This window comes from Prionailurus bengalensis, chromosome E3, assembly GCF_016509475.1.
Source record: "Prionailurus bengalensis isolate Pbe53 chromosome E3, Fcat_Pben_1.1_paternal_pri, whole genome shotgun sequence".
Classification (NCBI taxonomy): Eukaryota; Metazoa; Chordata; class Mammalia; order Carnivora; family Felidae; genus Prionailurus; species Prionailurus bengalensis.
The window spans coordinates 19,640,959-20,198,165 of record NC_057357.1 but is presented as its reverse complement, the minus strand read 5'-3'; the positions used below and the strand labels follow the sequence as shown (position 1 = coordinate 20,198,165).

Genomic DNA, 557,207 nt, shown 5'->3' with positions numbered 1-557,207 from the left:
AAGTTTCAGGTGAGATCTGCAGGAAGGAAGGCAGAAGAAAAGAGAAAGAGAAAATGTCGGCTCAAAAAAGATAATTGTAGAAAGGGAGTTTTGTGGCAAGGCAAATGAATGGACCCTGCTGTTTTAGACATCCATTGTCCTGGTGTGGAGGGGAGAGGCAACGATCCGGAAAGATGAGGGGAAGAACAGGGATTGGCTGCACCAAATGTTTGCCCCAAGAGCCGCAGAGGGGTGAGGGTCTGGCAGATCCGGGGAGCCCAGAACTAGAAGCCGGCGGCAGGGGTGTGGGCGGAGCGAGATGCTGAAGGTTGGAGTTTCCCAGCGCCCCCCCGCGGGACAGGACTAGAGGTGCAGAGAGTGAAGGGGCTGGGCGATCCCAGGGTTCCCCCCCTCACACTCCGGCCCTGCACACCCCCAGCCTCGATTTTACCAAGATTTCCCCTCGGTGGGGGGGGGGGGGGGGGGGGGGGGCTATACTTTATTTTATCTTATTTTATTTTAAAATTATTTTGTTTTGTTTTACTTTATTTTTATTCTTTTTTTTTTTTTTACACAAAAAACCCCTGCTTATTTGTTTGTTTCTGATTACTAAATTGGCACATGCCAGGATTCTCTGATTCAGAGAAAACATAAAGGTATAAAGAGGAAAGTGAAAACCACCGGAAATCCCATCCCCCGCCCCTGCTCCTGGAACCACGTGGGAGGTCACAAAAATGAATGTTTGTTTTTGAAGGTGTATCTCCGTGCATATCCTGTTGAATAACCTTTCTGACATTATTTTCCCACGAAGGTTATTAATCAGAAAAAGAAAAACACAGCAAGAAGTTTTTGAGCCCCCACTGCAAGAGAGAGGCATGATCTCAGCGGATCCCCACAGCTAGGATCCCCAGGCTATGACGTGGGCAGGACTTGCCCGCGAGGAGCCCTGATTCCTGGTCGCTCGTGGCCACCATTTGCCCGTCCTCGCATATCCCTTTTCCAGGGGAGAACACAGGCTCCGGGAAACAAGGGCTCTGCACTCATCTTGCCTCGTTTAAACCTGCCTTTGCCAATTTGGGGCTGTGTGGCTGCGGGCAAAGTACTTGACCTCTCTGGGCCTCGATTTCCACCCGGTCAAAGACGGAAAGAAGTAGCCGACAGCCCACGGCCCACAGTGGTAGGGTGAGCAGCAGAGGGGGTGATGGATGCCCAGCTGCCCTTGTGATGCATTTGCCTAAGTTACCTGGTGGCAGCGCCAGCTCTCCCTTAGAATCCCACCCGTTCCCACGTGTCTTTTGACGAGCCCGGTGGGGGGAACCGGCAGCATCAGATGGGCTGCAGGCTCGCTCCTTGGTCCCTGCTGCCCCCTAGTGACCGGCTCTGGCCCCAGCGCCTGCCTCTGCCTCGGCGGCTCCGAGGCGATGCCACGCCCAGAAAAGTAGGCGTGGGCGATCTCCGCGCACCTGCCTTTGTCCCCTGTCCCCTTCTGCACCCGCCAAAGGGCCTGACACACAGGACCTCAGAGTGCTCCAAGGACCGGTTGTGTGGCTCGGGGCCAGTCACATAACTTCTCTGTGTTTGCTTCCTCATCTGTAAAATGGGAACGATAATAGCACCGCCCTCATGGACCAGTTGTTAAAAATTAACCCGATATTGGCGTGTATGTCGATAGGTGGAAGGCTCAGGATGGCGCCTGCACACGGGCAACGCTGTCCACGGGCTTGCTAGCGCTCTTCTCGTCAGACCGAACGGGTCCGTGGGTATTGTGGAAATGAAGGCACGAAACAGGATTCAAAGAAACAACGGCATTCTAAATTTAATGCTAATTTATTGCCAAAAGGTCAGGCTAGAACACCAGAAGGACAGAAATGGTCCCGATGGCATCACCTCACCAATTCGTGTTTGTAGCTGTCCGCACATCACTTCTGGATGCTGTTCATATGCGGGATGGGTAGGTCTTTGTTTGGCTCACGTATCTCTCCCCATCTATCCATCCACATTGTATGTATTTTCTCCCTCCCGCCATCGATGTTTTACTGCAGTCTTTTCCTCCTCCATACCCCCACCCCCCACCGCCTGTCTTTAAGGGTCTTGCCCAGACTCTGCTTCTCTCTTCCCCACAGACCCAAGTCACCAAGCCTTCAGCAGATCTCATCAGAGAAGGAGAAGGAGACGAGAGAGGCTGGGAAGATGGCAGAGTAGGGCCCTAAGCTCACCTCGTCTCCTGGATCCGACTAAATACACTCACATCAGTGTAAATAATCCAGAGAACGAGACGGGAGAGATGCAGGGAGAGAGAGCGCAATGCTAAACCAAACTTCTCTCTCTCTTTTTTTTTTAAGTTTATTTACTTATTTTTGAGAGAACGAGAGAACGCGTGAGCGCACAAGCAGGGGAGGGGCAGAGAGAGGGGGAGACACGGGATCGGAAGCAGGCTCCAGGCTCCGAGCCGTCAGCACAGAGCCCGACGCGGGGCTCGAACCCACAGACCGTGAGTCGGACGCCCAACCGACTGAGCCACCCAGGCGCACCCCCAAACTTCTGATCCTAGCTCCAGTTTGAAACCTGACTCCCACCACAGAATGACTTCTGACTCAAGCCATAGAATGATTCCTGACCCACGCTATGGACCTATTCATCATGATCCTGGTTGCACACTGACCCCAGCCACACGCTGACCCCTTTCCCTGGCCACAAACTAATCTTTGACCCCAGCTGTAGACTGTGATTCTGGCCATCTGGACTCCTCACTCCTATACACTGACACCCCCACCCCAACCAGGAACTGGCATTTCCTGATTTCCAGCTGGTAAATTCAGCTCGAGTTGGTCAACATATCTGGTCCTTCCTTTTTGCCACAGAACCGCAGGGCAAGCTGGCAGTTCTCCTTTTTTAACCAGAGAGTGGCAGTAAGAGAAGGTCCCTTTGCCATCATCCATGCTGCTTTGGACGTGATGTCTGGTGGTTTGGCAACCATCTCGTGATCATGAGGGAACAAGACCAGAAATGAAAGCCAGTGTCTTGAATATGGCCACGTGGGAGAAGAAAAGACCATGAGTCCTTGATTACATCATCAAGTGATCAAATCAACCTCTGGATTCTTTTTTTTTTTTTAATTTTTTTTAACGTTTATTTATTTTTGAGACAGAGAGAGACAGAGCATGAACGGGGGAGGGGCAGAGAGAGAGGGAGACACAGAATCCGAAACGGGCTCCAGGCTCCGAGCCGTCAGCACAGAGCCCGATGCGGGGCTCGAACTCACAAACCGTGAGATCGTGACCTGAGCCGAAGTCGGATGCTTAACCGACTGAGCCACCCAGGCGCCCCAACCTCTGGATTCTTAAATAAACCATAAACCTGCTTTTGTTTAAGTCACTGTGGAGTTTCTTTTGCAGCCATAAAGCAGCCTTAAAGATTGTAGCAGGTAGAATAATGAACCTCCAAAGATATTGACATCCTAGTCCCTGGAAACCGTGAATCTGTTATGTTACAGCGCAAGGCGGGGTCAAGGTTGAAGGTGGAATCTGGTCAGCTGATCAACTGACTTTGCAATGGAAAGATTATCCTAGATTATTTGGAGGGGCCCAAGGCTCTTAGAATCACAAGGGTCCCTATAATCGTGAAAAGGGGATGTAGGAGAGTTAGTGTCCCAGAGAAAGGTGAAGAGTCCATGCAGCCGGCGTCCGTGAGCCAGGAATGCAGGTGACCGCTAAAAGCTGGAAGAGACAAGGACAGATTCTTCCCTAGATTCCTCCAGCAGGAATGCAGGACGGCTGACGTCTTGATTTTCAGCTCAGCGAGACCGATCTTGGTCTCCTGACCTCCAGGACTTGTAAGATAACGGATGTTCGTCTCAAGCCACTAGATGTGCAGCAACTTGTTACAGCAACAATAGGGAACGAATACACGGATATTTCCCGGCCTTTTCCTCAAGCCCTATCCCCACATCCCCATTCTCTCTCTCATGATCGGCACCCAGTCTGCACATCCAGTGGATTCTGTCAACTCAGCCAAGCCACGAAGATCAAGCCTCTTCTCCACTACCCATCTGGGTACCAAGAGTCACCATTTGGAATTCTTAGTCCTTTTTGAAGAAGAAGACCTTCACTTGCATTTTGCCCTGAGCCCCTCGAGTTACGTAAACGTTCCTGAAATAGGGCCGGCCCTTGGCTCCAGGGTTGAGCCCACCACTCTCTCTGGACCCCAGACACCACCGTCCCCCGTGTTCTCAGCTCAGACGCCTTCTGCCCGTCCCTGCGGGTCTCTGGTCAAGTCCCCTCATTCTGCAAGCCGTCAGTTTCCCTCCACCCCTCCTACTTCTCCTTCTTTCTCTCTGTCTCCTTCCCTCCCCAGCCACGCTCTTGAAAGCCGTCTCCTCTCTGTTTCCACTTCCTCCCTGCACACCCACTCCCCAGCCCTCTCTGTGCAGAAGCTGCAAAACTGCCTTCACAGAGACCAGCCACCAAGTTCAGGTCTGCTTCAGTCCATACCTTTCTGCCCTTGTTGGTTCTTCTGCTAACGGCCGCTTGCTCCTGCTCAGGCTCCTTTCCTTGGGCCTTCCCTTCTGCCCCACCTTAAACATTGGGGGTCCCCAGCACCCCCCACCACACCCACCTACCCACACGCTCCATGGGCAATCTCCTCTGTTTCCATTGTTGAGGAGGAAAACTTTTCTTGTCTTCTTCAAGGGTTCTTCGGGCTGGTCTAAGAATTAAATTGATATGAGACAGACTAATGGCAGGAAAAAAAACACACACCCAAGTGTAATGAGGTGCACAGGGAGATCCAATGATAAAACTGAGACCCAAGAAACGACGACAAAGCACGCAGCTTTGATATGCTGTAGACAAACGCAAATCCGTGAGGAACGGACAGGACAAAGGACAATTGTGCTTGGGAGCTTCAACTAGTAAGGAGTTGTAAGCAAAATTTGGGTTGAGGCGAAAAAGTAGTAAAGTAACAAGGTTTGTTTCTACAGCCTTTTCGGCCCTGACCGTCCCCTCTCTGGTGAGAGGGGCATCTCTTTACCACCCGGTACACGGAGGGGACCTTTCCCCCAGGAGATTTATTCCCTGCTTTCAGGGGGACAGACGAGGGTCCCAGTGTCCTTTCTGCACACGCTGTCTTAAGTAACTGTAATTCAAAATAATCAATATTTTGATTATTTGGGGCATTTGGGGGCGACCTCCCCTGCACCCCATCACCATCGAGTTAACTATAACTGGACTGGAGTTTCGAAGGCTGTGTGTACCAGCACAGTGGCTGATACATAGATTGCGCTCTACAAACATTTGTTGAATGAATGAATGAATGAATGAATGATGTCTTCTAAATAGGTCTCCCCAGCCCAGGTCTCTTGCCTGAACTCCAGACCCATACATCTATCTCAGTTCTCACCTCTCCCACCCAGACACACGTGTTTTACCCAGTACACATCACTATCTAACGTGACATATATTATGACATATTTAAAAACAATTTTTTTAAGTTTATTTTGAGAGAGAGAGAGAGAGAGAGAGAGAGAGAGAACGAACAAGCTGCAGAGGGGCAGAGAGAAGGGAAGACAGAATCCCAAGCAGGCTCCGCACCATCAGCACAGAGCCCGATGTGGGGCTCGAACTCACAAACCCTGAGATCATGGCCTGAGCCAAAATCAAGAGTCAGGCTCAACGGACTGAGCCACCCAGGTGCCCCTATTATGAGGTATTATTAGCTCCCTTATTTCTTATCAAGGCTCCCACATCTCCCCCACACGAACGTAGACCCCACGGGGACAGAGATTTTTGTTTGGTTGGTTCACCGCTTTATCCCCAGGGCCTTAGAACACAGTAGGTGCTCAGTAAATACTTTCCGAACAAAGGAATGGATCCCCACATGGACGTCCCCACATCTCAGAATCAGCATATCCCACGTGGGCTCTCCATCACCCTCCCCAAACCTCCTCCTTCTGGGTCCCAGTTGCTAAGGCCAGAGCAGGCTTTGCCCCAGGCGGCCCATTTACTCCCTCTTTCCCAAGACTCGGGCTAGTCACCTCCCTTCCCTGCTCCCAGTACCTCCTGGCTCCCAGTAGGGCAGGAGTATGGGTCACTCACCCCAGGGTAACCCAGGTGGGGGACACAAAGCCCTGAGATGCTTTTAGGCGGCACATGGGTGTGGCATAAAAGGGCTGTCAGCCGAGGAAACGAATCCTTTTTCAATTCTGTCCTCATCTGACTAGCCTTCCACGGTCGCAGCGTGTCGCTAGAATTTAATAACTCAGTTTTGGTTTCACTGTTTTTGTTTTTACAGTTCCCTTCTATTTGTGATACAGGATTCTTGTTTTCCATGTGTGAGGACAACGTTTCTTTTTAAAATAAAATGACTTAAAGAAAACAAGCAAGGCCCAATGAGAGCAAGTTTAAGGACACAATGGTGGAGGAGAAAAGGGAAGCATGGAAAAAAATGGCCTGTGGCGGTGTTCATGTAGACACTGGTCTACAGCTCAGAGTCCAAACCCCTTTGCCACCTGGGTCGTGGCTCGTTCTCTTCTTGTCCCTTCAGCCTACTTTACACCCTAGGCATCGTGACCTGTCGCCCCGAAGTAGCAGGACCTGTTGGCCCTGGGTACACTGTGACCTGTCACCCCTGGACGACATGACCTGGTCACCCCGAGACACCTTGACCTATCGCCTCGAGACATGACCTGGGCACCCTAGAATCTGCAAGCTGGTGTGATATTGTGATTTACGGTAAGAAATGTATCTTTGGTTTTGTCCCCTTTCGGGCTCAGAGCTCCTAAAACCCTTGGAATTTCCTAAGTGATTAGAGCAATAATGTGTCTTTTGTTATGTTAATGAGGTGACCTTTGGGAAGTCCCTAGGCCACCTTAGGATGGGGCTGGTTGCCAGGGGAACCAACTGTGTCCTACGGTTGAAAGCCTTGGTCCTACCTCCTTGACCTCTGGGGAAGGGAGGGGGGCTGCAGATCGAGTTCAGTCACCAATGGCCAATCACGACTAGGTAACGAAGCCTTCATAAAACCCAAAAAGGATTAAGTTCAGGGGGACGGACGTCTGGGTTGGTGAACACGGAGAGGCTGGGAGAATGGCGAGCTCCAGCAAAGCCTGGAAGTTCTGGGCTCTCCCCGTATCTTGCCCGAGAACCCTAAATCTGGCTGTTCCTGAGTTCTATCCCTTCGTAATAGACCGGAAACCTAGTAAGTGACATTGAGCAGCTCTAGCAAACGAGAGGAGCCCGGGGAGCAGAAGTGGAACCTCTGATCGGTTGCTGGTCTGCCAGAAGCGCAGCTGACAGCCGGACTTGACATGGGTGTCTGAAGCGTGGGGGGCAGGGCCGTCTGGTAGGACTGAGCCCTCAACCTGTGGGATCTGGTGCATCTCCAGGCAGGTAGTGTTAGAATGGAGTTAACGGCTTGGTGGTGTAGAGACCCACACACGTGGAAATTAGTGTCGAAATCATACCCGGGGCCCCCGAGACACTGGGATCTGGGCACCACTACTCAATGTGACCCGGCCACCCACAAACACCATGGCCTGGGCACCCCTAGGCCCATGACCTGTCACTCCCAGACCAATGATCTGTCACCCGTAGATACCATGACCTGTCACCCCTACACCCATGACCTGGCCATCCCTAGATACCGTGACTCAGCCAGCCACAGACACCATGGCCTGGGCACCCCTAGACCCATGGCCTGTCACCCCTAGACCCCGCGACCTGGCCATCCCTAGATATCATCACTCCCAACTTGCCCCCCCACCCCCAACCACCCAGTAATTGATGAAATATCACCTTCTAGTGCCCCGTTTCAGTGGACATTTCCCTCTGAGCCCGTTCCTAAACACAGGGCAGAATTGATCTCTCTTCAGCACATACCCCGTTACGATCACTTATTGTAACTGTCAATTTTATTTTCTGTATTTGATGACGGAATATTTCAAACATACAGGAAGTCACTGCTGGGGCGTCTCTCCTACCAGACACGTGGAGAACAGGGACTAGAATCTATTTCCTCTTGTGACTCCCAGCCCCCAGCCCCAGGCCCGGCCCAGACGAAACGCTCAGTGGAAAAACAAGACAAGACCGAGAGTGAGCAAGGGCTCACTCTAAACGTCTCGGCCCCAGGCCAGGCCAAGACGTGCCCATGCTGACCAGCTTGTGCTGACTGGCTGACTGACGTCTACGGGAAACACGTCGACCGTGGACCGCACTCTTGCCTTGTTTGTGTGTAAAGGGGGGCGAGGACTACGCTTGAGCTGAACAGATCACTTCCCACACGCTGACATTTAATTAAACCCAAAACTGAACTTACAGGTGGTTGCCGTGTCTGGGTACCCCCGAAAATTTCCCCAAGCTGCACCCACTTCAGATGCTCAGAGGAGGTGTGTGCAGAGGCAGAGGGAACCAGTGATCGCGGATCTGTTGGCTCACCTCCTCTTGGTCTCCGTTGTCCCATAGGTACAAGGGGGTTAAACATAGTAAGTACCTCGCAGGGTCATCTGAGGACGACAGGAGCGAGGACCCGTATGGCACTTATGCTGGCTCATTTAAGAAGTCTGTTCAACAGGATGCTTTGGCTGGGTTACCCAAGAAGTGCGTGACATGGCTAAACCCCTCATTCAGGCTATTTCCTCTGCTCAGAAAGAGCCCTTTCTTACCCCTCGCTCACGATCTCACTGCGTTATGTTTCAGCTTAGATGCTGCCTCCTCCGAGAAGTCTTCTGGGCTCCTCAGCACCTGTGCTTCCCCATCAGCACAGGTAGGATGGGCTGAGGCAACCCCCGGGGGTGGGGGGCCGGCATCCAGCGCAGGGTGGGTGCCGAGTTAATGAAAGGGCAAACCAGGACATGCACTGAGGAACGAACGAGCAGTGGTTTTGTTTCCGACCTTGGCCTTTGTAACCGGAAATTCTGGCTCCATCCTCCACCTGTCGCTGGAAAGAGAAGGCCGTGGATCCGCGGGGTGCCAGGCAGGATCGCACCGGCTCCCTCCCGCGGGTCCGTTGTGCGCATCCCTGTCAACCCTGCGTTTGGCGGCTCGGGTTGAAACTGGCCGGGGCGGGGGTGTTGTTCACACCACAGACAGCAGCAAATGCCACATGTAAAGTTTTTGTTTTTTGTTTCTTGATGGTTGGCTTAGCGGTCCACTGCCAGCTGTGATTTGGGGGGGCCAAAGGAACACCTGTTTTGGTCTGCCCAGAACATGCTTCCCCTCCCTAAACCGCCCCCCCACCTCCCCCATCCACCACCACCTGGCTTTATGCATGGAGCTCCCTCTCTTCTGGACCAACCACAGCTCCCGCATGGTCCTTGACCTTTTGGTAGGACAAACCATACTTCTTACTCCTCTCCCTCTCCCCCCCCCCCCCCCCCCCCCCCCCCCCCCCCCCCGGCGCTGCACGCGGCCCAGGGTGCAAACGGCAGCTGTCAGTACATGCTTGCTGATCGACTGATGGACAGTTTTTTGGTAAACATTTTTGTGAGTTTGACCTTTCCTCCATGTCAGTGCGGGGGAAACCACAGCAGCCTGAACTTTCAGTAAAGAGGAGCCTCTTTGAGGAAGGGAGTCTTTGCAGAAACTCACCACAGCTGCCTGGAAGTGGAGTCATCGGTGCCCTTCTTCCCTGTGCGTGCAGCCTCTTGGAGGACCCAAGTGGCTCTGGGCTGTGGCTCCCTTAGGTGTAAGATGGAGGGGGGGGGGGCGGTTGGGAACTTTGGGGAGGAGGCTCTTGATGGGGCGGGGGGCCCTGAGAGGGCTGGGGGGCTGGCACACACATGTGCCCATATACCAGCGTAGGGGGGCGTGTGCCCGTGTCTGCAAATGCACATGGCATTTGTCACTCGGATCACGGTCTGGCTTCAGAAGGGTTGAAGGAGGCTCCGGGACCCTCAGACCACAGAGGCTGCTGAAACTAACACTGATTTCTGTCCCCTGCACCGCATTCGCCTCTTGCCAAGACCCAGGTTGTGCCCTGCGGCTCCTGCCAAAAAGGGGCTTAGACTCACGCGTGTGCACACGGGAGGACGGTGCTCCCGCGGCGTCCCAACGCTCAGCTCTGCATCTGACACGCGGTAAATACGTGAGAGCCAGGGTCGATCGACCGGCTGGGACCATCGCAGGCGCGGACCTACGCAGGTATGTGCCCCCGCTGAAGGACACGCCCTGGGAAGGCGGCCACTGTGGTCCTCACCGCCGTCTCCCCGGCACAGCGTCTGGCGCCTAGCAGGTGCTCCGCGAATACTTACTCATGAGCAAGTGCGCCCACGTGCACGTAAATACGTCTGCGCCGACAGGACAACGAGCGTGTGCTTGCACGCGGGGGACGGCGGTGTTGCACGCTTTCTACGCAGGCGTGTGCGGACGTGTTCAAAGAGCATGCGCGAGCGGCTGTGTTCAAAGAGCATGCGCGAGCAAGCAGGGCGGGGCCTCCCAGGCCTGCGTGACCGCGCGCGCGGTGGACCTCTCGCCGGTGGGAACTTCCGCCTCTGAGCGTGAGCCGCACGTGAGTGCGCCAGCGAGGGTGTGGTTTCATGTGCGCCTGTGCGTCTGTGAGCTGTGTTCCTACAGGGTCCCGCGCGGGCCTTCGTGATCGGGATCGCGGGGCGGTGGGTGACAGCCCAGGCTCTGGTGCCACACTGCCCGGGGTTGGAATTCCGGTTTCATTCCTTCCTATCTGCACAGCCCTGGACGGGCAGCTTACGTTCTCCGTGCCTCCGTTTCTTTGTGCGGTGGCGGTAAGAACAGCACCTGCCTCCTAGAGCTGTTCTGGGGACTAAATCAGATACCAGCACCTGGCACACAGCAGCCTCCCAGCAGGCCACCTGCTGCTGTTTTTATTTCTGCGTTGCACACACCTGGATATGCACGTTTGTCACCCCCGACAAGCCCCCCGCCCCGGCCCTGGAGAAACGAGGACCCTGTCTCTGCGGGGCACCGAGATTCACATGTGGGTTACGGGGAACTGGGAGGCTCCTGCTCGAAGGTGATTGGAGCGGGAGTGGGCAGGGCTTTGCTGTCCCTTCCCCTCAGCCGTCTCTCCCACCCATTCACCAGAGAACCTGGTCTCTCCTTGGTCACCTGACTCCACCCTCCCGGGCTGGATGGGCCAGTCTTTGCCTGCCCAGCTCGCAGGGGTCTGGGGAGGCAGAAATGAGATGATGGGTGACAGTCCTGTCACAGTGAGGACTCCCGTGTCTTCGAGAATGGCAGGGAGACTTTTGGAGGTTTTGCTTTCAAATGATCACTGCAGGGGCCCCTGGGTGGCTCAGTCTGGTGAGCGTGCGACTTCGGCTGGGATCACGATCTCAGGGTTCGTGGGTTCAGGCCCCGCATGGGGCTCTGCGCTGACAGCTCGGAGCCCGGAACCTGCTTTGGATTCTGTCTCCCTCTCTCTTTTCCCCTCCCCCACTTGCACGCTCTCAAAAATAAAATAAAACATTTGAAAAAAGCTTGAAAACCATCGCTGCAGTGAGGAGAACAGTGGCTTTTGGAGGCCCAGAAATGGAGGTGGGGAATTAGCGGCCTGCTGTCGCTGAGGGACGCCGGTGGCCGTCGCTGTGGATTCCGGGCATCTTTCAACTGGAGGCTTCCTGAGGCCGGGTGTAGGGTGCTGAGAGACAGCGGCAGGCACGGCTGAGCCAGCTCGGTGGCTGTGCTGGGGACACGGCCGCACTCGCGGTCCAGCCCCTCCGGCCCCACCGCAGAGGCAGGCGAAATAGTTGTCACCCAGGCGCGTAATCGTGAGCCCTGCTGTGTGTTGAGCCCCTCCTCTGCCAGGCTCGGTGACCCCACCGCATCCCCGTTATTATCTTGTGCAGCCGGTCTCCTCAGCCCCGTTTGGCAGGTGGGGGGAAAATGTTACTGGCAGGGGGTCTAGCCCGCCCCTCCACCACAACAGCAAATCAGTGGCCCCTCCAGGGGATGCTTGGCAACGTCTGGAGACACCGTCGGCTGTCACAACTGGGAAGACGTGCTGTTGGCCCTCAGTGCCTAGGGCCCAGGATACACCATGCGCAGGACAGCCCCCGACGCAAAGAATTGTCCAGCCCGGATGTCAGAGGTGCTGAGGTTGAGAAAACCAGACTCTCCCTACCTTCCAGGGCCTTCTCAGAGACCACCCTCGGGGCTTGGCAGTCCCTGCCTGAAAGGGAAGTGAGCCTGTGCCACGTGCACGGTGGCCGTGGGAGCAGACAGTGGTGGTGACGGTTCCCCGTGACGGAGGCTGGTTCCTGGAAACCTGAACATGGCATCCTTGTGGCTTTTCTTCTCCTTTTCAATCAGCCCCAGCATCTGAGACACCGCTCTCATCTGCAGAGGGTCCCCAAGGGCCAGATACGTCCCCAGCCCAGTAACCTGCTGAGAACCTTCCATGGCTTCCACGGCCCACGGGGCGGGGTCCTGGTCCTGCTCCTCTGGGCTCTGGGCACCACTGACCTCTCCAGTCTCCAGCCTCACCATTTCCCTCCTGCTGGCGGCCTCCTCTGCCCAGTCCACCCATTCTGGCACCGGGGGGGGGGGGGTATGTTTCCCCAAATAGGCCATGCAGTCACGCCCCTGAGTCTCTGGCTCACCAGCGGCAGACTTGGGGCTTTGTTGATCCTCCCCAGGCTCTGCTTCCTTCCTCTTTCGGTCTGTTTTCTATCACGAGGATTTCCCTTCTTTTACTTTCTTCTGTTTATCTTGCTGCTACCTTCTTGAGAGGGATGCTCAGAACATTCATTCTTAGTGTGTCTTCTTTTCTCATTTGCAAATTCTAAGGCTACAAATTTCCCTCTAAGTATTACTTTAGCTGCACCCATTAAGTTTTGATAGGCATTTTCTATGTCGTTCAGTTCAAAATGTTTTCTGACTTTCCCACTGTGGTTTTTCTCATTATCCCTTAGATTATTTATAAGTGTATTTCTTGGTCTCCCCGCCCATGTTTTTGAAAAGCTTTGGAACGGTCACTTCTGTCGTTCTGACAAGATGAACTGCTCGCTCTTCTTCCTCCCAAATCCAGTTTAAGTGACCCCTCCTCTGCAAAGCCTTCCCTGGACACTCCCTCCACACCACTCCAGGCATATAATTAGTTGCCTCCCCTCTTGTCCCGTGGCACTTTGTACAGATCATCGTGTAACACTGGTAGGCACACAGTGATATATCTGTCAAGAACTTTTCAGTTTCAAGTGAAAGAAAACTGACCCAAGCTGGCTGAAACCAAAAGGGAACTTACTGTCTCATTTCACTAAAAAGTCTGGCTTTCAGGCACAGCTGGATCAAGGGGTCCTAATGCCCGATGATTCAATTCCTGCCATGAGTCACTTCTTGTATGTTGACTCCATTCTATTCTGAGGCAAGTTCTCCCACTGTGGCCACAAGATATCTAAAGTCGCTTCAGATAGCATATCCTGTCTGCTCCGAGCCCAGTCTTTGCCCCAATCATTCCAATCAAAAGTTTCATGGGGTCTCATTGGTTCTGACTGGGTCACCTACTCTAATGAGGTCAATGAACATGGCCTGAAGAATAGAATGAATCGACTTAGGGCAGGGTCACGTGCCCTCCTGGGGAGAGAAACTAAGCAAGGAGGAGGGGTGGCTTCTCAGAAAAAAAATCAGGATACAATTACCAGGATACAATGCTAGCATTTCCAATGCTGAAAAGCCAAAAACAAGGCAATGCTGCCCATTACTAACCACAGCAACTCCTAAAGGGCCCGCTTACACTTGCCACATGCCATTATCCCAAGTGCCTTGTTTTCAGTCCTGTGTGTCCCTTCCCCACTGGACTGGAGACTCTCAACAGTAAAGAGAAGATCTGTTCTACCTGCTGAAAAAAAAATCAAACGTCAAGTTGGGTGTGTGTGTGGGGGGTGGGGGGGCGGGGGGAGATGGGCAACTCCTCCTCTCCCCTGATCAGCCCACCCCCCCGGACCTTGGAGGCTGGCACCCTGAGGCTGGGGCATCTGATGTGTGCACCCGCTGCGGTAACTCTCTGTCTTAGTCAGCTCGGGCTGCTGTAACAAAACACCACGGACAGGGCGGCTTTAACGACAGACACGTCTTTCTCGCGGTGCCGCAGGCAGGAAGGGCCAAGAGAGAGTGCTGGCTGATTCAGTTCCTGGTGAGAACCCGCTCCCTCGTGTGCAGACAGCCACTTGCTTGCTGTGTCTTCGCGTGGTGTTTCCTCCGTGCATGTGGAGAGAGGGCAGAAGCTCACTGGTGGCTCTTCTGACGAGGACGCTAATCCGATTCTTCGCGACTTCCTGGGTGGCCCCATCTCCAAAGACAGTGACAGCTGGGTTAGAGTTGCAACGCGGGAATTTTGCGGGGAGACACGAACACAATTTGGTGCATAGCACTTGCCTTCCAGGGTGAACCCTCCCACATCTTTCCAGAAATCAGAGTCACGTAGACACTAAACGTGAAAGGAGCCTTTATGGCCCTGTGGTCCAACCACACACTCAATCAATCCAACCATACACCCACATCAACAGGTGGCCAAGCCTTGGTTTGCATACCACCGGAGACAGGAAGCTCACTGTCCCTCAATGAGGCAACTCTGACTGCACCGGTCTGAGCCTGAAGGTCAGCTCTCATGTCTCCCACCCTGGATCGTCTCTTCTTCAAGCTCCATACCTCTGCTCGCTCATGGTTTTCAGACCCTCTCCACACCCCTTCCCCCACCCCCCACCCCCTGGCTTCTTGGTTCCTTCTCCTAAATATACTCCAGTTTACCAATGTTCTTAAAATGAGGGCTCAGAACTGGACATAGGCTGCTGGTCTGGCCATTGTGGTGAGGATAACCTCCCTTACTCTGTGCTCCATACCTCTATTAATGCAATCCCAGGGGGCTTCAGGTTTCTCTGCGCCATGAAACACTCTTGAGTTGGGGAAAAGCCCCCAAGCACATGTTGCTTCAGTGATTCTAATCCTCATAGCTGTGAAATTGACCGCTGGACCTAAAGTAAAGGGCATGGCCCTCATCCTTGGTCAGTGGTTTTGGAAGGACCCCTGACTCACATCTCCATAGATTTTTTTAATGCCTTCCCTTCTTGCTGTGCCCTTTGCCCAGCACGCAGGTACACTGTCACCTTCCTTCCTTTAATTTCCAAAATTGAATAGCTTTATTATCGTTCTAGAAGCAATACATCACTTTAAAAAATCAGTACAGAAAAGTACAAGAAAATTAGCCATAAAACCCCCCATGACCTACAAATAGCCTTGTTACCACTTGGAGATAGACTGTCCACGTTCCAATCCTGACTCCACTCCCTATGATCTGTGGTCACGGGCAAGTTGCTCAATCTCTGGTACCTCTGTTTCCCCCTGTCTAAAATGTGGATATTAATACGTGGTTAGGATAGCTTTACGCAGGGCCTGCTCCACGGTAAGCCCCTTAAAACTGTAAACAAGTTTGTTAGCTATGTTACTAATAATTGTAGAAACCAGGGCTGGCTCTGTCTCCCTGGAGAGCCCTGACTAATACAGATTAAGCCTGTCTCAGTCGGCTCAGGCCGCCAGAACAAAGTACGAAACGACAGAAACCGACGTCCTCCCGGTTCTGGAGGCTGGAAGTCTAAGATCACAGTGTCACCATGGTCATTTTCTGGGGAGGGCCCTCTTCCTTCCTGGTGCGTCCTCACACGGTGGAGAGAGAGAACCCTGGTGTCTCTTCTTCTTCAAAGACCGCAGGCCTGTTGGCTCAGAGCTCTACGTTTACGATCTTTAACTCTGACCTCCGGAAGGCCCTGTGTCCAGAGAGCATCACAGTGGGAGTTAGGACTTCAACATATGCGTTTGGGGGTGGGGTGGGGTGGGGGGGAGGGAGACACGGTTCTGTCCGTCACGACAATATCAGTATATGTAGTGGCTATTGTCTTTGCACGGAATGTTGCGCAGAATGACCCCGCACTGCCTCGCCGCCTTCTTTTTGTGACAGCCGCAGAGATGGGCTGGCATTTACCCAGAGTCCCCCTCCCTCTGGCCACGGGCCCTGGTCCAGGGATTACCAGGTTACTCACGCTGAGCCACCATTGACCCCAGACTGGCGCGCAGATTGGCTTGTGAGGCAATCCAAGCCAATCAAAGAATTCCCTGGGACTTTTCTGGCGGGAGGCCATGGGAACCATTGTGTCCCCCCCCCCCCCCCCCCCCCCCCCGCTCTGACTGCCGGTGAGTTGGCAGCTCTGTTGAGCCCCGGCGGTATCCTGGGGCACCTCCTCCTCCTCTGCAGCACAGTCCCATTTTCGCTAAGCGTACTCGCTTTGGTTTTCTAGGACTGCCGCTGAAATAATTGTTGTCACTCACGGGCACCGAGGGATCGCATGTGATTTACTTTCTTTTCCGGGATGTGACAGCGATTTTTAGTTGCCTACCCAGCATCAGCCTTGTCCTTCTTCTTCTTCAGTCTGTACAGACCCCGACAGCCGTCCGGCCATCGGTCGGGGTTATAGCTATGGCTCCACCCACCTCTGTGCCCACGTCCACGTGCGTGTCTAAATCTGTATCCGTGAGCACGAGCTCAGAGGTAGGCTCAGTTGCATATACAGAGCCCCAAACTGACAGTGGCCCAAGTAAGAGAGGTTCCTCCCCCTTGTCACAGTGTGGAGGTAGCGTCCAAGGTTGAGTGGTGCTCCTCAAGGTCACCCAGGGACCCATGCCGGCTGCTCTGCCCTCCCTAGGATTTTTGCCTTCGTCTACACTGTCCAAGATGCCCACCACCACACCCACGCTCCAGGTAGCAAGAAAATGTGCTTTACTTACTTTATTTTATTTTATTTTATTTTATCTTATTTTATTTTATTCTTTTAAAAAAATTTTTCTTTGATGCGGTTATTTATTTTTGAGGCAGAGAGAAAGCACGAGCTGGGGAGGGGCAGAGAGCGAGGGAGATAGGAACCAAAGCCAGCTCCGCACTGACAGCACAGAGCCCGATGCGGGGCTCGGACTCACAAGCGATGGGATCATGACCTGAGCTGAAGTCAGACGCTTAGCTGGCTGAACCACCCAGGCACCCCTATTCTATTCTATTCTATTCTATTCTTAAAATTTTTTTTTAATGTTTATTTATTTTTGAGAGAGACAGAAACAGAGTGTGAGTGGGGAGGGGCAGAGAGAGAGGGAGACCCAGAATCCAAAGCAGGCTCCAGCCTCCGAGCTGTCAGCACAGAGCCCAATGCAGGGCTCGAACTTGTAAGCCGTGAGATCATGACCTGAGCTGAAGTCAGACGCTTAACCGACTGCGCCACCCAGGTGCCCCTGGGATATCCATTTCTATTATCATCAATGTTTATAGACAAATCATCCATTTTTAATATCTGCAGAGTATTCCGTTTTGTAGATGCTTTATAAATTATGAATTCAACCCTCTTTTCCTGGTTCATTTAGACTTTGTCGGTAGTTTTAATCGTACCTGGAATGACTTGCTTCACCAGTTTGGGTATACAAATAAGCTCCTTTGTCTTTCTGAGAGTCATTCAAGCTCCTCGTGTGGTTGGAAGTTGCCTTCAGAGGCTGTCACAAGGCCAACTCTGGTGGCTGAAACCCTTAAGGGTTTATTCTCCTGTGGCTGTGGAATGTGAAGCCTGGAGGCAAGTAGCTACTGACATTGGTGCACGGCCTGTGATATTAGGGCCAAGTTCTCTGTGATTCTCTTGGTCTTTTCCTTTGGTTCCAAAATGGCTGCTTGAGCACCAGCCATCACATCTACCCTTTAAGCAGGAGAAAGGAGGAAGGGAAAGAGAGAAGGGGTCAAGGGTGCTCTCAGAAGCTCCATCTGAACACTCCCATCGCTAGCTGCAACAGAGACTGGGGAGTAGTCTGTTAGCTGGGCACGTCGCTGTCCAGAATTACACCTTGGTTCTCATAGGAGAAAGAAGGGCATCGTGGGAGACTGGAGCCAACTGGTTGCTGCCATTGGCATCGTAATAGGTGTCGGAGCCTCACCCTTACCCTCTCAGCTCTACACACTGAGGCATTCTTACTGCAAAAACCATCAACTCTCTGCCTCAGGGTTTATTTTTGGCTGCAGGTACACGTGGATAGCCATCTGGAAATGCCAGAACTCTGCCTCAGGGAGCAACCCTCTACTCCTGGCAGAGGGGGTCTTGGGTCTTTGTGAAGAAATAACCCGGCTTCCTTGTTCCACATCTGGGTCCTTCTTCCCTGCCCTGCCTCACTTCCCGACTCCCCTACAAGTGGTTCCGGGGACCGCCTCCCAAATCCACTACCTGCACCGAAAGCCTTAAATTAGAAACTGTTTCTGGGGAACCCGACCAACACAGCCCTCATCCTCAACTAGCAGTCAATGTCATCAATGGCTGGGGGGGTCTGATCAGCCCACCAGAGAGCTTAATTTGAGGCATGGATTCACAAAATCCGAAAACATTCTTATCATCTTCTTGAATGACACAGCTATGGGTCCAGAGCCTGATACAAACAAGGTGAGTCTCTGAAGGAGGATAATCCTATCCCTTCTGCATCGCTGATAACCGAGGGTACTATGTATTCATTTTGCCTTCATATTCAGCCACTGCTCTTGCAATGAACCCACTGTGTCAAGATAACTGGGTGAAAAGGGGGTTTCCAGTCTCAGCCACATGTGTGTACAGCCCAGCCCTCCCGTAATGACCCTCTTGGATGTTGCCTTCTTGTGAGCTGAGCTCCCAGTGAAACGCCTCCTGCCCTTCGTTGGGTCTACTGTGACCCTCAGTAGACCATCTGAACCATCAGAGGAGCCCCACAATGCTGGGCCACAAAAGGGAATGGATGAGGAAGGAGGGATCTGAGAGAAAAAATTTTTTTTTTAATTTTTTAACGTTTATTTATTTTGAGACAGAAAGAGACAGAGCATGAACAGAGGAGGGGCAGAGAGAGAGGGAGACACAGAATCGGAAGCAGGCTCCAGGCTCTGAGCCATCAGCCCAGAGTCCGACGTGGGGCTCAAACTCACGGAACGTGAGATCGTGACCTGAGCTGAAGTCGGACGCTTAACCGACTGAGCCACCCAGGCGCCCCTGAGAGAAAAATTTTAAAGACCTAAATAAATGGAGAGCTAGTCCACCTGCCTGAACTGGAAGACACAATATCTCCCCAAGTTGACCTACCGTCATCACGTTCCTTGTCAAATTCTCAGCAGGGAATTTTGCAGGAATTAACAAGCCGATCCTAATAACTTTTATGGAAATGCAAAGGACCTAGAGTAGCCGAAGCCATTCTGGAAAAGCAGGACAAAGATGGACCATTTTCACTTCCCAATTTCCAAACTTAACTACGAGGCTCTCATCAAGACAATGCAGTAGTGGCATATGGGTAGGCATAAAGAAATGAGACAGAGCAGAGAGTCCAGAAATAAACCCATACATGTAAGAGTGAATTAATCTTCAAAATAGGCACCAAGGTAATTCAGTGGGGAGAGGATAATCTTTTCAACATATCGTGCCGGGACTCTTGGGTAGCCACAGGCAAAAAAGATACATTTAGATCATTATCTCACACCACACACAAAAAGTAACTCAAAATGAATCATAGTTCTGAACATGAGAACTTAAACAGTAAAACTTATAGAAGACAACATGAAGGAGGTCTTTGTTGGGGTGTCTGGCTGGCTCAGCTGGTGGGGCACACAACTCTTGATCTCAGGGTTGTGAGTTCAAGCCTCATGTCGGGTAGGGGTCCTACTTAAAATAAAAAAAAAAGAATAATAATTTTAAAAAAGAAGATATCTGTTACCTTTGTTACCTTAGACATGGCACCAAAAATGCAATTCACACACTCACACAAATTGGTAAACTGAACTTCAGGAAAATTTATAGAATGTAGGGAGCTCCAAGGATTAGTCTTTCCACTGAAGCAACCATTAAGCTGGCAGAAACAGTCAGAATTAACTTTTTTGACACTCTGGAATCTGACCAAAACCATACAGCAACCAGGGGAGTGCTCATCTTTGGTCAAAAAATAAAGAAGGGGGCACCTGGGCGTCTCAGTCAAGTGTCCGACTTTGGCTCACGGCATGATCTCACGGCTGGTTCGTGACTTCGTGCCCCACATCCAGCTCTCTGCTGTCAGGGCAGAACCTGCTTTGGATCCTCTGCCCCCCTCTCTCTGCCCCTCCCCTGCTTGCACTCTCTCAAAAATAAATAAACATTAAAAAAAAAAAAAAAGAAAAGAGAAGACATGCAGAACCTCACCACAACCCCCGCCCACGAACACACACACAGAATCTGCATTTAAAAAAAAAAAAAATCCAAGATAAGCAAGAGTTGAGGGAGTTTATCACCAGGAGATCTACCCTATGAGAAATGCTCAAGGGAGTATTTCAGACCGAAATAAAAGGATGCTAGCTAGAAAGTAACTCGAAGCCATATGAATGAGTAAAGAATACCAGTAAAGGTAAATACACAGGTAATGTAAAAGCCAGTATTACTATATTTTTTGGTTTGTAACTCCTCTTTTTGTCTCTGAGAGAACAGAGAACACACTGAGACAACAGATGGAAACCACGGTCCAGCTTTATGTTGTCTACAGGAGACTCACTTCATATCCAAAGACACAAAGAGGACGAATGCAGAAGGATAGAAGAGTATATTCCGTGCAAATGGTAACCAGAAGAGAGCCGGAGAGGCTCTAATAATATCAGAAAAATGAGCTGTAAGTCAAATTTTTACAGGAGACCCAGAAGGACATTATATGTTGCTAAAAGTGTCAATGTATCAAAAAGGTATAACAACTGCGAGTAGGTATGCACCAACTAACACAGTCCCAAAATAATAAAGCAAATGCTCACAGAACCAAAGAAGAAAATAGACAGTTTAGAGTAACAGCTGAAGACCTCAGGGCCCACTTTCTTTTTTTTTTTCCTAATATATATATTTTTTAACGTTTATTTATTTTTGAGACAGAGAGAATCAGAGCATGAACGGGGGAGGGTCAGAGAGAGAGAGAGAGAGAGAGAGAGGAAGACACAGAATCCGAAACAGGCTCCAGGCTCCGAGCTGTCAGCACAGAGCCCGACGCGGGGCTCGAACTCACGAACCGCGAGATCGCGACCTGAGCCGAAGTCGGAGGCTTAACCGACTGAGCCACCCAGGCGCCCCCTCAGGGCCCACTTTCAATACTAGATAGAACACCTAGACAGAAGGCTCCTAAGGAAATAGAGGGTTAGAACAATACTATAAGCCAAAGAGACCAAACAGACACGTGTAGAACACAGCATCCAAGCCCAGCAGTGATCTCCCAGTGCACACGAAACATTCTCTATACAGATTATACGTTAGGCCACAAACCAAATCTCAATACATTGAAAAAGATTACAATCATACACATATCTTCTCTGACCACAGTGGAATGGAGCTTGATACCAGTAACCGAAGGAAAACCGGTGAACTCACAAATAAGTGGACATTAAACAACACGCTCTTAAACAGCTAAGGAACACCATAAGAAATAACAAGAGAAATTAGAAAATGCTTAAGGACGCGTGAAAATGAGAACGCAGCATACCAAAATGTATGGGATGCAGTGAAAACAGAGCTAAGAGGGAAATTTGGAGCTACACATGCCTTCATTAAAAAATAAGAAAGATTCCAAATTGGTAACGTTAACTGCGCACCTTAAGGCACTAGAAAAAGGAGAGCAAATTAAACCCAGTACTAGCAGAAGGAAGGAGATAATAAAGATGAGACAAACGGAATAAAAAATAGAAAGACAATAGAGAGGACCAACACAACTAAGAATTATTTATTGAAAAAAAAAAAAAGTTGGCACTCCCTGCACTGAATTAAGCAAAACCAAGAGAGAGAGAGAGAGAGAGCAAGGCCGAGAGCAAGAGAGAGAGAAGAAGAAATGAAAAATGCAACTAAAATTGAAAATGGAAATAATGGGGACATTACTCACCAAACTTACAGAAAAAAAAAAAAAAAGGATTATAATACTACGAAGAATCGTAGGCAGCAAATTAGATAACCTAGATGAAATGGACAAATACCTAGAAAGACACGAATTACCAAAAATGACTCACGAAGAAATAGAAAATCTAAACAGGCACATAAGAAGTAGAGAATTGAATCAGTGATCAAAAACCTCCTAAGAACAACAAAAACCTAGAGTTGCATGCCTTCACTGGTAAGTTCTCCCCAACATTTACAGAGGAATAGGGGCACCTGGGTGGCTCGTCGGTGAAGCCTCTGATTGTGGCTTGGGTCGTGATCTCACGGTCTGTGGGCTTGAGCCCCGCATCAGGCTCTCTGCTGTCAGCAAGGAGCCAGCTTGGGATCCTCTGTCCCCCTCTTTCTCTGCCCCTCTCCCACTCGTGTGCTCTGTCTGTGTCTCTCAAAATAGATAAATAAACTTAAAAAAAATGAAAAAAAAATAATAAAGAAGAATGAACTCCGATCGTTCTCAAACTCTTCCCCAAAATAGAAGAGAAAGGAACATTTCCTCAATCATCCTGTAATACCAGAGCCAGACATCAGAAGAAAAGAACACTATGGACCATACCCAAAAGTGAAATAAATAGAATTAATTTAAATAGGAAAGGAAGGAAGGGAGGGAGGGAGGGAGGGAGGGAGGAAGGACGCTATGGACAAATATCTTTTATGAATAACGGTGCAAAATTCTCAACAAGACATTAGCAAACCGAATCCTAGCGCGTGTTCAAAGGATTATATACCATGACCAAACAGGAGTTATCCCAGGTGTGCAAGTGAGATTCAACACGAGAAAATGAATCAACGTAGCACACCACACTCATAAAATTAAGGGGGGAGAAAAGAAACCCGCGCGACCATCTCAATGGGTGCAGAAAAAGCATTTGGCAAAATCGAACATTTTGTTTTGTGCTAAAAAGGCTCCTCCAACTAGGAACAGAAGAGACATCCCTCAACATGATCGTGGTGATATTGTTATATATATATAAAAACCCACGGGGCGCCTGGGTGGCACAGTCGGTTAAGCGTCCGACTTCAGCCAGGTCACGATCTCGCGGTCCGGGAGTTCGAGCCCCGCGTCGGGCTCTGGGCTGATGGCTCGGAGCCTGGAGCCTGTTTCCGATTCTGTGTCTCCCTCTCTCTCTGCCCCTCCCCCGTTCATGCTCTGTCTCTCTCTGTCCCAAAAATAAATAAACGTTGAAAAAAAAATTAAAAAAAAAAAAACAAAACCCACAGCTAGCATCACACTCGATGGATGCGAAGCTGAAGGCTTTCCTTCCAACACCAGGAGCAAGGATGCCCGCTTGTACCACCGCTGTTCAACATCGTACTGAAAGTTTTAGAGCAAGTCAGCAAGAAAAGGAAATTGGAAAGGAAGAGGTAAAACTACCTCTATTTACGGATGACATAATACCATATCTAGAAAATACTTAAGGGGGTGCCTGGGTGAAGCAGTGGGTCAAGCGTCCAACTCTTGATCTCAGCTCGGGTCACGATCTCACGGCTTGTGAGTTTGAGCCTTACATTAGGCTCTGCGCTGACAGTGCGGATCCTGCTTGGAATTCTCCCTCTCTCTCTCTCTCTCTCTCTCTCTCTCTCTCTGCCACTCCCCCGCTTGTGTGCTCTCTCTCTCTCTCTCAAAATAAGTAATAAAAGTAAACTTAAAATAGAAAATACTGAAGAATTCACAAAGAAATTATCAAGGCTAACAAACTCAGCAAAAGGGCAGGGTGCGAGATCCACATACAAAAATTAGCTTCTCTACACTAGAACCAACAAGATGAAAAGCAAATTAAGAAAATAATTCCAGATGCAATAACGTTAAAAAGAATAGGCTCCTTGGGAATAGATTTAACCAAGGAGGTAAAAGGTGTGCATGGTGGAAACTACGAAGCATTACTAAAAGAGATTAAAGATCTAAATAAATGAAAGAATATCCTGTGTTCAGGTTAACGGAGGAATTAGTGTTGTTAAGGTGGCAGGTATTCCTCGAAGCGACCTATGGATTCAACGCGACCCCTATCAAGATCCCAATAGCCTTTTGCTTGCTCAGAAATGGAAAAGTTGATCCTAAAATTCCTGTGGAATTGCGAGGGGCCCAGAACACCCAAACCAGTCTTTAAAAAGAACAAGAAAGTTGGAGGATTCGAACTCCCAATTTCAAAACTTACTACAAGTCTACAGGAATCAAGGCAGAGCGATACTGGCTCAGGGTAGAAATAGAGACCAATGGAATTGACTTGAGAGTCCAGAAATAAATCTATGCATCGATGGCCAATGATTTTCGGCAAAGATGCCAAGACGACTCAGTGGGAAGGAACAGTGTCTTCAGCAAATGACCCTGGGACAGCAGGATATCTACGCACAAAATAATTAAGTCGGACCCTTATCACACATCATATACAAAAAATAATATAAAATGGATCAGAGACCTACATATAAGAACTATCACAATAAAACTCTTAGAGGAAGACATAGGGGTAAATCTTCATGATCTTAGATTTGGTGATGGATCCTAGACAATGACACCAAAGCAGGAGCAGCAAAGGAAAAAAGAGAAAAATTGTACTTCATAAAAATTAAAAACCTTTGTGCATCAAGGGACGTTATCAAGAAAGTGAAAAGGGGAACTACAGAATGAGAGAAAATAGTTGCAAATTATATATCTGATAGTATCTACAATATATAAAGAGCTCTTACAACTCAACAACAAAATGACAACCTGTCTTGGTCCATTCAGAGTGCTACGACAAAATATAGTTGACTAAGTGGCTTATAAACAACAAAAATTTATTTCACCCAGTTCTGGAGACTGGGAAGTCCAAGATCAAGTTTCCAGCAGACTCGATGTCCAGTGAGACCCGCTTCCTGGGTCAGAGACCACTGTGTTCTCGCATGGGAGGAAAAGTGAGTTATCTCTCTGGGGTCTCTTTTATAAGGATACTCATAAAGGCACCCTTTATGAGGGCTCTGGTCTAATGACCTAATCATCTCTCAGAGGCCCCATGTCCTGTTACCATCACACTGGGGGTTAGAATTTCAACATATGATTGGAGGGCCGGTTGTGTGACACAGCGTTCTGTCCATAGCACAACCCAATGTAAAAAAAAAAATAATAATAATAAGGAAAATAAGAGTGTTGCCAAGCATGTGGACAAACCGAAATTCTCGTACATTGCTGGTGACAATATAAAATGGTGCAGCTGCTTTGGAAAACAGACCGTTAGCTCTTCAGGGAATGACACATAGAGTGACCCTAAGACCCAGCCATCCAGTCCTGGCAGACGTGCATCCAAAAGGTTTGAAAATGCATGTCTGTGCCAAGATTTGCACGGAGATGTTCACAGCAGTATTATTTAGGATAAAGACAAAGTGAACATGTTCCAAATGCCCACCAGCTGATGAATGGATGTGCCAAGGGGGGCAGGTCCATTGGGTACATCATTGCATTATTATTACATTATATTACGTTACAATAATATCATTGCAGTGGAATATTACTCAGCAACACAAATGAATGAACACACGCGCGATTCAGTTTATATATGAAACACCCAGCAAGGGAAAAGGGAATCAGCAAAGAGAGAAAGGAGATGGGTTGGGCCGGGAGGGCGAATGGAATTGCTTGCCAGCGGGTACGAGGGATCTTTTTCGGGAACGTTCTAAACTTGGGTCGTGGGGATGGTTGCACCACTTGCCTAAAAATCACTGAATGAGGCACGTTCCATGGCTGGAATTGATGCTAGGTAAGTTGTATCTTAATAAAGCTGTTGAAATAAAAATAAAAAAGAGGAAATGAGTCGAAGGGGGTTGTCTCAATTATTTTTCCCCAGTAGGCCTCTGGCTGAAATGTAAATTTAACCACTTCCTCTCCATTGACCAGCTCTGAATACTAGGGGGGGGGGGCGGGGTTGGGTGATGTTGAGACATCCGATTACACTCTCCTTCCGGACCTTGGGGGCCACGCTTGTGAGACAGGCCCTAAGCCCTCCCTCCGCCCAGGGAACCTTCCTTCAACACACATCTGTTTCCGAGGGGACTCATGGTCACCCCAGTGGACGTGGTAGCTGTTCAATTTCCACCTCTAATAAAAAGTATCTGCTTTTGAAACATGAGGGGTTAAATGGCCCCTGCTACACCCCACCCCCTCCCTACGTCATGGCCAGAGCAATCTTTTGAAAAGGTTCATCGAATGAAGCCACTCCCCTGATGAAAATCTCGGATGTCTTCCAGTTTCCCCTGGAACCCGATCTACCTTCCTTGCTGTCCTGCACGGTCCTAGGCGGCGTGCAGGGTGTGTGACTTCTGGGACCCGCCTCCTTGTATGCCTTTGCTTCCTTGCTCTGTTCCACCCCACTGACCTCAGTGTTCCTGGAGCAGGCCACATTCCTTCCTGTCTCAGGGCCTTTGCACGTCCAGTGTCTTCGGCCGAAAATATTTCCCCTACGGCTGAGTTGATGCCTTGACCTCTCATCAGTTTTCTGTGACGCTTAGTACGGTTTGCATTTCATTTGCCCATCACTTCGTTTTGTCTGTCTCTCCCCGTTAGAACACAGGCCGCGTGAGGATTGTCGCTTGTGAATATTTCTGCGGGGCACCCCCAGTTCAAAGCCAAGGGCTTGCTCAGTATCGGTGGCCAGAAGGCAGGGATGGGAGAATGGGTGGCTGGGGGGGCAGGTGGATAGAAGGATGGATGAGTAGGTAGGTGGGTGAATGGGTGGGTGGAGAGGTTAGGGAGGCAGACAGGCAGGCAGGCAGAAGGGAGGCAGGCCGGAGAGATCAAATATCCTTGGGTTAACGTACGTGCAGAAACAGTGCTGTGAATGATCTAGAACATAGGAGCCTGAAGTCTGCCACTCGCTCATCCCAACTCTGCCACTCACCAGCTGTGTGACCTTGGACAAGTCATTTACCCTCTCCGAGTCTCATCTTCCTTCCCTGTAAAATAGGGACCATGACGCTAAGTTTTAAGTGAGATGATACATCTTTAAAGTCCTTAAAAACCCTGGCACAGGGGTGCCCGCCTGGCTCAGTCAGTGGAACGTGTGGCTCTTGATCTTGGGGTGGAGGGTTCAAGTCCCACGCTAGGTGTAGAGATTACTTTAAAAACAAACAACAACAGGGGCGCCTGGGTGGCGCAGTCGGTTAAGCGTCCGACTTCAGCCAGGTCACGATCTCGCGGTCCGGGAGTTCGAGCCCCGCGTCGGGCTCTGGGCTGATGGCTCAGAGCCTGGAGCCTGTTTCTGATTCTGTGTCTCCCTCTCTCTCTGCCCCTCCCCTGTTCATGCTCTGTCTCTCTCTGTCCCAAAAATAAATAAACGTTGAAAAAAAAATTAAAAAAAAAATAAAAACAAACAACAACAACAAAAAAAACGAAAAAACAACCTTACTTTAAAAAAAAAAAAACCCAAAACAACCTGGCACAGAGTCAACTCTCAGCAAATATTAGGTCCAGTGCACTATTCCTTTTCTTGATCTTTCAACCACTCAGATTACTGATGCATGGCATCGTAAAACTCACCCTGAAGATCAGGAGAGAGAAAAAGAAAATCTGGCTTCCTCCTAACGTGGGTTCTCCAGAGAACACAAGATATTTCAGCAGTGAGGAAGAGAATTTCTATAGGGCAAACATCCTTCAGATCAACCACAGGGGAATTTGTACCAAGTTCCTCAAAAACAGCTAGAAAAAGAAAAAAAAAATAGAAGAAATAAATAGTAAGATGCTTTCTCTTTTCCTTTGGAGCGGTCATGTGGGTTAGCTGCAAATCGTTTCCCAAAAATGAGTCAGCTGGGGGGGCAGATGGCATGTGTTTCCAAGCCAACCTGTGTCATCAACACAGCACAAAGGAGCCCCCATCCACCCTGATAGCATCTGGTGCCGGTTCAGACTCGTCGTCACCGCCTGGTGCGGGCTTAGGAATCAGATACCCCGCAGGTCCAAACGCCAGCTATGACACTTCGTAGCTTGTGTGACATTTCACTTCTCCGAGCCTTGTTTGCTCCATCTCTAAAAGGGAAGCAATCTGCTTTGCCTGACAGGGTCTGGGGCATAAAATGAGATCGTGTAGGTGCCTAAAAAATGCAAGAGAGTAATGGTAGGGGTTGTGGTAAGTTCTCTGGCTCTCCCTGTGAGGCTGCTGGGCAGGAGCCTGCTGGATTTTGTCTCTGATTTCTTAAACTTCTGCCAGAGAGAGACGTCTGACCCTTTCATGGGCCCCCGGCTCGTCCGCAAGATGAAAGAAAACTCTCTTGAGAATTGCTTTTCTCTATTTTTTGCCTGAGTTCTCGTGTGTTCCTCATGGCTGCCGTCTCCCCTCGGCTAGGCATCCCCGCTTGACATTCAGAGGCATTCAGAGAGGTGATGTGACTGTCTTCTGAAGGGCTTGGGGACAGGGTCCTGCTCCCTGCAACCCTGCAGTGGAAAGCTGGGTTCAAAGGAAGGGAAGTCAGAGGGGTCTGCCTGGGGTGGGGGTGGGGGGTCCAAACGCAGCCCCCTCCTGGGCCAGGCAGGTGGTGTGCGTGAGTGAAGCATGGGACCTCCGGGCGGGGGGGGGGGGGTAGGTCTCTGGCCCTGGGCCCTCAACTTTCTCTCTGAACTCAGAGTTGGGCTCTCAGGACCACCGGGGCCCCCTGGGTCCACTAACCTACCTCCACACCCCTCTGAGCCTCGGTCGCCACATCTGTGAGAAGCAGTGGCTCTCGGGCCCTGCCTGCCTCATAGGTCATGACCGTGAGACCTGGGGGGGGCGGGTAACACCACCCATCCGCAAGAGGCACCATCACCCTGGTGGCCCCAAATGTCTTCCTAGCAGGTGACCTTTGGTGAGCGAGGGCTCTGCCAGGGGCCCGGCCCCCTCCCACCTCTTTCTCACTCCCTCAGGGAGGGGCCAGCTGCTCTGTGGGCAGGGCCTGCGGGGAGAGCTGCTGCTCGCCACATCCTCCCCTGCCTCCCCACCCTGTGCACGCGGCAGGGCAGCAGCCGCGCTCTGACAGACCCATGGGGCTCTGCCGAGTGACCCATGGGCTCCGGGGCCGACTGTTTGCTCCTCCCTGAGTGTGACTGACAGCCACACGGCTGCCTGCCTGCCTGCCTGCCTGTCTCTCTTTGCGTCTGCCCCGCTGGCCACCTGCCTGTCTGCTCGACTTCCCTTCCCCTGTCTGTCCGTCTGCCTGTCTGACCAGCCCTGGTCTGCTGTGGGTCTCTCCCTGGTGCAGTCGATCTCTGTCCTCTGTCTGTGTGTGACCTCCCTGGGATGTGACCGACCACTGCCTGTGACCCCGGCTGGCTCTCTCTGTGTGGCCTGCCTGCCTAGGGCCCGGGGCCATCCGTCCCGGTGACAGGTCGTAGGCTTGTCTGGCTGGTGACTCAGGACAGGCTGTGGATCCCCACCCCCTACACCTGCCTGCTCCCTCTGACTCCTGTCCCGCGCCCCCACCCCTGGAAGGCCACTGGATTCCCCCCCCACCCCGGGGCACACAGAATGGATTCCTGAGGGAGAAGCTGGGACAGCAGGTAACTCAGCTCCAGCCACTGTTCTCCGCGGGGGGTCTGGCGCCTTCTCTGCCCGAGGTGGGAGGACACAGAGGGGTTTCGCACCCTCCTCACAGCTGGGGACAGTGAGGCCGGCAGAGCTGGGACTGGAGTCTCCTGTTCAGCCCAGCCCAGGATGCCCAAAGTGCCTTTTTGTGCGTCTGCAGGAGGCCTGGCGGTCTGGAGGCTGGGACACGGCTGAGATGACCCCATGAGCTGTCTGTGGAAACCAGCTCCAAAAGGCCGGGGCTGCTGGAGGAAAGCCGGTCCCAGACCAAAGGGGATGCCACAGTCACCGCGGTTCCCGGGAGCCGAGGAGGGCAGGGGTGGGCACGGGGGTGCCGGCGTGATGGTGTGGCATTTCTAGGGGGCCCACTCTGGGGAGGGGCATCGATTTGGGGGGCAGAGTCTGGGTTTTAGCGTCTTTGTGTCCTGTAACCCCTCCACACGGATTTCTGTGCCCATTTCACAGAGAACAGGGGCTCCAGGGGTAGAGCGATTTTCCCGAGGAGACTCCACAGCGCGGAGCAGGGCGGGCAGGTGACTCGGAGGCTGGCCCCGTCCTCCACGCTGTCTCCTTCTCACCAAAGCACAGGGGATGGGCGGGTGGTGAGAAGCCAAGGGCCCTGTGTGCGTGGAAGAGAGGGAAGCCGGGAGGCGCGGGGAGGCTGAGTCTGGAGGCATGGGTTGAAGTTTGACATGTGGACAGGAGAGGAAAGAAGGGGGAGGCGGACAGCTTCCCGGCAGAGCAGCTGGGTGGGGAGAGGCCTCTGGTGGGAACCCTGGACTTCGAGAAGGAACGGCCAGCCTGCGCAGTGGGAGCAGCGGCCCCGGGGGCCGGGGGCATTCAAAAGTCACAGGCTGCTCCCCTGAGGACATTTGTATTCCCCCGGGGGGGGGGGGGAAACATGGGTTTAGAAGCACATGGCCGAATGGGGAAAACCTGGCGGGTTCAAAAGCCGACCATGCGACTCCCCAGCTGGGTGAACTTGAGCAAGTCTCTGTGCTTCTTCCAACCTCATGGAGCCTCAGTTTTCTCATCTCTAAAATGGGGATGAAGGCAGCTCCATCCCGTGGGGCTAGTTGTGAAGATTGGGGGGCATAAAAATATGAAAGTTGCCGTTTGGAGATCCGCCCAGGAAGACAGCTTGTTCTACCAGGAAGGGGGGGCCCGTGGCAGAGGAGGGCCAGGGTCCAAGAGCGGTGGAAGGTGCGGGGGGCACATCCGAGAACCCGCGATCGGCTTCCCTCAGCCCCCGCGGTTCCGGTCCTCCGAGCGCCGGGGCTCAGCCCGCTGCTGGCACTTGAGGGGCTCCCGCTATCCTTACAACATCAGGTGAGGCCGGGAGCCCATTCAGCCCATTTCACAGATGAGGAGATCGAGGACCCCAGGACCACGTGGCCGTGAGACGCAGAGCTGGGTTTGGGCCGCCGGTCCGCTTGACCGCAGGGCCACACCTGCCAGACAGGATAGCATAAAAACAAGACTCATAGTCTCGAGAACCCTTCTGAGAAGGGGAGGGGCAGGCCTGACGACCTGCTCCCCATGGTGGACTCGAGGGAGCCCTGGCCCTGCCCACCTCACACCTGGGAGGGTGTCTGGATCCTTACCACCCCGCAGTGGAGGAAGCCAAGCGCCCAAGTGTTAGGAGAACAAAATCGAGGGCCCGGAGGCGTGGGGTGAACGAGACAAAGCCTGAGCCCTAGGCTCCCACCTGTCCAGTGAAGGGTGGGGGTGGGGGCTGGGGACCGCAAGAAGCTTGAGAGCAGTGGGGGCGGGCAGGTAGAGGAGGCCCGTTGAAGAGGAGATGGAAAGAGGGAAGGCACCAGAAGCTTGGGGAGGCACCATTTCCCTCCCTGGTGCCTGATAAATAATGAATGAAGGGAAGAAGCCATCCTCCACGCAGGGAGGAGAGCCAGTGCCTTCAGAATCCCCGCAGGCAGGAGTGATGGCTGGGAGGTCCCCCCTGCGGTCAGGTGGGGGGCTGTGGGACCCGTGACCCGCGTGCCAACACACCTCCACGGGCGATCCGGGGCCTTGGAGGCGGCCAGGACTGGGTGGAGACCCAGCTCCGCCCCCTAGTTCTGGGGTGACCTTGAGTAAACCACTTCACCTCCCTTGAACCTCCGTTTCCCCGTCTCTAACATCCATTTCCGGTTTGTCGTGAGGTTTTGTTCTATGTGTAGTTTTTGAGCACCCACTGGGGCGTCAGGCACTGTCCTAGGTCCTGGGATTCAGTGGCGGAGACAGGGCCGGCGCCATGAGCAGTGGTTCACAAGAAATAGTAGCAATTACGCTTTACTTTAGGGATGGCTGGTAAATAATTGCCTTGTTATTCGCTAGAACGCACGGCGTCCCTTCCGGCATACACTAAGCCCTCAATAAACGATAGCTCGCATGGTAATTTTATGCTGCCTTGCACAGCTGGGGAAACTGAGGCTCAGAGAGGGGTAGGGTTTTCAGGGTCACCCAGGGAGTCATTCGCAAGCAGAGGGAAGGAAACTGGGGAGGGGGGGGAACAGACACTTCAAGGAGAGGCCCCTTCCTCGCCCCCTTCTCCCTTGCCCTCTAGGGCACCCCGAAATGCGGAGGCGGGGCTGGGGGGGGAGCGGAGAGGAGCCCCACCCCCACCCCTGGCTCACAGGTGCCACCGCCCCCACTCCTTGCCTGGGCGCCTGGCCAAAGGGACTTTTGATGACAGCTCATATGCAGGATCTGAGTAAACTTGGAACTTCTGAAACAACCTGAGAATATTCCCCAGGGTGCAGGCAGGGGCCCTGCTGATGCCCCCCGATGGCCAGGACACCTGCAGCAAGGGGCCTCGCCTGCTGGTCCCCACAGCCCCCAGGAAGGGTCCGGCCACCCCAAGTGTCCCCAGAGAGGTGGGGCAAATACCCCAACCTGGCTCCCTGCTCAGGCCCCAGTCCTTCCTCGCTGTGTGACCATAGGCAAGGCACTGGGCCTCTCTGGGCCTCTATTTCCTCATCTGCAAGGGGGCTTGATGGTGTACGTTGGGACTAGGGCCTGCCAAACTTCTCCTGTACGAATCCGTGACACTCAGCCTAGTTTGGCCAGGGCAGCCTGGTGGGGGGTGGGGAGGGGCCTGCCAAGCAGGGGGCCGGACAGAAGGCAGGCTGCCAGCCCTGCCCCACCCCTCACCCCGCAGCTGCAAACCTCTCTTCTTTCTCCTGGTCTGGGGGAAGGCGGCTGGAGTGAACGGTTGCCCAGGCTGTGCAGTAGGCACAGCTCGTTCAGGCTAAAAGAGGCTTCGTGGACCGGGATCCCGGCCCGGCTGGGAGACAGAGGAAGACTGACAGGTTGGGATGGGACCTTCCCCTCATGTTCGGCTCCTACTGCCTAAGCTACTACCCCCTGGGGGTCTTGGGACATCTGTCCTCAGACACCCACAACCCACCCCTTGCCACTGGCACAAAAGAAAAAAAAATTGTGAAAAAACAACTGACGTTACCCACTCGCCTACAGTGTGCCCGCCCCACACCACCTCGGCCAGGCCAGGGCGCTGCCCCATTCTATGGATGAGGAAAACTGAGTCCCAGAGAAAGGAATGGATATGCCTCAGGGTCCCCCAGGGCCACCAGGCTGATTCTCCCCCAGCCTGAGCGCTCTGCTTGGCTAAGAACTTTCTGTATGACCCTGGGCGCCCCGCCATCCCTCTCTGAAGGTTCCTTGTTACTAATCCGATGACAGCAGTCGTGACTGCTCAGACCCCGGGAGCTGAGGGTGTTGCTCAGGGTGGAGGCAAGTTCCTGGGGACCGTGATGAAGCTGATGGGGAAACAGATGTCTCGGGGGCTGCCTGCGGCCCCACGCCTCGCTCCTCGTGTAACTGGACACGGCGACTCGTACCCTCTTTCGTTCGTTTGCCAACTCCTCAGCCACTCGCCGAGCACCCCCCGAGCTCCCGGCCCCGTTCTGCGCACTAAGGATACTTTCTTTGGTGAACAAAACAGATGATTTCCCAGCCTCCGGGGGTGGGGGTGGGGGCGGGGCTTATGCTCCGGGACAGAGACAGGTCATAAACACAAAAACAGAAGCGTTTACTGACCTGACCCTAATATTACAACCGTGGAGAAGGAAACAGAAGGATGTGGGGCCCAGAGCACTGCAGGGGAGACCCAGACCAGCCAGCGGCGATCGCCTCCTGGAGGAGGCGACACTGAAGTTGAAACCGGAGGATGAGGAAGCAGAGAAGCACGAGGAAAAGTATTCTGGACAGAGGCATGTGCCAAGGCCCTGGGGTGGAGGAGGAGAGCGGGAGCACTGGAGATTTGACCCTTATCGACTCCGTAAAGATGTTCCAGGCACCACATTTAAGAGAGTGGAGTCGAAAAGAATAGCGGTTCATTTCGGAGTGCATGGTCTATGTAGGTTTTAGCTCTGAAGGTGGGCCTCCAAACCCATCACCGTTTCACGTGGCCGCCCATGTCACAAGTGTTTTGAGCCTCCACTGCGTGTCGGGCACCGGTTCACCCCCGGCGTGGTTCAGCAGTAGCCAAGAGGCACACAGTCCTTGCCTGCCTGTTGCTGCGAACGTCCGTGAAAGCACCCCGAGCAGGGTGCCCTGGTGGAGGGAGGGACCCCAAAGGAAGGAGTGACTCATACTCTTTGGAGGGGTGGGAGACTGCCAGAGGAGGTGACAAGCGAACTGGATTTTGAAGACTGAGTAGGAGGCTGTCAGTCCGCCCCGGAGGGTAGAACGTTCCGGTGGCTGAAAGAACTCGTGCAGGGGTGTGGAAGCCAGATGCAGGGGGACTGTTGGTGAAGCTGTCGGGAGCCTGGGGTACCTGCAGCTCAGGATGGGTGCCGGGGGCCAGAGGGAACGAATGTTGGGGGGGCAGATCCCGAAATGTGTTGAATGCTGCGCTAAGAAATTTGGGGTCTTCCCTGAAGGGCAATGGGGAGCCACCGAATGATCCAGTTGCGACGGGGACGTAGTTGGGAGGGCCACAGCTGGGTGCTGGAGAGATCAGGGAGGAGGCCGGCCGGAGGGCAGGTGGGCAGAAGTCCTTGAAGACCAGGGGTAAGCTGGGAGCCCTTTCGCCTATGTTCCCTTTCGGGAAGTCCCTCAGTCTTGACACTTCCCCATCTGGCGACCCGTTGGCTCTTGTTTCTGGCACGGCTGGGGAGTCCCTTTTCACCCACCTCGTTTCTCCTCGGTCCCTCTGGGAAACGGGCCACTTTGCTTTTACCACCCTCCTCACCTACCTTTCACTTTCCAGCCCCCATCCCCGCCCGAGCCCCGCTGGAGATGACGGCTGACCTGTGACCCTCCACTATCCTGTTCCTGAAGCGTCAGTGAGGGAAAGACACGGGGTAACCAGAGCTTGGGTTCTTTCCAGTTTGGGGAGGCTGTGAATGCCGCTGCGGGGACCCTCCGGCCCACGTCTGCGCGTGTACACGTTTCTCTTCGATGCCCGGTCTAGAAGTGGGGTTCTGTTCAGCAGAAGCGTCCCAGGGTGGCCCTGCCGAATGGCACGCACCCCGGAAGACTGAGGGGAGGTTGAGAAGTTTGGGTTACCCTGCGTCCTTCGTAGACGCGGCATGGTGTCTGCCTTTCTCATTTTAGCCTTTCCGGGTTGACGCGGTGGTGTCACAGAGATGTAAATTTGCATGATGAGTCATGATTTCAAGCAACTTTTACTATGCTTCTTGGCCATTTGGAAGGGCTTCTTTGGTGAAGTGTCTCTTGAAGCTCTTTCCCTTTCTTGCCAAACGGAGTTTTGTGCTGTTTATCGTTGTGTTTAAATAATTTTTTTTTTTAAATGTGTATTCATTTATTTTGAGGGAGAGAGAGCAAGCCGGGGAGAGGCAGAGAGAGGGGGAAGAGAGAGTCCCTAGCAGGTTCTTGCACTGTCAGGGCAGAGACGGACGCGGGGCTCGATCTCACAAATCATGAGATCGTGACCTGAGCCGAAATCAAGGATCGGACGCTTAACCAACTGACCCACCCAGGTGCCCTTGTTTATTGTTTTGTGGGAGTTCTTTACATACTCCGGATACAGATCTATACGTGTGTGTATACACACACACACACAAGCTATATATATATCACAGATACATAAAAATGATATATAACATATTTTATAATTTATATATATTACATATTATATGTAACTATATAAAATATGAATTATATATATAATTATATCAAAGAAACCTATATTGTATAGATACAGTATAATCTCTTCCCATTTCCCTTTTCCATCCTCTTAATGAAATCTTTTGGGGGACAAAAATTTTTTTTTTCAACGTTTATTTATTTTTGGGACAGAGAGAGACAGAGCATGAACGGGGGAGGGGCAGAGAGAGAGGGAGACACAGAATCGGAAACAGGCTCCAGGCTCCGAGCCATCAGCCCAGAGCCCGACGCGAGGCTGGAACTCACTGACCGCGAGATCGTGACCTGGCTGAAGTCGGACGCTTAACCGACTGCGTCACCCAGGCGCCCCCAAAAATTCTTAATTTTAATGAGGTTCAATTTATCAGTCTTTTTCTTTATGGCTCGAGCTTTCTATGTGCTGTTTAGGAAGCGTCATCGACCCTAAGGTCATGAAAATATTATCCTCTGTCTCCTTGTGGAAGTTTATTGTTTGCAGACAGTAGGTCTGCAAAATATCTGGATGTGTTTTTGTGTATGATATAAAGTGGAAGGTCAAGGTTCATTTTTCCTCATGTGAATATCCAATTGATCCAGCATCTTTTTTGTTTGTTTGTTTTAATCATGCTTTTCCCGTGACTTTTCGGTAGTGCCTTTCTTGAAAACGAAATGACTATAAACACCAGTCTATTTCTGGACTCTATTCCCTTTCCATTGGCAAGGTTTTTTTCCTTTGCAACAATACCACGTTATTTTTGATTCTCTAAACTCTTCTCAGGTCTTTGGATTTCTGTATAAATTTGAGCACTGGCTTGTCAATTTCCACCAAAGGAAATCTTGCTGGGGATTTTCTTGAAACTTGAGATTTCATTTGAAACTTTAGTCCAACGAGGGGAGAATGGACATCTTTAAACTGTTTAATTATCTAATTCGTGACCATGTATCTCCCTCCATTTATTGATATCTTTAAAAATGTATGTAACTAATATCTTGTAGGTGTCTGTGTAGAGGTCCTGTACGTCTTTCACTGGGGCTCATTAGAGTATTTGATTTCTTATGCTGATGCAAATAGTATCATTTTAATCATGCTTGCTCTTGGTATATAGAAATACACCAGATCTTCGTCACACTTTCTTAACTTTGTTAACACGCTTTTTCAATCTGGAGCTTCAGATATGGAAAGAAATAGCTACCAAACCCAGTCCCCAGCTGGGGACTTCTTACCTTTGTTTTGTAGCTTTGTGTTGTTTCTTACCTTGTAAGGTTTGCAGGGGGGTTTGCAGACCCCCCCCCCCCATCTGCTGAGGTCATAAGTGCAAGACAGAACATCCCAGCTGTGGACTTCATAAACTAGTAACATGTTTTGTATCCTCTGAACAAGTTTTGCAGGGACCATACAGAACAGGACAGTATTGTTAAGCGTATGTGTGTTGTTGTATGACCGATCTCTGAAACTGTTTCACCTTGTACAACTGAAACTTCATACCCATTGAACCACTCCCCGTTACCCACCACCACCCCCCCATTCCCCTGAAAAACCACCATTCTGCTTTCTGTTTCTACAAGTCTGATGACTTCAGATCTGTCGTATAAGTGGAATCATACAGTGTTCGTCTTTTAGTGGTTGGCTTATTTCTTTTAGCGTAATGTCCTCAACATTCGTCCACGTTGCAGCCTTCTTTCTTTTTTAAGGCTAAATGATATTCCATCGTATGTGTGTAGCACATTTTCTTTATTCATTCATCAGTTGGTAAACTTAGGTGCCTTTCAGGACCTGACTGTTGTGACTAATGCTGCAGTGAACATTGGCGTGCAGGTACTTTTGAGACTCTGTTTTCAATTCTTTCGGGTACCTACCCAGAAGTGGGGTGCTGGATTGATCACATGGGAGTTCTCTGTTCGATTTTTTGAGGAGCCTCCACACTGTCTTCGGTCACGCCCGCACCATTTACTAATCCCACAAAGAGGGCATAAGGCTTACGGTTTTTCCACATTCTCACCAACATTGTATCCAACTTAATAGGCGCGCAGTAATAACTCATTGTGGTTTTGATTTGCATTTCCCTGATGATGAATGATATTGACCATCTTTTCATACACCTGTTGGCCATGTTTTTCAATCTTCTTTGGAGAAATATCTATGCAAGACCTTTAGTCATTTTTCAGTCAGGCCATTTGTTCTGTTCTGTTTTGTTTTGCTACTGAATGGTGGGAGTTCATAATTCTGAATGCATTCAGTATATGGTTTGCAAAATATTTGGTATCATTCTCTAGGTTGTCCTTTCACCTTATTGATTATTTCCTGTGCTTCGCAGAGGCTTTTAACGCGGTCCTGTTTGCCTATGTTTGCTTTGCTGTCTGCGTCTTTCTCGTCAGTGTCATAGCCAAGAAATCATTGCCAAGCCCAATGTTCTGAAGTTTTCCCTTATGTTTTCTTCTAGAAGTTTTATAGTTTCAAGGCTTACCTATAGGTCTTTAATCCATTTTAAGTTAATTTCTGTGTATGAGGGAAGAGTCCACGCTTCATATTCAGGTTTCCCAGCACCATTTGTTGAAGAGTCCTTCTTCACCGAAGGAGTTCTTCAAAGAAAGAGTCCTTTCTTCATTGGCCGTGTATGCAAAGGTTTATTTCCGGGTTCTCTATTTTGCTTCATTGATCTGTATGCCTGCTTTTATGCCAATACCTACTTTGTCTGTCTATACAGCAGTATGTGCCTGTCTGCCTTTATGTCTATACCTACAGTGATTACCGTAGCTTGGTAATACGTTTTGAAATCAGGAAGTGTGAGGTCTGTAGCTTTGTTCTTCATTGTCAAAGATTGCTTTGACTATTTAGAGTCCTTCGAGATCCCATGTGAATTTTAGGATGGCTTTTTACCTATTTCTGCAAAACATGCCATTGGGATCTTGACAGAAACTGCCTTGAATCTGTAGATTGCTGTGGACATTTTTAGTATTAAGTCTTCCAATCCATGAACATGGGATGTCTTTCCATTTATCTGTGCTTTCTTTTCATTTCTTTTAGCAATGTTTTGTGGTTTTTAGAGCACAAGTCTTTCACCTCCTTGGTTAAATTTCTTCCCAAATATTTGATCGTTTTTGATGCTACTATTGATATTATTTTAATTTCCTTTTGAATTGTTCATTGTTAACCGATAGAAATGCGACTGGTTTTTGAGTGTTGATTTTACATCATTTGTTCATTCATTTGTGACTTTGTGAATTTGTTAATGTATTTGTTAATTAATGTGTGTGTGTGTGTGTGTGTGTGTGATCTTTAGAGTTTTCTCTATATAAGGTCATGTCAGCTATGAACAGAGATCATTTTACTTCTTTCTTTCCAATTTGACTGCCTTTTTTTTTTTCCTAATTGCTTTGACGAGGACTTATAGTTCCACATTAAATAGAAGTGGTGAGAGTGGGCATTCTTGCTTTGTTCCTGACCTTAGAGGAAAATCTATCAATTTTCTACCACTGAGTAAGAGGTTAGCTGTGGCCTTTCATATGTGACCGTTTTTGGGTTGAGATAATTTCCTTCTGTTTCTGGTTTGTTAAATGTCTCTATCATGAAAAGATGTTGAATTTTGTCAAATGCCTTTTCTGCATCGGTTGAAAGGATCATGTGATTTGTCTTTTGCTCTATTGATGTGGTGTATTTTTGTATACTGAATCATCTTTGCACCCCAGGGACAAATTCCACGTGATTGTGGCATATAATCATTTTAATATGTTGTTGGATTCCATTTATTAGTATGTTATCAAGGAGTTTTGCATCAGTATTCATCAGGGATATTGGTTTGGAGTTTTCTTTGTCTGGCTTTGATATCGGTATAATGCTGCCCTCATGAAATGAGTTTGGAATTGTTCTCTTAGCTTCGATTTTTCAAAAGAGTTTGAGAAGGAGTGACATTAATTCTTCTTAAAATGTTTGGTAGAATTTACCAGTGAAGTCATCTGGTTCCGGGCTTTTCTTTGCTGTGACAGTTTTGGTCACTGAATCAACCTCCTCACTATTTATAGGTCTGTTCGGATTTTCTATTTCTTCATAATTCAGTGTTGGTAGGTTGTATGTTTCTAAGAATTTATCCACTTCTACATTATTGAGTTTGTTGGTGTACAATTTTTTTTAAATTTTTTTTTCAACATTTTTTATTTATTTTTGGGACAGAGAGAGACAGAGCATGAGTGGGGGAGGGGCAGAGAGAGAGGGAGACACAGAATCGGAAACAGGCTCCAGGCTCCGAGCCATCAGCCCAGAGCCCGACGCGGGGCTCGAACTCACAGACCGCGAGATCATGACCTGGCTGAAGTCGGACGCTTAACCGACTGCACCACCCAGGCGCTCCCCCCAAAAAAAATTTTTTTTTAATGTTTGTTTATTTTTGACAGAGAGGGAGACAGAGCATGAGCGGGGGAGGGGCAGAGAGAGAGGGAGGCACAGAATCGGAAGCAGGCTCCAGGCTCCGAGCCATCAGCCCAGAGCCCAACGCGGGGCTCGAACTCACGGACCGCGAGATCGTGGCTGAAGTCGGACGCTCAACCGACTGCGCCACCCAGGCGCCCCCGTGTACAATTATTTGTAGTATTCTCTTACAATCCTTTTTATTTTTGTGGCATCAGTCGTAACGTCTTCTGTTTCTTTTCTGATTTTAGTTACTTGAGACTTCTCTTACTTTTGTTAGTCTAGCTAAAAGTTTGTCAATTTTGTTGATCTTTAGAAATACAGTAGATTTTTTTTTCTATTGTTCTCATATCCAGTATCCTTGTTCAATGGTTATTATTCTAATAGTTTGTTAAGTATCTGGACTTTTCTAGGTGCTCAGTCCTTATATCATTTTACTCTTTATAGTTTTCTGATCTTTATACATTTATTTATTTTTCTTGCCTTACTGCGTTGACTGGGGCCTCCAGGATAAGACACTCGTCTTTTTCCTGCCCTCAAGTATATCATGTTCAGTATTTGACCATTACACATGATGTTGGTTGTGTATATTATGCACACATGCATGTCTGTGCGCTCCTTATCAGATCAAAGAAGATTCCTTCTATTCCTGGTTTTTTGAGAGTGTTTTAAAAAATCACGAATGGGGGGCGCCTGGGTGGCTCAGTCGGTTAAGCATCCGACTTCAGCTCAGGTCATGATCTCGCGGTCTGTGAGTTCAAGCCCCGCGTCGGGCTCTGGGCCGGTGGCTCAGAGCCTGGAGCCTGCTTCCGATTCTGTGTCTCCCTCTCTATCTGCCCCTCCCCCATTCCTGCTCTGTCTCTGTCTCAAAAATAAATAAACATTAAAAAAAATTAAAAAAAAAATCACGAATGGGTGTTACAATTTTTTAAATCTGTTTTCTGGACCTATTAAATTATGATACACATTTTCTTTTTTATTTTCCTAATGTGATGACATAGATTACTGACTTTCAAATGTCAACCTAACCTTGTATTCCTGAAATAAACCTCACGTGATAATGATGTGTATCACATATACACATATACACATTTTGTGTATATCGTTACCTTTGATTTGTTAATATTTTGTCTGTATATTTATGAGAACGATTGACCTATAATTTTGCTTTCTTTTTTTTTTATTAAAATTTTTTTTTTTAACATTTATTTATTTTTGAGAGACAGAGAGAGACAGCATGAGCAGGGGAGGGGCAGAGAGAGAGAGGGAGACACAGAATCCAACGCAGGCTCCAGGCTCCGAGCTGTCAGGACAGAGTCCGACGCGGGGCTCGAACTCACAAACTGCGAGATCATGACCTGAGCCGAAGTCGGTCGCCTACCTGGCTGAGCCACCCAGCCGCCCCAAATTTTACTTTCTTTTAATGTCAAGGTGTTAAATTTTATTTTTATTATTTCTTTTTTATTTTAGAGAGAGAGAGCGAGAAGGAGCACAGGCAGGGGAGAGGGGCAGAAGGAGAGAGAGGGAATCTTAAGCAGGCTCCAAGCTCACTGGGGAGCCCAACATGGGGCTCGATCCCATGACCCTGGGATCATGACCTGAGCTAAAATCAAGAGTCAGATGCTCAACTGACTGAGCCACCAAGGTGCCCCTTAATGTCAAGTTTGGATACAAAGTTATGTCTTTCATTCTAGGGTTAGTTCACTTACATTTGATGAAAGTACTGACGTGTTTGGGATTAAATCTATTCGTTTTCCTTTTGTCTATTCTTTATTCCTTTTTTCTTCTTTGTTTCCTTTTTTGGAACAATAAAATTTAAAACATTAGTATTATATGTTTCTTATCTATTTTCTTTCATAATTTTTTAGGGCTTATCTTAGAGATTACAATATGCATATTTGATTTTTTTTTTTTTGAGTCCACTTTGTGTTGGTCCTTTTATCATTTCCCAGAACCTTTACTTTATTTACAGTAACCTTTAGCTTTATTCACTCCTTACCTTTGGGGCATCATGGTAATGTGTTTTAATTCTGCATAAGTTTAACCTTCCTAAGACCTTATCAGCCTATCAGTGACAAGTTAGGGTCTATTAGTGACAAATTCTCTCAGGTGTTTTGCTTTGGTTTGCTTTGAAAAATATCTTTATTTTTAAAGATTCACGTTTTTTAAAAATCGCAATTAAGATCTAATTCACGGATTTATTTATTCACTTTTTAACAGTGTACGATTAAGCGGCTGTCAGTACATTCACAAAGTTGTACGACCATCAGCCCTGCTAACTGCACAATATTTTCATCACCCAAAGAAAAAAAAAAAAGCCACACCCATTAGCCATCATCCCCCATTCTCTCTCCTTCCAAAGCTCCAGCCCCCGGCAACCACTAATCTCTTTCCTGGCTCTATGAACCTGCCTGTTCTAGAAATGTCATGTAAATGGAGTCATACGATATTTGGCTTTTTGTGCCCGGTTTCTTTACCTCAGGATCAATTTTCAAGATGCATCTGTGTTGAGGCATGTATTACTACTTTATGCATCTTTATGGCTGAATAATATTCTGTTCTATGGATATTCTATGCTTTGTCCATTCAACTGATGGACATTGGGGCTGCTTCAAGTTTGGGACTGTTATGAATACTGCTGTTGTGAATATTCAGGTAACAGAGGTTTTTTTTAATGGGCGTATGTTTTCAATTCTTTTTACTCTGTACCTAGAAGTCAGTTTGCTTTGCCATGTGGTAACCCCATATGAATTTTTGAGAAACTTTTAAACTGCTTTCTATGGCAAATGTACCATGTTTTAAAAAATCTTTTTAACGTTTATTTATTTTTTGAGAGAGAGAGAGAGAGAGACAGAGACAAAGAGCAAGCAGGGGAGGGGCAGAGAGAGAGGGAGACACAGAATCGGAAGCAGGCTCCGGGCTCTGAGCTGTCAGCACAGAGCCCGACGTGGGGCTCGAACTCACGACCTGTGAGATCAGGACCTGAACTGAAGTCGGACACCCAGCTGACTGAGCTACCTAGGCATCCCAGCAAATGTATCATTTTACAATCCCAGGAGCAATGTATCAGGGTTCCAAAACGCTACATCTTTTTCCCCCACTTTTAATTTTTCTGTTTTTAAAATCGCCATCTAGTGGGTGTTATTTGAGTTTCCCTAATGACTAATGATGATGAGCATCTTCTCATATGTTCATTGCTCATGAGTATAACTTCTTTGGAGAAATGTCCGTTCAAATATTTTGCACAATTTAAAATTGCGTTATCTTTTAGATCTTGAGTTGTAAGAACCCTTTAAATATCCTGATACTAGAGCCCTAACAAATATATAATTTAAAAATATTTTTTTCTCAGGGGCGCCTGGGTGGCTCAGTCAGTTAAACGTCCAACCCTTGGTTTTGGCTCAGGTCGTGATCTCATGGTTTGTGAGTTCAAGCCCCACGTCGGGCTCTGTGCTGACAGTGGGGAGCCTGCCTGGGATTCTTGCTCTCCCCGCTCTCTCTGCCCTTCCCCCACTCCCTCTCTCTGTCTTTCTCTCTCAAAAATAAAGAAACTGTAAAAAAAAAAAAACATAAACAAAATCCAATTTTTTTTCTCATTTTGTATATTGCCTTTTCACTTTCTTGCTGGTGTCTTTTGATGCATAAAAGTTTTAACTTTTGAAGTAGTCCAATGTATCTATTTTTTCTTTGATGCTTGTGCTTTCGGGGTCATAGCTAAGAAACTACTATATGATCAAGGTCACCAAGAGTTCCACCTGTGTTCTATTTTTAAAGTTTAATAGTTCTCCCTCTTACAGCGCGGTCTTCAATCCATTTTGAGTTAGCTTTCGTATATGGTATGAGATGGGAGTCCAATTTCACGCTATTGCATGTGGATGTCCCATTGTCCCAGCACTGTTGGTTTCAAAGGCTATTTCCCCCCCCCCCCCCCCAGCAAATTGTCTTGGTACCCTTGTCAAATATCACTTGAACACAAACGTGTAAGTTTCTCCCTGGACTTTGAATTCGATTCCATTGATCTATATACAGGTTAATATCATACTCTGTTGATTGGTGTAGTCTTGTAGTAGGCTTTGAAATGGAGAAGTCTGAGTCCTTCAATTTTGTTCTTCTGTTTCAAGATTATTGTGTCTATGCTGGCCCTCCGTGTCTCCATATGAATTTTAAGATCAGCTTTTTAACTTCTGCAAAAGAGCCAGCTGGGCTTTTTATAGGGATAACTTTGAATCCGTCGGTCGTTTGGAGAAGTCATCTTAACAATACTGAGTCTTCCAATGCATGAACGTGGGATAGCCTTCCATTTATTTGGGTCTTCTATCATTCTTTCAACAATGTTTAGTAGTTTTCGGTGTGCAAGTCTTGCACTTTTGTTAAATTTCTATTTCATTCTTTTTGATATTATTGTAAGTGAAATAAATTACTTTCTTTTTTTTTAAATGCATATTTAGTGTTGAAAGAGAGAGAGACAGAACAGGGGAGGGGCAGAGAGAGAGGGAGACACAGAATCCAAAGCAGGCTCCAGGCTCCGACGTGTCAGTACTGAGCCCGACCCAGGGCTCGAACTCGCGAACCACGAGATCGTGACCTGAGCCAAAGTCCAGCGCTTAACCAACTGAGCCACCCAGGAGCCCTGAAGTTACTTTCTTCATCACACATTCAGATTGTTCATTCCTGTTGTACAAAGATACAATTGGTTTTTCATGTTGTATCCTGTTTTTCATCTTGTATCCTGCAACCCTGCTAAACTTATTAGCCCTAATAGTTTTTGTTTGTTTGTTTTGTTTCACTTTGGCTTTTTGGTGTGGATTCTTCAGAATGTATATACAAGATCATGTCATCTGCAAACAGAAATGCTTTACTTCTTCTTTTCCAATCAGGATGACTTTTATTTCTTTCTCTTGGCTGGTTGTCTTGGCTAGAACTTCCCATACGATGTTTAATAGAAATCATGAGAGTGGACATCTTGGTCTCGTTTCTGATCTTACAGGAAAAGCTTTCAGTTTTTCACCATTAAGTATAATGTTAACTGTGGGATTTTAGTAGATCTTTTTTTTTTTTTTTTCATATTGAGCTTGTCTTATTTTTGCGAAGGATTTTCTTTTATATAAAATTCTAGGTTGGCTTTTAGTATGTATTTTTCTTTAAAATTTTAAATAGTTTTCCTATAATGTGTGTAGAGTGTGGGTTTTGTTTGTTTGTTTGATCGTGTTTGTATTTGTCCGTCTTGAGGTTTGTAAGACTTTTCAAATCTTGGATTAATGTCTTTTTCTACTTTTGAAAAATTCTTAACCAATGTCTCTATTGTTGCTTCCGACTTGTTCTGTCTCCTCTATGTTCTAAATCCATGTACGTGGGACCTTTTCGCAATGGATATGTCTCTTTTGCTCTTTTCCGTATTCTTAAACATTCTTTTTCTTTGCAGGCTTCAGTCTGAGTGCTTTCCATTCCAGCTCACCAATCCTCTCTTCTAATGTTACTAATCTGTTGCTAAATTCATTCAATTCTTATAAATTTCGATTAATTGAATTTTCTTAGTGCTGGGGCTTCTACTTTTAAATAGGTGCTGGGGGCGCCTGGGTGGCGCAGTCGGTTAAGCGTCCGACTTCAGCCAGGTCACGATCTCGCGGTCCGGGAGTTCGAGCCCCGCGTCAGGCTCTGGGCTGATGGCTCAGAGCCTGGAGCCTGTTTCCGATTCTGTGTCTCCCTCTCTCTCTGCCCCTCCCCCATTCATGCTCTGTCTCTCTCTGTCCCAAAAATAAATAAACGTTAAAAAAAAAAAATTTTTTTAAATAGGTGCTGTATTTCTGGTGGAATTCCTGAATATCCTCATCTGGGTTCTTTTATTTATTTATTATTATTTTTTTCAACATTTATTTATTTTTGGGACAGAGAGAGACAGAGCATGAACGGGGGAGGGGCAGAGAGAGAGGGAGACACAGAATCGGAAACAGGCTCCAGGCTCTGAGCCATCAGCCCAGAGCCTGACGCGGGGCTCGAACTCCCGGACCGCGAGATCGTGACCCGGCTGAAGTCGGACGCTCAACCGACTGCGCCACCCAGGCACCCCTTCTGGGTTCTTTTAAATCGTGTTAGATAATGCCACTTTCTGAATCGGCCATGTGTCTGTTTCTATTTTCCTCTTGGTTTTTGGTCATTTGGTACTGTTTCCTGGTCTGCCTTGTCAATTTAATTGAATGCTGGACATTGTGCATGAAAAATATAGAGGCTTTGAGTGAAGCTAACTTTTTCCACATAGGTCCTAACTTTCTCCTAGCAGACAGGCAGGTCATTTGGATGCAGTCACAGCTCAACAGGTCCTGACTTTTCCTTATTCCCAAGGTATACCCTTTCCCGAATAACTGGGTATTTACCAGGTCCCATCTTCCTTGTCAGGCCCTGAACTCCAAGACTTCCCTCAGCCTTGTGAAATTGTCAAAATCCCTTCTTCGGTTTTCGGCCTCTTGCCAGATTCTCTCTGCTGCTGGCTCATTTGCAATGACTTGGCAAATAATTTGAGGGGAAATTGCGTGCAGGATCCCAATGCATTTTTTTTGCTCTCTCTCTGGAACCCCGGCCTCTCAACTACTCTCTAACTTGGTCGCTGTCTCTCGTGTCTTCTCACGTTTTTTTCTTGCTTAGTAGCTGTTCTCGACTGTAGGGCTTCCATCTGATAACAGCTACTCCACCGTAGCCAGAAATGGAAGTCCCCCTTCACGTTTTATTTTTGCAAATACGAGATTAACTGACATGTGACCTTTTATGAAACAGTTCGGTCCTACAAAAGGGTGTATCAGATAATAGAGTCAACACCCATGGGAGCTTTGCTCGGTTTCACCAAACTGTTGACACATTTGGATACCACCGCCCCCCCATCCAACCCCTCCTTTTCTACACTATTCAGAGTTTGATGTTTTTTTTTATCGTCCCCTTGAATTTCCTTAAACGGCCAGGACACAGGTATGTTCACCTAAACGATAGAGAGAGCGCTGTTTTACACAGTGTTTTTGTGACAGAGATGGTCTTACATGCATTTCTGCTTATTTTATTTTATCTTCATCATGCATTTTGCTTGCGGGGGTCACTTGCTTTGTTGGTGCCGAGCTACGATTCATGTCCACACGGAGCGATCACACCGCAACTCAGCCTTCCGTTCTCTCGCGGCAGGGTATCCACACTATTGCCCAGACGCGAATGGCCGTCAATAGGTGTTTCCATGACACCGTGTCCTCAGCGCCACGCGATGTTGTCAGACTTTGAATTGCCACCAACCTAGTAAAATTAAACGGCACGTCATTGTGGTTTTCATTTGCATGTCTTTCTTGACTGTGAGGTTAAGCACTTTCTGATCCCATGGCCCCTCCTCCTCCTGCTTCTGATTTCCGACCTCCAAGCTTCTCTACTTCCCTAGAATCTCCTGGAATTCGGCTTTTAGTCTGAACTACTACAACCCCTGAACTCCGAGCCTGGTGGATAAACACCCCTCCAGGGCTCCGGTCCATTCGCATTTTATAGATGAGAACACAGAGAATCAGAGGCGCCAGGAACTTGCCCAAGGACGCACAGCTGGGATCCGGGCGCCCTTCACTCCTCTGTAGGAGACCCCAGCGGTAGGCCCTTCCACAGGGGGTCCCACCGCAGGAGGGCACCTAGGGGACCCTCTGCCCTTCGCTCAGAAAGCACACGGGAGGTTTGGTGTGCACCTGGGGAGAAAGTGCTGTTGTCCCTACGACTCAGCCTGAGCATGAAGACCCACCGAGGGGCAGATTCTGGCGCAGGGAGAGGGCGATGGGACCGGGGAGGAGGCCTTTACCATTCTGGGCTGTTGTTTCCCAAATGGAGGGGCTGATTTTAGGCGTCAAATATCCCTGCACCCCCGAATGAAAGGGTTAGGCCTTTTTCAGTCTTCTTTCGGTCCTCTGATCCGGGAAGTGGTGCGGATCTCAGTGTGGCGCTATGTGGCCCTCGACACCCCTCTGATGCTCTTGAATCCTCCTTTTTGATGGACGCGGGCAGGATGGCCCCACTTGCACGTGTCAGGCGGGAGATGGCATCTCGCTCAAATTCAGTTGCTCTCTTCTGTTTCCCTTGGGTTTAGTTGTACAGCCGAGCAACCATTTTGTTTCAGAAACACCAACAGAACATCTACAAATATGTTGGGCACTGTTCCCGAGGCTTTACAAACACTGAGTAACGTACTTCTCCCAGGGCCCCTCCGAGGTGGGTACGGTTAGGATTGTCTCCATTTCACTGATGAGGGCTCTGAGGCCCGGGAAGTCTCCCTGAGGTCACACCGCCTATAAACGGCAGTGCTGGGGTCTGAGCTGAGGCAGGCTGGCCCTGAGCCTGTGTTTTAACCACCGCGGTGACACGGTCTCTCCATTTCATACGAGTTACCTGTTGATTGCAGGGATTCATTTCCTTTCGGGACGTGTTTATTGGAGCCAGAAATGGAAGGCAAGGTAAAGATCATTAGCAAGTAGATAATAGCGCCCGTGAAAACCTTGAAGGCAGTTAAGTGGCAGGCGTTCTGGAACATTCCAAGGAGGCTTCACGGATACAAAGGTAGAGGAAGGGGGCCACGAAGACTGAGTTTAGAGGGTCGGGAGGAGGAAAGGTGTTCAAGGAGAAGACTCAGCACACGAATTCGCCTCATGCAAAGGCAGAGAGGCATGATGGGGCCTCAGGGCTAAGGGGGTGCTGAATAATTCACAGAAGCTGGCCAGTAATTGTAAGAACCCAACACCTTTGTATAGCATTTTACACTCCACGGAGCACTGTCACATCTGTTTTCCACTGACCCGAACTGCCAGGTGCAGTGGGCATGATTGTCCCCCTTTTAGAGATGATAACCGAGGTCAGAGAGAAGAAACACCAGCGATAAGCTGTTATTTGCTCCGAGAGACGCTGGCTTCAGATTCTGGGCCCTTTGCTCTATTCCACTGTATCCAGGTATCTTTGGGGGCAAGCAAGAGAAATATAATTCAACGTGGTTGAGCCAAATAGGGTGTGTTTTTTCTCCAGCTTGTATAAATGAAAAGGCCAGAGGTGGACATCAGATACGGCTGGATCCAGGTCCTCAAATAATGCCATGGGGACTCTGGATTTGTATTTCTCAGGTTTTGAGAAAGTTTCAGGCAGGCTGTCCTTAAGAGGTGATAAAGATTACCAGCTTCCAGGGGCCCCCCGGGTGGCTCAGTCGCTTGAGCGTCCGGCTTCGGCTCGGGTCATGAGCTCGCGGTCCATGGGTTCGAGCCCCGCGTCAGGCTCTGTGCTGACAGCCTGGAGCCTGGAGTCCGCTTCATGTTATGCGTCCCCCGCTCTCTCTGCCCCACCCCTGCTTGTGCTCTGTCTCTCTCTGTCTTTCAAAAAAAAAAAATTAAAAAAAAAAAAAAAGATTACCAGCTTCCAGCAGGCTGGTAAAAACTGAAAAGTTTTTGTCTTCAACACTATTTTATCCGGTTCTATCTTCACGTACGTACAACAGCCAGTGCTCAGCAGCCAACATTATTTTATTTTCACAGCTATGCTATTTATTTTAAGGTGTGTGAGGAAAAAACACAAGAGCTCTGGATATTATTGCTTAGGATGAGTCTGGAGCTAGATTTTTAAAAAAAATTTTATGTATTATTGAGTTTCAAGAGACAAAGAGAGCAAGAGAAGGGCAGAGAGAGAGAGGGAGAGAATCCCAAGCTGGCCCTGTGCTGCCAGGGCAGAGCCCGATGCAGGGCTCGAACCCACGAACCGTGAGATCACCACCTGAGCTGAAACCAAGAGTCAGTTGCTTAACCGACTGAGCCACCCAGGCGCCCCGCTGGAGTTAGATTTTTTTTAAGGGAGCTCATTTATAGAAAACATTAAATAAATGAAGTACGCACGACGTGCAAATATGGCCCACATTTTGAAAGTGAGAAATTTAGGGACCTCTTGGCTAGAGCGTTCCGGGGTCCCTCTACTTTGAATGCTCTAAAGTCTGCATGAGTCACAGCTGTGTGTTGGGTGTTTATGTGTCAGGGGCCACGTCCAGGGCGGTCTGCAAAATGCTGTTTTGAACTCTCACCAGAATCTGGGAAGCAGGCTTTACCGTCTCTCTAGGGCTCAGAGAGGGGAAGTGACCAGCCCAGAGCAACGCAGCTGGTGATCCCAACCTCTCAGTGCGCTTAGCCACTGCCTGCTTGGTGACTCGTTAGGGAGCTCAGAGGGAGCTCTTAGTGGGGCCAGAGTAGGGTGGGGGGAAACCCAGGATGGCGGGGGGAGGGGGTGTCTTCCCAATGTGGGCTCAGGGATCGTGTCTGGAAGAAGCCGCATGTATAGCTCAGCCCCTGCATGGGTCATCCCCCTAGGCTCCCGTTCCAGCTACAGTCCTGACCCCAGGGGCCAGTGTGGATGGGGCTCCCGGGCCTGGGCAGGTGAACCCCGGGGCCTCTGGCTGGCACCTGCTTAAGCAGACACAGAGCTGGGATGCAGCAGGCAAAGTGCCCACAAGAGGCCTGCAGTGCCAGCCTGGTGGGTCGCTCCTCCCGGGCAGGTCCGTGCAGTTCTCCAAAGAGGCCTCTCCGCCGTCTCGTCCGGGTCCCGGAGTCAGGGTGTGGGTCCTCCGGGGGATCCGGCCTGGGTTCCCTGCAAGCTTCCTAGCATACTCACTAACCTGGGCTCTGTGACTGACACAGAGGTCTCGTTCCGGGCTCACCTTATCTTTGGAATCCAGGAGGGCTCTCCTTCGTGGGCTAACCCTTGGATCTGTTATTCAGTAGGGAGCCCGTCTGTGCGGCCAACTAGCATCCACACGGGTGCTTCGTGGAGAACAGGACTCAAGATCTCTGCTTGTCAAATACCAGTGTCCCCTCCCCTGGGAGCGTCCACGGGCTCCTCAATCTCTGGCTTCTCCAAGAATCCGAGGCAAGGCTTCCAAGGGAGGGAAAGGACCAGAGACAGGGAGGCTGTTCGGGGTCCCTGGGTCCCCAGCCCTGGGCCCGCCCTCTCACTGTGCGTCTCTTCCAGGATCCCGAGAGCCAGCATGCTGTGTGGCTGGGCGGCCCCTCTGTTCCTGCTGATGCTCCAGGGTGGTGAGTAGGGGCGCCCCCAGGTCTGCGGGTGGGGAGGACCGGGCCAGCCTGTGGGATCCGGGGAATGGCTGGAAGCTCCGGGGCAGGGGCTGTGGTGTCTGCCCGCTTGGGCTGGACCAGCCCGTTCTGTCAAGCTGAACCCATGCAACCGCAGGGCTCCGTTAGCCGGGAGGGGTTGGTGTTGAGTCCCTCGGGCGGCCCGGCTTCTGCAGCAAACAGCTGGGGTCTTCGGGTCCCCCTGAGGGGGTAAGAGACACCTTCGTCTCTGCAGCTGCCACTCCTCGGAGTGAAGAAGTCCTGCCTTTGGGCTAATCTCCTTTTGTCTTGATGGACTGGCTCTCCTGAGAGATGTTTTTCAACAGCCACAGAATCCTCAGCAGGCACGGATGGTCCCCAGTTGGGGGGGAGGAGGGGAGGTGGAGACCAAAGTAGCCAAACCCTGGAAGGCACCCCAGGGGACTAGAGGACGCTGCAGTTCGGAGGGAGAGAAGTCAGAGACCTGCGCTGGGAAAGGCCAGAGGTTAGACTTGGAGGCACAGCCGGGGCTGAGAGATCCAGGAAGCCTTCCCGGAGGAGGCGGGACGCGACATCCAGGCTCAACAGCGGGGCTGGACTGGAAGCAGGGTCCCTCGGCCGCTGCTCTGCTGACTCTGAATTTCTCTCTGGTTTTTACCGAAAGACCCAGAGCTTCAAATAGTTTCTTCAGGAAACAGATGTCTGCCTCTTTTATTTTCCTCTTCTGAGTGACCAGCACCCGTGCTAGGTCACCCGCCAGGGGGCCAACGCCCCGTGGGTGCAAATAATAATCCCTCACTGCATACTGGGTGCCGGGAATCACCTCACCGCCCCGTGCAGTCCATGCTGCCCGGACACCCGGTTCTCACTTGAGGACACCAAGGCTCAGAGAGGTTGAGGGATAGGCCCAGAGCCACACAGCCAGGCTGCTGGAACCCTAAGTCTGTCTCATCCCCGTGGGCTTAGCCTCTTTGCTTTGTTGCTTTAACTGAGTGCCCCGGGCAGGCAGCGTGGTCTGTGCTGGTGTGATGCCACCCGCATACTCCCACACCCTCCACGGGGCCAGTGTCCCCAGCTTACAATCAGGGACTCGGAGCAGTCATGAGTCACACGTCCACTTTTCCGGCCTCTCGCGGCCTCCTGCGCGCTTTGCTGACCCGGGGCAGGGGGTGGCCCGGGGGTTGGGCTACCGACCAGGCGACTGGGACCCTGAAAGCACATCCACGCTGGCTTCGTGGCTGCTGTCCCCTCCCCAGTGTCTCATGTTAAGTTTGGGACAAACTTTGTCCCCTGGTGACCTCGAGCCTGGCTGGGAATGGCAGCTCCTCTCCAAGTTCTGGAACCCTGAGGGAGAATAACCAGAGCATAAACAAGGAGTGCATGAACCTGGCCAGCACGGTGGCTTCTGCGGCCCCGGGGTCTAGGCCCTGCCAAGATCAAGACAAAAGAGGTTTTCACCCCCAAGTGTCGGCGCGGGGCCCCTGGGTTCCTCCCCGGGGGTGGGGGGATGCCTCCTCCTAGAGCTGGACTCCCAGCCACAACTCCGCGCCCTTGGTGATGGCCACACGGAGAATTGTGTTGAGGAGGATTCTGAGGCTCGCCCAGGGGAGAGAGTGCCGTGATCGATTAGTAATGTCTGCTGTGCCTGCGGATGTCAGTCGGTAGCTCAGATGAGAATTTCCTTTCCTGGGTGAGCGTCCCCGCGACCCAGACCCAGACCCGGACCCGGACCCAGAGTGGCTGGAGGTGTGGTCCGGTCTCAGAGCCTCCAGGTCTTCATCTGTAAGATGGCAGGGGCAGCCGAAGAAGGGTTTTCTGGCAACAGCCTCCTTGGCTGCAGATCTGGCTTCTGGCCTGAAGTGAGGCCCAGGAAGGGAATGTACCCACCACCCCCTTGGGCCTTCATTAGTGAAGGACAAATAGGAAAATAGCCAAGAATGAATCCGCTTAAAAAGGGGAACAAATTTCTGGTAAATAGCTGGGGGGTTGGGGGCGGGGGAAACAGGACTCTTGGCCCTTGATCTTACGAAACCAAACGAAGCTAAAGGTTATTAGATGTGTTGTCAAACATGTAGGTGCATTTAGGCTACGATTGCACCTACGCCTTTAGAATAAAGGGGAGCGATTCATGTCGGGGGTGGGAGAGCACGAGATCTCCCAACAAAACGGCCCACGTCACTCGGCGGAGGCAGCGGTGTGGCCAGAAGGATGACACGTGTTGGCCAAAGTTTTTGAAGGCTTCTTGGTTTGGGGGGATGTTTTCTTACTCCTTCGACGCCCTTCCGGCCCCACGGAGGTCCGCGCCCTGTCCCGCACCAGCTGCTGTGAAACAGAGGGCTCCTCCTTGTTGGGGGCTTGGGGGCATTTTCCAGCTGTGTTCCCGGTGACCTCACAAATCCCTCTCGCAGGACCTGCGGATTCACCCCTGCGTCTGGGGAGTTCAGGATTTGCCACCGAGAAGGGGACTGGCCAGGAGGGACACAGCGCTGGTGGCTGGACACGGGGCTCAGGGGAGAGAGGGCTGAGGGGGGTGGGGGCCGCTTCGTTTGTTACGTTTCACATTCAGAGCGTCCTGTCTCCATAGCTCGCCTTGAAACTCGGGGGTCACACAAGGGACTCCTAGGTGGCAGGGACCCCCTTCCCCAAGCCCGCATCTCAGTGGCTCCTGGGTTGCCACATTCGTCCTGACCCCGGGATCCCCGCCTCCACTCGCCCTCCAGCCCTCGAGGGGGTGAAGGAGTGAGGCTCCCCTCGACCTCCAGCCCGCCCCCCACCGCGGCCTCTCTCTTCCTAACCTTCCAGCCTGGGGTTGCCTAGACCTCGTCTGCTACACCGATTACTTCAAGACCGTCACCTGCACCCTAGAGACATGGACCGTCCACCCCGGCACGCTCACCCTTACCTGGTAAGTGGCCGGGCCTCGCCGGGCCTCACCGGCCCTGGGACTGCCTGGGTGGAGCGGGACCGCGGGAGACCACAGGCCGAGCTGGACCCACTGTGTGCTGGGCACGTGGCTTAGCAATTAAGATAACAGCCGCCACCTCCGGACGGTCCTGTCAGCAATGTCACCAGCAGCATGTGGTGTAGCCCCAAGAAAGACTGTGAGCCCGGAATCACCGTGCTGGTCTTAGGGACGGCCACACGGGGCCCACCGACGTGTCCGGAGCATGCCCTTGAGAGATGAACGGGGCAGTTCGGTCCAGCTCCAAAGGCCGCACTCTCTCGCCCACGGAAGCCCGATTGTAATTTTGAGACCCGCGGATGACCAGACTCCCACGCGATTTTTTTTTTTTTTTTTTTGAGCCCTCCGTGCCTCCCTGCTCCGTGCTTCCCGTGAATGATCCCTTCCAGTCCTCACGATTATTGCTCCTGTTTTACAAACGAGGACTCCGGGGTTCAGAGAGGTTATGCAACCTGCCCAAGGTCGCACAGCCGGTGACTGGTGGAGCTGGGGTTGAGACGCAGGCCGCTTGATTCCAAAATCCGCGGGGCCCCCGTCCGTCCGTATGATGAAAGAGAAGCTCATTGACGACCTCGTTTAAGAAGGGTGGGACAGAAAAAGCAGGGATTTAGAGCCAAGGAGCAAGGGTGGGGTCAGTGGATAGAAAATTACCAATAGGACGAGGCCAGGGTAAGGGGGTTTCTGGCTAAATGACCTAATAGGGTTCTTGCTGACGGCAGCTCGCGCTGGTCGGGTGTCGCCCAGGGGGATGGTGGGAAGTGAGGAGCCTCGTCAGACATCCAGGGCGGGGGGATTCTGGCTCACCTGACTTAGCAGGAGTCTTGCCATAATTAATGCTACACCCCTGCAGGCCCTGGGGGGCTCAGCAGAGCGCAAGACCAATGGGGTCCCAGAAGCTCTGCAGTGTGGGAAGTATCTGGGGAGACAGACGATAATCACACAAACAACTGTCAGGCTGCTGTCTGATAACAATGAAAGGGAACGGGAACCTGGGCCACGGGGGTACAGAGCAAGTGACATGGGGGCAGGTGGTCAGGACAGGCCGCTCTGGATGAGGAAGCAGCCGGAGAGCTGGCGAAAGAGCATTCCAGGCAGAGGGCACTGCCCGTGCAAAGGCCCAGAGGGAGGGAGAGCGGCCGAGTTTGAGGAATAGTGAGGAAGTCAGTGTGGCCCGAGCAGAGTGAGTCAGTGTGAGCGAGAATAACAAGCAAAGAAGGTAAGAGGTGGGCAGAGGCCAGAGCAGATGTTTCTATTCTAAGAAATATTTAGCAAAGAACAGAGTCCACACGTCCCTATTGGCCCCGAAGGGTGGTCATGTTCAGAGCCTGAAGGTGTAGGCAGGGAAACAAGTATCTGCCGAACTCCTATGCACACTTCAAGACCCATTGTTTATTGCCCAGTGGGAGTTAAAAAGCCAGAGCATTCCCGCCCCCCCCCAGCCCCATTCTCCACAGCCTCCCTGGAAATTCACCCAGAGCAGGGGGTGAGGTTCATTTGGCCCTTAGCCTCCTTCCCGTAGGACAGTGATCCAGTTGATGGAATCGACAGGGACAGATTTAGGCTCAGTCTAGGCAAGCTGAGAGTTGCTGCCCTATGTGAGATGGTGAGTTCCCGGTTCCTTGGAGGCATGCAAGCCAAGCCTGGAGACAGCCCATCGGGGATGCTGCAGGGGAAGGAATACCTTCCCTGGGAAAGTGTTGGTAGACCAGGTGACCCCCAGCCTTGCCTCAAATCCCGCCCAGCCCCAAGATTCGGGGCCTCTGCCCTGGCCCTGTGCACTGAGCCCCGCTGGCTTCCAGCCATGATTGGCTGCTCTGTCCTTGAAGGCAAGACCTATACGGAGAACTAGTGGACGAGGTCACCTCCTGCAGCCTCCGCCGGTCCACCCACAATGCCACACACACAGAGTACACGTGCCACATGGATGTGTTCCACTTCATGGCCGACGACATTTTCAGTGTCAACATGACAGATCAGTCCGGCAATCGCTCCCAGGAGTGTGGCAGCTTTGTCCTGGCTAAGAGCAGTGAGTATCCCTCGGGACCCGGAGCACAGGTCCCCCTGCCCCCCGGGCCGGCCCTCCCCCATCATCGAAACCAACCTGTCCTGTGTCCTTATTGCTCTTAGAGTTTGTTCTGCATATGTGAAGTCGTGTTGGGTTGATAACCAGGTTTGGGCCTTAACCAGAGAGAGGCAGCAGAGGCACGAAATGGGCCTGGCCCGGGGCCCAGGACCTGCCTGTAGGTGACCTTGGACTTGTTCACTCTTTATAGAATGAGGGCCCTTTAAATCCCAACTCTCTGGGATTCTGCCCCCATCATGAGGCAAGCGGGGGAGACTGTCACAAGGGAAAAACTTCCCTGAGATTTCTCCCATTTATGGGGCCCAGAATTTCCCTCCACCCTGCAGGAAGGGAGGGACCCTGGTGGAAACCGTTGTTTCTATGGGTCCAGAACCGGGTGGGGCGGGGAAGGGCATAGGAAGCAGCTGTGTGCGTGTGCGTGTGTGTGTGCGTGCGCGTGTACCCAAAGTGGAGGGTCCAGGGAGTGAGCGAGAGCCCTGTGCCCAGAGGCGTGCAGACAGACCGCCAAGAGGGACCTGCCCTTGGGAAGGCTCAGCCCCTGAGGTCTGGGAGTTACTGTCCCCAGATTCCCGGCGGTGGGACAAGAAGATAAGAGGCCATCATCATTCACACTCTGGGGGTCCATGTTTGCACCACTTGGCACACAGCGGGTGAGCAAAGCTTCGCACGTATCCAGACGCACCCACACTTGTACACGTGCACACACACACAGTCATAAGTACACCCTCAAATGCACAGATGTCCCCCCAACCCTGGCCTGGACAGCATGGACAGAGACACTGTCTCAGACACGTGCACATGCATGCACACGCGTGTATGTGCATGTCCACACACGCCCATACGGGCACGCACACGCTCATTGGGCCCTCTGGATCTCAGTGTGGCAAGCTCACGGAGCACGGCCACCCTCCGGCCTCTGAGCGAGAGGCAGCAACCCACCTTTCTGGTCCCTTCCTGCGGACCCTGCAAGTTTCATTTGTTGATCTACAAAGATTTCTCAAAGGCACATCCTGCTCCTGCCCTGTCCTGGGAGCCGTGGGCGCGACACTGACCCCGGAGAGGACAACCTAAGCCCGACGCAGCTAAGATCCTGGAGAAGGGGCGGGTGGTGCCTCTGCTCCTGTACGGAAGTGATCGCTTTTGTCATTAGCATTAATTCATATTAACGATCGCACGTTAGCATCAATTAATATTAACGATGGCTCATTAGCATCGATGCTAATGGAGAATCTTTGGGCTCCTCAGGGAAGCTGGAGCTAAGAGCAAATGATGTCATCGTTTAGAACGGAACTGATGTCATCGTCTAGGCACGGGTGCCTCTGGCTCACATGTTGCTTGGCAAGGTTTTGGATTAGTGGCTCCTTCAGGGCTTGAGAGAGCTTTTCCCCGTCTGGGATTCCAGGTTGTCCTTCTCTGGCCACCCGGGTCTGCAGTCCTGCCCAGCCCGAGTGATGGCATCTCCCTTTACACTGGGAGGGCCCTTTACATGGCCTCAGTCCCCAGATAGGCTTTGCCCACTCCTGTCACCCTCCTGCCCCTGCGGCTGCAGCCCCCGGCTAGTCTAAACCTCCCATTTCCCAGAGGAACAAATTGAGGCCCGGAGACAGGGGCTGTTTCCCCCAGAGTCACTTGGGGTGGGGGGGACACGGATCCCGACCTCACCATCGCCCAGCCGGGGTCGGGGAACTTCTTCCCGCCACCACACCCTCCTCGGCGGCTGCCCAGTCTCACCCCTTCTTATCTTTCTGGCTTTATCCTTTAAGTCAAGCCGTCCCCCCCTTTCAATGTGACCGTGACCTTCTCGGAACATTATAACGTCTCCTGGGACTCCAATCACGATTCCTATCCGCTGAAGGGCAAGCTACAACATGAGCTGCGGTACAGGAGGCAGGGAGACCCCTGGGCGCTGGTGAGGCTCTCGGGGGACAGAGGGGAGGGGAGGCACAGGGCTGAGCAGCCTGGGTGCTGGCGGTGGGGAGGGGGCTCCTAGAGATGGCGTGCCAGAGAGGAAGGGGTTGGCATTTCCCCGGGCTCCACCTTGAGCCCGGTTACAGTAGAGGAAGTTTCAGAGATGGGCGCCATCCGCAACCTTCCCGCTGGGCTTAGAACGGCCACAGTTGAAGAACTCTGGAAGTTTCAATAACCGAGAACGTCCAGTGTGAGAGGGACCATTGTTTCCCAGCTGAAGGTTTCTGGAGGTGTCCTTGTTTAGAATGTTGGAGACATCCCAAATGGCCCTCTCTTCAGAACCATCGCGGCCAAAGACCTCTAGAATCATCCACCCTTCAGAGGGGTCCCAGTTGAAGAATTCCGTACGTGCGGTCATTTGGACGGTCCCCAGGGGAAGACGTCCAGAGGCATCCGTTGCTGGGATGCCTGTGGTTGAAGGCTTCCAGAAATGCCTGCTATTGAGAAGGCCCTCTGTGGGAGAATCCCAAAAGTGCCCACTGGGTAGAGATTCCCGGGAGGGGGCCACCGCTGCTCCTGGGGCGTCCCCAGCCCCTGCGGCGAGGGTCCCCTGCCAGGACAGCTGGGGTCACAGAGAAACAGAACAAGGCGTTGTATGACATGCAAGGTTTAGGCAGTGCCCGTGGCTCCGTGTTGCCCCCACCCTGCAGTGGCCGGGACTCAGGCTGAGCCTGGTCCTTGTAGGGGGGCAGGGACTCTGCAGGAGAGACGTGGACCCTTTCGTGGCAGCTGGTGAAGGGTGCTTCTGCTGCCGGTGGGGGCTGGCCTGGGCTGACCCGGTGCATCCTGTCTCTGTGCCGGCAGAGTCCGGGGAGAAAGCTGGTCTCCGTGGACGCGAGGAGCGTCTCTCTCCTTCCCTTGGAGTTCCGCTTTGACTCGGACTATGAGGTCCAGGTGCGCTCGGGGCCGCAGCCCGGCTCTTCCTTCCAGGGGACGTGGAGCGAATGGAGTGACCCAGTCACCTTTCACACCCTGCCGGAAGGTGGGTAGGACTCCTGTGAGGCATCCGGTTGCTCCTAGTCACTCCATGCTAAGGGCATCTGCCCATTTTGCAGCTGAGAACACGGAGGCTCAGAGAGATGAAGTCGCTTGTCTGGGGCGGGGGTGGGAGCAGGCCGCCAGCCCATCTCACTTCGAGGCACCGGCAGCCTCCAATGCCCCCCCACACCAGCCCCGACCCGTCGACCACCCCCTCCCCCCCCGAGCCCCCTGTGGCCTCCGCTGGAGGTTGGCTCCATTTTACCCAGGGTCTGCTTCCTTCCTAGAGCTAAAGGGAGACGGCCACATCTACCTGCTGTATATCTTCCTGGTCATTGTAGTCATAGTCTTCTTGGGCCTGAAGATCGACCTGCCTTGGAGGTGAGGCCAGGGATTCGGGGAGGCAGGGAGGGGTTCGGCCTCTCTGTGCCCACCCATGGTTGGGGGACACAACCTGTCATCGCGACAGCGATAATGACAGTGACGGAGATAGGAAACGGCTCCTGTTGACTGGGCACGGTGCAGCTGGGGTGCCCACTCACCCCTTCACAGCAGCCCTATGAGCTGGATATTCGGTGACAACCTTCACTGCGCAAATGGGGAAACCGAGGACGCACAGAGCTGTGAAAGAACTTGCCCAAAGCCGCACAGCTCTGAAATAGAGGGGCTGAGCCTGTGCTCCTGACGGTGACGTAGGCTATGATCTCGTCTGGTGAAGTTTAAGCTTTGAGTCCGGGGTTTGGGGGCGGGGGGGTCACGTGGGGCCGCCAGGTGGGGGTGAAAGGTTTCTGCTGAAGGTCGCCACCGATTAACGTTAAAACCTAAACGCCCTTGGCCTTCATGAGTGCTGCTGGCAGAGGCAGGAAATGCAGGTGCCGCGTGCCGAGCCCTGGGCAGGGGATCCGCGCCCCCACAGCCCCCAACCCGCCCCGGGCGCAGTTCAATTCGTTCGTCTTCATCCAGAGGCAGGGAAGCTGGAGGGGGAGAGAGAGCGACACGAATAACAGCGGAGAGCACGGAGCACTGTCTGGCTGCCGGGGAGCCGGGGCGCCGTGCGGGCACCCACCGACCGCTCCTCACTCCCCTGTGGCGTCCCTGGTGGCAGAGGAGGGAGTCGAGGCTCAGAAGGGGCAGCACCAGCCCTGCAGAGAATAAGCAGTCAGGCACTTAAACTCTGGGCACTTTCACGAGACTCCCTGCTCCCATCTTACAGATGTGGCAACTGAGGCCCGGGAGTAGAGGACTGGAAGGGAGGTGCCGGGGTGTGTTTTGGGAGGGGCTGAGTCTCCTGCGGGACAAAGTGGGGGGGGGCACCTGAGCGGGAGGCCGGGCTGCCTTCTGGGGGGCTGGGGAGCTGGGTTCTCACCTTGTCTCTGCCCTCCCAGGCTGTGTAAAGAGTGGGTACAGGTGCCCAGCCCAGAGCAGTTCTTCCAGCCCCTCTACGTGAGCCACAGCGGAGACTTCAGGGTGAGTGCCCTGTCCCCGGGGACAGGCCCCTCGAAACCTCTCGCCCCCTGGGGGCGTACGTGCACCCGCACGCCAGGTGTGTGGGCCCAGAGCCCCCAGGCCCCAGCCAGGCCTCGGTCGCCGCACCTGCAAAGTGCAGGAAATCATTCCGGTGGGGCAGACCTGTTGTAAGAATAACACGACACCGGGCGGCATTTCCCGACCGGGGAGCCCAGCTGGGCCAGGGGGTGGTTGAGCCACAAGCTGGCCTCCTGGGTCTTTTGTCGGGAGCCCTTGACAGTGGGTTCTGGGGAGCCTCTGGCCCTACCTGCAAAACACGCGGATCTCCCGCTGAGCCCCACCCACCCGGCACCCGCTGGCGCCCACGGGGCTCTGTGCCCATTTACCGCTCGACACCCACCCAGCGTGGGAGGGCCCGCCGCACAGAGGATGTGGTGACTGGCGGGGCGGGGGGTGGGGGGGGTGGGGAGGGGAGCAGCCCGCCTCCTCCGTCTGAACCTGGATGTCAGGAAACGCGGACCAGAGCAGTAGCTGAGCCCCTGCTGGCTGGCTGGCACCGCACTGAGCGCTCTCTGCCCCCTGCCCCTTCTGTCTGAGGCTCGGGGTGGGGAAACGGCCTTAGGGAGGCAGGGGAGCGGCCCGGGCTCCCCCCCCTCTCCCCCACGGGAGAGAGACTTTCGTCTCCCCTCTGCACCTGCCCTGAAGCTCGAGCACCTGTTTGGTGCTCCCTCGACCGACCCTCAGGAGCTTCAGAGATAGGAATCCGTTCACTCTTTGCAACAACCCCGTGGGGTCGGTGCCACTGGTAGGTCCGTTTTGCAGAGGAGAAAACTGAGGCACAGAAAGGCCAAAGTAATTTCAAATCAGTCGCGGGGGCCTCAGCCGGGTCCTGAGATGGGTTTTCTGAGGCAGAAGGTGCCCGAACTGGGAGCCCCGGGTCCTCAGGGATTTTCACTCCCCATTGGGTGGGGGCCCTGTGTCATGAGTGGGACCCCCGGCCAGCGAGGGCAGGGGGATTCTCAAAGCTTGGGGGCTGCCGCCTCGGTTTATCATCGCCCCACATCCTTCACCCACTAAGCACACAGAGGCCTTTCCAAGCGGCTTGTCGCTGATTCACTCTGTGCGTTCGTTTAGTTAATAAGCATTGATTAAGCACCTACTGTGTGCGAGGCGCTGTGTGAGCCTCTAGGGACGCAGCTACAACCAGAAGAATCGAGGCTGGTGCCCGAAGCGTCCACACTAGTGGGGACACCAACAGAAAAATGGTCATTATCGAGAAGCGTCCCGGAGGAAGTGAACCGGGGGACCAGGCCACGGCTCTGGCACCCTGGACTCAGGCCCCCCCGCCCCCATGTCCCCGCCACTCAGGAATCTTGGCCCCCGCTACCCAGGCCCTACGTAGGCCCCGGGCCTCTGAACACCAGTGGTCTGGCAGGCCACTGCAGGTGGGGAGACCGAGGCCCGCGGAGGAGGGGACGGTGGTGAGGAGCGTGTCTGGATGGGGCACACCAGGGTTCTGGCCGCCGTCACTCTCTTTATCTACTGGTGTCCCCGTCACTTGCTGTCTCTGTCTGGTCTCTGTGTCTGTTCACACCGTCCTCGCCCGTGTCCCGTCATGACCGGCCCCTTTTCTCTTGTACAGAAATGGGTGGGCACGCCCTTCACTGCCTCCAGCTTGGAGCTGGTGCCCTGGAACCCAGAGGCGCTTTCGTCCCTGGAGACGCACACCGGCTGCCCGCCGCAGGGTGCCAGCAAGGGGCCGGAGCCCACGGAGCTGCCGGAGCCCGCGGACCTGGTGGAGGCGGACGGGGTGCCCGAGCTGGGCTTCTGGGGCCCAGCCCACTCCGTCTTCAGCAGCCTCGGTGGCTCAGCTTACAGCCAGGAGAGGGACCGGCCATACGGCCTCGTGTCCATTGACACGGTGACCGTGGCGGGCAGCGAGGGGCCCTGTGCCTGGTCCTGCACCTGCGGAGATGATGGCTACCCAGCCCTGAACTTGGACGCCAGTCTGGAGCCTGGCTCGAGCACTGGGGACCCGCTCTTGGACACAGAGACCACAGTCCTGTCCTGTGGCTGTGTCTCGACTGGTGGCCTTGGCGGGCCGGACAGCCCTCTGGGCAGCCTCCTCGACAGGCTGAAGCTGCCCCTCAAAGATGAGGCGGGTTGGACCCCGGGGCCTCCCTGGAGCGGCGGGCCACCCCGAGGGGTGCCTGGAAGCGAGGCAGGCTCGCCCCCGGCCGGCCTAGACATGGACACTTTTGACAGCGGCTTCGCGGGCTCTGACTGCGGGAGCCCTGTGGAGTGTGACTTCGCCAGCCCCGGGGACGCAGGGCCCCCCAGGAGCTACCTCCGCCAGTGGGTGGTCATGACCCCTCCACCTGAGGGATCTGGGCCGCAGGCCAGCTAGCGAGGCCGACTGGCCGTCCGGAGCAGGCCGAGCCATTCGGCCCTGAGCCAGAGCTGGGGGCCCCTGGGCCGGAGGGTGAAGCGGCCTGCAACCTCCCGTCCCCCCGACGGGGCCCCCGGGCCCGGTGTTTATGGCGACCCAGGTGCGCACTGCTGTGTCCGTGTGTGACCAGCACAGCTGCCAGAGGGCACGGAGCGTGCCGCGGTGAAGCCACGTGCCCGAGACCACACATGTCTGTGCCCACACGAGGTCCCCGTGTGTACGGATGTGAGAAGCACATGTGTCTGTGACTGTGTGCACGGATGCCAGCCTCGCTCCTCGCCAGACACGTGGGGTGGCCCCAGGTCATGTGCCGAGGGGCTGGTCCAGGGTTACTCACGGCCCTGCCGGGACCAGGCCACTGCCTGCGGCGTCCGAATTCCAGCCCTCCGGATCCGGCCTCCAGGAGCTGCAGGACGTCCATACTGTTCCTCTTCACTTCTCGGGGCGGGGAAGAGGATGGAGGGGGCCCACCGTGATCCTGGGTGTGGGGAGGTTTGGGGGGAGCCTGGTGGGTCAAGATCTGCTTCCTAACTGTGATGCCTCTGGGCTGTGCCGCCTTGGGCCAGCCGCTTCCCCTCTCTGGGCTGGAGTTTCCCGTTTGGACTAGGGTGTGGGGATGCGTGACCCCTCTTGGGGAGAAATGGGTGAGGTCACCCAGGGTACAGGGTGCGACAGAGCAGACCCTCAATAAACTCAGTTTCCTTCCTTCTGCTGCCCAGACCAAGCCTGGTGCTGGAGGTGGGCGGGGTTGAGAAATCAGCCACAGCCCGGGCGCCTGTGGGCTGTCCCATCAGGCTGAGGGGCACACGGGGGGTTTCCAGGCTTAACATCAGCCTGTCTCTTAGAAACAGCCCCCACCAACCAAGATTTCTGTTTCTGGTTCCTGCTGCCCACTTAGTTATTCCTTTAACGCACCCAAGAAACATTCATGGGGCACAAGTACTTGCCGGGTTCTGGGGTACCCGGCGGCGGGGTGGGGGGAGCGCTGGGGGTGGAAACCTCCCTTGGGGGAGGGGCGGGCAGGAATCGGCAGTGATGGTGTAGCCCTCCGTTCCCCTCGGGGGACTCAGGGGGGAGTCAAGTTCTTGTTGATGATTTATCAGAGAGCCTGTTCAAATGTGAATTAAGAAGCTAAGAAAACACTTCTTAGCCACGTTTGAAGGCACCTTCCTGAACATGAGCTTTGCACGGGAGCTGGGTATCAGTCAACTCCTACTTTTAAATCAACAACAAAAAACCCCACAAGAACACAGATCGTTTTTCCAACAAGCGTGCTCACCTTTAGAGATGGCTTTTTCCTTTAAAAAAAAATTTTTTTTAATGTTTATTTATATTTGAGAGAGAGAGAGAGAGAGAGACTGAACAGGGGAGGGGCAGAGGGAGACACAGAACTCGAAGTGGGTTCCAGGCTCCGAGCTGTCGGCACAGAGCCTGATGCGGGGCTTGAACCCACAGACCGAGATCATGACCTGAGCCAAAGTCGGGTGCTTAACAGACGTAGCCCCTTAGGTGCCCCTAGAGATGGTTTTTTCAAGACCACCAAGCAGGGTTAAGGAGGCAGAGAGTGGGGTTCAGCTGGCCTGCTCTCAGAGCCCTGGGGGCATCCCCACTCCTGCCTGGAACTGTCTGAGCCCGTCCTCCTGCCATTGTCCCCAGAGGCCAGGCCGCAGGGTGACATTTTCTAAGGGAGAAAGCTCTGGTTTGTCTCTCCTCTTGGATGAATCTGACCTACAAGTTGGTAGATGTCAGTCGGTCCTGCTGAAAGCCTCGCTGTGACTCATCTGTAAGATGGGGTGACTGGGGAAGTCCCCGAGAGAGTCACACATGAGACTCCTTGGTGCTGAAAGTTCTAGAACATTGATGGCTTCAACCGTGGGGCTGCGGACCCGGGATCAAAGTGAGCGAGGCTCACACAGGAGCTGGAGTCTGAAACCGGAGGCCCTGCTCGTGCGAGCAGCCCTCCCCATCCCCCACCACCCCCCACCATCCCCCACCATCCCCCCCGAGACACTTGGGCCAAGTTGTGCTGTGGTTTTCACATCCTCTCGGGGGCAATGGGGTCCAGGGGCCACCTGAGCCACCAGCTCCCTGGGGAGGCAGCCCAGCTCTCCAGCCGACAGAGCTCTGGGCCGGGGTGCAGGGGAGGGGCACCAGGGTCACCGAGGCCAGGCCTGGGGCTTGGTGGGGGGCTCGGGCCTGGCCCTGCCACGGCTCCTCACTGCCTCTGTCTCTGAAGGGGACTCCGCTCCTAAACTCGGGTGCAAAACAGAGGAAGAGCTGGCCCTCCTGGGAGGACAGATGAGCAGAGGTGGGTGGATGGACAACAGAGGGGCCGGTGGGTGCACGGATGGGTGGAGACAGGGACAGCGAAAGCCTCGAAGGAAGAACTCTGGAAACAGGAGCTGGAGACAAAGACGCCAAGTCGACTCTAAGCTCCACGAGGGCGACTTGCTCGATTTTGTTCACTGTTCCATCTGCAGCCCGGCACATCCGAGCCCCTCAAAACAGCCCGATTTGTATAGTGTGTGGCATGTGCTAATTTCCATGGTGTAGACAGCTGATTCCCAGCTACTCACCCGACAACTCTAAATGGGATCGGGAAAGGGGGGCGTGTCATCGACTCTCCCGGCTGGGCCGGGCCAGCCCCGGCAGCACGCCCCACTGATGGGAGCCCAGAGGGGCATCAGGAGGGGCTGGGGGGCTTCAGGGAGGAGGTGGTGTTTATTGCACTCTGAAACACGAATAGGAGCTGTTCGATTCACCAGCCCTTCAGGCAGAAGGAAGAGGTTGAGGAAGGACCTGGAGGTATGTTGGAGCCCTGAGCATCTGCAGGTGGGGAAGGTGAGGCCAGAATTGCCAATGAGTCTCTCTCTCTCTCTCTCTCTCTCTCTTTTAAGTTTATTTATTTTGAGAGAGAGAGCACGAACAAGCGAGGGGCAGAGAGGAGGAGAGACAGAATGTCAAGCAGGCTCCTTCCCGTTAGCACGGAGCCCGACACTGGGCTCGAACCCACAAACCACGAGATCATGACCCAAGCTGAGATTGAGAGTCAGATGCTCAACCCTGCTAAGACTCTTTTAAGAGTCAGGAGGATCGGGGTGCCTGGGTGGCTCAGTGGGTTAAGCATCCGACTTCGGCTCAGGTCACGATCTCAGGGTTCTTGTGTTCGAGCCCCACTCTGGGCTCTAGTCTCCTGGTCCCAAGCATAGCTCTGCTCTGCTGGAAGGGACCGAGGTCAAGAGGTAACAAACTCTCAGCAAACACCCGAGGCTGCCTGTTGTTCCTGCCTGTGCGGCGTCCGTGTGGGGCTGCTGACCCCAGCTCTGGGAGTGGCCACTGCATGACCCGGGCCTGGCTGACAGAGCATTCTGTGCCCCTCCCAGCCACGCTGCTGGTTCAGGGACATGCACATGACCCGAGCAGCTCAGTGTGCTCTTTCTGCTGGAACCACTGAACGATAGGACGGACTAAACAAAGCCTGGGGCCGCGGGGCAGGGTGGGGGGCACCAGGAAGGAACAGTTCACCTGGGATGAGGCCAACCCCCAAGAAAGCAGAGCCGGGAGTGGAGAGAGATTCCTGGTAATACCTCTTGAGCTCCTGGATCCAGCCATGCCTGAAACCATGGGTTCGGAAGTCATTATGCTGTTGACCAAGTATTTCCAGCTCTTCCCTCTCTGGTTCCTCTTGTGTGGTACCACGTGACTGGGACTGGCCAGTGAGTCGTAAGGAGAAGTGGTGACGTCTCACTTCTGGACCAGAGCATTTCCCTGACCATCGTGATGTCCTCCAGAGTGCTCTTCCTCTCTGCCACCGTGACGGGTGAGCTGGGGGCTGCTCCATCAGGAGACACGGAGAGCGGAGTCTCCAGGTCCCCCAAGAGGGACACGAGTCGTGAGTGAGAAATAAATCCCTGTTGTAACCTACCAAGATTAGGGGGCTACTTGTTAGCTCAGCACAACCCAGCCTGGCCCGACTGGGCTGAGGGGCCGTGAGTTTCCCTTTTTGGCCTCCGTGCATTTGAGATGGTTTTGTGTCACTTGCAGTGGGGAGTGTCCTAGCCTCGTGTGGACTCCCCTCCCATCCTGAGACCAGAGGACCAGGTTCCGTCCCTTCTCACGAACAGCCTTGGGCTGTCGCTCTCTGTCTCTGAGCCTCAATTTCCCCGTCGTCGTTGGGCAGGGGGTGGGGGACAGCCATCAGTCCCTCAGCTTGCTGGGAGGGACCGCTCACCTGGGGTGAGGCCAACGCACAAGAAAGCAAAGCAGGGGCAGAGCCTCCCTGTTGCAGGGGAAGCCTCTGCCCCCTTCCCACCTGGGACTGGCCACCGGAACCGTGTAGGGCACATCCAACCGTGGCTGCTCCGGACATTTCTCGGAAAACCCGGGGACAGGAAAGATGGGAGAGTCAGCACATGCATTTCCCGTCCCGGGAGCCCATCACACCCAGAAGGCAGGAGGAAGCAAGCTGCGTTCTCAGCAGGAAGGAAACGGGAGAGGGATCTTTGGCAGTCAAGAAACATCCACCCTGGAATGGGAAACAAGAGGAACTACGTCTCCGCTCAGATGTCACCTTCTCAGCAGGACCTGCCCAGGGCCCCTCACTCAAAGCCAAAGCACCCCCCGCTGACATAGTTTTCTTTCTTTCCATAACCTTTTATTAAGCTCTAAATTATGTCTTTGATTTATTTTATTTACTGTCTATCCCACTAGCACAGGGGTTTTGTCTTTTTTTGTTTGTTTTTTTGGGATTTTTGTTGTCGTTTTTAAAGATAATTTTGCTCTTTGCTTTCTTTTACATTTTTTTAAATGTTTATTTATTTTCAGAGGGTGGGGGAGGAGCAGAGAGAGAGGGAGAGAGAGAATCCCAAGCAGGCTCCATGCTCAGCAGGGAGGCCGACGCAGGACTCGATCCCATGACCCTGGGATCACGACCTGAGCCAAAATGAAGAGTCAGATGCTTAACTGACTGAGCCACCCGGGTGCCCCGGGTCTTGCCTGTTTCATTCACTTCTATGTCTCAGAGTCTAGAATAGCACCTGGCATAGAGGAGGTGCTCAGCAAATACTGCATAAATGAATGAGTGAGTGAGTGAATCAATCAAAGGCAGAATATCCGCTGACAAGGCAGTGGGCAGAGAGGAAGGAGGGGACCGAGACCAGGAGAGGGCCACCTGGCCCCGACCCTGGAAGTGCCACAGAATGGGATACAGAGATGAAGACAGGGGCCTGCTTGGAAGTCTGTAAATGGAGCAGGAGACCCTCCCCTGTTGCTCACACCATGGGGTCTTTCCCCCATCTTTAGTGGCAAGAGATTTGAGGCTGAGATTTGATCTCAACCGCAGCCCAGGCTGGACAGACCTCTGGAGAGCCCGCTGAACGAGCAGCGAACAGTGCTGCCACCTGCTGGTGACCACTGGAACTAGGCTGACGTCTCCCTGGAGGGCAGCGGCCTCAGGCTGGGGTCAGGTGGCTTACATGGCCCTGTACGATGGTCACAGCAACCCTCCGCAGTGGGAATATGGTGGTGAGGACACAAAGTGAGCTGATGGGGTTCTTTCGTTAATTCAACACGGGCTGACTGCTACCCGTTGGGCGGCTGGACACGCACAGGGCCCTGGAGGGTGGGGGTGGTGAAATCTCACCAAGCAGGGAGATCGCACGTGTGCACGCACACCCATGCACATGCACGTCCACACACCTACACGTCTGCACACAGATCCACGCATACAAGCACAACTGGAAAATCTCTGGCAGAAGTGGGTCAAGGGTCAGAAGGCAGAGATCACTCTCAGCCCAGGTGAGAAACGAGGCAGGAAGGGGAGGAAGAAGGACTCAGGTGGAGGCACCCAGGAGGGCTGGACAAGATCTGAGGACTCAAGACAGAAGGGAGGCGGAGTCCGGGAGGCAGCTGCCAGGGTGCTCAGTGGGGGAAACCAGGAACGATGGTGCTCACCCCCAGGGAAAGGAGGGGACATTCAGGACATGGGGGCCTGTGCCGAGGACTCCTGCCGGTTAGCGGGAGATGTGATGATGTGGATGTGCCAGGGACCCCACGGGGGGAGCAGAGTGAGCTTTATCCCTGGGACATTTTATGTAAAAATGGCATCACAGGCCCGTTTTCCAGGGGCGCATAAAAGGGAAGCACAAAGAAAAAGGTCTTCAGGCGAAAGGAACTTGGAAGCTTAAGTCTTACTGTACTGTTTTAAGTGTTTTAAAGAGACTGGATTACCATGTTGCAGGTTGGGGACACCAAGAAGACAGAGGCACGGGTGTCCGGGCCCTGTGGTGCCAGCCTCCAGTGAGGGGCAAGCCAGGGTGAACAGGATGTCTGCCCTCTGGGCTCAGCGTCCCTCCTCACCCCCCGCCTTTGCTGCTCAGTCCAAATGTGAACTCTTCCCACCCTTCACACACACACTTTAGTCTTCCACAGCCTCTACCACTCCCTAGCGCTCATATTTAACACAGGGCTCCTCTTCCTGTCATTTATGTTACCTGCTTGACCCCTGAAGGCATCTGTGCTCAGACCTTCTGGTCTCTGCTGTGGTTCCTAGAACACTTTGTAGAACTTGGAAGGATGGATGGATGAATTTGAGTGGATGGATGGATGTGGCTGGATGACTGGGTGGGTGAGTGAGTGGATGGATGGATGGATGGATGAATGGATGGGTGGATGGGTGGGTGGGTAGATGGGTGGATGGATGGGTGGATGGATGGATGGATGGGAGGATGGGCAAGTGGATGGGTGGATGGGTGGATGGGTGGATGGGTGGATGGGTGGATGGGTAGATGGGTGGATGGGTAGGTGGATGGGTAGATGGGTGGATGGGTAGGTGGATGGATGGATGGATGGGAGGATGGGCAAGTGGATGGGTGGATGTGGCTGGATGGGTGGACAGGTGGACAGATGGATGGATGGGCAAGTGGATGGGTGGATGGATGGATGGGTAGCTGGATGGATGGATGGATGGATGGGAGGATGGGCAAGTGGATGGGTGGATGGGTGGATGGATGGATGGGTGGATGGGTGGATGGGTAGATGGGTGGATGGGTAGGTGGATGGATGGATGGATGGATGGGAGGATGGGCAAGTGGATGGGTGGATGGATGGGTGGACAGGTGGACAGATGGATGGATGGGCAAGTGGATGGGTGGGTGGATGGGTGGATGGATGGATGGGTAGGTGGATGGATGGATGGATGGATGGGAGGATGGGCAAGTGGATGGGTGGATGGATGGATGGGTGGACAGGTGGATGGATGGATGGGTGGATGGGTAGATGGGTGGATGGGTAGGTGGATGGATGGATGGATGGGAGGATGGGCAAGTGGATGGGTGGATGGATGGATGGGTGGACGGGTGGACAGATGGATGGATGGGCAAGTGGATGGGTGGGTGGATGGATGGGTGGACGGGTGGATGGATGGATGGGTAGGTGGGTGGATGGGTGGATGGGTAGGTGGGTGGATGGGTGGATGGGTAGGTGGGTGGATGGATGGGTGGGTGGGCAAGTGGATGGATGGGTGGATGGACAGATGGACAGATGCACAGGTAGGTAGTGGGAGGAACAGATCATCCTTGCACAGAATGGCTGGCTGTGGAATGTGGAATAGTGGTCACAGAAGCCCATCCCTCCACCAGAGGGCTGCACCCCTCATCCCTATGTGCTAACCCCCAAACACAGGCCCAAACCATCATTCATCTGGGCAGGGGGCAGGAGAGAAAGAAAAGAGAAGATAAACTTTGCTGAACCCTACCATGTGCTCACGGTTGGGAGTCCTTCAGTGTATCTGGTCCTCCCATGAGAGAGGTAGTCTACCCCATTTTTCAAGTGAGAAAACTGAGGCTCTGAGATGTGAATGTCAACACTGGGTTCCCATGACCCCACCTTCTTTCTACCACATGGTGTGTTCCCAAAGGAAGCACCTGGCATTTGTAAAGTATTTTCTGTTTGTAGAGCAGGTAACACTTCTTATTCTATTTGATCTCAAAAAATCCCCCTAAATGCTATTTTTTACATTTGAGTAAAAATGAGAAAAGAAAAAAAAAAATGATGGTAAGACATGGCCCGCTCTTGGCTGTGCGGGGGTTCACCCTGACTCCCCACCCTGTGCCCCATCCTGCCCTTTGTCACCCTGGAGTGACCAGGGTCCAGGGTCCAGGTCCCAGGATAGAGACACTGGGCCATGAGCTGGGCCAGGTCAGGTGCTGCAGGTCAGACATGGCCCAGATGGGCTGCTTTTTAAGTTGGAGAAGCTGGTGGGCATGTGGCCGGGCCCGGGCCAGGACCCTGGGGACCAGGGGGGCACGTGCCACACTTCTGGCTGTGGATACAGTTGTTGCTGGATCTCTCCATTTTTTTTTTAAGAAAGTAAAACTCTGGATTTTTAAAAAATGTGAAATGCCCAATTTTTAAAAAATGTTGGCAATTAACACATGTGCACACACACACACACACGGTTCCCTAAACCCACACTACAGGCCTGTGACCTCTGCGGCCCGCTGGCCTGGCACACCTCCAGTCACTTCTGTCAAGGACAGGCCCGGGCCCAGCTGAGGAGGAGGAAGGCTCTCAGGGCAGAGGCAGGCGGGCGAGGCGGTGCCCAGGGCTGGCCACCCCCTCTTCCTCTGGTTCTACTGGGAACATTTATTCCTGGCTGTTCTGCAAGTGGAAGCAGGGGATCCCCCAGGGGATCAGAGAGTCTCTAGGAAACACATCAAACTAAATGCATTTGACTTCACTTTAATTAAAAAAAAAAACACCAAAATAAATACATGCCAAGAGATTTTTTTTTTTTTTTTTTTTTTTTTTTAAAGAGAAAAGAGGTGAAAAGAACAAATCCAAGGCCTCCATGGCTGCTGGGTTGCAGCCAGCAGGAAGGAGCACCCATCCCGCTGCAGGCTTGCCAGGCGGCTCGCCAGGCTAATAAAAAGGGAAGCGCAGGGTCCTCTCTGGGTGGCTGGGTCAGATGTCCTGCCTGGAGCGGAGGAAGTCCCCGCTGGGGCCCTGCCACTCAGGGGCACTCGGGCTTTCTGCCACGGTGGCTGTAATCTGCATCGGAGGCATGAGCGGCATGGGCTCCCAATCACTCACTGGCCAAAGGACAATGAGGCTGAGGTCCACACCGAAGATCCAGGGGCCCGGGCAGGCGGCTCTGTTCCCCAACGGCGGCCACAACTTGGAAGCCCTCGGAGTCCAGGCCCACGAGGGCCGCTCCAACTCGCCACAACCGGCCTCCCCAGAGGAGGCAGGCTGCAGCGTCGAGGGCAGTGTCTGTGCGGGCAGCAAGGGCTGAGATGCCCTGGGAACAAGAGGGGGAGAGTGGGGGCCGGAGTCTCCTGGCTGTTGCTCCCCGACAGCTCCCGCTGGGACCTAGCGGGGTGTCAGGCCAGCCGGAGGGAGCCCCGGAGCGGGCAGGCGAGTGGCCCTCTTCTGAGTTTCGGGCCAGAGGGGAGGCTTGGCGCTGACCTGCCCCTGTGCGCTGGACAGGGTGGGGTGCGCGCGGGGGCGAAGTGGAGCCCTCCCCCCCACCGGTCACCCCCTCCTCAGGAGCCAGTGGTGCGAAGGGGGGTCGTGGTGACCGCACGCACCTCATAAGTGGATCCACTTGTTCCAGTTGACCTCGTGGGGGAACACGCGGCCCAGTCGCAGGGTGCAGTCCACCGTGGGTTCGTAGAACACCGTGGGGCTGTCGCTCAGGCTGGAGGGCACCTGGGCCTCCTGGACCCGGGGCTTGGAGAAGAGAGAGACGGCCGCGGGCTTTCTCAGCAAGCACTTCTTAATGCAGCCGAGCGACTCCAGGCCCTGGAGACAGCGGGACACCCAGGTTGGCGGGCTTACCTGTGGATCGCATCCTCTGCCCCATCCTGGGAGCTACAGGACCCCAGGGCCGGGGCAGGACACAGGGCCCCAGGGCCGGGGCAGGACACAGGGCCCCAGGGCCGGGGCAGGACACAGGACCCCAGGGCTGGGACAGGACACAGGCGTGGGGCTCATGGGACGGTGGGGAGTACATGTCTCTCGGCAGGGCCGGGGGGTAGGACTCTCTGGGGTGGGGTGGGGGGAGTCTCGGCACCCTCAGGCCCATCCTAGAAACCCCCCCGACGGCCCGGCCGCACCTGGAGCAGCTCGAGCACGGCGACAGGCTGCAGGACGCCCTGGTAGTGCTGCAGCAGGCAGGTCTCGGGAATGCCGGGCCTGGTCATGATGTGGTAGAGGACGGCCTCCATCATGCCCTTGCACACTGGCACGTTCAGGTGGCCGTCCACGATGCGCCATGGGCGGGCGACGAACGAGATGCCCTCGCAGTCCCTGCGGGGACGGCAGTCCGCTGTTGGGCTTGGCGGGCGAGGGGACAGGCTCGCTGACGCACGGACCCCCCGCTCCACAGATGGGACGCCGAGGCCCTTCCCACTGGACGGAGGAGTCCCGGCCCCGGGGCCCAGGATCACCGGCTGAGGGGACCCGTTCCCCCTCAGCCTCAACCGAGGCCTCGATGAGCCCCCCGCCGGACCCCCACTGGCTGGGGATGGAAAAGAGCTTCAATTTCTGGATTCACCAGCTCCATCCCGGACCCTGAGGCAATGGCTGCCTGCACACTGGGCCAAGCTGGGGTCCTTATGCGGAAGCTCTACTTCTGTGTCATATCTGGCAGCCCCCCCGCCCCCTATCCCCAGGACCGGTCTGCCGCGCAGGGTCCAAGCACAGGACAGGCCCGGCATCGGCTGGACACTTGGCTCTGCCCGCCCTGCCTGGGCCCTGGAAAGGCTGCATCTGAGCCGGGGGCGCTCGGCCCCACCAAGCTGAGGGCCGCGTACGCACTTGTGGGGGTGCCCCCCCACCAGAAAGGCCACGGTTCCAGATGGACCCACACTGCAGAAGCCCACACCTCGGGCCCTCGCCCACCGCACGCGAGAAGCTCCTGCCTTGTGCCCCCAGCAAGCGGGACAATGTGCCACAAGTCTGCAGGTCCCCCCGCCGAGAACCACTGTGCCCGACTGTGAACCACCTCCACGTGATGATTGCTACGGGGACCCTGAGGCATACTCCCCACCGTCGCATTCACGCCCTGCCCAGGCCCCCCGAATCTGGGCACACACTCACTTTTCCCATGCTGCCTGGGACAGGCTGCCGGCCACAGAACTCTCTGCCGAACCTGACAGGAGAGGGAAAGGACAAGGGAGACTAAGGGGCGGAGTCCGCCTCTTCCTCCTCCCTCCATGCGACACGCACGTGCGGGCTCTGGGGCTGAGGGAACAAAGCCGGCACACCCAGAACGAAGCCGGGTTGGGCCACGGCGTGTGAGTGTGCGGGGTGTTCCCAGGGCCCCGAGGAGCCCCCACAAGGGGAGCCAAGCGAGCCCCTCCTGCCCAGAAGCCCTGACCGCAGAGCTCCGTGCATAAACCCCAGGCAAAGACCTTCTGAAGCCCCGTGAAGAGGCCCGCGTTGAGCCCAGACAGGAGCGCTTTCGCCACAGGGGAGGTTTCAGTCCCCGTGCGTCAGCCGGTCCCAACGCAAAGCGAGATGCCTCCTATTTCAGGCACCGCTCCCTTGCACGGGACACCTTGGCACACACAGCCCTCCAGAAGCACCCCAGTGACCACGCTTAGAACCCCCACCCCCACTCAGGAGTCTGAAGCCCTCTAGTGGAAGCAGTAAGCGGACGCAGGCGAGACCTTTCTACGCGGAGACAGGAAAGGCTGGAGGCAACGGCCTTCTGTGGCCAGGGGCAGGTTCCCAGCGGCATGTGGGTACTGCTCGGACCCGAGGGCAGAGAATGGGCAGGTGGGGGAGGGTGGGCCGGCGACAAGGCTCGGTACCTCTGGGGTCTTCAGATCCCTCTGGAAGCTGGGCCTGACAGCTCAGCGGCTCCTGGCCTAGAGGGCTGGCCGCCCTCAGATTCTCTTGGAACTCTCGCCCGGCCTCCAGCGCCCCCGGGGCAGGCTCCTTCATGCCCGCGTCTCCGGGAGCTGCTGGCGGAGCAGGCGCCGGGACTTCCGGCTCCTCTTCTGCTCTGGGCCTGGGGCTCAGGGCCAAGCGCACATCCTGGAGCGCGGGCCTCTTAGCGGGGGGCTTCTGGGGACTCTCCAGGTCGGTTTCCCCACCCTGATGGGCCACATCGCTGCTCGTCCAGCTGGCACGCCTCTTGGTGCTCCGGGGGCTCCGGGGGTCTTCTCTTGGAGCGTCCACATCCTCCTTTTTGCCTTTTAGCCGCACCGAGTGCAGGAGCCAGGGCTGGGCAGAGGCCATGGCCACCAGGCGAACAGTGTTGCCGCCGACCTCCACCACCTGGTGGTACTCCAAGAGGTCCTAGGAGAAGCGGGGGACACACTGGGTCTGTGGGGGGGGACCCCACGATCCTCACGCCCGCTTCCCTTGCCCGATGTGTCTGAATGCCCTGAGCAAACGGCAAGCCCAGTCCCTCCAGGACGGACAACTCGGGGCCCAGGTCTGCCTTCCAGCCCCAGGTGGGTGCCAGCTGGCCGTGTGGCCCTCTCTAGGCTTGGTGTGAACTTCGGGGAACCGAAGCTGTGCCCCTGACGCGGCCATCAAAGCATCCTCCCAGGGGACTCAACACCCCGAGCTCTGTAAAGGCCATGACCGTTCCCACATGAATGATGGGAACTCCTCTCATACTTATGCCAAGCCCTGCTTCCGAGGTTCTTGTTCTGATCTAGGCACTGCACCAACGCTGGGTGGTCCTTCTTTTCATTTCCAGATTCGAAAACCCATAGGTCAGGGTTCAAGAAACTTGCCCCAGTTCATGTCCCGAAACCAGGTCAGGCAGGACTGGTGGGGAGGGTCATGTGGGCACTCGCCACCTGGGGCCCGGGGCTGGGCAGCAGGGAACACAGGGAGCCGCCTGACCCGTGTCGGTTTACCTCTTAGAGCTCCAGAGGCAGGAGTTATGTGAACAGTGAAACACCACGTGAATGGTCGTCACGACCCCTCTCTCCTGTCCTGTGCTCCTAAAAACTGGTTTGATAACCAGGAACACTGGTCTCTACTCTCCTCCCCCACCATGAACGCTGCAAGGCAGGCATCTCTGACATCACCAATAGCTGACGTGCATCCCACTGCTTCCAACTACGGACGACACACAGGAGGGCGAGCCAGGCCCCATGGCACTTGATTTAAGAGGTCCATCTGTTTTGACATTCTCTGGGTTCAAGGGTGCCTGATGAAACTGGGCCCAGGCAGGTAGAGGGGTGAGTACGCGGGGCCAGGGGCAGGATCCCCAGGAGTCACGGCCGCAGACATGGCCCTACTCGGCTCTGTCCAACCGTGCTGTGTGGCTGAAGCAACGGGGCCCAGGCTGCCAGACCTTCTAACATCCCAAAGCTGGGTTTTAGGCAAAATCTCCTATTTTTAATCCTGGCAAGTAATTCCACCACGCATCCCAAGCCACGCCCACCCACTGTGTGCATCCGGCCCCCGAGCTGCAGCCGCCCCAGGTGACCCGAGAGCACGGCTCACCTGGATGTAGTCTGCGAAGGTCCTGGTGCGCTCGCCGTCTGTCCCCTCGAAGGCGGAGAACCACCTGCTCAGCTCCACTCGGTCTACCCCGAAGCACCCCGTGGCTGCAATGGCCCCCTGGACCTCCAGGGCCGCGCACACGTCTCCAGGTTCATACCCGGACAGCTCCACCTGGTGGACAAACTCATCCAAGCTGCAGGGGCCCTCCTGGCTGTTGATCAGCCTGGTGAACGTGTCGGGGAGGCAGGATATTCCCACGGGGAGCTCTTCCAGAGATGTGACTGTGAAGACAGAGAGACCCGAATCAGCCCACACTGGAGCATGGGCTCCAACGCCAGCTCACTGCCCCCCGGACAGCAAGGGGTCACCCTCTGGCTGCACAGGGCACGGCCCCTGGCAGTCGGGCTCCCGACACGTGTCCCTTGATGTCCCTTGGGGCCAGGGTCCGAGAAGTGCAGCCTCGGAGCCCCGGAGGGGGCCCTGCCTTGTCGGTGCTCCCGTGTTCCCTGCTCCTCAGACCCCGGGAGACATCGCGGGCCCCCGCCCCCAACTCCCACGTGTGCTCTCGCAAGCGGGGCCGGTGTGCGTTCTTCCCGTAAAAGCTGTCTCTGCCACGACCACGGTCACACGGACCACGTTTTCGCCCAAGCCAAACTCCAGACAGAGCACAGAACACTAACTGGGGTTCTGACACTGAAAGTAAACACCGTGCAGCCCGACGGGGGAAGGCGAAGGAAAGGCGGAGGCAGGAAAGGGGTGGGAAGGGGCCCGAATGTGTTCACTTTCTGTGGGGGGAGAGGAAGAGACTGCCTCACGTTCAGGGTATGTGGGAACGGAAGGTTTAAGCAGGCTACTTAGAGCTTCAGACGTAATTAACAGAAGAGACAGAAAGAGTATAAAAAGTGTAAATGAGGGAGGTGACAGACAATGAGTATCAGCCGAACACCCGACTGTCCTAGCAAGAGGTCAGAAGTGACACGTAAGCAGTTTGTGAAAGTATGTGATTTCAAGCGATGGAGGGAACCGGCAGTATGACAAGGCTGCGTGGGAGTGGGCCAGGACACGGGGCCCAGGGGGCCACCTGAGGGTGTAGGCCTGCACGTGGGACTGAGGGAAAGGAACAGAAGACGGGGTCCGCTCTAACGCGGCCTCTGGCCCCTGGGGGGGTGGCCCAGGAGGGGAAGGGCTGGCCAGCGGAGGCTCCCCCGCGAGGCCCGGGGGTGGGCGAGGGGGGTCGGAGCGTGGGGCGGCCGGTGCCACTCACCGATGGGCCAGAGCCGGGTGGGTGCAGGGGTGCGGCGGAGCCGGAACTTCACCAGACAGGAGTTCACCACGATGCTGTCGTTGGGGTTCAGGTTGCGGGTGCTGACGATGCCGGGCGCGCAGTAGCCCCGCATCAGCAGGTAGTTGGTGTGGGAGGCCTGGCGGGCTTTCACCTCGATGGCCCGGTGCTTGCCCCCAGAGCCCTCGTCCAGGTCTTCCTCTTCGTCGTCATCCTCGTCCAAGCCCCCGTCCTTCCCCAGGCTGGGAGAGGAAAACGGACCTAGGGGACCGCGCACGAGCCAGGGCGTGGCCACTCCCCCAGGGCGTGGCCGCTGTGACGCCGTGGCCTTGAGAGGAAGCCCCCGGTGGGGAGCCCCGGCAGCGCTCAGAGCAGCGTGTGTGCCCCACCTGCTTACACCCCAGCCCTTACCTCTTAATGACCTCGTTCTCCACCATGGAGCTGTCCACCACCACGATCTGCTCCGGGATCCGGACGTCCACGGAAATGAGGCCCAGAGAGAAGAGGGTCAGGGCGGCCACACAGTGTCCTCCGGGGCCGTCCAGAGAAAATGCCACCATGTCGCGTGCAGGCTCATTATTATCCTGGTCTTTGAAGGAAAAATTATCAGGCTGGTCCAACTTGCCGGCGGCCAGGATTTTCTTGAAGAACTGGAACGATTCTGTGCAGACGGTGCTTGGAAATCGCCAAGTAAAAATCCTGTGCGGACGAAACGGAGGTAAGGTCCAAACTGAGGACGGGATGTTGGAGGGCTTCGCGTGGATGGGCTATGGGCGCTTCGGACCCTCGCGTTCAAAACTGGCCACGCCAGCCTCCCCGCAAAGCCCTCTTTTCCGCCTCTGTGAGGGCGCCGTGTTCCAATCCCCTCTGCGTGTGCCTTCCCTGCTCACCGGACACCTGCACAGAGGGGCCGTGGCCTTTCATCTAACCCGCTACTCCACGCCTCGCGGCCTTTCGCTATGAACAGGCGCCAAATTGGGGAAGGCGGATGCACGTTTTGTTAACGGTAACCTTTACGCGAGGCAAGCCCTGAACCACGGGGAGATGAGAGGACACGAGTGTGTCCGTCTCACTGTCTCCATGAGGCGGCTGCACAGTCAAGGCCTGGTCTCTGTCCACAAGCCTGCCTTCCCATATCGCTGTAATGCGGGCCCAGGTCCCAGGGAGGGACCCAGAGGTCTTCCTGATGTGAACACCACCCCTTGGCTCACAGACTAGAATGCTGCAGGGGAAAAACGGTCGAGAAGTGGCCTTCCTGGACCTGGACCCATGTCTCTTGCCTCCCAAGCCACGGCTCTTTTTACTGCAGCAGGCAGCATCCCAGGAAGGCAAAGGACGCAGAAGGTCACTCGGGAGGGGCCTTCAAGAAAGGGGTGAGCGTCTGGAGTTACGGGCAAAGGGATGCCTAAGAAAACCCAACCCCCTCATTTTGCTGCTCTTCTGTTTCTGACGACCTCAGTGCAGATCTGAGGACGGACAAGGAGAACAGCCTGGAGAAGAGGAGGCCAGCCAAGGCCGAGGGCTGCCAAGGAGAGGAGACTCCTGGGACTATTCCACAGATTTCCTCTCCGTGTGTGTGGTTAAGGAGGCCAGTGGCACAAAATGCGGAGCGGGTGACCAAGACCAGCCACGCCGGCTGCGGACCACGCTGTGAGGAGTGCTCCCGTCAGGAGGCGCTCCGGAAGGTGACTCACAGCATCCCAAACCACCACTCAGGTGGCTGGTGTGCTGCAAACGGTCTGGAAAATATGGGATGGCTTCAAGATGAAGCCCGGAGCAGCTCTGAGCTGTGAGAAAGACCGATTAGGCCCGACCACGAGGCTGTGCCGTTAGTCGAATTGTTACGTTAGAAACTCATTTTGGTAAATGTCCCAGAACAAACCATTGCGAGCGCTGCCCTTATCCTCACAGCAGGTGGCACAGCCGCAGAGAAGGAAACTCATTCCAGAAGCTGCACCCTGCACTTGCGGCCACGGGAGGGCCCCACGCCCCCGGAGGTGGCGCCCCCTGGAGGTGACGCCCTCCGCCTTCCCCAGCCCCCGGGGCTCACCTGTAGTAGGTCTGGGACAACTGGTAGGACATGGGCACGAAGGGCAGAGCCCGGTTTTTCTTCGGGCCGAGCATGTGGTTGACGCGGCGCCGGTTGACCAAGCTCCTTTTCTGGCACTCCATGAAGGCCTTCACCAGAATATGGTCCTTGTATTCCCGGTATAGGCGGAAAGTCTGCGACACAGCAAGGCAGCGGGTGAGCAAGGTGGTCCCGCAGCTGGGGGGCGGGGGGAGCAGACGCTACAGCTGGTCTGTAGAGGAGAGGCCCACAGGGGGACAAGGACACCTGGGGGTGTGGTGCGAGAGTGCCCAGAGGAAGCCAGCAGTTCCGACCCTCAACTTCTCCCTCCCATCACGTCTCACCCCAGAGACTACAGAGAGGGACAGGCAAGCTGGGAGAAAGGACTGCTCTGCACCCCACAGCTAAGTCTTGGATAAAAAGACAGTGGGAGTTGGGGCGCCTGGGTGACTCAGTCGGTTAAGCGGCCGACTTCGGCTCAGGTCATGACCTCACGGTCCGTGAATTCAAGCCCCGCGTCGGGCTCTGTGCTGACAGCTCAGAGCCTGGAGCCTGTTTCAGATTCTGTGTCTCCCTCTCTCTGACCCTCCCCCATTCATGCTCTGTCTCTTTCTGTCTCAAAAATAAATAAACGTTAAAAAAATTTTTTTTAAATAAAAAAAAAGACAGTGGGAGTCAACGCAGAATCATCTCTGATATCACTCTTTTCCCCTATCCTCACTCAGCCCATTAGTACGTCTGGTTGGCTCCGCCCACACAGTATGTTCCCAAACACGTCCGCTTTACTCCGTCCACACCATCCGGCCAACTGGCCCAACGGCAAGTGTCCAGCATCCACTAGACCCCAGGACAGTTCCTGCTAGGCCTGTCTCCTCAAAAGTGCTGGCCAGGAAAAAGTATGGTCACAGTCTGAGCATTTTAGGCTCGGAAGGTTCTCTGCCGCATCGCCCCCAGAACCACGAGTGCCAGAGAAGACAGAGGCTCGTGGACTTCGAGGGAGCTTCCGAGGCCACATTGCTGGGCAGGGGTGGGACCAAGAAGAGGCGGGAATGAGGCCTCGCCCTCAAGTCCAGTGACCTCACCACTGTGCCATGGCAGAGGGACTTAGGAGATCAGCAGAGCCAAGGCAGGAGTCAGTCAGGGTGCTGGCCGGAGGGGGATCTGGGCACACACTGGGTCTTGTCAGTCTGAGGCCCACACACCACCCTCGATGTCTCTAGACAGAGCTTCGACGTCAGGCATGGTGCACAGACCATCAGGCCTGAAGGGAAAGCACTGCATGGGGCAGAGGGAAAGAGGCGGGGGAGGGGCCCGTTTGCCATCATTCCTCTCCTCTGGGGAGGGAGGAGCTGGCCTCCACTTCCTGTGAAAAGCCCTGTAACCTACCCCCAAAACCACACTGTACACACTGTATGTTAGTCAACTCGACGATATTTGTATTTAAAAAAAGAGAGGAAAAAAAGAAAAGCCTTGTGTGATGGGCATGCTCCCCAGATGACTGCTGGTGCAGGAGCACTCACACCAAGCCTGGGGAGTGAGCGAGTGTGGCCCAGCCTGCCAGATATGCGAGAGGCAGACAGTCGACCACGGCCCCCCGGGAGTGGCTGCTTCCCTGCAAAGCACCTCCGGAAGTTTGCGGCTGCAGGGAGCCTTGTGGGGTCCCATATAAGGCCTCTGACCTCATCCCCGATGGCCCTCCAGCGTTCAGTGCCAGCGGGGCAGTCGCGGACGAAGCACCCGCCTCTTGCTGTGGCCCAGGCACTGCCTCACGCAACTTCCCACGCCCCCGGGGGGCAAGGAGAGTGATGAGGCCTTCGGCACCACCCACCAGAACCCAGATGCCGCCTGCAAACGGAACCGGAGGAGGGACAGCAGCAGGATGACGCGGGGGACGAGGCCCTGGCTGGGACGCGGGGACCTGGCTTTGGCCATTAACTCTGGGGCTGGGCTTGCTTGTGTGATGAGTGGTTGGACTGACCCCCGAGGTCCCATCCAGCTCGAATCCCCGCTGGGCAGAAGAGACAAAAGGTCCCTCCGTGGCCACAGGTATAAAGTCGGAAATTGGGATCTTTATGGGCAATGCTGGCAGTAAATTAAAAACATTTTTTTTTTTCTTTTTAAACAAGCTTGGGTCTGACAAGACAGAGCCAGGGCCAGACTGGGGGCTGTCTGCTTGGGACTTCTGCCCACCCCCCTACCCCGTTCCATTCTTGTTCTCTGTGTGTTGAGGCTCCCACAAGGCTTTGCCCTCTTTATCTGTAAAGTGCTGGGATGCAGGAGGGGCGAGGCACCACCACCAGCCTCCAAGACATACACACGTCGCGTGAATAAATGTGGCTCAAGTGCTGCGTGGCATCGACGGGGGCAAGAACAGGATGACTGGGGACCCCTCCACCACAGCTGCATCTCGCGGTGACGAATTGAGAGAGGCATGGAAAGAGCGTTCAGTCTTGAGTCTGCAGAGGCCTGGCCGTTGCTGTAAAAGGACTCGGGCCGGGGTGGTGCTCTGAAGCGCCACCAGGTCACACGGGGTCACGTATTTTCCCTAAATCGCTCCGTTTCCCCCCAGTGCTCCTCATCTCCTCTGTGGCCAAAGTAACAAGCACCATCTGGAAGATACGTGCAGTGTCCAAGCTGGGTCTACACTGTGTCTTCCCCCAGGGTGCTCCGAGGACCCTGGTCAGAATCCTGGGGCCGGCAGCATGCTTGTGAGGATCCCACCCCCTCTGCGGTCTCTGGGCGTGGGGCCTGGGGGCCACATGCTGCAAGAGCTCCCTGGTGGATGAGGAGGTACCCAAAGTTTGGGACACTACCTGTCTGAACTCATCAGTGGGATTAGAAACAGGGGCACCTGGGTGGCTCAGTCGGTTGAGCGTCCGACTTTGGCTCAGGTCATGATCTTGTGGTCTGTGGGTTCGAGTCCCGCTTTAGGCTCTGTGCTGACAGCTCGGAGCCTGGAGCCTGCTTCAGATTCTGTGTCTCCCTCTCTCTCTGCCCCTCCCCTGCTTGTGCTCTGTCTCTCTCTCTCTCTCTCTCAAAAATGAAGAAACATTAAAATAAAATAGGGGCGTGTGGGTGGCTCAGTCGGTTAAGTGTCCGACTTCAGCTCAGGTCATGATCTCGCGGTCCGTGAGTTCGAGCCCCGCATCGGACTCTGTGCTGACAGCTCAGAGCCTGGAGCCTGTTTCAGATTCTGTGTCTCCCTGTCTCCTGACCCTCCCCCGTTCATGCTCAGTCTCTCTCTGTCTCAAAAATAAACGTTAAAAAAAAAATTAAAAAAAAAAATAGAAGAAAATAAAAAAAAAAGAAAGAAATAATACCATCCCTTTTTTTCATATTTGTCCCCCTCGTGTTCCAAACTGGGCTGATTTGGTAACGTAAACCAGTGCTGAGTTTCAGATTTGGAGGTCAAATACAAAAGTAAATAGGCTCCACTTGGAATACACCTGTGCGACCATCAAAAACAAGGGAGGCACTGGCTTCGGGCGGGGGGCAGGTCCTTCTGAGCACCTCTCTGCTGGGGCCCTGGAGCCACATGGACTCTGGGTCGACGGAGAGTCGTGTGATCGTGGGCATTTGCTTTTTCGCGCCCTGGGAAACGCAAGTTTCCTGTTTGTAGCGAGTGCTAATTAATACCAGCACCTCCCCAGGCTCGGGATGGGGTTCAAGGAGAAGCGCCTGCCTGCCCTCCACCCTCACTCAGCCAAGATAAAGCAGCATTACGTTCTAAGACGTTCTCAGGAGAGATCTAAGCTCGTGGCCCGGAGAAAGGCAGGCTTCCCGCACGGTGATCTCCAGGGATCAAAGTACCTCGACATTTAGAAGTTCTGATTTGAGAAGATAAGCTGTACAGCTCAATTGCTGCCTCAGTCCTTTGTCATGGCTCACCTCCTCTTCTGCCTAAGTTTCTGCCTTAAACATCAGACCGAAAACCTCAGCACAGGAAGGATTTGGGGGGACGGTCACTGGATCCTGCCGCCACACTTCCAAGATCAAAGAAGTGAGGGCGCGAGTCTCAGGGGAAATCGGACCCCCCGAGACCGCACAGCTGAGAAGAGAATGAGCGAGGAGGGCCTCCCTCGGCTCCCGCCTCTGACAGGGCGAGCCCCACAGCGCTCCCGCAAAGCTGCCGCCGGGTGCCCACTACCCACCTGAAACGACCGGCAGGACTCCATCTGGCTGTCTGAGAGGGCCAGCGTGCTCTGGACCAGGTTCTGGAGCACCAGGAAGTGGATGTCATCCACGCTGAAAGACAGTGGGGTGGGCGGCAGAGCACGTGAGGCCGCGGGCCACGGGCACTGCTCACTTTGGGTGGATTCAGTTCTTGTTTCCAAAAAGTGCTGCATCCCATGAAAGTGCTATGAATGCCTAGACTATTCATAAACCAAAACAAAACACATGGTGGTTTTTAAGCCTTACTAACTGCTCCATGTTTGCAGGAAAAACCGTTTGAGTCTAGTGGGTAAGTGGTGCCGTACCCTGGAAACAGGTGTACGTGACAACTGACAAATGTAGTTAGGGCTGAGATTTTTTCAGTGCACCTACCTACCTACCTACCTACCTACCTATGAGATCAAGAGTAGCAAGCTCCACTGACTGGCCCAGCCACGTGCCCCATTTTCATCCAACCTCCAACAAGTTCTTCTCCAAAAAGGAGAGGCTTCTCATTGAAATGTAGAACTAAAATCAAACTGAATCTTGGTTATCCAACATGAGAAAAACCAGCTGAGCTTTCTAACCAGAGCTTTGCGTGGAAAGCTCACGGGCTGAGAATTGAAACTGTCTCCTCAACTCACTTTAAGGCTAAGCCACTGCTATGTGAGGGTCGGGTGGGCAAGCTTTTCCCGGAAAGGGCCAGATAATAAATATTTCGGTCTTCGAGGGCTGTGTGGTCTCTGCCATAGTCACTTGACCTGATGTTGCAGGATGAAACCAGCACAGACGACCCACAGAACAGGCCGGGTTCGCACACAACTTCACCTTCAAAGACGGCTGGCAGGCTAGGTCGGGCCCAGGGTGTCTCCTGTGCTAGGCCGCAGGCAGCCGGGATCATGGGCTGAGGGAAAGGCACTCGGTAAATCAGTACCTACCTATTAAGTTCATCCTCTTTCCTGGTCAGATCCTTTTCGTCTCCAATCGCCAAAACTCGGTATCTGCATAAGGGACGAAAGGAGAGCATGTCAGTGGAACACAGGAGACCTTCGCTGCGCGGATGCTTGCTTAACGTGGCCATTTGCTGGCGACCGTGCTGGAGAAAATGTGAAACTCGTTAACATTCAAACACGTACGTGTCAATTACAATGAGAAAATACCACACTCCGCTCATCAAACGAGCGCGCTGGTAAAGAGAGGGTTGAGAAAATGAGGAGTGTTCATTTATGGACAATTATGAAACAACACGGAAAAGTGCCTATTGGCAGAGAGCCACCGCTAATTGTCAAGGGAAGGGGATCTAAAATCGTGGGCCCATCAGGATTAAAAACAAGCATAAGAAAGATGTCTGGAAGAAGATATCTCAAAAGAGGGAGTAGCTGTATTAGATAGCAGGCTATGTCCCCATCTGTGTTTCTGAGCTTCAAGTAATGTTGTTTGTGTTCCTACCAAGCAAACAAATACAAGAAGAGAAGTCCAATGGGCCAGCCGTTGCATTACAGAGCCAGGCAATTCAATGTACGACAAAATCGCAGAACTCACTTAAAAAAAATAATGGCTGTTCATTTGCAAGACATTTCTTTGGCTTCTATAATTCTAAAGTCAAAATTTGTCTTGGCAACAGTGAATTCTTCCTAAAATTTAGTTAACAGGAAATGTGAACTGGTTTTAGTCAAAGTATTTGGATCCATTTTCTTTTTTGCCTGTCCTGCCAGAATGCTCCAGATCAAATTTAGTGTTAAACTGTTACAACTGGGCGGGACTTCTTCCTTCCTCCAGATGGTTCATGAACTCTCCTTTAAAAAGTAAAAAGGCTTTATTTTAACCGTATTTTTTTTATAACTAAAAGTTGCCTCGTAAATTTACTGAAAATATGCGGGCTATTTGAAACACCTTTAAGACTGTACATAAACCATGCCCTTTGAGAGTTCTGGGGAACTCTGCAAAAACGAGCCCCAAACACAAAAGAAGGCACTGATGTCAAGTCTGAAAACAACTACAAATCGCTCGCTGGTATACGCGGGCACCACGTAAATTGTCTGTTGGACGGATGGAAGATCGAGATCTCCGGATGAAGCTGTTGGGGCTAAATGCAACCATGTCCTAGGGTTCCCAAACAGGAACCAACAGATGAACGTCCTCTCTACAGGAAGAAATTCAGACATCTAGTGGCCAGAGGGACCGCCTCGATGGGGCTGGTAAGAAGGGATTCACAGGTGAATTAGGCAGTGGCCACAGGCCTGGATCACAGAACTCAAGACTTAAAACACTTCACGGGTTCTGTGCTCGGACCCAAGTATGTTCTCCAGGCGCCCAGTGGCCGAGCTGGAAAGAGCTGGGGCTCTGGAACCAGGCCCACCGTGGAAGTTCAAACCCTGGCCCTGTGGGTCACAAGCGCTGCCGCCTCGGAAGGGCTACTTCTATCCTGGAGTGTCCTCCTAGGTCAAGTGAGCAATCTTAGTAAAAGCACACCCGGCGCGTGGGGAAGCCCGGATTAAGTCAGTAGCAGGGCCTCTGTGGGAGAAGGAACGGGGGCGCCCGGTGGGGTGCTGGGGATGGCACTGGCCTCTCCTTTTTCAAGTTGCCCACGAGAGGAGGCGAGCTGCTTCAGAGTCAGGGGACACAGCCAGGTCAGCTGCAAGGCCGTGGAACTGCTGACCAGGGGAGACGCCCGTGGCCAGTGACTCTTCCTCTTGCCCCATAAGAGTCACACAGAAACTTCCCAGAAGAACCTTACCTGGCAAACAGCTCCTGGAGTGTGTCTGGGGTTTCAAGATTAGGATTCTTCAGGGCTGAACTGAACTTCTCCTTGAGCTTCTCCACAAACTCTTTGTACTCATTGGCACAAACCTTTCAAGGTGACAGAATGAGATTAAGCCGTTTCTCTCCCTGAAGGGAGGTTTTGCTGATACGTCAAGGGAAATCTTGTCACAAATTCCCAGCAGCGACCCCCCGGAAATGTGGACTGAGAACCGTAACCTCCTCTGCCTTCCTGCCTCCTGAGCCTGCTGAATCCACCTGGGAAGGTGACAGACACCACCGGGCCCAGGGATTTCGGGCAAGGAACACGCTGCCAGCCCTCACTCCTGCACTGCCAGCTCTGCCCCAGGCCCCAGGAAGGCCCAAGTGTGTCCCACACTATCCCTGCAGCCTCCCACGGCTGCGCGCCACCTATCAGCAGGCCCGGCCCGTGCTCCCCTGCCGCCTCCCCCTTCCCAGCTCTGTCCCTCTCTGGCTCACCCTGAGCACAGCGGCCTCGGCCTCCTCCTCCTCCCGTCCCACCCTCAGCCGTGGACCCCAAATGGCTCCCTCCCTCCCTGCGCTGCACCCAGCCCAGTCCAGGCTAGGGCACAGATCACTCTCCCCGCTGCCTCACCTCTAATCCATCCCCCAGGGGGGCAAGCTGTCCCACGCTGCAGGAGGAGGGCATGCTCCTGCCCCACTGTGGCCCCCTCCCCAGCGCCCTGTTCCCCCTTCCTTTGCTGCCTCTGTCTCAGTGGGTCCCTCATCTTTGGAGTCCAGGCTAAGTGCTAACACCTTCGGAAGCCCTCTGCAGTAGATGCTGCTGGCAGCCCATTTCCGGGGCCCCATTCGTTCTCAGCCTGGAGCCAGCCCCGATCTGATTGGCCCAGCCTCCCAGGAGGAGTCAAGATGAATCTAGACCAATGACAGAGACCTCAGGGGCCTCTGGGCAAGGCTGGCCCCTCCCTGATCCCAGGGTCCAGTGCCACCCTCTCCCCATCCTTTCTGCCCTGGGATTCTGGGGTGAGGATGGAGCTCCACCTGTCAGGGGGCAACCACGAGGTGCCCAGTATGAGGATGAACACTGACCATTAGGGACCAGAAGCGAGTGACAGACTGAACGTGGGGCCTTGATGACATCTCTGTTTTGCTGTGCCCGCACAGGGCTGCCCTCTTCTGAGGTGCTGGGCACATGGGAGAAACAGCTAGAAGCCCCGTGGGGTTGTTGTGTTTCGTCATCTGCACCAAAAGTACTCAGTACTCCCTGTGCGACCTCAGCTGGCCTGGGCTTTCCCCTCGGGTGACTGCACTGCTCTGAAGAGTCACTTCTCTGCCTGTCCACTGCCCTGGGCTCCCCGAGAAGGGCTGTGTCTCTGCTGTGACCGGCCTTGCCTGGCGCCAGGCCTGACACACGTGTACAGAGCCCGGGGCTGGCTCGGCGAGCGGGGGATGAGGAGACTCTGAGCCACAGGGCAGGGAATCTGGGTCTGGAAAGATGGCTTCACTCCTGTCAGCCGCCGGCCCAGCCTGCCCACAAAGTATCCAGAAAACTCAGGCCCCGTCCTGTCTGCTAACTTTCCAGGGAGTCCAGCGGTTTGGACTTTTCGAAGAGCGGCCGTTTTCTTAACGAAACAGGCCCAACTGCAAAGTGGCGTGTCAGATTCTAACCACCTCTGAGAACCGGTGCTAGAGCCACATCAAACGGGGGCCAAAGCCACAGAACTAAGGAGCCGATCTCCCAGACGCGCGGGAGAAACATCCACGTTGTAAGGCCAGTGGAGGTGCTGCGGGACCCACAGGACGAGACGAGAACTCAGAGACCCCTGCCCTCAGGGCAGGCTGAGCCTGATGACCCAGGGGGGCCTACCTTTGGGTCTTCGTAGTCGCCCTTTCGATTCATGAAGTCCCCGACAAGTGCTTTATCCTGGTACACCTCGGCCAGGCAAACCCTGCAGGGAGGGAGGACGGCCGTGAGGTCTGGCTTGTAACGAGGTCTGTGTTCAGAGTCGCCGGAAGGCTCCTGTTCTAACACATCTGGCCTTGGCTAAACACAGAGTACGATTTCCTTATACCTGCTGGGTGATGACGGCTCTTAACAGTGCAGGATTTGGGGTCAGCCAACCCTGAGTCAAGTCAGGTCTGTGGCCGCCCACACGTCACACGCTCGGCCTCTCCAAGCTTCCGTCCTCCACTTATAAACTGAGAACAGGGACTCCCGCCTGCCTGCCCTCACAGGCATCTGGCCAGGACCAAATGAGATGTCCTATGTGAAGATGTGCTCTAAATGTTAAACTATCACACAGGCCCTGGTGTCACTACGGGAAAGAGCTCTCATCTCCAAAAGCGCTCTGTCCGCTACACATCTTTGTCTCTCCACGACGTAAGGAGAGCCTGACCTGCCCACTAAGAAGCATGGGCAAAGGCAATCCGTGTTTGCAGGGCTGCTATGAGCCGGGCACTTGCACCTCCACAAAGAGCTTGCAAGGTGGAGGCTGTCATTCCATCCTAGAGCTCGGTGAGGTGTCGGGGCCCCACGGTCACCTGCCTGCCGAGGGCCGGGGCGGGTGGGCCAGGGGTGGCTAACATTGGCTGTATCGTTCTGTTCGCGGGTGAGGGCACAGCCCGCAAGTGGATACACGTCTCGTGCCGGGTCCTGCGGCTCTGGGCCGCAGCCCTTCGTGTCCCCCTCGCCCAGCAGCCACTGCGGGACAAGCGGAGGAGCGTCAGGCAGGGGCCAGGAAGCCCAAGTTCCAGAACTCACTCCACTGCCAACGTACTATCACCCTGGCCGACTTGCATCCTCTCTCTGGGCCTGTTCCCACTCTGAAAAAAGAGGGGTTTGGAGCAGGTGACCACAGCCCTAGAAAAGTCTAAGATTCTCCACATAGGGCCAAGTGGCTCCCCAAAGGAAGGGCCCTCGTGCACTGGCCCCTGCAGACATCTGGAGGCATGTGTGGTTGTCACGGCTGGGGGTGGGGTGCCGCTGGCATCTAGTGGGTGGAGGCGGGGCTTCTACTAAACATGCTACAGTGCACAGGATGGCCCCACAACAAACAGTGACCTGGCCCCAAATGTCAGTCGTGCTGAGGGTGAGAAACTGGTCGCAGTGGTTTACTCCACAGTCCACGGCTGGGCTGTCTCCCTCTACAACCCAGCGGGCGGCAGGCAGCCCACGGCTCAGAGTCAACCCGAGCCACGCTCTCCTGCCGACCCAGGGCACGAACAACCAGTCGGTGGGAGCAGTCCTTCCCAACCCCGCCACGTGCCCCCTCCTGGCCCCGCTCTCGTGCTGGCGGCAACGCTCGGGCCCCCCCGCGCACAGCCCGGACGCCCGCTGGTCCTCCCCACTCGAGCCCATGCCTGTGGCGGGGGCTGACAGGGCGGGCGACAGCGCCCGTGCCCTGGCCGTGGGAGGGAGGCCTGGGTGGGCAGCCTCACTGGCAACCGACAAGCCACAACGAGGATGCTTTGCGGCCCCCAGCCAGCCGCCACCACCACGCGGACCCGGCCCTCTAGGGGAACGCCAAGGACGTGCTGAGGACGTAACGGGGACAGTGCTCTTGGGTCCGATGACTCCGGTCCTGCCCCGCTTCTTCCTGGAGGGAGCTATGTGACGGGCCCTGACATCTAGAACCGCCCTGAGCGCTGAAGACAGTGGTGAAACTCAGCAGACGCCTCTGCCTGACCACACGCCGCTGGCGGGATGGATTCAGTAAGCCGCCCAGCCTGACTGGCCTCCGCGTCCTCATGGGTAGTGAAGGACAACAGCACGTACGTCACAAGGCTGTCCTGAAGCGTGTAAGACACCGGATACGGAAAACGGCCCAGAGGCAGGCCGAGCCCTTGAAAACTCACGAGCAGTTTCACCCACAGGCCCCAACACTCGGGCAGGCTACGGGCGAGCTATTGCACACTCACCACTCTCTCTGGATTTTGGAGCGGACTCTTGGGCAAACGAGATGCAAGGAGAGTAAAGAACGAACTAGAAGCACGGGAGTAACTGTGGCCCCAACTTATGCAAGTTCAAACACGGCTTACTTATAGTTCAGATAGGCTTGGGGGTTTCTGACTATGTAGCGAGCTCTTCGTCCGACCGAATGGGAGGTTTTATCCAGAGACTCTTCAAAGGTGGAGTGCAAAATGTCCCGCACAACTTGCCAGGGGACAAATGGGCCCTTCACCTGGAACACACACAAGCCAAGAAGGAAAATCAGTATCCCCAGAGCCTGCGTTATGGGTCACGATCGTAAAGGACGGGGGAAGGCATGTTCTGCGGCGCCTCCTTCCTCAGCGGACACTCAAAGCCGGCCCCTCCCGGGTTTACTTGGATCACATTTATGGAGCACTGACGGTGTGCCTGGCACGAGTGAGGTGCTGGGCAGGGAAGAATAAGCCAAATCCTCAACAACCGGTGGGAAGAGTGTTCCGGCAAGTAACAGGTACTCAGAGGGCACAGGGTAATGCTGTCTGGAAGGGCAGCATGTTAGGGAAGGTTATGACAAACATGTGTCAGCTGGGCGGTTCTCGAGGTTTAAGAGCACATTGCGTATGCTCAGAAACATTCTGTGCATTAGTAGAAACAGAAGCACTGAATTAGCTTCACCATCAGAGACTCAGGAGAACATCTCCGCCAAAAACATGCAGGAAAGGAGCACCAAGACAGGGAAGGGGCTTGATCACGAGGTTATTCTCCGAAAGCCCCCAGAATGAGGTGGCCCAAGAATGTGGTGTGTATTTAAGCAGATGAGGGGAGGGTCTGCTGCCCCAGAACCAAGCAGGGCTCTCCTGGTCCCACCGGCTGCAAGGAGGGTGGGTGGAGGCAGGCACATCTCTCCGCTATCACAGAGGCAAGGAACAGAGATCAGGGATGGCAGCCTGTCACCTCCAGGTTGTTCCCTGGAGGAAGAACTGGGCTGGAATTTAGGAGGGAATGGGGGGTGAGAGCATCTAGAGAAGTGGTCAAGAAAAGGGATCCAGCAGGCCTGATGCAGAGGGCATTCTGGGCACGGGACCTCCGCCGGGGCTTCTCTTGGCTGATGCGCCCGAGGACAGGGCACGCAACCTGGGGGGCACCAGGGAAGCCGGTGGTGTTACTACCTGGAGGAGGCCCTGGACTACACAGTGGCAGAGCCCATCCTCTCGCGGCTTCTGTGAACCAGCCTGCCTGGACGTTCACCTACCTGGATGGCTCTCCCCACGCCCTGCTGCAAACTCAGAAGATCAGAGCAGGGCAAAGAGGCAGGAATAGTCAGACTAGGAGTCAGTGAGGCTACTCTGGGGAACATGGTGAGAAGGGGAGCTCTGGCTCGGGGTGGGGAACCTTCTTAGAGGCAGTGACATCAGAGGAAAGGGGAAGAATTTGCTCGATGGGAAGCCCCTCCCCAGCTGCCGGGGTTCAAGGACACAGACTGGGAAGAAGACGTGAGTGTGGGGGACTGTGGCACAGAAGGCGGGGACTGAGCCGTGACGAAGCCGGGGAGCCGGGCTGAGGCCACCATCACCATCCCACACGGATTCGCGGAACGACGACCCAGTGGTTACCGTGTGGTGAGCACTGTGCTAGGGGCTGTGGCTACGAAACAAACGGGCGGTCTCCCTGCCTTGAGCGGCAGCCACTCCCACAAGCCAAGAGGGGCCAGAAGCAACAGAAGCAGCGTGAAAAGTCCACGTGCGAAGGACACGGTAAGAACGCGGTAATTACTTCCAATTGGCAGGATCGATGAAGCCTCTCCAGAGATGATAAGCAGTTATGAAAGAAAAATAGGAGTTTTCCAGGCAGGTGAGGGCGGGAGAAGGGGAGCAGAAAGTGTTAGGTTCCCGGTGAAGAGAGTAAGAACAGCACAGAGCTGTTTAGCCTGCAGGTAGGCAAAGATCTATGCGTGTTAGCCGAAGGCTGGAAAGAAATGAGCAAGGCCGGGAATATTCATCTGTGGGATTCTGGGAAACGTTTTTCCTGGTGGCCAAGCAAAACAGTTGAGCGTCCCAGGGGCCTTGAGTGTCTGTGTGCGGCCACATAGGGAACAGAGCTCCCCACGAGAGGGAAAGCGAGGCGGCAGGCCAGGGAGGGGCAGGGGCCTGGGGGCCAAACACCTTGGCATTGAGGACGTTGCTGGCGATGGAGAGGGAAAGCGAGGCGGCAGGCCAGGGAGGGGCAGGGGCCCGGGGGCCCGGGGGCCAAATACCTTGGCATTGAGGACGTTGCTGGCGATCCGGCAGAGCATGAGCAGCCCGTCCTCCTGCATGGACCACGTGACGCGCAGCCGGGTCATCCTCTGCAGCGCGCTCTGGTCAGCCTCATCGTGGTAACGCAGCCTCCTGTTTTTCTCTTTGGGGGACTCTTCTAAGAATATCAGGGGGAGAAGAGAGGGAGCTTCTAACAGCCGGATTGGAGCTGGCACTCTGGAGGGGAAGGGTCCCTACTCGGCTAGTGAGATCTGACCAAGGCTATCAGCTACCAGAATCCCATTGTGTCAGAAACCATAGAAACTAACCGCAAAAGACTCGGGCCTTGACAGATAGATACTTTAGCCGCTTCTGTCATTTTCTCTCTGGTCAAATTTCATTGTGAGAAGCTGGGCAGCCTGAACGCAGCCCACGGCCCATCCCTCCCACCGCAGTGGTAGGCACTTTGAGGGCTGGAGCATGCGCAGGGCCCCCACCATTCTCCCGCTTGGCGACCTCTGAGATGGTGGGCACACTCCGGGGCACCATGGGGACAACAAGGTGCAGCCTTCAGGGCTCCGTGAGGACTGAACCAGACTGGGTATAAAATACCCCATGCGGTGCCAGTCACCAACATTATGGAGTATTTACTGTATGCCAAGCACTGGTTTAAGCTGTTTACATATTAATAACCCATAATCAAAATGCTACTTTGCATCAACTCTATAAGGAGGCAGTTATAATCCCCATTTTGTAGCCGAGGACTCTGAAACACGGTGAGACACGGCAATTTGCCCAAAGTCGCACAGCCCAGTCAGTAGCAGACAGAGGGTCTGAACCGTGAGCTCCTACCCGCCAGGTTCTCTCAACATCTCCTCCCCTCGGGATAGACTCATGGCAGTTTGACAAGGTAAACACCATATGCTACTGCTAATTCCAAGAGACTGCTTGTTTAGGACATTTCTTCCAAATTAAGGCAGAAGAAAAGTAGGGTGAGAACATTTGGGATTCCACGGGACACCACCACCGGATTTTGCCTTGTGATGAATTCAGGTCTTTGTGAGAGAACTGACCCCAAGGCTATCTGGATAGGCTGAGCTGAAGTTGGGGGGGCGGGGGCGGAGCTTTCCAATGGACACAAGCCTATTTGTTATAAACAGCAGCCAAGTAAACCACTGAAAACAGGTTCCCATTTAAACATTCTGTTCTCATCGGAAAACGGTATAGCTATCAGATCGTTGTTACGACACACAGACCACTTAGATGATGTAAAAATGAACGAAAACACAGGCACCCATCTCCTCACTGTCCTCCTGCTGTCCTTCGCTAGAATACTTGCCCAGGGGAAGGATCCAAAACAGCAGTCTAAGACACACCCAGGGGGCTCACGAGACTGGAAGAGATTCCGCAGGACTGGCCTGACCGACTCCCACCTTTCCTCTGAGTTAAAAACACAACGTGACTTTTGAACTTTGCCCCGATTGATATAATGCAAGTATCAAAAGCCAAACCAAAAGAATAATAGGATTTTGGCTGGTTGAGATGAGGATTTCTGCTAATGATTTTTGCTAAGGTTTTTTCAGTTGAGATGAAGTTAGAAAATTGAACTGAGGGGCGTCACAAAGCTGAAAGACCCTATAAGACACAAAGAGGAAGCATGTAAGAAGCTTGAGGATCTCTCAGTCTGCCAGCTCGATGTGGAGGACGAGATGGCGACCGTGCACGGTCAGCCCTACAAACAGAGGGAGAAGAGAAGCCCAGGTCTGGGGGCAGAGCTCAGCCCCGGCCGCAGTGAGACTGCAGTCCGTCTCTGAGCCGGAATGTACAAAGACAAGGCCTAGTCGACGTGAGCGACCATCACGGGACCTTTTTTCTTTTTCTTGATCTTCTTTCCGGGGTCTTTCTTCAGCCGTTTCCGCTTCTGGCTTTTCCCACCCCTCACTCTCCAGTTCCGGTCCAGTGTGGGCTCTCGGTCCATCTCGAACTGTTCTTCCCTGTCAGTGCAGAGCTCAGATCCTGCTCTGGCTTCCCCCCAGATATTCAACCTGCCACTGCCTGGAAATAAGCACAGGAGGTGAGCATTTCAGGATGAGCCCCGCGAAGGCCGGAAGCCGAATGGAACGTGTGGTAGGTAGTCACGTGGCCTGGGCCGGTCCCGTGTCTGTTTCCAAGGTGAACCCCCAGCTCACGTACCTCCAGCACTGAGTGGCAACGGGCGCCTGGACAGAAACGTCTGGAGTCTCACCATGAGCCCATTTTCAGATGCAGTGTTCTCCTAAAAGACAAGCGCATCACTGGAAAGAAGCAGGGGCTTCCCTGAATCCCCAGGGACCCAGAGCGTCAAATGCACTGAGGTGTACTGGTCTCTGCCAGAGAGGGGAGGGCGGCTGTGCAGCTACGTTCCAGAAGCCGTCGGGCTGCCCCTGGGGCTGGGCTTCCCCTGGGCAGCCACTTGCTTCTTGCACACGTGCTCCCTCATGTATGACCTGTGTCTCATGGACTTTCTGTTCCTTCTTTAAAAAGGAATACCTGTCCGTGTGACAGAATCAGTTAGAATCCATTGAAAAAAACAAAAAACAAAACAAACAACAACACTGGCCAGGCAGGTATTTAAAGGGCCTGATGTGCCTTCAATACATACGGATGTAAGTACTTGTGCCTCTGGTCAACTTTGGTTTTACCAAATCAGAAACAGCGAGCCGGGAAAGGGCAGGCGGGGTGGGCAGCTGCGGCAGCGGCTGGGGAGTGGCCCGGGGATGCGTGTTCCCCGTACCTCCCCGAAGCCCACCTTCTTGGCCTTGTTGATGATGTAGCTGGTCCAGATCCAGTTACGCTTTAGGTGCCCATAGAAACTAGAATCGAGCCCGGCGGCTCCCAGGCCGTCCCCGGGGATCGAGCCTTCGTCCACGACCTCACGGCTCCCCCTGAGAGGTGGGAAGTAAACGGAAAGAGACACCTTCTTGGGAACTGAAAAGAGAGCCCGCGACATGGTGGAGGTATGTTTCCTAACTACCTTTTACCTTCTTGGTAACACGTGACAGAAGGAAAACGCTTGTCCGACCCCAGAATTTTATGTAAATTTCCCAACTTCTGAATTGTGGCAACCAAGTCTGTTCTGTTTTAACAGTATGTGGGCCAAGGGCTGGCCGGGGCCAGAGGGGCCCGTGGCCGCCAATTTGCGGCCTCTGCACCAGAGACGTGGGCGCTCCCAGCCTGACCTGTGTGGCCGGACACCCAGGAGCTGGAGCCTGTGGGACTGCACTTGGGGGCGGAGGGGGGGGGGGGGGGACACGCACGTGGTGTATTCCATCAGGGCACACTTGCGCTCCAGATTGTGTTTGTCGATGGCGCTCTCCTGCTCCTTCTGCAGACTGCCCTCCTCATCAGTGCCCTCATCCTGGGTGCCGTTCTTCCTGATGCGCGGGTAGCGCACCACACCTGAGAGAGCAAACGCAAGCTTCCCTGGTGACTGTGTCCTGCTGTGGCTCCGGCAGGCCGCCTCGCAGCCGCGGGCAAGAGAAAGATTCCCTTCCGGCGACTCCACTCACCACCGCGGGACAGGCTCTGAAACTGGTAGACCCTCTTCGTACAAATGCGTTATCACAGATGTCAGGGGGTCAAACACTGGGGTGTGAACCCGAGTAAAGGATTTGTACTCTGGCTGAACTCCACGAGGGAGGGAAGGCAAGCTGGCAACAGGAGAGGCCAACGGCCGTGGGGGGATCGCGAGCAGAGGAGCCCTGGGGCCTCCTTCCTCAGGGAAAGCCTACGGAGCTCCTGTGTGCCAGCCCGGAGGAGACAGTAAGCAAAAATGATGCACTTGGCAGGGGCCGTGGAGTCAGGGTCAGCAGGGATCTGGGCAGATAGCTCAGTGCAGTGTCCCCGGGCCAGGTGGGGTCTGGAGGACAGCCAGATGTTCTCTGAGTGTCCAAGAGCTGCATTAACACAGTTGAGCAATAGCGTTCTATAAAGGCACAATAAAGAAAACTGTGTTTCTTGCAAGAAAACATAAACCACTATGAACTGTTGCTTGAGTAAGGCAAAGGAAGATTCTGGTGATTCGCACACTACCCAAGACGGTCTTCTAACATGCTCGACTGGAGACATTGGTCTGGGTGGGGGCGGGGGGTTGCGGGGGAGCCCATGCCCCACACTGCTCGCTGGTGTTTACATAAGACACGGGGTTCAAGCTCTGCTTCAGCCCATAATTTGGTGGTGGTGGTGTTCCTGGCTTAGAAATGAAGAGGTCAACCTCAGAGAGGTCTTCAGGGGAGCTCAAGGTCACACATGTGAATGGCTGGTTAAGCCTAGGAGGACTTAAGGCAATGCTTCTCCTGTGCACCACCTCGCTGTGAGTTCGAAATGCAGATTTAGGCCACCCCCACACCTGCTGAATCCAAAGCTCTGGACAGGGCCCGGTAATCTTCATTTTAACAGTCTCTCCCAGTGAATCTGTTTGGTGATACCCATACCCATGCTTGGTGAGCCCTTGCTCTGAAGGATGCTCATGTCTTATTATATGGTACTTTCCCCTTAGTCCTTGGGGCAGAACCTCCTTGAGTGGTTTTTTTTTTTTTTAATTTTTTTTTTTTAACATTTATTTATTTTTCAGACAGAGACAGAGCATGAAGCAGAGGAGGGGCAGAGAGAGAGGGAGACACAGAATCCGAAGCAGGCTCAAGGCTCCGAGCTGTCAGCACAGAGCCCGACGCGGGGTTTGAACTCACCAGCCGCGAGATCATGACCTGAGCTGAAGTCGGACGCTTAACCGACTGAGCCACCCAGGCGCCCCTCCTCGAGTGTTTGTTAAATGAAGGGACAATCGGTGCCTGCTTAATGGACTCTAAGCCTCCCCTATTTCTGCTCATGAACACTAAAAGGGATGGAAATTCACCAGTTGTCAAGCCTCAACAACTCTGGTGCAAATAACATACCGGTTCACAAATTTTTATCTGGGTATAAAATGCAGAGGAATTAGGGCACTCTAAAAATCCGAAATGGTAAAAGCCTAGCTTACTGAATGTCAGAGGATTCTATGAAACACACAAGTTCTAAAACCTGTCTGGACCCATTACATTAAAGGTTCTCACTGCAAGGGTTCATCACCCCCCGACAGCAAACAAATCTACCAAACACAAGCGAGCAGTGTGGGTCATGGGCTCCCCCGCAGCCCCTCGCCCCCATCCAGACCTGGGCCTCTGGCTTTCCAAGAAGTGAGGTGCAAGGGTGACCTTTCGGCTCTGTGACAGGAGCAAGGGAAGAGGGCTCCCCTCCCAGGTTCAGACCGGACATGGCAGCCCTTCCTCCTAGTAGAAGTGGCACGAAGAGACCAGGTGGAAACTGGCTTGGAGGAAAGAGCACTGGTCTGTGGCCTTGCACAAAGCCTCCATCTAGTCAACCAACATTCACGGGACGTCGACCGTGCACCAGGCACTTTGAGACACCGTGGGGATGGAAGCCAAATCTCCTGTGCGCAAGGAATCCTCAGAAAGAGCAGCTGACAGCATAAAGGTGCTGAAAAGCTTCCTCAAAGAGACTATGCTTGATGCACGAGTGGTCACTGCCAGGTGAACACAAGTCAAGGGACATGGCAGGGATAGGAAGAAGACACCAGCAAAGGCCTGACCCCCAAACCTGACTCATCCGACCTGCTGGCCAAATCTGTTCAGTTCTTCCTCCAAAACACCTGCCAAGCTGCCCCCCTCCTTCGCTGTCACCAGTGGACATCTCTCTGGGACAGGAGTCACAGCCCTGTTTCTACTCTTGGGGTCCTCCATTCGTTCCCCACCCAGCAGCCAGGGTGAGCTTTGAAAAATGGAAGGGGCGCCTGGGTGGCTCAGTCGGTAAAGCGTCCGACGTCAGCTCAGGTCACGATCTCGCGGTCCGGGAGTTCGAGCCCCGCGTCGGGCTCTGGGGTGATAGCTCAGAGCCTGGAGCCTGCTTCCGATTCTGTGTCTCCCTCTCTCTCTGCCCCTCCCCCATTCATGCTCTGTCTCTCTCTGTCTCAAAAATAAATAAACGTTAAAAAAAAAAATTAAAAAAAAAAAAAAAAAGAAAGAAAAATGGCAGAGATCTTGTCACTTCTTGCCTACAACTATCCAGCGGCTTCTTCCTGCTCTTAGAATAAACCCGAACCCCGTACCAAGTCCTACAGGGCCCCCAGAGTCCTGACTCCTTCTTGTTTCTCCAATGGCAGCTGCCACTCTCCTCCCCGCCCTCACCAGCCTCTTGCTTCTCCCAGTGATGCACGTGACGTTCCCACGCCTGTACTGCTCTTCCCCGGCTCTGGACTCGGCCTCAGCCTTCAGAGCTCGGCTCAAATGCCACCCCATTAAAACAGCCTCCACTCACGCCCCTGTATACTTCCTCCGCAGCATCTGTCTCAGCAAGGGACGTGGATCTGTGTGTCTTCTCTGTTGAGAACTAAGACTCAGGAAGGCAGGGGTGCGTGTGTCTGGGTCAGGCCCAGGAATGACAGACACCAGGTGTGCAACAAATACCTACTGAATGCACGAGTGAATGAAGACAAAGCAGAGTGGCCTGGGGGCCCCCTTACTCGAAGCCCATCGCCCTCCTTCCTCAGGGAGCCTCAAGGACACTCTAGGTCTCTGGAGAACAGTTTGCAAACCGGCGGCGACTTCTAGTTTCTTCTTGCTCTAAACCACACTGATGGCACAGACAGCGGGGAGAACAGGGAGCCCCGCAACGACAGACGGTACCTAGAGGGGTGTTGAGGCAGACGCACTGCAGGTCAAACCAGTAGTTCTCCACATCCTGCATGGACTTCAGGACATAAAGACGCCTTTCGAAGGGCCGGCTGCTGCGGGCCAGGTTGTAATGTGGGTCACAGATGGTGGTGTCGACGATGACCGCGTTCTTCTTCAAGAAAATGAACACCTAGGGAGACGCAGACGGGGCGAGGGGGGAAGCTCAGAACCACGGCCGGCCAGCTGTCTGGAAACTGCTTGGCCATCAGGACCCCCTTCGTTTGGGCACAGGACACGTTACCTGATCCTTGTCCTGAAACTTTTCTGTGGGGCCGAACTGCAGCAGCCCCATGTGGCACAGCCTCTGAAGGTTCTCCACCACAGAGAAAATGTAGCGTCTGGAAAACAGAGGGGAGTGGCGGGTTCCGGTGCCAGCGCACTCGGCCGTGGCCAGGGGGTCCGCGTTGGGCGAAGGCGTGGGACTCGCTCGTGGCGCCCTCTTCTACCTCATGGGGCCTGACCTGTGCAGAGACCCGGAAGCCCCTTCCCAGCACCCGACCAGGGCAATGGAGCGTGGATCCGACATGGGGTTTTGATTGAGAAAGAAAAATTAGCCAAAGGAAAAAAAAAAAACCGACTCCGAACCTCGCAGTCTTTATCGACAGATTTTACTTGAACCTTGAAATTAAGTGACAAAATTCTCCAGCCCCCACTTCGTCTGTCTCTGTGCTTTATCCAGAAGGCTCACAGGGTCACTGAATGAATGAAAACCCCGAGTCCTCACAAGCTGGGGGGCAGATCCTTTTTCTGTTCCTGGTGAACAATTATTCAGAACCCTAACTTCAAGGGGCCCACTGGGACTGTCACCCAGCCTGCATCATTTTCAGGGACCTTACCTCTTGTACAGAAGCTGCTGTCGGATGGGCCTGGGGAGAAAGCGGATCAGTGTGTGCTTCTTCAGAGGGTCGTTCAGAAACTCCTCAAGGTTGTCTACCTAAGAGGTCATTTTCAAGATCAGCTTACCCTCAAGGCCAGGGTCAATTGCAAGAACCGTGAAAAAACACACACCACTCCTTTCTGGGCAGCAGTCTCTCTGAACCTATTGTCTCCTTTTTTGGTATTTACCAAATTTCTAGAAGCATATTGCTACAACATAATTATTTGTCTCTTTCGATATATCTAATTGATCTAACTTTAAGTCTTTCAAGTATTTCCTTTGACACACCAAGCAACCATCCATCTATCCAGCCAATAATTTATTTATGTCTATCCAGCCATCCTGTTTATCCTATCTGTCTATCTACCCACCCACCCATCCATCCATCCAAGCTGTCCATCCATCCATTCTCCATCACCTACCTATCTGTCTGCCTATCTACCCACCCATTCACCTAATCTCTCCATCCATCCATCCCATCTCTCCATCCATCCATCTCATCTCATCTCCATCTATCCCCCTTCCCTCCATGCCTCCCTCCCTTCCTACCTTCCTTCCACCCATTCATCCATCCACCCAACCATCCACCCATCCAATCAATCCTTCCTTCCTTCCTTCCTTCCTTCCTTCCTTCCTTCCTTCCTTCCTCTAACCCTTCCTTCCTTCCTTCCTTCCTTCCTTCCTTCCTTCCATCCATCCATCCATCCATCTATCCAGACAACCACAAGTCTGGAAGTACTTTTTCCCTTGACCAGGTGAGTGTAGGTCCTCTGGTCTAGGCTGAGGGACCAGCCCTCACAATAGCCCTGGGAGTCATCAGTACCTTATAACTGACTTGCACAATCTGAATGAAGATGGAAAGGGGCAGGCAGAGGAGAATGTCACTGACGAGAGCCCAGCCGAAGCCAAAGTCCTTATGGACAGGGATGGGAGGGACATAGCGCATCCATGAGGCTTCATCCACGTACACTAGGAGAGAATCAGAGTCAGTGCTGCAGGCAGGGTGCCAGACATGATGGTGACATCATCCCGGTAGGTCCGGATTCCCTCTCACCACAAACTCGGGCAAAACCCTACTTGTCAGGCAGGAGGCCCATGGGTTCATAGAGTCTAGATTATGACTCTACTTTGATGGAGTGCTGTGGGGATTCAGCCAGTTCAGATGAGAAGGATGAGGAACCATTAGGACTCCCCTCCAGAGGGCAACAGCTCACCTTTCTCCGTGGGGGGCTCCACTTCAGTCTCCAGGAAGGTTCCCCCTAGGCTGTCCTTGGGCAGGGCATCAGAGGAGGTCTCCATGTAATTTCTGGAGAAGGGCCGGACTCCCATCCTGCCTGACTCCTGCTTTCCCATTCTTCTTTCACTGCCAAGGCCCAGCTTTGTCCGCACATGGCTGGCAGGGTGCCCGTAGATTAGGTACCACAGAAACATGTGTACCACCCGCAGGCGAGGCATTTTGGGCAGAAATCCTAGAGAACGGCCAAGTCCTGGAACTGAGGCAAGAGGGGGTGGGGGGAGGGAATGCTTGAAAACTCCCAGATTCACTTCAGTTCAGTCCACTCAAACTCACAGTGAGCGCTGTTCAGACTCTCACAGAACTTACTTTCTAATACTTTTTAGGTATTAACAAGATACCTAAGGTCACACGACAGATGGAAACGGCCGGTGCAGAGAACCAGTGGGGACGTGGGAGGAGGGCCAGAATTCTACCTAGAGGGCAAGTAAGGTGGTGGTGGTGGGGTGGGGGGACACGCAGGGACTTGGGGATGTGCACCCTGGGACAAACGCAAGGTGCTGGAGGTAAGCGTGTGCCCGGCACATACCGTGGAGGGCCAGAGGCCGGGGGGATGGTGGGGGGGAGCAAGGAAGAAGGAGAGTGCAGTGAGCGAGCCGGAGTGTGACAGAGGAGGATACTGCCACACAGAGCCTGACAGGCCTCCGCACGGGGACCCGGGCTTGACAGGGCTGTGCAAAACACCCCCACATCGGGGTTCTTTGAAAGCATCCTGTTTCTTTGTTGACACAAATAAAGTACTCCTTGGCTTTTCCCAAGGAGAGAGGACAGGAGAGAAAGTAAGGAGCCACAGGATCAGGGAGCGAGGGTGAGCAGGCAGAGGCCCTCCTCCACCGCCATGCCCACTCGAGCAGCATGCTCACTGCCTTCTGTGTGGCCAGCGCGTGGGCCCATCTGCTGCCCTGGCACTGGCCCCGGCCCTGGGCTCCCACAGACTGCGCTTGCTAACCACGGAACACCCCGGGACCCGGAGAGCAAAGGCAGGCCTCCTGCGGTGATGTGGCGCACCGAGGGAGGTCACACACACACACACACACACACACACACACACACACACGCTGTCTTCTGCCCCGGGATCTCAGGTCTGCTGCGCTGCGCCCACACCGGGCCACGGCCCGTGCCCCATGAGCCAGGAGAAGAGTGACGCGTACCTGGCCGCCTGCACTGGGCCCGCACACTTTCACACTAGGGCGGCTCGACGGGGGCCGAGGGAGGAGGCAACCCTGTCAGAGAACGGACTCTGGAAAATGACACGGTGTTCAGACTCATCAGTGACTAGATCTACCAGAAGGTCTATGGGGTCGGGAGGTTTTCTGTGGTTTATGTGGTTCATATTCCAGCCCAAGGATGCGGAGCAGAATGAATCTTTGTGCCTAACTCCTCTCGCTAGGATCTAGCACAGTTTCATCTGAGTCTCATACTCAGATGTGAGGCCCATTTTGCAGATGGGGGTATTGACGGCAGCAGAAGGCACGTGGCCAGCCCCACATGACCCAGCTAGCCATGCAAACCTGATTCCTCGGACTCTAGCCGAGTGCTAGACTGCAGAACACCAAGTGACTCGAACGCCATCATGCAGCCAACCACCAACCAATGACACACCATCAGACGTCGACGAGAAGCTGCTTTTTACCTACAACAGGGTGATAATTTTTCAGCTGGGTGATGCCCATTTTCTCATCCGTTTTTTTCACCCGTCCAGTTTCTGATTTGGAGGAAGTATTCAGCTGAGAGTCTCCTGATCCGCTCGGACCCTCTTTTTCTGGACTTTCTTCTTCAGCTTCTGCTTGAGGTGCTGGAGGCTGGACCACTTTAACCCTGCAGTTCAAATAGAAGATCAATACCCTGCTGGGAGGACCAAGAGCTGGGAGAAAGGACAGGGTCTGTCCTGGCAGATCAGATGAAGCCACTTGGCCCTGGAGTTTCAACCTTGGCTGCCCGCAGGAGCCAAGCAGATGCTGTGCATGAATAAAATGTGTCAGGTCACGAGATGTTTGGGGACGACAAGGGCTGTGGAGACCTGCAGAGTGTGCCCCCACCTCCAGGACAGCCTTCTGAGAAAGGCGGCCCAACGTGCCGGGTCCTCTGACGCTTTCAGAAATGCCAGAGGTAACGGATTTGATGGGAAATCAGTCAGCAGCCAGTTCAAAGTACGTGAGCCGAGGTCCGCAATCCACGCGGAGCCCTTTGCCTGCCCATCGGCCATCTCCAGGTTAAAGCCGGCTAAGAATTTTCTCCCACCCCCGAGTTTTCTCAGTCCGCGAGACACTTCACAAGATTAGAGAAGGCCTCAGAAAGGCCACTGGACTCATTTGGAGCCATTAGGGGACTGAGCGAGCCTCGCACACACAGGGCCTATGGTTCGGAGTGCTCTGTCGATGCCGCGAGGCAGAGTCGAACGAACGAAATGAGGACTTTGTTTTTTCTGAAAACTCAAGAAATTGCTCCTAAGCCCGTGAGTGTGTTGATCTCACACGAGTGTGAATAAAGGATGCTTGTGAAAGCTGCTCCAGGAAGGCCATAGAGACCCAGGCGGCTTCCCTGTGAATTCCCGAGGGGCGCTGCGACTTGCCTGTTTGCCATGCTGGAGTTGGAGATCCGGAAGCGCACCTGCTCGATGGCACTCCTCACGAGCGGGTCATTCTGGTCCATGGATGGGTGCACGACCAGGTCCACCTGCAGAGAGGGTGGAGCGTCCCACAGGGCAGGGGGGGAGCCGGGGGACACGGAGCTCTACGGCTCGGTTCCTTGCCGGAACACTGGCTGTGCCTGCTTTCACTAACACTTCCAAGAGACACGTGTAAGCCCGGAGCAAAAGGTGTTGCTGAACGGTCTGCCATGACAATTTCTGGCATCAAAATCCCTCCTCCAGCGACCGAGCGAGAAAGCTCTGTCATCGGTGACATGCCGCTCTGCTCAGGTGAGGCCTTTCTGGCTTGGAGCCGGAGCGACCCGCCCTGCAGTCCCCTGGCGGGGCTGTCCCGGCCCGGGGGCCTCCGCAGCTACCTGGTGGCCCGCTCCTGACGCCCCCCTCCAGCTATCTGAGAATTTCCCACAGTTGTTTGTGAATCCTGAGGCCTCCCATCTGGAAAAGGTAAGCAGCTTTCGTTAATCTCCCCTCACCGAGAGTGCCACCGTGGGACTCCTGCCAGGCGCACTTGGAAACCGACTGGCAGAGGGTGTAGAGCTGCTTTTGCTATTTTACCTCTGCCAAGGTACTGGAGCTGAACGGCTAGGGCGGTTACCATTTCGTGAGTGCTGTCTAGGAGGGCAAATGGGAACGGCCTGGGGGAGCAGAGGGGTGTGAGTGTGTTGGCCGGGCAGGATGGCAGGCCCTGGGGCCAGGGGCCCCGGAGAGCCAGGCTTCTCTTCCGTCTCTGCCACTGGCAGGAGAGAGCAAGGTAAGGTCTTCTAAACGTGGGACTCTGGCCATCAGGCTTCACGCCGAGAAGGCCAAGAATGCCCCGAGAGAGGCTGATCACAGGGACTGGGCGGCTCGTTTGTGAAATGGGGGCCCCTCCCCCACGCCCTGTCAACTTTTCTGGGATTTTGTGGGGCGCAAAAGAGGTGGTTAGGTAATACCTCGGTGTCCTTAAAAGCCTGGTGCAAATACAAGGCATTCCTATTTCCTCACTGTCCACAGCCGGATGGCCCAGCCACCTCCCCGAAGGCCCAGCGGGCAGTACAGGACGCAGGAGCAAAGGCTGAAGCGGACGCTGCCACACGGGGCAGAGGGGTGTGAGTGCGTTGGGGGATCAACGTGCCTTCGGGGGATCGGAAGGCAGCCTGCCGCTGGCGTGCGCTCGGTGAACCAGAGAAGGAGCTGCTGAGCTACTTAAGCTTATTCTGGAGGCAGCTCGTCCCAGCGGGAAACGGCCACCAGCACGGTAGCACCGGCAGTGCCCTGCGGCAGAGGCCCCCGTGCCGGCGCCTTCGCTTTCGAGGTGGTGCTTTCCCGCCCTCACCCCTCACCCCTGCCTCCACACCGCCTGGTGGATGCCACACTAGGCCGAATGGGAGCCGGAGACACAGTGGGCACCTGTGGGAGCCGCCCCTCTCCACTCTCAGACTGGGGGTGGTGGGGGATGTTCTTGTCCTTGATCACTGTCCCAAGCAGGACGCCCGCATCTGAAGCAACTGCTCTGTGACAATGCACAGAAATCGCAGGTGCTGCTGCTGAGGGGTGGGGGCTTTTGTGCTCCGATGACAGAGATCAGCACACGGACCTCCTGCCCGCTCCAGGAAAGGGGTGGCAGGCCGGCGGGGGGCAGGAGGAGGCAAGGCCAAGGGGCCCCGATGGCAGGTATAAAAACTGATGAAAGCTGCCACCCTGGAATGGCAGAAACGCTTTAAGTCACTTTGTATATCGCTCTGTGTTTTTCAAACCTCGACCGTCTCAAAAAAGTAAGATAAAGTAAAAAAAGCCAGAAATGACCTTGCCAGCTTATTAAGGAAACAAAACATTAAGGCACAGCTTTCTTAAGGCAGAGGTTTAAAACGTAGCCAGAAGACAAGGTCAGGCAAGTGCAAGTAACTGTCCCCGCAGCAGCTTTCCTATGGTCCCGTGCCCAGCAGGGCGATCTCAAATTACTCTGCCCCTGAAAAATGGAGGTCTTAGAGTATGAGAAGGGCTGCTGAGCTACGGTTGCTATGGGAATGGCCCCAAACTTTAAATCTTACAGAAACAGATAAACTGAGACAGAAGATCTATGGCTCCCCTGCCAAACCGCCCCGGCACTCGCTTCCTCGGGAACGTCTCCTCGGATCTCGGTGGAAACTGTTCTTGCTGCCTCGTCTAAACCTTCCACCTGCTAAATGTGGCTCGATGTCGGCCAGCACTGCCCTGCCGAGCTCCAGGGAGTCCTACTTGCCTTCCTGTCGTTCAAGGCTGGGCTGCGGGCCGGACACCTGCTCTAAGGCCTGAGCGTGCTGCTCTGAGATCCAAGCAAGTTATTCCCCTTTTCAGCGGCCAACCTCCACAGAAAATCGGCACGGCCCCTGTGACCCAGATGGGGAGGCACAGGGGGAAATTCTGAGTTACTGGCAGCAAAGGAACAAGTGAAATCTGACGGGCACAAGAGAAGCCGGTCAAGGAAACTTCCAACGGCACGGGGCTGGCGCGGTGGGCGTCAGGAGAGCCAGGCGTACCTTCTTCTTGATTCCATCCTGAATAACCGTAGTCCGGTACAGTCTCAAGAGACCTTCCTCGGACAGGTTCCGCACCAAGCGGACGATGGACTTCTTACAGCACTTGGTAGACACGCCTTCTTGCTTCTCCTGATCCATGATCATTTTCTGAATCCTGGGGTGTCACAAAATAAGAAGTTAATATTCCCAATCTCAGCAAGGAAGATCTGTTTCAACCCCCTTTCAACCCAGGCAGCTGAGAGCCTGCCTAGTGGTAAGCAGCAGAAACTCGGGGAGAGTCAGAGGGGGGTTTCGCCATTGAAGGGCTGACTTCTGGACACGTTACAGTCAACGCTTTTGGCGATAAATGAGTTAGCTAAAGACGAGCCGCCAAGCAGAGCAGCGTCACATTCTGAGCCTTTCACCAGAACCTGACGATGACGGCAAGGACACTAAGCGCCACGACGGAGATGTCTTCATCCGTCTTTGGGTTAATTTAAGGCCTGAAGGATTGTCTAATGTACTGTCGCCGACACTCTCAGGTCCGCAGCTCTTTCTGATTCCTCTCCTCAGACATCTTACTGAGTCACTACAGGGATGTTTCTAGCTCACCTACCGATCATCGAATGGCAGGGCCGGAAGGACATTCGGACGCCCAGCCAAACCCCTCACTGCACAGACGAGGCCACAGTGTCTGCACACGGTCTCCCCATTCCCTAGAGAACGAGTGGCTTTGACGCCGAGTGCCTCAGAAGCCTGAAGATGCCGCCCAGGAGGCAGCGGTGATGGTGGGTTAAAGGACCCCACCAGAGTGCACAGCCTCTCCGTGAACAGAGCCACCGCAAACACACAGGTTCCACCCGCGTCTCTTTGTTTTTGCTTCCATGTAAGATTGCGTTTGAACAAAAGGCCCCATGCTGACCTAAGAAAAGTTCGTAAGCTGATGCTGTTATCTCAGTCCCTCCTCCAAGGAGAGAGGAACTCTCCCCAACTTCCACTTCTAGCTCAGTCACTCTCTCCCCATCTAGCGTCTCGATGTTCTGCAATGCCTACGCTTTCCGAACCACTAGAACAGATGCTGAATCCTTTCTACCAGACAGGGATGCCACGAGAGTCTATAGAGCAGAAGACGCCAATGCCTCTCGGTCATTTCTGTGGCTTGTGACAACGAGCTGGCCTGAGATTTACTGTCAGTGCAAGACAGACAGACAGACAGACAGACAGACAGATAGCTCCTTACGTGAACAAGCTCTCGATTAAGCGTAGGTTGGTGACGGCTTCTATGATCAGGTTCCTGCGTTTGAGCAGCCGGTAGGTTTCGTGGGGTTTGTCTTGGCCCGGGCCGTGCTTCCCCGTCTTTTGGGAACTGCCACTCTCCTAGAGCGAGGACCGAGAGGACAAACATACAACAGGTTTGGCAAGGTTAGGGGGCCAGACGCCATTCCTGTGGGTGTGCTTTGCCCCACGAGGGAATTTCTATGCCCACGTTTCAAGAAGGAAAGTCAAGAGGGCTTGTTTCTCTGGGAATGTGGGACGGAAGCAGAGGCAGGCTTCCGGGACCAGGCTGTCCCTAGGTAAGTCAGGATGTGTGCCCAACGACAGATGAAGGGAGAAGACAGATCCGTGTTCTGTCTCCCATTCCCGCCAAAGCTTCCATGGACTTGTGCCATCTGCCCTAGGATCAAATCTGTGAAGCCCCGGTGTCCCTGAAGGGAAAGGAAATCCTGACTCTAACATACGCCTTGCAGATCACTCAGTGCAAACGAACCCCCGCGGTGGCCCGGGGCCTGTTTTGCCGGATGCGCTCCTCACTTGCAGAGACGCTTCAGGGGAACGAGAATGTCCCGCTGTCAGGACCGCCGGCTCCAGATCACTTCCCGGCTGAGTGCCGGGGCTTCGGGAGAGGAACGGTTCTTTCCTGAAGGGGGACCGGCTCAAAAGGGCTCAAGATTCAAGAAGGGGCCCGGGAGAAAGACCTTTGTGCTCCCCTGCACTGCAGAGCAAACATTTTGGGGGTGGGGGGAGGGGACCTATGAGTAAACTGGCCACGTGCTGTGGGGCCGCTGGAGAGCATGGTGAAGAACATGCTTTGCCAATGGCCCTCCAGATACGTCGCTCGTGCCCTCTTCTCAGCACGGATGTAGAAAGGACAGCGTTCTGCCGTTACTCTGGGAACAGATTTCTGGGAGGAAGAGAAAGAGCTGAGGTGGGCAGCAAGCGAAAGAATTCTGGGACCCGGCAGGAGCACGCTACCGGAGACGTGAGCCGGATCAGAAGGCGCAGCAGGGGCGAGGGTGTGAGCAATGCAGACAGACCCTCCAGAACCTGCTGGGATCCACCTGCTGGCAGGCCCAGCTTCTTCAGTTCGACACAGACCCAACCAGGACTTGAGAAGTTATGGCGCCCAGAGCCTCGGAAAGGGCTGAAAGGTTCTAGAACAACCCACGGAAAACGTTCGCACCCTACGCCCCGTCGCTTCTGCCGCGGGGGTGGTCCCAAAGCACAGGTGTCCACACCAGGAAGGGAGCAGCACGGGGGGAGCCCCGCGCACATGGTTTCCAGTCCTCACTGTGTCATTCGCTGAGCAGGTGCAAGTCACTTGATCCCGGGGGGCCTGCACTGTCTCGTCCCAGCCCAGAGACAACGCTTCTCTCTCAGGGGTGTCCGGAGGCCTCAGAGAGAGCAGCAACAGCCCCTACGGCCGCCCGGTCACAGCTGTGCACTGTGCTGGGGGCCCCGTCCTGTGCTGGGGGCCCCGTCCTCCGCTGGGGCGCTTCTGAAGCCCAGAGCCCAGGCGGTGCCGCTGGCAGCATCTGAGGCACATTCGAGTGACAAAGGACGGCACAAGGTGCCCCGAATCGCATCATGAGAACGGCGGGCCCGTGTCAACTGCCTTTCTAATCCCTCTAATTACGCGAATGAAAAGCATTGGGTTCTATCGCATCTCTGACGCTGGCACACAACAGTGTTTGGCCAGCACGCGCCAAGCAGTTTTGGCTTTCTTTTTATCTATTTTAGAATTAGCTTCCTTTTATGGCAAAGGACGTTGGCCTTTCACGGAAGGCAGGGCTTCTCAACACTGGCACTGCTGACATTTGGGGCTGGACAATTCTCTCTCGTGGGCTCTCCTGCAGGTTCTAGGATACGTCTCCGCCAGCCACGGCCAGACGTCCCCCGGGGGCCCAAATCGCCGAGAGTGGGAACCACTAATCTAAACGAACGTTCCCTCCAAAATAAGTTTTACGTGAAGAAAGCAAGTCGTTGGAGATTCAAACACCGTGTCAACAGCGGTGTGGTGCTTTCTGGTTGGGCAAAAAGGCGGTGTATAAACGAGCACCGTGTTACTTCCTGGGCAGGACTAGCCCACCGCCTGGCACAAAGCGAGCACTCGGCGTGCAGCGCTTCTCCTGTTACTGATTTTGTTGTTGCCGTGACTCTTTTTTTTAATGTCTATTTATTTATTTTTGAGAGAGAAACAGAGAGAGAGTGAGCGAGAGAGCGTGAGGAAGGGGCAGAGAGAGACAGAGAGAGACGGAGAATCCCAAGCAGGCTCTGCACTGCCGGCACAGAGGCTGATGTGGGGCTCAATCCCACGAACCATGACATCATGACCTGAGCTGAAACCAAGAGCTGGATGCTTAATGGACTGAGTCACGCAGGTGTCCCTGCTGTGATTCTCAAACACGGGACCACGAAGGCCAAGGTCCACCCGCCACAGGCCCCTGCTGGACAAAAGGCATCCCCACTGTGAGCCCTCACCTTCGGGTTTTCAAGCCTGACCTCTTCGATCACGGTCATGTCGCCACTGTTACTCTCCATGCAGTGGGAGCCAAAGGGTGCGCCGGGGTACAAGGAGGCGCTGGTGTCCAGGAGGCTGTCCCCGCCCGCAGAGCTCTGGCAGGCCTTCTCCTCGGCCACCGCTAGGGAGGAGGGCAGCTGCTTCTTCAGTGGGTGGAGGTTTACTTTCCAGCCACCTGCAGTGGAGGGGGCGGGAGAGGCATGAACGAACGGTGGCCATACGGAGGGACGGAGAAAGGGGCACTTACGCTCGCCCAGACAAGGCCCACGCAGGCCAACGATTCCTTCTGGTTGGTTTGAGGATGGGGGGAGGACCCAGCGAGCAGCGGCGCCGCCCCTCCCCACCCCCAGCCACCACCCCGCGCTTAGCTGGATACCAGACTCGCAAGCTTGTCTTCGTCTCCACCCTCCGCATGTTTAAAAAAGTCTGTAACTAAACTAAAAACTCGAGGGCCCTCAGATCGCTGGAGAGAAGGGGACAGAGGAAGTTTACTGGATTCCATCCCTTGAATGGTAAAGACACCGCAAGACAAACCGAGTATCTGCCAAGGGGAACTGCCTTGCCAGCAGCCAGGGGACAGACCACGTGACCATCTCCTCTAGACACAGGGTCATGTGACCGTGTCCCCAGTCAGGACAGCACCAAGGGTGCCCTCAGGTGCTAAGTGAATGGGCTGTTCTCTGAAGACCCCCGGAGCAAGGGAGGATTGGCAGCAGCTCAGACCGAGGCCCCTCCCTGCGGCCCGAGAACACCCCGTACCCTTCGCTGGGGTGGAGTGATGAGGCTGGGTCCCGAGACCGGCGCCGAAGCAGGCTCTCCCGTCGCCCTGGGACACTCTGCCTTTCCTCTTGCTGCTGCTGCCGCGCTCCTCTTCGCTGTCTGAGTCGGAGAGGAAGCTGTCCTCCACCTCGGGCAGGAGGGACTCCTCCTGCACCGAGGCCAAGCTCACTGTGGTCAGCAGCTTGCTTCGGGCCTTCTCTCTCTTGTACTGCCGGCTGAGATCGCTCTCTTCTGCAAATACGCACGAGATGTACTTGGTGGTCCGCTGCCGGCCCTCGTCCTCCATGAAACCCTGGTGGGGAGGAGACGGGTTGAATCGCATCTGGGGGGCGCTGCCATACTCGGGCACACGGGAGAGCGGGGGGCTGCGGTATCTATCTCCTGATCCTTCCTGCACCTCCCCTGTCACCACCCAGGCCCCGTGTCCGCCCAGCTGATGCTCCGTCACCGTCCACCTGTCTGGCCGTCCCTCAGGTGCCGTTTCCACAGGCCTGTCGGAGATGGGTTTCCAAACCGCAGCCCTGAATGTGTGTCTGCTCTACGGGACCGTGAACTCCTTGAGGGTGGGGCCCTCCCTTGGCCCTCACCATCTCCCTGGTGCCTGGCACCAGACTGGGCCCACAGGAAATGGTTAGCGAGCAGTGAGCGTTGGCTACGCAGAATTTGAGGGCTCAGAACCGCTGTCACAGACTGGAGGTCGCCAGCCCCATGCAGTCCCTGCCTCTGGGACGGAGGATGAGGTCATCACCAACCCACACTCACCCGTATCTTCAGGATGGGGGAAAGGGGCTCTCCTGGGCCCTTTAACGGCAGGAAAAGCAACATCTTCTACATGCCAACCACATGCCAAGGGCCATACTAAATGCTCTGCAATCATGAGCTCGACTGCCTTCCGACAAAATGGTCACATTGTTGGCAAGAAGAGAGTGAAGGATAAGGCCTGGAGGGCAGGTGTGAATTCCAAAAGGGGACCAGCAGACACGTATGTCCCCAGGAGCCAGGAGAGTAACAAGGGAGAGGGAGGCCTGAGTGGGGGCTGGGGCCCCTGGACAGCACCCGCCCTGTCTGAAAGGGCAGTGGGGGGCTAGCCAGCTTCCTGGGAGTCCCTGCGCGGCTGTGCTCCCCACGGGGTCACGTCTTCTACTGACTTATCAGTGCTGAAGGTTCATCCGGTTTTTCACAAGTGAAAGCCAACAGAAACCAAGTCAGGGGGTTGGGAGACACGCCACGCCCCCGGGCAGCCCCTGGTGGCAGAGACGCAGGCCATGCGTCCTCGTCCTCGGCCCGGCTGAGTCGGCCCTTCACTGTCACACCGTGCGCACGCCCGAAGACAATGAAGCGTGCGGGTGGCTCACGATGTTACCTTGACAACCTTAAATCTCTGAAGAAGACGACACAGCATTCTCGCCTCCAGCTTTCCCACGTTCATAGCCGCTCGGATTTCAGCTTGGGAAATTCCTTTCGTGCCTCTGCGCTCAACTGCAGGGAAGGACAGGACGCGTGAACCGCAGCCTCGCGCCCGAGGCCAGTCCGCTCCCACTGCCCCAGTTCAGCACAGAGCGGTCAGCGCAGCAGAGCCCACGGGCAGAATAAACCCTGTGTCTCCTCTCGACCTCGCCTCCCCGGCACCTCTGAGCGCCAGCCACTTCCAACAGCTAACGTTTCAGTGCCACCGGGCTCCCCCGCGTTAGGACAGCACGTGGCCAGTGGCCCGCCGCTGACGTCCTCAGCTCCGGCAGTTCCCGCTTGTGCCCGGCAGCGGGGAGCTTTTCCAGACAAATGAAAAAGATCCTTTTTCAAAAAATGGTTTTTAATTAAGAACTCGTTTCATCTCCCTGGCTTTGTCGGCAGACGCAGACTCCGACTCAGAGGCACGAGGAATACCGATTACTGTGCCGTCTGTGACAGCCGCCCGCCAGCAGGCCAGGGAGGGGGTGACGCTGTTGGGCCCTGCAGCACGCGACAGCAGACAACCGGGCTGCACTATCTGCCCCCTCTAGTTTGTCAGCTCCTGCCCTGCTACATGCTGTCACTGCTCGGTGCTGTGACCGTCACTGCCTCTAAGAAGCCCTTTAAGGGTACTCAGTGGGGGCGCCTGTGTGGCTCAGGCGGTTGAGAGTCTCACTTTTGCTTTTGGCTCTGGTCGTGGGATTGAGCCCTGCATCGGGCTCTGGGCTGAGTGTGGAGTCTGCTTGGGTCCCTCTCTCTCCCTCTCTCTCTCTCTCTCTCTCTCTCTCTCCTCCTCCTGCCCCTCTCCCTTGCTCATGCTCTCATTCATACATACATACATACATACATAGGAAATACAAAAATAAAAAATAAATCTATTCAACGGCTCTGGACTGGGAATCCCAGGATGGAGCCTGGGAGGTGGGCGGGGGGGGGGGGGGGGCGTGTGGCGGCAGGGAACCCCCCTCCCCCAGTGAAGTGCACAAACCACAGGGCAGGCTTTGTAGGAAAACTCTGTTCAGAAACAGCGCCCCTCTATCTCCTGCTGCATCGCATAGCTCACGCTGCCAGGTACAAGCCGTCTGGATAACGGTGCTCTTGCTGTGTTGTGTGTGCATGAAAATAAACATCAGGAAAGAGGGGGCTGAGACGCGTTCCCATGTTGAACTACTAACATGCTCAAAGGAGCCACAGAAGGGTTAAGGGCAGCTTTTCCCAAACCGTGTTCTGAGGAACCCATTCAGAGTGATATTAAAGAGTTGATAAAAACAACCAAAAGGCCCCTCGAAAAGGCCGTGCCGATTCGCCAACGTGGCTTCGTATGAGCCGCTGGTCCCGTGGCCACCGCACCTCCTCCTCTATCCTCCCCACGGGACGCGTGGCCACACTGTCTACGGCTCTGGGTTACCGCTGTCTTCCGTGGATTTTCGGGGGTCCGGGGAAAGGGTGAGGAGTGGGGGGGAGGTGCCACCAGACTGCAGCAACTCAGACCAATTTGAGAAGATGGCAGGTAGCCCTCAAATCTTTGCTCATTTCCTGAGCGCTTCCCACATAGCAGGCCCGACGCCGGCGTTTTAGTTCTGCTCCTCATTCACGTGCTAGGGTGACCGTCACCCCCATTTTACAGATGTGGGAACTGAGGCTCAGAGACCTTGCTAATGTTCTACACAGCAACGATTCACGCTCCAATCGGACCCAAAGCCTGACCCTTCAAGGGAGCCCCAGGACTCCCTGCCGCTTCACACGCTCCACAGCACAGCCCTCTCTCAACACGTGGGCAGCACACCCCTCGACTCCTGGGGTTCGAGCCGCACGCAAGCAGGCATGGGAACGGGACTTACTGAGCTCGTAGGTCTGCGTGAGCATGTCCCGCTCGTACACGATGTCCACCGGGGGTACTCCCTTGGAGATGACCTCCTCGTCCTCATCATCGTCCTGGTCGTGGTCGTCCTCGACCTTCCGTTTAAATTCCTTCAGCAGCCTGAGGCAGCGCACCATGACGTCCGTCCCTGGGAACATAACGTGGCATGTTTTCCAGCAATGAGCACAACACTGCTGGGGACGGGGGCGGGGGCGGGGGTGGGGGGGCCCCCGCTGGGACAGAGACCCAAGAAAGGCTGTATGCAGCATCGAGTTGGGAACATTTAAAACTACACATCCTGGGGCACGAGACCTGAAAGTTTCCTCCATAAAACCGCGTTCTGTTTTCAGTATAATTAGGAAACAAAGACATGCAAATGAGGGGGATAATGAGGCACTGTGTCAGGCTGTTAAAGAAACAGTAGCAGCCCTCTCCTGGTCGCGTTTGCTCTGTGACAAGAGGAAGCGGGCCTGCCTGTCCAGCAACTGCACGGTGCCTGGCACACAAGCCGTATTGCTTCAAGAATGAAAGCTGTTTTTTTTCCTTCTAAAGCGGACACCCACAGCCAGTAAGGTGTGGCAGCCACGTAAACGGGTCCTAGCAGCCTCTGAGAACACTGCTGGAGGCCTTTCACCGAAGACTCCAAGAGTGGGAATTTATTCCAAGAAAATAACTCAAAAAGAGGCGAAAGCTGCCGGGACGAAGAGGTCCACACAGCACTCGTTATGAGCTAGCTTTTCCGAGTGACAGAAACGGTGATGAGGGGCTAAGTGGCAGCACACGGACAAGCCACCACTCTGTGCACCGGAGCCTGCCCTCACACCACCACAGTGCGCCTAGACGCCGCCCCCAGAAGCACGATGTAACAAGCGTTGCCTACGGCTGGACCGAGAGACAGGTACAGGGAAAAGCAGAAACATCTTAACACTTTGCTAGTGCAAACTCACTCATTCGATCCTGACAATCCTGGGAGGCATTTTACAGACGGAGAAACTGAGGTTCAGAGGATTACACGACTTGCCCAAGCTCCCCAGAGCTTGTAAACGACAGGTGCAAAGTTACTCAGGGGTCACAGGCCTCCAAAGCAGAAGAAACGATCCAGCACTAAGACGTCCTATGACACAGGAGTGTGGAGGCAGAATAAGGGCCCCTTGAGGATGTCCACGCCCTGACACCCGGAACCTGTGAATATGTTCCCTTCTGTGGCAAAAGGGACTTGCAGGTGTGACTGAGTTAAGGCTTTTCGCTGCAGGGGTCGCAGTTAGCTGCTTATACTGGAGAATCTGGGCGGGTCCCGTGTCAGAGTCCTTAAAGAGAGAGGCAGAAGGATCAGAGGGAGAGACTGGGGGATGCTAGGCTGCTGGCTTTGAAGACGGAGGAAGGGAGCGTGAGGCCAAGGAATGCACGGGGCCTCTAGAAACTGGAAATGGCCACGGGAAATGGATTCTCGCCTAGCGCCTCTGGAAGGAACAAAGCCCTGCCAACATCACAACTGTGGCCCAAGGACACCCATTTCAGACCTCCAGAATTATAAAATAATAATAATAGAAGTAAAAACTAAAATAATAAAGAAAATGCTGTCTTCAGTCACCAAATCTGCAGTAATTATCACATCAGGGATACAGATGGTTTCTCCACTGGGCCACCGAGGAGCACAATCCTGGGTACCGGGGCAAGGAGGGGCGACAATAAAACTGGCCTCTGCCACCCAGCGCCTCTTGTGCAGGAGCTGCGGCCCCTGAGGGCCTTCCTGTGGGGTGTGGCATGCCCACACCGAGCACTGCAGACTGACCTCGGAGCAAGGTCACCCTTGCAGGACCACCCCAGCTGGGGCAGGGGATTATCATGGGGGGACACAGCACGTGGCCTACAGGTGTCATTCACAAACAGTAGTGCGTCTCAGGGCCTTGAACTCAACAGATGTACCCTCAGAGGAGGGTCTGGCCATGGCGGACCTACCAGAACCCTTCAGGGGGGTGGGCAGGCCTGGGGCAAATGGACACAGAAGTGAGGGCAGCCTGGTAAGTCCTCAGGCATTAGCCTCGTGCTAACGGGCCTGTACTCCTCACAGTGACAGAAAATCCCCCGTTCATGACTTTTCAACAGAAGAAACATGACATCACGGCACTGGCTTCCTTAAGCCTCGGCTTCCTCCGCACCTGCCAGGCCCTCCAAGGTTCTCCTGTTGCCTACAGCTTTGCCCATGGCTCGGGGTGCCTGCCCTGCCCTCCCCCTCCACTTCTCCCTCCCAGGACGGGAGCCTAAAACAACCAGGAGGGGAACCATGGCGACGAGGGGGACCCCTTGCGCCCATGTGTATGGCTGAAAATTATTTCAAGGCTCAGGTGACCAGAACTGGGTGCTCCGTGCCGGTTTCCTTCTCGCGGCCGCAGACGGAGGCACCTGTGGCCAGCCCACCAACCACGGAGTCACTCCCCACTGGGTCCTCCCCCCGACCTCTCCCCAAGCCTCCTCCCAACCCCCTCAACCCCCACCTCGCCCCTCAGACGGTGCCCAGAGTGACCTACTGCTCCCGATAAAGCTGCTCCCGTCCCTCAGACGCCAACACAAGCTCTCCACGTGTCACACGAGCTGGCCCTCATCACGGCCGTGGGAGGTGGCTGCTACCATTCTGTTTCACACTTGAGAACAGCTGGAGCTAAGGCATTTGCCCAAACTCCCACCCCTTAGCAAGGGAGGAACCGGGATTTATCAGTCTGCCTTCCGAGCCCGGGGCCCAAACCTTGGGCAACATACGGCCCCTAATTCAAAGACACCCACGTGACCAAGAACGGCGGGTGACCCGGGGCCAGCGACGTTGGCTTCTGCGGGAGCGACGGTCCAATGTGGCACTCGGGCAGGCCAGCACGTCTCAGCAACAGCCTGGCGTTATTCCTTCCATCCGGTTCTAACTTCCTCATGAGGTTAATCGGCCAAGAAAAGACGCACAGAGCAGCGCTCGACATCGGCGCAAGTGGAGGAGGAGAAACACTACTACGCACTCGGGGAACCCAAAGGGTGAAGAAGGAGGGCGGCCAGGTGGCTCAGTCGCTGAAGCACCCAACTCCTTGATCTCAGCCCCGGTCTTGATCTCGGGGTGGCGAGTTCAAGCCCTGCATTGGGCTCCACGCTCAACATTTTTAAGGTTTTTTTTTTTTTAAAAAACAACAACACGAAGGACAGCTCTCCAAGGGTGAAGGGTGAAGAGGGAAAACCCCGCTCAGCCTTCCCAGCCTCCGCTCCTCACGGCATCAAGTCGCCACCTGTGCTCACCTCTGCTTCTACGCCACTTGATGTCCGTCCCATCATGGCCTGGTCCAAACGGCCCCGCTGACGTCTCCGCTGCCAGCCAGGGCGGCCGGACCTTCAGAGGAGCATCGGGGCGAACCTGGGCTCCCGGGTCGGGCAGCCGTGGGCCCGTCTCAGCCCTGCAACCTCCCGTGTCCGGGACTCGGGAGGAAGGACTTAGTGTAGCTCTTCGTGTGAAGCTCAGCAAAATGAGAGGCTGGCGTTCTGTACGTCATATGTTGGTGTAAGGATGACTGGGGAGGACGTCTGTGCAGAGGCTGGAACACAGCAGTCAACCCTACGGCCAGCCAGCCCGTGCTGAGGGCCAGTCCTGTGTCACGGCTGTTACGAATTCACGACAAGCTGAGGCTGACAGTCCCCGTGAGCCCCATGATACAGGGAGAGTCTCCGGCACACCCCGAGTGGTGGGGCGGCTCGGGCATCTCAGACGGGGCCCAGCGTGCTTCTGGAAGGCCAGGCGTGACACGTTCACATGGCTGCCGGTGAGGTTTCGGGCCACGGGGTCTGCAGCTCTACCTAACCCACAAAGCACAGCTCATTTCCCTGCCATGAAGCCCAACTGCACTGACTTTCTTCTGGAGACATCAGACAAGCAAACCCCAAGCTGTCTGTCTCTGGTCTTTCTCAAAACACTGATCGCAGAAACACATCCATTTCCCCATGCTGTGTCAAATGTACCCTTACTTTGGAAAATTTCGTGTTAGACAGGTAGCGTGCATGGTGGTTCAGGATCTGGACTCTTGGCGCGCCTGGGTGGCTCAGTTGTTTGAGCGTCCAACTTTGGCTCAGGTCCCGATCTTGCAGTTCACAAGTTCAAGCCCCGTGGCGGGCTCTGTGCCGACAGCTCAGGGCCTGGAGCCTGCTTCCGATTCCGTGTCTCCCTCTCTCCCTGCCCCTTCCCCACGTGCACTCTGTCTCTCTCTCTCAAAAATCAATAAACATTAAAAAGGAAAAAAAAGAAAAGAATCTGGACCCTTCTTCCAGAGCCGGTGTGCAAACCTGAGCAAACTGGGTGACTTCCCTCAGCTTCAACGGACTTGCCTGTAAACTAAGGCTAAGGAGAACGTCTAGCCTCAGGAGGCCGTGGGGAGAATTGCAAGAGGTAAGGCAGGTGAAGGATGCCACACGGTGTGGTCTGTGGCTCATGACTGCAGCAGCCTCATACACCTTTCCCATAGTTCTGGAATTTAAACAGCCTCAAAATGTCAATTTTTAGTATTGAAGTCCCTTCAGCTCACATTTGCCTGTTTTTAAGGCAAATTCTCAGGAGCCTGTTCCAGACCGTAAGTCAGCAGAAGCCACAGCAGAAGGGGCCAGAGTGAGACCCCGGTCAGCACACGCACACAGCGTGAGTAGCGCCCATCACGCCATCTGAGCGGCCGCCTCAGTGACTAAACACTCTAGCGGAGAAGTCACGGGTCTGTTAATGGCAACCGCCGATCCCTGGGTGCGGGGCTTACTTCCCGGGAACGGAAGGCAGGAGAGAGAGAGAGAGGCAGCCAGATCACTGCACACGCAGTCAAGCATGAGGAGTTTCGGGCATCTTAAAGACACAGTGTGCACCAATGTCAGCAGTTCAACACAAACCAATCACACCGTTCTTTTGTGTCAAAGACCCAGATGGGCTTGCCTTGGCATGAAGAAAGAATGGCTTCACTTAGACATTCTGAAGACCCAGAAAAGAAGGCGGGAGGGAGGAATCCTTACTGAGCAACCGGGATGCGCCAGGCACTGCGGGAGGTGGTTTCAGATGCTATCTGAATCGTCGTGTGGATTCTGCAAGTAACCACTACCATTCCATGAAAAAGGAAACTGAGGCTCAGAGGGGTCAAGGGACCCAATTGGACGTCTTGGACCTAGAAAGTGGCCTTTTTTCAACACTAGGCAACCCGGCTGGGCTAGAACTTCCAATTTCTATCAGAAAACACCGCTCACTGTAAAGGAAAACCCCAAGCTGCTACGAAGTGGAACCAACAGCCTGTGTTTCTCACACCCCCAGTGAAGATCTCACCTGGCCACGGGGCAGAGTGCTGCTCGCCAAGTGGTTAACCAGGGAGAAAGCAAGAGCAAGACGGGAACGAACAAGCACCAGGACAGACGTGCTCTGGAAGAGTCACCAGTGAAGGGACAGTAAGCCAGGGGGAGGTATGCAAATTCGGTGCTTTGCTCCTGTCTCACCTCCCACACACGCACGCACACGCATGCACCCCTGGACGGGCCTAGGCTGGTCAGTGCTCGGGAGTCATTCAGGTAGTCCAGACACTGAAATGAGAAGCACGCCCAGGGGACACAAAGTGTCCAGGACTGCACTCAGTGGCGGAGGGGGGTGCTGCTGCCCACACGCCAGGGTGATGGGATGGGTTAGAAACACGGGCTCTGGAGTCTCCCTCTGGTGAGAACCTGCCTCTGCCACTCACCAGCTGGATAACCATGGTGAAGGGAGAAGACCAGTCTGTGCCTCGGGCCGTTCACTAGTAAATGGGGACAGGAACAGGATCTTCCTCGCCAGGACCGCGCCGGGCACACAAGTAGGCGGCACTTGCTCCCGCTTTTATTACTATCATCGCTACAGCAACCTTAGGAAAACACAGCTTCTGAGGACCAAGGGTCATAGCCCATCACCCGGGCGGAAAATACCAGGAGATTGCCTGGGGGCTCGAATTCAATTTCAGGCACCTGCTGTGCGTTGGGCCCAGAACACAGGAGGACGAAGACGGCAGGGTTCCTGCCCTGCAGAGGGTGGCGTCTGAGACAGAGGCTGGACAGCGCAGGTGGGCCGTCTGCTGAGGGTTCAACACAAGCCCGGATTTCAGTTCTGACTGATTCTCCCTGGGCAATCTGCTAACCTCTCTGAGCCTCCGGCTCCTCATCTATAAAATGGGCACACTTCTAGACTAACTAATGGGCATGTCTAGACTAACCTGCTGAGAAGGACTACAGGAGTAAATGCAGGTAAGGTGTTCAGCTTCACCCCTAAACACGCTAAGTGCTCAGTGACTACAGAGAAAGCAGCTATGAGGCAGGGCTCTACCGCCCGCACGCACGATGCTGGGGAGCGGGGAGGCAAGTGGGGCCAGGCGGCGTGGGGGGAGGAGGTACCGAGGGTGGCCCCAAAGCGGGACGCTAGAGGATACGCAGTTGTCGAGGCGGGAGGAAGGCACGGGCAGAGGCACCGAGGCGGGCAGGGGTGGTGGGAGTGCGGGACTGAAGGGGAAGACCGACTGCAAAAGGCTTCCAGGCCAAGCGATGGATATCGTAGTTTTCACTTTCTATGCATATTTGCTTTTATTCCGTAGGCATGACTCGAAGTTATTTCCACGGTGGATGTGGAAGACGGACTGGAGAGAAGATGGTCCGCAGGGGTAGTCCACATCTCCCGACTCTCCTGCCCCTGGGACAGCTGTCCTCGGCTGGTCCCACCTTCAGCCCCGCCCCTGCCTGCCAGCTTCCACCGCCCATCCGGTCACCCCTGTCATCTGTCAGGGAGGCAGCAGAGGGCCCTGGTTACAGACTCGCACCTTCTGTGCTCAACCCCCCCACAGAACCTAGCTCTAGGACCTGAGGCAAGGGATCTGCGCTCTGGTTTTCTGATCAGTGAAGGGAAGAAAAAGAAGAGGGCACCCGCACGATGGGGTGGCCAAAAGGATCAGAACACAGCGCGAACACTTGGCATAGAGCCTGACATGTTATCTGGATGGCTTTCCCATCTCTCTCCTGGCTCTAAGACTAACAGGATGGGATTACAAAACGGCAGAATCTCCCCTGGGGCCTTCTTTTTCACGCCCTAAGATAAGCCCACAGGATCTAAGGTTTCCCTTGCTAACTGTACAAGGTAACAAGGGCACGGACAATCACATACATGCATACAGAGGGCTCACGAACTTCAGGACACTGTAGAAATGTCCTCAGTTGAGAGAGTTCCAGAGCCACCATTAAATACCCAGGGTAGGGACCACCTCCCCTTGGGCTGAGTTAGTGATGGACTCGGTTAGGCTCCCAAAGTTCTTAGAGACCCACAGATGGAAAGGGCTGGGGTAAACCGTGCACTTTTCTTGAGGGCTCTGAGCCAGGCGCTCAGCACAGACACATCTCAGTCACTTTACTGGCCCCCCGCCAACCTGTGGCCAGCTGGTCACCCGTGCGGCCAGTCACGAGCTCACAAGTCCTTGCACTGGCCTCTGGGCTCTTGCAAGCCCAAAGAACCCGGCCAGGCCCTCCCCACATCTCTGGCACATCGACTGCCATCTGCCCCAGTCCGATTCTCCCCCTGCCCCACTCCCCTTCCACTTGCCACCAGCCTCCCCCTCCCCTAGCACAGCCTGGACAGGCACGTTTTCCTGCTCAGGGAGGTTGACGGAACATTCCCTCATGGTCGGCAGGCTTCAGTACAAGTTCCCTCCTGGACAGCAGGAATGCGGCCTGGAATTATGCCACTGGGGTGTTTTACTTCTACTCTTCGAGGTTCTTGCCTTTAATCGCTTTTGCCATAACGTGTCTGTTTCTTTCATTTATCAGAAATATTACTGAGAGTAATTACCCTTCATTTTTTAGCTAGCATCCTTGGATCAACTTTGTCACTTTTAACTTAAAGAGATCTTGCCATTTTTAACCGATTTAACTGGTTTTCCCCCAGCACCACTAATTTGCTAGGCTTTAAGCTCGGCCCTGACAACCTTCTTCTATTCTTTTCATGTTTATGCTCACCTTTTATCCTTTCTGTGTTTCTGATCTTCGTTCTTTTTAATTCTACTCTCCTGGTTCCAAAACTCTTTTAAACCTTTATTTTATTGTGTGTTAATCCTTCTTGATATGGCTCATTTCTCTTTCTTCTGAGCTCGTATACTTGAATCCTACTAGAACTTTTTAAATGTCGCCTTGTGCCATTTGAATGATCTTAAGTTTGCTGTACCCTGTTACAAGTGTTTGCTGGTTTTACTTTAATTTTTAACAGCTTTATTGAGCTACAATTCCTATTCCACTCCATTCACCGTGCGAAGCGTACAAGTCGGTGGTGATGTAGTGTATTCCCAGGTACGTGCACCTGTCAACCCGTCACCAGGCCGTTTTAGAACGTCCTCACTGCCTCAAACCTTGTAGCCGCTGGCACCCCTGTGTGGCCACCCAGTAGCCCTAAGCATTTATTAATCTCCTTCCGGATTCCCTATCCTGAACTTTCATCAAAATGGATTCACGCTGTAATGGCCTCTTGTGAATGGCTTCTTTCTCCATCGAATGGTTTTGCAGCCCTTGTTGAACATCAGCCGACCATCGATGTGTAGGTGTACCTCCGGACTGTCGGCTCTACTCCGTGGTCTCTATCTTTGTGCCGGTACCGTGTTGGCTTGATTATTGCTGCTTTATAGTGGTTTCGAAATTGGGAAGTGTGAGTCTTCCCACAGTGTTTGATTCTTGTTTCCCAGGATTAACTTTCCGGGCACCTTGCAATTCCAGATGAACTTTGGATTAGCTTGGCAATGTTTACACATAGGTCAGCTGGGGTTCTGCTAATTCGGGGAGTGCAGCCATCTGAACTAGGCTACCTCTCCAGATCCGTGAACAAGGGAGGTTTTCCCTCTTGCTTAGATCTGAACTTTCGGTCAACAATGTTTTGTCATTCTCAGAGTATATGTTTTTATGCTTGTTTTGCTTGAGTGTATTCCCAAGTATTTTATTCTTTTTGATGCTGATGGGAGAACTGTTTTCTTGATTTCATTTTTGGGTTGCCTGTTATCAATGAATGGAAATACAACTGATTTTTTGTATATTGATCTCGTGTCCCGCGGTCTTGTTGAACTTGTTCCTTATTTTTTTTTTTTTTTAAATTTTTTTTTCAACGTTTATTTATTTTTGGGACAGAGAGAGACAGAGCATGAACGGGGGAGGGGCAGAGAGAGAGGGAGACACAGAATCGGAAACAGGCTCCAGGCTCCGAGCCATCAGCCCAGAGCCTGACGCGGGGCTCGAACTCACGCACCGCGAGATCGTGACCTGGCTGAAGTCGGACGCTTAACCGACTGCGCCACCCAGGTGCCCCTTGTTCCTTATTTTTTAAGGGCCCTGGGTTAATAGCTATGGGAAGAGTCTACATCACGAACAGGGTGATACAGATGCTAGGGCCCCTCCCCCATCCTCTTCAATGCCGGACCCGCCTCGTCACCCAACCTGGAAAACCCGCTGACTGACCGCCTCCATCATTAGCCCTGGGGGGGGGGGGGGGGCAAGCCTTCTGTCAACTGCTTCCAGTTGCCATTATTTTATGAAGGATCACGCCATTAACTTCTCTTTCTCTTCCCTTTTGTTCTCAGCCCAACTGAATAAATACAGTCTGACTCGTCCACTCTTGAAGACTATAATCCAAATTTGCAAAACAGATCAGTTCAGGGTGATTGTTTTCATTACCCAGACTCCCCCCCATCCCACCCCGCCTTTCTGCAAAGCAGATCACTGCAGCTTACTGTAATGTATTTGAAATATGTGAAATCCAAACTATTTACAGCTTTTAGAAACAACTCGTATATATCCAAGCACACCTGTAAATTTACACAAAGTAATCCCTCATCTTTACTTATTAAGTCTTGTCTGCTCCCTAATGCCTTAGAGGGAAGGTTTATATTAATTCTGCAAAGTGGGATGACGCACAAGGCAAAAAAGACTAAAACTGTGCCTTCATCCCTTGTCTCCTGCCCAAGGAAAGTAACTGAAGTCGTACCTAATTAAATTAAATTTGCTAAGCATTTGCTTAGCCCTACTCTGTTCCAAGCAGACCCTGCACGGGTCTCAAAGATAGAAGGGATGTGAGGAGTGTGGTGGCTGCTCTCAAGAAGCTACTTAGTTTGGGAAAGTCACACAAATAACCAAATCACAGTGTGACAGAGGAAGTCAGGGGAACCCAGTCGATAAGCCTGAGCAGCAGAAGGTGGGTGACAAGCCCACTGGGGAGAGATGAGCCCCCTGGACAGTCAGAATGGGCTCACCGTGCTTGTGGGTGACAAGCTAAAATTTCCAATCGTCATTGTCTTAGGTGCCTGCCCCCTTAACCCTGCAGAAGGAGCCAAAGCCATCATTACCATCAGTACCCAGTCTCAGAAGCTTCTAGTCCCAGCACCAGGCCTCAAGAAAACCCCGACCACAGACACACCATCCAGGGTCAGGTCGATGACATACCGGAGTGAAGCTGGCTATGGGCTACATAGCAGGAAGCGGGGTGTCCTTGGGGAAGGGGGCCTGACCCTTTACTATTAAAGAAATGCAGTTTCACGTTGCCTAATTTCATTTGTGCAGGCAAGTTGAAAGGCTGACTTCTTAGGTGCAATTTCTGATTTTTAAAAGACCGGTAACCTACCCAATGAAAACAGATGCCGTGAACCAAGCAAAATACATTGCTAAATGTGGCCGTTACCATTCTGTGGGCCCCGCTGTGTGTGCACGGTTTTCTGGCAGCCCCATGACACTCTGGAAAGTTGTATTATTTATCTCCAGAAAACCCTGCTGAGGAAACTGAGGTACAGAGAGGTCAAAATTTGCTGAGAGTCACCCCAACAGGAAGTGACAAAATAAGAATTCTGACCCAGGGCTTGTCTTACATCAAAGTTCACTCAGGTGTCTCAGTTGCAAGCGGCTGGCTTGAATTTCCAGGGACCTCAAGCCTGGGAGAAGCTTTGCTCCGTGGCTGCCCGCCCAGCAAGAAAGGTTATTTCAGGGCATTCCTTCTTAGTTTCTCTACTTTAAAAATATAATCAATCCAGTCTGTTTATTTTTAATGTCTTCTTTGCAAGAAATCAGGAAATAAAGATGATTAAGGGCGCTTAGATGGCTGAGTCATTGAGTGTCTGAGCCTTGATTTTGGCTCAGATCACATAATCCCAGGGTCATGGGATTCGGCCCTGAGTCGGGCTCCAGGCTGAGTATGGAGCCTGCTCAAGATTCTCTTTCTCTCGGGGCGCCTAGGTGGCTCAGCTGGTTGAGCATCTGACTCTTGATTTCAGCTCAGGTCATGATCTCACGGTTTGTGAGTTCGAGCCCCACATTGGGCTCAGTGCTGACGGCAATGAGCCTGCTCCAGATTCTCTCTGTCTCTCTGCCCCTCCCCTATTCGCGTTCTCTCTTTCTCAAAATTAAAATAAATTAATTAAAAAAAAAAAAAGATTCTCTCTCTTGGGGCGCCTGGGGGGCTTAGTCAGTTGAGCATCTGACTCTTGATTTAGGCTCAGGTCATGATCCCAGGGTCATGGGATTGAGCCCTGAGTCAGGCTCCATGCTGAGCCTGGAGCCTGCTTAATACGATCCTTTCTCCCTCTACTCCTTTCCCCCCGACTCGCATGCAGTTTCTCTCTCAAATTAAAAAGAGGGGGTGCACCTGAGTGGCTTAGTCGGTTAAGCATCAGGCTCCTGATTTTGGCTCAGGTCATGATCTTGTGGTTTGTGAGATCGAGCCCCATGTTGGGCTCTGTGCTGACAGCATGGAGCCTGCATGGGATTCTCTCTCTTCCTCTCTGCCCCTCCCCCACGTGTGTATATGTGTGTGTGCACGCTCCTTCTCTCAAAATCAATAAACATTAAAAAAAAAAAAAGATTCTCTTCCTCTGCCCCCTCCCCCACTTACACTCTAAAATTAAAAAAAAAAAAAAAAAAAAGATTAACAGACCCACAGGCAATGACTATTTTAAGCATTCAGATAATCCCACTTCGAGTCAAATGCCCTTAAGCCTGGGACTTTTGTCCCTGCCACAGGACCCAGAGTACTTCCCGGTGTTCTTCCTCCTCAAAAGGCTGATGCCGCCCGCCCGTTTCCGAGAAGAGGGATGCCAGGCATCCAACCAGTCACGTGTGCACTTGGCACTGAAGGGACTCAAAGGGGAGGTGCCCTCTAGGAGCTTCCCCTACGCCCCTGGGGGCTCCTTCCCTGGTTTATTCACCTGTTGGATAATATCGGTGTGTTCCCATCTCCTCTCCCCATCTGAGACTTTTCTCAGATACAGGGAGCCAGTTAGGGTGGGCAGTGACTGATAGGTTGCCCACAAAGTCAAGCTTACAGGCCCCAACCTTTTTTTCTCCTACACCTTTTGGTTTTCCTGGAATTAATAACTTCATTTTTTCCCACTGGCTTGGTTTTCTGTGTACCTGTCACTAATTCACACGCAGACTCTCTGCCGACATACAACCTTCTCTAAACACATTCACACCCACCGGGCAACTGATCCTTTGCGTGGACTTCCGTCCCTCCTGGAGCCCCCTTCTCCTGCTCCCCTGTGGACGGGCTGCCCTCGTGCCGGTCATGGTGACTTCCCTTCACCACCTTCCCATGTTTCTCCTGGTCTCCTCACTCCCTGGACCCCATTTTCCCCGCCTCTTGTTTCAGTCTGCTGTCTGACGGTGGGCATCCTCCTGCAGCTTCCTGAAAGGGAACATGGGAGACGAGCGGTTTCAGAGTCCTGATTTTCACAGCGCATCGATGCAAAAGCTGAATAAAGGAACTCCAGACTGGAAGTCCATTCCCTTCAGAAGGAAAGCACTGCTCCAGGGCCGCCCAGCTTCGGTGACTCCCGGGAAGTCTGACGTCTCCTCTCTGTGGAGGCTCTTTGGCTCTGGGTTTCTCAAGTTCCGGGATGGTGGGTGTTGGTGTGGGTTTCTGTTATGTTCTTCATGCTAGGCACCTGATAGGTCTCTTGCTCTAGAACCTCCGTGCTGCAGATCTAGGAGAATCCCTTGTGTCATTTCTCATCACCTCCTCCCCTCTCCTCCCCTGCCCACATTCCGTCTCCCCCACTGTGAGCCCGTCGTGCGGGCTGTCGGACCTTCGAGGCTTAGCATCTTGTTTTCAACTGAGCTCTACTTCCCGCCTCTTTTGAGTTTCTGAGATCCTTCTCAACTTTATCTTACCACCTTCCCTCCCGCTAACTCTTTCATTGCGATAAGCCGATTTCTTCTATTTCCAACAGCTCTTTTTTATCTTCCGTCCGTCCCCCCTTTACAGCTTCTCGCTGTGTTTTCACGGATGCGACGCCTCCTCTCTGCAAGTCCTTCCAGGCTTTCCTCTGCTCCTCACTTTGTTCCTAGTTCCCCCACTTGTCTCTCTTACATTCCTGTTAGAGTTCTCAGATGTTCAGGGAAGTATTCAGTTGCTGCCTGGAGCCTGTGTTCTGGATGTCGTGCAGGGTGAGGAGGAGCAGGGGAGAGGCTGTCATGGTGTGGGGTTCCAGGAACGGTGAGCGGGCAGGGGCCCGCTGTGTTGCTGGGATACCCCTAGATTTCAGCATCTGGAGGACGTTTCTCAGACCGGTCGGTCTCTTGCAGGAAAGCAGCCTCCAGCCTCCGGCCTAGGGGACGGTAAGTCTGGCCGCCAATGTTCAGGAGCCACATGGGGGGACCGCAGTGAGGGGACCCTCACCTTTTTGTGTCCCATTGCCAGCACGGCACCCTGTCCCCGGCTGGGTCTGCGAGCCCAGAGACGCTCTCATGCATCTTATCCTGAGATAAGCCCAGACTTGTGTGGGAAAGGACTTCTACCCCGGCCATGCAAAGTAAGAGAGGGGACCTGGGGAAGCGGCGGCTTCTTGCACACGCTGCCAACCAACCCCCTCGTCTCTGGCACCATCCAAACTTGTGCTCAAGGGTACCTGGGATCTCCACATTTTTAGTTAATTTCGGGTGTGGAGGCATCAATCCTTGGCTCTTGCCATACACAGGCATTCAGGTTCCCCAGGCCGCTCAGTCTGTTACCACGTGTTCATCTGCCTCGAGCACCAGAATACTGTTGACTCTGTGCTGTCATTCCTGCCCTAGCCTCTTTGTACCTGCTGGTTTATTCCTTTTCTATCCCTTGTTGTCACTAGGGAGGAGTTTGGGGAGAGTGCAGATAGATGCGTATACTCCATCTATCATCTTTCACTGAAAGCTCTGACCCTCGGCTCTTTAAATGACTTCGGTTGGTCAGGAACAGCATGGTGTAAAAATCAAGGATAGAGAAAAATAAAGCACTAAGGAAGGTTTTTAAAGTTTTATAGTCTCTTGTCCTTAGTTTAATTCTCTTGGAAGGCTCGAATCCCACATCTGTCACTTACGATTGCTCAACCTTTTGTAAGTTACTAGCACCTCTTAAGTTTTATTTTCTTACACCTAAAAGGTGAGCCTACCACCTACCTCGCAAGGGCTACAGAATGAGATCATGCAACACAGCTGAGGGACTTCCAAATGCTGGAATGAACAGTGGCTTAGTGTAAGAAGGAAAACACGAACTTGATTTTGGACGCCACGGAGCAGAGATGTTGGAGGGACACCGACTCGGAGATGGGTGTGGGCCCTTAGGGTTGCTTTCATCCAGCAAACATTTCCTGAGCACTTTTGCTACAGGAGATCCTAAGTCAGGCACTGAGGAATGAAGACTCGACCAAATACGTGAAGTCCTCCCACCGCAAGGCCAAACGTAGTGACACAGAAAGGCTGGAGCTTGGAGGGGAGAAGAGAAAGCCGTCTGCGCAGCCAAGGGAACAGAGGCGGAGACTCTTTACCTTTCTTTGTCTTACAAGGTCCACACTCAGGGTGAATCTCTTGTAAGGGGAGAGACACCACCTTCGCGAGGCCAGCATTCAGCATGTACTGGTACAGCCGCTTAAACGTCCTTTCGCACAGCCCCTGCCAACACACAATTTAAGAGCTGCCATCAGATACGAGCACGGCATTTGCGACCACTAAAGTCATGTGAACGAACACAGGCTCAGGACCTGAGTTAACCGATTATCTTGAGCGACGAAACGCTGGAGGGGCTAATGAGGAAAGACTCCAAGCTATGCTGTCAAGGGAACAGAAGAAGGTGTAGATGATTCTATAAATGGATACATAGGGGTGGGAGTGAGGCAGATGGGAGCAGAGCCAGGAGGCTTTTCGCTGTATACTTTTTCAGTGGTTTGGTTTTCTAACCAAGGAAGTGTATCATTAACACACACACACACACACACACACCTCTCACAGGCAATGCAACAAACAGAAAAAAAGATTCAGGAGAAAGAAAATTGTAGTCTATCAGTGAAGTTTCCACAACGTGAGGATGATCACGTGCGCCCCACCGCTCACAGCTCTGCAAGGCAACGTGCCCATAATGACCCTACGTGTCCCCAACTGCAGGGGTTACTGATGTGCAGCCTCCAGTGCAGGCCATGCTTTTCCATCTGCACGTTTTTGAAAATAACTGATTTACTTGCCAACGTTGGAAAGTGAGAGATTTCATACATATGCAGGTTTGTGTGTATATATATCATATAAACATATATAAACATATATATGTGTGTGTATATATATATATATGTATATATACGAAGCAGGTTCTAGCTTCTCCTAGAAAAAAAATCCAGCAACAAATCCTAGGACTGGGGTTCCTCAGAGCAGCAGTCAGAGGGGGCCACGACAGGCAGGCCCATGCACGGTGGCCCCATCAGCCTCTGGTACATTGGAGTTGAAGGTCACCAGTTATGTGCTGTCTTCTCCTACAGTAGTTACCAGGAGGGTTACATATTTCTTGAATCCATACCGAGAGCAAAAACATTTTTTACACTCGGCCTGTTTCATTTGTTCATAAATCCATCCTGGCTGCGACGAGCACTGACTTGGCCACCCCTGGAGTCATGAGGCCAGTTCCGGCTGCTGCAGGCCGTGGGCTGAATGACAGGAGGCACGTACCACTAAGAGCCTTTAGTGGAGTCTTACGGGTTTCCTCTTACTCTCTGGGGGAGAGAGAGGGAGCGAAATGTCTGCGGGCTGCCGCCACCACATATGTGATCAACTTTCAGAGCAGCCAGTGCCCCAGCCCTCGGGCAGGAGGACATACGGCTATCAAGGAATTACAGATGACTCACATATGGCTCATCCGAAGCCACCGGCTTGTAAATGGGATCTCTTGTTAATCTAGCTGTGCCCTCGGCATCATGGAAAGACCCTACGGAAGCTCATCCATCAAACCCCAGCCCCTAACATAGGGTCCTACGTCCTGGACGATCCCGAGCGCGGGAGAGGATGATGGAGTCCTGCCCTCCGGGGGGTCTGCCATCAGGGTCTCGCACAATCTGCCCAGCAACAAGGCAAAGAGGCAGTGTGAGCCTCTCCCACTCCCCCCAAAGGACAGCATGCCTATTCATGGCATCAACCTCACGTGTTGGCGAATTATTCACCAAATCCTGCTCCGCTTCCTCTGACCCTGTTTCCGGCTGCCGATGAGACATCACTAAGTCAAAGTCCCAGAAGACCGTCACACTCAGTAAATCCTAACATCAAATTTGTCATGCGCCTCGTCCTCGTGCAAACGTGTTCCTCCTTCTGAACTCCCTACTTTATTCAGACACTCATTCCACAAATACTTACTGAGCGCCTACCATGGGCCAGGCAGCGTCCGCCTGGTGGGGCTTCGGCAGTGAACAAACAGGCACGGTCGCTGGTCCCCGGTCCCTGCTCTCGGGAGCCTGCCCTCCAGCCCCATCGGCTTCAATGAGGAGCCATTACTCAAGCCGGACGGCAAGACTCCTTCCCTTTCACTCACCTCCACGTCCTGGCCTCAGGCGCTCACTCTGCCCTGCCAGCTCCTCTCCAAAACATCTCCCTTCTAGCGGTCATCACCCCCGGCCAGAGTCAACAGCATCCACCTTGCCACTCACACCTCCAATCTCTCTTCCTCTGCCAGGTTCATTTCCTATAAACACTCTTCCCTCCTCGTAACTTCTCCGTCTCTGAATTGCCACCGGCGGTTTACGAGGCCGAAGGCCACAAACCAGCCCCTCAGCCCGGTGCTCTAGACCTTTCTTAGCCCTCCAGCCACACTGTCGCTCCTCCTGCCTGAGCACACTGCCGCCCGGTGACGGCTCGGTTACTGCGCCTCTAACAACCTGCTGGAGCCACCCTCCCGTGCCCGAGTTGCCATTTCTTGTCTGTCTACTTTGGGAACACTTCTTCACAGCCCAGCTCAGCTGCAACTTGCTCTATAAAGCCTCTCCCAGCTCCCTGAAGCAAGCGCGTCCTTGCGAGGTGCCTTCGAGCCTGAGCATGTGTTTGCACGTCTGCCTCTCCAGTGAGACTGCTCCACGACAGTGGGAGACCTGTCATCCTCACTAATTTTTGTCATCGAAGTACAGGACACAGTCCTGACTCAAAGCAGACATTCACTAAAGTATCTGCTGGAGGAATAAGAGAACAGTGCCCTGTGACAGTCCACTCATATCACTTAGACAGTCCGCAGTGCTGACCTGGGACCCGACTAGCCCGGTCTCCGCACGCCCGAGTGACCCAGCAGGGCGGAGGGTTTCAATCACCGATGTCTGCTGGACAAGAAATATGAGGAACAATGTGGGCAGAGGTTTGTTTATTAAATAGGGATTTTCTTCATTTCTACTAGGATCTCTCAAGAGAAAGACGTATTTTTCTTTCATTTTCCACTCTTCATGGAGACTCAGATACCGAAAAATATTTCTTACCACAAACAGCAGTGCACATGTAATGACAAATGACAAGGGCCTGGTGTCTGAGAGGTGGCAGGAAGGAAGGGGCTGGCGGGGGGGGGGGGGGGGGGGGGGGGGGGGGGGGGGGGGGGGGGGGGGGGGGGGGAGGAGGGGCGGCTGGCCAGCACACAGCTGGCTCTAGCTGACTGCCATCAGGAGAGACTGCAGGCCCAAGCTTGACGGAGCCTCTGATATGTCAAAGGAAGCAGGGAACTTAGATTTGTCTGTGAAATCTCAGTTTAAAAAAAAAAAAAAATGCCACGTCAAATGTACTTTTAACAACATATAGGCCAAATCTGACCCCCAGGCCTCAGTTCCTAAGCTCTGCCTCAAAGAGACTTGGGCATGGGGGCCTGTGTGGCTCAGTCAGCTAAGCATCTGACTCCTGATTTCTGCTCAGGTCATGATCTCAGTCGGGAGTAGGAGATCGAGCTCTGTGTCGGGCATGGAACCTGCTTAAGATTCTCTCTCCCTCTGCCCTTCCTTGCTCGTGTGCTCTCTCTAGCTCTAAATAAATAAATGAACAAATGAGGGGCTCGGGCGTAGAGGAGATCTAGCATAGAGAAGAGGCCCATTTCCCTCTATGACGGAATCAGAGATGAGGGCTCCACTCACCAATGCAGGAGGTGAGGAGCAAGGATTATTGTTTTTTGTTTTTTTTAATGTTTATTTATTTTGAGGGACAGGGAGGGGCAGAGAGAGAGGGAGAGAGAATCCCAAGCAGGCTCCAAGCTCAGCATGAAGCCCAACACGGGGCTCGCTCCCACAAACCACGAGATTACGACCCGAGCTGAAATCCACAGTCGGATGTTTAACCTACTGAGCCACCCAGGCGCCCCAACCCTGATATTGATAATCGGATTCCAAATCACGGTCCTTTGTGGGCTAATCACTATGACCCAAACAGGCTGACTTTGAACTTCAGGTTGTAAGTTCTGCTGTCTAACCGGGAGGGCAATTTGTTTCTCTCCCCCGTCTAATGCTGGCTCCGCCGAACACTGTTCGAATCCGCCTGGGGGCCACATGCCCCCTCTGTGCTTTCCTCCTCCCCCCACCTCTACCGCGGGGCCCAGAGACTAGGCCGGTGGGTAAGCACTTCTCTCCCCGTGCCGTCACACTATCATTTCAGTATTAAACCAGTGTGATGGAATTAGAAGTGTGCTCACAGAAGCACCCCTAAGTGCCCAGGTCCACCATTCCACACGGACTTATACCGCAGGGCCTCGAGCACACCCTGGGGAAAATGGGAGCCAGCCTAGGGCAGGAAGGCCTTCGATGAAGGCCTGGGCACTTTTTCCTTCTGCGGAACAAAGGAAGATCCCACTCACTTCAAGGTTAAGGACGGTTAAGTCTGTGAACAGGGCTGATTACAAGCCACCATCAAGGCACACTAAACAAAGATGTCCAGGCTGTGGCACAGTTCAGTCCAGCCCAGAGCACAGGCGGCCCCGGGCACTTACCAGCTCTTCTCTCAGCCTGCCCAGCGTCTCCATCTGGTTACTCCGTGTGCTCAGCACACCCGAGAGCTTCTCCATGAGGATGTCATATTTGCTCCTCCTATGAGAAACACAAAACGGCTTGTCTGGTCAAACCTATTGCTAAAGAGTGCCTCGCAAGCCTTCAGTGACCACATCCCAAACTACAGAACCTTCGTCTTCGGTCTCGGCCACCACCCAGCCCACAACGCGCACTTGGTGGGGCAGAGACCGGCTCTGAGTGGCTCGGTCACATGGCCAAGGGCACCTAGGTAGTGGCCGTGTACAAACTAGACCTTTGGGCTGCAGCCGTAAGGATTCTTCAAAATGCCTTATGTTTTTATAATAGCATCAAGTTTAGGAAGGACCTTAGGTATTTCTATATAAATCGCTTGGTGAAGGGGGGATTATTTCATAAAGAAGTGAAACAGGTTTTCTAAACTTCAGACTCAAGACACAAACCTAGGTCCTTGCCCACATCCAGCGCTCTGTTCGCTATATCATGATGCCTTTGATTCTGAAGGCTGGCCTCTACTCTGACTTCACTGGCCTGATCAAGCCCAACCCCCAACTCATTTTTATTGTGTAGAATCATAAATGACTGCCTCCAGACTAATGGCCACCAAGGAAGCTATGAAAGAGAGTGGAGGGCTCCCAACCATGTGTGCCTGGGGAGGCTGGGGGCAGGGTGTAGCTGGGAAGGTGACCTTGACTTTAACTGGTCACAAGCTCAGGGTCACGGAGGGCTTATGCATGGGATACAGAGTCTGCACCCACTTCTCCACTTCGACTGCCTCTCAACACATGAAAGGATAAAGGAAGGCACAGATATTTACCGCATGTGAGTTAATACCAAGCACTGAGTCATGGCCATTTTCTAGGAGAAGAAACCGTGGTTCAGAGAGGACAAGCGCCTTTGCCCAAGTAAGGGGCAAAGATTTAAATACAGATCTTGACTTAGTCCACTGTTAATCTCTTCCACCCACAGCTGCCGCCTACACCAGGTAGGAGTCTAGTGATACCTTGTTTAACTAGTGGAAAGTAAGACTAAATAAATAAAATGCAAACTGTCGAAGCATGATTCTCTCTCCAGTAGGATTTCTAAAATATAGGTTTGATGACAAATTTGGAATTTTGACAGGAATGCAGTGATATCATTACTCCTGGAAATCCTTAGTCAACAGTCTGCCTACATGTATATCAAGCACTTTCTTTGGGCCCAGGCCTGTGCTAGGCAGCAGACACTGTCGACTTTAAAACTTATACTTAATCCTGAGTGTTCACTCACCTCCCATTTGGAGAGCATGCCTGGCCATTGGTAATGGGCAAGGTCTCTGTCGTTCGGCTAGGGGTGAGTCAAAGTCATTCCCCGTGGTCCAGGGAAAGGAAGGGCCTGCCTACTGCCTCTCAAGGATTCCGTGACATTGCCTGACTCCACTGTGGAGCACTGGTGGCCAGGCGCTCGGGGGCTCCCGCTTACTCAGCCGAGGGCCACCTCTTCCAAGGCCTACTCCAGCTCGATCCTTCCCTACCCTGGTCTCTGGATGTCTCACCAAGGAGGCCATGAGGTGCCGGAGGGCAGGCTGAGGCCTGTCTCAAGCGTGGTGGAACACTGCTTTCCCCCATTCCTATGCCAGGCAGTCACCCCAACAGGGAGCAGGAAGGAGTCAGAGACTCACTCCCAGAAACCCTCATCCTCAGAAGGGAATGTACACATCTCACCACCCTGCTATACTGGCTGGACCAGGACCCGAGGCTAAATAGCAACATCATCCACGGTGATCACTCAGCACAACCTCCACATCTCACCATCTAGGCTGATTATGAGAGTTGCGTGTTGGAAAAACATGCCAATTTTAAATTGGATACAATTCAATCTCAATTCTGTCACCAAAACAAATCTGATTTGACTGATTTGTTTTTATTTTTATACTCCTCCCCAAATTTCACCAAAATGTTAACAGTCCCTATTGCTGGGCAATGGGGTTACAGGAATTTTTTTTCCTTCTTTTCAATATAATCTCCAAATTTTCTAAATCAGCAAGACTTATTTTCACAATCAAAAATAGATAGTAAATCTCTTTTAAAAAGCTATAGTCTAGGGCACCTGGGTAGCTCAGTCAGTTAAGCGTCTGGCTCTTGACTTTGGTTCAGGTCATGATCTGATGGTTCATGAGTTCAGGCCCTGCGTCGGGCTCCTCACTGAGTGTGGAGTCTGCTTAAGATTCTCTCTCTCTCTCTCTCTCTCTCTCTCTCTCTCCCCACCCCCTGTCCCTCTCTCCCATTTGTGCTCATGTTCTCTCTCTCAAAATAAATAAAGTTAAAAAAAAAAAAAAAGAAAAAAAAACTAGTCATGGGTACCTGGGTGGCTCAGTTGGTTGAGCATCCAACCCTTGATTTTGCCTCAGATGATCGTCCCAGGGTTGTGGGATCAAACCCTACATTGGGCTCCATGCTCAGCGTGGAGCTTGCTTAAGGCTCTCTCCCTTGGGGCACCTGGGTGGCTCAGTCGGTCAAGCGTCCCGACTTTGGTTCAGGTCATGATCTGATGGTTCATAGTTCAAGCCCTGCTTCAGGCTCTGTGCTGACAGCTCAGAACCTGGAACCCGCTTCGGATTCCATGGCTCCCTCTCCCTCTGCCCCTCCGCCACTCGTGCTCTTTCTACATCTCTCAAAAAAAAATAAATAAATGTTTAAAAAAAAAACTTAAAAGATTCTCTCCCTCCCTCTGCCCCTCCCCTGCTTGCGCATGTACGTGTGTGCTTGTCCTGTCTAAAATAAAAGCAAAACATAAATCAATAAAAGTAAAAAGCTACGGTCATGCTGTGATTTAGCCTCCATGGTTTGTAAAGGCCTAACGCGCAGGGCAGAACGGAGTGCTTTGGCGTGCACACGCTATACCTGTCCACGTGAAACCGATTCAGGAGGAGAAGGATCGAGTGCTGCTGGGCTCCGGTGGGCAATCGGATCACATGTGACTGCATCGTAATGAGCCCGTTTTTGTTCAGAATTTTCCGGTGATAGTGGAGCTTCCCGGCATCAACCCTGGAGGAGAGGAGCGTGGCTCTGTCATTTTTGCTTTGCTGGCTGCTTTCCCCCAACAGCGCAGAGGGCCTCTCACCTGAACGTCAGTGCTAGACACACACTGTAGCACTGGCTAGTCCTACCCAGCCACTCTACGACGACAGTCACTGTGGGACAGCGGCCTTGAAAACAACAGCCATGCCTCAGCCTAAGAGCACAGCCGAGGTCCCCGGCAGAGGCGGACGGGGGGTGGGGGTGGAGGCCCAGGGAAATGGGCACGGGACGGACGGTGGGGTGGGCGACGATGAGGGTTAGTGATGACACCATCAAATACAGGTGCCCAATCCTGTAGTGGCCAATAACTAGGGGGACTATACATCCTGATTTGCCCGGCGGTCCCAATTTATGACCACTGCCTTGGCCTTGCCCTGGGGCCCCACTCTCCACTCTCAAAATGTCTGGTTTAGATACTAAATTATAGGGTCACTCCAGGGTCTCTTCATATACAAAGCCCTGCACTCCCAGTCAGCATAGGTTGCAGACTGCCCCAGTGGCAGGGCTGAGAGGAAAGGGGAAGGAGGTAGGTCAACAGGCTGGGGGGCAGGGCACAATCATCAGGGAGCCCTGTCAAGCGAATCATCCCCTCACTTGAAAGCAGTGCTGTGGAGGTCACGCTGGAGCTCGCCTTGCCACCGGGACCGGCCCAACCGCTCCAAAATGCAGTAGGAGAAGTCAGGGAGCTTCAGGTCGGGGTCACCCTCCAAGCCTATCAAGGCCCTGTACCGCATGTCCTGGGAGGCGACGATGATCAGTCTCTTTCCCCACCTGTGGATCAGAAACGACCACACAGAAGAAATAACTTTAAGTGATCTGAAGAAAATATGAAAAAACAGGGGGTGCCTGGGTGGCTCAGTCAGTTAAGCATCAGACTCTTGGTTTTGGCTCAGGCCGTGATCTCGCGGTTCATGGAATCGAGCCCCACGTCAGGCTCAGTGCAGAGCATGAAGCCTGCTTGGGATTCTTGCTCACCCTGCCCCTCCCCTGCACACTTATTTATAAATAAACTTAAAAAAACAAACAAAACCCTGAACCTTAGAGAATCATCATTTTGTGCTGCTTCTTATAGCTTTACAATGCCCCCCATTAAGGCAGTTTCGGTGTCCCAACTGCAGCATTTGGGGTGAACAGAGCCAACCTTGTGTTCTCCTTATGTGGTGCCCTCCGAGGTCTCGTCAGGACACTCAGACCAAAGCCCAGACTCCCCAGCAGGGCCTGGTACATCCGATGCACCCTCCATGGCCCTGATGGTCCTCAAATGAGCTGCTTCCTCTGCCCGGGCTCCTCCCCGAATCTGTAGGTGACGGATTCCTTCTGATCATTGGGGCTACTGCTTAGACATGACCTCCTCGGGCCTTCCTGAAAGTCTAGCCCCAGCTATCCCCTACCCGGCCATTGCCACATTCTTCACAGCACTTGGCACTCTTAAAAATGGTCGTATTTTGGGGATGCCTCGGGGGGCTCAGTCAGTTGAGCGTCTGACTTTGGCTCGGGTCATGATCTCATGGTTGGTGAGTTCGAGCTCATCAGGCTCTGTGCTGACAGCTCGGAGCCTGGATCCTGCTTCAGATTCTGTGTCACCCTCACTCTCTGCCCCTCCCCCAGTCGTGCTCTGTCTCTTTCTCTCAAAAGTAAATAAATGTAAAAAAAAATTTTTTTTTAAAGGTAATTTTTTTTTTTTTTTGGCAGACATTCTTGTCCATCTCCTCCCTTCAAATTTAAGTGCCATAAAGGTAGGCACATGGTACTGACTTGTTCACTAGGACACCTTCAGTGCCTAGTATGATTGTAGTGCATAGTAGGGGCTCTGTGAGTATTTGTTAAGTGAGCAAACTAGCCTACCGAACTGGACAGATAAGCTTCAGAGTCAAAAATACAGGCACGCCTCAGAGATGTTGTGGGTTCGACTCTAGACCATTGCAAGAAAGCATATATTGTGATAAAGCAAGTATCACAATAAAGGTAGTCAAACAAAGTTTCTGGTTTCCGGTGCATATAAAAGTATGTTTATACTATACTGTAGTGTAGTGTATGAAGTGTGCAATGACATTACGTCCAAAAAAACCAATGTGTGTACCTTAATTAAAAAATACTATTGCTAAGAAATGCTAACCATCATCTGAGCCTTCACCAAATTGTAATCACCGGTCCCAGATCACCGTAACAAATATAGTAACGAAAAAGTTCAAAATATTGAGAAAATTGGGGCGCCTGTGTGGCTCAGTTGGTTAAGCGTCCAACTTCAGCTCAGGTCATGGTCTTTACAATTTGTGAGTTCGAGCCCGGCGCCGGGCTCTGTCCTGACAGCTCAGAGCTTGGAGCCTGTTTCTGATTCTGTGTCTCCCTCTCTCTCTCTGCCCCTTTCTCGCTTGTATTCTGTCTCTCTTTCAAAGATAAACATTAAAAAGCAAATAAAGAAAAGGAAAGAAAATATATTGAGAAAATGACCGAAATGTGATAGAGAGACACGAAGCGAGCAAGTGCTGTTGGGAAAAATGGTGCCAACAGATTTGCTTGATGCAAGGTTGCCACGAACCTTCAATTTCTAAAAAACACAGTATCTGTGAAGTGCAGGACGACGAGGTAGGTCTGTACCGACCTGGCTAATCAGCGGATTTGTAGTCCGTTGAAGACCAGACCCTGGAAGAATCGTCAGCTCCTCCTAGTGACTTGAGGTGTGAAAATAATAAAGAGGCCAAGAATACGTCCTAGCAAGGCATTTCAGACTGAGTGACGTGATGGGAGACAGGCCTTGTGGTTAGATGTCTAAACAACAGAGCTAAGAAGAATTAGATGCTGGCCCAGATTTGAGGGGCTGGTAGTCCGTGAGTTCTTATACAGGGACCCTCAGTGATGCATTCATCTGGGAAAGGGAGCGCTTCCGAGTGGGGGTATCTTGGTGCCAAGAAGTGAGTGAGTGAGGGGTTCTCTGCCAGCACACCCTCGTGGGATCTCTGCTCCAGGGCTTGGACCCCAAGAGTATGTGAATGGAGTGGGCCAATCTGCCCAAGATGTCAGCTTAAATTAGCAGATGAGGCCCAGTGGGTGGAGTCTCAGACTTAAGTGATGGAGACTCGGCAGAGAAACGGATTTCTTCTATCACATCCCTCAGCCTGACGGTTCTCCTTCCTCCTACCCCACACTGGCTGGTTTCACTTCTACCACCAACTGGGCCAAAGATGAAAGAAGAGGTTGTCTTCCTTTTAACCATACACTGTTTGTGACCTAAAATAAGTCTTCTGTAGAGTCATGGAAGTCGGCAGAATCCATCCTCAGAGAGAATGGTTGCGAACACGCATGAAAGAGACAGTCCACTTCCTGTGTCTGCACATCACAGGCTTAGGACTTTGCTCTCTCGTCCAAAACAGGTTCATTAAGTTAAACTGGAAGAGGTCAGCTGGAAAAAGAAAGCTGGAAAACTGGGGAACAGGTTTGCTGCTTTTCACACAGGCTCAGATTTGTTTACTACGCTGTCCTATCATAATCCCGACAGTTCCAATTAGCTGACTAAGGGACTCCTGCTAGGCTTAAAATGCTGAGTGTGGTCACCAGACAGGATGTCAAATACTGATTAAGCACAATGTAAAGTACCAGAGATGCCAAGATAGATAAAAGCGGTATCCACCTTCAAGGAGCTCACAGTCCACTGGAGGAGGAAGTCCAGAAAGTGAGCGATTATGCTACGATCCAACAGCTGTCAGAGAGCACCTAGGAAATGGCATACGTCCAGAGCCCAATTCCATCTAAGCTGTGCGTGTGAACGGAGCACAGTAACTAGGGACTGCTCTCACAGGAGGGGATGTTGAGTGAGCACTAAGCTTGGGGGCGGGGGAGGGGGGGGCAGTGAAGGGCAAGGAACCAGAACCTGCAAGTTTCTGGAGGCACGAAGCAGTGCGCCTGTCCTGGGGGCAAATGGCCCGGCCGGGAAGCCTGGTGTGGGGTCATAGGCTGGAAAGCAGAAGGAAGGAGAGCCCGAGAGGTCAGTGCGAGTCCACATCCCAAAAGGCCTGGCAGTGCCGTCCAGGGAGTTTGGATGCCATGACACAGGTCAGGGGTTAGAACTTCCAGACCAACAGGAGAGTCAATCAGTCAACATGCACTCTCAGGAGCCGATGTGGTGCCAGGCAGAGTCTAGATCCTAGAGATACAGCCATGAACAAACAAGAGTTTCTGCCCTCAAGGTTACAGTCTGGTATGGAAAGAGTGACGTAAATAAACACTGAAGACCATTTTTGGTACTGACGTGAGTAATGCGATGATGTCTGGGCAACAGGGACATACTTTTTGAGGAACCAAGTCCAAGGCTGAATGAAGAGAAGGGGGTGGGAGATGTGAAGATCGGAAGCAGAATATTTTTAAGTTTATTTATTTGAGAGAGAGAGAGAGAGAGAGAGAGAGACAGAGAGAGGAGTGTGCGTGTGCGTGAGTCGGGGAGCGGCAGAGAAAGAATCCCAAGCAGGCTCCGCGCTGTCAGCTCAGAGTCCGACGAATAGGGGCTCGATCTCACAAACCGTGAGATCATGACCTGAGCCGAAATCAAGAGTCAGACGTTTAACCAACCAAGCCCCCCAGGAGTCCTGAAGGCAGAAGACTCTAAGCAAAAGGAACAACAAGTGTTGCAGCCCTGAGTAACAGATTAGCCCGGCGTGTTCGGGCCAAAGCACAGAGAGGGCTATGGGGGGAGAGCTGGGTGGGCAGAGGGTAGGCATATGGAGCCTGATGGGCCACTCAGCAGGGTGGGCAGCACTAGGTGGGACATGGCTCATGGTTCTGGCCTAAATACCAAGGGAAAATCACAGTCCCAGAGAGAGAGAGCACAAGTCGGGAGGGGCAGAGAGAGAGGGAGACAGAAGACCCAAAGCAGTCTCTGCTGACAGCACAGAGCCCAAGGTGGGGCTCGAACTTACAAACCAGGAGATCATGACCCGAGCTGCCGTCAGAGGCTTGACCAACCAAGCCACCCAGGGGCCCCATGGATCCTGTAATTTTTTTAAGAGGAGGTAGAAATCTAGATTTTAAATATTAGCAATGAAATGAAATTGAAAACAAACAAACCACCATGCTGGCTAAACAAAGCATGTCTGTGGGGGACATGCGGCCAGTCTTGAGATATCTGTCCTGAGTGACCAAGGCACTTTCCACCGCAAGTCCATCTTAGAGAAAAATGTTCCATGCAGTGTGGAAAGTTCCGAAGAGGAGAGACAGTAAGAAGGGAGATAAGAGACTATTGTACTATTTTGAGCCCAAAGGGCATTTGAGAAAACGTCAGAAGGCCAAGTCCACAGGACTCGGTGGCCAGCTGAACGTAGAAAGAGAGAAGGGGCCCAAGTTTGCGTTTATACAGTAGGTGCGTGGGAATCCTCTGGAGCAGAGGGAAGACACAAAAGGGGCAGGAAATGGAAGAGGAGGCAAGTTTGGGGTGAAGGAGAGTGATGCTCTGACTTCTGGGCGCACTGAGGAAGAGGTTACTGTAACTCCACACACGGCACTTGACAGACGCCTGGGGAGCACTCAGAGCCCTGGGGAGCAGCCCAACATTTAAGGGGTGGAAGGAAGTCGGGGAGTCCATGAGGGAGCTGGTAAGGATCGGCTAGAACAGGAAAATAAAGCAGGAAGCCATGGGACAAAAGCTTTACAAGTCCTTGATGGGGTGGAGGGGGCAAGGAGGTTACGGGCCCTACAGTGTCCACAGGCTCATTACTAGGAATCTTCGGGGATAAGATTTCGGTGAAGTAATAAAGTCAGACATCAGGACCGAGAGGGCAGAGGTGAAGGGGACAAAGAGTGAGAGTGGCTATTTCTTCTGGGAAGCTTGGTCCTACAAGCGGCAGAGAGAAAGAGAGATCTATGGTCACAGGGGATCTGAGGTCAAGAGAAGGTCCTGTTGTAAGCTGTGTGAGTCACGTTAGGGCTGAGGAGACAGCGCCAGCAGAAAGGCAGAAGTTGGAAATGACGGAGAAGGGGCACCTGGGTGGCTTAGTTGGTTAAGCATCCGACTTCAGCTCACGTCATGACCTCGAGGTTTGTGACTTTGAGCTCCGCATCGGGCTTACTGCTGTCAGCAGTAAGATCCTGTCTCCCTCTCTCTCTGCCCCTCCCTCTCAAAAATAAATAAACATTAAAAAAAAAAAAAGAAAGAAAGAAAATGATGGAGAAAGATGAGCTTCCTGAGAGAGGCAGGGAAGAGCAGGAGGTACAGGGAGCTGGGCTGGGGGGCGGGAAGGGGGATGGGCAGAGGAGGAGGAAGAGAAGCAGAGCGAGGCCCTAGACGGGGCCATGGTTTCTGGTCGCCTCTGAGCTGGGGGGTGGGGGTGGGGGGAGGAAGAGATGTGTAACAGCTGCAAGTTGAAGATGGAAGTCAGGAGAGTTCACACGGGCAGCTTCTCCCTGTTCTGTGAAGCGGGGAGGGAGGTGGGAGTGGGGCTAGGCTTAGAAGATGACAGGTGGAATGGACCACTCTGGGAAACCGGGGGTCCGGCCGGAGACTCAGGAAAGGACCGCTGGGCAGCAGGGGGCCCAGTCCCTACGAGAGAGTGATCCAGGGGACATCTGGGTGGCTCAGGTGGTTAAGTGGCTGACTTCAGCTCAGGTCCCGATCTCATGGCTTGTGAGTTCGAGCCCCACTCTAAAGCGCAGAGCCCACTTTAGAGCCTCTGTTCCCCCCTCCCCCTTTCCCTCCCCGAGACTGCCGCTTGTGCTCTCTCTCAAAAATAAATAACACATTAAAAAAAAAAAAAAAAAAGAGTGATCCAAATGATAGCCTCCTGCCCTGCCCAGCCGTGCCAGGACTGTGGATACAAGGGAAAGAGAAAGGCAGGTCCCTGAGCAAAATGAGCCGAGTGAAGAAGGCAGAGGCTTCGTAAAGGGCTGGCGAGACTCAGCGCTCTGACTGTGTACCCGACTTCAAAGCAGGAGGATTCCCATGAGTTTCTGATGGTGCAAATCAGTTACCTGCCAAAGGCCTCCACCATCATACAGCGGGGCTGTAAAGACTTGGTCCTGATGTCATTGGTTATGTTTTTCCTCTCCTTAAAGTACCGGCAAGAGCCCTGGATGCCATCTTTATTCTCTAAAATCATATGAATGGGGTAGACGTCCTCCAAAGCGACTGGATCCCTCCGGGACTCCAAAATTCCGGTTTCCAAGTCAATCTCTTCGTATCTACAAGAGGGAAGGCACAAATACCAAACCACAAATCAGCTCCGGAAACAGTACATACTGGGCCACATTCTTCTGACAACCTCCTGCTGAGACCAGAGAGAGAGAGAGAATGTGCTCACTCAAGTCTTCCCGCTTTGCAAATGCAGATTAGAGCAGCATTCCTGCCTTTTTAACGCAAAGAACACAGACCTTCCCAGGGTCCCCCAAATCCACCCTAAGAAGCTGAATGCTGGAACCAGAACCGTCCTACTGGCCCAAGTCGTGGTCTTTTGGTTTCCCTTCAAATCTGGTGCTTGTACGTTAACAATTTTTCACCCTGGGATCCTACGTCCTGTCTTTTCCCTCCAAACACTGACCCTGTATCTTCGCTTGTCTACCAAACACCTCAAATTCAAGGAGATCAAAGGCAAAGTTGTAACTGCCTCTCCCCAGCCCCAATAAAGTCCCTCCTTTCCACTCTCTCCCAGTTGTGTCGTATCAATGTCATGGAGACATCTTTGGCTTGGGTTTCTTCCTTTATCCAGTCAGCCAACTTTGTTAAGCTTTCCTTACAAACCTCGCTCACATCCTGCTCTAGTCCAGTTGAGGCTAAATCCCACTTCCGCTTATTGGCCCTTCCCTCCTTTGCCTTCTGTGTGATCTCTCCACTGCGTAACCCTCCAAACCCCAATCACATCTGCCAGGACACCGCTCTGAACTGCTACCCTCCATTTCTCCAGCCGCACCTTCCCAGGCTTCTTGGAAGGTTCCTAGTCCTTCATCCAGCCCTTCCACGTAGGTGTACCTCAGGGCCATGTCTTAGGCCTCCAGGGAGAATCCTGGCCTACAACTTAAACATCCAACCATACGGGATGACTCCACATGTCCAGGTCCATCCCTCTCTCTGGCCTGCTCCCCCCTCCCCCGCCCCGCATGAAGCCACATGTTTACTAAACAGAATCTCCACTAGGGTGACCCAAAGGAACTTCAAACTCCATGTGTCTCAAAGTACGTTCAACATCTTCCCCACCTCCCCCAAGACTCAACCACTGTGCTGCCCTTCTGTGTTCCCTACCAACAGGGCAGGGCATCAGTATTCACTCAGGTACCCAAATATCAGGAACCAGAGGAATCATCCCTGATTCCCACCTCTCCTTACACCCCACATCCAGTCACCCAATCCTCTTTATTCTGGTTTCATAGGTTTTCATCCCACCTGCTTCTCTTATTTTCACCTGCACCCTGGTAAGCAAAACCACGATTGGTTGTTTGTGGCTGGATTACTAAAATCTCTCAACTTCACACTTTGCCCCTAGTCTGACTCGCCTTTCAGTGGCTTCTAACTACCCTTTCGATAAAGGATAAGCTATTTAAGTGGATTAAAAGACCACCCAAGTCCCTCTCCAGTCCAACTGAGCGAAGGGCAGAGTGGCTTTTGTACCCCAGACTTCGTGGATTCAAATTGGGGGTTCTGGTCTTGCTAGCAGATGATCTTAAGTCACTTAAACGCTCTGTGCCTCAATTTTCTCTTCTAAGGCTTTTGTAAAAATTAAATAACTCACTCTATGTCAGGATCTGAGAACAGTCCCGGCTCATAACAAGCATACATCTAAGTGCCAAACATTATTCCTCATTCCCCACCTCCAATCCTACACTTCAACCAAACTTAACATATTTCTCCTCCTGCAGGCTTCACATGTGCTGTTTCCTGTCCAGAATACTCTGCCAAGTGCCCACCTAAATCCAATCTTTAAGTCCTGTTTTGGACAGTATTACCTCTGGGAACTTCTCACAATATGCCTTTAGAGCACAGACTCTACAGACGGATGGCCTGGGTTCAAATCAACACGTGGGTCACTTATAATCTTTGTAACCGTTGAACAGGTTACTTAAAGGCTCAGTTTCCTCCTCTGCAGAATGGGGAAGATAACAGTACCTACTGCTGAGGATCAAGTGAGTTCAGTCCCCTGAAGCTCCCAGAACAGGATCTTAGGGTATAGTACTAGGCCAAAAATAAGCACTCCATAAATGCTAGCCATTATTATTATTATTATTATTATTATTATTATTATTATTAAGGTTGCTGTTATGCAGATGTCTAATTGACTTAGGCTCTCCAGTCAAGCACTGAATGAATGCCCCAGAAACGGTGGTTGAACTCATCGGTCTCCAGCCTTGATCTGAACTCACCTCCTAACCACTACGGAAGAAGAGTACTCTTTGAAACTTGAAGAATATCCCGCCGGTCCTGCTCACCACCACCCAACACCCACACGGACATAATGGGACATCATGAGATAACCCTCAACTCCATCGAACGCCCGGGCTCTACCAGGCCCGAGGAACCCCCAGTCAGCCTTACACCCAGGCCTCCCCCCCGCCCCCCCCCCCCCAGCCCCACGACTCACGGTCCTCCCCGGGCTCCACTCCTATCTCCCACCCCCTCCCGTCAGAACCTGGGCCCCTCCCAGAGCCATCGGACCCCGGGCTCCGCGCCCGCCCTCTCGCCCGCCCGCCGCAGGACCAGGCCGCTGACCGGTCCTGGAGCTGGAGGTCGGGTCGCTCTCGAGGCTCTTCATAGAAGCTGATGCCTGGGTGCGTGGCAAGGGCCCGCCACAGGAACTCCTGCGTGTAGGGCTCCAAAGGCAGGGGGAAGGGCGGCACTCGCGTCTCCAGACGGCTCCACAGCGCAGGCAGACACAGGCCATCAAGCCCCTCGAGGGCCACCTCGTCCAACAACGACTCAAGCGCGTCCATTGCTACTTCGGTGGGCAGCTCCCCCGGCGCCTGCGCACCAGGACACTAAAGGCCCTCCAGCGCGCCTGCGCACAACCTTCGGCAGCCCTGAGAGGCGGGATGGACTTAGAGATCCGAGGAGGAGTTCCAGAGCGCCGATGCGACGTCACTCCCTTTGGGGGCGGGCTCAGTCCCTGGATCTCCACCGCCATTGGTCCGGAACCCCGCAGTAACCAGGGGAACTGCAAACAGTGTAGGGGCCGCTTCCGGTTCGAGCACCCGGAACCGCCGCCTCTAGGGATGGACGGTGAGTGTCCGTGGGCCCCTCCGGGCGGTCGGGCAGTTATTCTTTCACCTCTCCTGAGGCTTCCCCGGACAGAATCCTAGGCCGGAGAGCCCTGGACCACCACTTCCTGACCCATGGTGGCCTCCGGTCTGAGGGAAAGGGAGCCTTAGTGATCCGGGATGGCCAGAAGAGGCTGGGGGGAGTGGTCAGTGGTCTGGCCAAGGTGCAGAGCTGTGGTCGTGTAGGAACCCGGTACAGGCTGGGGGCTCAGAAGAGGTTTAGAGTGGAAAGGAGAAGTGGAAGTCCGAGGGCGAGGGGGTCCTGTGTGTCTTCCTCGGATGTGGAACTGTGCAATCTGGGAGCTGGTACGGGAGTAAGCGTCACCCTGGGGAGTGCGGTCGTCAGCTAGTGGGAGAAGGGAGTTGGTAAGGTGGGTGGGGGAATTCTAGGGCATACTCTCTTTATGAGCTCTGGTGAGAATAATTAGTACCGTCCAGTGCCAGGAACTCTGTAAGCTCTCTCAAGCAACACCTCGTTAAGCTTCAGAACAGCCCTTTGAGGTCAGTAGTGTTCTCCTGTTTTGCAAATGAAGCAACTGGGGCTCAAAGAAGTTAACTTGCCCCTAACCAAACAGCCCACAAGTGGCAGGGTGGGTAAGAAAGCCAGACACTCTGCCTCTGGAACCAAATTACGGAGTTTGAGATTTGAAGCGGGTTTCAGAGGCTCTTCATTCCAGAAGCTGCAAATGCAGATATCTGTAGGGACAAGTCTGGCGGGCTGGATTGGGCTGCGACTGAAAATCAATTCGCCTTTTGAAAGGAAAGCGTCTCACTCGGCTCCAACCTATTATTTTCCTGGGGCACTTCTCTAAATACCGGGACAGCCAATCAGTCTGAAGGCCAGATGGAGCCTGTGGGCCACTGTCTAGAGGTCCCTGATTAGAATCATAGAATCGACCATGGGAAGCAATCTAAAAATAGGCTACTCGGATCTCATTTTGAAGATAGGAGGACTAACGTTTAGACAGACTGTTAGGGTCTATGCTAGAATCCAGATCAGTTTTCTCATTTCACCACTAACAGGGATTTGTTCCTTTGTGATAGCCACTTAATGCAGTGTGGGATTTTTTTTTTTTTTAATTGAATAGTCTGATGTGTGCTTAAAAGACGCTTTGCCCTTTGTACTTCAGAGGTACTGTAAAATGTCATTTGCAGTTTGCCTCGTGGGAAGATCAATGCAATGTTTCTACAGAACAACAGTTCTCAAATTTTTTTGGTCTCAGGACTCCTTTATGCTCTTACCTCAGAAGAGCGTTGTTTATGTAGATCTGTGAAATTTACCATATCAGAAATTAAAGCTGAGAAAATCTTAAAACATTCATTTATCAACTTATTTAAAAATAACAATGAACCCATTACTTCTGAATATAAATAATAATTTTAATGAAACATAGCTTTGCGCCCCCGCCCCCAAAAGTAGTAGGAAGAGTAGTAGTGGCATTATTTTACATTTTCTTAAATCTCTTCAATGTCTGGCTTGATAGAAAATAGCTAGACTCTCATTTCGGCTTTGGCAACCCAACATGTGTTTTCTGGCTGATGTATATGAGCAAAGTCTGGCCTCACACAGACATATAGTTGGAGCAGGGACTATTTTAATTGCCTTTTCAAATACCATTCTTTTTTGATCCAAGACTTAGCAAGTGGTAATTCTTGAAGGTTATGTACAGTGTGGCATCTGAAACCATATTGGTGAACTTTTATACTCTATTGTATTAAAATCCATTGGTTTATCACGCCCTTTGGGTGGATATTTTACCCATGCATGATTTTGTTACATTAAATGTTTGTCATTTAGGAAATGTTGATTTACCGAGTTATACAAATCTTCCAAATGTTGACATTTTAAAAATTCCATTATTAATATCAAATAGAATGTCATTATGATATCCAAAAAAATCACATTTGTTAATATAACTACCATGTAAGCTGTTAAACTCAAGGTAGTAAGAAACAAGTTTTCATTTGGGCAACAAACACTGTCAGTTGGGTATTTGGGACAGACTCATTTTTTTTTATATATATATTTGAGAAAAGTTTGAATAATGATAGTTTGTTGTTCATTTAAGTGCAAATGGCATTCAGTATCATACGTGGCTAGTTCAGCTGGTAACTGAAACAAGCACATGAGTGTTTTCTGGGATCAACTGTTGTACTTTGGCACATAGCAGAAGTGCTCGATGTGTACTTCCCATTTTGTCACACACAGTATTAAAAAGTGTACTCAAGGAATGAAATTTAATAATACTAATTTCTACTATTTTATAAGGATATTCTTAGGTGAAAATGATTTTTGTTTTGTTTTGTTTTATCGTGAGTGTGTGGTAGTAAAGAATATAATGACTAATAACACAGTTTGGTGCTGCTGCCTTGTAGAGATTCAGGCCACAAGCAGTTTTACCTACCGCTGCTTTCACATCATCAGTGCAAATATTGACTGATGTAAATAAAAAAAGTTTTAGAATTATGATGAGAATAGTTTTGTCTTTGTGGATCTCTTTTCCTCCTCGGGTCTGTAGAAGATAGTTTGAGAACTATTGCTGTAGGCCATTTTCAAGAAGTCTACGTTGTTACCATGTCAGCACTCCTAGAACATTATCATGGCCTAATAGAGGAACCTGTTAATTTTCAGACTGGTCACAAACAAGAAAAGCTTGTTCTCTTTTAAGAAAGCATTTGCCCTAAGATTAGATTTAGCATTCAAAGGATCCCTTTTTCCATTACTATTTTTTTTTTTAATTTTTTTTTTCAATGTTTATTATTTTATTTTTGGGACAGAGAGAGACAGAGCATGAGCGGGGGAGGGGCAGAGAGAGAGGGAGACACAGAATCGGAAACAGGCTCCAGGCTCTGAGCCATCAGCCCAGAGCCCGACGCGGGGCTCGAACTCACGGACCGCGAGATCGTGACCTGGCTGAAGTCGGACGCTTAACCGACTGCGCCACCCAGGCGCCCCTCCATTACTATTTTTAACTTAGATTTACACAACAATTTTGTACGCACATACCTGTTGGGTAAAGTGAAGCATACCGTGATGAATTGTGATTCTAGCCAACTAGGTAGGCCTTATCAAAAGGATGTTTACTTCCTAAACTTACAAAAGCTTAAGTATCTACCAAGTATCCCCAAACTGGATTGTAGTTTGGTTAATTCTGCATGTCCAAATCACCATGGTTTTTCACAACATTTTTCCTGACCCATTGGTTTTGACTTTGGGCAGGTTTTATCTGGCTCTGCAATACATCATAATGTAATACTGATATATTTCGGGGGCCGTGTATCTGTGGATTCGTATCTTGATGGGTATTCTTACCCCCTCTGAGCTTCAGTTTTCCTGTCAATAAAGTCAAGCTGATGAGAAGGCTTACTTTGTTTTGTTTGCTAGCCCAATGGTGAATTGAACAAGACTACGCATGAATGCACTTAACACCAAGTCTGGCATATAAAAAGTGCTCCTCATGGTAGCTAATGCTGTCATTAGCTGCAAATGGGCAGACTTCAGCTGGCGGAAGAGGGAGGAAGGAATCTGATGAAGCTCTCTAGCAAATAATAATCTTTGTAATTAGCTCACTGTTTATTTAAAAGAAAAGCTGACGTGCTACATTTTGTATTTACCTGAAAGTAAACTGGCAATGTGTGAGTCTTCTGCCCCGGATATATATTAAATTTTTTGATGTTTATTTATTTTCAAGAGACAGAGAGAGACAGAGCGTGAGCGGGGGTCGGGGGGTGGGGGAGGGCGGGCAGAGAGAGAGGGAGACACAGAATCTGAAGCAGGCTCCAGGCTCTGAGCTGTCAGCACAGAGCCCAATGTGGGGCTGGAACTCACGAACTGTGAGATCATGATCTGAGCCGAAATCCGACACTCAACAGACAGAGCCACCCAGCCGCCCCCGGTCTTTTGCCCCTGAAGGGTTCATCTTTATGTTAAAGTCACATTTCCCCCAGCGCTTTTAAAATATGGCTTAGGAAAAAAAAATTTCTACTCAGTTTTCAAGGAACGTAATAATTAGACAAAAGTTCAGCACATCAACATAATTAGAAAGGATTTTAAAGCTGTTCATTTGCTTTTGCTCTCCCTAGAGCAAATATTCAACATTTCCCCTGCTTATACTGTTCATTTGCTTAGTACACTTTCTCATAGAATTAATAACGCCAAGATGAAATTTAGCCTAGCTTGTCTAAATAAGCCCCAACTGCCAAACGGGCGACGAGTGAACTAGTAAGGTTTTGTTGGAAGTATGCTATCCACGTGTCTGGTCTGTTTCATTCTGGTGTGGTATTCACCTGGGCTCCTGGTGATTTGTCTGTTTCCCTTGCTACGTAAAATAAGCCAAGCCAAAAATGATATGAAATAAAATAAAGCAAGCATTCAGCGGGCAAAATAAACACGTGGTCCATGTAATCTCTTTGTCTGTTCTGTCTTCGTTCCTTCTTTGCGCCCATCCTTGAGTCGGGTTCATTTCTCCCCTCTCCCTATTTCACAGTATTCATCCCCAGCTGTGATTTTAACCTACAGGAACTTGGCACAGCACGGTTTGCTTATTCTTCCTTAGGGCATTCATTTAGTAACTCCACATTCCAGTTCCTTCTGGGCACCAGAATCCAGAGATCTCAAGATGATTGAGACTGGATCCAGGTGAAGGGGAGTTCATTGTATTACTCTTAAAACTTCCACGGGGCGCCTGGGTGGCGCAGTCGGTTAGGCGTCCGACTTCAGCCAGGTCACAATCTCGCGGTCCGGGAGTTCGAGCCCCGCGTCGGGCTCTGGGCTGACGGCTCAGAGCCTGGAGCCTGTTTCCGATTCTGTGTCTCCCTCTCTCTCTGCCCCTCCCCCGTTCATGCTCTGTCTCTCTCTGTCCCAAAAATAAATAAACGTTGAAAAAAAAATGAAAAAAAACAAACTTCCTGTAAAGTTCTTTTTTTCAACATATTAGTTCCAACATTTTTCATCTTAAAAAAAAAAGAAAGATGTAGCAAATTTGAAAACGAATTCTTTATGTCAGAGGTTACACACTGGGGGCCTCCGAACGAATGAGCCCACAATCCTGTTTACTTGGCCCATAATGTTTTGTTTTTTCAATTTTTGAATGAGTTGTCAACATTGGAAGATTGGGAGATTTCTCATAAATATCTGATTGTGGGATTTTCTTTGAAAATCAATGAAGTCTCTCAGCACCGAATCAGAATTCTGTAGGCAACAACCTCCTCACAGCTAGAGCTAACGGAGACCACCCTTTTAGAAAGGAGGTGCCCTTTCCAATTTGTCACAGCACCTACCTGACTGGCCACCTACCTGAACTCCATTGCCTGCGTTCCCTGCCTGGGCCCCATAGGCATCTGAAGCAACAATTATACTCTCATATTAACTTGGGCAATGTTGGAATCCTTATGAATTATTCCTGTGGGGCATACTGTGCTGTATATGCTTGTTCACTTAGTTTCAATCTGAAAAAAAGGGGGGGGGGATATATTCCCTGCCCTTAAGAACTTCATGGTCTGGGGTGGCTCAGTCGGTTGAGCGTCCAACTCTTGGTTTCAGCTCAGGGCATGATCTCAACAGCTCGTGAGTTCGAGCCCCTCGTAGGGCTCTGGGCTGATGGTGCAGAGCCTGCTTGGGATCCTTTCTCCCTCTCTCTGCCCCTCCCCCACTCACTCTGTCTCTGTCTCTCTCAAAATAAATAAATAAACTAACAAAAAAAAAAAAAAAGAAAGAAAAGAACTTCATAGTTTGGTGAGAAAGCCAGTCATAAACAGATAACTAGAATCCAACCTGGGAGTTCCTGGAAGATGACATTCGTGAAGGTCTTCCCCTTTCTCAAAGGAATCTGCCTCACTGCCGGCTTTTGCAAATAAAGTTTTATTGGAACATAGCTAAGCCCCCTCTGCATATAAATGCACACAGTCTGTGGCTGTTTCCGTGCTCCGTTGGCAAAGCTGATTTGTTGTGACAGAGACCGTATGGCCCACAAAGCCGGAAGTATTTACTATCTGGTCCTTCACTGGAAAGGTTTGCTGACTCCTTCCATGGGGGATCCATTCGATTTGACGCTTGAGACAGCTCCATATGCTACGCACTGTAATTGGGCCCATTTGCACCCACGTGGCCAGCAGGTAGCAGAACCAGGACTCCGCCAAATAAAGCGCACACTCTAGAATTTATGTATGTCTAGAGTATGTCGTCAAAGACCTGTTTCAAACTTGTCCCTGCCAGGGTGTCGCCAGGTTGTCACATCTAGGGGATGAGTCTGTGGGCGAGGCTCCCTCTTAGGCTGGTGGAAGAACAAACAGTTTAAAAGGCACTGCCCTGGGGACGCCTGGGTGGCTCAGTCGGTTAAGTGGCCGACTTCCGCCCAGGTCACGATCTCATGGTTCATGGGTTCGGACCCTACATCGGGCTCTGTGTTGACAGTTCAGAGCCTGGAGCCTGCTTTAGAGTCTTTGTCTCCCTCTCTTTCTCTGTCCCTCCCCTGCCCATGCTCTCTCTCTCTCTCTCTCTCTCTCTCTCTCTCTCTCTCAAAAGCAAATTAAAAAAAAAAAAAGGCACTGCCCTTGACCCTTGCTCTTGGCTCCCTCAGGATCTGACTCTGTGGCTGCTCCTCTGTTTGCACATAAGAGAGGGCTTACAAGGAGCAGTGTGGTTGCTTGGAAGCTGGAGCTTGGTGCTGTTTACAGATCACTTTATATAAGAGTGAGGAAGTATCAGTTGCCCTCAATAGCACTGGACTGACTGCTGATGCCCCGTGGGATTTGAACGGCTTGACCCTTGTAGCTTTAAATCAGACACAGCACCTTAAATCAGAGAATTTCCCTGGGGAAACAGTGTCTTTCCCTCCCCCTGTCCCTTGGTTGGTCTGCTGGTCTCTAACCTCATATTTAGATACCCACCTACCCACCCACCCTCCTGCCCAGAGGTATTATACTGGGCTGAACTGGGTCCGTTGATGTGTTTTCCCATATTTAAAAATAGTGATTTCCCATAAAAACCAGGGCTATTTAGTCTCTTGATAGAAGGGTGCTTTGGCCCTGCTGGGCCTGCATTCCCACACAGCCCTGGTCCCCAGCACTGAACATTGGTCACCCCTTGGTCTTGGACATGTGATGGCAGTTTGACCTCTTCTGGCTGGTAGCACCTGTCATCAAGTGCTCTTTTCTTGCATTGAGAATATTCGCCTGAGCCTGTGGGCACCTGAAAATTAACCCCTGCCCAAGCCACCTCGGAAAGCTGGCTGTTTCTTGCATATGCTATATTCTTTTCCACCTCCCTGCCTTCCCCTTGCCGTGTTCCCTGCCAGCTGTCTCCTTCTTTCAAGTCACCTCCACGCTGTAGATGATGGTGACCGACATCACCTGCTGAATTAATCCTCCCACATGACGGGATCCCATAGCCCTCATGTCCCATGCTATATTACAGGTGTTGGGCTCCGAGCCTTTTCTCCTCTTTGGGGATAGAGACCCACTCCTGTTCCTTTATACGCCCAACACTTGGCCCAAGGAGTGGCACAGGGAGATGTACATGAGTGTTTGCTGGGCTGACGTCATAATCAGGGAAGAGATGAACTGATTTGTCCCTTAGCGAATTGGTAGCTGGTCTCCATAAAGCAGGCAGGGAAAAAGTCCTTGCAGCTCAATCTTCCTCTTTCCCCAGACGTTGCCCTTTGGAGTAGTTCAGCCCAGTCCTAATAATATGTCCTGACCTGGCTACCTTAACTGTACCCCTGGCCTCTGTTAGTCTGTACTCCCTCTATTTTTCAGCTAGCATTCTTCCCCCATTTTCTGCCCCAGTGAGTCACCATCACCCCTATCTCCTGCCTCATTTCTAACTCTGATGCTGCCTTGACCCCCCCCGTAGCTGATGGATTCTCTGGAGACTTAACATGTCATTGGAGGGTTATAGGCAAATGCAGCACCAGGCAGGAAGGTGGGGCATCACAGATGACTGGTCACCAACCACAAAAGCCCTGCAGGGACCACCACACTCTTATAAACTCTGAGTGACCTTGCAATGCGATGTGTGTGTGTGTGTGTGTGTGTGTGTGCACGCACGCACACACTCTCTCAAGAATCCCAAACTATTTATGTACCTTTTTATGAACCTACCTAAAATCACAGACAGTTAGATCCAGGAGGGACTTAACAGATCTAGTCCAGGGAATCTGATAGATTTCCAAACTCTGAGGATCCCGTGCAGGAATACACGTTTAGAAGCCTGCAGGGTCCAGGCAGGTAATGTAAATGACCACAGTGACTTGGGGTTTATTTCATTATGCTGCTTGATGTCAGATTCTTTCAACACCTACGTACACTTTGCATACCTGGGACTATTCCTCCATGTCATAAAGGACTCGATTGTCTACTAATTCCTTGAAGCATGTAGCCTCTTCCATACCTCCATCATCTGTAGAAAAGAGATAATAATTGTTCCATCTCCTGGTGTTATTGTGAAAATTAAATGCGTTCATGGATGCAAAGCCCTTAGATCAGGACCTGGCATACGATAAGTATAAATGTGCTAGCTGCAATTAGGGTGATGATGGTAATGATTCTCACTTTTGCTAGAGGTGTGGACACACAGACCTTCACTTTCATCTTTACTGTAGGGAGAAGCCTGTCAGACCAAAGTGGCAGCGAGACAGAGAGCTAGGGGGCCAGGAACCAGAGGATACCAGCCATCTGCCGGCTCCTGACAACTGTTGCCAGGCAGGAAGGCAAGCCTGGTGTTGCCAGATCTTCTAGTTTTTCAAAAACAATCCAGAACTCAGGATTTCTTTTTTTTTTTTTCCCCAGAACTCAGGATTTTAAAATGTGAAATCTCCCAAGCTGTTGGCTGCAAAAAAAAATTTTTTTTAAAACATTATGGAGACCAAACAAATGTCTGTGGCCTGGATTCAGCCAGTTGAGTAACTTCCGATCTGGTCTGATTGCTGTCATTTATCAGATGTGGAGGCCGAGGCCTGGGGAGTTAAGGTGGCCACTTGCGGGAGAACCAGCCTGGATCCGTTTCTGTACCCGCCCCACCGCCATTGCAAAGCCTCCCTCCTGATGAGCCTTTGTGGTGGGAAGTCATGCCTCTTGCATGATTTGAGGTGGAGATTTTATTTTAAGCCCGCAGAAGGCAACTCTGAAAAAACCAGGGCAGAGGATTGGACTCGCTCTCCTGCTCTCCCTGTTCAAGTTAGAGGTGCTCACTCTGTGAGCCTTCCTCATCTTGGAGAGGAGAGGAAGGAGCAGAGTGCGGAGACCGACCAAGGGGGTTCTGGTCCTGAGGCCACATGACCTTGGGAGATTAGGTACTTCATCTCTCAGTGCCTGGACTCTTAAATCATAAAATAGAGATTAATAGGAGGACTACGTCAAAAGGCTGCCGTGAGAATCATATGAATTCATCTATTTAAAGCCCTTAAGGGGCGCCTGGGTGGCTCAGTCAGTTGAGCATCTGACCGTTTTGATTTTGGCCCAGGTCATGATCCCACGGTCCTGGGATCGAGCCCCGCCTCGGGCTCTGCACTGAGTGTGAAGCCTGCTTAAGATTCTCTCTCTCTCCCTCTCTCTCCCTCTCTCTCTCTCTCTCTCCCCCCACTCTGTCCCTCTCCCCCACCCCTGCACTCTCTCTCTCTCTCTCTTTCTCTAAAATAAAATTAAAAAAGACTTTTAAAAGTTTACTTTAAAAAGTAAATTAAAAAATAAAGCCCTTAACAGAGCCCCTGGGTGGCTCAGTCAGTTAAGCATCCAACTTCAGCTCAGGTCATGATCTCGGTTGGTGAGTTCGAGCCCTGCATGCAGCTTTCTGCTGCACAGAGCCCATTTCAGATCCTCTGCCCCCCTCTCTCTGCCCCTTCCCCACTCTCTCTCTCTCTCTCTCTCAAAAATAAATAAACATAAATAAAACTCTTAAAATGGTACCCAGTACTTAATAGGTTCTCAGTAAAAATTAGCTGTCAGAGGCAGGAATGTATCTTTTTCTTTAGGATTCTGGGGGATCTCATGCATCATTTCTTACGGTTTCCGGGGCTGTTTTGCCGATCATTGGGGTGGGGGGTGTGGAACGCAAATACTGAGAAGACACTTTAATTTGTATGTGTACGCACGTGCTCACATAGATTCACAAACGCCGTGTCCCCACTTGTGTTCGGCCAGGAGCTGGGATGGAAGGATGGGGCTGGGCTGGCGGGTGTAGTTGGAATGCGTTTGGGAACTTGTGTGATGGATACAGAGGCCGACCAAAGTGCATTTTAGCCTGGGAAGCATGTTGTCACATAAGCCACTGATCAGATTCCAGAAGTGTGGCACTTTCTTATCTTTACCGTTTCAAATGAAAAAAAAAATCAATATTTTCCAATTATCTCCAGTGGTGTATTAAACCCACTTCGTCATATTTCATTTCACCATCTGAGAAAAAGGAGGGGGGGAAGGATCAGGAAAATACACTGTGAGAGAAGATGAAGTCTTTACAGCTTCTCGTACACTTACCTCTTGTCCTCCCAGCATTTATCCATTCAAAAAATTTGGTCGTTCATTCGTTCATTCATTCACAGACTCCAGGGATGTCTACTGATGTCTCTTCTGATGAGGGAGCATAAGGCAAGCCGAAGGCCAAGCACAAGCTAGCATACCTCCCATCCCCCACCCCAGGTGGGATCCGTATATTCCTCGTGGACTCCTGGCTGCCCAAGAACAAAGGAAAGGACGGAAAACAAACGGTTAACGGATAGAGATCGGGTTAACGGGTTAACGGATAGAGATCGCAGTCCTGCAGGCCACGAGTCTCCATCCATTTGCAAATACCTTAGTAAATGACAAGAAAAAGGCAATCTTATCAATAGCCTAATCTCCAGAAACCTGTAGGCTTGTTTCCTGGAGCCCCAACATCACCCTCCCCTCCATAGTGATGTGGGGAACAAAGGCAAGAGGGAAATGGCAGGTAAAATTAAATTTCCTTATAACCTGCAGCCAGGTGACAAACACTTGAGGCCGCCGAGTAAAACCTTCTCCAGGAACTCCCTATGGTCTTAATGTTAATGCTTTGCTAGAGGGAAAAACAACCTTAGCTTGACAAGAGCTAGGCCTCCGGTGACCTGTGAGGCTTTAGCATACGGGAAAATCCCTTTTAAGAAACTTCCTCTTGACTTTACCTCCTCCAACTCCATAGTGTATAATAGTACTCTTCACAACCCCAGTGCAGCTCTTTCTGCCCATGGGCCCTGTCCCCGTGCTTTAAGAAGTCTGCTTTTTGCCCCAAAGACATCTCAAGAATTCTTTCTTGGCCATCAGCTCCAGCTCCCCACCCCCACTCCCAACCCCATCACCTACTGTGTGCAGGGCACTGCTCTAATCGTTTCATTTGTACTGTCTTAACACTGACAATAGACCGAAATGGAATTACGGTATCGGGGTTTCCAAACAGGTAATGAGAAGCAGCTGAGCCAGACAGGCTGACCCAGAGCCTACCTTCTCTGCTACCGCACGGCATTGTCCCCAGGCTCTCATCTAATTATGAAGGCAGCCAAAGAATGCACGGCTAAGCATTTTTAGAAGTGCACAAGAAAATGTGCATAACAGTGTGCAGGTTATAAATAACCATTTCTAGCTGCCAGCTGCTGTTTGGGTTTGGAGAGGAAAAGAGGATCTTAGCATGACTTGTTTATCTCAGGTAATTTGGCAGTAAACTGGGTCCCGGGAATTTGAGTTACACGGAAAATGCAAAGGAAGAGTGACAGGGATATTGTTTCGGGCTTTCAGGAGACAGAATGTAACTTCAAGTCCCAGAACCAGCCTGGAGGCAGCACATGGGGAATTTGAAAGAATTTGAAAGTGTGTCGCAGAGCCCACGTTTACCTGTCTTCCAAACAGTCACGCTTTTTGTCTAACAGATTTCTGTTGCTATGATGAAATTTCCTTAAAGAGCTCTCCCCCTCGCCCCCCTCCCCCTTGCCATGGTTCCGCGGCATCGAGGTAAATAATGGAAAATTTTCTAGTCTTCTGCCTAGTTACCTATTAGGCTAGAAACTAGAAGCCTGTTTTGTTGCATCTGTACAGAGCTTTACATTTTTTTTTTTTTGTAATTGTCAATATTTAAAAATTAGAAGCCGTCTTCTAAGACTGGACTTCTGGAAAAATCTGATCCAACAAGACCGGGGCCCGCATTCCTGCATGGAAACAGGCGGCAGGAGCCAAACAGTGATTGCCCTTGAGGCTGGGCAGCCTTCTGGGTCCGCCTCCCTGCCTCCTTACTCTGCCACAGGTATCTTTGCAAACCAAGGCTGCAGGTGGAAGTCACGATCAAGGTCCAGGAAGCTGGCATGGGGCTGAAGGCACATGGGGGCGGGCTGCTCCCATTCCTGGGCTTGACAAGGGGGTGCCGGCAGGCACCAGGGTGTACTGAACACTGGATTAGCAGCCAGAATGACTGGTTGTTAACCAGGTTCTTTCCCTTCCTTGCTCTGTGACCTTGGGCAAGTTACTTTGCTTCTCTGAGCCACGTGGCTTTGTTGTGCATGGTAAGGGAATCTTAAGAGCTCTCACCTGGGGAAGAACATGGAGTTGGGGGGGGGGGCGCGTGTAGATGCTCTGTAAGCACTAGGAAACCACGATTCCCAGGCAACCCATCCGGACAGGTCTTGATTTTCCTTTCCTTGTTCTTGCTTTTTTCTTTTTCCTAAAATATCGCGTTGTCTTTCCGGCAAAGCTTCGGGGTGCTGAAGTTCACAGAGGCTACTCCCCTCTCCCCCCGTAGACCACCCTCTTAGGTTCTCTCATGGGAACGTTCTACAGCATTTCCCATTGTTTGGTTTTGTTTTGTTTTTCATTTGAATCTGGCTTTTGGACATTTAATATTTTCAGTTTCTTTTAATTTTCTCGATAGAAAATGGGTCCAAACCATTCAAACATCAAAACAATATAAAAAGTAACAGTGAGGCACCCTGGATTGTTCAGTCGGTTAAGCATCCGACTCTTGATTTAGGCTTGTACATCGTCTCACGGTTCGTGAGTTCCAGCCCGCATTGGGTGTTGCATTGACCATACGGAGCCTGCTTGGGATTCTCTCGCTCTCCCTCTCTCTCTGCCCCTTCCATGCTTTCTCTCCCTCAAAATAAATATATAAACGTCAGAAAAAGTGACAGTGAGCTGTTGCATTTGTGCATGTACCTCTGGGTGGTTCTCTCTACACAAACAGAACCCATGTAGTCTTCTTTTCCTCTTTCTTAGAGAAAAGCTCGCATCCTACATATACTTTTCTGCCGATTGATTTTTTTTTCACTTGACATATGACTGTCTTATATATAAGCAGCTTGCCCATTCTTTCTTCCAGCATTCCATTTCATTTGTGGATTCACCCTATTCAGCCAGTCCCTACTGACGGACTCACCCATCATTTCCAACAGTTGTTATTGCAAATTGTGATACAGTGAATACCCTTGTGCATTTGTTTCCCATTCGTGGAGGTGATTCTTTACAGTAGGTTCCTGGAAGCGATATTGCTAGCCCCAAAGGAAAAATGCATTCGTACTTTTGAGGATATTGTCAAAACACCTTTCCAAAGGGAGTCTGTCATTTTGTACTTCCCCCCGCAGTGCTCAAAGCTCCCACCAGCTTTCTAGCTCTCGCCAACGCTATCTTGTCAAGCCTCTGATTTTTGCCAGTCGGATTGGTGAGAGTAAGTGGTATTTCAGTGAGATGTTTGTCATTTAAATAAAGTTCCAGAGATATATAAAATGAGAGCAACATAAGCCCTCGTATTTGGACAACAGAAGAAATCAGCTCATTTGAGTAACCTCATGGCGGCACCACACCCCAGTGGAGAGAAACAAGCTCTTTGTTCGAAGCTCCTTTGAACTGGGGAGGTCCCTGCATGGCCCCTCTTTCCACTGAATCTGTTCTCCAAAGCCCAACTCTTTCTGCCGAGGCTGAGCATTTCACCTGAGTAGATGGGAGTGAGCGTCTAATGCCGAGCCTTACCATTTTGGCCACTTTATGGCATTTACCTGGCTGGCCGGCAACGCCATCTTCTTGGATAATTGGGGCATCATTTTTATCTAACCCCCTTATGAATTGCTCTAGGAGTGCAAAGTATACTCAAAAGCTGCGTCGCAGAAAGAATTCCTTAAATCAGACTCCCTCCCCGGCACATTCCGGTGTTCTTGTACTTGTCTTCAAAGCCCTGACTGAGGAGCAGTGTGGCCCAGTGGTTAGGAGCGTAGGCTCTGGAGCCAGACTGCTCAGATCCAGGTTGAGGCTTCTCTAGTCACTAGCTGCGTGATACTGGGCAAGCTTCCTAACCTCTTTGGATCTCAGTGACCGCATCTGACAAGTGGGATGATAATAGTGCCTGTTTCTTGGGTAGCCGAGAGGAGCACATGAGTTGGTTCACGTACTTAGCCTTGAGCTCAGTGCCGGGCACACAGTAAACCTGACTAAGGTGAGCTCACATGGTAATGGCAGCGATTAACATGCTTGTGATTGTGATAATGTTAGTGATGCTCATGATTAGGAGCACACTGAGCCCTGTCACTTACCAGATACATTTGTGTGGCCTTGAAAAAGCAGCTCAATCACTCACTCAAAGTTTGTGTCTCATTTCTTCCTTGGTTTGTGCCAAGGGCATAGTACTGTCCACCTGTTTTTTTTAATGTTTATTTATTGTTTTAGAGAGAGTGAGAGAGCATGAGTGGGGGAGGGGCAGAGAGAGAGAGAGAGAGAGATAGAGAGAGAGAGAGACACTGAAAGCAGCCTCCAGGCTCCGAGCTGTCAGCACAGAGCCCGATGCAGGGCTCGAACCCACAAACTGTGAGATCGTGACCTGAGCTGAAGTTGGATGCTTTACTGACTGAGCCACCCAAGCTCCCCATGGTGCTGTCCAGCTAAAGCAAGAGTCAGCAAACTGTGACCAACCGGGCTGACAACTGGCCTGCAGCCTGCATTTGTGAATAAAGTTTTATTGGAACACAGTTGTGCCCATTTGTTTACATATAGTCTGTAGCTGTTCTCTCGCCAAAATCTTTACCGTCTGGCCTTTTACGAGACAAGTTCACTGACCCCTGACCTGCAGGAGTGGTTCTGAGGATGCAGGGGATGAAGGCTGTGTGTTGACCCTGGCACGTAGTAGGTGTCCGGTTCAGTGGAGCATTCACATTCTTGAACTTGGTGCCTGGTCCTCAGCCTCCCCCGCTGCCACTCTTCTTCTACCCTAAAGGAAAAATAGAGGGACTAATTACAATATGAATAATTTAATTAGAAATACCCATCAAATGATATCAGGCATGTGTATTTTTATCATGCACCGTACATTTCACGTCCTAAGTAGTCCACAGCAGTGGACGTAAAAGGCTGTGTCCTGGGGACTGCACTTCACAGGAGGCTTAAGGCTTGTTTGAGGGTAATTTTGACGCTGGTTTTCCCTCGCCTGCTGGCTTCAGAAGCTGGCATCCAGGCAAGATGCACCTCCCTTCTAAATGGCAGCGATGAATGTTATTGTCTGCCTCCAGAGCAAAGTAAAACCAAAGTGTCAGAATCCTCGAACCATTGAAAACAAATCCAAAGTGCAGATAAAATCTCTCTGAAGTCATAAGTGGGAGCGTAGTATTATATGCATTCACACCTTTTTTTTTTTTTTTTCCTTTTCCCCAGGCACACATCGGTTTTGTAACGCGACGTACACGTGTATCATTTACATTTGGCCTTATTTATCGTCTCATGGCTGACGCTGACAGGTCACCTTGCAAAATGCAGGGGAACACCCCCTTAATTTTGCAAGCAGCATTTATTGATATTAATGTCACCTTCTTCCACCTCCCTCCCTGACTGTCATGAGAATAAAACGAGATATAAGTAGGAAGATACTCCGAGAAGCTAAGTGCAGTAGACAGGGGCAATGTAATCTCATTTCTTCCGTCCTTGGTGAGAAGGAGCAGCCTCCACATTGAGCTTCCTGGAACAGAGAGAGAGGGGCTCAGTGGCCTGAGGACACAGGCGTTAGGGAACAAGCGTGTATAATTAGAGTGAATTTTCTTCACTGGGAAGTAAGCAAATTGTTTCCCAATTTAATGAACGAGAAGCTCCTTTTGAAATTTTTTTTTTTTCAACGTTTATTTCTTTTTGGGACAGAGAGAGACAGAGCATGAACGGGGGAGGGGCAGAGAGAGAGGGAGACACAGAATCGGAAACAGGCTCCAGGCTCCGAGCCATCAGCCCAGAGCCCGACGCGGGGCTCGAACTCACGGACCGCGAGATCGTGACCTGGCTGAAGTCGGACGCTTAACCGACTGCGCCACCCAGGCGCCCTGAAGCTCCTTTTGAAGTTGATGTATTTATTTTGAGAGAAAGAGAGTGCATGAGCGTGAGTGGGGAAGAGGCAGAGAGACAAGGAGAGAGAGAATCCCAAGCAGGCTTCACGCTCACGGCGGATCCCAACGCGCAGCTTGATCCCACAACCGCAAGATCTTGACCTGAGCCGAAATCAAGAGTTGGTTGCTTAAGCAACTGAGCCACCCAGGCGCCCCGTGAATAAGAAGCTTCTAACGAACTCCAGGAGAGAGATTTGCTTTCAAAATTCAGTAGTCAAGCTCTGTGTTCTTTGTATTAATGTTTTGTTTTTATGGCCCACCTTAAGACTTTTCTTACTGTTCTCTGTTGGCGTAACAGAATTTTAGAGATGAAAAGCAACCCCAGAGGTGATTTAGCCTAACTCTCATTTAAAATTTAAAAACAAAATGGGGCACCTGGGTGACTCAGTCGGTTCAGCATCTGACTTCGGCTCAGGTCATGATCTCATGGTTCTCAGGTTTGAGCCCTGCTTCGGGCTCTGTGCTGACAGCTCGGAGCCCGGAGGAGCCTGCGTCGGATTCTGTGTCGCCCTCTCTCTCTGCCCCTCCCCCACTCATGCCCCGTCTCTCTCAGAAATAAACGTTAAAAAAAAATTCTTTTTAATTTAAAAAAAAAAAATAGGAAGAAAATATGGCCCAGAGAGATCCTGTGGGATCCTGCGACTTGTCCAAGCTCCCGTAAACTGGTCAGCTGTCCACTGGACCAGGTCCCTTGGCATGTGTCTGACTAGCATTGGAGGAGCTGTAGCCAGGCTCTGGGGACTGCCTTGTTTGCCCCTGGGCTAGCTCTGCTTTCCTTCTCCCCAGCTTCACTCTGGGCCCTTTTTGTTCCTACTGGCATCCTACTCGCCTCGGGACTGCTTCTGTAGAACACCCTGGTCTCCAGCCCTCTCTGTCCCCTTCGAGCTCCAGGCCAATCTTCAGGCTCCTGGTGCTGCCCCGCGTGCCCTACCACCCGACATGCCATCCCCTCTCGTTGGCCTTCAGGCCTACGACGAGTCCCTTGACTGACAGCTAGGGCAGGTGTGGACAAGGGTTTCTGGGTGCTGTCCACCCTAGTTCCTGCTCCAGAGCATCAGGGGGCAGGAGGTTGGGATAAAATTGGCCCAACGACCCAGATCACCTGATCCGTGATTCTGGGTCTTTTTTTCTTTTTTTAATTAATAAGCTTGTTTAGAGCAATTTTAGGTGGATAGCAAAATTGAGTAGAAAGTACAGAGAGGTGTCATATACCCGCTGTCCGCACACACATACGGCCTTCCCCCGCTGTTGGCATCCAGCATGTCAGTGGTACATTAAGTGGGTGTCTGTGGAACGCAAAGACAGGTATGCAGTCAATTTCAGATCTGTTCTTTCTGCCTTGGCGTTCTGTGTCAGTCTGTCCCCCAGGGCAGGAGGGTGCCGACCGCATCAAAGTTCACAGGTGGAAATAGCCCTGCTCTGGCCCTCTGTCTTCTCTGTCTTTCCAAACCAACGTCAAATTCCTGGGGCTGGCATTCTGATCGACTGCGGTTGGGTCAGGGGCCCATCCCCAGTGCGCCATACTGGGGTTGGGGTCCTGTACCACGTCATGGCTGCCAGGGAGCTCCCCGCTGAGGACAGGGAGGAGAGTGGGAGAGAAGGAAGCAGTTTAGGGTGTCCCTGTGAGCTGAGCAGACAACCCAGAAGACGTCTATCATACCACGAGGCTGTGTAATCCAGAGTGTCTATGCACTCTCCAGCGGCCTCTTTTCTAGATCCTTTTATAATATTGGTGCCAAAATTTGGCCATGGTCAGAGGGTCATCTGTGGACCTTTGCTTTTCCCCTTATTTTCACTTTCTTGGAAAGAGCATCGTCCCTTGACTTGTGCTTTATCACGGCTATGAGGTCCCCCACACCTGTGTAGACCTACCAGAAGCGACCACAACCAGAGACAAACATCTTTCCTCTGAGACTCGGTCCCCACTTCTTGCCTCTTGATGAGTCATCACTAAGCTTTCTTCCTCCTGCTTTGGCGTGCTCTTGGCTCACGGGACACGTGGTTGTGATTTCCTCATAAATCGCCCCCCAAGAGTGAGGCCGGATAGTTTGGAAGACACGCTGCCAAAGCACAGAGGTTCCCACTTTGTGTTTTAAAACCAAGGCCATCCGTTAATTTTCCATCAAGGAATCCTTTTACAATGGACACTTCCATAAAAGTTGTGAAAACTGCATTTGGAACAGCATATTTAAACATAACGATGTCGAGCTGTTGAATTTATGCTCACCCTCAAACGTTAGTCTTCCAATTTTCTAAGAAAAGCAACATTCTCTCTGAAATTACCTGTTATATGGGAGATGCGGGTGATTACTGCTAATTCACATCTGCACCACCACCTAGGTGTTGAGTTTGGGGGTTTGGTGAAGCACATTGGTGTGCACTCATCAAAGGTTATGTGTATGCGCACAGTGGAAGGCATTTTTGTGGAAGGCATTTTATATAATTCCAAACAATTTAATAAAAATGTAACTCGACTGGGAAATCTACAGTCGGCCCTTGCAGAGTGCAGATAATGTTCCAGATTAAAGAGCTGAGGCTTTGTTCATTACAGTCAAATAACGTGAGCGTGTGAATTACCATTTCCTTGCCGTTGGTCTATTTCAAGAGCATGCCATTTTCCCACTATAATAATAGGCTACATTTTCTTAAAATCATTTGATTATGATTGGTCCCGTCTATTCAGTTTGCAAATAAAAAGCTTTCACGGTGATAAACTAGCTGTTTTAAAAGAGCCTTAATCTCTGGTTCTGCTTTTGAACTGCCACAGGTCAGATTCCGCGGAAGGCTGACAGAAGCCGGTCCTGCTCGCGGGAGAAAAAAGAGGTAAATGTGTCACTGGTGAGGGTGGGTGGGAGGCGACTCTGTTTGAAGGTACCTGAGGGAGCATGCTGGTGAATAAGTTTTCCTGGATTTCCTTCTTGTTTCCCTCTGAGTCTCCAGCTCGAATCCAAGACCAAATGCTAGCTGGCAATTAGAGCTCTCAACCGAAGTGTCGCTGCATTGTAGTGACAATTTCTTAGGAAGTGTGTCAGTTAGCTTTGTCTGTGTAACTGAGCAATCCCAAACCCACGTTTCAGGGATGTGGAACAAGAACTGTGCATTCAGTTGGTGATTCTGTGGGTCGGCCATTGGAGCTGGGCAGGTCTGCTGATTTCCGCTGGACTCACTCGGGCTTTTGCAGTGAGCCGCCGTGTCGCCTTGGGGATGGCTGAGCATCGGTAGTGTGCTTCAGCTCTCTTTGAATGCTTTCTCGTCCGCCAGCAAGGCAGCCAGCTTTATTCATGTGGAGGTTCACAGGGCCACGCACATGAAGAGTGGAAGCTGCTGGACCCCCCGAGCTGGTGTCACTACTGCTACTTTGTTTCCTTAAAACAGGTCACAAGGCCAGCCCAGATTTGCCGGGTGGGGAAATAGGTCTCACCTCTGGGTGAGAAATCTACAGATACTGTGGCCCTTCTTGAAACCTGCCACACCGAGCCCACTTGCTCTGTGCCCGGCACCAGGGATGAGAGAGACACAGCCCTGGTCTCGGGGTGTGCAGCATGGTCAAAGTCAAAGTCAGAGAGACATGAATAGGGAAAGTTGCAAGAGTAGCTGAGCCTGGGAGTACACAGTGATAGCAAGGACCCATAGGTCACCGCAGGGCCCTTTGATGACATCTTCAAGCTCATGGGAGTTTGAATTGGAGTCTTTAGCCACAGACGAGTGTAGGGGTACATGGGTATGCAGGTGTGTGGCTCGTCGTAAGTATCGACCAATCCTGAAATTCATCAACACTTACGTGTTAACACTCTTGCTTGTAAAGTGACATAATTCCAACAATGAAAAGGAATTTTCCAGGCTGAGCTGGGTCCAGGGGCTCAGAAATGGCCACAACACTTGGTCTTTCTCTTTCCATGTCTGTGTCCTCTGTGTTGGCCTCCCAAACCAGCTCTGAGGAGGCAGGTTGCGGTTGGACTGCAAAGGGCCTTTGCGATGGCTGTCATCCCACCCCCTCTTGTCTCCTTTCTCAACTGTAGCCAGAACAGCCACCGTGGGTTTTCTCATTCAAGCAGCCTACCTGGGACGAGGGCTGAGAGATAACTTAGGGACTTTGGTGCTACTAAAAAGATTTAAGTGTCAGCCCCAGTGGACGTTCTAGAAACTGAGCCGGGGTGGATTCCATCACTCCTTTCTGGTAAGAACATTTTTCTGGAAGCAGGAACAGATGTGCACGTCTCCCGCAAAGTCTTTCCAGAGACTAGGGGGGGGCAGAGGAGCCCGGAACAGGAGTGAGCACAGGCCCGCAGGCTCCTGGTCCCCCCCCTTGGTGACGTGACCTGGGGGTGGGGTGACCAGCACCCCCCCGCCCCCCGCTCCCCGCTCCCAAGCCAGGCATGAATTGTTTTGACCTAACCGAGGCTTTTGATCACAGAGTAACAGCATCCCATTTATCTGCATTAAGAAATTTGCTGGGAATCAACAAAGCAGGGCAGCGGGTAACTAGTTGAGATACTGTTTTCCTCCTCAGTCTTTCTCCTTGGCAACAGGGCTTCCTAATTGCCGCTTTCTTGGCTACTCCCATCCTGCCAGTTGCCCCAGAGCATTTCAGATCACTCCGCCTGGCGAAGAGCTTGGAACGAGAAACAAACAAACAAAAAAACCCAAACAAACCAAGAGAGTGGAGATATTTATCACAATATCTGAGAGATTTAAAATGGTTTCGGGCCTTTCTGAAAAAGAGGGTGCTGGTTCTCCTCACAGGGCTTTTGTTTGGTTAGAAAAATAGGAGAAGGAAACTAATGGCAAAAGCTGGCAGATGCTCATCTTGATATAACGTGCATTTTTCCACCTTCCTCCCCTTTCCGCATCCCTCCCACGCCACCTGTGAAATCTGCTCTTCCTGACACTCTGTGCCTTACACAGGATGCCGGGTATAGATCAGACTCTGTCACCATGAACGGCAAGGAAAAGACAAGCTCGTGGGAACAAGCAGACAGGGAGGTTCTTCGTGTTCCTCCGGTGGTCAGGTGACACAGGCCGGCTCACGCCGTGGCAGGTGAACGTGCCGTTTCCTCCCCGGGTTGGGATTGGGAACTTCTCCGTGCCGTCATGGGCCAGCATGGTGAGGGGAGGAGGGGAGGCTGTTTGCAATGAACTTGCCAGCCAAATTCAGCCCAAAGATGTGTTTTATTTGGCCCGGACTCCATTACAATTTTTTATTTATTTTTTAAAAAATCTTTAATGTTTATTATTTTGAGAGAGAGAGAGAGAGAGAGAGAGAGAGAGAAAATGAGTGGGGGAGGGGCAGAGAGAGAGGGAGACACAGAATCCGAAGCAGGCTCCGGGCTCCGAGCTGTCAGCACAGAGCCCGACGAGGGGCTCGAACTCACAGACTGTGAGATCGTGACCTGAGCCGAAGTCGGGCGCTTAACTGACTGAACCACCCAGACACCCTCCCCCATTACACCTTTTTTAAAAATTAGGCATCCGCCTAATTTACAATTTTCACAGAACAATGCGCACTTCTGGCTTCTTTGCTAAAATGGAGAACGACCACAGAGGCCTTATTCCCTTAAGGCAACACCGGGCAATGGCTGGTGTTGAGGAGAGCTCCTTTCGGTGGGGCGCTCCATTCTGCCATGCCTGCCTCCACGCACACCTGCTCGGTGGCCAAGAGAGAGCGGCAACCACACCGTGGCAGTGGTCACCAACATTGCTGCACATTAGACTCCCCAGGAGCTTTTTAAATACCCCGAAGTTCAGGCCTCTTTTCAAACCAGTTAAATCGGAATCTCCAGGGGTGGGACCCAGGCTTCGGAATTTTGTGACCACCCCCCAAGGGGTTCCGGTGTGCAGCCACAGGTGAAAGCCAGTAACCCCTGGCTCTCAGCTCAGATCCTTCCCTGAGCTCTGCTTGGCTGCCTGGCCCCAGGACACCTCAGTCCTCGAGCCGTGGCACAGGCACAGATAAAACCCCAGGGGGTGGGGTGCTGGAGGAGGGAAAGAAAGCTGGAACCCAGGCTTTGGAAGGGCTGCGGTCATTTCTGAAACGCGTATGGGAGGCGTAGCTCGAAGCGGGTGCGTACTTCCGTTTAGCTGGCAAAGATATTCTCAGCCTTGTCGCTAACAAGTATTCGTGGTTTCTTGCCTGTGGAGATTATATAGTGTTTATGGCCCTCGGTCATGAATTATTAATGACTTTGAAATTGTGGTCATTGTAGTTTACTCAAAAATCATTAGGAAGTAAATTTATCACACAGTGTTTAAAAAAGTAAAAAAGAAAACCACCGAGGAGGGAACAGATCTTGATTCGTCGCCCCTCCAGCGTCCATACTGGTGGCCACGGCACCGTGGGGCTCACCGACGTGGCACTGGAGACTTGTCCTGCTGCACAGAGACACAGGGACTCCCGGAGACCGAATTAGTAGCCACATGTGCCTCTGCCTCAAATCCCAGCCATAGGACCTTGGACGATTCTCTTGACCCCTGTCCTCCCGAGATTGTGTCTACTAGGCAGTAACGTGTTAAATACCTTGCGCGGCGCCAGGACCCATCCTAAGCGTTCCATAAACGTTAGGCGTTGCATTATTTTAACCATTTCTTAGCATGTCTGGCAGTTAACGGAGAGGTATCCATGCCCTTGGACAGAGTGCACGATTGTGCTTCTTGCTGAAGGGGTCTCCCTTGCTCCGGCTGGACTTTGGACTGATTCCAGCCTTCCAGTCTCCTGGCTGTGCGCCCCCAGGCGGGTGGGCCCCAGGCAGGCTAGCTCATGCGCCACCCCCCCGCCCCGAGCCAGTCTGAGAGGCTCCCGTGACGACGGACTGCCTTCTTTTGCAGCCGATTGGAGATTCTGAAAAGTGCTCTTCCCAGCACACCCGTCTGCTAAGCTCACTCTGTGAAGGACTGCCAAAGTCATTTAACTCAACCACCTAGAAAACGTTAAGCTTCCCCTTTGTATGCACGTACAAGTGCACGCGCACGCGCACGCACACACGGCCCTTCCTGCTGCTGAGCAGAGCCCTTCGGTGCAAGGACTAGAGACTCCTTCCATCTTTGCCAAGCAGAGGAGGAACCGGATCTCAAGGGAACACAGGGAAGGAGGGAGTCCAGGATTCAGGCTGCCTCCGGGGATGGGGAAAGCTGGACAGGCCTCTCTGTGTACCACCAGGGACATGCCGCTGCTCCCCCTTGTCTGTGCACCTGTCATTGTCCTGATTCTCTTCCCTACCAGCTGTTCCTTCTCCCAGTTCAGAGGCAGAAAGAGAGACCGACTGACCTGATGGTCGATACCAAAGGCTGTTTAAGGGATAAGTGCTCCTGCTGTCAGTCCCCCGGATGCCCTCTCAAGAGGCAACCGCAGTAAGAAATGTCTTACGTGTCCTTCCAGAAGTATTCTGTAGCTATACAACTATGCAGAGCGTATCTGTCCTCTGTCCTCATGATAGCACAGCGACACATGCTGCTTTTTTTTTTCCTGGCATTATTTTTTTCACCTAATGACACGTCTTAGAGAGCATTCCATAGCAGGCCGTGTGCACAGACCTCATTCCTTCTTTTTTAATGGCTGTACAGTGCTCCATCATGAATGCTCAGAAACGCAGTTCTTCGTTTGACACCTTTGGGGCCAAATATGTTTCATCATTTTAGAATTTCGAAAGTAATACCATCCCAGTATGGTCTGGGGCAACACCCTATAATCAAACACATGAATATATCTGCAGGGAAATATGAATATTCATCCTAGGTGGGAAAAACACTGAGTTCCATATCAGTTCAGATCAGGTTTTGATACTAAACCAATGCATATAGGGGCACCTGGGTGGCTCAGTCGGCTGTGTGTCCAACTTTGGCTCAGGACATGATCTCACGGTTTGTGAGTTTGAGCCCCACATCACGCTCACTGCTGTCCGCACAAAGCCTGCTTCGGATCCTCTGTCCCCCTCTCTCTCTGCCCTTCCCCTTCTCACATGGTCTCAAAAATAAATAAAACATTAAAAAAACCCTATAAATAAATAATATAAATAAATACATGTAAAGAATTGTGGACTTGTCTGTAAATATATTACTAGATCCTGGTTGACGACTCTCTAGGCTATTAGGAGCCTTTTGCTACTGCGAGAGTACTGTTTTTTTTTTTAATGTTTATTTATTTTTGATAGACAGAGCATGAGTGTGGGAGGGGCAGAGAGAGATGGAGACACAGAATCAGAAGCAGGCTCCAACTTCTGAGCCGTCAGCACAGAACCCGACGTGGGGCATGAACTCGAGGACGGCGAGATCATGACCTGAGCCGAAGTCGGTCGCTCAACTGACTGAGCCACCCAGACGCCCCTATCGTGAGAGTACTTTAAAGAATATCCTAGGGGCGCCTGGGTGGCTCAGTCAGTTGGGTGTCCGACTCTCGATTTCGGCTCAGGTCATAGTCTCACAGTTTGTGGGTTCGAGTCCTGAGTTGGGCTCTGTGCTGACAGTGCAGAGCATGCTTGGGATTCTCTCTGTCTCTCCCTCTCTCTCTGCCCCTCCCCAACTCACGCTGTCTCCTTCTCTCTCTCTCAAAATAAATAAACTTAAAAAAAAAGAAGAATACTCTAGAGCAGACATCTTTGTGCACGCGTGTAGGAATAGCCGAAGTTTAAATTCTCAAAAGTGGAATTAATGGCTCAAAGGGTATGTGCTTTTTAAAAACTGACATTCCCAATTTGTCTCCCAACAACAGAAGAGAAACAGAGCTTTTCTTCTAGGCCCCCTTGTAGAATGCTGGCCAGGTTCAAGTGTGACTGCCCTTGGCTGAGGTAGGCACACCGGGGGCTGTTCAGTGGCTGCCCCGGTATGTTCTCCAGGCCATGCTTGGGGGGAGTAGGAGCAGGGCAGCTGTCCTAAGAAGGATGTGGAAGCACGTCTAGCACCTCAGTTTTTAAAAGCCATCTCTCCCAGGCCCTTGGCTCTGAGCACCTCTCTTGGCTGATTGCAGGAGGCCAGTGGGGCTGGTAACTTGTACTGTAAGTTTCAGGCCCCCCCCCGCTAGCAGGCAGTCAACAGACCCTTCCCCTCCCTCGTTTCAGAGCTCAGCACTCTTGCCACTTCAGCCTTCTGGAGAATGGGGAGCTGGCCCTTCCATCTGTACAGATCTCAACCCCTTTGTTTAAAAATTTAAAAAATAGGGGCACCTGGGTGGCTCAGTCGGTTGAGCGCCCCACTCTTGATCTTGGCTCAGCTCATGATCTCACGGTTCCAGAGATCGAGCCCTGTGTCAGGCTCTGTACTAAGAGCACGGGATTCTTTCTCTCCCCCTCTCTCTCTGTTCCTCCCCTGCTCCTGCATGGCTGTGTGCATGCACACTATCTCTCCCACAATAAATAAATATTAAAAAAATTATTAAATAACCAAAAAAAAAAAAAAAAAGGAAGAGAGAGAGAGAAGGGGAAAAAAAGACAATGAAAGCTAATAGCGCTTGATTACAAGAGCCTGTCTGATATGACAGCTGACATTCCAAATCCACACTTCTCCCGGAACGAAACCCTTTAGTTCACATTTCTAGGCAGAGAAGGACCCAATCTGTTTTCCATTCAACTGCCAAGTACATTCCCAGTTGTGAGGCTACCATTATCAGCCTTTCTGCTTCTTGAGGTCTTGGCCTCTGCAGCTCTGAGAGCTTGGAGGGTGGGGGTCCCTCAAGACACTGACAACTTCTGATTTCTCCAGGGCAAATGAGTCACATGGCAGGGTTAGAAGCCACTTAGCAAAGTAGTGGAGCCTGGGAACCCTGGAAACAAATTGCCTGGATTCCTAGGCGAGCCCCTTCATTCAGGCAAGTTGCCCATCCTGCCTGTGACTTGACTTCCTCTTCTAAAGAGTAGGGATAGTATAGAGCCCGCCATCAGAGGGTTGTGGTAAGAATTCAGTGATTTAATACCTGTAAAGTGCTTAGCGTGGTGCCTGGCACATACTAGGAGCTCAATAAACCTTGTGGGCTATAATTTAGGACTGGCAGGGGCAAGGTAGCCCGTTTAGAAAGCTCATCCCATCAGAGTCACAGATGGATGAGAGGTCTTGTCACAATCAAGCAGGCCCCGATTGGACCAGCGCTCCTCATCCCTTCGGTGCGTTGGAACCTCACGTAATCCCTCGCACCCGAATCGCCAGCCTACTCTGAGACCCCCACAGTCAGGCTGGGAGCTGCGGGAAACGTGGCTGCAGACACAGTGCCCGTAACCCAAGTTTAATGGCAAGGCCAAGACACGAGCCTCGGAAAGCAAAGAGAATCAATTTCTGATAAAATGCCAGGAAGGAGATTGACGTGTCAGAAACCTTCCTGGTATCAGCTTAGCTTCCAGCACAAGATTAAACTCTAGGAAAAACCCATCAGAGGGCTGCAATTTGTGACCAGAAAGAGATAATGTTGACAGCTTCCCCTTCCCGAGCCTGTTTTGGATAAACAGTGTGCCCTTCAACAGAGCATCATCAAAGTTTTCTATATTTCCAGATCTTAGGCATGAAATTGCCTTGAAACTATCTCCCTTTACCTCCCCACCCCCAAATTCACTTTGTAGAATACCGAATATGGTTAGAAAAGAGAATGCTACTGTCTAAGAGAAGGAGCTTCCCGCAAATTCCTCTGGAAAGGTTTGCCTCCTGGGGGAACCGGGCCTGCGAGAATTATCCCTCAGTCCGTGGACCGAGGGCCTCAGTTTCTTCTTGTGTAGAATGGGGATAATAAGGGCGCCTGGGGGGCTCAGTTGGTTAAGCGTCCGGCTCTTGACTTTGCCTCAGGTCACGATCTTGTGGTTCGTGAGTTCGAGCCCCGCATCGGGCTGTGACAGTGTGGAGCCTGCCTGGGATTCTCTCTCTCCCTCTCTCTCTGTCCATCCCCCACTCATGCGTGCGTGCACACACACACACACACACTCTCTCTCTCTCTCTCAAAAAATAAATAAACTTAAAAAAAAAAAAAGAATGGACATAATAGTGGCACCTACATCATCAGGTCATGAGGGGTGTTCTGAGCAGCGCCTGGCATGTAGGAAGCCCTTCCTGTCATTATTACAATTCTCTCAGCCGCTACGGCAAAGGAGAGCGGACTGAGACCCATAGCCAGCCCAGGGTTTTGCGTCACCCTGGTGACGGGGCCGGGGTGGGAGTTGACCCCATGTTAGGCACGTGGTAGGGAAGGGGTGTTTCCCAAAGGAACCCCGGGATCCCGTGACCAGAAGAAGGTGGGGGGGAAGGGTAGATAGCGAGCAGGCAGAAGACAATAGCTGTCCAGCGCACGGCCACCTTGTCGTGTAGGCGGTGAGGCTGACGAAACACTGCAGTTGTTAAACCCTCAGGATACCCTGCGAGGAATGCAACGTGATCCTCATGTTGCAAGCGAGGGCACCTGGGTTCCCAGGCAAACCCGCCCCAGTTAACGCCGCGAGTCCAGGGCTGAACGGACACTCCACGTCCTGTGCACCGTGGAAAGCGGAGAGTATGTGTGTCACCCTGGGGGACCTCAGGCATTCTGCGACCGTCCCAAGGCTCAATTTTCCTTTCTTTTCTTTTCTTTTTTTCTGTTTTTTTTTTTTTGAAAGGCATTAAGTCCACTTTATTTTTTCCTAGAGGGCAGTTTTTCTTTAGTCCTCTAGGACCTAGCTCCTTAGCTGGGCTTTGGTGAAGGTCACGGGGCAGCACCCGCAGGTCTAAGTTGGGGTGGGGGTGTTCGGTCCTCCTGGGCTGTGCCAGAGCGGTTCCGGACCGTCTTGCTCAGGCATGTATGGGGTTTCATGCGCAGCTCAGGCATGTATGGGGTTTCATGTGCAGCCTGGGAAGCACACAGGCACCCAAGACACTCACTTTGGAAACGTCCCTGACAAGTGTGGCCTCTGCCATGTTTCAAATCCCAGACTTCTTCTTCTTTTTTTTTTTTTCTTTTTTGAAGTTTATTTATTTTGAGAGAGAGTGAGAGAGCACGTGCATGAGCAGGGAGAGAGGGAAAGAGACAACCCCAAGCAGGCTCCACTCTGTCAGTGCAGAGCCCAACGCGGGGCTTGAAGTCACAAACCGTGAGATCGTGACCTGAGCTGAAATCAAGAGTTGGACCCTTCACGGACGGAGCCCCCCGGGCTTCTTGGTGGCCTTGTGCTAGGACACCGATGGGGCACGTTTGGCACAGCAAATAGGCTGCACATGGCTGTGGCCCTTTTGGGCATGGCCATTGTTCTTTCTTTTCTTGGTCATCTTGGAAGTGAGGACCCGAGAGCAAGGGTCGGTTTCTTTACCTATAAAATGGGCATCTTCACTCCCTCCTCCCTCGTCTGAGGACTCAGTGAGGTTGAGAGAGATGAATGCACGAAGCCCAGCCCCACTCGGGTCACCAAGTGGCTCTCACACGGGCTGCTTTCCCGCTTCTCCCCACGGCCCCTACTGCCGGTTCAGAGTGACCCTCGAGGACCCCCGTCCGTCCTCCTGGGACCACGGGACTGGGCAGGTGAACGGGAAAGCAGGGGCGGTAACTGCCAGCTCATGAAAGCCTCAGTTTCCTCACCGACCAAGCTGACATTGATACTCACTCCCTGCGCCCCCAAGTGCAGTTAACGACAGCTGGCTTCCAATCAGAGGCCAGTGAAGGGAGTGTGTGCCCCTCCCTGCCCCCACTGGATGACTCAAAACAAAACTGAAATAAATATAAGGAAGTTCATTGAAGTTCTCCATTTCTTTCCTTTTTCTTTTTTTTTTGGACACAGAAACCTACACTCTTTCAAAAAATATTCTCAGGGCTGCTCGTGCTTTGTTGACCCCCTGGACGGTGGTTGGCTCATGAATGGCAGAGGGGGTGGTCGGGGAGCCCTCAGGGGGCAGAGGTCCAGCTCAGACTGCTGGGGCTTGCCTCCCGGTTCTAGCTGTGTGGCCTTTGGCAATTATATGCTTCTGTTATATTTTTCCGTGCCTCAGTTTTCTCACCTGCAGAATGGAACTGAAAGTTGGGCTACCACCTCGTGGGGTTGTTAAAAGAGAATTAGGGAGTAGGGCATCCTTGGAACCATAGCAGCACGTTTAGGTGCTGTGGGTCCGGCTGGGGGTGGGGGAGGTCCTGTCCTCCTGTGCCGTCAGCAAGGGAAGTGAGGGAGGCGGGGCCCGTGTGGTCCTACCCCCTTGGTAGGGCCTGCATTAGATGTTCTTCATCTCTGTCTGATTCCAGAACTAAGGAACGCTGATTGCAGAGAAGTTAGAAAATACAGAAAGGTGGGGCGTCTGGGTGGCTCAGTCAGTTAAGCACCTGACTCTTGGTTTTGGCTCAGGTCATGGTCTCTCGGTTCATGGATTTTGGCCCTGCATCGGGCTCCATGCTCACAGTGAGGAGCCCGCTTGGAATTCTCTCTCCCTCTCTCTCTCCCCCTTCCCGTCCCGCATTCTTGCTCTCTCTCTCAAAGTAAATAGTAAATAAGCTTAAAAAAAAAGAAAAAAGGAAAATACGGAAAGGTACACCCATCTGTCATTATCCTACCATCTAGATAATCACTATTACTTGTTTTCATGTTTCCTTCTGGCTTTTTTGTGTGCACCCACATATATTTCGGAATTAGCGTCATGCTATGGGACAATTAGAAATGCCTACCTTCCATTCTTCTTTTTGGCTTTTTATTTATTGAGATATAACTTACATACAACAAAGTGCATACCCTTTTTTTTTTTTTAGCATTTTCTTAATTTTATTTCTTTAATTTATTTTTTTAATATGAAATTTATTGTCAAATTGGTTTCCATACAACAGCCAGTGCTCCTCCCAGCAGGTGCCCTCCTCGATGCCCATCACCCACTTTCCCCTCCCTCCCACTCCCCATCAACCCTCAGTTTATTCTCAGTTTTTAAGAGTCTCTTATGGTTTGCCTCCTTCACTCTATAATTTTTTCCCCCTTCCCCTCCCCCATGGTCTTCTGTTAAGCTTCTCAGGACCCACAGAAGAGTGAAAACATGGTATCTGTCTTTCTCCGTATGACTTATTTCACTTAGCATAACATTCTCCAGTTCCATCCACGTTGCTACAAAGGGCCATATTTCATTCTTTCTCATTGCCACGTAGTACTCCATTGTGTATTAAACCACAATTTCTTTATCCATTCATCAGTTGATGGACATTTAGGCTCTTTCCATCATTTGGCTATTGTTGAGAGTGCTGCTATAAACATTGGGGTACAAGTGCCCCTAGGCATCAGCACTCCTGTATCCCTTGGGTCAATTCCTAGCAGTGACAAAGTACAAAATCTTAAGTACATAGTTTTAAGAATTTCCATCAAAAGATAGAACATTCCTAGCAGCTTCATGCCAACTCCCTGTTCATGAACCTCTCCAAGGGTATTATCCACATCCACTGTCTTGACTCATAGATAAATTTTGCCTGTATTTAACTTCGTAAAAATGGAGTCACAGAGTAAATACTTATTTTATGTCTTTTTAGTTTTAAGAAGATTTGTGAGATTCATCTCTTTTTAAGTGCAGTATAATTCAATTGTTCTTTTTTTTTAAGTTTATTTGTTTTGAGAGAGAGAGAGAGAGAGAGAGAGAGAGAACATGAGTGGGGGAGGTGCAGAGAGAGAGGGAGAGACAGAGAATCCCAAGCAGGCTCCGTACTGTCGGCACAGAGCCCAGCTCGGGGCTCAAACTCACAAACTGCAAGATCATGACCTGAGCTGAAATCAAGAGTTGGAAGCTTAAAAAAAAAAAAAAGAGTCAGATAACCAACTGAGCCACCCAGGCACCCCTCAATCGTTCTTTTATTAGAAAAATTAAATTGCGGGGCACCTGGGTGGCTCAGTCGGTCGGGCATCCGACTTTGGCTCAGGTCGTGATCTCACAGTCTGTGAATTCGAGCCCCGCCGTCGGGCTCTGTGCTGACAGCTCAGAGCCTGGAGCCTGTTTCAGATTCTGTGTCTCCCTCTCTCTCTTCCCCTCCCCTGCTCATGCTCTGTCTCTCTCTGTCTCAAAAATAAATACAAACATTAAAAAAATTTTTTTCAATAAAGAAAAATTAAATTGCCAAGTAATTTGAGTGTCTTTGTAAAAATGCCAAGTTCAGGCACTGAATGAAAATTCCCCTTGAAATTTACCCCAATCTCACTCTTCTCCCTAGAAATAACCAGTTATCAGTGGAATGTTCATCTTTTTGGACTTTTTGGACTTCATTCTATTTGTACAATTCGACTCATTGTTGTAGTTGGGAGTGTATTCAGCTGCATGTAACAGAAAACCTAACTATTGCCTAAATCAGGGGTCAGCAAGCTTTTTCTATAAAAGGTAATATATATTTTAGGCTTTGAGGGCCACACTGTCTCTGTCACAACTATTCAGCTCTGTCATTCTAGCATGGAGACAGCCATATTCAGTACGTAAACGAATGGGTGTGACTGTGTTCCAATAAAACTTTATTGACAAAGATAGGTGGCAGGCCAGATTTGGCCTATAGGTTGGAATTGGCTGACCCTTGCCTTCACAACAGGGATTTCTTTGGCTCAAGTGGCAGGAAATCTAGAAATAGCCTCATAAGAAAAAACTAATTTACAGTCCTACCAAAAATATTGGAGAATGCCTCCAACCTTGCCAATAGTGGCTATTCACAACCTTTTAATTTTTGTCAGTATTCTTCGTCCTTACTCCTGTGTTTTGGGTAAATGCCTCTCCCCGATCTTCCGGCTCAGGAATGTTCTCTGTATCTGTATCTCGTCTGCTGTTCACTGTCTTTTGATCTTTTTATTTTGATGATTACATCTTTCACTCGTGATTCCTAATTAATTCTTCTCCGTACGAGGTTGTACTTATCTGATGGAGACAATGTCCCCCGTTATCCCTCTGAGAATATTAAATGCATCTTAAATGTCTCTGCATCGTCGTCTCTATTTCTTTGGTTGTTGGCCCTCCTGTTAGTTGAGTTGGCCCCCCTCTCTGATGGCGTGAGTTTTCCTGGAATGTTCAGTGATTTGTGAATGTGTGCTCTTCTGTGTTCTGTGAGCTCTTTTTCTTCTCTGTGGATGCATTTCTTTCTAGGCAGCCAGTGATTGCGTCAGAGGGGTGGGGCTTGCTGCAAGAAGGGTGGTGCCAATAGTTTGTTGTCTTGTGGGCATGGGATCTTCCTTTTCCTGCTGGATATGCCCTGCTTTTCTGTTCCAGAGACTCACCGTCACGGATCCCCCAAGCTAAGCGGAGCAAAGAGCCACCTCTTAGTGACCCCACAAGAATTTGCACTCCAGGGCTCCTGGGTGGCTCAGCCAGTTGAGCGTCCGACTCTTGATTTCGGCGAGAATCATGATCCCAGGGTCATGAGATCAAGCCCCTGTTGGGCTCTGCACTGAGCACGGAGCCTGAGTAAGATTCTCTCTCTTTCTCCTTCTGCCCCTCTCCTCTGCTTGCTGTCTAAAATAGAGAAAAATAAAAAAGTGCGTAGTCCGTGTCTTTGAACGTTGACCTCGGGCCCTCTTCTCTCCCTGGAGAATGTGTTGCCTCTTGGTTTGAAGGAGCCCAAGATTGCCTTCCCCTCTTGCAACAGTTCTTCTGATGTGGCCCGTGTGTCTTCTGCGTTAATCCAGTTCTGTCTGCCATCCATTTCTCAGGGGTATCTTGACCTTTTTCCTCTGCCAGGGGCACCCCTCCTTATCTTCCCAGGCTCTTACGGATTTCACGTGGTGTCATTTCTGTGCGCTTGGGCAGGAGAGGCTGACATGTGTGCTTGCTCTTGGTCTTGCCAACTCGATTCGATCCCAAGGTGACCTCTTGTTACAGGTTTCACCTTCCTGGCCACCCTCATCTGAGCAGGTTCATCTTTCTCTAAAAATACACTGTGTTGGAACCAAACAGTTGGTTCCAACTATGGGCTGATCCATGTAGAATGTAGGGATGGAATGCACTTCCTGATAAGAACTGGGTTCTGATGCCAACCCTGCCCTCTACTCCATTGTTCAAGTCCATTCGCTTCTCTAAACCTCAGCTTCCCTGCCTGTCGAACGGGAGTAATGATCATAATACCCACCTCTTAGGTTGGTGAGACTACCCACGGAAATAGTACATCAGGAGTTTCATGCGGGGCCTGGCACACAGTAGGTGCTAAAACATGCTGGTTCCCTTCCTCTTATTCTGACGAAACTTCTAACACGCTCATTGTGTGTGCTGTGGGGGCGGGGGGTTGTTTTTGGCAGTCACACCACACTGTTAGCTCATACTGAGCACATTAGCTAAAAGTCTGTCTTTGTCTCGTGAACTTTTCTCAAGCCAGGCTTCTCCCCCAGTGCCTCTCCTTGTGTAGGACCTTTACCTTGGCCGTGATGCATTCTGTCAAGCTGTTCTCGATCCATCTCTAGGCTGTAGAAATTGAGCTGAACCCAGATTCCGTCATCCAGTTGATTCCGTGTGCCTCCCAGCTGAATGTCATCTGCAGACTTAATAAACAGCCTTCAACAGCCAGACCCAGCCATTGATAAAATTACAGCTTGGGATAGGACCAAGGACAGAACGCCATGGCATGCCACCCTTCAGGGGAAGAGTAATTTAGAGGACTGTGCAAGTTGATTCATTTGTCCAGTTCCTGTAATCGTATGTCCTTGTGGCTCGATTTTAATAATCATATTAGCAACCACGTATGGGGTCTTATATGCCACAAGCCAGGCACTGAGGTAAGTGCCTTTCATATATTACTTTCATTTCTTATAACAAGTCTGCCAGGTGAGTATTTGTATTACTTAGGACTCAGTTAAAAAACAACAACAACGACAACAACAAAACTCAATCTAGCTTTAGCAGAGCACTGTGTTACTTCATTACGAGACTCTCCAGCGTGGGCGCTGAACTCACAGAAGCCAAGGGCAGGGATGTGCCTGGGTGTCGAGAATGGTGAACCAGTGCCTGCGACCTTCTAGGGTCCCAGAAAACCCTCTCTCGATGACTCTTATCTTTACGACTGTGGGCATCTGTGATTCTTGTCATTTGGTACAAAGCAGCTTTCTCTCGTACTCAGATCGCCTGGCAGAAAGCGGTCCCACAAAGCAACACCCAAGTTCACTTTCCTGCCTTCAAGAGAGCTGTCAGACCTTCCCTGAACCTGTCAGTCCCAATTCTCCAGGATTATCGGCCCTACTTGGGTCAGGCACCCGCTCCCGGTCCAGACGCCTGCAGTTCGCGGTGGGGTCGTACCGTCTGGACGTGGCCCGTGGGAGTCTCAGTGCTGTCACCTGTGATCACGGGGCAGGGTAACGTCCAGAGTCCCCCTGCGCGTTTTGCAAATGAAAGAGAGATCCAAAGTCACATGGCTAGTAAGTAGAGGGACCTGGACTTGATCCTGGTTTTGTCTGATGCACATGCTCATGTCAATGTAACGTGCTCCTCGCCCTGGGCCACATTGTCCCGGGACAGCTTCTATGGTGGTGTCGGTAAGGGCCGGCCAGTGTCAAGAGCCACCTTGTGCCATCACCGTGGTCCAGCCCCAGCCCAGGGCTCTGAGACCCTTGATTGGTTCGTTTGCCTGTTTCTTCAGTGACTCACTCAGCAGCCACGGTGGGGGACCTCATGCTGAAGAGTATAAACACGGACTTTGGAGTCCAGTAGAGCTAGGTTCAGATTCCAGGTGGGTCACTTTTGGGCTGGTGACTCTCTGTGCCTCAGTTTCCATAGCTGTAAAATGGAGATGATACCAAAACCTACTTTATCGGCTGTTAAAATGATTCAACGAGATAATACTTGTAAACTGCTTGTGGCCGGCACAGAGTCATTGATTCTATAAATGGTAGCAGTTGATGAACTCTGGAGCAACGAGAAACTACGGGAGTCCAGAGGAGAAAGCCTGTAACTGAGCCAATGGGATAGCATGGGGGAAGTGGGTTGGCCAGGGTTTCAAGGAGGAAATGACATTGAACCTGGAATAATGAATGGAGAGGAGGGTTGGGGTAACAGGCAGGTGAGAACTGGTGCAAACACGCGAGCGTATGCAGGAGTCTGAGGGACCAGCCAGTAGTTAATTGTGCTCGAAGCCAGGAATATGTACTGGGAGCCAAGGGGGTGGCGGGGGCCAATGGAGAAACCTTTGTTTGCTCATTCCTACATCGCCTTAGCAAATATTTGTCAAGTACCTGCTGTGTCCCAGGCACTGTCCTGGGTCCGGTCGATTCTGCAGTGAAGAAGCAGACACAAGTCCACACCCCTGTGGAGCTTAAGCCCTGGTGGCTGGAGGCAGACACTAAGCAAATGAGTAAGTCAAATAGGAAGGGTGTCAGAGAAAAAAAGAAAGCCGGGAAAGAGGGTGGGGAGTGCTGGGCGGGGGTCCTCAGGAAGGCCTCTCTGAGAAGGGGGCAGATCCTAAAGGCAGGGAGGGGACGAGAGCTAGGACAAAATTCCCAAGGGAGGAGGCTGCGTGGCTGAGTTAGGGGGGATGAGGGGCAGGGAGGTGGGAGGCACGGACAGAGGGGTAAAGCCCAGGTTGTGTAGGGCTTTGTGGCCTTTTATAAGGACCTGGGCTTTTGTCTGAATGAGGAGGAGCATTTTGAGCAGAATAGGGCCAGAACCAAACGGACTTGACCTCAGCAGGACGTGGTGGTGATGGTGGCTGGGATCGGGGGCAGCGGTGAAGGGGCTAGATCCTGAGCCCTCTGAAGGGAGAGCCACGTGGATTTGTTGCTGGATCGGCTATGGGTGGGAGAGAAAGAGAGGAATCAAGAAGGGCTTTTAAGTTTCTGTTTTGAGCAACCGGAAGGAAAAGATTGGTTAATTCCTGGGGCGCCTGGGTGGCTCCGTCGGTGGAGCGTCCGACTTCGGCTCAGGTCATGATCTCACAGCTCGTGGGTTCGAGCCCCACGTCGGACTCTGTGCTGACAGCTCAGAGCCCGGAACCTGCTTTGGATTCTGTGTCTCCCTCTCTCTCTGCCCCTCCCCTGCTCCTGCCCTGTCTCTCTCTACTCTCCTCTCTCTGTCCAAAATAAATATTAAAAAAAATTAAAAAAAAAAAAAAAAGATTGGTTAATTCCTGAAATGGGAAGGAGTGGCAGCAGCTTTTAGGGGGAAGACCAGGAATTCAGCTTAAAACCTGTTAAGACCTCGAGCAGGCAGCTGGATATGAGAATCTGGAATTCAAGGGGAAAGCCATGTCAAGCTTCCTCCGTCTGGAATATGGAACCATTGATTTGTTTTTGCTTTTTTTTTTCTTTTTTGAGAAGGGAAGTAGGGTGGGTGGAGGTCATTAGTTACACAAATAATGCTTGAAAACAAGTTCCTTAAGAAAATTATTTTCAGCCTTCTAGATAAGGCTCAAATCCCTTTTGCCAATTCCCACCCCTCCCTACTCCCGGCCTCCCCCTCGACTGTCACTGCTGTCAGGAGCTTGGCATGCGTGCATCCTTCCAGACCTTTCTTTGTGCCTCTGTATACCCGAGGATATCTGTAAAAACTACATGTCGTATTTTGGGAGTGTATGTATTTTAACGAAATGGTGCCATCATGAATGGGTTCTTCAGCGATGTGCTTTTGTATCTCGTAACCTGCCCATCCTTCCTGAACTGTGTCTGGGAGAGTTCCATTCTTGGTGTTACAAATAAACCTAGGTCTTTTGTTGTTGTTGTTGTTGTTACAGTATGCTATGGCCAGACTGTGGGTTATCCAGCCAGTTTTCCAGTGGGAGGGCTTTAGCGTTTTGTACATTCCTCCTCGGACACCTGTGTCTTTCCGGAGGCTTCCTAGGAGTGACATGGCCGGGTCTGAGTAGATGGAGGCCATGTGGGATTCTGTCCGGTCTTGTTTCGGTCATACTGCCCCCCCATAGGCCACCATCTGACTTGCCAGCCTCCGCGGGTTTTAATCTGTGTGGCGGGCCGTGGGTTGTCGGGAGCGGGGAGGAAGCCGAGAGACCGTGGAATCTGTGGGCTGCTCTTCCACTCTTAGAACCCGCCTTGGGGATGGGGACACGGGTTCCTTTAGGGGCTGCAACAGACACTCCCCGCCCCTTCCTTTCCTCCTGCACAGATGAATTCCCCTCTCTCCTGCAGCCTGCAAGCCTGGCGTCTTCCCTGCCAGCCAGTTTCTATTCCTAGACTTCCTCACCAGCTTGAAGCCATCCCCTTTTGACAAACACACCGGCCGAGACATTATAAAAACGCTATTTTTATTAGAGCAGACCAACTCCTCTATCAGCGGGCTTCTTACTCCGCCACCGGCCTGCCAGCATTCCTTGCCTGCCCTCCCCCCCCCCCCGCCCCGCGACAACGCGTCCAAGGGTTTGTGATTGTCACCAGCCCGGCGCCTGTTCTGAGGGTGCGATAGCAGCCCCTCTCTGGAGGCAGACCAGATCCTACACCCAGCTGCTCTCCCCAGAAAGAGTTTAGCTCCGCCACAGCCCACACGGGAAAGGGAAAGTTGCGTCCTTAAAAGAGTTACGTCATCTTTCCTTTGCGTGGATTTCAGGTGGGTGTTGACTGGGGTATAGGACGCCTTCGGGGTTAGCTCGGGGAGCTGGGGCTGGGGTCCACCGTGAATTCAGATGTTGTGCCGTCAGAGCTAGAAACTTCTGAAGATGTCTCATGAACGTCGTCTCAACTGCTAATGTGTATCGAGCACGTGTCATAAGCCAGGCCGAATCCTGAACAGTTTATGTTCGTAAGGTGGCTGCTTTTAATCGCCGTGCCCATTTCTGGTGTTTTTTTTTTTTTTTTTTTAATCGAGATCGAATTCCCATGCCACAGAATTTACCATTTTGAAGTGTATACTGCGGTGGTGGTGAGCCTATTCATAGTGCCGTGAGGGCCTCACCACTACCGAATTCCAAAGCACGTCTGTCACCCCAGATAGAAACCCTGTACCTGTTAGCCGTGACTCCCTCTGCCTGCTTCCCCCAGGCCCTGGTGACTATTGACCTACTTTCGGTCTCTATGGGTTGGCCTCTTCTGGACGTTTCATATACACGTCTGGCTCCTTTCACGAAGCATAATGTTTTCGGGGTCCGTCCATGCTGGGGTACGTCTCAGTACCTCGGATCCTTTCGGGGACCTGAGCACGTGAGGTGGTAGGGCTATCCCGCACCTGCTGTCTCTCCATTCATCCCTTGAAGGACGAGCCGGCTTGCTTCCACTTTTTGGCTGGCATGAACTATGCCACTAGCCCATCATCCCAGTTTGACGGCCGAGGAAACTCAGCCACGAATACCATTTCCCACTCGCACAAGCAGGATGGGATTCCTACCCAGGCATCCGGCTCCACAGCCGAGTCCCGACCATCCCTCTTGGCCGCTCAGCCGCGGAACGAAGACCCAGGACTGAGGGGCCTATGTCGCACACCCCCATGGCCACCATACTTGAGAATTAAAAATTGGGTCCTGTGGTGCGAGGAATCCACCATGCTTTTGGGGACTCGGCTCTGTCTGACTTTCATTCGGGACCGTGTGGGCAGGAGTCCTGGCTGAGTCATGATTGTCCATATCATCCAAAATGCATTTATCCACGTCCTCTGATGTAACAACCCTCAGCCCGGGGAGGGGGAGGAGAGATGCGCTGTCTTGGTCCCCCGGAGAGCGGACTCTGGGAGGGAAGACGTGTGGCAGGAGGCTGGCTGGGGAGAGTTCTCTGGAACAGCACCTGTGGATGACGAGGGACGTGGGGCTGAGCAGAGGGAGGGGTCGAATGGTGATGCAGGCCTAGGTAATCCCACAGGGAGCTCTGGGGATGGGTGGTGCTTCAGAGAGTCCCCAGTTCAAGCGAGGAGCCTGGGTCTGTGGACCCTTGGCATCAGCCCAGCATTCCCTGGCTTTTTTCCTGGGAAGGGACCCGCCGTGAGCTGCTAGCCATCACCGCTCCCCGTACCTGGGTGTGAACGAGTCATCTGGGCTGCGTCCACAGCGGCTTGGATAAGGGCCGCGACAGAGAGCAGTCCGTGAGGAGGCGTCAGGGACACCGCTGAGGGAGGGCGTAACCCTTCCCGGGATGGGGGTGGGGTGGGGAGCAGGGACGAAGGGGCATCTTCGCTGTGCCCTGAAGCCTTGAGCCCCAAACCCTTATACCCAGCTGCCAGCCCATGAATGGCTCCTCTTGGGTGCCTCAGCGTCTCCACACAGCTGCCCCAAGCCAAAGTCAGCCCTTCTCCCCGCCAGCTTTCACCTCCCCAAGAATGACGGCGCCGCCCTTCCCATCACACAGGCCGGAAACTGCAGAGCCTTCGATACCTTCCCCTCCCCGCCATCCTTTTTCCAGCCCATCGCCAAGTCCCGTACCTTTCCCCTTGAAAACATCTTCCCCTTACGTCCTCCATGTTGCTGACACCTCTTGTCTGAACCCCCACCGCAGCCTCCTACCTGCTCCCGGCACCTGCTCTCGGCCACCTCCCACCTCTCATTCCGACGTCGCCCCCTCTGCCCCAGTAACCCGATGTGGCTCCCCAGTGGTCCGGGGTCGAGGGCAAAACTCCTTGCTGTGGGCCCCGTGGCTTTGGTGGTCCGGCCCCTCGGCCCTGTGTCATCCTCTGCTCCCCTTCCCCTGGGTCCAGCCCCTCAGAGCTTCCTTGTCCCTCCTGCTCTTTGTGCCTTCTTGTCACATGGCCATCACGTGTGTGTCCACTTTGCTTGGAGCACACTCCCATCTCCCCCCCCCAAATTAACTCGTTTGTCCCTCATATTTGGGTTCTGTGTTGCCTCCCCCTTGAGGCCTCATCTGACCTCCCTGCCGTAGTCCCGTGTCCCCTGTAAAGCTCAAGGTGACTGAAATGGTAGACAGCGTACATTTGGTGGTGGGCTCATTTGTTGAGGATCGGCCCCCCTCACTACACTGTCAGGTCTGTAAGGCAAGGGGACTTGTCCTGGCAGGGGCTGGGAGGTGCTCAGTAAGCCTGAAAGATGCAAACCTGAGGAACGGAAGGAGGGGGGACATGGGGAGAGAGAGAAGGAAGAAACTGATCACGCTCCGGCGTGGTCGGGGGGGGGGGGGGGGAGGGATGGGGGGAGGGAGCTAACACGAACTGCTTCCTTTATATTCCAGGACTTAAAAAAAAAATGTTTAATGTTTATTTTTTGAGGCGGGGAGGGATGTGTCAGGGAGGGGCAGAGAGAGAGAGGGAGACACAGAATCGGAGGCAGGCTCCAGGCTCCGAGCTGTCAGCACAGAGCCCGACGCGGGGCTCGAACTCACGGACCGTGAGATCGTGACCTGAGCCGAAGTCGGACGCTTCACCGACTGAACCACCCAAGTGCCCCTATATTCCAAAACTTTTAACTGTAGCATGTGAGGGGACATGGAATTTGGGCCTCCCAGCCCACTGTGCTGCCCAGGCTTGAGCATGAGGTTTCCCTGCCCACTTCCCCCCCTCCCCACCCCCTGCCAGCACCTGTCACGGGCACTGTGGGCTTTGCCCTTCACCAGCCTAAAGCAGACCTGGAATGTCAGACCCCCTGGGATCAAACCAAGGTGCTCTGAGCGTTCTCCATCCCAACCCCAAGATAAGCTCCCTGTTTCCTGCCTGGATGCCCTTCCCGGCCCTCCCCTGCCCTCCCCCATCCACCTACCATTCAGTGCTGTATCCTCTCCTCTGTAGAGACTGCCCAGCCCCGAGTGATGCCAGGCATTCCTCACTCTACCCACCGGCCCCTGGCATCTGTGCCTCCCCTTTGTGGCACTTAGCCCACGGCATCCAAGCAGTTGTCTCTCAGTGGCCGCCCCGCTAAGTTCTTGGACAGGGATCTGGTCTTCCTGCTTCCCTTTCCTTCTTTTCTTTCTGTTCCTTCCTTCCCACAACACTCTGTGAGCTTCTTGTGGGTGCCAGGCACTGGTCCGGGGCTGAGAGGTACAACGGTGAGTGTGGGCACGGGCCCTACCCTCCCGGGAGGGGAGAAAAACTGAAGGCCTGGGCAGTCAGGAGAGGGCCCCGGGAAGGGCCACATGTGCCCACAAGCAAGGAGGAAAACTTCTAGCAGCAGCTTGGCTTCTGAGAAACTGCCAGAAGGACTTTTAGGTGGAGGTGGGGGGCAAGGGAGGTGGGAATGAGGTCAGGGAGGGTGGTGGAGCCAGACCCCATCCGTCTCCGTCTGTCTCTGGCGCGCAGTGTTCAACCCGTAGGAGAAGCTCAAGGAATATTTGTTGAATAAATAGGAAGGGGCCCCTGAGTGCTCCCCCCTCTTCAGGGGGTTGGGGGCTGCTTCTGCCTGAGCGGTGAGCGTCCTTTCTCGCAACCCAACCCGGGGATGGATGGACCCTGTGGGAGGTTCGTTCCCTTAGAAGGAAAAGTTCTCCGAAGCAAATCGAGTGGTGGCAGCAGAGATTGGAGAAGAGAAGATCCCGGCCAGGCTGCCTGTCTCCTCCCAGCAGGCCAAGGGGCCTGTCCTTCCTGACTGAGAGGCTCTCACGGCTAACAGCTGCCCGAGTCAGTTTAGCACAAGCCCAGGAGTGCGAAAGCAGGCAGGCCTCTTTTCTTCCCTTGATGCGTCCAGGGGTACCGCCAGCCTCAGCCCCCTCCAGAGCTCTCCTCAGGAAGGAGGGTGGGAGCAGCCTCAGCCCATCCTGGCTCCCTTCCAACCTAGGTGCCCTCAAACATGCCATCACGCTCCCGCCTCAGGGCCTTTGCACTTGCTGTTCCTGCCACCTGGAAAACCCCTTTGTCCAGATCCCCACACTTTCCCTTTCACTCCCTTCAGCCTTCTCTTGAAGGTTGCCTTGCCAGAGGCCTTCTCTGACCCCCTGGCTAAAATAGCACCTTCCCCCCTGGCCCCCTCCCCCATTCGCCTGCCCTTCTCTGCCTTTCACTCTCCCCAGCACTTAGCTTAGCACCATCCAACACACTACCTATTTCTTTCTTTCTTTCTTTCTTTCTTTCTTTCTTTCTTTCTTTCTTTCTTTTTTTTTTTATCGCTTGTCTCCTCTCATTAGAATGTAACAGCAGAGACTTTGATGTGCTCACTGCGCGTCTCCAGAATGGGCGTTCGACAAATATTGAGCGAGCAAATGAATTTGTAAAAGGAAGTCAGTGCCGTCCACCTTGCAGGGTTGTGGGGAGGTTCCCAGCGTGTGGCTTGTATGCTTCCACGGCTCTGTAGGTGGCTCGTAAACCATGTGCTATTTTAGTAGGTCCGTATTTATGTCTGCCTTCTATTTATGGCCAGTGATCCTGATTTTCCGTTTATGGCATTAATATAAAGTTTCCTTTTTAAAGTAAACCCACTGCAGATTACAAAGAGAAAACCTGGATTTGCCGGCCTGAAAGACAGTTCATGATACACGTTGCAGTCTGACGAGAACACTTCTCGGAGAGTTAAAAAGACATGTTCATTATTTTCTAGCAGATACGTACGGGGATATTTATTTAGATAGGCATGTAAGGAAAGCATTTTTACAAAGGTACAGCTTATTGGGTCCTGGAGTCCTGGAGGAAATCCTGGATTCTGGATCTGCCCTAACGTTCTACAAGCCCTGGAACCAAGGATAAAATCTCCGGGTGCGTATTGGTACCATATGATTGGTACCAATCAGGAATGGTACATAGCAGGTCAGTGACGTGATAAATGTAAGCCCAAGGTGTTTGAGAAATAACCCAAACTCTTCCTTTGATTATCCATCTGGTGTGTGTGTAGCTTGTGATTTTGTTACCCCGTCTGCCCAGGGCATGAGAAACTCAAATCTTTGTTGCGGTGCCTTGCCGTATTTCGTTCCACCCCTAGGGGGCAGTATCAGCCGTTGCTTTAGGCTTCTTTTGTAGCCTCCTGAATGCAGAGCATTTTGGGTTCCTGTTTTGAGGATAGGAGGTCACCTGTTATGTTAGCAAGAACAGTACAAAGGAAGCTCAGACCTACACTCTTCCATTCAAGTGATATGCATTAAGGGCTCACGACTATACAACATGGGGACATAAAGAACAGAATCACTAGGAGAACGGAGGAGTTGGTACTGGGCTGGGTTTTGAAGGGAGAATAGGAGTTTCGTACTCTGAGATACATTTGGATCATCTCTTACTGTGGGTCATCATCGGGCACATTCCTTAAGGTATCATTTGAATCCTCTAACTAAACACTTCTCTGAGCCCTAGGTGAGACTTGGGATTTAGACAGCCCTGAGTATTGGCTCTACCATTGTGCCACCCAGAATTCCCTCAGGGGTAAATCTTTCTCTCTCTCTCTCTCTCTCTCTCTAGCTCTCTCTCTCTCTCTCGCCTCCCCACCCCTCCACTTCAAAGTGGCTCCAGTTAAGAAAGAAATGTGACTAAAAAGTCCAATGTAGGGCTGGCTTCAGGCATGGCTGGATACGGGGGATTAAACACGGTTAAGAGGATCTAGTTTCTATGTGGTCTCTTTCTGTCCTCAATTCGGCTGCCCGTGTTGCTGTCACCCTTGGACAGATATCTCCATGGAACATATAAGGATGTTCACAAGGGTGAACCCAATCAGTTGACAACAATGACTCCTTCCCTGGTAGCTCTGTGCTCCTATCAGCTAATAATTCCAGGGCAAGAGGCCCAGGGACTTTTCCAGCCGATTCAGCCAATCCCTTAGTTGAGTCTGTCGGCCTGGCTTGGGACGCACGCCTAGCCCTGAGCCGATCACATGGCCAGGGAGATGGAATACCCTGATTGGCCCGGCCTAGGTCACGTGTCCACCAAGGGGGTGCTGTTTCCATCCACACCGCGTGGATGGGGAGTGGAGGAGAGGTGGTTTCCCAGAGGAAGATCGAGGTGTTGTAACCAGAAGGAAATGAATAGATGCTGAGCTGACACAAACAACAGATGTGTATTAGCCCCACTTAGATGCTTTGTGGCCGTTAGGCAATTTGCCCCAGCATTCAGAGCCTCAGTTTCCTCCTCTGTAAAATGGGCGTAGCATTATTGACCATAGCATTATTGCAGACAGCCACAATAAGCACCCGCAGAGAGCATAATAAATGGCAGCTAAGGCTGCCCGCAGAGCGAGGCCCCTGTAACCTGGAGCATGGGCTTGCCTCCTAAATTGTCCCTGGGGTGCGACAGGAGCCTTGGGGGGGGGGGCGGAGAGGAGGCAGGGGGGGGGAGGAGGAGGAACTCAGGTGTGTGAAAGTGCTCTAGGACCCCTGCCGTGCCCCCAGACACAGTGTTTTCACAACCTCATTATGAAACCCTCCAAAGTGATTGTTCTCTGCTGGGACCTGACACCAGCAAGGCTAGGTCCCCAACATTCGGGAGCCCTGGAAACCAACTCCACCACTCTCAGCCGCTTGTTAATGCAGCGGGTACTGGCGCTTGCTAAATCACCCCTGTTCAGAAAGAATTCCAATATCCCGGCCGCAGAGGAATCTGTGATCCCTGAAATACAGACGCGGTCGAGCACCTTTAAACATAACTGATTCTTGGCATTTCTTTCCAATTCCATTGTTTCCCCCCAAAGAGAATTAATAGTATGGCCACCGATAAGATTCTGCACTGTCTCCAGGGCCAGCATCAGGGATAAAGACGATGAGGCTCATAGTAGTGGCAGTGACACTTTGCTTCCGTGTCACGTCCAAACTCCTCAGACCCTGAGCCGTAGTTAACTCGCACATCCTGGGCACCTACCTCTTGTCAGACCCAACTTCTGGCCAGTCCGCAAACACGTCAAGCTTTTTCAGACTTTTGCCCAGTGCCGCTGCTGTTGCTTGGAATGCCTTTCCCTTTCCTTGTGACCCAGGAAATGTTTCAACTTTAAAATCCCAGCTCATGTGTCTCCTTATTTATTCACTCATTCAACCAGTATTTATTTATTTATTTAATGTTTATTTATTTTGAGAGAGAGGCAGAGGCAGAGACAGAGCATGAGCAGGGGAGGGTCAGAGAGAGAGGGAAACGCAGAATCCGAAGCAGGCTCCAGGCTCCGAGCTGTTGGCACAGAGCCCGACGCGGGGCTCGAACTCACGGACCAGGAGATCACGGCCTAAGCCGAAGTTGGACACCCAACCGACTGAGCCACCCAGGCGCCCCATAATGTTTATTTATTTTTGAGAGAGACAGAGACAGAGCACGAGCGGGGGAGGGTCAGAGAGAGAGGGAGACACAGAACCCAAAGCAGGCTCCCGGCTCCAAGCTGTCGGCACAGAGACCGATGCAGGGCTCGAACTTACAGACCGCGAGATCATGACCCGAGCCAAAGTTGGATGCTTAACCGACTGAGCCACCCAGGCGCCCCTCAACCAGTATTTAGTGAGGGCGAAGTGTGTGCCAAGCACTGTCCTGGTGGCTTGGAATACACAAGCGATCGAAACAGACCCAGTCCACCTTCATGGAATCAATACCTAAAAGGTGTAATAAACAAGATAAAATAGTGTGTTAGTGGGGCTTGGGAGTGGGGGTGTGAGGCACAGCTCACAATTATAAACAGGGTGGCCAGGGAGACAGGAGGAGGTAAGATGTGAGGCAAGCCTCGAAGGGCGTGAGCAGCCTGGGTACTTACCTGGGAGAAGAGTACCCCATGCCTGGGGAGGGGGCCAGGGCACTGGTGATCCGAAGGCCCTGAGGAGGGAGCGTGCTGAACGTCAAGGGTACTGGAATGGGGAGGAGGGGTAGAGCAGTAGGAGGTGGGTCAGACACGTGAGCGGAGGCCTGGTGGCCTCGGAGACCCATGCAGAATCTGGAGTAGAGGAGTGACATGATTGGACTCAGCTTTCAGCAGCACCCCTTGGCTGTGGCAGGGAGAGCAGACTGCAGGGGTGAGGGCAGGAGCGGGAGGCCAGGGAGGGCGAGCTGAACCAGGGTGGTGGCCGGGAGGTGGAGAGAAGTGGTCAGGTTTGGGGGTTCCTACTGTTTCTCTGTGGAGACTGGGGCCTGGCCATGCCCTTGGGAGCCTTCTCAGGTCCCTCCTTCAAAACCTTGGCATCCCATTTTATACATTTTGTTACGATCGTTTGTCTCTCTTTTGGGGGCTCAGATGCCTTTGGTAATCTGATGAACATTATGGACTTTCTTCCCAGAAGAATACCCTTGTGCACTCAACTGAATACATGTTCCTTGAACCCCCTGCACATCCCCGCTGTTAGGGGCCCCTGGCTAGTGCGTGTTCCCCGGACGCGGTGCACAGTAGGACCACACAGTGCGGGTCCCTGACTGGCCGTCGGGTGCAGCTGATAGGCGAGTACACACAGTGGGTCCAAGCTTTTGTCAAACCCTCATTGCATATGTAACAGCCACGCAGTGAGCGCTTATAAATGTTTGCTGAAAAACAGCGATGATAAACTTGGCGCTTTACAAGGTCCTCACTCCTCCGCGAGGCGCCTTGGATGCAAACGCCTCCATTTTATAGCCGGACGAATAAAGCCTCGGCAAAGCGAAGTGCGCGGCGCGGGGTGGGGGGGAGTCAGCATCTGGTGTCTGACCAGGGCTGCAGTGAGGGTGAGCCGTGGTGGCGCTCGGTAGCTGCATGCTGGGAGGCTGCGACTGTGCCCCAGACTTGATCGTCCGGCTGTGGAATCAATAAGAAGGATCCTGAAACACTCCTGCTTGTCTCCTAGTTGATCCTCAGAGCAGCCCTGGGAGGTAGACAGTATTGTCCCCCATTTACAGACGCGGCAACTGAGGCTCCCCAAAGGTAGGTAGCAGAGTTCAGGGCTCACCCCCCAAAGTCTCCAAATCCCCAGATAATTAGTGAGCAACATACATAGTTAAATGCTAACAACTTAGCCCTTAATTATGTACTGTTTCTCACTGTATTGTATGTAATTTAACGCTAATTGCAGGGTTTCAGCACGAGCTGCAGGAGCTGCAGGGAGCAGGGGCGAGGGTGGCGAGGGAAGGCTTCGGGGAGACTTTGGGAACTCAGCTGGGCTCTGGAGAGGACAGGGGTGGATTTCTGCATAAGGGAGTAGAATGGAAAAGGCGGCAGGGTAGGAATGAGCCTGGATGGGGAGTAGCCTGAGATAGCGCTCCTTAGATAATGGAGCTCTACGAATGAATGTAAACGTAACTAATAGTCACAGAGAAAGGTCTCTTTTTTGTTTGTTTTTTCAAAGTTTATTTATTTTGAGAGACAGAGCGCGAGTGGGGGAGGGGCAGAGAGAGGGGAGAGAAGGCGAGACAGGCTCCGCAGGGACGGGGGTGGGGGGGGGCTTGATCCCACGAACTGTGAGATCATGACCTGAGCCGAAATCAGGAGTTGGCTGCTCAACCGACTGAGCCACCCAGGTGCCCCAGTGTTTATTTTTGAGAGAGAGAGAGAGCGCACGCGCAAGCCAGGGAGGGGCAGAGAGAGAGAGAGGGGGACGGAGGATCCGAAATCAGCTCTGTGCTGACGACAGCAGAGAGCCCAATGTGGGGCTCGGACTCACGACCCGCGACCTCACGTCCTGAGCCAAAGTCGGCTGCTTAACGGACTGAGCCACCCAGGAGCCCCTCCCTGAGAACATTCTAAATGCTGGAACTGGACTAAGCCCTTTCCACTGCTACTGTTTCCCACCCATGTTTAACCCTATGCAAGAGACAAAAAGGCAACCACACAGGTATTGTTATTACTTCTATTTCAACAGGGGAGTAAACCGATGTCAGTGCGGGGACCCAGCGCCGGGCCTGGTCTCCAAGCTCCTGTTCTTCCCGGCTCAAGTTCAGAGACCTTCCGATTAGAGGTGGTCTGGGCTTGGGCCTTGCTTCTCCACGTGGGCCCCAGAGCATTGCCTGGGGGCTGGTTAGAAATGCAGCCTTGGGCCCTCCCCAGTCCTACCGAGTCAGAACCTGCGAGTCAGAGTTTCTCCGCAGTCCCCAGGTGATTGATAGGCACATCAGTTAGCATTTGAGAAACATGGGGCTGGTGAGAAGTTTGGCTGGACACGCGTCTGGGCCGTTCAAGTCTTTGTGAGGACCTCTCTCTCCTGGCAGAGGCGAATAAATGCATTCCCGGGGGGGGGTTTGAGGTGAAGGCCCCGGGCAGCCCATCCCACGCTGAGATCTCTTTGTCATCTCGTATTTCATCTTAAAATGTCATTGACTGTTCATTCCACACCATAGTACATCAGTGGTCATTTTGATATTTCAAAATGGTTATGTAAATTGCCACGGAGTAGGATGCGTGTTTCGGGAAGATGCATGAGATGGGTTTCTTTGTATCTTAAATGGGGTAATAATAACCGCTTCCAGGGCTCCTTCGAAGATCAAAGGAGAATCATGTGTATGGAAATGCTCATGAACTGTCTGCCTCAGACCCGTGTTATTCTGGAAAGGAGGGAGAAATCCTCCCCAGACCCGTTGTCCTGCAACCCGCTCTCTGAGGGCTGATGGTGTACGAGTGTTTCTCCCTTTCAGGACAAGGCAGGGCTGGGTCCCAGAGAGGACAAAGTACCCTGTCTGGGCATCTCAGGAAGCCAGGGTAATAAGAGAATGGGGTCAGCTATTGCTAGTTTGTTTATTTAAATTCCTTATTAGTCCCCACTTCCTGATTGTTTGGCCAGATGAGCAAGCAGGAAAACCCGGGTAAAACTCAAGAGGCTTCAGGGACATCAGAACAGGAAAGAAGATGGGAGATGAGGAGGACTTCATCCTGTCCCCGGGTGGACCTCGAGAGAGGGGGGTGTGGTGGGGGTGACAGAGAAGAGGTCCGACTTCAGCTCAGGTCACGATCTCACCGTTCGTGAGTTTGAGCCCCGCGTCGGGCTCTCTGCTGTCAGTGCAGAGCCGGCTTCTGATTATTTGTCCCCCTCTCTCTCTAACTGCCCCTCCCCTGCTTGTGCTCACGCTCTCTCTCTCGCTCGCTCTCTCTGTGTGTCTCAAAAATAAATAAACTTTTTTTTTTTTTAAAGAAAGGAAAAAGGACAAGAAAGGGGGATCGGACTGTCAGCCCTGGACCAGGAGTGACCTTGGGTGCCCTGAAAACGTCCTCTTTCCTCTGGAAAGAGAAAATGGAGGAGGGAGACACAGAAGGGTGACACGGACAGAAACAGTGACCATCCCCAACTGGGGCCAAGGGGGAAGGAAGTCAGACAAGGCATCGGAGGGGAGGGAGGCTCATTTACAGCTGCAGAAGCTGAAGGAGGAGAATCTGGGGACGATGGGAGGGGGATGGTCAGCAGTCCCCCCTGGCCCAGAGCAGCTAGAAAGGATGAATGTGGGAAGAGCTATTATATTTGGTTAAGGAGGTTATGGGTCACCTGTGGATGGGGTTGTGGTAGAATAATGGTGTTGAAGCCAGCTTTTGAGAAGAAGAGAATGATGGGGATTTTCTCTTCTCCCCATGGTCGTAGTTAGGATTTTCACACAAATTGCATTTCTATTACAAATGTCTTACTTGCCATTTAAAACTTAATCCATGTAACTTGTGACTAGAACCAAGCTGATATTGCCTCTCTAATCCATCCCTTGGCGAAAAAAGTTATTTAAGAAACGTAGAAAATGGCAAAGCGTTGTTTACAGGATGATCCTATTTTTGTTTGAAAGAATGTCTGTAGGGGCGCCTGGGTGGCTCAGTCGGTTGGGCATCCGACTTTGGCCCAGGTCAGGATCTCGTGGTCTGTGAGTTCGAGCCCCGCGTCGGGCTCTGTGCTGACAGCTCGGAGCCTGGAGCCTGCTTCGGATTCTGTGTCTCCCTCTCTCTCTCTGCACCTCCCCAGCTCACGCTCGCTCTGTCTCTGTCAAAAATAGATAAACTTAAAAAAAAAAAAAAAAGAATGTCTGTGTTTGCATGTGTATTTTATAAATATGTATATATACGTATATTCTAAAGACAAACATCTAAGGGTATATGTATCAAATTATAATGGGGGTTTTACTGGCATATACATATGTCACTTTAAATATGTGTAGTTTATTTTACCTGAATTATCCTTCCATAAAGCTGTAAAAAATTGTAATAGGGGTTATCTCTAATGGTCAGATTGTGGCATATATGACATAATTCTTTTGGCTGCACATGACAGAAACTCAGCAGAAACTTCTCAAGCAATAGCTGAATTGTCCAGATACTTGTTCATACATGAGTGGACCCAGGGTCTCAGGTTATGACATTAGGGATCTCCTTTCCATCTCTCACGCCTGCTGTCTCCCCCATTGACCTCGTTCTCAGACAGTTCCAGGCCTGTGTCTCAGCAGCCTGGCACCCCCGTGGAAAGAAAACAGCTTTTCCCCGAAGAGTATCTGCAACGTCCCAGAGCTGACTTTCGAGCACCCGACATGGGCCCTGGCTCAGCCGCAGACCAAAGGAACTTCCAAGGGCATCTCCGGAAGCCAGTGAACTGAAAAAAGGGGCCGAAGGGTTCTCTGAAGGAAACCCAGAGTTCTGTTGCCTGAAAAGGGGGCATAAAACCACAAGTGTCTGCTCCTCAAGGAGCCTTCACTGTCTGGGTCCTATGTTTTTGTAGCGACTGGGTTTTTTTTTTTAATAAGCGTGCGTTTCTCTTGCCGTGGCAAGAGAACAATCAGATCCTTCCTGAAACAACAGATCTGGGGTACATCTGATTATGATCATTCAGATAAATAAATAATGAGTGTGGAGAAAACGGTAAAGCTCAAACCTAGTCCGATTTTAGAGGGCATGGGAGGGAAGGACAGTGTTGAGGCTGGGGACTCAGCCTCCTGCTTTCTGTAGACTGTTAGCTGTGGACGCGGAAGGCCCACCGGGCCATCAGGCGATCTCTGGGGCTCTGGGTCGCCAGAGCGACGCGCCCAGAGAGCTGGGCCCTCGTCAAGCTCGCCTCTGCCTCTCGGCCTCTCCTGCCTCAGTAAACAATTCCCTGCATTCCGATATCACACTGCTCTGTTTCTTCCTTTCAGGGTTATACTAAGGACATGGTACCAGACTTTGATGAGAAGCATGATGAGTATTTAATATTGCTTCAGCAGAGGAACCGGTAAGATAAAGCTGCTCAACGGCAGCCCCATAAAAACCCTATTTAGATTGCTTAACAGCACTTGGGCTCTGTTGCACGTAGGAATGGTATGTAGTCACCCTCCACTCAGGGGCTTGGGATTTTAGCTGTAGTCCCAGCCCCCGGTTCTCCATCCGCTGATTTAATTGCATCTTTGAACTGTAGCCAACTGCTCTCCCCGTAACTACCACCTCTCGCCTCCCCGCTCCTGTTCTGGGAGGAGGTGGCTTTGTCTCGAGAAGCCGGAACCCGGCAGGGCCTGGGCCTCAGTCACCTGAAGAGCCCAGTCTGTGATCCTACAGGCTTTGCCGGGCCCCTTGAAACCTGAGCCTGTAATCCTGCCCCGTGAGATAAAGGTGGAGTCACCTTCCGTCTGTGTTTGAAGTTGGTCGATATGTCGTTGAAAGTTAAGTTCGTACTGATTTTGACTCTGGAGGGCTAGCTCCTGAAAAAAAAAAAACCCACAGCGGTGGAGGCAGTGTTTAGTGACTGAGGGCAGAGCGGTCTGGTCCGGTTGGAAAGAGGTGTCCCGTCTTCAGCGCCCTCGCAGGGCCTGTGCAAGTTCATCAGGCCCCGGGCCTCGCGTTAGGCCGGGTTCGCAAATTCAGATGCTCGGAGGGCGGGATGGCAGTGAGCAAAACCAGCTCGGTGGAGACCGTGGGCACCTGGAATTCTCACTCCCATGCTGCTCCGCTCAGGCCACCTGATGTGTGTGGGCACACGGGTCCAGGGGTCCGTATCCTCCGAGGTTGATGGAGAAGCTGGAAGTCTGGCTCTGTGTTGTGAAATCTCCTGAGTTTTAAAATGTTGGTAATGCACTCAGATTAAAACACAAAACGGGGGCGTCTGGGTAGCACAGTTGGTTGAGCGTTTCTGGCTCTTGTTTCTGGCTCAGCTTGTGATCCCAGGCTCATGGGATCGAGCCCCATGTCGGGCTCTGCACTGAGCGTGAAGCCTGCTTAAGATTTTCTCTTTCCCTCTGCCCCTGCTCTGTTTGTACTCTCTCTCTCTCTTTCTCGAAAACAAAACAAAAAAACCCCCACAAAACAACTACAAGAATGCTACGGGCCTCTAAAACAGATCAGGCGTGAGTGAGGAGGAGGGGGCCCTGATCTGGGCGTTTGTGTTCTGGGAATGAACTTGGGGTCTTGCAGGCAGGAGAGCCTGGGGGTTGTCACCCTGCATGTGCATCCCGCCCTCATCTGGCTGGTGGGGCTCCCGGTGCTCGTCAGGCAGGGCCCTGGTGGCATATTATATGCACAGGTTTAGTCCTTCGTGTTCTATAGCTCAGCGTTCCTGCCCGCCGGCCCCTTTACTAACTTCCACCGAGACCCCCAGTATCTCTAACAGCACCCACCCAAGTCGCCAGCTGCCCCCCAGTGAGGCAGTACGACCCTTAGTGGCAAACCCTTGAACGGATCAAGGCCCGAGGCACAGCCAGAAATGCCAGGCAGCGTCCCCTGTGCCCGGCTGCTCTCTGCTCGTCTGCCCAGCCCAGGGGCGACCTCAAACTACCATAGCGGGAGGCTCGCGCTCGTTAGCCCAACGTGGGTTTTTATCATCATCAGTGCCACGGAGCAGGATGTTTGTATTCCATGGCTGGCAGACCGGATGGTGCCACTGAACATTTGGGTGATCGTTGGGTCACACACGCGTGACTCGCCCTGGGGGACAGGGTCGTGGTTTCTCAGGAGCACGTTGCTTCTCATTAACCGGCAGATTGCAACCAAAGAGGTACGAGCCGACAGCATGGAGGAGAGTATCCAGAGACAAGGTTGCGGCACAAAGGCAATGAAGAAACGTGTCCGCGTGGAGTTGCCGTAAAACTGGGGGAACGTGTGGTCACCGGCAGGGAGCTGGCTTGACGACAGGGACTCAGAAAGTAGAGCTGGAAACACGTCCGAAGGGAGGCACGAGGAGGGGGCGTCCCCCTGAGCTATCACCGGGCGTTGCTCTCGAGGCGCCTTTTCTGGGCTGCCGCCTGCGCGCCAGGAACCTCGCCCCCATCGTTGCATTTTATCCTCGCCCTCCCCGATGAGGTGTGGGTGCAGCCATCGCACCCAGTTTACAGAAAAGAAAGCCGGAGGCAACACCCCCCGGAAGTGGTGGGGCCGGGCCGTACTTTCGGATTCGCGTTCTGTCGGACGTGGTCATAAGTACTCAGCAGGAGAGAAACCTGCCGGGGTTGCCAGTTTCACCGCGAGGGGTTTTGCAGAAATAAACTGCAGTTTACTTGGGAGTCCGGTTCTGTGACCCGGTGGAGAACCAGTGTCTGGGCTTTATCCTGTGCATAGAGGGAGATGCAAACCCAGCCTGCTTATGCGGTTGCCTGTGACCTGAGAAAGGGCTGTGCGATCATTGGAGCAAGTCCCTAGGAGAGGCGGGCCCAGAACACAGCCGGTAGGATTTCGCCGAGTACCTTCTCGGTGCCTAGCACTGCCACCAGTGTGAAGGAGAACCCTGTGCTGAGGAGGGCACACGCTTTATAGTTAATGCTCCTGAGGTCCGAGGGACAGAAACCCAAGGTAAATGGACCTTAAACAATAAGGAAACTTACTGGCTCATGAAATTAAAGAAGCCCAGGATAATACTTTGGCTTCAGGCATAGCTGTATCCAGGCACTCAGCTCATGTTGGAGGCATCCCAGGTCTGTACTTTCTTTACCAAGGCAGCCACTGGAGGCCCCACGCTGACATCCTGCCTCGAGAAGGAGAGAGCACTTCCTTCCTGATAGTTCCGGCCGAAGTGCAGAGGAGGGCTCCGGCCCCAGCCCCGAGCCAGGCCTCCCCTGTGCCTGTGAGGTGCCATGGTCTCACTGGCCACTCCTCGGCTACCTCCTTAAGCTGGGTGGTGGAGTGAGTGAGCATCACCCACACCACACGGAGTAAGGGAAGGAACGGGGCAGTTGCCAGAGGGGATCTGAGGGGCTGGGTTTGGAAGGTGGGGGAGCGTAGCTGGCGAGGAAAAACGAACAGGTGTTCACCCCACAGCCCTTGCCCTTGAGGAACTCCCTGGTGGGTGGCAGGGGAGCACAAGGCCACCTATTTATAACTGCACCAGAGGAAGCAGAAAATGGCCATGTGCTCCAAGAGGACCGGGGGAGGGGTAGGGAAGATGTGACTGCCCTGGGTCACCCCTGCACAACCCGTCCCGGAGGACACTTAGTGATTCTGGTCACTCAGCTTCATGAAAGATGTCATCATGCCTGACAGACTCACAACAGAGCAAGGGCTGGAGTGCTGGGGAGGGGCGCCTGGGGGGCTCAGTCGGTTAAGTGTCTGCCTTCGGCCCAGGTCAGCATCTCGCTGTTTGCGAGTTCGAGCCCCACGTCGGGGCTCTGTGCTGACATCTTAGAGCCTGGAGCCTGCTTCGGGTTCTGTTCTGTGTCTCCCTTTCTCTCTGCCCCTCCCCTGCTCACGCTCTGTCTCTCACTGTCTGTCTCTCAAAAATGAATGAACATTTAAAAAAAAAAAATTTAAAAAGAGAGAGAAGGAAGGGGAGAGCTGGCATCCGACGGGGCTTGGCATGGACCAGTCTCTGAGCTGGAGCCTCAGCCGGATACCCCACTCCATCCTCATGACATTCCTAAGAGGTGGAGGCATTCTGGGGCTCATTTTGCAGAAGGGGAACAGGCCCCGGGGGTGGCGGGATTTGCCCAACCAAGGTCACACAAGCCGAGGAACCGGCAGAGCCTCCCCCGGGCGAAGCATTGTCCCCCACAGTCTGCCACTTCCCCCCACGCGGATGGGGGATGCTGACAGCCTAAAGGGCGAACACCCAAGCCTGCGAGCACCCAGGCTCTGGGAGGAACAGCAGGCGGTCTGCACCACTGCCCTTCGCCTCTCCATCCTTCAAGGCTAGACTCAAACGCCACCACCTCCAGGAAGCCCCCAGGTGGGAGCCACCGCTCTGCTAGCTCAGAGCCCCTGTGGTATGCTAGCCTGGCGAGGAGACCAGAAGCAGTGGCTGGGAGATGGACTCGGGACCAGAATTTAAATCCTGGCTGCTTCCTGGGCTCTGTGACCTTGGGCAAATTCATCTATAAAACAGGCCAATGGTAGGACCTTAATCCCAGGACCGGTGAAGGATTAGGCACCCAGGTGTCATTTGAATGTTAAACACACCTTCTCCCGGAGCTGACCTCCGGGTAATCCTTGAGTGCCCCCTGGGGTGACTGAGATCCAAGGGCTGCTGTGGCCAGCCTGGTCACACAGCGGCCACAGCTCTCTGAGACCAAGGTGGTTCAGCCATTAACCCCGGCACAGTCACACCCAGGTGACTGCCCCTGGAGCCTGGCTGAACCCTCTCGCCAGCTGGCCCCCTGCATGTGCCCTGACCACCCCCTCATGTCCCCCGTCACACTCCCTCATGACACCCGGTGCTAGCTCAGGGTGCCCTGCTTCCTCAGGGTGGCCCCACAGGTCACTACTGGCTAAGACAGGAAGGGTTCCTGTGATGGGCACTGGGTCCACGGCGGCTGTCAGGATACACACACATCCATGTTTTGTCTCCCCTGCTAGACCTTGGGCGCCTTGAAGCCGCCGGTTCCAGAAATAAGTATGGAGAGAATTCCACTCCGCGTGGACCCCGTGCCCGGGGGTCAGAGTCTGGCGGTCAGAAGGGAGAATAAACAGACACACAGACAGAATCCTGTAGGGTGAGGCAGTGAGCCACAGGAGAATAGAGCGTGATGGGGCACAGGTGGCAGGGGCTCCGTCTTCGACAGGGCAGGGGCTGAATCTGATTATCCTCAGTCGTCTACACCGAGGGCAGCTTTTTATGCAAAGCAGGCTATCAATTAAAAAAAAAAACAAAACAAACCAAAACCACCACTTTTCTTTGGTGCCGCCTGAGTATCGCCGAAGGCTTGGCTGCAGTAGGGAGTTCCTTTAGCGATCCCTTTCACACTCTCGATAATTATCTCCCCATTTATCAGTTTCGTAAATCCACATTTTCATAAATCGTCCCGCTTAAATACAGAAGCGCGCACACGAGTGCCAGTCCCAGATCCTGGGTGACGGATGCCACCATAGCCACCAGGATAGCATCAGGAGACAGGGCGGTCTCCGGAGGGAGGTCGAGGCCGGCAGTCTGTGGCCGGGTGCTCAGACTTTCCACTCTCTGGGCCTCCCCGGGCTCAGGCTCCCCGTGCTCTCTCCCTGGGGGCTGCCGGGCACCCACTGAAACCTCCGACTGTTTGCTCCAGAGACTCCAACTATTGCTGTGTTTGGAAAGCGTCTCTTAGTTACTTGTGTTTTCCTTCTGTTTTATGCTGTTGCCCGCCCGACAATCATCTCCCAGGCTTCCAAGCCTGGCAGGAGATAAGAAGTCGGTAATAAATGTTCCTGCCCCGATTGTTGAAAAGATGGATGTGTCAACAGCTAGAGAAACATTTAAAAAGCAAACGAAGAAATCGCCCATAATGCCACCACCCTACCTCAACAGCTAATTGCATTCTCACATTTATCACCTCCCACTCTGGGTCCACAGACACACTTCTTTCCAACTTTGCACTTGACCACACACATACCGTTTTGATTCTGCCTTTTTCGCCCTCCACCGGTCAGAAGCAATTCCTCGTGTTTGGACACACTCTACGCAATGACGTCAGCTGCGTGAGATCTCAGGTTCTGCTTCCCCGGTTTTGGACATTTGGGTTTTGTTATGACCAAGCACCGAGCATTGTTCCTGGTCAAGAATGATTTGGGGCGCGTGGGTGGCTCCGTCAGTTAGGCGTCCGACTTCAGCTCAGGTCACGATCTCACAGTTTGTGGGTTTGAGCCCCACCTCGGGCTCAGAGCGTGCTTTAAATCCTCTGTCCCTCTATCTCTCTCTGCCCCTACCCTGCTCACGCACATATGCGCACTCTCTCTCTCAAAAAAAAAAAAAAAGAAAAGAAAAAAAAAAAAAAAAAAAGAATGTCTTGCCGAAATGGGCTTACTGGGGAAAGACCAAGCATATGGCATTTTCTCTATTTTCATATTACTTTCTGAGAAGGTTCTGTGAGTTACCAGCAATGTCTAAGTTTGCCCGTTTCAGCATCTGGCTAGCTTCAGAGGTTGTCTTTGCTGTGGTAGAGCCTTGAGTCCGATTGCTTACGTTTTCATCCTAGCCCTGCCACCATACCAGCTGTGTGGCCTTGGGCAAATGACTCAACTTCTCTGTGCCTCCCTTCTCTTATTTGTTACCTGGGGACAATAAAAGTAATTGCCCCATAGGGTTGTTGGGGGAAGATTAATGCCTTCATACAGTCAATCCTTATGATTCACGTGTTCCCTGAATACAAATTCACCCACTCCCTGAAATTTATTCGTAACCCCAAGGTCAGTATTTACAGAGCTTTTGTGGTCATTCAAAGGCACGTGCAGAGGGGTAAAACATTTTCATTGTGCGACACACACATTCCCAACTTCGGTAGAACGCGGGACCGCTCTACCTTCTTGTTCCAACCCTTTCCCCCCAAGACAAAGCATCTTTTTCGCAGTATACTCAGTATACCCCGTTTTCCACATTTTCATGCTTTTTGTTGGTGATTTTGCTGTTTTACACTGGCCCCCGGGCCTGTTGCTAAAGTGCCGTGTCGTGTGCCCAAGCGCGAGAAGGCTATGATGTCTCTTAAGGAGAAAATAACACGCGTTGGACGAGCTTCCGTCAGGCCTGAGTTAGAACACTGCTGCCGGCCGTGAGTTCGATGTCAGCGCATCAACTACGCGTTAAATAAGGTGCCTTTAAAGCGAAACTCACGTACAGCAAGGTTATGTACTGATCGGTCGATGAAAATGCTGTGACGGAGGCTTGCGGGAACCAAATCCCGTGTTTTGCCCTAGAGACAAAGTTTCTTTAGTCACCAACTCAGTGTTTGCGGTGACTTTACGCAGCAAAACTACCGCCAATGACGACCATCAGATCCCGTATACGCACTGCATTTAGAACAGAGTTTGGCACCTAGTACGCACCCTCCAGGTGATTGCTATTTCTATATTTTAAAAACATTTACATTTCGCTCGTTTGGTAGGAACTTATTTAATCACAAAGGGGATGCACACTTGTTGCCGTGTGGTTTGATCGCGTCGCTTCCTGTGCGGAAATAAATCCGGTTGACGCGGGAGGGCGCAGAGACGTTTGTGGAGGCCCTGGGGTTTGGAGCCGGGAGCGGCTCCCGGGGCAGGGGACGGGGACGGGGCGGGGGGGCGCTGACAAAGTTGCCGCACGCTCTTTATGACACTACAGTATAGTTGGGAAAGGCCCAAGGCTTTCAAGAAAACTTGAACTAGAGGCCAGCCATGTTCACGCCGAGACCCTTTCAGCCAGAGGGTGTGATAATCCTATCACTAATCTTGAATTAAAGCCTACATTGATATGTTCTTTCACTGCATCGGAATATAAGATGATGACACTGGGGATACCAGGGGGGTGAGCGTCTGAGAACACATTTGTTTCCTGAAGCAAAAGGAGTCAGTCTGCCTGGTCTGACGCGGGATGCTTCCTGCTTCGTAGATATTCTAGGAAATCTCTCGCAAAGGCTGACGACCTGAGACCCAGCATGTTTTGTTGCACGCTGGAGAAGTTGCCACTATCCACACAATGTGGAGATGCATGAGGTTGGGGTCTCCCAGGAAACCCAGGCTGTGTGGAGGCAATGCACACACACACCTGCTTTCTGTCTCAGCCACTGCGGGGCGAGGGCGACGTGTGCCTTCGTCGCCGCTAACCTGCGTTTGAGCCTCAGAACGAAAGCAGAAACACCCCTGCCGGGCCCGAAACAGTCTCCCCCTTGCTGCTTCTCCGTGTGCGTAATGGGCCTCTTCCAGGCTGTTTGTCGATGAACAGCTGGGCACCCGCCACCCGGCCTCCCGATTCAAGATGCTTTGCCCATTAGAGTGGTAGTTCTCTCCCCGCCGCGTCGGGGGTGGGCGGCCCAGGCGCCTAGAACGAGGCACGAATGATCGTTTCTCTTCCAGGATACTAAAGCACTTGAGATCCAAGGACCCCATGCAGCTGAGACTGGAGCATTTGGAACAAGGCTTCTCCGTCTACGTCAACGGGGCCAACTCTGAGCTGAAGACCTCACCCCGGAAAGCTGTCCACTCCGACTTCACCAGAAGCGCCTCACACGCCGAGGGGACGCACGGTGAGCACTGGCCCGTCCGGCCCCTGCAACGCGCTAGCTCGTTCGGCACCGCGGACCCACATCCGATGCACGTGAACTTCCCAGCAAATAACTGGTTAACCTACATACACACTAACTATGCCCGCTTGGCCAGAAAGAGAGCAGGAGAGTGAGAAAGAGAGAGAAACCCTTTTTTATTCCTTTTAAAGGGTCATCTTGGCCTCCATTACCCCAGGGCGAAGGTGGCCAGGGCGGTAAATTCCTGGCTTTTATGTTCCATAGTGCCAGTAATTGAAGGAAATGTCTAGGATAATTGAAATGATACCCGATTTTCACTGGATCTGTCTTCACCTCAGTACCTAACCCCTGTGTGATATTTGATTCCCACTGTTCATTTCTGAATTTAGTAAATCCATGCTCCATGTACTTTCAACAGATTTCATGTGTCCTGTCCTGAAAGCTGAGGGGGGCCATACGAGCACCCCACCGAGGGGCTGGCCCAAAACAGGCACCAATAAAAATGACCTGGCGGTACAATGGCATCCCCGGGGTGCCAGCGTGCCCTCCACGTCGGGCGGCTTTATCTGAGAAGCCGGTGTGCTACTGAGTTACAGGAGGAGCATTTGGAATGAGGCAGGGCTGGATTTGAACTCTGTTCTGCCACTCTCTGGCTTTGAAACCTCTGGCAGTTGGGTCCTCTCTGACCCTCAGTTTCCTCTTCTATAAAATGGGAACAATCACGTCCACCTTGCGGGCTTGCCAGGAAGACTAACTGACATAAGAAATGTAAAATGTCCATCACACAATAATCTTGATCTGTGTTGTTCTAATTCATTGCCTTACAGGTACGGTAGATTTCCCAAGCCATTAATAGACGGCGAAAGCCAAAACAACAGTAAAATAGACAGTGAAAGTCAAAACGAGGAGATAAAAGGCGAAAGTCATGTCCCCAAACCTTCCCCTAGGAGAGCCCCTGCAGTTCAGCTTAGAGTTTAGAATGAGCTTCCTGGCCCCCAGGGCAACAAGGGGAATGGAATGATTCTTCTAGGTTTCACGGTTTCACGGACGAGGATTCTGGCCAGCCTGCTGCTAGTTGGCAGGTGCAGGCCTCTCCTGGTCCGGGTTTCAGGGAGGTGCAGGTAACGTTGTCTTTCTACTTGGGCCACAGCAGTAGTATCTTTACTCATTCAACAGATATATCTCCCCCTCCTCTTTGACACAAACGCTGGCCGATTGTGCCCACTGTGTGTGCCCTGCTTCCGTATGTCGGAGATTTTTCCTTTGGTATATAGACCTGCCTGATTCAGCTGTGACTTACTACCCTTGCCCTTTTCGCTGAGCATTTGGCTTGTTTCCTAACGCCCTGCGGCTACCAATGGGACTACAGTGGCCCGCTCCACAGACGGGACTTTGGGCACCTGATGTGCGTTTTAGATGTAAGTCATGAATCTGCCTTGGGTGTGAGCTTGTCACGGGCGCCTCACCAAATCTCCTTCCCTCCTGTCTGGTGCAGATTACGGGCGAAGAACCCTGTTTCGAGAAGTGGAAGAAGCTTTAAGACGCAACTCGCGGACAGCCCCTTCCAAAGTTCAGCGCCGAGGATGGCACCAGGTCAGGAAACCCTGGGGGGAGAATCAAGACACATGGCCCCAGCTCTTGTTTTAGAAGAAGGAGCAGGGTTACTGTGACAGAACCTTTCAGAATCCCCACGGGCAGTGGTGGGGCTGGCCGGGCACCCTGCAGGTGGCCTCTTTGCATGCAGTCCTGGCCCCTGGGGAGTGGAGGAGACTGGGGACCTCCCAGCCCTCTCTCTGTGGCGTGATCCTCCCTTCCGGATGGGGTCACCCCAGCCCTATGCAGGAGGATCACGTGCACACTCTCAGCCCCCTTCGTGATGACTCGTTCATACAGCTGTCTTTTATTGAGCACCTACTATGTGCCGGGCATAGTCTTTGATGCCAGGGATGCAGTGGGTAACAAGGCAAAGCCCCTGCCCCACAGACCTGAGATGCCACTTAGGGCTGCTTGTTGATGGTGCTGACGCCAGCAGCTGGCGTTCTTGAGTGCCAACCAGGTACGAGCCGTGCTCCCGCGTGACTCCTCTCCTTTGTCCTTGCGGCAGACCTGCAGGGTAAAGTTCCAATGTTCTTCCTCTTCTAAGGGAGCCACAGACTTGAATGGTCAGAAAAGCTAAGTGAGCTTTCTTCTAAGGTCAACCAGAATCAAGACTCCAGCCCAGACCTTTGCTCCAAGCGTGGTGTTCTTGCCCACGTGGTCCTTATCTGGCTGCTTGCCTGAGATCAGTGCTTCTCAACCCCCGCTGCACGTTCACACCACCTGGGGAGCCCCCCCCCCCCCCCAGGGATTCTGACTCACCTGGTCTGAGGTGTGGCTTAAGCAATGGTATGTAATCCTTTTCAATCCTGTGTACTGCCCTTAGAACCTTCTGCACAGGGCTGTATGTGTGGGTCTATAGTAAATACTTCCATAAGCTTTGCTGGCCCATCTGTGCGATAACCCTGTAGGTCTGTAACTGTCCTCATCATGCCATTGGTGAAACTGAGGCCCAGAGAAGTGAGGTGACCTGCTCACGGTCACGCAGCCGCTAAGGGAGGAGGGTAGGCTGACGTTTGAACACTGGACCCGTGACCCCCAAACCCACTGGTCTCCCCTGCCTTTGTGGGTCTGTGATTAAATGTGGCCGGGTGTTCCTGCCGGGGCTTGCTGAGCAAGGCCTCCAGGGCACGCAGCCTGGAGGCCTCCTTTTGTCCCCAGCAATGAATGTTAATTTCTCATTAAGGAGGCCTGTCTCCACTTCCCACTTCAGACCCTCCTTCTGGTTGTTCTGAGTGTCTCCTATTATCAGGAGCCATATTTGCATCTTAGACTGTGACTTAATGGCCGGCCCCAGAGCCTGTGCAATTTAAAAGACTTGGCCCAAGATTAATTAGCATCCCTCCCCAGCCTCTCCCTGTGGTCCCACACTTCACAGGGCCTAATCATGGCTAATTTCCTAGCTTCCCGATGCCGATGCCGTGAAGGCTGTAATTGTCCTTCTGCACCGTATCAGTCAGGGGTCAGTCACTGCCTAACAGTAGAGACCATTCAGGCCGTTTTAATCAGCGATGGATGGAATACAGGGAGTCCGGTGCTCACAAGGTCTCTGTGTGCAAGAGGAAGGGTTCCGAGTGGGGCCTTCTCACACAGCCTGCCAGGAGAACTGCTCCCTAGGGCCCAGTGGGGAAGGTGGGGGATCCGCATCAGGGCTGGGTCACCTGAGCTGTCATCCGGGAACCAGGTGGCTCCCACCACAACCGATGGCCTCGAATGATGCCGCGCCTGCTAGAGCAACGATGCCCGTAGCCTGTCCGGCCAGGCTGGGACACTTGCAAAACCCCTCACCTCGGCACTGTGGTTAGCACAGCATCAGCCGGCCTGTGTCCCCTTGTTTCCACCTCATTTCCGCTTCCCCTGCCTTGTATGAAGTCATCGGATCGGCTGCACCCAGCTCGCATCCAGAACCCCCACGGAAAGGGTATCTGGGAAACACGGGCTGACTTTCCGGCCTCTCCTGAACGTAAAGCCACCCTAGGAGGGAAGTGGAATGCGTCCTGGGGGTCAGCCCACCCCCACCACTACCGTGCCTTGGGGACCACTCCTCCCAGATGGACAAACCAGAGAACGTGCGGAAGTCGTGAGAGGGGTAGAAGCCATGTCTCGAGACAAATCATCCTTTCATTTAAAAAGATGTATTACCACGGGCCGGGCACTGTGTGGGACTCCGGGGTTCGAAACAAAAAAAAAAAAAATCAGGTAAGGCTCTGGTCCTGCCCCAGGAGTCCCCCCCTCGGCTATAAAGGCCTAGGGACCGCCCAGCCTGCAAGACAGACGTGGTGACTGTTCCAGGCATATGGCCTGCTGGACTTGGGAGCGCGCAGCTTGAGGCCTGTGGGCTGAACTTGTCCCCCGGAGGGTGTTTTTTGGACTCACACAGTTTAAAAAAGACTTAGTCACTTGCTAACATTTAAATTCAGAAAGTTCTTCTTTATTTTTAAAAAGCTAGATTCCTACTTCCCTGGGAAAATGGAAAGATCTGGCCCTCACGCTGGCCTCCCCTCTCCACGAGGCAGCCTTTAGCAGAGAAGAGTAGCGGTTGCCCCCTACCCCCCCCCCCCCCCATAAGGCTGGGCAAAGTGCTTCTGTTTGCCGCAGTCCTCACCACTCCCCTTAGCGCCCCAGAGCTGAGGCCCAGTGGCAGCTGTGGTGGCCTTGTGCTGTGGCCACTGCTGCTCTCACACGGGGTGGGGGGGGTGGGGGTGGGGGCGCTTCCTGCCTTTCCATTTCCAGCCTGGCTCCCTTGGGCGTTTGAACCTGCGTCCCCTGGAGAGACGGGAATGGGCTTTGGGGTCAACCTACTTCCTAGCTGTGTGCCCGGAGCTGGCGGTGTGAGGTCTCTGAGCTTTGCGTGCAAGCCTCCCAGGCCGCCCGGAGGGAGTGCGGGCCGGGTGTGTGTCACAGGGGGTCCTTCAGCTTCGGGTAGGAGCACCAGGCGGCAGGGGACGGACAAATCCAAGGAGGTGTTTAAGCGTACCGACTCAGGAGCCCCGCGGCCGTACGTCAAAGCCCGGGCTCCACCTCCTCCTAGCTGTGTGGCCCTGGATAAGCTGCTCAACCTCTCTGTGCCCGTTTCCTCGTCTGCAACTGGGGCTAAGACTGGCACCTGCCTGGTAGGGTAGTTTCATGAGGACCGGGTGAGCCGGTGTCTGTGCAACGTGGCCAGCAGCGCCCGGCACAGAGGAAGCAGGCGGTAGACGGTCACAAACATCACTGTCGTCCGTGGGGGGCAGGTGCCGAGGGCGGCTCTGCCTGGAGACCTCAGGGCTTCGCTCCAGGGTGTTCCTTCGTTTATTCAGTCCGTTGTTCATTCGGTGACCTCTACCGAGCACCTGCTCCACTGTGGACACGGACAGGCGCTGGGGTCCGAGCCGTGACCGCATGCCGAAGGATGCCCGTGGGGCCAGGTGGCTGTAGGAGGACCAGGCAGGAGGCTTTGAAGCAGGCCTTCGTCTCTCCAGCTTTCGGCTCTTCATCCCCCAGCCTCCACCTCGCACCTTCCCTAGCTCCCAGAGTCCCCTGGTCACCTCAGCTTCCTCGACCCACCCCTTCGTGTCTTCTCCCGGCCAGTCTTTGTTGAAATTGTCCAGGACGATGCCTCAGTTGGTCAGCCTGGACCAGATGCCCACTCCCGCCTTGAGAGGGTGTGAGCGGAGGTGGGCCGGGTCGGATGACACAAAGCCTGCCCGCCCCAGAGCTGTTCCCTGAGCGGGGCCTGGGTCCCCTAGCTTCTTGTCCAGGACAGTAAGTAGCCCCAATGTACCGACTGCACCAGGAAGAGGCACTGGTCGGGTTTCCTTTGGCCCCAAGAAGTGGGGTTAAGTAGAAAGTTTCTCCATGGTAGGAAGTACATGGGGACGGATTTTCGGGTGCGAAGGATAGAGAGGAAGGCAGTCTTTCCCTCACCCCTTTGGGTGGGCCTCACCATCCTTGGAGGCAGCCAGAGGTGGGTGGCGGTGAGGGAAGCAGAATCCCCCGGTGGCCAGTGGTGGCCAGTCCTCAAAAGCCACCCCGTCAGGAGAGGCACTACAGCCCTGTCCCAGTCCTGGGGTTTTCTCCCATATGGCTGTGCCCAGCAGGAGGGATGGTGGGGGGCACACAGGCACTCGGTGTGTCATCTCAGACCACAGCCGGTCAGCAGGGGACACGGCGGCCACAGTCTCCCCCTGGCCAGCACTCTGCCTCCTCCCTGTGGCCCTCTGCACTCTCCAGCTTGCATCCAGCCACTTGTTCTGAGTGTTGCCTGAAATTCCTTTGGGTCACACGGCCCCTTCCCGGTGACCAGGTCTTTGTGTCTTCCTGTAGAATAACCTCCCTTCTTAGGGGCTTGCCCCCCGCAACTAGGAAGCACTTTGGGGTCGAGATGCCCCCGCTGGAAGGGGCTCCCCCAGGCGCACGGGCTCAAGGATCCCTGCGCCGGAAGGTCACCGGCTCATCCAAACGCTGGCCTGGAGCCTGACCGGCTGCACCTGTAAAACTCGTCCTGGGACTGAGCTGCCACCTGCCCCGTGGACCGGCCTGGAGGTGATCAATGGGCTCCTGTTGGCACCAGTCTTTATCCTCCACCACGTCTCAGCCTCAGATCTTTCTCCTGCTATCAGCGGATTAAGATTTATGGCTTCCTCAGCCTTGTAATACTTGGGTGGACAGCGGCCTAATCAACAGAGCTGTCGTTTACCAAAATGCTGTCAGATTTGATGAACGTCATGGGCTCTTAGCATTAAATTGGTAGTGAAGGGATTGGCCTTTCAGCAATTTACGGTGGGGGTGGGCTTTCCTTCAAGGCCCGGAAAGCAAGTTCATTGCACTTTAAAGCAAAGGCTTTGCTCTCACTCCACTGTCATATCCGGGTTCCTGTTGTGGGCTAGGCAGCTGCAGACACCTCCAGGAAAGCTCACGAGTCAAAACGTGAAGCCCTTTCCTTTGTTTTCTTGTGTCTGAGTTTTGAAAACCCCTGCAGAGAGGACAATAAATGAAACAGCCCATAAAGCATCGGCTTTTACGGCGACCTTGCACGACACACACTGTCAGAGTGTCGAGCGCTGTTATTTGTAAGAGATCAGGAAAATCCGGGAAGAACATATCAAATAGGGTATATTTCCTCCCCACCCCAAACCTGCCTGTCAGTATCTTCGGAGCTCTCCCACCTCTAGAGGGAGCCGTTTGCATACCACACAACCTGAACAACCATACAGGGCAACCCCTAGCCTCCGTCTATCTTTCGCATTGACAGCTGCTTGCACGCGCATCTCTTAGAATGCTTTGCTAAGGGGGCGGCAGATACACACAGATAACTCTGAGCATGGCCTTGGGTTGCGTGTGGCTGAGGGCAAGATCTGCCCTTGGGCGGGCAAACTGGAACATGGGTGTTCGGGTGTCAGGGCTTTAAAAACCTCGTCCCGATGCGTGGCTGATACCACCAGGGTCCACCCGGGTCTGGGCGCTGCCAGGAGGCAGGAGAAAGCAGCCACTTACAAACACCCACTCCAGGTAACGCAACGTGCCAGATGGGGAGCCAGCCAGGCGCTCGGGCATCATGCTCACCAGCACGTGAAGGTGGGCGGCGGGGAGCGGGCGCTGCCCGGGGGCTGGGTTGGAACCCTCCAGCCTCGGGCGCTTTTTTGGGAGGTGGGCGTCTTGATGTGGGTGAGGCAGCTCCCCTTCTCCTCCAGTGGTGGCGGAGGTACAGCCCCGGGGCTGTGGTGGGAGAGCAGGCCAGATGGGAGACTATTTATTCCCCTCCGGCACCCACTCGGCATTTAAAACTCTTCCGGGACCACATTAATTTTGTTACGCGTTGCTTCAGAAACACGTTCTTCTGTTGCATGTTCTGTGTGAACTCCTTGAGACCAGGGCATGGGTCGTTACATTTTTTTTTTTTTTTTTTTTACTATCTCGACATGCTTCCAGAACCTTGTATGCAGTCCGTGTTCAGTAAGGGCTTGCTGGTTAAGTGCCTTAATGCCTACTGCAAACCCATCTCCCGACCTCTCGGCCAGGCGAGCAGTTGTGACAAGCTCCTGGGAAGGGAGAGGGGCGCTTCTGGGAAAAGGGAGGATGGGAAGGCTGCAGAGGACAGAGGCATACCGGGGCTCTCCTCCTTGAATGCTGGAGCTCTTTCTCATATTTATACTTCAGATCAGAGCAGCAAAACTGCATTAATGCCAGCTCTCTTACTTGGCAGCGGGAAATCCCAGTTCAGGTATGGCTGGATCCAGGTGCTCAGACAGTGTTGCACGGCCCATTCTCCATCTCTCAACTCTGCTTTTCCCTATGCTGCTCTGTGTGGCACCAAGGTGACCACCGTCAGCCTCCACCATGCATTCTGTCACCTGGTCGCTCTGGGCCAGCAGGATCTAATGCTCAGATCGCCCGGGCCTGTCCTATGCTCCAGCCCCCCGTGGACTCAGTTCCACATGAACACTTGGATTGGGGGTGGGGAGGGGGAGGATCTCCCAAAAGAAAATCAGGGTGCCTTTGCCAGAAGACAGGGGCGCGCGTGCAGCACAGACGGAAGCACCCGCCGCAAGACTTCACAGACCTCACGCTGCTCAGACTGGCGTGTGCGTGCGAGCCACCTGGGCTCTTGTGAAAATGCAGATTCCGATTCGCAGCTCTGGGATGGGGCTTGAAATTCTGCATTTCTCACAAATCCCCAGGAGAAGCCAATACTGCTGGTGCCTGGACCTTCCACGAGTAAGGTCCTCGTCTGAGTCCTCCCTTTCTGGATAAAGGAACAGAAGCCTGTAGAGGGGCCAGGCTGTGTGCCCCATATGCCTAGTGCTCCTCCCTCCCAGCCCCTTCCCCTTCTCCCTCCTCTCTCTCTCTCTCTCTCTCTCTCTCTCTCCTCCTCCCCCCCCCCCCCCCCCCCCCCCCCCCGTCTCTGCCTCTCTCACTCTCCATCTCCATTTCAGCATTTGGGTGTTATTGAGTGTATCCTAAGGAGTGGGGAGGAGCCCGGCCTCCCCAGCGTCTGTGGTAGAAAATCCATCTTGGAGATGAACTTCAAACCCCTTTCGGGTTCATCCTGGCCCCAGGCAGGAACGCTCCCAGGTGTCTCCTGGCCTGGATCCTGCTTACCCTCCGTAGGTTTGCTGACGCTAAGAAATGCTCCGAGAGCAAGCTGACGCAGCCTGGGAGGCAGCGAGCTCACACTTGGTGTCGGAGCCTGGGGGGCATCGCTAAGTGACAGGATCGCCTATGGAAGGAAAAGTGTCCCAAAGCACCTTCCTTCGGCACCTCTGCGTCCTCCCTGTTCCCCAACAGGGGCCCCCTATCTGCCTTTTTCAGCCTCTTTCTCTCTCTCTTCTTTTTAAAACTTTCTTTCCAAGATCTTTTTCTCGCATGATCTATAGCCAAGCCCCTGCCTACTTTTCTGAGTGTTAGGTGTTCTCAGGAAGTTCCTTCATTTCCCTCCATCCTGTAGCCCAGGCCGGGCACATTTATCCTTCACGTGCCTTTTGGGGGGCATTATAGTGTGGTGGTTAGTACTGGGGTCCCTCAGCAAACTACAGCTCTCGGGCCAAATCTGGCCACGGCCTGTTCTTATAAATAAAGTCTTTTGGGGACGCAGGCATGCCCATTCGTTCAGGCTTTATCTGTGGCTGCTTTCCAGCTACAATGGGACAGCTGAATTCTGGTGACAGAGACCATATGATTGGCAGGACCTAAAATCCTTAGTCTGTACAGGAAACACGGACCCATCCCTGGTTTGGAGCAAGGCCTCTGGAGCTGTGCTGCTGGGGTTCAGATCGAGGCTCTGCGGCTTCCTCACTGGGCGACCTTGGGCAAGGGGCTTGTGGCCTTGTGCCTCGGTTTCCCCCTGGGGTTGCTGTGAGGACCGAACGAGCAAAGGCACGCGAAGGACTTGGAGGGGCGCTCAGTGTGCATTCAGTGTCGTGACGCATAATGTGAACGCGCTCACGGGAGTGGGCGGGGTGGGGCGGCGTGACCGTGGGTGAGAAAGGTGTTCGGTCCTACCCAGTGAGAGTCCCGCAGGGCAGTAAGGCTCCGGCATCATTTTCTTCATCATCAAGTTCACTAGGCTGGTGGAGAAGCCGAGTCTCACAGGGGTGGAGGCTTCTCACCCAGGGCATGAGGGGAAAGGCATGAATCACTGTCCCCAGGCGCCTGGGTGGCTCAGTCGGTTAAGCGTCAGACTCTTGGTTTCGGCCCAGGTCATGCTCTCACAGCTCATGAGTTCAAACCCCACACCGGGCTCTGTGCTGACAGTGGGTAGCCTGCTTGGGATTCTCTCTTTCTCCCTCTCTCTCTCTGCCCCTCCCCTGCTCACTCTCTATCTCTCTCAAAAAAAATAAATAAACTTAAGAAAAAATAAAACAAATCTCTGTCCCGCAGCGGGGTAACGAACCCAGTATGCATGGCTTGGCCGACCTGTCCCTCCTTTTAGTAGCCAGGCCTCACTCGAGTGAGGCCCGGAGCGGGAAGTTTAAGGAGGCCCTCACTCTTGGATTCGTGCACATGCAGGGCACCCAAGAGGGAACCCCTTCTTCTTCTTTTTTTTTTTAATTTTATTTTTTGTTTTTTAAAATTTACATCCAAATTAGTTAGCATGCAGTGCAACAATGATTTCAGGAGTAGATTCCTTAGTGCCCCTTACCCGTTCAGCCCGTCCCCCCCTCCCACAACCCCTCCAGCAACCCTCAGTTTGTTCTCCATATTTATGAGTCTCTTCTGTTTTGTCCCCCTCCCTGTTTTTATATTATTTTTGTTAAGAGGGAGCCCCTTCTTAAATGTTGCTCCCTGGGTGCCTCCCTTGTGCCACCCTGGCCCCAGCCCTGAGAAGTCCCGAGGAAAACCCAGGGTCTCCTAAACTTATTTGATCACAAAGCCAATTTGGGGGGGAGTGTAACAGCCACTGAAATTCTACCGAGAAGGTAGTTCAAGCTACAAAGTTGGTGAAAAATGGTACTGAACACCCTTCGTGCAATAGGAACCAGTAAAGACTTTTTTTTAATTTTATTTTATTTACTTTTGAGAGAGGGTGCACGTGTGCATAAGCAGGGGAGGGGCAGAGAGAGAGGGGAAGAGAGGATCTGAGGGGGGCTCTGTGCTGACCGGATAGATCCCGACGTGGGGCTCGAACTCACGAACCGCGAGATCATGACCTGAGCCGAAGTCCGATTCTTAACCGACCGGGCCACCCAGGCGGCCCTCCAGTCAGGGCTTCTGAGCAGAGGTGGCGTGACCCATGCAGACCTACCGCCTCGCCATCAGCCGCTAACGTGCTCACCCCTCGGAGGAATCCAGATGCTCCTCCCATCACGTCTGAAGCAATCTGACTTTTTCTGTATAGAAATCTGTGCAGATCAGGACGGAAGCTGGCCCGCGGCTGCACATCGAGCCGCCTCTGGACCCTTCTGAAGATTTTGAGCCGCGTGGGGATGTGACCGTCAAGGCCAAGGACGCTTCCGGGGACCGTCCACAGGTAGGACTGGCCTCAGCTTGTGCTGTAGCGGCTCTGGGGGCACTTTGTGACAGCTGTTTATTCCTTCCCTCCTTCTGTCCCTAAGTTCCTTCACTCTTGTCCTCCCTTTCCCACGCCGTGACGAGCACCCAGGCCAGGCCACATGCTGGATGTTCCGCCAGGCACACGGTGTCCAGGTGTCAGAAGGGCTGGCGTCCGACCCCAAAGAGGCAACAGGCTACAGTCCCTCCACCGCAAGAGCTTGCTGAGGGGTGGGGCAAGGCGTGGTGGGCCCAGGAGAGAGGGTATCCGGGAAGGCTTCCTGGAGGAAGTGACACTTGCCGGGGTCCGAGAGGCTGGGGCGGAGTGTGGGGCAAGGAGGGGAGGGGAGGCGGGCAGAGCTGATACTCAGCCTGGCCACAACTGTATGTATGCACCTGCTGTTAAGGATTTTGAGTATCACTCCACCCCCTGGGGCAGCAGAAGCCACACTCGGAAATGCCCAGAAGCCCCACAGAACTGTAGCTCAAGAGTCCACAGCCGCGCAGCCGCTGATGAGGTAGGCAGTGGGGCGTTTCAGTCCCCTCCTCAAACCGCCGTGTCACCTGTGAAATCCAGGGACCTCCGACAGTACGCGCTGGGCTTCTATTCAGCAAGCGTTGGTTGGGCACCCACTTCGGAGCATCAGGCTCTGTCCCTGGCACCAGAGACACAGAAACAAACAAAAGGCACGGGGGCCCTATTCTCAAGCAACTTATATTCCAGGGTGGGGGTGGAGGTGGGGATGGGGGGTAGACAATAAAGAAGAGACCGAGATGGGAACGCAAGCTGGCACAGCCACTCTGGAGAACAGTATGGAGGTTCCTCGAAAAACTAAAACTAGAACTACCCTACGACCCAGCCATGGCACTACGAGGCATTTCTCCACGGGATACAGGTGTGCTGTTTCCAAGGGACACAAGCACCCCCATGTTTATAGCAGCACGATCGACAGTAGCCAAAGGATAGAAAGAGCCCAAATGTCCATCGGTGGATGAATGGATAAAGAAGATGTGGTGTATATATACAATGGAGTATTACTCGGCAATCAAAAAGAATGAAATCTTGCCATTTGCAACTATGTGGATGGAACTGGAGGGTATTATGCTAAGTGAAATTAGAGAAAGACAAAAATCCTATGACTTCACTCATATGAGGACTTGAAGAGACAAAACAGATGAACATAAGGGAAGGGAAACAAAAGTAATATAAAAACAGGGAGGCGGACAGGACAGAAGAGACTCTTCAATATGGAGAACAAACAGAGGGTTACTGGAGGGGTTGCGGGAGGGGGGATGGGCTAAATCGGGAAGGGGCACTAAGGAGTCTACTCCTGAAATCATTGTCGCACTCTATGCTCGCTAACTTAGATGTAAATTTTAAGAAATAAAAAATAAAATTGAAAAAAAAAGAAAGAATAGACCAAGAGATAAATAAAGCAATAATTGCAGATATGGTCATGTTCTGCGAAGAAAACAGAGGAAGGTGGAACAGTGTGGGAGAGAGGGCAGCTTCAGACACGGCAGGGAGGGCGGGAAGGCCGCCTTCAGGTGTGACGCTTCAGCTGAAACCTGGTGGGAAAAACATCGCAGGCAGAGGGAACAGCAAGCACAGACGACACGAGGCTCAGGCACAGCATGAGCAAGGTGGGAGTGTGGGGCAGACCAGGCAGGGCACGATGAGCCCCGGGCAGGGGAGTGGAGGGGGCTGTGAGGGGCGAGTCCAGATAGCTGGATTTTATTCTGAGGGCATCGCTTTTATATATAGAATGAGTGCATAGATCATCGCCATGTCTATATAGAAGCAAAATTATCGGGACGCCACAGGACAGAGGCCCCCGGGCCATCCCCGGTCCCATCCACCGGGCCTTTATTCCGCTGTGAGTGCAGGCTGCAGATTCAATAGCCTCCCTAAAAGAACAAAATCTTGCTTTTTTAAAAAAAACAACATTGTTTTTAATGTTTATTTATTTGTGTGTGTGAGAGAGAGAGAGCATAAGCAGGAGAGGGGCAGAGAGACAGGGAGACACAGAATCCGAAGCAGGCTCCTGGCTCCGAGCTGTCAGCACAGAGCCGGACGCAGGGCTCGAACTCACGAAGCGCGAGATCACGACCTGAGCCGAAGTCGGAAGCTTAAGTGACTGAGCTACCCAGGTGCCCCCCCCAATCTTGCTTTTGAACGCCGCTCCTGTACCAAACCCTGCCTTTAAGAACTGCAAAGCAGTCATAAAAGTGGGAATATTGTCCAGGAAACATTCTTGTGTTGTGTTTGCCTGTTTGTAGATCCTTCTTTGCTCATAAAAGAAGGACCGATAAAGAGCAAAGGGTTGCTTTGTTTCACATCCCAGCTGCAAAAGTCTAAAAGTAAATTGGAAATTCTGTCTTCCTGGAGGGGGCCGGTGGGGGGGTGGGGTGGCGCTGTTTTTATGGACTTAACCCAGTGCCCTTGTTTCCTACCCAGTCCCTGTTAAAGGGATTTGACAGTAGGCAACACTGTAGCGTGGGCTTTGCTGCCTTTAACACCCACCTCCCATACCACAAACACAGCACACGCGCTCACACACGTACACACTTGCTTTTGGAACAACAGAACGGCGCCCGGCTCAGGGTCTGAGCACGTGCCTCTGCCAACAGCCATCAGTTTCTCTTAGCTTGGGAGGCTGGTCTGTAGCCAAGTTCAGCCCGGTCCAGTCCCGGCCACGCCCCCGCCCCGCACGGAGTGTGTGCATGCCTTCGGCGCAAAAAGTGGGGTAGTTCCCTCTTCTCCTCTGGTACCTCTGTTAAGTGAACACATATTCCTTCCTTTGCAAGCCCCCAGGCTGCCTGCAGCACAAGGCAGCCCGCCCCTCACGAGCTATAAGCTCCATTAGCATTCCTGGGTGCACACACGCTCTGAAGCAGCATGGCCCCGCCCTGCCCGCCCTGCCTTGTCTCCACTGTGAGCGCTTGACTGTATTTCCTTCTTTCCTTTTTCTCCCCATCTTGAGGGGGGCACTCTGTAAGGCTTCACAGTCAATTTCCCCTCGGAGTTATTTTCCTGCGAAGCGAAAGAGTGAAATGGTAACACGCGTTTTCGGCCGAGGCAGAAGCCTTAAGAGATGCAGTCTGAACTAGAGAGGAAAAAAAAAAAAAGAAGAAGAAAAGCGTGTGGCTAAATATGTTCAGCCACCTCCCACTGTTTGCAAGCGCAGCTCCGAGGCGGAGCAAAAGGAAATCCGCGTCCGCGTGTGTACTTTTCGTCTGACCTTCACTGCTGAAACATACCAGCCTGTTTGCCTTCAATCATACCCTTGGTGATCTTCAATTTCTTGCGGGCTCCGAGTTCACAGACCCGCATGCCGCAGACATGCTCCGTTGGCCTCAGCCCATTGACTTGCACGGTGTTTTCGAAAGAATTACTAGCTGACATTTAAGAATCAGGAGAGTCCATGTCAAAATGGGAATTTGGGGCTTCTCTTGAAAAATCCGAACGTTTGGGAGCCACATCCTTACGTGACAGCAGAGGTCAGAGCTGAGGAGCGGCTGTCCCCTTAGACAGGTGTGTGCACTGCAGGTGCCTGGTCCCCGCGACAGATCCCAGGTACCGTTGTACACATCGAAGATAAAACAGACAATAAACAATGTATTGGGGCGTCTGGGTGGCTGAGTCTGTTGAGCGGCTGACTCTTTCATTTCGGCTCAGGTCGCGATCCCATCGTTGTGGGATCGAGCCCTGCTTTGGGCTCCGCACTGAGCCTGGAGCCTGCTTGGGATTCTCTCTTTCTCTCCCTCTACCCCTCTTCCCCCCCCCCCCCCCCGCCCCGTCTAAAATAAAAAATAAAAGTTAAAAAAATAAAATTCAACCGATACAAAGAAAATAAAAGTCTTTTCATAATCCCACTGCCCCAGAGGTCATAGATGGGTGTATCACCATCCAGAATAAAAGTTTCTTACATTCATTACATATGTAACGTATTAATTACATCCAAGAGGAGATGGTTTATCTGGAATGTTCCAGTCCTGGCCCATCCCCAGTGAGTGGTGGTAATTCCTGAGTTTAGTTATTTGATTTTTCCTGCGAGCACGATGGGTGATGGGAAGACTTGGCCGCCCCATCATCTTCTAGAATGCCTCCATTGTGTGGACCCTGGTGTGGGATGAACTGGGTATTTGCCCACGATTACAATTCGATGTTTTAAAGTCATTGTTACTTGCTGACACATACAAACAACTGAAGACCTGTTCACAGCCTGTGTGCCCCCAGTAGGTCCACCACGTGTGGACTCTGCCGAGGCCCATGACGGCTCACCTGTGGGAATCGTGGAGATTAGAGGGTGCCGTCACTGGCCAGGCATCCCCCGTGGGAATCCCACCCGGTTCCCAGCAGGGAGGGCCCTGTAGCAAATCCCTCCAGTTTGCCATTGATTAATTTCAACGGTGAGGCTTAAAAAATGAAAGATTGTCTTTAAGCCCATCCCGTTGCTTGGGTACTTCTGTTTTGGATTACCATTTAAATAACTTTCAAGTGAGAACCATTTTTTCCTTTACTTTTTATAGCTGTTTTCACATACATGGGATTATCTACCATCCACACTATTTGATATCCCACTTTCTTTATTCAGCAAGATGTGGAGGCCGTATCTCGGTACTCACTGAGCCCAGTGTCTAGGTTGTTGGTGCCCTGAGTTTGGATCCTGGTCTCTTTACTAACTGTGTGTCTACAGCGGTGTGGGTAAGGCAGGGATGAGTTTGACCAGCTCAGCTTTGGGAGAGAGAGCCGAGAATGATGGACGGTGAGGAGGCAGATGGGAGGCATGGAGACCAACAGAGAGAACGAGGGACCCAGCGCATCTTCAGGGACATAAATTGCTTTTACCACGCCCATTCTCTCTGCTTGCCCCTAGGGTACCAAGTCTCCTACCGGCACCACGCCCTGTGACTTTAATTTCTCCCTTCTGAATGCACATGGATTACCAGACCCTGCCAGCAGTGCAGACAAAGAAAGGATCCTCTTAACTATTCAGGATGTAATGGTAAGATGGAGTTCAGCCTCATAACCCCATGAAGGGCCAGGGGTCTTTGCCATAGCCAAGCAGCTGGGCTGTAGGATAGGAAAATCACAACAGGATTTGGCTTTAACAGAAAACCTCTAGCCCCCCCGTTAGGTTTAAAACAATACATGTGAGATTTGACTTAATGATCTAGTTTTTCATGTGGGTAGAAGCTCCCATTAGATGAACATTTACTAAGTGCTAAGCACCGTGCTGAGTGTGGAACATCCATCACTGCATTAACCCTGTGAGTTAACTGCTAGGTACTTTCATCCTCATTTTGTAGTTTGGAGAAACTGAGGACGGGAGAAAGGATGTTGTTCACCCAGCCCTCAGAGAAACCCAGACTGGAAACCTCAACCCCGTGACTCCTTATTCCTTGCAATTAACAATCCTAGGCTGGGAATTGGCGCTGGCCTGCTTTTGCTCCCCAAAGTGCCCAGCTCTCTGTAGGGGCACAGTCTGTTGTAAATATCATTGATGTTCAGCCTGGAAGCAAGGTGCTGAGAGGTGGCCATCTGTCAGTTGTGCTTATGATCGAGAAGACCTCTCCTTTGCCGAATGTCTATCTCCTCAGTGAACCCGTAGCTGGGAACGTTGATGAACAATGCTTTTCAAAAATGAAACCCAATGAGGAAACACCCAAACAAAGCCAAATTGAGGGACTGTCTACAAAACAGCTCACGTGGAGGCTTCAAAACTACCAATGGCATAAGTGAGAAAGGTTATTCCAGATAAAAGAGGCTACCAGCAGGGGTGCCTGGGTGGCTCAGTCGGCTGAGTGGCCGACTTCGGCTCAGGTCACGATCTCACGGTTTGTGAGTTCGAGCCCCGCGTCGGGCTCTGTGCGGACACCTCAGAGCCTGGAGCCTGCTTCCGATTCTGTGTCTCCCTCTCTCTCTGCCCCTCCCCCACTCATGCTGTGTCTCTCTCTGTCTCAGAAGTAACTAAACATTAAAAAAAAAAAAAAAGAGGCTAACAGCATACCACAGTTACGCCACATGAGATCCTTGTTGGGGGGGGGTGGCAGGGGGCTGTTGGGGTGCTAATTGCCCTAAATTTAAGGATGGTTTTGGGAAATTAACGAATTTGAAAATGAACTACATTGTATTAGATAATATTGTATGGATGTTAAATTTCCTGAATTTGATAATTCTCTCTGTTCTGTTTATGTATGAGAAGGCTCCAGTTCTCAGGTCTGCCCAGAATTGGTGAAGAACCAATGAATGTAGGTGGAGGGTATGTGGGTATTCATTATACCCTTCCCATTATAGTATTCAGATATATTTTCTGTGGGTTTTACCTTTTTTTTTCAAAATAAAAAGTTGTTTGTTTGTTTGTTTTTTTAAAGCTAGCACATTAAGGAGGGGGATATGCCGCTTCAGTAGAGCTAAGCATCAGCAAAGAAAAAAAGAGAAAAGTTTCCTTTTAAGGAGACCTAGTTTTAAAAACTCTGTAGGATTATATTGCTGTCAATTTCCTGATTGTGCTTTTGTGCTTTAATTATGCAAGATGCTACCATGGGGGAAACTGACTGAAGGGTACATAGGATCTCTCTCTCTCTGTTATTTCTTACAAACAGCATAAGAAATCTACAATAAGCACAACATGAAAAGTAAAAAGCTAACAACTAAATAAAATAAACACAAATGCACAGGTTCTATCTTCCAGAGGTTCAGATTTTGATCCTGGGCTTGGGCTCAGGCATGTTTGTTTGTTTGTTTGTTTGAAGTAGCCCACATTTTGCAAACATTTTGCCATGTTTGAGAACCCCAGTTTTAGGGAAAAGACAGCTGTGGATCTCAATTTTTGATTCTGTAAGAATCGTGTAGAATATTTGAAATGCATATTTTAGAGCTAATTTTTAAGATACAGAAGTTGTATATAGGAGATAGCGTAGTTTTTAACAAAAGAATTCCCAGTGATTGTGAATCGGAAGGACTGAAGATTTCAGTTTACCTCGTACAGAAGGAAAGTTTTGGAGATAATTTGCACTTTGTGAGTTGGAACTGGGGACTATAAAAAAACGTTTAAAAGTCTTTAAGTTTATTTATTTTATTTTGAGAGAGAGAGAGACCCAGAGCATACGAGCAGCAGCGAAGGAGAGAGAGAATCTCAAGCAGGCTCTGTGGTGTTAGCGTGGAGCCCAGTGTGGGGCTTGAACTCATGAACCATGAAAATATGACCCGAGCTGAAACCAAGAGCCAGTTGCTTAACGGACTGAGCCACCCAGGCGTCCCCCGCCAACCCCCCAAAAAAGGAGCTTTAAAATTCAAAGTTAGAATCTCATCTCCATCATACAAAATTAGGATAACTATAAAGTAAAAAACAAAATAAAACAACAACAAAAATCCAGGAGGTTCACAAAAGCCAGAAAAGGATGAGAGGGGCTCTGCCCTTGTCTTCAAAACCATATCCTGTACTTCTGGTGACAGAGGATGTTACTTAAAATAACAAATGAAAGATACAAAACCGTAATAGCTCCTGACAGCATCTTCTCTATTATAGATCAATTTCTATCCAGAATTTTGACCATTAGTATCAAGAAAAGACCAAGTGATGTTCAACACACTCTTTTAAAGAAGACAGGAAAGTCTTAATGTATTTTAGAAATATTTTCATAGACAATTATTTTATTTAGGTTTTTGATGAAAGAGATGAATTTTAGATAGAAAATTAACTTTGTGTTACTGTGTCAATACATAATTGTATTAAGAAAATGAATATGAACCCTTCACATTTTGTTTTTCTCACTTTGGTCACGTTCAAAGTATGTTTCAAACTGGAAAAGAAAAAAAAAAAAAAGCAACCCGGAGAAAATAGGGGCATGTAAGAGAGGATTTACTAGTTATGACTTGAAAAAATTATGCTGGAATTCAAGATAAGGGTAGAAATACAGTGATGAATAGAAATAGGTGTGGCCAGGGGCACCTGGGTGGCTCAGCAGGTTAAGTGTCCCACTTCGGCTCAGGTCACGGTCTTGCAGTTCGTGGGTTCGAGCCCCATGTCGGGCTCTGTGCTGACAGTTCAGAACCTGGAGGCTGCTTCGGATTCTGTGTCTCCGTCTCTCTCTGTCCCTCTCCCGCTCACACTCTGTCTCTCTGTCTCAAAAATAAATAAACATTACAATTTTTTTTAAAGAAGTAGGTATGGCCAGCGGGGAGGTCCTGGATCCCTGACTGCGGGGGCCAGGTTTAGCTCATCGATGTGTCTTGTTGGGTGTTCTGTTTTCATTCCAGTGTAGTTAACAGGCAGCGTTATGTTAGTTTCAGGTGCATACATGTACCCTTCTATTTCACCCATCTCCCCTCTGGTGACCATCAGTTTGTTCTCTATAGTTACGAGTCCGTTTTCTGGTTTGTCTCTTTTTTCTTTGTTCATTGTTTTGTTTTGTTTTAATTCCACATATGAGTAAAATCACGTGGTATTGGACTTTCTCTACCTGACTGATTTCACTTAGCATTCTATCCTCTGAATCCACCCGTATTGTTGCAAATGGGAAGATTTCATTCTTTTTTTTTTTAATTTTTTTTTAATGTTTATTTTTGAGACAGAGAGAGACAGAACATGAGCGGGGGAGGGTCAGAGAGAGAGGGAGACACAGAATCCGATGCCAGCTCCAGGCTCCGAGCTGTCAGCACGGAGCCCGACGTGGGGCTCGAACCCACAGACCGCGAGATCATGACCTGAGCCGAAGCCGGTCGCTTAACCGACCGAGCCACCCAGGCGCCCCAAGATTTCATTCTTTTTTATGGATGAGTAATATTCCATTGTGTAGACGTGTACACACACACACACACACACACACACACACACACACTCACACACTCTTGTGTATCCATTCATCTATCAGTGGATACTTGGGCTGCTTCCATAATTTGGCCATTGTAAATAATGCTGCAATAAACATAGAGGTGCCTATATCCTTTCAAATTAGTAAATTAGCGTTTTCATATTCTTTGGGTAAATACCCAATAGTGGGATTACTGGATCATATGGTAATTCAATTTTTACTCTTTTGAGGAAACTCCATACTGTCTTCCACAGTGGCCGTACCAGTTTGCATGCGCACCAGCAGTGCAGCAGACTTCCCATTTCTCCACATCCTCAACAATATTTGTGGTTTCTTGTGTTTTTGATATCAGCCATTCTGCCAGGTATGAGGCAATCTCTCATTGTGGTTTTGATCTGCATTTCCCTGATGAGTGATGTTGAGCATCTTTTCATGTGTCTGTTGGCCATCTGGATGTCTTCTTTGGAGAAGTGTCTGTTCATGTCCTCTGCCCATTTTGTATTGGGTTTCTTTCTTCTTTCTTTCTTTCTTTCTTTCTTTCTTTCTTTCTTTCTTTCTTTCTGGTGTTGAGTTGTATCAGTTCTTTACATTTTTGGATACTGCCCCTTTATTGGATATGTCATTTGCAGACATATCTTTTCCAATTCAATACATTGTGTTTTAAGTTTTGTTGATGGTTTCCTCTGCTATGCAGAGGGTTTTTGTTTTGACGAAGTCCCAATAGTTTATTTTTGCTTTTGTTTCTCTTGCCTCGGGAGACATATTTAGAAAGAAGTGGTTATAGACATATAACAGAAAGACATTGCTGCCTGTACTCTCTTCTAGGATTTTTATGGTTTCAGGTCTCACATCCATTTTGAGTTTATTTTTGTGTGTGGTGTAAGAAAGAGGTCCAGTTCCATTCTTTTGCGTGTTGCTGTTATGTTTCCCCAACACCATTTGTTGAAGAGATTGTCTTTTTTCCATTAGATATTCTTGCCCACTTTGTCAAAGTTTAATTGACCATAACATTGTGGGTTTATTTCTAGGTTTTCTATTCTGATCCATCTATCTATGTGTCTGTTTTTGTGCCAGTACCATATTGTTTTAATTACTACTGCTTTGCAGTATATCTTGAAATCTGGGAATGTGATACCTCCAGTTTTGTTTTTTTTCAAGACTGCTTTGGCTATTTAGGGTCTTTTGTGGTTCTCTACAAATTTTCACATGATTTGTTCTAGTTCTGTGAAGAATGCTGTTGGTATTTTGATGGGTTTTGCATTAAGTCTGTAGATTGCTTTGAGTGGTGTGGACATTTTAACAATACTTGTTCTTCCAATCTGTGAGCATGGAATATCTTTCCATTTGTTTGTGTCATCTTCAAATTCTTTCATCAGCGTTTTATAGTTTTCAGAGTACAGGCCTTTCACTCCCTCGGTTAATTTTATTCCTAGGTATTTTTTAATTTTTTGTACAATTGTAATTGGGGTTATTAATTTCTCTTTTTGCTACTTCATTATTAGTGTATAGAAATGCAACATATTTGTGTGTATTGATTTTGTATCCTGTGACTTTACTGCATTCATGTATCAGTGCTAGTAAATTTTTAGCGCAATCTTTAGGGTTTTCTCTATATAGTATCATGTCATCTGCAAATAGTGAAAGTTTTATTTCTTCCTTACCCGTTTGGATGCCTTTTATTTCTTTTTCTTATCTGATTGCTTAGGCTAGGACTTCAAAGTACTATGTTGAATAAAAGTGGTGAGAATGGACATCCCTGTCTTGTTCCTGACCTTAGGGGAAAAGCTCTCAGGTTTTAGAGGATGATGTTAGCTGTGAATTTTTCATATATGGCCTTTATTATGTTGAGTTATGTTTCCTCTAAACCTACTTTGTTGACAGTTTTTATCTTGAATGAATATTGTACTTTGTCAAATGCTTTTCCTGCATCTATTGAAATGACCATATGGTTTTGATCCTTCCTTTTGTTGATGCAGTGTATCACGTTGATTGATTTGTGAGTATTGAACCACCCGTGCATCCCAGGAATAAATCCCATTTGATCGTGCTGAATGATTTCTTTAAGGTATTGTTGGATTCAGTTTGCTAATATTTTGTTGAGGATTTTGCATCTGTGTTCATCAGAGACATTGGCCTGTAATTTTCTTTTTTTTTGGTAGTGTCTTTATCTGGTTTTGGTGTCAGGATAATGCTGGCCTCATAGAATGAATTTGGAAGTTTTTCTTCCTCTTCTGTTTTTTCTGGCAGTTTTCCTTCTTCTATTCTTTGAGAAGAATAGCTATTAATTCTTTAAATATTTGGTGGAATTCACCTGTGAAGCCATCTGGTCCTGGACACTTGTTTGTTGGAAGTTTTTTTGATTACTGATTCAATTTCATTGCTAGTAATCAGTCTGTTCAAATTTCCTTTCTTTTTTTTTTTTTAATGTCTACTTGTTTTTGAGAGCAAGAGACAGCACAAACAGGGTAGAGGCAGAGAAGGAGAGGGAGACACAGAATCTGAAGCAGGCTCCAGGCTCTGAGTTATCAGCACAGAGCCCAACGTGGGGCTTGAACTCATGAACTGTGAAATCATGGCCTGAGCCAAAGTTGGACACTCAACTGACTGAGCCACCCAGGCACCCCAGTCTGTTCAAATTTCTGTTTCTCTCTGGTTCAGTTTTGGGAGGTTGATTATCTGTTTCTAGGAATTTATCCATTTCTTCTAGGTTGTCCAATTTGTTGATATAATTTTGCATAATATTCTCTTATAATCCTTTGTGTTTCAGTGGTATCTGTTGTTCTTTCTTTCTTTTTTAATGATTATTTACTTTTGAGAGAGAGAGACAGAGCACGAGCAGGGGAGGGGCAGAGAGAGAATGAGACACAGAATCCGAAGCAGGCTCCAGTCTCTGAGCTGTCAGCACAAACCCCAGTGTGGGGCTTGAACTCACGAACCGTGAGATCGTGACCTGAGCTGAAGTCAGACGCTCAACCAACTGAGCCACCCAGGTGCCCTTCTGTTGTTATTTCTCCTCTCTCATTTCTGATTTTGTTTGTCTGAGTCTTCTCTCTCTCTCGCTCGCTTGCTCTCTCTGATGAGGTTGGCTAGGTATATCAATTTTGTTGATCCTTTTCAAAGAACCAGCTCCTGGTTTCGTTGATCCGTTCTATTGTTTTCTAAGTTTCTATTTCATTTATTTGTGCTCCAATTTTCGTTATTTCCTTCCTTCTATGGTTTTGGGTTTTGTTTGTCCTTTCTTATAGTTCCTTTAGGTGTAAGATTAGGTTGTTTATTTCAGATTTTGCTTGTTTTCTGAGGTAGATCTGTATTGCCATAAACTTGCCTCTTGGAACAGCTTTGCTGCATCCCAAGAGTTTTGGGCCATTGTGTTTTCATTTTCACTTGTCTCCATGTATTTTTTTATTTCCTCTGAATTCTTGGTTAGCCCATTCACTGTTTAGCAGCATGTTATTTAACCTCCATATATTTGTGTTCTTTGTAGATTTTTTTCCTCATGGTTCATTTCTAGTTTTACAAAAGCATCGTGGTCAGAAAAGATGCATGGTAGGACTTCAATCTTTTTAAATTTGTTGAGACTTGTTTTGTGGCCTAATAGATGACTTATTCTGGAAAATGTTCTATATGTATTTGAAAAGATTGAGTATTCTGCTGCTTCAGGATGTAATATTCTGATTATATCTGTTAGATCCATCTGGTCCAATGTCATTCAAAGCCACTGTTTCCTTGTTGCTTTCTGTTTAGATGATCTATCCATTGATATAAGTATGGTGTTAAAGTCCCCTACTATTATTATATTACTATCAATTACTTCCTCTATGTTTGTTATTAGCTGCTTTATGTATTTGGTGCTCCTATGTTGGGTATGTAAATATTTATAATTGTTATAGCTTCTTGGTGAATCGTTCCCTTTATGATTATATAGTGTCCTTCTTTGTTTCTTGTTACAGTCTTTGTTTTAAAGTCTGTTTTGTCTGATGTAAGTATTGCTGCTACCCAAAGCTTTCTTTTCACTTCCTCTTGCATGATAAATGCTCTTCCTTCCCTTTCCTTTTAAGCTCCATGTGTCTTTAGGTCTGAAATGAGCCTCTTGTAGGCAGCATATGGATGGGTCTTCTTTGTTTATCCACTCTGATACCCTGTGTCTTTTCACTGGACCATTTGTTCCAAAGTAATTGTTGATAGGTATGTTCTTACTCTTCTCTTGCTCTTTTTTTTTCTCACTGCTAGCTGGCTTTCTTTAGTATACTTGGATTCCTTTCTCTTTATTTGTTGCTTAGCTATTACTGGTTTTTTTTTATTTGTGGTTACCAAGTCAAAGATTTGTATGTAACATCGTATGCATATGCACTCTATATCATAAAGTTGATGGTTGCTTATGTTTGAACCCATTCTTTAATCCTCTCACCCCTCCCCCCCCCCCCAGTTTTGGGTATATGGTATCATACTTCACATCCTTTTATTTTGTGAATCCCTTGACTGATTTTTACCGATGTACTTAATTTTACTGTTTTTGTGCTCCCTACTTTTCTGACTCTTACTTCCGGTCTTTCCTTTTCACTCAAAGAGTCCCCTTTTAACATTTCTTGTAGGGCTGGTTTAGTGGTCATGAACTTCTTTAACTTTTGTCTAGGAAACTCTTTATCTCTCCTTCTATTATGAATGATAGCCTTGCTGGATAGAGTGTCCTTGGTGGCAGGTTGTTTTGTTTTGAGCACTTTGAATGTATCATACCACTCTTTGTGGCCTAAGAGGTCTCTGCTAAGAAATCTGCTGAAAGCCTTCTGGGGTTTCCCTTGTACATGACTGTTTTCTTTTCCCTTGCTACTTTTTACATTTTAAAGTTTTTGTCTTTATTTATTTTTATTTTTCCAGGAATAGAATTTAGTGATCCATCACTTACATATAACACCCAGTGCTCATCCTAACAAGTGTCTTCCTTAATGTCCATCCTCCCACCCAGTACCCCTCCAGCAACCCTCACTTTGTTCTCTGTATTTAAGAGTCTCTTATGGTTTGTCTCCCTCTGTTTTTATCTTATTTTTGCTTCCCTTCCTCTGTGTTCATCTGTTTTGTTTCTTAAATTCCACATATTTGTGAAATCATATGATATTTGTCTTTTTCTGACTGACTTAGTTCGCTTAATATAATACACTCTAGCTCCATCCACATTGTTGCAAATGGCACAATTTCATTCTTTTTGATCACTGAGTAATGTTCCATATATATATATACTACATCTTCTTTATCCATTTGTCAGTCAATGAACATTTGGGCTCTTTCCATAATTTGGCTATTGTCAGTAGTGCTGCTGTGAACATTGGGGTGCATGTGCCCCTTCTAGTTAGCTTTTTTTTTTTATCCTTTGGGTAAATACTTAGTAGTGCAATTGCTGGGTTGTAGGGTAGTTCTATTTTTAATTTTTTGAGGAGCCACCATACTGCTTTCCAGAGTGCACCGGTTTGCATTCCGAAAAGCAGTGCAAATTCCCCTTTTTCCACATCCGCACCAACATGTGTAGTTCCCTGAGTTGTTAATTTTAGCTATTCTGACAAGTGTGAGGTGGTATCTCATTGTGGTTTTGATTTGTAGTTTCCTGATGAAGAGTGATGTTGGGCATTTTTTCATGTGTTGGTTGGCCATCTGGATGTCTTCTTTGGAAAAGTGTCTATGCATGTCTTTTGCCCATTTCTTCACTGGATTATTTGTTTTTTGGGTGTTGTTTGGTAAGTTCTTTATAGATTTTGGGTACCAACCCTTTATCTGATATGTCATTTGTAAATATCTTCTCCCATTCTGTTGGTTGCCTTTTAGTTTCACTGATCGTTTCCTTAGCTGTGTAGAAGCTTTTTATCTTGATGAGGTCCCAGTAGTTCATTTTTGCTTTTGTTTCCCTTGCCTCTGGAGACATGTCAGGTAAGAAGTTGGTGCAGCCGAGGTCAAAGAGGTTGTTGCCTGTTTTTTCCTCTAGGCTTTCGATGGCTTCCTGTCTTACATCTAGGTCTTTCATCCATTTTGAGTTTATTTTTGTGTCTGGTGTAAGAAAGTGGTCCAGGTTCATTTTTCTGTGTCACTGTTTTGCCAACACCATTTGCTGAAGAGATTATCTTTTTTTCCATTGAATATTCTTTCCTGCTTTGTCATAGATTAGGCCATACATTTGTGTATCCATTTCTGGGTTCTCTATTCTGTTCCACTGATCTGTGAGTCTGTTCTTGTGCCAGTACCATACTGTCTTGATGATTACAGCTTTGGGATGTAGCTTGAAGTCTGGAGTTATGATGCCTCCCGCTTTGTTTTTCTTTTTCAACATTACTTTGACTATTTGGGGTCTTTTCTGGTTCCATACAAATTTTAGGATTGTTGGTTCTAGCTCTGTGAAGAATGCTGGTGTTATTTTGACAGGGATTGCATTGAATATGTAGATTGCTTTGAATTAGTATTGACATTTTAACGATGTTCGTTCTTCCAATCCGTGAGCATGGAGTGTTTTTCTATTTCTCCCTTGCTGCTTTTAAAGTTATCTCATCATCACTACTTTTTGCTACTTTAGTTACTGTATGTCTTGAGGTGAACCTCATTGGGTTGATTTTGTTGGAGGCTCTCTGTGCCTCCCCAGTTTTCAGCAATTATGTCTTCAAATAAATTTTCTCTCTTCTCCTTCTGGGATCCCCATATTGTGACTGTTATTAGGCTTGATGGTGTTGCTGAGTTCCCTTAATCTACTGTCATTTTTTATTATTATTCTTTTCTCTCCTGTTCACCTCGATTGCTTTCCGTGACTCTGTCCTCTAGTTTGCTAATCCATTCTTCTCCTTCTTCTAGTCTCATGTTTATTCCCTCTAGTGTGTTTCTCATTTCAGTTATTGAGTTCTTCACCTCTGATTTGTTCGTTTGTGCTTCCTATTTCTTTGTTGAGTCTCAATGAATTCCCCCCACTCTTAAGTCCGGTGAGTATCTTTTGAACCGTTATTTGAAATTCTCTACCAGGCAGGCTACTTCTCTCTGTTTCATTTATGTCTCTTGCTGTGACTTTGTCCCATTCTTTCATTTGGGAATATTCCTCTGCTTCCTCATTTTGTCTCTCTGTGTCTGTTTCTGCGTGTTACAAAACTCAGCTATATCTCTTGCTCTTGAAAGTAGTGGCCTTTTGAAGAAGAGGTCCTACAGTGACCCCTCAGCTCAGTGTCCCCGGTTTTCTGGAACCTGGTGCTTCAGGGGTGTCTCCTATGTGTTGCATGTCCCCTGCTGTTGTGGCCGAGCCACTGTTCCCTTCAGTCCAGTTATCTTCAGTGGCTCTCTTTGCCTGTTTAGGGCAGGGTTTGTTCCCTGTGTTGTTAGTAGGCCAGCGTGGGGCTACCTGGGGCTTGGGTTGAGTCAGACCAGGCATTTGCCAGAGATGCAGTAGCACTGAACTGCAGGATGCTTTCCCTGTGTCGTCCCCTAAGAAGCTTTTGTTGGTGGGCAGGGCCTGCGGTCAGACCGGATGTCTGCCCCCAGTCCGCTGCCGGGTCTGCAGCTGGAGTGGTGTATGTGGTTATCTCCCCCCTGCCCCGGGGCAGGAGTCACTTTTAGTGCCACTAGCCCCTCGTGGGGCTGTTTACACACTACCGGGCTGGTGGCAACACTTTGGACGGGTTCCAGCCAAGGGCATATTGAAGGGGGCGTGTCCACAGGAGAACGTCGGGGCCAGCACACTGTTAGCAAGCTAGGTGGGAATTGTTGGCACTGTGCCCTTCCCACAGGCATCCACAGGTCCAGGCTGGGGTCATGGGAGGGAAATGGCACTGGCCATCTCCTTTATTCCTGGAGAAGCCTCCTAAAGGTCCCTGCCCCTCCAGCCCCCACTCTGAGATGAATAAACAAGTCTCCCTCATGTACACCCCAGGCGTTTTTCAAACTGCTGCTTCTGCGCTGTATCTCCACAGGCATGTTTGTTGTGCTGTCTCTTTAAGGGCAGGAACTCAGTTTCCTCTCGCCTTCTTGGTTCTCCCAGAGCTGAGCCACTGATCTTTAAAGTTCCAGGTGATTAAGTCTCACCGATTATAAGAACCCACAAGGTTGGGCCCCTCCGGTTTTCAAAGCCAGATGCTATGGGGACTCATCTTCCCCGTGCAGGTTCCCCACGCTTGGGGTGCCTGGTGCGAGGGTCTGTTTCTCTCCCTTCTCTGCACCTACAGCATCCCTCCCTCGGTCCCTCTCACGGACAGGTCCTGCGGGTGCGTTTAGCTCCTGACTGTCTCTGTTCTTCCTCCTTTCTTCGACGTGGCCTCTGCTCTGTATTTAGCCGCCTGTTCTGCCAGTCTTTGGGTCATTTTTTCTGGGTTATTTACACCGATGCGGGTGTTATCTAGTTGCGTGTGTGAGACGAAGTGAGCTTAAAGCCCTCCTACTCTGCCATCCTCCCTGGAAGTCCTGTTCTGTTTTGAATTAGAAAACTTTTCTTCTGAGCACGCACTCTCCCATCTGCCCTGGTCCCCACCGCTCCCTAATGTGTGACACTCACCCTCCCATTGCCATTTTATGCTACATTACATCATCTGAAGACGTTGGAGCTTGTGACTCCTTTTCACAGAGCCAAAAGGAGCTAGTGGCTGAGAGTCCGTAAGCCTCGAGAGGGTATTTTGGGCCTTCCATAAACTTTGGGGCCTCGGCCAGGTCTCACTCCTTCAGGACCCCCTTTCCTCTCAGTCACCAAGAAGGGGTGGATTAGATATTTCCTGTGCCTGTCAGCTCTGAAATTGTAAAGACTTGATGGAGTTTATAGGAAAACTCTGTTCCTGCTGGCAATATCCGTAGGAGTCGAGGTTACATAATGTTCATCGAGTGTCCACTCACCCCGCCGACTCTTTCTGTAGGTAGTAAGAAAGTTACATATTCAGGGCTTGCAACACCCTTCCCTCACCCCAGATCTAAGCTTCATGATGGCAGAGATGTGCACCGTCTCTGCCTGCAGGATCTCTGGTCCCTAGAAAAGCGCCTGGCATAGAGTCCGTTTGCAAATAAATCTTCATTAAGCCAGTGAATTGAATCATTGGCTGGTGTGGTCAGTGAACGAGGGGCTGGCATAGATATTGATTAGGCACCCCGGCCAGCCCACACAAGCTGAGTTCAGTCATCACGTCCCGGTGACAGTATTTTCCAAACTATGAGTCAGAGTTTGGAGTCTTAACACATAAGCTGACAAGACTCTTTGCTGCTTGTGGTACAAAAATCAGCGTGGGGGATGGAGTTTGGATCCTGAAATACTGGGATAGCTGGCACATGGTGCCAACTGAAATGAGTATTTTATTTTATTTTAATTTTTTTTTCAACGTTTTTTATTTATTTTTGGGACAGAGCGAGACAGAGCATGAACGGGGGAGGGGCAGAGAGAGAGGGAGACACAGAATCGGAAACAGGCTCCAGGCTCCCAGCCGTCAGCCCAGAGCCCGACGCGGGACTCGAACTCACGGACCGCGAGATCGTGACCTGGCCGAAGTCGGACGCTAACCGACTGCGCCACCCAGGCGCCCCTGAAATGAGTATTTTATTTTTTATTTTATTTTTTTTAATTTTTTTTTCAACGTTTATTTATTTTTGGGACAGAGAGAGACAGAGAGAGACAGAGCATGAACGGGGGAGGGGCAGAGAGAGAGGGAGACACAGAATCGGAAACAGGCTCCAGGCTCTGAGCCATCAGCCCAGAGCCCGATGCGGGGCTCGAACTCACGGACCGCGAGATCGTGACCTGGCCGAAGTCGGACGCTTAACCGACTGCGCCACCCAGGCGCCCCTGAAATGAGTATTTTAAATGACAGGAGTGAGGCAGGCAAGTAACAAGCACCGCCCTTGGCCTGGGGGTCCGGGCACGGCAGGGAGCGGTGGGGATATATTGACACAGCTGGGCAGTCGTGTGGACACAAGGGCCCAGGGGTACCGGGCTTTCCAGTTTCAAGAGAAGCCAGGTGTCTGGGTTTCTTGGCGTTCGGCTTCTCCCCGCTTTGTTTTTGCTTTTTTTTAATGTTGATGACGGGTTCGTTATTTTCTATCGAGCAAACGGAATGCATGGCTGGTTTGGCCCGAGACCGCCAGCTTGCAACTTCCGGTTTGGATAGCTTCGTCTGTTCCTGATGACAGGAAGCGGAGCCCTTTCTCCGTTCTCAGCGGCACTGGAGTTAGCCTCTCCGGTATTCAGAGCCATCAGGGGGCGAGGTTCCCTTGAATGCACCCAGAGATGCCCATCTAGACAGCTCAGGCCAAAGGACAGCCTGGCCGATGGCATCAGGCAGGGTCCCGGGCAGGAGGGTCAGACGGCACAAGGCCAGCGGTGCAGGAGTGATTCATGTGGAATGACGCTGAACAGGCACCAACGGCCCACGAAATGCGGGTCCAGAAGTGCGAGACGTAGTGATTCTTTTACCCAAGAGAGCATCTCTGTACGTGACGACACCGGATGGTATCCGAGTTACTAAAGCATCGTTTTCAGTCTCAATGAAAGGAAAGAATAACCGACCTCTGCATCGCTTTTGGAATAAATGACGTCATTCATTGCTTGCATTTGTAGCCTACTTAGGATTTCTTAGGTATTTTTACATTATTTCGTATTATTTAACATAACATCTGACATATGAGTGCCTTCTCATTAGAAAAGATTCAGGCAATTCGGAACGTGTAAAATATGAAAGGCTCTCTCCACCTCCCCAGCCAAACTGTGCCCGGCTTTTGTTTTTTGAGCCTGTATACTTTATTACATCATTTATTTATTCATCCACTCATTCGCTTATTGGCCTCTATTTCAGTTCGTTTCTACTTTCATTTGATCCTTTACCTAAATGTTTTGCTTTAATGTATTGCTTTGGTTCTCTCCCCACCTCCACGTTATAACTTCGGTTTGTTAAGTTAAATGTTTAATCCGTTTAATTTCCATCTTGTTTTCTAATATAACAGTTTTAAGTCTATACATTTTCCTCCGAGCACTGCTTTGTCCTGGTCCTACAAATTTTGCTATATGTATAATGTCTTCATTGTCATTTCTCTTTCTTTCTTTCTTTCTTTCTTTCTTTCTTTCTTTCTTTCTTTCTTTCTATTTATTTATTTTTGAGAGACAGATAGAGACAGAGCATGAGCAGGGGAGGAACAGAGAGAGGGGGAGACACAGGATCCGAAGCCGGCTCCAGGCTCGGAGCTGTCAGAGGGGCTCGAACTCACGAACCGTGAGATCATGACCTCAGCCAAAATGGAGTCGGACGCTTAACCGACTGAGCCACCCAGGCGCCCCTTCCTTGTCATTTATCTCTAACTGGTTTGTGATTGGGGGTGGAGAGGGTTCCTCAACATTTCTAGGCGCCTGGAAGCATTGTTCGTTACTTTGGCTCTATCCCCTCATCCCTGCGCAGTTTCCTACAACCAGCCCCTGCTCTGGGCAGGCCCGGGTGAGGCACACTGATGCCGAGAGGTTTGCCAAGTGCCTCACAGCCAAGGAATCAGGCAGGCAGCCTCCAGTGCCCTTCTGCCTCCACGGCCCCTTCCCTTTCCCTTACGTCACCACTCCCTAAGGCAAGGATAGATTTACTTCTTCATAATGATAGATGTTTGAGACCGAACTCCAAGGCGCTTCATAAATAAATTTAGCTTTGAATGAAAATTAGTAAAAGACAATCCAAGGTTCAATGGGACAGTAAGAAAGTACCAAAAACTAAACACCACACGGGTATTTGAAGCATATAACATGTGACTCAGATATTCCTTGCCATAGTTTCGCCAGAATTGGTGTAGGGGAAGGTGGTTTTAAAAATACACGGTGTGGACCCTAAAGTTAGGGCTCAGGTCACTTTTTTCTGGAAAGCTTGTGATCCAAGAGCCACCAGGTTTGAGGCGTGGGCTGGCAAGCCCCAGGTTTGGCCTCTCGAAACCTGTTGCACTTGTAATGTCTTCTAAAATGGCTGTTTTTGTTGCCAGATTAGAAATTCCGTGAGAACAGATACTCTGTCCGCCTGGTTCATCCCTCCATCCCTAATATTTAGCAGTCAGACGCACTTATTGGGATAAGCGTACTCAACAATAAATATTCATCGAATAAACGAGTGAGTGAAAAGAAAAACAAATGAGTCGATTAACCCCTTGAGGCGGGGTAAAAACCCTTTCTGGGCCAGGCAGATGAATATAAATGTGCAACATGGTTCCTTTAAGGCAGTAGGCGTGAGTGGGAATTATTACAACTAACTGTGTGGACCAGACTTCGAGTGTTCCAGATCCCAATTTTATAACTCTGCCAACCAAGTGAGAGACACTGTTGGGGGGTGGTGGGGCAGGGGGACCGGCGGCAGGTCAGTGACCTCCACCCCAGAGTCTGTTGCTTCTCCTCGAAAACCGTCAGCGTATCTGTTGCGGCTTCGTGATCTAAACGTCCGATCTTCTCGTAAGCAAAGTCAGTAGGGTCTGAGACACAAAGGTGAGCATGCTGTCATCTCAATTTGAAATTTTCTGGAAAAGCAAGACCTCTGGAAAAGCAATCACGGAGCACTGATTCATAGCTATTATCTCATTGCAACCCTTTAGCAACCTTGTCAGTTCGCCAGGCCGCATTTTCCCACATTAGCAGGGTGGGGGTGGGGGGTGCTTTTGGCCCAGAGTCTTGCCGGGGGACACAGGGTGGCTGGAGTCAGGCCCAGAACCCCCGGCCCAGAACCTAGACCCAGCCGTTCCCTTTTCTGAGTGTCGTAAGAGGTTTAATGCCTCATCCATGAGCACTTAGCACGCACTTCAGCACGTTTAGTGGCCTCAAGGCAGCTTTGTGTCAAAAGCTCTTACAGGCGGCTGTCATCAGTTCCATGCAAACCAAGGGACAGCCACTGAGCACCTCGCTTTCATCCCGCGCGAGGGACCACTTGCTTCCGACGCGTTGGTACCAGGCAGGGAATAAACACGGGCACGTGGTGAAGAGCCCAGACTTTGGAGTCAAGACGGTCATTCATCCAAACGGGCCCTGCCATTGCTGGCTGCGTGACCTCGCCCTGGTACTTAGACAGGTGCCCTGAGCCTCTAAGATAACGGCACCCACCGGGATGGTGAGGGGCAGCAATGAGACAAGGTGCATAGAGAGGTTAGCTTGGTGGCCCGTATGTAACAAAAGCTTCGCAATTGGTAGCCGCTACGGCTGTTGATGTTACAGTTATTGTCACTATTACGGCAAACGTTTCATGTGTTGTGGCGCCCCGGTTCCCTCTGTTCCTAGCCCAGCAGAAGGAGGCAGATCAGGCACGTGAGGCACTAGTCCACTGACCGTCAAACCCCTGCCACGTTTTACCTGGCGGTCTGGTGTCTCTTCCTTCCTCCGCCTCGCCCCTGGCTCTCCAGAGAGGAGGAGACCGATTTGTTCTCCACCCGTACTGTTTACCGCCTGGCCTCTGTACAGAGGGCTTTCTGTCGCAAGGGTGTGAACTTAACATTTTCAACAGCGAACACTGAGGGGCGCCTGGGTGGCTCAGTCGGTCAAGAGTCCGACCCTGTTTCGGCTCAGGGTTTGTGAGTTCGAGCCCCAGGTCTGGCTCTGTGCTGGCAACATGGAGCCTGCTTGGGATTCTCTCTCTGTCCCTCTCTCTCTCTCTGCCCCTCCCACTCCGCCCCTCCCCTGCTCTCTCCTCTCTGGCTCCCTCTCTCCCAAAAATAAATAAATAAAAACTTACAAAAACTTTTCAACACTGAACGCCGAAATCACAAGATCGTAAAGCAAAGCTCTACAGTTAGTGTTCACAGAGAAATTTCTGGATGACAGCTTCAAAGCAACCAGTAGATCCCCCTGCGTGGTATGCGTTTGAAGTATGGGCAGGTTGGCTTTCAAAGCGACCAGTTCAAGGTCTTCATCTTTCCAGATGGAAAGGTTTTGAACGGCTTTCCCGGGGGAGTATTGCTACTTACTCTGTCTCCCCTTTGCCCTGGAACAGATGGTTTTGAATCACGTGGGCATCATAAGAGCATAGGTTCCTAACGTTTGCTCATCCAGTGTGAGCAAGTGTGTTATTTTCCTTTGTGAAGAAGACACCAGCTGTGCAGAATCTAGGCTTCTTTTTCATATGTATTTTGTAAATACAATTATGGCGTTGAAAGTTGCACTAATTTAACAAAAGCAAAAACCAAATTGAAATGGGAGGAATTCTTGAATTCAAATTTCTTTTTTTTTTTAATGTTTATTTATTCTTGAGAGAGAGTGAGTATGCTATGCATGAGCAGGGGAGGGGCAAAGAGAGAGAGAGAGACAGAGAGACAGAGGATCCAAAGCAGGGTCTGTGCCAACAGCAGGGAGCCCGACGTGGGGACTGAACTCACAAACCGTGAGATCATGACCTGAGTTGAAGTCGAACACTTAACCAACTGAGCCACGCAGGCACCCCAAAATTCAAATTTCTTGATCACAAGAGGTTTTTAAAAATATCTCATCAGGGGGCACCTGGGTGGCTCAGTCGGTTAAGCATCTGACTCTTGATGTCGGCTCAGGTCACAATCTCATGGTTCGTGAGTTCAAGCCCTGCATCAGGTTTTGCGCTGACAGTGTGGAGCTTGCTTGGGATTCTGTCTCTTCCTGTCTTCCTGCCTCTCCCTCTCTTTCTCTCAAAATAAATAAACATTTTTTAAAAATTTAAAAATATTTCATCGGTTTAAAAAATTACGAAAAAAGATATTTACAGGTTAGAGTTGCCATTTTTAAAAACTCCGTGTTTCCATTTAAGATGGATTTGAAGGGGCCCCCTGGGTGGCTTAGTTGGTTAAGCGCCAGACTTCAGCTCAGGTCATGATCTCACGGTTCGTGGGTTTGAGCCCCGTGTCGGGCTCTGTGCTGACAGCTCGGAGCCTGGAGCCTGCTTTGGATTCTGTGTCTCCCTCTCTCTCTGTCCCCCTACCCCCCCCCCCCCCCCGCTCGTGCTCTGTCTCTCTCAGTCTCTCAAAAATAAATAAACATTAAAAAAAATTAAAAAAAAAAAAGATGGATTTGAAATGACTGGCTGGAAAATGAGGTCGGGGGTCCGCCCACACTGCCTGCTGTCTTCTGGCTTTTGTTAGCTAAGCTAAGGCCTTAGGTTTAGAGCATTGCATTCTGGTCCATGACCCAAGTGTGCATAATTGTCTAGTATTTATTTGGTCTCTAAATGGCTTCCGTGTTTACCGTCAGATGTTTTACCACAGATTCTCCAACTCCGTGTTCTTTATTTTGATTTCACCGTGCATTGTTTGGATTTTGTTCTGGGAGGTTTGTTGTTGTTGTTGTTTTTTTTCCTGAGAAAGGCTCAGGAGTGCTATATTCCCTGAGTTTCTTCCTGTTAGAATTGGTGGCCTGCTTTTCTCTTTCTTTCTTTCTTTCTTTCTTTCTTTCTTTCTTTCTTTCTTTCTTTCCCTCCTTCCTTCCTTCCTTCCTTCCTTCTCTTTCTTTCCTTCCTTCCTTCCTTCCTTCCTTCCTTCCTTCCTTCCTTCCTTCCTTTTTTCTTTATTTATGAGAGACAGAGAGAGAGAGAGAGCACACCCGAGTAAGGGGGAGGGGCAGAGGGAGAGAGACAGAATCCTAAGCAGGCTTCCTGCTCAGTGCCGAGCCCGACGCGGGCTCAGTCCCATGACCCTGGGATCATGATCAAAATCAAGAATCAGACGCTCAACTGACTGAGCCACCCAGGCGCCCCAATGGCCTGTTGTTTTGAAATCTGGTCCATTTGACCGGATGCACTAAGTCAGGTAGTCGCTGGTCTGTCATCTTCCGGAGTTAGGCGCTGCTGCTTTGTGAGTCACTCTTTGGAGGGGACGAGATTTGGTCCGGGATGGAGAGCAGCTCCTTTTCGGACAACTGGCTGTCCAGGGTCCTCTACCCCACTCTCTCTACCACTCCTGTGGGGAATTTACCTATTTGCCAGAGTGACGGACGGGATTTAAACATAAATATAAATATATCATTTTCTCCTAATTACAAAGTTGGAAACGTGCTTATAATAAAAAAAAAAAAAATTGATGGGACGCCTGGGTGGCCCAGTCGGTTAAGCGTCCGACTTTAGCTCAGGTCACGATCTTGCGGTCCGTGAGTTCGAGCCCCACGTCGGGCTCTGGGCTGATGGCTCAGAGCCTGGAGCCTGTTTCCGATTCTGTGTCTCCCTCTCTCTCTGCCCCTCCCCATTCATGCTCTGTCTCTCTCTGTCTCAAAAATAAATAAATGTCAAAAAAAAATTTTTTTTTTTTTTTAAATTGAAAATAAGTAGGGGCTCCTGGGTGGCTTAGTCGGTTGAGCATCCAACTCTTGATTTTGGTTCAGGTCGTGATCTCATGGTCATGGGTTTGAGCCCCTGTGTTGGGCTCTGCGCTAAGCGTGGAGCCTGCTTGGGATTCCCTCTCTCCCTCTCTCTCTACCCCTCCCCTGTTCAGACTCTCTCTCTCAAAAATAAATAAATAAACTTAAAAAAAAAGTAAAACAAAATGGAGAAGAAAGTTCCCATAATGCCACCCCCAGAGAGAACACTGTTAGTAATTGGTGACTATTTTTCCAGACTTTTTTATGATTTTTTTTTTTAATTTTTGAGAGAGAGAGAGAGACAGAGCGTGAACAGAGGAAGGGGCAGAGAGAGAGAGAGGGAGACACAGAATCCAAAACAGGCTCCAGGCTCCGAGCTGTCGGCCCAGAGCCTGACGCGGGGCTCGAACTCACAAACCGCGAGATCGTGACCTGAGCCGAGGTCGGGTGCTCAACCGACGGAGCCACCCAGGCGCCCCTATTTTTCCAGACTGTTTGTAGGAATATTTGCACACATGCACAGAAACCATTTTTTTTCAATTGGACGTATCCTACATGTGCATCTTTCGACATGCTTGGTTTTGCTTAAACGTATGTCTTCCTATCTTTCTGAGTAAGGGCGCGAGAGCTACCTCGTTTTCTGTGGTGGCTGCTCAAGGCTCCGTTGGTGCCACTCGACGCACCATTGAACCTACCTCTTCTTGTTGCACATTGAGATCCTTCTCTATTGTCAAGGATCCCTCAAGATCATTCTCTATTATCAAGGATCCCTCCATGACCTTCGTATATTAGGACTGAGGGATAATTCTCAGAGAGATTTGGTCAAAGGGTGTATATACCCTGTTCATTTCTAGCCCATCGTTTGTCATCTCTGCCTCCAAAACGCATCTCCAAATGCACCTGCTGTCCCCACCTCCGCAGCCACCTCCGCCTTCCCCCACTGCCGCTGTACCTGTGTGCCCTGTTTCCATCCTGGCCCCACCTCTCAAATTCCACTCGGTACCCAAGAGCCCTAGTGATCTGTTTTTTTTTTTTTTTTTAATTTTATTTATTTTTATTTGAGAGAGAGAGAACACGACCAGGGGAGGCGCAGAGAGAGAGAGAGGGAGAAAGCGAATCCCAAGCAGGCTCCACACTGTCAGCACAGAGCCTCATGCCTCCTGACCGTAGAATTTGGAGAGTGGGAAGCCTTCTTGTATTTACGTCCTTCCTCTCTTCCGTTTGGTACCGGCTGCCGGTGTTTGCAGTGGTATGCCATTCTCAGAAACCATATGGTCTCTGTACGTCTCTAGGATTCCACCCATTAGACAAGAGCTTGCTTCACAGATCTTTCCTGGAGAATTTCCCTCTATTCCTGGCTTCTGCTGAGATGTCTCCAAGGATCCATGAGTCCCATGTCTCGAGAGAACCCTCAGCATGATTGAATACCCCAAACTTTGGATCCTTTCCCAGTAACTAGCAAAAGGTTGTCCAGCCATGCTCAGGCTTCTCTCCCGAGCGTGTTTTTCTGACCGTGAATCTCCTCATTGTAGCATCCTTTGCAACCTAGATAGGCTGAGAGTTGCCCACATCATCAAATCTCAGGTCCACGCGCCGCTTCTCACGTAGCCGTAGACACAGTTCGGCTAAGATCCTGCCGCTACGTCATGGGACTCCCCCTCCCCTGGTTTCCGTAACACGCTCCTTATTTCCCGAGTCCCCACAAGCAGCACATTTGGTGTCCATCATATTTCTACTGCCGGGTTCATCTAAGATGGTCAAAGTATTCTAATGCCTCTCCACTCTTCATGAGCTATCACTGACTCACAGGGTCCTGGGGTTATTAGGACGTGGACATCTTTGAGGAGTCGTCACTCGGCACACCACAGCCGCTAGTAAGTTTTACTGGCCAATCACACATATACGGCAAGCATACTGATTGCTTCCCGTTTTCTCAGAGCTATGTTCGATAACACGAGCTCTGCCGGGAGTATAGCTGGGCTGACCAGACCCACTGGTTTGCCCAGAGAGTCGAGTTTAAAATTTTTGTCCCAGGGTAAGCCCTTTATCCCTTTCAGAAGGATCCTGGTCGGTGATCCATTTCCTGGTCTCTCCAAGTGTAGACCTTCACGTTTCGCCTTTCGTTTGAAAGTCTACCGTCTCACGGAGACGAGACACAGGTTGAAAAAAAAAAAAAGGCCAACCGAGTGCTAAATCTTATGACGTCTCAGGTGCTTCTAAACATCCTTCAGTACATAGGATAGCCCCCCCACAACTCTCTGCCAGACACTTTACCGTCTGGAATTTCAGGATCATTTGGGGACCTTTGGGATTTCATATTCAAAGTGTGGTCCCTGGACCAGCAGCATTAACATCACCTCGTTAGAAGCGCATCTTCTCGGGCCTCATCCAGGACCCACCGAATCGGAGACGCTGATGTGGGGGGAGGTGGGACCCCACAGTCTGTTTACAGGAGCCCCAAACCAAAACACTTGTGACGCACACCCGCGCACACACACGTACACTCTTAGTGACATCCCAGGCGTGTGACCACAATTCATAACTGTAATTACCGCCCTGCTGGAGAGTGGCTCGTTTATCCCTTTCATATCTTCCGAGCGATGACCACACGTGTGTCAAGATGATTCTGGTAAATGTTCGTTTGCTGGCAATAGTCCCTCGGTTCTAATGATCCATTTTCAGATGAGTTCTTCTCAAAAGTAACATATTTCATTTTTTGCCTCTCTTCTTGACTTTTGGCAGGAGCTAAGAAAAAGCCTGGAACTTAGCGTAAATCTACAAAGGAAACAAAAAGACGATTCCAGCGATGAGTATGACTCTATCGAAGAAGATGTGCTCTCGGAGCCAGAGCCCGAAGAGCAGGTGCTGGGGGGCCACCGCAGAGATGACCCCGCCCCTTCCAGTGGGGACGCGGTGCAGAAGGACGTTCCCAAGGACCAGGAGATGGAAGGCCGCCCTCCCCGGGGCCCAGACCCCCTCGTGGTGCTGGAATTTAACCCAGCTTCCAAAAGTGAGCTCTGCCTTATGTGGCATTTCTTTGCCTTTGGTGGCTCTGGGCCTAAGAGCAGGACTTGTATTTCCAGCAGGGCTTCAGGAGTTCGGTCTTGGGCAGACCGTCTCGCAGGCCAGGGAGGTATGTCCATCTGGTCTGTCTGCTGATCGCGAGCCACAAAGGCTCCGAGAGGCCTACAGATGACCCTGAAATCCCAAATGGCAGGTGTCTGGCAGCTAGTTTTGGGGGACTAGCCTGTGCATTGTAGGAAGTATAACAGGGTCCGCATGCCAACTGGCTAATGCATACTGGCTTCAGCAAAAGGGACTAGATTGGCTTGGTGAACGGAGGAGACCAGGGCTGTCATGGGACTCTTGGCCCCTCCTCCCCGCCCCCCCCCCCCCCCCCCCCCCCCCCCCCCCCCCCCCCCCGCTTCTCTCTCCTCCACTTCCTCCCTCTCGTCTCTGCCTTCATTTGTCCTGGGACCCTCCTGAGGTGGGCTCTCCACATAACTGACACAGAATTGAGACACTGGCTTTATGCCTCCCTCAGAAAATGGATTTTTCTTCCCAAAAGCTCCAGTGCAGGTCCCAGGCCTGGCTCTTGAACCCACATCGGGTCACATCTCTGAACTAGTCACCGTGGCTCTGATGGACCAGGTCCAGCCAATAAGGCCTTGGGTGCGGTCACTGCCAGCCAAACCACATGGACAGGTAGTTTCCAAAGGGAAAGTCAAGGTAAATCTGAGGAAGGAAGGAAGCGTGCAGGACAGACAGAAACAGCAGCTGTCCACGAGGGGAGGTTTTCCAGAAAGGACCCTGGAAAGTTGAGTAGAGAAAACAATTGATGAGGGGGCAGGGAGGGGCCTACCTGCCACAGTCCCCGTGCCCGGGCCCGAGCTGGCTTGGTCTGTGCCCGTCTTCCTTCTCCATTCTGAGCACATCCTTCTCCAAGCTGGCTGTGCCACCTGCTCTGAACCAAATATCAAGGCCAACCAGCTGGGAAGCGTGAGTGACCCTCAGGGAAGAGGAACAAGAGAATGTTTGAAATCAGACAGAGTGTATCAGTCTGCTCCTGCCGCATAACAAAGTACCACAGATGCGCCAGGAGCTTAAACAGCAACAGACACTTACTTTCTTACAGTGCTGGAGGCTGGAAGTCCAAGGTCAGGCTGCCAGCAGGTTGTTTTCTCCTTCAGCCTCTCTCTTTGGCATGGACATGGGCATCTTCTCCCTTGTGGCCTCACCTGGTCTGCCCTCTGTGTGTGCCTGTGTGTCCTCATCTCTTCTTCTTTTACAAGGACACCAGGCAGATTGGATAAGTGCCCACCCTAAGCGACTCATTTTTCCTCACTAACCCCTTTAGAGACCCTGTCTCCAAATACAGTCACAGTCTGAGGTCCTGGGGATTAGGACTTGAACATATGAGTTGTTGCTTTTTCTTTTAATTAATTAATTAATTAATTAATTAATTTTTGAGAGAGAGAGAGAGAAAGAGAGAGGGAGAGAGAGACCAGGGGAGAGGCAGAGAGAGAGAGAGGGAGAGCGAGAATCCCAACCAGGCTCCACGCTCTCAGCGTAGAGCCCAAAGCAGGGCTGAGACTCATGAACCGTGAGATCGTGCCCTGAGCCGAATCCAGGAGTCAGACGCTTAACCCACTCGAACCACCCAAGCGCCCCTTGAACATATGCGTTTTGGGGAGACATGGTAACAGGCAGCCCTGGGAAAACCCACACCCGGTGGTTGTTGCTTCCAGAGAGCGAACATTTGTCCCTCGGGCGTGCTCTCATTGTGTGCTCTCACCTCCAAACCTTTGCTTGGGCCGCTCCCTCTGTCTAGATTACCACATCTTCCTTCCACCCCGAAGCCTGAAACCTGGCTCCCTGCTTTCCCCTCAAGACTCAGCTCCGGGGCTGCTGCTTCCAGGAAGCCTCCTTTGCCCTCCTGGCCCGGCCAGGTAGCTCAGTGCCTTCTCTGCTCCCATATGTGTCATCATGGTGCTGGCCTTGCCCCGGACTCCCAGGGGTCTCTCTCCCCCTCTGGCCTGTGAGCTCTGCCAGGGCACAGACCAGCGCTTCCCCTCCGTTGCCTCCCCAGCGGACAGCACTCATCTGGCACGTCCAAGCCACCCGGGAAATTGGTGTCAAACGCATGAAAGCTTTATGCCCACCCACTGGAGTACCCCGCGGTGGGGGAAATGTTAACATACTCATGAGACGCGCTGGGGCCGCGACCAGTGGCTTGCGTTTTCTCCAAGGAGTGAGGAGGGAGGGGGAGGGCTGTAAGGAGACTGAGCGAGCCCCCCTGTCCTGGAAACAGAGGGCACGATAGTCACTTGTGGGGTGAAGGACCAGGCCACAGACAGCTGGACCCCCGGCACCGTTTTGCGAGCGATGCTGGAGCGTGAAACAAAAAGAGAGAGAACTTCACTCTCTTGACGCTTGGCGTTTTCGAACAATTAGATTGTTTGGCAGGCCCCATGCTGGCCGCGGCGATGTCTGCCCTGGAGACATGTCTGCTTCATCTGGAGCCACAGAGGGCTGATGCCTGCCTCCTAGGGATGTTCTCCCTAGTGATTCTCCCTAGTGATTCCCCAGCAGGAGAACCCACTCACAGAGAGGAGCAGGCGGAGGTTGAGGGGCCTGTCGCAGGGCCCCCCCAGCCCCCAGCGTGGGATTGGAGTTCTGAACTAATCCCGAGCATTTACTCAAAACTAGTCAATAGTGTCCGGAAAAGACGTGCTTGGTTCTGGGCTGTTCGTTCCTTTTTTTTTCCACCGGACGCATATCACGCCCCAGGCACTGTGCTGGAACAAAAGAGGCCCCGGTCCCTTCTCCCGTGGCCCTTAATCCTAGCAAGGAGAACACACACACACACACACACACACACACATCACAGTGATAACAACTGGCAACATTTGCAGAACTCTTACTAACGTGTGCCAAGCACTGTTCCAAGGACGCGAAGTCCTCACCACAACACCAAGGCAAGTCCTGGCATTGTACCTGCTTTACCGATGGGGAAACGGAAGCACGGAGCGGTCAGATCACTTGCCCGAGGTCACACAGCTAGGGAGGGGCAGAGTGGGGTTGAGTCTGTAGGCATCAGAGCCCAGAGCCTGAGCTCCTAATCACTAGGCTAAATAAATAAACCAGATCAAGTTATAAAGCAGTAGTTGGGCTTTGAGGAGTCAAAGCCCTCTTTTCCCTCCTAATTGAAACAAATGAGAGATGGGTTTGGGAATCTGCTAGAAGGAGAGCAAATGGTCCACCTTTCCAACTGAGAAGAGCCGCATTGCTGGCCACTCAGTGCTGCCCGCTGAAGTAGACAGACCCCGATCCCAGATGTTGGCAGAGCTGGGTAACTAATGGCACCAGTGTGATGGCGGGGGAGTGGGGCGCGTGTGCCCTGAGGGTGAGCCCACTGGAGGAACGAAGCGAGTGGCTGGGTTGAGCTCTGATGGCTTCCTGCCCTCCCTGTCCCGTTCCATGTGTCCTCTTGTCCGTGAGGGCCAGCGCGGGAGTGGCACAGAGAAAAACAGAAGTTGTTTTTCCCCACACTGGAAAGGTGAAGCCAAATCATGGGCCAGCTTAAGAATTCAGGTAGGAGGAGAGCACGGTGCCCTCGAGAGCCTGGAACGTTGTCAAGATTATAAGACAGGACTCTGGTTGGGGGCTGGGGGTCAGAGAAGGACCTTGCGGGCTGGAAGGGTCAGAGGAGCCTTCTCAGAGGAGACCGTGGTGAAGCTGGGACGGGAATGAGGAGGGAGCAGCTGTGGGAACAGCATTCCAGGGGCAGGGGGTCGCAGGTGCAAAGGGCTCGAAGAGGGAACGAACTTGGCACACCCAAGGACAGAGAGAGGGCCGGTGCGGCTGGAGCCAAGCGAGCATGTAGGGAGCGAGGTTCATGAGGAGGCTGGTGGGGGTCCCAGGCCACCTTCCATGAAGACTCAAGGGGGTTCTGGATCCTTTGGAGCCCTAGAAAATATCCTCGTGTAGACTCTCGATAGATAAGGCAGGCCTGGGGGCCACAGTTTCTGGAAGGTCATCTTATCCAGAGGAGGCGGTGGTAGACAGGGATTAAGGTGGTTCAGGGCAGGGCTCCAAGCCAGGCGGGCCTGGTGAAAACCTGCTTCCATCGCTCCCTGGCTCTGTGACCTTGGGCCAACAACCTGAACCTCAGAGCCCTATTCTGTAATAGTATGTATTAGTCCTCTGTCGCTGCTGTAACAAATCACGACGAACTCGGTGGCCCGACACAACACAGATTTATTACCTTATAGTTCCATAGGCCAGAAGTTTGACATCAGCTCACTGGGCTAAAACCACGGTGTCCGCAAGGCTGTGAGCTTTCTGGAGGCTCTCGGGGACAACCTCTCTTGCCTTTTCCAGCTTCCAGAGGCTTCTGCATTCCTTGGCTCAGGGTCCCTCCCTCCGCCTCCAGAGCCAGCAAGGTCAAGTCTCTCTGTACCTTTCTTCCAGATCCTGTCTCCCTCTCGCCCTCCTTGTGTGCCACCCTCTTCTCTGTGCCTGTGCGAGTGCTTGGGTTTGTTTTATTGTGGCCAGGTACACACGGCACAGATTTACCATACTCACCATTAAGAGCACCATTTGGTGTTATTAAAGACAGTCACCATGACCACGATCTAGCTCCACAAGTTTTTCATCGTCCCAAACTGAAACTCTGTCCCTCTTCTACTTTTAAGGACCCTTGTGGCTTCCATTGGATCCACTGGGACAATCCACAATGATCTCCCTAGTTTCGAGTCGGCTGATCAGCACTGTTGATTCCCCTTTGCCCTGTGACCTTGTGTCAAGGCATCTTTGGGCCCCTCCCATCCACCCCCTGCGATGTCTGGGGAGGGACCTGTCCCCGCAGCTGAGCACTCAGGGGCCTGACCTCAATCAGTGCTGGCTGTCGCTGTTAGCAGCAGCTGCATATTTTCGGCATGTGGGGAGAGAGTCTTGTGGTCATTTGCCCCGTCCCTTCTTTGTCTTGTCCCCTGTCCTGAATGTCATCCGTTGGGTCCTGCATTTCAGGCCAGCCAGGGAGCAGCGAGTTCAGAAGTGTATAGAGAAACACATGTCCTTCATCAAGTCCACAGCGGAGGGTGGAGAGGTTGGTGCGGGACACCCCGCACCTTCTGAGCTCCCAACAATCCCATGGGGCCCTGGATTCTGGGACTCCCTCTCCTCTGGGCCCCCCCGAGGCCCCCGGGATCGCTCTGCTGGGACTCCAGTTACATGGCACTTCAGCAGACAGTTCCCTGGTTTCCTGTCTTCCCAGGTCAGGAAGTCCCGAATCCTGGGACCTTGACTGATCTCCCTGCCGGCAGGGTCTGTTCTCCTCAGCCGCCAGCCTTGCTGGCCTGCAAAGCTGGCCTTGTGCCCGCTGGTCCCAAGCATGTCCTCTCGAGCTCTGAAACCTGTGCTGGACAGAGGCTCTTAGCGCCATTTCCCCTGAGCTGGAGCCATTTGCAGACCTTCTGAAGTCACAGGGGGGGGGTTTTGGTTTTTGGATTTTTGTGTGTTTTTGTTTGTTTGTTTGTTTTTTTGCCATCGCCACAAACCTCCTGTACTGTTTTAGCTGTTGTTTAAATCAGCACCTTTCTCTTCTTTCTCCATCTCCCTCCGTTTCTTCGCCCCTGCCCTTCCTTTCTCTTTCTTTCCTTTCTTTAATGATTTTCAGATTGTTCTAAGCAATGATATTAATGAAATCAAGGGGTCGATAGGCTGGTTACGTGTTTTTTCCATGCAGGTTCAGTTAAATAATCGCTTAAAAAACATTTGCCTGCACGGCCTCTGGCGTTGTTTCCTGTTCTGCCCGCGGTACAGGCACCCTACTTTGGGAAACGTTGACTTCAAAGCACGGCCTGTGTGCCTTTCACTGTTTGCACATTCTGTTCCCTGTGTCTGGAATGCCCCATCTCCGTGCCTCTGGTAACCTGTCAGGGCTCTCCTCTCTGTCTGCTGCATGCCTGCCGGCCACATGCTCCCAGCTGCGTGGCTCCTCTGTGACCCTGGTGCTGGAACCTTCTTCTGTCCCAGAAATGTTAAAATCTGAAAACCTACACCTAGAACGTGTCCTAGAAAGTTTCATTTATTTGCCAGGATGCGCTGCATAATTCACATCTCCATTCCAAACGAGCGTGGCGCCTGGCACAGGGTAGGGGTTCAGCAAGTATTTGTCGAGTGAATAAGTGAACGAGCCAACAGATACCCAAGCAGCATGCCCCCGCTCTGCTAGCGCTCCACGTTTGACATGTAAACCACTGTTTTCCTGCAGGTAGTAAGAAGGAGAGGAATTTGTCTGCTAAGCGGAAGGACAACGCTGAGGTTTTCATTCCCAGCAGACCTGAGTTGAACCTGAACCCCCAGCCCTCTGCTGTGTTCCCAGACCAGGAGAAGGCATGTTCAAGTAAGAGTTCTGGCAGCCTCTGAGCAGGGCTGGGGCTGGGCCTGGGACACTCTCACTGGGATGCCGTGATAGAGCAGTCTTGGCTGTGTTACCCTCTTTGTCAAGGCCTGAGCTCACCTTTCCTAATTGTGTTGTTAGTCAAGGTCTCCAGAGAAACAGAACCGAGAGAGAGAGGGAGAGAGAGAGAGAGAGAGAGTGTGTGTGTGTGTGTGTGTGTGTGTGTGTGTGTCAAAGTCCAATCTGCAGCCTGGCTTAGCAGAACCAGGAAGAGCCAGTCTTCCAGTCTTCCACAGGCCATCGCACCGGAAGGGTCGAAGTTGCCGATGAAGTCCGGAGGCCGTCTTCTGGAGAATTCTCTCCTACTTGGGAGAGGGTCAGGCCTTTTTGTTCAGTCCAGGCCCCTCAACTGATTGGATGGGGCCCACCCACATCATGGAGGGTAATCTGCCTCATTCTCCAACTGAAACGTTAACCTCATCCCAAAACGCCTTTCGGAAACCAGAGTAGTGTCTAACGAAATATCTGGGCTCCCTGTGGCCCAGTTAAATAGACACATTAAGTCGACCATCACAGCCACTTGCTCATTCTGTAACCAAGATGTAGTTCTAGTTGAAAACCTATTTCAGTTTTGGTTTTGCTTTTAAATTGTTGTTATTTTCTACTTTATATGGATCATGATACGCGCCAACGGTACTAAATTCCAATAGTACAAAAGAGGTTATGGTGAAGTCAGCCTGTTGCTCTTCTAATGGAGACGAGAGGTCACGTTCATTGAGCACTTCCTGTGAGCCGGCCACCGCTGTCAGCTTTGTTATGTCATTCGTAATAAATTATGATCCTTATACATAGCCTCTGAGGGAGGCCCACAGATTGTCCCCATTTCACAGAGGAGGGGCTGAGGCCCAGAGCAGGCGATCAGTCACACGGCTGGGAAGTGGCCAGTGTCGGCCCCAAGCCCCGGTGGAGTGGCTCTGAGGAAGCCACTTGCTTCTGGTTTCTGGCATTCTGTGAATGCCAGAGAATTCAAGGCATCCTGGTGTCCCCAGGATTTGGAACCCTGGGGTGTCCCGGGCAAAATCCAGCTCCAGCCCGCCAGCCTTGCTTAAACAAACAGTCTGTCTGAGCCAGGGGCCCTGATCTCTGTCGCTGTGGCATTCCGTCCACACTGGGGATGCCACACAAGTTCCCTGGGCAAGTGGAACACCTCCCGGCTGGGGGATTCTGGGCGGGCAGGGCTGGACATCCGCGTCCTACCTCCGCTCCCCACCCTGGAGCAAGGGAGCCAGGTTCTTACATACCCCTCCCCGGTGCCGGGGGAGCCCTGCACCGGAGCTGTGGGCAGAGGTTTGGCTGAGGGGCCGTGGGCAGGGCTGCACCCAGGCATTATCTGATTAATTCTTACCACAGCCCGAAACCCACATGAATACAGAGCAAGGCATTTTAGGTAGCAACGTGATTTTGAAAAAGCGTCTTTGAGGGCAAGAGTCCGCATCAACCCGTGTAGTTAAAAAGTCGGACGGTGGTGGGATTTTTAGGCACAGCTGGATCCGGGTGATTAAAAGCAGCAGCCTGCCTCTGCCCATCTTCCACTTCAACGTTCTTTGTGCCCGTTGTGCCTGGGCAGGCTCTTAAGGGTGGTGAGATGGCCACCAGCAGCCCATAGCCCAGCAACACTGGCAGAAAGCAAGCCTGACCACCCACTAGCTCTGTGACCTCGGGCAGGTTACTTAACCTCTCTGGGCCTCATTCTTCGATCTGCAAACAGGGAGAAGAAGAACCCCCTCATCTGAGGGTTGCTATCAGGATCAAAGAGCCGGAGAGATAGGCCACGGTCACCTGGCCGAGAACAAGTGCTCAGCAGGGCCATCAGGCACTGTTCCCACGGAGGCCAGCAAAGCCTAGGAGCTGCTGTCGCTCCCAGCTTGAGTCGGGGTGGTTCTGTGAAGCAGACACTGGTGCTGTCCCCAGAGGCAGAGGCAGTGGGTGCCAGGCAGCAAATTCCAGGAAATCCCTCTGGATAGTGCTTCCCCCTTCTCCCATTTCACAGGTGGGGAAACCAAGGTTGAGAACGAGGAAGTTACTTGCCTGGAGTAACGGGACAGCAAAGCCACGATTCACACCCAGGCTCCAGGGCTCGTGCTCTGGATGGCTGTGCCGGGCTGCTCCTCCCCCCTCCCCCCTCCCCCCACCCCGGGCTGGCTGGTCATGGAGGCCTTGCAGGCACCTGGGGGTGGGCCCTGACAAGCCTGGTGGTGACTCAGGCAGTGTTACAGCACAGGAGCCCTGGGTTAGGGGGTCAGGACAGTAGGCGGGGCTCGCAGCCAGCATCCTGGGTATGTGCCCTGGGCCATGGGCCAGGCCAGCAGGGGAGGCTGGGCCGTGGGGCCCAGGCCTGGGGCTGCAGGTCAGGGGCATGCTCCAGTCCAGTCCAGCCCAGCCCCGGGTGGGGTTCTGGGTAAGGCAACAGGTCATCTGTTGTCTTTTTGACCTCACCAGAAACCTGTGTGCTGAGCACCCGCTGTGTGCCGGCCCCTGATCCAGGCCTGGTGATCCAGTGAGCAACACACTTTTCCTGCTCTCTTGGTGTTGATATTTCGGCGGGCGGGGCTAGATAACAAACACGAAGATGGGCGGTAACAGCTACCACCAAGACAGCAACTGCACCAAGGCTGGCAGCGTGGTCAGAGGAGGCCTCTCCAAGGAGGGGGGACACGAGCTGAGACCTGGGTGAGGTCAAGGACTAGCCCTTTGCAGAAGGGAAAGCCTGTGCAAAGGCCCTGAGGTAGGAAAGAGCTGCTCAGTTGGCTCAAGAATAAGAAAGAAGGCTGGAGGCCAGAGCGTGGCGGGTGAGGGGCCACAGAGGTGAGCAGGGGCCGGGGGAGGGACTTGGCACTGACCTGCTTTATATTTGAACAAGGTCCCCGTGGCTGCCACATGGAGTGTGGCTTGTCGGGAGCCAGGGTGGATGTGGGACTAGAGGATGGGGAAGGTGGTGGCTCGTCTCTGAGTCTTACCAGTGGCCGGATTCCTGACAGCAACCGAGGAGTCTGTTGTAAGCATATCAGACTAGTTGTGCCATTTATCCTGAACAACCAAGGGCAAGGAGCTGGGCGGTGGGGAGCCTGCCGTGAGAGGACGGCAGAGCCGAGACCCGGCAGTGATGGGGGACTCCCTGGCTTGTCACTTGGCTGGTGCAGGTCCTGAGATCTAGCAAGGGAGCAAGGGAGACCTAAGTAAGCCAGGCCGCTGGATCTGGACAGGTAGTATTCAGTGCTAAGCCCACTGCAGGAAGGCTGGGTCTGATCTGCGTCCTGCCTCAGCGGGGAGTGACCCCGAACCACAACCAGACAGAGCCTGCGGGTGGTGGAGTTGTCTGCGTCCTACCCACACGAAGAGCCAGAATCCAGTGGGCGGAGTTAGGACCAAACTGGCTCCTGGGACTTGTTGGCAAAAGCCAGAGCCTAGAAAGATGCTTGCACTGGGGGGACCCGAGGAAGGTAGACGTGGAAAGGGAATCACTGCAGAAGTGATATATTGACAAGGGCATGCCAAGGTCACAGCCGCCGATAGGGTTGGAGAGGCCATATTTGTAAATAGGTCTTTCGAGATGTAGTCGACAGGGGTGAAGAGTCAGATGTAACCTGTAAGATGTCAGGAAAACGTGGTGAGTTTTGGATCTATCTGCTTTGGTTGGATGAAGGACCAAGAAGCTGGGAAGGAGAGAGAGAGAGGGGGGCCAGGGGACGAGATAAGGGCCCCGTCAGCTCTTGGAGGGCCAACAGCACGTGGAGGGTGCAGATGGTAAATCCCACGTGATGCTGTTTCTCCGACACCCAAACTGGCTCCGTTAACCGCAGCTTCAGGAGACAGACGTCTGGTCTGTCCTGCTGGGCTCACTGGGACTCCCCTCCCTCATGCGTGTGCCGCGATCACTAGATGTCCCGCGACTGGGTAATAAAGCGAAAAGCTGGCATTTACAAAGCACTGAACCGAAAGCAGCATGTTTTACAACACGCATGTCATCTTGCGTGTAATCATCTAAACCGCCCCGGGCGGCGGATGCTGTTAGCAACACCATTTCCAGAGGAGACCAAGGCACAGAGAGGTTGAGGGGTCTGTCCAAAGTCACACAGCCAGCGAGTGGCGAAACCAGTGCTTGAAAACCTGGCTTCAGAGTCTGCTTTCTTAGCCACGCCACCGCATGGCCCCTCGCGTGCCCGCTAAAGTGTGGCTCGCTTACGACGCACCCACGTCGGGCCGGTCCGAGCCGAAAACAAGCCTGAAATCACAGAACTGAGTCACAGGAGATACTTTTTTTTTTTCTAATTCTCATTAATGTCAGCATATAACTGTTAATATTCTCCAAGCTGAGCAAAATTTTAGTGCATCAACTAAAACAATTTTGAATAGCGTCTTAGTTTCCTACGGTTGCTGCTGTAACAAAATACCACAGTGTGATCGAGTCGAAGAGCAGAAATGTATCGCCTCACAGGTCTGGAAGCCAGAAGTCCAAGACTAAGGTGTCAGTAGGGGCCGTGTTCCTTCTGAAGGCTCTAAGCCAGAATCTGTGCCGGGCCTCCTTCTAGTTCCCGGTGGTCCCTTGACTCGGGGCAGTGGAACTCCAACCTTCACGTGGCGCTCTCCTGCGTGGGCATCCGTCTACGTGTCCAGATTTCCCCTTTTTATAAGGATATCACTCATATTGGATGAAGGTCCACCCTCGCGACCTCGTATTAACCCAATTATCTGCAAATAACCCCATTTCCAAGGAAGGTCACGTTGACAGGGCCCGGGGGTTAGGACCCCAGCATCCTTTATGGGGACTCAGTTCAACCCATAACACAGACCTTCATGGACATTTTGAGAAGCAGAGCTTAATTAATCAATCTATCGTCGGCCATTCTCCAGAAAGTTCTGGCATACTTTAACAAACTACATATAACCTGTGGCGTGAGACGAACACATACCTGAGGAAGTGAGGATGAAGAGAAAACGAGAGAAAACACGATGAAGCCAGGGGGTGAGCAAATGGGTACGTGAGGGCGGTCCAGTTGTGGCTGTGAGCTTCCGTGGCAAAGAATCGTGGATGCATATAAAAAATGTGTGTCATCAAAGTCAGATCACCCGCTGTCTCTGGTATTTGGTTCTTAGAGCGATTTGTCCCATCGACTCCCCGAAAGAAGACCCTGTCTGAGGCAATGGAATCTTCATTTTGAACAGATTTGGAGCTCAGCCTGTCAAATACATTTGGCCCCTACATAAGCCACATTTGAAGAAAGGAAAGTTGAAAACCGTGGCATTGTCCCCACCCTCGCGCTGGGATTACGGTGGAGCCACTTTTCACACGGGGATTATGTTCTGAAGGTCAGAAGTGCAGGTGGCCAAAGAAACCCTTGGAAATCTGTCAGACTGATGCTGAAGGGCAGCATGTATGTGTATATATGTAGACAACCCCAGAGCATCGTCTCTCCTCCAGGGTGGGAACAATTCCAGCTCCTTGGCTGAGCCCCAGATGAACCAGTTGGCTCTGTCTAGGGTCTGGGTTGCAGTGAAACTGTGTTTTTATTTTTTATTGATTTATTTATTTAAAAAAATTTTTTTATGCTTGTTTATTTTTGAGAGAGAGAGATGGAGAGCGAATAGGGGAGGGGCAGAGAGAGAGGGAGACACAGAATCCGAAGCAGGCTCCGGACTCTGAGCGGTCAGCACAGAGCCCGATGCGGGGCTCGAACCCACAAACTGTGAGATCGTGACCTGAGCCCAGGTCGGATGCTTAATCAACTGAGTCACCCAGGCACCCTGAAAATGTGTGTTTTTAGACTCTGGCATTGTGCTCAGGGTGCTGGGTGTTCACATCCCCAGAGGCACAAGGAACCTGAGACTTCCTGACGAGACAGTGACATCAAACCACCTCACCCCTTCCAGGCACAATCTGGACTGCTTATATGCTTTGTATTTGTGGGGCGGGCTTTTGAGGGTCACGCACAAATCAGCCTCTTTATATCTCCATGGTGAATGGCACCTTTTATCACCGCATTGTCGCTTTTTCAATCTAGTGATGCTCTTTGCCCTAAAGCCCACCAACTTTCTTTCGGTCAGTGTTTACATGGTGTATCTTCTTTCCTCCTTTGCTTTGAAACTCTCTCCTTCCTTACGTTGAAGTTTGTCTCTCATAAGCAGCATGTAATTGGGTTTTATTTTTATCCTCTAACAATCTACGTGTTTTAATGGGCACATTTAGTCCATTTACATTTAATGTAATTGCTGATATACTTGAGTTTAAATCTACTATCGTATTGTTTGCTTTATATTGGCTCTGCCTGTTTTATGTTCCTCTCTCCTTTCTTGCCCTCTTTTGAGCTGATTACTTTCTGTTATTCCTCCTTTCCCTCTCTATTAGCTTGTTAGTTATACATTCTTTTATTATCCTTCCAGTCATCACCTGAGATTGTGACACACATTCTTGACTTACCTGAGTCTACTTTAAATTAGCAAGTTTACCACTTCTCACCCAGTGAAAGGACCTCACAACTCTGTAACTCCATTTATTCCCCTCCCAACTTAAATGCTATTATTGTCATGCTGTTTAATTCTCTCTAGATTTTAAACCTCACTAGGTGACGGCATCGTCATTATTATCACTATTATTCTTAATTTTACACAGTAGCGATCTGGACTGCCCATGTTGTTAACCTTTCTGTGCCCTTCCATCCTGGCTTTTGCCAGGTCACCCTGACTCTCAGGCTGTGACCCCAAGTCCGTCACCAGCTCCGCTCAGCCTCCCAGCTAGCAGCGGCTCACTCAAGAGTCAACAGCTCCTTGTGGGTTCACCCCTCTGGGTTTCCTTCTCCTGCCTTCTTTTGGCCCTGTTCATTCTCCTGTAGTCCCTCACAGCCCTGTTCATTCTCCATGCCTTCCAACAAATGTCTTTTTTTTCAATCAGGTTTGTATAACACTTGGGCCAGCTTTTCTAGCTGTGCTCTAAGGAAGCGTTGGGTCCGGATTAACATTACCAGAAGTACAACCTATTGCCTTTTCTCCCCTTGCCCCTTTTCTTTTGGCCAAGGTCATAAAATTGAATTTGTGTCAATTAAATGTGCGTATGATGCATGAGAGCTTATTCCCCTCTGTCACTGTAACTGTCCTGGTTCTAATGAAGGGACCTCATGTCCTGTGTTACTCCCATCTCTACCCAGGAGACTTCCAGAGACCTGTTGTCCTATTGAGGGTGAAAGAACATTAGTCTTTAATGCACAAAGTTTACTGTCAAAGTTGTCAGAATGCTCTAGGGAAGTGATATATCTGAACCACTTTTCTCAGACAAGCTGCCAACCGTAGAAATAAAGTAACACCCTCAGTGTGATTGAATTAGAGGACCCTGACAGCCCTGTACTTAGCATTTCTGTCAGGTACCAGCAGCAGAAAGACCACTCTGCCGAAGTCCAGAGTCTTATAGTTAGTAGTTAGTCCGTGTTCATTATTAATAGCAAGTGACAGAAACCCAAACTGGCTAAAGCAACAAAGGAAAATGTATTGCTCACAGACCTGGAGAGTCCAGGACTATAGATCTGGCGTCAGGCATGGTGGGATCTAGGTTCCCGGATGATATCACCAGGAAGCTGTTTCTTCATCACTTAGCTCCTCTCTCCTCCAGTCCAGCAGGGTCTCAAACTTGGAATGTGCATCGGAATTCTTTGCCAAGCAAATGAAAACACGGATGGTTGGACCCAGCCCCAGTTTCTACTTCGGTGCATCTTGGAGCCTAAGTATTTTGATCCCGTAACAAATTCCGATGATGCTGAGGTTACCGATCCCGGGATCACACTTTGAGAACCACATCTCTAGTCTCAGGCATGGCCCACGGATGGCCCCCAGGGCCTCTAGGCTCTCTTTTTGCTGGCCCAGCAGCCCTAGAGAAAGGAACTGCTCCTTTGCTAATAATTCAGCAGAGCCCAGGAACCCGCTCTCCCCTGAACGGATCTCCCATCTCCGTGGTCACAGGGAAAGGCTGGGCGAGGAGCAGGGTCAGATCCGTCCAAACTCTGTAGCCTGAGAAGAGAGGGGAAGGGCTGGTTCCCCCGAAGAAAACATGGGCGCTGTGATGGTGTTCCCCTTACAGGAAAGACAAAAGCAAACTGCTCTTCATTTCATGTGCAAATTAAGCACCGAGGACATTTTGCTAAAGATGCTCCAGAGGCAGGGCGTGGAGCAAAGGGCTGTTATGATCCCGGAGGCAGGAGCGGAGTCACGTAGTCAGGGTGGCGCGGGGAGCCCTCATTGCCTTCCTCGGAAACCACGTGCATTCCCGGGGCAGTAACATGATGAGTGTTCGAGTCACAGACAGCACCTGCCCACGGAGAGGCCCGGAGACACTCTCGAGACAGAAGAACACAGGCCTTGACAATCCATGTGTATCAGCTATTTATAGCCACCCAACAAACTACCCCAAAATGCGGTGGTCTGAAACAACAGCCCTTTTTTGCTCAGACGGGCTGGGTGGCTCCAGAGGGAGCTGGTGGCCGCCTGGGCTGGATGGTCTCGGACAGCCAGTCCCTCGCATGACAGAGCATGGGTGGGGGAGGGGCAGAGAGAGAGAGAGAGAGAGAGAGAGAGACGGAATCTGAAGCAGGTTCCAGGCTCTGAGCTGCCAGCACCGAGCCTGACACGGGGCTCGAACTCACGGACCTCGAGATCATGACCTGAGCTGAAGTTGGACGCTTGACCGACTGAGCCACCCGGGCGCCCCCGTGTAAGTGCTTTTTGCAGACTCTGCTTGGTCTTGACTGTCCAGTGGTCTGTTGGCCAAAGAAAGTCACCAAGCTGAGCCCAGCTGGAGAAATAGACTCCACCCCTCGGTGAGTGATGTTGCATCGGGGGGCCAGGGAGGGGAGGAGTTAGTGGACACTGGTCACAGCCTCTTAGGCCATGGGAAGCGTGTGGCCTGGTGAGGCTGTGCTGTCGTCAGCTGCATGGAGGGTTGAGTACTCAGGTGTAGACCATTGTGCCGGGTGTAGCCCCCCTTCCCACCTGCCAGTTGAATTTTAGAGGCGAGTGTGGGCATCTCAGGATGTTATTTTGTTTTATTTTTTTTAATGCTTATTTGCTATTTTTGAGAGAGAAAAAGAGAGAGCACAGGGGAGGGACAGAGAGAGAGGGAGACAGAGGATCCAAAACGGGCTATGCACTGACAGCAGAGACTGATGTGGGGCTCGAACTCACGAATTGTGAGATCATGACCTGAGCCAAAGTCCAGCACTTAGCCAGCTAAGCCACCCGGTCTCAGGAGTTTAGGGATGAGTGTGGGCATCTCAGGACAAAACAGGGCTAAGTCAGCTGTTTCCCTGGACCTTTTGCCACGCAAGTAAGTGCACAGTCTCCAAGCTGATGGTCATGTGACCATAGGGAGTAGGGGTGCCCCATAGAACCCAGAGGGCTTATAACCCATCTAAAGCGGGCCCCACTACCCAACTCCAGCATATCATCCCCACATGGGAAAGCCGACTGGTCAGAGGTTCCCAGATCATAGGATTTTTTTTTAAAATGTTTATTTATTTAGAGAGAGAGAGAGAGAGAGAGAGTGAGTGAGTGGGGGAGGGGCAGAGACCGAGGGAGACGGAGAACCCCAGGCAGGCTCTGCAGCTGTCAGTGTAGAGCCTGATGTAGGTCTTGAACCCCCAAACCATGAGATCATGACCTGGGCCAAAACCAAGTCGGATGCTTAACTGACAGAACCACCCAGGCACCCTGTGTTCCTATGATTTTTCAAGAAACTCCAGGAATTCTAATTATCAGGTGGATTTCCTCTTTAAAAAAAAAAAAAGAAAAAAAAAAGCTTAGCATCTATTTCCAATAAAAAAAATAGTAAAAGTCACACGACACACATCTGCAGGTGGTTTTGGCCTGTGGGCTGCTGGCTTATGATCTTTACGATAGACCCTTGTTATTCTCAGATGTAGTATCTGCCCTTCCAGTGGATTCCCAGGCGACCTCAAAGGTCCCACACATGCGGTAAGGGATAATTTTGCAGAGACTCTGACTTTGCGTTTTTTGGAGTCCCGGCTGGCAGATGGGAGCAAGTTACCTGGCTCGTGAGTCCACCGGGAGCCCCGCATCCCCCTGTCTTCTTTTGTGACATGTGTTGTATTCGTGGTAAATCTCCCATGTTGATATGCTCTTTGTTTCTCTGTAAGAGAGAAAAAAAAGGCAAATTTCGGTGAAGGGAAGAGAAAGTGAAGTGACCAGAAGAGGGATGGTTTTCCACCAGAAAAGAGCAGTGTGGGATAAATTAAAATGTGCAATTTGGTTCCTGCTGGTGGCACAAATTTATTGTGTGAATAAATCTGCCATTCTCTAGGTGTGTGATGAAAATAAATCCACCCCCCTGTGGGGTTCAGGCTGGTGCGAAGCTGGCTCACCCAAGTGAGCGATGAGAGCGTCAAAACGAGTTAAAAGGTGGTCGCCGCGTGTGTCGTGAGGAAATGCACCGTAAACACAAGCTGGTCAGCAGAAATGGGGTTCAGGAGGACGCCGGCACCGTGTGCAGACGTCTCTCAGAAACCACGGGCGGGGAAAGCTCTGGGAACGGAGCTGCAGGGTTGACCTTCACTCGGGAAGAGGGTGATTTCATTTTTCAAAGCGTCTTCTTAGCATAATAGGACTCAGAGGGCACAGGCAGCCGGAGATGATCCTGTTGCCAGGGGAGCATTCCCTCCCCAGTGAAATTCGCTTGGGGCAGAAGCGTTTGTGTAGGCAGAACTGGACCCCACTGGAAGAACACGCCGTCCTCGATATGCTTTTCCAAGAAGAGGCGAGCACAGGGGTGCAGCGACCGAGGGCAGAGGGTTAGACTCGGGTGCACCGTTCCTCCCCAGCCCCAGACCACTGAGGCACGAGAGGACGGGCCACCTGCGCACGTAAAGACAGTAACAAGGCAGGGGCACCACACAGCTCCTCGTAGACCAACTTTATAAGCGCTCCGTGCAGGAAATGGAGAAGGAGCTTTTGTTCTGCTGGTCTTGGTGCTGCCTGAGCCTTCCACCAACGTGGGGGTTCTCACCCCCACTGTTAGAGCCTGGGCACACTTGTCTCTTATTTATAGACCTTGGTCCCTTATTTATAGCATCCTCTAGAGCATCTGAAGGGGCCTTGAATTTTTTAGCTCTGCTGCACTGCAGCTGATGGAGGAAACGGCATTGCTTTGGTGCTCTTCGCAAATACCGAGACCGACAAGCTCTGGGGTCGAAACGACTTTCCATACGTTCCTTTGACAAAAATCATCGTGCCAGTCACCCGGCTTGTAGCTTGAGGCCCGTTGGGCTGACATGGCCTCGGGGCTGCATGAGAACCCAACCCCCAAGCCCAGCCCACCTCAGGGCCTTGGCACCTGCTGTTCCCTGGCCAGGAGCAAGCCCCCTCCCCCCCCCCTCCGCCATAGGGGTATTCACAGGGCTCACTGCCCTTAGGTCTCCGCTCAGATGTGGCCTTCCCTCACCAGGTGCCTCAAATAGTGTCCACTCCCTCAATCCTCTCCAGCCTTTACCCTGCCACTTGTCCCCCACCTGCCGGTAGGTCCGCGGTGCACCTGCGTGATCCGTGTCTGTCCCTGCGCCACGACTGTGCGCTCTGAGGCAGGGCTGTGCTGTTCTACCAGAGCAGCGTGTCGTTCCACAGCCTAGGGAAGGTCGAGAGCCTGCGTCATTCATGCGTTTGCCTTGCGGGAACCCATTTCCGCTTCAGCCACCCTTGGGGCGACCGTGTGGATTTTTCAATTCTAGCTTCGGTGTAACTCAAGACCGAGTCCCCTCCCCCCAGCTGCTTCCAGGACCCGAGCCCCGCGAGGCCCCCTGCGTCCCCCCAAGGGGGCATTTCCACACCCCCATCAAGGATCCCCACCCCCATCAGCATCTTAAGCCCTAGCTGCTACCAGCCCTTGTGTTCTTTCTGCTCGGTGTTTGGGTCGCTGGGAAGAAGGGCAACCAGGGGAGACCATAAAGCAGCCTCGACTGGGGTGAGCAGAATCCCGGGTCACTTATCCAGCAGCCCCTTACCTTCCTGTCCTGAGGAGCGGCGTCGGGGCAATGATGAGGGGACAGTACGCCAAAGTCAGAAAATGACCCACTTGCTGTTTATGGCCCAGGCCGGCCATCTGCAGCCATGCGAGGTTCCTTTGGGTGCTCTTGACCCTCGTGGGAGAGCAGCTTGGACTTGTCGTGGCCTTGGGGTAGGCCAGCCCCTTGGGTTCTGTTGGCCTTCATAAGGTGTCTTAAAAACCAGGCTATGTCATGAAATTCAGGGGATTTCACATAGATTTCTGATTCTAGCTTTTCTTGGGGGGAAAAAAAAAGGCGACGCTAAGCGTGTAGACCTACATGGGGGCGCCTGGGTGGCTCAGTCGGTCAAGTGTCCAACCTCAGCTCGGGTCATGATCTCACGGTCTGTGGGTTTGAGCCCCGCGTCGGGCTCTGTGCTGACAGCTCAGAGCCAGGAGCCTGTTTTGGATTCGGTGTCTCCCTCTCTCTCTGCCCCTCCCCCGCTCACTCTCTGTCTCTGTCTCTGTCTCTCTCTCTCTCTCTCTAAAAAATAAGTAAACATTAAAAAATTTAAAAAAGGAGTGTAGCCCTATATGGTAGGTGCTGGCTGGAGCTGGGCTGTGGTCCCCGGCCCAGGGCATTCAAATTCACAGCCACTCCCTGGGTGCCTGGTGGAAACTGATACTGTTCATGTTAGTTTAGCTTTTCCATAAAAACCCACGGCCTCCCATCAACCCAGTGCCCGGCCGTCCTGGAAGCCAGCCCAGCGGAGCTGCTGGGTTTCCGTGCCTCTCCTCCCAGTGCCATTCTGGATGTCGCTTCCAGAACTCTGCTTCAGACCCCACGTTCTGTAACACAACATAGCAGAAGGGTCACGCGCTCCAACAGGAACCCCCAGTGCTCCACCCGGATGGTTTACCAAGGTCGTAAAGATGGAGGGATGCTATTTTATGCATCCCAAGAGGTCGTACCTGTGAATTCCCACTTGGTTATCTTTGACATCACTTAAATGATGCGGTCCAGTCGGTGCTGTTGAATTCACATCTGTCTCCAGCACGGTGCGTTCGCGCAACCCGACGGCTCCGCTCCGATGCCAGAATCACATCTTGGACCCAATCTGTCCGAACTGAGCCCCTGCTCTCTGCTCCCAAACCTGCTCCACCCACAGCCTTCCCAGCTCAACTGTTCCTCTCCCCCAGCCACATCCCTGGGTCCTGTCTTTACTATGTCCGTGGGATCTGAGCAGCCTGTGTCCCGCCTCTGCCACTGCCTGGTCTCCCTGCTGTCACCTCCACCTCCCTTCATTCAGTCTGTCCCCCACTCAGCGCCTAAGTCAGGTCAAGCACTCCCTTGCCCTAGAACCTGCAGTGGCTCCCCATTTCACTCGGAGCAAGGCCCTGAGTGACCTGGCCCTACCACCCCCACTTAGGCCTCCTGAACCCGTTTCCCTGGCTGCACCTTGGTGCTCCAGTAACAAAGCACACACAGGTCTCACCTCACTGGTGCCTGGAGCACAGCACCACCCTCCAGCCCCACTCTGTTCTGCTTTGCCTGTTTTTCCACAGCATTTTCTGACGTCTAACACTCTGTTTTGTTTCTTATTCTCCGGCTTGTTGTCTTACTATACAAGGGCGAGGTTCTTGATCTGTCTGGTCACTGCTGTGTCCCCAGTGCTGAGGACAGAGCCTGACACAGCGGCACTCAATAAATATTTGCCAAGGGGATGAAATTCACAGGTAGAAGCATCTTTAAGCATTCCAATAGAAACATCTTGAGTTCTGTTTTTAAATGGAGATTTTTGTTTGTTTGTTTGTTTAATATTGAAAGAGTCCACACGTAAGTGACTGGGAGGATGTCATGGGGACTCGGTTGTGTCCATTACCTGACCTTGGCAATCATGAATTGGTGGCCAGTGTCATTTCGTCTACATCCCCAGCCAGTGCCCAGATGATTAGGAAGCAAGTTCAGGCCATCATCTCATTCCATCTGCAGATAGTTGAGTATGTGTTTCTTTTTATGCTCCAAAGTACTTGTTAGGTGGGTATCCCGGAATTTATTTCATCCGGCCAGTCTCACGGGGTGCTGTTAGCATATGTCGCTTTACACTGTGGGAAGCTGATTGTTCTTTCCTTGGAACTTCTGGAATCGACCCCAGCTTCGCAATACTTTTTTCTCCAACTAAGATGTACATTCTTTGCAATTCTTGTTACCCGTGGAAAAACAAGACAGAATAAAGCAAAACACTCCAAAATGCCCGTCTGTCTCCATGATAGCATATGTTCTCGCTTATAGGTACTTTGTGCGAGGGTTAATTTTTTTTTTTTTTACAACTTTTACTTAGGTGCGATTTCACTCTTCAAGTTGCAAGGATGTACAAACGACACTCCATATATCCTCCAACCCGACTCACTGGTTGTTAACATTTTGTCCCAGTTAATTGACTGATTGATTGATCGGTTGATTTGATTTTTTTTTTTTTCTCTTAGTAAGCTCTAGGCCCGTCGTGGGGCTTGGATTCACGACTAGTGACTCAAGAGTTGCAGGCTCTTGGTGCGCCTGGGTGGCGCAGTCGGTTAAGTGTCCGACTTCAGCCAGGTCACGATCTCGAGGTCCGGGAGTTCGAGCCCCGAGTCAGGCTCTGGGCTGATGGCTCAGAGCCTGGAGCCTGTTTCCGATTCTGTGTCTCCCTCTCTCTCTGCCCCTCCCCCGTTCATGCTCTGTCTCTTTCTGTCCCAAAAAATAAATAAACGTTGAAAAAAAAAATTAAAAAAAAAAAAAAAGAGTTGCAGGCTCTTCCTACCGAGCCAGCCAGGCACCCCTTGTCCTAGTTGATTTATATTTGTACTCTCTGTGCCTGTGTGTGTGTGTGTGTGTGTGTGTGTGCTTTTTAACCATCTGAGATGGCCCCTTTTACCCCTGAACACTGCACCGTGTAGCTCCTAAGACTAGGGGCATTCATTCATTTTACATTACATTTACAGTTACACTTAGGGAATTCTGAATATTTAGCATTAATATAATACCGTTATCTAAACTGCAAACTGTACTGGGATTTCTCCCCTTGCTGCCATAATGTCCTTTATGACAGTGTTTTCCCACCCGGGATCCAGTGCCAGGATCGCCACTGCCTTCTGTTGCCATGTCTGCCCAGTCTCCTTTCATTTGGAACAGCTCTCCAGGCTTTCTTTGTCTTTCGTGACCTTGACATTCTTGGAGAGTACAGGCCAGTTGTTTTATAGAGTGCTTCTCAATTTGGGTCTAATAGATTTTTGAGCTGCACTCCGAGAATGCAATAACATAATACATATATAAAGGAGCACCCCCTGTTTTCTGCCTGCAGGACCCGGGAGCCGACGAGAGAGACCCCTATCAGCAACCCGGAAACCCGTGCGCGAGGCTGAGGACCGAGAGGAAGATGCCTCGGCTGTGCTCAGGGCCATCCAGGTGGAGAACGAGGCCCTGCAGAGGGCGCTCCTCAGCAGAAAGGGGGAGGCCCCCAGCAGCCCGCTGCAGGTGCGTTCTGGGGCGCAGGGGAGGGACGACACAGGAGGCTACTCAGGGACCCGGTGGTGTCTGAGCAGCATTTGCAAAGAGCACGCGGTGAGGAGAGACGTTGTGGGCGTCCCTGACCTCAGACTAGCTGCTCGTCCGCTGCTGGATGCGCAGTCACTCACTGACCTACCCAAGTGCCCATTTCGTCACCTTCCTTCCATTCTTTGTTTATTTCCGAAGGCCAAAGGGGAATGCCTGTTTGCCTCTGATCCTTGCTGACCTCCCGGCGAGCCCTGGAAACCTCAGCCCAGGGTTGCAAACTGGTGGCTGAGGGAAAGAATAGAGTAGACAAGAGCCCCGGCTTCTCCGGAAAGACCTCATTCCCCAGAGCGTGAGCCGCTCGGGCCTCCGCCGCCCTCAGCACCTCCTGTTGTCCTGCCCCTGACCCACTGCACCTGTTCAGGAGACCTCCATGGCCCTGCGGGGGTTTGGGTTGGTGCCCACTGCCTTCAGCTTTGAGCAAGAAGCAGGAAGCTACATGGTGGGGCGGAGTAGGGACGCTTCGGGAGCTGGAGGCTGTGGACACGCCCCCGAGCACACATCCTTTCTCAGAAGCCGAGAAACCGCCTCCCCGGCCGAAGCCCTTTATCGTAGTTTGTCCTACCCGTTGCCCCCAGTAGGCCAGAAACGGACAGGCCTGGTCTCATCGCCCCATTTCCTAGATGTGACTGATGGCACCCAGAGAGCAAGGTGGCTCACTCAGGTCACGTCTTTGGAAGGCGCAGAGGTGTGCCTGCCCACAGGCCTGGGGCCCCGTCCACACCACCGGTTTCTCCCCAGGCTCTGTTCGGGGCTGCCCTCTGGGGCGTTCATCGAGCAGCACCCTATTGTCCGTCTTCCTCAAGCTCACTCCTTTGCCTCTGACAACTTTTTTTAAAGTTTATTTATTTACTTTGTGTGTGTGAGAGAGCACGAGCAGAGCAGGGGCAGAGAGGGAGAGAGAGAATCCCAGGCAGGCTCTGCACCGTCAGCACAGAGCCCGACGCGGGGCTCGATCTCATGACCGTGACGTGAGATCATGACCTGAGCTGAAATCAAGAGTCGGGCTTTCAACCGACTGAGCCACCCCGGGCCCCCCTGCCCCTGACATTTGTGTCTCTAGGATCTCGAGACAGCCCCCGTGCCTCTGTGCCCTCATCTATTAGTGAGGAGTCAACAGTGCCTGGCTTTGTTGTGACCTCAGATCGTGTGACTACCTCATTCCAGGACACGGAGGGACCACCAGCAAAATCGTGGACCAGTCTACTGAAGGGGAAGGAAGAGAGCACTGAGGTTGGTGAAGGCCCGAGCACAGCAAACCCCGGTGCCCACTGTGCCCCACGGCACCCGGCGGCCTCCACAGGGCTTTCCCTACGTGGTCCCAGCAGACACTCACTGTGTTCCCTGGGCAGCTGTCCTGCCCATTTCACAGATGGGGAGACCCGGGCTGGCACAGCTTGCCCGAGGTTACGAGTGGAAGCCGGGATTCACCCAGGCCTGGGGACTCCAGCTCCTTGTTACGTTTTGGTTTCCCGACAAGACAACACAAAAACAGATCTTAGTATCCTGAATAAATAAATAACGTCTGTATCTACTAGGTCACTCAGACCTATCTCAGCCAAGACAGCCCCTGCAAATAGACACAAGGGGGACCCATGAATTATTAATGGGACACCCAGAAACGTCTTTGTTAGATTGTGCACAGGTCTGTGCCCTGTGCTTAGAATACAGAGTGGCTAAATCAGGTCAGATTAGCCCCTGGCCTCGTGGAACTTCCAGAAAACAATCAAGTAAAGCCATAAATAAACAAGGTGCTTTCAGAGAGAGATGACGGTAAAAGATCATAGATGGTTGCTGCCTCCAAAAGTGTGGTCCAAGGGAGCCCCTGGGAAGGTGCCGTTTGAGCTGAGCCCTGTCTCTTAGGGAATGAGCCGACAACAGGGGACAGCAGTCCAGGTGGAAGCAACAGGAGACCCTCTGAAGTGGGAATGAGCCCAGCCTGACCCAGGAGCGGGAAGACAGAAGCCTGACTGGTGGGGGGAAGAGGGAACACAAGGGGGACACAAGAAGGTAGGGGGTAGAGAGTGAGGCCAGGAGGGGAGGAGAAAGCGCCCACGGGAGAGGGCGGCAGGCAGGGCAGGACGCCAGAGCACCATAGTGGTTTTCTTTATGCGTCCCTCCTGCTTGGTCTCTATTTCCCGGTCATCCTGAGCCATTGCCAGCTGACATTTCTGACCAGTCTGCGGCCCTGCCCGCCGCACGGCCGGGGATTTCTGGATGTCCCGACCACCCCCCACCCCCAACCCACCGAGCTGCCGGCGACTAAACTCACTTGCGGATAGAGAGCAGAGCACGTGTCTAGTTTAGATGACAAATGTAAGAGAAGGAGGATTAAAAATGAAAGGGCCCTAAGGATGTTACTGGAATGCTCCATGGAGTCTGGTTACTTTGTAGCAAACAGAGCAGGGGTATGATTGAGCTGGGGAAAGACTTTGAGGAGAGAAAATGTTTGCCTTAGCTGATTGAAGAGATTGCTTCCTGGGACCTCCCGGATCAGAAGAAACTGACGTGTCTGTCTCTTTGCAAAGATCATGGCCCCCGGTGGAGGTGGGGCGGGGAGGGATCCTGGATCTAATCAGCCCAGGGAAAAGGCTGTTATGCTCATTCCTGTTCCCTCCTCCTGTCTAATAAGCTTCTCCGTCCTCAGCCACTTCCTACCCCTGAGGCGACCGGCAGGACCAGCCCGCGGGAGCCGTGCAGGGCCACGGGGGGAACCACAGTCGTCCGTGAAGCCATTGACAGAATCGGCCTGCTGGGGAGCAGGTAGGTACCGAGCCTGCTTCCAAACACAGCCGAGAGCCCCACAGCAGTGCAGCCATGAGGATCTCGTTAGCTGAGGTTTTGCTTTGCTCCTCCTGTGTTCTTTCAGACCCCGTAAAACTGCCCCCTGGCACTCTAGCCTCCCTCCCCCTCCAGCCCGAAAGCCCGGAACGGACTCGATGTGTTCCCGGCAAACGTGTCTACGCCTGTTGGATTCGGTCCAGCCCGGTGTAAGACTTCATCCTCCTCAGAAGCCTCCCCAGAAGTACGCCACGCAGAAGAGGGTGCTGGCCTGGGGGGTGGAGGGTGAGCGTGGCCCACAGCCCCGCTGCCCCGGCTGGCATGTGGGGCTGCACGCGCTGTGGTCTATGCAGAAGGCCCGTGCCTGTCTGAGGGGCAAGGGGGGCCGAAATCCAGCTGGCGTGCTGGGCACTAAGCTGGGGCCCCCGCCGGGGACCGCAGCAGCCCGGAGAGGGATGAGGGCTTTTTCTCCACTGCACGAAAGAGGAATTTCCGGGCCAAGCTGTGCACCCTCCGGGTCTGTGTCCACCGCAGAGGAGTTTCCTTCCCCCTATTTGCAGAAAAACTCTGAACAGGCCATTCCAGCCATCCCTCTAGGAGTCTACAGACCCCAGAGCCTGGAAACCATGGCCGTGCATCACTGTGGCCATAAGTAAGCCCTCGCTGGTTCCCCTTGCGCCCGCGGGCTGGTGCCAGAGGCGACCTCACACCCGATGTGGTCCTGTTTATAGGCAGCACACACACCCCCCACCGGGAGCCGCATTTTCCACCCTCAAGATCCTTGGTGCTCCGGGGTCTTGCGGCTCCGCAGCCTTAAACCGCACACGCGTGGGGTGCATTTGCAAACCACACTCTGCTGAGCTGGGAACGCCCGCATCCTCAGAAGCAAGAGGTACAAAGTGAGTCTCTAGGCCGGGAGTGGCAAACGTGTGTTTAGCAAAGGGCCACACAGCGAATGCCCTAGTGAGTAGGGCTTTTCACTTTTTGTTTGTTTGTTTGTCTTAACAACCCTTCAAAAGGTAAAAACCATGCTGAGCTCTCAGGCTGCGGACTGGATTCCGCCCGCCTGCTGTCCTTTGCCACCCCGCTGCTCCAGCCCCTGCCCAGCCGAGGGAGTCTGCGGGCTGCCTTGCCCCGATTTCCTCTTCTTTGATCACGAATTGTGTGGTTATGATAAAGCGGGGAAACAGCCTGTGTGCGCCTTTGAACCGCGTGCGGGGCGGGTACTCTCTCCTCAAACCGCTGCTTCTTCTGAAATAGAAAAGCCAGTGCGGGGCCCTGACGGGCACGCTCTCTGTTGCATACCATCTGTTACCACCCGTTTGCTGAAACCAAATCACATTTCAGACAACAGCAAAGGCTTCTGAAAGTCCTCCAGGCCATCGAAAGCGACTCTGTCCGCCTCAGCAGGGCTGTTTCACCGACAGAGGAGCCAGTGCCGGATCCAGAGGTGAGATGCTCGGCTTCTGGGGGTTTCCAGATGCATCCAGCATCTCGCGCGAAAGGGCAGGGAGGAAGGGCCCCTCGGGGCAATTATCTCTCTGCAGGGCGGGGGGGGGGGGGATGGCTGCCACAGTGGTAAACTTCACCTCTCTCTGCCCGAGTCTCCATCCTCCTCCTGCCCAGCACCCAGATGTACATGTGATGGCACTAAATGCTGCAGCAGAGAGGAGCCTGTCCACACAAAAGGCAAAATATAAAATAGCATGTAAACCCACAGGAAAATGTCCAACATCGCTGGTAATCCAGAAATGCAGATTCAGGGGCGCCTGGGTGGCTCAGTGGGTTAAGCATCTGATTTCAGCTCAGGTCATGATCTCACGGTTCATGAGTTCGAGGCCCTCATCGGGCTCTGTGCTGACAGGTCAGAGCCTGGAGCCTGCTTCGGATTCTGTGTCTCCCTCTCTTTATGCCCCTCTCCTACTGGCGCGCGCGCTCTCTCTCTCAAAATAAAATAAACATAAAAAATTTAAAAAGGAATGCAGATTCGAGCAACCTTAATGTCCTATTTGATATCTGAGTTTGCAGATTATTTTCGATGATAGGCTCTGGACTTGCAGGGTTACAGCAGGCTTACCCAGCTGGCAGCAATAGGAACGGGTGGAAGGAACTCTCTTGAAAAGCCCAAAGACCGGGTTTAAGAAGAGCCGCAGAAATACTTAATGTCCTCCCAGCCCAGCGATCCCGCTTCCCCACCCCCTCAGGAAATCACTCCACAGCGAGAAAAAGCTATAGGCGCGAAGATGTCTGTTGCAGAATGATTGGAAGTAGGGAAGAATGAGGAAAAAAAAAAAAAAAGAACCGGAAATAACATAAACGTCTCATGATAACGGAGTTAATCGGGAAGGTATGATATATCGGCACAGAGCAGTAGTATCAAAGGAGGGGAATTATTGTTATGGAGGTTACGCAGAATGAAAACGTTAAGGATATAATCAGTTAACTGCAAAAGGTGATGTTTGTCCTCGTTGAGTCCAGCCTCTCTTGTGATTCTTCAGCACAGCGGTCACCCACCCTCCGCTTGGCCGATGAGGACTTAACTCAAAGCCCTCTGAGAGCCACATGTCAAACTCCTGTGACGGCAGAAACCACCACCACCCCCCCCCCCCGCCCCCTGCCCGGGCCTAGACCGGAGTCTGGCTCTGAGTCTGCAACCATGATCTAGACGGCATGTGACCTGAGGCCAGCCTCTTAAGCTCTCCGATCCTGCGTGGGGTGTCGCTGTCACACGGGGTAAATAGTCCACAGCCATGGGCTGCTGTGAGGACAAAACGTTTTGTGAGGGTGGGCACCTCAGTGCCTGGCACAAGGCGAGGAGGATCCGGCAAATACCCATTGAAAGTCTGACGTCTAGAGAAATCTAGAGGAGTCAAAGCTTTGCCCCCCACCCCCACCCCTGCCGCCCACACGGAACAGTGGCTTTCTCAGCCATGAAGATCCTAAGTGTGATAAAGCGTCAGCCACGTTAAAAAGAGCCTGGGTTGATCAAGTCTTTTTATAGGAAACAGAAAACCCAGGGCAAACGGACTTCTACAACGAAGCGAAGGAAATGAAAGACTGTTGTAACAAACGCCACAGTGGGGACCAGTTGGGGCTCAACCCAGCAGCTAGTGCTGTGTCTCCACAATGCCAGCCGCTTCCTCGAGCTCCGTCCCCACCTCAGCACCCAGGCCCGGCTCTGCTGTCTCCCTGGGACCCCTCAAAAGCTAGAGTGGTAACCGCCTCTTGCCCTCATCGCCTCGGGCCCTACAGTCAGGAGCGAAGAGCATTTCTTCCACGCACAGAACTGAGATTGGGTCACGTACCCATCACAGAGCTACCCCCCCACCCCCACCCCTCGGTGGCTCAGGGGACAGGCCACGCTATTTCATTGGAGCAGTCGGGCTCCTCCTTGGACTGAGAAGGGGTCCTTCCCCCTCTAGGACCATCGTCATGGCTGAGAAGAGACACGAGAGAGGAGGGCAGGGAGTGCGGAGACCCGGAGCGGCCAACCCGCATTTACCTTAGACCCCCACGAAGGATCCTAAATCAAGCGAGTCAGGAGCAGGGGGGCCATCGACTCGAGATGCTGGCAGGTTGTGACGCGTCCTTAGTCAGTAGACCCTCCGGCTGCTTCATTTAGAAGCCCCGCTGCAGGACGTCGCACATTTTAGATTGCACGGGCTGTGGGATCCACCGGCCCCTCTGCGAGGCAGCTCGCCTCCCATCTGGACCTCCCCCTGCTGCCGGCAGCCAAGGTGAACCTGGCGGAGCGGCTCATTAGCCTCCTCACCCTACCCCCGCCGCCCCACTTGAGCGAGGCCGGCTTCGGTTCATCACTGTCCTTCGCGTTTGGGACTCGGGCCCAGGGCGGCAGAGGGCCTTGGCCAGGGTCCCACCCGGCTCTGCCCAGAGCAGGCGGTGCCTGCGGGGTCTGCTGGTAAGAGCGGGCCCTGTGTTCCCTCTGGGAGCTGGGAGCTGACCTCCCTCCCTCCCCGTCCCCATCCCCGTCGCGTGGCCATCAAGGCTCGTCCAAACACACGCTGAGGGCGATGGCACGTCTCGCTGGCTATTAATTAAAAAAGTAAGTAGGGAACAGTTGCTGTTCATTTGCTCAACTCCCTGCTCACAGAACCATTGCAGATTACCAGTGCTAATTAACAGAGGGCATGTGCACGCAGGGAATGCACCATTTTATGAGGGACTGATCCGTGGCGACCAGCACTGCAGTCGGGGCCCGAAGGGGCCTCGGGAAGCCATTCCACAGCATGGCTGTTTATTGATGGCATTCACGAGGCCTCGGACCGGAAAGCAGCCCACGAAGGAGGCAGAGCTAAAATCAGTGAAGGGAAAACATGGGAGGAAGTGGACACTCAGGGAGCACACACGGGGGGCCAGGACCCATGACAGGGACTTCCCCCAGTATCCGTATCTCACTTAGTCTCCGTGACGGGATTGTCAGAGAGATGGTGTCATCTGAATTCATTTGCTAGGGTAGCCACACCTCAGATGGAGTGGTGGCCTAAACAGCAGAGATGTATTTCTCTCAAGTTCTGCAGGCTGAAGTCCAAGGTCAAGGTGTGGGCAGGTTTGATGGCTCCTGAGGCCTCTTCTCCTGCCTTGCTGATGGCCGTCCTCTGGCTGTGTCTCAACACCATCTTTCCTGTGTGCATGAGCATTTCTGGTGTCTCTCCCGGGCAGATTTACACCTCCCCCCGCCTTTTTTTTTAATTTTTAAAATTTATTTATTTTGAGAGAGAGAAAGAGAGGATGAGTGGGGTAGAGGGAGAGAAAATTCTAAGCAGGCTCCGTGCCATCGTTGCAAAGCCTCACGTGGGGCTCAAACTCACAAACCGTGAGATCTCGTCATGAGCAGACATCAAGAGTCAGACGCTTAACCGACTGAGCCACCCAGGAGCCCCCAGATTTCCCCTTCTTCTAAGGACATGGTTCACATTGGATTTGGGCCCACCCTCACGGCCTCATTTTAACTTAATTACCTCTTTAAAGGTTGTGTCTCCAAATATAGGAACACGCTCAGGTACTGGGGTTAGGGCTTTCGCATATGAATTTGGGGAGGTGGGGGACACAATTGAGCCCACAACACCTTCCCCAACTCAGCCGATAGGCCGTGAACACTTGGTAATGAGGAAGAGAAAAGCACATTCAGCCACAATCTGATGCCTTTTAAACATTTTTTTGTTACTTGCAAACTCTTACGGAAATACCAACTGCCAGGATTCACAGTAACTGTTTCAAATGCTTTTCAAATATGAGCTCATTTAATCTTTGTAATAACTATATTTAATGGGTGCTGTTCTTATCCTCATTGTATGGATGGGGAAACTGAGGCACCGAGTGGCTAAATAACCTGTTGTGTAGTGGTGAGCTGAATCCAGCCTGTCGTGTTTTGACCCGTTAGCATTATTTTTATCTGTTAAGGACAAACTGAGAACAAGAGGCGGAGAGATCGAAGATGCCGTCTACGTGACCATGGAAATCCTGTCCAACTGGGGCCATACGTCCTGGGTGGGTCTCACGGAAGTTGAGTTCTTTGACCGGAACAACACAAAGCTTTACGTGTCGCCCCATGACGTGGATATCCGGAACACGGACACGCCCGGGGACCTGGGCCACCTGGTCAATAGGAACTTAGCTGTAAGTGGAGGCGGTGCTTGAAACTACAGTGAGCCTTGGCCTTGTGTTTTGATGCATTTTCTCTGCCCACGATAAGTCTGTGATGCAGATGGGGGGGGTGCAGGTATGGGGAGGGGAAGAAGATAGTTGTCCATCATCATTCATTCAGGCACAGCGGAAGGAACGTGAGGGAAAGGTGTGGGTGAGGGCCCCCGAGCCATCCCCCAGCTCATTCCCAGATCCCTGGGCTTGTTCTTGGGAGAATAGGGCCCAAAGAGGAGCCAAGTCACCTCCTTCTATCCACCCTGCAGTTTGCCACAGTCACCACCAAACATGGAACCTTGGGGGTCATTGAGGTCAATGCCTTTATTTTATCAATGAAGAAACAGAGGCTTGGAGAAGAATATTGACTTGGTCAAGGTCACACCTCCAGAAGGTGGTGGGGCCACGTTCACATCCTGCAGCCTGGCCCAGGGCCCATGTCCACAGCATCCCCCCGCCCCCCAGTCCTGCTTCCCAACAAATATCAAGTACACACCCAACACACATCACACGTTCCTGTCCTTTATTTCATTTTATTTTGGGGGGAGAGAGAGTGTGCACATGCATGAGCAGGGGAGGGGCAGAGGGAGAGAGAGAGAGAGAGAGAGACAGAATCTTAAGCAGGCTCCATGTTGAGCAAGGAACCCAACATGGGGCTCGATCCTACAACCCTAGGATCATGACCTGAGCCAAAATCAGGGGTCAGATGCTCAACTGACTGAGCCACCCAGGTGCCCTGAATGTTCCTGCCCTTTAAATATCTAATAGTCAAAAAAGGAAAGAAGGAGGGAGGGAAGGAGGGGAGGAAGGAAGGAAGGAAGGAAGGAAGGAAGGAAGGAAGGAGGGAAGGAGGGAAGGGAGGAAGGAAGGAAGGAGGGAGGGAAGGAGGGAAGAGAGGAAGGAAGGAAGGAGGGAGGGAGGGAAGGAGGGGAGGAAGGAAGGAAGGAAGGAGGGAGGGAGGGAGGGAAGGAAGGAAGGAGGGAAGGAAGGGCAAGCACTGGCATTTTCTCCTCTTTCCACTTGCAAGTTGGACACAGAGACTGGGAGCTAAGCTGAGGTAGGCCGCCCAGCAGCATGTCTTTACTATGCGGTGCTTCGCCCCCAGGAGGGGCCTGAGAACCTGGGGACAGACTTTGCCTCTGGGCCATAGAACCGGGTGGGCAAGGCACAGAGGCGATAGGAGGACTTCCTTTGGGGCCTTGTTGGCACCTTGTAAATCTCCCGCCAAGCACCTGTATTATCCGTTCCAAAGAACAATTGTAAATTTTTTAAAATGTATTGAAAATGAAATCAGCGCCCACATGTTCAGTTCTTACCTGGTGCCAGGCACGGGCTATCATCCATATAACCTTATTTAAACCCAGCAGTACACAGGCTCAAGAAGCAGAAAGGCCCGTGCTCGAAGCTTACCGTTTACAGCCTCATGAGCACAGGCAACTCACCTGACCTCTGCTTTAGCTTCCTCATCTGTAAAATGGGCGTAATAATGGAACTTACCTTGCTACGATGTTGTGGGGAGCGAGCATAACTATAAAAAGCTCAGCACCGTGGCTGGCTCTTCCTAAGGGCTCCAAAACACCAGCCCTTGTTATATTTGTTGTTTTATTGGTAATAATATTAATACCACTAAGAAGAGATATCATTCCCATTTAAAGAAGAGGAAGTACAAAAAGCAGCTTGGGAATCCTCCGTTCTAGAGACCCGCATTCTGGTTTTGACTTCAGCAACTTACCTGCCTTCTCAGAGACTCAGTTTCTCTGCCCCCCCCGCCCCCCCCTGCCCGCGCACCCCCCGCCCCCCGTAAAATCGAACTGGAGAGCACGGATAACCCATACGATTCTTACTTGTCTGCAAAAGAAACTGGAGTCTGGCTCACTTTAGCAAATTTCTAACAAAGGACTTTGTTGCAAGCCTTTGGGTAGCTGGGAAGACTCGCTGTCACCCAGGCCAGAGGACCCCGTGGTCATGTTGGGGTTCTAGGCAGCATCCAGGATGTGCACCAAGGGTGTGGTCTTTTTTGGGGGCGGCGGGGGGCAGCGTGCGTTAGTTGGTTTGTCATCCTGTCGCCCTGCTGTGGATAACACGGTCGCAGGAGAGGAAGGCTGATGGGTGACCCTGGCTAGGAAAGTGGCCACCGTGATGCCAGTTACCCCGAGATGCCACAGCGGGGCAGGGAGAAACTCTCCCTGGAGGAGATTCAGGGTTGTTACTGAAGGGAAGGCAGGATAGATGCTAGGTCTCTGAGAGACACTACCCGTCCATGGGGCTAGACTGGGTGGTGACAGCCCTCTAAGATCGGCAGCTCCGTGACCTTGAAAGAAACAGGTCCCATAGGTCACAGCCACTGGGATGCTCTGGCCTTGGGTTCTCCTGCTCTGCTTCCTGCTTCGAGTCTGTAGGCACCCCTCTCCCGTCTCCCTTGTGCACAGAGCAGCAGCACTTTGGAAGCCTGCTGCACAGAACAGAGCATCCTGGAGCAGTAAAAACATCATTGGATTTGGTGGGGGCCAGTTTTTTTTTTTTTAAGTTTATTTGTTTATTTTGAGAGAGACAGAGACAGTGCCAGGTGGGGAGGGGCAGAGAGAGAGGACAGAGAGAGAATCCCAAGCAGGCTCCTCACTGCCAGCACAGAGCCCGATGTGGGGCTCCAACCCACGAAGCCCTGAGATCATAACCTGAGCCGAAACCAAGAGTGAGATGCTTAACCGACTGAGCCCCCCCCAGCGCCCCTGATGGCCGCCAGTTTCTACAATTACTGTTCCTTTTCCTCCGCTTAGCAGAGGCTGGTGAGCTTTGCCATGTGACGGCAGGGACAAGCCCAGCCCATGGTTCTGGTGGGCTTGGGGTTTTAAGTTTTTGACCCTGAGGTTGGGACATGAGGCAGCCATCTCCTCCTGGGCTACTGGGTCTCCAGGCCCAGCTGTGGGCAGGCTGGATTCCCTCTGCCGTCCTGGCATGGGGTCTCCCCGACGGTCCTCCTACGTACAAGGTCCGGGACTACCAACACACGCAGCCTCTCCGGACCACCCGGTTTCGCAGGGGTTTAGCCCCACAGTGTGCTAGCCGGAGTCCTCAGACGTCCCTCGTGCGATGCTCACATGAACCTGGGGCTGCTCTCCCACATTTGATTAAATGAGAAACCAAGTCTCGGGGAGGACTAGGGACCTGCCCCGGGCCATACTGCCACGGAGTCAGGGAGCTCGGCTGAAATCTGACCAGCAGGTAACCGAGAGTGGAGTCTGGGTTCAGAAGAGAAGTTGCTTCAGTGGAAGAGAGCTGGGGGCTGCCGGAAGATACGGGGGTGCCCCACGCTTAGTGCAGGCCCGGCTCCCCTCTGTGCCCATGCCAGCTCTCTTATTGGCTTCGCCCAGGCCCGTGGCTTCAAGATGATTCTAGATGGATATGCCAGGGCCTGCCTGCCTCTCTGAGTTCCTGATTTAAATGCCAACTTCCTGCTTGGCGTCTCTTGTCGGGCACCTACTGGACATCCCAGACTTCAGTGATCTGAAACCTAACTTTTCATTCCCCTGCACTACCCACGTCTCTCCCGCCTACAAGATTCCTGTGCTCAGTAAATGGCGTTGCTGTCTGCTTTGCTGCTAAGGCCACCTCTTAACCTCTTAAGAGTCTCCCTTGACTGCCCCGACCCCTTCCTGCCACCTTCCAGGACACCAGAAAGTCCTGTTGATTCCTCCTGCAATACAGAGCCCGGGTCTGTCGCCTTCACCCCGTGCCCACTGTTAAATGGCCTCCTGTCTCCTCGTCTTCTCTTCTGGCCCCATCTGCTCCATTTTCTGCTCTGTAACCAAAGTGATCTTTTACAAATGTCAGCTTGCACCCCCTCCCCTGCTTAAAGCCCCAGCCATGACTTCCCAGTATACTTCGAAGTGAAATCTCATGCCTCCCGTGGCCTGGGAGGCTGTCTGTGAACGGGCCTTCGGCTCCCTCTACTGCCTCGGGCCCCGGGGCTCCAGCAGCCAGAGGCTGCCTTCTGCTCTTCTGACGCTTGAAGCTCATTGCATCTCTGGTCCCTGCCCAGAACTTCCCTCCTCCAGGGTGTCATGTGGCTACCTCCTCTCTCTTCATTTGAATTTCAGCCCAAATACCGCTTTCTCAGCAAGCCCTTCCCTGACTCCTGTGTGGAGGACTCTTTCTCACACCACCCCAGTCTTCCCCACCTGCCTCTGTCACATCCTGTTCTTTCATTTTCTTCAGGGCGCTTCTCACATTAAGACGTGGTCTCGTTCACTCATTTATTATCTGTCTTCCCCTCTCCCCCCACTCAGCTATACATTCTTGTCCTCACCATGCTACATCCCCAGCACATAAATGTTCACAATACATTTTTTTGTACTTTTCTGTTTGGAAACAATCGTAGAATCGCAGGAAATTGTGAACAGTACGAAACAAAACAAAAACCTTGTGCAGAGAAGAGAAAAATAAAGGGATATCAGTGAAGCCAAAAAGTTGGTTTTTTGAAAGGATCGGCAAAGTTAACAAAACTTTAGCTAGATCAGCAAGGAAAGAGGGGAAAGGATTCAAATAACTAAAATCAGGAATGAAAGAAGGGACATTAGTCTACCTGACAGGGAAAAAAAGATGGTTAGGGAATATTCTGGACAATCTTATGCCAACAAATAAAGATATCCCGGGCGAAATGGACATCGTCCTAGAAAGACACAAATCACCAAGACTGAGTGAAGAGGAAATAGACCATCTGGCTAGACCTATAGCAAGTACAGAGATTGAATTAATAATCCAAGAAACTTCCAACAAAGAAAAACCAAGGACCAGATGGCTTCACTGGTGAGTCATACCAAATATTTGAAGAATTAACACCAATCCTTCACAACCTCTTCTAAAATGAAGAAGAGGGAAGGCTTCCAAACTCATTTTATGAGACCAGTCTGACCCTGATCACAAAGCCAAAGACATCCCAAGAAAAGAAAACTATAGACCAACAGCCCTTATGAATATAACGTGAAGATCGTCAACAAAACATTAGCAAGCCAAGTCTCCCAGTTCATAGAAAGATTTATACGTTGAAACCGAGTGGACTTGATCCCGGGAATGCATGGTTTGTTGTTCAATATATGAGAACGGATCAATATAATACAACATGTTGATAGGATAGAGGGGAAAAAGTCATGTAACATTCTTAATAGATACAGAAGGAGCATTTGACAAAATTCAACACCCTTTCATGATAAAAACCACAAACAAGCCAAGAAGAGAAGGAAACATTCTCAACCTAATAAGGGCATCTGTAAAAACCCACAGCTCGCATCATGCTGGTAAAAGACTGAAAGCTTTTGCACTAAGATCAGGAACAAGACAGGGATGCCTGCTTCCACCACTTCTGTTCAACATTGTACTCGAGATTCTTCCCCGGGAAGTTAGGCAAGAAAACGAAATAAAGAGCCCCTGGGTGGCTCAGTCGGTTAAGCATCCGACTTCAGCTCAGGTCATAATCTCATGGTTCATGAGTTGGAGCCCCGCATTGGGCTCCGCTTGGGGTTCTCTCTCTCCGCCTCTCTCTGTGCCCCTCTTCCACGTGTGCTGTCTCTCTCTCAAACAAATAAAAACTCAAATAAGTAAATAAACAGAAAAATAAGAGGTTGGAAAGAAAGAAGTAAAACTATATTTGTGGGTGATATGATCTTACAGATAGCAAACCCTAAAGAATCCACAAAAACTACTGATAAACTAAAATCCTGTTCAGCAAGTTGATAAAAGACTAATATACAAAAAAAAAAAAAAAGTTGTATTTCTATACCCTAGCAATGAGCAATCTGAAAAAGGAAACTAAGGGGAAAAAAAATCTGTTTTTAAAAAAATTTTTTTAATGTTTCTTTCTTTCTTTTTTTTTTTAATTTTTTTTTTAACGTTTATTTATTTTTGAGACAGAGAGATAGAGCATGAACGGGGTGGGTCAGAGAGAGAGAGGGAGACACAGAATCCGAAACAGGCTCCAGGCTCTGAGCTGTCAGCACAGAGCCCAACGCGGGGCTCGAACCCACGAACTGCGAGATCGTGACCTGAGCTGAAGTCGGACGCCCAGCCGACTGAGCCACCCAGGCGCCCCAATGTTTATTTCTTTCAAGAGAGAGAAAGAGCACGCGCGCAAGCAGGGGAAGGGCAGAGGGCGGCGGAGAGAGAGAATCCCAAGCAAGCTCTGAAGTGTCAGTGCAGAGTGCAACACGGGGCTCAGTCCCACAGATCATGAGATCATAACCTGAGCCAACATCAAGAGTCAGACACTTAACCGACTGAGCTGCCAGGTGCCCTGAAAAAAAATCTGTTTTAAAATAGCATAAAAAAAAAAAGATACTTAAGAGTAAATTTCACCAAATAAGTGAAAGACTTGTACATTGAAAAGTATGAGATACTGTTGGTGGGAATTGAAGAAGACCCAAATAAATGAAAAGACATTTCATGTTCACAGATCGGAATACTGTTGATATGGCAACGCTCCCTGAATTATCTGCAGATTCCATGCAATCCTATCAAAATTCCAACTGCCTTTTTTTGTGGAAATTGATAAGCTGATCTTAAAATATATATGGAAGTTCAAGGGACCCAGAATAGCTAAAACTATGTTGGAAAAGAAGGAAGTTGGAAGACTCACTCTTCCAATTTCAAAACCAACCTACAGTAATCAAGACTGTGGTACTGGCATAGAGATAGACATATATATAGATCAATGGAACAGAATTGATAGAGAAATAGACCCATACATCTGCAGTCCACTGATTTTCTTTTCTTTTTTTAATGTTTATTTATTTTTGAGGGAGAGAGAGAGAGAGAGAGAGAGAGAGCGCGTGAGAATGGGGGAGGGGCGGAAAGAGACAGAGACACAGAATCCAAAACAGGCTTCAGGCTCTGAGCTGTCAGCACAGAGCCCGACACAGGGCTCAAACTCACAAAGCATGAGATCATACCTGGGCCAAAGTCGGATGCTTAACCAGCTAAACCGACTAAGCCACCCAGGTGCCTCTACAGGCAACTGATTTTCAACAAAGATGCCAATACTATTGGGTGGAGAAAAAAAAATCATTTTTTAGCAGATGATATCGGGACAAACTGGATTGCTGATGCAAAAGAACGAAGTTGGGTTCCTACCCTAACATCATCTGCAAAAACTAACTCGGTGGATTAAAGACCTTAGAACTTTTAAAGCTTTTAAAGCTGTAAAACTCTTAGAAGAAACACAGGTATAAATTTTCATACCCTTGAGCTTTTCACTGAGGTCTTACATATGGCTCGGAAAGCACAAGCAACAAAAGAAGAAAATAGATAACAGACTTCATCAAAATTTAAAACACATTTGCTTCAAAGGACATTCATCAAGAAACTTGAAAAGACATCTTAGGAAATGGGAGAAAATATTTGCAAATCGTATATCTGATAAGGGTCTATCATCCAGAATATATAAAGAAAAGAAATCTGAAACTCAACAACAAAATGACAAGCAACCACATGAAAATATGACCAAAGCACTCAGAATAGACTTTCCTCCAAAGAAGACATACACGGCCCAGAAGCACAGGAAAGATGCTATCAACATCATTAGTCATTAGGGAAATGCAAATCAAAACCCCAAAGACGTATCATTTCATACCCACCAGGTTGTTACAGTTTTTAAAAAGAAAAGAGAAAAGAATAAAGTATTGGCAACTCATGTGGAAAAACCATGCCTCGCTGGCAGGAATACAAAAGTAAAGTGGTGCGGCCGTGGTGAAAAATAGTTCGGCCGTTTCTCCAAAAGTTAAGTGTAGAGTTAGCCTATGACCCAGCAGTTCCACTCCTAGGTGCAGACCCAAGGGAACGGAAAATGTGTTCCTACAAAAATTTACACACCAATGTTCATGGCAGTATCATTCATGATAGCCACAAGGTGGAAACAACTCAAATGTTTATCCACAGATGAATGGATAAAGAAAATGTGGTACGTCCATACAATGGAATATTACTCGGCTGTAAAAAGGAACAAAGCGCCGATTGTTACCGCAACAAGGATGAACCTTCGAAAACATTATGGGATGTGGAAGAACCCAGACCCGGCAGGCCACACATTGAGTATCGAGTTCTTTGAGTATGCTGGAAAAAGATAGTGGTGATGGTGACACAACCTTGAAATATACTAAACAAAACAAAACCCGCTGAATTGCATACTTGAAGGTGGTGACTTTATATATATGTGAAGTATATCTCCATTTTTTAAAAAAAAGTATGGAGAGGTCCCTTGTGCCCTTGCCCACCAGCGTCCCCCAGTGCTAACATTCTGTATAACTGTAGTACATTATCAAACCCAGGAAATTGACATTAGTATCAGGTGCACACCTTTGTACACACATTCGTGTGTGTGTGCGTATGAGTCCTATGCAATGTTATCACTCATGTGTAGATTCATGTAACCACCACCCCATCAAAATACACAAACACAAAATACAACAGTTCCATCACCAGAGAGGGATTCCCCCTCGCAACCCTTTACAGCCATAACCCCCCACACACCCATCCCTAACGTTGGCAACCGCTGATCTGTTTTCGCTTCAAGAGTGCTATATAAAAGGAATCATCTTGTATGTAATCTTTTTGAGACTGGCTTTTTCCACTCAGTATAATGCCTTTGACATCCATCCAAACTGTGTGTGTCCATAGCTTGTTCCTTTTGATTATGATAATTTATTAAATTGGGGCTACTTCTGAGGGCAGTCCAGCATATCCCTGAAGGGGGTAGATCTGTATTAGGTTAATTCTGGAAGAGGGAAGCACCTTAATTAGGAATGAGAAAGGGACCTCCTGTCTCCCCTGACCGTCCATTCTAAAAATGCCCTTCCATTGGCCATTAAGAATTCACTCTTACTTTCTTTGTCGAATTTATCCCTGCCTGGTTGGGGTTTGTCTTTGTTTTTGGGTTTTTTTTCCTGGCAGTATTACTTGTTTGCTTCCCCGACCAGTGCAGAGCTGGGACCTGGTGGGCCAGGCTCCGCCACCCACCCCTGACTGTAGTTTGGCACCTGCCCACAGGAGGGTATTTGTATTGAGCAAATGGGTAACAGACGCTGTGAGAGCCTCCCCGGCCCTCTGGCCCTTCCCACGTCTGTGCGTGCTGGCTGTACTTCCCACTGATAATTCTCTGACGGAGGATTGCTTTTCTGGCCTCCGGGGCCCACTCTGCCTCCCGTGCAGCGGGCCCAAACCGGTGGGGAATGGAGCCCCCAGGAGCAGCCCTCAACCTACGCTGGTGGGCATTGGGGTATGAATACCCGAGCTCCCTTGTCCCGGGGGTGGAGTTGCTCCGGGGCACGTTCTGCTCTGGCTCCCAGATTCCCTGGTGGCACTGAGCTCCAGATGCCACAGGAGCGGGCTCTCTTGGTAACACACTCTTTATGGAATGCCTTTCCTCCTCTCCTCTTCCCCATGCTCCTTTGGTGTCCAAATAATCTCCTGACACTCAAATCCTTGACTCGGGGGTCTGCTTCTGAGAGAATACAAACTAAGACAGCATGAATTAATGGATTAAAGTAGGTGTACATCCTTACTCCACCACTGAGGCGAGCCACACCCTTTGCTCCCTTGCTGAGCTGTGACGGGAGGGTTACAGCACTCGTCCCCTCCCAGGGCTTTGAGAGAACCCAGTGAGGTCACAGCAGCGGCAAGAGGGAACCCTGATTCTTGTTCTGCCGTCTCTGTTACTGCCTGTGATGGACAGGTGCAGCAGACGCTCGGCCTGCTGGCCTGGCATCCGGGGGTTCGCGCAGCATGCCTCGGCCAGCCCTCAACGGCTTCCCATCAGCCTTCATCTCAGAGACTCTGTCTGCTAATGAGGCCCTGAGTTACCCGCAGGTTAATGTTCTTTGACTTTGAACACCATGATTCCCACTTAGTCCTCCTGTTATCCCTCCTGCTGACAGAAATGTGATGGGAAATCAATGACAGTCCCCTCGCCCGTGTCTAAGGGTCAGCCTTCAGACTCTTCCTTTGTCAAGCAACCACAGCGACCCAGTTTAGGCCCCAACTTGGGGAATGAATGAGATTCACCCGTTGGAAGCTGAAATGTGGTCTCCTGACCCCTTGCAGCTGCCCAGAGCACTAAAAGTTCTTGCAGAGCTTGAGAAACTTGGCCGGAATAAGTCAGAACCCCTTGAACCCCTCTCTCCCCCTTAACAAAAGCAACCTCCTCCCTCCTGAAAGGCACCATTGTCACTGGAACAAGCCAGCTTTGTTCTCCCCCCGCAGCTGGAGCCTGGGCCTCGCATCTCCTGGGGGGCAGCAAAACCCCAGCGTCGGCCAGTCTCCTCCCCGGGCTGTGTCAAGTAGCCGGCCTGGTCCTGGTGACAGGAGTCTGCTGAGACCTTCTCAAATACACGGCGGTGCTCCGTTTAGGTGAAAGGGACAACTTCACTGGTATCAGAGATGTGGTGGTTATGTTGGCAGATGGGACTTACTGCAGCTGTCAGCCACTAGGTGGGGACCCTAGACTCAATTGCCCGCAGGGGCCAGAGAGGGGCATAACCTGGAAAGAGAAGTAGGTGTGAGACTAAAACTGTAAGCTGGGGTGCCTGGGTGGGTCACTTAAGCATCTGACTTCGGCTCAGGTCATGAGCTCACGGTTCATGAGTTCCAGCCCTGCCTCGGGCTCCCCACTGTCAGCACAGAGCCCACTTCGGATCCTCTGCCCACCTCTCTCTCTCTCTCCCTGCCCCTCCCCAGCTCACACACACTCTTTCCCTCTCTCTCTCAAAATTTAAAACAAAAAAAAACAAAACTCTAAAACTGTAGGGAGCTGTGGGGACGGGGGTGCCCGAGAGCCCCAGCCGGCCCGGCCATGGGAGCTGTGCCCTAGGCCCCAGCCAGCAGCTGTTAGGGGCCCTGTGTTGCCCTGCATCTTGCCCGTCCACACACTAGCTCTGGAGGGAAAGGCGAAATCTCCCCATCTTTAAATGTTGGCAACAGTGTTTTTGAATACTTCATGAGCCAAACAAAATAGCTAGGCAGGCCAGATGAGTTTATAGCCTCTTCTCTAGTTGCAATGAAAAGACAGCTATTAGGAGGTAAATTTCATTCATTCATTCATTCATTCATTCGACAAAGATTCTGTGGCATCTACCATGTGCCAGGGAACCGTGTGGAAACTCTACACAGACGCTTCCCTTGAGCTCACAGTCAAGTGTGTGGAGGGCTGACCTGGACTGGAAAACAGGTGGTTGTGGGACACTGAGTAAAATGCTAACCTTAGGCACTGCAAGGAACCCTAGGTGCCTGGAGGAGAGAGTGATGGTGACAGGGAAGGGGTGACTGTGGGCGTGACAGCACATTTGGGCTGAATTTCCCTGGGAGGGAGGGGCTGGAAGAGTATTGCAAACAGAGGCCCAGCCTGTGCAAAGGCACTGAGGCCGAGCCTGCAGGGGGCTGTTGGGGAGCAGCTGTGAGTTTTCTCGGGACAGAACGTAAAAGAGGTATCCAAAGAGACGGAACAGGAGGCAGCTGGGGCTGAGAAGAGTCCCCAGATTTGGCTTTTTCCACCTGCACCTAAAGCACCTGTGGCATGGAATTTTGTTGGTGCAAAATGCACACGGCAGCAGGGCTTCCTTGCTCCTCTGGCCTTGAGAGCGGCTTTGGCAGCCTCACCGGTGGGCGGAAACCACACTCTGGGGTCCTGAGGCCTGGAAACCCTGCCAGGGAACAGAGCAAATCCTGAGGCTCGGTGCCACAGCCCCGTCCCAGTGCCTGCACCGGTTTCTTTTCTTCCTTTTCTATTTTTTAAATGTTTTTAATTCTACAGGGTTTTTACAAAAGAAAACCAAAGGCTCTGTTTGCCAGGTTAATGAATAGCACAAGTGATGGCTCTTTTCCCAACCTCCCTTCCCCTCTCACTCCCCATCCCCAGCCATCTCCCCAGAGCTGATTAGATCAATTAGAATAAAGCCCGCTGCATTTTAAATTCAGTCCGAATGGCAGAGCAGAGAGGCCCTCGAGCCAGCCTGTGCCAGGGATGAGTCAGTACCTGCTACAAAGTGCAGTCCGGGCGGCTGAGCTCTAAGACTCCACCTCGGATTACGGAGAGGAGGCCTAGCCTCCTGCCCTCAGCTTGTTTACACCGGGGAGAGGCAGAAAATGGGCTAACGACTTCCCTCTCTTGCTGGTGTTTCAGAGCAAGAAAGACCCCTCCTTGTGGACGTGCCCCTTCCACCCGCCGCTCCAGCTCTTTTTTGTTATCCGCAACACGAGCCGGCTGCACGACTTTGATCTAGCCAAGATCAAGGTTTGGAATTACTGGACAGCTGATGGTGTAAGTAAGGGCCCCCGACTACTCCTTGGGCGTTTGACTGACGGAAGCACTTTAGCGCTGTCCAACAGCCTGAGTGCTGAAGTTGCAAAATGGGTACGCGGAGGCCCCACTGCGGCCCTTCCTGCCTGTTGCAGAATGCCTGGTGGTGCATTTCACACTGCATGGTTGGGGCCACCAGGAGCAGGGCCTCAGCTGGCAGGTGTGGCCGCCCTTTGCCGGAACTGGGGCTCAATGTTAATAGATAAGAAACAGACACACAGAGAGGTTGTGTGACATGCCCCAAGTCACACAGCAAGGAAGCATCACAGTGAGAATTTGAACCCACGCAGTCAGACTCTGGGCCCGTTCACTTAGCCAGGGCTTCTCAGACCTTAATCTGCGATACCTTACCGGGACTCTTGCTAAAATGCAGGTTCCGATTCAGCGGGTCTGGAGCAGAGCCCAAGATTTTGCATCCAGCTGTGCCAGTGTCCCTGGGGTGAGAACCCCACTCTGAACAGTGAGGCTCTTAACCTCTGTGCTCCTCTGTCCCCCCGGTTTCAGCATCCCTGTCCTCCTTTCTACCCCCACACCACCTCCTACCTCCGGGCACTTATGCTTTCTTTCTTCTCTGGGCTGTTTTTTCATGCTCTCGTTTGTATTTATTTCTTCATTCGACATTTATTGTTGAGCATATGTACCATCGGCCTTTCCTGATCAGTTCGGAGGACATTGGTAGCACAGACCCAGTCCCTGTCCAGGAGGTACTCCTGGTCTAAAAGCTGGCAGACAAGTAATTGTAAAAATAGGACGCAGCGTGCTGAAGGCCTTGATAGAGGTGACTGCAGAGTGCCCAGGGTTTCAAACAGGAAGCCCAGGAACTCAGCAGGGAACTCAGTGCGTGACTTGTTTCCCCTCTTATGACAGACATGGGGACAAGAATTGCTCTGCTCTCCCTTCCAACTTGTTCTCAGGGGAGCAATAATGCAAGGGAGACGAATGATGGAAACCGGTCCTCAGCTTCAATATTGCGAAAAGAGACGGCAGGGCATGGTGGGGAGTGTGGCGAACTGGTAAGCACATGCTTTAGGTAAAGGGAAAGCCACTTTTCAGCTTCAGTTAATGGCTGCCATATAGGAATGCCAGCCAGTGCTGCTAGGTCATCTGAACATTCCCAGGGAGCTGGGAATTTGGAATTTGATAGGAGCCTTTCTGGTTTGTAAATGTCAACAGCTAATTGAAATTCCTTTGAAACCACTATACAGTCAAAGCAAACTCATCGTTGGGCTGGAGTTGGCCTGTCTAGACTGTAGCCCCTGGAACGTGGAGGGAGCCTGCATCAGGCTGGGAGAGCTCAGGGAAGGGGCTCGGAGCACACAACTGAGCTGTGGCGGAAAGAGACAATAGCACAGAGCCAAGGTAGAAAAGAAGAAAGCGGGTTCCAGGCGGGGAGCCCCGCATGTGCAAAGGCACTGAGGTGTGGAAGGGTGCAGCCTCTGAACTGCTCTCGCTGTCCCCAGGCCCAGGCCTCCAGTCCGTCTCACCAGCCCCTGGGAGGTCTGATCATCATTCTTTGCTGCTTCACACCCTCAGAGGCTCCCCCTGTCCCAGAGGACCCAGGTCAAACCCCTTACTGTGACATCAGGGCCTCGTAATCCCTGTGCGCCAGGCCCTGTGTCTCCCATCAGCCCCTGCCCCTTGCTGGCTCCACACTCCGGAGTGTCAGCTGCTGTGACTCTCTACCACCCCACACGGCAGGTACCCTGTAGGCTCCGGACCCTCCCATCCGGCTCAGCTCGAAGTGCCCGCCTCTGCCGTAGATTCCTGGAAAACAAGACATCATTTTCTCCAGGAAGCTGGCCCTGACCCCTGGCCCTTATGCCACTTCTGGCCCTCATGAATATGTTCCATCACCCCCATACTGGGATTGACACCTGCCTCCCCCAGACCACCGTGGGCACCTGGGGAGCAGGACCTGTGCTGTCTCCACGTCAAGACCCTGCGAAGTAGAAATGCATGGTTGCCAGCTGAAGGAATGAGTTCATTCCCCAGAACCCACAAGCAGCTGTCTTACGCTTTTTGATATCCAGATGAGACACAGAGAATCAGAGTTCCGGGTGTTTGAGCAGGCTCGTACGGAAGGTTAAAGCTGAGGATCAAGTCCAGGGGAGTCTGCCCCTCCTCCCTCCTTCCCATCCCCCGCATCCTGTACTTCTTCCTGCTAATTCTCTCAGCCACCCCCCCACGCCCCCCCCCCGGGCGTCCAGCTGTGTGCTTAGGGGCTGTCCTCCAGGCCCTAGCGGGACCCCCACCCCTGTGTAGCCGCGGACACTACCAGCAGGTAGGGCCATGCTCTCTCCTCTTGGGCACTTGCTGGCAGGTGGTCGTCAGCATCTTCTGGAATGAGTAATGGAACAGTGCTGACTGCCCAAGCCCGTGCCCTGTGGCTCAGCCCTGTCATTGACTATACGTCTCAGGCCAAGAAAAGCGGATTTGATGTGCTGGATTACAAAGCAGATAAGCTTCATCCCTTTTGGCCGCGGCCCGCCTTTCTTCTTGAACCTGCACTCAGGCTTCCCTGTGTGCGAAGAATAAAAAAAAGGAGCAGGACATCAGGGTGTCGTTGCGGGTGCTTTGGGGAGCCTCGGCTGCGGGGATTAGAGTCCTGAGGAGGTATCTCTACACGCAGAGTGGAGTGCGGAGGACTGCAGTCCCTGACAGGGGTGCTGCTTATGTAACGCACACCCGTCTGTTGCCAGAATTTACCGGGGGCAGAAAGCGCAAACAAATGCAGCGGCAGGTTGGTTTGATTTAATATTCTCCGGAGAATGCTATTACTGTGTGTTTTAGAGGAGATAAACGGAGACTTTATAGGAAATATAGCTCAGCCTGGTAGACACGGCTTGTTAATACAGTGTTTTGTGTACGGGAATCCAAGGAAGAAAAGTTAAATGGGGGGAGCTAATCCAACCAAGGCGTATTGAGAACATAAGACGAGAAGGTGCTAGAAAAAGGGAAGTCTCTCTTATTGCAAAATATGCCGCCCGTTAAATCCCCAGGCTAACTTTTCTGGGCTCCTCTCCCCCTCATCAGGTGAGGCGGTGGGTGTGGGCTGGCCCCGAGGGGAGGGACTTCAGGGGAAGGGAAGACACAGAGGCTGGAATCCATCCACACAGGCAAACAGAAGGCAGCACACAGATGTCTGTCCTTGTCACAGCTGCCGTTTATCCAGTGCCGCGTCCATCAGGCGGGCGTGAGGCACCTAAATAACACCAATAACTGAGCAAATGAATCATCTCGACTGACCCCCAATAATCCTACAAGGCGGTGTCAGCCTTGGAGGTGAAGAAGCTGGGGCTTAGAGTAGCGAGCTCCTAGGGGGCGGGTAGACTGTGTCTTTTTTACCAGCTCTGCTTGGCAATGGCTGCCTGGAGTGCTGTCTTGGGAAGGAGCTGGAACCTTCCTTCTGGTTCAAAAAGAAGAGGGTGTGTGATTGATCAGTGATGTCGGCCTCGGGCTCAGGAGGAGGATGTGATAATACGTCTGTCACATTTTTTGATACTTGTCAGATTCCACGACTTGGCCCAGCTAGTGACTTGCAGGGGACACGGTGGAGAGGGGAGCGTGAGAGGTGTTGGTTTTTCTGGTTTTTTTCTCAGCACCGCCCCCACCCCTGCAGAAGAGAGGGGGAAGGAACCAGAAGTCTCCCTTACTCTCGTGTGTAGTAACCCATCCAAAAAGTGGGCTTTCGGCCGCTCCCCAGGGTCTGTGTTTCCCTTTGTAACAAGCCTGTTAGTTATGTGCTATCTGGTGGCACCCTTCAGGAACGACAGGCACGTTTTCACCATCTTCGCCCACAGCATAACCGGTGCCGATGCCACTTCCATTTGGTCACAACAGCGAGTGAGGCAGGACGGACACCCAGGGGTGTATTTCATACACAGAAAAGCTGCTCCTTAGATAGTTTATGAATGAATGGATGTCAGAGTTCCCCAGCGGTGTAACTCTGTGATATGCTATGGCAGTCTAAGCCCCTGCTGCCCCAGAGAACTTTCTACAATGATATCAACGCTCTGTGTCTGCCCCGGCCGGTTCAGTAACCCCCAAGCCACAGGTGGCTGTTGAGAACTTGCAGTGTGGCCAGTAACTAAGAAACTGCATTTTATTTTATTTATTTATTTATTTATTTAATTTATTTATTTATAAGTTTTTTCAAGCGTTTATTTATTTTTGAGACAGAGCGAGAGACAGAGTGCAAGAGGGGGAGGGGCAGACACAGGGAGACGCAGACTCTGAAGCGGGCTCCAGGCTCTGAGCTGTCAGCACGGAGCCTGATGCGGGGCTTGAACTCATGAACCGTGAGATCGTGACCTGAGCCGAAGTCGGTCACTTAACCAACTGAGCCTCTCAGGCGCCCCTTATTTATTTATTTTTAATTGAGGTGTAATTGACATATAAGACTGTATTCGTTTTAGGGGTACAGCCTTTGAGATAGGTACATATTGCAAATAATCACTAAATAATAAACGAAACTAAATAATCAGTTTAGTTAACGTCCACCAGCTCACATAGTTACAAAAATTTTTTTTTCTCATGATGAGAACTTTTAAGATCAACTTCCTTAGGCACTTTCAAATTTACGATACAGTATTGTTAACTACAGTCACCGTGCTGTATGTTACATCCCCAGGACTTTTTTATCTTGTACCTGGAAGTTTGTGCCTTTTGGTGCTTCTCCCCCCTTATCACCACCTCCCACTTCCTGCCTCTGGCAACCACCAGTCTGTTCTCTGGATCTATGTGTTCAGGTTTGTTTGTTTGCTTTTTAACATTTATTAATTTTTGAGAGACAGAGGCAGAGCACAAGCAGGGGTGGGGCAGAGAGAGAGGGGGACACGGCATCCGAAGCAGGCTCCAGTCTCCGCGCTGTCAGCACAGGGCCCAACGGGGAGCTCGAACCCACAGACCGCCAGATGGTGATCTGAGCCGAAGTCGGAGGCTTAACCTAGTGAGCCACCCAGGCACCCCTGTGTTTGGGTTTTTTTTAAGCTGTACATGTCAGTGGAATGATGCAATATTTGCCTTTCTCTGTCTGACTTATTTCACTTAGCGCAGTGCACTCAAGGTCCATCCATTTGCAAACGGCGAGGTTTCATCTTTTATGGCTGGGTAATATTCCACTGTGTGTATGTGCCACAACTTCCTCGTCCATTCCCCTGTCCGTGGACGCGTGGGTTATTTCCGTGTCTTGGCTGCTGTAAGTAATGCTGAGGTGGACATGGGGGTACCCATATCTTTTCGAGCTAGTGATTGCATTTCATGCGGATAAATCCCCAGATGCAGAACGGCTGAATCACGTGGAAGTCCTGCTCTTCATTCTGGGGGGAGCCTCCATACTGTTCCCCACAGTGGCTGCTCCATGTCACGGACCCACCAACAGTGCGCAGGGTTCCCTTGTCTCTGCATTCTTGCCCACGCTTATCTCTTACGAGAAGCTGCATCTTACCTTTAATTTGACTGCAACGCCAGCCGCCATCTGTGGCTGGTGACCGTGTGTGGCACCGCACGGATCTTGGCACTCAGGGTGCCGTGCTGAACAAACAGACAAGGCCCTGTCCACACGGCCCTGTCCCTTCTCGTGGGGAAGGGCAACGGACAAGGATATAAACGAACAATGTAATTTCAGGTAGCGCTAAGTGTCCCAAAGACGATGTAATAGGGCCGTGGGAGAGGGGCATGGGGAGAAGGAGGCAGGGCTGCTTTGAATAGCGAGAGACCTTCCATCAGAGGCCAGAGCCGGAGCAAAGGCCCCGAGGCAGGAGCATGCTTAGCACTTCTAAGATCGGAGTCTAGGCCGCGGCCGGGGATACTGAACAAAGGAGAGGGTAAGGGGAGGTCCCTGAGATGGGTGGGAACCAAGTCGCATGGGCCTCCCTGGCTCAGATCTTAAGCCCGGAGAAGCAGAATATAGAGAAGTGGTCAGAGCCCAGGCACCAGGGCCAGCCCAGCTGGGGCAAGTCCTGGCTCCTCCTCTTCCGCCTCTTCCTGGCCGTGTGACCTTGGGCATGTTGCTCTGCATCTCTGTGCCTCCGTTTCTTCATCCATAAAACTGGGTAATTATTCTTCAGTTAATACATATAAAGCTCTCAGAATGACTCCTGGGCTCTGTGAGTCTTAGACGAGCGTTAGCAGTTGGCGTCGTGATTGGAGGGTTTTGAGCCAGGGGTCATAGAATATGAGGAATTTAAAAGATGACTCCGGCCGCTGTTTGGGGAGTGGCTTAGAGGGAACAGGGAGCCCCCACAGGAGGCTTCTAGCATCGTCTAGCTAAGGGTCATGGTGGCTTGGATGAGGGGCCTGGTGCTTACGGGGTGCCCCACGGGGAGACTCGCTGCGTCCCAGGACAACGTTTGCATTTCCAACAAGGCCTTTGTTTGGGGCAGGAGGGAGAATTTTCAAACAAACGTGGAAGGAAAGAGATGGGCTCAAACAACCCACGAACCCCTCACCTGCTCCCGTGGTAATCGGCATCCCGCCCTTCTGGTTTCATTTACTTCCCGCCACGTGGATTGCGGCTCTCATACCATTCCACTCATCAGTTCTTCAGTGCGCATCTCTAACAGATGAGGAGTTTGTTTTTATGCAACTCCAATGCCACTGTCCTACCTGGCGGTAATTGGTTATTGTGCGCCACAGCCCGGTTCGTGTTCAAGTATCCCTAATTGTCTCAATTTATTTATTTGTTTTTAGTGTACACCCAAATTAGTTGGCATAGAGTGCAACAATGGTTTCAGGAGTAGATTCCTTAATGCCCCTGACCCATTTCGCCCATCCCCCCCTCCCACAACCCCTCCAGTAACCCTCAGTTTGTTCTCCATATTTAAGAGTCTCTTCTGTTCTGTCCCCCTCCCTGTTTTCATATTATTTTTGCTTCCCTTCCCTGATGTTCATCTGTTCTGTGTCTTAAAGTCCTCATATGAGTGAAGTCATATGATAATTGTCTTTCTCTGACCAATTTCGCTTAGCATAATACACTCTAGTTCCATCCACGTAGTCGCAAATGGCCAGATTTCATTCTTTTGGATTGCCGAGTAATACTCCGTTGTATGTATATACCACATCTTCTTTATCCATTCATCCACCGATGGACATTTGGGCTCTTTCCATACTTTGGCTATTGTTGATAGTGCTGCTATAAACATGGGGGTGCATGTGCCCCTTCGAAATAGCATCTCTGTATCCCTTGGATAAATGCCTAGTAGCGCCATGGCTGAGTCATAGGGTAGTTCTGTTTTCAATTTTTTTGAGGAACCTCCATACTGTTTTCCAGAGTGGCTGCACCAGTTTGCGTTCCCACCAACAATGCAAAAAAGATCCTCTTTCTCTGCATCCTCGCCAACATCTGTTGTTGCCTGAGTTGTTCATGTGAGCCATTCTGACAGGTGTGAGGTGGTATCTCATTGTGGTTTTGATTTGTATTTCCCGGATGATGAGTGATGGTGAGCATCTTTTCATGCATCGGTTGGCCATCTGGATGTCTTCTTTGGAGAAGTGTCTAGTCATGTCTTTTGCCCATTTCTTCACCGGGTTATTTGTTTTTTGGGTGTTGAGTTTGAGAAGTTCCTTATAGATTTTGGATACTAACCCTTTATCTGATATGTCATTTGCAACTATCTTCTCCCATTCTGTTGGTTGCCTTTTAGTTTTGCTGATTGTTTCCTTGGCTGTGCAGAAGCTTTTTACTTTGATGAGGTCCCAGTAGTTCATTTTTGCTTTTGTTTCCCTTGCCTCCGGAGGCGTGTTGAGTAAGAAGTTGCTGCGGGCAAGATCAAAGAGGTTTTTGCCTGCTTTCTCCTCGAGGATTTTGATGGCTTCCTGTCTTGCATTGAGGTGTTTCATCCATTGTGAGTTTATTTTTGTGTGTGGTGTAAGAAAGTGGTCCAGGGTCACTCTTCTGCATGTCGCTGTCCAGTTTTCCCAGCACCATTTGCTAAAGAGACTGTCTTTATTCCATTGGATGTTCTTTCCTGCTTTGTCAAAGATTAGTTGGCCATATGTTTGTGGGTCCATTTCTGGGTTTTCTATCCTGTTCCATTGATCAGAGTGTCTGTGTCTGTGCCATAAAAATTGGGTTTTTAAAAAATGTTTGTTTATTTTTGTTAGAATGCAGGCAGGGGAGGGGCAGAGAGGATGGGGGGGACAGAGGATCCGAAGCAGGCTCCACGCCGACAGCAGCGAGCCCGATGATGGGCTCAAACCCACAAACCCCAAGATCACGACCTGAGCCGAAGTCAGATGCTCAACCAACTGAGACACCCAGGTGCCCCCCAAATTGTTTTTTTTTTATAGTTGTTTTGTTTGGATTAAGACCAAACGTGGCAGTAGCTTTGAAGTCAAAGGTGCAACTGAGGTACAGCCGAGTCTGAGCGACCTGGTGGCTGTGCCCCATGGCAGGGTCTGGGCAGCCTCGAGCCTGGGGAGCACCATGCATCTTAGTAGGGTGGCTGGTGGGAAGGGGACCGACCCAGGTGCGTGACCTCGGGCTTGGTCTAGGCCACTGTCAGTCACCGGAGGGTGCTGAAATCTGGGAGCCGAGTCCACACTCAGGAGGTTAGGGGCATGGTAACCTTGAGAGCCCCAGGAGTCCTGGGTCTGAAACAGGCCCCCAGCCTGCAGGGGCAGGAGAGGCAAGCAGAGAATTCAGCCTTCGGAGAGGGGGCCCAACAAGGTGTTCAGGATCCAAGCAGCAGGTTGGGGATTCAGGACCAGACGACCTCCCAGCAGGGAGGAGTGCACAGATGTAAAACCAGGACAGAAGCCGAGACCCCTGCCCTGGGCTGTGCGGACTGTAGCGGGAACAAGTGGTAGCTGGGCTAGACAGATGTCTGAGTAGGGGAGGGCTGCCCGCAGGCAGGTGCCGGTCTCAGTAAATCCTGGGCCCCCTAGGGGTTGGGGCTCCCCCTCCCACCTCCTGCCTGCCTTGACCAGCATTGACTGAGTAGCTGAGCCTACTGATTAAAGTTCTCAGTCCCAGAGATAGAGTATCAGTCAGGATTCTCTTGGTAGCAAAGAACAGAAAACCTAATTAAAACGGACGTAAGCACAGGGTGACTCAGTTGGTTGAGCATCTGACTCTTGATTTTGGCTCAGGTCATGATCTCATGGTTTGTGCGTTCGATCCCTGCATCAGGCTCCATGCTGACAGTGCTAGAGCCTGCTTGGGATTCTCTCTCTCTGCCCCTCCCCTGCTCACACGCTCCTGCACTCTCTTTCTCTCTGAAAATAAATAAATAAACTTAAAAAAAAAACTGATATAAGCACAAAAGAGAGTTCATCAGCTCATGTAACAAGAGAGTATAGGGAATCTGGCTTCAGGCATGGCAGGATCCAGGAGTTCACATGATGTGGTCCAGAATCTACCTCCCTCTACCATGCATCTCTGCTTTCCTCTATATTGGCTTCATCCTCAGTCTCCAAGGGGTGGCACTTAATGGTGTCAGACTCCTTATTACATCAGCCCTTGCAGAGATTGTCCTCCTGAGAGGCCCAGATCTAGGACACGCCGGCCAGGCAACCTGGGGTGGGGTTCACGTTATCCCTCTGAAGAGAGGTTGGGGGAAGGACGGATGCCTGGTGGAAAACTGAGGTACTCTCTCCACGAGAAGGGAACACGTAGGAAATGATATCCAAACGAGGTCTTTTTGCTTTTTCTCCAAGAACACAGAAGTCACGTGCCGTTGGACAAATTCATCGGCTCCCAGATCTAAACCTTCCCCAAAGCTTAACTTCTGAACCGAGCTTCCTTTCATCCTGGCCCCCAGACGCTTGTCTTTGGCATTTCTGCCCAGCAGTCCACGGACCCTCCCAACTCCGCATCCCCGAGCCCAGGCTGGTCTGTCCCAGCCGGTCTGGTCCCCTGCTCCCTTTTGCGGCCTCCCACCCCTGAGTCCTCCTCTTCTCCCTCTGCCCCTCGCTGGGCATCCCTAAGTCCTGCTATTTCTGTGGCCAAAACCTGTCTCCTTCAGGACCCAGCTGCCCCTTCGGCCCGCAGACCCCCGAGCGAGACGCCCCCCATCTCCCTCTCTACTTGCTTAGCCTCTCAGCCCTTAGCCTCATCAGCGGGGGCTTATCGATCGCCCACACTCCGCTGTTGTGCTGGGGCCAGGAATCAGATGCGCTGTCTACGCCTGCCAGCTCACACCCAGCGGCATCAGAAACGAACCACAGTTCAACGAGGCCAGTGCGGTGACGTGGGATGAGTCGGGGCATGAGCCGGGGACCTCGCAGCTGCAGGAAGCCTCCAGGGAGAGTGGCACAGTCCCCTGCCGCGACCCCTCCCTGGTCCATCCTGGGAAGAAGGCCACCACGGAGGCTGTGTCCCCGGCCAACCACAGGCCGCTCGCAGACAGATTTCAGCCGGCTCCCAACGGCCTTTGCAAAATTCTTTGCGTTGCCAACTTTGAAAAGTTGGGCAGTTTTACATGAAAATGGGGATTTTCGACTTTTATTGAGAAAGGAAGCTGTGGCGACCCCAGGCCACATCCGCACCTGGGAGCCTTTGCAGAGCTCCATCACGGCGCCACCGTCCTCCCCGCCCCTGCTAGTCTCCCCGGCACAGTGACACGGGCATCACACCATGTCGCCCCTCCCACATGCGATGCTCTCCCGGACCCTGCACGCCTGTGCGTGCGTGTGTGTTGCGGACCTCCCCCGCTCCCAGCCCCTCAGACCGGCCCCTCTGGCTCTTCCGTCCTTGCCCAACTCTTCTCTCCCTCTGGTCTCCATAACACTGTCCTCTTCACTACGCCTTTGCTCCTGCTGTTCCCACAACCTGGAGTGCCTAGCCCATCTTATTTAAAAAAAAAATTTTGTTTAACGTTTATCCATTTTTGAGAGAGATCGAGTGCAAGTCAGGGAGGGGCAGAGAAAGAGGGAGACACAGAATCCAAAAGAGGCTCCAGGTTCTGAATTGTCAGCACAGGACCCGACACGGGGCTCGAACTCACGAACCTCGAGATCATCGCCTGAGCTGAAGTCAGACGCTTAACCCACGAGGCCACCCAGCCTGTCTTATCACAGACCCCGCCTTTCGGGGACGTCAGGGTCCTTGTGTCTTCACACACAAGCCTCCTGCGCGCCTCTAGCCTGCCCCGGGCCTCTTGTGGCATCTCCGGCCGCACCCTTCCAGGCACCAAGTCACACGCTTCCCCAGGTGTTCCTCAGTCTGCTGAGGCTCCGATATCCCCGGCTTGTGCCCCCTGGTCAAATCCGCCCTGCAGGTGTAGCCCTGCAGGGGGTTGTACAGCTTGTGGACCACTTGACGACGTTTGAAAATTGGCTCTGGGTGAACTGGCCACATTGCCCGTGTGCCTCGGCCCGGAGGTAGGGGAGTCCTGACCTGAGACAGGGAGAGTGATGCTAAGCCCCACGCTAGAGTGGATGGGACTCTTCCTGTGCCTGCTGCCAGCCTCTGCCTGGAACAAGGGAAGCAGGGAGTCTCCCGGCCATGTTAGCCCTGAGTAGCAGCCTTGGCAGGTACATACGTCCGGGGCGGTGGAACGGGTTTAAGACCATGATGGTAGCTTACATTTCGTGAGCACGTGCTGTGTGCCAGGCAGTAGGCAAAGGGACTTTGCATGTATCAGCCCAGTTCTTCCGTCCAGCCATCCTATAAGATGGGTATGGCGTGATGGGCTCCATTCTACAGATGGAGAAACTGAGGCACTGAAAAGCAGAGCAACTTGCCCGTGGTATGGCGTGATGGGCTCCATTCTACAGATGGAGAAACTGAGGCACCGAAAAGCAGAGCAACTTGCCCGTGGTATGGCGTGATGGGCTCCATTCTCCAGATGGAGAAACCGAGGCACTGAAAAGCAGAGCATCTTGCCCGTGGTCACATGACTACCACGCGGTCTGGTGCCCATCACATGGTCCTGCCTTTCAGTGGAGACTGTGGTCACCGGAGAGCTGTGCCCCATCAAGGCAGCGGCCACTGCCTTTCAGCCCTGGCCGCATGATGCCAGATGGCCTCAATGTTCAAGAGAGGCCGGAAATGCACATTGTTACGTGAAAGCTCCCGATCTGTAGATCTTATTGACTCGTTCTGAAAATTTTAACTGCTCCGGGAGCCAGCCCGGCACAGATTTAGCCATAGAGCTGCTTGTGACCCGATCTGTCAGGTCCCGTCCACGTCTGTTGTCCTGAGTGTGTGATGTTGGGAGGGTCAGAGTGCTTGGCCCAGAGCCCGGCAGGTACTAGGTGCTTGTTAAATGTCACGGTGCCTCACCGTCTTCTTCAAGTTTCTCCATCACAAAAATGGTTTTCATTGTCCTTCTTCTCAGGGGACATGTGAAAGGCCCCTGAGATCTCTTCCCCATGAAACATTCAGGTTCAGGTGCTCCGGGAAGGAGCACGTTCAGTTCCCAGAGCTAGGCCCCAAGATACCTAGGGATTGGGCCTCTTCCCTGTCCTTGAAGATCTCACATCCAGGTGAGGACAGGCACGCACATGTGGACACTCAGCAGCTGAACGTCCCCACACGTTCAGCTGCCCACATCCAGCTTGTAAGCCCAGCTCCGAGAGCCCAGAGGAGGGGAGGAGGGGCAGACAGGGAGGGCCGAGGGGTTCCTGGACGAGTCAGCCCCTGAGCCAGGTCCCGAAGCCTGCACGGTGGGTCCCGGGCAGCAGTGGCTCAACCCCAAAGCCCCCCTCACCCCCGCCCCTGATAAGCCTACTGTCAGGGTAAACCCCTCCCGGTCCGCCCAAAGCCCCTAGCTCGTGACAGAGCCTACGGAGTGGGGCCTTCAGGATGGCCCCCCCAGGCTGCCCATGAATGAGGCCCAGCCATCGTGCCTCTGGCCCAACTTCAGTTGGGTGCCCAGGGAAGGGTCTGCTCTCACGGACCCTCCAGGGCATTCAGCATGTCGGCCCAGCCGGGGCTGGCTCCAAATGTCATTCTGCCGGCGGTGCCTCAGGCAGGTGTTTGTCTCTGGGGAAAGCACTTCATGAATGCAAATACCCACGGAGCTGCACCGCCATTAATCTTTGCTGAGCAGTCGTGCGCTCATTGGAAGGGGTATGTCACTCGACACCGGGGCCACGCGGGGAACTGGCCTTGCAGAGTCAGTCAAATGACTTAGATTGGAATAATATTAATACCGATGTATTAAAAATGCATGACTGTCTCAACATGGCTGGTTCTCGGCGCCTGTAAAGAAGGAAGATACAGAAGGACGACAAAGTCGGGATGTGGACGAGGAAGGATGTTCCCACAAATCACATGCCAACCGTAGGGTTTCACGAAGCGTCCTTTTGAAAACCCATTATGGAAGGGGTTTGAGGCAGCATCGACAGGGGCATAAAGGTAACTCTAGTTAAGCAAGGGAGAAAACATGAGCGCCAAGGAAACAAGTGTACACACACACACACACACACACACGTGCGCGCGTGACTCTTAAAGATTAAGGCGGTAGGCAAAATTTCACCCTGGACTTCTTGGAGGCCAGGCCAAAGCAGGAAACAGTCAGGACTAAAAGGCTGCTTATTGGAAAGGGAGGAAGCAGCCTGGTTCTTTAGAAGCGGGAGAATCTTCTCCGCATATCCACGTCCAAAGACATACCACATACAGAGCTTTACTGCGGGGACCCCGAGCAATAGGGACGCGCAGAATCTTCCACACTGCACGCGTGCATCTCACATGGTGTCTAACCCCGCCCCTGAGCTGCGGTGACGGGGACATCAGTATGTACGTAGATACAGAGAAAAGATCTGGAAGGGCACATGTGCACACACTCCCCACCCAGTGCCCACAGCGATGGCCCCCGGGGGTGAGGAGGGAGCCAGGGTGGGGACGGGAGAGACTGGGTCCACGGGGACTTACTAAAAGCTAGACGTGGAGTCAGAGCTCCAGCCAGGGCAGGGGATTCTGCCCGTGGCCAGACCTTCTCTGGATCTAGCTTGACCCCAAGGGAGATGCCAGGCAGAGTGGCTAACCGCTGGTGCGCACGAGCGGCGTGACCTCAGGGAAGGCTGAGCCTCACTGTCTTCATCTGCAAGATGGGTCCTAATGCCCACCGTGCGGATTTGCTCCAAGGGCTGCGTGAGATGATGCAGCCTTTTAGTTTCTTCACCCTTGGAGTCCCCGGAGAAGTGACCACTGCATGGTTCCCTGCCAGGGAGCCCACTCTGGTGATCGTTGGACCAAATCCACCCACAGATGCTGCTTCTTTGGCCGCAGAGGGCTGGAAACGTCTCAGATTTAAGCACCATCAGGCAAGGCCTGAGCCTCCCAGCTCCCCACGCCCCCCATCACGCCCTGAGGTCCTACGTCAGTGCATCTGTCTCCCACCTCCCTGGCCCCTGCGGGCATTTGACGGTGCACCTGCTTCCCTCCTTCTGTCCCCGCTCCGCCAGACGCCTTGGGGAGAGCTGGGGCAGCGGACGGCTAGAGGTCAGGCGGTGCTCCGGGCCGTTCGCGGAACGTACACGAACACCCTCGGAGAGCCGGCCATCTCATTATAAGAGCCGCGGTGCCCACCTCCTGGCCGTGCCGGACCGAAAGCCCTCTCCCCACCACCCCCTCCCCTCTTGCAATGAGAGTTGCTGTCTCACCAGATGTTTCCGTGGCGGTAATTGTGCAGAACTAGTCATTGAAGCTGCCCGTGCTGTCCTCCTCGAATGGCTCTTTCCTGATTAATTCCCAGCACGCGCTTGCTCTGTGCCTCCGCTAAACAGAGAACACATCCATATACACATGTAAAAGAGTGGTTTGAGAATCGACTTTTCTGACAGTCGGCAAATAGTAGCCTGCCATCCTGCAATTGGATGATTGAAGCCGGGTTCCTGTGGTGTAGCATGGGCTTGAGGGCCCCTCGTTCTAAATTGCTGCGGAACCTCTGCAGCAGTAGCTTGGTGAACTAGAAATTTAGTTAGAGCTTACTCGCCCCGCTTCCGGAAGGCAAAGGGCGGGGAATGAGTGTAGATGGACACCCCTGGGGTCTCAGATCCCGTACCTCAAAAGCAGATCAGAAGCCAAAGCGAGGTGGAAAATGATCCAGCGGTGAAACAACAGGCCACCGTTTTTCTCCGATCAGATTTGTTCTCAGAACGTCGTCAGAGAACAGTGCCATCCTGGAGGAAAAGTACCTGCGTTTGGGCACTTTTAGTTCCAAAGTCAGTGTTGAGTGCCAGCCGTGCGCCAGGTACCTGCTGGGCCCTGGGATGGGATTGGCGGGGCCTCCGCTGTCTTGGGGCTGGAGTCTGAGCGGGGGAGACCGTAGCTAAGCTAAAGAGCTGATAAACACGACCGTTTCAGAGACAGGAAGGAAATCAAACAGGGCGATGGGAGAGACAGGGGGCCGGATGGGGTGAGGGCTCGAGAGAGGGGCAGGAAGATCTCTCTGGGGACAAGGAAGAGCCCGCCTGGCAGGTATCTTGGACGAGACTGCTCCAGCCCAGCCCACAGGTCCCCAGGTGGCCGTGAGCCCTGCGGGATGACGGAGCAGCCATCAGACCTGTGTGTTGGGAGTGGAGGGAGGAGGAAGAGTGTGATAGGAGCCGGGGCAGAGGTCCGCAGGGGCCAGATCACATAGGCCTCGTCGGCCCCTGAAGGGCACTGGAGTTTATTCTCCGTGTAGTGGAAAGTTGCTAGGGGGTTTTAAGCAGGGGGTTGCCATGACCTGTTAAGTTACTTCAAAACAAAACAAAACAAAACAAAAAAAACCCTGGCTGCTGTGTAGACAATCAAGTGTGTTTGTGTTGCGGGGGGCACGGGCACAGCAGAGAGGAAGCAGAGGCCAGGTAGGAGGCTGTGGTCATTGTCTCGGGGAGGATGGCGGCCACATGGGCTGGGGGGCAGCAGTACATTCAGAGATGAGAGGGCCGAGATTCAGGAGGGGTTTTGGAGGGAGCCCCTGGGGACTTGTGACATAAGAGAACGAGAGGAATCAGGACTCCGAGGTTCAGGCATCTCCCCTGACCGTTTTTAAGATGGGTGAAGACCAGGTTTGGGAAGACGGAACCAAGAATTCTTTGCGGGGCAGGGGCGTCTGGCTGGCTCCGTTGGTTGAGCATCCGACTCCTGATTTCAGCTCAGGTCGTGATCCTGGGGTTGTGGGATCGAGCCCTGCGTCGGGCTCCATGCTGAGCGTGGAACCCTCGTGAGATTCTCTGTCTCTCTCCCTCTGCTCCTCCCCCCACCCCCTACCTGTGCACTCGCTCTCCAAAAGAAAAGAAAGGACTCTGTTTGGGGCATGTTAAGGTTGGGACACCTGTTGGATATCCCAGAAGAGAGGTCACGCGGTCACTTGGCTTGCTGGAGAGTTCGGGGTTGGAGATTAAAATAATCAGGAGTCAAAAAATAAAAATAATGTAAATGAAATAATCGGGAGTCATCAACGTGATGATGGTGTTTAGGGCCATGGGCTTGGATGAGACCACCTAGTGAAAGGGTGCAGAGGAATCCGGAGGCCTAGGATTGAGCCCTGGGGCAGCCGAAGAGGAGGATCAACAAGGAGCCTGGGGCTGCAGCGGTGAGAGCTGGAAGCAGGGGAGAGACCAGGGGAGCGCAGGGCCCAGGAGGCTGGTAAGGAAATCTACCGAAGGGGAGTAAGCCGTCACCCCCAACTGAGGACCGTACATCTCCCAGGGGATCCGGCAGCCTGCTGGACCCTTCAATTTATTGTCCGAACTGGGACACTTCAGAGGGTGGAAAGTGGACTTTATGAGTGATGGCACCGGGACAACAGGAGGAAATCCCAATTGTCCCAGACTAACAAGGAGGCTTCACCCCCCCCCCCCCCCCCCAGCGATTGGTGCCCTTGCCAAGCAGGGGACCACGTAGAGGTGGAGGCAAAGGCCAAGAGGGAAGGCGGGGAGGCGCAGCCGTGACAGTGACCCTCAGAACTGAACAAATTGTGGGGCATCCCTGCAGCGGACCACTCCTCAGCAATTAAAAGGAATAAAACCACTAATTCACACAACGCAGGGAACCTCAGCTATGCTGTGTCAGAGAAGTCAGCCCAAATAGTGCAGGACTCCTTTTATACGAAAATTCTAGAAAAATGCAAAGTGATCTGCAGTGACAGAAAGCTGACGGGTGGCTGCCTGGGGGTGAGGGGGAGCGGGGAGGGTAGGATTCCAAAGGGGTACAAGGAAATTTGGAGGTGATGGATGTGTTCCTTAGCTTGACTGCGGAGCTGATACGCACCGTATACAGGTGTTAGAGCTTACCAAGCTGTATGCTTTAAACACGCATGGTTTACTGTATGAAGTATGTATTCTCTCATAAAGCTGTTTTTAAATTTTCTTCTTAAAATTTATTTTGAGAGAGAGAGCGAGAGAGCAGAGGAGGGGCAGAGAGGAGAATCCCACGCAGGCTTCGCGCTGTCAGCGCAGGGCTTGGTGCTGGGCTCAAACTCGTGAACCGCGAGATCGTGAGCTGAGCTGAAACAGAGTCAGACGCTTCACGGACTCAGCCAGCGAGGCACCCTGTAAAGCTGTTTGTAAAGACAGAGTTTTGCTGTAAAGAGGAATGGACAGTCGGGGCGGTAGCAGGAGGAGGTGTGATTATGTTTTAAGCATGAACAAAGGAACATTAAATACCTGCATGAGGCAGGGCATGAGTGTCGTGGGGAGACGGGAAGGCTAAGCCAGGGATCCTTCCGTGAAGGTTACTGTACGTATGTCATGCCGAGGAGTTCGGAATTCATCCCATCGGCCTGAGCTTCTCCACCTTCCAAGGAATCGTCCGGAGAACGTGTTACCGGCACAGCACCACACCACATCCCCTTGCCCGCCCCCCCCCCCCCCCCCCCCGCCTTCCCATAGCAGCTGAGGTGAGACTGTCCCCGGGCATGCTGACAAGGCACCGCCTCCAGTGCTCCCAGATCTCTCGGCCTTTCTGCTCAGGGTCTGATCCCAAAGCCCCAGTGGCCTCAGTTTGTGTGGTGGGGAGTCAGTGCCCCCAGGGGCAGCCTTCAACAGCGGGGAAGGGGGTCAGTGGACAGACACCCCAGCCTCCTCCCGCCTTGGGAGGGATACTTCTGAGTTGTGTTCTGTGGGTTCCTCTGAGGGCCCCAGTAGAGTGGAACACCGTGTGCACAACAGCGGGGACCAGCTCAGAAAAACACTGGGCGGGGGGGGGGGGTGGTTCTCCTGCCCTATCTTACTCTCCCAACTCCCTCTTGGGAACAGCTTTCACATAAGCAACCTGTACTCAACCCTTGTCTCAGGCTCTGCTTTCAGGGCACCTGAAATGATATCTGTGGAACCAGGGCTCTGCATTTCCTGTGCACATCAGGCTTTCCTGGCACAGAGGTCCCAGGAACCATATATTAAAGAACAGGCAGTGAAAAACAAGAACAATTTTGGAAAGGGGAGTGACTGGGCCAGACCTGCTCTTGTAGAGAACGAACTCTGGCAATGTGAAGTTGAGGTTGAAGGCAGCAAGAGACAGGAAGCAGGGAGACCAATTAGCAGGCTATTACCAATGTCCCAGCAGGGAGCAGTGGTGAGAAGGCAGCAATTGGGGCCGTCTCTTTGTGAAAGTCCTTTGATTTATAAAGTATGTAACAGTTCACACAGAAATGACACCAGCCTTATTTAACATCCCCGGTGCTATGGTTTTTTTTAAAGCTTGCGTTTCCAGCATTCCACATTTTTCTTTTTGATCTTCCGCTTCCAAAATGTGATACGTCAGCCTGGTGCCACACAGCTTCATTTTGTTAAATTTTGTGTTTTCAGGATCTTGACATTGGTGCCAAGCACATGAAGCTTTATGTCAATAAAAAGCTCATCTTTGATGGCACGTTAGACAAAGGAGGTGGAGAGGGCCCAGCTGACCTGAGCGTCCTGGTTGGCCAGAAAAACAAGAAGGAGGAAAGAATGGAGAGGACCGTGGGTGCCCCCTCGGGAGAAGGCGGAGATGCCTGCAAGATGGCTGGCACAGATGGGGCCCACTCACAGCCAGCTGGAGCAGCGGTAGATGTGAAGGTTTCTTCCCAAGGAAAGTTATTTGGCGAAAAGATGAATCCTCCCGATTGCACGAAAGACAATTCGTCCAAGTTAAACGAAGACACGAGCTTATTAGCAGCCCCTGCCCCGATGCCGGCCTCGATGGGTGGCGTGCCCCGTCCTCCTCCCCTCCGCCCAGCTGCGGAATGCCCTGCCCTGGACCCAGAGCCCTCTCTGATCCAACAGCTGGAAAACCTCACGGGCAGAAAAGTCTCCGAGCCACCAGCAAAAACTCCCTCCTGGTTGCAACCTTCTGCCGCTGGGAAGGGCAGGAAGCAGGGAGGCAGGAAGCCAAAACCCCTGTGGCTGAGTCCCGAGAAGCCACTGGACCGGGAAGGCGGGCTTCCGTCTGATGACGTCATTGGCGCCAGGTGTGAGGGTCCTAGAGAGGCTGAGATCGGGGATAAAGGCCCCAGGCGTGAGCAAGGGCGAGCAAGCAGCTGGAATGTCATCGCTGGGGACAGAGCCCAGAAGGTGACCCCCAACGTCTGTGACGACTTTGACATCTTTAACCAGCCCTCCAACAGAGAGCGCCCTGCTAGTGGGAGGAGGGGCCCGAGGAAGGACGCCCTCAGCAGCGGTCACAGTGATGGCCAGCCAACCAGCAGAGGTAAGCTCGAGAAGCGGTCTGACCCGGGTGCCATTGTCCCCATGATACCATTTTGCTCCATGGACCCCAGATAAGGGCCTCCTCATCTGCAAAGCCAGGGGGTTCGGAGGGACAGAGAGAGAGAGAGAGAGAGGGAGAGAGAGAGAGAGGGAGAGAGAGATTGAGAGACAGAATCGGAAGCAGGCTCCAGGCTCCGAGCTGTCCGCACAGAGCCCGACCCGGGGCTCAAACTCACGGACCCGAGAGATCATGACCTGAGCGGAAGTCGGACGCTCAACCGACTGAGCCACCCAGGCGCCCCTCCCTTCTCCTTTTGTGAAGAGAAATCAGAGACGTACAATATTATTTTTCAACATTGGCAACTGATGGATATTATTTTTAAACCACTAGGTGGGTCAAAAAAAAAAAAAAAATCTCCTGGGAGGACTCACCTGTTTTGTCAACTTTGCAGTAGATTATACGTGAGCAGTCTGAAAGGAGGGTGCCGAAGACTGGGTTTCTGACTATTTGCACTCAGATCTGGCTACCGGGAAGGCGGGCAGCATAGCAGCTACGAGTCGAACCATTTGAATCCAGCCGCTGCGACTTTGAGCTCTGGTACCTCTGGGCTGGGACTTACAGAGCCTGGCATGTCCACTTTCTGAGCCTCAGTGTCCTCATCTGTAAAATGGCACCAGTAACACCCATCCCCGTGGGAGAATAAAATGAGGTCATACGTGTGCAGCGTCGGGCACAAAAAAGCACCCGGAAGGTGTGAGCTGTTGCTCTACATCACCGTCACCCCCCCGCCCTGCCCCGCCCCCGGGATTCTGCCTCCTGGTGTATCTGTGTGCAAAGCCAGGGAATCTATTTCCTAGCGAATCAGGTCGGCATGTCTGTTATTACTGTCCAGAAGACAGACCCCGGGGCCCCTGGGTGGCTCTGTCAGTTCAGCTTTGGACTCTTGCTTTCGGCTCAGGTCACCATCTCATGGTTCGTGGGATTGAGTCTCTGGGATTCTCTCTCTTCCTCTCTCTCTGCCCCTCCTCCACTCGCTCTCTCAAATACACTTAAAAAAAAAAAACACCACCCCCACCCCCCCAAAGGTCTGCATTCAGCCCACGTCCACACTCAGACATGCAGAGAATCGGTGGCCTCTTGCAGACCCCCGATGTCACCTGGGCCACCCAGGCAGGTCCCTCGGACTCAAGGTGCCTTTCCATGTGGGCGAAGGGCTCCCTTCTTCCAGAGCTCCTCCCCCCACCCCCCACCCCCCCCCCCGGAGTTAACCCTGAGACTGGGTGTCAGGGAGGAGAGCAGAGCAGACGTGGGGGTGCTCTTTGAGGGTAGGGGCCGTGTCTCATCTGTGTCAGGGGCCCCGCGGGCCTGACACATGGTGGGCCCTCTGCAGTGGGGGAGGGGAACTGCCGTGGCTGGATGCCTGACGTGTGTGTGTGTGTGTGTGTGTGTGTGTGTGTGTGTGTGTGTGTCAAGCTGGGCTCTCGTCCAGGCACGTTACTCAAATGATCCTCATTTCCTCCTCACACCAGCCCCATTTTACAGCTAAAGAAAATGTGAGGTTTAGGTAACCCTCCTCAGGTCACGCAGCCAGGGAGGGTTGGAGCGGGATTTGAACCCAGGCCAGCCTGCTCCAGCATCCGTGCCTCAAACTGCCACCCCTTTGGTGCCCCACCTCCGCAGCGCCCCCCGGCCGGGGAGAGCCGGGCACTGCGGAGCCTTCCTGGTGAGACAGACCCCGCGCAACCTCTGGGAGCTCCGAGGTGACGGGTGTTACTCCGACTTGTCCACGTTCAGAAGATTCTTCTCTCATGTTAATCTCTTTCCAGGCATTTCACTGCTCGGCTCAATGACACATTAAGAACCGGGCCCTTGAGATTTAATGCTTGTTAAGCCAGTCATGCTAAAAAGGAAAGTTGCTTCGAAATTTTAAATTACCCATTACGTAGAGCCAAATCCCGCCGCCGTGCCCTTCAGGAAAGGCGCAAGGCAGAGCCCTCCAACGACGCTTGTAGAATGGGTGACCGCCTGAGTTCTTCCCGGGGACTGGAGTCATGGTGTCACCGAAAGGCAGAGCTTGGAAATCCTTTTGTCTGACAGGGCCTCTCAGTACAATGGCATCCACATCTTGGAAGGGTCCGCATCAGGGGTCCATTGGCTATGGGGGAACGAAATCACGTCTGCCCGGTGGGAGCACTGACCCTCCGGAAAGCCGGCGGGCGCCCAGGAGACGTGGCCGCGACTCCCCGGGGCTGCCGGGCCCTGCCTCTGCCACGTTCCCTCACTCTTCCTCGTGAGGTCAGCTGCCCCTGCTCTTTCCTGGGGGTGGGCAACGGCCTCCCCGCCGGGGAGCAACGGTTTCTGGCTGTGGCTCCCCAAGTCTCACGGGAGCCGCTGATTGGTCGCCTTGGGTCAGGTGACCACTCTTGGCCCAATCGGCTGTGGCTGGAGGCTGTTCACCTTGAACACGTAGGGCTCTGTCGTGTCTACGTTCGTTTTCATTTCCCGTTTTAGTAACAATCAGCCCATACCCCACGGGGGTGCCGTTGATTTTCCTAAGCTCGAGTTTAGAACTCCGTGCTCCATGTTTACGTCCCTCCGCCAAGAGGTAGTTTTAAACCTCAAATCCGCCATCTCATACGGGTACCCCCCCCCCCCCAAGACTGTGTCGACTGCACGTGAAAGCAGCAGCAGCAGCTTTGTGGTGTTCGTTCGGGGCTGTGGGCGGGGAGGTTGACAACGACAAAGCGCGGATCACGGCAGCTCCCCAACTCCCGGGGAGCAGTGACCGCGTGTTCTCCAGACAGAGGGAAACGTGAGCCAGCCTGCTGTCACATCCGAGAGGTCCAGGTGAAGGCCCGCACGTCTCTGCGTTCGAAACCCAGAGCGTACATCTCGAGGAGAGTAAGTCGGGAACGCAGAGGCAGAGTGAGGGCAGAGTCCTGCCTTTCTTGGCCACCCAGGCCGAGTCCCTGACACATGACGTCCGTTCTCTCTCCTCCGCGCACTTGCAGACCAACCCCCAGGCCATTCATTTCAGTCAGTGGAAATCAAATCACAATAAACTGATGTCACGACGATCCATATGGGAAGTTCCTTCTGCCAGATGTTAAGCCTCGCGCCTGGAGGAAAAGAAGGAAGAAACTCCTAGGGTCTTTTTGATGGCAGATGAGGAGGGGAGAGGACAGGTGCAGGAGAGCTGACAGGTGGAAGCCGGGGGCGGAGTGGGGGGGGGGGGTCCCTCGGCTCTGGGCCTGAACCCAGGGGTTGCATGACGGCGACACCAGCCAGCCGTCCCTGTGCTGGCAAACATGAACTGAGCACTTACGTGCGCCAAGGTCTATGGGACACACCCGGGGAACGGGGCAAAGGAGGAGGCGGGGACAAGATGGGCAGGCACGTGGGGCTCCGGGAGAAGAGCATTCCTGGGAGAGGACACTAAAAGGATACGCAGGAAGAGACTTGGGGTGTCCATGGAACAGAAAGGCCGGCACGGTGGAGCTGATCATCAGGGAGGAAGGTATGAGGTGTGGCGGCGTCGCGAGGAGTCAGATGCTTCCCAGCACGGTAGAGACAGTGGCAGTTGGAGGGTTTGGTGACAAATTCCCTTTGAGGCACACGGAGTTTGGAGTGACAGAATGGACATGTCTCGGCCTTCCGAGGGGTCTTTGGAACTGGACGGTGGTGGCCGGGGGAGACAAGCCAGAACTTGATGCAGAAAATCGAGCAGTGCCTGCCTGGCAGCCAGGAGCTGGCTGGGTGAGGCCAGAGAGGAGGACCGGAGGGGGCCGAGGCCTGGGGCAGGGCAAGGGCGTGGGGAGGCTGACAGCAGCAGAAACAGCAGCGGAGAGCCCGGAAGTGCCAACGCTCCTGAGCGGGCGAGGAGGGACCGCCAAGTGGAGGGGCTGTGTCTGGGATGTGGGGCACGGGGACTGAGGAGAGATCGCGTGCACGGAGTCATCGTGTACGTGCAGAAAGTCAGCGCAGGGGAGGGTCGTGGGAATTATAGGACTCCTATGGAGGCAAGGGACAGAAAGCCGCCAGGGGTTTGGCTTCAGGCATGGCTGGATCCAGGGGCTCAGATGATGTCATTGGGGCTCTCCATCTCCTGGCTCACGTCCCCGGTGTTGGCTTCGTTGTCAGGCAGCCCCCCCCTCCCCCACAGCGCAGCAAGCTGGCCAGCGGCACTGCACGCTCACGTCCGATATCCTGCAGCAGACGGGAGCCACTTTAAATTTTTTTTTAATGTTTATTTTATTTTTGACATTGAGACAGAGCATGGGCGGGGGAGGGGCAGAGAGAGAGGGAGACACGGAATCCGAAGCCGGCTCCAGGCTCCGAGCTGCCAGCACAGAGCCCGACGCGGGGCTCAAACCCACGAACTGTGAGATCATGACCTGAGCCGAAGTCGGACGCTCAACCGACTGAGCCACCCAGGTGCCCCAGAGGAGAGCCACTTCAAAGTGAGCCCCCCTCTCTCCATAGTTCCCTTCCCAGCCTAGAAGGGCACCGTCGGGATTTGCCTCATCTGGATGGTCTGAAGGCGGGGTGATCCCCAAAGGAAAACCAGGAGAAGGGCAAGCGGGGTTTGGGTGAGCCCAACAGCAACTCCACAAAGAGGCCCCGGCTTGCAGGGCTTGAGGGAGAAAGACCACGGTGGCCGCAGCAAAGGGAAGGAGAAAATAGGGGGGACGGTTGGAGGAAGTCATGAGATCAGGTCTGGCTTCCTTTTTCTTTCTTTCAGGTGGGAGAGATTTACGCGCATCTGCAGGCGGAGAGAGGGCAAGGTGCCAGTGGGGAAGAGATGATTGAGTGTTCTGGAGAGAGGGGATAATCGATGGAGCCGGGCCCCCTAGGAGACAGGCAGAAAATGGAGTGCAGGGCACCGTCCGATATGAAAGGAGAAAAAACAGAACGTCAGTGTCAGCTGCTGTTTTTCCAGAATGACACCCTTACACGGCAGTTAGCCGTGGCGTGGCCGCGAGGGCGGGGCCGCTGCTTGGTGCGCACGCTGGGCCCTTTCTGTTCCGCGAGGAGGAGAGCGCAGCCTTCGGAGCGCGCCTCTGAGGGCCCGACTGTGTTCTCCGTGTGCTGGGGACGCGGGCTTCCGATCTGGAAGCCAACCTAGCCACGCACAGAAGTAAATCCCTTGCTTGTAACATACCTGCGTGGTTGGCAGTTTCTATAGCACCTTCTGCCGGTTATAAAAATAACACATCCAGGGAACTCGGAAGATCAGGTGACAAAGAAGCTAAAAGCCCTTCCTACTCCCGTCCCAGAAAGGATCGTGGTAACACGTTGGCGCGCACCGCCCGTGCTAGGATCTGCTGCATCTGACAGTCGCGGGTCTGGCTTTTTCCCGCTCGGCGTTCTTTCACGAGCGTTCCACCTGCCGTTAGGCAGTCTTTGAAGACGCTGTCCAAGTCACGTGACGTGACAGGCTCAGAGCAGACCCCCTGGCTGCTGACTCAGGCGCGACTGGCGGTGGCGTGACCCCCGCCCGTCCTGTGAGTGTCTGACACGCCGGATGATTTCCAGCAAAGGTTGTCACACAACAGAGTGTCTTCCCTCGATTTGCATGGCAGTTGCCTTAGGAAATTCAAAGCGTCTTATCGGGAGAGGCCTGGGTGGCTCAGTTGGTGAAGCATCCGACTCTTGGTTTCGGCTCAGGTCATGATCTTGTGGTTTGTGAGTTCGAGCCCCGCGTTGGGCTCTGTGCTGACGGGGCAGAGCCTGCTTGGGCTTGTCTCTCTCTCCTTGTCTCTCTGCCTCTCCCCTGCTTGTGCGCGTGCTCTCTCTCTCTCTCTCTCTCTGTCTCTCTGAAAATAAATAAACTTAAGAAAAAAAATTCAAGGTATATTGAAAAATACTTTGCTTTTTGTAAAACAGTCAGATCCTAGACTTGAGTAACCATCGTCAATTTTTTACCAACCTGAATGTGGCATGTGACAGGAGGCCCCGACTGTCCTGCACAGGGCAGGATACTAACATCCCGGTCCCACCCATCAAAGGCCAGCAGGGCCTCTAGGCATTGAGACCCCAAGAGCCACCCCACTGATCTCTAGAATGCCGCCCCCCCCCCCACCCGAGGGCGACCCCACCTGGCCGAGAGCCCCTGGGTGAGACAGCCTGTAAAGGTCCCTGCTTGCACACAGGGCACTAATGGGGCTTCACCCTCCTGTGTTCTTCCAGAAGACGCCCGGTCCACCGAGACGCCGCCACGACCCCGGTGGTGCAGTGAGCAGGAACACACGCTGCATGAGTCCTGGGACTCCCTCAGTGCCTTTGACCGCTCCCACCGGGGACGCATCTCCAACATGGAGCCGCAGGGGGACATCCTGGACGAGTTCCTGCAGCAGCAGAAGGCCAGCCGGCACGGCGAGCAGCCGCCCCCGTGGAAGGAGGAGAAGCTGGGGCCAAGGAGAGGCCGGGAAGACAGTCCCGTAGAGACGGACGACGCGAGTGACTTTGAAATCCCCGTCTTGCCTTACGGACAGCGCCTGGTCATCGACATCAAGTCGACGTGGGGGGACAGGCACTATGTCGGCCTTAACGGAATAGAAATATTCAGTTCCAAGGGGGAGCCGGTGCAGATCGCGAACATTCAAGCCGAGCCCCCCGACATCAATATTTTACCGGCCTACGGGAAAGACCCCCGCGTGGTCACCAACCTCGTCGACGGGGTGAACAGGACCCAGGACGACATGCACGTCTGGCTGGCCCCTTTCACACTGGGCAAGCCCCACACCATCTCCGTAGACTTCGTGCACCCTTGCCAGGTCGCCCTGATCCGGATCTGGAACTACAATAAATCTCGGATACACTCCTTCCGTGGCGTGAAGGACATCACCATGCTGTTAGACTCGCAGTGCATCTTCAAAGGAGAAATCGCCAAGGCCTCGGGGACCCTGACAGGAGGTACGGTATGTCTGTAAGAATGTTCTGGAAGCCTCTACCTGCCACCCGCTGAGGCTCTGAGGAAACACTAAAGACCCTGGCTCGCCAGTGACAGATGGGTCTCTCCTCTTCCTAGGCCCGGCCCACTCCTCCCCTTTTGCAGCACGGGGGTGTGCGGGCGTGCACGGGAGAGCTGACCTCATTTAAACGCCTCCCCTGGGCGCTGGCCCCCCTCAGCTTCCCTAGAGCCTCAGTCGGAGAAGGGGGAATTCTTTCGCAAGCGACTTATTGAGGGGGTGCTCCCAGGAGAGCCTGTGGTCCAGGGAGAGAGACAGGATAGGAATGAGGGGAAGCCAGGCAAGGATACGATTTGGGAGAAGCCCAGCCTCAGCCCGATCCCAGAGAGAGCTCTGGAGCTTAAACTGCAAAGTCCGTCCTTCCTGAAAGCAAAGCAGAAGAGCTCTGGAACCCTGCAGGCTCCCCGGTTTGGGGGTGTCACTCCCACGCCCTTCCAGGCAAGCCTCCAGCCCCCCAAAAAAGGATCGGCAGGGATCTGGGTGGGGGTCCCAACAGCATCCTGCCAGGATGCCTCGCCCACACCTAAAAACATTACCTACTTCGGGACCGATCACCATGACCCTCCTTAGATTAGATGCCTTCATTGATCTAGGCCGCGGGAATCCCATGTGCGGTGGGTGAATAATAAATAATGAGGTTTGCTTACACAAATCGGGGACGGTGGGTGGTTTGGGATTTTCTAGCACCAGGGTTGATGGGTTTGGGTTCCCGGTCTACAAACTATTTGGATTTGGGGTGGGTCGACTCTTCTGTCTTCCTTGTGACCCATCCAGCCCCAGAGCACTTTGGAGACACCATCTTATTCACGACCGACGATGACATTCTCGAGGCCATATTCTGTTCTGATGAGACATTTGACGTGGACGTGGAGGGTCCCTGCAGCCTGCAGAGTGGGGAGACGCTGAGGAGGCCGAGCACCGCCGACAGCGAGGGGGAGGAGAGGCCCTACACCCAGGCCGGCTCATGGGCCGAGGACCGGGTAGGACTGGCGGGGGGGGGGGAGGGGGGGTGCGGGTAGGGGCAGGGGGCACCCCCAGAGGGATTTCTTCTCCCAACTCTGGGTATAACAGGACGAATGAAGATAGATAGCCTTTAAGCTGCTGGTGCTACTGTTTTGACATTTCCCATTTTTCTAGTTCATTTTTTGGCCCTGTGTGTCATATTTCACTTTCTAATTATTTTTTATTTTTTTATTTTTTTTTAAACCAGAGTGAAGAAAGTATCCAAATTTTAATCAAAGCTAGGAGAAAGCGGTCCTGCGTCGTCTCTGTAATTTAGAGGTTGGCAGTCTCAGGGGAATTTTTGCTTTGGGTTGTGTTTTGATCACTCACTGTTGTTTTTGACGGAAAGGACTAGAAACGCTCTTAATGGGCAGACTTAGAATTAAAATAATGATAATCCCAGCGATTGTTTCCCACACACGTATAGTGATCTTGTGGAGCGCTGTGTATACTATGCTTAACCGGGTAGAGACCATTAAAACCCCCATGTAAGAAACCGAGGCTCAGACAGGTTAAGTGAGTTGCCCAAGGGCACACAGCAGGAGAGTACCCAGGCTTGAACTTGAATGTATGACTCCAAAGTCTGTGTTGGTTTTTTTTAAGGTTGTTTTTTTTTTTAATGTTTATTTATGTTTGAGAGAGACAGTGACAGAGAGAACGCAGGGGAGGGGCAGAGAGAGAGGGAGACACAGAATCGGAAGCAGGCTCCAGGCTCTGAGCTGTCAGCACAGAGCCGGACGCAGGGCTCGACCTCACAGCCCGCAAGATCCTGACCTGAGCCGACACTTAACCGATTGAGCCACCCAGACGTAACTCCAGAGTATGTGTTTTAAACTCATAAACCAATTTTTTCAGAAATGAAAGACGACCTTCAGGGAAAGGGTCAGTCCAAGTGAAGGACCAGCAATCAAGAGAACCAGCGTCCCCAGGGATGTTCTTGAGGCCCTGAGGGGGAAAAGGAGATGGTTACAGAGGGTGGGGGAGAGGAGAGGGGTCCGCTGGAATCCAGAGGACAGAAGGCGGGGCCTGGCAAGGTCAGGAGGAGACAGGAGTTGCTTGTTCATCTTGATAATTGTCCTGATTTTTTTTTTTCAAGAAAAGCCAGAAACCTGGGTTTTTATGTAAACCGCCCCAATTAAAACCTATTGGCAACTAAGTGGAAATGCTTTCAAACCTTCTATGAGCCGTCCCAGGAGGCTCAGGGAGGGTGGAGAACAGGGCAGCGACCTTCCCTGGTGACCCGAAGCTACTCGGTGTCATAGATGCTCCTGGCGGGCCACCCTCCCCACAGCCAGGCGGGAAAGGGCCTGAAGAGGCTCTGTCTAGGGGCTGGGCCGAAGGATCCAGTAGGTTGTTCCTGGGCTCCATGCTGAGCCTGCTTGGGATCCTCTCTCTGCCCCTCCCCCGGCTCGCACACGCGCATGCTCACTCTCTCCAAATAAATAAATACCCATTTTTAAAATGAGATGCCCAGGCCCCGAGGCTGAGAACCACTCTCTGTGGTTGAAATTTTTCACTCTCCTTCTCTTCATCCCTCCCTCCTGATCCTCCTCTCTGCCTCCCCCCTCCCCCCGCCAGCACCCTAGGTAAACCTTTATTGGGTCCTTCCCTATTCCAGAAAATCTGATCACTTTAGCTGGTGGCGTCAGACTCCTCCCCAACCGGAAAGAGCTGCTCGTGAGGACTCAGACACTTGACGGCTGCCCATGTTACCAGCCACAGAGCTTCCACAATGGTAGAAAATGCAAGAAAAGACACAGATCCCCGTGGACAGCAGTATCTGGGAAAATGGCTAGCCAGCTGTGCGGGTATCACAAAATCACCTTCTTCCTCTCTGCTTCTCCCCCAACCCGTGTGTAGGTCCCGGAGCTGGAGCCACCACTCAGTCCGCCTGTCCCTGAAGTAACCACCCCAGAGCCAGGCATCTACCATGGGATCTGTGAGTATCGTCTCTTGGGACGATGTCCCGTGGAAGGAGGACTGTCAGGGGTTCGGGACAGTCATGGCCACTTGGGGCAGGGATCCCCTAGACGGTTGGGCAGGTCGTACACTGCACAGAGAGGCCAAGCCGTGGATGGAGCCACATCATTTCACAGAAGGGGATACCCGTCTGCAGTTGGCCTTTTCCGGAAGGGCACTTTTGCATCTTGCATGCAGACACCTTATGTGTTAGTTGTGGCCCTGACCCAGGAGGCTGCAGCCGGAGCCCAGAAAGCATAGGCCAAGCAGACATAAGAGCAAGAAGAGACCCAAGGCATCTGTCGTCCGGTGGTTTGGGCTGTCCCTTCAAACTCATGCACAAAGGAAATCTGCGTCCTCCCTGCTCCAGGTGGGGCGGGAGTGGCAGGAATCCTGGCCCGGGGTCCCAGGTCTTCTGAGAAGTCTGGATTTTTATGTGAAGTCTCCAGACTTTTTAAGCGTTGGTGGACTAATTTTATGCTATTTGTAAATACCGCATGAGCCAAACGGAACGCCTGTTGTATATCCAGCCAGCGGGGTGCCAGTTTGTGGCCTCTGAGCAAACCCCATCGCTGCGTCTGTTCCCTCTTCTTTTCCCACTCACCCTTCCAGCCAGTTCCTCCCTTACTCTGTGTGCGTCCCACCAGCACCTCTGCTGCGTCCCGGGGAATCTTCAGGCCCAAGGTCCTGGCTGAGCAATCTCCCCCCTGTCCCATTCCCTGTCCCCCATGAAGGAGGCCCTGGCGGTCAGTCCTTTGCAGCCACACCAGCTGGACTCCCTCTTGAGGGAGGGCAGCGAGCAGGACAGGCAGAGGGAGGGGCCGGGCCTCATGCCGTGACCTCGGGGCCTCTGCCAGCTGCACGGGGAGCTGTGGAGCCGCGAAGTCCCCTTGGACTTGTCCTGCATTGAGTGAGGGGACCGGGCCTCATACACCCGTATCTACGGGTGTCAGGACTCGCGGGGAGCGGTGAGGCCCAGGGCAGCGCGTGTGGGAGGACTCAGCTGTGAGCCGTCAGCTCTGCTCTCCGCTGGAGGAATGAGCCCTGCGGTCCTGGGCTGGGACCCGGCTGTGCCCCCACCGCATCCTCCGCGCCCCCTTCTCAGGGCATTGCTGCCACACCCAGCTCCCCCCGGAAGCCTGCCCACGTGCCGAGCGAGAGCCAGCTCTCCCCACCTCACTGCACAAAGACGAATTCCTCTTAGAAGGGGAAGATGCCTCCCTTTGAATCCCCGCAGATCCTTACATTCCAGAACACTCTCTCAACTGACAGCAGAGAATTTTTTTAGAACCAACCTAGTGCAGGCGAGAGCCTGGTTTGGGGCTTGGTTTTGTCCCCCGTTCGGGCACCATGCTGAGGCTTTCCTGTGTCATCTCACTGAACCCTCAGTTCTCATTCTGTCCGCACAGCCGGATTCAAGTGTGCGAATGACCTCATCTAGCCTAGGTGTCTCCCTCCCGCTCTCTGCCCTGTCTCACTCTCTCTCGTCTTTCTCCCATTCAGACCCTGGCCACCCAAGAGCTTCTGGAAGCTCTGGCTTTACGTTCCCGTTCTGCCCGGCAGACCCAGATAAATGAGAGTTTCTGTTCCCATTGAGTCCAACAGCGTTCCAGAATCATGTCTCCTGGGCCTGGCTTGGGTCACGTGCCCATCCATAAACCAATGACCGGGGCTCACCACAGCGGGGAGGGAGTCGGGGTGTGGGATGGAAAACTCCGTGCAGCCTGGGTCAGAGGCGCATCCCTGAAGCCAGAGGTGAAGGGTCAGCCCCCCAGTGTTCCAGGAGAGGTCAGAATGCCAAAGCCAGAAGAGGAAGGAAGGAAGGCTGGCCAGCAGCAGCCACTGCCCCCTTCATCTGATGATTTCCCCGAAGATGCTGTCTGTAAATGTCCTTCCTGCCCAACCAGCTTCTGACCTTTCTTGGAAATGTGATTTCAGTGCCTCTGAGAGTTTTGCCCCAGAGTAGAGCTCTGAGCCCTTCTTGCTGTAGGGAAAGTGTGATTTTCCTGCTTCTCTACTTGGTCGGGAGAAGAGCGTCCTGACCGAGCATCCTCTGCCCTCTCGGAGCCCTGCAATTTCTGCGTCTCTCTTCCCCGAACGTTTTTGTTTCCCCTGCTGTCTCTAAAATCCTAAACCCACTTCGCCAGCCTGCGCAAGTGGAGAGAGCTTTGATAACGTGACCCCGGGGGGGGGGGGTGCGCTGGGGTTGGTAAATATGGCCAATCCTATTAATGTTTTGAAAGGGGATATATGACTTGCTAATTTGCAGATGACACTAATTTGGGGCGTTTTGCAAATATCAGCAGTGATGAATAGGAAAGTAGCTGAGAGAGTTGAAATGTGGAAGAGAAATAACAAAATTAATTTCCATTTATATAAATACTAATTGATACACCAGAGGAAAATGAATGTGGAGCGTGAATATTAGCTCAAACAGGAGCGCGGGCGCCTTTGGAGCCACCCCAAATTAGATGTCCGAGTAGTACCTCGTGCCAGGCAAGCCAAGGGGCGTCCGGGGAGAGGCTGGGGAGCCCTGTCTTGTTTCCCTGGGGGCAGGTGGCATCTCTGTCTCACGGTGATCCCCTCGTCCAAATCCACCGCGTCCTCCACCTCCGTGCACACTGCGTCTTGGGAGCACAAGTGGGCCTGGGTGGCTCAAGTGTCTGACCCCGGCTTGGGTCATACCCTCGCAGTCCAGGAGTTCAAGCCCCGCGTCAGGCTCTGTGCTGACAGTTCGGAGCCATGAACCTGCCTCAGATTCTGTGTCTCCCTCACTCTCTGCCCCTCCCCCGCTGGCACTCTGTCTCTCTCTGTCTCTCAAGAATAAATACACATTAAAAAAAAAAATTCCGAGTCCATCCCTCCAGTGGCTTCTCATCTCAGGGAGAAGCAAATCCAGACTTCAGGACGTGAGCCAGCCCCTGCCCCACCTTCTGACCTTTTCCTCCACCGCCCCCCTCGATCACTTGGTCCTAACCACAGATCACATTGGCTCCCGTCCCAGAGCCAGTGCCCTTGCTGTCCTCTCAGCTTAGGATATTCTTCCAGAAATGCTGAAGAATGGCGGCCTCCCACTCCTCCCCCGGGCCTCAGCCCCACTGTCACTACCTCAGAGAGGTCATTCGCTCTTATTTCCCTCACGGTACTCATAGCTCTGTGGAAGTATCGTATTTGTCTGTCTGTCACGTGCTTCTTGTCTGTCTTCACCGCGACGGAAGCTTCTAGAGAGATGTGACCCCTGGACCCCCAAGTCCAAGGGCAGGGCTTTGCACATAGCAGATGATCAATACATATTCATTTACCCTTAACTGTGAATTTGGTGGCAGGCGATGGGTTTACACTGATTCGTTTCCCTGCAGGTATTTAAAAAGTGACACAGAAAACTCTGTTGGCCTTATCTGTTTTCCAGATACTGTTCTAGGCTCTGGGGACACAACAGGGGACACAACCGACAGGGCTCCTCCCCTCAGGGAGCTTCCATCCGAGTGGGGCAGACGAGAAAACACATAAGCAAACAGATGTCGACCGTGCGGTCAGGCAGCAAGCGCCGTGGCGGAAAACAAAGCGGAGAGTGACGGGGGCGCCTTTGGAGCTCGTGTGGTCGGGGGAGGCCTCTCTGAGGAGATGACATTTGAGCACAGGCTCGCGATGCAAAGGAGCGCGTCGATTAGCTTTTGCTGCGGAACAAACCAGCCGAGACTTCAGTGGCTTTCGCGCGACCCCTGTTTATCCGTGAGGGGCTCATAATTCCGTGGCCTGGCTGGGCAGTCCTCCCGTGGGCTGGCTCGGCCGGCCTCTCCTGGGCCTGCTGGTCAGCCGGCAGGTGGGCCGGCGGCCGAATGGTCTAGGGCATCTTCGCTCACACGTCTGGCAGCTGGGAGGCTGTTGGCTGGAGGGGCAGGGAGACTGGGTCGGCCCGGCTCCTGCACGCGGCAGGACGCCCAAGGGATAAGCCCCAGTGCACACGTGTGCTTTATGTCCCCCGCTGGCCACGGCAGGTCACGTGACCCAGACTCGAGCCGTGCAGAGATAGACCCCCGCTTTCGCACGGGAGGAGCAGCCAAGTCTCGTGGCAAAGGGTCTGTGCTCACGGTGCACGCCGCCGGTGCCGTGAGAAGCTAGGACGTGCCCGTTACCATGCAGGTCACCCGGCTTTGCCGTCTGCCGCCAAGATGCCCCGGGGCTGCCTCGGCACCGTGGAGAGCAGACGGGGATCTGAGGCGGAGTTGCAGCGCGTATGTTGGAAATGACAGGCGGATGGGAGAGGGAGCGGGGCTCCGGGGAGACTGCGTGGCCTGGCCCCACTTCCCAGCGGGTCCTGAGGACTCCCCGGGCTTCCGCCTCCGCACCTGAGCTGAGCTGGACGGGACGTCCAGGCGGCCTTCCCCCAGCACCACAGCGCGGGCGTCCTGTCAAAGCTGCAGAAGAGTGTGAACCCTCTGGACGCGGCCTCCCCAGAAGGGCGCCAAAAGAGGCTCCACATCCTTCCAGGGTAGGGAGTTCACTGGGCTTGGCCCCGCTCTAACGGGAGACCAGTTAGGAGAGAAAAGCTCCAGCCACATACCTGTTGGGGCCTGACCTTGGTCAGGATTCGTTCGATTTGAGCTATTGGGGCAAACGGGTGACTCACCTGGGCCGTATTGCCCCAGGACCCCAGAAGGTCACGTCCAAAGGGTCTCTGATGGAGCCCGGGTGAGGCAGGGGCGAAAGGATGGAGGTGTCATCGTGGGTCGTGGCTCACCCCGAGAGTTAACCCTCCGGCAGGGCAAACGGATGTTTACCAAACGGTCACAAGATCACAGTGGTGGCCAGGGCAGGGAAATGGAAATCCACAGTGACACGGCAGGCTGCGGATGGAGGTTTGACGGGGTCAGGCGGGCTTCTGAAGTGAGTTGGGATCTGAAGGATGCGCACCCGTTGACTAGGCTATGTGAGTTCCAGACAGCAATAGCAGCATGTGCAAAGGCCCCGTGACAGGAGACAGGAATGGAAATGTGAGTGACGGACAGTGTGGGTGGAGCCCAGCTCCCTGTTGTAAGAGGAGGTTAGACAAGTAGGTAGAAGCCAGATGGACGAGGCCTGTTGGCCAAGCATCACTCTGGCGGGAAGCCCCGCTACGGTGTTAGGCAACGTGATGGACGAGTGGAGAAAGGGTCCAGGGCTATGTGCGGGTTTACATGACACTGGTCCAGTCATCCTGCAGACGCTTCCAGAACATCAGCGGTGTCCCAGGCCTGAGGGCCACTAAGAGGAAAGGTGGAGAGCCCACCCCGAAGGCCCTTTCATCTGAGTCTGGGTTTTCAAGGCGGTAGAACAGAGACTGAAGGTCGTCCCTTTTCCCATCTCCGTCTGGGAGCCTCCTCCGGAATGTTTGGCGTTCATGGGCCGCCTTTCCTCCTGTTACAGGCCTTCAGCTGAATTTCACTGCCTCCTGGGGGGACCCGCACTACCTCGGGCTCACAGGCCTGGAAGTGGTGGGCAAGGACGGCCAGGCGCTGCCCATCAGCCTGCACCAGATCTCCGCCTCCCCCAGGGACCTGAACGACCTTCCTGAGTATGCCGATGACTCCCGGACCCTGGACAAGTAAGTGTCCGTAAGAAGCCGCCTGCGGCGACTTCCAGAGCAATCCCCTCCGACCACGAGCAGTGGACCACTTTCGGCCCCCGAGAGGCGGGGTCGCTCACGCTCAGACGTGGAGCTGGTGGGGATCTGTTCTGTCTCTCAGACTCCAGATTCAGACATCAAATAGCGTTCCCTCTTCCACCTTCCTGCCACCCCGTGAGGTGTGGGTCTTCCCAGTTTATTTTACTGTATTTTTTGAGGTTTCCTTATTTATTTTGAGAGAGGGGGGGAGCGAGAAAGAGAGAATCCCGAGCAGGTTCCGTATCATCGGCGCAGAGCCCGATGCAGGGCTTGATCTTATGAACCTGAGCCGAAATCAAGAGACGGGGAGTCGGGCGCTTAACTGACTGAGCCACCCAGGCGTCCCCACCCAGACTAGTTTTGAGTGGCACAGTCCTCTGAATGGAGGTCCCCGGGGAAACCGACATCCATGCACTTAATTAACCACTAAGTTCCACTGTCTTCCACTGCCTCCGTGTCCTTATCAGTAGCATGAGGACAATAAATCCCATGGCCGGAGGGCGGGAAGGGGATCGCCACACCCCACCCGCACCCCCTGTCTGGCCCAGAGGACTCCCCCCTGCTTTGTCTTAAGGGACCCCTTAACCGCGGCCCTCACACCTGCTGTCAGCACCTGCTCACGAACCACGCAGCACTCCGCATCTTGGCAGATCAGACTCCCGCATGCTCAGGCTCGGAGCCCGCGAGCCCAGCTCCTGCTGCAAGAGTGATCAGCCCACGGCCGGCCCTGCTTGTCCATCCGCACCCACCCGCCTACCACCCCCGCCTCAGTTGGCGTTACCCCAAACCCCAGGCCCGAGAGCACTTCATCTCTAAATACTTTGGCGTGTAGCTCTAACCAATAAGGACTTTAGGAAGAACATCATCTCACTACCACCATTACACCCCCCAAAATTCAAATTAACACCGATTCCCTAAATGAGTAGGGTATCTAGCAAGTTCCTATTTCCCTTGACAGTCTCTTCACCTTCCTTTCTTAACAGTTTGTTTCTCGAATTGAGGTCCAGGTAAGGGTCCACACATTCTGATGGGTTGTTCTGAGATTCCCCATAAGTTCCACCCATTGTAATTGGTTGGTTTGGGATCCAGATAAAGTCCATACATTGTGATTCTTTGTTATGTCACTTTTCTTCTTTTTAAATGTTGATTGATTGATTGATTTTTTGAGAGAGAGAGACAGAGCACGAGTTGGAGAGGGGCAGAGAGAGGGGGAGACACAGAATCTGAAGCAGGTTCCGGGTCTGAGCTGTCAGCACAGAGCCTGACTTGGGCTCAAACTCATGAACCACGAGACCATGACCTGAGCCAAAGTTGGACACAACCAACTGAGCCACCCAGGTGCCCCTGTTGAGTCTCTTAAGCCTCTTATAATCTCTAGGTTCCCTCCCATCTCTTTTCACTTTTTCTTCGAAATTATCTGTTAAAGAAAGGGTTCCCCCCCCCCCAGTGTCAGGATTTTACTGGTTGTATCTCTGTGGTGCTGTTTAACCTGTTCCTCAGGCCCCTGTATTTCCTGTAAATTGTTCATTAGATCTAGACGCCTCATCCGATTGAAGTTTGACCACCGGGGCAAGACGTGACCATGGGGGTGTCGATGTCACTGTGCATTCCCTTCAGGACATATAGAATGTCTGCTTGTCAGGGTTCTTGCGACATTGGCGGCCAATGCTCAGTGGGCACACCCATTACTATATTAGGGGTTTGGGTGCAGGATGGTGGTCCACCGATCCTATCATTCTTTTTCTCATCAATAAAGAGAAATTTTTCTTCAATGATTTGGTTACTCTGAGGTACAAGTCTACTAGGAAAGGCAGTCTGAATGCTTGGTTCTTTCCCTTTATTTTTCAGCTTTCAGAATAAAAAGGTGTTTCTCTCGCATACTAAAACATTTGTGTTTGGGGGCACCTAGGTGGCTCAGTTGGTTAAGCATCCGACTCTTGATCTCAGCTCAGGTCTTGATCTCAGGGTCGTGAGTTCAAGCCCCACATTGAGCTCCATGCTGGGTATGAAGTCTACTTAAAAAAAAAAAAACAACTTTGTGTCTGACGATCATAAATCATGAACTTACACAGACCGTGTTTGAAGGTTTTCAATTTATTACAGTTTTTATCTTATTGATGGTCTTAGATACTGAGAGCTCCTGGATCCTTTTTTTTTTTTTTAAGTTTTGTTAACATTTATTTCTTCTTGAGAGACAGAGCACAAGCAGGGAAGGGGCAGAGAATGGGGGTTACACAGAATCCGAAGCAGGCTCCAGGCTCCCAGCTGTCAGCACAGAGCCCGATGCAGGGCTCGAACTCACAAGCCACGAGATCATGACCTGAGCTGAAGTTGGATGCTCAACCGCCTGAGCCACCCAGGTGCCCCCTGCACCCTTTTTTAAAAATAGGAGTCTGTGACAGCTTTCCTGCTTTCTGATGTGACAAGATATTCCAGGCTCCCCTTGTATATTTCTGATCCCAGACGTGGAATTGACCATTTTCCCCAAGAAGTTCTGGTTCCTGCTATTGGGAAATGGTATTTAGAGACCATAATCTAGCCACGAGAGATGCTCATTGCTACTGGGTTTCTGTGGAACCAGTTTCTGTAGGAACCAGTTTCTAGGTTTTTCTGTGAACAGAGCTGGGAAGTATCATTTAGATATTCTTGAAGGGGTCTGTAGGGGCTTGCCTTCACTGTCAACTGTAAACCCTTCAACAACTCTCTCTACTTTCAGAATTAAGCAGCAGTTTTGCTATGGAGGCAGCCCCACCTCTAGGACCGAGGAGCAATTGCTTTTAGAAGGAAACAGAAGGTTCTCTGGTCAGCCTAATTCCGCAAACACCTCCGTTTGAAATTGCTGAATTTCCTCAGTTTTAAGATGCCATCGGTTGTAAGACATGCCATCCATCAATTTAATAACCGCCTTTTAGACAAAAAAAGAAACATTACCTCCTTGGATGAACACTTAGATTGTAAGATTTATTCCAAATCCAGAACTTTAAAATGTAAAAGGAAAACATAAAGTTTTATTTTAAAATCTAGGAGTGTCTCCCAGGGCAGCAGCCTCGAAGTCACCAGGAATATAAGAGGGAGAGGAGAGAGGGTTCCCCGAGAAGCTGAGAGTTGGGCCCCCGTTCCTGGGGCCGGGCCACTCAGCGGCAATGCCAGGCACAGGCCGGAGCCACAGGATGACGGTCTGGGGTCTGGGCTGCGGTGTGCTGGGCTGTCCAGGGCAGTCAGTGGCAGGATGGTCTCTGGGACAAACACAGGCAAAGTTGAGGACGATGAGGCAGGATGTTCTGAGCAGGAAAACGAGAAACCGGCCGGGATGGGAGTACAATCCGGGCAAGGTAACCAGTTGATTCAGAATAGTGGCCAAGAAGCCCATAAAGGCTCCAGGGGCTCCCTCCTAAGGCCACAGGTCGGCCCCTTCTTGTGCTTTTCCCTCACCGAGAGCTGCCAAGTTCACCCTGGTGCCTTAGTATGTCTCTCCCCAGCCCAAGAAAGAACGAATCAAATTATTTCAAAATGTGCCATAGAGCCACCACAGCATTTCGCAAAAAGTTTGGAAAACAGGCAAAGGCATCCACCTCCCATCCCCCTGACACAAATGTGTGCTTCACTGCTGCATAATCTCTCCTGGTCCCCGTCCCCATTGTCCAGCATTAATATCAGTGCCTGTGGCCGCCTCTTCCGCGTCACTGCATCATCCTCCCGATTATCGTTTTAACAAGTGTACAGATTTACTTGACCCTTTGTGTTTTGAGACCTCTTAGGGTTTTTGTGGTCGTTGGTTTTTGTTTTTTTTTGTGTGTGTGTGGTGGTGTGGGTTTTTTTGTGGTTTGTAAATAAACAACACTACGATGAATATCTTCGTGCAGATAGCCCTTCAGGCAGGTTGAGAGGAGAACAGTTCCAGAAATGGAATCCCTGAGTTAAAGGGTCCAGAGAGATGATACATGCTCCCCTTTTATTTTAAACCTTGGTGGCAGGGCTCCTGAGCGGCTCCGTCAGTGAAGCGTCCGACTTTGACTCAGGTCCTGATCTCGTGGTTTGTGGGTTCAAGCCCCGCGTCGGGCTCTGTGCGGACAGCTCAGAGCCCGGGGCCTGCTTTGGATGCTGTGTCTCCTGCTCTCTCTCTCTCTCTCCCCCTCCTCCCCCACCTGACTCTCAAAAATAAATAAATGTTAAAAAAGATTAAAAACACAAATACCTTGATGACTGGTTCGCCCCACCTTTAACAGCACCGACTGTTATCACTGTGCACAGCCAGGCTGGTGCAGTGGGTACAGGAGGCTGGGGGGGGGGGGGACATGAAGACCCCCCCCTCTGATTTCTCCCAGAAGACACGGCCAAGCCCCACCTCACCGCTCTCCCCACTATTCGCAGGTTAATCGATGGAGCCAACATCACGATGGAGGATGAGCATATGTGGCTGATCCCTTTCTCGCCGGGCCTGGACCACGTGGTCACGATCCGCTTCGACAGAGCCGAAAGCATCGCAGGCCTGCGCTTCTGGAACTACAATAAATCTCCCGAGGACACCTATCGCGGGGTAAGCTGGGGAATAGCAGCCGTACTCAGTCCACTGTCAGGGAAACGGCGCCTTGATGAATGGCTGGTGTGGCTGCCAGAGAGGAGCATAAATCTTCCAGAACTTTCCAAATGGAGCTGGGGGCGGGGGGGGGGGGTTGGTTACAGCCAGGGAGAGAACACACTGCCATTGGCTTCTTCTGCAAAGCGCAAATATGGGCTAAAGAGGCCAGGGCAGACTCGGGACACTTTGTTTCTTCTGGGGGCTCGGGGGTTCCCAGCAGGCCCAGGCCCCAACCGTAATGGTAGACTGAGGCCTGCCGGTTCATTGAGGGTTGGGGGCCGGGCCCTGAGCTGAGGGTTTTGTACCCGTTCATTTCATGGGGCCCTCGCCCCAGCCTCTGGGAGGCCGGTGTCAGTACCCCCCATCTTCCAGGGTATTAGACTGAGGTTCAGGACGGTGCATTCACTCATCCAGGGTCACACAGCTGGAGCCCCCAGTCCACGTCTGCTGGGCCTGGGGCTCACAATCCGGTTCCACACCGGGTTCTCCTGCTGGGTGTGAAAAACCGGGGGCCTCTGCTGCAGTGTGGGCTTTTCTGTCCTCCTGTGACTATGGACTGTGACACGTTTGTCCCCTCCCACTGCAACACAGAGCTGATGGTGAGAAGGCCACCGAAAATACAGCAACGCAGTCAGGGCCCGAAAGTCACAAGCCCCCGTTCTGAAACCCAGCTCTGACCCTAACCAGCTGTGTGATCTTTGCAAGTGGCCTGCTTTCCCTGGGCCTCGGTTTCCCCATCTATAAAGTGAGGAGGCGGATGCTACCTGCCTTGGGAGAGTACCCATCATCCTCTGCCACACGAAGGTTGACCACGCCAGGCCTCGGCCTCGGGTCCCGTGAGCCCCACGTGTGGCACCCCACCATGCACCTGCCACGGAGTTACTTCCGCGGGCCCCTGGGGCAGAACCGTGGGGGGTCGCCACGGTGGAGTCAGCAGCCCTCAGGCGCTCGCTTTCTGGAGCAGCGCGCGGTTCACAAATCCTCCCAGGCCACGCTGGCGGCTCCCTGAGCACGCTCTCAGCTTCAGCGGGTGTAAAAAGTCAGATATATAGGCGTTAAAAAAACATTCTTCTGGCTCAACTCGTGCCTCTGGGCCTTTACGTTCCCTCGAGTGAACCAGTCTGTCCTGTCGAGCCTCCATGACCCGGATTTGCCACCTGGAAATGCTGGGCCCAGAGCCCCTGCTTCCCAGGCCTGGCCGTGGCCACCGGCCTCATTGCCGGTGACAAGTGGCCACCATGGACTGGAGACAGGGGCACAATCTGAAAGGGTAGATCCCAGAGGGCAGTGTGATGGCAACCATGCCCTCCCCAGGAAAATGCTTCGGCCGCCGGTGTCCCCCAAGGTCCTCTGGGCGCTCCGGTTACGGGCCCCTGGCACGTGGTTAGAACCAGGCCTTGCACGCTGGGGATGGGGCTTAAGGTCCCTGCAGTGTGTCCTCAGGCGAATTGCTTAGCCTCTCTGAACTCCTAATTTCCTTGGCTGTAAGACGGAGGTGATAGAAGTCCCATCCAAGGGAATAAACAGAGGCCTGGGGAAGTCAGGGACACCTCCTAGTGGAGGTGGTGGCCCTGGAGGAGGGACAGGGCCTTCCTGGGCCTCTGCTCTGCTCTGTCGCCAGCCTCCTGCCAGCTCCTGGCCCAGCTGAAGAAGGAACCCCTCTTTGGAGGCGAGCCGGCAGAACCCCGGGAGTCATGCCGGTCATTCTGGTCTAGGTCCACGTCCACCCGCGGGTTACAGTACGTCCGGGTCCAGGGTCTGAATCAGCCGGGAGCAAGGCGAAGTGGGGAGTTGCAGTCACAGTCTAGGGTCCCCATATCCAGCCATACCTGAAGCCATTTACCCTACACTCTTCCTGCTTACGTGCCCTGTGGCCGGCTGCCACGAGGGGGCTCCCTAAATGCCGAAGGGATGAAGGGCCCCCGGGGCACACGAGTTATCCCTGAGACCCAGGGCAGGGCCCCTTTCTTTCCGCACAGCCCCTCTGCGTCCCCTGGAGGTGAGAACCTCCCCGTTTGGTCTGCAGTTGGGCCCACGTTCCTCACCAGGACGACGCAAGCGGGCCTGATTCCAAAATGTGTGGTCGACTACCCCTCTCTGCTCACCCAGCACCCCCCTGCCCAAGGGGAGCAGACCCGAGCCACCAGACCCTGCCCTTCAGGCTTGGAGATTCACTGGTAGATCCTGGCCACCTGGCTGGTGAAATCCGTCCTAGAACGGGGGACACGTTGGCCCAAATGCACCCCATTCAGCAAGCTGGTAAGCGCCCGCTTATGCACCAGGCCCTGAAGCAGGTATAGGGGCCTCGCCAGGGTCTCTGCCGCGGAGGGAGACCCAGAAGCCGCTCAGGACGCTGAGTACACGTCCTAAAAGGGAGTACACGTCCTAAAAGGATGAGCTAAGGGGGCGCCTGGGGGGCTCAGTCGGTTAAGCGTCCGACTTCAGCTCAGGCCATGATCTCTTGGTTCGTGAGCTCAAGCCCCACATCAGGCTTGCTGCTGTCAGCACAGAGCCTGCTTCAGATCCTCTGTCCCTGTCCCTACCCCCACCCCTGCCCCTTCCCTGCTCACACTCTCTCTCTCTCACAATAATAAATAAACATCACATAAAAAAAAAAAAAAAAAAAAAGAACGAGCTAAGGGCCATGAGAAGGAAGATCAGGAAGGGGCTCGCTGTGTCCTGGGGACAGCGTAGGAGAAGTGGTGGTCTGTGAGGCGGGGCTTGAAGAAGGATCAGGGTAGGCCAACACCTACCGAGTACATCGCTTTTTCCCGGCACTGCATTGTGGGTATTTTACGCAAGTTCACTCATTATCGAGCCCACTTAACAGAGGAGGCAGTTGAGGCATAGGGAGGTTAAGTCGCTCGCAGAGGTGCTAACGGCCGATGTCGGGGCACCCGAGTGCCCTTGACCACCGTGCTGCTCTGCAGCGGGTGAGGTGGGTGGGGACCCGGGCCGGGTCAGGCGCCACCCCAACTCGTGGGCCACCCTCGTCCCCTGCCGTCTGCCCAGTGCCCAGCACAGCACCTGGCACGGAGTGCGGGTGGCACCAGAAAGTGGCCCGGCCCGGTGCTTCTGGCCTCAGAGAGGGGCCAGGCCGGGCTGTTTGTCCGGCGTGGGGGCTCCGTGAAGGCCGTCCGTCACACACACGGCACACGAGCACGCGGCTTTCTTTTGTTTGCTAGGCCAAAATCGTCCACATCTCCCTGGACGGCCTGGGCATCTCCCCTCCAGAGGGCTTCCTCATCCGGAAGGGGCCGGGCAACTGCCACTTTGATTTCGCTCAAGAAATTCTCTTTGTGGACCACCTCCAGGCTCGACAGCTGCCCCAGCCGGCCCAGAGGTGAGTGGGGGAAGGCCCGGGAGTGTCCCCTCCCTGTCCTCAGGGCTGCCGGCTCCCCGCATGGCTCTGAAGTTTATACCTAAAGGTTTTGAAACGATGATCAAACGCGTTGCTTTTCAACTGGGCGGTTTTCTAAAGCTCAGCCGAGCCTCTCCGGAAGCCTGTGGGATGTACCCACCTTGTCTGGGGATGTTTGGGTTTCTCACAGTCTGGAGTGCTGGAGATTTGAAATGCTTCGTTGCACTTCCTGCTGGGAAAGAGGTTCCAGCCTGCCTCCGTTCCAGAAATGCCCGCCGGCCAATTTGGGGAAGGGCCTTCTCTCTCTCGCTTGTTTCTCAGTTAAGCCCGTAACAATTTGTAAATGCCACGTTCGGTTAACTCATTCAAACCCCCCCCCCCCCCGATGTCCAAATGCCAGAGGCCAAGCTCACAAAACAAAACGAGTTTCCCTCCGCTGTGGCTGGGATCACTTGTTGGGCCGGTCATTGGGAACAGCCACTTAATTATAACCTTGCCCTTGAAATTGAAGAAAACCAGCAAGGCTGGAGGGTACTGGCTGTGGACCGGGAGAAACGCCCCAGCCCCTTCCAAGTGCCGGCTCTGTTCTGATGCTTTGTATTCATCCTTCCACCCACCCTTTGAGGTGGGGATTATCATGCCCAGTTTACAGATGTGGGAACTGAGGCCCCTGCTATCGAAGCCACTTGCTCAGGATCACAAAGCCAAAGCCTTCAGGGTACGCCCCACCTTCCGCAGGCCTCCTCTCCCTGCCTGCCTCCCATCCCGCCCCACAACCCGGCCGCCTTGTTGCTCTCCCGCCGCAGGACCTTTGCTCTGGCTGCCCCTCTGCTTGCAGGGTTCAGTTCTGACTCTGTGCGGCTGCCTCCTTCTTGGCTCAGGCGTCGGGTCCCTGACCAACCCCTCGGGTAGCCGGTCCCAGCCGGGCACTCCACCCCACCCTGGGTCTGGCCCAGCTGTCAGCACAGTGTGGACTCGCCTTGTTCGTGAACAGGCAGTGAGGCGGGGCTTGAAGGAGGATCAGGGCGGGCCGACACCTACTGAGTACATCCCTTTTGCTGGGTGGTTAAGTGTGGACTCCGGAACCGGCCAACCTCAGGTCACATCCCACTTCGGCCGCCTGCCAGCTGTGTGGCCCTGAGCGAGTGACTTCACTTCTCCGTGTGCCAGTTTCCGCACCCGCACCCCAGGGCTGTAAGAGTACCCACCTCCTGGGGCTGTCCTGGGGAAGGAAGTGTCCATGCAGTCGCCTGGGAGGTGACTGAGTCTCCCGGAGTAGGACAGGACTCCACGTGGGCACACACTACATCGGGGAACCCTCTCCGGCCGCAGCGTCTTCAAAGTCTGTCACCTGGGGAGTAAGCGGCCAGCGATCGGGGTAGTTGCAATCTCCTGCTTCCTGGTGCTGTTTTGTGGGTTTTTTTCAGGCTCAACACGCAAAGCCAGGAGCGGGCAAGCATGGACTACGAGGCACCCCTGATGCCCTGCGGCTGTATCCTCCCGCCACCTGTCTGCGTGTCCCAAGCCCTCAGGGGCCCTGTCCGGAACCCCAGGAGAGGGCGCGGCCCCTCTGGCAACGTTGGGGTTCCCGGCAGGCCGCAGCCCAGGAGCTGGAGCCCCATGCAGGGAAACCCGGGGGACCGTGGGAGGGTTGGCGGGTCCGCGGGCTCACTGGGTGCTGCTGGGGCGGGGGCAGCCACCCGAGTTCCAGATGCCGCGCCCTGGCCGGCTGATGTTTCAGGAAGCAGCACCCAGGACTCCAGCGGGGAGGGGCCAGAGAAGCTGGAACTTTCCGCAGGGCCTGAACTGGAGGCTGTCCTCGGACCCAGGCAGGGAGGAGGTAAAGATAGAAGGAAGGATCGCTCAAAGTCGCCGGACCCTTTCCTCGGCCTGGCCCTGTTCACACTGGGCTGCCTGTGTTAACTCAGGCCTCACCCCAGCCCCGGGCGGTGGAACTGCTAACACCCCCCATTTCACAGATGAGAACACTGAGGCCCAGAGAGGCTAAGTAGCTTGCCCAAGGCCACAGAGCTGGGAAGGAGTAAGACAGGTTAGTGAACGTGAGCAGCCTGGCTCTCTCACCAGTCCGTTCTTCCGGAAGGTCTGCCTGTGGCTATGATATTGCCCGGAAGCCGCCACTCTGATTTCCTGCCCCGTCCGCCCCTGGAATGCTGGGAGCAGGCTGGGGACAGGGCTGAGGACAGGCTTGGTGCCCCCATTGTGCGACTCAGTCAGCAACGGCGGGTCGGTCGCCCTGCCACGGCCCATCCCTCCTGGTGCTCATGTGTCCCCCCCCACCCCCACCCCCCCCCCCCTGCACACTTGAAGTGGATGGAGGAGAGAACAGGTGCTTCGTTCTTTGTCATTTTACAACCAGGGAAGTTGAGGCACGAGACAGTTTGACCCCCGGTCACTTTGTTCGGCACGACCACACGATGAGTTTCTGGTGCAAATGGTCCTCCGTCCTGCCGGCTCCCTCCCTCCCGTCCTCCCGTCTCCTGGGACGTGGAGGGAAGTTTTTAATTCTTGAAACACATGCATACGCGGCTTCCATTAAAGAAAATTGAATGCCACACATACCTGGATAGGTTTCAGTCTCCGTGCGAGAAAAAAATGATTTCCCCGCCCCCCCTTCACCTGCATAAGCTATCCCAATATGATCTTTGCCACTGTCTTGCTTTGTTCTCAGAAAATTAAGTCTATTTTTCCTTAATAATGTGCCACAGTCATTTTTCAATTCCAGCTCCTGACCAGCTGGGGTGACCCCTATTACATCGGTCTTACGGGCCTGGAGCTGTATGATGAGCGGGGAGAAAAAATCCCTCTGTCGGAAAACAGTATCCTTTCTAGGCAGAAGGGGGACCCCACCCTGACCAAAGGGAACGTGGGAGGGTCGGGGGCAGGAGAGGAGACGTCCCTGCAAGAACCAGACCCCGGGACTGAAAATGCCAGGGGACTCTGCTGACGGTCAGAGGCTGACTCTTGGGAGCCCCAAGGTAACAGGAGTCCCACAAAACGGAGAGTCCTGTGGCCCCGGGGATTCGGGCGACGGTACCAACTGCACCCCCTCCTGGAGATCCGCAGGTACTTTGGAGTTCTAAAGGCTCTGGCAAGGCCTGCAGGGAGCAGCCTGTGGCCCTGGGTGCAGCCCAGTGAATTCACTGACCATGGTCCTCTTTGTTCAGGGAACGCCCGCACCCGAACCTGCAAACTATTAGCCCACCGAGTTTTTAAATATTTTAGATTCGTTGCTAGTGTTCTGGAAAGGTCAGGGCGTTTCACGGGAACACCTCACTCTTCAGCAGCTCTTGAAAAAATTAGCAATGTTTGAGGCCACAATGATGGCTGGACCTCGGTCTCCCCTTTCCCCCAAGCATGTCCTTATCGTTTCCTGCCAGGTCCCCCAGACGAATTGCTAATGTTTACTGAGGGCTCACTCGGTGAGGGCTTGTCCCGTGGTCCCTGATTTGCCTCACAACGGTCTCGTGAAGTGAGTGCTATTAGCCCCATTTTACCAACGAAGACCTGAGGCACAGAGAGGTTAAGTAACTTGCCCAAGGTCACACAGCGTAGGAGTGAGGACCTGGGAGTCCGGCTCCAGAAACCATGCTCTGACCACTGAGCTGTCATGGGTCTTTGACATCACCTGCCTGACCCCTCTGGGCCTTTGCCCTGGGATCCCTGGCCCACCACAGGGACCGGCCAGAGCAGCTCCAACCCCGAAGCCTGCCTTGCACCTATGTGGGATTCCCTGGGTTCCAGTTGGATCCTTTTCTGATCCAGCTTTCCTGCCCTTCCCGCGGTGACACCATCCTCCCCACCTGACAAATGACTGTTGGTGGTTTTGATTGTTGTTAGCGAGTCCTTGGATATGTAAGGCTGTGTTGATTTCACCGGGCGTGCTCACATCCAGTGTCCTCTGAGAGCCTCACATCAATTCTGGGATGTGGAGGTTTTTAATTTTTTTTTTAACGTTTACTTATTTTTGAGAGAGAGAGAGCGAGCGAGAGAGTGCGAGCGGGGCAGGGTCAGAGAGAGAGGGAGACACAGAATCCAAAGCAGGCTCCAGGCTCTGAGCCGTCGGCACAGAGCCCGACGCGGGGCTCGAACCCACGAACCGTGAGATCACGCCCTGAGCCCAAGTCGGCCGCTTAACCAACTGACCACCCAGGTGCCCCGGACGTGGAGGTTTTTATACCCATTTTACAGATGAGGAAACAGGCCCCAAGGTGCTCTGTGACTTTCCCAAGACCCCAGGTCAGAATGCAGAGCCAGCACCGGACCTGGTTTGTCCAGATCCGCACTAATGTCCGGTATTTGAGTGGCCATAGCTGGGCCCGGCTCCCCCCCACCGCCGGTGCGTCCAGTCTCAGGCTGGTCCTCACATGCCGAGGCCGTGTCCCCTTGGAAAGCAACACCTTAGCAGTTTGTCCTCCACTCTCCAAAGCGTCAGCCACAAATTCTGTTCCTGCCGCCAGCAGTCCGGTGAGACTGCTCTTTCCCCGCCATCTGCCTGCGCGGCTCCTCCCCTTTCCTTGAAACTGGTGTCACCTCCTCCCCACACACCCACCCCCCCTTGGCCTCTGTGCTCATTTTCCCTGGCATGTCTAATTTGGCCGTCGCTCTTCTGGCTGCCCAGAGCAGCGGACGGCCATTCTGCCCGCCAGCCCCAGCGTCCCCTGGGCCACGCCATCAGCGTGACGAGGCCAGCGGCCGCCAGGGTGGCACGCAGCTTCCAGCACACTGCTTTGGGTTATGGCAGCTTAGAGGCTCCCCAGATATCGCCGCCTTCCCCGACAGCGTGAACTCCCTGGAGGGCGTGTGCGGGGACGTCCGGACGCCCGACAAGCTCATCGACCAAGTGAACGACACCTGTGATGGCAGGCACATGTGGCTGGCTCCCATCCTGCCGGGCCTGGTGGGTTTGCGGGGACTCCTCCCCTCCCCCCCCCCCGGGGTGGGCAGGGCGACTTTGTGTCCTTGGTCTCCGTGACGCGTCTTTGTTCCAGGCGAGTGAATCTCCAACATGCCCGAGGGCCGTCAGGGAGGCTCACGTCTAGCTAACACTCTGGCGGGCACTCTTCGGGGCACGTTCTTTCTCGGTGCGCTTGGGGTGGTTGCGACAAGAGGCCGCCCACATGGGACTCTGGAGGGCCCGTGCAGCAGCCCCCTCTGTCCTCCCAGCCCCATCCTCTGGCCTCATTCCCTGTGTCTGCTCCGCCTTGAGAGCACCAGGCACCGGACCCCGACCTCTGGCCCCAGATCTGCCTGTCAGCTCTTCAGCGGACTCAGTTTTGCAGACCTCAGACCCTCCCACTGGTCCTGCTGGTCACCGGGGGACCTGGGGGTGGCCTTCACCCACCCGGCTAGAGAGAGAGGAGACAGGCCGGCCGGGCAGGTCGTTGTAGCCCCGCGCCACCCTCACGCCTGAGTATGCGAGTGCCGCAGGCCCTGGGGCACGCCTGTGACGGCGGAAGTGTCCCCTCCCCCTCCACGTGACTGGGCAGGAGGACTGGGAGGTACATTTGGCCCTCAGAGCACAGAGACAGCGTCAGCAGCTCTGTTGGGGAGCTCTTCCAACAGTGTCCCCCGTGAGCCCCGAGCATCCGTCCCCCCTGAGCGGAGGCCAGCCCCACCGCTGCAGAGGAGAAACACGTAGGTCTCTCAGCCCTGAGCCCCGGGCCCCGCCCGCCCACGGCCATCTGGTGTTTGGCCAGCACGTGTTTTCCCGTCGTCTTTCACTTGGCTTTTGGTGTGAAGTCGTCTGTCCAGCTGTCACTCTCCCAGCTGGACTCGAACGTTTGTTTGTTGTTGTTGTTGTTGTTGTTGAGAGAGTACAAGCTGGGGAGGGGCCGAGAGAGAGGGGGACAGAGGATCTGAAGCGAGCTCGGTGCTGAGGGCAGAGACCGACTCGGGGCTTGAACTCACGAACCCTGAGATCATGCCCTGGGTCGAAGCCGGACACTCAACCAACTGAACCACCCAGGTGCCCTTGGACTCAAATATTCGTGTCTGCTTGAGCCCCTTGGGCAACTGAGTTTGAGGACCTTTATTATTTCCATGGTGCAGTCAGAAGGCTGCCCCTGCCCCAGCAGTACCCTGACCCGCCCCCCTGCACTCCCGACATCCTCTGAGACATCCTGAGGATGGCCGGAGGCCGAGCCCCAGGGCCTGGGGCAAAACGGAGCCTGCAGCCTGCAGCCTGGGGCCAGCACTGACCGCTTATTGCTTTATTCTGTCGTGCAACGGGCCCCCTGATATTGGAGAGTCTTTGTGGGGGCGGCGGGGGCGGGCGGGGGTGGGGGAAGCTGAGGGTCTGACCTTAGTAGCTGATTCTGCCACTGATCCCGACACCCCTCCACCACCCCTGCGCCAGGCAGAGATTCAAAGACACATGCTGGAAATCATCCCACACTGCTCTCAGGGCCTGCGCCGAGCTGCTCATTTGTGGTTGGGGGAAAGGACAGATCGGGGTCAAGGCCGTGCTGATCGCCGGAGACCGTGCTCCTTGACCCGGGGCCCGCCCCTTTGGCCCGCGAAGCGTCTGGCCTGACCTGGGGGAGAGGGAAGGGCGCACCCAATTCTCCGCGGGTATTTAGATGAGGGCCACGCCAGGCCCGAGAAAACAGGCCCTCCCGGAGCCAGCTCAGCGGTTTGTTGCAAACGCAGCCACACGTGACCGGACTCAAGATGGGCTTCCAGGAGACAGAAGGCAGCGGGAGCCCCACGCACCGCGGCCCCCAGCAGCCCAGGCGCTGCCTCCCGCGCCCGCCCGGCTCACCCCTGCCCGCGTCTGGCGCCCCCCCGCCCCGCCCCGCGCCTCTGTTTCCAAACATGCCCGTTTTAATGAGTTCTTGCCTCTGACAGGTGAACCGGGTCTATGTGATTTTCGATCTGCCTACCACCGTGTCAATGATCAAACTGTGGAATTATGCAAAAACGCCCCATCGAGGGGTGAAGGAGTTTGGCGTAAGTACTTATTAGCTGGGTTTTTTGAGATAATTATGCTGGTTGGTAATTAGGCTGCCGGCAATTACCATTCGTCGCCGCCGTTTGATTTACTCCTCTCCGTCGCTACCTTAGACACCGCTGCCTGGTCCTCAGATGCAGGGAAATTCGCCGTCCCATCGTGAATTCAAAACCCGCCTCGAGTGATTTGAATCATCACCCTGAAAAAAAAAAAAAACCGAAAGTGGCTTTTCTTTCATCTTGTCTTTTCCAGTCATAGTGGTTTAGGGAGTTCTTCGCGCCGGGAGGCAACTCTGGGGCCGGGAGAGCCGGGGCCTCGGGGGCCAGAGGCGCAGAGTTGCCTCCCGGCTCGGCCACGTGGGCTAAAGGTATTTGAAGCCTCCCCGTCCCCGTCTGGCCGAGGGTTGCAAAGATCTGACACCATAACGCGGGCCGGGCTAGCGGGCGAGGCTCGGAGCAGTGACCTGCTTTGCCCGAGGCCGCGGGGGGGGGGTCCCTACCCCCCCCACCCCCCCCCCCCCCGCCCCGGCCACACGGTGCAGCGCCTCCTCTGTCTGTCCAGCTCCTGGTGGACGACTTGCTTGTGTACAACGGGATCCTGGCCATGGTGGGCCACCTGGTGGGGGGCATCCTGCCCACGTGCGAGCCCACGCTGCCCTACCACACCATCCTCTTCACCGAGGACGCAGACGTGTGCCGCCAGGAGAAACGCGCCGCCATCAGGTGCGCCCCAGGCCCGCCCCACGGCCTCCCCCGCCGGCCCTAACGGGGACGGTCGGCAGGGGTCGAACCTTCCTTCCTCTCCCTCCCCCCAGCAATCAGGTGGAGGATCAGGACGTCCAGATGATGAACGAAAACCAAATCATTACCAACTCGAAAAGGAAGCAGAGCGCGGTTGACCCAGGTCAGTGTCGCCTCTCGGCCCAGAGCGTAGCCCTCGGGAGTTAAGGCTGAACGGTCGGGAGCCAGCAGCCCCTGCCCGCCCCTCGGACCCCTCCGCTCCGCCCAGGAGCCCGCCTGGCGGCTGAGCTGGGGCTGTGGGGGCAGAACCCCAGGGGCAGCGTGCTTCCCACGTCCCACAGGCGCCTGTGACCCGGTGTGGCTTCCTGGGAGGCAGGCCCTTGGGGCGCAGAGGGAAAAGGCCCCGAAGGGCAGATGTGCTGTATGGAGGCGGCTGGGAAACCAGTGGGGGATGCCGGGGGCGAGGGCTTCCCAGAGGAGGTGCTGTTTGAGCTGCACCCTAAGAGATACGGGGAGCTGGCCAGGCAGAGGGGACAGCGTGGCAAAGGCCCGGAGGCGAGGCAGCAGAGTCGCTGCAGGGGAGGGGACGGGTCGGCGTGCGGGCGCTGGGCTCCGGGGCTGCAGGCGGTGGCCTGGGCCGGCCACCAGGACGGTCCGGACTTCACCCCCAGGGCGTGGGGCCGCCCTCGGTGACTGAGGCTGGGTAACGTCCACCCCTCTGTACTCTCCCCGACAGCACTGCGCCCCAAAACCTGCATAAGCGAGAAGGAGACAGTGCGACGGTGGCGGTGCTGACTGGCGGAGGGGAGCCGGGCTCTGTCACCGGCCCCGCCCAGCACCCGTGTCGCCCGCCCCCAGACCTCAGCCTCGGCAGCCTGGACTCCGGGGGCTGGAAGAAGGAGTCCCGTCGCGAAAGGGGACTCGCGTGGCACGGCCTTCCTCCGCCTTGCGGCTCGGGGGCTCCCTCCCGGGACACCCAGCTCGGTGCCCTCCCGCAGGACCCAGCAAAGCAGGGCCACACGCACTCACGCCTGTCCCCGCTCAGGCCCAGATGGTGGGGTGGCCGGGGAGGACTTGCTCCCAGCACGGAGCGTGGCCGTCCCGGGCCCGGGGTCAGGCCTCAGACCCCAACAGCAAGGGGAGGGGTGCCAGCAGCTCCCCGCCCCCCATGTCCCTCCCTCATCCGGGGGTCGGTGCAGCTGGGTGAGAGGGTGGGGCAGTTCCCTGGTCCCCCGAAGGTCTGGCCAGGGCCGCTGCATCCCCCTCACCCATCCCAGGCAAGGAGGACGGATCCCCAGGGACGTGTGTGTCTCACTGGGAAGAAGAAGGGGGCCGTGCCCACCCGCCATGCTGCCAGGCCCACGTGGGACCCGCGCGTGGACAGCTTCACGCCCCAGAAGGCTCCGGACGCAGGGCAGGCCGAGGACCAGGGCCACAACCCCACCCTCGGGCCCCAGAGCCCACCTCCCCTTCCCCTTGAACTCTGTCACCACCGGCTTCTCTCACTCGCCTCCCCCAGTCTCGCCCGTGTCGGGCGCCCTTGCCTGCGGGCAGCGGGGTGTCTGGTGCCCCCACCCCTTCCCCCCCTCCCGGCAGCTTCCCCGCGAGTTGGAAATGTGCCTTGCACCCCCAGCCGAGTAGAGCTCAGAACGCATCTACTTCCATCTATGTAACAAGCCCGGATCAGGGACCTAATTGGTTTCCCAGTGGTGGGTAATTTCTCGTTCCAAATATTAATCCGTTGTTTTCCTGGCGCCCAGCCCGGCCCCGCCGCAGCGCTGTACTCGAAGTACGTTCCTATGCAACCGAGAGCCCGGCAGATACTTTATGAGCTTTGCAGCTTCCGCGGAGCAGCTATGCAAATGCGCTTTTCATTTGGAGCGGGGGGCCGATGCGAAGACAAGGAATTGTTTCTCCCGGAGAAGATACATCATTGCTGCCGCTCCCCTGCTCACCTCCCAGATGGGGCGGGTGCCCCCGAGGCCTGTGGGCTCCCAGGAGAGCCGAGGCTTGGGGGGAGTCGGGGGCCGATCAGGCCGGCGCTCAGGGACCAAAACAGGTGCCACGACTTTAAAGGCTGTCACGGCTTCCCGTCCCCACCTGAGGCTGGGGCCCGGGTCAGACTGTCGGGGAGATTGCTCGAGCAGCGCACACGCTCCCAGAATCTCCACTGATGTTTATAATAATTGTATGCACCATGCAATTTAGGAGGGGGAAAAAAAAAAGCTGTACAGGCATTAACTCTAAAATAAATTTCTATTTTTTTCTCTTGCGAAATCAATAAAAGATGTTATTAAGAATCTGGTCTGACGTGCTGGGTTTGGGGTCGGACGGAGGGAGCCTGTGCCGCCTCCAGGAACTGAGGCTGGCTGAATGGCACGGGGCGAGTCCCCTCTCTGAGCCCCGCCCCCCTGTCTCCACCTGCAAATGGGGGCATGATCCTGGGTAGACGATACAAGCCCACACGTATGTAGTGGTTGTTTTGTGTCCGGCGCTCATTTAATCCACACAACAACCCTACGGGGTAGGCACTATGATGATCCTCCTTTTATAGATGAGAGAATTGAGGCACAGAGCGGTTGAGCGGCTTGCCCAAGACACACAGCTTTGGAAGCCATCAGCGCCCAAATCCCGGGACAGCCCCAGGAGAGCTGAGGTGGCCCTGCAGTTTCCCCGAGGCTTATGTGGATCCTTGAAGCCAAGCCCCCCACCCCCCCAATGCCAGACTCCTGGGCTGCCTCCTGTGGTTTCCGGCTCCCCTGCTTCCCTCAGAGGTGAGCCTTGGTTGGCGGCTCTTGGCATCTGGAGAGAGCCGCCCTCGGGGGGGAAGAAGGCTCATTTGGGGGCCGGGTGTCTGGGCTACAGCTCAGGTGCCAGGGAGCGCACTGGTGCCGAGCAGGGGGCCCCTCGGAAACCCCACCCCCTCCCCTGACCAGCCCCCCACCCCACCGCTTGCCTCTGAGCTCCTGCCCAGAGGGGCCCTGCCCTGCCCAGCCACCCGGTGTTGGAGAGCCTCCCCCTACTGGAGGGCACGCAAGCCCTTCCGGCACTTCTGTGGGGTGGGAGGCCCGGGGGCCCTGCTCTGACGACATCGGGGAGCAAAGCTGGCCCAGGAGGGTCCCCTTAACAGGGCAGCGCAGGCCCCGACTAGGGGGTGATCGCGTCTCAGCTCCAATGGTCCGGAGATGCCTTCAAGGACTTTACGAGAAGCCAGAAATCCAGGTGTTTTTATTTTTTTTTAATGCGAAAATCCAACTTTTAAACGTCGTCTCAGCTTAACCAAGCACACGCCAAGCGAGCCGAACGGGTTACAAGCCTTGTGTGGCCCACCCTCCACCCCAGCCCCCTCCCTGCCTCAGCATGAAGGCCAGCGCCCCCTCCCTTCCGGGTCCCCCTGAAAGCCGCAGTCCCCCCTCCAAGACCGTGGCTCCCCGAATGCCCCTCAGCTGGTTCCTCCCCGGGAGGTCCAAGGAGGGAGGGGATCATGCCCTCAGACCCCCCTTGGCACAGAGGCAGGGGTTGGCCCGGTGACCTGTGCGTGCTGGAGGTGACGGTCCCCCCTCCCCCCTCAGCATCCCTGGTGGGAGAACAGAGGCGAATCCTGGTCCCTGTTCAGCCCCGGGCATAAGTTTCCACAAAGCTATCCCTGTGGGCTCGGGGCCACGCCCGCACCTCGTCGTGGGTCACAGCTCTCCGCCGAGGCCGACAGGAGAGTTCCAGAGGAGCAGCAGGGGCTCCGGAGGAACCTCCCCGCAGGCCTCTGTCCCCCTGGACACCTGCCTCCTCTGTCCAGCAGTGGGGAGGACCTGCTTCTGTTTGTTCATTTGTCTCCGGATGGTTCCGGCCCTGGACCCACGACCTCGGAAGGACCCACGTGGTCCCCAGGAGACCACTGGGGCTATTTCCGCAGTCAGGAGGCGGCCGCCCCCCTGCCTGGGAGCGTTTGCCGCGACATCCTGGGTCCCTCTCCAAGCCTCACCTCCCACCCCACCTAGAGTCCCTTTCTGAGGCCCCCGGACCCACTTGGCCTCTGAGCGAAACAGCGGAACACGGTCTGGTGGCTCAGCCCGCCCGGGTCCGGTGGCTGTGCGGGGTCTGGGCCCCATTACTCACGGCCACTGGAGCCCGGGCACAGGCTCTCCGGGACACCACACCCCCCACAGCCCCTCCATGTCAGGCCCTGCCTGCTTCCCTCACCGCCGCGGCCCTGCAAGGCGCCAGAGCTTGACGGTGCCGTGGGGCCCGGCGGGGGGGGGGGGGGGGGCCGGGGCCGCCTGGCCATCCAGAGGGTTCTCCTGGGGCCACGCAACTCAAGCCTCTGGGGTCTGGTCAGCAACAGGCCCAGGCCCGGGGCCGGAAGAGGCAGACGTGGCCTCCGTCCAACGGGTCACGTGTCCCCGTGTGCCGTGCGGCTCACTGCGGGCGCGTCCCTGGACCTCCGTGTGATGCGAGGCGTTCGTGACACCACCGCCAGGCCCCCAGCCTCCGGGAAACTGCTCCGCTCACAGCCGCTGCCGGAGGCCGACCTCTGGCAGTCACCTTTCACGACACCACCACAAAAATACCGACTTCACCCCCGCACCTCCGGCTTCCGTCTGCTTCCCTTCCCAGACAGCAGGGGGCCGGCAGTGCCTGTCTCAGGGAGCTCTGGGCACCTTAGAGCACCTCCCGGAGGGCAGACACACCGGCCGAGTCCCACGACTAAGCCCATTTGCCGGGTGTGCAAACTGAGGCTTTCATAATGAAATCGTGTCTTTGGGGCTCAGGACTTCAAGGCCGCCCAGCACGGGGCCCGGGCTCCTCACCAGAGTCACTCAGCGCCACCTTCCACCTGACCTTCCAGACCTTCGGGACGACCTCCCGGCCTCAGCTGGTTGGTCCACGAGGGGCAATGGCCTTAGAGCAGAGGCGGATGTTTTAGCCCGTCTCCTCCTCCCCTCCTCCCCCGCCTCCTCCCCATCCCCATCCCCCTCCTCCTCCTCCCCCTCCTCCTCCCCCTCCTCCTCCTCCCTTCCCCCTCCCCCTTCTCCCCTCCCTCTCCTCCCCCTTCCCCTGTCCCTCCTCCCCTCTCCCTCCTCCCCCTCCCCACCTCCTCTCCCCCTCCTCCCCCTCCTCCTCTGCCAGCTCCTGCCCCTGCTCTGTTCATTCTCTCCACCCCCGGCCTCCTCTCCCCAACCCTCCCTGCCTGCACCCGCCCATGCCACCCACACTCAGCCTGAAGGTTTCCAGGGGGATCAGGAGGGTCCGAGGACGGGGGCTTGGGGTGATGGCACTTCTCCCGCACCAGACCCCCTTCCTGACCCGTCCCGGTGGCCGCCCACTCCCCTGCCAGGCCTCTGGCATCAGCCCAGCCACCGGCCTCCCTTAAGGCAGAGGCTCAGACGGTGTCGGTCCACGACGAAATGTGGCCCCAAAAGCAATTACCCGGCTATGGCGGGCGGGGCTGTGTGGGGACAGGGCAGAGGTCCCGCGCCGGGATTTCCTGTCTGTCCATGCAGTAAATCCCCGCACGGAGGAGATTGGTTTTCCCTCATGACTGATGGTCCCCGGCCGGGCTGAGTTTGTCCTCAATCCTGCGGCGAGATGGTCCACCGGTGCGGCGGAGCGATTTGTTCACTGCCCACAGCCCTTGAGCGACGGGTGAGCGGAGCTAAGCTCCAGCCCCGCCCCGCCCCCCAAGCGTGTGCCTCGGGCCGCGTCTCCGGTGGTTTGGGGTCACGGATTTTTCTAATTCAGCCACTCAGAGGACACCTGTTCCTGAGTTCCGGCGCTGCCCCGTACGGCCTACAGTGTCCCTGCCTGCACGGCGTCAAAGCCCAAACAGGAGCCGCAGAGAAAAGCCAGCCCAGCCCAGGCGCCCCTCCCCCGTCCCCAGGCCACACTATGGCTACTTACCTCGTCCCCGGTGCCACCGCAGCCTAAGCCCCCACCGTCTCCCACCAGGCCCCGCTGCAGTCCCCTCTCTGGTCACCCTGCCCCCGCCTTGCGCCCCACCTCCCAGGCCTTCCCCACGCGCAACCAGGAGGAACTTGCCCAGATGCAGAGCTGACTGCGTCCTCCTCTGAAAAGCCTCCTGCCAGTGGCTCCCTGTGGCCTTCCAGGTGAAGGGCGCACTTTGTGCCGTAACCCACACGCCCCGAAGGCTCTGACCCCCGACGACCAGCTGCTCCGCAGCACACCTCGTGCCCTCAGCCTGAGCTGCAAGCGCTGTGTCCTGTCACAGCACTGCACCCAGCATTCCTCTCAACCCCAGGGCCTTTGCACAGGCTCGGCTTCTGCCCAAACTCCCTGGCGGCTTCCTTCCGTCCCTGCTGCAATGGCCCTTCCTGAGAGGCCCACCCTCAGGGCTCCAGCATAAACCAGGCCTCCCCTGGGGGTGCTTCCATAGCATTTCCCCCACTCGGAGGTGATACTTTTGTTGCTAGAATTATTTGAGTGGTCTCTGTCTCCTCACTGCAATAGAAACTCCGCGAGGGTGAACATCAGGTCCTCCTGACTCACCGCGGCAGCTCCAGGGCGCCGTCATGCCTGGCGCATAGAAGCCGCTCAGCCGGTAGTTCCCGGATGAAGGGGGCCCACCGCAGGTCGGGGGTGGTCTCGGGATCCGAACTGACTCTACAGCCTCTGGTACTTTACTTTCCTCTGTCGCCACCTCCTCCAAGGGGATGGGCCTCCCCAGCATGACTTGTCCTCGGGCCTGGCACCGGGCGCGTGCGGACACAGGGACGGGGCCAGACGCGTCCAGGCCCAGCGCACGCCTCGGGGCCGGCGGGCACACGCACGTACGGATGGGTGCCGAGCCGACCCCCTTGTACGGGTGCGCGTACAAAGCGCTGACTCAAGCTTGTACGATGCTGGTGTGTGCACGTGAGCCCAGGGGGTGTGGACCCAGTGACGGAGCGCAGGCATCCAGGGCAGACGGCTACGTGCTCATCCGGGCACTTCCTGCCTTCAAACCCCCCGGTCCTCCCTCCCAGCCCCCCCCAGGTTCAGGCAGACGGTGGCATTTGCCCTCTGTGTGAACACAACCCTCCCGGGAACTCTGGGTAGGGACCCACTGGGACCACGCATCCGGCCCGCCTGCAAATGCTTCCTTTTATCTCACCAGCAGCCTTCCTGCTGCAGGCTCCACGGGCCTGAAAGACAGCTTGTTCTCCCCTCCCGCCCAACAGGTGCCCAGAGAGGAGGACTTGAAGCCAGAGTGGCCCCGTGAGCCTCCTGGCCCGTGCAGGGGGTAAGAAAGGCCTTGGCTTGAGCCGTCCGCACACCATAATCACAAACTACTTGCACGATTATTTATTGAATATTTTTCTCCAAGCCAGCTCTGTCGTTTTTACTTAAATGCCTATTTTTGGTTTCATCCTAAGCAACAGCGTCTGTGAGATCGTGACACCGATGTGCCCGTTACACGTTTTTTTCCTAATACACATGTACATGAACACAACTATTAAAATAGGTTGAAATTTTGCCTACGTGTCAATTCAGATCATCTCCTGGACGTCTGTGGTCCAGCCGCCAAGGACAGAAGGACCTCGGGTGAGAAGGAAGGACCCCAAGATGCCGGGTGCCCTGGGGGCCCAGCCCCACGTCTACAAGTGGTGTCTCCTTGCCCAGAGGCCAAAGCCCCAACTCCTTGCCCTGACGTTCAAGACCTATGTAAGGGGACCCCAATGTCCCACCCAGAGCCATTTCCCTGAGAGCCCCACACAGTAGGTCTGCAATATTTGCCAAATGAATGGAAAATGGATTAATGAATGGCCCGCGTGATTAGTCAACGCATGCATAATGAATGAGCACACATCTCCGCACGGGTGTCTGCTGGGATCTGAGACTCAACTGAACCCGCGCCTGACCCAAGACCCAAATCTGAGAGTCTTTGCCAACTTTCCCTTCCTCCCACAGCAGTCTGTTGATTTCTGCCCCCTGACTAGCTCCTGAATCCGCCCTCATGGTCCCATCCCTTGGGGCCACTGTGCAAGCCAGACCACCCTCTTCCCTCCCCTCGAACATCGTAGGATAAGGGGGGGGGGGTGCAGTGCTCAGGAAGCACCAAGCTTCCTAAGGAGGCTCCGTGTCCTTCTGCCTGGCTCCCCCGTCCTCCTCACACCCCGTGGCTCTCCCTTCTCTCCACACCTGCCGTCTAGACTGTTGTAAAGTTCCTAGAACATTCCAGCTTTCTTCCTCTCCATGGAATGGATGTCTTGCCTACCTGACATCTAGACAACCTTCTTTTTCCCAAAGGAGCCCTCCTGACCACCATCTCCTCCTCCCTCCCCCAGCAGGTGCTGCCTTTGGCAACCCCCCCCCGGCCCCTAACTTTCCCTCATCGAGAAAAGAGCAAACACTAACAAAGCACTCACTATATGCCTGGCTCTGTTCTAAGTGCTTCACGTGCATTAGCTCACTTAACCCTCATGACAGCTGTAAGAGGTAGGTATGATGATTATCCCCATGTGCCCATGGGGAGGAGGCACAGAGAGGTTAGGTCACTTGCTTAAGGTCTCACGTGGAGGAGCTGGAATCTAAACCCAGGCTGCCTCGGGGCGCCGGGGGGCTCAGTCAGTTAAGTGTCCGACTTCCGCCTAGATCACGATCTCGCCGTGATGAGTTCGAGCCCCGCATCAGGCCCTGTGCTGACAGCTCAGAGCCCGGAGCCTGTTTCAGATTCTGTCTCCCTCTCTCTCTGCCCCTTCCTCACTCTCACTCTGTCTCTCTCTCAAAAATAAATAAACATTTAAAAAAATTGTTGGGGCGCCTGGGTGGCTCAGTCGGTTAAGCAGCTGACTTCGGCTCGGGTCGTGATCTCACGGTCCGGTCCGTGAGTTTGAGTCCTGCGTCGGGCCCTGTGCTGACAGCTCAGAGCCTGGAGCCTGTTTCAGATTCTGTGTCTCCCTCTCTCTGACCCTCCCCTGTTCATGGTCTGTCTCTCCCTGTCTCAAAAATAAATAAAACGTTAAAAAAAATTAAAAATAAATAAATAAATAAATTTGTTTTTAACCCAGGCTGCCTGGCCCTGGAGTCGGGCACCACAACACCACCGTACAATAACCACCTGTCTGGTTATCTGTCATGCCCACCCGTGAGGACAGACACCCTGTCTGGATGGCTCAATATCCTATCTCAAGTGCCTCCTGCAGTCCTTGACACATCGTAGGGGCACAATGAGCTATAACATTGGATAGATGGATACACGGCTGATTAAATAATGAGGGTGGGTCCTACCTGAAAGGAAGATGGATGAATGTCTGATACAGGAAGGATGACAACTGGTAGATGGATGATGGATGCATGGCTGGAAGGATGGATGGATGGATAGATGGAAGGAAGGATGGATGGAAGGATGGATGGATGGATGGAAGGAAGGATGGAAGGAAGGATGGAAGGAAGGATGGATGGATGGATGGATGGAAGGATGGATGGAAGGAAGGATGGATGATGGATGGATGGATGGAAGGATGGAAGGAAGGATGGATGGATGGAAGGAAGGATGGATGGATGGATGGAAGGAAGGAAGGATGGATGATGGATGGAAGGATGGATGATGGATGGAAGGATGGATGGAAGGATGGATGATGGATGGATGGATGGAAGAAAGGATGGAAGGAAGGATGGAAGGAAGGATGGATGGATGGATGGATGGATGGAAGGAAGGGTGGACGGATGACCGCTGGATGGATGGATGAGTGGATGATGGATGGATAGATGATGGGTAGATGACGATAATGGATGGATGATGAACGAATGATGGGTGGATGGAAGGGCAAAGAACATTCTCTACTTGGGGGAAAGCTCTAGAATTCCTTCTGGGAAGAGATGAGGCTCTGGTTCAGACCCCAATTCTTCCATTTGCTAGCTCTGTGATCTTGGGCAGGTGACTTCATCTCTGTGACTCTAAGTTCTCTCATCTTTACAATAGGCCTGTTTCCCCAGGCATCTGAGCCCCAGGACTTGATGTAAAGGCAGCTCCAGACACAGGGCAAAGGGTCCCCAGGGGGTCAGGGCAGCGTAGGGCCTGGGCTTGAGGGCCCGTCTCCCAAATTTTCCACCTGCCTGACCCACCCCCACCTCGCCCACCCTCCGGAATCCAGGGCGGCCTGCCAGCTGGCTCCACCCCGACCCAACCCCCTAGACCCAGCTACACTCTGCTCTCCTTCCTTCCCGAACCTCAGTGTCTGGCCCTGACCCCAGCACACTCAGGCTGTCTCACCTTCAGGTTCCTTGAGGACCCGACAGGGTGGGGCCACGGGGGGCAGCCACAGCCCAGAGAGCAACTGGCCTCCACACACAGCAAGACGACAGGTTCAACAAGCATTTATTGTGGCCCTGCCATGTGCCTGCTGTGTGACCCCCTCCCCCCCTGCGGAGCCAGCGCCGGGAGGCCCCACCCACTCCCTGCCTCGCGACCGCACCCCCCTGAACTTCCTGGCCGGCCCTCAGTGGCCGATGACCTTGCCTCTCCTGGCGTCCCAGCTGCACCAAACAGGGCGCCGCATGTGACGGCGGCAAGGGTCAGGAGCTGCTGTCCCAGAGTCGCCGTGCGCAGCCCTGCGCATTCCCTCGGGCCACCCCGGCTCCATTGCCAGGGCCCTGAGCCCCAGACAGCGGTGGGAAGGGCAGGCCTGCGTCTCCCACACAGGCTGGATCAGTTCACAGCACACGGGCCGGGTCTCCAGGGGCGCCAGACCGGTGGCCTTCTGGCAGGGGGCCGGTTCCGACGACCGCCTGAGGTCCGGGGGCCAGGCTGGGTCTCGGTCACACCCAGTGCCCCAGGACCCAGCACTGACGGTTCAGCTCCGGCATCTCGTGAGCGGAGCTCCGCGGCCAGGAATCTCCCATGTGTGGGTGGTGTCCTGCCAAGAGACGGGGCGGTCAGTGCCGTCGGCCGCCCCCCGCCCCCCACACACCCGCTGCCCGCCGCCGGCACCCTCCTCTCACACTCTCCCCACCCGCCGTCCCACACCCACCCGCTCGTGCCCCTGCCACCTGTCAGCACGCCCGCACCGCCCATCACAGCGTCCTCCTCCCCCCTGCCCCCTCGACGCGCCCGGCGGCCCCGCTGCCCTCATCCCCATCCACCTGCAGCCCGCAACACCCGCACCCTCCGCCCCACCTGCTCGCTTGTCCACTTCCCAACCTGCCGCCGCGTCCGCTAACTCACCGCCGTGCACCCATCCGCCTGCCCTGTCCGCCCCCCCCCCCCCCCCCCCGCCGTCCCGCAACCACCTCGGCACGTACCCGTGTGCCCACCGCCCCGTCAAGCGTCCCTGAGCTACACTGTGTGGGAGGGCGAGAAGGAGAACAGTGTCCCTGACTCCTGCACCGAGGGGGAGGGCCCGGGGGCACCCAAAGTAACTGTGAGCAGCTTCCTGGGCCAAGGCAGCTGGCAGAGACCCCACCACGCCCCTTCCACCGCCCACTGCTCCCAGGGGCCCCGGGCCAGCGGAAGGCTGGCTGCTCTCGCCCCAACCTGACATGCTCGCTCCTGGGTTTCTCTGGGTTCTCAGACGCTCACCGCCTTCCAACACAGCAGACCCACCTGCTAAAACGTCCCTATACCTACTGTGCGTCCAACCCCCAGGCCCGGCTCCCGTCTCCCCTCCTACAGGAGGGCCCTGCCATCTCTTTGCCGCCCCTGGGTGTTTCGCTCATCTCGGAGCACACACCCCAAGCGGCAGTCCCCAGCTCCGCCCCCCGTTAGGCCCTGAGCCAAGGAGAACGGTGGCTTGACCCGTGGCAGATGTTCCGTGTCGGATCAGAGCCGGAGGAGCCAGAGAGGGGAAAACAGAGGGAGGAGAGACGGGTCGGAGGACCGGAGAGAAAACCAACAGCGACCCGGCGTTCACGGTCTATACCCTACTTGAGTCCAGCCTCACAAGCCTGTGAGGTAGCAACCAACCATTTTACAGATGAGGGAACTGAGGCTCAGCGGGCACAAGCAGCGGTCTCGCGATTCACAGCTATGGTAGAGCCGGACTCAATCAAACTTCCGCATTAAAGATGTTTGGTCCGTGTTCTGTTCCCCTCGGAGCGCTCGTGGATGCTCAGACATTCCTGTCATCCTTGGGGGTCAGACGGGCCCTTTGTAGCAAGCCCCCCGGAGGTGGGAATTCCTGCTGAGGCCAAGCCCCTGCTTGCACACCTCTTAAGACAGGCAGCTCATTACTCCTCCTGCACCCCCAAAGCAGCTCTATTGGGACAGTCTTCCTCATGACAAAGGCCGGAAGGGAACAAGCAAAGGTGAGGACGGTTGTGCCCATTAGGTTGTGGGTTTTGTTCTGTGTTTTTGCTTTGACTTTTTGGTTTTTTCTTTTTTAATTAAAAAAAAATTTTTTTTAACGGTTATTTTTGAGACAGAGAGAGACAGAGCATGAACGGGGGAGGGTCAGAGAGAGAGGGAGACACAGAATCCAAAATGGGCTCCAGGCTCCGAGCTGTCAGCACAGAGCCCGATGCGGGGCTCGAACTCACAAACCGTGAGATCGTGACCTGAGCCGAAGTCGGATGCTTAACCGACTGAGCCACCCAGGCGCCCCTGACTCTTTGTTTTCAATATTGTTTAATGCTAGTGCTTTGCTAATTTTACCGTATTTTAAAAAGGGTACGAACTATTTGGCAAACATTCTGGAACCGTTTGGCCTCAGGAAAAACATTTGTTTTGGCCCCAGTCACCGAAATAGTTGCATTCTTTGGAAGTAAATGCTGCCAAGATTATAGGTGTTTGGATTTTTTAAAAAAATCTAGAGGCAAATATTTGATGTGCAGAAAGATTTGATTGTTTTTCTAAATGCATATTTAAAAGTGATCGTGGCTGCTCTTACCGTTGCCAACAGGCAGAACCCCGGAGAATTTGTTGGAACAGAGAAGTGATCATGCATTCTGAAGGAAAAAGGAAGGCCATGATCCCTGCCCTTCCTTGAGTTAAAATCAGGCTCCTCGTCTCCTGGATCCAGAGGCCAAATCACTGAGGACTGGGCCCCTCCTTTCCTCTTCGGCCTCCCGGGAGGGGGTTGGGGCCCAGAGTCATTTACAGTGGAGAGCAGGGATTCTGTCCTCCCCATGCCTGAGGAGGTCCCCCCACCGCCACTCCAGGCCACCATGACCTTCTCTTCCCTTCTCTCAGTCCCTTCACTTTTTGGCTAGTCATCAGCCAGTGTAGGCAAAAGAGCACCTTATGCTGCAGATTGTAGAATCCCACCTCAGAATGTCAACGAGGCCCAATCAGATGACATAAATGGGTGAAGCAGCCAGGAGGGGCCATTCTTCAGCTCTGGCCAACTGTTGCCATGGAAAATGGGCCCTCAGATTTTCCAAAAAGTTTAGGGACAATGAAAATCAGAATTTCGTAATAAAATCTCCCGGCTTTAAATAATGGCCATGGACGCTTTGAAAACCGTCTGTGGGCCAAGTGGCATCTCTCAGGCTGGACTCGGTCCCCACGCACAGGAGGCCATTTCTGACCTCTGACTATTTCCCCGCCTGCATTTTCGTTCCAGGCTCTGTTCCGTGGCTTTGCACATTCTGGTCCCTTGGCCCGGTGCCCTTCCCTGCTGTTCTCTGGCTATTGAGTGCCCCATTTGTCTTTCAAAGGCTCCCCCTGCCTCCCGCCCGGAAGAATTCCATGACCTTATAGGCACAAGCCTCGCTCCCTCCTCTGTGTTCCCACAACATGGTGCAGATCTCTTCTCCCTGGGCTTGTCACTTCGTGTTAATGAGGGTCTCCCCGGCTAACGTGGGGACTCAGTGCAGGCGGGGACCGGGGCTGCTGTCATCCTGGAGCCTTTGGCCGCCAGCACCTGGCCAGGCACAGAGCTAGTCCTGAGTTGACTTTTTATAACAAACGAAGAAACCATGCGGGACGAGGATGGAGTGATTCTTAAGCTTGGAGAAAGAGCTCTGCCTGCCACTCCTATTCGGAGATGCTGTGCGTTACGAGAGGCTCTTTGGTCAGTCTCTCCTTTTTTGGACCCAGGCTGAAGGGGAAAGACTATACTTGCAGTCTGGCAGTCAAAGGTTCAAATCAATGGGGCGCCTGGGTGGCTCAGTCGGTTGAGCATCTGACCCTTGATTTCAGCTCGGGTCACGATCTCACGGCTGTGAGATTGAGCTCCACGTCAGGCTCACACTGAGCGTGGAGCCTGCTTAAGATTTTCTCTCTCCCCATCTTTCTGTCCCCCGCCCCCCATGCGTATGCTTTCTCTCTCTCAAAATAAAGATTTTTTTTTTGTTCAAATCCAGGCTCCACTGCTTTCAAGCTGTGTCAGCTTTTTTTTTTCCAAGCTGTGTGACTTTTGACAACTGCCTTCTCTCTGAGCCCACAACGGATGTGGGTTACAAAGGGGTCAGCAGGCCCAGCGGGCCCCATTGCTAGAAGTCCTTCATTATCTGACTTCAGACAGACGTGGAAATAGCAAAATACCAGCACTAGAGAGGATCTGGATTCAACCACCTCTCTTCACAGATGGGGGAGCCAAGGCTCCAGGGGGTGGGGGTGGGGCAGGGGGAGGGGGGAAGAGATCTGTCCAAGGTGCCACTCAGAGGGTTGATAGCAGGTACTGTGTTTTAAATTCCCTTGGAAGCTCCCAGGCTTAGCAGAGTATTTGGCCCAGATGAACATGAACATATTTAATGTCCTGTCTCTTCGGTCCTAACTTCTCCATCATTCAGTGGAAAATCATTGTCACGAACTCCCTCAAGGCACCTAGATCCCAGGGGATCAGCTCTTAGCTCTGCTGAAGTGTGTGCAGTCACATCCTCTGTTCTGGAACGGATTCATCGAGTTGGAAGGGCCCCTTAAAGCCAAGAATGCCGATGCCACCACACAGGTGTCAAACGGGAAAGGGGGGCACTTATAGGGGATGTAACTTGTCCAAGGTGCTCTGAAGCTGGTAGAGGAATCGATGACGGTGGGCACGTGGCTGGGATTGGCGTTTCTGACCCCACAGCAGCCCAGCCCAGAAGAAACAGACCAACACCAACACCCCCGCCCTGTCCCATCAATCCCCCCACATGCACTCTCCAAGGTGCTGAAAGCCTCTCTTCAAGACTCATGGCCCCACCCACAGCCTAACCTCGAACTCTTTCCTCTAGAAAGAGATGGGATTAGGGGAGTGATGAAGAAATGAATCAAGGTTGGCACTGAGGTGTCTGGCTTTGGGGGCCCTTCAGCTAGTGACGCTATCATCCCTTTGCCGTTCCTAAAATGTCACCACCTTGGCGAGGGCACTATGACTGCCTCTCCAAGCCAACCCTGCTCCATAAATCTGTATCCTGAGGGCACTTCAGAGACCCTGGCATATTTGGTAATATCCATTTACTTGATTCCTCCCAGTTTCCCCTACGAGGCTCTATGTGACATGAGGACACAGACTAGCTCTGCTGTTCTTACTACTGTGTCCCCAGCACCTAGCTCAACTCCAGGGACGGGATTGATAACGCAGATCTGGGGAGAAGAGCAGGTGTGTGTGAGATCCATGTGGAGGGGAGGCTGGATTTTGTCTCCCTTGGGGGAAGCTTGTCTTAGGAGCCCAAATGGGGGCCTCATCCTTATCCTCGCTGGAGTCCATCTTCTTTTTTTATATATAAAGGTATTTTTTTCTTTGGGTATTTATTTATTTTGAGAGAGAGAGAGAGAGCATGTGCACAAGCAGGAGAGGAGCAGGGAGAGAGAGGGATAGAGACAATCCCAAGCAGGCTCTGTGCTGTCCGTGCAGAGCCTGATGCAGGGCTCAAACCCACGAACAGTGAGATCATGACCTGAGCTGCAATCAAGAGTTGGATGCTTAGCCAACTGAGCCACCCTACCCCTGGAGTCCAACTTCTGGGGACCCCATGTTTCTTGGGCCATAACATGCTCCTCATCTGTTTTCCACACTTGGGATCAGGTTGAATCCACTTAACCTTCCACCTCTCCCAGCACCACTGATTTCTTCATTCTCTTATCAAACCTTTGTTGGGCACCTACTGTGTGTCAGCCTCCATGCTGGGTGCTGGATCTGCACACCTGGGTGAGACATCTGCCAGTGCTAGTGAGGGAGACAGACACACACTGGAGGAATGACGAGGGCACACGTGTCCCCAGCTCTCCCAGTGTGGTAGGACCCATTCACTGTGCCTCATGTACACGGGCTCATTTAATCCCCTGAAATATGAGTGATGTGCCATTACTATGCCCATTTCACGGATGAGGAAAGTGAGGCCCAGACAGGCTAAGTCATTTGCCCAAAGTCTCACTGCTGGATTTCAACCCAGGCAGCCTCCAAAGGCCGAGCTTGTAACCACCATAAAACCCCACCTTATAGGCATGAGCCTCAGGGCAGGAAAAATGCAGAGGTGAACATGACCACCTCTGGCAGGGAGTGAAGAGGGGCCTGGCTGCCATCCCCAGACCTTTGAACTGGACTTGGAAAGCAACGTGAAGCGCGCAATTCCACGGGTAGGGTTTGTTTTTCGCCAAGCAGAGGAAGGGAACAGGTCTTTTCAGGCAGAAGGAACAGAGTGTGAAATAGGTTCTTGGCAGGTAAATGAGGTTTTCAGGAGGTGTGAAAAGCCTAGCAATGTTGGTGGCGAGCAAGAAGGTCTTGTGTGGCTGGAAAGCGGGGTGAACGCGGCTGGTGGGGTGAGGCGTGGAGGGCTGTGGTTGCCAGAGTCGCTGGGTGCCGGGGGGTGAAAGGCCCAGCAATGCCCCCTCAGGGGGACAGCGTTCATCTGCCCCTGGGGTTTGCACCTTATCATCAGACTTCCCTGATGTGGATTCCTCGGCCCTGCCCCAAACCAAGAAAGTGGAATCTCCAGGGGTTTCTGTATTTTGACAAGAGCCCCCAGCGTTTCTTAGGACCAGGCGCCCCTGGAGGAACACTGCCCTGGGCAGAAACGGTCATGGACTAAGCTAAATCATTCACCAGAAGTGTGCTGATGGCCGACAGTGGGCTAGGCACACAGATGCGGTGACGAGGCCCCGTCCTCCTGGTATCTCCATTCTAGTGGGGAGACACTTAGCAAAGAAGGATTCCGAGAGGGACGGATGGCGGAGAAACAAAGCGGGGATGGGATGGGGGGCGAGAAGGCCTCTTTGGGAATGTGCAGGAGGGGTTGGCATGGTGCCTGACACCTGCCATGGGAGCCAGCACGGGAGGTTTTGGAGCTAGGAAGGGATGGGGGGGTGGGGAGACAGGATCAAAACTGTGTCTTAGGAGGACGGATTGGGGAGGAATTGGCCCTAGAAACAGCAGTTTCCATCCAGAAGCCACTGAAGAGTCTGACCAAGCGACAAGATGCAAACGCGCTCCCGGCCGCAGCTTCAGAGGGACAGGTGTTGGCTCCGGGCCGAGGACTGCTCAGAATCTGGTCCACAGAGCAGCAAGAAACAGTATCACTTGGGCCCCTTGGGAATGCAGACTCCCAGGCCCCGCCCAGCCCTCTTGAGCCAGAAACTCAGAGACGGGGTCCGGCAATCTGCATTTTAAAGAGCCACCCAGGTGATTCCGGTGTCAGCGCTGGCCTGGATCTCTGAGCCCCCAGTGCCAGGGACTCGGATGTCTCCAGGCTGCACACCTGTCTGGTGCCCAGCGACTTGGCGTTCGTATTTATTTCAGAAATACTGTCTGTTTCCATTTTAATAAAGGAAGCAGACTTGAGCAGTACGATATTGGATTTGATTTTGATCTAATAAAAATGCCAAGCAGCTCAGGACCCAGGCAAGTCTTCGCCCAAATTCCCTCTGCTATTTTGAGGGCGGCAGCAGCAGAGACCCATCGAGACGGAATTCCCAGAAGCCACCTCTGCACCCGGCAAGTGACAGCCTCTTGCCCAGCCTAGCCTGGCCTTACAGACACACCGGGCGAAGTCAAAAGCTTGTCTCGGGCATTGAACCTGACAGCTGCAATCAGCTGCAAACCCCAGTTGCCCCTGAAGGAAAGATGCAGGCACCTGGACCATATGGCAGCATCGCCTCCATCAAATGTCACATCCGATGTGCTCCCGAGCTAGCTGGTGGCACTGCAAAGCCCCAAAGGCAAGTTTCAAAAGCAAATGCCTTCCTCGGGAAAAAGAAACTGTGGCAGAATCCATATCACAGTAGCCCGAGAGAAAAATAGCGACTCCCGGAGCAGTTAAGATCACCAAAGGTTCATGGAGTGGCTTAGGGAAAAGTGGCCGCTTGGGCGGGAGGTGGTGGGAGAAACCTGGAGCCAACAATCGAGCACCTGCTGTATGTAACGCGCTGTTCTAGACTCTCAGAATGCAGACGCGAGCAAAACAAGACGGGGCACTGTTCCCTGGACCCTGGTTGGGAGACACAACCAAACAAAAATCAAGCCCGTAAACATAAAAGGTGAGTTCAGAGAGGGACAGGCGCTATGAAGAACAGAAGACAGGGTGCTACCAGGGCCGCCAAGGAAGCTGGTGCGGTCAGGGGAAGCTTCTCCAAGGAAGTGGTCTTCTGGCCGAGCAGTCAAGGTGAGACAAAGTGAGACATGCGATGATTCAGAGGGAGAGCATGCCAGGCAGAGAGAGTGGCAAGTGCAAAGGCCCCGTGAGGGGGATGTTCTGCATGTTCTAGAAAGAGAGAGGCCAGGGGGGCTGGGGCAGAACGAGGGAGGGGGGAGTGAGAAAAGGTGAGGGTGGGAGTTTGGGGGCCGGAGCAGGGATAGCACCGTACCCGGAGGAAGGGGGAAGATGGCCCCCTGGGCTGGGCTGTATCCCCCAGGGGACCAGAGATCCCAGCAAGTCAGGGTGCCTTTCAGCTCCTCACTTTTTCCACGCCCACAGGGAGAGCCATCACCCCTCCTTCCCAGGGCTGCGAAGTGCTGAGCAGAGACCTGCAAACAGTAAGCCTTTAATAATGTGGGCTCGCTGACGTCCTTCCTCCCCCGTTCCTCCTGCCCGCGTCAGCCCACCACAAAGCCGGAGCAGCTGTTCGGTGCAGAAATATTGCAAAACTCGACCAGGCATTTCCAAAATATTTTCTTGGCCCAAACCCCACTCGCAGCTAAGAGGCTGCATATTCTGGAGATGGCGTTGTCTCCCCAGACGGCCCGATCAGGCTGCTTTTGTCGCCCGTGAGGTCTGCGAGGACCAAGTCCTCGTGTGGCTGGGCCCTGGGTCCCCGCACCCTGCCGGGCGTCTGTGGATGGCTGTGCCCAGCCCAGGAGCCACCCACCGACGTGGGGCGGCTCACCTGGAGCCAGACAGGCTGGGTGCAAATCCCAGCTCTGCCACTTGCTGGGCCTCAATTTCCCTGCCTGTAAAACAGGACGGTGTTTAGGATCGAATGAGTGGATAAATGTCAAGTTCTCGGAACATACACCGGGGTGACATAGTGTCAGCAGACCTGGTGGCACCGAGCTCCTCTTGTCGGCTATTTTTGTAACCTAGCCCAGGAACCGGTGGAGCTGTAGGACTCTACCAAGTTGGATCGCTGCTGGCCAAGTGTCCCCTCCCTGTCCGGCAGCCCGCCCCCAGCCCGAGCCAGAGGAGGCGCCGCGCCTCTGCTGACACCGCGCCCGCGCTGAGCCCGCTTCAGTTCTGGCCACACCACACGGCCATGCTTGGGAGCTGCCCAGTCCAGGAACACACCTTATTCACCCCCCACGTTCCAGAACCCGGCATGGGCCTAGCCCAGAGAAGCATCTTTCCTAAAGATGTGTTGAACAAGTGGAGGAACAAATGACTTTCATGGGACCACAGCAGCAGCCACCTGAGGGTAATTAAAGTGCCCGAAGCCAAGTCCCCCTCGGACAGCAGATGGGATCTTTCCCTTCCTGGCTTTACTGGAGCCCCCAGTGCCTCCTGCGGCCCCTGGGGTGGACAGCCATCCTCCCCCCTACCCTGGCTGGGCTACCTGATAAAAGGCACTCCCTGGGCTATGGGATCCAAGGAGTGGGGATCCGCCGAACCTCCGGGGGGCCGCAGGCAACCCTCCCAAGCCCCTTCCCCACCACCTTCCATGGCTCCTCTGTGACCCCCAAGGCGTTAGGATCTGGCTGCTTCGCCGTTCCTCCCCACCCCAGGTGTGCTCCCTAGAGGATCTCATCGGCTTCAACTACCTCCCTTCCCACCCTGCAAGACCCCTCAACCCCACGCAAACCGCACACCACGGCCGCCCCAACCTGTCCTCTCCATACCCGTCGGTCGGGGACGCCAGACCCTCAATGGCTGGGGCAAACTTCTGCACCTGACTGCCCCGCCCCTCACCTCCAATCAGACAAGCCGATGCTATGGGTGCCCCCACAGGGGAACAGGCTGCTGACCTCCAAGTGCGCCAGGGCTCGCCCACCTGCCCCAGTGGAACACAGGCACCGTGCCCCACCCCCAGCAGCCCTCAACGCCCGAGGGGATCCGCTGTTGAATCTGCAGCCAAAACTCGGACACGTGCGTCCTGCACTGGCTGCCCGCGTCCCCCCGCGGGGCTCAGGGTGGTCCCCTCCACACTGTGTCCTTCCCTGACGCCCGCCTCTCCCTGCTTAGGCTGCCTTCCCCACTCCTTCTTGTGTTTTCTGGGCTCACCCAGACAGGGGCTCGCTGCTGAATCCTGATCTCTGGCTCTGCTTCGGGGACTCTGCATTTGCGACCTTCTGCCGGAAGGGTCTTCCCCTGGCCGGCCCCTTCTCATTCATCAGGCTCCCCCGCTCCTTCTGAAGCCTGGTCTGTACCTGAGACTGTCGTGTTGGTTCCTGAGTCATTTCTTACTTTCTCTCCCCCCCTAGACGGTGAGCCCCGCAAGGTGGGGGCCTCCGTCTGCTCTCGCTCATGGCTGTGTCTTTGAGGGAACAAATAATGGATTCTCTGCTGGCTGCGGACCTGGGGATTGCATGTGATGCTTGTCTTGGGGAGGAAACGCTGCTTGGGAGATGACATGGGCGCCAGGGCAGGGGTGAGGGCCGTGGGGGCTGGGCTGGGGGGGGAGGGCTTCTGCAGTTCCCCCCACCCTGGGTGTCCTCATTCTTAATTCCGGGGCTTGCTCTTAGAGCCAGACTGGGTCTCCTCCACTCTTTCTTCGTCCTCGGGCTTCAGGGATTGGCCTTTCCTGCCCCCAAGACAGGCCCCGTGGCTTCTTTCCACCCAGAGATTCCTACCCAATCTACAGGAAGCATGGGGAGGCCCAGGATCAAGCAGGAGCCGATGGCACTTGCACACGGCCAGGGTTCTCAGCCTTCGTCCGTACTACGTGACTTCTGAGCCCCTCGGAGGGATTTCTGCAACCCCCTGTTATCCCTGAGGTGGGCCCTCCCCAGCGCCCTCCATGCCCTGGTTCCTGACCCCTTCCTCCAGGAAGCCCTCCACTCCAGCACAGACACCTGGCCTGCAATCTCAGTGTGGGAGCCCAGGGTCCACTGCAACACCCCCCCCCCCCCCCCCCGCCACCGCCCCGTTCCTCAGGCAGATCGCTGGCATTCTGGCCACCTCACCAGGCCAGCGCGTCCTTCGGGAGCCCCCAGAGTGAGGACCAGACCTCTCCTCTTCTCCTCCCCGGCCCCTCCCTCCAAGCTGAGCCATTTCTCCTTCAGTTCCCGGGACCTGAGGTCAGACAGACCTGGGTGTAAGCCTCCACTGTCTTAGTGTGAGTCTCCCCCAGCAGACCTTGCGGTAGGGACGGGAGCGTGCGTGATGTTAAGGAGGTGCAGGGTGCACAGAAGGAAGGCGGCCAGCCCCGGGAGGGCTGCGAAACCCACTACCCGGATCTGTTCACCCTGCAGGGGACCAGGCCAAACACAGGCCTGGAGTGAGCCCACGCAGGGAGCTCCCCAGGCACTTCCCTCCTTCTGTGATCGCAGGTAGGGGAAGCCCCCTGGCACAGAGATGCAGATACCGGCAGCCGGAGGGCACTGAAACTTCGCTTCCCACAAGCCCTGAGACAGCAGGCACGGACAGCGTCTGCTTGAACTGCTCTGCCACAGGTGGCCAAGCTGTGTGACCTTGAGCAAGCTACCCCACCTCTCTGAGCCTTAATTTCCTCAACTGCAACATGCTCGGGGTCAGCAAGCATATGAGATCAGGCATGAAAGGCCCTTGGTAGGGGGGTGAGGTGGGCATCCGGCGGGCTTAGCTGAGATGCTGCCATTTTCACTTTAATCTCACGTTGGCTCCCTCTTCTTCCGTCTGGAACAAGGCCCTCTCTCCTTTCGCCTCCCTTCGCTTTCTGGTTCAGACATTTGTTTTCCTAATGGGTGCCCTAGATTCTGCCGATGGCATCCCCCACAGCCAGGTAGACGAAGACAGTGCACTCTGGCTGCCACACGCCTCCACGGCCCAAATCTTGCCCACTGTCACCTCCCGTCGAGCCCGGAGCTGTCGTCCCTTCCGGACAACCCAACCTGGACTTGAGCTGTGGTTCGCCTGCCTGCCCTTAGGCACCCAGCGTCCCTCTCGCTTTCCCAGCAGCCCACCCCCATGGCGAGAGGGCCACGGCCGCCGCGTGCAGAAGACTGGCTACAGCCCAAGGTGCCGGGCCTCGGTTTCCCCATCTGCGGTGTGTGTCTGCGGGAGCGAGCGGGGGTGCGGGGAGAGGCGGGCCTGGCTCATCTCCGGGGTCCCCTCTCCGCGGATGGCCCACGAATCTGTAGCGCGGGCTACCGCAGACGAGGCCACTTACGGGCAGGGTGTCTCTCGTGGCGACAATCTAAGTGAAGGTCCTCCTCCTCGAGCCCATCCCCCTTCTCGAGCCTGGAAAGAAAAGGACCCAAAAGCCTGCGTAAGAAAGAGCGAGCTGAGTTGGCAGAGACCCAGGACCTGAACAAAGGTACAGTCCTTTCCCCTCGAGAACAACTGTGCAAAGTAACTCTGTGCCACCACCCCCCCGCCCCGTGGGAGCCTTCCCGCGACCCCCTTAGATGGGCGTCATTATCTCCACTTTGCCGATGGGGAAACGGAGGCACTGGATGCTAATGAGACCAGTCAAGCGCCACCAGCTAATAAGTCAGAGGCGGAGCAGGGACGCCAACCCACGTGTTCCCACAAAAAGACGCAAACGGGACACGACAAAAGACTGCGCACAGCTTGATTTAAAAATTATACACCGGGACGCACAAAAGATTATTTGGCAGAATCTATACCAAAAGGCTAACAGGAACTAACCCTAGATAATGAGAATATAGGGATTAAATCTGTAGCCTTATTTTTGCTTCCCTCTATTTTCTGATTTGGGGCCAACGGACTCCTATCAGCTGGGTCTCTTTTCTTCACTAAATCAAAGCACTTCCTCGAGGCATGTCTACGCATAAACAAAGCCCCGGCCCTCTGATTTCTGGCACAGAAGGTTTGGAAGGTGGCTCCTTCCCACCAACGTGTGTGTCTGCCTTCTCCTCTGGCGTCTCAGGATCACTGCAGCTCCAGAGGGGGCTGGCATTGGTGTGGCAGAGATGTGAAGCACGGAGCAGAGGCTGACGAGGGTCTGGTGGGGGCAGCTGCACACGGAAACCCTCACCCCTGGCCCAGCACTGCTTGGGCCCGAGACCGGGCAGGGCCGTGTTCCCACATTGCGCTCGCCTCTTTGTAACCCAGATAAATTGCAGAGCTCCACCTGGTCCAGTCCAGAGGAGCATCACCCTTCCAGGAGCACAGTCTGGTCCCCAGAGGTAGACACAATTCCAATCATTATCGTGTCTGCGGGAGAACACCGCCCGTGGCCGTACGTTTTGGTATCTTTCCTCAATTCCTTTTTGCCTTTTACTTGCTTTGCCCTCCTCCACTCGCCTCCTCTTTGCACTGACACCCTCGTTTCTCTCATGCAGGGACGTCTCCGTCCTCTCCCAGGCAAATGCCCCACCCCTGTTTTCGGATTCCTCCTAGCGCGTCTTATGTCTAGTTGCCCAGTGTGGCCAGACGTGCGGGGCTAGAGAAGGAGACATGGGAAGGTGATGAATGACCAGCAAGCCATGCCAGATGCCTAGTAGAAGGGACAGGAACACTCATGCACTGATCATTTTGGTTCCCTCGGACTGCTCATTCATTCATTCATTCATTCACTCAACAAGAACTTCCAAAGGACCTGCTCTGTGTAATCTACACCAGATGCTGGGTGCGCCCCAGAAGTGCCTACGTCCCTTCACAGTCTCTGCCCTCAGAGAGCTTCTGATCGGGTAGGAAGGCAGCTCGCACACGAGTCAGAAAAGGACAAGTGTTGTATAACAGCACCCACGATTGCCCACTGTGCTGAGGGGCTAGGCCTAGGCTTCCCAGGGAGCAAACTCTGAACACAGTTTTTGTCGTTGTTGTTGTTGTTGTGTTTTGTTTTTTTTAACAAATATTTTGTAGGGCCTGGATGGTTCCAGACAGCAGAACAAAGCCCTAAGTGTTAATGCTACAGGAAGGCAGATATCATCGGCAGATAGCCTCGTCAATGCTATGAGAAGTTTCCATACAAGGAAAAATGTCCCCTTCTTTTCTTTTCTTTTCTTTTCTTTCTTTGCTTCTTTTTTTTTCATCCCTAGTAGAAGCATCTTTGTTATTTTCCTGATAGCACAGGCTTATTCCAACAACTACAACTCCCACACAATAGAGCAAAAGTCCCCCTATAATGACACCTCCATGTAATGGGATCACCACTGTTAGGAGTTTAGTGTATATCTTTTCAGAACTCAAACTTTTTTTTTTAACATAAATAGTCTCAAATTAAACATGCTTTTATAACCTGTTTTCTTACCCACAAAAATCTCCAACATCTTTCCACGTCAGTACGCGTAAACCTCACTCATCTGTTTCCTCATATTGTATGTGAAAGAACAGTTAACATTCAATCCCCTACTGACAGATATTTAGGGGTTTGTCCAGTTTCTCACGCTTCTAACCTGCAAGATGCTAAGCCCCCATCCCCAGAGGTAATCAAGGAGAGACTATCACCATTTGTGAAACTCAAACGCTGGATGGAGGCTGGACCGTGTAGCTGAGCCCATCCCTGTCCCAGAGGGCCATCTTTCTGGCCTTGTCCAGTGACTCTGGGTCAACAGATGCCTGCCCCGTCATGTAATGGGCCTTGAACATCCTCCTGCATTTCACAGCCTTAACCTTGAACCGATTGTTCATCTACCCCAGGCTCCTAGTTCTCATGGCTTCTTATCTTCTGAGATCATTCTTCACCAGGCCTCATGCTGTGCACCTCTCCTTGGGCTCTGCCGGGACCCTCAGCCCTGGGGAGAGGGGTCAGTGCGCCAAGGAGCTGGTGTCTAAGGAGAGAACCGGCCCCACCCGGTATGGTCCCTCCCCTCCCTGGTCACCCAAACCTCCAGGCCAAGAAGCTCAAAGTGCAATAGTTAACATATCAAAGAACACCTGCCAATTAGTAAGCATTTGCTGGGGCCAGGCCTTGTGCTGGGCTTAGGGGCCACAGGTACCACTCAGAGGGGCCTCTGCCCTTAAGCTCACGTTAATCCTGAATTAACATGCTAAATTCTAGGCTAGAGAATGTTCATTCAGAAGGTTGGCAGGGCGGACAACTGCCTAGACCAGGTGTTGGCAAACTTCTTCTGTAAAGCTCTGGGTAGTAAATAGTTAATACGTGAGGCCTTTCTGGCCACACGGTCTCTGTCCCGACTACTCAACTGCCCCTGTAGTTTGTAAGCAGCTGCAGACCATGTGTAAACCAATGAGAGTGTTGTTTAGTAGGTTATTTACAGCAGGTGGTGGGCGAGATTTGGTTTTCGGGAGACAGTGTGTTAACCCCTGGTCTTAACAAGTGTTCTCCACCGAAGTCACCCTGGGAGGTTTCAATCACCAGGCGACACTAACGCACAGCCAGGGCTGAGAACCACCTGTTGGGACCAGCAGAGGCTGCGTCGAAGGAGCCCGCCCGCACCTGCCACTGGGGCCGCATGCTGGAGGCCACGGGACCTGCTCACTTCTCAGACGGGGAGCTGGACTCACACAGGTCTGCCTGTCTCTCTGCTGTGCCGTGTGGCCATTCTGGAAAGAGCTGGTTTCCTTGCTCCCACACAGCCCTCTCTACCCGAGTCGTCCATGAAAGTAACAGACCTGCGGGCCCTCGTGAGGGGCTACGGCGTGGCAGCATCAGGCCCTCCCATAGCCCCCCAGTGCTTCCCAGCAGGAAACACGTGACGAGGGGATGCTTGGGGCACGACTGAGCCCTGCGCCCTGCGGCGAGGAGGGATCGCGGCCGATGGCAGCCCTATTAGCAGGCAGCGTGGCCTTGTGCGGCTCACCTGGATCCCGTGGTCTAGCGGTTTCTATGTGGCAACGGGCACACAGCGGTAAGCATGACAGGAAGGACAAGCACACCGCCCCGCTGGCGAGTGCGGAGCCCGGAGCCTGGCACCTGACGCAGTGAGGACGCCAGACAGGTGCACCACCACTGCTCGCAAACCTGCTTAATCGTTCTTCCCCGGTACGCTTTGGAGTCCGAGAGAAGAGGATGCCATCTTGCTCATTCCCCACTCGGAGGCCTCAGGGTCTAGCCGAGCGTTTGGTTAGCCGGGAAGGAAGGGAGAGAGGAGGCGCGCAGACGGCCCGAGGCTGAGATCAGCCCACGTGGGGAGCATCCAAGGTGCTGAGTGGAAAGGAGAGAACTTTCCACCGTGCGCAAAGGAGAGAAACAATGGCTAACGGCACCAGGTGACAATTACGTTTGACCTGACCTGTGATGTCCTGGAGGAAATACGATGTGCTTTCTGAAGACAGGCTTTTTTTCTTTTTTAAACGGTGGTGTGAGAAATTACCCACAAATCCCAGTAAGGGCCTTGATGGGGAAATGGGGGGTGCTGGGACCGAAGCAGTGCTCAGAAGGGCGGGCGGCGGGTGGGGGGAGGGGCAGCGAACCCCCCCCCCCCCCCCACCATGCGCTTCCCTCTGCGGGTGCTGGGCGTCTCTTCTGTGAGCTACTTGAGTCTGGACCTGTCCCGATCGCCTGTGAGTCTTGATTTCCTCCTCTGGTCAATGGGCAGAAGAAGGTTACCTCTCGAGGCGGCTTCGGGATTAGCTGAAGGATTCCATGTAAAGCGCTGTGTAGAGTTCTTCCCGATACCGTTATTACGATGGTCGCCAGCGCCCTCATCCCCCGGGGCCTTTATGGCCTGTCCCTCTGTGACTTCACCTCATAGCCCCTGACGTGGAAGGATGGTATTTTAACATGCTCACCAATCCCCGCCCCTCAAAAGGAGCCACACACCCCTTCCCTCCTTCCATGCCATCAGTCAGACCTGAGCCACGTGCTGCCACAGGAAAGGGGTGTTTTGGAAAAAGCAGGGAAAAGGCTTCAAGGCATCAGGTATCTCTGGATTCAGAGTAGAGGGCACCCACAGGAGGAGGAGGAGGAGGAGGAAGAGGGGGACTAGAAAGGGGAGGAAGAGGAGGAGGAGGGGGAGCGGGAGGGGAGGAGGGGGAAGAGGAGGCGAGGAGCCTTCTGCCCCAGAAGAGACAGAGTCTTCCCAAAGTGGGGACAAGGAGAGTCAGAGCAGAAACTCACAGTGAGTCGATGCTGTGGCTGGTGCCCAGTGAATGAGCCCCGGGGAAGGGTGACAGGAACCACGGTACCCGCTCCGACTTTCAAGCGCGACAGGAAGAAACTCGTAAATTGTCTAAATCCCCACTATTTGGGGTCTGTGCGCACCCACGCAAACCTGCATCCCTACCAAAGTCACCGCCACCACCGCCATTAGCATCATGCCCATTTCACAGACGTGAACACTAAAGGCAGGATAGGCTAGGGACTTGCCCCAGGTTTAGCGGTGTGCTGGCGCAGGTTAACCCTGAGGGCAAGAGCCCTGCTTTGCGGCATTGGTGACTACTCCCGGCGTGGCTGATCTGAAGGGACCGGTGTGACGTCACTGACCACGGAGCACATCGGCTCCAGCCCCGCGGCTGGCTAGTGGCAGGACTGCGCGTGAACTCAGGTTTATCAGTCCTCGTATCTTGAGTGTTTCTCCGTGTCCTGCAGGGATTCTCAGCCGCACCCCCCCCCCGCCCCACCCCACCCCGCCCTGCCCCGCCGGGTGGTACGTGCCCCACCTGCATTGCGAGGTCCTACAGGCAAGTGAGGCCGATGTCCCGCCTCCTCAGGAGGCCCCCAGTACCTGCCCGCCTAATTCCAGGGCCAAACAGCAGGTCCACAGCAGGGCCACAGCAGGTCAAGTCGCCACAGCCAGGGGCTCTGCCAGGCCTTCCCTCTGCTGTGGCAGGAGCCCCAGGGCCTCTCCAGCACAGCCCTTCCAGAATATCCTCCCTCCCCTGTGACCTTGTTGTGCCATCCTCAAAGTCGGCCTCTCTCGCCGTGCCCGGGTTGGCTTCTGTTTTCCGAGCCACCAGCCACTCCCAGGTATGAACTGGTACGTACGTTTCCCCCCTCAATCTTCAATCTACCTTGGACCAATTTTTTGAAATAAAATACAGTAAAAATGAGTTACTAGAAAATGAAATGGGAAAACCACATACGAAGAGCAAGCTCGGGTGTCCCAGCAGCCCCTTCCTTCCTTCCTGCCTTCCTGCCTGTTGTTGAGAGAGCTTGTGCATGCTCGAGCAGGGGGCAGGGGCAGAGGGAGACAGAGAGAAAATCCCAAGCACGCTTTGTGCCGTCAGCGTGGAGCTGGACTCGGGGCTTGATTCCACGACCCCGGGATCGTGACCTGAGCCAGAATCAAGAGTCGGATGCTCAACCGACTGGGCCACCCAGGCCCCCGGCAACCTCCACTTTCTGCGAGAGCCTCCAAACTTGGACCTCAACTCCTGTCCTCACGTCACTGTGGATGTCTGCAAATGGGCTGCACTCTGAGTGCTGCTGGGGTGCGGGGCCTTCCTTTACCCGCTGGCCACGTCCGCCTCCTGAGTCACACGCGGGCCGCCTCTGCTCTGTGCTCCGGCCCCCAGGTTTCCTGGACTTAGTAGTGCCCACCAGTCACCAGAGCGGCTGGTTAAAACGCACATTAGGGTTCGGCAGGTCTGGGGCGGGGCCTGAGATGCCGCATTCTAGCAGGTTCCCAGGCGAGGCTGACGCCGTTGGCCTGGGATCACATCTGAGGAGCCAGTCGCCGGAGCCTTGGCTTTGGGCGCGTGTGGGGCTCCGCGAAGCTTCATTCCGGTCGCCCTCTGCATCCTAGGCTGCGGCCCAGCGGACCAGGCCTCCAGGGTCCCCCCCCCATAGTCCTGGCTACACATGGGCATCACCAAAGAGCTGGGAGCAGTGCCGGTGGGGCAGGAGGGCGCCGGGGGCTGAGGGGGGAGCCTAGCCAGCTCCCTCCCACTTCTCATGTCCCCTCCAGCTGGTTGTTATTTAGCAGAACACGTGGGAGTTCAGGGAGCGGCCGTTCCTTCCAGATGTGCTCCCCCCTCCCCTTCGATCGCTTTCCACTTCAAGGGCCCATCTGTGCGCTTAGCTTTCTTTTCACGCACCGGCGGCCGGCGGCCTAATCGTGGAGCCGGGCGGGGGTCCCGCAGTGTCCACGGGGCCACCTTCCATTTCTGGGCGTCACGCTCCTCTCCAGAATACACGGTGATGTCAAAGGACCCCAACAAAGAGTGAGGAAGCGCAAGGCGCACTGCTGGCCGCGGAACAGCCGGGTGAGAGGATGCCGTGCCTGAATGGGTCTCAGAGGCTAAATATCGGGGGACAGTCGCAGAGGACAAAGGACACCGTGATTCTGAAATGATCCGTGTGCACTGGAATAAAAGGCTGGAGTTACAAGAAACGTCGGCAAACCGATGACCACAAATGGGAAATTAAGATTCCACAACGTCTTATCAAAAGTGCCATTCCAAAATAGGGGGAAATAAATGAGTTTTTCCAAATGATGCCTTTTTTTTGCTCTTCCCATCTCGTGAGTGGTATCATCATGATGCGAAAGAAACACTTGGAAAATAACGGAAAAGATAAATATCCACGTAGCCAATGCCCTCCCTGATGGTTACGTGCAGTTGGCAATTTTTTTTTCTCTCCAGTCTCTCCGATACTAGGGTTTTAAGTGAGACCTCTAGAGAAGAGCGCCTTGAGATTATTTTCAGAACCACATGGGTGAGAAATTGCGACTTAGGAAAAAAAAAAAACGAATAATCACTAGCACCAAGTGGAACCCCCACCTCACCTTCAACGGCCTCTTGGGGGCTCCGGGGGCCCTGTGGTGCCCTCTAAGCCCCTCCGTCGGCCTACAGGGCGGTGGGCACACCTGAGGCGGGGTGCTGTTCAGCTCAGCCAGGGAAACAGTGGGAAACCGCACGCTCTACCCATCACACTGGTGGGGGGTAAAACAGGTGAGCGGACAGGCGTCCCTGCCCCGTGGACCTTGCTGAGTACCTGCGGGCTTAGAACGGAGTGCAGCGGGGGACGGTTCACGGGGCTGTTACAGGACAGATGGGGGTTTGTGCAGCTCAGGGTCAAGGCTGGAGGCACCACCTGAAGGCTGGACCTCGACAGAGCAGAGTGGGGGGCACTCCGGGCAGAGAGGACGGCAGTCCGGCAGCTACCTGCAGGCAGGGGAACCATGTGGCTGGGGGACCGCGAGGGCCCAGGGGGTGCTGCACACAGGGGAAGGGGACCGGGGTCCTCAGTGAAGCCAGGCAGTGGCCGCATAGGTGATGGCGAGAAGCTATCGGGAAACAGGAGAGGTGTTTTAGGCAGAAAGATGGGGGCAGAGGTGCCCGGAGACTAGGAGTGCAGAGAAGGGGAGGGGGTGGGCTGACGGCAGGGGTGAGGCCAGATGCAGGAAGACCACGCAGGGCCCGCAGGGGTCTGGCTCCAATACGCCGGACCAGGAGGCAGAGAGATGCGGCAAAAAGACCGGGTTTGGAGGAGACCATCGTGAGTCGGTCCTGGCCCTGCTGATTTTGGGTGCTTTTGAGAATCCGAAGTAGCAGCAACAAAGAGGCAGATGGATGTGGAGTGAGGCGGTCTGGGGTTGACTAAGAGTGTGGGAGTCCTGGCACATGTGCGGCCACTGAGGCTCACGTCAACTGAGGACAGAAGAGGGCCTAGAAGGAGCCCTGGGAGCATTGCCATTTAACAGAACGGGGGCGGGGGGGGGGGGCCGAGGGAGGAGGGTGCGTGCTGAGCGTCAGGGCCCCCTCTGCACCAGGCAGGGGGATGGGCAAAGTGGGGCTCAGCCCCTCGACGGTGTGGGAGTCGTTCATGCCCGGGCCCATCTCCCCCCACCCCCCCCCACCCCCCGCTTGGCATCTAGCTGCTCCGTGTCTGCCTCCAGGGACCAGCGAGGTCTGGGCCCCGGGAAGCAGGCCTGGGGAGGGCTCCCAGCCCACACCGTCGCCCCCGCACTGTGGGAGGAGAGAGATCGGGGATCCAGGTCCAACTCCCACTCCTAAGTCAACCAAACTGCTCAGCTTTTCCTAAATACGTTTGTGTGCCCCCCCCCCACCCCACTGCCAGCTTTTGCTCATGCTGCTGCCTGAGCCTGAGAACGCCTTCCCTCACCCACCGCCCTCTGGCCGCTGAGCGCTGCACGTGTCTTTCAAAACTTGGCTCAAGGGTCTCATCTCTGAAAGCCCTTCTATCTTCTAGCTCCCGGGGATGGGCCCAGGCCCTCGGCCTGCCGTCACCTCCAAGAGACCCCATGCTTGGGGTGCTCACTAGACGCCGAGGCAGGGGCAAGGCGGGTGATGGAGAGCCCGGAGGACTCCCCGGGGGCACCTGCTCCTCCCTCCAGCCCACAGACACCACGCAAGAACAGGGGCCCAGCGAGGCCAGACCGTCCGCTTTCTCGTGAGAAGCAAACGCCTGGATGTTTTAACGTGAACTCTCCTGATTTTTACAACTCAGCCAAAATCGAAAAATGTGGAAACCACCCCGGGGGGCCAAACAAAGCACATCTTTCTGCTGAGTTCTCCAGCGGCCGCCAAGAGCACAGCACGTGCTGTGCCCCTTTCTCGGGCAGGGAGCATGTCTTACTTGCCCTGTACAGGGAGGTTTCTGGCAGGGGTGTGGCTGGGGAAAGGGGGGCCCTGGTTTAGTTACAGATGCTCCGCTGCATCATCTCACGTAATCTTCAAAAGTGCGAAGAAGGTGTCAGCCCATCTTCCAGCCAGGAAAACTGAGGCTCCAGGAGGCGAGGTGACCCACAGCTGGGGACGGACCCACAGCTAGTAAACTGCGTGCGGCGTCAATTTCCACCCTGGTGGATTTCTTAGTGAGTACAGCCCGGGTTCCACGAGGACGTGCAGGCCAGGCCCAGGAACAGCGCCCGCAACAGGAAGTACAATCCTGCATTGTGATCGGCAACGTAATTATTAGGGAGGGTCGGTCAGATACCTTATTGGGCCCCTGAGGTTCCAGGAGCCAGGACCCAGTGGAGACCAGAGAGACCATTCCCGGCTTTCTCAGGCAGCAGCATGCACACGGGAAGGAGGCAGGCACGGACGAGGCAGTAAGGGAATCAACACGTTCAGAGAGGGCCATGCCACAGAGCAAGGTGAAGGGCCCCAGCAGAGGAGCAGGAGCTGTCCTCCCTCCGGAAGCCCCGGAACTTTCTCTCTCCCACCCCCGCGGCTTTCCCCAGGGAGGCGGGATGTCTGTTCAGTGCAGCTGAATTCCTCCTGGAGTCCAATCCAACAGGTCTGGCTCTCCTCCACGTGTCGTTAAAGCAGATCTCAACATTAAGCATTCAAGAAAGCCGGGCCTGCAAATATTTACCTTTCGTTCAACAGCTTCCGACCCTCCCCTCCGGAGGCCCCATTAAGACGCCCTCCTCGGGGATGGGAGGCAGGGTGACTGGGAGAGCTTAATTCCAGACATTTCTCTGAGCAGGAGAGGCTGTTCAGATTCAGGGGGAGGCTCCCCAGTCTCTGCTCTGCTCCGCATGCGTGTGCACATGTGCACACGTGTGTGCGCGTGCGCACACACACACACACACACACACCCCTTTCTTCCACATCCCACTGCATTTCAAAACCTCTAAAATTGTCCTCAGTCCGGGGTACAGCAGGAGAGGCCTGGAGGAAGGGGGATCCACAAATGCCTCTCCCCCAGACAGGAATGGCAGGGATGGCTGGGAGACCCTGCACCCTCTCCCAGGGCACCAGCCCCACTCTCACCCTGTGACCCTCAGCAGACTCCCCTCATTCACCCCTGCAAACCCAGCTCCCACCTCAGTGTCAGGCAGAGGCTTCTGACCAGTCCTGAGAGGCCACACCTCACGAAACTGACCGTGGCCTGCTTCAAATCCCAGCTCTAGCACTTACCAGCTGTGTGACCTTAGACAAGTCACTTTACCTCTCTGTGCCTTGATTCTGCATCTATAAAATGGGGACACAATAGTACCTACCACCTCACACAGGGCTGTGGAATTCACTGAGGCCACAATCTAGAGCAGACAGAAGAGTGTTTGGCACAGGCCATGCACCATATGTCTGCTGTAGTTATTCATACGGTTATTAGATTCCCAGTATCTGAAATGCCATCTCCCAGGCCGATCATCCTAAAGTCATCATTACCAAGCTTTACGTTTCACATGAGTAGCAGACGAAATGGATGCCTAAACACAAAACGTACCCAGCACATCACCTGGGGTATCATAGTGTGACTTCCCAGGCTGCTGACGGCTCAGGGCTCTCCCACTTGGGGTCGGAGGACACTGGCCCAGACAGGCTCAGTGCCTTACCTGAAGTCACACAGCAGCAAAGCCACAGGACTGGAACATGCCTGCACGCAGATCGAGTCTTCCTTCCACCCCTTTTGTCCTTCCACAGCACCCCCCAGCCCCAAGGAGGAGGAAGCAAAGGCACGGTGGGCCCCCGGGACTTCCCCCCTCCTGTCCGTGGCTGCAGTTCTGAGGACACTGGCCACTGCAGAAGGTCAGCCCCGCTGCTGCTGGGCAACTTGCAGCCACCTGTGCAGAGATCTATCCATGTGCTCTGAGCTCTGAGTGGGGAAGGCACCAGAAAAAAAAAAAAAAAAAAATTAGAACAGCCCAGCTAAGCTGAAATGCTCTCCTCAGAGAGGAAGGGAAATAAAATTTGATGAACCTCTGCATAATGTTCAAGTTATGAACGCGTAAAGTGATATTCTGCACATATGCTGGGTCCCATTCATCTGCCCCCACATTGCTGGGGCCTGAGCTGTTAGGGACCGTTCCAAGCAGGGCACTGGCAAACGGCAACTTCTTGCTGATGGGGTACTGTCTTCTGTCTCAGCAAAACAGGGCTGGCCGTGGGTGCCCCGGGCTCTTCCACGGCCGAGGCGGCAGCTGGTGCAGTGTTAATGGGGCGGTTTCAGACATCGGGCTGTATGGCTGCTATAAACGCTTCCTGAGCTCCTACTGGGGGTCCCGTGAGACGCCAGTTACTGCCACCTTCCTAATGAGTGTGCTCTGTCCACGCCTGGGGGCAAGGCGGCCCTGTATGCCTGGTTAGTCTGACCCCCCCTCCTGGCCCCAGCTGAGCCGCCCCGGGACTGGACCCCTGACCTGGGACTTTGACGTGGGGGTGCTGGGAAGCTAAATCCTCCTGATGATCATAAAGCTTGAGCTGAATGAGCGTGAGGCACAGCCAGGCCTGAGGTCTCCCAAGAGAAGAATTCAGTTTATGACCCCAAGAAAAAACCAATTTAATAAACACCTACTAGGGGGCCTGGCCTAGTTGTAGGTGCTCGGAATACAGTGGGGAATATGACAGCGAAGGCCTTCTGCCGTGGAGCTCACAGCCTGCAAACTATCCAACAGACAAACAGAATAAGGTCAGATTGTATAGGTGCTCTGAAAACAACAGCGACTAGAACAGAGTGTGTGGGGCAAATTTAGATCGAGTGATTAAGGAAGGCCTCTCTGAGCAGGCGGCATTCAAGCCGAGGCCTGAGTGACCCAGCCAGCTGAGTCTTCTAAGCAAGGGCGTAGCAAGTGCGAAGGGCCCCAAGGGGGTGAGCTTGCAGTGCTCAAGGGACAGAAGGGACACACACGTGGCACAGGAGAGACAGGTCCGTGTGTGCCTCTACATGCGACTCCTAGGCTTGAAGCCCTTCTAATGCCCCGCAGAGAGTCCAGCTCCTCGATGCTGCCCAGCCCCGCAGCCTCCTTCCCCCTTTTCCTCCCCAGGCTCTGTCATCACTCCGGACAACCCTTCAGTTCCCTGCCACTGAGAGGCATTATTACACATCCAGTCAGCTCTCCTAAAAGCAGACCCTGTGATAAGGATTTGACAGGTAGTTTATTAAGGAGGTGGTCCCAGGAAATACGCTAACTAGAAAGTTAGCCTATCTTCCACTCATTCATTATCCACCATCCATCCATCCATTCATGCATCCATGCATCCATGCATCCATGCATCAAACCACCCACCCACCCACCCAACAAAACATACATACACCCAACCACCCATCCACCCATCCATTCATGCATCCATGCATCCATGCATCCATCCACCCACCCACCCACCCATCCACCCATCCACCCATCCATCCATCCACCCACACACCCACCCAACAAAGCATACATACACCCAACCACCCATCCACCCACCCACTTACCCATCCACCCGTCCATCCATCCATCCACCCACCCACCCACCCACCCACCCAATAAAACATACATACACCCAACCACCCATCCACCCACCCACCCACCCACCCAACAAAACATACATACACCCAACCACCCATCCACCCACCCACCCACCCAACAAAACATACATACACCCAACCACCCATCCACCCCCCCACCCACCCATCCACTCATCCACCCATCCATCCATCCACCCACACACCCACCCAACAAAACATACATACACCCAACCACCCATCCACCCGTCCACCCATCCACCCATCCATCCATCCATCCATCCATCCATCCACCCACCCACCCACCATACATACATACACCCAACAGCCCATCCACCCACCCACCCACCCACCCAACAAAACATACATACACCCAACTACCCATCCACCCACCCACCCGTCCACCCATCCACCCATCCATCCATCCATCCACCCACCCATCCATCCATCCACCCACCCACCCACCATACATACATACACCCAACAACCCATCCACCCACCCACCCATCCACCCACCCATCCATCCACCCACCCACCCACCCAACAAAACATACATACACCCAACAACCCATCCACCCATCCACCCATCCATCCATCCACCTACCCATCCCCATCCATCCATCCATCCGTCCATCCACCCACCCACCATACATACACCCAACCATCCATCCATTCATCCATCCATTCATACACTCACCATTTATTGTTACTTCCTCTATTCCCAACTGGACTCTGAGGACTCAGGTGATCAGATGCCTGGTGGTCAGTCCCTGACCTTGAGGAGACTCCTCCTCTAGCAGCCATCAACAAACAACCCCACTGCTGGGTCCTCTTTTCACTCAATGCTGTGACAGAGCCCAAGAAGGCTACCTGGGTTCATTCTCTGTGCACCCTTATCTTGGTTCTAAGAAGCATGGGCTAAATGGCAAACTCTCAGACTCAGTTTTCTTCTTCTTAGTTCCTTGGGTTCTGAGCACAAGGCAACCTCACGTCCAACAAAAACATCAAAATGTCCCAGAAATTCCAACGCAATGGGGTCCAAACTCTGCCTCACCCAGACCGTCCCTTCTACCCCACAACCGCCCAGGGATGCTTCTGTCAGATCACTCACTCCAGTTTTTGACTGGAGCCCTGTGGCCACTGAGGCTGAGCCCCAGGCTTTGGCTTCCCAGTGGTGGCCAGAGGCAACCCCATGTGTACTGACCTCTCCCGGAAGTACTTGATGGCCTCAGGGTCTATGAAGGTTGGCTCCTCCCGGTGGCCCTGCTCAAAGACCTTGCGCTTGTGCCGGAACTCAATGACCGTCTTGGTGTAGGAGTTGAGTGTGGTGACGGAGGCTGCCATGCAGCAGGTAAAGGACCCCCACGCCAGGCTGCCAACAGACGAGGAGAGAGGTGCCACGGTGAGGGTGGGCCGGGGACAGGAAACCCCACCCACCAGACACGCGCTCCTCCTGCACAGCTGCCTCCTCTGGGCCAGACCTGAGCAGGTGCTGCCATAGAGCAGAACAGGATTTGGTCCCTGCCCCGCTCACGGTCTGTGCACGGATGCAGACATGACAGAGTTCATCACTGGGAGGCAAGAAAAGGGCGAGGCCTTCTATCCAAGGGAGCCAGCCTCCGGGAAGGTCACAGTGATGCTTGTGTTGCACAGGGTCTTGGAGGATGAGTGAGCCTTTGCCAGAGGGAAGGGCATCCCAGGAAGAGGGAAGGGAGTGTGCAAAGGTGTGGAGGCATGAGGCAGTAGAGAACAGTCTCCGGTCTGCAGGAGGTTGGGGATGCTGGAGTGAGGGAGAGCGTGATTAGGTGAAGTTGATGAGAGAAAAGGGGATGGGGGCAGACACCCAAAAAGCTGGGCTCCATGGGGGTTAAATTACCTCTGTTCATGCATGCTTTGGGCAAGATGCTTAACCCCTCTGCCTCTTATTCCTCATATCACTTTAATGGACACATCAACAGCACCACTTCACAGCATGGTTGCAAGGGTTAAAGGAAATGAGCCATTCAAAACGTCTTAGAACAGTGCCTGGCGCATACAGCGGGCACTCAAGAACAGCTTGCGGTCATTACTACCATTGCTATTTTCAACCTTCTTACTACCCACCCACTTCTATCTGACTTCATCTCCAAACTCTCCCCCTGAGAGATTAAGTTATAACGACCCGTGTGGCTTTCTGTTGTCCACTTCCTCCAAGCACAGCTGCGGACTCTTGGCCACACGCACCTGATGTGTATGCTGAGCCAGCCGGGGCTGGAGAATCTGTCCTACCGACAACTGGAAAGCAGGGAAGGGCGGCACGGGGTAGGAGACCAGCTGTCCAGGCTGCTGCATCTCTGACCCAGTGTCCGTTCTAGAAATGGTCTCCCACCTACTTCTGACCAGGAGTGGGTACCAGCCTGGTTCTACCGGTCAGGCCTCCCGGTCCCTGCTCCCCAGTCTCTGCCCTGATGACTGGTTTCCTCCAAATCAAGGGTTCAGCTTTGCTGCCCTGTCTCAGAGCATCCCGTCTCCCCTTTTGCCCACCACCCATTAGGTCTCTCAACGTGACCACCATGCATTCCTCAAGGTCAGTGCAGCCCATCTCCCACACTCACTGCTCCCTTCTTTGTCAGCCCCTGGCCATCCAGAAGGAAAGCAAGGGGAAGTATGCGGATTCAGCCTTTCTCCCAGGGATCCCCTATCATCACCTGGACCTTATCACCAAAACCATTAATGGATTCCTTGTTCCTTCATGATAATGAGCTAATTCCGATCTCCCAGAAACTCTGAGTAGCTGTAATAGACAGGCATGGGGTCCACTTGGCCCCTCTTGTCCATCAGAGTCCAGTAGGTGACCCCGCCCCCCTGTTCATAGATGACTGGATGAGCGCTGAACATCTGGGAAGTTGGTCCAATCAGATACTCTCTCCTCTGAGCAATGAAACTCAAGACTAGTTCAATGTGCGGTACTGTTTAGACAGGTGGAAATTAAAAGCATGACGATGGCAAATGAAGAAGCAGGCTTTTTCTGGGATTCCACAAGGATACAGAGGTTAGTTTTGCCTGACCAGCATCCATTCTGTTAAGGGACCAGTGCTCCCCTCTTCCCAGGTCATGTGGTTTGTACGGAGCTGGCCTCACCACCCCACCCCCCCCCCACCTTTAGGCGTGATCACATGGCCAGCACCTGGCCAATGAGAGCATCACTTCCCTCTGGCCACAGATATTGGTTTAAGGACGGGCATGTGACACCCGATCCCAGGACTCTCGCTCAAGCTGTTGGAAAACAGGGCTCATCTTTCTCCTGGGGTACCACACGGGTGGGATTTGAGCCTGGAGCTGCTGGGGCCTGCCTTGCCACTATGCAAGCTGCTAATGAGGCTGCCTCAAAGCAGAGCCACGGAAAGGAGCTAGATCCTTGAGCTGAAGCCATTATCCCTGGATTTTTCAGTTATGGGTGCCCAAATTCCTTTATCAGATTTTTTTTTCCCCTAAGCCAATTTGAACTGGGTTTCTGTCATTGGCAACCCAAGTTCTTATACAATTACTTTTTATACATTCCCTTCTTCTACATAGCTTAGTTTTAAAGTGAACTTCTAGTCTTGTCCAGGAGCAGGTCAACTACCAACTCTGATGACCCAGCGAGAGGAGGAGTCTCTCTCTATCACATACCCCTGTTCAGTGTCCTCTCAGCCCTCACCACACCCTGTAATTCCCCTGTAGCTTTTTCCCCCCCTATTATTTATTATTCTTTGTTTTTAAATGAAACTTTCTATTTTGAGATAATTATAGATTCACATGCAGTTGTAAGAAATCATGCAGAGAGATCCATCCATGTACGCTTTCCCAGTTTCCCTCATGGTAACATCTTGCAACCATAGTACAAGCATATTGACATGGATACAATCGAGATACAGAATATTTCCATCCATCACCGCTGCGATGATCTCTCCTGTGGCCATTTTACAGCCACACCCACTCCCCTCCCAAACTCTGGCAACCAGTAATCAGTTCTTCATTTCTATAATCTTGTCATTTTAAGAATGCTATATAAATGGAATTGCACAGCATGTATCTTGGGGATTGGCTTTTTTACCCGGTGTGATTCTCTGGAGAGTCGTCCCTGATGCATGTATCAACCATTTGTTCCCCGATATCGCTGAGTTTCTCCACATCTGCATCGGCATTTCATGTTGTCACTTTTTTTTTATTTTAGCGATTCTGATAGATGTGTAGTAACACCTCATCATGGTTTCCATTTGCATTTTCCTAATGGCTAATGGTGGTGAACATCTTTTCAGTTGCTTACTTGCCATCTGTTTATCCTCTTTGGCAAAATCTCTGTTCATGTCTTCCTGCCCACTTTTTAATCGAGTTGTTTTGCTGCTGTTATTGTTTCCTTTTGAGTTTTGAGTGTTTTCATTGATCCTAGCTACGAGTCCTTTGTCAGAGCGGAGGCTAACAAGTCTTTTCTTCCTCAGCAACTTGTCTTTTCAACCTCTTAACAAGGTCTGTCACAGAGCAAAAGTGTTTAATTTTGCTGAACTCCAATTTATCAAATGTTCCTTTTATGTTTTTGATCCAATCGATATTAAATCTAAGACCTCTTTGCCTAGGTCTAGATTCAAAGATTTTCTATTTTTTTCTTCTAAAAACTTTACCATTTCACAATGTATATGTAGGTCCATGATCCATTCTGAGTTAATTTTTAGATAAGGCATGGAGTTTAGATCGAGTGCTTTTTTGTTCTGTTTTGTTTTGTTTTTTTACCTATGACTGTCCAGTAGCTCCTGCAATATTTGTTGAAAAGGCTACTCCCCCCTCCACGGAACGGAACTGCATCTTTGTCAAATATCAATGAGGCATATTTTTGGGTTCCTTATTCCACACCATTGATCTGTGTGTCTACCCCTCCACCAATACCACACAATCTAGACTACCGTAACTATGTATTAAGTCTTGAAGTTGGGTAGACTTCCCAATTTTAGCCTTCCGCTTTTAGCCTTCCTTTTCAAACTTATTTTAGCTATTCTAGCTCCTTTGCCTTTCCTAATAAATTTAAAAATAATCTTACCTATACCTACAAGAAATCTTGCTGAGGTTTTCACAGGAATTGCATGAAACTGTATACTAACTCGAGGAGAACTGACGTCTTCACCACAAACATGCTGTCTCTCTCATTTGGATCTTCTCTGATTCCTTTCGTTGGCATTTTGTGGTTTTCACCATGGAAGACCTACAAATGTTTTGTTAGATTGATGATGAAGTGTTCACTGTGTTGAATGCAAATGGTATTGTATTTTTAGTTTTGTTGTCCAACTGTTCAATGCCGGTTTATGGAAACATAATAGATTTTTACATTATTTGTCTCATATCCTGAGACTCTACTGAACCTATACATTAGGTCTAGGCATGTTTTGGTAGATGTCTTGGACTTTTCTACATAGACAATCCTGTCATCTGCAAACAAGTCTGGTTTATTTCTTCCTTTCCAATCTGTATGCCTTTTATTTACTTTTCGTGCTTTATTGCACTAGCAAGAAATTCCAGCACTATGTTGAGGAAGAGTGGCGCTCCCAGTCTTAGGGAGAAAACGTTCAGTCCTGTTACTGCCTGCTGGAGGTGAGGTCCAGGCTCCCCGTGGGATTTCCACCGCCACTTGGGGATGGGTGGGGCTTGTTACTTTCCCAGCAAAGTGACAGTCCCAGCTCCCTACTCTGGCACCACCACAGCAGGTGAGGGGGCATGCAGTTAGGTGCCTCCTTATAGCCTGGTGAGGGGAGTCTAAGCTTGGCATGAGTGGGGGTCAAACCACAGTTGTTGGGGTTGTTGTTTTTTTGTCTGTTATGTATCACTATACGGTTATTGCTAAACTTTCTGTCTTGGTAGGCTGCCCCTTTCCTGGTCTTTGGCTATAGAAAGCGGACTCCGTGGTGTGTGTGTGTGTGTGTGTGTGTGTGTGTGTGTGTATGCGCGCGTGCACGCCTTTTCGCATTGCTGGCTTGCTGACTTCTTCATTTGTAGATCAGGATGCGCTGGACAAAAAGTACTCACCAATATGCTCTCTGCTGTCTCGTGTCTATCTTTTAGCATCCTCTTATGCTGCTTTATGTATAATGTTCCAGGAGTGCTAGCCGGGACTTAGCAGGAGGAATAGGGAGAAGGATGTCTATTCCATCATCCCAGAAGCAGTAGCTCCCCCACTCCCGCCCCAGAACATCAGCTTCATGAAAACAGGAGCTTTGTTTTGTTCCCGGCTATATGCTCAGCACCAAGGACAGTGCCTGGCACATAGCAGGTGCTCAATAAATATTTGCAGAATGAATAAATAGAGATTGAACAGCTATAAAAATACTGCCCTGCTTTTAACGTGGGTGAGGGGCTCAGGGCCTCATCCTCCCTGCCGTGCCTCATCCCAAGACCCCTCTGGGCCCACACGCAGGACACTGTTTGAAAACCTCGGGACTGGAACACTTCCTGCTGTTTGCAGCTTGCAATTCTGAGCTGGTGCACCCCTGGGCTGCTGCCTGAGGTACGTGGGTGGTTGGCCTGGTTTTTGGAGCCAAGAGCAGAGTGGACACTGTGGGGAGGAAAGGGGAGGGTGGTGGGGTGGACAGAGTGACTGTCAACCACTCTGTCCTCTGGGAGCTGTGGGGGGCAGGGGCAGGGGAATGCTGGGGGCCGATTCAGAGATGCATAGATGCCACCTTGCAGTGTCCCCCAGGCCCTCCTCCATGGGAAGACTGTTAACTAGCCGCTGAGGGGGGCAGCCCTAGTTCTCTTTCAGGCCAGACGGGCACAGAGTCATTGTGCCCAAATGCTCGGTCCAGGCCACGCTCAGTGCCCCAGAACTGATGGGACCAGGAGCTGATGACGGCAGGTTCTGGGGCCCCAGGCAGTCCAGCCATGGCCAGCAGGCGTCCTTGGGTGGCCACACCTCTCCTTCCCCTCCTTGGTGTTAAACAAAAGGAGGCAAGAACCACCTGCCTTGGGGGACATGAGAAAGAGTGAGAGCTTCCTGCTGACCACACAGCCTCTCAGCAGGGACACCAACAAACACATCCTCCCCAGTGGCTCTTTGGGGCCAAGGTTCTTCTACGGTCATGGCAGCAGAACCCCCCACCCCTAAGGGATCGATCTGCTGAAATGCCAGCTAAGGCCTGCAGAGAGGGCAGGGCAGCCGAGGGTCCTGTGAGAGAGGGAAGAGGCTAGCCTTCTGTTTCCACAGGGTTGTGGAGACTGGAAGGGAACAAGGGGAGGAAGGGAGGAGGGTAGCAGTGAGGCCATCACACTTCACACAGATGGGGTCCCAGAAGCAAACAGAGAGGCACCACCCCTCTGGGTCCTGGCCCAACTTGCTGCTCTCTTGCTGTGTGACCTGTGCCAAATCGCTTAACCTCTCTGGGCTTCTAGCTCTTATAAGGCTACAACTCCACGATGCTCTCCTACCCTCAGTCTGCAGACTAAATGCTCAGGACTGGGGTTCCACTGTGTGTGTTGTGGTAGGAAGGGCCTTTTTTCTATCTTTCTCCACTTTGATCAAATTGAAATCAGAAGCACAGAGTGACTAGCTTTCCCCTTCCCCGCCATCGCCAGGAAAACGGACATGCTGACATTCCACGTGGGGGTCACAAACTCACATTCCCGCAGACTCCGCTGGATGGTGAAGTGAGGAAAGTACAAGGCGAGAAGGAGTGGTGGGGACAGGGGTGAACCGGACAGCATGGGCCCCATCTACGGGGGCAGCCACCCCTCAGCTTCAGCCGCCAGCGGCCATGTGGCAATGCCAGTTAGGCAAGGACATAGCCCCTAATGGTCAAGAGAAGCCCAAAACTTGGAGTTTTGCCTAAAATGTTTACCTTTTTAGACTGTTAAAAGCAAATACAACTTTTATAGAACATCGTGGCAGGCCACACAAAACGTCTACTGGCTGGGTTCAGCCCCTGGGCTAAGGGGAGAGTTTTTTTGGAAAAAAAAAGAAAACCAAACAGGCGGGAGGGCTGGAGGGGCTCTGGGCTCAGGGTGAGGATGGGGTTCTGAAGCTCTGTCACGGCCAAAGCAGCGAGCTGGGCAGTGACAGGAAGTCACGGCCAGGGCTGGATACTAAGAGAACACTAAAGTCCTGGGAGCAAATGTGAGCGGTGCATCCAGGGCGGATGGAGACCCTGTGAGGCATGCATTATAGTATTATCGACTCGAGAGATGAATCACTTGAGACGCTGGGTTGCTTGCCTTTAATAATAACACGCGTGAGCACATCCTCTGTGCTAAGCACCTCACACGTGTTATTTCACATAGTCCTCATTGCAGCCCCTCCCTAAGGATGCCCCCCGCCGGGAGCCTCGCCTCCCGGGGTTCATGCTTTGTGTGGGCCCCTTCTCCTTGAATCTGGCCCATCACTTGCTCTTGACCAACAGAAGCAGTGGAAACGACAGTGTGACTTCTGAGGCAAGGTCATAAAATAAACTTGTAGCTTCTGCTCGGATCTCTCGGAATGCTTGCTCGCCGCAGGGGCCCGGCCACCGGCCTGGAGAAGCTGGTCCTGCTGACAGCCTAGCTGAGCCCCCAGCCCCCAGCCAGCACCCGCAGCCAGTGCTGGGAGGGGCCAGCTTGGACCCTCCGCCCAGCCAAGCCCCAGATGACTCCAGCCCTGGCCAGCATCCCACCGAAGCGTCATGGAAGACGCCGAGCAAGGAATACCCAGCTAAGCCCAGTCAACCCGTTAAGCCATAAGAGACAATAACACATTTTTATTTTAAGCCACTACATTTCAGGGTGATGTGTTATAAATCCACAGAAAACTGACAGACTGCTTGCCAACAGACTCGGGCCATCTCCCCAGTTTACAGCTGAGGATACTGAGGCACGGGGAGGCGGAGGGACCTGGTGCGAGTCCACGGCTGGTGAGGGTCAAAGTGGGGATCTGCTCCCAAGCTGTCTGAGCCCAGGGGCCGCCCTTCAACCACCCCTCCGCAGTGCCTGCCCCCAGCGGCCCAGCAGTGCATGTCGGCAAGGTGTGAACGAGGCCGTCTGACTCTCAACCGTGGACCCTTCCCCTTCCTGGGCACGGGTCCCTCCCAGAAGCCGGTGCCCAACATCAGCTGGGCATCTCTGATCCCCGACCTCCCCAGTCTCCGCGGCCTGTCTCGCTCTGCTGGGCGGGGAGGCAGAGGCTGGCGCTGTCTGGCCTCAAAGCTGCTCTCCTGCCTGGTGCCTGGGGCGGGCATGGGGGAGGCGCTGGGGCCAGAATTTTGACAAACGGCCTCACACATATTAAACAAGAGAAATGACACAATGACGCTGCACAGCCCTGGCGAGGCCCCAAAAGCAAGGGATGAAAAATGGGGCTGATCCATCTTGCAGGCCTTGGTGACAAGAAGAAATGGATCAGCCCTAATAGGGACCGCACGTTGGGCCCCGGCCTTAAATAAGTCAGATGAGAATGAGGCCAGCCCCAAGGGAACAGGAGCAGGGCAGGAGGCCTGGCTGCCCGCGAAGGAAAGCTTCCCATGGCCGACACCGGCAGGCCCCGTTCGAGACACGGAGTGCCAGGGCGGAGAGCCAGGGGCTTCTAGAATCCTATTGCTACTTAAGGCTGTGGGACTCCGGGTGAGTGACCCAACCTTTCTGAGCAACACGGGGGGGTTTGCGTGTGTTAAATTTCATATGGAAATCGGTAACATTAGAAGGGCTGGTGTTTGGGGCGCCTGGGTGGCTCGGTCGGTTAAGCGTCCGACTTCGGCTCAGGTCACGATCTCGCAGTCCGTGAGTTCGAGCCCCGCGTCGGGCTCTGTGTTGACGGCTCAGAGCCTGGAGCCTGTTTCAGATGCTGTGTCTCCCTCTCTCTCTGCCCCTCCCCTGTTCATGCTCTCTCTCTGTCTCAAAAATAAATAAATGTTAAAAAAAAAATTTTAGAAGGGCTGGTGTTTGAGAGCACTTGCCGTGTGTCAAACAGCATGCCACGCACATCCACGAAGTGTCTACGTATCACCCCGTTCTCGCAGAGGCAGAATACAGAGGTTAGGAGTGTGGGCTCTGAGGCCACACTGCCCGGGTTCAGATCCCAGCCCTGCTGCTCAGTGGCCAGAGAGAGCTTGGACGGGTTACTTAGGTTTGCCTGTGCCTCAGTTTCCCCTCCACAAAATTTCCACCACACCGCACCGTGGCGATGGTGACATACCAGGCCTCGATACGTGGCACAGGCGGTCACACACGTGCTCACACCCAAGAATGTTCATTCCTTTCCTTTGCCCCCTTCTCTAGCTCAGGTGACCACCGTCCAAGGTCAAGAGCTCAGGCGACAGCTGCTAGAAGGAGGGAAGTGTAGGGCAACAGGGGGCACCAGAGCCTTAGCTGGTTTCCCTGCGAGCCTGAGGGTCAAGGTCCCTTTAAGACACGTGCCTTTGCAAAGCAGAAACCAAACAGAGGGTGGGAAGGGGTGAAATTAGCAAGAGTCCCCAGTGGTCTGGAAGGGGGTCCTTCTTACTTGAAGCCCTACTCCTACTCCATTCTGACGATCCTCCGAAGTCTCTGTACCTCCTGTCCCCTCTGCCCAGCACATTGTCTTATTCCCTTCTCCACATTTTGCCCGATCGCATTCTCCCCAGAGGACCCTCCCTGCCCGAAGCTGGGTCAGCAACCCCTCCTCTGTGCTCCCACAGCAGTCTGTGAGCCACCCCCATATCCACATTACAGCTTGTTTCCTTGTCTCATTCACCTGTCACCACGCTGTCTTCACCACCGCTGTACCCCCAGCACTTAGGAGAGCGGCTGTCCCCGAGTAAGCAATCGGTAAACGCATGTAAAGTGACTGAGTGGATAAGTGGTTCCCGGCCACCAGAAGCAGGCCTGCATACCTCGTGTAATGGACAACTGAGGCCGTTGTCTTTCCTCCTTCTGATAACCCCGCCTCACCCCTAATTTTCCACTGGGGAGGCTCCTCCTCCTGTCTCTGTCCAAGGGATTGGGTGGGGCCAATCCCGCCGCCTGGACCTTGTGACTCAGGCCAGACCAATCAGGGTGGAAATCATTGGTCATGGGATGGGCACACAACTTAAGCTAATCCAATGACAGCCGTAACCAGGATTTTGGCGGGAAATATGGGAAAGAAGCCCCATCTCTCTGCTGGTATTGCTACGTTTGTAAACTGGAAGCCTAAAGCTGGGCATGGTGACCATCTTTGCTTAGGGAAAAGCTGCCTGTGAATGAAGACAAGACAAAGGACAAAGGGAACAGAGACACGCAAGGGGGCGGGGAGAGCTCCTGATAAATCACCTGAGCACCTGGACCCAGCTGTGCCTGGGGCAGATGCTCACCCAGCACCCATCCCGGTCATTCACCGCCGGAGAGTTTTGGGCTCACTCCTCGCCCGAGAGGTAAGCGTGGGCAAGCGGAACCGATATGCTCCTGGCCCTCCCTCAGCTGTGGTGATGATTCGGGAGAGAGAAGATGACCTGAGTTGGGCCCATCAGGGGGAGACCGGGGACTTCGGTCAACGTTGGGGAAAGAGGAACCCTCCCTTCCCCCGTATGTGAAGGAAGAAGCACCAGGAGGGAGCCTTCTCACCACCAGGAGGAAAGCCCACTCAGACACAGGGTTAAATTCGCAGACGGTCACAATGGATTTTTCCGTCGTGACCCGAGGCCCCCCAGCTGACCCAACTGGACTTCTGGGTCACCCGAACTAACACACACCCCTTGTTTACTTGGCTCGGGAGTCTACTGATTCTGTGTTGCTCTTGCACACAAAACTTATCAGACCTCCCAGGCCCCCCCACCCCCGCCGCCCCCAACTCGTCAGCTTCCACCTCCACCTTCCAGAACGGCCTGTGTGGCAGGGGTCAGAAGCTTTACTCTGTAAAGGGCCGGGCGGTGAACATTTTAGGCTTGGTGGGCCACTGAGTGTCGCCTGCAACCGCCCAGCTCTGCCATTGTAGCGTGAAAGCAGCCACAGGACAACGCGTGAATAACGACAGTGGCTCTGTCCCAATAAAACTTTATTTATGGACACTGAAACTTAAATTGCACATGATTTCCACACATCACAGGGTGTTAGTCTTCTTTTGATTGATTTCAAGCATCTGAATATGTAAAAACCATCCTTAAGTTGAGGGCTGCATAAAAACAGGTAGTGGATGGGCCATAGTTTGCCAACCCCAGGTCTAGAGTCTCAAAGTCCCCGTGCGCTCTGGGCTACCCTTGCCTTCCTCTGCCCTTCCTCCCTCGCCTGGGCCGAGCTGCCGAAGGCCCAGCATGCGTGGAGGCTCTGGTGTCTGAAGGTCAAAGGCCACTTACCAGAAGGACCATCCGTAGTCCCAGGAGTGGGGTCTCCAGTCTTCGGGGCCGAGGCTCACGGTGACCTGGAACACCTGTGTGTACATCATGTGGGCGACCATTCCCAGGAGGCCTGTGGGGGGAGCAGAACAAGAGGTCAGGAAGCAAGGTGGAGCTCTGTCCACCTTTGTCCTGTGGGCCTGTCAGTGCTGGGGGACAGCATGGAAGGGGAAGGGCCGTTGGTAGGACCAGAGCGGGGAAGCCAGAGGGTGGTGTTTTCTAAGCCAGCCAAGGAGCTTGAGTCTGAGCGAGAAGGTACAGGGAAGGCGTGGAGAAATTAAACAAGGGAGACACAGAGTCAAATCTGCACAGACGGGCAGACTTTTTCTTTGTCTTTTTTTTAAGTTTACTTATTTATTGTGAGAGACAGAGACATCATGAGTGGGGGGCGGGCAGAGAGAGAGAGAGAGAGAGAGAGGGAGAGAGAGAATCCCAAGCTGTCATCTGGGAGCCTGACTCGGGGCTTGAACTCACGAAACCGTGAGATCGTGACCTGAGCTGAAACTAAGAGTCAGATGCTTAACCGACTGAGCCACCCGGGAGCCCCGAACTTTTCCGTTAAGTACCAGGTAAGTAGATAGTTCAGGCTCTGTGGTCCACGAAGTCCCTGTTATAACTACTTCTCTACTGTCGTAGCACAAAAGAGTCAGCGACAATAAACGTATGAATGGAGGAGTATGGCTGTGTACCAATAAAACTTTACAAAAACAGGCACCGAGCCCGATTTTAACCCATGGGCTATAGTTTGCTGATTCCTGCCTTAGGAGGTCATTTGGGAGAAGCAGCCTAGAGGGTATTTTTCAAACTGCAGGTGTTGATTCGCTAGACTAGTGCGTCATGAAGTCACCTTCAATGATTGCCACTGTTGATTGCCACATTAAAAAAAAAAAAAGAAGAAGAAGAATGGAACAGAATGGAACGGAACGGAATAGAAATATCTGATACATCAAATGTAGCAGGAATGAATATTGTTTTGGAGAACTTTTCAGTTCTATGCATGTGTACATGGGCGCAGTGACTGAAACATGCAATGTTTTTCTGTGGCTCATGGTCAAAAATCTTTGAGCCCACTGGCTGGGAGAACTTGCATCCCAAGGGATCTGAGTGGGAATCCTCTTCCACTACGTTTTCATCACGTAGCACTGGGCAAAGCCTCACCCTCTGAGCTTCAAGTCCTTGAATCCGAAGACGAGGATTGTGACACGTAAGGCAAAGAGTAAGTGAAGTGAGGCAAGGCAGCCTCAAGTCTGTGCTCAGTGGCATGCAATCATTATAGTCACCAGGATTATTATAAATCTGGGGACATTTCTCTGTGTGGACTGTGGCATCTGGAGCCCTCAAGAACCTAACCTTAAGATAGAGTGATACACTATTGATGAGAAAGGGAGGGGTAGATAACAAGAATAAAGGAAAACAATCATGTTTGTGCACCCGCTATGTGCCAAGCACTCTGTATGATTACTTCTTAATTTTCACAACAACCCTCTGAAGTATCATGAAGTACCTTGATCAGGACTATGTACCGTTGTTCAGGTTGCCCACTGGGCATCTCCATAGGGCCCCATTCACAATACAGTCTATGTTGAAGCAGAGTTGAAGCAGAACCATGCCTACAAGGCTGTATGTGGTAGCCCTGAATACGATTATTCCATTCCACAGGGGAGAAAATAGAAGCCCGGAGTGGGAAAGTCTGTCCAAGGTCACAGAGGGAGTCAATGGCATAGTTGTGACTGGTGCCCATATCCAAATGCCCTCAACTCCAAGGCTCTCCACCCTCTCCCGTCTTCTTGAAGAGGAGGCAAGAGAAAAGATGGAGATAAGGAGTGGAGAGATGGAGGTTTAGCAAAGGCAGAAGTAAAGAGGGAGTGAGGTTCTGTGTCCTGGGACCCAGGGTGGGGAATGGAGGGAGGAAGCCATCCTGTGTTCCCACAGGGTGAAGATAAATGGTTAGCAACTGGTTCTCCAGAGGCAAAAGAAAAGCCCTGATTTGTAGTGTCTATCAGGTTCCACGGTGCCACTACGGCCAATGTCAAGCAACCAGTGTGAGGTCACGGAAGGCAGAGCAGAGGAGAGGTGTGCCCAGTGGGCACCTGTAGGCTCCAGCACACCTTGTGCCTGACGCCAGTCACTGGACCCCAGGCCCAAAGGAGACCAAGGACTCTGTGGTTGTCATAGACAACCCCTCATAGATACTTCTCGCTATTCTCTGACTGCAGATTAGAGCTGGTGGGGAGCCCTTGAGTCAGGAAATCCCAGGGAGGAAATCCAGGCACCACGACAGGTGCTGAGGCCTCCTCAGGAGCCTCCTAAAAGTCCCTCCTCCCCCAGGCTGTCTCTGCCAGGCCCGACTACATCCTAGACCACATCCTTAGTCGTGCCCTGGCAGGTGGTGGTGCAGAACTGACCTGGGCTATCCCACCCATTCGACAGCACCCTCTCTGGTCCTCTCTGCCTTGGCCCAGTCTGTTGAAAGGAGACGAACGGTGAGCCACATGGATATCTTCTTTTTCGTCACTTGACACAACTCTGGGTGAACTTGCCAAGACGTACGTAACTGATATAGCTTATTCTTCGGAACCAACGCATACGATTCCTTAATAATGAAGTAGCATGTTTTATCTACCCAATCAATGGATGGTACTAGGTCTTGTCCTGTTTTCGGCTCTACAAGAAATGCTGCGATGAACACCTTTCTACAAGTCTTTTTGGGGATACGAGCAAGTGCTGCTCCGGATGGAATAGTAAGAATTGCTGGGTCATAAAGTATATGCGTTTTAAATTTGAGTCAATGTCAGAAAATTGCTCTCCTGCATGGTAGCCCCATCATGTGTTTCTGCCAGCTGTCTGGGGTACTTACCAACCCTGGAGATTCCAAAACATGAAAACCTGTGCCCATCGCAGGATGCAGAATGACACCTCAACATTGTTGTCAATTTTATATTTCCCTCATGCTAGTGAGCTTGGGCGTGTTTCACATGTTTATTGACCATGCCTATCTCTGTCTATATAGCGCCTGTCTGTATCCTTTGTCAATTTTTTCTTTAAAAAAAAAGTAGTTTCTCTTATCAGTTGGTAGGAATTCTTTATGTATTCTAGATACTAATCCTGTCTGTCACGTAGACTACCCAAGAGTTTACTGCTCTTGTCTTTTCCCATGTACCAAACACCTTTTTGTTTTTTTTAAATTAATAGACTTTACTTTTTAGAGCAGGTTTAGGGTCACAGAAAAAGTGAGGGGAAATTATGGAGAGTTCCCATGTGTCCCCAGTCACCACCGCCACAACCTCCCGTATGATTAACATCTTGCATTCGTGTGGTACATTTGTTACAATTGATGAGCCAATACTGATCCATTATTATTAACTAAATCCTGAGTTTACATTAGGGTTCACTCTTCGTGTTGCACATTCTATGGGCTTTGATAAATGTATGCTGACAGGTAACCACCATTACTGTGCCGAATCGTTTCATAGCCTTAAGAATCCCCTGTGGTCCACCTTTCTATCCCTCCCTCCCTCTCTGCCTCCCTGAACCCCTGGCAAACACTGATCTGTTTATAGTCTCCACAGGCTTGCCTTTTCCAGAATGTCATAAAGTTGGAATCACATAGTACATAGCCTTCTCAGGCTGGCTTCTCTCACTTAGCAATATGCATTTAAGGTCCCTCTCTGTCTCTTCATGGCTTTTTAGTGCTGAATAATGTTCCATCGTCTGGACCCATCACAGACCATTTACCCGTGGTCCCGTTACCTGCGGAAGGACATCTCAGTTGCTTCCAAGTTTTGGCAATTATGAATAAAGCTGCTTTTGTCAAACACTTTGATATCTGATATAGTCAAATTTACCAGGCTTTTCCTTTGCAGTTTTCACATGCTGTGTCTACCTTTTTGGAAAAGGAACACCCGTAAATGCATTGTCCTATATTTTTATATTAATTCACCTAGAATTTATCTTGGTGAATGGTGTGAGTTAAGGATCTAAGTTAAGTGTTTTTAATGAGTAGCTGATTGTCTTGAATCCTTATAGAATGACCTGTCCTTTCCCCACTGGTTTCATTTTTATTTTATTTATTTTAATGTTTTTTTATTATTACGTTTCTTTATTTTTGAGAGGCAGAGAGAGACAGAGCATGAGTGGGGGAGGGGTAGAGAGGGAGACACAGAATCGGAGGCAGGCTCCAGGCTCTGAGCTGTCAGCCCAGAGCTCGACGCAGGGCTCGAACCCACGAACTGTGAGATCACGACCTGAGCCAAAGTCGGATGCTTAACCAACTGAGCCGCCCAGGTGCCCCTGATTTTATTTTTATTTTATTTATTTATCTTGAGAGAAAGAGACAGCACAAGCAGGGAAGGGGCAGAGAGAGACAGAGAGAGAGAATCCCAAGCAGGCCCCACACTGTCAGCACAGAACCCGATGTGGGGGACAATCTCATGAACCGTAAGATAATGACCTGAGCCGAAATCCAACTGAGCCACCCAGGCGCCCCTTCCCCGCTGATTTTAAATGACACTTACATTCCAAGCCCCACCTGTACATGAGTGTTTCCTGATGTCACTCTGTTCTACTGGTCTGCCTCTGTTCTTGTGTCAATGCCACACTCTTTTACCCGTTGTAAGTCACAGTAGAGTCTGTTATATGGGAGGACAGCCTCCCCCCCGCTCACTTCCCAGTGTTCGTTCCCCCTAGAATTGCTGCCTTACCCAGGAACCTTGCGCATTTAGTGGGGTCCTGACCCCTTCCCTAGCCCCAACCAGTCCCTTTCTGGGTTTGTGGGTGGGGGGGGTGGGGGGGAGGGCTCACTCTCCAAACCCCACGTCTTGAGTTTCTTCCGCACTATGCCAGTCCAGATGCTCTCCGAGTTATGTGGCCTCTGCGTGTCTTGTGTTCTCATCTATAAAATGGGGATATCAGTAGACACAGGTAATCCCAACGAGCATCTACTAATGCAGGAAAGCGTTCATGAGAACAACCACTCCTTCTATTAGGGCAGTGGGGACGTGACGAAAACACCTAGCGAGACCCAGAAGCCAGACCCAGCCTGTTGGCAGAACAATTTTCTAAACTGTTAGTTTGGAAAAGCAGTGCTTTCTCAATCGGATTCCATTTACTCCCAAATATGAAAGGCCGTGCTTTAAGGGAAGTCAATAAATGAAAATTATTTCTTCATTCGAAGGATTCAAAGAGAGGCTGGTGAGTTGCTCTGACTGCATTTTGAAGCGTCTCCTTTAAACATCCGATCCTCGCCTGCGTTTCTGGAAGCATGTCTGTTCTGCACAGGGAAGTCCGTGGTAGCGTCTGTCACACAAACTCTGCGCCGAAGGAATTGTTTCCAACTCCTGCGAATTAGAAAGCGACTTTCTGCAGTTACCGCACCTCCTGAAATTGGCAAGGAGGAGGCTTTCCTGCTCTGCGACGGCCGCACACCAGGAAGCGCAGGGCTGTAAACCTCATTTTCCAACTCCTGACACCGTCAAGTGGGGGCCCCGACCCACATGGTGAGGCAGGCGTGGCTCCTTCCAGCCCCTGGGGAACACAGGAGGGCACTGGGGGCGAGGCTGGCTGCGGGGTCAGAGCTGACCCCAGAGCGGGCAGGGCTGCCGTGACCCCCGCCCTGGCCCCCGCCGCTCACACTGAGGAAGGGAAAAGTCTGCTTTTAAGTCCAGAGGGGCTGGCGTGGGCCCAGAGGGAAGAGACAGTGTCGGGAGGGTCAGGACGTTAGGCGCAGGGTAAAGCCACAGGGAAACAAAATGAGCACCAGCTATGTGACCTTGGGTAGGTGACCTCCCGTTTCTGCGCCTCAGTTTCCTCAACATAACACAGGGATAACAATAGCACCTACCTCATGGACGCAGGAGTATCCAGTGGCTTATATTTGTAAAGCATCTAGAACAGTGCTTGCATGCAGGAGGTCCTATAGTGGTGTTTCTTGAATGAATGAATGAATGAATGAATGAATGCTTGAGGCTCACTATATAGGCCCTCTAGACTCTACACTCGTCCAGGAAACCCGGTTTGTGGTCCCCAGCACTCGGTAATATGTGTTGAATGAACAGATGACCACGGATGTCAAGGTGCGTGGGGGAGGGGCACTAGGCTGCCTGGTGGGAAGTCCTGGGTCTGGGATGTGGGAATGAGCGAGGGCAGGGCCAGATTTTGGCAACTTTGGAGAGCGAGTTGTCTACAGGAGCTAAGATGCGAGTCATCATTCATTTATTTATTATTCATTAATTCAATCAGTCAATGAATATTTATTGAATGCTTTTCATATGCCAGGCATTGTTCTAGCGCGTGGGGACCACTGACATAGACAGACCGATGCCTTGCCCTTGAGGCCCAGACAACGAGCACGTAGGTTAACGAGAACACATCAGGTAGTGAAAAGTGCCACGATGTATTATAAAATAGGACAATGTGACGGGAGAGATCCCAGGGGCTGCTCAGACTGGGTGGTCAGGGAAGCCCTCTCTGGGGAGGTGACGTTTAAGCAAAGGCTTGAATGGGAGCTGGAGGCAGCCACAGGGAGGTCTGGGGAAGAGCACTCCAGTCAGAGGGAGAGGCCTGGCAAAGGCTGAAGACAGGACCCTGACCTGTGGGGGGGAAGGGAGAAGAGGCTCCTGCAGAGGGGGACGGACAAGGTGTTTCGAGACCGGCCAGGAGGGCGGGCGGTGGCCAGGATCTGCCGGGCCACGGTGATGAGCCTGGCTTTTATTCTAAGCGTGACCGAAGCCAGCAGAAGGCCAAAGCAGGGGCCCAATTTATGTTTACAGCACATTCCGGTTACTGGGTAAGGAGAGAGCATGCGGGAGGGGTGGGGAAGAGGGTCCCCCGGCTGGGAGGCCTGAGGCTTGGCCCAGAGTTGCTGGCAGCTCCGGGCCGGTATGCAGCTGCAGCCACCGGGACGTGCTGAGGGACTGGACATGGGGCCGAGGGGACCTGGAGCCTAGGATGACCTCCGGAGTCTCGGTTTGGGCAACTGGGCAGACGGTGGTGCCGCCCACTAAGGCGAAGAAGATAAAGGAAGGAAGACGTTAGGTTGGGTAGGCTCCAACGTGGGCCATATTAGCTGGGAATGCCTATCTTATATGCAAACAGAGACAGCAAGCAAGTAGCTGGGTGTGCAAGTTTGGGGTTCGGGGAACAGTCCGAGCTGGGGATTAAATGCATGAGGCATTGGCGGAGAGAGAGAAATGACCTGCAGAGAGGTTGTAGGCAAAGCAGGCCCCGGGCAGAGCCGATGCCGGGGCGGAGGGGGATAGGAGGAGCCAACAGCGGGAGGAAACCAGAGTGGCTTCACCAGGGCCGGGTGAAGCACCCAAGTCAAGAAGGAGGGAGCAGCCGGTGAGGTCAAAGACGAAGACAGACAAGTGACCGTTGTATTTACCACCAGGCAGGCCACTGGGGACAGGTGATCGGCGACAACAGGCTGGTAAGAGGAGAGGAGAGAAAGCAGCGAAATAGTCCCAGAGAAGGCAGAAGCGGGGGATAAAGGGGTGATGGTGGGGCTCAGGGAGGGCTGCTGAAGAGGGGAGATTGAGAGTGCTCCCGCGCTCACCCCAGGGGCGATCAGGTAGACAGGGGGACACTGGCAATCAGAGGAACCCCAGGGCGACTGCGGAAGCTGGGCAGAGGGAAGGTAGCAAGCCACTACGCAGGACAAAGGGGCTGGAGGCAACTCTCCTCCTTCCTTTCCACCCAGCCGGGCAAGGCCACCAGCTGAGAGCGAGCCAGAGGGCGAAACAGTCTTTTCCGGGAGTGGGGGTGGGAGCGCACGTGGCGCGGGGCAGCGCCGTGTGCGTGCAGGACCTGTGCTCAGGAGCCTAAACTGAGACCAGGCCGCAGGGCAGCCGACGCCGGCGCTGACACAGGACACGCGGGGGCACCGAGCCACGACGCGTCCCTGCAGCAGGGGCTGTGGTGGACCCTGGCCCAGGTGACCCCTCCTGCGGACACCGTCCCTGGTCCGGAGATGCCGCCTGGATCAGCACACGGAGCACTGATGCCCAGCTGGACTCCAGGACGCGTCTTGCATTTGACCTGGCTCCCTTTTGCGGGATTTGCACACGGGACGCTAACGGCATGCTCCGTTTATTGGCGGGAAGCGGCCGATTGACTCATTTATAATGGAGTTTATTATTGAAGATGCTAAGTTATTACTCCGAACGCTCAGAGAGCATTCGCGGCTAAATAAATACTCTTGTGTCCCCGGGCGCTGATCTGGATTTGCCAACATGCCACGCATGTCATGTCGGGACGTGACACAGAGGGGCTGGTGGGGACCTGGAAGAAGCTGAAACCCGATGACATGGGGCAGGATGGCGGCAAAGGGGACACCCCTGCTGGGGTGGCCTGACTTTCAGTTGACTAGTCACTGAGCACATATTGAGTACCTGCTGTGTGCCGGGCTCTCCTCCAGCTGTGGGGGATACACTGGGAGCCAGTGAAACACCATCCCTCCCAGTGCTCTGGAGGGATGGGAGAAGCGGACAAGCTGGGGACGGGCATGTGCCAGGGCAGCCAAGGGGGAGGGCCAGGGGCCCCTGGGAAGCCCGGCTGGGCTCCCCGAGGAAGGTCAGAACAGAATGTCTCCCAGAGGAGGTGATTTCCAAGCTGAGAGTTAATAGCTCGGAGGGAGCAAGAAGGCGGGCCGGGCAGCGGGACCGCAGGCAGAGCCCCCAGGCAAAGTGGCTTGGTGGGCTGTAAGGGCCTGAGGCAGGGCACGTGGGTGGGGGAGCTGCTGCTACAGGAATACACAAGACACTGAAAAGTTCCAGAACCATCGTAGGGAGTTTGGGCTTGGTCCTGAGGGCAAATGGGCAGGGATCACATAACTGTAAGCAAGAAGGCAAGAATCAGACAAGAATCAGACGTGCTTTTGTAAGATCCCTCTGGCTGGTGTGTAGAGAACGAGAAGGTGGGAGGCAGGGAGTCGGGAGAGGCCGCAGCGGCGCCCCAAGCGACAAGGACCAAGGACGTGGCCCGGCCAAGGCTGCTGAGGTCAGGAGGCGGGCGGGCAGGTCACCAGGGTGGGTGGAACTTTGCTGACATGGTTGAATTCCCAGTCAACCCGCAGGCACTGAGGAGCCCTGCCTCAGGAATGGGGAGAGACTGGGGGTAACTGGTGGGGCTGACCCAATTAACAACAGCTCTGGAAAGAAAACTTTGACATTCTAAAGGCTGGGATTTCATGACAACCATCCGTGGGGCGGCAGACAGGAAAATAAATCTCTTATCTGTACATTTCTAAAATATCCAGTTGTTTGTCTGGACAGAGACCAAAGGCTGATTCTGACTGTCCCTTGTGCCCTTTGACCTGGGAGGGACCACATACAGCGCGTCCTCGTGCACGGAAAACCGTGGCCAAGAAGCCGAGCTGAGGCTATGTTTAAAGCTTGCCCAGAACTATTTTTAAAGAACAGGCTATTTTTAGACACTCTCCCGAGAACCCGGAGCCTCTCTTGGTAGCATATTTCAGGGTTTAAAAAGTTCCTCCTTACACATAACCTAAATCTTTCCAGCTCCAATTTAAGCTAATTTCTCGCTCTGCCCTCGAGGACAAGGGGCCGAACCGGTTGGCTTCTTCTCAAGGGGAACCTTTGGGAGCTTGGCAATTACCGAGTCGCCCCTCAACCTTGTCTGCCCGGTACTAGATCATTGCCATTGCTCTGCCCTTCCTGCAAAGGTCTCCTTCCAGACCATTTGAGTCATTAGCATCACTGCTTGTTTGGATTCTGCTCACTCTTCTATCTGCCTTTTAAACTGAAGTAGCCCAAATCAGAAGTGGCATTTAATAGGGGGCCTTCCCATTTTAAAAACTAGGTTTACTGAACCACCACTGGCCTCGTCTACCCCAGTCACCTCCATCAAGCCCTGAGGCAATGAGTGGGCTCAGACCCTCCCCAACACCCCCCTCCCCACCCCACCCCCGCAGGTGGGGGTGGGGGTCTAGAAGGGTACTTGAGGCCTTGACCCCAGTTCCTGGTGAGTCTTGGGGTAGCCCAGGGCAATCTGGTGGTGGGATGGCTTTTGATATTAAAAATCACAGATTTGTTCCCCACCCCCCCCCCCCCAGCATTTCTTCATTTGGGTAACTGGAGAGAAGATCTCAATGACCTCGGGGCACAGGTATCATAGAAGACCGGGAAAACCAGAGTCAGAGTCCCAAAGCCCACACTGCAGGTGTTCACTGAAAAGGTTCAGGAGAACATTTGATGAAGCAGAGCCAGCTTCTCTCCCCTCCACCCGGAGACCAGGTAAGCTTCCCTGCCTGGTGGGGGGGGGGGGGGAGAGGGAGGAAACAGAGGAGGAGAGGATGGTGGGTCCCAGGAAAGAGCGAATTCAACTTCGCAGACGGGAGCAGAGCAGCCCCCGCAGGGCCCCCAGCCTCCGCCTCGGGCCCCCTCCAGGACTTCCCCGGGGGGGCACATGGGCTTGAGATCAGCCCCCACCAAGGGTCCTCTCCCAATATGAGTGGACAGCAGACAGCAGTGGACGTCCTATGGCAGTGGGGCCACGTGCTCATAGACACAGCCAGTGCGCCCTCGAGGGTGATGTCCTCCTGGGGCTCCCGTGTGACCCTTCGCACGCACTAACCCCGCTTTGATGGCCTCGGATGTTCATAAGCCCCCCACGACAGAGGGTGGGCCCTCACCTGCAGGACGATGGCGGGAGGAAGGGGAGCAGGTGCCCTGGCCTGTGCCTGGGTAGGAATGAGGGAAGCAGGTTGGAGCCCTCCACCAGAGGGCTGGAAGGCCCCCTCGACGTGCCCACGCCCCCAAGCCACAGTCCTGGCCCTCTCTCTCCCCCTGCCTTCTGCATCTCTGCCCTGGAAATTCCCATGCCCCAGGAATGTGGTCCTGACATTCTACCCAAGCCCGGGATTTGGGCTGCATCTGTGGGGAACAGCCCCGATTCCAGCATGATAATCAAAGCCTTGTCTGCCGAGGGGTGCCTTCTCAGCAGCTCCCAGCCAGCCCCACCCCCAGCCTCTAGACCCTGCTGCTAAACAGAGATGCTCCGAGCACCCTGTAAGAGTAGGGTCCCTGAGTGGTGGGAACAGGCCCGCTCTCTCAAGCCTCAGTGACTGCTCAGCTCTCCACATGCCCCACTAGACACAAGGCCCTGAGAGGGAGGGGGGCCGATCATGGACTGCCCGGGCCGGGACACTGGAGACGAAAGGGGGTCCAGTTATAAATTACCCCGGGACACCCTGATAACCGCAGTAGAAGACGTGAATGAGGCAGTGAGCCCGTGATCTCTCCAGGGACCCCTGCCACTTGCAGGTGGCCCCTAACCTTTACCCAGGGCTTTCCTTCCGCCAGGGACTTTTACACATGCTGGGTGCTACTGGGGACAGCATTCCTATGAGTGTGTCCCGTTCACAGGGGAGAAACAAAGTACCTGACAGCCAGCCAGACGGTAGGGGATCCGGGACCCCCACCCAGCTTTCATTCACTCCACACGGGAGCACCTGCTAGGAGCCAGGCACCGTGCTGAGGGCTAGGGGACGATGAGACAGGTGTGGCCCTGCCCGCTTGCAGCTCTCATCAGGGACATGGACGTGGGCAGGAAAACAAAGGCCAAGGGTCAGAGCGTCAGGAGATGGGAGGTGCAGGGTCCACAGGAGCTGACACCTGGAGTCCTCTGCTCTGGGGGTCTGGGGAGACATCCCTGGGGTGGGGGGTGCTGCAGCTGAGTCTGAAGGATGAGGCGCTAACGAGGTCAGAGCTGCCCAAGTGTGGGGCACACCTCCCTCGGGCGCTCAAGCTTATTTTAGACCAGAAGTTCTAAACCTCAGCACTATTGACATCCGGGGCCAGACAACGCTTTCCCGTGGGGGTGGGATGGCCAGCCGCACCCCCGGCCTCTGCCCTTCCATCAGATGCCAGGAACGTTCGCCTGCCCCCTCCCCCAAGTGCCGGCAACCAAAAACATGCCCAGACCTTACCAAGTGTCCCTGGCGGCGGGGCGGGGGATGGGGAGAGGACAGAGTCGCCCCAGGGGGAGACCACGGGTTTAGATGCTGCGCAAACCTTTTGACAGTGGTAATGTTTTTATTTCTGCGGTTTTACGGTCCCCTTCCATTTATCGCAAGTGTGCCGGCTTTTCATTTCCGGCCGTGATCTGAAGCTTCCTTTCTGAATACATTTAAGTTTGACACCAAAAAAAGTGAGTGATTGAGGAAGAAAAACGGCGGTGGAATGGCGGCCTGTGGATGTGGATGTGGCGGTCGTGGAGGCAGAGGCAGGGGACAAAGTGTGAGGAGTGCAGGGTCGGGTGAGAGCAGGCTGCGAGGTGCCCAGGGCGGCTGCAGGCTGCGGTGTGGCCCATCAGCTGCACACCCAGGGACAGGCTTAGGAATCTGGGTGTGTGTGGGGAGGGGGGGGGGGTGCATTCTAGACCAGCTTTCCTCCAGCCTGCCCACAGATTGTCTCTCTTGGGTTGGGCACCAGAGGAAGGAACTGGCTTAACTTTGGGGCCCCTGTGGCACGAAAGATAAGAATCCTTCAACACTGGAAGCACGCTCTTTGAGGCAAGAAGCTGGCATTAGGGAAGGCACTGGGGGCCCTGAAATCACGGCGGGGGGGGGGGCGCCCACTGGACAGTGACATCTCACCATCCATCTGGGGTATGTGCTCGCGGGGGCCACTGCGCAGGCCCCTCCCTTTGGTTGTTTTCTCTCTTTCTGCCTCTTTTTCTGTTTCCTTCTACCTCTGCCTTGGACTGTTCCTCCCTGTCTGGGTCTCTCTCCCTCTCTCTCCCGGGAATACCGGTACATGCGCCCAAGTTATAGGCAGGAGTACTCACTGTCCTCGGGTGTCACGCAGTGGGCCTCCCCCTCACCTCCCCATCCGGCCCAGGAGGGACCCTGGCCTGCACAGAGTCACCCGTGATGGGTCCGGGGCCCCCGCCTCACGCCTGGCCAGCCTTGAAAACATTCCTCCCGAAGCTCCTCTTCCGTCTGCCCGTCAAGTTGGCTGAAATGCAAATCCTATTCTCCTGGCCGGAAGCTCTGAGCTTCCACACTTCCCTCCGGCGACGCTGTGATGCCATCCCATTAGTTTCACTGCCCAGGAAGCCGCCTGGGCACCAGGAAAATGAGCTGAGTGGACGCTTTGCCGCAAAACCTCCGGACAGCCCTCCCTTCCCTGGGCGCTTCACGGTGTGCATTTTGCACACCGAATGAATGGGACCCGACCGTCCCATTCATCCCGCGTCTCGTGCTCTCCCTGCCTTATCCCAGGAAGGCTAGGTTTGGCTGCACCGGATCTGACGAGTGAGTGAGTGAAGCTCAGAGAGGGAAAGCAATCCACCCAGGGTAACACAGCACATGCGGGTCCAGGCCCACCCAACTCCAAGTCCAGATGTGTTCACATTCCATCACAGCCTCTCTCTCCCATTCACGCCTTCATTCAGCCAACGTTCGGTGAGCACTTGCCGTCTGCCAGGCTCCCCTCACGGTTCAGGAAATGAAGGTGTGCCTAAGACACGCCAGGTCCCTGCCCTCACGGAGCTGACATGCTTACGAAGGAAGACAGAAAAGAAGCACATACATTGAGAATTCAGAGTTTAAATTTTTTTTTCAACATTTATTTATTTTTGGAACAGAGAGAGACAGAGCATGAATGGGGGAGGGGCAGAGAGAGAGGGAGACACAGAATCGGAAACAGGCTCCAGGCTCTGAGCCATCAGCCCAGAGCCCGACGCGGGGCTCGAACTCACAGACCGCAAGATCGTGACCTGGCTGAAGTCGGACGCTCAACCGACTGAGCCCCCCAGGCGCCCCGAGAATTCAGAGTTTAATAAATGCTTTGAAGGAAATGAGGGCCTGAGGAGAAAGTGGTAGGTAGTTTGGCCCAGGAGGATGGGGCTGGCCCTTCTGGGAAGGTGACAGGTAAGCCGAGACCTGGGCCGCAGGTCTGTTCTCAGACCCAGGGCAGGGAGGCCGGAAGTGCGCCGGGAGGAGCCGCTGCGGGGTCTCGAGGACATGGGGCCGGGGGCGCTGTCGGCCCTGCCTCCTTGGAAGCCCAGCCTGTGCCTGTCTTTTCCGGACCCCTGGCTCCGGGGCGCTCACAGAGGGGCACAGATGCCAGTGGCCTGCAGGTGCCTCCCGGCCCACCCCTCTCCTGGGACAGGAGCCAAGACGGAGCCGCACGCGGCCAGGTGGCAAGAGGACGAAGCTGGGGTGACGGTGCAGAGGAGCTTGGAGTCAGGTGCTATCCCCGGGTCACCCTCTGGCCAGCGCTAAGAGCTCCCGCAGGGTTGGTGTCTGCCATTGCCTGAGTCTGAGCAAATCTCAGGGCGCAGGGGGTGCTCACGGAGGACGGTGAGGAGGGGCCCCGGGAGCCCGGGCTGTGTCACGGCATCAATGCCAGGCCCGTACGTGGCTGCCTTGGCTCCTGTCGGCCCTGGCTGAGACCTTCTGCTCGCCCCCTCCACGCTCATCTCGGGTGGGCGTAGGTGGGCCTGTCTCTCCTCTGAGGAAGGCCCGGGAACCAAGCTCCCAGCAGGGCTCCCTGGGGCACAGGGCAGGGACCAGACCGCAAGGCCCTCAGACCTCAGACTGCCGGGGATCAAGGCTCAGCTGAGTTTGTGAGCTGCTAAGCAAGGGGCGGAGGCAAGTGAGGGGTCGCTCTACGCACACTCCGGGCACAGCCTACAGCCGGGGCTCCTCCCAGTCGGCCCTGCCTGCCCCAGCAAGACTTGGAGATGCAGCCAGAGACTCCTGGCCACAGGCTCAGCTGCCCTGCTCCTGACCCAGGGCTCCCGGGGGTGGGGTCTGCTCACCTTCCCTAGGCCTGGCCCAGCAGTGGCCCTGTGGACCCCACCCTGCCCCCCAAGCTGACAGACACCTCCCCCAACCATACCGCCAGTTCCCTCCCTGGATAGCTGACTGTCTCCTAGGGCTCTCGGGAATATACCTTCCCCATCAGCCCACTCCTGTATCCCAGACAAGACCATCTCTCCCATCCCCATATACGGCATGGGCCTCTTCCCCCACCCAGCAGACCGCTCAGACACCGTCACGGTAGGCCGGACAGTGTGGACTCCGGAGTTAGACCGCCTGCATCCAAATCCTGCCTCTAACACTTACTGACAGTGCGACCCGGGCAATTCTGTTAAATGCTCCATGCCTCAGTCTCCCCACCTAGTATAGGAAAGAGCCATGAGTTCATAGAACGGCGCCTACAGCAATGTCACTGCTCTACAAGTGTGGGGGCTCCCCTGATCGCTGACGTGCCCCACTCCCGCCTGACCCCAGGACACCTGTTGCAGTGCTCCGCCTGCCGGGCCAGACGTCCTTGGACGCTGACACATGCTGGGCAGAGTCTGAGTTCTTCTCATCCTGGGGACCATGCGATCCCACTCCTGCTAGTTCCCCCCACATTCCCCAGCCCCCCCTCCCCCAACCACTCCCCTACCAGACCACGGGGCAGAGGGCCCTCTGTGTCCCAGGTCAGTGTAGAATACCTTTACCGATATATCTGCTTGGCCATGACTTGTCCCTGCAAAGGGGGTTCAGGAATGATGTGTGTGTCCTCACGGAGAAGAATTTGGAGGGGAGCAAGTAACTGGGAAGTGTGGTGGCAATTTGAGAGATTATGTAGGCATGGGGCACCCCAGGCAGGCTTTGAGGAGGGAAGAAGGCCTTGTAGGGCGATGCTTGGGCTACATGGTGACTAATATGAAGCTATTGCCATGCGGTGCTTGACAGGTGCCTGAGGGAGGGATTCTACGCGTACCGCCTCATTGATCCTGCTTGGGGACTTTGCGAAGGAGAAACTATTACTCTCTCTCTCTCTCTCTAACAGATAAGGAAACGGAGGCTCAAAAAGATTCAGGATGTGTGCGGAGGGCCAACTGGGCTGGCTCCAGAGTGGGCACCCCTGAATATTTCTCTGCTGCCCCTGGAAGGGCCAGGTTCTCCAGATGAAGGATACCAGCCCTGCCTTCCCATGCAAGCTGAACCTCAGGAGAAGAGGTACGACTAAGCATGATGACAAGAAAGATGGGAATGTGGCTGGGGAGGAGGAGGGACTGAGAGCCATCAGTGACCCAGATGGCGATCTAGCCCTTGCCTGCCTTGTCACTGGTTGACTCTTACGTGGTCTCCGCCCTCAAGGGTCTCAGAACCCGCAGGCCCTGCCAGGACACGTAATGTCACATGAACGGCGTATGGTGTGGTTCTATCCAAAGACAGGAGGGTGAGGAGGGCTGCCCCTCATTCCAGCTTGCTTCCCGGACTCCCAGCACACCTGCCGAGACACTACTCACCTTCAAGTTCCCAGTATTGGCCTGACAACTGCCAGTCCGCTCTGGACGGCCAGCGATGTCTACCAAGGCCAACCGGCTAGGGAGAGGGCACTGAGCTGGGCTCAGACGCACCTGCGTCTGAATCTCAATTCTGCAACTCCCCAGCTGTGTGTCCGTGAATGAGTCACTTCACATCTCTGACCCCCCATTTCCTCACCTGGAGAGTGAAGATAATACCCAGTCACATCCACTCATATAACCACTATCCCTTGAGCACCTACTGTGTCCCAGATATTTTACTAAGTCTTGGGGACACAGAGGAGAGCAAGATAGAGTCGCTGTCCTCATGGAGCTGAGAGTCAAGCGGGGGAAACAGATAATAAAGATGTAATTTCAAGGAAGAAACAGAGTGAGGAGACAGAGTGACTAAAGGAAGCTGCTTCAGATCAGGTCATCGGGGAAGGCCTGAGAAGAGGCTTCAAACGGCAACCTGAAAGATAAGGAGTTGGTCATGAAAAAGCCTGGGAACAGTCCCAAACAGATGGAACAGAGGTTGCCGAGGCCTTTGGGTGGGGAGAAGTGGTCGGTGTGGCTGGAGCCTGTGAAGAGGTTTGGGGGGGGGGGCGTTCAGGGAGGTGGGGAAGGACCGGTCGGGGGAGGGGTTGGGGTTTTATTCAGAACACAACAGGAAGCCACTAGAAGCTTTTAAGCATGCAAGTGACACTTCCCCCACTTAGTCATATTATACACAAAAGCAGAGCACACAGGGCATGCTCGGTGAATGTTGGTTGACTCGTATGTGGTCTCCACCCCAGTGGGTCTCAGAGCCCCCAGGCCTCGCCAGGCCTTGCAAATGTCATGTGGATAGCGTGTGGCTCAGCTTTACGCAGAGGGGGAGCACAAGACGGCCACAGCCTCTCCTTCCAGGCCAGGTGTTCTCCGTGCTCTGCCCTCTGGCAGACTCTGCCAGCCGGCCACCTTCTCAGAGATAAATGGTGGGCAAACACAAACTCAACTCGTTGTCCCAAAACAGCCATCAGGGAATTTCCAGCACCTGGGAAAAGCACACAGCAGATACCGTTTGTGAGAAGAGTTTTCCAAGCGCGGAGAATTTCCATCAAGGGGAAGTGTCCTCCAAGGGGCTCTTAGACTCCCCAGCCATCTGCAGCGGCAGAGGCCGTCTGGAGGGAGGGGGCGACGGGGGGAAGACGGGAGCCTGGGAAGACAGCACAACCCTTTAATGTGGAACAGCCAGGAGAGGACAGCAGGCCAGGGCAGGGACCAGTGAAGTCAAAGGCACGAAGGACCCTCAGAGGAGGCCGGCAGGAAGGTCAGCTCTTGGGGAAGGAATTTGGCAACGGCTGCAGCTTCCTTTTGACCCAGCAGTTTCACCACTGGGAATTCACCCTCAGACATACTTGCATCTGTGGACAAGGATATTCATTGCCATAGAGGGTTAAAAAACACCCTGAACGTCCACCGGCCAGGGACTAAGTGACGGCAGGAGAAATCTCCATCTCCATCTCTGATCAGACCTCCTCCACCTCTCCCATTCTCTCCTCTCCAGCCACTCTGGCCTCCTTGTCTTCCCTTCAATGTGCCGGGCATGGTCCTACCTCAGGGCCTTTGCACTTGCAACCCCTCTACCTGAGCCATTCTTCCCTCAGATCCCCACTTCTGCGGTAGGCAGCTTCAAAGGTGGCCTGGTATGATCTCTGCCTCATTGCGGAACCATTATGGAATCCCCTCCCGCAGAGTATGGGCTGGGCTTGCTGACAGAATACAGATGTGATGGAATGTCGCTTCTGACGCGAGCTGCGAAAAAACACCATGGCTTCCATCTTGGGCTCTCTCTCCCTCTCTTCTTGGCACATATTCTCTCTCTCTCTCTGTCTCGGATCAGTTGTGCTGGGGGAAGCAGGTGGCCCTGTTGCAAGCGGCCCTTGGGAGAGGCCCAAGTGGCCAGTCCGTGAAACAGAAGCTGCCACAACCATGAGCGTGGGCTTGTATGTGGGTGCCTCGGCCCCAAGCAAGCCCTGGGGTGACCACAGCCCCGGCCCCCAGCTGGGCTGCGACCCATGAGAGACTTGGGGCCAGAGCTTCCAACGCATCTGTGCCTAGATCCCTGACCCCATAAAACGGCTGAGTTTGGGGGTAATTTGCTGCACAGCAAGAACGAATTCAATTTCCTCCTCAGATGTTTCTGCTCAAGTGTCTCTTGGCCATAATGGCCTCCCCTAACCACACCCACCACACCCGACACGTCATTTGCATACTTACCCGTTATCTCTCCCTACCAGCCCAGCAGCTCCTTGGAGCAGAAACGGTGCCATTTTTTTTTTTTTTATTAGTTTTCTTTATTTTTGAGAGGCAGAGAGAGCCAGAGCACGTGTGGGGGAGGGGCACACAGAGAGGGAGACACAGAACCGGAAGCAGGCTCCGGGCTCCGAGCCGTCGGCACAGAGCCCGATGTGGGGCCCGAACTCATGAACCGCGAGATCCTGACCTGTGCCCAAGTCGGACGCTCCACCCACCGAGCCGCCCAGGCGCCCCGAAACGGTGTCCGTTTTGTTCACTGTTGTGTCTCTAATGCCCCGAACGGCACCTGGCACCTAGAAGGTGCTAAGTAAATGCTAAGCTAATAATCCACAAGTGAAAAAGAAGCGGGTAGATTAAAATATGCTGACCCAAAATGACCCCCGAGGAATATTAAGTGGAAAAAGCAAGGCACAGAAAAGGATAGACAAGAAGCTGGTAGCCGCGGCTGAAGGTTTCACAAGGAGACATTACTTGACCCGGGGCTGGAGGGGAAGGCAGGAAGAAGCAGGAACAGGGTTTTCGCAGAAGGAGCGGCCTGGGTCTCCTCAGGACCCCGTGAGGGTGCCAGCCCAGGTGCTCTTCTGAGGCGGCCCAGCCCACTCCCACCCACGGGGCTCTTGGCCACACACGGCGCCCGCCCAGCAACCTGCTGCGCCCTCCTGCCTCCTCCCCACCTCAATCCTGCTCCTACTCCAGGTCCACCGGGCACCTGACCTTTTATCTTCCTGCTCCCGGCCTGTACCTTGGCACATATTTTCCCGAACAGGATTCATCAAGATTCGTGGGGTGCCTGGGTGGCTCAGTCGGTTGAGTGCCCGACTCTTGGTTTTGGTTCAGGTCATGGTCCCAGGGTCATGGGATCGAGCCCCAAGTCAGGCTCCGCGCTGCGCTTGGAGCCTGCTTGGGATTCCCCCCCTCTCTCTTTCTCTCTCTCTCTGCCCGTCTCCCCCACTCGTGCTCTCTCTCTCTCTCTCTCTCTCCTCTCTCTCAAAAAAAAATTAAAAAGAATCATCCACAGGCCCCTTTGGCTTGATATCTCCCTGGGAAGTGTCGCCTGCCCCAGCACCACCTGGGATCCAAGCCCTGGCTATTCCGTCTGCTTGACTGGGCTTCTCAGTCCCTGGGGGATTCAGAAACTGCCACAGGGTGGGTTGCGGAGGAGGTACAAGTGGCCTCACTGGATAAACATGAACAGCACGGCTTGGCTGCACCCCCCACCCCCACCCGCACCCGTGCCCTAGACACAGGCGGTAAATGTACTTTCGTAGACTCTCCCTCTATGTATCTCTCCAGTTCTGCCTCCCTGTGTCTCTATTCCTTTCCCCCTGTTTTTCTCTGTACGTCTCTCTGTCTTTGCCTCTGTCTCTGTCTCTGGTTGTCTATGTCTCCATCTATACTATGATTGTCTGTTTCTGGGTGTCTCATACTCATCCTTCCCTCTCTGTGGCCTGGTCTGTGCCCCCCCCCCCGCCCCCCTTACGTGAACTATATGCATCCCCCACTGTAATGCTAAATCGCAGCTGCCATGAAAATCCCCAAACTGCCGCGATATTACCAGTTGTGTTACAGTCATCACCCCGAGAGCCAACCACATACCAGGCACGATGCTAAGTGCTCGGCACATGCTGACTGCTTAAAATCCTCACAAACCCCCATACGGCAGGTGGGACTCTCACCCTATTTGGGGGAAGGGGTCGTTAAGGCTCAGGGAAAACAGAGGACTTGACCAAAGACACACAGCTGGTGGTGAGGCCAGAATCCGCACCCAGGCCACCTGCCCTTCATCCACACACATCGTGGCTCCTCACCTTCACCTCTCCATACCCCTGTGGTGGAGCACTTTTCAGGGAGTCTCCAGCCTCCACCCTAAGAATGAGCTCAGGCTGATACATGCAGCTTAGGTGCAGCCCCCCTCCGTTCCCTATGGGTGGCCCACCCCGGCCCAGGGGCAAGGGGACAGCTGCTGATGTGAGGGGCAGGAAGGTTTTGCTGTCCCCCCTCCGCGTGCCCCTTCCACCCACAGGCACCCTCTTCGGTCACTGCGAGGCAGGCTCTGTCACACTCCTCTCATGAACGAGCATTGACGAAGGCCAGCTTTGTGCCAGGTACTAGGGCTACAGGAACGACGAGGCAGACCCGATCCTGTCTGAAAGCTCATGCTCCAGCAAGGAGAGTGCCTGGGACATTAGTGCTGTGAAGGGAGTCCCTGGGAATTGAGGGTGGGCCTGGCGCCTGCCCTGATCAGTCAGGCCCGGTGCAGACTAGTGAGCCCTGCCCCGACTGGTTGCCCCAGGAGTCCCTCGGAGCCTCCTCCCCTCCCGTTAATGGAGAACTCCGGTCCCTACACTCGACCCTCACCCGGCTGCTCCCCACCCTCCCCCCACCGTGTGTAAGAGACTCCAGAGCACAGCCTTTTCTTCTAGAACAGGGCTTTGGTCTCAGTTTCCCTGCTTAGTTCCCCGCCCAACCGACTAGCCTGGGTTTGCACCCTATGCCTGTATAGTCCCCAGCCGGCTGAAGTCCCTGACCACTGGGGAGAGGACAGACCAGGCTCCTCCTGAGGATCTCCAACTGCCCTGCCCACTTAGTGTCTACCTAAGGCCACACCCCCAGGCCCTGCCCCTTCCCGGCCACACCCCCAGGACACCTTCCTGGCCATGCCCCTCAGACTCCAGCCTTCCCTTGGGCCAGTGCCTGGGCCTCCTCATGTTTCCCCTGACACCAGGCCCCTGAGCGCCCAGCTTCCCTTGCTATACCCACTCCACTAAGTCATTTAAAACCGCTAGAACTGAGCAGTTCCAGGACTGCGGGTTTTACTTCCAGTTTTTATTAAGCTTATTAAAATTCTCACCTCCTCCTATCCCCCAAAGCCCAATTTCTGCCTGGCCCTGTGCCTGGGGCCAGACTCATTTGTATGAAAGGCCCAGTGGCCTGCATATTCCCCCAACCCGTGCTTCCAAGAACACGCAGAGGATGTGGCAGAATTTCAATCACCGTGACCAGCCTCGGCAAGGCCAAGGACACAGCCTGCCCCCTCAGCCCTACCTCCTGAAGACCCGCTGGCTACTCCCAGCTAACGGATCCCGGGTCCCACCTAGAATCTTCAGACTGCTCTGCAGGCCCTGGCTTGCTTCTCACATTCCAACTCATTCCTTCAACAAATATTTATTAAGCGTCCTCTATCTGCAAAGCATTGGACCAGCCACTGAGGATACAGCTGTGGATAAGGCATGGCCATTCCCCCAAGGCTAATGAGGAGGACGACATAAATAGAGAAGTAAAATCAATTATTACAAATACTAAAATAGAAAGACAGAAGCTGTATCTAAAACTGGCAGCCCATGGGCTGAATCCAACCTGCAGATGTTGGCTAGAGCTGTAAAAAATGGATATATATATTTTTTTTTGCCAACATTTAAAAATCTGGAGGATTTCCATTAAAATCTGGGAGTTACGGCTTCTGTTGTACAAGTAGGAAACTCTGGCGACAACGGGTCCACAGTTTCCCTCGGCGACCCTCAGCCGTCTGATCGGACCCGTGCCGTTTAGTTGGAGCCTGTGGCCACCAAGCCTCGCAGGCCCCACCGGGCCCATGTGTCCCTGTCCCCTGTGCCATTCCTGCAGTATTCCTACCCTCTCACCCATCTTCCCTCCCAGGTCCCTTTCCGACCCCCGAAAGGGACCTGAGGGAGAGAAAGGCCCGCTTTACCTGGGCGCGGGGAAAGGCCTGGAAAAGGAGGTGAGCTCCGAGCTGGGTCTGGCAAGGTCAGCACGTGTTCACCGACAAGGGGCGGCGGGAGGGAGGGAAGGAGGAGACAGGCAGCGGGAGAGGCCCAAGCAAAGTGGGAGGGGCAGAGCAGTGCATTCTGGGCCTCCCACGGCTGCTGCGTTTGGCATCACCTGTTCTCCTGGGGCCCCGGACTCAGGACTGTTCCAGTTCTGCTTCTGATCTGCTGGGACCTGCCACAGACAGGTGAGAATAATGCTACAGGAGAGTGTGGGCCCAGGGGCTTAGGGAACACAGAAAGGGTGGGTTTCCAGAGCGCTTGGATGGTTCAGTCGGTTAAGTGTCCTACTCTGCATTTCGGCTCAGGTTGTTATCCCAAGGTTTGGGAGATCGAGCCCCGCATCGGGCTCCACACTGTAAGCATGGAGCCTGCTTGGGATTCTCTCTCCCTCTCTCTCTGTCCCTCTTCCACTTGTGTGGAACTCTCTCTCAAAATACATAAACTTTAAAAAAAGGACAGGTTTCCAACTGCATCGCCTCTAAGGCACGTTCTAACGCCAGTAACTGGAATTTGTTTTTAACGTCTATTTATTTTTGAGAGAGACAGACGGCACGTGAGGGGGAGGAGCAGAGAGAGAGAGGGAGACACAAAACCCAAGGCAGGCTCCAGGCTCTGAGCTGTCAGCACAGAGTCCAATGCAGGGCTCGAACTCCTGAGCCGTGAGATCATGACCTGAGCCGAAGTTGGACCCTTCACCGACTGAGCCACCCAGGCACCCCTGGAATTTCCTTTTTTTAAGTTTCTTACTCTGAAATAATTACTGATCTGCAGGAGATTGCAAAGAACTGTGCAGGAATGTTTCACACACCCTTCCCCCACTATTAACACACAACCCATATGGTCCTAGGGTACAGCAGCCAAGTCAAGGAGTTGCCCTTGACCCAATCCATGGAGTTGATTCAGGTTTCCCCAGTTATGCATGCACCTGTGAGTGTGTGTGCGTGTGCATAGCTCTGTGACAATTTTGTCACGTCCGTAGCCTTGCCTACTCACCACTGCAGTCAAGAGACTCGACTGCACCATCACAAGACCCCCTAATGTCACCCCTTCATAGCCCCACCCACCGTTCTGCCACTCCTACTCCCTGGCAACCCCTCGTCTGTTCTCTGTGTCTATAATTATGTTATCGCACAGATGTTAACGTGAATGGAATCGTGCAGTATGTATCCTCAGAGATTGGCTCTTTCCCGCTCAACTTGACACCCTTTAGGTCCGTCCAAGTTGTTGGGTGTTGTCAGTGACCAGTTCCCTGAAAAAGAATCTTATTGAAGTATAGTTGACATACAACGTTGTATTTGTTTCAGGTGGACAACGTAGTGATTCGACAACTCTATACGTGACTCGTGCTCTCCATGCTGAGTGTTGTCGGCGTCTGTCGCCGGAGAGCGTTACTGACTGCATTCCCTGTGCCGTGCTTTCCACCCCCCTGGCTTGTTTTGTCACTAGAAGCTTGTACCTCTTAATCCCTGTCACCTGTTTCACCCCCCCCCCCCCCCCGCCCAGCCACCTCCCCTCTGGCAACTGCCAGTGTGTGCTCTGTATTTAAGCGTCTGTTTGTTTTTGTGTCCGTTCATTTGTTTTGTTTTTCAAAATCCTGCATGTCAGTGAACTCACATGGTATTTGACTTTCTCTGACTTATTCGCTTATTCCCTCTAGGTCCATCCACGTTACAAACGGCAAGATCTCATTCCTTTTTTATGGCCGAGTAATATTCCATTGTGTATATACACCACATCTCTATCCACTCATCTATGGCTGGACACCTGGGCTGCCTCCATGTCTTGGCTATCGTAAATAACGCTGCTGTGAGCATAGGGGTGCGTATATCTTTTCAAAGTAGTGGTTTTTTTCTTTGTGTGAATCCCAGGAGTGGAATTTCTGGGTTATAGGGTAATTCTATTTTTAATTTTTTGAGGAACCTCCCTGCGGTTTTCCAGAGGAGCTGCACCAGCCTGCATTCGCACCCACAGTGCATTCCCTTGTCTCCACATCCTCACCAACGCGTGTTATTTCTAGCGGTTGGTTCCTTTTTGTTGCTGAGTACTATTCCATGGTGTGGATATGCCACGGTTCATTTATTTACTCCTCCACTGAAGGACATTTGGTTAGTTTCCAGCTTGGGGCTCTTACAAATGAAGCTGCTATGAACATTCATGTACAGTTTCCTGCGTGAAAAGAAGTCTTCCTTTTTCTGGGATCAATGCCCAAGAACGCAATTGCTGGGACCGTTTTTACTTTTGAGAAGGAACTGCCAAAGTATTTTCCAGAGTGGCTGCAGCGTTTCACATTCCTGCCAGCAACGTACAGGTGATCGACTTTCCTGGTAACTGGAATTTTATTTAAAAACAAAACACTACAGTTCTCATGGGGGCTCAACTTTGCTGCAGTCTCGATCTCTCTGAGCAACCCCAGGATGAGGACCTCTCCCACCCCCCCATCCTTGGCAGCCTGTCCTGTCGGCTGGCCACCCCCTGGCGATAAGCCCGCAGAGAGCAGGGCCGGGCCCTGCTCAGATCTGCCCCCCGCATCTAGCACACGCATGGTGCCTAGCAGTTGCTCAGTGGAAGCAAATTAAATCACACACAACTAGTGAAGGCAGCAAAGACCCACAGCCAGCCAATCAGAGGAGGGCAGAGGCCAGCCCCGGGGTTCGCAGGGCATCGCTCAACTCCCTCTGCCAGAGGCAGCCTAACGGGAACATGCTCAACTCAGCAAGGCCCCCATCAGCAGTCAAGCTTGAACAACACGGGTTTGAACAGCACGGGTTCACTTACAACATGGATTGTTTTTTCAATAAGTACAGTGCTTTAGATGTATTTTCTCTTTCTTGTGATATTCTCTCTCTCTTTTTTTTTAATTTTAGAAAGAGAGAGAGAGAGAGAATGAGCAGGGAAGAGGGGCAGAGAGAGAGAGAGAGAGATCCAGAGAACCTTAATGTGGGGCTCAATCCTACAACCCCGGAATCATGATCCAAAGTCAAGAGTCAGATGATCAACCAACTGAGCCACCCAGGCACCCCACTTAGGGTATTGTTAATTGTATTTTCTTTCCCTGGTTATTTTATTGGAAGAATTAAAAAAAATTTTTTTAACGTTTATTCATTTTTGAGAGACAGAGAGTATTTAAAAAAAATTTTTTTAACATTTATTCATTTTTGAGAGACACAGCACGAGCAGGGGAGGGGCAGAGAAAGGGAGACACAGAATCCAAAGCAGGCTCCAGGATCTGAGCTGTCAGCACAGAGCCTAACACGGGGCTTGAACTCACGAACCATGAGATCACGACCTGAGCCGAAGTCAGATGCTCAACTGACTGAGCCCCCCGGGCACCCCAAGAATACAGTATTAATACATATGCCAATATGTATTAATCGATTCTTCATGTTGTCAGTACGGCTTCCTGTCAACAGTAGGCTATCAGTAGTTAAGTTTTGCGAGGGTTAAAAGCTATACCTGGATTTTTGACCGCATGGGGAGTCAGTACTCCTAACCCCCACGTTGTTCAAGGGTCACCTGCACACGCAAAAAAAATCTAACTCTTCTTATAAAAAAGCACAGATGTACGTAGAATACATAAGCAGATATGCGGCACGCCCGTGGAGTTAAAATTTCACGGAGGCAGGGAGAATTAGGAAGAAACACTTCTAACAAGGCTCCTAGGAGAGCAGTGATGAAAACAGGGTTGAGAAACACTGCCCTGGAAGCACATCCTCGCCCCTCCGCCTGCGGAGGAGGCCGAGGAGCAGAACAGGACCTTCCAAAAAGGCACTCCTGCCTGTCGCACTCCCCTGATCTAGAACCTCCACTGGCTCCCACTGCCTCCAGAGGGAGGTCTGAACCGCCAAGCATGCCGTCTCTCCAGCAGCATCTCTCCCCGCACCCCCCATGCTCCCGCTCACGCCGAAGCCGCAGGTGAACCACGGATTCACCCTGTTGGGCCTCCTTGCCTTTGCACCTGCTGTTCCTTCTGCCTGAAATGCCTTTCCCTACTCTTTGCCAATCTCCGTTCGAGGAATGGCCCACTTGTCACCTCTGCGGGGATCCCTTCACCTCTCCAAGTGCAGCAGATGACTGCGACGTTCTCCGTGCCTGTGTGGCAGCCTTTAACGCACCCGGTTGCCACTGAGCTGTGTCCGACGTGTCCTAGATAGATGGTTCCTCCAACTCGGCTCTGGGTTCCCTGGAGACAGAGGCTGCATCTCACTCACCTGCAGCGTCTCACGGGCATCTCAAATTAGCCTTGAATCTGAGCTCCTGATTCCCGCCCCTATGCCCATCCCTCCTTCCTCCTCCCCAGCCTTCACCCCTCCCCCCCACCTTCATCTCCTTGCCCCTTCTCCGCCCCCACCCCCACCCCATCCCTCCGAAGTGCGACCCATCAGCACCTCCTGTTGGTTCCACCTTGCAAACATATCCAGTAGCCAACCACCTGTCACACCTCCACCATTGCCGCCCTGGTCTAAGCCACCCGCATCTGTCACCTGGACCATCCCAGTAGCCTTCTCACATCTTCCTTGCTTAAAACCCTCAGGGGCTCCCCACTACCCCACCGTAGCAAGCCCCCACGTCTCCTGGCCCGGGATCCTCAGACAGCCACAAGCCCGCCCCACTTCCCCACCCCCACCAGCACAGTCCCCACCAGCCACTCCAGGTGGCACCTTCCCCGAACCTGCCCTGAAAACCCTTCACTGATGCCCTGGGGAGAAGATGGAGGCCCCGCCCCCTCCACCTCTGATCTCACTTCCGCCTGCCCTTGCTCTCCAGGCTCCTCCCACGGCCACCTGGTCAGGGATTGTCCGCCCTGAGAACATGCGCCTGCCCAGGGCCCTCCTCCTTGCTGCCCTTCTCCCTGGAACACGCTCTCCAACCCCCTCTCCCCCCTCCCCCAACTCAGCCACCGACTAACCACCCCCATCCTTTGCGCCTCAAGAGGGCGCACCCCCTTCTGGGCAAGGTCCCCTGTGACAGCCTCGGGGCTGCTTCTTCCTATCAGTGGCTCCAATACTGCTTAAATCACCGCCTCCCCCTCTAGACAAAAGCCCCCAGGACAGAGAGCCTGTGGGGTTCTCCCCGCACCTGACCCCGGGGGGGAGACGCTCAAGGACTATCTGTGGAAGGAAGAAAGGGAGGGAGGGACAGACGGAAGGAGGGAGGCAAAATGAAGGAAGAATGTCTGTCTGCCTCTGTCACCCGTTACCTGACAGCGAGGGCTTTCCCACCTTTCCAACCAGCCCCTAAGGCTTAATTTGATGCGGAGCGTGTCTCCAAGTTTCTGTCTGTCCCAGGGTGGAAGACCCACCTGCGCCCAGGGGAGAGGCTGGCGGTCAGGGCCCACCTCCCCCAGCTCCCAACTGACCAGCCCTGCCCTCTGCCCCCTCAGCACCACCCGCCACCTGCAGTCACACGGAAAACGAAGCCCAGATGACCGGCAGCAACGCGGAATCAAAATACATTTGAAACTGAAGTCCCGTGGCCCCAGGAAGCAGAGAGAAGCCAAGGGGAAAGGAAGGAGCCCGGAGGCAGGAGGAAAGAGCAAATCCGAGGGAGGGGCTGGCGCTGGGGCAGGTGGCTGGGTGGTTTCCGCCTCAGGAAACACGAGGGCAAGATATGCACTCTTTTAAGGAACGAAGGATACAGACACGGAGTAATGCCCGTGCAAAGTGCCCCAGAAACGGGGCAGGCAGATAGCTTATCATCCGAACCAGAGCGGCCAGGAGGCATGGTCGCCGATCTTGGTTCGGTTAGGCACGCACCAGTGCATCCGGGCCCCTGTTCTCACCCGAGAGCCCAACCCTGTTTAACAAGCAAGTACTGAGCACGCTCCACGTGTCCACTCGCGCCACTGGCTCTTCCGTGGGTGGTTTCATCTCATTGCTCAGAATCGTCCTGCCCCTGCTTTTTCACCAGCGACGCAGGGGCTCGGAGAATACAGGTAACTTGCCCCAGGCTGCGCAGCGAGATGTGGCTCCGCTGGGGTCGGATCCCGTCTGTCCGGTTCCAGGGCCCACGCTTGCTCTGTGAGCCCAAACTGCAAACCCAAAGGCTCAAGCACCAGCAGCCCCACTGCGGGGACTCTAGTCGCCTCTGCGGCTCTCACGCGTTCACCGAGGATGAGCTGAGAGGGCCAGGCTTTCGGGTTGCAGCAGTGAAGGAGAGAGACAAGGCCCCTGCTCTCACAGAGCCCACCGTGTAGGGCATGGTCCTCAGCCAGGCAGGACTTCGCCTCCCAAGGAACATTCGGCAGTGTCTGGAGACACCGTGGTTGTCGTGACTTGGGGACGGGGGTGCTACCGGGGCATCCGGCAGGCAGAGACCAAGGATGCCGCTGATCCTACCATGTCCAGGACAGCCCCTCTCGTCCCACAACAAAGAATGATCTGGCATGAAACGTTGGGCCGAGGTCGAGAAATCCTGGTCTGGGGAGAAGGGAAGGGTGCCATTAGTAACCAAAAGGGTATATAAGGTCTTGTATCATTCAACAGACATCCACTGAGTGCTGAGTGCGTGAGGCAAGCTGTGAACCATGAAGAAAAACAATACAGGAGGGAATAGATAGCAAGGGTGGGGGGGGAGGACCCCCTAAGGAGATGACCTTTGAGACGGGCCTGAAGGAGTGAGGGAGCTAGCCAGCGGCCCCGGGGTTGGGCTGGACCAGCTCAGAGTGCGAGGAACAGCCAGGAGGGACTGAAATGCAGGAGAGGAGTTAGTTCGAGAGGAAGGAAGGCAAAGGCCACGCTTTGTAGTCAGGGGAAGGTTCTGGGTCTGATTCTACAAATGTAACCTTTGATAAATACCAACCAGAAACGGCAAAAACAGACTTCGTTTTAAAAAAAAAAAAATCCTGAAAGTGGTCAAATTAGGCTAAGTGAGAAAAGACTTCTATATATTTTTACATCTCTAGAGGGGCTGGAACTTGATCACACGGAGAGCTGTACGTTTGCTGAATGTTAACCTCGGCCACACCGCGGTATGCCAACTGATCCTTAAGCAAAGGGGTGTGGCTGGATAATATTTTAAGATGTTAATTTGTGTTTTTCCCCCTTGATTCCAATCCCCCTCCCCCCCTCCCCCCCTTAGCTTTCCCATCATTCAGAGGCTCCGAACTTCCTTATCCCAGAGGTTTTGCAGGAAAGGGGCAGGAAAAACCCATCCGCAAATCCTTCCGTTCCTGGCTTTCATTTCCAGAAGCCTTAATTTACTGAGATTAGGTCAGGGGCCTCTGAGTGGGGAGGTGGGAGGAGAGAAAAGAGGGAGCTGTCTTCGCTCTAGTCCTCAGGATGAAAACCAGTTGGTTTCTGTTTTTGGCTGGGGCCAGGGAGGGAGACGAGGGTCTGCAGTGAGGTTCTGTCGGCTGGCACATTTAAAACGTTTTGAGTTAAGGGGCGCCTGGGTGGCTCAGTCGGTTGGGCATCCAACTTCGGCTCAGGTCACGATCTCGCGGTCCGTGAGTTCGAGCCCCGCGTCGGGCCCTGTGCTGACAGCTCAGGGCCTGGAGCCTGTTTCAGATTCTGTGTCTCCCTCTCTCTTTCTGCCCCTCCCCCATTCATGCTCTGTCTCTCTCTCTGTCTCAAAAATGAATAAACGTTAAAAAAAAAAAATTAAAAAAAAAAAAACAAAAAACGTTTTGAGTTAAAAAGTTGAAGCTCAGGGTCACCACACGACCCAACCTTTCCTCCCCTAGGAAAACACACGTCCCCACAAACTTTGGTACGTGGGGGGTCGTGGCCTCACAGCGGAATGCTCCCAGCTAGCCAAAAGGTGGAAACAACACACAGGGCCATCCACTCCTAAGTGGAGAGGCACGACGTGCTGGGTCTGTGCACCACGGAACGGCGTTCGGCGGCAAAAAGGAACAGAGTGCCCACGCCCTGCTGCGACACGGACGAACCGTGAGGACCTCGAGCCGAGTGAAAGAAGCCAGTCATGAGAGACCACGTGTCGTGTAATTTCACTGATCCAGAATGTCCGGGACAGGCAGAGCGATGGAGACAGAAAGTAGACTAGTGTTGCCCACGGCTGGGGGACTTGGAGGCAAGTAAGAAGGGTTTGTGGGTACAGAGGATTTTGAGGGGGGGGTGGGTGATAAAAAGGTCTTAAGACTGGATTATGGCGATGGTTGTGGGAACCCGTTCAACTGTACTCTTCACATGGGTGTGCTTCATGATATACCAATCGTGCCTCAATAAAGCTATTTTAGAAACAACTGAGTTAAAAATCTGATTTTCTCATAAAAAGCCAGATTTGGGCTTTCCCTGGAGGCCAGCCATATTTCTCCGTGGCAACCGTGGGCTGCTGACCCTGTTTGCCACGGTCCTCAGGGTCACTGCTGTAATGCTGGCTTTACCCAGCTGTCCCCCACACTGTCCCTGTGGGACCTGGATTCGGGACGTCTGTTCTGGAGTGATAAGACCGCAGGTACTGAAAGTATCAGCCTCGTTCTCCCGTCTCCCATCTGGCCCTAGCGACAAAGAACCCCGGGGGCCAGAGGGGACGCTGTGCACAGGGCGGCGGCAGCGGCAGCCTGCGTGGACCCGTGCAGTGGTGAAGCACGTGGAACTTCACTTACCAGCCCTGTGCCTCAGTTTTCTCAACTGTAAAATGGGGCGTAGTAATAGCACCTATCATCACAGGGTTCCACAGAGGGAACGTGTTTGGAAGGTGCCTCGCCCACAGTAGACACTCAATAAACGGCAGCTACCGAGCCTATAATTTCCCGTCTGCGGTTTCAAATTCTCTGAAATTCTGAAATCCAAAAGCTTCTTTGTAACTCATTTTAGACACAGAAATCTGACTTGGCCTGAACTCGTTCAGCAGGAAGGCCTGACCTGAATGGATGTGAAGCTACTACCTTTATTTATCCCCCTAGCATGAATATTCATGGGCTTTATGCAGAAATATGAATGTGTTTGCTTACAGGGTGCTGCCCAGCCCCCCCTGCAGTGTTAGGTAATAGATGGTCTAGGTGTCACGTTACCTTCCCAAATCTGGAAAGTTCTGGATTCTGGGATACTTCTGGCTGGAAAGGTTTCAGACCAGATACTGTGATCAACCACCTCGTGGACACAGGAGGGGTGGGAACCGGGAGCTGCAGAGAGGCATCCCAGACCCTGCGGGACTCCCCACGGAAGCCCTGGGGCCAAGCAGGCCCAGCCCTCCTGCAAGTGCTTAAGGTACTTGTCCCAAATAGGAGGAGACCATCCAGGCCCCTCCCCGCCTCAAATGTGATGGTGCAGCCAGTCGCCAGTCGGCCCAAACAAAACCCGGCTGCAGGCAGGCGACAACTCAGCTACGGGTACGGCTTCCAGTTGGCCCACCCAGACCCCTGTTTAATAAAGAATGTGACTGGCCTTCTTCCTCAGTTCTGAGAGGGGAACTCTAAATCCTTGGGATTTCCTGAGTAATTGGAGGGTCTTTGTTATTCACGAGTCATTGGATCACGCCTGAGGTTTTGCTAATGAAGGAGAGGACTGAAGATGGGGGCTGGGAGAGAGAGAGAGAGGGAGAGAGGGAGAGAGAGAGAGAGGTATCCTACCTGTGATCAGAGCATAGGGCTTTCAGCTGGCTCAATACCAACCAATCAGTCATGCCCGAGCAATGAGCCCCCAGTAAACACTCAGGCCCCCAGGCTCAAATGAGCTTCCTGGTTCACGAACAACACTGCTGGGCCACAAGGACGGTGCACTGATTCCGCCGAATCAGGTGGGCACGGAGGGTCTGCCTCTGAGGCCCTCCCAGACCCCACCCTGAGAGTCTCTTCCTTTGGCGGCCCCGACTGCACCCTTTACAACAATACTGTAATCCTAAATATAGCGCTGCCCTGAGTTCTGTGAGCAGTGCCGGTGGACTAGCACGAGGGGGCTGTGGGAACCCCGAATTCGTCAGCTGGTCAGAAATGAGGCTGGCCTGCGGTAAGGCCGCCTTGGGAGTGACTCTTAACTAGTGACGGACAGGAGCTAGCCGGCACGTAAAACTAGCTTTCTCACTCGTTGGGTGAACAGTTCCGAGGTCCGTTCTGCACACTCAGAGGGGCCCAGCGGGACAGAACCCCAGGGGCCCACAGCAGCCACCTGCTCATCAACTCTCCCTTTACTGGCTTTCCTCCCTTCCTGTCTTCTTCTCCACTCTCCCGCCGAACTTCCTGGGATCCCCTTCCACATAAACCACCTGCACCCAAATCTCCATCTTGGGATCTGCTTTGAAGGAATCCAGATTAAGACCTCTGCCATTCCTGGGGCTGAGTCCTTTAGCCCCACCGCTGACCTCCTTGACGACCTCCCGGCTTGACAGGCCATTTGGATCTGCAGTCAACCTGTTCGTCTGGGCAGCCACTTGTCCACCACTGCGTAATAATCCTGCTTGGCCCATGGCTAAGCCCATGCCATGGGTATGGCTAGGGACCCAGGCCTGGCTAATCGGAGTATTGCATTCTCTCGCACGGAGACTGGTTCAGGAATGAGTCTATGAGCCTGTGGTCCAGTCACGATCCTCCTTGAGGTTTTGTAGGAGCTATTGGAAAGGACCTCTCTCTACCTCTGGAATCTTATGTGAGCCTGGAGCCGCTCGGGACCATTTTCTCTCCACGTGGACAAAGCCTAGCTGAGAACAAAGTCAGAAAAAAGCAGAGTTTGGAGATATAGATAGATACCTGATGACATGAACACCTGGATGCAGCCATGCCTGAAGCTCAGCCACCTTGTATTTTTCTTTTTTAAAATTTTTTTTTTCAACATTTATTTATTTTTTGGGACAGAGAGAGACAGAGCATGAACGGGGGAGGGGCAGAGAGAGAGGGAGACACAGAATCGGAAACAGGCTCCAGGCTCTGAGCCATCAGCCCAGAGCCTGACGCGGGGCTCGAACTCATGGACCGCGAGATCGTGACCTGGCTGAAGTCGGATGCTTAACCGGCTGCGCCACCCAGGCGCCCCCTTTTTTTTTTTTTAATTTTTTTTTTCAACATTTATTTATTTTTTGGGACAGAGAGAGTACCTTGTATTTTTCAATTACATGAATCAATAGGGTTCTATCATCACCCTCTTTTCTCTGGTAGCTAATACAATTGGGTTCTTGTCATTTGCAAGCAAAAGAATCCTTAATAATATGGAAAAACTCTTTTCTCTGACTTCGACTCTCTGCATTGTTAGATGCAAAAATACGCAAAAGTACTTGCTTCTAGGTTATGGACAAAAGACCCGGTCTGACCAGAGCAGGGAGACTGAAGAAAGGGGGTTATTAATGTGGGATTCTTTTTTAGCACAGACCCAAGAATTATCAAGAAACTCATCCTAAAATAATAAGTGATGGTTTATGGTAAGAAGTTACAAATCACCACACTAAGAGAAGCTCTAAGGTCCCTAAGCCTCTGTCTGTAATTTCCACCTCGCAGGCCATGGAGCTGCTCCCTCTTCAATGCATACCTCGCTCTGAAAATGGCTCCTGAAACCCAATTCCAAACAGCAACCTCACCTTGGCCATTTGTTTGTTTTATTGCAAAATCTCCTTCCCTTCTTACTTAACAAAACGCTCCTTCTGGCTTCTGCACGAGCTCTGATTATTTCCCAGAATTGGCCACGTTTCTTTCTGTGCCACTGCAGTTTTTACTAAAAGCCCACAGTTAGCTCGACTGTGCAGGGACTCTCCAAATGACTTTGTGTTTTTCCCAAGTGGATCTGTCTCATTTTTCAGAGGGACTGGGGAAAAACGGACATCTTCCAGCCTGCTCGCACACCCCTTCGGGTGTGTAAGACTCTGGTCACTGGGGAAAGAAACAGGGAGTTCTGTCTTTCCCAGCACCTCTTGGCTGAAGTCGCAGGACTGGGCAAGGGGACGCTGCTAGCTGGAGTCACCCCCCTGTGCTGGAATCGGTCTTGCTCGGTCCCGAGAGCCCGAGAAAAGCTGTGACCCACTGCAGGGTCACATCAAGACGTGCAGGGGCCCCAAGCACTTTTGTCTCCTCCATAAAGGAAATGGTAGGGGCACCTGCGTGGCTCAGTCGGTTGAGTACCCGGCTTCAGCTCAGGTCTGATCTCACGGTTCGCAGGTTCGAGGCCCACATTGGGCTCTGTGCTGACAGCCCGGAGCCTGCTTCGGATTCTGTGTCTCCCTCTCTCTCTGCCCCTCCCCTGCTCACATTCTGTGTCTCTTTCTCTCTCAAGAATAAACATTTAAAAAAAAATTTTTTTTTTTAAAGAAATGGTAAAACTTGTATGTTATGACTGCAACAGTGGAAGGGCAATTATGATCCGGTCTGGATTCACTCTTACAATTTCATTTTTTTTTTTTAATTTTTTTTTCTTCAACGTTTATTTACTTTTGGGACAGAGAGAGACAGAGCATGAACGGGGGAGGGGCAGAGAGAGAGGGAGACACAGCATCGGAAACAGGCTCCAGGCTCTGAGCCATCAGCCCAGAGCCCGACGCGGGGCTCGAACTCCCGGACCGCGAGATCGTGACCTGGCTGAAGTCGGCCGCTTAACCGACTGCGCCACCCAGGCGCCCCTACAATTTCATTATTATTACATTAATTGTTTTTTCTCCCAATTTGAAAAGTAGTCAAAATTAAAACATTTCGTGGGGCCCTAAAAGTACTGTGAGCCCTAGGCCCTGGGCCAGTGGGCCAGCAACCACAGCCCCCACACCCAGGCCTCAGGGGCCGTCCCTGTCTGTACAACCACCTTGTGCGAGGAACACAGCCCCGCTGGCCGGAACCTGTCACCAGCTCCTCCCTTCGCTGAAGAGCATGAACCCCTGGGCCTCCCTGTGGCTGTGGCGGGGCTGGTCCCTGGGGCCATGATCTGCCCCTCAGCTTATTGGAAAACAGTGGGGGCTAATCATAACGACAAGAGTCCCAGGTGCTAAGCCCTACTCAAAGCACTTTATAGGGCAGGCTCGGCTGGGGGGCCAACAGCCTAGCAGCTACGTGACTGCAGGCAAGTCGGCATTCCCATCTGCGGAACACATGCAGGGTCAGACCCTCCCCTGCAAGGGCACCGTGAGGGGTAAAGATGCTAACACGTGTGGGCAGGCTGAACCCCGCGCCAGTGCACGGTGGCACCTCGCCAGCACTGGCTAATACCATTTAATCATAATCACTTGGTTCATTATAATAACTGATCATAATAATTAGGTACAGTAGGGGCTGCCCCAATTCTGCTTTCCGGTCTACCATAGAAGGTGTTGACCTTGGGCTGAAGACCCCTCGGCATAAGCTGGGCTGGCAGCATCAGAGGACTTGGTCACGGGGCTTGCACATTCCTTTCCCTCCCATCAGAGCCAACCCGAAGGCCACCCCCCTCCTCCGGGCCCCTCCCCACCCCTTACCCTGTTCTCAGGGGGCTCCGGAAAGGCCAGGGGCTCCAGGGCCACGCAGCCCTCTCTTGGTGTCCTGTTGCCCCCCCCCCCCCAACTTATCTTCTCCCAGGCGTGAATACAAAATCCTTTCTCTCCACCACTCGCTACTTCTGTCTCATGACGTCAGCTGGCTCACACATGCTTCTTAGTTACTGTTTTCCGAAGACTTAAAAGTCTTCTCCCTCCAGCCCAGTCACCCCTGCAGCTCGGATCCTATGAAAAGAGCACGGGGCTTTGAAGCCAGCAGGAGCTGGGTTTAATCCTGGCTCCATAACTGACCAGCTGTGTGACCCTGGGCAAGTCAATTAACCTCCCTGAGCCCTGTATTGTTTATGTGTCTGAAATTACTGAAGACAATCTTATTTTCTTCAGCAGTGGGCCTCTGGGGGCAGGCTTTTTGAGGGGTGAGAGCTTTGATGAGCCCTTTGAGGCAGGGGAAGGAGCCCCCACCTCCTACCCCAAGAGAGGTCTGCTTGAAGACTTGGGGATGGTTGCCTTGGGCCGCCCACCCACTTTTGTTCTGTGACCGGAATGAGCAGGTTGAGGGGGAGGGCTGGGTGCCCGGGATAAGGGGACTCTTCGATGCTTGCAGTGAGGAGAGGAAAGAAAAGGTGAAGCCGCTAACAAGAGAGAGGAGACTGGACACCCCACAGCACATCACACTCCACCTGCTCAGGTCGGAGCCACCGCCCCCACCACCTGCTTTTCCCACCTTCCCCATCTTGGGGGTCCGGGCCCATCCCGTCCCTGCCCAGATGCCGGCCACGGGACACAAGAGCAGGGGCTCTGGCCATCTGGACCTCTAGGTCCCTCCTGAGAATAGCGTCTCCGGATACACAAAATAAAATACGCGGGATTATAAAGCAAACCCCTTATATGGAAACCTAGTTAAGCGAAACGTTCAAACGAGTTCGTGGCATGGGAATATATGTGCTTCTTCGTTAACGCGCGAGGTTAACGAGATGCAGCAGAAGCTCTGGCATTATCACCCTTTTGAATGAAAACATTTCAGGGTATCTGCCCCAACGACAGCGCGATAGGAAAAACATAGGTGATTATTGGTGACTATGTCATAGCTACTGCCCCCTACAGGGTTCTGTTGCCTCCATTCACATTTGAGGGACAGCCTAAGTGTCCGTTACAAGTTAGACAACTACAGATGGAACTTCTTCCCCACCAGGCTCATGGACCCCCCGGACTGTGTGGATTCCAAACCAGGCAGCTGACCTGGGTTCTCTGTCTTCCGGGCCCACCCGGCTCTCCTGACTTCGCCTCCTAGATGGAGGGTGTGTGTGCCCGCGTCCCGCGTCCCCACTGCCCCCGCACCCGGGTGGGGCCTCATCTTTTCTCACCTCCGGGCCGGTCTCCTCACCTCCACCCTTGCTCTGCTCTGTCCACGCCGCAGCCCGAACCCTCACCCCCGAAATGCAAACCTGACATAATGCAAATGTTATCCCCCTCTGCTCTGGATTCTCAGCGCGGTCAGCTACATGGTAACATCTAAGGATCACTGCAAAGCACCAAGACCCTCACCCAGCTGTCCGATTTCATCTGTCAACTGTGCTCTCCCTACCCTGCCTTCCTGTCATTCTGAACTACTCAAGGTTTCCAGAATATGCCACCCTTGTCCATGCTGTTCCCTCTATCTGCACTGTCTTCCCCAAGCTGTCCGTCAAGCAAACTCTTCGGTTTTTTTCCAAGTCTCATGCCCCACCCCGCCCATCCCCACTCCACCCCCAAACAGGACACACAGGTCCAGAATCATCCGCGGCCCAAGAGCTGGGAACCAAAACCGACCCTTGGCGATGACGATCACTCTATTTCTCTTTTCTTTCTTTTGCTATGATCGTCAGATTTCCACATCCTGAGAACGCCAAGTCACGCGTGTTTTCATCTGCGGAGCGTGCTGTAATCTCTTGGATGCAGCTCTCGATCTTTGAGGGACCCCTCTGTTGTACACACATACTTCAGTTAGGGGGAGATTATGTCCCTTACCAAAAGGTGCCTCGTTTCGGTTTCATTAAATAGAGGCTTCTTCCAACGCATGAAGAATAGGATTAGATTTATAGAAATTCAATTTACACTTGGCTTTTTAGGAACAGATGTCTCGCACAGCCAAGCCACCACTCTATCTGTCAGGCTGCCTGAAGTTATGGTTTGGAGGCTCCTTCGACTCCTCTCTGGCACATTCCCTGCTTAACCCCTCGTGACCTGGATCTGCTGAACCAACTCTGGGCTCCTGGCCACCTAATCCAATGGCCTTTTCTTGGAGTCTTCTGTCTCTGGCTCCCTGAGTCATAATGTCCTGACCGTCCTGTTCCCCCAAAACCCCTGGCTCTGCGGCCTTTACGCACCGCCTCTGCCCACCCCACACTAGTAGCTGAGCTTCTAGATGTGTTTGCTCCCCTCCAGCTTCCACACGTGTGTCTCAAAGGCAAATAAGCCAAAGCAGATGAGTGACGTGCGGGCCACCCCAAAACGGGCCCCCCCTTTATGTCTCTGTGGAAGACACCATCATCCACTGATGCCAATGCACCACCTCCCTGTGCCCTGTCCCCCAAATACACTCCGCCACGAGGGCGTGGGGTGGTCATCCCTTGAATACACGTCAGGCTAACCCACCTCTCTCGCCCACACCTGTTAAACTCCACGGGCTCTGGAACGGTCCCTCCGTTAGGAAAGCCCCAGCCCTTATTGTTAGCACGGTACCTGGCACACGATATTCAACAACCACTGAATGAGCACGCGAGCGCGCAAATCCCCTTTTAAAACCGGAACGCGGAGGCTCAGAGCAGCGGAGTGATGGGCGCAAGGTCACCCGGTGGGAACAGCCAGGACTCGGCCCGGGGGCGGCTCCAGCACCCACGTTCCGCTCTGCCGGAGGTCCAGGGCTAGGCCCCACCGCCAGAGGCCCTCCGCCTTACCGGACAGCACCGTGAAGACAGCTGCGAAGGCGTTGAGCTTGAGCCCGTCGATGACATTGCTGGAGTGGAAGAGCTCGAGACACATGAGGCTGAAGCCGACCACCAGCAGGAGGATGTACAGCACCTCGGACACCACCGACAGCCACAGGACCCCTGCACGACAGAGGCAGACCGGCCGTGAGATGAGGGACGCCGCAGGGTGATCCTGCCCCGTGTACCTTCCACACCACGCCCCGCGGCGGGGGCCCGAATTGTTGGAGCAAGGGCCGCGGTTCCAGGGTGGGTCCCCGTGACACAGCTGATCACGGCCTCCCGTCCTCCGCACCAGGCCTGGCGCAGGTGCCCAAACCTAAGTTGGTGGAGGCCAGCGCCCGCCCCCTCCCCCACCCCGGTGACGCTCACTGGAGGGCAGTGGCGTGCGACCCCTCTGTGGGCCCGTTCAGACGGGAGGGAGGAACCTGCGTCCCGGTCACACTTTCTCTTCGCACCTGGTAGATGGCTGCGCCAGGGAGCCACCTGATGGCCAGGAGGGTACCCGCCTTAAGATGAAGCTGCCGCTGTAGTTGCTGAGCAGTGGTGACACCACTGGGCCAATCACCAGCCCCGAGGGCTTCCCCACCGTCGAAGCTTTCGGGGCCAAGTTCTCTGTCACCCGCAGCTAGGAGCGCACCCCTACATTTCTATCGGCCCTGTACCCTACTCCACTTTTTTTTCTAGAAACTGCTACTCCCGTGGCCACAGCTTCAACCTCGCGACTCTCCCCGGAACCCGCGGTGTCCTAAAGCGGCCCGGTCTTCCTGGGCAGAGCCGATTGGTCGGGTTTGATCACGTGGCCTAGATTTGGCCAATCAAAGTCCTGCCCTGTAGCAATCCGCGCGCTCGGGAGCACCGAAGCAGACAGCGAGGGGTTCAAATCGGGGTGTGAGCCTTTTTTTTTTTAAGTTGATTTATTTAAGTAATCTTATTTATTTTTAATGTTTATTTACTTTTGAGAGCGAGACAAAGCCGAACAGGGCAGGGGCAGAGAGAGAGAGAGGGGGAGACACAGAATGTGAAGCAGGCTCCCGGCTCTGAGCTGTCAGCACAGAGCCCCGCGTGGGGCTCAAACCCAAGAACCATGAGATCCTGACCTGAGCCCAAATCGGTGGCTCGATTGACTGAGCCACCCAGATGCCCCAGTCATCTTACTTGTTTAAAAAAAAAAAAAAAGATCAAGGTGGGGCTTGAACTCATCGGGGGGGGGGGGGGGTTGCAAGCTCTTCCAATTGGGCCAGCCAGGCGCCCTGAGAACCTGAGCCTGATGACAGCGTGAGTGCCTGGTTCCAGCTCTTCCTGAACGCCGGCTGCCCCTCTATCCTTTCAGTGGTTTGGCTGTTCAAATGTTTACATTCCCTGAGCCACCACAGCTCCCTCTCCCCCCCAGTTTTTTCCAAAATTCGGTTGCCATCGTTTGCCCCCCAGTTTAGGGGGCATTCTCTGTTTTTCCCACTTTATCCCTCCCTTCTGACTACAATCCTTTCCCTGGGGAGTCCCTTTCTTCTCCCAGTCTGTGCAATTCAATTGCAGCTGGCTCCACGATTGGGCACATGACTCCTGTGTAGCCAGCCAGAGCTTCATAACCCCTATGACTCTAGTCATTGGTTCAGGAGTGAACCTCTCTATGCCTCAGTTTCTTTACCTATACAACAAAGATAAAAATAACGCCTATTTCATACTACTGTCATGCCGTGAGGATGCATTTGCACAGCAATGAAAAGACCTTGTGGTTAGCATCTAGTGAGGGCTCAATCTGTGCGATAGTATCATTGTTGTATGGGCGGAACATGTCCCCGCCATGATCCCCTGGAAATGGAGCCCAGGAGTGCCTGAGGGAGGTCGAGGCAGGAGACAGAGTCAAGAGGGAGAAATACAATTGTGGGAGCAGATATCATTTCTGAGGAAAAGGGTGGCCAGTGGAAAATGTAACACCTCACATGACTTACCTTCCAAACCGCACTAATCAGTGAGCGAGGCCCCCCCTTTACAGAAGGGACTATGGACAAAGCCTGGCCAGTCAGAGATGGACATATGACCCAAGTCAGTTCAATGAGAGTCAGCCGCTGGACTTTTGCCGGACCTATTGGTGGAGAACATTCCTTTCTACTGGGTTTGAGCCTGGGGGGAGTGGAAGGATGAAACTGACTGAGTCACCAAGTGGCAAGGGCTTTCCTGAGAGCAGAGACAATGCCAAGGAAGGCAAAGCTGAGATAGAGGAAGATTGTGTCCTATGACGTTGTTTGAGCCCCTGGATCCAGCCGTGCCTGAAGCGTCCCATCATGTGTTCTTTCAATCACATGAACCAATGAATTCCTTGTCTTTGCCTAAGCTAGTTTGAGGTGGAATTTCTATCACTTACAACAGAGAGGCCTGATCTTCACCTTTTCTGTTCTCCAAACCTGTCAAACATGTCCTTCCTACATCTCAGCCTTTATAAGATTGTTCCTTCCACTGGGAATGTCCTAGGGACCTCCAGTATGTACTATTTGGTGAATGAAGCAAACAAACAGAAAATTCTCGGTCCTTATCTGCTCCCTGACAAAGAATCCAGATTCTGAAACACCCACTATCATTCCTAGCACAACGGGCTTTGAGAGCTGTGGAGAAATTCTTTTTTTCTCCCCCCCCCCCTTTTTTCCTTTGGCTACAAAAATATCACATCTCCTGGGCAATCCCTTGGATTTCTGTAAGAGAATGATGTGCTCCTGGCAGCCTGGATGTTGTTAAAACACCCCCTGGCTTGGCACACGCATAGTCTCCGAGGCCCTTCTCTGGCCCGAGGCCCACCGAGGCAGCAGGGAGGAAGGCAGGAGATGTGGGGCGAGCTGAGCCTCGCCAGGAGGGCGGCAGCTCCCGCGGAGGCCTGGCCTCCCTCCCAGCAGCCTTCACCTCCAGCTGCTGTTGGCCTGGTGGCTTGAGGAGGCCGCCCCTCACCACCGTGCTGCTTACTGATTCAGTGCCTCTCCCGAAGCACCCCTACTGTCCCGGGGGGGTGGGGTGGGGGGGTTGCTCTCATCTTTGCCCTCGTGGGCCCCAGGCCAGGCTTCCACCCCACTCCACCCCCTACCCCCGCCTCCCTTCCCAACAGTACCCAGCTCTGCTCTGTCAGATAGGCTGAGAGGTAAGGTTGGCGTCAGGGGCTGAGATGCTTAGAAAATAAGTAAGTTTAACCATGGAGAACCAGGCACTAGCATCCCCAATGCCTGGCTAGGGTTACTTAGGCTTCTTACTCTCTCCAGATTGATTTCCCTGCCCTGCCTCACCCCAGTTTCCCTACTACTCTCCCCCAGGGGCACTTCCTTTATAAACGCCTTGAACGTGAATCCTCACCTCGGTGTCTGCTTCTAGGAAATCTGATCTCAGACGCTAGCATTCACATGTGTTCTTTCCCCCATCCTCCTAAAACCTGGCGAGGTAGTTTGAGCCTGATACTGTTTGAGCCCCTGGATCCAGCCGTGCCTGAAGCATCCCATCATGTGTTCTTTCAATCACATGAACCAATGAATTCCTTGTCTTTGCCTAAGCTGGTTTGAGGTGGAATTTCTATCACTTACAACAGAGAGGCCTGATCTTCACCTTTTCTGTTCTCCAACCCTGTCAAACACGTCCTTCCCACATCTCTGCCTTTATAAGATTGTTCCCTCCACTGGGAATGTCCTAGGGACATCCAATATATACTGTTTAGTGAATGAAGCAAACAAACAGAAAATTCTCGGAAAATTCTCATCTTTTACAGAGGAGTAAACTTAGGTTCGGAGGGACTCAGCAACTAGTCTACACAGCCAGATAGTGGTACAGTCTGGGTTCAAACCCAGGCCTCTCTGACTCCAGGATTCATCATGGCTGTAAGCTGGCAGGCTAGAGTAGCCACCTTGAAATCATATCATTCCCCGCTCTTGGGCTGGTCAGAGGGGCCCGTCTGGGTCTGAGGGCACGGGGTTCCCTGGCCATGGCTCTTATCTACATGCTCTCCAGCATCCCAAACAATTCCTGAGCCAGAGTTCCTGCAAGGGGGTGGCCACTGAGTGGGATGGGGGAGAGAGTGGATTTCAGTCCTCAGCGATCCGGAGGCCAGCTGGCCACCAGATGTCGGGGGAAGGAGGTCTCAAGGAAGAGCAGACAGGTCTTGAGGATACCAGAAGCCAGGCCGTGGAAGGTGGGCTTGGCCCATGCTGCTGAGGCAAGTGGGGACCTACGGGTCTTAGCAAGGAAAGGACACCTGTCAGGAGGCCCTCTCTAGAAGGATGGGGGGGGGGTCTGCCATGGCAACATTGGGGGTGAGGACAAGTGGAAAACCTGATAACTCCTGACGCACGGGCTCTGTGGGCTCTGACCATGGTGGGGCCACGTGTCCCGCCTGGGCAGCTGAGCAGATGTGATGCTTTTCACGGAGAATGAGGTAACGCTAAGGCAGGCAGGCAATGAGCTTCCACATCCACTGCAGGACCTCCAACGGGATGTCCAGGGGGTAGCTGGAGCTCAGGCGGAGGGGTGCGGACCTTGGCAAATCACGGGTACGCAATAAATGTCTACTCTGATTGCCAAAGAGACAGTAGCCCGAGAGCGGTTGACATGCTCGTGCAAAGTATGTGGAGCAAGAGAGAAAAGGCGGGGAGGTTGATCCACGGGAACACGAATACTCAAGAGGAGGGGCAGGGCAGAGAGCCGTGAAGGCGACAAACACCATGGGAGCCCAGCGGCCCCTGCCCCAACACTTCTGTGCACATTGCCACCTGCCAGCACGCGGACCGCTCTGCTCCAGTGCCTGCCCACCCTCCACCCGTCACCCGCCTGCTGGACTAGGGGGTTGACATCTCCGTCCTCCCCCAGCTGCAACCCCCCAACGGACGCCTGATGTGAGCTGCTAAGTACCCCAAGTGAGTTAACCCTGGGGGGTGCCATCTCCCCGTCTGTGTTTCCCCCCCCAGGGGAGAGGTGGCGTTACACTAACCACAACACTGAATTGTCTGAGTCAAAAAGTGAAAAAGCTACTCACTTCTCTGTTATTTTTATAAATCCTATCACCACGATCAAAAGAGCCTCTGTTTGGTGCTAATGTGTCCTTAACACCTTTCTACCACTTGTTAATTATTTAAAACTGGGAGAGGGCTCACAGAATCTTCAGCAGGTCCCAGGCAGACTTGAAGGACATTTTGACAATTTCCTTCAGCCCCGCTCCTCTCCCGCCCTCCCCCAGCCACTGCTCTCCGCCCTTCTGTGCCCGGCTCGGGGCCTCAGGGGCCTGACTCCTTGGGACTGCACCCCCAGACTCCCCAGCCCTCTGGCTGAGCAATGAGGAGGACCAGCTAGAGATCAGAGGGTGGGAGGAGGAAGGTCTGATTGTTTTCTCTCTGCCCTGCTCCCTGTCTGGAGCCCCTTCTCTGGCAGAGGCTCCCAAGTTTGTGGGATCCAAGCATCTGCGGCTTTCACACTGTTCCCACCCTTTCTCCTCCCCCCGCCAAGGCTGGTGCTAACAGCTCCCCTCTGTTGCCAGCTTTTGGGGGCCTCAGATGCTCTTAGCCCTTCCCGTGCCTCTATGCGGACTTTTTCATTAAAGCGCCTTCGTTTGAACTATCTGGGGGATTCTGATTCCTGCAGGGGCCCTCCCTTACACATCGCGTTTTACGGCAAGGGGTCCAATTAGAGCAGCGATCTAAGCCCGCATTCTCCGTGTGACCCCCAACCTGTAGCAGGCACACAGGAACACGGGATGCTAACCCTTGGGCCTCCAGAGCCATGTATGTTGTAACGAGCTCTCCAGGTGACGCTGACGCACCCTCAAGCACAAGCACCACTGATCCAAAGTTCCCTTCCGAATGTTTGTACAAGAAAGCGAGTCGACTTCAGAAAAAGACGGAGCCCGTGCCAGCCGGCAGATGTTGGCGTCTGGCACACAGAGAGAGAAGGTAGAACCCGAATGACAAAACATTGGGACCGCCACACAGGGCCTGGCTGGCAATCGGTGCTCGTCACGATTCGTGTTATGGAGGCACACGCGTGTGACTAAAGGAAGTCAGAAAGGACAGTGGGCGGGCAGCCTCTGGCCGGGACGGTGGGGTCTTGCCTGGGTGACGCCCGGAAAGCCTCGGTAATCACACAGATGATTGTGTCGGGTCTCTGAAACTTGGCACGCAAGGCTCGATTTGCAGCTGAGAACCGGTGACCTCCCGGGGCAAAAGAAATGAAATGGCTTCTCATCAGGGACAGGGCCCGTGGGGTGACAGCTAATCCCGTTAGCTGCACTTTCTGCCTTTTTAAAAAACAGCTTCATAACATCAACCCTGACCCTCCATTGATGGAATTGATGGGTTTGCAAGAACAAATTCCCTTTCGCCCCAGTCCCTCCCTTGCCAAGATAGTTTCCAGGGCCCGTCTGGCTGAGTGGGAAATCACGGGTGGGAACCGTGTCTTGCATCTACAGCCTTGGCCAGAGGCCTCATCCGACTCTGTCCCTCGGTTTCCTCACTTGAGAAATGGGCATGACAGGCTTGTCCTGAGCATGAAGTGAGACACTATCTATAAATCGCGCAAGCCTGACACTTGGGAAGTATTCAAAAGAGCTGAGTGTTACCGTCGCTTCCCGCTAAGTATAATTATGGGCGATTAGAATAATTATAAGTGGGGGCGGGGCAACAAGTGTGAAGATCACGGCCCCGGGCTGGGCCCCCTGGGTTGATCCCTGGCTCTGCCAGGCACTGCCTGGGACGCTTGGGCAAGTGACGTGCTCCCACTGAACCGGTTTTCTCGTCGGAAAATCGGGGATAGATATAGCACCCAGTTTGCAGGCAACGTGAGGACAAAGCGAGTAAATTGATGAGCAAAGTGCTTAGGGCAGTGCCTGGCGCACAGCAGGTGTTATATAAGCGTGAGCTGTTACTATTATTGTCATCGTCATTGTTAGTCCCGTAGGATGTGACCAAGGAGTAGGCAGCCTAGAACCGGCACATCTCAGTCACTGGACAAATAAAACCCTTCTGGGGAGCAGAGGGGAATTGTTGCAAAATCAGATGAAATCCCAAGGCACCACGGCCTTTCAAGAGAAAACATTCCCCCCCCCCCCCCGCCCAAATCCATCAGTCTAATATGTCAAATCAATAAGGTATGGCGCAGTGGCTGCTGGCTCTGGGCTCGGCGACACGCCCCCTGAGACCCAGCACGTGAAATCATGTAAATGACGCAGGCCAGGACCTCTGAGGCTGCAAACGGCTTCATGACAGCTGCTGTTTGTGAAATGTCAATACGCTCAGGCTCTGGGATGCTCAGGGGCTGGGAGGAGAGGGCCAGAGGCCTCGGGACAGACTCCAGGGGTCGCTGAGCCCTCCATCTGCCGATGAGAAGTTAGCCTGGTGAGGACTTAGGACATGCCCATGTCACAAAGCAGGTTGAGGGCAGATTGGGGGCAGCGGTGGTGGTGGTGGCAGGCGGTGGGGGGCTTCCACCTGCCAGGCTGCTTGCTGCTGTGAGACTGGGAAGCAGGGTGACCCTCTGAGAGGTGCAGGGAATGAGGTTTGGGGGAGGGGCATGGAAAGGGGCTTCCCCGAAGAAGAGCGGCCGCAAAAGACCACAGGAAGGTGACTGCACCGCGTGTCAGCAGCCCTGAGTTCCAGCCGGCGCCGTGGGGCCTTCCGAAGGTGCCTCTGCGGGCCTCAGTTTCCCTCCCGGTGAAACAAGTGGATGCTCCAACAAGCTGCCAACAGGCCGAATCCAGCCCACAAAAATGTCTTGTTTGGCCCACACAGTATTTTAAAAATATCTGAATTCATTATCAACATTTAAAAATAGGAGCCTTCACATAAAATTTCATCCAGGTTTCTGGATTCGCTTGCAAGACGGGTGCATACAGCCGTGCCGGACCCGCATCCTCATACAAGGGCTGCGGGGCTGAGCTGGGGCTGCTCCCCCTCAAACAGGACACGTACTTCTGAGTCAGCACAGACCCTCCGCAGTGCCCATCACCCTTGGCTCCCGTCTAGCTCTCTTGAGCCTTTGAGTTTACAGCCCCCCGTGCAACGAGGTCTAAAGCCATTTCCGGCCCTGACGCTCTGCAGCGAAGCAACATTTTAAGACCCTGCACGGTCCTCGCTGATATATCTCCACGTAGGAGTGAACTATCCAGCAAAGCCTCAGCTGTCCCCTTGCTCAGGGACAGGGGAAGTTCCAGCAAATACCACGCCACCCCACACATGAAGGTGCCAATTTTCAAAGAGTTAGATTAAAAGGAGAGACAATTCAGCTCTAAAAATATGCCCACATTGTTACACGGGACTCAAGAGCACAGATCTGAGAGCTGTTCCCGAGAGTCATCTTGTCCGCCCCAGCCCACATCCTTTCCACGAAGGCCTGAGAAGGCTAGTGAGTTGCCAAAGTCACGACACTGGGAATCTTCCTTCGATGAGTCAGACAGAACCTTTCAGGTTTGGACCGGAGGTCAGGGTGACCATCCTCAGCGGCCGCTCTCAGAAGATGTGCAAAAATGTTGGGTAACACAGAGTTTGGGAAGAGAATGCCATTCAAATGCCAACCGGGGTGATGCTCTGGAAACACGGAGCCTGGGGGGGGGGGGACTGTTTTCTGCATCAGCCCCTGCAGCCCCTGGGAGCCTGTGATAAACGAGGATTCTCAGACCCCACCCAGACCTACTGACTCAAGGCGTGTGCATTTTCACCAGATCCGCAGCCGTCCACGTGTGAGGAAAGCACTGCTCTAGAAGACGAAGTTCAAAAAAAAAAAAAAAGATGAAGTTCAAATGCGCCAACGCGGAATTCAGTGCCCTTGACGCGTGGGTCCTAATCAGCCCCTCCCACCTCTAACCCCTCAGCCCGGCTGCCTGCTGAACATTCCACGCCCTCCCGTGCCTCAGGCACGGGCCCGGCCCTCAAAGTGTTGTCCTCTCCTGGGGTCAGCTGAATAATGGCCTGCAAAGATACCCCCATCCGAATTTCCCCAACCTGTGACTATGTTATCTTACACGGACAGAAGGGACTTTGCAGATGTGATTATGATCTTGAGATGGGGACATTAGCCTGGATTGATTTGGGCCTCCCTAAGGTTCATTTGGAATTCTGACCTCCAGTCATTAGGTTTGTGCTAATTTGTCACACAACAGCGATGGGAAACTAATACACCTTCTTTCTTCATATAAGGTCACCTCCTCTGAGAAGCCTTCTCTGACCACCCCAGCCTCTGCTGTGACCCCCAGACAGACCTCTGCAAAGAAGGCAATCTCTCCACCACTTCCAGGTTGATGCCTTGCTGGGGGGGGGGGGGGGGGGGGGGAAGGAGCCTGGACTTGAGGGTCCTGGATTTGAGCTTGGGCGTTTATCTAACCTCCCTGAGCTTCAGTCTCTTTGGCTAAAAAATGGAATCAATGCTACGACCAATCGTAAGACGTTTTCTGGACAAGTTAAATGAGACCATGGCTGCAAAGCCTCCTGGTCTGGTTTCTGGTACCCCGTAGGTCCTCAGTAAGTGTGGGTGTATCAGGCTGACAAGCTGGGCCCAGAGAAATGAGCCCTTCTCCTCTGAGCTCACAAGTGGACAAATTATCACTGGAAGGGTTTCTGACAATGCCTTGTTGCCCCCAGAGTTCTGCAAGGCTCTAGTCCCCGTCAATTTAAAAATGACTCTGGCAGACATGCCCTTTAGAAACTGCTCTGTTGGAATCCAGGGACGGTCACTGAGCATTTGAGATGTGTCATGCTGACCTTGGCCTTCAGCATCAGACTGCAATGAGTTTTTCTTTCTCTTTAGAGTCCAGGAGCCAGCCTTGAAAATAAGGTCCGACCCACATGGGCTGGGGCCTGGGGAGGAGGCTGGTAGGGGGAATGTCGTGGGTAAAGCTTGGAAGGCTGAGGTTGGGGTCTGGCCCCCAGCCCCCCGCTGGCCCCCCGTCGTCTTGGCCAAACGCTCTCACCTCTCTGGGCCTCCCCTTCTCCCCAAACGGGGCTGCTGTGCAGGCAAAGGAAGTGGAACAGGTTAAGTCAGAAGTTGCAGACTGGCCTAAAAACAAGTTTCTGAGATTTTGTTGGTTTTTTTTGGGGGGGGGGGTTTGTTGTTGTTTTCTCTCTCTCTGTCTGCCTCTGTGTGTCTCTTCCTCTCTTGGTATACGAGGTATTTTTTTTAATTTTGAATTAGATGCCACCATTTAAAAATGGGAACACCGGGGCGCCTGGGTGGCTCAGTCGGTTAAGCGTCCGACTTCGGCTCAGGTCATGATCTCATGGCTCGCGAGTTCGAGTCCCACACAGCTGTCTGTGCTGACAGCTCAGAGCCTGGAGCCTGCTTCGGATTCTGTGTCTCCCTCTCTCTCTGCCCCTCCCCTGCTCATGCTCGTGCTCTGTCTCAAAAATAAATAAAAACATTTAAAAAAAAAAAAAAAGAACACCTCTATGGACATAAAGTGGGGCTGGTCCCTGCGGAGGGGAGGAAAGAAGAGAAACACTTCTCTGCTGTGGGGTGGTGGTGTGCCCAGGGCTTAAGGCATGGCCTGGGAGCCAGACCGCCCAGGCAAGCCCCAGCTGTGCTGCTGACTTGCTGTGTGACCTTGGGCAAGTTACGTCACCTCTCTGAGCCGCAGTCTCCCCAGTGGCCTCAGAGAGCGGTTGTGAGAATCAAACGGGGCATGGAAAGAGGCATAACCAAGGCTTAGCTCATGGCGGGCCCCAACGCACACTAGCTGTCCCCATTCAATAGATGAGAACATTGAGGCTTGGAAAGCAGCGGAAAAAACTCATCTGGCTCAAGCCTGACAAAGCCAGGCTGAGCGGGTGGTGGGGAGATACTATCGACTGGATTATCTGGATTCATTATTTGCCCAGGACCCCAAGATGACGTGTGCTCTAGCCCTTTGTCCTTGCCTCCCTGCGGCCCCCTTGCTGAATCCGGGGTCCACTATGGCCGTGGGGGCATCCGACTTGCCCTCCATGATCCTGACCTCTAGAAAAAGTGTCCCTTCTCCCTTAACTCACGTGAAAAGTAGCACTTGCTGCAGCAGACACATTTCCTAAACCCAGACTCTGGGGCGCCTGGGTGGCTTGGTTGGCTAAGCGTCCAATTTCGGCTCAGGTCATGATCTCACGGTCCGTGAGTTCGAGCCCCGCGTCGGGTTCTGTGCTGACAGCTCAGAGCCTGGAGCCTGTTTCAGATTCTGTGTCTCCCTCTCTCTCTGCTCCTCCCCTGTTCATGCTCTGTCTCTCTCCGTCTCAAAAATAAATAAACGTTAAAAAAAAATTTTAAAAAAAAGTAATGTTACTCTAAACCCAGACTCTGTGTCAGGTACTATGGGGGATGCAGAGGAGAGCAGGACTCGGATCCGGCCCTCTGGGAACCCCAAACGTAACCTGAGGGGTGAGACACGGCCAATAATGACCATCTTATACATCCCCCAGACAATGCCAAGCGCCGTGCTGGGCCCTTGGCACATAGAAACTCATCTCATCCCCGCAACACCTCATGACCTAGGTGCCATTATTACCTCCAAGTTATGGAGGGGAAACCGAGGCACACAGAGGTTAATTGCCCAGCCCAGGTGATGGAGCTGGGAGTCAGAGCTCAGCCAGCCTGGCTCCCCACTCCCTGCTCAACAAGCCCAGCTGGCCTCAAAGTCCTACGCGCCAGTGGAAGAAAGGGCACGGGCTGGTGCCCCTGGGTGGCCTGGCTGGTTCCTTCCAACGAGCATTCGAGATAGGTGCTATCTTCCAGGTAAGGACACGGAGGCACAGAGGAGGAAAGCAATTTGCCCAAGATCCCTCGGCATTGGCAAAGGGAGTCAGGAGAGGCATCCGGCTCTGCCTGGGCCCCCCCCCCCCCCCAGCTCTCTGCAGGCGTTCTGTACCTTTTCTGGGCCGCGGACCCCTGTGGCATCTGACAAAACCCAAGGACTCTTTCTCTGAATAACATTTTTAAATGCATAAAACAAACACACACAGAATTGCAAAGCAAGCTAATTATTTGGAGACGGAGTTATCAGGGCAAGTTTTTAAAAAGTCAGATGTAGGATATTAAGCTACACGCCTCTTTATTAATGCATGAAATAACAAGATCTAATAACTCCCACGACTTCGAAGCAGCGGGGAGAAAGGGGTCTTTTCAAGATCCCTACACGCCCTGTAATGTGCTGTGAAAATTCTGTGACTCCAGCTGGCGACAAAGCCCCAGGTGTGGCTAGGAGGGAAACGCAGACTGCCAGTTAGAGGCTGGGAGAGGAGAGACGTAGTATTTTGCCACCTGAACTCTTGCGGCCCCTTGAGTTCTGTCTGCTGACCCCTTGGTTAATTTCCACGTGAAGACCCTGAACCTGAAGCAGTGGTTCTCAAATCTGTTACGTGCTGGTTAAAATGCACATTCCCAGGCTGCCCCCCACCCCCCCCAGTAGCTGATGCCGCAGATGAGGGCAGAGGCTGGGATCCACCCGTTGGACAAGGGGCTCTGGGTCGCTCTGCTGCCTGAGCCATATTCGGAGAAAAAGGGATCTTTCAAAAATGTAAATGCCATTAATATTTCTTGAAATCTGGGCGCGTGATACCTCCGGCTTTGTTCCTCTTCCTCAAGGTTGCTTTGGCCACTCGGGGTCTTTTGTGGTTCCATCCAAATTTGGGGATTCTTTGTTCTAGTGCTGTGAAAAATGCTGTTGGTATTTTGATAGGGATTGCGTGAAATCTGTAGATTGCTCCGGGCAGTATGGACATTTTAACAGTATTGGTTCTTCCAATCACGATCATGGAATATCTTCGCGTTCGTTTGGGCCATCTTCGATTTCTTTCATCTTATTGTTTTCAGAGTACAGCTCTCTCACCTCCTTGGTTAAGTTTTTTCCTAGGTATTTTATCCTTTTCGGGGCAATTATAAATGGGATTGTTTCCTTAAGGTCTCTTTCTGCTACTTTATTATTAATGTATAGAAATGCAACAGATTTCTGTATGCTGATTTTCTGTCCTGCAACTGTACTGAATTTATTTATCAGTTCTAGTAGTCTCTTGGTGGAGTCTTCAGGGTTCTCTATATAGAGTATCACGCCGTCCGCAGATGGTGAAAGTTTTACTTCTCCCTTCCCAATTTGGATGCCTTTTATTTTCTTTCTTTTTCTTGTCTGATTGCTGTGGCTAGGACTTCAGTACTGTGCAGAATAAGTCTCTCCCTTGTTGTAACCTTCTGGAGATTCCCCACTGCACTTTAAATAAATGCCAACTTCCTGCCTGGCTTTCAAGGCCCTACCAGGTTATCAAGCCACTGCACACCCTTTGAGGTCTCCTTACCCACCAGACTCCAGCCACCTCAGGGCCTTTGCACTTGCTGTGCCCTCTGTCCAGAATGCTCATTCCCCCAGCATTGCTTGGCTGACTGCTTCCCAGCTCAGATGTCACTGACCGCTCCATCTAAAGTAGCCACCACCAACACACACACCACTTTCTACCCTTTCCTCTTTTACTTTTCCTTATTTGAAGTGGTGTTATCTGTCAGTTTACTTATGTGTGGTCTGCTCCCCCCTCCGTAATGAGAGCCCGCTGCGGGCAGAGATTTCGTCTGGCACGTTCAGTGCTGTCTCTGAGAGCAGGAGGCACCCAGTAAGTATTTGTTAAGCCAACGAACAAAGAAATGACAGTGGTGCCTGGGTGGCTCAGCTGGTTAAGCGGCCGACTTCGGCTCGGGTCATGATCTCGCGGTTCCTGAGTTCAAGCCCCGCGTGGGGCTCCGTGCGGACAGCTCGGGGCCCGGAGCCCGCTTCGGACTCTGTGTCTCCCTCTCGCTCTGCCCCTCCCCGTGTGTGCTCTGTCTCTGTTTCAAAAATAAAGAAACATTAAAAAAGAGAAGAAGAAGAGAAGAAATGACACAAGGACGAAGAAGTGGCCAGACTACTTCAGCAGCAAAGTTAAGGGGAGAAAGTAATCCCAAAAGGAGGAGTCGCTGTTGTGAATACCACCCAAAGGTCAAGGGGAATGAGGAGGGGGAGGAGAAAAGTCCGCAGGCTTTGGAGATTCGGGCCCTTCTTACGACATGTGTGGAGAGGGAGACAGATTCTTCAGAGGCCGATGCCAAGGGGAATCTGACTTCAGTGGCTGGCTGGGGGCTTCAGCTGCCGAGACTCCCTCCCGGGGGCTGTGGAGGGACAGTGGCCTCAAAGCTGGAATTGGCCGGGGGATCAATTCTTGCAGAGCAAGCCAGGGATCTGGGGCTCAGCACACAGAATGCTGCACCCACCCTCCTCCCCACACTCCCATGTTTGGACGTCCAGCCCTCAGGAGGGCCCCAGCCAAGACAGAGACCCTCTGGGGCCTCCATGAAACCATTCTGAGTAGGCGTGACAGCTGGCTCAGCCTTCACCCGCCTGTTGGGGTCAGCAGCCACCCGTGCAATGCCTTTAAGTCCCCCACACCTCCCGGCCTCATCGCCTACCCTCCTGCCCCTTGCTCACTTCCTTCTAGTCTTATTGGCCTCCTTGGTGTTTTCAAACGCTCCAGGCACACTCTTGCCCCAGGGCCTTTGCAGTGGCCATTCCCCCCTGCCTAAAACGCTCTTCCCCTAGATCTCCCTCCCCTCCTCTAAGTTTGGCTCAAATGTTGTTTCTTAATGATGTCCTCCTTGACCTCCCTACGCCAAATTGCCAACACCTCTCCCCCGTACTCCCGAGTTCCCTTCCCTTTTAATTTTTTCCCTGGCATTTATCATCATTCGGCAGCCAAAATGATCTTTCTAGAATGTAAATCAAATCTCCTTCCTTTAAGCCCTTCAGTGCTCCAGTGGTTTCCCATCACACTCAAGTCCCCACCCACCTGTCCAGCCTTTTCCCTCCACAAACATACAAAACTCATTCCCACCTCAGGGCCTTTGCACATGCTTTTCCCACCTTTGCGAGAAACATGGGAATGAGAAATCTCTTACTTTTCCTCCCCTAAGTAAAGGCACAGTCCCAATAATAAATGGGAACTGACACTCTGCTTCCATGTCAGGAAGACGACCAGACCTGATGACAAGTGCAGCGACCTGGACCAACCCCTTTATCCCCAGGATAAAGGAAGAGGCTGGAGCCAAACGGCAGCTCCCAACCGGTGGAAGCATGTGCCCAGGGTTGCTAGATCTTGCAACTTTTCAAGAGAGGCCAGAAATCCTGATTTTTGTGTGAAATCTCCACATTTTGAATCATCAGTGATGCATTCTGACACTTTCAAACATCAGGGGCGCCTGGGTGGCTTAGTCAGTTGAGCATCCGACTCACGATCATGACTCTCAGGTCATGATCCCGGGATCATGGGATCGAGCCCCGCATTGGGCTCCACACTGAGTGTGGAGGCTGCTTGGGATTCTCTCTCTCTCTCTCTCTCTCTCTCTCTCTCCCTCTCTCTCCCTCTCCTTCTCTCCCCCACTCTCTCTCTCTCTCTCTCTAAAATAAACTTAAAAAATATATTTTTTTTAATTTAGAAAAAGCATCATGTGAGTCAACTAAACACAGCTGAGCAGTGCCAGGGCCCTAGGACACCTGTGCCCAGCCCTTCACAGAACCCAGACACCCAATCATAATTGAGTTCACCCCGCTTCGTTTTTCAGATGGTAAAAATTCATCCCAGGGAGGACGCCAGAACTGAAAGAGGTCACACAGCTTCTGCGACACGGGGGGGCTCCCACCCAGGACTTCTTAGCGACAGACATGTAACTCCCACTGTGCACCCGGCTGGACCCACAAATTGGAAAATGCTGTACAAGTTCACGTCAGCATCTACAAGGCATGGCCAGAATAAGGGGAAAAAAAAAAAAAACGTTTGTGGGCAGCAACCTTTTAGGGCTTAACCCCGAGGGTGCACGCAGGGCTATTGTAGCACAGAGACTAGACTTCTTTCTGAGCAGGATATTCATCTTGCTGGGGGGGGGAGGAAACTAATGCATGATTTTTGCCTGAGTCTCCCTTGCACTCAGAATCCCTATTTTATTATGCGGGAGCCAGACAACATCTTTTCTCTTGCCACTCCCCTCCCCCCCCACCACCACCTTGGCCAGAAAGGAGCTTTGTTTTATCACGCCCGCAGAAGAGTCTAAAAATATCTAGACTCACCAACTTCAGGGGTTTATGCTCTCATCCGGGAGGCGCCCACAAAGCTTTTGCCAATATAAATGGCATTTCCTTTGATATTTTTAAAGATCAGAGAATCCAGGAGAATATGCAAGCTGGATGGGCCTTTGAGATCAGAGCTCCCAAATACCTCCCGTCTCAGGTTAAGGAGGAAAAAAAAAAAAAAAAAAAAACTTTCCTAAGGAGGCCCAAGAGGTTAGGTTTCCAGATAATTCACAAAAGAAGAAACGGACCCAGTGAAAATCATATGGAGGCATTGGATTCAGCCTCATTAGCAATGATATTGAGATTGAAACATCCTTGAGATGGCGCGTCGAACTGGGATATTGAGCAAGGATTTTTCAGAAGGTAGAAGGTGGTGAAGAGTGGTGGGTTTGCCCCGTAGGAACATTTACCTCCCACTCAATAGCCATGCCATTCCCCCTGTTTCCAGCCCCCCCCCCCCCCCCCCCCCCCCCCCCCCGCCCCATGCAGGTGGGAAGGACAGGGTGACTGGTCACCCGGCTCTGGGCGGAAATACGCATCACTTTCGAGAAAACGCATAGAAACACCTGGCAGGGGAGCTCTCCGGCTCTCAGCCCTCGCCTATGTTGAGATGCCCGTGTGTCCATCCGCCTGGGTCCCCGAGAGACCGAGTGTCCTTCCGCGTCAGGCCCTCTGCACTCAGTTGCTCCCTCTGGAAGGTTCTTTCTTCTTGCCTTCACATGACTGCCGCTCTTTTTCCATTCGGGTCTCAAAATGTCGACTCCAGACGGGATCCAGAAAGGCCCCAATCTATCCACCAACACAACCTGCTTCTCCCCAGACCCTCCCCATCCTGCCATCTTGTTTCTCTTCCCAGCGGCTTCCCCACTTTGAAATGACCGTATCCTTGGCTCGGTCTCCTTGTCTGTGAAACAGGCAGTCAGACAACAGTTCCTAAGGGCCCTTCCCTCCTCGACATGACTCCTGGGACCGTGGTAGGTACAGACACCCGGCCTCCACCACCCCTCCTTCTCCTGTGCCCTGAGCCGGCCCAGCATCCTTTCTGGGAATAGAACCTGCCTTTCCTTCCAGGGACCCCTGCGCCCCTTTCTCAGCCCTTCCTAGTGGGGCGGGGCAGACCCTCTCTTCACTGTTCCAGCTGGGCTGTGACCCAGGCCACAGTGATTGGTTCAGGGATGGGCGTGGGACTCGAGCCGGGCCAATCGGAGCCAGTCCCGGGACTTTGCTTAAACACCTGGGAATGAGGTGACCCCTTGCCAGCGGTGGTTGCTAAACAGGGGAGGATGGACCCAGGAGCCGTCGGGGGCATCTCGTGGCAATGCCGTAGGGCACCTGAGAATGAGGCCGGCGCCGGAAGGCCCCGCTGAGAGTCAGAAGCTGCGCGCTGAGAGCACGGGCTCCAGCTGTGGATGACCGAATCTACCCCTGACCGCTGAGTTACCAGAGCCAGCAAATTCCTCCTCGGGCTCAGGCCCGTCGGAATGAGTTTTCTGTTTCTGCAGCCAAAACAGCCTTTAGCCTCCACCGTCCCCGTAAGGCTGTCTGTCACAGCTCCCCCGGAATGTTTGCTGATAGTTAGTGTCTCTCCGGGGCTCTGAGCTCCCTGGGCGGGGCCTCGGGCCTCTCTGCCCCATCACTGCCGCCCACAGCCTGCTCAAGTGACCAGAGGGGACAGAAGCTCACTGCTCCGGGTCCTTAATTGGGGAGGTTTTCTGTCAGTCCTGGGAGCCTCAGACTCTGTGATCCGGGCAATTAACCTTTCTGCAGAGGCCAAGGCCAATTATATCCCGGGGGCCATGTGCGACATCTGTGTAACAGACCAAGGGCCTCGGTCTGACTCCTGGGTTTTTAGGGGACAGATGTGGCATAATCAATCTCTCCTGTCCCCACGCCTGTTGCCTTGGTCCAGGCCTGTGTCCTTGTTTGTGCTCGGAACGGCTTCCTTCCTCCTCCCTTCTTCCCGATGGCCTCTGTGTCCTCCCCAGATCATCCCCCATGACCTCATCCGCAGCATGGCCACGCTGCAGCCCTTCAGCACCCGCCCCCTAAACTCCCTGGGTGCCAGACTGCAGACGGGGACCCGATTCCTCACCCCTCCTTGCGCCCGTGCCCTCTGCATGCACTTTGGGCTCAGCCGTGTGACCTGCTGCGGCCAGCAGAGTGCTAAGCAAGCACATCGCACGGCTGGGGGTTCCCCCGGCTTGTGCTTCTTTCGTCACCACGAGGTCGTGCCCGGGCTAGCCTGCTGGCGGACGAAGGACCCACAGAGCAGGGCCGAGCCCCAATCACCCCAGCAGAGGCCAGCCTAGGTCAGCAACTCTCAGCCCCTGCCTAGACACCTGAGCCACCCAGCTGGATCAGTAGGACACCTAGCCACCCTCCCCAGGAGCTTGGCTTCTCCATGCTCGTTCTCAGACGCATACGGTCTGGGCACACACACCCTGTCGACCTGCTTTACACAGCGGAAGCCTGCCTCTGTCTCCCCAAATACTCCGGTTCTCTGCCTGGAGCCCCAGGCAAGTGCTGGGGCCCTGACGCTCTCTTTCCATACAACTGCCAGACCCTGCCACCCCCATCGCCTCTGAGTTTCCTGGCAGCCCGAAGCAAGAATCAAGGGTGCCGTTTGCGTGGCAGGCACAGTGTGGCCCCCTTCCTGTCTAGCCCCGTCTCCTCTCACTCCTCCCCTCATTCTCTTTGCTCCAGGCACACTGGTCTCTTTGCTGCTTGGCTGTTCTTTGAACATCCTGCCTCAGAGCCTTTGCACCTGCTGATCCTGCTGCTTAGAACATTCTTCCCCCAGACGCCCTCACGGCTTGTTCCCACCACCTTCAGATCTTTGCTCAAATGTCACCTTCCCAGTGAGGCCCGTTCTGGCCACTCCATCTGACGTGCAAACGCCCGCCTACACCCCCCCCCCGTCCCCCCTACTTTTCTCCACACTTCCCACTGCCTAATAACGCTTTATCATTTTGGTTTTTTTGGATGTTTGTTTCGCTCGGCAGGAGTGTAAGCTCCATGAAGACAGTGATTTCTGTTCCTTTTATGTACCACTGTCCCCTAGCATCTTGACCCCTGCCTAGAACACGGGAGACATTCCATATTTATCAAAGAAACAAATGATTACCTTGTCAGCTTTGAATTCAAGCTATAAGACCACCGACTACCTGCTGTGGGGGGGGTCAGGCTGAGGCTTGGCCGGGTCCCACGAATCCTACCAGGGTCCGACTGCCACCATCCCCGCTCCCAAGCTCCCAGCTTGCCTGTGGCCCAGGCCCACTCAGGGTAAGACAGCTGGCATTAAGCCTAAAGGTCTGGTTGTCATATCTTCTGACTTCCCAAAGCTTTGGGGTGTAAGGTAATACACTCAATAACAATATTAAGATGAAAAATTGTTAGGGTACGAAGGTAGCAAGCGTTGGTGACAATATGGAACGACTCTCATCCCATGGTGGAGGGAATACGGGCCGATACAACCAGCTTAGAGAACAATTAGCTTTACCTAGTGTAGTTGAAGCTGTTCAGGTCCTATGACCCAACAATCCCAATGTTACTTGTGCACCTTAAAGACAACGTTATTCGTGCACGTTTCTGCACCCTGGCAGAACAGAACGGAAAAAACAAACAAACAACAACCTGGAAACAACCAAAGGACTATCCACAGGACAGCGGATAAATAAATTATGGTAGATTCACACCACGGACTATTACGCAGAAGGGCAAAGAAATGGATCAGATATTGGAATGCACCTATTGTAATATTTAATAAAGTCATTTTCTAAAAGGAAAACGATAATAAAGGTTGGGTAGAGCAGAGATCGGCCAACTATGGCCCATAGGCCAAATCTGGCCCACTGCTTGTTTTTGTAAATAAAGTTTTATTGAAACACAGCCACATCCATTTGTTTATGAATTGTCTGTGGCTGCTTTCGCGCTACAGGGGCAGAGTTGAGTAATTGCACCGAGACCATATGGCCTGCAAAGTCAATATACACTACAGATACTGGCTGTCTGGCCCTCTTTTTTAAAAATTTGCCACACCTTAGGTTAGAGCAAGGAGCCATTTGGCTCAGACCGAACTTAGTTATTTAAAACAAACTTTTAAACTGATTTTTAAAAATTTAAAGTGAACGTGCTTATCGCGAAGAATTTAAAAACTACAGAGGCGCCTGGGTGGTTCAGCGGGTCAAGCGTCCGACTCTTGATTTAGGCTCAGATCATGATCTTGTGGTTCATGAAATTGAGCCCCACATCTCTCTCCGCACCGATAGCATGGAGCCTGCTCGGGATTCTCTCTCTCCCCCCTCCATAATCAGAAGCACACTGATTATGCGATTTTGTACCCTGCTGCGTTCACTTAATATCATCTCAGGAACATTTTCCTGTGTGGCTTAATTACATTCAATTTTTGCTATTATAAGTAATGATGTGATTAGTATCCTTGTACACACATTTTTGTTGACAATATGAAATATTATATAGTCATCCAAAATGAGTTCTTCAAGGCATTTTAATGACACAGAGACTGTCACAGCTGCATTATTTATACCAGCAAAGAGACTGGAAACAATATAAACGGCCTGGAGCAGGAGAATCATTAGGTGAACTTTGCACATCAATGGATGCAATCTTCTGTGGCTCTTAAGTGCGATGTTCACAAAGAATGGTAAAATGACAAACTTGCTGAGCCTGTCTCCTTATCTGGTGTTTTTAAAGCGTCTCACACAAACAAGCCCGGCTATGGGTGGCGCCTCTATTATTATTTCAAATAATAATAGGTAGGGGTGCCCGGGTGGCTCAGTCTGTTAAGCGTCCAACTTCGGCTCAGGTCACGATCTCGCAGTTTGTGAGTTCCAGCCCCGCCTCGGGCTCTGTGCTGATGGCCGGGAACCGGGGGCCCGCTTCGGATTCTGTGTCTCCCCTCTCTCTTTGCCCCTCCACTGCTCGCTCTCTGTCTCTGTCACTCTCTCAAAATTACATAAACATTGAAGAAACTTAAAGTAATAATATATAAATGGGGGTGGGGTGGGGAAGGATACAACCGGGCTGATTGGTCAGTCCTGCATCCTGCCAGCCGCTCGGTATTTGGAAGATCGCCCTGTACCCACATCTAAGAGAAAAAAAAAAAAAAAAAACCAAGCATCTGGAAGGAGCCCAGCCAAGTGGCAGGCGGCACTCTTTCGGCTCGACTTTGCAGCTCTGTGATTGCTGCTCCCGTATCATTGGTGTGATAATCAAAGGGCTGTGATCTCAAATGGGCTTTGAGGAGAACCTGCCTGCAACCAAGCAAGAAGCAAATGGCTCCTGATTGCAGGCAGAACTAAGCTGCTACAACACAGGTATTGATTGGAGATAAGGCAAGGCCAAGCTGGAGTGATGGAGCTACCACTGGTGAGGACGGAGAAGCCATTTCTATCCGAGAGGAGGTATGCACACTCATGCACGCGCATGCACGCACACACACAACTGGTTTCAAAAGTAGGAAGGAGGGGGGTTAAGGCAGGGTCTGTACATGTGGCGTGCTGCCTGGGAAGTCTGGTGATTTAGGGGGCGCTTCCAGCCTTCTGTTTCAGATATGAAAGAAATATTTGAAGGCAAAGAAATCCATGAACAGCGGGAGGCCTTGTGGGGCCATAAATAAAGACTGGGCATCCAGGACAGGGTAGTGAGCAAACAAATGACAGTGGAGAGTCAACGTGGCTTCCCGGGCTCATGGACCCAAGCAGCCCTCATTTATTCCACGAACGTGATTGAGCACCAACGCCGGGCAGTGTTGGAGGTACCGGGGATAGAGCTATGAACGAAACGGGGAGTCTGCTCCCTTGGGGAGATTGAAAATGAACACGTGAGGAGGTAAATAAGATCTTTTCAGATAGCGACAGGCATAGCAGAGCGGCTGAGGGAACAGAATGGACAAAGGCACAGAGGAGGGTTGGGAGAAGAGTCTGTCGAAAGCGATTTAAAAGTCCAATTAACCTAGAGCACAGGACGCCTTCATCTGAGGCCAGAGAAAGAAAGTGGGGCCAGACTGCGGGAAATCTGGGGTGCCAGGTGAGAATTTGAACGTTCCTCCCAAGGCAGCGGAGAGCCATTCAAGTTTGAAGTAATGAGTATAAAACCATCTGTTTGTTGCATATTGAATGTAAAATTTATATCAGTCGTCTTTTAGGTGTAAGGGACAGAAAATACAACCCAAATAGGCTTAAACAGAAGAATAATTTTATTGGCCGAAAGGTGTAAAGGCAGGTCCAGCTTCAGGTCCAGCTGGACTCAGGGCTTGGTCCTCTATCTTTTGGTTCCACCTTCCACTCTGTGGCTCAGGTCTCAGGCTCCATGCAATGGCAGGAAAGCCGCTGGCAGCTCCAGGCCAGGGGCATGCTGGCAGCCTGTTTCTTGGGGGACGGGAGAGCCCTTGATTTGTAGCAAATGCTCCCACTGTGGCTGATTTTGAGCTCCCAGCGTGACATCACTGAATGTCAAGTTGAGAGGACATGTACAGAATCAGCACTCGAGGCCATAGGAAGCAGCCCGTGTCCCACCACCTTCAAATCCACAGGGCACAGTCTCCTTCCAGGGGCTGCAGCAAACATTTCGTTATATCCCCTAACCTACGTACAGTCATGGATGCATCTCTCGACCTGTTGCCATGGCTGGAGGGCTTTGGTGGCAAAAGCCCAGGTCTCATGTTCTGTCCTCAGCTCCAAAACGCATGGCTTGAGCATAGAAGGGATTGGCGCCCAAGGAAAAAACCTGGAGATGGTTACCAGGAGAAGGGAAGCTGGGTAGCAGGCAAACACAATGGATTGTTAGGATCAATGAGAAAATGGCCATAAAAACTCTTTGTAAAGTGGGAAGCCCAGCGTAAGCTCCCTAACTGCCAGACATTTGTGTTCCCGGCTGGCGCTCCAGGCTGATACATCTGACACAAAGTCCCATAAAATGCTAGGGGAGACATCTCCAGGAGTGGGCAGTCTGGATGTGAATGAATCACCGCTTCCTTTTCTTTACCCATGGCAGACATTGCTAATCGATCACGGCACTCTCCCACAGACCGTGGGTGATGCACACAATCCTTCTCCTCACAGCTGTCCGGGCAGGCACTGCCCGGTGAAGAGAAAAGGGACGAAGGATGAAATCGCCTTGTTATCCTTGAACTAGTCCGATTCCATCATGAACCAGAGTGGGAACAGGCCCAGAGAGGGGGTGCGGCCGGCCCCTTTCACTGAGCAAGTTATCAGCAGAGCTGGAGGATGTCCCGAATCTCCCAACTCTTAATCAAACCTGGTAACATCCAAGATACCTCGTATGGAGAGAGATGTCAGAAGCAAAGAAAGTTCGAGGGCGTGGGGATGCCCAAAGTGGTAATGGCTTCTCACTGCTGTTAGAATCGACTGCAAATTCCCTACTATGGCCTTCAGGGCTTTCCATAGTCTGGCCCCCGCCTTCTTCTCCCACTTCATCTCCTGCCACCCTCCCCTCATCCTCCCTGCCTAGCCATTTGGTCTTTCTGTTCCTCAAAACATGCCAAATTCAGTCCCGCCTCAGGGCGGGGCAAGATCTCCCCCAGCTGCCCACAAAGACATTCACTGGCAGCTCCAGGCTAATGCCCCTCCCGCTTAGCCTGCAAGCCCAGTTGGAGAGCCCCACTTTCTCAGTAGGTACAGCAAAACCCCAGAGCCGAGTCTCATTAGCCTACTAGAATCTGGGGTCCGTCATGATGGCCAAAAAGATGGAAAACTCTGGCCAGGCCTGGACCCCATGCCCATCCCCTGGAGAGGAGAGTCAGCCTCTTCCTGACCACAGATTGAGAGTGATGGAGAGGTGGGTGCCCAGGGAGAAATTACAGCAGAGTGGTAAAGGAAGGAGGAGCAGGCTCCACATTCCACCCTAGTCGATAATATAGAGTTCATATCATTTGGTTTTCACCCTGAAGGAGGAAAACAAGAGACAGGATGTTCGGATGCTTATTTATTCCCTAGGAACAAGAACAAAGGGTACACAGGTGAGTGGGTTTCTCCCGCCTCTCTTGATGAAGGTCCCTCCTACCCCGTGCCAAATGACGTTTCAGAGGGAGCTGAATTGGGGAAATATTGAGGAATCTTGACGGGGCGGGGGTGGGGCGGGGAAGAAACCTCCTACAACACTGTTATAATGTCCTCCTCTGAGGCATACTTGAGGTCCTTCAAGAAGACAAGGGAAAAAAAAAAAATCTCTCATTGTCTTATTTGAAGCTACCGCTCAGCCCTGAATAGCCAACCCTCATATCCAGGCTCCTATAACATTCAGGCTTAGTGGTGTCATGATCGATTAACAATGTCTGCCCTGGGCAGAGAAGTAAGGGAACAGGGGGTATGCGTGCTGTGTATTTGCTGACCCTAGTCTATGGACTTTCTTGGACTCTTAGCGTGGCTGCCTAAGGCCAAGAAGATCCCCACCTGGACCTGAGCTGTCAGCACACCAGGCCGGCTTAATTAAAGTGAGCAGAATTACTGAGTCATTATTTAACAAATGTAAAGAGGCTCCGGGAGTTGTTGGAAGCAGGCACCACCTTCAGGGGAACCGCTGTGCTTTCTGTCCTCCACCCTGGCAGCACGGCCCTCTCTTTTATCATCTCTCCTGCTCTAAGTGTTTTCCCCGTTTGCTATCTGATCTTGCAAAACGGGAATGAGACATGTTTTGCTCAGGAAAATGCAGAGCAGCCCAAGGAGCGTGGGCCGGCCACTGGGTACAGCCACCATGCAGGGAAGCTGCTGTTCATCGCCGCACGCTACTGTCCCCCTCCCAGCAGCCTGCAGGAGCCCTGTGATGGGCTGAAAGGCCCTCGGGGAACCTGTAATTAAATCCCAGAAGACTGCCAATGCTCCTGCTGGTGAGGGGAGGAAAGAGCAAAGCACAGCAGGCGTGTCCAGACAGGGCTGAGTAGAGACAACCAGCCAGGGACAGAGGCAGCTTGGGCTGCAGTGGCCAAGAGCAGACAATGTGGGGAGCTGGGGATATGTTCAGTCACAGGGAAAGGAAGAGCCAGATGGAAACAGGTGATTTCTGGCCAGGAAGGACTGAAAAGGACTTTCACATTCTGTCAGATGGAAAGAAATCAGCCCAGATCCCTAGCCATTCCAAAATTCTATGACCCATCAATCCACCTGGTAAACAAACATTTGCTGTGACTACAACCACTCTTCAAAGCATAAATCCAATTGTAACACTCCCCTGCTCTCAACTCAGGCCTGATACGCAGCAAATATGCACCAGTACAGTCATTCTGATGGTTCAGATATTGAAATGCTTTCATATCAGTTCATGCCGGTAAATAGTTGCTATCTTGAGCCCCACCTCTCCCCACCCAGGTGCCCCCCCGCACATACACACATGGCTCCTGCCCATCTCTCCGAGACCTTAGGTCCCCCTTCCAAGACTTGCTCCAGCACCATGGCCAGCGCCCATTCTTCCCATTGGCCTGTTGGCTGTTAAAGGATTTGAGCATCACTCTTAGCACTGTTTGAAGACCATAGCCTTTCATCTGGCACATTCTTTTTCAACTCTTGCCCCCACTAACTTTCCCAGCCTTATCTCCTACAACACAACCACCATGAACCCCAACTACATGAATTCCCCAGCACGCCCCCAAATAAGACAAACAAGGCACATTCTCACTGCCTGGGTCTCCTTTCCCCACATCTTTTCTCCAAAACTCCTATTCATCCTTCAAAGGCTTTCTCAATTGTGCCCCAGTTCATATAGATGGACTTCCTGTCCAGCTGGGGTACGGGATTGATAGCTGGGAAACCGCCTCTGTATAACCAGATCTCTGTCTTGGTTTCTTTTCCAAATTCTTGTTTTGGTGACGTGTCTTAGACGGTAGCACCCTCCTGAGATGAAGATTCTGCCTTGATTGTCCGTGTCGCCCACCCTCTTGGGCAGCAGCGAGAGACAGGGAAGGAGACCGAGGCAGCAAGATGTCACAATTTCTGATAAGTCAAGTCAACCCCCACCCCCAAGACCACCAGGAGAGTACCTGCCACCCTTCCCCCAGTCCACTGTGTCCGCTATGCAGCTGTGCTGAGGAACAGAACACAATAAACAAATTCATCAACATTTCATTTATTTACCCTTGCTGTGACCATGCCCATACACATCTCCTTTATCCATCACCCATCCCTCCTGCCTGAAAATGACTTATTTCTCTCTCCTCTGCCCTAGTCTGGTTCCTCCATCTCTCTAGTGGCCACAAGAATGTCAAAACTGCAGTTTCCCTCTCTTTATCATGCCTGTGTCTCCAAGCATCTTACTGCACAAGATATTTGTCTGATTCCATTGATCTTTCTCAAAAAAACCCATAACTACAATATATTTTCAAATATGCATGGCCATATAATTATGCTTTCTCCTTCACATACCTATAACCAAATACGTCTTATATATTTATTACTGAACCTAGTAAGTTTCCCCACTTGGTTACAATAGATTGGCCCCTGGTCGATATGACTAGTCACCCCCAGGGGAAGATGGGATTCACTGATGCAGACGCTGACCCGGATTCCCAGTCCCTGCGATTCCCTCCCCAACTCCTTTCCCTGTGTTCACTCCACATTCTGCTTCCTCTCGTGACCCAAGCCTTCTGCGCTGCCTGATGGACAGCTCCCCAGTACCATTTGCCCCAGGATTTGAATCCAAGGATCGGTAGTACTCTCCCACACACCAGCCATTTCCCCAGTCAGAGACAGATAGAGGTATCCTATGCTAATGTTCATGAACCTGCTCACCCCCCCCCCTTAGCCTCCACAACTGCTTTAACACGTCACCATTTAAGCATACCATTTGCATGTACAGATTTGACAAATTGAACCAGTATTTACTGGCTGGTTAAACCCTGCTGCTGGGATATGGGCTGGACACGATCATAAAGCTTCACTCTGCTGCCCGGGGCCAGGATCCAGCCTGTGTGTGGCACTCAGAACACCACAGCCATCTGGGCCACACTTGCTCAACGACTGCCTCTGTCCCTGCACTCTCAAGAGGCTCCATACCCCCCTCCCAAGGTGAGGACCACCTCCCACTCCCATATCCCTGACACACTCTGTCAAGCCCATGCCCTGGGATTACTAGCAAAACTACCTAGTATTATGGGAACCAGTTTTTATGGACACTCAGAGGTAGGGCGCCATGGTGATTAAAAGCCCAGCTGCCCGTGTTCCAGTCTTGTCTCCCCACACACCAGATCTGTGCCCTTGCACAAGTTACCCAGCCTCTTTGGGCCTCAGTCTCCTCAAAGGAAAAGGGGAGTGACAACAGTATCGTCCTCAGAGAGTTTGTGAGGGTTAATTCAGTTTCATAGGTAGGAGGTACTTAATATTTAACACTTATAAATGTAATATTTATATTTACAAAGTGCTTAAATCAGTAAGAGCAAAATTACATATACACAGATATATATAAATGCATATATAAATATACATAATGTATATATATATAACTATATGAATATATGTCATTGTGTATAGTGCTCTATGTTTAGCATATACTATATAGACTTATTGAGCCATGTGGTAAATATTACGTATCATCATAGCGTACCACATACTATGTACAGTAAATTCAATATTATGTGCATGTATGGGTGAGTATGTACACAGTACGAAAGGTTGCAAGAAGTGAAGGAAGAAAGGAACAGGTTTACTACCCTAACACGGCCATCACCATTTTTAAAAACTACTTTCCTCTGATCTTTTCTCATTTGCATACATTTCTATATCATGCTGGACCATATCGTTGTGTGTCTTGAGTGATTTGCATAAATAATGTCATAACGTTGTTTCATGCAGCTACACAACTTAGAGTTTCTCTCTTAATGGCTGTATAACATCCTCGCGAGCAGACAGGCCTGCATTGACTTTGCTATTGTCCTTGTATCTGCCTGGGTGCTTTAGGCTGCAAGTAACAACACACCCTGACTCGACTGCCTTGAACGATAAGAGATTTTCTTATCTCACATGAAGGAAACCTTGGAAGGAAAGCATCTCTGGGGTTGGTTAATTTAGCGGCTCAACAATATCATCGCAAAGTCCTTCCCACATTTGTGTTCTGCCGTCCTGACAATGACAGATGATGGGTTGTCCTAATTTTGACCTTGACAGTCATAATATGTTGTCAGCAATCCAAACTGAATTATCTCTTCTAAGAGTGAGAAAAGTTTTCCACGGTCTCCCAGCAAAACTGGGTCACACACCTACTTCTAAGCCAATCACTGTCAAGGGGACAAGATAACCTTGTTGACTTAGACCTCGTTGAGTGATCAAGATTCACTCCTGGGCTGGGGACATGGGCCACATTCCCCAAGAATGGATACATGTGGATAGCGGAGCCAAAGCAAATTCTTCTTGAAAGGAGTTGGGCAGGGTGCACAGACATCGGGGGAACAGCCAACCGTGTCTCTCTTATTCCTCGTCTGGACATTTCACTTCCTTCCAACTCGGAGGAGCAATTAAGTCTGAGTAAAGAGACTGAAATTCGTAAAGGAGATGGCATTTGATCTGGGTGTTGAAGGATGTGTAAATGTCAACAGTGGGAGGGGCCAGCATTTCAGCCCGCAGTTCCGGTTTGAGGAGAGTCGGAGGGGCGGTCAGCTGAGGGGCATCTTCCAGGAAGAATGAGTGCCCCTGGGAAGTTGGGGTGTTGGGCGGTGGGAATGCGAGGAGGGTGGAATGTATGGCTATGCTGAGGCAGAACTGGGGGGAAATGTTTAAATGCTGGCTGAAGGAGGCTGGGCTCAGAAATGTGGAGCCATGGGAAGCCACTAAAGCTTTCAGAGAAAAGAGACACAGAAAAGCTCAGATTTGGGGAAGACTGGGTGTGGATACAGGATGCATAGCAGGGGAGAGGTGGGCAAAAAGAGACCAGTTAGGAGCCAGCCACCTTTGCCCAAGGGGAATACCACAGGCTCACCCAGGACTGCGTTCGTGGGAAGGAAGTGAGAGAATCCACCCATCCAGGGAGGCGAAATCCACGGAACCAGCGGTGCCTTTATGCTAGGGCCAGGGGGCAGGGGGTGACAAGATGAATGATGGCATCATTAACCAAGCCGGCAAAGAAGCGAAGACGAAGGATCAACCAAACACACGGTCCCACCTGCAGCACGCATGAGTCCTTGAACGGTGACAGCAGAGGGCAGCCCGGGAGGTCCAAGCCATAATGTATTTATGCCAACGTCAGAGGGGGAGAGAAAACCTTGCCGAATAAACCGTGCGCGTTGTGTACGTTTGAGAGGCACGCTCCGTGAAAGTTTTTGTACGTTAATTGAAGTGGGGCTCTCCGTTGGATTTCAACAAAACAGCCTTCACGACTATGCAACAGAGAAAAGGAAAGACAAAGACTTACTGTTGCAACGGCTCCACCTGCTCCTAGAAGAGGCACCAGACATTAGATCGTAAGTGTGGGAAGCCATCACTAAGTGCTCCAAAGCCCCTGACCGCAAGCAGTCTGTACTCAGCCCAAGAAATGTAAGCATTCGTGAACACATTTATTAAGTACCGCTGTGTGCCAGGCACTGGGCTAGAAAGGGAGCCCTGATCAAAGCGGTTCCGGTCTCCGCCTTCGCAGCGCTCCCGGTTAGCCCAGCGGGGGACGCAGACGAGTGCCACACAGTTGATAAAATGCTTTGACAGGGAATCCCAGCGGAGAAAGAATGAGCTGGAAGACGTGACATCTGGGGCAGGGACTGAAGAGTAAGAGGGAGCTGCCTAAGTAGAGGTAGCCGGAAAGGTTGACATCAATCAGGTGCCTACTGGGATGTAGGCAGTTCATTATCTCCCCTTTAATGATCATGACGACCCTGGGAGGTGGCTGATTACTACTACCCTGGCTTTTCAGATGGGGAAACTGAGGCTCCGAAGAGTGAAGAGAACATGGTCAGAGACTGAGGCCAACCCCAAGCCCTTGATCTCTACACTGAGCTACCCCCTCATTCAACCCTCTGTCTCTGCTCACCCATGTGACTGCCGTAGCCTCCTCCGGGGTCTCCCGTGCCCAAACGGATCCCCTTCCCATCCACCCTCCACACAACAACTAGAGGGATCTTTTGAAAGTGCGCCCCTGACCTCGTCACCTCCCGCCAGAGTCCTTCAATGGCTTCCCTTACTGCTCGGATGGAGGAAAGATGTCAAAGGCCTGTGCAGTCTGGCCCCTCCCTTGGCTCCACACTCATCCCCTCTGTGCTCCAGCCACACTAGCTTTTCCTCGCGCCCCCTCCTCGGTGCCATCCTCCTTCAAACCACAGGGCCTTTGCACTTGCTGTTCCCTAACCGGAACTCTCTTTTTCAGCATCGCCCCCACCGAGCCCTATCTTAGTAGGCTCATATCTGTCCCTCAGTTCTCACCTCCCCCAGGACACCCTCCGCGACCTCAGTTTAGGCAAGTTTCCTTTGTTGTAAACAGCTTGTCAAACATCCTTTTATTTGGTCAGTGATTCTCGACCTTGGCCACACACCTAGGGAGAGTTTAAGAACACTGATGCCCCAACCCCAGCCTAGGACCGGTGGATCAGAATCTCTAAGTGGCAGGGTGGGGCATCCGTATCTCTTAGATGTCCCCCAGGTGAATCCAGTGTGCGGCCACACCGGAGAATCCGTGCTTTATCACAATTTCCTCGATGCACAAATCATTCCTAGCTTCATTTTATTCATGTTTGTCTCTTTCACTAGACCATAAGCTCATGAGGGCAGAGAGTGTCCCCGAGTACCTCCCGCAGGTCTCGGCGAGTACTTATTCGGCAGGTGACGATAATCGTCACAGCCCGCACGCGCCAGGCCCACAGCCTCCACTACGCTGCCCTGTTTCACCCACAAAAGCCCTATCAGGTAGGAATTCCTATTAGCCACATTTGACAGGCAGGGAAACTGAGGCTCAAGAGGTCAGGATCAACATCACAAAGAGAAGCGAGTCCCAGACCGTGGATTGCCGCCCTCAGTCCGTGTGACTCTAGAACTTTCTCCCGACCCAATGCTGCCCAAGTCCTCAAGATATGGTAGCAAATACACCTGTGAAGATGCTTCCCCTGAGAAGACCCTCATTATGTGTCCCTTGGTCCTTCCCCGGCTCTTCGCTCCCGGGCCCAGTTCTAAGGACAACGAAATCCTTGTGAGTAGAGAGAAAACTAAACAAAGACCAGGGCTCGGGTTGTTTAGGGTCCACCTCACCCCAAGGAGAGGCAGCTAATTGGATTCCGTTCAGCTGACCACACGCTTCCTGCTGACACAGGGCTGGTGGCCGAGGCTCAGGGGCGGGCTGGGTCAGGGGGCCCTCGGAGCAGTTCACGGCCCAGGTGGCGGGAGTTTGACCTCAGCGGCTTTGATGCCCATCAGAAGCCACTGTCTGCTGAAGGCCGTCCTGGTCCCCGTCCCAGGAGACCTGAAGGCCAGTTCAAACCTCAGTTTAATATAAGCCAGAGACCGGCTAAGGGCTTAGAATCCAGTTATGGATTCGTCTGCCCCCTCTTAATCTTTCCTTATAAGAAAATGGTAATACATGCAGCGAATTAAGGACTGGGGACCCGGAACCTTGGTTCTCCGCCCTGACTGCAGGAGGAGCCTTTAAAAAATAATGGTGTGGGGGCACCTGGTTGGCTCAGTCAGTGGAACATGTGGCTCTTGATCTCAGGGTTGTGAGTTCAAGCCCCCCATTGGGCACGAAGCCTACGTTCAAATAATGAGATGGAATGGAATGAAATAATATAATATAATATAATATAATATAATATAATAATATAATATAATATAATATATATAACATAACATAATAGTGAGGGGGGGTGGCCTTACCTCAGACCTATTGCACCTGCATCTGTCAAGGTAGGACACAAGGCACCTGTATTTCTTTAAATTGCCCCGGGGTGGGGGCACCTGGGTGGCTCAGTTTGTTGAGCATCCGACTTTGGCTCAGGTTATGATCTCGCGGTTTGTGAGTTCGAGCCCCGCGTCGGGCTCTGTGCTGACAGCTCGGAGCCTGGAGCCTGCTTCAGATTGTGTCTCCCTCTCTCTCTGCCCCTCCCCCGCTTACATTCTGTCTCTGACTCTCTCAAAAATAAATAAACACTAAAAAAACATTTTTAATTACCCCAGGGTGCTTCTGAGGTACAGCCAGACTCAAGGGCCACTTCGCTAGTGGGTAAATGTCTCCTTGCTGGTGTTGGAGGGTGGAAATCATAGCGTGGGGGGTGGAATGACACGGACCATCCTCCCTTCTGGTAACAGCTGCCCGGGTTTTCCTTAGAGAACCACCCTTCTCCGCCGGCCTCAGTCTTGTGGTTGGAAAGATCTCGCCCCCAGCCCCAGGGATGGCCACATGAGCCAGGCCTGGCCAATTAGAGGCTTGCATTTTCCCAATGACTGTGATCGATTCAGAAAGGACAAGTAGCCAAAACCATCCCAGGGAGAATCAGCCTGAGGCTTTTGTGGGTGCTGCCGAGGGAAAAAAGCTCTCTTCCTTCTGGGATTGCTGCACGTGGATGCACCAGCAGCCATTTTGCTACCTTCTGGAAAGAATCAGCTCCAGAATGAAGCCACAATGGATGAAAGCCGACAGCTGACAAGAAATCGATGTAGTCTGAAACCTGGATCTATCCGTGCCTGAAGGTGGATTTTCGGTCGCTTGGACCCATACCTTCTCCTTTTCCTTTCAGCCTGACTGAGTTATAGTTCTGTTGTGTGTGGTTTTTAAAAGTCTTGACTATTGCCGTGGTTATTGGTACATCTGCCCCCTGACAAGCTGGGTGCGGTGACCCAGCACTGAATGAAGAGTGGGTGGGCAGGGTCCCAGCTTCCTTCTCTCTTCCACCACCCTCTCTTTTCCTGCTCTGATGGGTCTCCTACAGTCCAGATTACCCCCGAGAAAAGACCCTCTGAGAGAAAGCGGTAGCCAAGCCCCTGCATAGCTGGCACCCTATGTGTGCCTCACTCTGAGTGTGTCAGAGACCTGGGTCTGAGCCCAGCTGCACCTCTTAGCCAGGACCAGGACTTGCACGCCTCTGAGACCGAGGGTCTCCTAAACTTTGTCCGCTCAACCCCTCATCTTAGTCCCAGCCTGCTCCTGTGACTTGGGGCGGGTCGCGTGACCCCTCTGGGCCTCCACATCCCCGTGGATAAGCCCTAGTGGTTTTCCACGCCGCCCAGCCACTGTTGAGGCTGCTCCGATAGCTTTTCTAGAACACCTCACTGACCCCACATGGTTGGCCGCCTTACCTCCTTTGGGTGTTTTGTTGTTGTTATTTCTTTTAAGAGAGAGAGAGAGAAAGAGAAGAAGGGAGAGGGAGGGGCAGAGACAGTGAGCGAGAGAGGAGAGAGAGAATCCCAAGCAGGCTCCGCAAAGCAGAGCCCAACTAGGGGCTCGATCTCACAAACCATGAGATAATGACCTGAGCCGAAATCAAGAGTTGGACGCTTAACAGATGAGCCACTCAGGCAACACGTGCCCGGCCCGTAGTAGGTGCTCAGTCAATGTTTGTCGACAGGGTGGATGGATTCGATTCCCACAAGCCCCCTGCGAGGTAGGTCAAATTCTCATCCCCGGAGTGATATCGTTATCCCTGAGAATTCAACGTGTAGGAGGCTGCTAGCACATAGTAGGTCCTCAGCTGGGGTGGTTCAGAACCGCCCTTTTCTCGATTTCTGTAACGGTTTGAGGAAGGAGGGCTTGGGGGGGGGGTCTCGTCAGTGTCTCCCGGGTCACTCGTAATCCAGCAAACAATCTGACATCTGCTCCTTCATTTGGGTTCTTCACAGGGCCAAGCAAAGGTCAAGTTCCCCACTCAGAGCTGCGGCGGAAGGCTGAATAATCAAGGCCAGGACAAAGCGGACGAGCCTGGACTTCTTTCCAGCACCACGTCTGGCCTGTGGCCCCTGAGGACTCAGCCACGTGGATGCCCTGCTCTGACCTCAAACCCCCTGTGTCCAGGTGGGGGGTCTCTAGCCGCCTCCAGCCCAGCCCCCTTCCCAGCCCCCCTGGCCTCTCTCCTGGTGGAAGGCACACAGTGCAGAGGACAGGAAGAAGCAGTTTCCAGAAGCGGAAATCCGAGCCTGAGGCACACGGGTAGAAACACTCAGAGGCACCACTGATCCGAGAACTGCAAAGGAAGGAGGCAAGGAGGCGTCCCTCTGTGCTTTCTACTCCCCAGACAGGCAAGCACGAGCTGTGGGGGGAACAGGCTGGCGTTAATGTTGCAAATAAACAGACCCTGCCCTACAGCCCCGCAGTCCTGCTCCCGGGCTCACGCTCCAAGGACGTTCGCACACGCGTCCTCAGGAGCGCGGGCCTGAGGACGCTCCCTGCAGCCACATCCGCGGTGACAGGGAGCAGAGAACAAGCTGGGCGTCCATCTCTGGGACAGGACATCAAGCAGCACAGGGAGGAGACGCTCGGCACGGAGCGTCGGGCAGGTGTTGGGTTCGGGGCGCACGCAGCCGCGTGGAAATGGAAACACGAGGTGCCTAACGGGCACTTCGGAAAAGAGACCCATAGCACACAGTGGGATCGACCGCATCACTGTTCTCGGCAAATATTCAGCCCCCTGACTCGCGGGGCAGAATGCGCTCCCCCACCGTACCGACCTGGGGCCTGGCCACGTGCCTTGCTTCGTCCACTGGGAGACGGGCAGACGTGGCTGTGCAACGTTCCTCAGCTGAGGCTTACGGGGCATCACAGATTTCCCTCCCGTCTCTTGCCCTTCCCCCAGGGAAGATGCTGATTCCAGAAAGACAGGAGACGCGGGGCGGGACCTGAACCCAAGTCTGGAAGCAAGCCCAGTCAGCCCACTGCCCACAGCAGTGACCCCACTCAACTCACAGACCCGCAAGCAACGATCGTCCTTGGGACGCCTGGGGTGGCTCAGTCGGTTGAGCGTCCGGGTCTTGGTTTTGGCTCAGCTCCCGATCTCACGGTTCGTGGGACTGAGCCCCGCGTCCGGCTCTGTGCTCACAGTGCAGAGCCCGCTTGGGATTCTCTCTCTCTCTCTCTCTCTCTCTCTCCCTTTCGCGCTTCCTCTCCCCTACTCATGCTTGCGTGCTCTCTCTCACACACACAAAATAAATAAACAAACATTTGAAGAAAGGACAGTCCCTGTTTTTGAAAGCCACTGAGTTTTGGCGTGATTTGTTACAGAGCCTTACCGCAGAAATAGCTAAAAGTAATGGACATAATCGTGACCTCGATTTAAGATAGACAAAAGCGACACCTTTGTAAGAACACCTACAAACATAACTACATTAAGCAGAATCGCTAGTAGGGAAGAGAGGGGAAGGGGAGGGGGATAAAGAGAAATGAATAGATCGGTCGGGCGCCTGCAGACCTGCGCGGACACCTGGTGATCACCGACTTGAACTAAGAGGAATTCCAGCTCACTCTTGTCCCCTGAGTTCCTGCCTCGCCTAACACAAGTCCGTGGGGACAGAGACCTGAAAGAGTCCCCGGTTCGTGCTCCATACATACTTGCTAAACCGATGACTTAAGGTGGAGAATCTGAAAGCTTCTGTGAATTCTCAGGAACCAGAACCCCCTTCTGGAAGGCAGTTTCACATTATCCTGCCAGGATGTAAACCTCAAATGCCTGGGGTGGCGTGGGGGGGGGGGCGGTCTTCGTCACCTTTATCTCACAGGCTCAGACACAGGTCCGAGGTCCCCGCACTCAATGCCAGATCTGCTGGACGAGGAGCCCCTATCTTGAACCCGGCCCACCCTGCTCCCTCCGCGGGCGTCAGTACAAGAGAATAAAGGATGTGGAGTGAACTAAATTAAATCCTCCTCACCGTCTCAGCCAGTTTATTTGTCAACTTTAATCCGAGAGAGACACCGATGAGAACTCCACGGGAAATAATGAGACAGCCGAGGGGAAGGCTCACCGCGGCCAAGTGAGAGCCCCCCACCTTCTCCCGCTACCCTCCAGCTCACTGGATTCTGGATGAACCTCCAGGGAGGGATGCCACCGAGGTGCGGGAAGGGAAGGAGGGCTCAACAGGTGAGCTACGAGTTTCATTTCCAAAGAAACCCGAAGCGGAGCAAACCCGGAGCGAACAGCAGGGGCCCCACCACGGAACCCCGGCGTGCAGTCCGGTCAGCCCTGGGCCAAATCCCGACTCCGTCACTTGGTGGCCGGGCGAGTGCTGAGTAAGATACTCAGCTTCTCTGAGCCTCGGTTTCCCCGTGTGTGTAAAGAGGGCAAGAAGAGCCCCTACTTCAGCGGGCTGTTGGGAGAATTAGAGGAGATGGTCTATGCTCAGAGCACCCACTGGGGGAGCGCTGAATGAGGCAGGTGAGACCGTGCCCTCCCGGAACCCCAGTGTCTTGTGAACACAAGACAAAAAAAACAAAAGTGCACACATACAACAAGGTTGTCCCAGGGATCTGTGGAAGCGGTAAGACAGGACGGCTAGAGAGGAGTCTTTTTTTTTTTTTTTTTAAGATTTTATCGGGGTTTTTTTTTTTTTTTTTGGAAGTTTACTTTTTTGAGAGAGAGAGTGACAGCAGGGGAGGGGCAGAGAGACAGCGAAAGAGAGCATCCCCAGCAGGCTCCCGATGCGAGGCTCGAACGCGTGAACTGCGAGATCACGACCTGGGCTGAAACCAAGAGTCCGACGTTTAACCGACTGAGCCCCGCAGGAGCCCCTAGGAGGGGTCTGTGTTAGTGCCGTTAAGGGAAGGCTTGTCCAGGGATGGCGCTGAGATGGGGCCTGGGGCTGAGAAGGAGCCCATCATGCAAAGGGTTAATGGAAATGGGGCTCAGGAAGAGACCCCACTCCCAATTTCGACCCCCCTCCCCGACCAGGAAGGGGCAGCCAGGGTGGCTGATGGGAAAAGCCCCACTTCCCCGGCTCCTCACCCCGTGATGGGGGAAGGAAGGGTTCAGAGTCAGCACCCGGGCTCTGCTTGGGTTTTTATTCCTGGTGCCAAATTGCTTCTAAAAAACAGGTTCTGACTTCAGGCTCCTTCCCCCTGGAGGCTGTGAAACATGGACGTTGTCAGACTCTCCGCTGCGCACTCACGCGGCGCCGGGCTCCCAGCCACCCTGCAGACACAGGTATGCAGAGGGCATGCCCGTCAGGCCCTCCACGAGCTCCCTGAGTTTCGGTGACCACTGCTTCCCCCTCTGTCTGGGGACAGCTGTGAATCAGCTTTCAGAGCTCAGATCGGATCACACCCCATCCCCCAGCCACAGGAGCCCTGCCAATCACTGCCCCCCCTCGGGGCACAGCTTCCTGATGAAACTGACCACTGTCCTGTGTGACCCGCCCCCTGCCTGAGCCCATGGGATGTGAGCTGTTTCCAGCTCGGAAACTGAACCAATCAGATTCTCTCTCCTTGAGTTTTTGAAGTGGGGCCCAGAGACTTAATTAAGTGCTGGAAGGTTGGGACACTACCACGGGGCCATGGACATCGGGTAGGGGTCGCCACAAGAAAAGTGAGAAGCAGTTGTGCTAAGGGATAGAGTCAGACCCTGGCCAGCCCCCTTCTCACGCCCCAAAGTTCTGGTCTTCTAATACTTCCTCTCTGGACGCTGCGGGGTGGTCCTCTCAAAACCCCTTGCTAGGGGCGCCCGGGTGGCTCAGTCGGTTGGGCATCCGACTTCGGCTCAGGTCATGATCTCGCAGTCCGTGGGTTCGAGCCCCGCGTCGGGCTCTGTGCTGACAGCTCAGAGCCTGGAGCTCCTGCTTTGGATTCTGTGTCTCCCTCTCTCTCTGACCTTCCCCCATTCATGCTCTGTCTCTCTCTGTCTCAAAAATGAATAAACATTAAAAAAAAAAAAAAAACAAAACCTTGCTAGATCCGCTAGTCTGAGCAGGCTTTCGGTCCTTGTAGCCAATCTTTCTTCTTCTCGAAAACCCCCACCAGTCCCCAATCCAAAAGTTGTGCCAAGGATTTAGGAAGTGCTGTCTGCATCACTGCCCTGGTATGTCCCACTAGGAGAATGATCTAGATGTAAATGATTGCCTAAACGGTTGACAAGGGAGATGGTCTCCCGAGGGGGCGGAGGGCCACGCAGGACGCCCATTGACTTCCCAGAACGCTCTGCCTCCCAAAGGCTTCCAGAGAGCCTTGGCAGGGATGGGCGCAGGCGCCCCAGTGGGGAAGGGAGATCTTGTCCGGCTGGGCCAGAGCCCTCCGCAACAACCGCTGGCCAGAGCCACAGAGGGCTCCACGGTCCTGTTCAGTACAAGAATAACAAGGCAGGGAGGAATGGGCAGCTCGGAGCCCAAGGTACGGATGTCAAATCCCGACAGCAAGCGAGCAGAACTCTCCCGATTCTGCTTTGTTCCTGACTTCTCTGGCAAGGAAGCATCTGCAAGCCGGAACCCTGCTAGGACCCTCCGTGGGGGATCCGCAGGCCCTTTGTGGACGTGCAGTGGGGAAGCCTGGGGGACCAGAGAGGAATCAAGTCCCTGAAAGCAAGGATGACATTCCAATTTCAAAAAGAGCAAGAAACTAGAATCTGCAAACTAAAAGGCGGCAGCCAGTCAGCCAGATTCTTGAGTGAACTGGGGCAGGAGAACATGTTGAGACCTTCGCTGAGGTTTCCCACGGCCCTCCTGAAGCCCCTGTCCTTGGCCACCTGTATTCACTGCTGCAGGGGAAGGCGGGAGCTGTGGGAAAAAGCAAGACCGGCTCTCGGGCCTCAAGGACAAGGCTGCCGAGCTGCACAAGTCTGCACTTTTAAGTTCACACGTCGCAGTTTGTACTGTAAATGATGTATTTAGGAGGATGGAGGAAAGTCTGGGCCACCTCCCCTCTCCCCCACATCCTACGGTTAAACTACATTTCCCTACATCCATTGTAGTTGCCTGCAGCCTTAAGACTGAGTTTGGGCCAAAGGAATGTGGGTGGGGATGAAGTGAGCCGCTTCTAAGTCTGGCCCTTAGGGACCTCCCCCATCATCCTTCACCCTCTCGCCCCAGCCACTGGCTCAACAGAGAACACTCCAGAGTCCTGCGAAGGAAGGAGCCTGGATCTCTGGGTGAACATTTGGAAGGGCGCCTGCCACCAGAACACCCACATTGGAATCCATGTGAGCAGAAAATCCACTTTTATTGTGGAAAGCCCCTGAGATTTGGGGGGTGTCTTTCTTATGGGAGCTAGGGTTACTAAACAAAGATGCTGGAGTGGATCACTGAAGCGGGCCCCTGCACCCTCCCCCAACACACATACGCGCGCACAAGCCATCCCATAAGGGAGAGAGTAGCAGACTTTAGGAAACCTCAAAGCAGAAAGAAGAACCACTTGATCTTCCAAGGAGAGACAAGGACAGTAACAAGACTTGAGTTATGGTACGCCCAGCACCGTGCAGGGGCAAATGAATGCAAAAGGTCTCCAGACAAATGGATATAGAACAGCACTGGAGTGTTGTTCATGAGGGCAGAACTGGTGTGTGTGCAGCTAGAGAATCAGCAGAGCTACTGAAATTTTGAGGTCAACAAGGACCGAGTAGAATCTGCACAGATCAACATATATATCCCCAGTATCTGATACAAGGTAGAAGATCAACAAGTATTTACTGGATGGATGGATGGATGGATGGATGATGAATGGATAGGCAAATGGATAGATAAGTACATAGACGGTCTACAGCCATCACCCTGAACACACCTGATCTCGTCTGATCTCAGAAGCTAAGCAGGGTGGGGCCTGGTTAGTACTTGGATGGGAGATAGGTCATAGATGAATGGATGGATGGATGGATGGATGATGGATGGATGGATGGATGATGGATGGATGGATGGATGGATGGACATATGTAAGGATTGATAGGTGAATGGATGGGTAGATAGACAGATGGTTGCATATATGTATGGATGGATAGGGGGATGGATGAGTGTATAGACAGGTGGATAGGTATATAAGTAAGTGGATGAATGGATGAATAAGTTCTGGGTGTGCTCATGCTCTTAGAAGAAAACATAGGGGAAAACTTCATGACATTGGATTTGGCAATGACCTCTTGGATACGACACCAAAAGCACAGACAACAACAACAACAACAAATAAGGGCTCCTGGGTGGCTCAATCAGTTAAGCATCCGACTCTTAGCACACACTTCACAGTCATGAGATATAGCCCTCTGTCAATCTCCACGCTGGGCGTGAAGCCTGCTTAAGATTCTCTCTCTCCCTCTCCCTCTGCCACTCCCTGTGTGCACTCTCTCTTTCTCTCTTTCAAGAAAGAAAGAAAGAAAGAAAGAAAGAAAAAGAGAGAGAGGAGAGGAGAGGAGAGGAGGGGAGGGGAGAGGAAAGACAAAACAAATAAATTGGACTTCCTCAAAATTAAAAGCTTTTGCACACCATCAACAGAGCAAAAAAGCAACCCACGAAATGGGAGAAAATACTCGCATATTATAAATCTGATCAAGAACGATACCCAGAATATAAGGAACTCCAAGAACTCAACAACCGAAAAACTAACAACACAACTCAAAAACAGGCAAAGGACTTGACGTTTCTCCAGAGAAAGATATCCGAATGGCCAAAAACACAGGAACAGACGCCCAGCATCACCCGTCACCAGGGACATGCAAATCAAAACCACAGTGAGCTACCCTATCGCACGCATTAGGATGGCTATTATCAAAACAGAAAATGACGAGCGCTGGTGAAGATGCAGAGAAATTGGAGCCCTTGTGCACCGTACGTGTAAAATGGTGCCGTTGCTATGGACAGAATGGCGGCTCTACGAGCAAACACACAGTTATCGTCTGACCCAACAACTCCACTGTCGAGTATCCATCCAACAGAGCCGAGCAGGGGCTTGGACTGATATTCCTACCCCAGTGTTCACACCAGTATTATTCACCAGAGCCAAAAGGCAGAAACAACCCAAATGTCCATCAACAAATGGGTAAACAAGTGGTGATATATACGCCAGTCCACAGCAAAACATTTGCTCCCGACCCATGCTACCGTATGAAGGAACCTCGAAGACGTCATGAAAAGTGAAATCAGACAGACACAAGAGAGCAAGAAATATCGCATGATCCCACTTATATGAGGTGCCTGAAGCAGCCAAATTCTTGTTGTTGATGTTGTCGTTGTTGTTTTGTGTGTATGTGTGTGTGCGTGAGGGAGAGAGTACAAGGGAGGGGCAGAGGGAGAGGGAGAGAGAATCTCCATGCCCAGCACAGAGCCCAACGCAGGGCAAAATCTCACAACCTCGAGACCACGACCAGAGCCAAAATCCAGAGTTGGACACCGAGCCAACTGCACCACCCAGGCACCCCTAGAGTAGCCAAGTTCTTAAAGACAGAAGGTGGGACGGTGGTTGCCAGGGGTCAGAGGGTTGAGGGAATCAGGGGGTTAGTGGTTAACGGGTACAGAGTTTCAGTTGGGGAAGATGTAAAAGCTCTCTAGAGATGGGCGGTGGCGACGGTCGTACAACAACATGAATGTGCTTAACGCCACTGAGTTACACGCTTAAAAATGGTTAAAATGGTAAATTTCACGCTACGTATATTCTACCGCAATAAAAAAAAAAAATTCAGAGCTTCTGTTCCTCAGAAGACATCTGTGAAAAGGTAAGCCGCCAAAGGAGAAAAGGAGTTTGAAATACCTGTAAGCCACAAAAGATTAAAACATGTAAAAAAAATTTTAAACTTATATAAACCAATAAGAAAAAGACAATCTAATGGAAACATAGGCGGGAGACGTGAACAGGCACCACAAGAGAAAATCCAAATAGCCATAAACATGAGAAGATACTCAACCCCGTTAGTAATCACGGAAGTGCAAATTGAAAACCACAGTCAGATACCATTCCTCATCCATCAGGTTGGAAAATGTTTAATATCTGATAAAGCTAAATATTGTCAAGGAGAGAGCAGTGAGAATTCTCATACCCCGTTAGTGGGCGTGGAAACTGGCACACCCAACCCACTTTGGACATGGGGAAGGCCTTGCCTTGTAAAACTGTGGATACGCCAAGTTGACCAAGCAAGCCCTCGTCGAGGTAAACACCAGAGCGGTGATTCTCAAACAGGAGCGGTTCGTCAGAGGGCTTGTCAGACAGAGACTGCTGGCCCCAGACCCAGAGTTTCTCGCTCAGGAGTTCTGGATGGGGCCTGAGAGCTTCCACGTCTAACAAGCCCCTGGTCTCAGGATCACATGTGACGAACCAGCAGCATTATTCATAATAAAAACAGAAAAGAGCCCACTAAGAGAATCCACTAAGAGTAGAATGAACAGGGGCGTGTGGGTGGCTCAGTCGGTTAAGCACCTGACTTGGGCTCAGGTCATGATCTCACAGTTCATGGGTTCGAGCCCCGCGTCGGGCTCTGTGCTGACAGCTCCGAGCCTGGAGCCTGCTTCGGGTTCTGGGTCTCCCTCTCTCTCTCTGCCCCTCCCCTGCTTGCACCCTGTCTCTCTCTCAAAAATAAATAAATACTACAAAAAATAAAAAAGGAAAGAAGTAAAAAAAAAAAAAAAAAGAGAGAGAATGAACAAACAGAAGAAGGTTTAGTCATAACGTGGAACATTACATAGCAATGAAAATGCACAAAACACAGGTCGCTATATGATTGCTATAGACCGAAGGTTCGTGTCCCCGGAAATGATATGTTGGCTTCCTACCTCCCGGCGTGATGGTACCTAGAGGCGGGGCCTTTGGAAGGAGATTAGGTCATGAGGGTGGAGCCCTCGTGAATGGAGTTAATGCCTTATAATCCCCCAGAAAGCTCCCTAACCCCTTCCACCACCAGTGAGGGCACTGTGAACCAGAGGCCATGTGGTCTCTCTCTCAACCACTTAATTCTGCCATTACAGCGCAAAAGCTCTACCCACATAAGACAATGGGTGTGGCTGCGTTTCAATAAAACTTTATTTACACAAACAGGTGGTGAGCCATGCTTTGCTGCCCCCTGCGGTGCCCTTAAGCCAGGCAGTGATTACTCTCCTCTGGGCTGAGTTGACCCCACTTGTGAAGAAACACATTGCCAGGGGGGCAGGGCGCCAGCGACAATCTCTGTCTCGACCTCAGTGGGAATAAAGTTTTCGCTGGACAATAGATTACTAAGCTACATGTTTGTATTTTAGGTATGTTTCTGAACTGTGCTATCTTTCTCAATTTTAAAAAGTTTCAATAAATAGGGGCGCCTGGGTGGCTCAGTCAGTCAAGCGTCCAGCTCTTGACTTTGGCTCGGGTCACGATCTCACGGTCATGAGATCGAGCCCCGCTTCTCAGGCTCCACGTTCAGCGTGGAGCCTGCTTGGGATTCTCTTTCTCCTTTCTTTCTTCTTCACCCCTGTGTGCTCTCTCTCTCTCTCTCTCTCTCTCTCTTTCTCCCGGAAATAAACAAATAAACATTTAAAACATTTTTTTAAGTCTCAAGAAATAAATAAAAGATAAAAGATAGTATAGCCATACAATGAAATATTATTTGGCAACGAAGAGAAATGAAGGACCGACACCTGCTACAATGTGTACGACCTTGAAAACATATTACGTGAGAAAAGCCAGACACAAAAGTCCTCACGTGACACAATTCCATTCATATGTGTCCAGAATTGGCAAATCTACAGAAAGCAGCCCACGGGTTGTCTAGGTCTGTGGGGTCTGGAGGATTGAGCGGGGGGGGGGGGGGGGGGGGGGGGAGGGGGGGGAAGAAGGCTTAAAGAAACAAGATTTGTCCTCGGGGTGATGGAAATATTCTAAAATTCATAGTGGCAATGGTTGCACGTTCCTGAATGTACTGAAAACCACTGAGCTGTACGCGTTTAAGTGGGCGAATTGCATGGTAAGTACTCATATCTCAACAAAGCTGTTACGGGAAAAAAAAAAAAATTGAAAGTTAATGAATCCAATCGACAGCCTGTGTCCTCGCCACCGGAGACGGGCCAGGCAAAGGGGCACAAGTGCCGAGTCCAACCAGACACCGGCTTTGGAGAAGCCACCTGTGCGTCCTCCCGTCTGCAGAGGCACCCCATCACCGCCCCCCACGTCACGCCTCCATCAGCCTCTGGCAAAACGCGTGCTGAAAATCCGAAGCCCAAGAGGCCGGAGAGACTGCGGACAAGCAGGGGCCAGGGCATCCCAGCCAAGAGACGCCAGGCTTTTTAAACGCAACATGAGATTTCAGGCAAAAGCCTAAAGGAAACAAAGCCTGTAAGAGTCGGGCTGGCCCGGGGAATCCACACCAGGGCTGTGGGAGTCAGTTCCCGGGCAGCTAATCGGGGCAGAGGCTTCAGCCTTCTAGAACCTTCCTGTTGAAACGGCTTCTCTCTTGGGTTTGTAGTTCCTAGTGGCTTCGAGGCGTGGGGAGGGTTTCAGGGGGCTTGAACCCCTCTGCTCCCCAGGCAGGCAAAAGGCAGCACATTCGGGGGTTTCTGCGTTGCATCCCAGGCCTTTGCGGGGCCTCCGGGGAGCCCGGCAGATGGCTGCAAATGATGAGGCTGGAGAAGCCAGCAGATGGGATGTGTGAGGAGCAGAGGGTGCCGGGAACAGGCACGGCCGCGGGGCCCCTCGGCTGCTCCCTCCCTCCGCTCCACACAGTCCCCGACAGCTGTGAGCCTGTGGGGCCGCCTGGCCGGCTCAGAACACACAGCAAAGCCAACCAAAGACTTTTCTGGGCCTCAGAGGCAGAAGAGGGGCCGGGAGGCCCCAGGCAGAGCGGAAAGACCTGTGAGGCGTGGCAGCAGCAGCACGGGACTGAGGGATGCATCGCTTTGCTGTGTGACCCCGGGCAAGTAGCACAACTTCTCTGAGTCTGTTTCCTTGGGTGTAAAACCAGAAATCACAGCACCTACTCCAGAGAGCTGTCGAAAGAATTAAACGAAACAAGGGGTGGGGAAGTGTGTAGCAGTCATGGGATCCTGGGATTTTTTTCGAGAAAGGTTAGTCGAGTAGAAATTCATGCAAATTGAGTTACTTTCCGAGTTAGCTTTCTTGCTGACTGAGCTGAGCTGGGGAGCTGGGGAAAAACACCACAGAACATTCAAGCTGCGTTGACCGGGCCAGACCCCAAGCCAACCAACCCCTGGCACAGATGATGCCATTTGATGCTCAGAAGGATCCCCCAAAGGAGATGCTATTATCCCCATTTTGGGGATGAAGAAAGTGAGCCACCAAGAGGCTGAGTGGCATGCCCGAGGCCCCCAGCCAGTGAGGCAGAGTCAGGATTTGAATCCAGGGCCCACGCTCTGCATGAGCACTGCCCTCGGGAGCTCTGTGTTTCAATCCCAGCTCTGCCAGCACCGGGACCGGAAGCGAGTTTCTTAACCTGTCGGAGCCTCAGCTTTCTGTCCCGAAAGGGGGGGGGGGGTGATAGTAAGAATACCTACTTTGCGGGCCGATGAGAGGATCAAACGGTACGACATGCCTGGAAGGGACCAGTATGCAGCAGGCGCTCAATACGTGCTCACTGCGTCGCCAGGGCTGGCCCCATTTCTCAAGAGTACTCAGTTGGTACGCTCACTGTACTCAGTCCATGGCAGCCACGGAGAGCTTTTCCCTTGGGGCCTCAGTTTCCTCATCTGCAAAATGGAGCAGGTGAGATCAACTCCCGGGGCCCTTCCGACCTGGACGGTGTGTGCGTTGAGGCTTGAGCTCCCTTCTTGGGACAGGAAGTGCCACAACAAAGACGCAGAGGAGGGTGCATGTGGTGCGAGCGCCCTGGGGGAATCACGAGTGACGTTCCCACGCGGTGTGATGGCTCTTTCTTCCTCCCCGGCCCCCGTCTGGCCAACACGTAACTTGTCCTCTTTCATTAAGACCTCAGTCCTTCCCAGTCCCGACTCGTTTTAAGATCCTTTTCTATTTTGTTTGTTAATGTTTATTTATTTATTGTGGGGGGAGGGGGAGAGCACAGGCAGGGGAGGGGCAGAGAGGGGGGAGAGAGAGAATCCCAGGCAGGGTCTACGCGGTCAGCACACAGCCAGGCGTGGGGCTCGAACTCACAAACCGTGAGCTCACGACGCGAGCCGAAATCAAGAGTTGGACTCTCAACCAGCTGAGACACCCAGGCGCTCCTCTTTTCTATCTTTTTTTTTTTTTTTTTTTTTTCAACGTTTATTTCTTTTTGGGACAGAGAGAGACAGAGCATGAACGGGGGAGGGGCAGAGAGAGAGGGAGACACAGAATCGGAAACAGGCTCCAGGCTCCGAGCCATCAGCCCAGAGCCCGATGCGGGGCTCGAACTCACGGACCGCGAGATCGTGACCTGGCTGAAGTCGGACGCTTAACCGACTGCGCCACCCAGGCGCCCCGCTCTTTTCTATCTTAATACCTCATCTTGAGGCAGTAAGTGGAACGGTGCCATTCAAGGACTGCGGCCCGCGGGCCCGGGTTCCCACCCCGCCCTGCCGACCCATATGGTCTTGGGTAAGATGACTTAATCTCTCTGGGCCTCAGTTTCCCCACCCATGACTCGGTGTACCAGCAACCCACACCACATCAAGCTGCTGGGGGCGCCGCTGGGTCTGGCATGTTGGCCAAATGGAAAAAAATGGGCGAGGGGGGTATTATTATTATTTACTCTGAAGCATCTTGGAAAGAATAAACACTCACACTAAACTGTGAGTTGACAGATACCATTACTCGGGACGAAGCTTTAAAAAGTAGGCTTTCTAAATGAATCGGTGTAAAAACAAATAGTGAATAATAATTTTTTTTTGGGGGGGGGGGAAGTACACAGCCCAAATTGGAAGGCAGGGAAAAATGAAAATGCTGGACCCGTTGTTAGAAAACTTATTAAGAATTTCAAGACAGTGACCGTAGAGCATTAAACCAAATGTAAAGCCCTTCTATGCGTGGGACCTTATGTGACTATATGGGTCGCATGCCCATGAAGCTGGCCATGTTTTTTTTTTTTTTAACGTTCATTTATTTATTTATTGTTGAGAGAGAGAGGTAGAGAGCAAACAGGGGAACGGCATAGAGAGAGGGAGAGAGAATCCCAAGCAGGCTCCACGCTGTTAGCACGGAGCCCGAAGCTGGGCTCGAACTCACAAACCGTGAGATCATGACCTGAGCTGAAACCAGGAGTCTGACGCTCACTCAACTGAGCCATCCAGGCGCCCCACGGCCATGGGTCTTTATCTGGACAGGGGTATGAGCTACATGCGTGTGTGCACTTCCTGAAACTCACTGAACTGTACATTTAAAACCTATGCAATTCGGGGTGCCTGGGTGGCTCGGTCGGTTAAGCGTCCGACTTCGGCTCAGGTCATGATCTCGCGGTCTGTGAGTTCGAGCCCCGCGTCGGGCTCTGTGCTGACGGCTCAGAGCCTGGAGCCTGTTTCAGATTCTGTGTCTCCCTCTCTCTCTGCCCCTCCCCTGTTCATGCTCTGTCTCTCTCTATCTCAAAAATAAATAAATGTTAAAAAAAATTTTTTTTTAAACCTATGCAATTCACTGTGCCTAAATTATACCAATGAAGTAATATCGATGAAAACAAGGAAACACGACAAAACAGAGTCACAAATCCCCAGCTCATACTAGGCAGAGTGGTTCAGTGTTGAGGTGTAGGTATAAATTGTATGTTCAATGTTTTCCTTTAACCTGGCCTATGTATCCCTGGCCCCTACGTACAACCGTACGGGATGTGTACTGCCCAACCCCACGCCATTCGCGTAGACTCCGGTACGAACCGTGACTCCTAGACTCGCACAGTGAGTAACCTGCACAACTGAACGTGGTGAACCTGATTTGTAGCTGTATGTCTAACCTCACTTGAAGGAATCATCGTGGGTCTAAAGTGAAAAAAACGCTTTGCGGACGCAAGACCCGGGCTAAATCGAAGGGCCTTGTTGCAAATTCCATTCCGAGGAGGGGTCCAGGAAGAACCAGCCCATGGAAAGACTTTTCTGGGTTCTGGAAAGGAGCCAGCATCCTTCAAATTCTGCAGGTCCCGTGCAGCTCAGCAAACCGTATCCCCTTTCCCGCCCCGCCCCCCCCTTCCCCCCCCGCTGAAAATCTCTGCTCAGACAGGCAAAAGGCTGGATTGAAGCGTCCAGGCTAATTTCTCACACCAAAGTATGATAAGACACGGAGCCATTTAGAAATTTAAATTACCACTGTTTACACTTAAGAGGGTCTTCTCACCATGGAGAAACTGTTTCCAATTACGAAACACGAAAGCTGGTCACCGTTTGGGGTTAATACGACGCTCTCCGAGAGAGTGAGCAGGCAAGACTACCCAGACACCCAATTACCTAGAAAGATAATCTTGAATAATTGGAATAAGAGCAAGAAAGCAATTACTCGATGTTGTGATCTCCAGAAGCAGTCCTCCACCAGCCGTCGGGATGCAATCACCTTTAATAAGAGCGCGTAATTAGAGGAATCCAGAATTTCAGGACAGAAAGTGACAGATCCGCCACTTGAGAACGAGGGAGGCGAGAGGACCGTTTGTGGGGCTGGAGAAAATGACACCGGCGGGTGGTGGGAGGGACGGGATGGATGAGAATGGGTGGGTGGGGTGGCAGGGTGGGCAGGCTGCTGCTGCTGAAAAGACCTCAGAAGCCTGGGGGGGTGGGGGGGGGAGCCTGACTCTAACCTAAATGTGCTGTGTGACCTCGAGCAAGGCATTTAACCTCTCTGGGCTCCACCTTCCTTCTTCCTTTCATCCCTCCAGTAACCGTGGGTTGTGCATCTGCCTCATGGGACTCTTGTTCCAGGAATGACAGCCCCTGGGGCCCCTTATGCACCAGTCGTTCGTCCTTCGGGACCCTCCCTGCTTGGCACCCCTCCCACACGGCCTACCCAGACTGTCATGAGCCCCTTCCACAGCCCTCTGGGCCCCCGGGTCCGCAGATGTGAGTCTCCTCCTCGTCGGTCCCCCACTAGAAGGCTCCACAACAGCAGGGGCTGCGGGTGACCCCCCCCCTCACTGCCCGAGATCCTGGCACACAGCCTGGCACCGGAGGATACCGACCACCGGCCTGCGGCAAGGGGGACAAGGTCAACGTGGCCCGTCCCCGAACACAAGGGTGCGGCCTGCCCTGCCTCCGAGAACGGCACCCGGTGAGGCGGCCTGTGTTACGAGTTTATCGAGAACGGCCAGGAGAGAACCTCTCCCTTTAGGATTCCAGGGCTCTGCTGGCTCCACAGATGACCAGGGCCATTCAGATGATTGATGAGTCCCCACCTCAGCCAAAGGGCTGCAAGAATGATCTCAATATTGTCTGGGAATGGCAGGTGAGAGGGAACAATGGACGTGTCAACCATCGGGGCTGGTCCCCTGTCTCTTTGTGTCCCGAAGTCTCCGCGTCATGGGATGAAAGCATCCGACCTCTCCTTTTGCCAGGCCCCGGGGCCACAGATAGGTACCCGGGAATTTGGAAGCAGGGAGCAGAAGTAATTGAGGCACTCTGGGGGCAGGGGAGGACTCTGCAGAGGCGGGACCTTTGGGCTGGCTCGTGACGGTTGACAGAGAGCTCCCTAGGCAGACAGAGCGAAAAGATCACCCGGGATTAACGCACAGGCCCGGGATGCGCCGGCCACCCGGCGTGCTGGGGCTGCAGCCAGCAGGCTGACCTGCGCGAAGCGCCGATGTCAGATCCCGGGCAGCTGTGACTGTTGGTTTGTCCCCTTCCTTCCCTGCCCAGCGTGTTCTGATCTATGCACGTTTCAGTTCTATGACATAAATCAATGAAATGCACTAAATAAATTAAGTGAGCAGCAGAATTGTAAATCGATTTCAGACGCAGAACAGAGAGGTTCGGGGAACCAACAAGAGACTATTATAGAAACTGAAGGGAGAAATGACTCAGGCAAGACTCAGGATTGTGGCCGTGGAGCCACCACATTGTTACACGTCCCTGAAATATGAAACAAATGAAACCTACAAGCCTTGGAGAATGTTTCACCAAAAAACTGCCGGCTGGTGGCTGCCAGAAATCCCAGCTCGCTGGGAAACGCGAGCAGGGACGACTGGGCAGCTCAGCCCAGGGGGGTCAGGGGAGACCACAGACTCTTGAGTCAGGATCCAAGTTTCCGAACCCAAACGGGTCACCCAGGGTCTGTAACATGGACCTCCCTACCGTCCTTCGTTCGACAAACATGTGCTAAACTCTCGCTGTGTGCCAACCCCTTCTGGCTGGGGCATGGGGGCCGTCAGAAGGACAAGACCCAGTGCCTGTCCTCTGGGAGTGTCCAGTCTGATGGAGATGATCTCAATGCAGAATGACGGGTGTTCTTGGGACCAGTCACCGTGGGTATCTCTGGGCTCAGGGGTGGCTTGGCAGGAAATGTCATGTCTAAGCTAGGTTTTGAAGGATAAATAGAAGTTTTCCGAGGTCCACAGACCAAACGGAGGGAACAGCATATGCAAAGGCACAGAGGCCTGACAGATGGCGGAGAGCTCGAGGGCAATGGATGCAAGTGGAAAGACAGGGCTGGAGCCCAGGGTCCATGTCAGAGACGGTAGGAAGTGGAGTAAGAAAGGCAGACCAGACCACAAAGGGCCACGGACCCCATGTTGAAACATCCTGGGATATTTAAGTTTGGGAGCCAGGGAAAGGGTTCAAGCAGAACCCTGATACGGTGGGATTTTTCACTTCGGAAGGATAATTTAGAATTCAGTGTGGGAAACTGACGTTTTCTTGAAGCATCACATACAGACGGAAAAAGCGCATCTATCGCAACGACACGGCTTGATGACTTCTCGTAAACCAAACACATCCGTGTAACTAGCACTCAGACCGAGAATCGGAACACCGCCAGCCGCCGGGGCCCTCCGCACGTCCCCCATTCAGGCGTCGAGGGCAACCGCTGTCCTGACTTCCCACAGTCTAGACTCATCGTGCCCGTTTTCCAGTTTTACCTAAGTGGCATCGTCGTAGGAGGTATTCTCTCGACTCTGGCTTCTTCTGCGCAAACCCACGGTGTAGACTGTCCACTCCCCTTGCCGAATTGTGCTCCACTGTGTGTGCTGATGGGGACCGAGGAAGAGCAGATAGGAGCTGAAGGGTGCAGGCTTGAAGGCCACTATGGGTCACGGGAGGCTCCGTGTGTTCCTTCATTCATTCGCAGTGACAGCCCATCGACCTGTGAGGGACAGCTGCCAACTGGGGTGTAGGAACCGGGGGCATTCCCCACATGACACCGTGACAGGTGACTTGGGACCAATCCTTACCGGGGAATACCGTTAATAAGCTAAAGGGAGGAGAACCCCAACATCTTCCCGGACTCTCAGAACATCATTCCGCCTGCCTTTTCCAGTGGAGGGTGGATTCTTTAGCCTCTGTCCGAGCCCCTCCCCGAAGTCTGCTAACCATTTTTAGCCCTCTCCCCACCCGTAGGGCAGAGACTTTTTTGCCTCATTCGTGTCTACACCGCCAGAGCTTAGCCTAGAGCTTGCCACGTAGTGGGTGCTCAGGAAATGTTTGTCACATGGAAGGGCGTGTGTGCAAATGACTGGCAGGCAGAGGCTGTTCAGTTGGCACCCGGCAAGGAAACCCACCCGAACATGTGGGTCCCTTTTGGAGAAATACATAGGTCGCTTTGGGGTGACAACGACCGGGGGAGGCTTTGACCTGCAAATCAATGAGTCTCACACACACACACACACACACACACACGCCCAGAAATCCGGCTGAGCCAATTCCAACACAACCATCCCCGAGGCTGGGGTCAGGCCCGGAGGTCCCCATGTGGGTAGTGTATTTCTTGCCTCGCTGATGTTGGCAGTGGCCGTGTGACTTGCTTTAGCCAATGGGATGTTGGCAGATACGATGCCAGCAAAACTCGAAATGTTTTTGTGCGGTTAGGCACCTTGCGTTTCTGTCCCCTCTACCCGGCCCCCAGAAGGAACACACGTGGAACAGACGTGAGCCCAGACCACATCCGGGAACCAAGATAACCCCCAACCACGGGAGCAAAAAGTAAATGCCGAATGCCCCTGCGCTCCAGGGCGGCTTGCTACCCAGCACGATGGTGGATGTGGCATGATTTCATGGTTTCTGAGTTCGAGCCCCACGTCCAGCTCTGTGCTGATACCTTGGAGCCTGGAACCTGCTTTGGATTCTGTGTCTCCCTCTCTCTCTGTCCCTCCCCTGCTCTCTCTCCCTCTCTCTCTGTCTCTCTCTTCCTCTCTCTCTTTCTCAAAGATAAACATAAAAATAAATAAACCTTGAAACTTTTTTTAAAAAGAATTATTATAATTTTCATACCAAGAGTATATACTGTTAAAATCAATGCTGATTTTTCATTCATTCAACAGGTGTTGTGAAGTACCTGTCAGCGCCAGGCTTCCCTCCTGGGCAGTGGGGACGCAATGAGTCACAAAGGAGACAAAATCCCTGCCCTTGCGGGGCTGACCGTGTTAATCAGGCGAGCACTGAATACACTGCAGGCAGTAATAAGTGATGCAAAGGCTTCCCTGAAGCTGGGACATTCAAACCGAACCCTGAATGACGAGGAGTTACCAGCTGTGCAGAGAGCTGAGCGAACAGGGTTCTGGGAGCAGGGAATGACAAGTGCAAAGGTCCTGAGGCACACACTAGTTTGGCTGACTCAAGGAACAGTAAGGATCCGGGGGTGCTGGAATGTGGTGACGGCAGGGGAGGGGAGAGCGCAGGAGACGAGCTCCAGAGGTACGGGGCCAGACCCCACACACCTTACAGGCTGTGATGAGAACGTGTGCTTTTTCTCTGAGTGTGACAGAAGCCAAGGGTGGGTTTTAAACAGGGATTTGCATGAGCTGACTTACGCGTTAAAAAAATCATTCTGGGGGCGCCTGGGTGGCGCAGTCGGTTAAGCGTCTGACTTCAGCCAGGTCACGATCTCGCGGTCCGTGAGTTCGAGCCCCGCGTCGGGCTCTGGGCTGATGGCTCAGAGCCTGGAGCCTGTTTCCGATTCTGTGTCTCCCTCTCTCTCTGCCCCTCCCCCGTTCATGCTCTGTCTCTCTCTGTCCCAAAAATAAATAAACGTTGAAAAAAAAAAGTTTAAAAAAAAATCATTCTGGCACAAGTGAATCAGGGGGCAAACATGGAAGGAGGTAAGCAGTTAAGAGACTGTGGCAGGAATCCAGATGAAAAATGGATGTGGCTTAGGCTAGTATAAAACAAAAAGATATTTCCCATGTGAAGCACAAAACTAAAATGGTCAGGCACAAACTGAGAAAAATGCACGTCATGCTAAAAATACTGATGACAGACAAATAATTTTCCAGGGGACAGGGTCGGGAAGCAAGGGACCAGAGGGTACTGGAGAAAATGGCAAAGAGGGGGTGCCATTCGTGAAGGGCCTGGAAAGTGTGACTATGGTTTGCCAGGCGGAAGGAGGTCAAGAAAAGAAGGGGAGACCTAGTCTGAGGACACCCTGAACTTGGCTCAGAGGTCTTGGTGCAGGAGGAGCGAGGAGTATTACCCAGTACACACCCACGTTCACACATGCATGCAAACATGTATGCATCCCTGCGCATATACACACATATCCACGCATGCGTGCACATTCACACATGGACACACACTGTGCATCTATGCACACGTGCACACAACATCCATGCATCGATGCACATGTGCACACGCATCCATGCACGCTCACACACCATGCATCTATGCACCTGCACACACGTGCGCACACACATCCATGCACGCTCACACATAAACACATGCTGTGCAGCTACGCACATCCATGCACGCTCACACATGCCCACACACCGTGCATCTACGCACATGCACACGTGCACACACACCCATGCGTCTGTGCACATGCACACACATCCGCGCACACACACACACACACGTGCACACACATCCATGCATGCTCACACACGAACACACCCCATGGCTCTACGCACGTGCACAGTCTCACCTGTGCACACATTTACATACCCCCATCCTCACACGCGCTCACCCACCAGCATGGAAGCACACCCGTGAGACACCCGTGCACACGCTCTCACAGCAGTACCTGCTCACGCATACACACACCGAGCCTTGACCACACACACACACACACACACACACACATTCACTCACTCGCTCGCAGAGTCTTGGAAGGCCTGGCGTATTTAAGAGCCAAAGGGCTCAGGTTCAAACCCAGCGTCCTAGCTGTATGACCTTGGGCGAGTCGATTCACTCTCTATGCCTCCATGAGGACTAGAACGAGTGTCCGCGTGTAACGTTCTCAGAACACTGCCTGGCACGTGGCGGTAAAAGCCAGTCCGGGTGAGCGTCGCGGTCATTACCGTATCCGGCAGACCAGAAGGGAAGTCCCAGAGGGGGCGGGCGCGGGGACGAGGAGCCAGGAGACGCGTGCGCTTTGGGGCGAGAACACACCCGGGCTCCAACACCCGCCCCGGACTCCCCGCGTGGCCCCGACCCAGCGCTCCGTCTCCGCAGCTCGGGGACCTCATCCGTGACACGGACAGTCACCGTGGGAGGCGGGCACAGGGACGGACCCGTGAGCGTCACGTTCCCGCAGGCCTGGGCGGGGGGGGGGGGGGGGGGGGGGGGGGGGGGGCGGCAGGCCGGGGGCGGGGGGGGGGGGCGGCAGGCCGGGGGGCGGGGGGGGGGGGCTCGGGGAGAGGCCACAGCAGCTGTGCGACAAACCCCGCCGATCTGAGGGGACAGCTGACACACCTGAGAGGCCGGGAGGGCGCGAAAATCGTTCTGCAGCTTGGCGGCAAAGCCAGCCCACTCAGCCTCCTTATAAACATTTTTATATGCGCCGCCAGAAGGTCCTTGACGTGGCCGCCAAGCCCTGAAGGGAAAATCACGAGGCCGGGAAAACACAAAGACACAATCTCCCCGGGGCCCTCGGTCCTCGTAAAAGAAGCAGGAACAAAGGTCGACTGCTTCCAGGAGGAGGCGTGAACGACCCGCCCACCGCTGGACACGGACACGCACGCACGCGTACCCGCTCCACAATGCTCACACAGGCACACGCACGCACGTGCGTGCTCACACGTGGACACGCACCCTCCACACGTGCTCACACGTGCACACACCCCCATGTGCGCTGGCACTTGGGTCACACGTATGCACACGCTCACATGGACGCTCACACGTGTACGCACTCCACGCACACGCGCACACATGCACACACACGTGCATGCTCACACTTGGGACACACCTATGCACATGGTCACATGGCCGCTCACGCGTGCGCACACACACGCACGCATGTTCACACTTGGACACACGTGCTCACCTGGACACACACATGTGTATGCACTCCACACACACTCACACGTGGACACACACACCCGTGCATGCTCCCACTTGGACATGTATATGCACATGCTCACATGGACACATATATGTATGTACTCACACATGCTCACACGTGCACACCCACACTTGTGCATGCTCACACTCGAGTACATATATGCATATTCTCACATGGACACACACTCCGCACGCTCACCCGTGCACACACACCCGTGCATGTTCACACTTGGACACACATGCACATGCTCACATGGACACACATGTGTACACACTCCACACATGCTCACGCGTGCACATACATACACTCCCATGCATGCTCGCAACTGGACACACATATGCACATGCTCACATGGACACTCACACGTGCACACACACACACCCGTGCATGCTCCCACCTGGACACATGTGTGTGTTTACACACACATGTATGTACTCACACATGCACACACATGCACACACATGCACGTTCACACTTGGACACACATATGCACATGCTTCCATGGACACATATGTGTACACACTCCACACATGCTCACACGGGCACACACTCATGCATGCTCACGCTTAGACACACATATGTACATGCTCACATGGACACTCACACGTGCACACACACATCCGTGCATGCTCCCACACACACGTTCACATGTGCACACACATGCATGTTCACACTTGCACACACATATGCACATGCTTATATGGACACACAGGTGTACACACTTCACACATGCTCACACGTGCACACACGCATGCTCACGCTTAGACACATATGCACATGCTCACATGGACACTCACGTGCACACACATACCCGTGTATGCTCACACTTAGACACACATATGCACATGCTCACATGGACACTCACACGTGCACACACACATCCGTGCATGTTCCCACTTGGACACATATGTATATGTGTTCACACACACATGTATATACTCACATGCTGACACGTGCACACATGTGTATGTTCACACTTGGACACGCATATGCACATGCTCACATGGACACACATGTGTATGCGCTCCACACATGCTCATGCGTGCACACTCACGCATGCTCACGCTTAGACACACATATGCACATGCTCACATGGACACTCACGTGCACACACATACCCGTGTATGCTCACACTTAGACACACATATGCACATGCTCACATGGACACAAGCGTATATGCACTCCACACGTGCCCACGCGTGCACACACACTTGGACACACAAGCTCATGCCCTTTCACACTCACACGCTCAGCCACCGGCGCGCGTGCGTGTCCACACAGGAGACACACGTGTGCAATACTCACGGGAGCACCTGATCGCACACGTGTACACTCGCCCTCAACCCGACACGCACACGCACGCTTACGTGCGCGCACACGGGCCGCGCTTCCCGGAAGCCAGATGCGGAGCACAGTTGAGCCCGGAGCTCCCAGGCCTCGGGGGATCACTGGCTGGGCGTTCTCGAGGGCCGCCCCCGGGGCCGGGCTCGCAAGATGCCACAGCCCAGGGGGGGCCGAAGCGTGGGCTCTGCCCCACGCGAGATGCGAGACGTAGGCGGCTTCATGCCTCTAAGGCTCCGATTCCTCACCCGTCAAGTGGGGCGAGTCTGTCAGCGCCCCCCAAGGTTGGGGGGAGGCTTCTTGGTTAACGCCTGGGAAGCACCTGGTGCGGAGGAACCGCTCGGTGAACGTCCGCTCCGTATTACCCAGTAGTATTCCTGGCGCTTCTGGACCTCAGTTTCAACTTTTCTTGGTTAAGTTTACTTACTTTGAAAGAGAGGCAGAGCACAAGCGGGGAGGGGGGGCAGAGAGAGAGGGAGAAAGAGAGACAGCATGACAGGGTCCGTGGTGTCAGCGCAGAGCCCGACGTGGGGTTCGATCCCTCCAATGGAGAGATTATGACCTGAGCCGAAACCAAGAATTGGAGGCTTAACCGGCTGAACCACCCAGGTGCCCCTCCTGAACTCGGTTTAGAAGCTGGGGCCCGGTTGCTCAGCTCAGAACTTCAGGGGTGGCCACGAGTAGCGGCCACATAGGGCACAGTCGCTGGGAAAGCCAAGGAGGAAACGGAGGAGGAAGTGCCCCCTGCCAAAAGGCTGCTCGGCGGGGGCGTCTGGGCCTCTTCCTGGGCCTGAGGGTCCCTGTCTCATGAGCTGCCACTTGGTTGAAGGTCTTCAAGGGGACAGTGTCTGTGAGACAGGAACATTAGCAGCCTCCGTGACATAGGTCCCCCTCACCCACTCCCTCTCTGCCATCAGCAGGGATGGGTCAGAGACGGACCCTCCAGTCCCCGAACCTCCGGACGCTGCAGGGCCACCAGCCCCACCAGCAAGAGGCACGAGTGGCCACAAGCCCCGGACAGGCACACCGAGATCCCCCTTGTTGGGACAGTTTCTAGCACTGGACTTCTGCCTCAGTTTCCCCACCCTGACTCCCAGAACCAGAGCCCTCTCCTCATCTCTAGGCTGTCTGAAGACACCTGCACACGTCTCCTCTCCTGGCAGCCGTCCTCCTTGGGCAGGGGTGGGCAGGCGGGGAGGCGGCCGCACCCCTACGTCCCTTCGGCAGCGAACCCTCCAGCATCCATTCTCCTGCTCTTCCATAATAACAAAACCCCTGACTTCGCTGAGCACATGGTTGCCGGGATAGCGATCTCATTTCCCAGCTTCCTTTGCAGCTGAGTCTGGCCCTGGGATCATGTTCTGGCCAAGGACACATGAGCAGGTGCTGCGGGCAGCTTCTAGAAACCTTGGAATTGACAGCAAGCTTTGCCCTTCCTCCTTTGCGCCCTTCTAAGTGGCTTCCCAGAAGGCAGGTGTGACCACTGGAGCACCAGCCGCCATCTGAGACCATGAGGACAAAGGCACAGAGATGATGGAGAGGGGCAGCAAGGTTCCGGATCCTGAGAGCTTCGTGGGGCAGAGCCTCCCTGGATTGCCTACTTCCAAACTTTTATAAAAGCAAGGCACATTTGTCCTTTAAAGCCAGCTACTGTGGATCACCGTTCCTGTGGCTAAACTTAATCCTGACTGCTGTGCTCACCCCACAGGATGGCCGGCCCCTGACCATCCTACCGGAGCATCACCGGGGGGCAGAATCTCTGTTCATGGGCCCCACACACCAGGGAGTCATCTCTGCACAGTGACTGGGGCCTCCCCACGCCTGTTGAGATGACAGACACAGGGCATCTGGCTTCCTGCCCCCGAGGTCACATCCTGCCCTCAAGGCAGTGCCCCCAACACTGGTCTAGCCTGACCCCAACTTCTGCACACCCGTCCTACCTCCCGAAGTCCTGCTGTGCCCTGGAAGGATGGAAGCGTAATGACTCTCAGGGCCACCCCGCTTGCGGAGGGGAGTGGTGCGGCGGTGGCGGGGGGTGGGGACAGGATGATCCCCCACCTGCTTCTGTCCCCGTCCCAACAGCTTAAGAAACTCAGAGCTGCAGGATTCAGGCTCCCCTGGGGAGCCGTCGCCCATGAGCGCGGCAAGAAAAGCTCTCATGGGGCTTTGGAAAGCCACCTGGGCAGGAAGCGTCTCTGCAGGGCGCTTGGCTCACACACCTGAGACCTGAGCGGGGGCCACACTTACCCTTCTCCGATGCTGGGGCCAGGTCAATGAAGCTGCGACATGTTTCACCTTCGAAAAGAAAAGAAGGGTTTTCAGAATGTGAGAGGCAGCGAGGGCTTCAGGCTTTCGCCTCTCCCCTTCCCTGAGCCCTGTCGCCAAGTGGGCGTGGCACCCGAGCGTCTCTAACCTTTATTCCCGGAAAGTCAGTGTCCCCAAGGAATGTTTGCTGCCAACTCAGCTGAACAGCCCCGGGGAGGCCGCCTCCTCCGCTCTCACCTCCTGATCCAACCCATCCAGCCCAGTCGCTGGCACCTGCTCCGAGCCCTCAGTCCCCCTCCATGGCCTCAACCCCATCCAGACCCACCAGGATGAGGGCAACCCCTCACGGGGCTCCCTGGGCCTCCACACTGCTGTCGCCAGAGGGATGCTTTGGAGCCACACAGTTCTGATCACATCTCACACACACGTACACACACACACACACACACACACTCTCCCCCCCCCCCCCCCCCCCCCCGGTCTCTCTCCCGCTCAAAACCCTCTGATGACTTCCTGAAGAATGAAGCCCAAGTTCCTTCATGGGGACCCCTGAACTCGGCCCCCGACACTCCTCAGGCTCCCTCCACCACGAGGCCTCCACACGTGCCGTCCCCCCGGCCGGGGACACGCTTTCCCTGTTCTAAGCTCTCACGGCACCTTGGCCTTCCCCTGTGGGACATCCGGTCACCCGACAGTTCTACCTCTTGCATGTGACTCTTGGACGGATGGCCCACAAGTCGTCAGCGCCACGAGGGTGCGCCCCACATCCTCGTGCACCCCCGCCCCCCGCTCAGGAAACGGCAACCCCGGCCTCCCACGTGCTCGGGCCAAAACCGCAGCGTCAACCTTGACTTCTCTCTTGCTCTCACATCTCCACATCTGGTCTGTGGCTCTGGCTTGGAGGTATATCTAGAATCCGACCACTTCTCACCCCCTCCGCTGCTCCAGCCACCATCGCCCACAGCCTTTGGGCTGTGGCAACAGCCCTTGCTTGGGTCTCTCTGTTTCTGCCCTTATTCACACAGACGGATCATGTCCCTTCGTTCAGAAGCCTCCCGTGGTTCCCAATTCACTCAGGGTCAGAACCCAAGTCCTCAGTGCGGCCAACCAGGCCCTGTGCGATCTGTCCCCCCATCACCTCCCCGACCTCGTCTCCTACGAGCTTCCCCCTCACTCACCCCACTCCAGCCACATCGGCCTCCTTGCTGATCTTGAAATGTGCCGGGAACCCCCCCTCCCCGCCTCAGGGCCTTTGCACAGGCTGCCACTTCTACGTGGAGCATTTTTCCCTCAGAGAGCTGAAATGGTTTACTTTTCCTCTTTTTTACCACTTTCCCCACATGTTACCTGCTCAGGGAGGCCTTTCCTAGCTAATCTATTCAATATTCCAGAGGTTCCCTCCCCTGTCTGCCCATCTCTCTTCCTGATAGGCCCCTATCACCTAAAACAGCGTCTGGTACATAGTGAGCACATTATAAACTAAATATTTGCTGAAGGAATATATGAATGGATGAACAAACCAATGGATGAACAAATGAGCGAGAGCCTTACACCCAAACCTTATGCCTATAAGAAACCGCAAATTTTCAGTCTCTTCCGGGGCCTCCTCGATGCTGGGCACTGTGCTGACCACTGAGGACACACGGCCCAGCCTCCAGCTTCTTGGTCACAAAGGTGGCGCAGGCTGGACCCCCACCCACAGACACATTTCGTGCGGCCCACACAGGATCCCAGCATAGGGAAAATGTTGCCTTGCGAGCCCAGATGAAGACTCAGAAACCCCGGCCGTGCTGGGCCCCCAGGGCACACAGCCACAATCACACGGGCCGGATGCCGCCCCCTTCAGACAGCGGACGAGCCTTGGAGTCGGCCACAGTCCCTGCCCGTCCCTGCCTCACTGAGGCCACCCAGCCGGCCCCGGGGGCACTGGATTGGCTGACCTTTAGGGTCTGCTTGTAACCCCTGGTTTAAGGATTTTACTGGATACAGATTTTAAGGATACAGATTTTTGTGTCCAAATGGAACGGACGTGGGTTGGAGGGCAAAAAAGATCTGGAAGCTTCCGGCGTTCTCAACTCATGTGTCTGCTTGATGCTTATGAATTCTTCTCTAAGAAGGTCCCTGGAAGCCCCTGTGGGATCCTGAACGTCCTCCCAGCTCCATATAAATAAAGGGTGTGCTGGCACGTGAGGCTGAGAAGGAAGGCGGGGGCCAGATCACAAAGGGTCTTGAGTGCCAAGCTAAGGAGTGGATTCCTGTCTTATTGACGTCACCCCTTCCAAAGATTCATGAGGCCACAGGTGGCTGGACAGCACTCTTGTGGTTCTGTCCTGCCTGTTTCCTCCCTCAGGCTCTGGGGCCCCGCTTCCCTTCACAGATGAAGACACTAAGACTCGGGGCCACAGAGAGAACAAGCGGGGCCACATAGCGAGCCAGAGGTACCAAGATTAGAACCCATGGAAAGAGATGTTTGTTGACAGCCAACAACTGCAAGTGAGGGTAAAAAAAAAAAGAGAGAGAGAACAGTGGCAAGCCAGAACGGACAGATCTGAATGAATTGTTTCACGCTTTCTTTAATGTTCTATGGTTTTCTCAAAATCTGGAGAGAGAAGCCTTTAGTGGTCAAATGCACACTGATGCCACCCAGGGCCACGTTCAGACCTTGTGGGTCCCAGGCATTTTGGCCTGTTGGGCTCCTTCCTACATAAAGAAATTAAATTAAATTAAAAATTGTATTTTTGCAATTGCATCGGTTAAAGACAAATACATTAACATTAAATGTTAAAATTTTTCGTCACCTAGAAGTTTATCTTTCTCTTCTGATTTTTTTTTTTTTTGAGAGAGAGAGAGTGAGGGCATGCAAGTAAGGAGAGAGAGAGAGAGAGAGAGAGAGAGAGAGAGAGAGAGAGAATCCCAAGCAGGCTCTGTAATGTGAGCACAGAGCCCGATGCGGGGCTCGAACTCATGGGCCGCCAGATGGTGACCTGAGCCAAAACCAAGAGTTGGCTGCTTAACCGACTGAGCCACCCAGGCACCCCAGTTCACCAGTTTAAAGTAACAGTTTAAAGGTTTTTAGGGGCGCCTGGGTGGCTCAGTCGGTTAAACCTCCGACTTCCGCTCAGGTCATGATCTCATGGCTCGTGAGTTCAAGCCCCATGTCGGGCTCTATGCTGAGAGCTCGGAGCCTGAAGCCTGCTTCGGATTCTGTGTCTCCCTCTCTCTCTGCCCCTCCCCTGCTCATGCCTCTGTCTCCCTCTCTCAAAAGTAAATAAACATTTTTAAAAATTTAATAAATAAAAAATAAAGGTTTTTAGTGTATTCCTACTATATTCGCAAGATTGTGTGACCATCACCACAATCAACTTTAGGACATATTCATCACCCCCCCCAAAAACGCCATTGCCTATTACCAAGCAATCCCTCTTTCCCCCAATCCTCCCGGCACGGGGCAACCACTGATGTATTTTCCTTCTCTACAGATTTGCCTCTTCTGGACATTTCACATAAATGGAATCATACAATATGTGGCCTTTTGTATCTGGCTTCCTTCACTGTTTTCAACGCGTGATGTCTTCAAAGTTCATCCACGTTGTAGCGTGTATCGCTACTTTGTTCCTTTTTTGTGGTTGAATAATATTCCACGGTGTGGCTACAACACATCATATTTATCCACTCATTGGTTATCGGGCTTTGGGTTTGTGTCCACTTTTTGGCTATGGATGAACATTGATGGACAAGATTTTGTGTGGGCAAGTTTTCGTTTCTCTTAGGTATATACGTAGGGGTGGAAATCCTGGTAACTCTATGTTTAACCTTTTGGGGAACCACTAGACTGTTTTCCAAAGGAGGAGCAACATTTTACAGTCCTACTAGCAATGTACGAGCAATGTTCCAATTTCTCCACATCTTCGTCAACACTTGTTATTGTGTCATTTTTATTATTATTATTATTATTATTATAGGCATCCTTGCAGGTGGAAAGTAGTATCTCCTTGTGGTTTTGATTTGCACGTCCCTAAGAACTAGTGATGTTGAGCATCTTTCCACGTGCCTATTGGCCATTTTCATTTCATCTTCGGAGAAATGTTTATTCAGATCCTTTGCCCATTTCAACTGGATTATTTTGTCATTTTATTGAGTTGTAAGAGTTCTTTATATATTCCACATACAAGTACCTCGTCAGATATCTGACTGCAAACATTTGGTCCCACTCAGCAAACAATCTTTCTACTTTCTCGACGGTGCCTTTTGATGTTGATGAAGTCCAATATATCTTTTGTTGCTTGTGCTTTTGTGTCATAGCTCAGAAGGCTTTGCCTAGCCCAACACCATGAAGGTTTACTCTTCTTCTCTCTTCCAAGAGTTGTATCCCTTTAACCATTACCTTGAGGTCATCTATTGGACATTGACTTATGCGTACGGTATACAAAGGTGTCTGACTCCATTCTTTTCTATGTGGACGTCCTATTGTCCCGGCCCCATTTGAAAGGCTATTCTTTCCCCATTGGACTGTCTCGACACTCTTGTCAAAAATTAACTGGCTATGAATGGAAGGCTTTATTTTATTCTCTCAATTCTATTCCATCGATCTATATGTCTACCCTTCTTCCTGGTACCACACTGTTTTTGGTTACTGTAGCTTTCTAGTAAGTTTTGAAATGGAGTGAGCCCTCCAACTTTGCTTTTCATTTTTAAGATGATTTTGGCTATTCTGAACCTCTTGCATTTCCATGTGAATTTTAGAATCAACTTGTCAATTTCTGAGAAAAGAGCCGGTTGAAACTTTAACATGGGTTGCACTGAATCTGTAGATCAGTTTGGGGAATATTGCCACCTTAATAATATTAAGTCTTCCAGTCCATGAAAATGGGATGCCTTTCCATTTATTTAGATCTCCTTTCATTTCTTTCCATAATGTGCTGTAGTTTGTTGCACATAAGTTTTGCACTTCTTTTGTTAGATTTATTCCTAAGAATTTTATTCTTTTTGGTGCTATTGTACACGGAATTGTTTTCTTAATTTCACTTTCAGATTGTTCCCTTCTAGCGTATAAAAATAAGATTAATTTCTGTGTATCGACCTTGTACCTTGCAATCTTGCCGAATATGTTTATAAATTCTAATGGTTTTTAGTGGATTCTTAGGATTTACTCTGTACAAGATCATGCCATCCACAAATACAAATAGTTTGACTTCGTCTTTTCCCATCTCAATGTCTTTTATTTCTTTTTCTTGCCTAACTGCTCTGGCTAAAACCTCCAGCGTAATGTTGAAAAGAAGTGGCAGAAGCAAACGTCCTTGTCTTGTTCCTGATCTTAGGGGGAAAGCATTCACTCTTGTCCCAGTAAGCATGGTGTTTGCTGTAGGTTTTTCATAATCTTTGTCAAGCTGAGACAAAGCTTGTTGGAATAACCTGCAATGATGTGACCCTGAGAGTGCCCCCAAGCAAACCAAGGCTCTGGGTTTTCAGTGATTTGCTCAGGACCACACCAGTGATTTGCTCAGGACCAGGTAGACTCCAAACTCCATGCCCTCAAGTCTTTCTAGCTCTCTAGTCCAACTCAGTCTGTCAGAATTCCCTACTGCAGCTAGCCATTCCCACTGTGCAGAGCCATCAGATCCTGAAAGGAATCCCCTGAGAACATACCCGAGTGCAGACCAGGAAAATCCACCAGAGGCCAAATACAATGGCTCTCACACTTCCATTTCTGCTTACGTGGACAATACTGAACAGAAGATGTTTGAGCAGAGATGGCCAAACTTGGCCCACACTGCCTGTGCAGGGCAATGCTGAAGGTTAAGGAAAAATCATAGTAATGACATAAGGAAGACTGGATCTTTCAATGGTCAACAAGTCTAATAACTGAAATCCAAACACGGAAGGAAGTTTTTTCTCCAAACCCTTGGTCTCCATGATAAAAATTAGCCAACCATTTGTGAGAAAGATATCAAACTGTACCATATCGCCTTAAAGCTGTTAGAAGTAGCTTTTAACACATCTTTGCCAATTATCAGTAAGTTGATACGTTTAACTAAGGGATTTAATTGGGGTATAAAACTAAAGATAAGTACACTTCATCTCTTCAGACTGAGGCTTGTCAATTAGATCACGGAGCTGTGGCATGTTACTGCCACCTGATGGCAGTGTATCTTCTGTGAACTGTGGAACAAGAAAGCTGGGAAGGATCCTAGAGGTAATCCAATTTAAGTGGTTCTCAGCCCTGGGAAGCCCAAGTCCCACTCACGGAGACCCTGGTTTAATTGACCAGTGTGCGACCTAAACTTCAGTGGGGTTTTAAAAGTTCCCTGGGTGATTCCAACATGTAGCTCGGCTGAAACTTACACTCCAATTAAAACAAAATCTATTCTCAACATTAGAAGAACCATAGTCAGCCATCTTAGTGACGGCCCGTGCTATCGCAACGGATGCTCCTTCGAGCAACAGCTTGGGATAGGGCAGGATAGCAGAATGGCCAAGAGTCTGGGTTCTGGAATCAGCAGAGCTGGGTTCACATCCTGGCCCTGAGGTTTCCCGCCACACGAGTCCCCAGTCTTTCTGGGCCTTGATTTCCTTGACTGTCTAATGGGTGCAGCGCCTATAAGGCTGTTGTAAAGACTTGACAGGGGCACAGAGGTCAGACACGATGCCTAGAACAGAGTGGGTGCTTAGGAAACGGTGGCTGTCATCATGACCTTCATCATCACGTAGCTCACATGGGGCATGGCCTCTGCAGTCTAACGGAGAGGAGACCAGACGGATGCACAGACACCATCGTGGCGGGCAGAGGCGAGGAGTGGGGCTCAGAGCAGGGGCTCGAGAGCCAGACCAGCCTGGGTTCAGCCTGGCTCCATCACTTACTTACTGTGTGACTCAACATCAACCTTCTGCTGCCTCGGTTTCCTGACTAATAAAGAGTGGAAACCACCAAAGCTACTGTGTCTATAGTGCCTGTAACAGGGTGGATCCGAAAGGGTTGGTGCCACCCACCAGGTGGTTCAGTGGGCAGGAGTCCACACTGCCAAGTGGCAGCCGCAGGGCTGTACAGGTTCCCCTATGACTCCGTGTCCGGGGTGTGGCCCTGCATTGTCCGTTGTTTCCCCCAAGTTCATGGGCATTGTCTGGTAACTGCCTCCTCCTTGCTCCTTGAAGAGCCCTTTCTCCAACGACTGCCTCCCATTCTATTCCCTTTGGTGCACGGTGAGCTACTAAGAATCGAGAAGGTGAAAGAGAGTTTCTCCTCCCCAGGAAGGAGAGTTCCCTGAAGACCCACTGTGCTCCCACAGGCCCACCTGGAGGGTAATGCTGCCCCAGTTCACAGAGGGGACAGAAAGGAGGAATTTGTGCAGGGGGAAAGTATTGGGGGCACCCACGTGCTGAAGAACGTCCATGGCCCCCCAAGGAGATGTCAGGACCTTCCAGGAAACCAATCTGGGAGAGCTGAACATCAATCAAGGTCCGGGGTCACAGGATTAACCCAAATCTGCACCCCAGTGAGGATCCCACAGCCCCCATGGGGCCAGGAAACCATCGGCCGTGGGGAGAAGAGGGGCAGGAAGAAACTAGAAGTTTCTCCCAAAAGTTCTGAAAACTTCCCATGCCCCAGGGGCTGGCGGGGAGTCTCAGTTTATGTGGGGTCTGAATCTCTCCCTGGAAAAGCTCAGTCCCGTTAGGCTAGTGAAAGACAGTCATGGGAGAGTCCCTGCTTGTACGAAGCAAGAACGTGTGTTCATACCCACCACAGCCTCCAGAGGGAACATCCTGTGTGGTGTCCTCATCGCTACACCTTGCCCTGAGGCAGGCGGCCAACAGGTGAGACTTGGTACCCAGCCCCAGCGCAAGGGTGGCCAACTCATGAGATCTCCACGGCTGGCAGTGACTGAGGCAAGCCGGTGGGTAACCTGGAGAAGGTGTGCCCCGTCAGAAGTGACCTCCTGGCCATCTGGACCAAGTCGGGGCTCTGGCAGGAAACAGACGGCTCCCTGGAAGGCTCACTGAAGACAGCTGAGGGAAGGGACTGTTCGCAGAAATGTGGATGGGGTGAGGGGCTAGAACTGGGGAGAGCCCTCACTTCCCCGCTCAGAGGGGCAGGCAAGGAAAAGGAGCTTGCGGAAGAGGAAGCCGCCCAGGAGGAGTTGGCACTAGGAGCCCAGCCACCCTGAAGCAAACATCTGGGCAGGGGCCCGAGAATCTGCATTTCTAACAAGTTCCCAGGCGCTGCTGATGCTGCTGGTCTAGGAACCGCGGTTGTTTGTTTTTTTTTTTTAATTAAAATGTTTTTTAACGTTTATGTATTTTTGAGAGACAGAGCGCAAGCGGCGGAGGGGCAGAGAGAGAGGGAGACACAGAATCGGAAGCAGGCTCCAGGCCCCGAGCTGTCAGCACAGAGCCCAAGGCGGGGCTTGAACTCACGAACTGTGAGATCATGACCTGAGCCAAAGTCGGACGCCCAACCATCTGAGCCAGCCAGGTGTCCCCTGGGAGCTGCGTTCTGAGAGCCACGCTTTAGAGGAGCAAAGCCACAGTCAAAACTTCAACAGGGAGAGAGCGAGGCAGGAGAGAGGGGGACACACCCCAAGCTTTCTCTCCTTCTACCCTCGGATTTCCTACCGGCACCTCCCACTGGCCAGAACCACGGAGAACCCAGAGGGCGCGGGGGTCCCGGCCATTCCGTCCGCACAGGGCAGTCTCCCCCGGCACAGAGGGGTCAGAGGACAGACGTCTACGATCACCACAATCACTATCTGAAATGATCTTGTGGATGCATTTGTTTACTGTCTGTGTTCTCTACGGGATGTATGATGGACTTTTCTGCTGTGGGTGCTACTCAGGGGCAGATACATGTGGACGGTGGGCTTGACCATATTCTGGACCAGGCTGGAGGCTCCAAGCCTTGAAAGAACGCATTAATGCAAAATACTCTCTCCATCTCCCCCTTCCTTAACTCTCTCTCTCTCTCTCTCTCTGAATCTTAGGAATCCAAATCACATCAAGCAGTGATTTAGGGAGGTGTCTGAATTAGTTTTGAGCCCTAAAAACATTCTTCTCTTGGATTCCCAATAGCAGTGCTCTGTATTCACGCAATTGTATTCAACCAACAATTACTGGGCGCCTACGTGCCAGGCACTGTCCTAGGCACTGGGGGCACAGCAGTGAACCGACAGATAAACCCCCACCCTTGTGGGTCTCCTGTTCTTATACTAAAGCGTATACATCAGCCATTCAAAATCCCTGCACCAAAGAAGGGCATTCCCTAGCTCTTCTGAATAACGCTCAGACAACGCTCTGCAACAATCCGAAGCTCCTGTGACCACGTCTCACTCACGGGCTGTGTCCCCAAAGCCCGGGACAGTAACAGGTGCTCCAGATACGACTGTGGATACACGAATAAATGAAAAGCACTTCGTAAGCTGCCTTTAGCAAGAATTACCCCAAGTGGGGGATTCCAGTCTGCAGAATCCTACAGGTGGGCAAAGGTGAGACTGGGAACTGAGCGCTGGAGTGTCTCGGGGCCAAGCGAAGACGGAAGAGGCAAACAGAAAGGAGGCGTCTTCACTATCGAGGGAAGAGGCCCCGTTGCGCAGCCATACCCAGCATCACACGCACCATGATGCAGGAGGCGTGGACACCTGAGGGTCACTTGGACGTGACCTTGTCACACTTCCTGTCCCCTGTCCTCCTCTTCTGCTGCTTTGTGCCCTAGGGCTCCGATTTACATCCTTCCCTTTTCCCACCTCTCCGTCTCAACATCTTGTCTCCTTCCATTTCTCCATGTCTGAGCCATCCCCCAGCCTTGGGGATCCAGCTCAATGCCCACCCTACACCCCAGCCAAGAAGCCTGCCTTGCCCACCGACCACCTGCCCCATCCCAAGGACATGTCTCCCTGCTCTGAATTTCCAGCATTTGATCACAGTGTCTCCCGTTATATCGTCTCACTCTACCCCGGGCACAGCAGGGGCCCCCTCTGGTTCGGTCCCTTCTGGGGCTGTAAATGGCAGATCTCCCCACCAGCAGGTGGAAGCTAGGGCGTGTCATGTTGCCCAAGATCCAGGAGAGCCCAGAGTAAGCACCACGCTAAGAACTTGCCACGCATCACAACTGGACGAGGTCAGTACCCACCCCACTTTACAGATGAAGAAAAGCAACCTACCCACGGTTACACAGCCAGGAAGCATCAGAATCAAGATCGGGGCTCAGGTGTGTGTCTTTCCAAAGCTCTTTCCACCACGCAAGGGACGGACTTGTCCAGAACAGAACATTCCACAGCCAGACGAGATTTTCGCGCTCAGGCAAATCAACAGTGTCTCTGAAATGTCCTTTTTAACTATTTCATTATGGGGGAAAGTCCCAACTTTTACAAAAGCAGAGAGATTAGCGCAAGGAGCTCCATGGCCCCCCGGCAGCTTGGAAACTGTCACTCCACGGCCAGTCTTGTCTCTCTATGCCTGTGGCAGCGCCCCACCGCCCCCCCCCCCGGCCCCCGCACGGGGTTATCTTGAAACAAATCCCAGAAGTTGTGTCTAAATGGCTTTTTGAAGGGTTTGCTCCCTTGCTCAGAAAAGACACAGGAAAGGTCGTTCCTTCCTAGACTCTGTGACATCACCTTGTGGGGCTGGTGGCTTTCTGCAGCGTGGGAACAAGACGTAAAACCCAAGAGGCCCTGACCTGCCCTCACTGCTGACTGCCTCTGACCCAGTGCCTGCAGAGACCCGGCTGAGCTAAAGACAGGTCAGCGGGCACGTCGCTCTCACACCAACCAGAGCACCTGGCACACGTCCCCAGCAGAAACGATGCTTCCAGGAATCCACCCCGTACGCAACCGGCCAGGTCACAGCTGCCTCCGCTCTGGCTCACGACTCGCACCTGCTGCCAGGAATCCAACCCGAGGTCCCTCCTCTGGGTCCTGTCTACTTGGGAGAGAAGCTGGCGTGTGACGGTGGAGGCCGGCAGGGCGAAAAAGCCTGGGCTCTGACTTCACACAGACCTGAGTTCAAATCCCAGCCCTGCCATCTGCCTGCTGTGGGTCTGCGGGGGAATGATAGATTTTATTTATTTATTTTGGGGGGGGGGGTGGTTGCCGGTAAAGGATGATCGTTCCCACCTCACGGGGTTGTCTGAGGGCCAAACGAGGTAACGGGGAAAGACCAGCTTCGTGTGCAGCCATCCACACCCCCACTGTTATTCATCGCGGATTGCAGGCCTCCCTCCTTGCAAAGGGGTGCTCTTCAGGCCAGTGGAGGTATCTGGGCTCGGGAGACATGAGTTCAAATCCCTCCTCTGCCTCTCCTTAGCCGTGTGACCGCAGAGAGCGACTTAAACTTCCTCACCTGCCGGATGGAAGCCATCAGGCAGCTGCCTTCTAGGCTTGCAAAAACAAAAAGCAAAACCAAACAGGAGAGTGCACGAAACGCCTGGCCTGTGCTTGGCTCTGTAAATGAGAGCTATTTTTGAGTTTTGATTCCCTCCCTGGATCGCCGGTGGGAGACACACTGCGCTTCTTCCCAAGGAGACCCGGGAAGCCTTCCCGAGCCAGGAGCGGGGGGGCTGTGATGGTGCAACCTCACCCTGAGCAGGTGGAGGAAAGCTGGCAGGGCACAGGCGGAATCCAGGGACGCGGCCAGAAGCAGGTGCCCGAGGCTGGCAGAAGGTACGTGGGGCACTGAGGGTCGGCCAGGCTGCCCTTGGCACGAACACGCAGGAGTCCAGGTCCGGCAGGCAGCGGAAAACGGGCAGCAAGTGAGATGGGCGTTTGGGGAGACCAGCGTCCTTGGCTGGGTCCCCGGTTCCTGGGTCTGAGGATCGTGACTTAATTCCATACCCCACCAGATGGTGTGCTGAGGTTTCTGTGGAGCGCGGGGCAGGGAGAGGCATCAGCCTGGGTGACATGGTGAGGGACCGGCGAGAGAGGGGCAGTCACACTGGCCTCCCAAAGCCGGCCAGCAAGTATCTGCTGACATAAACCGTGCACGGGCTCTGGGCCAGGCCCAGAGTTCTGTACAAACTACCATCCCCGCTTCGCTGATGAAGAAACTGAGGCCCGGGAAGCCTGAGTATCTCGTCTAAGTTCACACAGCCAGCGGTGGAGCCAGGATTCACACTGAGGCGGCTCGGCAGAGCCTCCCCATTTGGCCACGACCATCTCTTTTTTTTTTTTTTCCAACGTTTTTTATTTATTTTGGGACAGAGAGAGACAGAGCATGGACGGGGGAGGGGGAGGGGGAGAGAGAGAGGGAGACACAGAATCGGAAACAGGCTCCAGGCTCCGAGCCATCAGCCCAGAGCCCGACGCGGGGCTCGAACTCCCGGACCGCGAGCTCGTGACCTGGCCGAAGTCGGACGCTCAACCGACTGCGCCACCCAGGCGCCCTGACCACCTCTTAGCCGAAAAAGCAGCTTCTAGAAAACTCCACCCTTCCGCACGGGAGGTTCCCAGAGGCCCTCCAAAGAGGACCCCACGTGCGGTAGGAGAAATCAGCGGCCACCGGGAAGTGAGCGCGTCCCCGGGTGCCCAGCCAACAGGACCCAAACGTGGCTGGTGCTGAGTTTGGTTCTGAGACCCAGACTCCGTGGAGCCCGGCCTCTTGGAGACGCGTGCGCAGTTTCCTCTACGGTCGGCGCCTTCCGCTGGCGAGGAGGGCTGAGAAGAGCTGGTCCCGGCAACCGCGGCCGATGAGAAATCATTTTCACCGTTGGGCAAGGGCAAAAGTTCACACACCTTCGCTGGCTGGATTCAAGGAATTCAGCTCCGGAATCAGAGGATAAAGAAAAATGCCGGCAGATCCTGCGCGAAGCTTCTCTCTCGCTCTCCGGGCTGTGGCAGCGGAGTCTTGGCAAGCGCTTCCTTGGAATTCTCCAGAGGCCTCTGCCAGTTCAACTGACAGGGCAGCAGATGGTGCGCACTTATCTGCTGATGATATTTTGATTTATTTATCTCTTACAGATGGTACCGTGCCTTGATTTCTGGCGGGAGTCCAAACCGTGGGTCAACTTTCTGGGGATAATCACTCCTCCAAGTGGATAAAATACCGGAGGCTAAAATCCCGCCTGGCACCATGACCTCTTTACCGCGGCCTCCAGACGTGAGCCTTGCTCGGGCATTTCAGGCACCGTGGGCAAACCGTAGGGGGAAAAAAAAATTGTTCTATGGAGTTCTACGGCCAGAAAACCTCAATGCTTATCTGCAACGACTACGGCAGTGGCTACGTGTCAGAGCTCTGCGTTCACAGAACCCTGAGATGAAGGATCCGTGACCCAACCCAGACTCCCTGGGTCTTGGTTTCCTCATCCGTAAAATGGGTATGATTGTCACCGCGACCACACAAGGTGTGACAGCAGCAGCTAGCTTATCCACTAAAAGTTGTGCTCCTCCTTCCGTAGTGTGGGGTGACTGCTGGGGGGCGGCCGCCCAGCCAGGCACAATACTTCCCAGCACCCCCTGCATTCTGGTGGGGCCTTGTGACTGGTTCTGCCTGTAAAGTGTGAGAGGCCTGTGGCCCTTCCTGGAGAGGGCTTTAACAAGTGGCTGTGCCTGGGGCGCCCGGGTGGCTCGGTCGGTGAAGCTTCCGGCTTCAGTTCAGGTCATGATCTCGAGGCTCGTGAGTTCGAGAACCCGCGTCCGGCTCTGTGCCGACGGCTCGGAGCCCAGAGCCTGCTGCGGATTCTGTGTCTCCCTCTCTCTCTCTCTCTCTGCCCCTCCCCCACTCACGCTCTGCCTCTGTCTCTCAAAAAACGGAATAAACATTAAAAAAATTTTTTTAAAAAGTGGGTGTGCCTTCAGCAAAGGAAACAATCAATGAAACTAAAAGGCAACTGACAGAAGGGGAGAAGATAGTTGCAAATGGCCTATCGGATAAAGGGTTAGTATCCAAAATCTATAGAGAACTTCCCAAGCCCCACACCCGAAACACAAAGAATCCAGTGAAGAAATAGGCAGAAGACATGAATAGACACTTCTCCAGAAGATATCCAGATGGCAAACAGACACACGAAAAGATGCTCAACCTCGCTCATCATCAGGGAAATTACAAATCAAAACCACACTGAGACACCACCTCACACCGGTCAGAGTGGCTAAAATTAACAACTCCGGGGACAACAGATGCTGGCGAGGATGTGGAGAAACGGGAACCCTCCTGCACTGTTGGTGGGAATGCAAACTGGTGCAGCCGCTCTGAAAAACAGCGTGGAGCCTCCTCAGAAAATTAAAAACGGAACTACCCTACGACCCGGCAATTGCGCTATTAGAAATTTATCCAAAGGATACAGAAATGCTGATTCAAAGGGGCACATGCACCCCAATGTTCACAGCAGCACTATCGACAACGGCCAAAGTATGGAAAGAGCCCAACTGTCCATCAACTGATGGATGGGTTAAGAAGATGTGGTTTGTATATGCAATGGAGTATTACTCGGCAATCAAAAAGAATGAAATCTTGCCCTTTGCCACAACACGGGGGGAGCTAGAGCGTATTATGCTGAGCGAAATTCGCCAGAGAAAGACAGATAGTCACATGATTTCGCGCATCTGTGGAATCTGAGAAACCTAACAGATGATCATAGAGGAAGGGAAGGAAAAAAATGAGATAAAAACAGAGAGGGAGGCAAACCACAAGAGACTTCTTAAACACAGAGAACAAACTGAGGGTTGACGGGGGTGGGGGAAGTGGGTGATGGGCACTGAATTCTACTCCCGGAGCCAAAGACGACACGGGATGCAAACTAACCTGAGAATACAAAATAAAAAAAGCGGATGTGTCTTCTCTCTCCTCTGCCACCCCGATATGAAAGGCTCCAAGATCCTGGGGAGCTTGGAGCCACAATAGGAAGATTTCCTGGTCCCCCGATCACTGGGTGGAGGAGAGCCGCCATCCACGGGAACCCCTGGTACTGAAATGTTACATGAGCACACACGAAATTGCTACTATGCTGACCCGCGGGCACCTCCGCGTTTATTTGTTACAGCGGCTACCGGTTGCCTGCCACATAGTTGGGGACCCGACGGGACCACACGTGTGAGACACTGGCGCACGGCGAGCACTCCGTTAAGTGTTCACAATTCACAATTATCATCATCATCTTTCAAGGGAGCTTGATAAATTAAGGAGATCGTGATTTTTTTATGGCTTCCCATCTGTCGGATTTGGTTAAAGCAAATCTGCTTTTCCTAATACCTCGGTGTTATTACCGCCCCCCCCCTTTTTTTTTTACCACCAGGAATCCATGAGCTGTCCTGTTTTGACAGGACAAAATCACGTTCTGAAAGAGACATTTAAAAGCACACGGCGGGGGCGCCTGGGTGGCACAGTCGGTTAAGCGTCCGACTTCAGCCAGGTCACGATCTCACGGTCCGTGAGTTCGAGCCCCGCGTCGGGCTCTGGGCTGATGGCTCAGAGCCTGGAGCCTGTTTCTGATTCTGTGTCTCCCTCTCTCTCTGCCCCTCCCCCGTTCATGCTCTGTCTCTCTCTGTCCCAAAAATAAATAAAAACGTTGAAAAAAAAATTTTTTTTAATAAATAAATAAATAAATAAAAAATAAAAGCACACGGCGGCTGACACGGCGATCACGGCCCACGGTCGTCTCGACCCGGGGTTCCCTCTCTGCCCTCCGCACAGAATTACCCAAATTCAGCCAGAGATGGAGGAGGGGGCGTAAGAAGGTGGAGCCCACTGCCCCCCGGTTTCCAGATGCAGAAACAGAGGCCCAGGGGAGGGCTCACGCGTTGCCTGAGTTCTGTCACGAGTCGGATACTGAGCCGAAGCTGGAACCCGAGTCCTCCGCCTTCCCATCCAGAAGGTAAGGGAGGACAGAGAAGCCCACAGCGCCCGGTGACAGAAAATAACAAAAGCAAACACCCACTGAGCACTTCCTCTGTGCCACGCCCTGCCGTCAGTCTCCAGAGGCACACTTCCTTACCTACTTCGCGAAACCACACAAAGGAGCTACTGTTTTTGTTCCCATTTATCAGATGAAGAAACTGAGGCCCAGCGAGGTTACGTACCTGACCCCTTCCAAGGCACAAAGATAATACGTGGTGGTGGATCCAGGATTCCACCCAGGGGGCCGTAACTATCCTATAGAGGCCCCACTTTTAATCACGTTGGAGAGATAGAACTTACAAGAAGGATCCACTCCAGGGAGCGGCACTAAACCCGCTTGAGCCCAAGGCGCGGGCGTCTGTCCGATACAACCCAAGAAGAGTCCAGCCATAGAAAAGGCCCCTCCGTGGGGCGCCTGGGTGGCTCAGTCCGTTAAGCGGCCGACTTCGGCTCCGGTCACGATCTCGCGGTCTGGGAGTTCGAGCCCCGCGGCGGGCTCTGGGCTGATGGCTCGGAGCCCGGAGCCTGCTTCGGAGTCTGTGTCTCCCTCTCTCTCTGCCCCTCCCCTGCTCATGCTGTGTCCCTCTCTGTCTCTCAATAATAATTAAACATTAAAAAAGAAAGGAAGAAAAGGCCCCTCCAAGGTAGCACTAAACTTCCCAGTGGTGAAAGAATATAAGAAACGCTTGGACCCCCCCCTGTGGAGATGGTGCCACGATCTTTAAGCAGCTTGGAGTGGGTGGTGTATCAGACGGGGCCGGTGTGTCTTCACAGGTCCCATGAGTGGCTCGTGATGGGGGGATGTGCGCTAAACGACACTGAATCACATCATGGGGAACAATTTCCCTTCCCAATTCCCTTCCAACCCTTTGGTTGCTCCCAGGAGGAAGTTTCAGTTTTTGGTTTTTTTTTTTTTTTTTTTTTTTTTTGCTGGCTTGTCCTTAACATTGTTCTAATAATTGCTCATCTTCCATTTTAGTTTTTATTTATTAAAAAAAGTTTTTTGATATTTATTTATTTTTGAGACAGAGACACAACGCAAGAGGGGGAGGGGCAGAGAGAGAGGGAGACACAGAATCCGAAGCAGGCTCCAGGCTCTGAGCTGTCGGCACAGAGCCCGACGCGGGGCTCGAACTCACATTCATGAGATCATGACCCGAGCCAAAGTCGGACGCTTAACCGACGGAGCCACCAGGCTCCACACCGATCTTCCATTTTAAAGAGAGAGAAGGTAGGGTTCCTGGGTGGCTCAGTCAGTTAAGCATCCAACTCCTGATTTTGGTTCAGGTCATGGGCTCACAGTTCGTGGGTTCAAGCCCCAGGTCGGGCTCTGTGCTGACAGCTTGGATCCTGCTTGGGATTCTCTCTCCCTCTCTCTCTGCCCCTCCCCCCCTCACACTCATGCTGTCTCTCTCAAAAATAAATAAATAAACTTTAAAAAAGAAAGAGAAGGCAAAAGCATCCAGCTAAAATCTGATAGCATTGCGTTGTTTTATGCACGTGCACGTATATATATTTCTTCCTTTTTTGGCAAGTTGTGCTGGTTTTCTATTTCCAATTGTCATATAAAGTTTCCCATTTGAATTCATTTATGTAAGGAAGATGTGAGCCAATACAGAGGAAAAGAAAAAAAAAATCATAGTGGAACAAGGGTAGGTGGCTAAGAACAAATTCACAAAGGTCATATGAGAAAAGCTAAAATGCGGGAAACATTGGCATAAAAGAATCCTGCGCTTCCACGCCAAGAGCCTGCAGGGCCACCACCCTGAACAACACTGGGAGCACCATTCACACCGTGGTTTATACGCATAACACTCCCTGGAGTCATACAGTGCACAGCCTGTGTAACTGTACACAGCAGCCATGGATATTTTTAGAGTAACAAATATCACAAACACGGGAAGGAAGAGGGATAACCTTCGGCTCAGCTGCCCAAAGTTCCTCATTGCAAATGATGGCACTCTCTCATCCTCCAACAGTGTCCCCACGCTCAAGGGGCCACCAGGCCGTCCAAGAAGAGCTGGCACTCGACCCATCCTCAGGAGGAATGGAAGAAACACAGGCGCAGCGTTCAGGCTTCAGGAGGTTAAACGACAAGGGAGCTGCCCGACATTCTCAGCCATGAAATACTTGGAGAGTAGAGTATCGGTGAGCCGTTCTCAAACAAGCTGGATGACATTGAAACCAGCTCACCCAGGGAAGAGTCAAAACTAACTCAAGAATGGAGAATGCATAGTAAAAACATCAAAGTGAGTAAGAAACCTGTGGAAACATACAACCAAAAGAAAACAGTCGGAGGTGTTACAGTGGCTGTAACACCCTGACATAAATGTACAAGTCAGACGAGCGTCAGGGGCACCTGGGTGGCTCAGTCGGTTAAGCGTCCGACTTCAGCTCAGGTCATGATCTCGCGGTTCGTGAGTTCGAGCCCCGCGTCGGGCCCTGTGCTGACGGCTCGGAGCCTGGAGCCTGCTTTGGATTCTGTGTCTCCCTCTCTCTGCCCCTGCCCTGCTCATGCTCTGTCTGTCTCTCTCTCTCAAAAGTAGATACACATTAAAAAAGAAATCAGAAGGCCAGAGGCACGGCAAAGGCCAGAAGGCTCTCTCTTCCTTTCTCAGAATCAGCCTAACACTGGAAACACCTCATTTAAAGGCTGCAGGGACACATCTCTTTATTCCTCCCTGCCACCCACCCCACCCCCACATCACAAAGGTCATTATCTGCCCAGGATCAAAGTGAGCTGGTGGAAGAGAGATTCGGATTCAGGCCTTACTTGTCCCAGGGACCCCGGCCCCACGTGGCTCTCTGGCTCAGGGTCATTGAGAAGGAGGCTCTCAGGTCCTAGGAGCTTCCCAAGCAGATAAAAAATAAATGAATAATAAAATCAACTTACATCATGCCAGGCCAGTCCTAAACATTCCCTTTCTCCTCCTTTCCCCCCTCCTTCTCGCTCTCTCTCTCTCTCTCTCTCACACACACACACACACACTCACATGCACATCTCTCTTGAGGTCCAGTGCCTCAGTCTCTCCCCTGGCCTCCCTGCCTCCCCACCGTCAGCCACGGGGATGTTTACGGAGCCCAGATCTGAATTCCGTTCAGCAACCTCCATGCTAATTTCAGTTCTTGCCACAAGCGTCGCGCCCTCAGACATTTATTAAAAATGCAGAACTCCCAAAGGCGCATATTCTCTGTGACCCAACAATTTCACTTCTTGGAACTCCTCTTACAGACCTACTCACAGGCGTGCAAAATCACACAAGGTCAAGAGAACTTGCCGCAGCATTCTTTGAAGAACAAAGGGCTAGCGATAACCTAAGCGTCCATTAATTAAACAAGAACCATACATTCCGTTTATGGAAAACTCAACACTCACGAAGACAAACAAGGCAGCTCTTCCTTTCTCAGAAAATTAGCACAGAGAGTTCACATTAACTAGCAGCAGTCCCGAAAGAACATCAATATTACGTGAGAAAGCGGGGAACCCCACAGAAGCTGGAGACCCAGCGCGCACACAGAACAAATAGGAGCAACTCCCCCCGCCCCGCCTTCTGTCCGGTGTGGGCAACTTGACCTTCTCCACCAGACACAGTATTCATTGCCCATTGCTGCTGTAACAAATTACCACAAACGAAATGGCTTGAACAATACAAAAATCTTGCTTTCAATTCTGTATGTCAGAATTCCAACACGGGTCCCACCGGGCTACAGTCAAGCGCTGGGAGGGCTGTGTTCCTTTGCAGAGGCCGTAGGGAAGGCTCTGTTTCCTCGCCTTTTCGAGCTTCTCCGGAGGCGCGCAGTCCTTGACTCCTGCCTTCCCTTCCAGCATCTGCAAAGTCGGCCCCATTGCAACTCTCCTCTCTGACAGACATACCTCCTCCAACTACAACTGAGAAAGCTTCTCTGCTTTTAAGGGTTCACGTGATCAGCGCGGGCTCATCTGGAAAATCCAGGATAATCTCCCCAACTCAAAATCCTTAATTGAATCACAGCTGCCGAAAGTCCCTTTCAGTATTTCAGGTAGCATATTGACAGGTTACAGGGATCATGACGTGGACCTTTGGCGGGGAGGGGGCATCGTTCCGGCTGGACTGCAGCCCCCAGGACACTCTCATGAGACACAAGACCTCGTGATGATGTACCTGTCCCTCTGCCTGAAACGCGCCTTCTCACCTGATTCTTGCGCCAACCTTCAAGGCTGAACGCCAAAGTCCTCTCCTCCGTGAAGCCCTCCCTGATTCCCCCAAGCAGAACGGGGGACGCGGCTGGCACTCTGAAAGAGGCCCTTGGCGTTCAAATTATTTGCCTTCATGTGCATCACGCAGCAGCCTGCGCGCGACCTAAGAGATTCAGTGACATTCACCACACATCCCACCCTTCGGCTCACACACACACACACACACACACACACACACTGAAGGAACGAGTGACCGACCGAGTCCTTGTGATTTCACCGTGCTAATCCGAAATACAATTTTGTGTGTCTGCGGTTGTTACGACGAGTCCACGTGCTTGGCACGTGGCGAAAGCTCAATAAAGATTTGCTTTGTAAATAAATTCGTATGCACGCTTAATATTTATCGAAAAGTGCTAGGCACTTTGCTAAGCTCCTTACAGGCTCTGCCTCCCTGTTTAATTTTTCTCAACGACTACTGTCTTCGTTTGGGTGGTTAACACCGGCCACCGGCGCAAACGCCTCAAAATCCCAAAGTCGTATTTTGCAGCTGTGTCTCCGGCGTGCCTCCCATCCACGCAGCGACTCAGGGACCCAGGCTCCTTCCGTGTGCAGCCACACCACAAACAGGGGATGGAAAGTTCCAGGGAGGGCACGACGTACACTTACCCACCTCAGCCAGCCAGAGGACATCCGCCACCCCCCCTCACACCCATCGGCCACACCAGTCACGTGGCCAATCCAACAGCAAAGGAGGCAGGGACATGCGGGGCACTCCCGGGTATTGATAAGCGAATCGATCGCTGCCCTGTTTGTTCCCTTCCTCGTTTTATTGCGGAAGCACCAGAGGTCCGGAGGGACGGAGAGGTTGCGCCAGGCTTACACGCTGTATGCAGGAAACTGGTGAGGCCTGTGCAACAACCCCCCCCCCCCCCGGGTCCGTCTGCCTGCGCAGACCGCGTGCAACCCCTCTTGGTGCATATGAGCACATCCTGTGTGCTCGAAAGTCAGGCCACCCCAGAGGGCGCGGCCTGGGACGTCGCTGAGTGGCAGGAAGGACCAGACCGGGGTGGGGGGGGGCGGGGTGGGGACATCCCTTCTGGACAACCCCCACCGTGGGTAATCCACGCAGAGATCACTGGGAGTCGCCTGGGTCGTGTGTCCCCATCTAGGCGCCCACCCCGGCCAACGTCAGTTTATTCAGAAGCGTCTAAATGACACAAGGCAGCTGTTATGTGCTCGATTTTCCCCTGCAGACCGTCGCAAGAGGGGAAACAAAATCTTTTTTTTTTTTTTAAGCGAGACTCAGATGAAGCTTGAACAAAACCAATAACTCTTTGAGGACGAGCAGCTCTCAGCTTCCCACAGACGCCTTTGGAGCATTGTTTCTGGGGGTTATTTGGCAGTCGTTTACTGTCTAGAAAGAAATATCGCTCCTTCCTGTGTATGTTTCTCCTCTCCTCCTCCCTGCCACCTGCCCCCACAGCGTTAGCCCTTTGCCCTTGCAGTTTAAAATTGTAATAAAAGGGGGCGCCTGGGGGGCTCAGTTGGTCAAGCATCTGACTCTTGATTTCGGCTCAGGTCATGATCTCATGGGTTCGTGAGATCGAGTCCCGTGCCGGCTCCGCACTGTCAGCACGGAGCCTGCTTGGGATTTTCTCTCTCTCTCTCTCTCTCTTCCTCTCTCTCTGCCCCTCCCCTGGTTTTGCTTGCTCTCTCTCTCTCTCTCTGTGTTAAAAATAAACATAAAAATAAACATAAACAATGCTTACATTGTAATAAAAAACCATTTCCCCCCGCCCCCAAGATGCTTTGCCTCAATCTCCTATCTCGCGTCCTCTCTCCAGACCCTCTCGTTCTCATCTGCCTGTTCCTTGTCTCCCAGAGTCGGCTTCTCTAGGCTGGACAAGTGCAATGCTCTGTCAACTCTCAATTATTCAGGGCTGATTCTTCAAGGAGTGGATTACTCGGGCTTCTGGCTCCCCCCTCCGCCCCCGTGGCACTGCTCATCGGTACCTCCAGCCACAGGCCAGGAAGGAAAAGAAAGTTCGCTGAGCTCCCATCCACCAAGACCGGCTGCCGGTTAGCTGTTTCTACCTGGCAGCGAGGTGAGGGGGGCTCTGGACCCGGCTGCCCATCCCGCCTCTTCCCCATTCGCCCAGGTAATTTGGAGTTGGCAGTCATCTTTTCCAGAAGGAAGGGGGGCCTATGATGCTAGTCCAGACCTTCATCCTTGGGGCTTTCCCACCAGCCTGTGATGTCTGCGCTGCCGGATGGCAGGGTGGTCTCTTTACAGCATGAAATAGGTCACAGGATCATCATGCGATGACGTATCTAATACATACAATGGATTTTTAAGAACAAAGCAGAGAGAGAGGCAGAAGGCAACTCACCCTCACGTGCCAGCTTATCCCAGAAGGGGCTCGCTCCCAGACATGAGACCCTTCCCCAGGCCAAAGCCCCCGATCTTGGGGAATCTGAACCATGGTCACTTTACTAAAGGACTCTAGGGAAAACAGGGATTGTTTTCTAGGGGGTGAGGGGAAATTTTTTTTTTATTACAATGTAAACATTTTTTATGTTTATTTATTTTTGACAGAGAGAGAGAGAGACAGCAAGCAAAACCAGGGGAGGGGCAGAGAGAGAGGGAGAGAAAGAGAGAGAGAGAAATCATCCCCAGGGTCCACAAGAGGAAGAACACTGATCCAGTGGGCGGAGTGCATGTCAGTCCAGAAGGGGACCAGAGGGGACCGGAGGATCCGAGCCACCCCCACGGCACTCACCACCTCCAGGTAGCCCGGCCACCCGCACTCCACCCACAGCTGGGAGACCTTTAGAGCTGTCACCTGCTGGGCCAGAGCAGCCAGGATCCTGCACAGGGAGAAAGAGGTGGGTCCTTTACCCCTCTCCCAGCAACCCCGGCCAAGCCCCACGGAGTCTCTCAGCCCGCGGACCGCTTTTGTTGCATTCAATCAACAAATCTTCATTAAGCGTGTGTCGGGCACGGTTCGAAGCACTGAAAATTCAGTGCGAACAAGACAGGAAGTTCCAGCAGAGGAGACAGGCCGTAAACAAGTAAACAAACAGGTAAATACCAGGTGGCCACATGCACTCTGAATGAAACAAAACAGGGAGCTGGGGTGGAGGGACGGGGGCGGGGAGGCATCTCCGACAAGGTGACCGAGGCCTTCTCTGTAGTGAGAGAACATTCCAGCTACGGCCTGATGAAGACAAGCCAGCCATGTAAGGATCCAGGGGGAGAGCATCCCAGGGAGAAGCGTATCAAGTGCAAAGGCCCCGGGGCAGGGATATACTTGGAGCACCGGGGGAGCAGCAAAGAGGCGGGAAGGCCTGGGGCTACGTGGGTGCTGGGTGAACAGAAGGAGAGGACCCTGGAGGAGAGGGCAGGGCTGGGTCACGCAGGCCTTGGGCTGGGGCAGACCCAAGGAGCTAGGCTGGGGCTCTGGGAAGTCACTGGAGGGAGCCAAGCACAAGAGCGCTGTGACCTGATTTGCATTTTTAAAAGCTCTATCTGGAGGCTGTGTGGTTGCAAAGGGCAGAACCCACTCACAAGGCAAGGTGTGGAAGCTTGTTAACGTGGAAGGATATAAGGGTGTCTCACTGAACCCAGATGCAGGTACTGCTGGGACTGGGGAGCCATCGCAGCCAGGATGGCCTCTCTCTCTGGTTGTCCCAGCTCCAAAGTCTTTCTTCTGGGCCCCTCTGGGCTCTTCTGAATAGAGGCAGTCACTTCAGCCCTTGCCCTGAGTCCAGCCCTACGGAGCCTGACCCGTCTTTCAATTCTCCAAATTCCCAGGACACAGAAGCTGATTGGCCCAGCTCAGGTCAGGTGCCCAGCCCGAGAGGCCAATCAGCACAGCCAGGGAAGGACAAGGCCACCCGGGAAATCATGGCCGCCATGCCACCACTGTTGGTGGGGAAACGCTCCGTGAAGGAGGTCTGGGCTGGGCGGACACCTTCCTCGACTTCCTCTGTCCCCGTCTCCATCTCAGTCCCCAGCCCAACTCCACAGGAGGCCACCAGTGCTCCTGGAGCTTAGGGAAGTGAGGAGCCTCCCATTCAGAGCAACAGGGGACCCCAGATGCCGGGGCAACAGAGGGGACAGGCCGGATCCTAAACATGGGAGCCTGGGGTGAGGCGGGCAGGAGGACTGCTCTGCAGACCCCAAAACCAGGAGCCGGGAGCAGACAAGCAAGAGTCCCTGCGTCAAGGTCAGGGTGATTGCCGGAACCGTGGCTGGTGCCCGTGGCCGGTGTCCCGCGCCAGGGCCTGGCGGGGCTGCTGGGCTGACGGCCACTCAGTCGGAGGCTCCTGTGTGCACAGCAAGGTGGAGAGGAAGGAAGAGAGCCCACAGGGGGAGCAGAGAAGAGGGGGCCGGGCTTGGTTCCTCTTGCGGCTCACCGGCCTCCTCTCTCAGACTGGGAAGGCTCTGCACCCAGCCAGGGGAGTGCCATCCCAGCAGAGCAGGGGCCGGCATGTTGGGACTCGGGCCTCCATCCATCAGCGGTGCGATTACAGAGGAGTGCTCTGGGAGGAGCAGTGGCTGGACGGAGCTGGGGGGAGCTGGGGGGCTGGAGCCGGGGAGGGGTCCCCTCTCCATCTGCAGGGCAACAAGCGAAGGAGGGAGGCAGAGAGAAACAGATTCAGCAGGATTAAGCAATGAGGAGACCCGGGGCGGGCGGGGAGGGGGGGGGGGGCAGCGACAATGAATGAGAAAAAGACAGAAGACAAGAGCGAGATCAGGACAGAGTAAGGCAGAGGCAAAGGAACCAGAGAGAGAGAGAGAGAGAGGTAGCAATGAACGCGAGGGGCAAACAGTCAGTCCAAGAGGGAGAACCGCCTGGATTCGAAGCCAGGCGCCACAACTAATATAAATCAACTCGTATCAGTTTGCTACCACTGGGTGGGTGGCTTAAAGGACAACAATCGATGGTCTCACAGTTCCGGAGGCTGGAGGTCCAAGATCAACGTGTCAGCAAGCTGGGTCCCTTCTGAGGGCTGTGAGGGAGAATCTGTCCCAGGCCCTTCTTCAGGCTCTCACATGGCTGTCTCCACGTTCCCACGGCGTCCTCCCTGTATGCATGCGTGTCACCAAAGTTCCCCTTTTCATAAGGACACCAGTCATATTGGAGGGAGGGCCACCCTAATGACCTCATTTAACTTAATTACCTCTCTAAAGGCCCTGTCCCCAAACGAAGTCACAGTCTGAGGTCAAGACGTCAACATATGAATTCCGGGGAGGCATAATTCAACCCTTACCACTCCTTAACCTGTCCGTGCCTCGGTTTCCTCTGATATAGAATGGGCATAACAATAAAGGATCATTCTGAGGATTCGGTGAGTTACTGAACATAAAGCGTGTCGTGTAGTAAATACGCAATAATTGTTAGTTACATTCCAATCCTTATTATCATTACCTGGTGTGGTAGGCAGACTAAGGGCCACCAAAGATGTCCACACCTTCATCCTCAGAACGTGTAAATATGTTCCTTTCCACGACAGAAGGGATAATTAAGGTTGCAATTCCAATGGCGAGATTATCTGGGATTATCCACGTGGACCCAACGTAATCACAGGAGTCCTGGAAAGCAGAGAAGCTTTCCTGGCTCTGGTCAGAGGCAGGTGCAATGTGAAAAGAACTCAACGGCCTTTGCTGGCCCTGAAGACGGAGGAAGGGGTCGTGAGCCACAGACCATGGCGACCTCCGGAAGCTGAGGGCAGCCATTGGTTCCCAGCCAGCAAGAAAACGGGGACTCGCTCCTACAACCTCAAGGAATGGAATTCCGCCAACGACAAGAAGAAGCAGAAACAGATTTTCCCCCTAGAGCATCCAGAAACAAACACAGCCTGCCAACCACCTTGAATTGTAGGTGGGGGAGAGTGTATGGCACTTTGAGCCCCCAGAACTGTGAGCTAATAAATCTGTGCGATGAAGCCACGACATCTATAGCAATTTTGTTGCAGCAGCAAATAGGGAACTAACACTTTCTGAAAACACCCATCAAATGGGAATAAGTGATCTGGTTGACCAAGCCCTCTGGCTGGAAGCCAGAATGACATGGGTGTCCCCTAGGCCAGGGAGCAATTCTGGCAACCACAGAAAAGTACCTCTGCCCACCTGGAGGACCCCCAGCACACTGGCCTTTGGTGCTGACACAACACCTGAAGGTCTAGAGCAAAAGGTGTATCTGTGCCCAGACTGGGAGACACCTGCGGGCCCCCAAGGAGCTAAGAGAGTCTCTGGGCCCCCATACCACAGACCCTCCACCCCTCCAGAGTGGCCCCTGCCTATGGCGAGCTGTATAATGGACCCAAGGGTGTTCATGTCCTAATCCTCTGACTCTAGGAATATGTTGCCCTACGTGGCAAAAAGGACTTTGCCGACGTCACTAAGGATCTTGAGAAGATTATCCTGGATTATCTGGGTCGGTCCAAGGTAATCACAAAGGTCCTTATAAAAGGGAGACCGAGGCCTCAGAGTCAGAAAAAAGATGTGACAACAGAACTAGAGGCTGGCATGATGTGTTCTGAAGAAGGAGGAAGGGCCATGGGCTGAGGAATTCGGGAAGCCTCTAGAAGCTGGAAAAGGCAAGGAGACCGATCCTCCCTTGAAGCCTACGGAAGGAACGCAGTCCTACAGGGGCCTTGGTTTTAAATTTCTTTTTAATTTGTTTAATGTTTATTTATTTTTGAGAGAGAGAGAGAGAGAGAACGAGTGGGGGGAGGGCAGAGAGAGAGGGAGACACAGAATCCAAAGCAGGCTCCAGGCTCCGAGCTGTCAGCACAGAGCCCGACGTGGGGCTCGAACCCACGGACCGCGAGATCATGACCTCAGCTGAAGTTGGACGCTTAACCGACTGAGCCACCCAGGCGCCCCAGATACCTTGGTTTTAGACTTCTGGCCTCCAGAACTGGAAGAGGATTATGTTGTTTCAAACCCCAACGTTGATGGTCATTTCAGGACCTGGATTCGGAGTCAGTGGCCCCAGAACTGAGTCCCAGCATGCACTTCACCCAGCTGGGCGTTGAGTCACTGCACCTCTCTGTGTCCCTTTCTCATCCATAAAATGGGGGTGATGACTTCCTGGGGCCCACTCCACAGCTGTGAGCTGCATAGCCAGGTGAGGGACCCATCTTGTCCTAGCTGCTGGCACCAGAACTCCTCCGAGGGGACAGAAATGACTTCGCTGAGACAAATATTTCGACAAGTGCTTGCACACACGAGATTGCACCTTGGCTCCAGCACGGAAGGCCTCAGGGGAAAAGGGGGGCCTCTGGGCGACAGAAGGGTGACATGGGGCGCTCCCTGGAAGACCCAGGTGGAAAAGGACGGGCCAGCTGGATGCCAGAAGTTCCTCACTGTGTGACAAAGCCTCCCACAGACCGTCAGGAAAATCAGCACATGCCCTGAGCCTCTTTGAGAGGGTCGGTCAGCATGGAAACCAAAGAGGGGGCAACATCTCATCTGGGGGCGAACCCCCTTCAGGAGGACAGCCAGCTGTGAGACACCCCAGCCCCAAAGAGCTCAGGAGGCCTCGGAAACCTGCAGATAGAAGGGGGCCGGGACCCCGGAGACCACGCGCTCTGCGGGGAACCGTGCCAGACGAGCCCGCTTCTCAGGAGGCACGGAGGCCGCACCTGCCAGCCGGTGCTCAGGAAGAACAAATTAGACCAGACTTGGACTCGTATGGGAGAGCCCTTTAAGCACACTGTGAAGTCCTGTCTGACTTTGAGGTGCCAGCTTCCGATGCGGTTTCCTGCCCACGGGGACCTCAGTACCCCGAAGCCCGCACCCGCTGGGAAACTAGCCTCCCTGCTCTCCAGCACATTCTTCCACATATGCCCCGAGAGGAGAGCCATTCACCCCCCCACCCCCACCCCACGGAGCGTCAGCTCTGGAGGCCCGGTGTCAGCAATAACGGATAAGGACAGCGTCAATTCTGCCTACCCAGGAAATCACACCTAGGCGGCCGATCCCCGGCAGGGCTGGGGAGAATGCACTCTAGAATGCATCTAGAGTTTCCACAGGGCCCTGACCACAAATTCCCTCCACAGTCGCCCTCCACAGGAAGTCTCGAGAGCCTCGCAGGCAGAATGGCTCCCGCTGCCCTTTTGGGGCCGGCAAAGCAGGTGCCGGGGCCTCCGTGGGCCGAGGAGGGGGCTCTGCTGAGCCGGGCGCTTGCCCGTGTGGGGACCTCCAGCGAGAGGGGCACCCGGGACGGCGAATGACAGCCCAGCCCCCAGACCCAAAGGGCCATTTGGGAAGGAGGTTCAAGGTCATTTCCAGGAGGGCCTCCTGGAGAATCTAAGGGTTTGGAAGGTGGAGGGACCAGCTGGAACCACATTCATCAGGAAAGAAGGCACAGACCTGGGAGGGTGTTTGCAAAGCCAGCGCTGGCTCCTGCCCAGCCGCCCCCCTGAGCGGGGACCCCTGGTTCAGCACCTGCGGGCACCCTACGGAAGCAGGGGCTGTGAACCCCCAGGCCTGCGGGGTTGGGGTGGACCTGGGGGGCTGGGTGGGGGTGTAAAGATGACTGCTACTCAGCTCTACCTGTGGGGCCGTGCACGACTGCCAAAGCCTTCCTATCATCCAAGAACCCGAACCCCAACTCTCTTAATCTTTCCAGTTTGAATGGAGAGGGTCCTACGTGACCCCCAGAAGCCACCCCACCTGGTGGCTGGAAGCCGGCCATGGCCGTGGCCCATTTCAGACCATGTGGACAAGAGCAGTGTCTTGGGGAACCGGCAGAGGAGCTATCTAGAAGAATCCCGGGTCCCCGATATGGAGCGGAGGTACCTAACCAATTGGGACTTTTATGGGGGAGAGAAAATAAAAAGCTTCCATCTTGTTTAACCCACTGTCAGTTTGGGTGTTTGGCTCCGTGGCCAGAATCCTAACGAATAGACTTGGCCACAAATTCCACTGCAGGTCACTCGGGGAGCCGAGCCAACCCACGCCGGCAAGCTCCAGCGGGCAGCCCTGACCTAAGGGGATGTTCTAAACGGAACCTACTGGATCATGTCACCCCCCTGCCTAGGAAATTCTCAGAGTTCCCAACAGCTTCAGCTGAGCCCAGACACCCTGAGAGCCCAAAGCGGGGCGTTCGCAACGAGCCCAGCATTTGGTCCCACCTCCCACACTCCTAGACTGTCACTAGGGCTGCTCCAAACTACCCACAGCTCCTAAGTCTTCAAGGTCATGGCCCCCCTCCAGGCAGCCATCCACTCCCCCAGGCTGAGTCAGTCATGCCCTCCTCTGCCCTCCCACCACCCCTTAGATGAATACCCTATTATAGCCCACGTCATGTGGCCTTCTCATCGTAGTTCGCTCTGAAAGCGAGGGCTCTAGAGAGGCTAGAAACCTGGGTGCCCAAATTCGCCAGCTGTGTGATGTTACGCCAGTCGCTCCACCTCTCCGGGCCTCAATTTCCTCATCTGTGGACTGGCAATAATACCGACTAAACATTTAACAGGTGGAGACAGGATGGCTATGGTGCCAGGCGCTGGGTGCTGAGCACACAAAAATATACTGATCGCCGCGAGGCTGACTCACTCGTGGCACGGGCTGGCTTGAAATAAAATCGCATCCCACCATAAGTTACCTCAACACAGCTGCGATCAGGGGACCAGGGAACAGTACCATGTGTGCATGATGGGAAGGATCCCAACCCAGTCTGGAAGAGGGGCCAGAGAAAGTTTCCCCGAGCAGGTGACATTTGTGAAGAAGCCCAAAGTGGGGGCTGGGTAGGCAAGTGAGGAGGAGAGAGCCGCAGGGAGAAGGATGGTATGTGCAATGGCCCTGAGGCAGCGAGAGAATTTCCTTTTCCGGGAACCCCAAAGGATAATGATAATAATGTCTGAGGTCTCCGGGGCCCCGCACAGGGCTTGGCACACAGTGAACACGGCCAAAGGAGTAAGGATTCTGTTCAAAGTCCACCGCCCTCTGACTCAATGATTGCCTGCCTTACCACGCATTACCAGTATGCTGGTGCCGCGTGGGCCTGAAGGGAGGTGCGCCACGAATCAAGGAAGACTTCTCGGAGGAGGCTAGCGTTTGCACTAGGCCTTACGGAAGTCTGTGTTTATAAATATTTACAAATAAACGTGTACCCCCTGGGGGATTACTAAACAGCTATTCCAGACAGTGAGGCAGAAAACGAACGAGAACCTAATCCGTATTCCAGACTTGGGGAAATGCCTGAGTTCTGCCGTCAGGGAAAGACAGCAAGGTCAGAGTCATGCCCCCAGGCTTCCGCTGCCCTACGTAAGTATGTGGCTGTATAGGGGGAGAAAACAACAGGGAAAATGCGACTCAACTGAAGAGTGGACCCAAAGAACAAAGGAAGGGGAGGAATTGGCTACTTTATCTTTTGACAACAAATACCTACTTCATTGTGATTAGATGTTTCTGTGTTTCTAAAGCAAAGCAAATTAGAAATGTGAGTCTCTGTTCTTGCCTGGACCCTGCCCCGCCAGGACGAGACCCTCCCTCGGGGGGAGGCCTCGGTGCACCTGCTCGTCCTCAGAGTGTGGATTCAGGGGCTCTGGGGCCAGGGACCAATGCAGAAGTGACACACAATCATGAGTCATAGGGGCACGCTTATGGCATGACAGCAGTGACGCCTGGGACGTCTCTCAACCCCACCGCAGCCCGCTCCACGGATGAGAACTCTACCGACGGTGGCTGCTGACATTTACTGACCACCTGCTGCATGCTGGCTTTGTGCTAAATGGTGCTGTGTGCACCCTCTCTCCCACGACGACCCAGTGTTATCACCCCCGTTCTCATAGAAGGGGACATTGAGGCTCAGAGGTTAGGGGACCTGTCCGTGCCAGTAATTAGACCCAGGAGAGGCTCTCTCACCTCCTGTCAAAACTTCCCGCCTCCCCGTGGTGTCCCCAGTGTCCCGGTCTCCCTGCAGCGGGCATGCCTAAGAATCCTGCAACTTGCCTCCACCTTTACAGTCGATTATTCAAAACACAGAGAGCGAGAACCCAGGGAGAGAAATCAGACGCTGATCTTGAACAAGAACTCCCGCTGACATGTGGGCAAACCGAATCAGGTGCGGTTCTGATAACCGAGAAAGTCAAATCGGTTTGTCCCCTTATCGGAAACTCCGAGATCAGTAGCACCCAGAGAGAAAGGCCACGAGTCAAGCCTCGTTGCAGGACCGCCCCCCCCCAAACAACTTGGGGGTGATCGCTTAAGGACGTATAAATGCTGATACTTAATGGCAAATCGGGGCCAGGCATCTTCAGAGCTCGGAGGTCAGCTCTGCTTGGCCACAGCGCCATTCAGAACGGAACGCGCCCAGGACCAAGCATCGGTGAAGGACGCAAGCAACGGGAGCGCCCAGCACCTGCTGCCAGGAGTATAAACTGGCGCGGCCCCTTCGGAAAACCGCTTGGCATCGTCCAACGGGGGTAGCAGGTGCATTCCTATGAGCCAGCATCCCCACTCAAAGGCATATGCCCCTGAGCGACTCTTGAACACGTGTACCCTGAGACACGGACAAAAATGCAGCCTGGCTGGCAAGGGCGAAAGACGGCAAGCCTCCGGAACGTCACCGAGCACAGAATAAACACACCCCCTGCGAGCTGAACCCATACGGCCACGAGAATGACGGGACCCGCGCTGCACGCTGAGCACGCACGGAACCCAAGATCGACGTACAACAAGGTAGGCCAAGAGATACAAGTCGGCTTCCGTTTGTATACCATTCAAGGACAGGCGAAAGTTAACATGGTGTTGTTTGGGGTGCGTGTATATTTTACACGCTCTTTTGCACAGGTGATGTATTTGGCAATTTGATTTCTTTTTTAATTTAGAGACATAAAAAAAGAGAAAAAATGGGGCATCCGGGTGGCTCAGTCGCTCAAGCACCCAGCTTCGGTTCAGGTCGTGGTCTTGCAGTTCGTGGGTTCGAGCCCCACGTCGGGCTCTGTGCCGACAGCTCGGGGCCTGGAGCCTGCTTCGGAGTCTGTGTCTCCCTCTCTCTGTGCCCCTCCCCCGCTCGCACCCTGTCTCTCTCTCTCTCTCTCTCTCAAAAACAAATAAACATTAAAAAAAAATTAAAAATGGCCTAGGAGTAGGACAGAGAAAATGCGAGTCCTGTGAATGTTTGAGGGACACTCAATTCTTCATACCCTCAGATGACATGGTCAAACACTCCCTGTAACATTGAAAATGCGGCTTTTGGCTGACACAAATCAACTAGCAGTGGCTTAAATAATAAAGTCCTTCAACTGTCTCTCTTAACAAGAAGGCCGGAAGTAGGGGGCTAAGGGTCGAACTAATGGCTCACTGATACCATTCTCTGAAAGTCTCCTACAAAATGGCTGCTACAGCTCCATACATCACATCTTCACCCAACCACTCCCACACGTAGGAAGTAGGGAAGCATCCAGGATGGTGAGAAAGACTTTACCCATACACCCGCCTCCTTTCATCAAAGGGAAACTATTTCCCAAAAGAGCCCCCAGCAGAGTCACATTTACATCTTACTGGGCAACACTAGATCATTGAGCCACTGCTGGCCACGAGGAAGGTTGGGAAAACATCTGCCTTCTCCAGCCTCCTGGTCAGGCGGACAAGATGGATGACAAGGAGGGAGAGGAAACGTCCGTTGAGCAGGAAGCCACGGTGCCTATCCTAACCCACCCCACCTCTGGGCAAGCTAAGTACATCTGTCCCACTATTGACGCCCTCAGATCTGTCAAACAACCCAGGTCCCACCTCACATGGCAACTGGAGCGCATACCATCACACAGCCCCTGGCCCCCCAGTGGACTGCTGCCGTGGGTCTGTTTCCTCCATGAGAGGCTTAGAGGATGCTCTCAGTCGCCTTTGATCATGACCTGGCAGAGAGTGATCAGCCTCACTTTGTCGATCAACGGCTGCCATCAGACGGAGGAAGTCAGTAACTCCTCCCCACGGCTATGACGCGGCCAGGCTGAACGCTGGTGGATGAGGGGGCGCAGGGGCTAGCGGCCTACGGAAAAGAGAGAAGTTCATCAGAGGGGGCCGCTGGCCGCTCTCCGCACGGGTTGCCCGTCAACTGGAACACTTGCGCACAGAGGACCCGAAGTTTCGCTGTGGTGGCAGCTACGCGCTGAGAGGGGCAGAAACCCAGGCGGCAGCGGCCCTGGAGGCGGGGCATCTGTCGGCTTGTTCGCCGCAGTCCCCACCACTCTCTACCGTGTCTCCAACACTGAGGCCAAGGATGGCTGCCCTTTGGCAACACGCTCACCTGGGTCCTCTTCCCCTCGGCCGCTTCCCCGATCTGGGTTACCTGTCTGGCCTTGTAGGCGCTTGAGTTTGGGATGCTTGAAGTAAAACCCCAAAGATGGTCAGGTTTCCCGTTCTTTGGAGACAGTAACGAGTCTACTGTGACATTAACGGCTTCGTTCGTTCTGGGCCACTGATGTGGAGAGTGATTGAAGTCAAAGCCTCAGTGTCTGTTCCCAAAGAGATGAAAATCAGCCCTGCCGTCTGCTGGGCGTTGGTGACCCGGTCCTCGCAACAGAGCCGACATGCAAACGCACTACGTGGGGTGCCGTCTTCGCGCAGCGGCTCAGAAGCGGCTCTGGCGGTTACTCCAAAGTGCAGCTATTTGTAACTGCTACGCGGCGTGTCATTCCAGGAACCCTGAGAACTGACTTACAATTGCAACACTGGGAAGTCACATGAAACCCACGACGATTCGTGGAGGTGACGCGTCGGGCGACTCACTTAACCTCACGGGAGCCCCAGCAGGTGGGTGCTTGTATCCCTATTTCAGGTGGGATGGGGGAGCCAGCCCCTACGCGACTCCCAGGGAGCCCCGTTTTCTGCTCTTCATGCCCTCGTACAGTCCCCCTCACACTGCGGCAGGGACGATCTGTGTGACCGATTCAATGCCACAGCAGTGACAGTGTGGGACTTCCAAGGCCAGATTACAAAAGGCACTGGCCTCTGGGTTGGTCGTCTGGACGCCCGGCTCTGGGGGAAGCCAGCCGCCGTGTGCTCAGGACTCCGGAGCAGCCCCGCGGCGGGTGCCTGTGGCAAGGGACCCTCTGGCCAGCTCCAACTGGGCAGTCGTGCGACTGAGCCACCGCGGAGGCTGCCTCTCCAGTCCCCGCCCGCGTCTACTGCAGCCTCGCGAGAGACCCCAATGCGGAACCGCCCCCCAAACTGCTCCCCGAATTCCCCACCCATAGAAATCCGTGACAGGTGATCAATGATTTTTGTTGGTCAAGCCACTAAGTTTGGGGTGATTTGGAAGGTAGCAACGGATAACGAATACAGGTGGTAAAACTCAGGGAGAGGGACAGAAGTTACATCATTTGCCTGATGTCACATCTGGCAGGTAGCAGAACCAGGACTTGGACCCAGGGTACCTGTTCTGGAGCCCATGCATCTAACCACACCACCATGCGGTCCCTCTGGCCGCTCCTGGGAGAAACTCAGTTTGCGTTTGCCTGTATCCATTTCCCCTTGCCCGAACGCCTACTTCGTGCTCCAGATTTTACCTACATGAACTCATTTCCCTGTCCCCCACAACTCCGACAAACACGTGTTTGCCCTCTGTTTACTTCTTTTGTTTCCCATGTAATTCGCCCACAATGGCATCCATACGTTCGTCTTTCAGAAAAATCCAAGTCGTAGGGGCACCTGGGTGGCTCAGTTGGTTGAGCGTCTGACTCTTCATTTCCGCTCAGGTCATGATTCCAGGGTGTGGGATCGACGCCCACCTCAGGCTCCACGCCGACAGTGCAGAGCCTGCTTGGGATTCTCTCCCTTTCTTCCTCTCCCCCTCCCCTACGCACGCACGCTCTCTCTCTAAAAAACAAAAATCCAAATCACAGATAAGATCCCTAAATCTCCTGAGAACACTTCTATCCCTACATCCAGGCCCCTGTCCCAAACTGCTATCATCAATATGGTGGGTCCCTTTCTAGACCTTTCTTCCCAGCCATTCACATTCATGATTATATCCTCTCCGCCCCCCCCCCCCCAAAAAAAAACCACTCCACAGCAGAGCAACTACAGGGGTAAATCTCACAAAATACTGCTGAGCAGGACACCGGTCACAACAGAATACACTGTGTGACTTCTTGAATGTAAATACAAGACACAGGCAAAATCATACCATAGTGTTCAGGGATGGGGCTCAGTGGCCAAAGTATTAAGCGAATCAAGGCAGTGACCACTATAAGTGCCAGGAAGTGGCTGCTTCTCAGGGTAAAAGTTGGGGGGGGGGCACGGCAGAGGCATCAGGGGAGTTTCTGGATGGTGGCAAGTTTCTATCTTGGCCTCAGAAGCGATCACTTGAGGTTGGCTTTGTATCAGCCATTAAACAGGGCGTCTTCCTTTTGTGAACCTTTCTGTAAGCATAATTCACCATTTTAATTTTTTTATTATTATTTTTGAGAGAGAGAGAGAGCATGAGTGGGGGAGAGCAGCAGAGGGAGAGAGAGAGAGAGAGAGAGAGAGAGAGAGAGAGAGAGGGGGAATCTTAAGCAGGCTCCACACTCAACGCAGAGCCCGACTTGGGGCTTGATCCCACAACCCTGGATCGAGATCAGGAGCTGGACACTCAACTGACTGAGCCGCCCAGGCGCCCCTGAACATTTAGAGTTTTGACAAACGTCGCCAAATTGCTGTCCGTTGTGGTCGCGCCAGCATTGGGGGGCGACCCCGCCAGCATTACGTGAATGTCCCCACATTCCTACGTCCTTACCAACTCATGATATCATCGGAGCGTTCAATGTTGTGGCCACCTTGGGAAAGGAAAATGGTGCCTCCGTTTCATGGAGGAAGAAAAAGAAGTTCAGGACCTTAAATGATTTGCCGGGGACCACACAGCAAGGAAGTCGCAGCGAGGGGGGACTTGAATTCAGATCTTTTGTATCCAAACCCAAGCCCTCCCCGAGACATAGCGTTTCCCTCCTTAAAGAACAGGTGTTGGGTGCCTGGGTGGCTCAGTCGGTTGAGCGTCCAACCCTTGACCTCAGCTCAGGTCTTGATCTCAGGGTTGTGAGTTCAAGACCCAAGTCAGGCTCCTCGACTTAAACAAACAAACAAACAAACAAAAACAAAAACACAACAGGTGCGCCTGAGGTATGCCACAGGTGCTTCCTGCTGAGGGCCGAGGGCAACTTGATGTCCCCAGGGTCACAGCCAGAGGAGTTGCGTGTGGAGCCTGGCCCAGGGGCTGGAAGATACACCACTACCTGCATGGAAATCATCAGAGAGGAAATGAGCTCGAAATGGAATCGACAAGGTACTGCCGCCGACTCGGATAGTAAATGAGATAAACTTGCATCTGACACGATGCATTTAGAGCAAGGGCACACCAGGTTCTCGGCTGCTCCCAAGCAATGAGCCACTGGGAGTGAAAAATAAAACAATGTATGAAGCTACAAAACGCAATAATGAATGATAACAGGCCCCAGAACAGCAGGAGAGAATTATTGGAAAATCAGCTAAGAGCCCATCAGAAGAGAGGCCTGGGAGGCTGGCGGCAGGAGATGGTGACGTGTAGCAAAGAGACGGCAGGGGCTGTAGTCAGAGATGCCGGAGTTGAAGCGGTTCCCACACTTGCCGGCTAGGTGCCCTGAAGCAAGCTCCTGAGGCTCTCAAAGACTCAGTTTCCTTGACCGTCAAATAGCAGTGAAAGCAGAATGTATTTGCCTCCTAGCACTGTTACGAGGATTAAATGAGATATTGACTAGACGGGGCCCAGGGCTGCCAAGCACAGTTGTTCAGGCTGTGCACAAACAAGGACACTTACCTGAGGCTAAGTGGGACTGCAGTGGAAGCCATCCTCCATGCTCAGAGTAGGAGGCTTTCCCAAAGTTAACAAAGCCTTTGGGTGCTGCAGCAGCCCTGAAAGCGCTGGGCACGTAGTAGGTGCTTGATAAACAGGAATGTTATGATCATAGCAGCCTGATTTCCCACCTGGGGGCCCCACGCTGTTCTGACCGCGGCGGTGACACAACTCCTCTCCAGAACCAGGAGAAGGCCCCGCACGGGGTCCTGACAGCGAACCTTGCAGGCCTGCGCAGAACGAGTTGCGGCCCCGCGGCAGCCCACGGGGGACAGGCAGGCGCTCTAGTAAGAACAAGATGAACCAGGTGGCTCTGTGTCCCGTCCCCATCCAGGAGCTGCCTTGTGCCGGTGGCATGGAGAGCCACATCAACAGGGAAGGAGATGACAGAGTTTGACACTCCCCATACGGAACGCTTGAGGAAGGGTGGGCATGAGACAGGCAGGAGCCCCACCTCCAGAGGGTCACCCCCACGTGCCTTCTGCCTCCAATGCTCTCCGCGTGCTCAACTCACCCATCCTCCCGGGCCCGGCTCAAGTGCCCCCTTCTCCAGGAAACCCTCCCTGGCTCCCCAGGCCTCCATACCCCCCATCCCAGGCTGAACCGTATCTTCACCACCCTTGTCACCCCCACCCCTTGCAACTGGACATAACTGGCTCTCAAGGCCTGAGAAATTCATGGATAAATGAGCGAGAAGCAAGCCGCGCCTTTACACAGGAACCTATGAAAGAGCCGGGACCCCCATCCCCAGCCTTGCTTTTATAATGAGGACCAGCAAGGTCTGAAGTCAGAGAACAGTGTGTTAGGACAGGAGAAGGCTGACAGTCGGCGTGATGCGCCTGTCACTCTGATGGCCCCGGGGACTGCAAAAGGAATAAAATGTGACCCACAGCCAAGGCAGAGAAATGCCATGGCAGGCGCTGCGTGGAGGATAATGAGCTCAGGGGGGAATGTTCCTGGCACAAAAAAAGACTCTCGAGGGCCCTCGGTCTCGCTGGATGGCCTGCACTGTAGGACCGCGTTTCGATCCCACGGGCATGTTGAAAGAAACGAATAAGACAAACACGGTGCTCGGGGTCCAAGGCCAGCCCGGTTCAGCACAAACCAAGCCCCCAGTTGTCTTGGCCCGGGTCGGCCAGAGCCCTGGTCCTGCCGGCCCGCCACTCTCCTCTTCCGCTGGGAGCACCCGGACGGCAGGGACGGGTCCGGCGGGATCCCGCGGTTCCGGCACCTGGCCCCTTGCAGGAGCTCGGGAAATGTTTCTGGCTGATGAATGGTAGCCGAGGAGAAATCAGAAGGGAAGCCCCGATTGCCCCGGCCCATTTGCTCTGCGCCGGAGTTCGATTCTGCCTGGGATCTGACACACACCACCGTGTGCCTTTGGCAGAAGCCCAAGTGCAGGAAGCAGGAAGCAGGAAGCAGGATGGGACGGGGAGGGGGGGGGGGGGGAGGTGGATCAGGTATGTACGAGGCAGCTTTTGCTGCAGCGACAGGCAGGCCTAAAATCTCAGCAGCTTCCAATACCAAACACTTAGTTCCCGTTCCGCGAGGACGGCAGATGGGCCCCGGCTCAAGCGGGCTCCGCTGGGCTCCGCTGGGCTCCGCTGGTCTGGCTGCCCTGGGTTCCATGTGCCTTCTCTCTCTGGGACCAGACGGAAGAGAGAGCCACTCTCGGGGGCCCTGGGTTCTCAGGGCACAGGCAGCAGCTGAAGGGAGACAAGAGGCTCGAAGGGCCTGGATACGGCATCCCTCACATCCGCTCAGATTTCAATGGTCGAAGCAAGTCACGTGACCAAAACCAGCGTCGGGGGCGGTGGGGAAGTACACACAGCCTCAGAGACACGTGGCAACGGCGGAGGAAATGAACAACCCTGAACGAATAATACCATCTACCACAGGACGTTAGTTTTCACTCTCCGCCTTCCCCTCTCCTCCATTCCAGACACATGCCCCAGGTGGTTTGAGCTGGTTTAATCGTCCCCACCATGGTTTAGGCCAGCCAATCAGAGGGCTCCATTCACAACCCCCTGGGCCATGGTGATTGGCTCAGGAATCGCCATGTGATATAAACAGACCAATGAGAACCTTCCCTGAGAATCTTCGGCCACCGCTACCAGGGAAAAAGCTCTGTCACGCCTAGACTTGCCAAGCAGGTAGGGCGCGAGTGCAAGGCTTCCAGGCAGCTCGCTGATTTCCGCAGAGAACAGCGCAGCCCAGCACGGAAGCAACGATGGAACTCTCCGCGCTGCCCACATGAGAAATGTGCCTGGGCCGAGGGAGTTACGCTTTATGTGAGGTTTAATTTAAATTCTGTTCGATTTTAATCCATGTGCATTTCAACCCACTAGCCTATGCAGCCGGCGGCTAACATGCTGGACGGAACTAACAGAGGGACCGTCTACGTGCCACACGAAAGAGCCGTCTGTGACATTCTCGGGCCCCTGTATCTGTGCTCTGTTGCTCGTAAGTGCAGCTCAATTCGTTTTCTTGGCGTAAGCTGGTAGGATTTCCATCATCAGGACCGGAAAGTGTCGCAACTAATGCCGTCAGCGGCAGTTCCGCCTTTACTGCTTCTGTCCTACTGCGCGCCAGGCACTCGGCTGACGGACGCGTGTCGTTTCGTTCATCTTTCCAGCTGAGCCCGTGAGGACCTCGGGAGTCAGACAGCCTTGGGCTCAAATCCCGCCTTCACCAACGACTGGTTGTAGGGATTCGGGCAAGGTGCTACCCTGCTTGCTGCCTCGGTTTCCTTATCTGTCCAACGGAGACGGTGGCAGTCCCTATCTCAAAGGGCGATGAAGGCCAAGTGAGTCATTACAGTACACAGGTGCCAGGCACGCGGCAAACGCCCCCTAGTGTTGACTTTGGTTTTTTGTGTTTTTTTTGTTTTTTTTTTTTTTCTTATTTCCATCCTGATCCAGCAGGTGAACAAACTGGGGCTCGCCGAGGGTAAGTCACTGGCAAAGTGGCAAAGGTAACAGGTGACAAAGCCGGGATTGGAACACGGGCCTCCATGATTCCGGAGTGTCAACCCTTTACCACCACATTATTCTGTTTGTGGCTTTTCAACTCTGTCTGTGGTGCTGATAAGAGTAACGTTAATAAGAGTTAGCCCTCAGTGCATGCCCGAGAATTTAAATCCTGGGTAGTTTTGCTTCAAAGCCCAAGCTTTTAGCTCTCAGAGAAAGAAAATTATTCCCTTTTTTAATGCTTCTCCTGTCCTATTAATACCAAGAAGAAAGTCTCAGCTCGGTGCTGATATGTCTTTAATGCCTCTCTAGAATATGCACAAAGAGAGAGCCAGCCTCGGGCTCATACTATCTAGAAGGGACCTAACAGGCCCTACGCTTAACCTCCATTTTACCCACCCAGGCAGACGCAGTAATTTCCTCTCTCTAGAGGTGCTGTGGCTCCCTGTCGCCAGGAAGGCAGTGGTTAGGGAGGGGAGGCATCAGCTTCGGGAGCTCTTGGAGCCTGCCGAGGTGACCGGCGGTCAGGCAGGCTCTCATTCCCGGCCCAGGTAAATTACAGAGGGTGATGGATGGCAGGGCACTGGGGGGGCAGCCGCCTTCTGTGACACCAGCAGATGTCACATAGCCTGCAGCAGCTGATGGACAGATTCTCAGCCCGAGGTGAGCAAAGCCGCAGGAGGCCTTGCCACACAGCCTGCGATCAGGAGCCAAAGACCAGATCCGAGTACTTTCTCCACCACGCCCACGGCAGCGAGGGTCTTTGGCAGTTCCCTGCCCTCTCTGGGCCTCAGTTTCCTCAGCTGAGAAATAGAGATAACAATGCCTTCCCCTCAAAGGATGGCCCTAAGTCACAAATGAAGCCACGCATGAGAAAACACTGCATAAGGAAGTGGAAAAATGTGAACTGTTGCCATTTTCATTACCGGAGTATAAGTATATTATATGCAAATGGGCATCATTAGCATAAAGCAAATGGCTGACACTGAGGTGGGAGGGGGTCACCTGTCTCTTTTTAAATTATCGTTGCTTTTGTACCTCTCTCTTTCGCGGTGTTTTTCTCTTCCAGGGCAGGGATCTTCTTATCCCTCTGGGCAGTCTCCTGCCAAAGGCAGTGTGCCTGGCACAGCAGAGGCATCAACAAATATTTGTTACACGGGTTGGTTATGGAGGACACATAAGTGGATAACTGGCTGTGTGGATGGATGAGTGGATGGATGGAAGGATAAAGGATTGATGGGTGAGGGATGGATAAATGGAGGAGGATGGACAGGCGATAAAATCCAAATGCACTTTGGGATGCAATTCTTGACTGGACCAGAACTTTAGTCTGGTACCGGATCCCAACTATCCAAAACTCTCAAGCCACCAGGATAGCGTGCGTGTACGTGTCTAATTGGTTGTGCCATCCTCAGAGAGAATTCTACAGAAAATGTGGGTTGTGGGGGGGCAAAGTTCAAACACAAGTACAGTTTTAAGACAGCTTGTGGCGTGAGCCCTCTGTGCGTCCTCCCCGATCTCTTATACTGGCCACGTGCCCAGAACCACCTGAGGAAGGCTTGTCTTCGGAGGCTGCCGGTGAGGCTAGTCACGGTGAAAGATCCTGAGAAGGCATCCATCGTGCCATTCAACACAGCACAGCCCCAAGGGGCACTGATTTATCTCAGATAGATTTTCAAGAATGGTTGGGCATGAGAACGCCCGGGCTCACTGCCGTAGGAATCTTCAGTTTCCATCCCCCAGGCAGGCCTCCTTATGATGGGTTGTCTCAAAGTTTGCCTGGGTCTCTAGGGAACTCCTGGTTTTAATTTTTTTTTTTAATGTTTTATTGGAAAGGGAGAGAGAGACAGAATGTGAGCAGGGGAGGGGCAGAGAGAGAGACACACACACACAGAATCCGAAGCAGGCTCCAGGCTCCGAGCCGTCAGCACAGAGCCCGACGCGGGGCTCGAACTCGTGAACCGCGAGATCATGACCTGAGCCGACGTCGGATGCTCAACTGACTGAGCCACCCAGGTGCCCCTCTAGGGGCCTCCTTGAGCCAGAGGTGGGGACAGAGTGGTCATTTCTCCATCCCATAGGAGGGAGTAACCTCGCATGGTGTAACCTGCAGCCCCTCTTTCCACCTCGCTAGCGGGAGCCACAGAGCTGTGACTAACCGCGTCTACAGGGGCCAAGGACACTTTATCAAGGAAGCAGCATCAACTGTGCATTAGGGCTTGAAGGACACAGAGGAGACCACCAGAAGTCTCAGGGTGGCTTGCCAAGCACACAGTCCAAATCCCCGGGGACTTGGCCCCGTGCACACAGTGCCTTCCCCGGTGACACAGTGTGGGAGGAACAATGACTTCACACTTCTCTGTGAGCTGTGGAGACAGAACAGGGTGTGGCGAAGCATGCCGGGTCACAGACAGAGGGAGCTTCATACAACCTTGAAGGAAGGAGGAGGAAGGAATTTTCCAGGAGGACCAGGTGGGGGCCGCTTGGGAAGGGAAGTGCGCATACAAGGCACAGAGACGTGAAGGAGCTCTTTGACGAACGAGGTGGCCAGGTGCTCGCCTGTTCTGCCTGCCTGGTGTCGGTGCCCCCCAACTGTGGGAGCAGCATCCTGGCTTCCCTCCGGGAACAGCCCCTCTGGGTCCGTGAGATTCTGGTGGAGCTGTTCCAGAAGGGAGCGGAAGACACTTAGAGCCACACCCCTCACAATGGCAGGCTTAGGAAGGGCGTGCGACCCACGCCTGGCTAACGAGCCCCTCCCTGGGAGGCTTACCGATGCCCAACCAGGGGGTATAGACGTGAAGCTGTTAAGGGCTACTACAGGAAGAGGGCTTCCACAGCGTGAAGCCAGCCAAGGAAGCAGAAGTCTGAGAGAGCGGGGGAAACACAGAAACAGAAGGAGAGACAGAGGGAGGCGGAGAGGAAGAGAGACGCCGAATCCTGTCGACATCCTGCAAGCACCTGGATCTAGCGGAGCCTGAAGCCACCTACCTTCTCGCGTGTGGACGGTGCTCCGTAAATAGCTGCCCAACGAATTAGTTAATGCTACCTTATGTAAATGTTAACAGAAATACGAGATTCACTTTCTGGATGTACAGAGCACCGAGTCTGACGGAAGGTGAACGCCGTGTCGATTTCCAAAACGCAGCCACTCTGAGGAGGTGCATGTCCCGATTCCAATGCCTCGATGTCAAGGAGGGGAGCGGGGGGGAGGAAATGCGTCCTGGGGCTTCGGGGGCGCGGATGGGAATGAGAACCCCATCAGAAAGGAAAATAATCTGGAAGTAGAGAAAATCAGGACTTACGTTGAAAAAGCAACTAGAATTCATTCTAGTAAGATCAGTGGGGAGCCGCATCCCCTGAGTATTCGGGAGACACACGGGAGGAGCGTCAGCTCCCGCTCTTTACTGGAAGGTTCCTCTCCAGCGAGCACCCCTGGCTTTCAAGGTAGACATGGCTGGAGATGCACAAATGCGGGAAAACCAGAAAGGCATTTTTTCCTCTTAGGTTCGGTCCCTGGCTGACTTTGGTTCTCACCCCAGATGAGGTAAAGCCACTGAAACAAGCAAGCAAGCCCCCAGAATGCAACCACAAGCAGCCACACAATGTCTTCAAGTTCACTACAGGCCATGGAGATTTAGAAAATTACAAAATAAACTACGAAAATGAGTGATGATGCCCAGAGATTCAGCCCTCCCCAGGAATGGCTTCTCAGTCGGTGTCTCTGGCCTAGATCACACTCTGATCCCTGAGGCCTCTCCCCCCCCCCCCCCCCCCCGCCGCCCCGGCCCCGAACTTGACATTGCCTGTGGGCTGTCACACAGACATCACAAACTTAACCCGGCCAGGACTGAACTCCAGATCCCTCTCTCCCCACTAAATAATCACAAAAATAAACAAAACACAACAATAACAACAACAAAACCCCCACCTGTTTCCACTTCAGCCTCCCCCATGACAGTAAGAAACACATTCATTGGTTCAGGACGGAAACCTCGTGGTCCGCAGTGCCCCTCTTCCCTGACTCCACATCCAACTGGCCAGCAGATTCTGTTGGCTCTATCTTCAAACTGCATCCTGAATCCGTCCAGTTCTCTCGTCTCCCCCCAAAAGCCAAGCCCCAAGCTCTCTCGCCTGGATCACCACCTGTCACCCCTCCTATTTCCGCCTGTATTCAGTATTCTCCGTGCGTGAGTCAGAATGCTCTTTTGTTAAATGCTATCCTATCCTGCATAAACCCTATCCTGCATAAAAACCCTCAAAGGCATCCCAGTGTATTTAGAACGAAGTCGAAATGTTCCGCCAGGGTCAACAAGGCTCTGCATGACCATGTTCCTCCCAAGAAATTTGACCTCTCTTATTCTGCAATAGCCCCATCATCTTCCCTAGATGTCTTCAAACTTGCCAAAAACTCCGACCCCAGGGCCTTTGCACTTGCTGCCTCTTCCGGTTTCGCCTCTTCCATTCGTAGCATCCTCTAGGTTTCCGCTTGAATGTCACCTCCTCAGAGAGGTCCTCTTTGCCTCCATAACCCCCCCCCCCATCTAAAGGAGATCCGCTCCCCCACACACCCACAGGCAGAACAGTGGGCAGGCTGTGACACCATTTATAAAAAAGGGTTAGAGATGAATACTTGAAAAATGCTACCAGTGGTTGCCCCTGGGAGAGGAAGTGGGTGGCTGGGAACAGGGAGACTTTATACTGCGCATCGCTTTATGCTTTTGAATTTCAAATCCTGTGCATATATTATTATTCAAAAAATCTAAGTGATATCAAATCAAATAAGGGAGGAAAGAAGGGAGCGGGGAGAGAGAGAAAGAGGGACAGTGAGGAGAAAGGGAGAGAGAGGTGAGAGGGAGAAAGGGAAGGAGGGAGAGGGAGGGAGAGGCAGGGAGAAGAAAGGAGGGAGGGACGGAGGGAGGGAGGAAGAAAGAGAGATACTCTTGGGAAGTTGTCTAAGGAAGTAATTCCACAAACAAAAATGATCTATTCAAGAAAATAATCAGTGTGGTATTAAGCTATAAAGGAAGCAAAAAGATAAAATAAAGGCCCAGCAACACAGGAATGACTCAGAAAAGAGTGCTTTGTGAACAGGATGGAGTCGTAGGACGCCCTTAATCATGATCATTATTAGGACTGCAGGAATGTGGAGAAATGTTGACGACAATAATTAATGGAAAAGCAGCCGATAACGGAGTATATTAAGGAGGGGAAACAGCCTAGCGGGAAGAGGAAAACTGTCGAAGACAGCAGGTCCGGGGCTCTCCACGCCTGCTCTCCAGGGAGACCACGACTGAAAAACATCGGTAACATCTCCGCTCTGAACGACCAGTTTCCCCAACCTTGACGTGGGAGTGCCTAGAACCCAGGTGAATTCTCTCTCCAACTCTGTACGTGCGAATTACAGCTATCGTTTTTAAAGAATATGCATATTAAACGGTGTTTTATGGTGCCTTTTAAATGAAATAAAATAGGTGAGGCTCCTTCTCATGGGACCCTCCCCCCCCCAACTGCTAGCTTTTCGGGGGCACATCCCAGTGACAGTAATGACTTATCATCTTGTCACCCCCTCACCCTTCGCGGGCTGGTCTCAGAGCACACGTGCGTTCCCTCACAAGGGGCTTTAATGGGGCCACGATTCATTCATAAAATATTAGGAAGCACTTTGCCACACCATGGTAATAGCCCCAATTTCCACCCAGGGCCTTTGTACTTTAATGGCAGCTCAAATAATAAATTGCTTTAATGTCTTATTCAAGCTTTTCCCGAGACCGAAAATGTCAGCTCTAGAATTAGAGATTTCCTCATCCACCCCTCATCTTACAGATGGGAAATCTGAGCTCCCTCCACCCGAGGGAAAGTGACCTGTCTGAAGTCTCACAGCGGAAAGCTGGGACGAGGGCCGTTCTGGTTCTCCGGGCCGCCTCACCGCTGCCAGGCCACACTCCCTCGGGGAAAACGCACCAGGGTTCTGGAGGCCTCCCAGCGCTTTGGCCCCAGCACGGGTTCAGCCGGCACCCAGGGTGGGGACACGTTAGTGGCACGAGCCGTGGCCCATGGCAGATGGTGGGCAGTTGCCTGACTCCTCAGGTCACAGGGGCATCTCCCGTAGTCTGCAGGTGAGCCGCCAAGAACAGGTGTGACCCCTACCCTGTCTCATGGTCCCCCTTCTCCACCAGAACTTCCAGAATCCCCTCCCAAGTACACTGCCACGCACAAAGCCTCGAGCCCTCATCTCAGAGTTGGCTCCTGGGGACCCCACTAAGGCAGTCGCCCAGCAGCCCAGTCCTTCTGTTAGACCTCCCAGCACTGTCTTCTTCCGATGGTGACACTGGGTCTCAGAAGACAAGTCAGACCCTTTTCCCCCCCACAGACGCCCTTGAAACATTTCAGAACAACTCCCAGATGCCCCAGACCACTCCGCCTTCCCTTCTTCCCTTGGCTTAAAATGCTTCTCCCCAACAGCGGAAACCCCTACATTGTTAACGGCATCTCCCAGCGTGTAGGAGAGCCATGCGCCTGGCTTATACGTTCTAGAAGAGTATACACTCCATGAGGGCCGAATTCCTCTGTTCCTTAACTCCTAGGATTGCAAGCCAGTAACGGGTGAATGAGACACAGCCTCCTTTTCCCCGTGAGCGTCACCCGCCTGCTTCCTCTTCGGAAAACCCACAGCAGTTCATTAATGTCCCTCTTCACCGGGGCCACCCACAGCTGAAACCAAATGCCTCGGATGTGCCTCTACGGTGGCAAGGAAGAGAGGCGCCACACCTCCCTCGTGCTGTATACAATGTTTCTATTGATGGGACCCAAGGCCACATTCCGGTTTGGGAACCTCTTTTTCGCTGTGGGCACAAAATAAAAGAAACAACAGTAGCAGCCGCATCAATAACAATAATGATATAAAAACTCATGTACATCCTTATTACGTGCCGAGGCCCCGTTCTCACATCAAAGTCAGTTCACCAAAGCCTTATTCAGTCTTACCAGCTACACCCTGTTTGTCCGCTCTTTGGACCCGAGTGCCACACGTTACATTTCTCCATCTAACGTTTCCCCTGGTGGGATGCAGCCACCTCCAACCTCTCTCCATCGCTCTGGACCCTGAAACCTCTCCCAACTGCCTGACAGTCACACGTTTGATCTGAGTCCTTCCCGCCGCCCCCCCCCCCCACTTCCGTCTTGCAGGTCATGGATTAAATGTCTCCACATCAGCACCAAGGACAGGTCCTCACCACCACCTCTAACCCTGCCGTCTGACCTGGACCCCCAGCCACCCGCACTTACAACCTGTCCACTTGCCCCCATCCTGCCCTCAGCTTTGGGACCGGCTCTTCAGCAACTGGATATCAAGTGTCAGGCTTGATAAACTTGACTGACTTAACAAAGGCTCAGTTGCCAGACCTGGTCCTACAAAGCTGTACTGATACCAATGCATTTAATCTTCTAACAACAACTGAGGTGAGTACCATTTTTATCCCAGCTTACAGACGAGGAGCCGGCGGCACAGAGAAGGTCAGTAACTTGTGGTTACACAACCAGCAAGACCAGAACCGAGAGAAGCATCCGGGCAAGCTTCCCAATCTGGCACTCAGCGCGGCCCCACACTGCAGGGCTGCTAGAGTCATGGTCTCACTTCTCGAGGGCTCTTATTAAACACATAAATAAAATACAGCGAGGCCACACATGGACCCAGGGTGAGAGGACACTGCGAGCCGCAGGTTTGGCTTTGTTGGCTTTTAATCAAGGATTTTGATTACGGTCATTCTGGGCTCCTGAGGTCCGTATTAGCAATACAGCAAGTGCGGCCACATTCTAGAGTCTTTTAGAGCCCACAGAGCGCTTCTGCCCTTGAGATGGGAGTCTGACCCTCACCCCTCCCCCATAACCCTGGGGGAGGGGAGGCAAGTACTTTATCTTCATTTTACAGATTAGGAGACGGAGGCTCCTAGAAGCTGAGCGATTTATCCATGATCACACGCTCCAGAAGGGGCAGAGGCAGGGTTTGAAGCCACAGTGCTGGCATTCAGATTCCAAGACGCTGTCCCCGTCTAGATCCTCCTCTGACTCCTCGCTTCTGCCCAAGCCAGAAGGAGTCGCGGTAGAGGGAAGGGGGCCAGGCATGGATGGTGTATACACAGTGCAGGAGTGTGGCATCAGCTCCACGGAAAGAAGGAGGAGGGGGGGGGGGAGTCTGTGTCCATGGTTACGCAGAACCTGGACAAAACATCACGCACAGATTACCGTAGCCTTGAGCACCGCTCCGTCCTCCCAGCAATATAGCCTGACAGCCTGTTGCCAGGCCTTCCAACCTGCCTGCCCACCTCTGAGAGCCTTTCCCTTTCGTTCTTCCCGTTATTAAACCTGGCACTTTAGAAGAGCTAAATGTTTTCTAATTATTTACAGGTTCACCTTCACAGCACCCCATGAGATAATGATTCAGCTGTGCATTTCTGTAATATTCTGCCCGCCTCCAAAAACTCAAATTGAGTTACCAAGATTATCTCATTGATCCTCCCACTTAAGGCTCTGTCAGATCCATAGAAAGCGGTTAGCTTCGCTTTCAGCTGACATGCAGGGACACTGAGGCACAGATGGAAAAGGACAGCTGTCGAGGGTTCAGTGTAAGTCGGTGTGTGGGCCACAGAGAGCATTCTGGTTTCTTTTTTTTTTTTTTTAACCCTAGAACAGGGAGATTAAGTGGATTTCCTCTTATTACCAATCTCAGTCACTGAGGATGACTATTGGTCAATTGCGTTAAGAAGGATCCTGATGTGGTGTCTCAGATTCGTAGGAAAAAGTAATACGATCCGTTAAGGATGTCGGCCCCAGGATGTGAGGAAGGGAAGGGGTGGTGCTGTGTGTGTTCCATTTCTTCCTATGACAACCGTAAGCATCCCTGTGAAGATTTCATGTTGGTTCTCAGCCAGGAGCGATTTTGTCCCCCGGAGGGCATTTGACAATGCTTGGAAACATTTTCATGGTTATTTTGACCCACTCAGGTGGGTGCTAATGGCAGGGAGGCTTCTAAATGCCTTACATTTAAGGCACAGGACAGCCCCCCCCCCCCCCCCAGCAAAGAAAGATCCAATCTAAAATGTCAACAGTGCCAAGTTTGAGAAACTCTCAGCAGAACACACACACACACACACACACACACACTAGCTTGGACTTCTGTCCTTGGTCCTCAGCAGGTCAGATGTCAACATAAGTATCTATCCCTTAATATGCCCCAAAACGAAATTCCTGATTTTCTCCTTTGAACCTGCTCCTCCCCGGTTTCTCAGCAAATGGCACCACCCACCAGTCTCTCGGGTCAGAACCTCAGGGGTCACCCCTGACTCCTCTCCCTCCTTTGCTGGCCTCCTCATCAAGTCCTGTGGCTTATTCCTGCAAAACAAGTCCCAAGCGCATCACCCTCCCCTACGCCCACCCCTTCCAGCTCAACCTACCATCTTGTGTCGATCACTCCACAATCACCTACTCGCCTCTTCCTCGACCCCCGCGCCCACTTAGGGACTGTGCACTTGCTCCCTCTGCCTGTACAGCTTTCCAGATCTTCACTGGGAGGCTCCTTTCTGACACATGAGTCTCAGGGAAAACATCAGCTGCCCAGAGAGGCCTCCCTCCCCTGACCTTTCTTTCATTGAGTTTCTCACTCTCTGAAACCATCTTATTTATTTATTTTTTGCCTTCCTACCCTCCCCCCTAGAAAAGTATTAAAAGTTGATAAGCGTAGAGACCTTGTCTTTTTCATCACTAAATCCTCATTACCAAGAAATAGCCCCCAAAACAAAACAAAAAGCACTTGGCATATAGTACGCACTCAAAAAACTTTCTGATGAGTGAATGAGTGAAATTTCAAGGATACTTTTCCAGCAAAGAAAAAGGAGAATCCCTTCAGTCGGGTGGGACCCAGGAGATGATGATGTCTCCCAGCACCCAGAACCGAGAACCTTCGCTCCGCTGAGCTCTGGCCCTCTGGGCACTCAGGGCCCCTGCCCAGACTGGCCCGCCCAGCATCTCCTGGAACCCGTGAAGAACGAACAAAACTCTCTTTTCCCACCAGTGTCCTCACCCCAGACCCTCTCTCTACATTCCAAGTGCTTCATCCAGACATAGCAAACGTGCTTGTGGACCCCAGGGCCGAGCACGTGGAAGAGACCTCACCTGTATGTTGCAGCCTCTCAAGCTTACAACGTCCCTTCAGACATTTGGGCTGTTGTGGTTGTTTTACTGATGGGCAAAACGAGGCACTACTAGGGTGAGTCATTTAGTCAAGATCACACAGAGCTGGTGCTGGAATTCCTCCCAGGACAAGGACCCAAAGGCAGCCATCTTTTATTTCTAGAACCTATCAAGATAAAGGACCTGATAAAACATTAACATAAATCCAGAGCTTAGTACATTGTCAGGTGATGAATGAGGGAATGAGTGAATAAATGGGTCATGGTACCAACTTATATGTTCTTGATTCTAAATCCAGTGGAGATGTCTACCACACTTTCCCCTCCTCTCTATCAAGACCTATACCCATCAAAAAATGGGGGGTTTCTAGGTTAAGACTGGTGGCAGACCGGGGATGTGTGATTTGTCCCCTCTTATCCGTCTTCCAGTCAAAACCTCAAAAAGACACACAAAGCAGGGAAATGTTACAAGAGGAGCTAGAAATGGGGCCTATTGGCAATGATCTCTGCTGGACCAAGAAGGAATGTCCATGAATCAATGTATCTTTGCAGCCAAGAAAGGAGACTGAAGGATTCCACTGTCCTAAATCTGTGACGTTGCTGAGTCTGGTAGAGGCAGAGCCTACCCTCTGTAGCACATGAGCCACTTTCCATGGAGACCAGGACCTTTCACCTCCAGCTTCCATCCATCCAGCGTCTGTAATTCCCAGTGAGGGCCCATGGCTGAGAGCCTGAGTGGAAAGGGCAACAGTGCACTACACCTTGAGTTTCAAAGAAAACTGGGCAAAGATGGAGAGAAACGAAGGAAGGGGGCACCTTGGGAAGTGAAGTTTTATATCAACCGTTTCTGTTAAGAAAAGTAATTCCTCTTCGCCATATTCAAAACATCAGGAGGTGAGCAAAGGAGTCTGACTTCTAGCTAGCAGAGTCACAAAATATTTTTAAAATCCCCCCAAAAAACCCAGGGGCGCCTGAATGGTTCAATCAGTTAAGCATCTAGAGCTCTTGATTTCCACTTGGGTTACAATCTTGCAGTCTGTGAGTTCGAGCCCCACATTGGTCTCTGCACTGACAGCATGGAGCTTGCTTGGGATTCTCTCTCTCCGTCTCTCTCTGACCCTCCCCTGCTCATGTGCACTCTCTCTCCCTCAAAAATAAATAAACTTAAAAAATAATAAATAAAAATAAAAATCCCAAAAAAACAGATATTGGCTTAGTGATCTAAATGCCAGCCATCAGGATCAATTAAGACCTTAAGATAGGTGAGGAGGAACCTAACAGCAGCCAGGTGTAAGCGAAAAAGATCAAAGAAAACCCACCCTACTTATGAGAAAATACTAGGCCTGGAGAGACAGTTCCATACCCCAAAATGAGGAAACACGTGGAAAATAATCACACATAGGGCACTGGAGGACAATTCTACAACCTGAAAAGAGGAATGATACACTCAAAATAGAACAGAGAAGCACCTCTTTGAAATGCACTCATTAAAGGAAGCACGGGTAATTCATGAAAACACTCATTTGTGTCCCTAAGAAAACTCTATAGCCAAGGCTCAGGAAACTGGAGGGTAAGACCACAGATTTCACTGAGGAGAGCTGCCAGGAGGGCAGTCCGCGTGAAATGGGAGCCATATGAGGACAGGAAGGACTATAAGGTACCATAGATACAAAGGCAGGGGTGAAATACCCATCAGAATCAGTGAAGGGCAGACCCAACCCTGCAGAAAACTGAACTGGCAGGGGCAGAGTGTTAGTAACACCAAGCTTAAGACACTTAAACCTCTGCCAAAGAGAAGACGTTTCAACACGACTCAGGGACATAACAAGACTCAACTTGAGAGGCAGAAATTTTTCTTTCTTTTGTGTCTCTGCTCCTCTGAGCTGGAACTGAAATTAGGTCATCAAGCCTTCTCTTGCCTTGGTGGAGGCACATTTCCCACCCTTCAAGCAGAATCAGGCTGGGGCACAGGGGACGGAAAGCAAGGCACCCTCAGAGCTGGTCTAGCACAGTCTCACCTTGATCACTAGAGTAGAAAAGTATGAAGGATTTGGGGTGTGGAGGCCTCTCTCATGAACATTCAGAGATACCAGAACCTGGACAACAAACTTTCTAAACTATTTTGGAATGCAAAAGAATGATACAAAACAGGACTTCCAGACTCTGGCCCAGCATGTAAGAAGCCTGGAAGTCACCGATCTGTCCTAACGAGAAGTCAAAATCTGAGAAACCAACAACTCTTCTTGTTCCCTAAGAGAAATGAGGTCACAGGGCAAACTACTGCCTCCAAAACTGGAGAGACAGCCAGATAGAATTACAACCTACCGGAACAGAAACCGCTATGGGAACCCCCCAGGGTAGTGACTCCGGGACTGTAACTGATGAGTTGCTGGAGGTTCAGTGTGGACAAGTCTGAGAGAGGACAACTCCAGGGGAATCCGGTCATCAGGGCCCCCATACTTTTGTGGGTTTTACCTCCAGAAGCTCTACCGGGTCCTCACAATGAATATCAGATAAAAATCCTCTCGTGCTTCCAGCAGGGGGAGTGGGAAAGGAACTATTTTGAAATAAACCAGAGCATGCTGTTCTTCCTAACAAGGCTTGCCCTCCAGAAAAACCAGTTAACCAAATCCCAATCCCTAATGCTGGGGTATTATCGGAGCCTAACTGACCAGGAGGAAGACAAATACCCAACCCCAGCCTGCTCTAGCTATCCTGTTCCACCTAACAGACAAGGGGACTGAGAAGTGTATGTGCAGTCACAACCCAGCGCACAGGCTGACTAAAAGACTGACACCTAATCACAGGACAATAGAACACTTGTCTTCCTCCCGCCCCCAGCTCACCACCACTAAAAGCCTGTTTACAGCAGTTCCCTTGACCCAATACATCATGTCCAACTATTAGGAAAACAATTACAAGGCATACTTCAAGGCAAAAAAAAAAAAAAAAAAAAAAAAAAAAAAAAAAAAAAAACCACCATAATTTGAAGAGACATAGCAAGCATCAGAACCAGACTCAGAAATGGCAAGGCTGTTGTGACTATAAGACCAAGAACTGAAAACAACTATGATTAACATGTTAAGGGCTTTAATGGATAAAGTAGAAAGCATGTAAAAATAGATGGCAATATAAGTGGAAAAACTAACAAAGAAGCAAAAAAAGACACCAGAGATCAAAAACACTGTGACAGAAATAAGGAATGCCTTTTTTTAAAGTTATTTATAGCAGGCTCCACAGTGTCAGCACTGAGCTCAACATGGGGTTCAAACCCATGAACTGTGAGATCATGACCTAAACTGAAGTTGGATGCTTAACGTACTGAACCACCCATATGCCCCAGAAATGCCTGTTTTTTTTATTTTGAGAGAGAGAGAGAGAGAGAGAGAGAGAGAGAAGGAGAGAGAGACAGAGAGCACAAGGCTGGGAGACAGAGGGACAGAGAGAGAGAATCCCAAGCAGGCTCCATGCTCAGCACAGAGCTTGACATGGGGCTCAATCTCATGACCCTGGGATCATGACCTGAGCCGAAATCTAGGGTGAGACTTTCAACTGACTGAGCCACCCAGGCACCCAGGAAGGCCTTTGATAAGCTAATGAACAGACTGGACATGGCTAAGGAGAGAATCTCTAAGCTTGAGGATATTTCAACAGAAACCTCCAAAACTGAAAAGCAAAAAAAGAAAAAAAAAAGGAAAAAAAAGAAAGGAAAAAAGATAGTACAGAACATCCAAGGATAATGGGACAACTATAAAAGGTATAACATATGTGTGATGGAAAGAGGGGAAAAAGGGAGAGAGGAAACAATAATGTCTGAAACAATAATGACTGAGAATTTCCCAAATTAATGTCAGACACCAAACCACGGGTCCAGGCATCTCAGGGAACACCAAGCAGGGTAAATTCCAAAAGAATGAGACAAAGAGAACATTAAAATTACGAGAGAGAGAAAATAATAGACATAGAGGTCAGAGAACAGAAACCAATCTCATAAAAAAAAAAGTGGCCTTCTTGAAACAAAGCTTAGAACAAATGGAATAGTAGAAATAATTGAAAAAAATAATACAAATCAAGCCTCCTTAAGCTGATCACAACACCTACCCAGCAAATTTAAAAAAAAAATCAACATTTATAAATTCCGTGATGAAATTCTCTATATTGTGGATAAATGAAGAAAAAATTATACAAGAATTCAGGGAGGAAAGTGTTGCCTACAAAGGAAAAATTATGCTGACTTTAGGCATATCTTCCTCAACACTAGATGCCAGAAAACATAGAGTGATGCCCACAGGATGCTGAGGGAAAAGATTTAAACCTGTGGATTCTATACCCAGCCATAGTATCATCCATATCCAAAGGCCAAGGAAAGCTATTCTTAATGTTTGTTTTTTCTTGTTTTCTTTAAGAGCTAAGAAGTAGATCATGTGCATTAAGGACCACCCCTCCACACCTACAAAGCTCTGCCCTTGTCTCTGCTGCCTCTCCCACTTTTCCCACATCACTTTCCTGGCTCACTATACTCCAGCCACATCTGTCTTCCTTCTACCCGCTCACCAAGCTCTGTCACTACACAGAGGCTCTGCACGTGCCATGTCCTCCATCTGCCCATGGTTAACTTCTTCTCATTCTTGAAGTCTCAACTAGACGTCCCTCCTCTGAGGGGTTGGGTTTGCTTACTTGTGTATTATTCACACACACTCATATATGAGGGCACATGGACATGCACACACATACACAACTAGAAGTTCCAAGAGGGCAGGAACCTACCTAGATTATATCCCAGCATCTACCATAGGACCCAGCACACCATTGGTGGCTGTCATACCTCACATTCAAATCCACCCAACATATGAACAAAAACAGAGGGAAAAGTAAACTAAAGGGACTTGTAATTAGCACTGAAACCAGGTCAGCAAAGGACCACACTGCAATTGTTGTTACAAATACAAGTGAAAAGCAGATTTCGAAAAAAGGCACTATATGTTATATCACTCTGCATCATTATCAGAGAAACAGGAGTCCAAGTATTAAAAACGGAATTAACAGTAGCATGCATATATTTTTAAATCATTAGTAAAGAAAAAAGAAACAAAACCTAACCCGTATAGGAAAAGATGAAGAAAAAGGTCTAAAAAATTGCAAGCATTCAACAAAAAAAAGAAATGAGATCAAATGTGTTTATAAATGTTATTCAGTTAAGATGCTCCAGTTGTCCAGAAGACAGAATCTAACCATATTGCTCTTGTCAGATATGCACCTAACAGAAAGACATGGGAGGTTAAAATGAAAAGGCTGGAAAGAGACACATCAAGAGGACACAAACAAAACAAAGCTGAGATAGCAATATTAAAATATGAAAACCTAGAATCCAAAGCAAAAAGCATTCACTAGGGGAAAATAGTCATTTTATCTTGACAAAAGATAAAATCCACAATCTCACAATGAAAATATAACTGTCACGAATCGTTTTGTGATGAATAACAGAGAATCAAACTTTATAAAAACAAAAACTATCCGAAACACAAGTCAAAATGGAAAGAATTCTATGCAAGGGAAAGACTTCGACCTACTTTATCCAACTTTTGACAGAGCAAGAGAGCCAAGAGAAATAAACAAGACAGTCCTTGAATAACACTATCTATAAAGCTGCTTTACCCTACACACAGGGAACGTCCCTGTTTTTTTTCAGGGACATTTACCAAAGAAAAATTTTTTAAATATGAAGCAGAAATTTCACAGGCCACTTCCTCTATCATTCAGTAAAACTAGAAATTGATGCCAAAAATTTAAGCAAGTAAGTCAAAGCACTGGGAACCTTTTAATGCTGTACTAAACTATTCTTGGATTATACTTGGATTATTCTGAAGTTTCAGAACTGTTAGAGACAAAATTGTAACTTCAGAATTTTTAGAAAATCATTTCAAAGAAAGCACTGCATTTCAAAATTCAGAAGATAGGGCCAAAGTGAGGCTCAGAGGCAAACTCATAGCGTTAAAGGCATCCATTTTTTGTTTTAACTATGGAGACAAAGTTTTCAGCTCAAATACTTGAAAATGCTAACAAACCTCAAAAACCTAAGCCAAAGGAAAACAGACCATATTTGAAAACTTAAACAGTATTGATAAATATAGGAGAATGGATTCTTAACCATGGGCAGGGAGGGGGGGAGGAAGGGAGGGACCATGAAACAGCCTAGCAAGACCTGGGCTGAAAAAAGGGGGAACAAATTATCAGGGCTTCCAGCGTGACATCTTAGCACAGATCCCCTGTAAAGATTTCAAGCCAGGCTGCATTTTCTGGAGGGTCTGAAAAGCAGTTTCCACCAGGGCCCCTATCATAATCAGCAGACTCCAGCAAGAAAACTAAGAGAAGGGGAGGAAACACAAATACACAGGATTAGGAGTACAAAAAGAAAATTAATTAAAGGAAGGCTTTTCCTTTTAATCATAAAGAAATACTGTGCTAAGTTATGCAAGTAAGTTCAAAACTCTTGATAAATAATTTTCCAAGAAAATGCAACTCACAGAAAATTAACTTGGTAAGTAGAAAACTGAGGTGAGGGGAGCCTGGGTGGTTTAGTCAGTTAAGCATCCGACTTCAGCTCAGATCATGATCTCATGGTTCCTGAGTTCAAGCCCCACATCAGACTTTCTGCTGTCAGCTCACAGCCCGCTTTGGATCCTCTGTCCCCCTCTCTCTCTCTGCCCCTCCCCACTCACTTGTGCGCACTCTCTCTCTCTCTCTCAAAAATAAGTAAACGTTTTTTAAAAAGAGGGGTGCATCAGTGGCATAGTGAGTTAAGCATCAGACTCTTGGTCTCGGCTCAGATCATGATCTCACGGTTCATGAATTCAAGCTCCAAATTGGGCTCTGGGTTGACAGCAAGAAGTCTGCTTAGGATTCTGTCTCTCCTTGTCTCTGTCCCTCCCCCGTTTGTGTGCTCTCTTGTGTGCTCTCTCTCTCTTTCTCAAATAAATAAAACTTAAAAATTTTTTAAATAAATAAATAAAAAGAAAAGAAAACTGAGGTGACCCATTACTAAGGACAGACTAATTCTGCCCAGAATGCTACTCGCCCCCAGAATGCTCCCTCCCTCTGGTCATCCAGGTCTCACTTCAAATAGAAGCTTCCATGACACCCCATCAGAAACTCCACCCTTGGGGTGTCTGGGTGGCTCATTCAGTTGAGAGTCCAACTCTTGATCTCAGCTCAGGTCTTGATCTCACGGTCACGGGCATTGGAAGTAGAGCCTACTTAAAAAATAAAAGAAAAAAACACCACCTTCAAGTGCCACCGCACGATTCTATTTCATAGCACTTATGTCTATACGGAATTACTGGATTATCTATTATTATTTTATTAACTGATCTATTTTCTCTCTCTCCACTGGGATGTGAGCTCCTTGTGAGCAAGGACCTTATTCACCACATTCGCCAAGTATTCCTGGTGCCTAGCAGAGGAAGACCTCAGTAAATGGGTTGAATGAACAAGTGAATGAATAATAAATGAATGAAGACCAAAGAAGACAAGAAACCTTCCAGAAAATCCTTCCAAATAATCTCATCTTACAAAGGAGAATAAATCTTTGAAGACGGGGAGAACTATCCCAGAAAATACTTCAAGGTCCAGAACAACATGGCCGTGGAGGGTTCACGTATGGAAAGATGACCATGGGTCTCAAAATTCTACTCCACCACCTTTAGAGGGAAAATGAAAAGCAGGTTTGAAAAGTCACAGAGGTGTGTCTGGCTTGCACAAGCAAGAACACAAATGGAAAAAGCAAGTCAGCCTTCGCTCCCATCAGCCTTTGCACCCATCAGCCTTTGCACCCATCAGCCTTTGCACCCATCAGCCTTCGCTCCCATCAGCCTTCGCTCCCATCAACCTTCAAACCCATCAGCCTTTGCTCCCATCAGCCTTCGCTCCCATCAGCCTTCACTCCCACAGGGAATCCAGTTGTTTTCTGAGTCCCAGCGTCATTCTGGCCTCAATCTGGGGCCACATGAGCCGGGATCACCAATAAACCCATTCTTATGGTCTATCCCGCTTCGGATGTCAGCTCTGTGAAGACAAGGCCTTTGTTTTGCGAAGACAGTGGCCTTAGTAGGGGCTCAGTAATCCTCAGTACAATGCACAAATGTATACACAACCTCTTGTCGGTCTTTCTGCCCTAGAATGTGATCTCCAGGAGATTAAAAGCTGCCTCTATCTTGTTACCTGCTATCACCCCTGCAATGATAGACAAAACGTAGCATGTACTAGGTGCTCACAAAAGTCAGTGAAAGCATGAGGCTTCCTTCAGACTAATGCCAACTGTTCACTTCCTACCCATCCCAGGAAATGTGGCTTCTGGGGGGCTGGGGAAGGGCTATTTTTAAATAACCGTCCTTCTGACAAATGGAGCAGAGGTCATGACACGGAAGGTCCAGGTCTGCGGATCTTTAAGGGATAATCGAGGACCAGCACCTGGAAGCCAGGGCCAAGGGGAAAAGCCTGGGTCCCGGCGCCAGCTCTGCAAGTGGTGGGCCGTGGTGTCAAGGAGGTCCTTTCCCTGCAGAGACTGAGTGTCCTTGTCCATAAAACAGAGGCGAGGTAGCTCGTGATTCTCAGAGCCGGGGCCGCACGTCACCGGGGCATTTGACGTCAGTGAGTGTCAGCCGGGAGAAGTGTTATGAAAAACAAATTAAGCTGAGTGGTAGAAGAGGGGGTTCTGGGAGTGGGGGTCACAGTGGGGGTGATCACACAAAAGGGGGCATTTTATTAAAGCGAGGGAGTGGGGATCTGGGAAAGAGTGCTCAGACTGAGGAAACTGTAAGTGCAAAGGCCCTGAGGCAGAGAGGCTTGCCTGGGGAGTGTTTGTGCCAAAGCCCGAAAGAGGAAGCGAGCGGGAATGTAGCAGGACAATAGGAACAACTCATGTCAGGTTCTGCAACTGCTAGGAGCCCTTTGGCTCTACCCAAGTGAGATGAGGCCATTGGAAGGACGTCATCCAAGGTGCACAGGCCCCCTCGGCAGACTATGGGGGACAAGGAGAGGCCGGAAGACCAGTGAGGGGGGTTCTGGAGTCATCCAGGCGAGGGATGGTGTTGGCTCAGTCATGGTGGCAGAGAGAGGGCAAGAAATGGCTGGACTCTGGATGTGTTTTTAAAAGAAGCCAATAGGATTTGCCGATCGATTGAACGTGTGTGTGTGTGTGTGTGTGTGTGCGGTCATTTGTTGACATGGGGCTGAGAAGGGCAGGGTGAGGGTGCAGTAGCCATTCCTGCGGCCACCAATCTTCCTGGCTCCCCGCTTCCTAGGCCCATGATAAGACTGCAGTCCTCCAGCCCCCCGAGGATGTTAGATGCGACCATGGGATTTGCTTTGACCAAATGGCAGGTGCCATTTCGAGGCAGAAACCCATCCCCCTCTCTGGCCTCAGCAGCCATGGCAGCCTGGAGGTGGAGCCTCTTTTATCTGGGTCCCCGATGAGGACAGCGAGAAACACACAGCCCGCCCCACCCCCCCAGGTTGTTTGAACCTTCCCAGATTTGCAGGTGGTTATGGCAGCATGACCCAGCCCGCCCCCTGCTGGTGAGGGCAGGAAAGCAAGTGGTTGGTTTGGGGTTTGTTCGTTCCCTTCAAACCTCCAAGTGGAAGCATCTGCCGAGGGGTGACGGCGAGACTTGTGTCTACCCCTCCCAACTGTGCTCTGGGGAAGGTCTCTCTACCTCTGTGCTTCTTCCAGAACCACCCAGAAGAGCTCTCACGAGGCAAGGAGGGGGGTGCGGGGGGGGGACAAGTCTGGCAGCTGGGGGGGGGGGCAGGGGACAGACAGGAGCAGGGAGTTAAGCCTCTCCCTCCCCTTTTCCAGAACTGGACCCCCCGGCAGAGAGCGCAGGGTGGAGAGAGGCCCCGGGGAGAAGGAAGGACAAATGGACACGGACAGAGGGGAGTGCAGGATCCACAAGTGTGTCCCACAGGCGACAGGGCACAGATCCAGCTGGCTTGCTGAGAAGCCGCCTCCCACATCCTGAGTTTCCTAGACTGTGAACGACTGATAAAAATAACGGGACAGTTTGGAGAGGCCCGGGGAGCCGGGATGAGCTGAAGCCCCCCAACACCAAGCTGCCCACTGCCACCAATAGGACACGGGCGGGGGAAGGAGGGAGAGTGGGTGAGGGTCTGGCCGGCTGCCTTGCCTTCCCCACGCGCCCAGGGCCAAGGGCGGAAGGCCTGGAAGGGCCGCCCCAGGCAGAGCCGCACATTCCGGGGCTCCGGGAAAAGAGCAGAGAAAAGGCCATATGGGCCCCTTCCTGCCTCCCCGGGCTGTCTCAGGCTGCCCTCGGCCTCTCCCCTGCAGCTCCTCAGGCCCGCTCCCCCCTTGTCACGTGGGTTTGTGCACGCGTGTCTGTGTCTGCGTGTGCATCTGTGCATGTCCCCGGGTCCGTGTCTCTCTCCCTCTGTGTCCCTTTGCCTCGCTCTGCCTCTCTCCACCCCACTCTACCTTCCTGTCACCATCCCGGTCCAGTGTCACCGTGGACCCACTCCCTGGAAGGCTGGGACACAGGACAAGGCCCCCACAGCCACGGGCCGTCCCCCCCAGCTCTGCTCCCTGAGGCTGGAGCACAGATGTGGCCCTCGGGACCCCACCAGCAGGGAAGGGGGCAGGCCCTACATCCTATAACCAACTTATCCAAACAGTCTGGGCAGCTTGGGGCCAGGCCACCTTCCACACGTCGCCAGCATCGCCATCCAATTCTACAGTTCAGCTCCCCTGTTTTTGGAGCTGAGGGACTGTTTGGGGTCAGAGATACCGAGTCAATATCAACCAGGAATCCCTGGAAAGAACCAATCCCAGAGGTTGGTACCATCATTAGCCCCACTTTTCAGAAGCAGAAACTGAGGACCATGCTTCCTCTGAAAACTCGGAAGAGGAAAAACCCCTGCTTGCCGCGTTCTAAACCACTGTCTCCACCAGCGTCGCCACCCAAACCACAGGACAGGCCTGGGGAGCCATGGGCGCTCCCCACGGGCGGAGAGGGCAGTCTGGCCGCCTCCGCTCCCCCTGACTCACACACAGCCTGGCCCTCCTGGCAGCCCTCAGTGATCCGTTTTGGTTTGAGCGCTTCCAAGGCAGCGCACACATTCCCCGGGGCGGTGAGACACTGGGTGTCAGCTCTCCGACCCAAAGGGATTTTGTCACGTCCTCAGGACGACTGCGATCTGCTCCTGGGACACCGCAGTGGGAAGCTGAGCACGGTCTCTGATCTGCTCCAAGGTGCTCACTTTAGGATGAGACACACACATCGCAGAGACGCACAGAAATAAACGAAAAGGTCATCTCAGCGATGAAGAGAAGCCTCCGGAGGAGACAGAAGCCAGGGCCGGGGCTTGATGAAGGCCTGCGGGCAGAGCAGAGACCTAGAGATACAGAGGAAGAGACTTCCAGGTGAGGGAATGGCAAGAGCGAACGCCCTGAGGTGGGAAATCAGCTTGGAGCGGCCAGAAATGCAGGGGCCGGCCTGCCAGACCAGGGTGAGGGGAAGGTGGTCCCGGAAGATAAGAGAGCTGGGGGCCGGCCCCGCCCCACACTCTGCAGAAGCCAGCGCCAGGCCTGCCTCAGTCCCAGATGCTAAATGACAGGACTGACTCGGAACACAGGTGCCCACGCCCGCCGTGCTTCCAAAACCCCTGGGGAGCTGGTTAGAAGTACAGATTCCCGGACCCACGAAGCAAAAAGTCCAAGGGCGAGACCCTGGGCACCTGCATTTTAACAGGTTCCCTAGAAGAAACTGGGGCATAGCAAAGTTGGGGGACACCAGGTGAATCAGAGGGACGGGTCTCCGGGGACGGACCAAGGGGTATGTTTAGGGGATGCCTCTCTCTGGGATGCAGGCACGTGGTTTCTGGAGCCCCAGGGCCCCAAACATTTAAGAACCTCTGAACTCAGGGCACGTGGGTGGCTCAATCCGTTGAGCACCTGACTCTCAATTTCAGCTCAGGTCACGATCTCACAGTTTGTGAGTTCAAGCCCCGCATCGGGCTCTGTGCTGTCAGCCCGGAGCCTGTTTGGGATCTTCTGTCTCGCTCTCTCTGCCCCTCCCCCTGCTCAAAAATAAATAAACGTTAAAAGAAAGGAAGGAGAAGGACCTCTGAACTCAAGCACAGCTACAGCGTCTTGGCTAAAAGAATGAGGCCAGGCATGAAGGGCACGGCCACAGACTCTCTGGGTTCCCAGATGTACCCCTGCTGCATAAGCGTGTGAGGAGGGGCATCTCTGTTCTCACCTGACTGGCATCCACCGCCCCTTTCCCTAGGGCCAGCCCCCCTGAGTCTGAGGAACGTCTGTGAAACAGTGATCGCTTTCATGGCCCCAACGCATCACCCTTCCGCGTGTCCGTGCCCTTGGCCATCACGACTCAGCAGCGCCCCCCCACACACCGACTCTGGGCTCAGCCTGGTGACCGGCTTTGGCCAACGGGACGTAAGCAAGCACAAGCGATGTGTGCAGAGGCTTGAAAGGCACTCCCACGGCGTGGCTGGCTCCAGCTTTCACGTCTCGGACGTGACCGCGAGAACGCGCCCCAGCGAGGCTGGTGAAGGATGAGAGGCCCAGTGGCCCCCATCATCCGAGCCCACAGCCAAACCACCGCGCAGCAGTGAGCCCAGCCCAGCCGAAATCGCTGAGCTGCAGACTCGAGCTGAGCCAAGTGCCTGCAGCTGTATGTGGCTGAGGTGTGGCCGTTGTTGTTACGCAGCGTTACGTAGCAAGAGCTAACAGCTACACACCTCTCTCACTCTCAGAGCACGTGGTTTAAGCAAAGCTGTCCTCCTCTCCCGCCCCAGGGGTGTGACCACGTGACTAAGGGTGAGAGTGGAGGGACCAAGGCCTGGCCAACCCACACAGTCCAACCCCTTGGGCCACTCTGATTGGTTCTGGGGTGGGGACATAACCCAGTTGGTCCTCTGAGAACCAGTTCTGGGAGTTCTGTTCGGGAGGGACTTTTCCACAGGAGTTCCTGGAAGGACAAGAGGTTAAGTAAACTCAAAGCTTTCAGGAGAGTCAGCCTGAGAATGAAGCTAACCCAGAGGAGGGCGGAGCCGAGTGCTGGAAAGACACAAATTCTCAACAACCCTGCTTGACCCAGCCACGCTACGGACCTGAGCTCTTCTTACGAGACTCTCTATTTATTTATTTATTTATTTATTTATTTATTTATTTTTTCTTTTAACGTTTACTTATTTTTGAGACAGAGAGAGACAGAGCATGAACGAGGGAGGGTCAGAGAGAGAGGGAGACACAGAATCTGAAACAGGCTCCAGGCTCTGAGCCATCAGCACAGAGCCCGACGCGGGGCTGGAACTCACGGACCATGAGATCATGACCTGAGCCGAAGTCGGACGTTCAACCGACTGAGCCACCCAGGTGCCCCACGAGACTGTCTATTAAGAGGGATCAGGGACGCCTGGCTGGTTCAGTTGGTAGAGCATGTGACTCTTGATCTCAGGGTTGTGAGTTTGAGCCCCATGTCTGGTGTAGAGATTAAAAAAAAAAATTGGGGCGCCTGGGTGGCGCAGTCGGTTAAGCGTCCGACTTCAGCCAGGTCACGATCTCACGGTCCGTGAGTTCGAGCCCCGCGTCAGGCTCTGGGCTGATGGCTCAGAGCCTGGAGCCTGTTTCCGATTCTGTGTCTCCCTCTCTCTCTGCCCCTCCCCCGTTCATGCTCTGTCTCTCTCTGTCCCAAAAATAAATAAACGTTGAAAAAAAAAATTAAAAAAAAAAAATTCAGTATCTAAGAAAAAGAGAGACCATAGTTCCCTTGTTTCGCTTAAGACCATTTCAAACGAGTTTCTCTTGCTTGCAGTGACTCGAGGATTCCTGGCCAACAGAGTTCACTCCCCTTGGAATGTCTGCCCAAGTTCCATCCGTTCCCCTGGCCCCAAGTTCTGGTTCCCCTGCCCCACAGGACTGGCTGTGTTTCCTACACTCCCCTCCCAGCACACAGCAGACTGGACCAGCCTCGGCCACCTGCACCACGCCGTCCGGTCAGATCCTCAGGACCGAGAACGAACAGGCATGGAATCGAATCATGTCACTGGCAGAGCTCTGATCTAGAAATCGCCGACTGGTGAGAGGAGAGTTTACTCGCCCCCTCAGAAGGGGTTGCTTTGGGGCCCGCAGCGCAGGCCTCTTCTTTTTACTTGAATCGGTTCCCAAATTTTAACAATCCAGAGATCTCCTATAAAAACCGGGAGTTTTGACAAAATGGACAACGGGGCCCCACGCGGGCCCCCACCCTGCAACGAGAATGGTCGTCTGGGGCTCAGCAGCTGCCCCTGTAGCCGAGGGAGATGCCCCCAGCTCCCCACAGCCCCCCCCCCCGCCGCCACTTCCTCTATGGCACTCTTGGGTTTCTGGGCTGGCCCCTGCGGGATTTTTGCCCGTGGGAGGACCCATCAACTCCAGCCTCCAGGAGCCTGGTGGCCCTGGCCCTGACCTGCCAGGCCTGGTGGTTGCATCTCCGCCCGGACACTGCAGGGGGCAGCAGTCCCTACGAAACCCGCCTTTTTCACACCGGGCTTGCGTCAGTTTCGGTCACCTGATACCAGAAGAGCTTAACCGCCAGGGTCCTGCGGGCAACACAGAGGCCGGAGGTCGTAGCATCCCCGAAAGATGGTTCTGAACCTGGTGCCCTGGAATTCAAACAGGGGCCATGACCACACTGAGCCCCTCCGGCTCCTCACGGAGCCCCACGGAGCACTGTTTCCCAGGAGCAGAACAGAAGAGGGGGTGGCGAAGAAAGAGTGTCTGACACGTCCGTGGGAATGACAGGTACAGGGCACTGGGCCCCTCGCTGCACACAGGAGCTCAGAGAAGTTCCTAGAATCCCAAATGCATTCAGCACATAGTCATTGATCCCTTACTAAGGACCGGTTCGTCTCGGTCCCAGAATGTGGCGTTCTGTGAAACGGACCAAGTCCTGCCTCCGTGGCGCTGGCATGTGACAGGGGAGAGAGATAAGAAAGAAGATAAGTGAGTGTGCTATGTAGCGCGTAAATGCATTACAGCAATGAGGGGGAATCAGGTGGGAGGAAAGAGCAGGGGGCGGGGAGGTCGCAGATTGAGAGGGCGTGGTCAGGGAAGGCCTCGTGGGAAAGAGGCCATCTGGGCGCAGACCCACCTGAGAAGGGAGGGAGCCCTGCGGACATCTGGGAGAAAGAGTCCGCAGGTGGCAGGAACAGCAAGTACAAAGGCCCTGGGGCAGGAGGGTGTTGGCCTGTTCAAGGGCCAGCAAAGAGGCTGTTGCGGTGAGGCAGAGGAGAAAGAGGGTGGAGTCAGAGAGGCCATGTGGGTACATCACGGCCAGCCTCAGGCCCTGGAAGTCGTTGGCCCTGAATCTGAGTGAGACCCACGGCACAGGAGGGCCCTGCCCAGAGTGGGGAGGTGATCTGACCTGCGGCTTCACTCCTGGGTGGAAAGCAGGGGGTCGAGGGAGCAGAAGCAGAGAGTCCGGGGAGGGGCTACTGGCCTAGTCCAGGGGAGGGGAGCCAGGGCACGGGCCACAGGTCCTGGTCAGCAAGGGCTGGATTCTGAATGAAGAGCCAGCAGGACCCGCTAGCAGACGAGACGGGGATGTGAGAACCGAGGCTCCGAGGAGGAACCCCAGGCCTGGGGCCTGAGCCCTGGAAGGTGGCGAGTCGTGTCCCCGGGGAGGAGGTGGATGGGGTGGAGGGTGGCCCACGGCCCCCCCCTGCCGGAAGGGGCAGCTCCCACTGCCGTAGGACCCTCGGGCCCGGTGTTCACAGACATACCAGGCTTTTGAGGAAAGCCATAAATCCAGATGTTTCTGTGAAGCGTCTCAATTTTCAAACGTTGGCAACTCATTCAGAGACTGTAAACACTGCAGGGCCAAACAAAACAGATGGACAGTTCAGATGGGACCCGCGGGCCATGGGTCGGCAGCCTCTGCCACGGGGTCGATCACAGCCAGCGTGGTTATGGAGTGCTTGCTGGGCCCGCGTTATCGGCTGCAACTCCAGCAGGGCTAGAGTGAGGCAGCTATTATAATCCCTGTGTCCCAGCCAAGGAAACTGAGGCCCAACGAAGGCGAACCCCTAACCAAGGCCACGTAGCAGGCGAGTCATGGTGCGGGGGCTGGAGCCCGGACCGTCTGTCCCCGAAGCCTGTCATCAAGAGGTGTTCTGTTGCCCTTGATGGACGTTACCAGCCAGACCAAACAAGAAGAAAACAAAAACACCCAAAAAACCCGTCATCTCACGCATGAGGGAAGAAAAGCCCAGAGAGTGAGGGAGTGTGACTTATCCAAGGTCACTCAGCACTGGAGTGACCTCGGGGTCTGGACTCAAACCTGGGGCTTATGACTCCCCAGGCAATGCTTTCTGGGCGAGAGCCAGGTTCTAGAACCTTCTGGCTGGGTGCACATCCCAGCTCTGCCACCTGGTAGCTGCGTGACCTTGAGCAAGTCACCTCATCTCTGTGTGCCCCAGAAAATAGGTGTAAGCCTGGCACTAGGCTGTCATCAAGCTGTTATGGAAATGCAAGGAAATGACACTGGTCTATGGGACCTTTCAAAGTCCGTATCTTCGCCCACCAGACGGTCCTAACACAAAGCCCGTCCACCTGTTACTCCAACGCACTCCCAGCACTAGAAGCCCGCTCTTGGGGGGCATCATATCTGTGCTCATGCTCGTGAAGGAGGCAGCGACATAATTGAAGGGAGCAGGCAGAAGGGCTGGGGTTTCTGTAGAAAAGGGGAAGCAAGAAAGGCGTAGGTCAGCTAAGGGCTTTCTCCTCCTGAGTAAGAATGGCCTCACCCCACACGCACTGGGGCGGGGGGCGCTGCGTGTCGTGGGCACCTCAGTGAAAGGGAAGGGGTCCCCGGTTGGTCCCCTGACTCACTGCAGGGTAAGAAGACACCTAGAGCCGAAGAAAGAGCAGCAGCCGTTAACAACCGCCACCATTCACCCCACAAATGTTTGCTGAGCACCTGCCAGTGTTCTGAGCACTAAGGGACCCGCGGTGAACGATGCAGAGAAACTCAACCGCCAACTTCTCGGAGCTGGTGGGCACCACTGAGGAGGAGTCGGTGGCGAGGGCTAGAGGAAAACTCAAGCAGGAAACGGGTGGGGGAGATCGATTTTGCACCGGGGGCTCAGAGCGAGCTCAGCACTGACTTGAAGAAGTTTCCAGAACTAGTCTTGCGGCCATCTAGGGGACAAGCATTTCAGGCAGAGGGAAGGACCAGCGCAAAGGGTCTGAGTGTGCCTGGTTTTGAGGGCGGGTGTGACCACGATTGGGGGTGGGGAGCGGGGGAAGAACCCAGAGAAGTAGCACGGCCGGGGAGGGGCCACGGGAGGACGTGGCTTTGACTCTGAGAGTGGCGCCGCCGGAGGGGGCCGCACGAAGGTGGGTGAGGATCTGGCGGTTACTCTGGGGCTGGGGGGAGAGCAGACTGAGGGCCGAGGGGGGTCAACGGGGGACGCAGGGCGACGGCTGCAGAAGTCCACGGGAGAGACGCGGGGGCTCAGACGGGGTGACGGCACTCGGAGGTGGCAAGGGGCACTCACACAGCACCTCCCCCGCGCTATTTCACCGAACACCCCCGCCTCCAAGAAGCGCTACCTGCCCGGATCCCCAGTCTGCAGGGCAGCAAACTGAGGCTCTTGCCCAAACCACACTGCCAACGGGAAACTCGAGAAACTTCCATCTTTCACAAAAGAGAATGGGCATTTGTCCACCCATCCCAGGGGACAGAGTGGGTCTAGAGGCGAACAACAGCATCCTCCTCCTGTCCCTCCCTCTGTCCGGCTGCCTCAGGCCCACCTCCCTCCAGGCATCCTGGCCAGCCGCCCCATTGGTCTTCTGAGTCACCTACTTCCTCAGGTTCAAGCACGGGCCTGACGAAGTCCAGCCTCACCTGTGCTCTCCCTGCTGGCACAACCACACCCCCGCCAGCCCATCTCCCTTCCCCTAGTCACTGTTGCTTTTCCAGGCCTTTACTCCGCTGCCCCCACCCCCCAGAACGCCTCCAACGGCAACCACCCAGCCCTTCTGAGCATCGATTCCAGAGGAGAAAACCAATTGGCGTGAAGGGCTCGGGGTAATTCTGTGTCAAGGCCACGCTCCCTTTCTGTTTGTTGAAGGAGGTCGATGCTCCTTCTTGGACGGAGAAAAGCTTTCTTTGTGCCCAGTCTGGTGAAATTGTGTCTGTTTAGGACAGGCTGCAGTCTTCTTTGTGAACGCGGTGGATTTTTTTTTTTTTCATGTGGGTAAAAGGGCTTATTAGATTTCCCTGTGGCTGCCCAGAGTGGGGAGAGGCTTTTCTGGGCACAGAAAGGAATGACCCAACAGGCGTTGGAGACGAAGGAGCAGTTCGCAGCTGCCTCTCATGGAGAGGTCAGGGTTTTGTGGTCGGTGTTTTCACTGGGGGAAACGTAAAAATGCTGGGAAGGAAAGAAGGCCTTTCCCACAGTTTGGGGCAGGAGGGAAGGAAGACAGTCCTCAAGGCGATGCCTCGGGGGTGGGGGGGGGAGAGGGGGGCAGGATTTTGTTGGGGGGGCTTTTGGACGCTTTCTTCCTCTTCGAGCAAAAAGCAAATTAAAAAATGGTCACCGAACGCAGAAGAAAGGTTGTCATAGCAACAAAAGTTCGAGGCCAGGTACTTCCTGACATCCTTTCAAGACCACAGAGGTGGAGAGGCGGGATTTGGGCACGGTGGGATCAGCCAGGGAAACCATCCAAGCGGGCTCAGACCTCCCAAATTTCTCACCGGCGGCGCTGACAGCCTGATAACTATTTTCTGAGCTCTCGGGGAGGAAAATGGTGATTTTCTGGGAGGGGAGATCTCTAGCCAACAGCGATCAAGAGAAAAGAGAAATCTGTGGGTTTGTTTTGTTGACCCAACAAACGAACCACCCATGTGTTTACAAACAGAGGACTGGGGATGAAGGTCTTAGGCTGAGTGCCCCCCCCCCAAATGATGCCTCCCCAACTGTATCATTCTCTTCCCTTATCACTTCGCCCTGATCTCTTTCTGCCCCAGAGAAGGCCATCCAGACCCCCTCGCCAGCTGGGGCGCCTGGGCAAAAAAAAAAAAAAAAACCTCTCCGAACCCCCAATTCCTCATCTGAAAAGTGGGCCCCCTAAAAGGTGCTGGCAAGGAGTCAACAAGATCCGGCAAGTGAGAAGCTTCCACAGTGCCCGGTGTACTTGAGGGGCTCGATAAATGCAAGCTAACACGACTTTAAATGTTGTTCAACTAATAATTTTTAAAGCTGCTCGGGCTTAACCATCCTGTGTCAAGCCCTGGATGAAAGACACAGGGAAGTAACTACAAGCGGCGGGGCTGTGACCTTCAGGGAGAGGCCAGGGGGAGACCTCAGGGAAGAGGCTCAGCCGGCCACCAAGGGCCAGGACACCCCGCGGAGGCGGGGGCCGGACAACTCCAGAGACACAGCATGGTATCTTTAAGTACGTGCACAGAGAAGGCACAAGGAGGCTGTGTTTCTGCACAAAGGAGAAACTTGGTGGCAGGCCGAGGTGACAAGCGGGGTTCACCCCAAAAGGCGCAGATGTTCCCCAGGACGAGGCATTAGGAGGCCTCCGTGGAAGAGGTCAGGGTCGGACTGTCGGAAAGCAGAACAAACAGCGAGCGTCTGGCGAACGGCTAGGTCCACGCAGGTGGTCACAGAAAAGTTCAGCGGGGCACCCCCGGAGGCAGGGCAGAGCAGGCGGCACCCCCAGGAAACCTCTGGTTTACCCTTCCAGGGTCTCATCCAATGTTAACCCCACAGAGACATATTGATGGCCTACTATGCACCGGGACACCGCCCAGAAGCTGGGGATGACGGTGAACCAGGCAGCCCAGGCCCTGCCCTCACAGTGACATCCTGTGGAGACAGGGGACGGGCAGCTAGTGACCAGAGGCAGGCTCTGGACGTTTTCAGGTTGTGCCAAGCGCGACGAAGGAGATAAAGGTGGTGATGAGAGGCAGTCAGGAAGACCCTGCCTCCAGGTGGGGAGGCCTCCGCCCACAAGACCCTGCCTGGGAAGGGGCAGGAAATCCCCCCCAGAACTGGGAAACAGCCAGCAGGGGAGACTGGGGAAGGGGATTCCAGGCGGAGGGAACAGCCTCTTCGGGCTGATTTGACACCTTCTCTCTGTCCTTTAAGACAACCAGTCAGGCCAATGGCTGATTGGGGCAAACTCCGCCGTCGCCCACCCCATCTACATCTGAGCGCACACATACACCGTCCGCACGGAAGGGCTGTGCATGCACACACTTTTCACCTTGGGGAAAGAGGTCAAGTCACTCCAGACGGTCCCCATGCCCGGACTTAGAGCAACATGGTCTGGGAGGTACCCGCTGGTGTGGCCAAACACCCCCCCCCTCCACACACACACACACACAGCCGCACGGCGGGTCTCAGGGGCACTCCCTCCGACCTGACCCGGGAAGAGGTGCGGTGCGGGGCAAAGGGAGCACTTTGATCTGCCTTCTGAAAAGTCACCCCCTCCACCCCCCCAGTTCTGATCGGAGCCGTCCCGCTTTCCCGCCGCCTCGCCCCCCTCCCGTCGCATCCTTTCCCGGGCGGGGGCAGGGGGGCCAGAACACCAAGGGGGCTCCCCGCCGGGAACCCACCGGGCTCCTCCCGTCCCCCCTCCCCACCCCCCGACTCTCGTGCTTCTCGAGCCCCGTCTGGGAGAACGACCCCGTCGGCTCCCGGCTCCGGGGATCCGCGGGGAGTGGGGGGCTCACGGCAGCAGTCGGTGCGCCCTCCCCGCGGGGGGCCGGGCCGGGAGGGGGCGGCCGGTGCCCCGCGAACGAAGGCGGGGGAGGGGGCGCGCCCGGAGACGACTTCTGGCAGGGGAACGCGCGCCCCGCCGACCGGCCACCGCGCTAGGTGCCCGGGAGACGCGCCTCCCCAGGGCGCGGCGACGTCCCCAAAGGCGCCCGGCGCGCTCGGGAAAGGGCAGCGGCCGCGCGGGGAGCCCCGGGGTCGGCGGCGCGTCCCGGACGCCCCCCACCCCCACCCGTCCCCCGGGCCCGCCCCCGCGCGCTCCCCGCCCCCCGGGCGTGCAGCCGAGCCCTGCCGAGCGCGGGGCCCCTCGCCCGGCCGCGGGGAGGGAGCGCGCGGGGCTGGGGCTCGGGCCGCGGGGGGCCGCGCAAGCCCCGGGAGGGGGGCCGGGAGCCGAGCCGCCGGCGCCGCCGCTCACTCACCGAGCCCGCCGAGCTCCTCCTCGCACGAGTACCAGATGCCGGTGTGGAAATTCCTGAAGAGGAAGCGGTCGTCGCCCGTCTCCCAGCTGTAGAGCGCGCCGCCAGGGGGGCCGTTCCCCGCGGCGGCGGCGGCGGCGGCGGCGGCGGCGGCGGCGGCGGGGGCGGCGGTGCCGTTGGCCGTGGCGTTGGCGCCCGAGTTGGGGCAGTTGGCGCGCCCGCCCTGGCCGCAGCCGGGCTTGGGGACCCGCTGCGTGCCCTGGCACCAGTGCGTGGTGAGGAAGGCGGTGGTAGCGAAGAGCAGCGCCAGCAGGTTCAGGGCCACGGCCAGGAGCGCTCGGCCGCGGCGGCTCGTCTTCATGCCGCCCGCGCCGCCGGGGAGCTCCGCGCGCGAAGTTGGCAGCCGGCGCCCCGCGTCAGCGGCCGCTGCCCGCCGCGCCCCGGGGCTCGGGCGCCTTGGATCGGCGGCGGAGGACGCCGCGCGGGCCCATGCCCTCCCCCGCCCCGGGGTGAGGGCGCGGCGCGGGGAGCGCGGGGGGCGCGGGGGGCGGGCGGCAGCGGCCGAGCGGCTCCGGCGCGCCCGGAGCCCGGAGCGCGAGTGCACCTCGGCGAGGAGCCGCTGGAGCCTGGCAGCGGCCACGGCGCAGGGACGCGCGCCCCTCCGTGGGGAGACACCTGCAGGCGGCCGGCGACACTGTTCCGGCGCCCGCCCTAAGCAGGGAGAGGGGGCGCCCCAAGCCGGGCGCGGGCGGGGGACCCGGAGAGAAGGGACGCCCCCAAGGAGCCCGGCACCCGATTGGAGGGGCTGGGAAGCAAGGAGAACGCCAGGCAACGCGCTCTCGGAGAAGGAGGCTCCTCGCGAGGGACGTGGGGCAGCAAAACCGGCCAGGAGGGGGCATCCTCTTCAAGACCCGGAGAGGCCCTGCCCTGGGGAGGCAAGGGTAGAGCGTGCCGGGTTCGGCAAGAGGGACAAGGACCGGCAGGAGGGAGCCCCAGGAAGGAGCCCCGAAGGGTCAGAGCTGCCAAGTTTTCTGCGCTTCCCAAAGCTTCAGGCTTCAGGGAGCTTCAGGCTCGGACCTCGAGTCCCGGGACCCATCCGAAGGGGCGTCCCACCAGGAATGCTGGGTGGGAGAGTCTTTAGGGCTTGTGCTTTCCCTGGGGGCCGCCCAGGGGGCCTTAGACTGTGTAAGCCAACAAGAAGCGCTTCTCTGGCAGGATGAAGCTGGAGTCACCTGGGCTCTCTATTATGGCACGGAAGGACAAGCACGGTGGCAAAGAAGTGTCGTGAATGACAAGTGAGGCTTCCTCCTGCGGGCCATCCCCGGCTGAGATCCTGAGCAGCATGACCCAAGGTGGTCTAGACACGAGGTTGTTGCAGTTGCTAGGTAAGGATGCCCTGCAGAGGCCGCCAACCCAGAAACTTGACGGTTGGGGTCGGGGCAGAATGATCAAGAATACCGACCGTGGGGCCGGGCAGCTCCCGGGCTCGACCAGCTGTGGGCTTTGAACAAGTCGTCGCACCTCTCTGGGGCTCTTGTAATGAGATGATGCAAAAAAAAAAAAAAAAAAAAAAAGCATTTGGCACGTAGTAG

At 53.2% G+C, this 557,207-nt stretch overlaps 4 protein-coding genes across 6 annotated transcripts; 2 read left to right on the top strand and 2 right to left on the bottom strand.

Annotated features, from left to right (window-relative positions):
* The first annotated feature begins 28,807 nt into the window (after nucleotides 1–28,807).
* Nucleotides 28,808–63,626, top strand: IL21R (interleukin 21 receptor). The gene is made up of 9 exons (XM_043560247.1): nucleotides 28,808–29,393; nucleotides 50,930–50,994; nucleotides 53,812–53,914; nucleotides 55,798–55,997; nucleotides 57,818–57,963; nucleotides 58,827–59,004; nucleotides 59,288–59,381; nucleotides 60,386–60,467; nucleotides 62,110–63,626. The coding sequence occupies exons 2-9, from the start codon at nucleotides 50,946–50,948 to the stop codon at nucleotides 62,872–62,874; spliced, it is 1,617 nt and encodes a 538-aa protein (XP_043416182.1). The 5' UTR covers nucleotides 28,808–29,393; nucleotides 50,930–50,945; the 3' UTR covers nucleotides 62,875–63,626.
* An 8,022-nt stretch (nucleotides 63,627–71,648) lies between these two features.
* On the bottom strand, nucleotides 71,649–147,109 carry GTF3C1 (general transcription factor IIIC subunit 1). Its single transcript, XM_043560242.1, has 37 exons — nucleotides 146,768–147,109; nucleotides 144,043–144,252; nucleotides 137,683–137,859; nucleotides 136,912–137,055; nucleotides 133,996–134,092; nucleotides 129,566–129,689; nucleotides 114,730–114,897; nucleotides 112,803–112,918; nucleotides 111,419–111,731; nucleotides 110,620–110,834; nucleotides 108,101–108,237; nucleotides 106,882–107,035; nucleotides 104,306–104,409; nucleotides 103,367–103,551; nucleotides 101,654–101,932; nucleotides 101,263–101,408; nucleotides 100,399–100,496; nucleotides 99,804–99,900; nucleotides 99,515–99,692; nucleotides 96,092–96,233; nucleotides 95,584–95,719; nucleotides 94,989–95,070; nucleotides 94,662–94,850; nucleotides 92,816–92,973; nucleotides 90,672–90,814; nucleotides 88,501–88,582; nucleotides 86,629–86,741; nucleotides 84,830–84,892; nucleotides 83,891–83,984; nucleotides 79,722–79,894; nucleotides 78,083–78,370; nucleotides 77,654–77,913; nucleotides 76,390–76,670; nucleotides 74,733–75,222; nucleotides 74,017–74,068; nucleotides 73,032–73,224; nucleotides 71,649–72,717 (listed from the first exon to the last, which is right to left on the bottom strand). The coding sequence occupies exons 1-37, from the start codon at nucleotides 146,986–146,988 to the stop codon at nucleotides 72,505–72,507; spliced, it is 6,315 nt and encodes a 2,104-aa protein (XP_043416177.1). The 5' UTR covers nucleotides 146,989–147,109; the 3' UTR covers nucleotides 71,649–72,504.
* On the top strand, nucleotides 147,073–341,538 carry LOC122471525 (katanin interacting protein). Of its 3 annotated transcripts, none has more exons than XM_043560244.1 (29): nucleotides 147,073–147,274; nucleotides 166,420–166,475; nucleotides 198,294–198,370; nucleotides 206,350–206,519; nucleotides 208,012–208,109; nucleotides 217,429–217,560; nucleotides 222,461–222,589; nucleotides 245,389–245,656; nucleotides 251,924–252,055; nucleotides 267,425–267,597; nucleotides 268,843–268,908; nucleotides 270,323–270,438; nucleotides 271,804–271,906; nucleotides 275,878–276,093; nucleotides 288,275–288,412; nucleotides 307,133–308,012; nucleotides 314,202–314,927; nucleotides 315,758–315,963; nucleotides 317,846–317,924; nucleotides 323,351–323,528; nucleotides 327,960–328,125; nucleotides 331,353–331,510; nucleotides 332,956–333,020; nucleotides 334,255–334,365; nucleotides 336,307–336,446; nucleotides 338,396–338,497; nucleotides 339,060–339,220; nucleotides 339,313–339,401; nucleotides 339,975–341,538. In XM_043560244.1, exons 1-29 carry the CDS (start codon nucleotides 147,088–147,090, stop codon nucleotides 340,031–340,033), a joined length of 5,181 nt encoding a protein of 1,726 aa, XP_043416179.1. In that variant the 5' UTR covers nucleotides 147,073–147,087; the 3' UTR covers nucleotides 340,034–341,538. The 3 variants fall into 3 exon arrangements, with proteins under 3 accessions (XP_043416179.1, XP_043416181.1, XP_043416180.1); XM_043560245.1 differs by lacking the exon at nucleotides 147,073–147,274 and adding an exon at nucleotides 159,384–159,553; XM_043560246.1 differs by lacking the exon at nucleotides 288,275–288,412.
* A 7,995-nt stretch (nucleotides 341,539–349,533) lies between these two features.
* On the bottom strand, nucleotides 349,534–556,035 carry GSG1L (GSG1 like). Its single transcript, XM_043560241.1, has 7 exons — nucleotides 555,619–556,035; nucleotides 484,405–484,452; nucleotides 425,610–425,762; nucleotides 386,939–387,050; nucleotides 375,871–376,038; nucleotides 361,827–361,897; nucleotides 349,534–350,088 (listed from the first exon to the last, which is right to left on the bottom strand). Exons 1-7 carry the CDS (start codon nucleotides 555,974–555,976, stop codon nucleotides 349,991–349,993), a joined length of 1,008 nt encoding a protein of 335 aa, XP_043416176.1. The 5' UTR covers nucleotides 555,977–556,035; the 3' UTR covers nucleotides 349,534–349,990.
* Between the last annotated feature and the right edge of the window lie 1,172 nt (nucleotides 556,036–557,207).

Coding starts and splice junctions, on each gene's coding strand:
- IL21R (XM_043560247.1), top strand. CDS start 50,946: ATGCTGTGTGGCTGGGCGGCCCCTCTGTTCCTGCTGATGCTCCAGGGT. Junction 53,915..55,797: donor GGCACGCTCACCCTTACCTG/GTAAGTGGCCGG, acceptor CTGTCCTTGAAG/GCAAGACCTATACGGAGAAC. Junction 57,964..58,826: donor AGGGAGACCCCTGGGCGCTG/GTGAGGCTCTCG, acceptor CTGTGCCGGCAG/AGTCCGGGGAGAAAGCTGGT.
- GTF3C1 (XM_043560242.1), bottom strand. CDS start 146,988: ATGGACGCGCTTGAGTCGTTGTTGGACGAGGTGGCCCTCGAGGGGCTT. Junction 99,693..99,803: donor AGTTTCAGGACAAGGATCAG/GTAACGTGTCCT, acceptor GCGTCTCCCTAG/GTGTTCATTTTCTTGAAGAA. Junction 94,851..94,988: donor GTTGCCACTCAGTGCTGGAG/GTACGTGAGCTG, acceptor GCTTATTTCCAG/GCAGTGGCAGGTTGAATATC.
- LOC122471525 (XM_043560244.1), top strand. CDS start 147,088: ATGGACTTAGAGATCCGAGGAGGAGTTCCAGAGCGCCGATGCGACGTC. Junction 222,590..245,388: donor TAACTATTCAGGATGTAATG/GTAAGATGGAGT, acceptor GACTTTTGGCAG/GAGCTAAGAAAAAGCCTGGA. Junction 339,221..339,312: donor GAGAAACGCGCCGCCATCAG/GTGCGCCCCAGG, acceptor CCCTCCCCCCAG/CAATCAGGTGGAGGATCAGG.
- GSG1L (XM_043560241.1), bottom strand. CDS start 555,976: ATGAAGACGAGCCGCCGCGGCCGAGCGCTCCTGGCCGTGGCCCTGAAC. Junction 484,453..555,618: donor GGAGGAGCTCGGCGGGCTCG/GTGAGTGAGCGG, acceptor TTCTTTTCGAAG/GTGAAACATGTCGCAGCTTC. Junction 361,898..375,870: donor ATCAAGTACTTCCGGGAGAG/GTCAGTACACAT, acceptor TTTTCTTTCCAG/GCTCGAGAAGGGGGATGGGC.